Source organism: Hyperolius riggenbachi, chromosome 8 (assembly GCF_040937935.1).
Source record: "Hyperolius riggenbachi isolate aHypRig1 chromosome 8, aHypRig1.pri, whole genome shotgun sequence".
In the NCBI taxonomy this organism is placed as follows: domain Eukaryota; kingdom Metazoa; phylum Chordata; class Amphibia; order Anura; family Hyperoliidae; genus Hyperolius; species Hyperolius riggenbachi.
The window spans coordinates 212632595-213209310 of NC_090653.1; the positions used below are offsets into that span (position 1 = coordinate 212632595).

At 45.6% G+C, this 576716-nt stretch overlaps 1 long non-coding RNA gene across 2 annotated transcripts; it reads left to right on the plus strand.

The window, feature by feature from the left end:
• Nucleotides 1–80656: 80656 nt before the first annotated feature.
• LOC137528446 (uncharacterized) lies at nt 80657–485605 on the plus strand. 2 transcript variants are annotated; one of them, XR_011023397.1, is made up of 5 exons: nt 80657–80735; nt 80941–81022; nt 261185–261235; nt 433444–433545; nt 485542–485605. It is a non-coding gene; the product is annotated as an uncharacterized lncRNA (long non-coding RNA). The 2 variants fall into 2 exon arrangements; XR_011023398.1 differs by lacking the exons at nt 433444–433545; nt 485542–485605 and adding an exon at nt 424334–424395.
• Nucleotides 485606–576716: the final 91111 nt, after the last annotated feature.

Sequence of the window (576716 nt, forward strand, 5' to 3'; positions counted from 1 at the left end):
CCACTGTTCGGATTCTGCAGAACATCACCCTGTTCGGGTGATGTTCGAGTTCGGCCGAACACCATCAGGTGTTCGGCCAAACCGTTCGGCCACCTGGCTGTCAGAAACACTGTTGCTTCCTGCTTCACCTGCTGGTGCCATCACAAGTCACCAGCAGGAGGCTCTGTTTGCTTTTCATGGTTGCCTGCAGTTAACAGGCTCACCACTAGATGGAGTATCATGGATTACACATGTCTATTCCACAGGTGTCCGGGCAGGCTGCCAGCTCCTATTTAAGCTGGCCATTCCCTTCACACTTCGCAGATCCTCGTGTCAGTGTGACTACTGCTTGTTGGTCCACTTTCTTGCTCTGCATTTCCCCTTTGTCTGACTGCCTGTGTAAGCCTTTGGCTCACAACCTATCTTGCCTTGCTCTGTGATTCTGTCTGTCTGCCTGTGTGAGCCTTTCTGCTTGCAACCTGTTCTGCCCTGCTCTATTGCTCCTCTGTGTCCCAGATCAGCTAGGGTGTAGTAGGTATTCCTGTTTATACATACATAGGCTAGCTTAGTTGCAGCTCTGTGTATGTGTGTGTGTAAACCATTGGGGTTTCTGATTCTAGCATGTATTGACCCTGGACTGTGTTTGATGTCGATTCTGCTTGATGATTATGTACTGCGATTGTTATATTTGTATATATGTATATAGCACTGTTCATATTAAACACTAATTCATTGCATATCTGTGTCCTGACCTTTTGTATATGCTACTAAATGTGATCAGCAAATACCCTGCTAGCAGGAGTCGTGACAATGGCCAAACTAAGAGCGCATGGCCGAACGTTCCCCGAACGTTCGGCTAGCGCTGTGATTGGCCGAACGGGTCAAGTGGTTCGGACCCGAACGCGCTCTGATTGGCCGAACGGTCACGTGGTTCGGGTAAATAAATACCCGAACCACGTCATATCTCCACCATTTGTCTGTGGGTTTAGCTTTGGGTAGGCAGGCAGGGTAGTTCGCTCTCCAGCCACGCTAGCCAGGGTCCCCCCCAGTCATTGTGTGTCGCTGCTGGGAACAGTAGTACACTGCTCATTCAGCCACACTATATATAGCATTGTTTACTGCCACTGTGTACCTCGCTCAGCCACACTATATAGCATTGTGTTTACTGCCACTCTGTGTACACGGCTCAGCCAGACTATATAGCATTGTGTGTACTGCCACTCTGTGTACACCGCTCAGCCAGACTATATAGCATTGTGTGTACTGCCACTCTGTGTACACGGCTCAGCCAGACTATATAGCATTGTGTGTACTGCCACTCTGTGTACACCGCTCAGCCAGACTATATAGCATTGTTTACTGCCACTCTGTGTACACGGCTCAGCCAGACTATATAGCATTGTTTACTGCCACTCTGTGTACACCGCTCAGCCACACTATATAGCATTGTGTGTACTTCCACTCTGTGTACACCACTCAGCCAGACTATATAGCATTGCGTACTCTGCCAGTCAGTGTGTATATTGCTGGGATCAGTAATACTCCACTCACCGCCAACCACTATATGAGCTCACCATGAGTTCCTCAGAGACCTCCACTGTGAGCAGCACTCCCAACAACAGCAACAGCCAACGCCCCACGCAAGCTATAACATCCACCCCAGCAGCCAGTGGTCAGCAGCAGCCCTCCCCGGAGGAGAACGTTGTGTCCATCGGTCCGTCGCCAGAGTGATTGAGGGCTGCCATTGAGGAGATGATGGGGCCTGATGTGGAGGAGGAGGTCTGGCTCAGGCCAGCATCCCAAGTTAATGTTGAGAACGATGAGGGGTCTGTGTCTGGGGATGTTGGGGTGGCAGAGGTGGTGGGTGGGTCAGACTCAGGAGAAGAGTTGTATGATGAGGATGATGATCAGGACCATCTGTATGTGCCTCAGAGTCTGACCCCGGAAAACATGTTGTATCGTGTGTTTAGGTACTTAAATCTGCGTTCCCACTTCCCAGTACTGCCCGCAGTGCCCGGGTCCACGGATCCATATAATTTTTTGGGCAGCACTATCAAACTGTGGTACTATGAGTGAGTTGTCATGGTCCTTCTGTGCTGCCTGTCACACTCACCGTCTGTCTGCAGATGGATTGTTCAACACAGCTACGCCATCTGACATGTAGTCCTGGACCTTGACCATCTTCTCCAGGCGATTGGTGTTGGAGGACGTGGAACTGCCCGATTGCTGTTCTGTGGGCTGCTGCATGGGTGTCAGAAAATGTTCCCACTCCAAGGACACTGCCAATACCATTCCCTTTTGGGCACTAGCAGCAGCTTGTGTTCTTTGCTGCCCTCCTGGTCCTCCTGGGTTTGCTGAAGTCAGTCTGTCGGCGTACAACTGGCTAGAGAAGGAGGTGGATGCCAATCTCCTCTCCAAAGTCTCCATCCTCAAGGGCCTGCTGGAATTGTTCCATTTTTGACCTGTCTGACACTTTCTTCAATCAGTTTTTTAACATTGTGTTTGTATAAACTGGGTATAAACCCAGTAATTGGTGTTGTCCAGATTCCAGAATAATGAATAATAATGAATAGTGAATAATGCGCGGGCCGCGTTCAATGCAGTCTAGCATGAATTGAGCCATGTGTGCCAGAGAGTCCTGCCAGACTCCTCTGTCTTCATGTTCTTGTGAGCGTTGTGATTGTTGTGATGCACCATATTCGTCACCAGCATCACTTTCTTCCTCTTCTGCTGTCCATTCCCGCTAAATTGTGGAAGTTCAACGTGCACCGCTCTGTCCCTCGGCAGTGGGGGCATCCAATTCCTGCTCCAACTCCAGCTGTTCCTCGTCCTGTTCTTTGTCATAGCTGGGACCAGCGTTTCCTGAGGCAGGTTGCCTGATGTTGGTATCATCACGCTGATCGTTTTCATCTTCAGAATCCCCCACTTGCATCATGCCAGCGGTTTCCATCTTCAACATTGATTTCTTCAGTAAACACAGCAGTGGTATTGTAATGCTGACTGTAGAGTTGTCACTGCTCAGTCACGCAACGTGGATTGCTCAAAATTTTGGAGGACTTGGCAGAGATCCAACATGGTGGCCCAATCAGATCCACAGAAGCTTGGTAGCTAGCTGCTGGAATGCGCCTAGGCACTGCGCAAAAGCGTGCTAACATGTGCAGCGTAGAATTCCAGCGCGTAGGGAGGGACATCACCCAGCGAGCGATGGTGCGCCAGATTAAACCGCTCCTGCATCTCTTGGTGAGTCCTTCAGAAGCGGTACTGGACTTTTAACAATGTTTTTTTTTTTCCTTCAACAGAAGATCTGCCACGTTGGAGTGAGGAGGACGCCGCCGACCCCAACACCAAGCTGAACCCCGGCGAACTCCAAGCAGAGGATCTTCAGGAACCCTCAAGGCTTTGAGCAAGCTGAGGAGGATCAGCAGTCCCGACGAGACCTCTCCTCATATGCGACTGAGTGCAGTGGAGCTCCCCAGAACAACCTCTCAGTTGTCACTTTGTCACTGGTCACTTTGTCACTTTGTCACTTTGTCATTTTGTCACTTTGTCACTTTGTCACTTGTCACTTGTCACTTGTCACTTTGTCACTTGTCACTTGTCACTTGTCACTTGTCACTTGTCACTTTGTCATTTTGTCACTTTGTCATTTTGTCACTTTGTCACTTGTCACTTTGTCACTTTGTCACTTGGTCACTTGGTCACTTGGTCACTTGTCCAGATGATCTCGGTACACCTCCTGCGATTCAAATTCCTGCACACATTGCTCTGGGATTTGGGTGTGATGAATGATGCATCTAACTGGCCACCGGAGGCAATTAAGGCCTTCAAAACATTGAAAGCAGCTTTCTGTTCCGCCCCCATTTTGCGTCATGTTGAGTTGTTGACGTCATGTTCATCCTCGGCCTCGCCTTGCATTTCAGTGCGAGGTGCATTTTCCACAGAAAAAGGTTGTGAATCCGGGCACAACATTTGTGGCTGTTCCATTGACCTTTCACAGGTAGAAGATTGTGGGGGTGGGAATAGCTCCTCCGAATAGCCCATTGTGTCCTGAAAACTACTCATTGCATTGCTTTGCGCACACATTTTTTTGTCCTCATGCAAGGCCTGAGTTGCACCTGAAAGCGTGGCCTTCTCCTCCTGCGCCTCCTCCTGTTCCATCACGTCTGCTGCTGCTGGGTTAGCGTTGACGCCCGGTCCCTGTTTATTGAACCTCTTATCTTTATTACATTTATGACTGCATGGCGGTAAAAAGCATGCTATCCGCACGCTTCTTGTCCTCATGCAAGGCCTGGGTTGTTGTGTCTCAAAAAGCATGGCCTTCTCCTCCTGCGCCTGCTCCTGTTCCATCACGTGTGCTGCTGCTGCTGGGTTAGCGTTACCGGTCCCTTTTCCTGGAACCTCTTCTCTGTATTACATTTATGACTGCATGGCGACAAAAAGCATGTTACCTGTGCAAAGAAACATGACATTTTCCACATTTAAAAGACAGTTTTTCCTTTGAAACTTTACAATCTATTTTCTCAAAAACTATAAGCTTTTTTTCAAATATTTTTTTTCCTCTTGTACCCACTCCCAAGGTGCACATACCCTGCTAATTTGGGGTATGTAGCATGTAAGGAAGCTTTACAAAGCACGAAAGTTCGGGTCCCCATTGACTTCCATTATGTTCGGAGTTCGGCGCGAACACCCGAACATCGCGGCGATGTTCGGCGAACGTTCGCGAACCCGAACATCTAGGTGTTCGCCCAACACTATTATCCAGTGGGAGGGACGGCGGTGCAGCTGTTTGCGGCGTGGGCAACACCCGCGCCGTAGCAGGTGAGGAATCGCTGCCAGGCTCCACAAGGTTCACCCAGTGCGCGGTAAGGGAGATGTATCGACCCTGGCCGAACGCACTCGTCCAGGTGTCAGTGGTGAGGTGAACCTTGCAGGCAACGGCATTCTTCAAGCTTCGGGTTATTTTGCTGACCACGTGCTCATGCAACTCAGGCACTGCAGAGCGCGCAAAGTGGTAGCGGCTGGGAACCACGTAACGTGGGATGGCCACTGACATCATGCCCTTGAAGCTGTTTGTCTCCACCACTCGATATGGCAGCATTTCGCAGGCCAGAAGCTTGGCTATGCTGGCTGTTAGTGCCACGGCCCGGGGGTCATTTGCTGGCAATTTCCTCTTGCGCTCAAACATCTCCGAGACAGACAACTGAACCGTAGGGCTGCACACTGAAGGGCTGTTGGTTGTTGTGTTTGATGAAGACTGGAAGACCTCAAGAGCACTATTCCGGAAAGTGACAGTGTCAGCGTCGTCTGATGTTTGTGAATGTTGTTGTGAACCATGCAATGGCTGGGCTACTGCTGCTGCTGAGGAGGGTCTGGTGGTGAGTCTGGTGACCCCAAGGGAGGCAGTGTTGCTGGTACCCTGTCCTGGCGCCCACAGAGTGGGATGTTTGGATACCATGTGGCGGCTCATGCTGGTGGTGGAGAGGTTGTTAATATTTTTCCCCCTGCTCAGGCGGGTCTTGCACCCCTTGCAAATCACCATGGTACCATCCTCACTGCAGTCTTCAAAGAAAGGCCAGACTTTGGAGCACCTGCCTTGCTGGCGATTTCTGTTTGCGCCTCTTTTGCGTCTCACTTGAACTTCCACGCTTGTGGTGCCTGAAATTTAGCGCCGCCTACCTTGTGGCACAAGGCGAACTCGTGCAGCAGTGGGTTCTTCAACAGACTTATCTGTGCTGCTGCTACGACGGCGATGTTCTCCTTCACATACAAAATCTGGGTCTCTGTCAACATTGTCCATACCCTCCTCCTCTTCCATCTCCTCAAACTCGTCATATGTGATTGTGGGCCACCACCGTGGAGTAGAGCTCCCCAGAACAACCTCTGCGCAGCTCACTCCAACGTCGTCTTCCAGATCTTCTCGGCCGACCTCCTGCAATTGAAACCCCTCCTGCCCAACTTGCTCTGGGATTTGGGTTTCAAAGTCCTCGGACTCGCCTTGCATTTCAGTGCGCGGTGCATTTCCCACACTAAATGGTTGTGAATCCGGGCACAAAATTTCTGGCTGTTCCATTGACCTTTGAAAGGTGGAAGTTTGTTGGGCTGGGAATAGCTCCTGCGAATACCCCATTGTGTCCTGAGGAAATTCTTCGGACTGGTTATTTGGCAGTTGTGTGCATGGTGTCGCTGCCGGTTGTGTCAGCTTTGTGCCCACTGGCTCCTTGTAACTGGCTGAGGACTCGGACCTCGTGCGTGATGTGCTGGTGCTGCTTAACCCACTGCTGGACGCTTGAGAGGTCATCCAATTAATTATCTGGTCCTGTTCTTTTGGATTTGTGAGGGTTGATTTCCTGGACAACATGGGCGGTATTGAGTGGGTTTTCTTCGGTGCTCCACTGTGGCCTGTACGTGAACTGTCAGGGGAAACACCTCTTCCCTTGCCCCTCCCTCTTTCACAGGATTTCTTCTTCATTTCACTTATCCTTGAAGTACATGCTGACTGGCAGCAGTACAGTGGCAGTACAGAAATGCTATACAGTGGCGGGTGAGCGGTGTACTACTATTCCCAGCAGCGACACAGAGCACAATGCTATACAGTGGTGGGTGAGCGGTGTACTACTATTCCCAGCAGCGACACAGAGCACAATGGTATACAGTGGTGGGTGAGTGGTGTACTACTGTTCCCTGCAGCGATACAGAGCACAATGCTATACAGTGGTGGGTGAGCGGTGTACTACTGTTCCCAGCAGAGACACAGAGTGGCAGTAAACACAATGCTATACAGTGGTGGCTGAGTGGTGTACTACTGTTCCCAGCAGCAACACAGAGCACAATGCTATACAGTGGTGGGTGAGCGGTGTACTACTGTTCCCAGCAGAGACACAGAGTGGCAGTAAACACAATGCTATACAGTGGTGGCTGAGCGGTGTACTACTGTTCCCAGCAGCGACACAGAGCACAATGCTATACAGTGGTGTGTGAGCGGTGTACTACTGTTCCCAGCAGCGATACAGAGCACAATGCTGTACAGTGGTGGGTGAGCGGTGTACTACTGTTCCCAGCAGAGACACAGAGTGGCAGTAAACACAATGCTATATAGTGTGGCTGAGCGGTGTACTACTGTTCCCAGCAGCGACACAGAGCACAATGCTATACAGTGGTGGGTGGGTGAGCAGTGTACTACTGTTCCCAGCAGCGACACAGAGCACAATGCTATACAGTGGTGGGTAAGCGGTGTACTACTGTTCCCAGCAGAGACACAGAGTGGCAGTAAACACAATGCTATACAGTGGTGGCTGAGCGGTGTACTACTGTTCCCAGCAGCGACACAGAGCACAATGCTATACAGTGGTGGCTGAGCGGTGTACTACTGTTCCCAGCAGAGACACAGAGTGGCAGTAAACACAATGCTATACAGTGGTGGCTGAGCGGTGTACTACTGTTCCCAGCAACACAGAGCACAATGCTATACAGTGGTGGGTGAGCGGTGTACTACTGTTCCCAGCAGAGACACAGAGTGGCAGTAAACACAATGCTATACAGTGGTGGCTGAGCGGTGTACTACTGTTCCCAGCAGCGACACAGAGCACAATGCTATACAGTGGTGGGTGAGCGGTGTACTACTGTACCCAGCAGAGACACAGAGTGGCAGTAAATACAATGCTATACAGTGGTGGCTGAGAGGTGTACTACTGTTCCCAGCAGCGACACAGAGCACAATGCTATACAGTGGTGGGTGGGTGAGTGGTGTACTACTGTTCCCAGCAGCGACACAGAGCACAATGCTATACAGTGGTGGGTGAGCGGTGTACTACTGTTCCCAGCAGAGACACAGAGTGGCAGTAAACACAATGCTATACAGTGGAGGCCGAGCGGTGTACTACTGTTCCCAGCAGCGACACAGAGCACAATGCTATACAGTGGTGCGTGAGCGGTGTACTACTGTTCCCAGCAGTGACACAGAGCACAATGGTATACAGTGGTGGGTGAGTGGTGTACTACTGTTCCCAGCAGCGATACAGAGCACAATGCTTTACAGTGGTGGGTGAGCGGTGTACTACTGTTCCCAGCAGAGACACAGAGTGGCAGTAAACACAATGCTATACAGTGGAGGCTGAGCGGTGTGCTACTATTCCCAGCAGCGACACAGAGCACAATGCTATACAGTGGTGGGTGAGCGGTGTACTACTGTTCCCAGCAGAGACACAGAGTGGCAGTAAACACAATGCTATATAGTGTGGGTGAGCGGTGTACTACTGTTCCCAGCAGCGACACGACTGGGGGGACCCTGGCTAGCCTGGCTGGAGAGAGAACTACCCTGCCTGCCTACCCAAAGCTAAACCCACAGACAAATGGCGGAGAAATGACGTGGTTTGGGTATTTATTTACCCGAACCACGTGACCCGTTCGGCCAATCACAGCGCTAGCCGAATGTTCGGGGAACGTTCGGCCATGCGCTCTTAGTTCGGTCATATGGCCGAACAGTTTGGCCGAACACCATCAGGTGTTTGGCCGAACTCGAACATCACCCGAACAGGGTGATGTTCTGCAGAACCCGAACAGTGGCGAACACTGTTCGCCCAACACTAGCTGGGACACATATTCTGGGTCTTCTGTACTTGTGCCGTACTTCTGCGCTGTAACCCCAGTGGGGCACGTGCTAACTGTAGCACGTGCATACATTCAAAAAAGGATGCCATGGTAATTTGGGTACCGGAGAAAGCAGCTTATGGAATATCGATGAGCCACTACTTAATTCTGATAGTAAAATATTGGTAAAAAATTACGGATATTTTACAAACACCTAACCCTGTTTTCACATACCGATACCTAACTGACCCCCGCAATGCAAAATCTCTAACCCTAACCCTCCCACCCCCCCCCCCCCCCCCCCAACCAATGCCTAATTTTAACTGATCCCCAAGCATAAAATGTCTAACCCTATGTGACTCTCCAGCTGACGCCTGTCTCTCCAGCCACAGTCTACACCGATTCTGTTCCAATGTGCAGCTAAATATCTGCTGTTGTAGTTTGGGCACATCCATAGGTGCCTATGTTAATAGCCCTGATTAGTGGACACAGTTTATATAGCAGATAGCACCGCCACCCTCCATTTCTTTCCACTTATAGCCACTAACTTCAGCAATTAACATGGGTACCTATGGAGGCACCCAAAGTACAGCAGCACCTCTAGCGCCCATATTACCTGATTCTGCAAATATAGCCTGCTGCAGACAAAAGGAAATCTAAGTGTGGGGCAAAACTAAATTTTTTATTAGCTTCTTATTAGTCTGTATAGCACAGCAATGGTGCTTGGATACCCCCGATCACGGATTCGACTATTCGGCCGTGATTTAAAAAAAAAAAAAACGGCAATGGCGTGATTAATTTCCTGATTTGACACGGCCTCATGAATTTGACTTGAATGAGGCAATCACGGTTAAACACGGCCGTGGTCAGGGAATAGTGTTGAAGATATTATTAAAGCCCCCATACATGCTACAATCCCCCAAATTGCATGGATTATAAAGGTGATAAGGGGCTACAACTAAACAAAAAACATTGAAAAAGAACCTGTAGTTTTTGAGAAAATGGATTTTAAAGTTAAATCAACACTGCGGCTATTAATAATACTCTCGAGGCTCCCTATGCTACATGATTTCTCTCATTTGGCACTGTATTGGCCTGAGGAAGCGGGCTCAGACCCGCGAAACGCGTTGCCTGTGCTCAAATAAAAATCTTTTGTAAGTTTACAGAGATTTCGTCATTGAGGTAAGATACCTCATTTTTCTTTTTCGTTTTTAAACTGGTTTTAAAAGCTTTTATTCAAATCAGGGCGCCTCTTTCCCTTATTCTGGAAAGAAGAGCTTCTGTCAGTTTTGCAGCTTGTGCTTGCAGAGGAATTTGCATACGTTGTCATGCAAATTGCCTGGTCACATTCATTGGAGGCGTGTACTATAAGTACTATGTCTTTCCCACAATGCTTCGCTGGTCATAAGGATTACGTCCTATGTAACACTCCTGGTGGGGTGTCAGCCTTGCTCTCTGTTGAACATCAGCTTAGAGTAATTCCTGAATCTGCGCTAGGCAGATTTCCCCAGTGCAGTTAGGATTGTATTATCTGTATTGCCTGTTCTGTCTTGTCTTGCCTGTTGCCATTGTCCTGTCCCTACGGTGGTTGACAGGAAATGGTTCTGATCTCTGTTCTTGGAGTATAGCTGGTGCAGCGGTTGCTACCAGCTATCTCTTCTGTTCTGTACAATCTGTCTCTGAAGAAGCTGGTTTAAGCCAGCGAAACAGCTGTCAGGCATCTGATACCCCCACTGCTATGTACCTGCTATTTTCCCCACCGGAATAAAGGGATTTTAAGGAAGCGGTGCCTCCTCTTTTGTCCTCTACTACATTGAATTACGACTGCATTTGGGACGTGCACGCTCTGATTCCCATCTCTGGTGTGTCTGCCCTGCTGCATTTGGTGCCAGGTACTGTGTTCCTCCTTCCATTTTAAACAAGAAGAAGAGGTGTAAAACGAAAAATTTCGTACAGACATCCTGCGCCGTTATTTAATCATAAAAACTATAAATATCGTTTTATATTAAAGGTCTATGCGGCGCCGTTTTTATACCATTGGCGCTAGGTGCCGTTTTTCACTGATTCGCCATAATTAATTACTTATTACCTATTAGCCATAATTAATTACCTATGTGGAGACTGGAAAGTGTAATGGTTAAGGGCTCTGCCTCTGACACAGGAGACCAGGGTTCGAATCTCGGCTCTGCCTGTTCAGTAAGCCAGCACCTATTCAGTAGGAGACCTTGGGCAAGTCTCCCTAACACTGCTACTGCCTATAGAGCGCGTCCTAGTGGCTGCAGCTCTGGCGCTTTGAGTCCGTCAGGAGAAAAACGCAATATAAATGTTCTGTGTCTGTTTGTATTAGTCCCGGCGGGTGAGCGAACGGGCAGCGGCTGCACTCTGAGACACGCTGTCTCCCTCCCACTCTATGACCTGGCGCGTCATGTATAAACGTGCGCCGGGTCATAGAGTGGGAGGAAGACAGTGTGTCTCAAAGTGCAGCCCCTGCCCGACCGCTCACCCGCCGGGACTAATAGGTAATTAATTATGGCTATTATACTTGCAGGGCTCCGGGGGGGGGGGGGAGCAGAGGGGTAATGGCGGGGGGGGGGGGAGAGAAGCTTTGCGTTGGGGGGCCCCAACTCTAGTTTGCCACAGGGCCCCTTAAACCGGCCCTGTACATACTACAGTATAAAAGCAATGTTAGGAGTAAAACGCTATGTTTTTGGGGAAAAAAAGTGCTTGAAGCAACAAATGGCCTGAAGATAATCCTCTCAGTGCCACAGTCTAGCAAGGACGGAGCTTTTTAAGATGGCCGCCACTTTATATACAGGAGGGTAGGGCATAGCCTCCCTTCCTATGATTGGTTGCTAGGGCCTTGCTGGGGGGGCCTCTGATTGGCCCAGAGACGTCATTTCCACCCAATCACGACCTATCTAATCACGGCTTTCTACTGCGATCACGAGTGTGATCACGGCCTGAATATTTATAATCATGGCTGTCACAGACCACGAGCCGGTCTGCGGGTGGGGTAAATCGATCAGCGTCAGAAATCCTCTTACACGGTCATTTGTTCATCACGAAGGGTAACCCGCATTCGCAATTTGATGAACTGACTCGCGAAGGGAGCGTTCTGATACCAACCGAATCACTCCACACACATATACAATTCAAAGATCTGCCACCAAGCGAGTTACACAGCCCGCTACTGTAATTTTACTAGGACTTCGAGAACACTTTAGTAACCCCTAGCAGTATGCAAGAATCTGGGCCAGATCGTTATGTCTGGGCCGGGTTCTCGCATACGGGTTATAAATGTATTTCTATTAAACACAGGGTAGCGAGTTCAGGAGAATAGGTACGATTGTGTATGTTCAGCAACAGGTCATAACCGCTAAACGATTTTTAAACGTTTAATAACACAAATGCATTACATACAGTTATATACACCTATTAACATATAAAACACAGAGCTTAAAAATAAAAGGGATAAAAGCAGAAAGTTCTTACTTAGTTAGCTGAGCAGTTCATTTGAAGCATGAAGAAAATAGTCCAGTTTAAAGCAGGCATTCAGGTTAAAAGTCCTTTGTACACAACATGCGCCCGGTTCTTCCGTGAGCACATGTCTGGACTTCCCTAGTCGATGTAAATTGAAGAACTGGGTGGAGTTCCTTGCAAACGCTTTTTACTGACCAGAGTTTTGGGGCGGTCACTACCTGGAAAGTAGGTGTGTTGGAGGCAGGGTTACCTCCTGGCAAGTCAGGTTACCACCCACAGACTTGGAGCAAGGAATGTACCAATTATTAATAATTTGTGTAATTCCGCCCCAGATGGGTGCATCGCAGATCCGAGACCATATTCATAAGCAGCATGCGACTCTGTATTAAATGAGACTATACACGCCTAGTCTAACGAATTTGCTCTACGCATGCCGGATAAAGCGGTTTCTCAATTGATTCCTGATAGCTAGAGAATGATAATTCATGTGAATTATAGACCTGTTTCCTAGGTATCAGGAAATGTAATTTTGGTCTTGCTGTGACAAACCTATTTTGAATTATTAATAAGTTAACGTTCCCTTTGTGTGAAGCTATACGCTTGGAGGGAAATTTGAAGTTCAACCAGTTTGAGCTGGTTTGGTGGAACATGAGCTATGTGACCAAATGCTGCTCCCCAGGTGGTCTGGCTACTTGTGAAATTCTTTCCTGACACAGGATGTGGGGGGAAGGTTACTGTTCTCAGTAAGAGAGAGGGAAATTGACATCTATTGTGCATTTACCCGGGACTGACAGGGACTGCGCACGACTATGCGAAAATCGATGGCGACTACGCGCACGACTTCCGTAATGTTCGTCACATCTCCCTCCTACCAGCCGGACGCACAGAGTGGGTCTGCATGACCCGCTCTACGCGGCGCTTAGCTACTGACCGGGTTCTCGACTTCTTATCTGACTGCCCGTTAGACAACTCACCAGAAGCGTAAGGCCTCATGGTCCGGTGTGTCCCAGTGTCCGCTTTGCGGACGGTGCGATGCACACCAACAGGCTTACCTCTAAAGGCCTGGCTGGGTTTGCATAGCGCTTCCTGTAAGGGAGAGAGTCGTTGGCTGACATCCGGGTCACTTCCTGACTCTCGGGTGTCAGCCTGCGAATCTGGAAGCAGCGTAGCATACCCCTGCTCTAACTGACTACACCTTGGCACAACATTTTGGTCAGCACAACCTAGGTGAACATTAGAGCACAATTTTAAAAACGAATTTGCCTTCACCTGGGTGGCGAGGCTTGCCCCTTCTCCAGGAAGGATAGAGGGTGGACCTGTGGGCAGTTTTGCACTGGGTTGCTTCTGCAAGGGGAAGACATGCAAGGGTGAGACAGGGAAGGAACGGCCTGTCTCCACCAGCTGTTTGTTAACAGCAGACAATGGTGGAGCACTCTGGCTGTCATAGCAGGAGGGGAGGTCTAGGCCCCCAGCTGCCTGCTCTGACACCTGGCCTGCTTCCACTGCCCTGGACGGATATGACCCAGGCAAAACAAGACTGTTACCTCTTAGATTAGAGACTGTCACATTTAAACATACATCATTTTTAGCACTGTGAGATTCAGCATGAAAGCTATTAGCAACATCTGGTACAACATTAAAATCACAGTTACGTTCATTTTTCACATGTACACAGGTATCTGGAACAACAGTGACAGGTTTAGAGTCAGACAAACCGTGACTAGACAGCTGTCCATTAGAAACAGGTACCGCTTCCTTCCCTCCTTCCCTAGGAGGGCTAGGTACCATTACCCTGGCTGCCTCCCTCTGTCCCACCCCAAGCTTGTACAGTACCTGAGTGGGTCCAGACTGGCAATCCGGGGTGTTGATCACAGGTTCATAAAAGGATCGTAGGGTGCCAAGATCGGTGCCCAACAGCACAGGCACTGGGATGTCATCTGTCACCCCCACAACTTTTGACTGGCGGCCCCTTCCCCAATCGAGAACAACACGAGCTTTGGCGATGCGTGCGTGTGTGCCACCAACTCCCAAAAGTGTGACACGCTCATTAGGCAGGAAATTCTCCCTGGCTACAAGATGAGAGCGAACCAAGGTAAGCTCTGCGCCTGTGTCGCGGAAACCAACAGCGATCTGGTCGTTAACTTCCACGACTTGATGATTTCCGGAAAGTCGAGGATTTGCTGCTCCCATGACGAGGTAGGCGTGTGCAGTAGAGGATGCGCTAGCCACTTCTGCGCTAGGCTCTGGAGACGGCGTCCTCACCTCGGGGCAGGCAGACTTGAGGTGTCCTCGCTGTCCACAGTGGTAACACTTCGGAACATATGTGGCATCAGGCGGATGAGTAGCAGGTGCAGCATCCGGCCTCTGTGGCTGTGGGACCCGATTCCCACGGTTAGCAGGGGGAGGAGAGCTGGGTTGTATAGGTCTCCCCCCTCTCCAGCTCTGGGCTGGAGGTTTGCGGCTGTCCGGCACACGGGTGGCCACAAAAGTGTCTGCAAGTTCTGCGGCAGCTTTGGCGGATTCAGGCTTCCGCTCCAAGACAAACTGCCGGACATCTGGAGTGCAGCAGTTCAGCAACTGCTCCTGCACGATGAGGTCCTCCAGACCTTGGTGAGAGTCTTTTTTGAGGCCCCGTGACCACTGCCTGAACACAGTCAGCAGGCGACTCTCCAGGTCGGTGTAAGAGTCAGTGTGGCCTTTCTGCAGGGAGCGAAACTTTTTGCGATAGACCTCTGGGGTCAGCTGGTATTTGGCGATAATTGCAGCTTTTATCGCCTCATAGTCATTGTCCTTGTCAGCGGGTAAGTCCACAAACGCCTCAAGCGCTTTGTCCCGCAAGTTGGGTGTCAGATATCTCGCCCACTGCTCCTGGGGCAGATGATGCTGACGACAAGTCTTTTCAAATGAGTGTAAATAAGTGTCCGGGTCGGTTCCCTTCTCCATTTCTGGGAATTTAAACTTTGGAGTCCCAAACGGGCCTGCTGTGGGCCGGGGTTCCGGAGCACTTTGTGAGGGATTTTGGCCTTGCGTTCGCAGGTTGGCCATTTCAAGGTCATGTCTGCGTGCGGCTGCTCTCTCCTCTCTTTCCGCTTCTCTCTCAGCAAGCCACCGGCGCTCTGCACGGTCCGCTTCCCGTTCCGCCTGGCGTTCTGCGCGGTCAGCATTCTCTCTGACAATCTGCATGTACAGCTCAGGATTTGTCTCCAACAGCCTTTGTAATCCAGGTTGCATTCCAGCATCAGGAACACAGAAAGGGTTTGCATGGACGGGCTCCTGCCGGCCACCATGCTCCTCAGCAGTTACAGCGACCGGTTCAGACGCGGTACCATTTTCCTCTGGGTCTGGAAGTGGGTTGCTTTGCTCCAACCGCTCACTTTCCTCTGCCCCAGTTACAGCACCGTCTGAACCAGGAGTGTGCTCTCCCAGCATCTGCTCCGGCTGGGTATTCAGTCGCAACAAGTCCTCAATCAATTGCGCTTTCTTTTTTCTATAAGTCACAATGCCTTTTTCTTCACACAAGTTCACTAGGTCTGCCACTGCCATTTTCTTGTATCTTGCTGCAGCCATTTTTGCCAAATAAAAGATAGGATAGGAAAAGAGATTGGGGGGGAACTCTGTGCTACACGTTTAGTCTATATAAATGGTAATGCACCGGTTATCAACCACAGATTTTTGATCTGTTCTGGCAGGTTAATCAAATAACGTTGCCGTTGATGTTCTGAACATACACAAATCCCAAAAAGCTGCCAAACAAATGTCACAGACCACGAGCCGGTCTGCGGGTGGGGTAAATCGATCAGCGTCAGAAATCCTCTTACACGGTCATTTGTTCATCACGAAGGGTAACCCGCATTCGCAATTTGATGAACTGACTCGCGAAGGGAGCGTTCTGATACCAACCGAATCACTCCACACACATATACAATTCAAAGATCTGCCACCAAGCGAGTTACACAGCCCGCTACTGTAATTTTACTAGGACTTCGAGAACACTTTAGTAACCCCTAGCAGTATGCAAGAATCTGGGCCAGATCGTTATGTCTGGGCCGGGTTCTCGCATACGGGTTATAAATGTATTTCTATTAAACACAGGGTAGCGAGTTCAGGAGAATAGGTACGATTGTGTATGTTCAGCAACAGGTCATAACCGCTAAACGATTTTTAAACGTTTAATAACACAAATGCATTACATACAGTTATATACACCTATTAACATATAAAACACAGAGCTTAAAAATAAAAGGGATAAAAGCAGAAAGTTCTTACTTAGTTAGCTGAGCAGTTCATTTGAAGCATGAAGAAAATAGTCCAGTTTAAAGCAGGCATTCAGGTTAAAAGTCCTTTGTACACAACATGCGCCCGGTTCTTCCGTGAGCACATGTCTGGACTTCCCTAGTCGATGTAAATTGAAGAACTGGGTGGAGTTCCTTGCAAACGCTTTTTACTGACCAGAGTTTTGGGGCGGTCACTACCTGGAAAGTAGGTGTGTTGGAGGCAGGGTTACCTCCTGGCAAGTCAGGTTACCACCCACAGACTTGGAGCAAGGAATGTACCAATTATTAATAATTTGTGTAATTCCGCCCCAGATGGGTGCATCGCAGATCCGAGACCATATTCATAAGCAGCATGCGACTCTGTATTAAATGAGACTATACACGCCTAGTCTAACGAATTTGCTCTACGCATGCCGGATAAAGCGGTTTCTCAATTGATTCCTGATAGCTAGAGAATGATAATTCATGTGAATTATAGACCTGTTTCCTAGGTATCAGGAAATGTAATTTTGGTCTTGCTGTGACAAACCTATTTTGAATTATTAATAAGTTAACGTTCCCTTTGTGTGAAGCTATACGCTTGGAGGGAAATTTGAAGTTCAACCAGTTTGAGCTGGTTTGGTGGAACATGAGCTATGTGACCAAATGCTGCTCCCCAGGTGGTCTGGCTACTTGTGAAATTCTTTCCTGACACAGGATGTGGGGGGAAGGTTACTGTTCTCAGTAAGAGAGAGGGAAATTGACATCTATTGTGCATTTACCCGGGACTGACAGGGACTGCGCACGACTATGCGAAAATCGATGGCGACTACGCGCACGACTTCCGTAATGTTCGTCACAATGGCTGCCTAATGGTTGGATACCATGATTGAAAATCGATCACAGCTTCGGATTCGGCAGTCGAATAGTGAAAAAATGCTTGTGAATCACGGCTATTACGCGATCACGGAAAATGTCTGCCCATCACTGTAACACAGTAACCAAAACTTAACTATACATTTTGAAAGTTCACTAGAAACACGGTAATGTATTCTTATGAATCACAGAGCCCATGGATTGTGCTCACATTTGCCAATACATTTTGTATGTATTCAGTGGATGTCATTGAACAATGTAAAATGAAAATGGACTATACGTCATGATGATAATACCGTGCTTCTAAAACATAATCTACAGCATGGCCCCTCTTATCCTTTCAGATCCTCTCTAGGATGGCTACATAAGTACAGCCACTCACTATGTACCAGGGGCATTTACTGTTTGCCAGCTGTGTCTTTCCAGTCTATTTTTTATGGCTCTCAAATCTCACATATAAGGAGCTCTATCTATAAACAGCAAATTCTATTCTTGCAACTATTAGAACTGTATTACCCTCACTAAAAGCAGAGGATTATGTTAAACATGAAACTAATTCCTTGTGTTGATTAAATGAGACCATTTTACATTTTAGAAATCTGTCTCTGTTTTCCCTTGGCATCTGTCATTCTCTGCATAATACATATCTTTATTTACTGACGGTATTATTTTCCTCTGTGTGTTCCTAAGCTCTTTTCTGTAGTTTGTTACATTGATATAGTTACATTTGTACAGGCATCTGCACATTATAACTAATGGACATTTTTGTTTTACATAAACTTGCATTTAAATCTCTTATCGTGCCCATACGCGGTACAGTAAAAACATTCGACTCATTTGAATTTTTAAAAAGAATCAATCAAGTAGATTGGGTTATTTCAATCAATGGAACAAGAATCGAGAGCTTTTCATTATGTATTCCATCAACCTTTACTCGATCAGCTACCTACGTTCGCTCAGCATAGGCGTTCCACACAACAGGGATGCTGTTACAACCTCTGACCGCTTTCCGTAATTGACTGCATGAGAAACACTTATTGATTATTGTACGTACATGTGTGAATTGTTGTCCCTGGAATCGTTTTTGTTTAATCTTTGTTGTGCACTGTTTTCTGATACTGCATATAAATGCAATGTGTTGATACAATTTTTTATAAAATGTTTTTTTTTCAATGAAACTGTGTTGCTTCTTCTACTACAGATACTGTGAAAATACTGGTACTTGTGAAAATAGGTGCAGGACATCCATATTATCATTGACCATGTGCCTCCCTACACAACTTCCTCTTGCCTGAATTCTTTACACGCCAAAAGTACATCAAAGTGCAAGGTGGACTTGCAAGACACTAAGGGGCGGATTCCTGAAACATTGGTCGTAAGACTCTGCACGCACAGCACATGGCAATATTACCAAGAATCAGTGTCACGTGCCCCGGATCTATTCTGGGGTGCCCCAGATGTCCCCCAGGCAGAGTCGGACAGCAGTACTCACCTCTGGCCACTTGGTCTCTGGAGTCATCTTCTCTTCCGGGCTTCAACCACTAGTGTCTGAGAATGAATTAGACGCTAGAGCACCTTGTGTTTGATTCTCAGATGCTAGGGTGGAGAATCAGAAGCTACAGAGGATGTTTCCAGACTATGAAAGGGGATGGAGGAGACCAGGCACCACAGCCTATTTATTGTTATAATTTAGAAAATAGATTTTATTTCTGAAATCTTGTATTTTTAATTTGGGTCCACTTTAATGTATTTGATGACCTTACTGGGGATTCTGTTCTTCCTGTTATTGCAATGGCTGCACTCTCAACTCCATGTCACTGGAATCAAAATAATCAACCAATATGTAGGTTTCGCCATAACGTATGGCAGATAGCTTGCATTTGGCTGCTACTTTTTTTTTTTTTTTCTGTACCTACTTTTTGGGTTTGCGCTGTTAATACTGCTTTTGCAACCCTATTTATTTAGCACTAGCATTCTGTGTGGTGACATTTTTGTCCTTGTCTGGAGGTACACATTTATTAGGCTTTAGTTTGCTAGTCTGTTTACTTTTAGTTTAGAATCAACTGGCTTTTTGAATGTGTAGCCAGACCACATGAGTTTGCATCTTTCGTCTGTGGTATTTGAAGAACTTTTGTTTTTTTCCAATTTTTTTCACAATGTCACTTTAAGGTATTGTTGAAGGGCAAGTGGACTGTTTCTGTTCATGTTTGTGGTGCACATTCTGAGCCTGCTTCTTAGGGACATGATTTCTCCAATTTCAAGTGCTTGTTCAAAATTGAGGTCTACTGTCTTTTAGTGGCTTCCTTGCAAGTGACTGAGCTGGGCCTGTCTCATCATGACAGCTTCCTTGTTTTTGGGCCTGTCTGTTTCTTTCTTTCAGACAACTGTACCTTTTGTATTACTGCAACACACCTGTAGTGGAAGTTTACCTTCCTGACGGCAGGGTCTAATGTCTAGTACACACCATACAATTTTCTGTAAGATTTTCTGTAAGATTTACCTGCCAGATAGATAATTTATTAATGTTGGAAATTATCTATCTAACCATCTATCTGCCTAGCAATTAAGCATTGTTCTACTCAGCAGGAGATAACCAGTAGACAATACACCAGAGATAATGACCAGGCTCTACCAGTATTTTACAGAAAATCTTACAGAAAATTGTGTGGCGTGTACTAGGCATTAGTGAGCTAGTGCACCCTGTTTGATCACGTATGTGAAGGTTTCCTATATGGCTTTTTATAGGGCTTTCTATCTGGTCGGATGTGACTGAATCTGTCTGGGTATTGCTGTCCAACAACTTTTCTGGACTTGCCCCTTGCTGATCATTGCAGATGGTGATGGATTTGCTTCCAGCGTGTGTATCCATGCTTGCATGAGCAAACATGGTGTCCGTAACATGATTGGGTTTTGCCTCGTGTTGTCTGCATTGTTGATATATACCACACCCTTGTTTTCTCTAAAAATAAAAAAATAAAAAAATGGGGGAGCAGTGAAAAAATGGCACCAGGCGCGGGCGCTATAAAAACTGCACCTCATTGAAATCATTATTAAACAATATTTATCGTTTTATAAAGTTAAAAATTGGCTCCAACCGTCAAAAAGTTATTTATCATTTTAAAACCTGCTTTTTTTTTCGTCCTGACTGAACAATATTTATAGTTTTAAGCCCTGCTTTGCTGCAGTTTGGAAAATGTCTGGCTGCCAACTTTAACGTTTCATAGCACAGCCCCCTTAAAAGATAGAAACAGCAAATTTGCAGGTTATGTTAAGAAGAAAATTGGGAACAAGAGGAAATTTTAAAAAAACCAAAAACCTTATAGTTTTTGAGAAAATAGATTTTAGAATTCTCCTTCTGACTGTGGGAAAATTAAACGCCCGCCGAATTTAGCGGTTAACAGCAAAGCCCCCTTAAATGCCAGAAACACCAAATTTGCAGGGAATGTTAAGAACAGTAGGAACAAGAGGACATTTTTTTTTTCAAAAAGACCTTATACTTTTTGAGAAAATCGATTTTAAAAGTTCAAAGAAAAAAAAGATACATTTAAATGCCGCCGGTCAGAGTGTGGGAAATATTTCCCAGCCGTTAATAGCAAAGGCCCCTTACATCCTAGCAACACCAAATTTGCAGGATATGTTAAAAAGATAGTGGGAAACAATATTTTTCAAAAAAATTAAACCTTTTTCATTTTGGGGAATGTTCTGTCTGAGTGTGGGAAATCTGAAAAAAAATGACGTGGGGTCCCCCCTCCTGAGCCTCTGTAACCCCTTGTCCCCCATGCAGGCTGGGATAGCCAGAATGCGGAGCCCCGGCCAACTGGGGCTTCGCACTCTGAGCTATACCAGCCCGAATGGTCCATGGTATGGACGGGCTCCGGGGGAGAGGGGCAGTCAAGCCTTCCCCTCTCCCCCTGAGCCCTTGTCCAATCCATGGACAAGGGGCTTTTCCCCACCTCCGGTGCCCCCCCAAGAGGAGGTGGGGGGTGATGACTCCCTGGGGGGGTTCATGTTGGCATCTGGGAGTCCCCTTTAAGAAGGGGAACCCAGATGCCTGCCCCCCTCCCAGGAGAAATGAGTATAGGGGTACAAATTACCCCTTACCCATTTCCATAAAGGGTTAAATGAAATAAAAACGCAACCACGAGAAAAGTCCTTTAATGTTTTTAAATAACCAGAAATACTTACCTGTACCTTTAAGAAAACATTCTCACGCCAATATCCTCGGGTAAGGTCCCACGCTATAATCTGTTATGTCCCACGAAGACAATATCCTCTATTTTGCGATCTTCAGAAATACTTACCTGTACCTTTAAGAAAAAATTCCCACGACAATTTTTCCACGCCAATATCCTCTATCTTGCGATCTTCAGATACAGTTGATTGAAGATCTCCGCGCGCACCCAACGCCACACACTCCGCCCACGCCGAACTGCTCTCAGCTATACTGTATAGCTGATAACCAAAAGCTCTTTAAATGTTGGCTCCAATGGTCCCCATTGGTTTCTTAACAGACCAATGGGGATCAGGAGGATCCCCATTGGTCGATAAGGAACCAATGGGGAGCATTGGAGCCAAATTTTAAAGATGCTTTTTGTTCTCAGCTATACTAAGTATAGCTGAGAGTGCGTCTACACAGACGCATTACCGCTGGCTGCCGCTGCCCTCCCTGCCTCTCTTACACCTGTCACCCGCACCCATGCTGGCATGGCACCCATGGGTGCATTGGGTGCCAGCATGGGTGAGGGTGACAGGTGGGGGGAGGCAGGGAGGGCAGCGGGAGCCGGTGGTAATGCATATGTATAGACGCGCTCTCAGCTATACTGTATAGCTGAGAGGTGCGGCGTGTGTGTTGTTGCGGCGGCCGAGATCTTCAATCAACTGTAACAGAAGATCGCAAAATAGAGGATACTGTATTCGTTGGATCAATCACCGAGGATATGGGCGTGGGAACATAAGAATTTATGGTTAATTTAGATTAATAAAATACTTTTTTCGTGGTTGCGTTTTTATTTCATTTTTAACCCTTTGTGGAAATGGGTAAGGGGTACTTTGTACCCCTATACTCATTTCTCCTGGGAGGGGGGCAGGCATCTTGGTTCCCCTTCTTAAAGGGAACTCCCAGATGCCACCATGAACCCCCCCCAGGGAGTCGTCACCCCCACCTCCTCCTGGGGCACCGGAGGTGGGGAAGAGCCCCTTGTCCATGGATTGGACAAGGGCTCAGGGGGAGAGGGGAAGGCTTGACTGCCTCTTTCCACTGGAACCCCCCCATACCATGGACCATTCGGGCTGGTATAGCTCAGAGTGCAAAGCCTCATTTGGCCGGGGCTCCGCATCCTGGCTATCCCAGCCTGCATGGGGGACAAGGGGTTACGGAGGCTAGGGAGGGGGGACCAGACGTCACTTTTTTTCAGATTTCCCACACTCAGACAGAACATTACCCAAAATGAAAAAGGTTTAATTTTTTTTAAATATGGTTTCCCACTATCTTTTTAACATATCCTGCAAATTTGGTGTTGCTAGGATGTAAGGGGCCTTTACTATTAACGGCTGGGAAATTTTTCCCACACTCTGACTGGCGGCATTTAAATGTATCTTTTTTTCTTTGAACTTTTAAAATCGATTTTCTCAAAAAGTATAAGTTCTTTTTGAAAAAAAAAAATGTCCTCTTGTTCCTACTGTTCTTAACATTCCCTGCAAATTTGGTGTTTCTGGCATTTAAGGGGGCTTTGCTATTAACCCCTAAATTCGGCGGGCGTTCAATTTTCCCACGGTCAGAAAGAGAATTTTAAAATCGATTTTCTCAAAAACTATAAGGTCTTTTTGAAAAAAAATGTTTCCCTCTTGTTCCCAATTTTCTTCTTAACATAACCTGCTAATTTGGCGTTTCTATATTTTAAGGGGGCTGTGCTATTAAACGTTAAAGTCGGTGGCCAGACATTTTCCAAATGGCAGCAAAGCAGGGCTTAAAAAGATAAATATCGTTCAGGCAGGACAAAAAAAGCAGGTTTTAAAACGATAAATTACGTTCACAAGGTCTGCGCCGTTAAAACGATAAATATTGTTTAAACAAATATCGGACAGAAAAGGGGCGCCATTATTTAACCTGTGCTATTTTTCACTGGATGCAAAAATGGCACCAGCACACTGACTTAAAAAAAAATTGTATTGTGATGAATGAATTCACTGAATTGTTTTCCACTGCATTAAAAATGTTTATTACAAAATGAAAACAGATGTTTGTCAGGTGTGGTTGTATGCACATGTTTGCCACTGAAATTACTGATAATGACTCGTCGTACCACTATTGTAGTGAATCTATTCAATAGTGAATCCATTCCACATGTGGTATTGTAGTGAATCAATTCATTATTTTCTGAATCGATTCTACTAGTTTCGAGTCAATATAGAATCAGTTCTATTTGTTAAACTGTACTGAATCAATTCAGCACTTTGTAAAATTAATTCCAGTCATCATGAATCAGTTCACTAGCAATCATTTTTGAATCAATTCTCCTTGCGGGACTGTAGTAAGAGAGCCCTATAGAACTGTATCCATTCAGGCTAGGTTCAGTTGGACATTGCGGAGCTGCATTATAACATTTTATAATACAGCTTACAGTACTGAAATAAGAAGTCTATGTGACGTTTACAGTGCAACGTTAGCGTTGCATGGTAACGCATAGCGTTATGGTAACGCACTGCTGCAGTGCATTACCTCTAAGCGCACACGTTACTGGGTACAGGAAACATACTTTTCATTGACTGTATGCTTTACTGTACCTACTAATGTGATGGTAACGCAACATTAATATGCATTACCACCATTTTTGTTGCGTTGTAGTGTTGCGTTGCAACTTTACAATGCAATATCCTACTGAGAACCTAGCCTTAACCAACAATCAGAAGTTGCCTTCAAGGGAGTATGTTGTGTTTAGAAGGGTTTGTGCTGCCAACACAGAAATACAGCAGGTACATTTCTATTGTATTTATATGTTATGTTGGTTCCATGCTTTGTGACGGTTTGTTTGTGCATATATTGCCTACACATATTATATTTTTCCCACAACAGGATGCCTAGACAGTGTGGCACACCGCACATGTCACAAGAGAAACTTCGAAAGTTCATTGAAATGTACCGTGACAGGCCCTGTCTGTGGCAAATCAAATCCTACTTCAACCATTTGAAAAAGGAGGCAGAACTTGAGGAACTTGCTGCATTTTGTTGGATTTTGTTTACCACCTGCAAACATATAGTATGTGAAAAGAAAAAATGCCAATATCCGAGCAGTGTTCAAGAAAGAGGATGCTAAAACGGAGGTCTCCAAATGATCTTGGGCAGGTGCGAAAGAAGTCCATCAAAGGAGGCTGTGGTACTATTTCTTATTGGTGTTTGTGAAGGACGAGAATGACCAGGTTCAATACAACATAGTGATGAGATGAGCATGGCCAACCCTTGTGATGATGATCCATTATTGGACGAAGAAAACAAGTTCCTCAGCTCCACTGTAAGTAATGTTTTTTCCTACCTACAATTTCTACAAAAAAAGTGTCCTTTTATTTAAGCCATGAAATGCCACCGGATGTGTTTTGTGTGTGTGTGTGTGGTTTTTTTTATTATAAAAAACAGTACTTTGCTTAAAGGTGCATACGCACCTGGATGTTTCTGTCTGTGATCGGGACCTGATTCCTTTGGCTGACATTGCTGGTTTGGCCTGCAGAGTCCTAAGTCAGCTGTTTTAAGTGACAACTTGACCTTTTGCTATGCATAGGGGTGGAGGGACGACAGAGCGCTTCTGTGTGACTTTGCATGGCGTAGCACTGTGCTGACCCTCCCGACCAGGAAGTTGCTTAGACCATGACTGAGGGGGATGGAGGAGAACAGAGCGGGGGGGGGGGGGGTGCAGTGGGCATGAGGAGAGCCTCCTACACATGCCTGCTCCCCCCTCCAATTTTTTAATTTTGAAAAGTGCTAAGGTATCCTTTAATTCATGTAAGCACTTGTCATCTGAGGCACTCAATTTCAATAGTATTTCTGATTTCAATAGTGTTTGTGGTGAATGTTGATTGTTCATATTTTTGTTATTACAGTTTTTTTTATATTTGTTCTTTGCACTGTACTGTTTATTTGCTAACACTGTAAGCAGACTGAAGAGTGGTGCAGCAGGAGTGTGCTGGGCCCATAACCCAGAGGTTGATGGATCAAAACCATCCTCTGCTAGGTATGATTTTATTTTTGCACCTTGCTTTATCGCATGGGCAAAATGGTTTCCATAGCCCTGTAAGAGAAAGTGTTATAAGGGCCCTGCCTTAACATAGATATTACGGTAGCTAAGACTACTACTCTTGGGCCATTCTTGTGGTTGAAGAGATGAGTGAACTGTGACACCACACTTAAAAACAAAAAACGCAAACAGAGAAGCTTATTGGAGCATTGGATTTGGTAAAGTCTTAAGCCAATGTGTTGACTCACCACACAGCCCTGCACCCACCATGTCTCGTATGACTGTCTATATGATCACTCACCACACAGCCCTGCACCTGGCATGTCTCTCATATGACTGTCTATAAGTAAGCTTTAGGTTAGCAGGAATGGTTGCATGGCCACCTAGCTGTAATGATCTGCTCAGCTGCCTGTGCAGACAGGCAGCTTTTTGACCACTGTTCAGGTCTGCATTCTGCAGGTCTCTTTAAGAGAGACCTTTTGTCAGTTCTGCAGCTTGCTGCAGAAGAATTTGCATACGTTTATCATGCAAATTGCCTAGCCACATCCATTGTGTTCTTGCTCTATAAGTACTATCTGTTTCCCACAATGCTTGGCTGGTCATAAGGACTCCTTCCTGTGAAACACTCCTGGAGGAGTGTCAGCCATGCTCTTTGTTTGAAGATCAGCTTAGAGTTATTCCTGGAACTTGCACTAGGCAGGTTTCCCTAGTGCAGTTAGGATTGTTTATCTGTTTTGTTTGTCTGTTGCGATTGTCCTGTCCCAGCGACAGGAAATCGTTCTGTGTGTCTGGGTGCTAACCGCAACAGTGGTTGTTGCTGGTAGCCCCTTCTGATCTGTTTCCCTGGATCGTACTTGCCTCTTTTCGCTAGTGCTGTGGATCCTTCTGTTCTGCCTCCCTGGATCGCACTGGCATCCTGCGCTAGTGCTGTGGATCCTTCTGTTCTGTCTTCCTGGATCGCGCTAACCACTTTCGCTAGCGCTGTGGATCCTTCTGTTCTGTCTGTCTGAATCGCACTTGCCCTAGCGTTAGTGGCAGTGGATTCCTCTAGTCTGGATCTTGGAGCTAACCTCGGCTGCGGTCGCTGCTGGTTACTCCTTCTGTTTGTCGTGTGCTTGGATCACACTGCTCTGACAGCAAGAGCAGTGGATCTTTCTGATACTTGGTTCGCACTGGCTCTGACGGTAAGAGCAGTGGTTCCTGTTTGATCGATTCTCGTTGTCTGTCTGTTTGCGTGCGCTTGCTGGTGCCTGCGGTAAGGCAACTGTGTAGCAAGCGCGTTTGTGTGGTGTCTGTCTTGTGTTGGTTAGTTAGGCGTGCTTGTCTCTATTGTGCTTATCACGTGGAGACCGCGCACGAACGCGTGCACTGTTTCGAATGAGTGCGGTGTTCGCGTTCAGTTAGCGTTTGTTATTTTCCTTGTTATTCTCATTGTATTATTTGCTGTGCCTTTGCTATCCTCGTATTCTGTTCTGATCTGCCTTGTGTCACATCTGGCGATCGCACCTCTCGCGATCGCGTTCCTATTTCATATCTGCTGTTGTGTGTGCACTGTCGCGGGGTGGCGACTAGGTTGGCGCACACACATACAACCTGTCCCTTTGCTCGTTCTCATTCGCAATCGCTTCTCTTGCGATTGCGTTCTGCGCTTCGTACAATTCCTGTCTGGCATTTGTGGAGGTACAGAGGATAGGTTCCTCTGCACTCCCCAGCGCCATCTGCCGACAGGAATTTCCCTCTACGGGTGCGTAGCACCTTTTGCTGGGTTCCTGCAAATATACGCTTGTGGAGGATTTCCGCCATATCAGCGCACGCGTTGTGCGCTGATCACGGAGAAAGTTCCTCAATCGTTACACTAGCTTTTCATCCTTCCCACCCTTGCCCTGGAATCTTCCAGACTTCAAAGTGCTGTCCTTTGCTGTGTGTGTGGTTGTTGTTGGTGGTGAGCATAGCTGTCCTCCAAGCAGTGGATCTGGGTTCGATTCCCGACCAAGGTATGCGAGCTTGCTTTTGACATACTGCAAATCCCTGGAAGACCAGGGAGAGAGGGAGAGAGGAGGTGGTGGTGGTCTTTTTGCCACCGACTTGAAATCCGGATTCGGATATCTGGGAGAAATCCGCGGATATCAGGATCGGTGGTGAAACTATCCGCAGATAGCTATCCGGATTTCTGCCCAACTATCTGGAATCTGGCTCCGGCCGGATAGGGGAAAAATGGTCGGATATCCGGGTCAGCAGGGCCAGGCTGAGGCCGAGGCGAGAGGCTCCAGCCACCGGCGTACCTACCGGGGATGCGACCCCCTCAGCCGCAGGGGGGGCCCGGGGCTGCTCTGGGGCCCGCTCACTGTGCGTGGGGGGAGCGCTGCTCTGGACCCCCCAGCAAGGCGCTCAACTGGCCGCAGCGTCTACTAGACGCTGCGCCAGTTCATTCCCCCGCAGCCCCGCTCCAGCAGCCTGCATAGTCTCCGGCAGGCAGAGCAGGGCTATGGCAAGATGGCCGCCGAAGAAGCCCTACACTGGAGACTATTTGTGTCTCTAGTACAGGGCTTCGGCAGCCATCTTGCCATAGCCCTGCACTCTGCCTGTCAGCACGGGAGATGTGCTGCAGGAGGACTCGGGGAGCTGCGAGCCAGATGTCGGGAGAGGAGAAGACTTCTGTCAGGTAAGTGAATTGTTTTTTTTTCACAGGTGCATTTTTTTTTCTAGTGTCTGCTGCCTACATTGTTATTTTCAGGTGTCTGCTGCACACATTATGATTTTCTGGTGTCTGCTGGCTGCCCACATTACGATTTTCAGGTGTCTGCTGCCCACATTACGATTTTCTGGTCACTGCTGCCCACATTGCAATTTTCTGGTGTCTGCTGCCCACATTACGATTTTCTGGTCACTGCTGCCCACATTGCAATTTTCTGGTGTCTGCTGCCCACATTACGATTTTCAGGTGTCTGATGCCCACATTACGATTTTCTGGTCACTGCTGCCCTCATTGCGATTTTCTGGTCACTGCTGCCCACATTGCGATTTTCTGGTGTCTGCTGCCTACATTACGATTTTCAGGTGTCTGCTGCCCATATTATGATTTTCTGGTGTCTGCTGCCCACATTACGATTTTCAGGTGCCTGCTGCCCACATTACGATTTTCAGGTGTCTGCTGCCCACATTATGATTTTCTGGTGTCTGCTGCCCACATTGCGATTTTCTGGTGTCTGCTGCCCACATTACGATTTTCTGGTGTCTGCTGCCCACATTGCGATTTTCAGGTGTCTGCTGCCCACATTACGATTTTCTGGTCACTGCTGCCCACATTACGATTTTCTGGTGTATGCTGCACACATTAGGATTTTCTGGTGACTGCTGCCCACATTGCGATTTTCAGGTGTCTGCTGCCCATATTATGATTTTCTGGTGTCTGCTGCCCACATTACGATTTTCAGGTGTCTGCTGCCCACATTACGATTTTCAGGTGTCTGCTGCCCACATTGCGATTTTCAGGTGTCTGCTGCCCACATTGCGATTTTCTGGTGTCTGCTGCCCACATTATGATTTTCTGGTGTATGCTGCCCACATTAGGATTTTCTGGTGACTGCTGCCCACATTGCGATTTTCTGGTGACTGCTGCCTACATTGTGATTTTCTGGTGACTGCTGCCCACATTGCGATTTTCTGGTGACTGCTGCCCACATAAGGATTTTCTGGTGACTGCTGCCCACATTAGGATTTTCTGGTGTGTGCTGCCCACATTATGATAGTCTGGTGACTGACTGCTGCACACATTAGGATTTTCTGGTGACTGATGCCCACATTACGATTTTCTGGCCCACATTACGATTGTCTGGTAAAATGCTGCCCACTTTACAATTAATTTACAGTAAAACGCTGCCCCATTACGATTATTTGGCACCTATGGGGGGGGGCCCCATCCAAATATTCGCAGGGGGGCCCAGTGATTTCTAGTTACGCCCCTGGCTCCAGCCTCAGGGCACAGTGTAGGAGGGGGGCGCACAACTCACTCAGCTATAATTCCCTATTGTTTTAAAAGCAGAGAGAAATAAGAAAAAGGGATACATGGCAGTAACAGCAAGCCAGATAACTGGAGATTAAGGTGTTAGGGGAGCTGGGGCGCCTCTTAGTCTAATAGCAATCAGTGTGTGACGGCTGGGGTGGGAGGGATGGAGGGGCGCACTTTGGTGTGTCAGCCCTGGGTGCTTGAGTATCTTGTGCCGGCTCTGGGATTACGCCTACCCAAAGCAGGGTGTGTGACACAAAAGGGGATAAGAGGCACCTAGATTATGATAAAACAGTGTTAAAAACAGTTAAAATAGAAAGGGTGAGGTGGCTTACCTCAATGACGACAAGGTCAGATAAGGACAAAGAACTTCAGTATGCACTTGGCAACGCGTTTCGTGGGTTTCAGCCCAGTTCATCAGGCCAAATACAGTGCCAGAGTCTCTATAGCCAGAGCTGAAGGCGCTTCTTGAGGTAATAAAGTGGGCACAAAGTAAAAAGGAATGCAAAAATGCCGCTACCACCTCAATTATGTATGTATGCAAACTGACAAAACAGGTAGAGGCAGAGGTAAAGGCAGACCCAGACCACCCGGCAGGTCTGTGCGAGGTCGTGGTGATTTGATTTTGTGCGGCCCTGGCCCAAAGTACAGTGCTCAGAAGAAGGCAAGTACCATCAACTCCCAAGATTGTCAGGACATGGTTGACTATTTAACACAGAACACCTCATCTTCCGCAGCCACCAGCGCTACTCCATGTACCACATCCTCTACATTTGACAGTTCACAGGAGTTATTTGGTGGGGAAATCACTGATGCACAGCCATTATTGTTACAACCAGATGAAGGCGCTAAGCAAGTTCCACCACCTCATATGTCTTGAGTTAGGCGACACTATGGACGTAACGTGTGCGGAGGGGGATGATGAAGTACGTGCTGTTGGTGCAGTTTTGGAGGTGTCTTAGGCAAACGAAGCTGGGCAGGATGATTATGATGATGACGATGATACGGATCCCACGTATGTTCCCAATTGAGGAGATGAACAGGGGGACAGTTCAGAGGGGGAGTCAGAGAGGAATAGGAGGAGACGAGTTCATGAAAGAAGCAGGGGGAGCTCGTTGTCAAACAGCTGGTGGCAGTGTCCAGAGGCATGTATCGCCACCTATGGACAGCCAGACAACATGCCCTTCAACGTCAGCTGCTGATGCCACCATAGTGCCATCACCCCAGGGGGGCTCAGCGGCTACTGCCCGCCCGAAGACCAAGTCAGTCCCCACACACAGCATCTCTGCCTGCACGCTGTGTGACTGTCTGCCTGCCCCAAGACTAAGTCGCTCCCCACACAGCACCTCTGCCCGCAGGCCGCTTGACTGCCTTCTCCGCCACCACCAACAGGCTTCAGGACTCCAGGCGGATTTCTGAATTTTTAAAGCCGCTATAATAATTTTTCTGGTGCGTTTACATGCCTGCCTAATTTTTCTGCCTGCAGTGCAGCTGCAACAACAAAACAAAAAGCATGTACATGTGCTCATTCCCCTTCATGATCATTACCTTGCCGTGGTGAAGAGGCTTGCGTATCATAATGAAGCAATGACCGCCGGCTATATGAGTGTCTCGGGGGTGGCAAACCAAAGATATAATAAGGTCATTGCTTCATTGTGGATAGACCAAATTTAATCAGCTGGACAGTCACAGTTCTTTCGTTCAGCTACCTCAGCCCGGCGACCACATGGGCTGGAAAGCCACCATCACCTGCACTCTCGTCATGGTGCGCACCAGTCCAGCACGGCCGTCACTACACAAACAGCTGTTTGCAGTCACTGCATACCTTTCACTGCATCTTTGAATGCACATTGTATTATACTGAACCTGGCAGTCAGTGCATACCTTTCACCTGAATGGATGGCAGACTTGCCCTCCATAACAGATTCTCGTTAAAGGATTTAAAGTTGATTCATCTCATATACAGCAGGGCCTCAAAAGTCCTCCTGTATTGTTATTTTTGGTCACTACCTTGGGACGTGCATGCCATGCCTGCTGCCTTCCTTGGATGTGTGGTGGTAGCCGTTTCTCAGGCTCCAACTCCGGACCGGAATCGAACCCTGATTCCCCGGCCATTACCCGTGGTCACAATGGCAGACTTGCCCTCCATAACAGATTCTCGTTAAAGGATTTAAAGTTGATTCATCTCATATACAGCAGGGCCTCGAAAGTCCTCCTGTATTGTTATTTTTGGTCACTACCCCGGGACGTGCATGCCATGCCTGCTGCCTTCCTTGGATGTGTGGTAGCCGTTCCTGCTCCTTTGCCCACAGCGTGCCTGCTGCCTTTCTTGGATGTGTGGTGGTAGCCGTTCCTGCTCCTTTGCCCATAGCGTGCCTGCTGCCTTCCTTGGATGTGTGGTGGTGGTAGCCATTTCTTAGGCTCCCACTCCGGACCGGAATCGAACCAATTCCCCGGCCATTACCCGTGGTCACTCACAATGGCAGACTTGCCCTCCATAAAAGATTCTCGTTGCAGGTACTGAACAGCAAGCAGAACAAGTATTTAAAAAAAATAGATGTAAGCTTTAACAATGGTAGAGAAAGTTGATAAGGCAGTCAGACATTACCTGATATCACTGAGGAAGAGCAATCTCACCATGGTGCGCACCAGTCCAGCATGGCCGTCACTACGCAAACAGCTGTTTGCGGTGCGTTACACAGTGAGTTTGGTGTGTCAGTGTGAAGCAGTACTCTAATTACACTCCCTGATTGATGTATATGTTACGGCCAGAACCCGAAGTTTGGCCACTTCTACTTCTGGCCGGCCACTGCGCGAAGTGGCCGCTGCGCTGCGGCCAATGTTAGAAATGGATTGATTCCTCTGAGGTTAATGTATCTTCTGCGCCGCAGCGCAGCGGCCAAACGTATAACAATTTCGTTAATTTATTGCAATTCAGCCGGCGGCAATGTAACAATTCAAGCCGCCGGCTTTTTCGCTGCCTCGCTCTCCTTCTCCCCCCCCCCGCCTCTCTCTCCTTCTCCCCCCCGCCTCTCTCTCTCTCCTTCCCCCCGCCTCTCTATCCTCCTTCCCCCCGCCTCTCTCGCTCTTCTATGGGCAGCCGGCGGGGACACGCGTGTCCCCCCTCCGGAGTCGTTCGTCGCGGCAGGGTTATCCTGCCGTTCTTGCAGAGCGGGTGCTGGCAGAAGCGATGTCTGCAGCCTCCCCGCTCTGCTGCCCTGGCGCCACGAACGACTCTCGGGGACACGCAGGTCCCCGCCGGCTGCCCATAAGAGGAGAGAGAGAGGCAGAAAAAAAAAGCCGGCGGCTTGAATTGTTACATTGCCGCCGGCTGAATTGCAATAAATTAACGAAGTTGTTATACGTTTGGCCGCTGCGCTGCGACGCAGAAGATACATTAACCTCAGAGGAATCAATCCATTTCTAACATTGGCCGCAGCGCAGCGGCCACTTCGCGCATTGGCCGGCCAGAACCCGAAGTGGCCGGCCAGAACTAGAAGTGGCCAAACTTCGGGTTCTGGCCGTAACATATACACATGCAAGATGTTTTAAAAGCACTTTAGGGCCCATTCACACTTAGAACCGCAGAACGCCGGCGATTACCGTCGGCGTTTTGCGGGAGTGATTTTCCCGCGACTAGCGCGGAAAAATCACTGGACACTGCGGCGGTTTTGGAGCGATCGCGATTAGCGTGCTGTGCACGCTAATCACGATCACTAATCGCGGAACGCTCGTCGCCGGCAAACCGCTGCATGCAGCGCGGTTGCGGTTATCGCTAACCGCAACCGCGGCAGTGAGAACACTGCCACTCGCTACATTGTGTAGCAGTTCTTGCAGAACCGCTAGCGGTTTGCCGTGAGCGGGAATCGCTCGATTCCCGCATAAGTGTGAATGGGCCCTTAGGCCTGCAATTTAGTATTTAATGTGATTTCTGCCCTTAAAACGCTGCTTTGCGTCAAATCCAGATTTTACCCTGGGACTTTTGGCGTCTATCCCACTCCGCCATGCCCCCCTCCAGGTGTTAGACACCTTGAAACATCTTTTCCATCACTTTTGTGGCCAGCATAAATGTTTCTAGTTTTCAAAGTTCGCCTCCCCATTGAAGTCTATTGCGGCTCGCAAAAGTTTGCGCGAATCGAACGTTTGGCGAAGGTTTGCGAACTGAAAATCTCTATTCCCAAGTCTTGTCATTGGAGTACAGTTAAATCTCTATTATGTCTTCTATAGAATTCCAGTTTTCAAACGCCGATTTGCCTTGGTGGCTGTACAGACCACTTCACCATTGGAAATGAGTTCTGCCAAAATTGGAAGCACACCCTTATATGTGAGTGAGTGTCTCCTTTGTGAAAGGATGTACATTAATAGTCGCCCCGCACATGCCACAATACAACCGCCTACAGCTGCAGTGGTTGGTCCCTTCCTGTTTCCCCTGGCTGTGTAGAAGGGAGCATTGAAACTGTAATCAAGCCCTTCAGTAGAAGAAAAAAACTGAAAAATCCATTGCCAAATTATACTCTGAGCCACCCACACCAGGTAAGTTGGTGAACTATATGTGCCCCACCTGCACCATGGTACTTTTTTACTCAGACGACAGTGTTGAAACATAACATTTATAAACAAAATACAATAGGAACAGACTAGTCATAAGCTTAAAACTATAAAAAAAATTATCGGTCACTTTTCAGAATGACACAAGACACTGGCACTAAAGTCAACTGACAAGGATTGAGGTGCAAGAAGCAAGTACATCTACAGCCACTGACTTGGCCCCATCTCACCTTAAACAAAGACACACTGATGCTGCTATCGGGATGGGGGGGGGGGGGGGCAGGTGGGAGGGGGTGTTTGGACACTATGCAAAGTGAATTAGGGGTGCCTCATTTTGTGTTATTGCCCAGGGCCTCATTTTATCTAGAGCCAGTACTGCATGAAGATCTGCCTGGCACCTCCTTACACAATATGCAGTTAGGCCTGGTGCACACCAAAAACCGCTAGCAGATCCGCAAAATGCTAGCAGATTTTGAAACGCTTTTTCTTATTTTTCTGTAGCGTTTCAGCTAGCATTTTGCGGTTTTGTGAAGCGTTTTTGGTGTAGTAGATTTCATATATTGTTACAGTAAAGCTGTTACTGAACAGCTACTGTAACAAAAAAACGCCTGGCAAACCGCTCTGAAGTGCCGTTTTTCAGAGCGGTTTGCGTTTTTCCTATACTTAACATTGAGGCAGAAACGCATCCGCAATCCAAAATCTGCAGCAGCCCGGGAGGATGCGTTTCAGCAAAACGCCTCCCGCTCTGGTGTGCCCCAGCCCATTGAAATACATTACCCTAGCGGATCTGCACCCGCGAGCGGATCGCAAACCGCAGCAAAACCGCTCTGGTGTGCACTAGGCCTTAGTGTTTGACATTAAGCTCACCATCTTGTTGTCAAATCAGCAGTTGACTGACTGATTTCTGCTTGGTAATGACGTGGATTGACCTTCCCTGCATTTTGGAGCTCTTTGCTCATTGTACTGAGCTCAAAGGGTGGCTGTTTACAAATGCCAATTGAAAGAAAATTAAATGCTATTCAAAAGCATTTAAAACAAAACACTATGCTTTGGAAAACTGCATTTCTCTGGTTTCTGCTTCCGACACAGTATATTCTAGCTCATGTGGAAACTGGATAGTTACAATAAAACTGTTTTTTTTACAATCCCTTTACTTGCACACTCAGTATTTTCTTGTGTAATTAAACACATTCAATTGATTATAATAATCAATAAAGTGTATTAGTCATGTTTTCAAAGTAATTAGATCAAACATTAGCTTGTTTATACCTCCTTATAGCGAAATTAATATTGCATGCATATAAATCACAAATTGAACATTAATAAAGAACATATCTAGTTGAGCAGCACATTAACTAAGCAGCAAACTGCATATTAATATGCAACAATCATCCACACAGTGACGTTCCATTTGTTTTTATTTGTCACGCAAGTGGTGTAATTTAATTTGCATCTGTCAGGTTTCTCTCGCTGTGCCACTTGTCACATGACTGCAAAATGCCAGTAACTGTTCAGCAGCATTAACATGATCCTTCCAACTCATGGGTGAGGAGTGTGGTACTACCACAACAAAGAGACTGAACATCTTGGAAAAAGATATGATAAATGCTTAAAGTATGTGATTATGTATAAAAATATCATTGGAAGATATAGTGTGTCTAAAAAACAATAAAGTAAGTTTCCCTCAAGTTTCCTTAATTGAGTTTTCAGATGGCCCTCATATATTTGGGCTAATTGGCCCAAGCTTTTCACTTAGCTCTGGATCATTTGGGATGGGAATGGGTGCAGGACTGTTTTATTCCCAAACGTTTTTCCTGGTTGAACTTGGTGGACAGCTGTCTTCCTAGGACTAAGGCAGGAAACACACTTGTTTTTCAGTTTTCTGCGTGCGTTTTCTTGCATACTTTTTCTGCACACCAAGTGTGTCTCTATGCAGGATAATGCGCGCGTTTTTTCATAGCATCTAATACAATTGATACAAAAAACTGACAAAATGTGCAGAGTCATGATGCAGAATGTCAGTTTTTTTCCTGCGCGCGAACAAAATATTAAGTGTGTACTAGCCCATTGATTAACATTAGTTCTCAGTTTTTCTGTGCAGAAAACGCGTACGAAAACAGTCAAGTGTGTTCCCTGCATCAAAGAGACAACAAAAAAAACCCCCAAAATTCTCACATTTTCTATCCTACTTTTGATAATGTGAAAAAAGATTGACTGGACAATACTGACAAAACTAAGGATTTTTATTGTACCAGTAATTTTCAGGCAGAGGCAGTTTGGTGCCGGGGTCCTACTAATATTCTCACTGTTCCTTATCAGTCTCAAAGCTGATTATTGGGTTCATAGTATACAGCTAAAACTATTTTTGTGACCGATGCACAGCTAAATAAGCTTTGGGGAACATTGTATCCACTACCACTATGTCCACTGTATGATACCGGAAAATTGTATACTTACCTTCCGTAATTTTCCTTTCCTGGATCAAACGATGGCGGCATACCTATGGGTATAGGCTCCGCCCCCGAACCCTGATAGGACAGTTCACTAATAAATGTTTGGAACCCACCCCCTCCAGCCATTCTGGTGAAAATCAGTCCTCGAATGGACAAGAGGGAGGGATTCGTATGCCGCCATCGTTTGATCCAGGAAAGGAAAATTACAGAAGGTAAGTATACAATTTTCCGGTTTCCTGGACCAAACATGGCGGCATACCTATGGGATGTAACAAATCAGAGGGAGGGAATTATGCAAACAAACGAAATTTATTCATACAGCAAGAACTGCTCTCCCAAAATCGACTGAAGTCAGAGAGGCAGGATCAACATGGTAGTGGTTCATAAACGTATGTACAGATGACCAACTAGCTGCTTTACATATAGATTCGACAGACACTTTTGCAAAACACGCCCAGGAGGCAGACATGCCCCTGGTAGAATGTGCATGTATCTCACTTGGAACTGGCAAACCCTTTAAGGTATAACACTTTTTTATAAGCTTGACCAGCCAAGAGGAAATAGTTCTGGCAGAGACTTTTTGACCCTTTCTGGGACCCTGATAGTTCACAAACAGGTGGTCCGAGCTCCTAAAAGATGCTGAAGCACTTAGGTAGGCCCTGATGGACTGACCAACGTCCAGAGGGTGGCAGATACCTTCCGACAGGAAATTAGGTAAAACTAATTCTTGATTAACATGAAATGAGGAGGCCCCTTTTGGGATGAACTGCAGTACTGGTCTGATGACCACCCTATCCGGAAAAAAATTCCAACAAATTGCCTGAACAGCCTAGAGCTTGAAGGTCTGAGACCCTTTTCCCTGAAGCTATTGCTGTGAGAAAAACTGTCTTTAACGATAGATTCTCCAAAGAGGCATTCTCCAATGGATAGAAGAGAGGTGAAGACAGAACTTCCAGAACCAAAGGGAGATCCCACTTAGGAAAGAACGGTTTTCTCGGAGGCCTCATTTTGAACACTGCTTGCACAAACTGAACTACAAGAGGGTGCGTTGCCCATCGATCTCCCGTCAGGGCAGATAATGCTGACACCTGCACCTTTACTGCTGAAACACTCAGGCCCTTTTCCGCTCCTGACTGCAGGAAGTCCAATATATGCTGTATCGCTGGAGATAAAACACTAAAACCTTTCTCAGAGGCAAATGCTGCAAACTTCTCCCAGATTCTATAATAAGTAGAATTAGTTGAGACCTTCCTTGCCTTCAGGAGTGTCTCCACCACTCCGCTTGAGCATCCTAAGTCTAAATACCTTTTCCTTTCAGTCTCCATGCAGTTAAACTCAGCTTGTCTGCCCCCAGATGAAGTAGATTCCCTTGCAACAGGAGGTTGTGATCTGCTGGTAGCCTCATTGGTTCTTCCAGACTCATTAATATCGCTAGGGAAAACCACGGTCTCCTGGGCCAGTATGGTAGAATAGCGATGATCATGCATGATTCCTTGTAAAGTCTTTGGAGGAACCTGGAAATCAGGGGAAAGGGAGGGAACGCGTAACCCAGGGTGAAGTTCCACCTCTGTACCAGACAATCTACTCCCTCTGCCTCTGGATGATACTGGCGTGAGAAGAACCTCTCCACTTTCCTGTTCTGGTAGGAAGCCCACAGATCTATCTGGGGCTTTCCCCACCTCTTGGTAATCTGAAGAAATACTCTCTTGTTCAGTGCCCATTCGTGTGGGTCCGCAAAACGTCTGCTTAGGTGATCCGCCAGAGCATTCTTCTTCCCCGGAAGATAAGAGGCGGTCAAACTGGTTAAGTTCTTCTGTGCCCATAACATCAGATGCTCTGTTTCCTGCAGAAGGGAATAACTTCTTGTTCCCCCATGCCTTCTGATGTGTGCTACTGCCGTCACGTTGTCTATCTGCAACAACACCGATTTGCCGTAGATCAGGTACCGAAAGGCTTTTAATGCCAAGAAGGCTGCCCTGAGTTCTAGGAGATTTGAAGGCACCCCTGTCTGTCTTGAACTCCATCTGTTCTGACAACGGAACCTTCCACAATGAGCTCCCCAACCTGTCAAACTTGCATCGGTTGTGATCACTATCGGAATATCCGGCTGAATCTGCAGGCTGTTCCTCAAATTCTCCTCTTTGGTCCACCAATAGAGGGACTTTCTTACTTCCAATGGCAACCTCAGTAACTGGAGCAGGGACACCTTGTTCCAACAAGTTAGAAAGAAGTACTGAAACCCTCTCAGGTGCCAATGAGCCCATCTCACCATAGGAATCGTAGAGGATAGAGTTCCCAACAGACTCAGACATTCTTTGGCCGATAACTGAGCAGCTGCCAATACTCTGCAAACTTTTTGCTGGATCGACACCACCTTCTGGTCTGGCAGACAGACTTGTTTTTTTAGGGTTAGGAATCTTGCCCCCAAAAATACCATGTCCTGGGAGGGAAAAAGCTGACTTTTCTTGAAGTTGATTACCCATCCTAGACGCTGTAGACATTGTAGCAACAACTTCTGATGCTGGAGCAACGTTTCCCTGTTCTGGTGTAACAGCAGTATGTCATCCAGATAGTGGTAAACTTTTAGGCCTTGTACTCTCAGAAAGGCTATTGCCGGTAGGAGGATCTTTGTGAAGGTCCTTGGGGCTGTTGACAGCCCAAAGGGAAGATACCTGAACTGATAATGGTCCCCGTCTATGCCAAATCTGAGAAACCTTTGGTAATCTTCTCTTATTGGAACGTGCAGGTAGGCAGCCGCGAGGTCTATTGTGGACATCCAGTCGCCCACGGCCACCATAGGAATGATAGACTGGAGAGACTCCATTTTGAAGTGTTTTATTCCTATGAAGTTGTTCAAGAACTTCAAATCCAGAACAGGCCTCCAGCCTCATGATGCCTTTGGAACTAGGAAAAGAGGCGAGTAGATTCCTGTGAAGCGTTCCTTGCTTGGAACCGGGATGACTGCTTTCTCTCATCAGTGATTGAACATATTCCCTCAGAGAAGACGACTTGCTTCTGCCCAGAGGAATTTTGGTCGTGACAACCCTGTTTTGTGGAGGCTTTCTGCTGAATCTCCAGAAATGTCCTCTCCTTAGGGTCCTGATCACCCAGGGATCCTTGATTCTTCCCACCCAAGACCTCCAGAAGAGCTGAAGTCTGGCTCCCACTGGCTGATCCTGAGTGGACGTCCCATCAAAAACGCTTCTGGCCTTGTTGGGTATCAGAAGAGACCTTAGCCTTATTTCCCTTTAAAAAGGATGACTGGGTACCTCTCCAGTTTTTTCCGAACTGTCTTCCCGGCCTGTAAGACTTTGCCTGCTGATATCTGTTACTAAAGTTCCTCCTTGAAGATTGCTGTCTAGGAGGCCTTTGTCTTCTATCCTGCGGGATTAATCCCGATTTTCCTCCCGTGACTTTGGATATAGCGGTATCCATCTGTGGTCCAAAGAGATGAGTCCCATCAAAGGGAATCTTGCACCAGTTAGATTTTGAGGCTTGATCCGCTGACCATGGTCTTAACCATAAAGCCCTCTTTGTAGTGATGTTCCATAACATTGCTCTAGCCGATGATCTGATCACATCAATAGCAGCTTCTCCCATGAAATCCCCTGCCAATTTTAACTCATCTAGGGCCTTAATTATTTCCTGCTTGTCTGTACCGTCGTTTAACGCAGTCTCAATGTTTTCTACCCATACTCTAGTAGCTTTGGCTATAGAAGTCAGGGCTACCGCCGGCCTGCAGGCTGCTCCTGCTGCCAGGAAGGCTTTTTTAATATCTGCATCCATCTTCCTCTCCATTGGATCTATGAAAGCTATTGCGTTTTCCATTGGAAGAGTAACATGCTTAGCCAGGCGCATAACAGAAGCATCTACAACAACTGGGGCTGACAAGGTCAGGTCTTCCTGGCCCAATGGATACAATTTATTAAATCTGTTACTTAAGGATGGCTTCTGTTCCACCTTATTCCATTCATTTAGTACCACATCCTTTATGACTTTCATCAATGGAAAGACCTGAGGCCTTTGGTCCAAGTGCGGATAATATTTATCTGGCTCTTGAGACGTATCATCCTTATCTTGCCAATCTATTGCCGATTTTATGGCCGTTAGAAAAGCCGGAACCAAGGCGAAGTCAAAGCCAATAGGAGGTGCATCTGGCTGAGGAGCCGAATTGGCTGTCGGAACCTGAGGAGCTGCAGAGGTTCCCGGTAGCTGGGACGCCATACTCTGAAAGGTCTCCTGTACCGCTTGCTGAATGAATGCCAGCACCTGTTGGTTGTCAGATTCCTTCTCTCTGCCAAGCTCCAGAAAACAAGCCTCACAGACTTTCTTTTCTGGTAAAGCCGGTCTAGCGCAGGACCAACACTGGGCTTGAACAGGTCTTTGGAAAGGGGTAACCCCATTTGAGACAGGGGAAGCAGACCAGTCTCTGCGAGATCCCCTCGGGGCCCTATAACCGTAATAGTCCTTATCAGAATAATGTCTGTAAGAATAAGATGGGGAACGCCTTATTCTGTCCTGCCTATGAGCGGACCTGGATCTTCTATACTGGCGTCTGGGAGATCGCCTTCTTGAAGAGTCCCAATAATATCTCCTAGGGCTTCTACTGCGAGAACGACTTCTGTAGTAATAATCTCTTGGAGATCGTCTCTTAGATGCAGACTTGTCCCTTTTCTCTTTAGACTTTGTACGGGAATTCCTCTTGCTGGAAGAAGACAACCGCTCATCTTGCGCCTGCGCACTTCCTCCTTCCCCCGGACTGTGGAGACATAAAGTAAAGATATGCTCCACTAAGAAAAATTATCCACTTCCAATAGAAGGGAAAGACAGCACTCTTTTTAGAACCAGGGGAAAAAAAGGGGAACCTTGTGCAGGGGAGGTGTAAAATATAAAGTACTACACCCTAGGTGACCAGATCAGAAAAGGCTGCATTTAGCAACCTGTTACCTGTCTTCGATCACCTCCTCAATCTCCACCACTTGCCCAGAAGCTTCCATCTCTATTTAAGAGAACATAAAGCATTGGCTCCATTACTACACATACAACATGTCGTGGGTGCATGAATGCATTGCAAAAGCCCACTCATACCTGGTCCCGGCGATATTCAAGATTATAGCCTCCGGCCACCGCTCCAGACACCTGCTTCCTCAGCCTGTTGCACAGCCAGCCACACAGCAAAGCGGTCCCAGTGCTAAAGAACGCCACCCACCGCTGCACGAGCCGGCAAACAGCTTCCTTCTCTGCTCCTGGCCGCTCTTTTTACTTCCTGGTGACGTCACCCCGTTGTGCGACTCTCTCCCGGCCAATTGGCGCTGCCTGTGCGAAGTCTCGCGATATGCGAGACTTCACTCGATCTCCTCCTGCGCCCGGACAACTGTAGCGGCGGCAAGTCCTTTAGGGGAGAATCTCCCAGATCACTAGTGGGGAGAGAGGACGCTCGTATGTCCTGTTTAAGGACCTGAGTGGAGCGTAATGTGGGAAAGGCTGAACCCGCAACCACCTGCACAGGTATATATATAGGCAATATGCAAAAATAGAAAAGAAAAAAAGAAAAAACCTGAAAGAAAAAAATATCAGTGAACCTGTCCGTTCGAGGACAGAAAAAAAGAATGGCTGGAGTGGGTGGGTTCCAAAGATTTATTAGTGAACTGTCCTATCAGGGTTCGGGGGCGGAGCCTATACCCATAGGTATGCCGCCATGTTTGGTCCAGGAAAGGGAGGATAAGTGGCTTAGGATTTATTGTCAGGATTCATGGCGTCATTGAAAATGCCAGGTCAAATTATCCAAACTGTGCTCAGGTGATCCAAATGAATTAAAGGTCACTATTTTAATTTAAACAAAGTGGTGATTTAATGTTTATTGTAATCCCTTTTCATTATTTCCATATAAATATGACCTAAAATGAAATTTGTTTTTTCACACAAATCCTTAAGCATAATAAGAGCAAAATAAACGAATTAGACCCAACATTATGCTTGTTCGTTTATTTATTGTAGCCTAATCACAGAGTGGGAAATCAGAACTAATAGTAAAACAGTTACAACTACAAGGCTTTGCAGATTGCTGAGCATTATGTCGCTAAGAAGTGGATTTCCTCCAGGCACTCTGGTTTCCTCCCACATCCAAAACACACACAAATAAGTTAATTGGCGTCCCCCTAAAATTGGACCTAGACTATGATACATACACAACGTGATACATGTTTTGTATGAGCCCCTCTGAGGGACAGTTAGGTGACAGACAATACACTCTGTACAGCACTGCGGAAAATGTTGGCACTATATACAGTGGGTTGCAAAAGTATTCGGCCCCCTTAAAGTTTTCCACATTTTGTCATATTACTGCCACAAACATGAATCAATTTTATTGGAACTCCACGTGAAAGACCAATACAAAGTGGTGTACACATGAGAAGTGGAACGAAAATCATACATGATTCTAAACATTTTTTACAAATAAATAACTGCAAAGTGGTGTGTGCATAATTATTCGGCCCCCTTTGATCTGAGTGCAGTCAGCTACACATAGACATTGCCTGATGAGTGCTAATGATTAAATAGAGTGCACCTGTGTGTAATCTAAAGTCAGTACAAATACAGCTGCTCTGTGAGGGCCTCAGAGGTTGTCAGAGGCCTAGTGCACACCAAAAACCGCTAGCAGATCCGCAAAATGCTAGCAGATTTTGAAACGTTTTTTCTTATTTTTCTGCAGCGTTTCAGCTAGCGTTTTGCGGTTTTGTGTAGCGGTTTTGGTATAGTAGATTTCATGTATTGTTACAGTAAAGCTGTTACTGAACAGCTGTAACAAAAAAACGCCTGGCAAACCGCTCTGAAGTGCCGTTTTTCAGAGCGGTTTGCGTTTTTCCTATACTTAACATTGAGGCAGAAACGCATCCGCAATCCAAAATCTGCAGCAGCCCGGGAGTATGCGTTTCTGCAAAACGCCTCCCGCTCTGGTGTGCACCAGCCCATTGAAATACATTACCCTAGCAGATCCGCACCCGCATGCGGATCGCAAACTCCAGCCGAACCGCTCTGGTGTGCACTAGGCCTAAGAGAATATTGGTAGCAACAACACCGTGAAGTCCAAAGAACACACAAGACAGGTCCAAGACAGGTCAGGGATCAAGTTATTGAGAAATTTAAAGCAGGCTTAGGCTACAAAAATATTTCCAAAGCCTTGAACATCCCAAGGAGCACTGTTCAAGCGATTATTCAGAAATGGAAGGAGTATGGCACAACTGTAAACCTACCAAGACAAGGCCATCCACCTAAACTCACAGGCCGAACAAGGAGAGCGCTGATCAGAAATTCAGTCAAGAGGCCCATGGTGACTCTGGACGAGCTGCAGAGATCTACAGCTCAGGTGGTAGACTCTGTCCATAGGACAACTATTAGTCATGCACTGTACAAAGTTGACCTTTATGGAAAAGTGGCAAGAAGAAAGGCATTGTTAACAGAAAGCATAAGAAGCTCCGTTTGCAGTTTGCCAGAAGCCATGTGGGGGACACAGCAACCATGTGGAAAAAGGTGCTCTGGTCATATGAGACCAAAAATGGAACTTTTTGGCCAAAATGCAAAACGCTATGTGTGGCAAAAAACTAACACTGCACATCACTCTGAACACACCATCACCAAAACCTCTTGGAGACTGCAAAACACTTGAGACTGGGGCGGAGGTTCACCCTTTCAGCAGGACAATGACCCTAAACATAAAGCCAGGGCAACAAAGGAATGGTTTAAAACAAACCATATCTATGTGTTAGAATGGCCCAGTCAAAGTCCAGATCTAAATCCAATCGAGAATCTGTGGCAAGATCTGAAAACTGCTGTTCACAAACTCTGTCCATCTAATCTGACTGAGCTGGAGCTGTTTTGCAAAGAAGAATGGGCAAGGATTTCAGTCTCTAGATGTGCAAAGCTGGTAGAGACATACCCTAAAAGACTGGCAGCTGTGATTTCAGCAAAAGGTGGTTCTACAAAGTATTGACTCAGGGGGCCGAATAATTACGCACACCCCACTTTGCAGTTATTTATTTGTAAAAAATGTTTGGAATGATGTATATATTTTCGATCCACTTCTCACATGTACACCACTTTGTATTGGTCTTTCACGTGGAATTCCAATAACATTGATGCATGTTTGTGGCAGTAATGTGACAAAATGTGGAAAACTTCAAGGGGGCTGAATACTTTTGCAAGCCACTGTACATACTAAATCATAATAATGTTCAGAGTAGCTTAATTTTTCTGTATATCACTACTGCTCAACTGATGGACAGGATTCTGCGTGATAACACAGGGAATCTGAACTGAGGTGAAGGAATCCTTTTGTGTTTTATTGAATAATTTGCCCCATCCCTCCCAGAAGCAATAGAGGGAGAGTATGCAGCAGCTAGTGTTGGGCGAACATCTAGATGTTCGGGTTCGGGCCGAACAGGCCGAACATGGCCGCGATGTTCGGGTGTTCGACCCGAACTCCGAACATAATGGAAGTCAATGGGGACCCGAACTTTTGTGGTTTGTAAAGCCTCCTTACATGCTACATACCCCAAATTTACAGGGTATGTGCACCTTGGGAGTGGGTACAAGAGGAAAAAAATTTTTAGCAAAAAGAGCTTATAGTTTTTGAGAAAATCGATTTTAAAGTTTCAAAGGGAAAACTGTCTTTTAAATGCGGGAAATGTCTGTTTTCTTTGCACAGGTAACATGCTTTTTGTCGGCATGCAGTCATAAATGTAATACATATAAGAGGTTCCAGGAAAAGGGACCGGTAATGCTAACCCAGCAGCAGCACACGTGATGGAACAGGAGGAGGGTGGCGCAGGAGGAGAAGGCCACGCTTTGAGACACAACAACCCAGGCCTTGCATGAGGACAAGAAGCGTGCGGATAGCATGCTTTGTACCACCATGCAGTCATAAATGTAATAAAGATAAGTGGTTCAATAAACAGGGACCACGCGGCAACGCTAACCCAGCAGCAGCACACGTGATGGAACAGGAGGAGGCGCAGGAGGAGAAGGCCACGCTTTGTGAGACACAACAACCCAGGCCTTGCATGAGGACAAAAAGCGTGCGGATAGCATGCTTTGTACCGCCATGTAGTCATAAATGTAATAAAGATAAGAGGTTCCATAAACAGGGACCGGCAACGGTAACCCAGCAGCAGCAGCAGCAGCAGCAGCACACGTGATGGAACAGGAGGAGGCGCAGGAGGAGAAGGCCACGCTTTGTGAGACACAACAACCCAGGCCTTGCATGAGGACAAAAAGCGTGCGGATATAGCAGCAATGCTTTTTGCCGCCATGTAGTCATAAATGTAATAAAGATAAGAGGTTCCATAAACAGGGACCGGCAACGGTAACCCAGCAGCAGCAGCAGCAGCAGCACACGTGATGGAACAGGAGGAGGTGCAGGAGGAGAAGGCCACGCTTTGTGAGACACAACAACCCAGGCCTTGCATGAGGACAAAAAGCGTGCGGATAGCATGCTTTGTACCGCCATGTAGTCATAAATGTAATAAAGATAAGAGGTTCCATAAACAGGGACCGGCAACGGTAACCCAGCAGCAGCAGCAGCAGCAGCAGCACACGTGATGGAACAGGAGGAGGCGCAGGAGGAGAAGGCCACGCTTTGTGAGACACAACAACCCAGGCCTTGCATGAGGACAAAAAGCGTGCGGATATAGCAGCAATGCTTTTTGCCGCCATGCAGTCATAAATGTAATACAGATGAGAGGTTCAATAAACAGGGACCGGAAACGCTAAACCATCCCAGATGTTCATCGGTCATGTTACTTGGTTGGGGTCCAGGAGTGTTGCGTAGTCGTTTCCAATCCAGGATTGATTCATTTTAATTTGAGTCAGACGGTCTGCATTTTCTGTGGAGAGGCGGATACGCCGATCTGTGATGATGCCTCCGGCAGCACTGAAACAGCGTTCCGACATAACGCTGGCTGCCGGGCAAGCCAGCACCTCTATTGCGTACATTGCCAGTTCGTGCCAGGTGTCTAGCTTCATGCCCGGTTTCAGGTCCAGCGGTGCCAGCCACAAATCCGTCTGTTCCTTTATTCCCCTCCAAATTTCCTCCCCTGTGTGCTGCTTATCCCCAAGGCAGATCAGCTTCAGCAACGCTTGCTGACGCATGCCAACAGCTGTGCTGCACTGCTTCCACGATCCTACTGCTGCTGGTGCTGGGTTAGCGTTTCCGGATGAGGTACAGCTTTGAGATGCGTTGGAGGAGAAGGAGTCAGAGAGGTAGGTGCTGCTGTTGTTATCCAGTGGGAGGGACGGCGGTGCAGCTGTTTGCGGCGTGGGCAACACCCGCGCCGTAGCAGGTGAGGAATCGCTGCCAGGCTCCACAAGGTTCACCCAGTGCGCGGTAAGGGAGATGTATCGACCCTGGCCGAACGCACTCGTCCAGGTGTCAGTGGTGAGGTGAACCTTGCAGGCAACGGCATTCTTCAAGCTTCGGGTTATTTAGCTGACCACGTGCTCATGCAACTCAGGCACTGCAGAGCGCGCAAAGTGGTAGCGGCTGGGAACCACGTAACGTGGGATGGCCACTGACATCATGCCCTTGAAGCTGTTTGTCTCCACCACTCGATATGGCAGCATTTCGCAGGCCAGAAGCTTGGCTATGCTGGCTGGCTGTTACTGCCACGGCCCGGGGGTCATTTGCTGGCAATTTCCTCTTGTGCTCAAACATCTCAGAGACAGACAACTCAACCGTAGCGCTGCACACCGAAGGGCTGTTGGTTGTTGTGTTTGATGAACACTGGGAGACCTCAAGAGCACTAGTCCGGAAAGTGACAGTGTCAGCATCGTCTGATGTTTGTGAATGTTGTGAACCACGCAATGGCTGGGCTACTGCTGCTGCTGAGGCGGGTCTGGTGGTGAGTCTGGTGAACCCAAGGGAGGCAGTGTTGCTGGTGGTACCCTGTCCTGCCGCGTTTGCCCACAGAGTGGGATGTTTGGATAGAATGTGGCGGCTCATGCTGGTGGTGGAGAGGTTGTTAATACTTTTCCCCCTGCTCAGGCGGGTCTTGCACACCTTGCAAATCGCCATGGTAACATCCTCAGTGCAGTCTTCAAAGAAAGCCCAGACTTTAACTGGCTGAGGACTCGGACCTCGTGCGTGATGTGCTGGTGCTGCTTAACCCACTGCTGGACGCTTGAGAGGTCATCCAAGTAATTATCTGGTCCTGTTCTTTTGGATCTGTGAGGGTTGTTGTCCTGGACAACATGGGCAGTATTGAGTGGGTTTTCTTGGGTGCTCCCCTGTGGCCTGTACGTGAACCGTCAGGGGAAACACCTCTTCCCTTGCCCCTCCCTCTTTCACCGGATTTCTTCCTCATTTCACTTATCCTTAAAGTACACGCTGACTGGCAGCAGTACAGTGGCAGTACAGAAATGCTATACAGTGGTGGGTGAGCGGTGTACCACTATTGTCAGCAGTGACACAGAGCACAATGCTATACAGTGGCGGGTGAGCGGTGTACTACTGTTCCCAGCAGACACAGAGTGGAAGTAAACACAATGCTATATAGTGTGGCTGAGCCGTGTACACAGAGTGGCATTAAACACAATGCTATATAGTCTGCTATATAGTCACCCCGAACAGGGTGATGTTCTGCAGAACCCGAACAGTGGCAAACACTGTTCGCCCAACACTACTGGGAGGGAACGCAGATTTTAGTACCTAAACACACGATACAACATGTTTTCCGGGGTCGGACTCTGAGGCACATACAGATGGTCCCGATCATCATCCTCATCATACAACTCTTCTCCTGAGTCTGACCCACCCACCACCTCTGCCACCCCAACATCCCCAGACACAGACCCCTCATCGTCCTCAACATTAACTTGGGATGCTGGCCTGAGCCAGACCTCCTCCTCCACATCAGGCCCCATCATCTCCTCAATGGCAGCCCTCATTAATCGCTCTGGCGACGGACTGATGGACACAACGTTCTCCTCCGGGGAGGGCTGCTGCTGACCACTGGCTGCTGGGGTGGATGTTATAGCTTGCGTGGGGCGTTGGCTGTTGCTGTTGTTGGGAGTGCTGCTCACAGCGGAGGTCTCTGGGGAACTCATGTTGAGCTCATATAGTGGTTGACGGTGAGTGGAGTATTACTGATCCCAGCAATATACACACTGACTGGCAGAGTACGCAATGCTATATAGTGTGGCTGAGCGGTGTACACAGAGTGGCAGTAAACACAATGCTATATAGTCTGGCTGAGCGAGCGGTGTACTACTGTTCCCAGCAGAATCAGAGTGGCAGTAAACAATGGTATATAGTCTGGCTGAGCGGTGTACACAGAGTGTCAGTAAACAATGGTATATAGTCTGGCTGAGCGAGCGGTGTACTACTGTTCCCAGCAGAATCAGAGTGGCAGTAAACAATGGTATATAGTCTGGCTGAGCGGTGTACACAGAGTGTCAGTAAACAATGGTATATAGTCTGGCTGAGCGGTGTACACACAATGCTATATAGTCTGCTATATAGTGTCAGTAAACAATGGTATATAGTCTGGCTGAGCGAGCGGTGTACTACTGTTCCCAGCAGAATCAGAGTGGCAGTAAACAATGGTATATAGTCTGGCTGAGCGGTGTACACAGAGTGTCAGTAAACAATGGTATATAGTCTGGCTGAGCGGTGTACACACAATGCTATATAGTCTGCTATATAGTGTCAGTAAACAATGGTATATAGTCTGGCTGAGCGAGCGGTGTACTACTGTTCCCAGCAGAATCAGAGTGGCAGTAAACAATGGTATATAGTCTGGCTGAGCGGTGTACACAGAGTGTCAGTAAACAATGGTATATAGTCTGGCTGAGCGGTGTACACACAATGCTATATAGTCTGCTATATAGTGTCAGTAAACAATGGTATATAGTCTGGCTGAGCGAGCGGTGTACTACTGTTCCCAGCAGAATCAGAGTGGCAGTAAACAATGGTATATAGTCTGGCTGAGCGGTGTACACAGAGTGTCAGTAAACAATGGTATATAGTCTGGCTGAGCGGTGTACACACAATGCTATATAGTCTGCTATATAGTGTCAGTAAACAATGGTATATAGTGTGGCTGAACGAGCGGTGAACTACTGTTCCCAGCAGACACAGAACAGTACACAGAATGCTATATAGTGTGGCTGAACGAGCGGTGTACTACTGTTCCCAGCAGACACAGAACAGTACACAGAATGCTATATAGTGTGGCTGAACGAGCGGTGTACTACTGTTCCCAGCAGACACAGAACAGTACACAGAATGCTATATAGTGTGGCTGAACGAGCGGTGTACTACTGTTCCCAGCAGTGACACACAATGACTGGGGGGGACCCTGGCTAGCGTGGCTGGAGCGCGAACTACCCTGCCTGCCTACCCAAAGCTAAACCCACAGACAAATGGCGGAGATATGACGTGGTTCGGGTATTTATTTACCCGAACCACGTGACAGTTCGGCCAATCAGAGCGCGTTCGGGTCCGAACCACGTGACCCGTTCGGCCAATCACAGCGCTAGCCGAACGTTCGGGGAACGTTCGGCCATGCGCTCTTAGTTCGGCCATATGGCCGAACGGTTTGGCCGAGCACCGTCAGGTGTTCGGCCGAACTCGAACATCACCCGAACAGGGTGATGTTCTGCAGAACCCGAACAGTGGCGAACACTGTTCGCCCAACACTAGCAGCAGCCCTATTTGACTTAAAGGACAACTGAAGTGAAAGATATATGGAGGCTGCCATATTTATTTACTTTTAAGCAATACCAGTTGCTTGGATATCCTGCTGATCATCTGCCTCTAATACTTTAAGCCATTTCTGACATTGTCAAGATTAGCTGCATGCTTGTTTCTGGTGTGATTCAGACCCTACTGCATTCAAATGGACCAGCAGGGCTGACAGGTATTGCTTAAAAATAAATAAATAAGGCCATCATCCTAGACATCTCACTTTAGTTGTCTTTTAACTGGTATCCAACTATAAACTGTTCCAATGGGAAGTGTAGGATTGGTTCAAGGTTAGATTTGTACCTACCTAGGCTGACTGCCTTGTGCTGCCCTGCCAACTTCATTCCATAGCCACATAATCCAGTTTCCCAAATCTAGTAGACCCCTCTTCCAAGTGCAGCTCCCATATGTATCCACACTCCTGCTAGGTCTAGCCCTGTAGCATGAGCAACAACTTCCCTCTATACTTCAGCTCACTCAGCATCCCTCAATTTATATGTGACCCCATCCCTTACCATATGCATCTCCTAATGAGCTGCAGTTTCTAACTCTGTGTGTAGTTTCCCATGTGTAACAGCCCCTTTTTCCATAGGCAGCCAATACCCCAATGTGCAACATCCACCCTAGTTGCCTGTGTGGCTGTTGCAGTAATCTAAACCTGTGGTTAGCCATGTATTGTCTGTATTGCTTTTATGCGTCTGCCCAAGCAGTATGCTTTTTATTGTACAGCTTAAAGGATACCAGAGCAGAAAGGCTCATGTAAAAACTGAAGCTGTACTGGGTAGGGGGTGGTAATCAAAATCTCACCACACCTACTGTTCCCCTCCGTCCCCCGCCGCACTTCTCAGTTCAATCCCATTCTCCTTTGAGAACTCCAAACCTGGACATACTGCACCGCGCATGCGCAGTATGTCCGTTCTGTTCCCCTGTGGCCGCGTAGTGACGTTACAGGACGGGAGCGCACTCGCTGAGCGTGAGCGCTGATTGAAGACACGGGGGAGTGAGCACGCTCCTGTCCTGTGATGAGCAGAATGGACATATTGCGCCTGTGCGGTGCAGTATGTCCGGGTTTGGAGTCACCGAAGTAGCCCAGGAGAACAGGACTGACCAGAGATGAGCGGTGGGGAACGGGAGGCGCAGTGAGTATTTGATTATTGCTCCCTACCCAGTACAGCTTCAGTGTTTACCAGAGCCTTCGAACTCTGGTATCCTTTAAATTTATAGGGTCATGGAACAACACAAGCTACTGATAATAATAGTAAAAAACGAGTGGGAAAGTAAGCTACCAAATAATGAACTGTGATATCTGCAACAAATTCTGTTATACAGGACTTTGGATTGCATTCTTGTACAAGATACATAACTGTCCCAAAGTGTTTACAATTACATGAAATACATAGAGACCAGTCATCTCATTAGCTGTCAGAAACCAAGTGAATGTTTCTTTCCTTTCTGGCTGCTCATCAGCTCATCTAACAATGACAAACATCTGTTCTTGATGACTGATTGTACCCAATTAGTTTGGCTTCTTCCTGCAGGACACAGTTTCTATGGTATATTTTAATTGATTGCATCAATGCATTATGAAACACATTTAAATACTTTTTTTTTCATAGTTCATTGTTTAGTCGCCTACACGGAACTAGTGACAATAGATTTCCTCATTTACCCATTGTACTATTTTTTTTTTCTTGAGCTGTATTAATATAATCACCATCTAGGGCTTTTCAAGGACGCACACAAATGGAAGCAAAGTACATAAAGCTCAACTCTTACCACAGACGTCATGTGGTCTGATGGGGGAAAAAAGACACACATCAAAAGTGTGGTGATGTTGTGCACAGACAGTGCACGGAAAGAGTACCGTAACTACCTACAGCGTGTACCTTGGGTTATGCTAGTAGTGCAACCCACAGTAATCGAGTAGCACTAGCATTGCAACGGTAACGAGCATTACTAATAGTAACGCTTGGTAGTAATGCTTTTTACCATAGCAATGACTCGACTTTCGCTACTCAAGTACTGTGGGTCATGCTAATTAGGGATGTCGCAAACTTCCGATTTTCGGTTTGCGAACTTCTGCGGAAGGTTCGGTTCGCGTAAAAGTTTGCAAACCGCAATAGACTTCAATGGGGAGGCGAACTTTGAAAACTAGAAACACTTATGCTGGCCAGAAAAGTGATGGAAAACATGTTTCAAGGGGTCTAACACCTGGACCCCCAGGTGGCGGAGTGGGATAGACACCAAAAGTCCCGAGAAAAATATCTAGATTTGACGCAAAGCAGCGTTTTAAGGGCAGAAATCACATTGAATGCTAAATTGCAGGCCTAACATGCTTTCAACCATCTTGCATGTGTATACATCAATCAGGGAGTGTAATTAGAGTACTGCTTCACACTGACACACCAAACTCACTGTGTAACGCACCGCAAACAGCTGTTTGCGTAGTGACGGCCGCGCTGGACTGGTGCGCAACATGGCCAGAGTGCAGGCCGTGGCAGTTTTCCAGCCCATATGGTCGCCGGGCTGTGGTAACTCAATGATAGAACAGTGACTGTCCAGCTGATCAAATTTGGTCTGTCCACAATGAAGCAACAACCTTATTATCTTCTTGTATGTAGGTAGGCATAGGTAGGAGTCCCAGTATAGGTAGGTAGGCATAGGTAGGAGTCCCAGTATAGGTAGGTAGGCATAGGTAGGAGTCCCAGTATAGGTAGATAGGAATAGGTAGGTGCCCCAGTATAGGTAGGTAGGCATAGGTAGGTCCCCTAGTATAGGTAGGTAGGTAGGTGTCCCCGTATAGGTGAGTAGGTTCCCCAGTAGTTAGGTAGGCATAGGTAGGTGTCCCAGTATAGATAGTTAGGCAAGGCCTGGCTGGCACAGTAATAACAATTACCAAGGTCCAGCTGCAACAGATAGGGCTGTATAATGTCAGTGTCAGTGAGCAACACACACACACACACACACACACACACACACACACACACACACACACACACACACACACACACACCACATCAGGAAAACATTAGCTCTCAAAAGAGCATTTGAGGGGTGCTATTTTAGCAATAACAATCAGCCAGGAGCAAGCCAAGAGCCTAACTAATCTTTCCCTAAGAGAAAAAATCTGCAGCAGCTCTCCCTAGTCTGTCTATTTGCAGCAGGCACACGAGTGAGTGTCATGGCCAGCGAGCCTGCCTTATATAAGGGGGGGTGGGGCTCCAGGGCTGAGTTTAGTCTGATTGGCTACAATGTGCCTGCTGACTGTGATGCAGAAGGTCAAAGTTGACCCTCAAAGTGCATTATGGGGCGAATCAAAATTCCGCAAAAGTTCGTCTTGGCGAACGCGAACCACCGAAGTTCACCTGGAACCGTTCGCCGGCAAACCGTTCGCTACATCTCTAATGCTAATAGCGTAGCTCGCGGTACACATTGCCGGTAGTAATCATAATATTGCCGTGCTTTGTCTGTGCACAGCAATACCACTATTTAGTATATCAGGCCCATTGTGGATTAACCCCGCCCCAGTACTTCACGGCAATTGGCGTTGAGCGGTCCTGGGGCTGCTGCCGTGTTCGTGCCAATTGGTGTGGAGCGGTCGGCAAGTAGTTAAAATAATTTTTCAGCACTTTATAATTGAAAAAGTACCCAAAAGTTGTTTAAAAAAAAAAGTTGGCTAAAAAATAGTATCGAGATCATTTTGAGTATTTTCTTGCTTGTTGGTGGTTTAAAAGGCATTTTATATAAGGCATAATTTATAAAAGGCATTTTATTTAAGGTGTGAAAATATCCCTTAGGAAAAAGTGAATTGCATGTGGACCCATGTGTCTGTCTTTACAGAGACATGGCATGAAAAGGGACAGTTATACAGAACAACCTTTGTTGTACCCTTTTGCTCTATGCAAAAAACTAACTCTATGGTAACACCCAGAGGCGGGTTTCAATACTTTGAGTACTCAGGACAGGCTATAACCTCAAATGATTTTATATCATTTATTTAAGAAATTAAAAAGTGCAGTAAAACTTAAAATAACAATAACAAACAATATGGTCCACAGTAAATAAAAATGGATCAAATAAGAAAGTTACTTAACCACTTCAGCCGTCAGTCGTTTTCACTTTATGCATCCGAGCAATGTTCACCTCCCATTCATTAGCCTATAACTTTATCACTACTTATCACAATGAACTGATCTATATCTTGTTTTTTCCGCCACCAATTAGGCTTTCTTTGGGGGGTACATTTTGCTAAGAGCCACTTTACTGTAAATGCATTTTAACAGGAAGAATAAGAAAAAAACTGAAAAAATTCATTATTTCTCAGTTTTCAGCCATTATAGTTTTAAAATAATACATGCCTCCATAATTAAAACTCACGTATTGTATTTGCCCATATGTCCTGGTTATTACACCATTAAAATTATGTCCCTATAACAATGTATGGTGACAATATTTTATTTGGTAATAAAGGTGCATTTTTTCCGTTTTGCATCTATCACTATTTACAAGTTTAGAATAAAAAAAAATATAGAAATATTTCATCTTTACATTGATATTTAAAAAGTTTAGACCCTTAGGTAAATATTTACATGTTTTTTTTTATTATTGTAATGTTTTTTTTTTTTATATTAAACATTTTATTTGGGTATTTTTTTTAATGTAAATGTGTGTTAAGTTTTATTTTTTTTAATTTTAGTTGTAGTTTTACTTTTTGGCCACAAGATGGCGGCCATGAGTTTGTTTACATGACGTCACTCTAAGCGTAACATACGCTTAGAGGGACGCACGGGGGACGCAACAGCCAGAAAAAGCGGAGCTTCTGAGAGAAGCTGTCGCTTTTTCTGCGGGGGAGAGGAATCAGTGATCGGGCACCATAGCCTGATTCACTGATTCGTGGGCTAACGATCCGCGGCTAGGAGCACGCGTGCACGTGCGCGATCGGCCGCGGACGCGCACATGGCCTCCTGGGCGTAGCTAGTACGTCCAGGAGGCCAAAGTAGTTAGAGACTCTGAAGTCTCTTGAAAATCCTTTTTATTATAAAATCCTGTTTAACCACTTGAGGACCTAGGGCTTTCTACCCCTTAAGGACCGGCCACTTTTTTTCCATTCAGACCACTGCAGCTTTCACGGTTTATTGCTCGCTCATACCACCTACCACCTAAATGAATTTTGGCTCCTTTTCTTGTCACTAATAAAGCTTTCTTTTGGTGCTATTTGATTGCTCCTGCGATTTTTACTTTTTATTATATTCAGCAAAAAAGACATGAATTTTGGCAAAAAAATGATTTTTTTAACTTTCTGTGCTGACAGTTTTCAAATAAAGTAAAATTTCTGTATACATGCAGCGCGAAAAATGTGGACAAACATGTTTTTGATAAAAAAAACCCCATTCAGTGTATATTTATTGGTTTGGGTAAAAGTTATAGCGTTTACAAACTATGGTGCAAAAAGTGAATTTTCCCATTTTCAAGCATCTCTGACTTTTCTGACCCTCTGTCATGTTTCATGAGGGGCTAGAATTCCAGGATAGTATAAATACCCCCCAAATGACCCCATTTTGGAAAGAAGACATCCCAAAGTATTCACTGAGAGGCATAGTGAGTTCATAGAAGATATTATTTTTTGTCACAAGTAAGCGGAAAATGACACTTTCTGAAAAAAAAAAAAAAAAGTTTCCATTTCTTCTAACTTGCGACAAAAAAAATGAAATCTGCCACGGACTCACCATGCCCCTCTCTGAATACCTTGAAGGGTCTACTTTCCAAAATGGGGTCATTTGTGGGGTGTGTTTACTGTCCTGACATTTTGGGGGGTGCTAAATTGTAAGCACCCCTGTAAAGCCTAAAGGTGCTCATTGGACTTTGGACCCCTTAGCGCAGTTAGGCTGCAAAAAAGTGCCACACATGTGGTATTGCCGTACTCAGGAGAAGTAGTATAATGTGTTTTGGGGTGTATTTTTACACATACCCATGCTGGGTGGGAGAAATATCTCTGTAAATGACAATTTGTTAATTTTTTTTACACACAATTGTCCATTTACAGAGATCTTTCTCCCACTCAGCATGGGTATGTGTAAAAATACACCACAAAACACATTATACTACTTCTCCTGAGTACGGCGATACCACATGTGTGGCACTTTTTTGCACCCTAACTGCGCTAAAGGGCCCAAAGTCCAATGAGTACCTTTAGAATTTCACAGGTCATTTTGAGAAATTTCGTTTCAAGACTACTCCTCACGGTTTAGGGCCCCTAAAATGCCAGGGCAGTATAGGAACTCCAAAAATGACCCCATTTTAGAAAGAAGACAGCCCAAGGTATTCCGTTAGGAGTATGGTGAGTTCATAGAAGATTTTATTTTTTGTCAAAAGTTAGCGGAAAATGACACTTTGTGAAAAAACACAATTAAAATCAATTTCCGCTAACTTTTGACAAAAAATAAAATCTTCTATGAACTCACCATACTCCTAACGGAATACCTTGGGGTGTCTTCTTTCTAAAATGGGGTCATTTGTGGGGTTCCTATACTGCCCTGGCATTTTAGGGGCCCTAAACCGTGAGGAGTAGTCTTGAAACGAAATTTCTCAAAATGACCTGTGAAATTCTAAAGGTACTCATTGGACTTTGGGCCCTTTAGCGCAGTTAGGGTGCAAAAAAGTGCCACACATGTGGTATCGCCATACTCGGGAGAAGTAGTACAATGTGTTTTGGGGTGTATTTTTACACATACCCATGCTGGGTGGGAGAAATACCTCTGTAAATGGACAATTGTGTGTAAAAAAATCAAAAGATTGTCATTTACAGAGGTATTTCTCCCACCCAGCATGGGTATGTGTAAAAATACACCCCAAAACACATTATACTACTTCTCCCGAGTACGGCGATACCACGTGTGGCACTTTTTTGCACCCTAACTGCACTAAGGGGCCCAAAGTCCAATGAGTACCTTTAGGATTTCACAGGTCATTTTTGTTTCAAGACTACTCCTCACGGTTTAGGGCCCCTAAAATGCCAGGGCAGTATAGGAACCCCACTAATGACCCCATTTTAGAAAGAAGACACCCCAAGGTATTCCGTTAGGAGTATGGTGAGTTCATAGAAGTTTTTATTTTTTTGTCACAAGTTAGCGGAAATTGATTTTAATAGTTTTTTTTCACAAAGTGTCATTTTCCGCTAACTTGTGACAAAAAATAAAATCTTCTATGAACTCACCATACTCCGTACGGAATACCTTTGGGTGTCTTCTTTCTAGAATGGGGTCATTTGTGGGGTTCCTATACTGCCCTGGCATTTTAGGGGCCCTAAACCGTGAGGAGTAGTCTTGAAACCAAATGTCGCAAAATGACCTGTGAAATCCTAAAGGTACTCATTGGACTTTGGGCCCCTTAGCGTACTTAGGGTGTAAAAAAGTGCCACACATGTGGTACCGCCGTACTCAGGAGAAGTAGTATAATGCGTTTTGGGGTGTATTTTTACACATACCCATGCTAAGTGGGAGAAATATCTCTGTAAATGACAATTGTTTGATTTTTTTTACACACAATTGTCCATTTACATAGAAATTTCTCCCATCCAGCATGGGTATGTGTAAAAATACACCCCAAAACACATTATACTACTTTTCCTGAGTACGGCGGTACCACATGTGTGACAATTTTTTGCAGCCTAGGTGCGCTAAGGGGCCCAACGTCCTATTCACAGGTCATTTTGAAGCATTTGTTTTCTAGACTACTCCTCGCGGTTTAGGGCCCCTAAAATGCCAGGGCAGTATAGGAACCCCACAAGTGACCCCATTTTAGAAAGAAGACACCCCAAGGTATTCCGTTAGGTGTATGGCGAGTTCATAGAAGATTTTATTTTTTGTCACAAGTTAGTGAAAAATGACACTTTGTGAAAAAAAACCAATAAAAATTAATTTCCGCTAACTTTTGACAAAAAATAAAATCTTCTATGAACTCGTCATACACCTAACAGAATACCTTGGGGTGTCTTTTTTTCTAAAATGGGGTCACTTGTGGGGTTCCTATACCGCCCTGGCATTTTACAGGCCCAAAACCGTGAGTAGTCTGGAAACCAAATGTCTCAAAATGACTGTTCAGGGGTATAAGCATCTGCAAATTTTGATGACAGGTGGTCTATGAGGGGGCGAATTTTGTGGAACCGGTCATAAGCAGGGTGGCCTTTTAGATGACAGGTTGTATTGGGCCTGATCTGATGGATAGGAGTGCTAGGGGGGTGACAGGAGGTGATTGATGGGTGTCTCAGGGGGTGGTTAGAGGGGAAAATAGATGCAATCAATGCACTGGGGAGGTGATCGGAAGGGGGTCTGAGGGGGATCTGAGGGATTGGCCGAGTGATCAGGAGCCCACACGGGGCAAATTGGGGCCTGATCTGATGGGTAGGTGTGCTAGGGGGTGACAGGAGGTGATTGATGGGTGTCTCAAGGTGTGATTAGAGGGGGGAATAGATGCAAGCAATGCACTGGCGAGGTGATCAGGGCTGGGGTCTGAGGGCATTCTGAGGGTGTGGGCGGGTGATTGAGTGCCCTAGGGGCAGATAGGGGTCTAATCTGATAGGTAGCAGTGACAGGGGGTGATTGATGGGTAATTAGTGGGTGTTTAGGGTAGAGAATAGATGGAAACACTGCGCTTGGGTGGTGATCTGATGTCGGATGTGCGGGCGATCTATTGGTGTGGGTGGGTGATCAGTTTGCCCGCAAGGGGCAGGTTAGGGGCTGATTGATGGGTGGCAGTGACAGCGGGTGATTGATGGGTGGCAGTGACAGGGGGTGATTGATGGGTGGCAGTGACAGGGGGTGATTGATGGGTGATTGATAGGTGATTGACAGGTAATCAGTGGGTTATTACAGGGGAGAACAGATGTAAATATTGCACTGGCGAATTGATAAGGGGGGGTCTGAGGGCAATCTGAGCGTGTAGGCGGGCGATTGGGTGCCCGCAAGGGGCAGATTAGGGTCTGATCTGATGGGTAACAGTGTCAGGTGGTGATAGGTGGTGATAGGGGGTGATTGATGGGTAATTAGTGGGTGTTTAGAGGAGAGAATAGATGTAAACGCTGCGCTTGGGTGGTGATCTGATGTCGGATCTGCGGGCGATCTATTGGTGTGGGTGGGTGATCAGATTGCCCGCAAGGGGCAGGTTAGGGGCTGATTGTTGGGTGGCAGTGACAGGGGGTGATTGATGGGTGATAGGTGATTGGCAGGTGATTGACAGGTGATCAGTGGGTTATTACAGGGAAGGACAGATGTAATTAATGCACTGGCGAATTGATAAGGGGGGGGGGGGGGTCTGAGGGCAATCTGAGCGTGTGGGCGGGTGATTGGGTGCCCGCAAGGGGCAGATTAGGGTCTGATCTGATAGGTAACAGTGACAGGTGGTGATAGGGGGTGATTGATGGGTGATTGATTTGTAATTAGTGGGTGTTTAGAGAAGATAACAGATGTAAACAATACATTTGGGAGGTAATCTGACGGCGGGTTTGCGGGCGATCTAATGGTGTGGGTGGGTGATCAGATTGCCCGCAAGGGGCAGGTTAGGGGCTGATTGATGGGTGGCAGTGACAGGGGGTGACAGGGGGTGATTGATGGGTGATAGGTGATTGGCAGGTGATTGACAGGTGATCAGTGGGTTATTACAGGGAAGAACAGATGTAATTAATGCACTGGTGAATTGATAAGGGGGGGGTCAGAGGGCAATCTGAGCGTGTGGGCGGGTGATTGGGTGCCCGCAAGGGGCAGATTAGGGTCTGATCTGATAGGTAAAAGTGACAGGTGGTGATAGGGGGTGATTGATGGGTGATTGATGGGTAATTAGTGGGTGTTTAGAGGAGAGAATAGATGTAAACAATGGATTTGGGAGGTGATCTGATGTCGGATCTGCGGGCGATCTATTGGTGTGGGGGGGTGATCAGATTGCCCGCAAGGGGCAGGTTAGGGGCTGGCTGATGGGTGGCAGTGACAGGGGGTGATTGACGGGTGATTGATGGGTGATTGACAGGTGATTGACAGGTGATTGACAGGTGATCAGGGGGATAGATGCATACAGTAAACGGGGGGGGGGGGGTCTGGGGAGAATCTGAGGGGTGGGGGGTGATCAGGAGGGGGCAGGGAGCAGGGTGGGGGATAAAAAAAAAAATAGCGTTGACAGATAGTGACAGGGAGTGATTGATGGGTGATTAGGGGGGTGATTGGGTGCAAACAGGGGTCTGGGGGGTGGGCAGGGGGGGGTCTGATGGGTGCTGTGGGCGATCTGGGGCAGGGGGGGACGGGAAATCAGTGTGCTTGGTGCAGACTAGGGTGGCTGCAGCCTGCCCTGGTGGTCCCTCGGACACTGGGTCAACCAGGGTAGGAGGCAGCCTGTATAATACACTTTGTAAACATTACAAAGTGTATTATACACTTTGTATGCGGCGATCGCGGGGTTAACATCCCGCCGGCGCTTCCGTATGGCCGGCGGGATGTTGCGGCGGGTGAGCGGCGCCAGGCGGAGGCGGAGGATCGCGTCACTGATGACGCGATCGCTCCGCCCATGCCCCTACAAGGACCGCCGCCAATTGTCAATACGGCGGTCCTTGCGGGGTGCACTTCCCGGCCGCCAATTGTACATACGGCGGTCGGGAAGTGGTTAACATGTTAGCCCTACCTAACCCGCCGCATCCCTGCAACTGTAATCTATCTAAATCCCCCCCTAACTCCCCCCTCCCTCTCCCCTGCAAAATCCACGACTTTTTTGGTCTTGGATTTTGCTGCAGTTGGAGGCACAGCTATGAGCTGCAGCTCTGCCTCCATTCGCATCTATCAGCGGCGGATCTCCGCCTCTCCCCCACCCTTCTCCGTGAAGGAAGACTGAGAGGGGCGGGGGAGAGACGGTGATCCGGGCTGACAGACGCACTGAGAGGCAGAGCTGCGGCTCATCGCTCTGCCTCTCACGGAAGCGCTGCCCGCATTGCCTCACAGGGAGTTTGGGGGGATTTGGTTAGATTATAGCGGCGAGGATGCGGCGGTTTAGGTAGAGCTAATATGTTAAACAGGATTTTGTAATAAAAATAAGATTTTTAAGAGACTTCAGTCTCTTGAAAATGAACCAGAGACGAAGCACCCTCATGTATTTTACCATATACATCAGTGGGAACATTCGAGAAAACACCTACCTTGCTCTCTGTTTAATTCTCCACTGCTCAGCCTGCTTGTATCAGCCCTGATAAAATCCCTGACTGAGCATTCAGTTTGGCTTTGCTCAGGAATCCTTATAGCCGAGACATTATAGCAGAGCCAGAATGGGGGAGGCTTGGGCTTGAAAAGACATCAGAGAAGACAGACTCAGCTATATTGATTCCTTAGCAAAGCCAGACTTAATGCTAAGTCGGGTATTTTATCAGGGCTGATAACAAACAGGCTAAGCAGAGAAGAATGGAACAGAGAGCAGGGTAGGTGTTCCCACTGATATATATGGTAAAATACATGAGGGTGCTTTGTCTCTGGCTCACTTTAAGTTTCTGTCTGGGGTGCTGTACAATCCGTTGGAGTCCTGCTTTAACATTCCTGTTGCTCTCTGCCCCTGCCCATGACTTGTGATGCTAAGTTGGAAGGACAATTCTGGAAGAGGCACATGTGGTTTGATTCAATAAGCTGGGTTGCTATTAAAGCAGCACAGCTTAAATTGAGCAGCATGAGTTAAAATATTAGCGCGCACACTACAAGCGGTAGTGTGCACTGGTAACTTACACGCGCTTCTTTTAAATAACAGCCGCTCCCAGGGGCAAACCCAGAATTTTCATGGGGGGATTCCTGAAAGGTCTCCCTCAGCTACGCACAATACAGTATAATAAGATGGTAGGACAACATGCTTGGTACATATAATGCAATTTGCTGTCCGACTGACAGGTTCTGTCAATTATTTTGTAAATGTCCAATCTGCTCCCGATCGACAACGGGATTGACCAGGAGCAGTTGGGATACAGATAATAATGAGGACAGCCAACATTGGTAATGAAGAGGAAAGTGACGCATTCACACAGCAGGGCACAGGGCTGTGCTCATACCTGACTCTGCAGATATTCTGGTGTCTCAACGTGTGCCTGTCCCCAGACACTGCACTGGCCCTGGTCTGAGGGGGGATTCTGGGCAGCTGTAATCCCCCCTGCGTTTGCCTATGGCTCCTTTAATCCCATCCTGAGATCCACCGAGTCTAGTGGCTTTCTGAGGATTTAATCCCTGCACTTTTATTGGTGCAATAGGCTGTCTGTCACTGTTACTGCCTGTCACCTATTTACTTTATTATTATTTTAATTGTTTTATGACCCGATTTGCTGGTAATTCTCTCCTTTCTGTTGGGCTCTACTATTTTCATGTAAGTCTTTGTAAATACTAAAGGGGAACTCTGTGCTGAACAGGCATGACAGATGTGACGCATACCCTTCATGGCTTACATGCCATAATTGGCCGGGTTCACACTGCCAATGATGGCATCACACCGCATGCATGACAAGGTATTTGATAATAATTTGTCCCTCATTCACTAAATTTTGCATGCTGTGAATTAAAAATAGTGCATCACAGTTGCACACAATTTTTTTTTTAGTCAGCTTTTTATCCCTAGGTTTGTGCAAAGGACTAGGGGACATGATCTGCGCATGGAGGAAAAAGATTTTAATCATGTATTTAGGAAAAAGTTCTTTACAGGAACAGTGATTAAAATGTGGAATGGTTTACCACAGAAAGTAGTTATAGCAAATTCTATATTTGTGTTTAAGGGGGGCTTACCTACTTTCCTTACGTTGAAAGACATCCAAGGCTTTAATTACTAGGTAATTACCGTTGGTGTTGATCTGGGGAATGGATTTATCTGGTTGCCATCTGGATTCGGAAAGGATTTCTTTTCCCTTTTGGGGATAATTAAACCATGCCTTGTAAGGGTTTTTTTTTGTCTTCCTCTGGATGATCAACATGTGTTAATAGTGAGGGAGCAGGCTAGTGTTGTACCTTATTTATTGGTTGAACTTGGACATGGCAATCCAAATAACTGTGTAACTATCTGATAGAGTGCTAACAGTGCCTCTCTACAGTGGTTGTGTGACTACTAAGTGCACCTCAAGAGCTATGGAGCTGAGTTTTTTTAAGTTGTTTAAGCTTTACCGTATTTTTCGGACTATAAGACGCTCCGGACCATAAGATGCACCTAGGTTTAGAGGACAAAAACCGGGGGAAAAAAATATACTAACCTAGTGCATCCATGGTCCAGGGGTGTCTTGTGGAGCTTCTTACTAGTGTTGGGCGAACATCTAGATGTTCGGGTTCGGGCCGAACAGGCCGAACATGGCCGCGATGTTCGGGTGTTCGACCCGAACTCCGAACATAATGGAAGTCAATGGGGACCCGAACTTTTGTGCTTTGTAAAGCCTCCTTACATGCTACATACCCCAAATTTACAGGGTATGTGCACCTTGGGAGTGGGTACAAGAGGAAAAAAAATTTAGCAAAAAGAGCTTATAGTTTTTGAGAAAATCGATTTTAAAGTTTCAAAGGGAAAACTGTCTTTTAAATGCGGGAAATGTCTGTTTTCTTTGCACAGGTAACATGCTTTTTGTCGGCATGCAGTCATAAATGTAATACATATAAGAGGTTCCAGGAAAAGGGACCGGTAACGCTAACCCAGCAGCAGCACACGTGATGGAACAAGAGGAGGGTGGCGCAGGAGGAGAAGGCCACGCTTTGAGACACAACAACCCAGGCCTTGCATGAGGACAAGAAGCGTGCGGATAGCAATTTGCATTTTGTCGCCATGCAGTCATAAATGTAATACAGATGAGAGGTTCAATAAACAGGGACCGGAAACGCTAACCCATCACAGATGTTCATTGTTCATGTTACTTGGTTGGGGTCCGGGAGTGTTGCGTAGTCGTTTCCAATCCAGGATTGATTCATTTTAATTTGAGTCAGACGGTCTGCATTTTCTGTGGAGAGGCGGATACGCCGCCGATCTGTGACGATGCCTCCGGCAGCACTGAAACAGCGTTCCGACATAACGCTGGCTGCCGGGCAAGCCAGCACCTCTATTGCGTACATTGCCAGTTTGTGCCAGGTGTGTAGCTTCGATACCCAATAGTTGAAGGGTGCAGATGGATTGTTCAACACAGCTACGCCATCTGACATGTAGTCCTTGACCATCTTCTCCAGGCGATCGGTGTTGGAGGTGGATCTGCACGCTTGCTGTTCTGTGTGCTGCTGCATGGGTGTCAGAAAATTTTCCCACTCCAAGGACACTGCCGATACCATTCCCTTTTGGGCACTAGCTGCGGCTTGTGTTGTTTGCTGCCCTCCTGGTCGTCCTGGGTTTGCGGAAGTCAGTCTGTCGGCGTACAACTGGCTAGAGGAGGGGGAGGATGTCAATCTCCTCTCTAAAGTCTCCACAAGGGCCTGCTGGTATTCTTCCATTTTGACCTGTCTGGCTCTTTCTTCAAGCAGTTTTGGAACATTGTGTTTGTACCGTGGATCCAGAAGGGTATAAACCCAGTAATTGGTGTTGTCCAGAATGCGCACAATGCGTGGGTCGCGTTCAATGCAGTCCTAGGCCGAAGAGGTCATAGCCTAGGGTCACAAAACCTGTTTATTGGGCAATTTCAATGGTGGCGAGTCTGACGTACATAAATCGCAGCAATGGCCGTTAGCAACGTCTGAATCTCACGAAATGTCTCATGCAGGTAGAAGACATATTGTTAGACTTGGGCTCCAAAGATGGGTTCCCTACATCTCTGCAAACCAGAGTTACAGGGCTCCAAATTTGGTAAAATCCCCCATAGGCTTTCATTGGGCCTCCTATTTACAGTTCCAAAATCTCACATCTTTTCAAAGGGCAATTACTCAGCAGTGGCAAATTTTCTAGCATTGTAGGGACCCTTAGGGGGAACATGACTGGTGAGTTTCGGGCCCCTAGGCCGAAGAGGTCATAGCCTAGGGTCACAAAAACCTGTTTATTGGGGCTATTTCAATGGTAGTGATGGTGACGTACATAAATCGCAGCAATGGCCGTTAGCAAAGTCTGAATCTCACGAAATGTCTCATGCAGGTAGAAGACATATTGTTAGACTTGGATTCCAAAGATGGGGTCCCTACATCTCTGCAAACCAGAGTTACAGGCAGGGCCGGGCCGAGGCAGAGGCTGGAGAGGCTCCAGCCTCAGGGCGCAGTGTAGGAGGGGGCGCACAATTCATTCAGCTGTGATTCCCAATTGTGTTTGAAGCGGAAAGAAATAAAAAATGGGATACATGACAGTGACTGCAAGCCAGATAACTAGAGATTAAGGTGTTGGGGGCCCTGGGGCACCTATTAGTCTAATAGCAATCAGTGTGTGAAGGCTGAGGTGGGAGGGATGGAGGGGCGCACTTTGCTGTCTCAGCCTTGGGTGCTGAAGGACCTTGTCCCGCCTCTGGTTACAGGGGTCCAAAATTGGTAAAATCCCCCATAGGATTTCATTGGCTCCCTATTTCACTTTCCAAAATCTCACATCTTTTCAAAGGGCAATGGCTCAGCAGTTCCAAATTTTCTAGCATTGTAGGGACCCTTAGGGGGAACATGACTGGTGAGTTTCGGGCCCCTAGGCCGAAGAGGTCATAGCCTAGGGTCACAAAAACCTGTTTATTGGGGCTATTTCAATGGTAGTGATGGTGACGTACATAAATCGCAGCAATGGCCGTTAGCAAAGTCTGAATCTCACGAAATGTCTCATGCAGGTAGAAGACATATTGTTAGACTTGGATTCCAAAGATGGGGTCCCTACATCTCTGCAAACCCGAGTTACAGGGGTCCAAAATTGGTAAAATCCCCCATAGGATTTCATTGGCTCCCTATTTCACTTTCCAAAATCTCACATCTTTTCAAAGGGCAATGGCTCAGCAGTACCAAATTTTCTAGCATTGTAGGGACCCTTAGGGGGAACATGACTGGTGAGTTTCGGGCCCCTAGGCCGAAGAGGTCATAGCCTAGGGTCACAAAAACCTGTTTATTGGGGCTATTTCAATGGTAGTGATGGTGACGTACATAAATCGCAGCAATGGCCGTTAGTAAAGTCTGAATCTCACGAAATGTCTCATGCAGGTAGAAGACATATTGTTAGACTTGGATTCCAAAGATGGGGTCCCTACATCTCTGCAAACCAGAGTTACAGGGGTCCAAAATTGGTAAAATCCCCCATAGGATTTCATTGGCTCCCTATTTCACTTTCCAAAATCTCACATCTTTTCAAAGGGCAATGGCTCAGCAGTACCAAATTTTCTAGCATTGTAGGGACCCTTAGGGGGAACATGACTGGTGAGTTTCGGGCCCCTAGGCCGAAGAGGTCATAGCCTAGGGTCACAAAAACCTGTTTATTGGGGCTATTTCAATGGTAGTGATGGTGACGTACATAAATCGCAGCAATGGCCGTTAGCAAAGTCTGAATCTCACGAAATGTCTCATGCAGGTAGAAGACATATTGTTAGACTTGGATTCCAAAGATGGGGTCCCTACATCTCTGCAAACCAGAGTTACAGGGGTCCAAAATTGGTAAAATCCCCCATAGGATTTCATTGGCTCCCTATTTCACTTTCCAAAATCTCACATCTTTTCAAAGGGCAATGGCTCAGCAGTACCAAATTTTCTAGCATTGTAGGGACCCTTAGGGGGATCATGACTGGTGAGTTTTGCCACTGCTGAGCCATTGCCCTTTGAAATGGTGTGAGATTTTGGAACGGTAAATAGGAGGCCCAATGAAAGCCTATGGGGGATTTTACCAATTTTGGACCCCTGTAACTCTGGTTTGCAGAGATGTAGGGACCCCATCTTTGGAATCTAAGTCTAACAATATGTCTTCTACCTGCATGAGACATTGCTAACGGCCATGGCTGAGATTTATGTACGCCACCATCACTACCATTGAAATAGCCCCAATAAACAGGTTTTTGTGACCCTAGGCTATGACCTCTTCGGCCTAGGGGCCCGAAACTCACCAGTCATGTTCCCCCTAAGGGTCCCTACAATGCTAGAAAATTTGGTACTGCTGAGCCATTGCCCTTTGAAAAGATGTGAGATTTTGGAAAGTGAAATAGGGAGCCAATGAAATCCTATGGGGGATTTTACCAATTTTGGACCCCTGTAACTCTGGTTTGCAGAGATGTAGGGACCCCATCTTTGGAATCCAAGTCTAACAATATGTCTTCTACCTGCATGAGACATTTCGTGAGATTCAGACTTTGCTAACGGCCATTGCTGCGATTTATGTACGTCACCATCACTACCATTGAAATAGCCCCAATAAACAGGTTTTTGTGACCCTAGGCTATGACCTCTTCGGCCTAGGGGCCCGAAACTCACCAGTCATGTTCCCTCTAAGGGTCCCTACAATGCTAGAAAATTTGGTACTGCTGAGCCATTGCCCTTTGAAAAGATGTGAGATTTTGGAAAGTGAAATAGGGAGCCAATGAAATCCTATGGGGGATTTTACCAATTTTGGACCCCTGTAACTCTGGTTTGCAGAGATGTAGGGACCCCATCTTTGGAATCCAAGTCTAACAATATGTCTTCTACCTGCATGAGACATTTCGTGAGATTCAGACTTTGCTAACGGCCATTGCTGCGATTTATGTACGTCACCATCACTACCATTGAAATAGCCCCAATAAACAGGTTTTTGTGACCCTAGGCTATGACCTCTTCGGCCTAGGGGCCCGAAACTCACCAGTCATGTTCCCCTTAAGGGTCCCTACAATGCTAGAAAATTTGGTACTGCTGAGCCATTGCCCTTTGAAAAGATGTGAGATTTTGGAAAGTGAAATAGGGAGCCAATGAAATCCTATGGGGGATTTTACCAATTTTGGACCCCTGTAACTCGGGTTTGCAGAGATGTAGGGACCCCATCTTTGGAATCCAAGTCTAACAATATGTCTTCTACCTGCATGAGACATTTCGTGAGATTCAGACTTTGCTAACGGCCATTGCTGCGATTTATGTACGTCACCATCACTACCATTGAAATAGCCCCAATAAACAGGTTTTTGTGACCCTAGGCTATGACCTCTTTGGCCTAGGGGCCCGAAACTCACCAGTCATGTTCCCCCTAAGGGTCCCTACAATGCTAGAAAATTTGGTACTGCTGAGCCATTGCCCTTTGAAAAGATGTGAGATTTTGGAAAGTGAAATAGGGAGCCAATGAAATCCTATGGGGGATTTTACCAATTTTGGACCCCTGTAACTCTGGTTTGCAGAGATGTAGGGACCCCATCTTTGGAATCCAAGTCTAACAATATGTCTTCTACCTGCATGAGACATTTCGTGAGATTCAGACGTTGCTAACGGCCATTGCTGCGATTTATGTACGTCAGACTCGCCACCATTGAAATTGCCCAATAAACAGGTTTTGTGACCCTAGGCTATGACCTCTTCGGCCTAGGACTGCATTGAACGCGACCCACGCATTGTGCGCATTCTGGACAACACCAATTACTGGGTTTATACCCTTCTGGATCCACGGTACAAACACAATGTTCCAAAACTGCTTGAAGAAAGAGCCAGACAGGTCAAAATGGAAGAATACCAGCAGGCCCTTGTGGAGACTTTAGAGAGGAGATTGACATCCTCCCCCTCCTCTAGCCAGTTGTACGCCGACAGACAGACTTCCGCAAACCCAGGACGACCAGGAGGGCAGCAAACAACACAAGCCGCAGCTAGTGCCCAAAAGGGAATGGTATCGGCAGTGTCCTTGGAGTGGGAAAATTTTCTGACACCCATGCAGCAGCACACAGAACAGCAAGCGTGCAGATCCACCTCCAACACCGATCGCCTGGAGAAGATGGTCAAGGACTACATGTCAGATGGCGTAGCTGTGTTGAACAATCCATCTGCACCCTTCAACTATTGGGTATCGAAGCTAGACACCTGGCACAAACTGGCAATGTACGCAATAGAGGTGCTGGCTTGCCCGGCAGCCAGCGTTATGTCGGAACGCTGTTTCAGTGCTGCCGGAGGCATCGTCACAGATCGGCGGCGTATCCGCCTCTCCACAGAAAATGCAGACCGTCTGACTCAAATTAAAATGAATCAATCCTGGATTGGAAACGACTACGCAACACTCCCGGACCCCAACCAAGTAACATGAACAATGAACATCTGTGATGGGTTAGCGTTTCCGGTCCCTGTTTATTGAACCTCTCATCTGTATTACATTTATGACTGCATGGCGACAAAATGCAAATTGCTATCCGCACGCTTCTTGTCCTCATGCAAGGCCTGGGTTGTTGTGTCTCAAAGCGTGGCCTTCTCCTCCTGCGCCACCCTCCTCTTGTTCCATCACGTGTGCTGCTGCTGGGTTAGCGTTACCGGTCCCTTTTCCTGGAACCTCTTATATGTATTACATTTATGACTGCATGCCGACAAAAAGCATGTTACCTGTGCAAAGAAAACAGACATTTCCCGCATTTAAAAGACAGTTTTCCCTTTGAAATTTTAAAATCGATTTTCTCAAAAACTATAAGCTCTTTTTGCTAATTTTTTTTTCCTCTTGTACCCACTCCCAAGGTGCACATACCCTGTAAATTTGGGGTATGTAGCATGTAAGGAGGCTTTACAAAGCACGAAAGTTCGGGTCCCCATTGACTTCCATTATGTTCGGAGTTCGGCCATGTTCGGCCCGAACCCGAACATCTAGATGTTCGCCCAACACTACACGTGACCCGTTCGGCCAATCACAGCACTAGCCGAACGTTCGGGTAACGTTCGACCATGCGCTCTTAGTTCGGCCATATGGCCGAACAGTTTGGCCGAACACCATCAGGTGTTCGGCCGAACCCGAACATCACCCGAACAGGGTGATGTTCTGCAGAACCCGAACAGTGGCGAACACTGTTCGCCCAACACTACTTCTTACCCAAGCTGTCTATCAATTGTGGAGCAGCAGTGGGGCAGTGTAGTACTACACTAACCCCTGCTGCATCTGCCACACTTACTACTGGGCCTGATAGGTGTAGTTTCAAGGCAGCAGAAAGTCGCATGCAAAATCACTATTGTAACACTGCCCTGTAACATCCAAGCATACCACTTTCTATTCCATATTATCAAATAGGAGTACCACAAGAACAAGCATACCCCACATACAGCTGCCACTGATAATGAGCTCCTCCATGGTGATAGCAGGGACGGAGAATTCAACAAACTGCGCCTGGGGCAAGATACTCGCTCCCCCCTAGATCCGTCCCTGGGTGATAGATGTATAGGGTGACTGCATTCAGCATTCCCAGCTCTATCGGCCGCTGCTGTATGCTCTTAAGATTCCAGCGAGAGCTGTCTGTGATCTGGCCAACTGAGCTTTATAATCCATGGTTTTCACATGAAAAGAAACTAACGAGCCCGGTCCCCCCTGCACGTGGCGTCCGATCCGGCTTATCCTGAGAGAACTGCCTGCGATCGGGTCACCTTAGGATTAATGGTGTTGCGGTAAAAGACGTCACATCCATAAGTAGTAACGAGTGCAGTCTCCCTTGCACGTAGCATCTGCATCCTAGCCAGTTTGCAGCGCCCTGCGTCCCATCCTATTGGCCGTCAAGTGCGCATCTGCTGTAATTGGCTGCACTCATCTCCACAGTTCTCCGAGAATGTGCATCTGCGACCAACTGGAGCAACTGTAATGTGAAAGACGCAGCAGGAGAGGCAAATGACGCCCAAAGATGAGCACAGCCAATTACAGCAGATGTACACTTAGGATGGCCAATAGTATGGGACGCGAAGCGGTGCAAACCGGCTAGGATGCAGACAACATGTGCAGGGGAGACTGCACTCGTTACTACTTATGGATGAGAGGTATTTTACCGCAATACCATTAACCTCCCTGGCGTTCAGTTTCTGCTGGATTTCTGTGCAGAAAGTGATCCAATTAATTTTCATAACCATTTTTCCTGTAACTTACCAAAATGTCATGCAAGGGTCTAGTATACATTTTGAGTATAATAAAAGCTTGAAACACAAAATGTAAACTAAATTTCGAAATTACTCTGTAAAATCTCTGAACAATTACACTTCCAAGCTGCAGTTGCTCAACCTGCACTAATGCAAATGTAAAGGTGGCCTTACAGCTAGAGATGATGGGCAGGTTTGACCAAGTGACAAATCTCTCTCTGATGAAATCTCATTAGAGAGAGAACTGTCAGCTGCCCATACACCGCAGGCTGATTCCCAGTCGATTTCAGCATGAAATCTCTTGAGAATCATCTTCACACTTAAGGTGGCCATACACTGGCCCGATTTGCGCCCGTTTCGACAGCAGATTCGATCACTGGGATCGAATCTGCTGCCAATCGTTCACGCTACACGCCGAATTTCGATCCATTCCGTCCGATCCCGTCGATCGCGCCGTGCGGAAAATAACCGTCGATCGCCCGCGGGTAAAGAGTGCATCGCTAGCGGCGTTCGAGTGCCCGACGACCGACGCAATAGAGCCGCATACATTACCTGCTCCGCCGGCGCGACTCCCGGGTCTCCGCTCTTCTCCGTCTCCGCTCTGGTCTGGTCTCCGGCATGCTTCCCTTCTTCCTGTCCCGGCAGGAAGTTTAAACAGTAGAGGGCGCTCTACTGTTTAAACTTCCCCCAGACAGGAAAAAGGGACGCATGCCGGAGACCAGAGCAGACCAGAGCGGAGACGGAGAAGAAGAGCGGTGACCGGGGGCAGTCGCACCAGCGGAGCAGGTAATGTATGCGGGCGGGGGGAGCGGCGGCAGCACCACCACAACAGATTGGGATCGGTTTCAGGCTGAAATCGGTTCACAATCTGTTGGTAGTAAAGGTAGCCATACGATTCCTCTCTGATCAGATTCGATCAGATAGGGATCTGTCTGTTGGTCGAATCTGATGGCAAATCGACCAGTGTATGGCTACCTTTAGCCAGTTTACTGTGTATCATCTGTGTTATTCTTTAGACCAGTTCCAGGGTGTAGAGACCACGGACCTCACACCCCAGACTAGGAATACTGTGTATCATCTGTGTTATTCCTTAGACCAGTTCCAGGGAGTAGAGACCACGGACCTCACACGCAGACTAGGGAACCTGTGTTATCATTCTGTTATACATCAGACTAGTTCCAGGGTGTAGAGACCACGGACCTCACACCCAGACTAGCGAACTTGTGTTATCATTCTGTTATACATCAGACTAGTTCCAGGGTGTAGAGACCACGGACCTCACACCCAGACAAGGGAACTTGTGTTATCATTCTGTTATACATCAGACTAGTTCCAGGGTGTAGAGACCACGGACCTCACACCCAGACTAGGGAACTTGTGTTATCATTCTGTTATACATCAGACTAGTTCCAGGGCGTAGAGACCACGGACCGCACACCCAGACTAGGCATTGTTTGATATCTGCTTATTGCTTTCCTGACTTTCCCTCTGCTTTCCACAACTTTCCTCGCCTCCTGCTCTGTCAAAATTTGCCTGTGTCCTGCGAACAAAGGGAAGACGTCTCTGACCAGGGGGGAACGCTTCCTGCTGCCGCTGCCACTCTCAACGTACTTGACGTGATCCACCAACACCACCATTACGCCATTTCCTTTTAGAAGTGGCAGGAAATTGCTGCTGCTCTCGCTCCATTATTTTGGGGCCACAAACTTTATTGGGGAAGGGGTATGAGCGACAGAACAGATCAGAAAATAAAGGGGTAAAAATAAAGATAATAAATAAAAAAAACAAAATTAAGAAAACAAAAAAAAAATTAGAAAACAAAAAAAAAACTTGCACTACACTCACTCAACAAATCAATCACTAATCAATCGCCTAACTCATTCTCACTCTGTCAAACACTAAGCCTGCGGCCTGGCTGGCTCTGCAGCAACTACTAGCACACTACACTACAATCTATCACTCAAACTAACAATCTACTGTCACTCTCTTACAAATACACCTAGCTTACTACTACTAATATAGCTCACACTCTAACTCTCTCTCACAGAGTCCTTAAAAAGACTTTTGGTTTATATACAGTCTTTAACTACTTTAGGACCGCCTCACGCCAATGGGCGCATCTCCTGCTCAGGAGGCAGAGCTCCGCCCCGCCTTCAGTCTCCGAGCGGCAATCGCCACTCTGGAGACTGTTAGATGGCGTGATCGCCGTCTATTTACATGTACAGCGCTGCGATCAGCAGCAGCGCTGCACTGGGGACAGCCGTGTGACACTGCTGTCCCCTCCTGAGGCTGGGGAGCGATCGGCTGTCATAGGCTGAAGCCTATGACAGCTGATCAACCTGATTGGCTGGTGGGGGGAGGGAGGGAGCAGGGGAAAATAAATAAAAAAAAAGGCAAAATTTATGAAAAAAAAATATCTTTATAAAAAAAGAATAAACTGTGGAGTGATCAGACCCCACAACAGAAAGCTCTGTTGGTGGGGGGAAAACGGGGGGGGGGGGGGGTAAATCACTCGTGTGCTGTGTTGTGCGGCCCTGCAGCTTGGCCTTAAAGCTGCAGTGGCCAATTTAGCAATAATTAGCCTGGTCTTTACAGGGGGGGTTTAACACTGCAGTCCTCAAGTGGTTAAAAATACTTTTGTTTTATGTTAAAACAACTACTATGGGTCTGCCTCTCCTCTCTCTCCAACAGCAGACTGAAACCCACAAGCTTCGTGACTGCACACCTCTCTTATATACAAAATGGGTGGGATAGCTGCTGATAGGTAGCTAGGGAGCTGGTTGCTAACGTAGGATTGGTTGGTTATTCTTAAGGCTCTAATTGGTGCAGAAAGTCCGATTTTCATGCAGAAATCCTGTTGTTAGCACTTATAAACTTCAGTCACCGTGCCCAAAAAAGGCTGGGGGGGGGGGGAGGGGGGGGGGGCGTTTTGCATTGCACAAAGTACGCCGCTGCAAAAATTGAGGGCATATGCCCCGGGCCGAAAAATGGGCATGGCCATGACATTGTATGGGCGGATCTAACGTAATGATGTAACAGCGAGGCATAAGAAAGCAGTGTTTCTGCCATGATGTGGTAAAACGAGGATTCGCATCATGGGTGTGCAGAAACTGTGTGATGCTATTTATTAGTATACCATAACCCCAAAGCAGCAAATATAGCCAACTATGACAGTTAAATAATGCAGCAACAGTTTCCCCAGACATCAGAAGATAAACGCAATGTGGGCAACATTGAAGCAATAAATAAACGCAATGTGGGCAACATTTTAGCAGTAAATAAACGCAATGTGGGCAACATTTCACCAGAAAATAAACGCAATGTGGGCAACATTTTAGCAGTAAATAAACACAATGTGGGCAACATTTTAGCAGTAAATAAACGCAATGTGGGCAACATTTTAGCAGTAAATAAACGCAATGTGTGCAACATTTCAACAGAAAATAAACGCAAGGTGGGCAACATTTTAGCAGTAAATAAACGCAATGTGGGCCACATTTCACCAGAAAATAAACGCAATGTGGGCCACATTTCACCAGAAAATAAACGCAATGTGGGCAACATTTCACCAGAAAATAAACGCAGTGTGGGCAACATTTTAGCAGTAAATAAACGCAATGTGGGCAACATTTTAGCAGTAAATAAACGCAATGTGGGCAACATTTCACCAGAAAAATAAATGCAATGTGGGCAGCATTTCACCAGAAAATAAACGCAGTGGGCCACATTTCACCAGAAAATAAACGCAATGTGGGCAACATTTCACCAGAATATAATCACAATGTGGGCAACTTTTCACCAGAAAATAAACGCAATGTGGGCAACATTTTAGCAGTAAATAAACGCAATGTGGGCAGCATAACACCTGCAAAAAAAAAATTTACTCACCTGACAGAAGTCTCCTCTCCTCTGGCACGCAGCTCCTCCAAGATCTTCCTCCTGCAGTCTCCCGTGCTGATGGAATAGCCGGGCTACGGGAAGATGACACAAATACACAAATAGTCTCCAGTACAGGGCTTCAGACGCCATCTTCCCGTAGCCCTGCTCGCCTGCCGAACACTATGCAGGCTGGAGCGGGGCTGCGGGCTGCGAACTGGCGCGTTGTCTAATAGACGCCGCTGCCAGTTGCAATTACGAGGGCCAGAGTCTCAAAGCCGGGACGTCCCACTGCTTAAAGTGGGACGTTTCCCGGGACACAAGGCATCCTGGGACAGTGGACCCCGAAGGCGGGACGCGTTCAGGGAAAAGCGGGACGTCTGGTCACCGTAGTTTAGCTTCTAAGGGCAACAATGGTTAATTTGCATATATTCAGCAGTGATGCACTGGGAGACCTCTCGGAGCTCACTCCAACTTGAATTATTGCAAATTCTTTCTGTTTTAAAGGGGCACTATGGCGAAAAATTGTAAAATTTAAAATATGTGCAAACACATACAAATAAGAAGTACGTTTTTTTCCAGAGTAAAATGAGCCATAAATTACTTTTCTCCTATGTTGCTGTCACTTACAGTAGGTATTAGAAATCTGACAGAAGTGACAGGTTTTGGACTAGTCCATCTCTTCATAGGGCATTCTCATCAAGGCTTGTATTCTTTATAAAGATATTCCCTAAAAAGGATTTAAACAATAATGCTGGCCAGCTTCCCTGCTCGCTACAGTTTTTTTTGGCGGTTGGACAGAGCAACTGCCATTCACTAAGTGCTTTTGAAAATAAATAAATCCCTGAGAATCCCCTATGAAGAGATGGACTAGTCCAAAACCTGTCGCTTCTGTCAGATTTCTACTACCTATTGTAAGTGATGGCAACATAGGAGAAAAGTAAATTATGGCTCATTTTACTCTGGAAAAAACATACTTCTTATTTGTTCATGTTTTGCACATATTTCAAATTGTACAATTTTTCGCCATAATGCCCCTTTAAGAAAGCAAACTTTTGTTTTCCATAGCATTTTAGTAGGGGGGCTTTTAGGACCATTGTAGCCCTAACACACTCCAATGAGTTCTGGGTCACCATGAGCTTGCTGGTTAGTTTGTACCTCTGCTTTCAAACCACCATGTCAAAATATTTTGTTCATACTTTGTGATCCGCTAAGTACAAGATTGCGGCTGGAAATAAGGCCAATTAACATTATTAAAACATTCCAAGAGATATCAACTTCACTCCAAATATCCCCTAATAGTGGTAAGGTGAACACCAGATGATGCACGATAGATGGTTGATGGATGTAGGTGTGAAAAAATAGGGACTCTGGCCATGGAACAATAAAAGCCCAAAAATCTACTGTGACACACACTGACTTAAGCGCTTCAGAGAAGCTACCTTTCTTCACTTCGATTCTATTGAAGAAGCAGAGAACTCCTAGAGAGAGGGGTAATAAGCTATATTTTTCTAGAGACAATTATTCATTTTCAGCTTTTAAGTTTCCAAAAGAGATATTTAACATAAATGATTTAAGCTAAGATGTAATCATTAGATCCTTTCTATAATCATCTCTTTCTATAAGCTCAATTATTAAAGAGACTCTGTAACAACATTTTCAGCCTTTTTTCTTCTATCCTATAAGTTCTTATACCTGTTCTAATGTGGTCTGGATTACTGCAGCCTTTTCTAGTTGCACTGTCTCTGTAATATATCTAATCTTCTTTTTGTCCACAATCTCTCTCCCCCGTACATCTTCTCACTAGTTTCCAGATACCAACCCAACCGCAATCTCAGATCTGCACCCGAGCTTCTTTTATCCTCTTCTACAATTACCTCCTCACATTCACGTGTACAAGACTTGTCACTTGCCTCACCCCTCCTCTGGAATGCCCTTCCACAGCACATCCGCCACTCTCCCACCTTTGAAATCCTTAAATGCTCCCTCAAAACCCACTTTTTCCGACAAGCATATGCTCTATCTTAGGCCATACACCCTTCAACCCCGCGTCTAATTTTACTCTTTCCTAAATATCCTAATCACGCACTCCCTGTATATATACTGTGTACTTCCCATTTGTCTGCTTCCATGAAAGCAAAAAGTAGAAACACTGCATATTTTTTGTAGGATTTGTATTAGCTGTAACATAGAAATGTTTTTTTTTTAAAGATTATAATGCTGCTGCGTATATTTTAGAGCAGAGAGGTAGTTCTGTGTTCAGTTGCGCTTTCACGGAAGCTTAATGCTACTCAAGTAGGAAGTGGGGCAGCTGCAGCTGATAGATATTTTTGAAGTATTAAGGATCATTGCAGTGGTGTCATGAAGTATGTATAAGCACTGATCAGTGAACAAAGGTAAAAGCTGTCAGGAGGGATGCCTTTCCTACAACTAAGGCTCCGTTATAGAGCTGGAATAAGATGAACACCATCGATGCAAGCATCCATGAACACATAGGGCCTGATTCACAAAGCGGTGCTAACAGTTAGCACCCTGGTGAAAAGCCCTTTATCACGCCTAAACTCAGTTTAGGCATGATAAGGTTAGGTGTGATAAGTTTAGGCATGATAAGTTTGGGTGTGATAAGTTTAGGCATGATAAGTTTGGGTGTGATAAGTTTAGGCATGAAAAGTTTAAGCACCAACTGCATTAGCACCGCAGTGCACAGCTGCTCAAAAGTTTTGCGCTAGCAAAGTCTGGTGCACTTTGCATAGAGTTTAATGGCGTTGCTTTGCGTGCGGGACTTTGCACGCTATCTAAACTTGTCTAAACTTATCACGCCTAAACTTATCACACCTAAACTTATCACACCTAAACTTATCATGCCTAAACTTATCATGCCTAAACTGGCTTTTCACCAGCGTGGTGCAATGGTTATCATGCCTAAAGTCTTTTAGGCATGCTAACTGGGTTAGCACCGCTTTGTGAATCGAGCCCATAGTGTAAAAATAAGAAAACATTTTTTCCGTAAAGGAATTGTCAGGCAAAAAAACAAAAAAATTTGTTTCACTTACCTGGAGCTTTTATCAGCCCCATGCAGCCATCCTGTGCCCTCGTAGTCAGTCAATGCTGCTCCAGTCCCCCACTGCTAGCTAGTTTCATTTTTGCCGACCTCAGGGTCGGCAGGCCGCATTGCTTACATTTTTTAGCATTACCGCTGGTGCAGGAACATTAACGCATACATTTTTCCTCGTTAGTGGTGCAACGCTAACAAATTTTAGCGTTGCAATGTGAAAATTTGTTAGCGTTGCATCGTTAATGCAAAAAAATGTATGCGTTAATGTTCCTGCACCAGTGGGAATGCCAACAAATGTAAGCAATGTGGCCTGCCGACCCCGAGGTCGGCAAAAACAAAACTAGCTGGCAGCGGAGGAATGGAGCAGCAGTGAGTGACTAGGAGGGCACAGGATGGCTGCATGGGGCTGGACTGTTAGAAGCCCCAGGTAAGTGAAACTCATTTTTTTTTTGCCTGATAATTCCTTTAACCTCCTTGGCGGTTAATTTTTTCTGCAAAAATTGCAGAATTCCAATTTTTTTTTATTTTTTTTTTTAATGTTTCATGTAAAGCTACCAGAGTGGTAGCTACATGAAACACCACTAGAGGGCGCATGTGGCCCTCTAGTCCGATCGTCACCGGCATCTATAGCAAACAGGGGAACGCGTATATAACGCGTTCCCCTGTTTGGCTTCTCCTGTCGCCATGGCGACGATCGGGATGACGTCATGGACGTCAGCCGACGTCCTGACGTCAGGCACACCCGATCCAGCCCATAGCGCTGCCCGGAACTCATTGATCCGGGCAGCGCAGGGCTCTGGCGGGGGGGCCTCTTCAGCCGCTGCGTGCGGCCGATCGCCGCAGAGCGGCGGCGATCAAGCTGTGCGCGCGGCTAGCAAAGTGCTGGCTGCGCGCACAGCAATTTACGGAATGAAAATCGCCCCACCAGGGGCTGAGATCTCCCCCTGCGCGGCATAGCCCGAGCTCAGCTCGGGCTTACCGCCAGGGAGGTTAAGCTAACTTTCCACAAGATTGTTTTTTTTTGTTTTGTTTATTTTTCTAAATATCCCCCAGCAGGTTCCTCTTGTATGATTCAGACTACACTGGGCTCCTAAAATACCAAATTTGACATCTGCCATACTGATTCAGCTAAGTCAGAAAATAACTTTGTAAATGGTGTTTCAGGCAGGACTGTAGTGACAAGGTCATCTCCCTCAAATTGCTGAATTCCTGTGCTCATCATTTTCTTGACATAATATGTCAAATTAGATTGAGCGACCATATGAAAATGTAAAGTAAGCTTTTCTAAAGGAATCTTAATTTTAAGTATGTGTAATGATATGCTACTGAAGTTAGACGGTATTACTAAAAAAAAAAGTTTTATTTGATGAGCAAGTCTGAATTTTGGTCTTTACAGGTTCTAGGCACAACACTGCCTGGATGACACTTAATTTTTGGACATGTAGAAAAACTGGTATTGCTTTTATGTAGTTCAGTGCCAGTTTCTGGTCATCCTCCAAAACCTACTCTAGTTAGTAATAATGTATACAGCATACATCCCCAGCTATAGTATATAAAGCCAACACCACCCAGCCTCTTTTGTGGGCATTTTGTTGCCTTGCTATGAGGAGGATTTGTAGGATTCCTGTGGAAATAAATTGATTAAAATGGTGAAAGAGAGGACGCAGGTAGGAGTTACGAACCTTCTAAGAAGTACATTAGTGGTGTACAAAAGGTTTTTGCACTCTATAAAATAGCACATTTTGGTGGACTATGGGCTCCATCCAATTCACAATTTCTCCCAAATTTTCTCATATGAGACAATGTTTCATCTTCTGTTTAAAATAACTTTTGCACTCTGCAGTTGAAAACAAGTACAAAAAAGTAGGTGACAAAGTAATGTCAAAAATTATTCTGCATATTTTCTTGCTTGAGCACAGGGTTGGGAAACAGTTTGACTACCAATATTCTAAGCACATATAGGGTAATACATAACACTACAGAACCAATGAAGAACTAATGGAGCAGCTGAAAGAGAACCCTAAGTGGGCCCCTCTGGCCCAGGAGCTTTGCTGTAGTCACAACATCTGCATCCCCTTTTGCTACACTACTGTTCTCTAACTTCGGTTAAAAATTATTAATTTAACCATATGCCCATTGCCCAAACCATGATACAGGTGCTCAAGCCACACTAGCATTAGTGATCTATACTATTCAATACACAAGGAATATATCGTACATATATTCATTCTTGTGATGCATAGTTATTTAACACACTTCACCAAGAGCTTCTACTCATCTTGTGAAAGAATCAATGCATTGCAAAGTAAGAAGTTAAAAAATAGGAGAGGCCAAGAAACGATTATTCGCCATGTAATTTGTTCATATTGTTTGATCCACAATCATCCTGGACTTAAATCATCTTTACTACTGGCAGACATGAAAAAAAAGATGGCACCAACTGCAATTATCTATAACCACAACCCCTAACAATGCGATAGGCTAAAGGTGTGTGTGTGTGTGTGTGTGTGTGTGTGTATATGTATATGTATATGTATACAGCATATATTGCACAGAGGGTGATACTGGTTGCTTGGCAGTTGGGAACAGCTGTTATTTTATTTCCCACAATGCAACAAGGCTCACAGACAGCAAACTGTCAGGACCTAGCATCACACTGTAGGAGGGGCATTACCACAATATTAGCCATACAGACCTCCCTGATGATCTATTGGAGAAAAGGTGAAGATTTCGAATGGAAAAGGGGGTATCAGCTACTGATTGGGATGAAGTTCAATCCTTGGTTACAGTTCCTCTTTAATCCGATGTTCGTTATAATTGCTTTGAAGCTGGGAACATGTATTGCACACCGTATTTATTTAAATATCCTTCTTGCTATTTTTCCTTATTTTTTATACAGCTTTTTAAAGGTATTCTCTCTTTATAGGTGCAACACACTGGATTTAAAAATGCCTGAGACTCTTACTTTTGCTTTAGGACCTTCTTATGCATGATGGCCACAATCCAATGTAAGTACAAACTGAGTTTTTCTGTGATCATAGCTGTTAATAAAATGTCAGGGTTGGTGTTAAGTTTGAAAGCAGTTTAAAATGAAGTTAAGTAAAGCTATGTTTATCAGTTGGAGTTAGAAGACAGTATGGCTTAGATTATGGTTAATAAATCAGGACTAGAGGAAGTCCATATTTTAAGGGTTAATTTAGGGATACAATCAAGTGAAAGGTTAAATATAGGTTAGAAATCTGTGGGAAAGGGTTAAACTCACATTTTAGGTTAAGGTTAGAGATGTGGAAGATGGGGAGCAGAGATCAGAAAGGAATTAGTTTGCTTTAGACACTGGAGAAGGGGCAGGTTAGGTTTTTCGTAGATAGTGGAGTTGGGATCAGGAGAAGTGAATGGAGGACACAATAATTCAGGATATTGATGTTACCCCATGTTGGAATGTTTATTTAGCAACAACAGTCTATTATGTGTATGTCTATTAGTGAAGATTCATTACCAGCTATAACCACAGGGTGTGCAGTGTTTTAATAGCAATGTTTTTACTACATCCTGTGTCTGTAATGTGAATTGTAAATAAAGCTGTTGTGGTATTTTTGGTAAAGTTTTAGCCAAGAGAGCCATTAGCCTAGAGGCTGATTACTGTTGGTTTCTTATGCATTCTTCATTGCTGCGCACTAAGAAGATTGTTTATAATAGCCTCTCTAACACCCCAATATCCTGTGCTGAGTTAAAGCTTTGTTTCTCAAAAACCAGTAAACCCCAATTCTTCTCAAGTGTCCCCTCTCCCTACATCGCGCCTGCCGTGTACCCAAGACGCACATGAGCGCATACCTGCCACGTATTACCATAACCGCAGCGAGCCTGCGCACCCCTCTCCTTCACTTTGTGTGTGTGCTTTGTTTTCTTTAACTACGTCAAGACCAGCTCACGCCAAAGGGCGTGGCTGCGGCGGCAGCCCCAGGACCGCCTAACGCCAATTGGCGTTAAGTCTTGGAGCTACAGTTTCCCAGGGAACGGCCGCGCGCATGCGCGATCGTTCCCTGCCAGTTCGCGGAACTCCGTGATTATCCTGCTAGCCACCGATTGTGGCTAGCAGGCTGCTTGTAAACGAAATGGGAAAAAAAATCCCTTTTGTTTACATCCGTACAGCGATCCGGTCTCCAGCAGTGCTGTACGAGATCGGCAATCCCCAGCCCCTGATTGGCTGATGCCTACGAGTGGCGGAGAACAGGACGGATCGCCGTCCTGTTGATTTCTACAGGCGAGGGAAGAAGGAGAAGGAGGGGGACGGAGGGGGAGAGAGCCTCTATGAGGCTAAGAAAAAAAAAAGTGGCAGCAGCGATCGGACACCTCCGGCGGCATGTCCCCTTAGGGCCAAAAATAGGAGGTGAGTCCGATCGCTGGGCTCCTTAGCTGGGCTGTGCAGGAGGCTGAAAAGCCTGCACAGCCCAGTGCAGCCAAAAAGAGCCTGGTCTTTATGGGGATTTAACACTGCGGCTGTCAAGTGGGTAATGCTGTGCAATATGTGTACATATTTTACTCTATGTACAATCCATTTACTAACCTTTTCATTTTTTTCTGGTAGTTTGTGCATTACTTGTATCACATGATTCCCATCATTGGTTTTTAACTGTATGTACTCTGTCTCCTCTATTGTACAGTGCAAGAGAAGCTGCTGGTGTTATGTAGACCCAAAATCATAATATTAATAATTGTAATCGTATTGATTATCATCACAGATGAGTTTGCTGTTGTATGACATGGCACATTATGTATGGCCAAGATGTTTAACCTGCAGTATTTCTGAGGGACCTGTGTATGAACTTTCTAAAACTCAGTGTTGTCCAGTAGGTCCTACCTGTCCTACCTGTCTACAGAAAACTAGAGTTTACACATGAATAGGCTTATATTATTCAAATCTAGCTCTGTATTATCTTCAAGTTGAGCAGAATGCGCTGTTCAGTGCATATCTAGAATGTTCTGTGTCACTGCTATTAACAGATCTCATTTGGCATTTTAAGTTGCAATCAGTGTTCTCACAGGTTCTTAGCTCGTTTGGAGAGGACCTTGATAACTCCCTTTTACGCTAGCTACTGTAATCAGTATGTGCTTCCTGTTAAAGTTTGATTATTTAATTAAGAGGAGTGTTATCGTTGACTTGGGATCTTGGTATGCTTGGTATGCACCCAAATCTCTTATATAAATTCATAATCACCTCCTGTAATGTACCCTGTTCAGATACATTGATGTATTTCTTCACTGGAAAATAAATAGGCAATTACTGACTACGTACCTTTAATTTTCCCAGTATAGGAGTATAGTATGATATCACATATAAGTTATTTAAATTTGCCATGTTTCTATACTGTACTATTTTAGTCAAAAAAAGATGAGCAAAATCTGCAGATGTTGTCACCATAAATTTTGTGAAAGTCTGACAACTTTTTTTTTTTGTCACATTTCTAATGCATTAAAGGGAACCTGAAGCGAGAGAGATATGGAGCTGCCTTATGTATTTTCTTTTAAGCAATACCAGGTGCCTGGCTATCCTGCTGATCCCCTGCCTTTTAATACCTTTAGCTCTAGACCCTGAACAAGCATGCAGCAGATCAGATGTTTCTGACAATATTGACAGTTTGTGAGGGATAGCGGACCCGCTTCCAACAGGCAGGAGGCAGTGTGCTCCGCTTCCCAGACTCCTACCGCCGGCGTGCCGCCGAGCGGGGCTGTGCGGTCGGCGGAGTCCGTATGCTCGGCGGACTTCGCCGCGCAGTTGCTGCTCGTAGGGTCTCCTTCGCCGGCACTCACCCGGCGCTTGGCGCACGTGCGCGAGGAGACAGGAACTGTATCGTTCCCAAAGAGGAGTCAGCTGACCAGGCTGGTCAGCTGACTCCAGCAGGGCCAGCGATTGGTGGGGCGGATGGGGGGCGCTGCTGCGTTCCCCAGCATAAAAAGAGCTCCCTGTCAGTTGCTCTTTGTCTGCTGTCGTAAGTGCACACTCTGTTAGCGCTCAGACCTTAGTGCAGTTCCCTGGTGTTGATACTAAGGATTTCACACCTTAGCTTAGGAATATTGTGTATATTGATCTGTGTTTTGACTCTTGCTATCCCTGACTACTCTAACTCTTGCTGATATTGTACCTTTGCCTATCTGATCTTGTTGCCGACCTCTGCCTGATTACCGTTTATTCTTCTGCCTTACGTTCCTGTACTGCTACCGTCATCTCTGTTGCTGAACCCTGTTAGAACCTGCTTCTATATCACCTTGCTTCGACACCAGTAACTTCTTACAGTTACGTCTCACAGACTGTGAGATCACTTGACTCTCCACACAGCAAGTAGGAGATAGACTTCCTCAGGCTTCTTCAATGTTTACGTTATTTATTCAAGTAACATTAACAGAAATACAGATAGATACAGTTTATCATCTCCTGGCAAAGCAGACTTCCATGTTGCGTTACAGCTGCGTGAGTACCTTCCTGCTGAAGGTACCCAGGTTTTCTTGTATCTACTCTATGTTACATCTAGACTACCTATGTACAGCATACATTATATCAGATTACAGAAAGGAAGCACATACTTAGAGGTCCCAGTCAGCCTTGCGAGCTATTGCGAAAGTAAAGAGCAGAATGAGCTCCCATAGCTCCCTCAGCCTTTCATACTGACTAGGAAAGAGTTAAATATGACATCATCTTCGCCACCCCCTAGATCAGACTATTGGTGGACCCACTAGTGGTGTCATCATACACACCTACTTGATTAATAATCAATGAGGCTTCTGACCTATATGCAGGAATGTGGATATTTACATAACATGGCTGATGTTTATTGTTCTAGTGGCGGTACATGCGCAGGTCAGGGAGACCTGCGGCCTTGTACTAGAACAGCTTCTTGGTATGTTCTAGTTCTGCTGACAGAACTGCAGATTTTCTCTCTCAGAGAAAATCCCCTTAAAGGGCCGATCTGCACTCCAAGCCTTTTTGACTAACTCAGTCCAAATAACTGAGGCCTACTTAAATTATAACAAACCCTTGCCTGTCTGACCTTTCTCCCTTCAGTGGAAAGTCTCCCACTGGAGGGTTATCTCTGAGGCTTGCCTCTCCGAGACGCTTGCCCCAAGCAGACGATTACTGCTAGAGGTCGAGATTCCTTACATTGCCTGGATAGAGGATCTCACTCACGGGGTTCCCATTCAGAGGTAACCACACCTCTGAGGAATTGCCGTGTGGTGGACATTTCCACACTTTTTGATTTATTACTGTATTTATTGTGTTCTTTTGCTGGTGCCCAGAGGGTAGCTATATATCGGATTATCGGTGATACTGCAGATCATCAATAATCGGGTATACATCTGCATTCTTGGTGATACTGCAGATCGCCAATAATCAGATTCTCTCTGCGTGCTGACACTGACCATGACACAGTTCTGACAAGATTAGCTGCATGCTCGTTTCTGATGTGTTTTAGACACTACTGCAGATAAATAGATCAGAAGGACTGCCAGGTACCTGGTATTGTTCAAAAATGAAATAAATATGTCAGCCTCCATATACGGGGGGGGGGGGGGGGATGGTGGACTTACCTCCCTTGTAGAAACACTATTTAGGTAAAAGAGGCACCCTGGTATATAATAAAAGCATTTAAAAGCAGTTTAAAACTGAAAAGGTAATGAGGTAGCTTACCTCAATGATGACAAAAAGATTTTATTAGTAAGAGCACAGGCAACGCGTTTCACGGGTACAAGCCCGCTTCCTCAGGCCAATAGCAGTGCCAAACTAAATGATATATTCAGCTTAGGGAGGCTCCCTAAGCTGCACTGCTATTGGCCTGAGGAAGCGGGCTTGTACCCATGAAACGCGTTGCCTGTGCTCTCACTAATAAAATCTTTTGCTGTTACAAAGATTTTGTCATCATTGAGGTAAGCTACCTCCATTACCTTTTCGTTTTTTAAACAGTTTTTAAACCAGTGGCGTAGCAATAGGGGTTGCAGATGTAGCAACCGCATCGGGGCCCTTGGGCCAGAGGGGCCCCATGGGGCCCACCCTCAACCATAGAATTAGCTCTTTATTGGTCCTATGCTGGTAATTATCACGTCTATAGGTGCTTTTATTAGTAGCAATCTGTTCCACATCCCCTCCTTGAACCTTGGCAGGTTTTGGTGTGCCGTATCAATTGTCAGGTATATAGTGCTTGGGGGGGCCCAATGTAAACCTTGCACCGGGGCCCATAACTTCTTAGCTACGGCACTATTTTAAATGCTTTTATTATATACCAGGGCGCCTCTTTTACCTAAATAGTGCATCTAATACCCCCACATGCCACCCGTCTGAGGGGTGGAGACAGAGTATCCATGGTCCTACCCTGGCAGACTTTTCCAAAGGAGTGCGACCACATCCAGGTCCCCGGGGAGCCCCCCCCCCCTCCCCCACCGAGTGGAGTTGGGTTCATTGTCTCCACTTGCTTCCTGTGGTCGGTTGCCCCTCTGCAACCTACCTTTGTGAGTACGGTAATTTTTTACTTCTACATTTACCTACTTATGTTGACATACTACACCATTGGGCTCCATCCTTCTCGTCTCCTGTGTATTTTTCTAGAGGGTGTTTTAACACCCAAACCAAACCTCCCTTGTAGAAAAGCGGACTGAAAATGTTACTTAAATTCAGGGTAACCTTTATTGGGTGCTCCAAAATGCAAAGCGTTTCGCAGGTCACAATCCTGCTTCATCAGGCAAATAATTGGAGAAAACAAGTAGGGTCTGTGTAGCAGCCAAGCTCCTTCAAATTCCCTATAAAGTCAGCTGTTGTAAGGATTTTTTTTTTTGTGTGAAAGTCTGACAACTTTATCAACTTTCTAATGCATTTAAGTCAAATGAGACATTGTAATTCCTTCTAAAACAGTGCTTATTGTTGGTCTACAGAATACCCAGATAGCTCATGGTGACACAGAACCACTAAGTAAAGGGGTTTTTTGGTCTTGTTTAGCCCCTTATACTTTCCTAATGGTTCTGGATCAACATAAGCTATCTAGATATTCTGTAGTTTTGATCTAAGCCTTATCTCGTAGAGCCATATCAATCCATGCCTAGCACTGATGAGGACCAGAAAGCCCAAAACAAGCTATATGTATGTTTGGTTAATGTGGCTCTGTAAAATGTTTCAGCTCAATTTGTAGGCTCACTATACACCAGCGGCTCAGGATGTGTGCCTGGCTTTTAGGGGCATATTTGTGAGTGATGTATCATGGGAAACCACAGTTGTTCATTATAAGCTGCATTATTCACAAATACCTTCTGTTTTAAGACAAATTATAATCTATATTTTTTTTTCTATAATGTGCATATTAAAGTGCTATTCTGAGGAAATTTACAAGGACGGAAACTTGAACACGCGTATAACTGTTTGATCTGCACTTTAGAGTAAATTGTACTATTTCACTCAATAAAGCAGCTGTTAAATGTCAGAAGCCATGCTTTCCATCTCCTTGTAGTGCCACATAATGTCTCTGTAAGTGGTATTATAGATCAGCGTCTGACCAGCTGCTGATCTGTAGGTGACCTATTAAAATGCTTGAGTAGTGCAGCTATATTTCTGGTTTAAAATGGCAGGCATAACTTGTAGGGAATAGGAAATCTTTACATCATGATTTGAAATAATTTAGGAATTCTCACTTTGCAGGGAAATCAATCCAGCTTTTTATAACCAAACTCCTTGCTGGCATATGGATTGGTTTCTCTAGAGGCATAGGCATGTTCAATTAGGTAAGAATTAAATTCTTCATGTGAATGCTACGATGGCCGTTGCAACTGTACACATTACGAAACACGAAAATATGGCCATTGTTATGGCAAGGATCACATGCACAATATTCCTAATACAGCGTGTAGCATATATGGGACAGAGTCATCATCACTGAGACTTGCCCTTGGCTACTGCAACGATAAGCACTGTGATATTTTGGCATGGTAACTGTCTGACTTATACCTCTTGTGGCTGGATAGTGTACTGGCTAAAGCCTATGATACAGCAGACCAAGGTTTGAATCTCAGCTCTTCCTGCTTAGTAAGCCAGCACCTATTTAGTAGGAGACCTTGGGCAAGACTCCCTAACACTGCTACTGCCTATAGATTGTGTCCTAGTGGCTGCAGATGTGGCGCTTTGAGTCCTCCAGGAGAAAAGTGCAATATAAATGTTCTGTGTCTTGTGAACATGACTAATATACATGAGTAATTGTTTGCCAAGTGATCAGGGCCCGGCAGAGGCGAGAGAGGCTCCAGTCTCAGGGCGCACAACTCATTCAGCTATTGTGTTTGAAGCAGAGAGAAATAACAAAAGGGGATACATGGCAGTGACCGCAAGCCAGATAACTAGAGATTAATGTGTTGGGGGGGGGGGGGGCCCTGGGCTGCCTCTTATTCTAATACCAATCGGTGTGTGATGGCTGGTGTGGGGGGGGGATGGAGGGGCGCACTTTGGTGTGTCAGCCTTGGGTGCTGGAGGACCTTGTCCCAGCTCTGCAAGTGATAATACCAATTTCATAAGCCAAGATGCACTGACAATTTTACAGATCACATAGTTTTATTGTAGTCTAAGACTTTCATATACTCCGTCTTTTTTAACAGGCGGAGATAAAGTTTAAATCTGCTGAAAAGCATTCTTTCAGCCAATGACACTAAGCTTTCTCAAGGGTAGTGATGTATGGTGAGGGGGTGGAGTCAAGGGGTATATTGTCTTTGACCATGTGCTGGTGAGGCTGTTAGGTGGAAACCATGGGTAAGATATAATGGGACTGCGTATTATGTGCTGTATTTTAGGATATATTGGGAAGCTACATTAATGTTATGTATTACTGTATACATTGTGGGCATTGTTTACTAAGCATTATGTGTTTATATGGTTGGAGTGCACTGTACATGTTGCTTTCTGGAATTCATCAATATCTGTACCTGTATCACATATATCACATGCAATATAAACTTTATGAGATGCATTTCCACCAATTTGAGTGTTGTGTGGTTTCTGTGCCTCTTAGCTAGACAGAGATGCTGTTCCATAGACTTGAGTGTTGTGGCTCTGTGTCTCTTAGCTGGAGAGAAAGTATTCACTTGGAAGGGGGAGAAATTTAACCTGGGTTGCAGATCTGGGATCTGCTAAATCATCTTGTAGCTGCCTCCGATGAAATTGAGCGGAGCGGATTTACAAGCCCTACTCCATAGAGCCAAATTAATCCATGCCATGCACTGATGAGGATCAAACAATCTGAAACAGTCTGTATGCATGTTGGATTATTCTGGCTCTGTACAAATTAACAAGCTGACACATCATTGCATTCCAGCGGTTCTGGAGGTGTGTTTAGCTTCTTAGGGTACAATGGTTAATTTGCATATATTCAGCAGTGTTGCACTAGGAGACATGTCTAGCTCACTCCAACCCGAATTATCGCAAATTCTTTCTGTTTTAGGAAAGCAAACTTTTGTTTTTTTTAACAAAAAAAGATTTTTATTGAAGCACAACAAAAAATAGTACTAACTTTTCTGTACATATAGTAATTGTTGATACACTCTTGTCAATGGTTCTTTTTTACAAAGTGTTAAATACCTTAAGCACTTCAACAATGTCCTATTATGCGACCATGAAAATTTAAATCTTGTGGACATACAAAACAATAAAAACATCACAATTCATGACGGAACCAGAAGCTGTAATGCCACTAAGATCTAAGAGCTCCACCAACAAAAGATAAGGCAAGAGGTCAGATGTTGCATCGCCACTTAGACCCGGACCTGTCATGCATACCTCTATGGTACCCTGCCAATTTCATCAAGTTATTCAACCCAATGTCAAGGTACATTTTAGTCTAATCCCAAATTTACCATTCTCCCCACTTGTCCCATACTTTGTGAAACTTGGTAGGTTCATTCCTATGAGTATATACCATTTTTTATATGGTAGACCCCTATCCACTATCTTAATCCATTCCGCTTTGGTAGGTATATTAGGGCTAAGCCACTTCAATGCGATTTCCTGCCTTGCAGCAAAGAGAGTTTCAATGTAATGAAGGAAGGTTCACCGCCGCACTGTAAGCTGCCAGAGACAGTGCTGGACCCTTGGCTGCGTAATCCAGTCAATGTGCAAAGTAGTAAGGAAGGTCCGCAACGATGTCTTTTCTCAATGCTCACTCTTTATTCAGGACATGTCCTCATAACAGTAAAAAAGCACAGCTGACATGTTTCGGGCCAGACATGCCCTTAATAATACCATTTTTTATATGGTAGACCCCTATCCACTCTCTTAATCCATTCCGCTTTGGTAGGTATATTAGGGCTAAGCCACTTCAATGCGATTTCATGCCTTGCAGCAAAGAGAGTTTGTTAGGCCTTGTTTCCATTTGTGCACTTCTATCCTCTTCTGTCGGCTTTTTATCAGCACATCAATGTTAGAGATTGATACATATTACTGAAAAGTGGACATATGGAAACAAGGCCTTAGTATATTTTTGGTATCAGTCTGTGAGGAAACGCGGAAAAGCCGCCGCGTGTGCCAAGAGCTAGGCGGCTGACTCCGCGTCCTACGACGCGGTTTGCATGCGTCTGGCTGTGTGGTGGAATGCGGGAAAGCCGCCGCATGTCCTGACAGCAAAGCGGCTGTTTGCATGCAGCAGCATGTGCTTGGTGTGGCTGGGTCTGTTAGTGCACCTAGACAGATGGAGAGCTATGCACGCGCGGGCCTGAATGCTGGACCTTTATACCAGCAGGGGAAGTGTCAGCTGATCAGGAAGGTCAGCTGACTCCTGTAGGACTCATGATTGGCTGAATGGTTCGGGTGGGGCAGCAGAGTCCAGCAACTATATATTCTGCTGCTTAGTCAGTTGCTGGTTGCCTGTCGTTGCAATCACTTTGTGGTAGCACGCAGACCCTTAGTCAGATCCGAAAGTGTGCCGGGACCAGCTGGAGCTGTAATCCTACACTTAGCTAGATTCTGTTGATAGTCTAAAGTACTAGTTTGATTGTGATTATCTGTTATGACTTTCTGCCTGTCTGACTACACTGCCTCTGTCTTCTGATCCTGTACTTTGTTTTGTCTGTGAGTTGCCGACTTGGCCTTCCCGACCCTGAGAACTATCTCTATCACTAGGAGATAGTTCATGCCTGTATGTGCTGGGCACCTGCTTCACAGGGCCAGCTCTGTATTTGCTGGGCACCTGCTCCTCAGGGCCAGCGCTGTATTTGCTAGGCACCTGCTCCCCAGAGCCAGCACTGTATGTGCTGGGCACCTGCTCCCCAGAGCCAGCACTGTATGTGCTGGGCACCTGCTCCACAGGGCCAGCTCTGTATTTGCTGGGCACCTGCTCCTCAGGGCCAGCGCTGTATTTGCTGGGCACCTGCTCCTCAGGGCCAGCGCTGTATTTGCTGGACACCTGCTCCCCAGGGCCAGCACTGTATGTGCTGGGCACCTGCTCCACAGGGCCAGCTCTGTATTTACTGCCCCAGGGCCCATCCTGTATTCATTGGGAACCTGCTCCTCAGGTTCCTCAAGCTTGTTACTATTCTTCTGTATTCTGATCTTGTACCTTGTCATTCTGATACCCTGTTGCCGAACCTCGGCTCGTTCTTAGACTCTGCATGTGACTCCTGATTCTGTACCCCGATATTTCTGATACCCTGTTGCCGAACCCTGCTTGTTTATTAGACTCCGCCTCTGCGTTCTGAATCTGTACTGTATTTGTCCGTGAGTTACGACCTGGCTTGCCTGACTTCGAGAACTGACCTTACTGTTAGAGGCAGTTCCCAGATCTGTTAGTGACACTCTCCCTTAGGTGTCACTCATGTTCTGTCCTTCCTACGCTCCGCCTGACTCCTCCCCCGGGAGAGTCCAGGCCTTCGGAAGGAATCTGTATTGCTGCAGTACTTCATACTGTACGGCACTTGTTTCTGAGGCTTAGTCCTCGAGGTATTACTGTTGCACCAAGCACTTACACTACTCAGGTGTTCAGAGGTTAGCGTTATATCGGATTGTCGGTGATACTGCAGATCATCGATAATCGGGTATATTCTGCATTCTCGGTGATACTGCAGTTCACCGGTAATCAGACCCTCTCTCTGCTACACCGATCGTGACACAGTCTAAATGCTCTCATCAGTAAACACACCTAGGATACATTGTAGCATATCTACAGATACTGGGCAGCCCATCGTATCATGGAGAAACGTTACGTAACATTTCGATATACTCTGTCTTTAATAGAAGATCACTATAGTCAAACATTAAAACCAGTGACTGTCTGAATTGAATAGCCTTAATGAACTTGTTAGACTCACCTGTGAAGACGTAGGTTGTATAAGAGGGCAAGAGACCTGTCAGTTCATGAAAATAATATCTTGGAAGCAGGCTAAAGATCTAAGAGACTTTGAACAGAGACAAACTGGGTCAGGGAATGGACAGAAGTGTTGGTGCTCGAATTCGGGATCCTGCATTCGCAAACTCAAGCTATGACATTCACTGCACTTCAGCACCCCAAGCCAGAGGACATGTTGGTCATGGGGAGGTCACTCATGCAGCGCTTCATACGACTCTGAAGCTTCATCCTTCTGGCTTGGAAACAGGAAGCATTGGAGTCTCATGAAGCATGACTTGTACCGCAGACCTGTTACCCTGTCCACTGGCTTGGGAGACCACAAATTGTAAAACATACTATAGCAATTCGCTAAAATAAAAACCAATATGGACAGTTTCTGAAAAATGAGCTGAAGTGAATTGAGGCTTTCTATACAGACGTGATTTTGCCTAATGCCATGCCATGTCTGTACATAGGTTCAGTCTACCCATAGACATCCGATGACAATCTCCAGATCTGTCTATGATTGAATATTTATTCAATAGCCTGACTGCTGCAGACACACCAACGGTGTCCAGATTCAAGGACAGAATAAACTAGCTGAGATGGATTTTTCTGGGTAATTGCTGCTGTTTCCTTAGAAATGAAAATGCCAGCGTCACTGTGATTTTCAGTTGTCTGCCCACAACAGAGCTGGTTATTATGCTCAGTGCAATCAAACCTAATTAGACATCCGAGGGTCACCTGACAATCATGTGCGAGTTTGAAGATCTAATTGCTGTCTAATGTTTGAGGTCTCTAGCATCTGAGTTTTCTCATCTGGCAGAATCGCTGAGAAACTAAGATAAAAACAAGACAGATGGAATAATTAATTAGAACTCTGTCATTTCTCCTAGCAGCCTTGTATTTCATGAAACAATATGGTGCTGTATGAACTTGGTCAGGTTTGAAACAAGAAAGGTTACAATGGGAAATTGATCTTCTCTGAGTGCAAGTCCAGCATTACGTACTTATGATTAATAATGAGAAAATCACTGTAGATGGACTATCTTTGGAAGCCAGCAACCTGAATACTTGTAACTATACATTCCTAGTGGTTTGGGTCACCATGAGCTGCTTGGTTACTCAGGTGTATTTATGACATTTGTTCTTCTCCTTGATGAGAATGGACAGAGATCACTAAACAGACCATCATGATTTACAATTCCATTAATTGCTTGCCTCTAATTTTGATCACTTTGAGAGTTGCCAAGTCAACCCATTATTGCTGACACATATGCATAACAAAGCTTCCACTGATTAAATCCAGGTAAAGGAAAGGCTGTTCTCAGTTGTCTATGTCTATAGAACCTCATGAGGGGCTGAAATGGTCTATTTAACTTAATAATGCATTCATGTAGTCTGTGTCAGTGTTTAAAAGGATGAGTATCAGTCTTGAGTGCAAGTTCTCCTTTGCATGTCCGATGATAAAACAGGATGTGATCATGTGTGCTGAATAGAGACATGCTTTGTTCTTTATTCAAAATGTGATTGTATTTAGTTTTTCTCTTTATCTTCTGTCTGTTAATATGCCAGACAAACGGCACGAGAGCTCTAACAGGTTGTGCTGTAAGAAATCTTCTAGCTACAGTCTTTCCCCGAAAATAAGACAGGATCTTATATTAATTTTTGCTCTAAAAGATGTGCTAGGGCTTATTTTCAGGGCATGTCTTATATTTCTATTAGGAAGTGTCTCTCAGCAGAACATTTCCTGTTCCTTTGTACTGTGATGTTCATGGATTTGAAAGTATGCTACTGTACTGATCAGGCACCTGCCCTGTCTTCTCTGCACACGGCTGATAACCTTGCTGTGTGCTGGGATAACAGGATCAGTGTCCGATTGGCACTGCACCACTGTGTCCCCACTTACTGGCTGTCTCTTCCTCCTCTTTAACTTCCGCTAGGGCTTATTTTCAGGGTAGGGCTTATATTTCAAGCATACTCAAAATTCCAGCTAGGGCTTATTTTTAGGGTAGGTCTTATTTTCAGGGAAAGAGGGTAGCTTCTTTCTCACTGACAAGTTTGGAGGGAAAATATAAGGTTACAATGATTTTTATAAAACCAATTAATTCATTGTTTTTTTTTGTTTTTTGTTTTTTAGAAATTATGTTGGTGTTTTATCACCCCAAAAAACAAATAATATGGATATTTCATACTTGCCTAGTTCACTTTCAATACAGTCACAGCTTACAAGAACAGCATTGAATTACGTAAACTCATTTACATACATTCAGTGACTTCTCAGTTTTAACTAATCTGATCATGCACCATTTAACAAAATGGCAGCCTTTACCGCAGAGTATTATTGTGTATTTTGATAGCACTGGTATCTTCTTCAGTTATTCAGAGTCTATATACCTGACTATCTATCAGAGGTACACCTAATCTAATTCTTACCATGATTGTAGTACAGTGTTCCTAAAAGTCTTAAAGTGGGTACACACACTATAACTTATTGGTAATACTCCAATATGTACTGAACTCAGCTGCTCGTCTTCCATTTTTCTTCTCGCTCTTCCTCTGCTGCTCCTCTCTGTCAAATCCTTCATTGGCTACCGATTAACTAGAGGATCCAGTTCAAACTCATAACCCTAGCCCACAAAGCTCTCCACAATCTCTCCCCTGTACATCTCCTCACTAGTTTCCAGATACCAACCCAAACTCAATTTACGATCTGCACATTGATCTTCTTTTGTCCTGCTCTAGAATTACCTTCTTGCATTCAAGTTTACAAGATGTCGCACATGTTTCACCTTTCCTCTGGAATGCCCTTCCACAACACATCCATCACTATCCAACCTTTGGGATTTATAATTGCCCCCTCAAAACCAACCTTTTTTTTGACAAACATTAATATTGAATACTCCCCCACCTCCTGTCCCCCACCCCCTATTCCTTTAGATTGTAATTTTATTCATATGTTAGTTTTGTCACCGTAATGACCAATTCTGTATTTTGTATATATGGGTGAATACCATTGTCTGTATTATTATGTACCCCCGTGTTTGTTTCTTTCTTTGTACAGTGGCACGGAATATGTTGGTGCTTTATAAATAATAATTGTTGCCAGTAGGGACCAGGACTCGATCCCTAGTGCAACAGTTCAGGGCACAAGCTTATACATACACATCCCTGGCTTTAACAAAGCTGCATGTGATATTACTCTGAAAAGGCAAGGAGGGACAATGGCTCAAGTTGAAGCTGCTTTTGGCTGGTGGGGTAAGGAGGGTTGCAATGTACTTGGCCATTACCCTCTCCCAGATAAAGGGCAAGAGTTTTCTCCACCATACCATCCTGTTTTGAATTCTACCTGCTGGCGACACATTGTACAGATTAACTATTTATTTATAACTGAATTTTACTTTTCTCCTTAACTTGTTTTTTGTAATAGAATAAAATAAAGACAAAAAGAAAAAAAATCAAAATGCTATACATAACTGTTAATAATGGATTACCCTTATAACCTAATTGAAATAAGCCATCTCCTCCCTACTTCTCATATTACAATAAGGCAAATTAAACTGAAATTTCATCTTTTCTAAAACTAATAAATAAAAATAGTAAATAACTGCCATTAACATAAATAGGCACGGCACAACTTTTTATTCATGATTTACTATTAAAAATGGTCTTTACGTTGAATGTGCTGCCATGTAAGAATTTTCAAAACTAATAGAAAACAAACAGTACTATACAGGGGCGTTCCTAGGGTCCTTGGAGATCGGTGGCACCTGGGGGCACTAGGTGGGGGGGGGGTGGTATATGCGGTGCGCGTAGCAAAAAATGGGCGTGGTCATGCAGTGAGTGGGCGTGGCCAATTGTATATTGGATTAGGACAGCGGTGGCGAACTTTTTGGAGCCCCAAACTGCAACCCACAAGTCACTTATCTATCTAAGTGGCAACAGCAATTTAAACTAAATACTGTACAAACGTTTTAACACATACATGAACACATACATGAACATTATGGAAAATCCAAGTTGAAAAACTGTGAAGATAAATAATTTCATCCATCCTACTGCTGAAAAAATATATTTTGTTGTTTTAAAAAGCTAAAAAAAAAAAGTAGGTTTAATGCTATTGTTTCATATGATGACGATTCAGCTTTTCCCATAGTCTCGCAGTTAGCAATCATGTGACCCCCAACAAGACAAATTCAGCAATTATGAGGCCCCTATCAAGACAAATTCAGAAATCATGAGGCCCCCAACAAGACAAATTCAGCAATCTTGAGGCCCCCAACAAGACAAATTCAGCAGTCATGAGGCACAGAAATAGACAGCATTTCATATAAATAGGCAGAATGCCCCCTTAATATGGTAGACACTTCACCTGGCTTCTAAATTCTCCTCTACTGGCTGCTGTGCCTGGCAATACTGTTTTTGGCTGGATTGGGGATGATGTGTGAGCTATAAGGCCTGGCAGTGATGCTGTGGCCGATGTTGTGGCTGGGTTGGCTGGCAGTGATGCTGGGCTGTGCTTGGCTGGTTGAAGTAAATGCTGGCCTGACTGGTGATGATGCTGTGGCCTTTTTGACGACAGACAGTGATTCTGGGCTGGTTGGCTGGTGGTGATGGTGGGCTGGCTGGCCTGGATAGTTTAGGTAGCGACAGGTGCCCCCTAGTTTAGGTAGCGACAGGTACCCCAGTTTAGGTAGTGACAGGAGCCCCCCAGTGTATGTAGTAACAGGCACCCCCCAGTTAGATAGCGAGTGACAGCAGGGACCCCCGTTAGTTACTGAGTGACAGCAGGGACCCCCGTTAGTTACTGAGTGACAGCAGGGACCCCCGTTAGTTACTGAGTGACAGCAGGGACCCCCAGTTAGGTACTGAGTGACAGCAGGGACCCCCAGTTAGGTACTGAGTGACAGCAGGGACCCCCAGTTAGGTAGTGAGTGACAGCAGGGAACCCCAGTTAGGTAGTGAGTGACAGCAGGGTCCCCCAGTTAGGTAGTGAGTGACAGCAGGGACCCCCAGTTAGGTAGTGAGTGACAGCAGGGACCCCCAGTTAGGTAGTGAGTGACATCAGGGACCCCCAGTTAGGTAGTGAGTGACAGCAGGGACCCCCAGTTAGGTAGTGAGTGACAGCAGGGACCCCCAGTTAGGTAGTGAGTGACAGCAGGGACCCCCAGTTAGTGAGTGACAGCAGGGACCCCCAGTTAGTGAGTGACAGCAGGGACCCCCAGTTAGTGAGTGACAGCAGGGACCCCCAGTTAGTGAGTGACAGCAGGGACCCCCAGTTAGGTAGTGAGTGACAGCAGGGACCCCCAGTTAGGTAGTGAGTGACAGCAGGGACCCCCAGTTAGGTAGTGTTACAGCAGGGACCCCCAGTTAGTGAGTGACAGCAGGGACCCCCAGTTAGGTAGTGAGTGACAGCAGGGACCCCTAGTTAGGTAGTGAGTGACAGCAGGGACCCCCAGTTAGGTAGTGAGTGACAGCAGGGACCCCCAGTTAGGTAGTGAGTGACAGCAGGGACCCCCAGTTAGGTAGTGAGTGACAGCAGGGACCCCCAGTTAGGTAGTGAGTGACAGCAGGGACCCCCAGTTAGTGAGTGACAGCAGGGACCCCCAGTTAGGTAGTGAGTGACAGCAGGGACCCCCAGTTAGGTAGTGAGTGACAGCAGGGACCCCCAGTTAGGTAGTGAGTGACAGCAGGGACCCCCAGTTAGGTAGTGAGTGCCAGGCGCGCTGGTGGTCAGTCGCTCTGACAGGCAGTAGCACACCATCCAAAGTTGAGAGGCACTGTGGGGGGCACCAGCCGGGTGAGGCAGTGAAGTCCGAGGCGGCGGCCAGATGGTGGTGGTCGTGGTCTGCTACTCTGTGGTGGAGCCGAGACATGGAGCAGTCTGGCGGCGAGCGGATGCGTTTGGCGGGTGCGGAAACCGGCGCCGCCACTATGACGCCTCCATGTGCTGCCTTGCCTGGGTCAGAGTCCGTGCAGGGGGCGGAGCTAGTCACACTCCATGGCTCCAGCCCCCTGCCAGGTGCTCCTCCGCTTCTGATTAGAGCACGGGGGGGGCGGATCAAGGCAGGCAGCGTATGCTGCCTGTCACTTTGATGTCGGGCAGGAGCCGGAAATGTGAGCGGCCGCCGTATGGAGCGAACGGCGGCCGCGTTGACTCACTTGTGCGGCTGACAGCTGTGCGGTGCCCATACATTCGGGGCACCTGTGTTGGGCACCCCATAATGCAGATCAGGGGCACCCTACGCCAGATTCGTGGCACGTGCCACGATTGAACAGCGATAGGAACGCCCCTGGTACTATATGTACTGTGTTGGAAGTACAGTTGCTATGACGCTTTCCAGAATTGAATCCACAGTTTGTTGCAAAGTTGCACAAGGCAAGAGGTAAAGTAACAACATTTTTATCTCCTGAACTAATTCATTCACTGGCAATAAACCTTGACTAGCCTGCCAACTGCATTCTGTTAGAAGCACTGTTTGAATGTTTATGTATTCTAAGAAAATAAAGACAAAGTAATGCAGTTTGAAGGGCTTGAACAACAAAAAAGTTAAAACCGAGAGCCCAATCTAACGTAGTATTTTTGGTGTACAAGTGGCAAAAATGTATGGATGAAATATACTCACAAGTGTGGGTTACCTCGCAGGCAACCACTGGTTTGGCAGGTGGGGAGAATTAGATCCTGACCCCACTCAGGTATAAAAATGTCGCTCTCTGTAGACAGAAGATAGATGGGGAAAACACCCCTCCACCAAAGGGTGGACTACATATATAATAAACACGAAGATAACAGAGGCGCCAATCAAGGATAAAATAGATTAAAAGCTGTCTAAAAGAAAGAAAGGGGGTGGACTCACCTCCCTCAGGTAAACAATGATCAGGCAAAATGAGCCGTTATAAATATAACAATGATATTTATTAAAACAACTCTCCAAATGTGCAACGCGTTTCACGGGCCAACATCCCGCTTCATCAGGCAATTGTGTGTGGAGAACACTGGAGAAAAAACACATAAACAAAGAAAACAGTACTAATGGGTGCTTTGGACAAAGATAGGGTACAACTGAAAGTGGAGTACAACAAAAGTCATATGATCTATATCTGTACGTATACTGGAGTAATTAAAAGAGTAATTAGAGTAGTTAATTTCTACTATATCACTACTATATAATAATTTTTAATTACTCCAGTATACGTTCAGATATATCTCATAGGACTTTTGTTGTACTCCACTTTCAGTTGTACCCTATCTTTGTTTTACTACTGTTCATAGCCAGATAAAATAGTGTCTTAACCGTTTTATCCGTAGGTCTTAGAGTCAGTCAGAGGGGGCTTCTCTTTTCCATTTAAAAACAGAGATGATGGCAGCCTAGTATTTTGGTTTTATAGATTGCATGCCTTCTTCTAGTCTGCCTGCTGCCAAAATTCCAAAATCGTCTGTCTACTGCCAAAATTCCCGCAGTTTCAGCTCATCAATTGCGTCCACGAGATTGGATGGTCTGTGTGCTGAAGCAGATTGGAAGGCATTGTGCAGTCCGGCCACCAGGGAGAGTGTGACATGGGCCCCAGTGCAAGATTTACATTGGACCACCCCCCAAGCACTCAATACATAACAATTGGTACGGCGCACCAAAACATGCCAAGGACATCCACAGAGTCAGGTGCAAGAAGGGGATGGAGAGCAGTTTACTACTATGCAAAGCACCTATAGAAGTGATTTTTACCAGCACAGGACCAATATAGAGCTAATACTGAGGTTAAGGGGGGCCCTCTGACCCAAGGGCCCCAGTGCGGTCACAACTTCTGCAGCCCCCATTGCTACGCCACTGTTTTCGTGCTTTAAGTACATAAAGGCAAGTTAATAATGTTGAAAGCATGTTTGCCATTAATCCTTGCAACAAAGAGAGCAAAACAAAGATTTTTCTCAAAGTGGCGTTTCCTACTAATGAATTGGCAGTTTTGCTATTGTTGTCATAGCTACATACCCACAACAGGAGCATTTTACAATAAATCAAAGAAAGTATGGATACATTTTTTTTAAAGCGCTTGCTGTGGCGTGGGTACATGCACACATCACTTTCTGATAATCTCCAGCATGGACTTTTTTCTTTTATTTAAATAACCTTCCATAAAGCTGTTCTCATTTTAACACTTTTCCCTTTCATCCCCTTTACATTTCTACCATCCCTACTATATCCCACTGACACACAGGAATGCATGACCCACTTTAGCTGGTATATTAAATTATGAAAGCTATGAAGATCACAATTTAATCGTTAGAACCTCTTGACTTTCAACAGAACTACGGTCTGTATGTAGCTAACCATATATACGCACATTCATTATGGCCTACTGATCTTTTGTTTGCAGAAAATACTGAAATATGTCGGTTTTCAGAACTATTTGCTATAAAGATCAAAGCAATTTTGTTACTGAATTTTGACATGCCAGCTTGATTTTATGTAATGGTGAACACTAGGGCCAGCTGATTGCCTGGGCTGGGGTCATTCCAGGACCCCAGCCAACACCACCTGTCCTACTGGTTTAACCACTTCTCACAATCTCAGCAGCCATCACATTACTGTGCCTATCTTAAGAAAGGCTTTTCAGCATTTTTTTTTCTTCAAAATACAGGATACAAATTGTTCTTGGCATAGATTAGCTCTGCTTGAAGTGTAGAATGGATAAACTTGTGTCAAGATAACTTCCAACTAAAATTATATGGTCCTTTTAAAATAAGCACACCTCAAATATGGGTGCTGATGGTATAACACATGGAGTTTGGAATTGGATTTGACAAATTCCAGATATGGTAATTATGGAAGTAAATAAAATCATCTCCGTTCTTGGCTGTTCTGACACTAACGTTAGGCACAGAATTGCTTTAGTGAAGGGCCTCCAAAAGTCTTAAAGGACAACTAAAGTCAGAGGAACATGGAGGCTGCCATGTTTATTTCCTGTTAAACAATACCAGTTACTTGACAGCCCTGCTTGTCTATTTGGCCACGGTGTGCCTGAATCACACCAGAAACAAGCATGCAGCTAATCTTGTCAGATCTGACAAGAATGTCAAACACCTGATTTGCTGCATGCTTGTTCCAGGTCTATGGCTAAAAGTATTAGAGGCATACAATCAGCAGTACTGCCAGGCAATTGGTATTGCTTAAATGGAAATAAATATGGCACAGATGTATATTCATGTTGGATCCACACACCTTTGTGCATTGTCCATTTCTGTTTTGTTTCTGAAATCACTACTTGAAAATGTGGTCTTTCGGCTTAAGTGACATTTTCAGACAATAGGATTAACGCAGGTTCCTTCCCAACACCCTCTCATTTTCTCCTCCTCCCCACCCTACTTCATAAGGCACAAGACTCAGTAGATTTCAATGATGATGCAGGCTAGTTTCTAGGGGCGGGCGAAGTGGCTTGTCACCCAGGGCGCAGTGCTGGAGGGAGGAGCAGCGGGCGCAGTTGGAGAGAGTAAAGAGAATAGAGAGTGGAGCGAGTAACTCACCACTTAGGGCTGAGTAGGACACCACGTGATCTGGCTTCCACGTCGGGGTCCTGGTTTCCATAGCTACAGGACATCCATCATCACATGACTACTACCGGTAGTGATTTACATGATGACTGATGTCCTGCAGCTATTTGAGTCCAGGAGCCCAAAGAGGAAGACTAATCATGAGTGTTTCCCAGCTTATTTAATCTCTACAGTACTCTGCATGAGGGGAGGCTCTGGCTGCCTACACTGCAGGTACCTCTGGCTGCCTACACTGCAGGGTTCATCTTGCTACCTATACTCAAGGGGAACTGCATCTGGCTACATTTACTAAGGGGGCATCTGTTTACCTGTATTGGGGGAAGGGGTCTACATCTATCTCTAGATACATATCCTACAGGGGTCTCCTGGCTACCTATGCGGGGGCTGTCTACATTTAGCCACCTGCACTAAAAGGACATCTGACTACCCATACTGGGGGATAGAGGCTACATCTATCTACCTATCTATACTGTCGGGGTATTCTAGCCACCTATATGTGGGGGACATCTTGATACCTATGCTTGGGGGGAGGGGGGGTGCGGGTTGCATCTGGCCATACTGCAAGGGTTACCTGGCTACCTTTTCTGGTAAAGCATCTAGCTAGCTGGCTATGCGGGGGGAGGCGGGGGGGGGGGGGAATTTGTGTCTCTCAGCAATGTATTGTCATCTGGACTCTCAGAACCAAGGTTAAAAAATATAGATGAGGAAAGGGTTATTTCTGTACTAGCTGGTGGTGCACGCCACCTCTCTGGACGTCATCCAATTGTGGCCGCGGCAAATCACAGCGGGGGCAGGAAGGGGCATGTGCGGAGCGGACAAACACACATACATGCAGCGGAGGCCTTGTAAATTATTATCTATGCCATTTCTAACACTATCTGTTACTGTTTATTTCTTGTTTGGTTTCCTCGTGTAATATTCCTGATCTATTTATAAACCTTTTGCATGTTTTGAAAATACAAGAAAAAAGTAACTACGAGAGAAGCTACTAAATGATTTATACAAAGAAAATCGCTGTGTTTTTATCTCTTGCTGTTACACGATCTATCCTGCCGAGCTTTTATTTTTTTCAGGAATCAATGGTTATCGATTGCATTACAGTAAATAGGTATTCCCAAAACTCTACTGCACACAGTCTGTATTGTCCTTCAGCTCCCATGATTAATAGGTGGTACTGGAACATCTCTGCAGGGCGGCTTGTTATTTTTATATTGGACACAGCAGAACAGTACGTAAACAATGTCATTGTAATTAAGACGTCCTTAAAGCAAAACTCCACATTTGTAGGTTCAAAGTCTATCTTCTATTCTAAGGTAAAAAAAAAAACACATTTTTTTTCTTTTCTTTTCTTTTTTTGCCTATAAAGGGGTTTAAAACGTGCAAAAATAAAAAAAAGCCAAGAAATAGTGCCCTAAAAAATATATGTAAATCACTTTCTTCTAAAATAGGTCCCTATATTGCCGCCCCCACCCACATTTTTTTTATTTTTCTTACCTGGTCTAGTTGCCTTTGTCTAACTGCAGGAGCTGTGCAGAATTGGAGGACTTTTTTTTTTTTTCAGATGAATAATGCGTAAAAGGTATTTTAAAGCAAAAGTGAAAAAGTATCTCCTAGGAGAAAAAGTTAATTGCATATGGGTAGAGTTGGGCCGAACCTCCGATTTTAGGTTCGCGAACCGGGTTCGCGAACTTTCGCGGAACGTTCGGTTCGCGTTAAAGTTCGCGAACCGCAATAGACTTCAATGGGGATGCGAACTTTGAAAAAAAAAATAATTATGCTGGCCACAAAAGTGATGGAAAAGATGTTTCAAGGGGTCTAACACCTGGAGGGGGGCATGGCGGAGTGGGATACACGCCAAAAGTCCCCGGGAAAAATCTGGATTTGACGCAAAGCAGCGTTATAAGGGCAGAAATCACATTGAATGCTAAATGACAGGCCTAAAGTGCTTTAAAACATCTTGCATGTGTATACATCACTTAACTGCACAGGTATGCGCACTGATGCGGTGGGTTCACTGAACAGTACAGGTATACAGTGGCAGGTTCACTGAACACAACAGGTATGCAGTGGCGGGTTCACTGAACAGGTATACAGTGGCGGGTCCACTGAACAGAACAGGTATACAGTGGCGGGTTCACAGAACAGGTATGCAGTGGCAGGATCACTGAACACAATAGGTATGCAGTGGCGTGTTCACTAAACAGGTATACAGTGGCGGGTCCACTGAACAGAACAGGTATACAGTGGCGGGTCCACTGAACAGAACAGGTATACAGTGGCGGGTCCACTGAACAGAACAGGTATACAGTGGCGGGTCCACTGAACAGAACAGGTATACAGTGGCGGGTTCACAGAACAGGTATACAGTGGCGGGTCCACTGAACAGAACAGGTATACAGTGGCGGGTCCACTGAACAGAACAGGTATACAGTGGCGGGTCCACTGAACAGAACAGGTATACAGTGGCGGGTCCACTGAACAGAACAGGTATACAGTGGCGGGTCCACTGAACAGAACAGGTATACAGTGGCGGGTCCACTGAACAGAACAGGTATACAGTGGCGGGTTCACTGAACAGAACAGGTATGCAGTGGCAGGATCACTGAACACAATAGGTATGCAGTGGCGTGTTCACTAAACAGGTATACAGTGGCGGGTCCACTGAACAGAACAGGTATACAGTGGCGGGTCCACTGAACAGGTATACAGTGGCGGGTCCACTGAACAGAACAGGTATACAGTGGCGGGTCCACTGAACAGAACAGGTATACAGTGGCGGGTTCACAGAACAGGTATGCAGTGGCAGGATCACTAAACAGGTATGCAGTGGCAGGATCACTGAACAGGTATGGAGTGGCAGGATCACAGTACAGGTATGCAGTGGGCTGAGGGCTCACTGAACAGAACAGGTATGCAGTGGCAGGATCACTGAACAGGTATGGAGTGGCAGGATCACAGTACAGGTATGCAGTGGGCTGAGGGCTCACTGAACAGAACAGGTATGCAGTGGCAGGATCACTGAACAGGTATGCAGTGGCAGGATCACTGAACAGGTATGCAGTGGCAGGATCACTGAACAGGTATGCAGTGGCAGGATCACTGAACAGGTATGCAGTGGCAGGATCACAGTACAGGTATGCAGTGGGCTGAGGGCTCACTGAACAGAACAGGTATGCAGCCAGGAAGAAGTTAAGCCTAACTAATCTTTCCCTATATGAGAGACTGCAGCAGCTCGCCCTACTCTCACTAATGCAGGCACACGAGTGGCCGTAATGGCCGCCGCTGCCTGCCTTATATAAGGGGGGGGTGGGGCTCCAGGGGCTAGTGTAGCCTAATTGGCTACACTGGGCCTGCTGACTGTGATGTAGAGGGTCAAAGTTGACCCTCAGTGCATTATGGGGCGAACCGAACTTCTTCCGCAAAAGGTTCGCGTGCGGTACCACCTACGTTCGCGCGAACCACGTTCGCCGGCGAACCGTTCGGCCCAACTCTACATATGGGCACCTGTCTTACTTTGGGGGAAACAAAGGTGTTGAAATATTAGGTTTGAACTAGTATGAGGGACAGTAAGCGATGTAAATGGTATGATGATGATCTCTGTAGAATGCTGAGAATGTGTCAGTGCTACAGTGCTATTTAATTGTGTATTTAATTCTACTTGGACCCATGAATCCTTCACATTACACAAAGCCGCATACGTACAAAAAGGGCGTCGGGAAAAAAGGGCGCAGGGTGTAAATGATAATATTGTTTTGTATTTAGTGTACAAATAATGTTTTACAAAACTATAAATCATTAAATAATGTGTATGAAATCGGTAATAGTGAAAACGTTAATCTTCTCTGTTTCAAAAGTGAAACTTAAAATAACGTTTGTTAAAAAAATGATAATATATGTTTAATCGTTATAACTGTATATTATTGTGATTAACCTTCTTATAATAAAATCTAAAAATTTTGTTTATAACGATGATATAAATATAACTACGTTCATAAGTGCTGTAAAACATTCGTAAGTATTACTAAAATGTTACTAAAACGATACCTAACCCTACTCTCACACAGAACCCTCCCTGTACCTATCCCTAACCCCTAGACCCCCCTGGTGGTGCCTAAACCTAAGACCCCCCCCTGGTGGTGCCTAACCCTAACCACCCCCTTAGTGTTCGCTTTATTATGTGGATAATAATGTTTTACAAATAGTGACTGTAAACAATATATTGCAATTTACGTTACGTACTGATTGCTTTATTTTGTGAATAATAATATTTTACAAACAGTAAGGGATAACATTTTAAATAATGTTTTAGTTAAATAGGATAAATATGTTTAGTATTCTTATAAACATTATTTGTCACGGGTGCATTTTCTAAACGTAAATCATCACAAGCACAGTTATAAAACATTAAAAAGCTCCGGGCGCCGTTTGTAAAACGCTATTTATCTCCAGTGCCCTTTTTTCCTGCTCGGCGCCCATTAAACGTTATTTATTATGGGTGGGAATGGCTGCGCCCTTTTTGTCCACTAGCTGCCTGCGCCCTTTTTTCCCGTTCCCCACAAAGCCCCTAGAAAAGCCTAAAAGGAAGTCTGAACGAAATGAGAAGTCAGTTATTGCTGACAGGGATGCTCTCCGGATGAATTCCAAATGGGTTTCATCTAAATTCATCCAGATAATCAGTGCAGCTGAGCGGGTGTTTGAGGGAGGATTTAACTTACCCAGCAGCCGTCTTCTTTAATCCGCCCTAAGGATTCTGAGTTGAGGGAGAAAGTATGGTAGTCAAGTGCCGCGGCTTGGAACGCAGTGTGGGACGCGCCGTGGGATGGATTAAAGAAGACGGCTGCTGGGTAAGTTTAACCCTCCCTCATCCACCCGCTCAGGTTCTTTAATTATCTGGATGAATTCCGAATGAAACCCATTCGGAATTCATCTGGAGAGCATCCCTGATTGCTGATCACCTGAAAAACTTGGGTCCCTGGTTCGAATCCCAGCAAGGTCAACATCTGCAAGGAGTTGGTATGTTCTACCAGTGTCTGCGTGGGTTTCCTCCGGGCACTCCGGTTTCCTCCCACATCCCAAAAACATACAGTTAAGTTAATTGGCTTCCCACCTAAAAATTATCCCTAGACTACAATACATACACTACACAATATAGACATCTGTCTATGGTAGGGACTAGATTGTGACCTCCTTCGAGGGACAGTTAGTAACAAGACAATATACTCTGTACAGCGCTGCGGAAGATGTTGGCGCAATATAAATACTAAATAAAATAATACAGTATATATAATATCGGATTGGCATACTTGTTAGAGGTCACTAACGCAGAAATCATTGACTCCATTGGATCAACATGACTGCCAGGCAAGAAGCTTTCTCAGGAGAGGTTAATAATATGCTTATTAAGGCGCCAGGAAATTAGGGTGCAGGGTGAAGCCGAAAAATGTCTCACCCTGCTCCTACAAATGTCCTGGCACTGTTGATTATTATTCCCTCTCCAAGCCGAGAGGGGCAAGATGTAACGACTCTGCCAGCTATTGCTGGTGGCCGAATTACATGGTTTTGATAGCACTTTGGGCTCAGTCTCTTGACTGGATCCAAATTACTGTCGGAGTGCCACTATAGCTGTAATTCACATTACAGCCTATGGCAGCGCATGGTGTGTTCAAATTTTTTGTGCCTCTTTTTGCCTGTCTCGCAGTAGTACAGTTTCCTTTAACACCAATATCCCTATCGTACTCGCACACAGTGGGAAAGCAAAGCCACTTAGGAGCATGTTTTGGGAAATATGTGAGGGGACCACTTCAAACAAAGGCAGAATGTACAAACTATATCTAGACTTTTAACAAATGAAGCCAGGACGAAGCTAACATTTGAAAGTACATGCTTGGGGGAGGAATCGATCTGGGGTACGCTGTCTTTATTGTACACGTGTGAATGATCTAGACACTGGAGAAATTAAGGCTAAATGGGAAAGGGTTCTTGAGATGGAGATCAGCCCCCGACAATGGGATAAGATATTGTTTTTTGCCCATAAGTCCTCTATTTCTTCTAGGAGTTAGGCCCCGTTCACATTACAAACGCCGACGGCCGTGCATTCGGAACGCAACGCGTACGAACGCACGCCATCCGCGTTTGTATGCGTTGCATGGCTGATCCCATTCACTGAAAGTGAATGGGACAGCCGCGTGTTTTTGGAAAAAATGCGTGCAGTGTGAACATCAGACAGTGCATTCACATGCAGTGTGAACGAGGCCTTAAGAGGCAGGGTATAAAATACTCACTGTGGCACTACACACCTTCTAGAATACATGAGATGTTCCATAATGCATCAGACCTGTGTTGGTGGTGCTGTTTGAAGAAATGCACTATCCTCTACACATTCTGGGCTTGCAGCAAACTCTCCCAATATTGGTCCAAGGTAAGGACTCTTCCCCCTGACTCACCTGCATTTTTCTTATTTCGTTACAACTCCTGGTCCATGAAAAGTTTAAAAAAGACCTTGACCAGACACCTAGTGAATGCGGCCAGGGCCTTAATTACCCTGAAAAGGAAATCCCCAGCCCCCCCTATGTTGAGGGCATGGCTGAAAGAGAGAGACTGGATCCTGGAGATGGATGATCTGACCATGGCTATGCAGGGCAGAAAGGAACAATACTGGAAGACGTTGTTTGGATGGTTTGAGTTCAAAGAATTTGCACAGTATGAGAACGCCTTGGCGGCCTAGGTTAGGTTCTATGGTCACTAGAGGGAGAGGGTTCTCAAGTGGATCATACTTCTACTCTTTAACACCTATGGTGGTATCAGTTTGTCCCCCTTGATGTCTATTTGGGAATTGCTGGTGGTTCTTGGTGGTTGTGCGGGTGTCCTCCTCTTCCCATCCTCTTTGCTTTGTTTTCTTATTTTTTTCCTGGTTTTCTTAAGTACAACAAAATGTTTATTCCATCAAAGCAGTTACCTGGACAATGGGCAGTCAGTTAGTTTCGCATACCTCTGATAATAAGAAGTGAGGGTGGGACCCGGGGTGAGTGTTCCCTTTGGGCTCCGTGGCTCCCACTGAAATAGCTCATCCCACCCTTTGTGGTGGGCTATGGGACAAGATTGGTTTACACAAGGGGCAGCCATGTGTCATGAGCTCAGATAAGTTACATGTATGCTGGCACTGCTGTTTAGGGGTTACCGGTATACCTTATAATGATTTTTATCATATGATGTGAATAGTTCTACATGAGGTTAACTGTTCTTTACGCTGACGATGCTGGATTGTTGACACTTAATTGCTTTTTGGTCTGTGTTATGTTGACCTTGACATGATATTGCATTGTATTTCTCTGTACTTTTATATTTCTTATAAATAACACATTTAACAAAAAAAACAAAAACTGAAGCCAGTATTGTAAACTAAGAATTCTAAAGAAGGCATTGTGCTGAAAATTACTTTCTAAAACGTAAAATGAAAGCTGGGATTATTGGGGAATTAAGGAGTCTTCAGCAAAAGATAGCATTTCTGTCACAGACCTTGCGAGGCTTCCACCAAATGATTATCTACAAGAGGTCTGCTAGTACTTGTACATTACATCACGTGGACAGGCATCATACTGCTGTTCTGTACCTCGCTGTACACTATGTACTACTGTTATGTCCTAATTCCATCCCCTCTGTTATTCCTTGTCTCTAAATCCCTCAAATCCCTTTAAAAAGACAGCAAAGTATCTCTCTTCAATCTGCAGATGAAAAGTTATATGATGTGTTCTATATGATCTTTCTTGGAACCCTAAAACCATGCCATGGGCATAGAAAAGAATCCGTCCCTATAAAACACTTAGATTTTGTTGTTTTGCAGCCTGAAATGAATACACACACACAAAACTGATAATGTTTCTAGCTGAGTTTACTAAATGGAGATATCACAGCCAAGTAAAGGATATTATAACAGATATAATAAAAATTAAAAAAAATCAGTGATGCAGGAGTGTAGCTAGAAATGACTGGGCCCCATAGCAAAAAAAAAATTATCCCCCCCCCCCCCACACACACACACACTCACACACTCATGACCTTCCAACCCCACGGACCTCGAACCTCCCACCCAAACATTCCTCCAGGACCCTCCACCCCAACATTCCCACACCCCTCTAAGTACAGTATAAGTAGCCAGGTCTATAGGTGTCCCCAGTTTAGGTAGTAGTCAGGGGCATAACTAGAAATCACTGGGCCCCCTTGTGGCAACAGCAATTTAAACTAAATACTGTACAAACGTTTTAACTCATACATGAACATTATGGAAAATCCAAGTTGAGAATAAACTGTGAAGATAACCCATTTCATCCATCCTATTCCTGAAAAATGTATTCTTTTTTTTTTAGAACCCCCCAGTTTTATTTTCTGTTTTAAAAAGCTAAAAAAGTAGGTTTAATGCTATTGTCTCATATGATGATGATTCAGCTTTTCCCATAGTCTCGTAGTTAGCAATCATGTGACCCCCAACAAGACAAATTCAGCAATCATGAGGCCCCTATCAAGACAAATTCAGCAATCATGAGGCCCCCAACATGACAAATTCAGCAATCGTGAGGCCCCCAACAAGACAAATTCAGCAATCATGAGGCCCCCAACAAATCATGAGGCCCCCAACAAGACAAATTCAGCAGTCATGAGGCACATAAATAGACAGCATTTCACATAAATAGGCAGAATGCCCCCTTAATATGGTAGACACCTCTCACCTGGCTTCTGAATTCTCCTGTACTGGCTGCTGTGCCTGGCAATACTGTTTTTGGCTGGATTGGGGATGATGTGTGGGCTGAAAGGCCTGGCAGTGATGCTGTGGCCTGGCTGGCGGTGATGCTGTGACCTGGCTGGCGGTGATGCTGTGGCCAGGTTTGCTGGCGGTGATGCTGTGGCCGGGTTGGCGGTGATGCTGTGGTTGGGTTGGCTGGCGGTGATGCTGTGGACGGGCTGGCTGGTGGTGATGCTGGTCTGTACTTGGCTGGTTGAAGTAAATGCTGGCCTGACTGGTGGTGATGCGGTGGCCTTTTTGACAGTTATTCTGGGCTGGTTGGCTGGTGGTGATGCTGGGCTGGCTGGCCTGGATAGTTTAGGTAGTGACAGGTGCCCCCTAGTTAAGGTAGCACCAGGAGTCCCCCAGTTTAGGTAGTGACCGGAGCCCCCCAGTTAAGGTAGTGACAGGAGCCTCCCTGTTAAGGTAGTGACAGGTACCCCCAGTTCAGGCAGTGACAGGGACCCCCCAGTTCAGGTAGTGACAGGGACCCCCTAGTGTATGTAGTGACAGGGACCCCCAGTTAGGTAGTGACAGGGACCTCCAGGTTAGGTAGTGAGTGACAGGGACCCCCAGTTTAGGTAGTGAGTGACAGGGACCCCCAGTTAGGTAGTGACAGGGACCCCCAATTAGGTAGTGAGTGACAGGTACCCCCAGGTTAGGTAGTGAGTGACAGTCGCCCCCCAGGTTAGGTAGTGAGTGACAGGGACCCCCAGTTAGGTAGTGAGTGACAGGGACCCCCTGGTTAGGTAGCGAGTGACAGGGACCCCCAGGTTAGGTAGTGAGTGACATGTGCCCCCCAGGTTAGGTTGTGAGTGACAGGGACCCCCAGGTTAGGTAGTGAGTGACAGGCGCCCCCAGGTTAGGTAGTGAGTGACAGGGACCCCCTGGTTAGGTAGTGAGTGACAGGGACCCCCAGTTAGGTAGTGAGTGACAGGCGCCCCCCAGGTTAGGTAGTGAGTGACATGTGCCCCCCAGGTTAGGTTGTGAGTGACAGGGACCCCCAGGTTAGGTAGTGAGTGACAGGCACCCCCCAGGTTAGGTTGTGAGTGACAGGGGCCCCCCAGGTTAGGTAGTGAGTGACATGTACCCCCCAGGTTAGGTTGTGAGTGACAGGGACCCCAGGTTAGGTAGTGAGTGACAGGCACCCACAAGTTAAAATTGCTTGGGGGGGGGGTCATTAGGGGCACATTTGAATATTATAGGGGGGGTGAGTCAGGGAGGCCCCCGGGTTACTTTTGCCCTGGGGCCCCATTGTAGCTAGAACCGGTCCTGCCTCCAGCACCCCAAAAACGTCCCTGAGCGGGCCCGGGGGGAGGGGGCCTTACCTAATCTGGGGGGTGCCACCTGTCACTCACTGGGGGTCCCTGTGACTCACAACCTAACCTGGGGGGTCCCTGTCACTACCTAACCTGGGGGTCCCTGTCACTCGCTACCTAACTGGGGGGCGCCTGTTGCGCATGCTGCGACCCCTCCAGCACCTAGCGGGCATCCTGCTGCGGGCCCCCTGTGATGTAGGGCTCGGGCGGGCCCCATAGCAACCGCTATGGTTGCAATGGCGATTGCTACGCCCCTGCAGTGATGGATAAAGGATCACCTTCTGCAAAACAAAAATACTTGTAAATGTGATAATAGTGTTGATTATAATCTGCCAATTTATTATTTTTTGCATACATTTTTGCAATAACTGTCATACGTAATTACAATTTGGACATTTATATTAATTTTGTATATGGTAATCCTCTGGTAGACCAGAGCAATTTTCTCTGCCCATTCATTTCTCATTTACTTGCATAGACGAATATTTACGGCCCTGGAGCATCAAGTGGTCAAGTGGCTAATAGCAAAGCTCCCATACATGCTATTGTCACCAAAGTATGTTAAGGGGAATAGTGGGAATAAGTTTTAAAAAATTTAGTAGTTTTTGAGAAAATCTATTTTAAAAATGCAAAGGAAAAGGAGAAAAGTGATATACAAATATTAGAATTATTACAATGTAAATGGTAGTGTTAAACTCTTGTTTAGTTTACGTCTAGTGATTGACTGGGATTAAATTAGATTTATTCTTTAGAGTTAGGGGAAGTTATCTGGCTAAAATAATTTTCATGTAAACATGCGCCGACTGGCACCCAACTGACGCAATTTTTGGGGCCAGTACCGGGCATACGGACAGGAAGAAAACGCTGTGGGATCAGGCCGGAGGGGGATGGAGGAAGCCCCAGATATGTTTTTTTTTTATATGGAATCATTCATTTCTGGTACACTTTACCTCTCCCCCTAATATTAACCCCTTTCTGACACTTAAATCAAACCACCACTCGCTAACTCCTTCCAGGTTCCTTATCCTAACCCCCCCCTTAGATTACCCTGCTTTCAGACTAAACATAGTTTCCCCTCTTAATGTTTTCTTTAACTGACAAAACCTCTTTCTGGTGGCTGTCCTAATTGATAAAAGTAGACCCCCTCATCCTATCCCCTAACGTGAACACTTCAAAATAATTCCTAATCATAACAGAGAATTTCTTTCAGTCATCTTCACCCTCAGTGCACTGCATGCAGTGCATTATCGCAAAATGTGCTGGTTAACGGTTACATTGAAGCATACTTTTCATTGACTGAATGCTTCACTGTATGTGACGCAATGCGTAAGTAACCTGTGCGCCGCTTTCACAATCCATTGCCTTGAGTTCCTGCTGTCATAGGGAATGCAATGCAACAGCCGCTTTCAACGTGGCCCAAGAAATCTGCTTCTGTCCAGACCGTTCTTATACAGTAGGTACAATCTGTTTTGCAGTGTCTCACACCAGCCTCAGGTGTGCAGCTCCAAGCTCAGACTGCTGTCCTCAGAGCATTTCAGCCCAACACACAGTTCTGTCAGCAAAACGAGCTTTCCGTTATACAAATACCTTTCACTGAAGCAACAGCTGAACATAAATTACATTCTAACTTTCTTGAAAACCAGGAGCCCAGTATAGATTCTAGTGTTAAAGAATACATTTACACATGTAAGCAGAAGGAGGAAGCAGTGTTTGCTCTGTGACTAGTAAGTAACGTTTACTGTTAGTATGTCATTATGGTTAGTGCGCTGTTAGGTATCCATGTTGGCAAGGGACGGGAGCACACACAGCATCGTGCCACAGCTGTTTATAAACAACAGGGCGCTTCCTGTATCTTCTTGGCATAACGACATCAAAGATTTCTGTGGATCGGTAATGGAATGGACAGGTAAAGATGTGTGTGGAGTTTAAATTCTCGGGACGTGCAGAGAGCTTAACTTCAGTAGGCTGCCTTAAAAATATATTTCTGATCAGTACGCAGCATTATGCTGAATCTTGCAGGGGTCTTCATTTAGCGGAATAAAAAACAGCTGGAAATTATCTGGCTTTTTTTTTTTTTTTAATAATGCTCCCTTGCGGAACTGTATCTGTAGTTGACAAGTGTATGCCTTCTTCTAAACAATTCCATGTAATCATTTTGGCCCCGAGTTCAGAGTGAACAGAACAGAGCGGAGTGCTGCTGAAGGCAGAGAAACAATCAGCACTGATTTACCACTTAGGATGTCTGAGTCATCATGGGTAGTTTGCCATCATTTTAAAAGTAGGAAGGGTGAGCCTTCATCAGCCGAGATACACCACCAAACAACTGGAAGAACTGAAGCTCTTCTTAAAAGTCTGCTTTGAAAGCATCATTTAAGCCTATTTCAATGGCGCATTATGAAATAATCTGTGCTAAACTACCGTGTTTTGAGCTTATCAAGGTTCTTATTTGGAAACCCATTTGATCTAATTTGCAAGATATTTCCGTTTCTCTTAAAATGATGGCAAATGAGAAGCCTGACACTGTAGCTCTGCTCTATTTTCTGCCATTAAACACATTACGTTTTAAAATGATTGTACATAATTTTGTTGAAATACCTTACAAGGCAACACCATCTTTTCAGCTGAACAGTGGAACGTGCAAGCATTTTATATCGCTTTCATTTATCTATTTAAATATGCACTCTTTTATTCATAGAAAATACCATTCAAATTATTCACTGCCTCGGGGGATCATGTGAAAGTCCTCACACACCTAACGATACATATTGGATAAAATGTATTTTTAATTTGAAATTCCCATTTCTGCACAAGCTTAAGCTACGCCAGTTCTGCTCAAGCTTATTTTTTTTTTTAATTTAACCACTTGACCACTAAGGGGTTTTTACCCCTTTAGGACGAGAGCAATTTTCACCCGTCAGTGATCCTCCCATTTTTCGCCAATAACGTAATCACTACTAATCACAACAAAATAAATAGTTAATTTTAGATGTAAGTGTTGGTATTTTTATTAAATGAAATGTGTTTAGGTGTAGTTTTACTATTTGACCACAAGATATCCTCACGTACGTATGTGAAACGGAAGTAATGCGTGGCACTGTAACTTCAGAAAGATATGACGCAGGCATCTAATAGATGCCGGCGTTCATTGCAACGGGGACTTAGATTAATGAATGGGAACTGCATTCCCATTTATTTATCTCTCCGCTAACGGGCAGCAACGGGAGCGCTCGTTGTCGCCTGCCCGCCGCTGAAAATGTGTATTCATGGCCCTGGGATATAAAGTGAAGTTTTACCAGGCAGTGATTATACTGCACCAGGTGTAGTAAAGTAGTTAATTTTAGAATTCATTTTAGAATTTAGTTAGTTTTGGGTTTACTGTAATATCAAACTACCGTATTTGCCGCCTTATAAGACACTCTGGAATATAAGAAAAAAAATACACATATCCAGGCACATCACACCTCAAGTTAGGACATTTAAATTAAGTTATTAGAGAGGTGCTAAAGGGTGTGCAGCCAGAAAAATAGCAAAAAAAGTTAACCCTTTGCATGCTAACATGAAAATGTTCAAACAAATGCATTCACATGGATTAATCATTCAGGCACCACTGCTATCCCTACAGCTAAGTTAAAAGCCGGGGTCTTAGCTGCAAAAGAATGCATTCCCTTGCGTAGTCACTTACACAGTACAGAAGTACCCAGGTATTCGTAGGTGTCCTAACTCTGGCCCTGTAACATGCATAATGCAGACATGCAAACATTCATTGCATCAAACCTATCTAAAAGATTAGCAGCACATATTCTGACATCCTCTCCTGGGACAGATAATGCTTCTAATCTTTTACATAGGTTTGATGCAATGACTGCACTATGCATGTTACAGGACCAGAGTTATGACACATAGAAATACCTGGGTACTTCTGCACAGTGTAGGTGACTATGCAAGGGAATGTGTAGAGCCATGTGAATGCATTTGTTTAAACATTTGCATGTGAGTATGCAAAGGGTTAACTGTTTTTCTCTCCGGAATATAAGACGCACAATGGTGTCCTCCTGTTTCCCCATGTCTCCTACTGTGTTCTCCTGTGTCCCCATGTGTCCTCCTGTGTCCCCATGTGTCCTCCTGTGTCCTCCTGTGTCCTCCTGTGTCCTCCTGTGTCCTCCTGTGTCCCCATGTGTCCTCCTGTGTCCCCATGTGTCCTCCTGTGTCCCCATGTGTCCCCATGTTTCCTACTGTGTCCTCCTTGTCTCCCCATGTGTCCTCCTGTGTCCCCATGTGTCCTCCTGTGTCCCCATGTGTCCTCCTGTGTCCCCATGTGTCCTCCTGTGTCCCCATGTGTCCTCCTGTGTCCCCATGTGTCCTCCTGTGTCCCCATGTGTCCCCCATGTTTCCTTCTGTGTCCATCATGTCTCCTACTGTGTCCTCGTATCCCCATGTGTCCTCCTGTGTCCCCATGTGTCCTCCTGTGTCCCCCATGTGTCCTCCTGTGTCCCCATGTGTCCTCCATGTTTCCTTCTGTGTCCATCATGTCTTCTACTGTGTCCTCCTTGTATCCCCATGTGTCCTCCTGTGTCCCCATGTGTCCCCCTGTGTTCCCATGTTTCCTTCTGTGTCCATCATGTCTCCTACTGTGTCCTCCTGTGTCCCCCATGTCTCCCATGTTTCCTCCTGAATCCCCCATGTGTTCCCCATGTCTCCCCATGTATCGTCCTGTGTGCCCCACTGTCTCCCCCCCCCCCCCCCCCACACACACACACATTCCTCTGCTCCCTGCCTCTTGTGTCTCTCCCCCCCCCCTCCCGTGTCTGCATGAAGTTCATATAGTATGTTCTTCCTGTGCATGTTCAAGTTTCTTCCACTCTCTCTGGTTACCCCCCCCCCCCCCCCATACCAGAAAGATACCAGAGCATACAGATTAATTTATCCTCTTTGGAAATACTGGCCATAAACTTTGAAAGAGACATTAGACTATGACTGTGGCAGGGATTAGGTTGTGTAATCTGCTCTGAGGGACAAAAGTATATAGTGTGTATAGTGCCGTGGGAGATGCCAACTCTAAACACAGAACAATAATTCACCAAATCCTTTTGGTTATGACCATTATCCCTATTCATGGATAGTGGTGGTTTAGGTGTATCCCTGGTTTCTGGATGTAGGCCGTCACCTTTGATATTGATCTAAATTAGGGGTGTCTGAAATATTTTCTGTCCTTGTAGGTGTCTATAAACTGCTCAGTCTCAAGCAGTATATAACACAATGTTCTGTAGCCTATGCACATTTTGCCCTTTTTTCTAAAATGCTTGTGTCATTTGTGAACATCTGCCATCAGGTATTCACCAGGTCAGCTAAACAGTAGAGGCAGGTTCAACTTTCCCATTAGACAAAGTAAGTTGATGCTAACCGTTATCGCTACTAAATGGGCACCTGATCCAGGGGCTGCTGGAAATTCCAACATCATTACAAGAATTTCTTCATCCCTGTTAACCTCCCTAGCGGTATGAACAGATATATCCATCCATAAAAACATGCTGTGAACAGTATAAACGTGCATACACATCAATACTCTCCTGCACTGTACACTAGACCCTTGCTTGACCCATTTTGGCAATTTACAGGAAAAAAAAGTTTTAAAAATAAATTTTATCACTTTTTGCACAGAAATCCTGGGGAAATTGAACGCCTGGGAAGTTCTGTGACTCTCAAAGCGGTCTTTTACTTACGGTCTATGCCAAGCTTCACACTGTGCATCCCATTTTGCTCATTGTGCCAGCTCCCTAATTTATTCATTGCCATCTTTCCATGATTCAGTTTGCCAGCTAAATGGGAGGAGCGCTAGGTCTTTTTTGAATTTATAGAGCCTTGAAAAAGAAAGAATACTCAGACAAATTATTAGTACCCTTTTAGAAGCCTTCGCCAACAGCAGAAAACTGCCATGGCAGTTTTTTTAGGAGGGCGCGTGGCTAAACAACAAAACCAGTATTTTCTGGCACAAAATGTTAATTTTAAAAATGTATTCAATTCTACTCTATTACAACTTCTGTGAACTGTGCTGACAGTGTGGAATTTACTTTTACATTTTAGGTCCGCTATAAATAGTACAGTAGAACGGAAGATATCTGTGAAAAAAACTGGATAAACATTAAAAAGATTCTTGCTTTCTCCTAACTATTTTCCTGTAGATCTTGGTTAGGCAAATGTTTAAGCGGACCTGAACCCAGAACGTCCTCTCTGCTCTAAAAGATGCGCAACAGTATAATAACCTTTACACAAATAAAAGTTTCTTTGTTACAGCTGACACAAATCCTAAACTAAATCTGCACTGTTTCTACTTCCTGATTGATGGAAGCAGACATATTGCTAACCTCCTGTGCTTTCAAATGGCCTTACCTACCATCTCTGCCATAGGCAGTCATGTGACACAGGGATCAGATTACAACTCGTGATTAGACACAAATGAGGGGGAATTAAACAGGAGAAACTCTAATTACATTCAGGATGCATTCCTCTATATAGTTCTTCAGTCATGTGCAAGAGTTCAGGTCCACGTTAATGCTAGTGGAATTTCACTTTACATTTCATTGGACTGAGCACAGGGTTAGGGTTATTATCACTTTTAATATCCTTGCAATTATAACTTGTAAAATTTAGAAATGGTTAGTGTCTCTAGTTAGCTGGGCAACTATCTTGACAGGAAGAAATTTTTGCACCTTTCACACCCAGGGCAGGTAAAAATGGCGTACAGATCTGCCCGAGTATTATGGCGCAGCCATTCAAGTAAATGTAAAAGCATAAATTACCGTTTTCAACATAGAAATTATGGCGCACAGCCGCACACCCTTGCCTGGGGGCTGAAATGATGGCGCAGGGTGATCAATACGCTACGGATCAAGGCAGTTTCGCTCCCCGTCTCCATGCTCTGAATACCCTGCTCAGAGGCATTTCTTGACCAGGGTAGGGCCCTATTTGAGCCGACCTTATTAATTACCGTAACAGAAGCTATGACACCCAATTGGAGTTTTAAGGCCACAGCTTTATTACAGTATTGACATTAAACATTAAATGAGCTGTGACAAGAAACACTGAAATAAAAAAGGGGGGGGGGGGGGGGGAACAAAAACATATTACAATCACAAACATATTTCTATTAACAGATGCCGGCCACCAGCCTTCGGCTTACATTATCACATTATACATTATTGCATTATCCATTATTGCCATTATCCATTATCATTATCATATATATTCCATTATGGGATCCTCATTCGGCGCATTCATTGGTTATGCCAGCTCGGTGGGGAATAAGTTCTCGATGTCTAAAGATACGGCATTGTCAAGGACCCGCCACAGCATTCGTCCTTGCCCTCTCAAGGATGAATGCCCGCCCACACGCAGAGCTGTGCCTCGAGAGCCTCTCTCAGGCCATATAAAAGAGACAGCGAGATATCCTCCCGCTGTACCCCCCCCCCCCCCCCCTCTACTTCTATTGGGGCCTACCAGCTCCCCCAACCTTAGAGCTCCATGGAAGGCTAATGCAAAAGCCAGTTGAAACAGACGAACTTTCGTGTTCACTGCGGCAATATACCTCCAGTGCGCCCGGTAGTTCAATCCACCGCGCCAGCGTGATGGGCTGGCCCAGTTATTTTTTAATTTTTTTTTTCATTTTTTCCCTATTCAATTCGCCATGGCTGCGGCCCTGACGCAAGATGCATAGCGTACCGCCGCTAAGTCTGGGTCAATCCCGTCGTTTACCAACGTGCCCCATGGGTGCGATAGGTGATGGGTAAAGCGATATTTACTTGCCTCTTTTTTGAGGCCCCCCCCCCCCTAGGGGTGAGATGTGTAGATTGGGTATGGGTGGCCGTTTGAGTAGGCCGATTTGCATGGCATTATAAACCCTTCCCGAAAGCCATATGCTAGAAGGCCGGCCTGCTCCCTATTGGGGTACCTATCTAGCCATGGGGCCATCGCCCCGACGTTAACTGGCGTGACCCCCTTTCCCAGTTCATTGCTCTGTCTCGGTTCCCTGTGTGTTCTTGTTTCTTTTGAAACAACTAACCCCTGGATGCCCGCTGGCCCCGCAGGCCGCGCAATCGTGCTTATATCTGCATGTGGTTCCCCATTCGCAGGTATCATTGTTGTAGTTCCAGCATAAACCTTTTTTCTGCTGGGCCAGCGTCGCCAGCGAGGCATCTGCCCCACCGTCCGACTCTTGAAAGGGGGTGTTGTGGCCCCCCTTGTACTCGCTACCGTACTCCGGCTTGGCTGGGCTACTCAGCGACATCCATAGCATGATGTCCCTGTGTTCCCAAGTCAAGGATGGCCTGACTGCCATTTTTTGCCGGAACTGTTCATCATAGAGCAGCCAGGCCTTCCCTCCATACTTGTGATATGCCTCCCCGATGCCATCTAGGTAACAGAACATCGCTGCGCTGCTTTTCTCCCACTATGCTGGCAAAGATGTGAAAAGCTCTCGACCAATTGTGGAATGTCCTAGGTATCAATCTATACCTCCGCCTTTGGTCGTCCTCCTCCTTGCGGTGCTCCTTGCCCCTTTCCCATTTGTCTATGTTGTAACTATTCAGCGGGAGCACCGTGAATATGTCTATGTATTGACCTTTCCAATTTTTTTCCTTTGTTTCCTCTGATACATGGAACCCCAAAGGACCCGCGAAACAGACATAGGTGCTGCTCTTGGCTGAATCGGTCACTCGGGGTGGCCGTTCAGATTTCTCGGTCGCTCCCACCCCTGGTGTTGCTACGACCGGCGATTGACCATTCCCCAGCTCTGGGACCAAGCCGTTCCCTTCTGCCTGTTTCGCGGGCCCTGCTTCCTCTCCCCCGCCCCTGGCCCCCACCTGGTGCGTTGTCTTATTCGCCTTAATGGCATTTAAAATTTCCAGCAGCAAAGTCTGCTGGTCCACGTCCTGGGAAACAACATTAGCCACTCTAGGCACGGGCATTTTATTAGCAATTAATCCATTAATCTCACCTGTCCCGTTGTCCGATTCTGGAGGTGCTGCTGGTCCTTCCCTTCCATGTGGCCCCTGAGCTATCTGCTCCCCGAAGCCTTGGTGGGTGACTTGTGGGGGTAATAACAAAGAGGAGACCCCCTCCGCCCAGTTATACCGCTGCCGGGCGACCCGTTGCCGTCCATCGCCGCTGTTGTTGGCCCGACCCTGCGTCAGGTCTGCCATCGTGTCCCCCGCCGCCTCTTGGTATCCCCAGCCCTCCTCCTGCTGGTCCCAGTATTGGTCCTGCTCTTCCTCCTGCTCTCCCTCCCCCTCACTTTCCCCCCCTTCCTCAGCCAGACTCACCTCCGCGGCACACTCCGCCTGCTGTTGTCGTCCTCTGGCCCCCTCCGACCTGCCTGGTCTCCTAGCTGTCACGTGGCCCCACCCTGGCTTCTGGTGGCCCCCCTGCCCGTTGCTGCCTGTCCCTTCTGTCTCTCCCTGCCCACCTCCCTGCGCCTGTCTATCCCCCTGGGGCCCCCTGTCTGTGGTCCCCAGTGCAGGGCCCTGGCTCTGTGGTGAGCCCTTTTCCTGTCCGTATTTGTGTGGACCCAGCGCTGTTTTGGGTCCCCCTCGGCAGCCCTGTCTTTGTGGTCTGCGGGTGGCCCGCCGGCTGGCCGGGGGTGGGGCGTTCAGTTTGTGGGCTGAGGACAGGCCCTTAGTGGCCCCACCGCTGCCGGCGTAATCGCCGCTTGCCTCTCCTTTTTGGCCCCGCTGACTGGGGCTGCACAGTGCCCCGTCCGGGCGGCGGCCATTTTGCTGGAGCCCAGCAGTGCCCGTGCGGCGGCCATCTTGCCGTAGGCCTGTAGAGGCCAGGCGGCGGCCATTTTGCCGGAGCCTGCTGGAGGACTGGCGGCAGCCATTTTGGGAAGCTCCCAGGAGACGAAGGGGGCATGGAACTGCCGGCTGCTGCGGGCCGGATGGATCATTACTCCCGGCTGCGCTGCCTTGGACTGGGGGACCGACACCTGGAGCTTGTGCTGGGGACATACCCCCGCACCCTGCTACAGCATTTTCCCGACGGCTCCCAGGCTGGGACCCGTCGTCCGCCGCGCAGATTCCCGGCCTGGTGGGGGCAATGGTGGAACCCGGGTCCTGGCCCTCCTCACCCCTTCTCCTATTCCTGATTGGTGAGCCCGCAGGGCTGAAATGGGCTGGCGACCTCCTCAGGTTCGCCGGGCGCGGGGCGCCCGACAGGTTAGTGAGTTGTGCCTGGAGCCACTTTGTCCCCTCCTCGCCTGGCATGGCCCGCACCCGGTCCCACAGCTGTTGCAGGGAGGGGTCCATGGGCTGCAGAAGTTGTACTGGGCCTCCTGCCGGTTATGGATGGGATGGGATGGATGGGCCGGGATGGATGAGCTGGAATGGATAGGCTGGAATGGATGGGCCGGGATGGATGGGATGGCTGGGCCGGGATGGATGGGCTGCGATGAATGGGCTGGAAAGAATGGGGTGGGATGCAAGGGATGGGATGGTCGGACAGTGCACAGAGAGGGCTGAGCTTTGAACCCCAGGTCTCCTGTGTCAGGGGCAAACCTTTACCTGGTAACTATATCAGAGCAACCTGAAGCTGCACGGAATGGGTGGGAGGCCTGGAATGTCCAGAAGCAGCTCTGGATGGGATGGGATGGGAGGGTGGTTGAAATCTGCAGGACGGTCAGATTGTAGGTATCCCCAGGGAATGGAATGTTTGTACGCCTGATGCTGGGTCAAGGGTGGGGAGGGATTCTGGCTAAGGCCTAATAAAGCAACACTGCACTTACCCCAGCCTTTGCTCCAGCGAAGAGAAGTTTGCTGTATCCACACGATCCCAAAAGGAAGGCTGCCTGGCCAGCCCCCTGGTCTTATAGTGTCCTGGCCCTGGCCAGGACACTCCACCTTTCCTTCACACCTGGCGACCCTATTGTTCTTGGACAGTCCAGCTCAGAGCCCACCCGGTCACGCCCCTCCTCGCCCTAGCTTCGCCCAGCTCTCAGGTTACTTTCCCCTGCTGGCAGATCATACCTGCTTCCCGCAGACAGCTTTGCTAGCAGTGCCAGTGCACCTCAGCTATTTATCCTCACATGTCTCCGTTTAGACGTGTTAGGCTAATCTGTCTTGTTGTTGCTTAGCCCCCAATCAGCGCTGTACTCTGCCGGTTTGTTATTGAAGTGTTCCTATCACGGAACGGGGCTAAGCAACAACGAGGCTGATTAGCCTAACACATCTAAACGGAGACATGTGAGGATAAATAGCTGAGGTGCACTGGCACTGCTAGCAAAGCTGTCTACAGGAAGCAGGTATGATCTGCCAGCCAGGGAAAGAAATGCCTCTTAGCGGGGTATTAAGAGCATGGAGACGGGGAGCGAAACTGCCTTGATCGTGAGCAGTGGCAGCATCACCGACCCCCGCTGCCTAACTAGCCGCTCTGCATTTTTAATGGTGCGCCGTTCCGCCAAACAATGTATCTTAAAACGATATTTACCGTTTTAATGTATTTACATTAAAACGGTAAATAGCATTTTATGAAACATTTATCGGCGGAACGGTGCGTCAATTTTCCCCCTGCGCCATTTTTAACTGCACGCTTCACACCTAACAGAGTTCATGTGCGATTTCCGTTTTTGCCTGCACATTTAATGCAAGTCAATAGCATTGCATTTGACTTTGACGTCGTGTGATTTTGTTCTTCCAAAACCCAACTTTCCTGCAGAAAAAGAGGCCTACGTATATGCTATTTTTCAGAATAGACATGTGATTCTTGCATAATGTAAGTTAAAGGAAACACCGAAGAATCCCATTTGTTATGCAAAAATCGCATCCAATTTTTATGTTGTTTAAATACATTATCATGTAAATTAACTTCATTGATATGCACAAGAAAGATCATATTCTGAAAAAAAAAGCAGTAGAAGTTGAACAAACAAAAGAAGGATTACTGGAAAAATTGCAAAATCGAAATAAAAAATGCGGGGAAAATCGCATGGAAAAGTGTGAAGGCAGCATAAATCTCTTAAAACGCTTCTCTGACAACAACAACATGATAGATGGAGCAAAGTCAAGTTTTGTTAGAAAATGACAGCAAGGGTAGATTTCATCTGCTTACCTTTGTTGACGCTGGTGCATGCTAAGCAGCATTTCTATCATATCAGAGCTATTAGCTGTGCTGTCAGTTATATGTCAGCAGCTGTCCGTTACAACTGAATGTGCAAGGTAATGCCCATGTTTCCCTATGGCTCAAGTGGGTTATATTACATTTTAGCAGTGTGCTGACCAGGAAGCTTTTATGGGGTAATGGCCATTTATAAAATGGAGGACGTAGAATTTTATTGATCACAGTGGACAAATGGGATGCAGGAGAGGAGAAAGAGATAGAGGAGTAGACTACACAGGAGGTAAGTATGACCTGTGTATGGTTATTTTGACTTTTTATTTTCAGTTCAGGTTCTCTTTAAAGTAAACCTGAAATGAAAAAAAGTGTTTTTAATACATACCTGGAGCTTCTTCCAGCCCCTTTCAGGCTGATCGGTCCATCGCCTCTCTCCTCCGCTTTAGGGCCAGTCGGCCTAGGGCACCCACAGGCCACCCGCGTGCATGCAGTAGTACTTAAAGCGACACTGAGCTCAACTTAAAAATGAAAATAGTACTCACCCGGGGCTTTCTCCAGCCCAGTGCTGGTCGGGAGGTCCCACGACATCACGGCGTCATCACGGCGGCCGGCGTGAAAGTACGTGCATGCGCGATTAAAGCGCGCATGCGCCGTACTTTCACGCCGGCTGCCGTGATGACACGAGGCGGCCGGCGTGGTGACGTCAGCCGCGTCATACGCGGAAGAAGGAGCCTGACACTCGGCCGAGTGTCGGCGTGCTACCGCCTGGCAGCCATTCTGGAGCGGGGACTAGGAGAGGAGCCAGGACGCCATTGTGGGACCTCCCGACCAGCACTGGGCTGGAGAAAGCCCCGGGTGAGTACAATTTTTTATTTTTAATTTGAGCTCGGAGTCCCTTTAAAATCTAAGCATATATCTATATGTGTATATTTACTTAACTTGATAAAAAAAAAAACAAAAAAAAAACATTGCAGCATTGCTTATAAACTGCCTAATCTCCTTGTTGTTGTTTTTTTCTCTGTCCACCCCAGCCCCCATCAGAAAACTCCTCTACGTCACCAACAAACACCGCTGACACCGGAAGTCAGGGCTCACACTGGGACACAATGTACACAGAGAGCTGGGATTTTGGTGCTGATGTTGGGAGCAAGTCCAGATTTATCATTTTTGTGTGTCTAGGCCAAGTATTTTGTGACTCCCCTATCTTGTGTCACAACACCCCTCCCATTCCATGTGCAGCCCTCTCTTCCATGTGTATCCTTCATGCAGTCCCTTTCTTTCATGAACTGCTTGCTTTAGCATCAGTTTCCTTTTTCATGTGTTGCTTCCCATTTTCACCCTCCTCTTTCATATCTAGTAACTCCTCTTTCAGGACCAGGTGGCCCTTGGCTTACAGCCACCCAATGACCGGGCCGTTGTGGCCTTTCCAGAAATCCGGCCCTTGTTGGGAGCAAGTGAAGGGGCAGAAACTAGACCACAAAGGGGCATGAACTGGGTGAGAAAGGGGCATCCTTAGTGATGGACTGGGCATCTCAGTCAAAAAAATAAAACTGAATTGCAAGGACCTGTGGGGGTGCTATAAGGTAAGAATGGTTCTGTGCCATATGTCACAGCACCACTGACATACACACACTCACACACTCACACGCTCACACACACTCACACACCCACAGAATATACTGGAAAACCATGTGCTCAGTTCAGGGTACTTTAAAATGATAGGTTTGGTTTAATTTAAATAAAACTGTTAAATTTTGCAAGTTAACAGGTCTATTTAGAGTAAATGATGAGAGCAGTGTATTTTTCTGTAAGTGTTGTTTACTTTTATCAGATCATATATTGCAGGTTAAAGTGTCAATTTATTTTCCTTTCAGAAGATAAACAAAAGCAAATTCACTAACTAAAAGCAGTAAAGTAGCACATATTGAAAAACAGTGTATGAAGATGGAAACGTGTCAAAGTATGTGTCACCGTTTACATTGATTCACCAGATCTATAAATAACAGACAACAATCCAATTAAACTGTAACTGCTAATACTATTTTATTACAGAGTTTATGGATGGTCAATGGATCATATTCAAAAAGTGTGACTGTTACAAGTGGGCTCCCACAAGGGCCGGTACTGGGCCCGGCACTTTTTTAGTTTATCTATGAATGCCCAATGTGGCAAAATAATCAGTTTTTCTCAGATCAGAATCGACTCTGAGAGGAATCCATTTTGTCAATACACAACACACTGATCTTCAGTAGATTCCAGAAGGTGATTTATTGAAAATCAAACTGCAGTGAATGTTATGGGCCATTGATTGACTAACGCTGATGCCCCACCCTTGTGTGATGATCCGCTCAGCTGGCTGCACAGGCAGACAGCTGTTTGACCATTCCTCTAGTCTGAAGGTTACAGGTCTCTGGAAGAGAGACCTGTCTTTCCTTTGCAAGTTTCTGGTCTGTTCTGCTGTTGAGGAATTTGCATACATTCGTTATGCAAATCCCCTACCTGCCTCCTGTGATGACTGGCACTATAAAAGGCTTCTGCTCCCAGAATGCTTTGCTGGTCATTTCCCCTTCATGGTTTGTTTGAAACACTCCTGGAGTGTCAGCCATTGTTGATCTGTTAAAGTTACCTTAAACTAATTCTTGGAACTGTACTAGGCAGTTTCCTAGTGCAGTTAGATTGCATATCTGTTTTGTCTATCTGTTGCGATTGTCCTGTCCCAGCGGTGGTCGACAGGAAATCGTTCTGTTTGGGTGCTAACCGGAGCAGCGGTTCCTACTGGTAGCCCCTTCTGATCTGTCTTGCTTGGATCGCACTAGCCTCTAGCGGTAGTGGCAGTGGATCCTTCTGATCTGTCTTGTCTGGATCGCACTAGCCTCTTGCGCTAGCGCTGTGGATCCTTCTCATCTGTCTTGTCTGGATCGCACTAGCCTCTGGTGCTAGCGCTGTGGATCCTTCTGTTCTGTCCTGCCTGGATCGCACTAGCTTCTAGCGCTAGCGCTTTGGATCCTTCTGATCTGTCTTGCCGGGATCGCACTAGCCTCTAGCGGTAGTGGCTGTGGATCCCTCTACCTTACTCCTGTTTCTCCTTTGTCTGTCTTGTCTGTTACGAACGTTTGCTGTAGGCTCGGTGAGGTAACCGTTAAGCAAGCGTTCACGTTCTGTTTCGTTTTCATGTATCGTTGGTTAGTCAGGGTGGCGTGCTTGTCTCTGTTGCGCTTAACGTGCGGAGATCGCGCCGTAAACGTGTTCGCTGTTGCGATTGAGTGCGGTGTTCGCGTTTAGTTAGTGTTTGTTGTTTTCCGTATCTTCTTTGTTATTTTCTGTGCCTTTGCTATTCTCATGTCCTGTCTTGCTCTGTCTGGTGTCTCTTGGCAATCGCCATTCTCGACGATTGCGTTCTTGCTTTTTGTTCTGCTGATGTGTGTTCTCCGTTGCTGGGTGGCAACTAGATTGGAGAACACACATTCATCTCTGTCTCTGTGCTCTGCCTCTTAGAGGGCTGTTTAGCCCTGCCTTGTCTTGGGTCTGTGCGATTCCCATCTGGCATCTGTGGCTGTGCTCGCCTGCACTTCACAGCGCCACCTGCCGGTGGGAATTTCTCTCTGCTGGGGCTGTGCACCTAGCCTGGGTCTTCCCTAAATTATATGCTGGCGTAGGGTTTTCGTTGTGTCTGTGCGAGTTTTGTGCGCCGACCACGAAAACGACTCCGCCAACTTTACACCTTGATTGACCTAGATTTTCCGTCCTGTCCAATCAATATTTTCAGTGAATTTTTCTTCAAAATAAATCTAAATATGATAGGTCTGAACATTTTGGTGAATGGATTACCAGCAGTTTTGATTATCTAAACTCTGATCAGGTCTATACGAGGTGTATTAATATGTAAAGAGAAAAAATGTCCGAGTACACCTGTCCTAAATAGTCAAAACACATATAAACTTTATTGCACAGTACTCAAAACAATTGTGCTCCTCTCATGGAGCCACAGACACTTGTTTAAAAATCAAATCTGCGCAGACATTAAAATCAGGAGCTCACCTGCTTCCCATTAATGTAAGTCCCAGGCTTGTGTGTGGAGACTGGCCAAGTAAATTGGCTCATTCGCTCCACAACCGCAAGCCTGCTGCCCCTCACTAGCACTCCCACACTGCACATGCATACAGCAGCTGCCTCTCTCTAATGTGGATGAGTCCCAGTTGATAGACTTTGCTGCGGCTCACACTGTTGGCCGGCTACACTTATATGGATGGTTTCCACAATATTTATATCCACAGCTCATCTTGCAAGCATATGAAAACAAACTCAATTTCCGTTTAGCTATTCACAGAGTATTAGTGACAGCAGGATACTTGCATGTACGTCTGTTTGTAGACTTTGTCACTCTCTCAGCCATGGTGTAGTAGGTTCACTCTGTTATGCGCTGCGTACACCGCAATGACTCTACGAGATCGTCCCTCAGACCTGATTTAGCAGGGTGGCAATGCGCGGTCACCTTCAATAGTGGATATGGGGCTGTGCGCTGTATAGCACTATCATCTGCTGGCTTACTGGTCGGGCTCAGAGGGCGGGTGAGCAGGCTTGGATGGGCGAACGGCATGCATACATGCACTACTGCGGGTGGCTCCTCCCACCGACGCATTTCACGTCACACGACGCTTCTTCAAGGCGTGGCTAGCAGCCCTCAGTCATCTCTTTATGGAAGGTCCATTTTCTCCATGACCAATCAGCCTTTTTTTTTTAGGTGACATCACTGTTACTAGGTACATTTTGAATACACAAACACTGTCTGTGCTGGCTTCATTGTATCCTGCATAAAAATTGCCAAACTTAGTCCATTAGAATTTTCGTTTTAATTTTTCTTACATTTTTATCCAGCATATGTATTCCAGTATGCCAAGTAATGTCAACATAACGTTTATCATTGCCATAGACTGGACGGGCCATCAGCACATAGATATGTATCCACAATAACTTTTATCCACAGGATCTTATTGTGCATGGGCAGACAAAGACAGCTATACAGTCCATTCAATATATTTTATTTTTTATTTTGCTTTAGATCAATACTTCCCTAAATCATTCATATATACTGTACATTCATGCTAACTCTTCATTTTTATTTTGACCCTCTTCGGTCAAACAAGGTATTTTATACCCATATTTTATTTCATTAGGCTAATACTCTCTGGGAGGAGGAGAGAGGAGTATCCTTCCCAGCACCAGGTCATTTCTGTTCTGGCATTGCCCCATGCCTTTTTCACTGCAGACTTTAGAACTCGATGTGAGTATCCTCGCTCCATAAATCTGGAGTACATCTCCCTTGACTCAATTCTAAATTGTTCATCTGTCGAGCAGTTCCTGCATATTCGCAGGAACTGACTGTATGGAATAGAACGTAATAGGGCATGGGGATGATTGCTGGTGGCATGAAGTACACTGTTTTCCGCCGTCGGCTTTCGAAATGTAGACCTTACAATCCTATCTTCCCTTAATGTCAACTTCAAATACAACAATTACATTTCCACGTTACTTACAGTATACATAAGACGTATGTTGCGCTTGTTGTTCAATCTGTCAACAAAGGCAGACCATTCCGATTCAGTGCCTTTCCATACCACCAGCACATCATCTATAAAATGAATCCAGAGGGCGATATGTGCCCCGTAATCTCGACCTGGGTAGACATCTTATCTCTCCAAAAGGCCGAGATGCAAGCATGCATATGTCAGGGCACATGCCGCCCCCATCAATGTTCCCCTGACCTGCTTATAGAATCTTCCATTGAACTTAAAGCAGTTTAGTGTCAGTACCAGGGCCAATGCCCGCAGTACAATGTCATTATGATCTACTGGTTCAGGGCAGCCTTCCCCCAAAAAGAAGTAAACTGCCCTGAGCCCCTCCTCATGGGGAATCGACACATACGACTCCACGTCGATCCCCACAAGGAGGGACCTCAAAGTTCTCAAGTACCTTAAGGACATCTTGACTATCCTTTACATAGGATGGAAGTTGGGTCACCAGGGGTTTTAATTTTTCGTCTATAAGTTTCCCAAGTCTTTCACATGGTCCTCCACAACCCGATACTATCGGCCGGCCCGGGGGACTTAAGAGACTTTTGTGAATCTTTGGAATGAAATAGATGGTGGGGACATTATAGGTGGTTACTATCAAATATTCCCGCTCCTGAGGGGTTATTGTTGTTCCCGTGCCTCTTCAACCCAATGGTTGACTTTATCTTTAATCATGGGAAAGGTGGGCTCCGATAACTTTTCATATGTGCCTTTTATCAGAGAGTTGCCTCATGGCTTCTGCTATATAATCTTCCTCATTAAGCAGCACATTATTCCCCCCTTTGTCGCTCGATTTTATTACCAAGTTAGGGACCTGTTTTAAGTCTTAAATTGCCGTTAGCTGTGATCTAGTCAGGTTACCAGGGTTATTTTTCTTATTGTAGGTCGATTTTTTTTGTCTTTAAATCGTTAGTTTCAAGAAATACTGATAAATATCGGCTACTTGATATCGGGGGCATAGTAACTGCACGTTTTCGCAGAGAAGTGGCAAGTGAGGCGCAGGCACCCTGGCTGTCATCTTCGTCAAAAATCTAACCTCCTTCGTCAGTCTGCAAATTTACAATGGCTTCTCTGTCTTCTGCCATTAGTACTTCCTGATCTTGTTGCAGGTTTGCCATTTGACTCACCACCATCTCATCATCACACTTACTCTTATGGTGCAACTGTAGCATGATTTTTCTCAAAAATAGATTTACATCTTTGTAGATTTCAAACGTGTCGCCAGAGATGGTAGGAGAAAAAGACAATCCCTTTACTAGCACTTCAACATGATCTTTATTTAACAAAAACGTTGATAGATTTATGACAACACCTGAGGGGGTCTACTGTTTCTCGTTAGCCCTCCTGTACGATCTGTTGCTCCTGGTCACCCCATACCATTCCTCCTCGAGGTCTATATCTGGTATTTCTCCTCTCTCCTATTTTTAATGTTCTGTTTGCACTTGCTCTTTTAGACTGTGCTCCCCAGTTATGCACCTTATTCCCTTGTAATGTCCCCACTATCCTATGTGCCGCCTTTAGGTATGTACATAATTCTTGTGTTTGCAGCATTCCTTTCTGGCTTCCTGTTCACACATGTTTATTGGGTGTGACTCGCCACTGGGTTGTTTTGCCTTTAGCATTAAGGTTCTAGTAACTTGAGCTTCTGAGCGCGCTCTCTTTTGGGCATGTGTGGACGTTACTTGTGCATGTCCAGTGCAAATGCACTCATTTGAGATCGCACTTCCGGCCAGAGGAAGTCTGCTCAACCAGCTAAGTTGAACAGGTATACCAGCACTGATTTGGGGAACTGGAGATGGACCTAAAAAACCTCTGGACCATCCAGAGAGACTGCCCACTGATGAGGTCAGTATCTAACTTTATACTTTTCTCTAGTTTAGAACTGCTTTCAAGCTCACCTTGACGAAATAAAAAAATGACTAGGTATGCTAATGAAGAAAAGTTTGGCACATTGTGTAAGTAATAAGACTTACCGGAGCACCATTTGACCTCCGTTCTGACAAATAGCTCCAACCCCTTGCACAAAAAGGCCTCAGCCTTTTCTTTATCTTCAGCATTGGAGAAAGAGAAAAGGCTAAAGCCATTTTCTGCTAAAAGTGCACAGAAGTTCCCAGAAGAGATGAACTGCTTGTAATTTGAAATAAGTTTGGTGACAGCTATAGACTTGACTGAGCAACATGAAATCAGGATCTAATTCAACATCTTTTCTTTACTATGAGCCAGGAGTAGTGTTGGGCGAACAGTGTTCGCCACTGTTCGGGTTCTGCAGAACATCACCCTGTTCGGGTAATGTTCGAGTTCGGCCGAACACCTGATGGTGTTCGGCCTTTTAAGTTCGGGTTCGCCCCGAACATGCCGCAATACGGCCCCCCTATGGGGTCGCATGCCCCGATCGCGGGGGGGGGGTCGGAAATTCCCCCCACCCCCTCCGCTAGCGCTCCCCCCTCTGCCCGCTTCCCCATAAAAAAAGTTTAAGGCAAGTTAAATAGTACTTGGTGGCTGGCCTGGCACTGGCAGTGGAGTGAGGAGGAGGAGGAGTCCGAGTAGCAGAGTGACGCGTTGAGGCCGGGCAGCCGGCGGTTCAGCGGTAGTACCCTTGTGGTACTTCCGCCCTTTCTCTGACCTCACGTCCTCTACGTGATGACGCATACGAGGGTCCTCTACGTGACCTCACGTCCTCTACGTGATGACGCATACGAGGGTACGCGTGACGCGTACCCTCGTATGCAGAGGACGTGAGGTCAGAGAAAGGGCGGAAGTACCACAAGGGTACTACCGCTGAGCCGCCCGCTGCCCGGCCTCAACGCGTCACTCTGCTACTCGGACTCCTCCTCCTCCTCACTCCACTGCCAGTGCCAGGCCAGCCACCAAGTACTATTTAACTTGCCTTAAACTTTTTTTATGGGGAAGCGGGCAGAGGGGGGAGCGCTAGTGGAGGGGGTGGGGGGAATTTCCGACCCCCCCGCGATCGGGGGCATGCTCCCCGCTTATGCCTGCGACCCCATAGGGCCCCCAAAATGGGCATGTTCGGGGGTCCCATTGACTTCCATTGAGTTCGGCGTTCGGGCCGAACATGCCGAACATCTGGCCCATGTTCGGCCTGTTCGGCCCGAACCCGAACATCCAGGTGTTCGCCCAACACTAGCCAGGAGCCCCTTTTTTCCAGGTCAAATTCAGTTGTGATCACGTCAGTCATGATATTTGCTCTGCTTGCACTTCAGAAACTCATTTGAGTCCACATGTTTTGGATTAAGGTTGATGCTACATATTTGGATTGTATACTTGGTGAATGATACGCTTGATTAACAAGAGGAGCTATCTGAATGAAGGCGATCTTGGTATGTGTGTGGTGCAGCTTTGTATAAACCATGACTGGCAGCGACTGTGGAAACACAAGCAGGCAGAAGAGCGCACAATGAAAGCGGAGTAATTGTACCAGGGCTTTGAAAAGGTCTCACTTAGTTTGTTTTGTTGAAGAGCCCATACGGGCATTCTTGTCCCTCTTATGCTGTGGAGTCGGGACTGGGCATCTCAATGATTGCTGCTCTATCCCTTTCTCCATCCTCTGGTTTTGGCTTGCAAACTGACTCCGGTGTGAACCATTGTAGTGTGGAGCGACAAAATGCTGGAGCTGTGCTAATACAGTGTTCAGTCAAAGGACATTTCCACCATATTGCACCACCCCTGTTTATTCGGCCAAAAACTGCTTGTAAGTTTAAATAAGTATGGTAACAGCTACAGTCTTGACTGAGCAACGTGAATTAAGGGTCTAATACAATTTTTTTTCAGCCAGGAGACCCTTTTTTTCCCCAGATAAAATTCAGTTGTGATCACATCAGTCATATTTGCTCTGCTTGCATTTCAGGAACTTGATCACAAGATATCTACCATATTAGGTGAAATGGCAGATCCATTCCACATGTTTTGGTTTAAGGTTGATGCTAGATATTTGTATTGTGTGCTTGGGGAGTTTCTGTAATGGCAAAGAGAAAGCGAGGAAGAGCAAGTCAGCAAGACATACCTTTGCAGAGCCTTTTGTGTTTTCTCTTACTTCTGCAAGTAGCTTTTTAATGAGAAGATCTACCTTGATGACAATTGCCATAGAATAGGTCAGTGTATCATACGTTTTTTTGTAATTTAATGCTCATAATGTTGGTAGTTTGATAGTTTACATTTCCAGCCCAATTCGCTAGCTGATTTATAAAAAAAAGATTACAGTAAGTTCATATTGCACTTCTCTGTAACCATGGCAACTATACTAATTTGGTAGTACAGATTATCCAGAAATTCCCATTTTAATTCAAGAAGAGATATTAATTGCACAGAGCAGATGGCTTTGTAACTCATCAAGACCTGGACTAATGAACTGATGGCAAACTTAGACAATGCCATTTGCCAGTTTATTTTTAGAACAGCTGTGAGTTGGTGTGTTTTTATGCACTTAAAAATAAATAAGCTAGCTGAAATGGTGTTTGCCATTCATTTTAGCAATCTATACAGTTGATTTTCTTCTAGAGTACAATCCGGTCAAATCGTTTTTTTTCTTTTAAAGTGCAAGGCAGAGTTAGAACCTTTCGAGTTATTATGCTTCTCTTAGTTCTGGTTTTCCATCACTTCCATTCTCCACATCAAGTTTATGAAGATTTAGACTCTTAATACCAAGAGGGCAAGAGGATTTGGCACTGAATCGTGAGTTCACTGGCATGAGATTACAGTTGGATCAGGTATAGTTTGGGCACTGGCATTCTGAGCGCTGCTTTTTTCATTTTTGTGCTGGCATGGTAGTTTATACTGGTGCAGAAGTTTTTTCAGCTCTGGAAATTTGGTAGCAAGACAGCAAAAAATATCAGTTGGGGTAATTGATTGGGGATAGGTGTACGTCTACAAAAGTTAGTTGTAGGGGATAGGGTTGAAATGGCTCAGTTTTTAAAGGGAAGGGTTGAGGGGCCAGGCATTACCAATTGCTTTATATTGAGGGGAGGTTAAGGTTAGGCATTAGTAAGAAATTTAGATGAAATAAGGAGGAGTTTTATGAAGTCGTTTATTTTGGGGTAGGGGGTTAGGCTAGGACTCAAGAGTATTTTACATTAGGATTGTTGGTTAAAGAGAGGCTAATAATTCCAAATTAATCAGTTATATGCTAACATTTTGCACATGTATGCAGCTAGGGAATGGACCAAATTAAATGCAGCTCACAAACTTGAAAAGTAAATGTTTAAGCTTCATAAAATTAGTATGAATTTTGCAACAACTTCATATTGGCATCTAATTGAAAATGCCTGTCAGGGTCTTGTTGTTCTTGGCACCTGTGATTGGTGCTTGCTCTCCCAGGGCAAGGAGTCTAAGGGAGCATAGGTCTTCACCAGAGCACCCTGCAAGGGAGGATGCTCTGTCACCACTAATGGGTGGTGGACTACTTTGCTTCCAGGTGCCCACCAGGTCACGACACCTAGGACTGTCCCACAAGAGACAAGAACAGGAGGAGCTACCCTTGCTGTAAGGGAAGGAGAGGGCCGATGAGATAGGACTGACTAACGAGACTAACGTGACAGGGCTCTATGCAGAACTGAGGATGGGACTGTCATGGTGGGACAGGTGGCACTGACTGACATAACCGACTGACAACCTGAGCCCGGACCCCGTAAGGACCTCCGCTGGAGACCGGAAGTGGTGAGTGTGACGATGCCTGTTTCTGAGGCCATTAAAAAAAAATATTTGGAGGTCTACTAAGGCATCTACAACAAAATTGTTAGTGATCTGTTATGTTAACAGTGAATGATCAACTTCTGTTGTTCTTTTACCGTGGTATCTGTAGATGTGCTCATTCATGCTTCCTTCACATCTGCATAGAACACAACTGACTGCTAGGAACTGCATGGAACAGGGCATCAGTGCAATGATCATTCCAAGAATGTTCTCAAAGATCTTTTCATGTGATATTTATACAATGTGTGTACATACTTTTAGTAATGCTTTGGACACATGCTAGGTGCTTCCTGGACAAGATGACTGTTCAGGGCTGCGTCTCTCTGCCAAGAATCTAGCATGTGTATGGTGGTGGCCCCTGATCCCCTTGTGTGCATCGGGGAAAGATCCAGACAGCATTGTCATCCACTGTGCCAATCCTGGCTAACTCTATTGTTCCCCTTTCTTGCCCATCCTGCTCTGATGTGTGCCACACATTGCCCTTCAGCCCCTTTATATTAACAGAATGTGTTGTTAGTCTACAGGATAGCAATATATCTGTACAGATCTCAACCCTGGACTGTTGCCCAAGGGAACAAGTCAGATCCATACAAGCAACCTTGTTTGCTCATAGGAATCGTGCTTGATCTTTGGAGTGACATTGCAGGTAGTGAGTAGTGATATCGCGAACCTCCAATTTTCGGTTCGCGAACCAAGGTTCGGTTCGCGGAAAAGATTGTGAACCGCAATAGACTTCAATGGGGAGGCGAACTTCAAAATTTAGAAAAATGTCTACTGGCTGTAAAAATGATAAAAACATGTTTCAAGGGTTCTAATACCTGGAGGAACACATGATTGAGTGAAAGGCACATCAAAAGTCCCAGGCAAAAATCTAGATTTCACATAAACCCCTATTTTAAGATCACAAATCTCATGCAATGTTCAATTACAGGCCTACACTGATTTACAACATCAGGCAGTGTATTCCTCTCTCCTTCACCCCTCACTTCCTTTCTCCCTCCTCCCTCTCTCCCTCACTCCCTCCTCCCGGAGGGAAGAGGGTCTCATCTTCCAGGGAATTGTAGAATTTAAAAAGCCAACTTACGTACCTTGGCCGGGTATTGAACCCAGGACTTGGCCGGGAATTGAACCCAGGTCTGAGTGCTTGGTAGTCAGCTCTCTTAACCGCTATACCACCACCAAGACTACATGCTGAAGGCAGCATAGCATGTACCATTATGATATATCCTAGAGAAAAATGAGCTTGCTTAAAGATTTGTAGGCTTTTACAAGAGTAGCGGTAATTTCTTGTACAAAGTTTTTTGAAAGCTTTTCTGAGGTCTATTTGATAAGTCACCATACACCTGTACTCATATATACCAATAGCCATTTATTTACAGTAGACTCTGCCCTTCGGAAACATATTTCACATTCTAGAAGTAATTGTTTGAGAAATGCATGCAAACTATTCTGAAGTTTATCTAAAATCTGATTAGTTTTACCTTTTTAACAGTATATCTGTGCCTGTATCTTGAAAGTATTTAATTTCCCTGCTGTCCTATTTCACGCTCTAGAAGAAATTGCTATCACAGAAATTCATACAAGCTAACTGAACTTTGTCTAAATAAAATTGATTACTTTTATATCCAGCTCTACCTTACTGGTTACTAAGTTGTTATGCAGAGCTTGAGTCCTAGGTGCTAGGTTCAAATCCCACCTGTGACAATGTCTGCATGAAGATATGAAGTTTGTGTGTTCTCCCAATTACCCCCAATTTACATGTTCTCCAAATTAGATTTTTCTTTTCCTGACGAGGCTGTGACCACTGACAGAGACCTAGATTGAACTTTGACCACTGAGAGAGGCTGTAACCACATTCTGACAACTGGAGAATTTAACTTGCACATTTGACAGACACTTTGATTGCATTGCCACCAATGTCCACTGCACAGTGCCTTGCCACCAATGACCACGGAAAGAAAATCTTGACCATGTTGGTAGTTTGACCCTTCACAGTGATTCTTATTGCAGTTGGACCACTGACAGATATTCTGACTGTCATTGTGACCCCATGTGGACCAAGATCATGGATTCACTGTGACCACTGGTAAAGATTCTGAATTTTGTGTCTGACAGACACTATAAGGAGTTTACTGCAATCAATGACCATTGACAAACTTTGGCTGTGCTGGTGTGTGCCTGATTCTTGCTACTTCATGTTGACTTTAACATTATGAATACACAGAACACCTGCTACTAACAATGAACAATTCACAATATGAATTATTGTGTATTGAACCACAATATAAAGAGTATATTGCATAGACTGCCCTAATGACCTATAAATAGAATTTCCTTTAGTAGATTTCCTAAGTCCTGGTGGACTCAAAGTGCTTCAGCCACTTAGGGTGCTCTCCACAGGCGACCAGGATTATAAAAGCTATTTGCCTAAAGACTCCTTACTGTTTTATGTACTGGCTTGAGCCAAGAGTCAAACCCTTGTCAAAGGCTCAAATCCTACACCAAAGGCAATGGCCTTACCAGTATGCTATCCATCTGAAATTGCCTGCTACTTTTCTGACAGTGTCTTCTATACGGTCTCTTCTTCAGTCTACAGCATATAAGACTTATTCAACACCTGTTAACAGCTTTAAGAACAACTTAACAACTTTGGTTAATTTTAAAGGCATTAGTAAAGAAGAGATCTCTGACATCCTCTTTCACCTCCGACAGACAACCTGCGACCTGGACCAACTAAGCACATGCTGAAATGCCCTGACCTGTTTGGTCCAGCATTTCATAAAATAGTCAATTGCTCTCTGCGAGCAGGGAGGTTTCCTACCTCTCTAAAAGAAGGAATAATCAAGCCCCTTCTCAAAAAGTTATTGAAAAGGCTATCTGCAGCTTGAAGCCAGGCTACAGAGGGTGATGCTCTATTCTAATCTTATTGGATCTCTCAGAAGTTTTTGATACAATTGACCATGAAATCTTGCTCAACAGATTGCAGGAATAATGTGGCATCAGTGGCTCAGTCCTCTGGTGGTTCAGATCTTTCTTAAATGACACAGAGAATATCCCTAGGACCTGCCATGTCAAAACCTCCACCTCTAAAATTTGGAGTGCCACAAGGCTCAATCCTATCCCCTTTGCTGTTTACAATCTACATGCTACCACTTGGCGCAAATATCCAATAACATGGCCTGACAGAGGTTATTGTGGTCAGGATACAAGCAATAGTCGGCAACAGGAATTAATCAGGAAGAGAGTGCATACCCAGCAACAAGCCACAGCTAATGCTATCACAGGCGATGACTGGGGGCGCTCTAAGTTTAAATACACGGACTAACCAATCAACATAAAGCAGAATTGAAAGTAACCCAATAACCATTCAGCGTGTCAGCAAATCAGCTTACACGCAGGCACACGTGCACTACTGTTTACATCTGCGGAGCGCATACTGGGAACATGTCCTCTGCCTAATCAATAGCGTCTTGAGCCACCTTGCACCTCCGTGACGTCAGCAGCCCGCTGAGACTCAGAAGTCTGAGCTGCAGCCCGGGTCTCGGTGCTCCGCCGTTGCACACTTGCTGTGGCTGTTACAAGGACATTCTGATCTTTCTTAGGGTAAAATTCTCTTAAATATTTACATTCACAGGCATTTTATCGAGGAAAATTAGGAGCAAACGCAAAAATTAAATGTTTTTTTCATGTTTCCCACTTCCTAATATTTACATGACAAGTGACACAATTTTAAAACACCTCAAAATACATTATTTGGCTCATCCTGGTTAAAACAATACCTTACATGCCACATTTCATAACTAGTCGAGCATGTAGCATACTATTATCACCAGCCTGTGCGTCTGTAGCGATCGCATGCGATCGCTAGGGTGCACAGTTTAGGGACCCCAGTGGTGTATGGATGCATCTATACAGCGTTGGATCCCCGAGCTGTCACCACAGTGATCGCATCCGATCACTATGGGCGACAGCCATTACAGGTATCTCTGAATTGCAAGGTCAAATATAGGTTACACAAGGGGTTAATTAGTTTGGGGGGGGCAGTTAAAAGGTTCCCCCCACAAAAAAATAAAGCACTTATGTTTTTCAATTTTACACTGTCACTTTAAGTACAAAAAAAAAATGTTCATTGTAATTCACAATGGGATTAGTGACAGGGGTGAGCACGTGCATGAGCACGACGGCAGTTTTTAGTGCTGGACCTAAGTCTTGAGTCCAGGAACCTACGATGTAACTAATTTGGACGTAAAACTTACGTCTAGGAACCTGAAAGTGTACCAGAGCTGAACAAAAACAGGTTTTATACATACCTGGGGCTTCGTCCAGCTCCATCCACTCGGATCGCTCCCACTCTGCCGTCCTCCACTGTCTGCAGCTTGGGTGCAGGGTCCATCACTTCTGTCAGTCAGGGCCAGTCTGATGTAAGAGAAGTGCGCTCTTTGCGTATCTTGCCTAGACAGGCTGCGACTGACAGAAGTGAAGGGACTGGGTACTGGAGCTGCAGACAGCAGAGGACGGCGGAGTGGGAGCAATGCGAGTGGATGGGGCTGAAGGAAGCCCCAGGTATGTATAACACTTTTTTTCTTTTGTTCAGCTTTGGGTTCCTTTAAGGGGTTAACCATTATATGCGAAAATGTTGTATATGACTTTCAAACAAATATGCGATCGATAATCATTTTGTAATGGACGCCTAAATGGAGGGGATCCAGTAGGCAGAGAGAGAGATCAAAAGCAGAGGGTAGATAGATTTATAATTTGAAGTCATTGTTTCCCACAGGTCTCAATATTGAATTTTGATTTAAATTGTTTTAGAGCCAATGACTGAGGGGTACATTGGCATCTTTGTATATATAGATCCAGAATAGAATTGATATACACTGGGAATTTTGTATGGTTAGAATGGGTGAGGTATTGGTAGAGAAGGTACGTTTAGATTATGGTATATGGGTTATTCATAGTGGGTACAGTAATAAAGGGATGAACATATGGGTTCTGATCACGTATAATGAACAATTCATTGTGGATACATGTAATGATAGTGGTAGGATAGGGTGGGAGGATTGTTTAATCTGTGGATGTGTATGTTGCATTTACAGTGCATATGAGCAATGCAGAATGGGTAGGTGCTAAATTGGTTAGTGTACACAAGGGGGAAGTAGAGCATAATGCAGCATTGTATGTAAATATATGAATTGTATTTAAGTCAAAATAAGGTATAGAGTTGGGACCACACTGTGATTGGATACTGGCAGGATTTTATATTATATATGTATTACCGGTATGTTAATTGTATTAAATGTCATTGTAATGGCGCATGACAACGGTGAGTCTCTGGGCAGCACCGGGGGTCACGTGGAGTATGACGTTGAGAGGGAGGGTGTATAATGCGGCGGGCGTAGCCCCTGATGAGTCTGGTTGATGATGAAACGCCTGACGCACGTCTCGTGAGCGGTGAACAGTGGAACACAGAAGGACCTAGGGAGCATAGAGGGCCGGGTTAAGTGGGACGCCGCGGATGGTAACTGCAGTACTAGCACCAGGCGGAGGAGACGCACCACTGTGATATGCCAAATTACTATCTGGATCTTGTAAGTTGCTGGAGTGCGCGAGGAGCGCGGTTGTGATTTTTAATGAGTTGATATACTGCGCAATAAGCTTTTATGTGTTTTATTGAGGAATTAAAGGCCGATTTTAAAGTCTTTGATGATTGGGTATGAATCACTGATGACCAAATGAAACAATACAGCTTATGCGAGACCCCTACCTAGTTTGCATCCGGTGAGCCTTTCCGTTTTCGAGGTGGTGGGAACACACTATAGCACCGTTTGAGCGCCCACACGGTTTTGGTGAAGCATGAGTGAAGCATAAATGAAACAGCATTACACTATTTTAAGCTGTTTTTTACAGGTGTGATTCTGGAAGGGCACAGTGGACTTTTTTTTACTATGTTATTGATTTGGATGATACACAGCGCACTAATAGGACCTTTCTTAGCTTGAATGTGATTGTTGAGGGACATTTTGTGCAATCTGAGAGCCCTTATTGGGGGTAAATATATACAAGTGGTGGCGCAGCATAAGTTTACTACATCCGTATTTGATTGACTGCTATCTGTGTGCCACATGAACACAGAGCCGGATTAAGGCTAAATGGGGCCCTAAGCAGAGTAACTGATTTGGGCCCCCCATATTAGAATGGGAAGATGCAGCTTCTGTGTGCACAGTAACATGCCGGACACACCGGGGCAGCCGCTCTACTGGTTGCTATGCAGAGGGAGAGATGAATGGCCGGGACGTTGTCACTCGGGGCACCCCTGTAAAGAGGGTGCCAGATATCACAGCAGCAGCTTTCCCCCTGCATCTCCAGCCTGGCAATAATAGAAAGCTCTGGACACCGCCAACCCGGAAGCCGCCCCCCCCCCCCAGACAGGATTACATACCCCCCCCCCCCCCACCACCGAACAACCAATTTCCTCCCAAACTAGACAGCCACATCCACCATGCAGCCTTCCCCCCCCCCTGTGAATACGGTAGTCCTGCAGAGAAAGGCAGCCGCAGTGGGGAAAAATGACAGCACCAGATGACTCGCATTCACCTATTACGCTCCAAGCAATAGAGGTCAGGTCATCCGGAGCTCATCTGTCTCCACTAGAGTGCCGCTGCTCTGTTACTACTACTATTACTACTTCCTACTTCCTGTCTGATCTGAGAATCAGGGAGTTCAGAGCAAGCGGCGTCACCGTAGAGGAGACAGATGTGTTTCGGATGATGGGACCTCTATCACTTGTATCACGGATAGGTGAGTGGGCGTTTGTCATCTGCTGCTATCATTCCTGCCCGCAGCAGCTGTGGTTCTTTGTGGGAAGGGAGGGAGGAGCGGAAAGCGGCAGAGCGCACAGTAGCCGGAGAGGGACCCAGGAGGAGAGCCTGGCTCTGAAGACAGTCAGCAGTGGGCGGCGTCCTTTGACAGGATGGCGAGGGCTGGATTATGTGCTGATGGGGCCCCTTTGACTCTGAATGGGGCCCCAAGCGACTGCTTCTGTAGCCTGGTCAGTAATCCGGCCCTGCATGGACACATAACCGATCTGTGTGTGGCCAGAATTTTGATTGGGTTGTTGGGGATGAAATACTAAATTCAGTTACATGCAAACCAACTTTTATGTAATGCTTTTTTCTCTGGATTTCTCATTGATATTGTTCATATTCATTCTCTAGCCATGAAAATGATCCTGTCATTTCTTTGTAAGCGGGCAAACGTCCAACTTTTCCAGAGCATCAAATCATTACCCACCACCACCACTGTATTTAAAAGAAAACAGGTGAAATACTACCAAGATGTCACATTTTGTATTTTACTCTGAGAGCTGTAAATCTTTTTAGATGTTTTACTACTTTATCATTTTGATATACATTTATTTTACATCTCATACAGATCATTGTAGACGTTATTTTGCAATTTTATTGTACCATCCAATAACCATTCGGAGCCCAGACATTAAATTATGCTTGAAGACACAGAAATGGTTGTAATGTGTAATAGTTTACAAAAGAACAGGAGCTGCTTAGTACATTTAGCAGCACTAAAGCAACTTTGCAGTCTTGTAACTCAGTACTTGGCTGAATCTCTTATTTTTATTCCTAATAACGGAGGTTTTGTCCCTTTACATCTCTAGACAAGAATCCTTTTATTACATTTGCTGAAGTGACTTCTATTACAGAAGAGGCTTTTCTTTAAAAGTGGTATTACAAAGTCTGCAATTTTTGTAGTTGCCAGAATTGTGGACGGCAATACAGGAAGACATAAGCTGCCCAAGTATTTCAGATATTTGACTGTGGACAGGCTGTGATTTTGAGGTTTCAAGGTAAAATGAATAAAGGCTTAATTTTAGAACGTGTGCCATACTGCAGAACAACATAGAGGCCTATTCCCCCACCTTTTTTAAATACAAATGGATGTGACTCATATCATCTGAAATTTCAAGAGTGCATCCTCTATTATTAAATATCTTAAAAGGAATATATTTTGAAGTATACTTTACATTTTTCAAACATTTATCAAGGATCACTAATTCATTTTCTATGCAGGATTCTGGACTTTGGAATTCTTGTTATGTATTTTGCTCAGAGTGTTTATCTTCGAAGTGCCAGAAGCTCAGATTCTATCCTTTTGCTAAGCCAAGGCATGTTACTTCTTGGCTTATAGTAAGTATTGAGCAAATCTGTTCACCCAAGTTGGGATTGGTAACTAGAGTTGATCATTGTCTCTTCCTTAATTTTCTCTATGGGAGAAATGAGGTAGAAACAGATGTCATGTGACCAGATCCTACATAATTTATGAGACTGAATGTGTTCACATAATAATAATAATCCTAACATTTGTATAGTGCTTTTCTCCTGTTGGACTCAAAGTGCTCAAGAGCTGCAGCCACTAAAGTTCAAGCGGACAACCTGCAGTGTTCAGAAGTCTTGCCCAAGACTTCTTACTGAATAGGTACTTACCCTAGTCTAGATTTGAATCCCGGTCTCCCGTGTCAAAGGCAGAGCCAGGCCCAGATTTACTTTACAGGACAGGAGCCTATAGTCACAAGACAGAATAACATTAGCTCTCAAAAGAGCTGTTAAGGGGTGCTATTTTAGCAATAACAATCAGCCAGGAGCAAGCTAACAAGCCTACAAGAGCCTAACTAATCTTTCCCTATGAGAGTCTGCCAGCAGCTGTCCCTTCACTAATTAATGCAGGCACACGAGTGAGTGTAATGGCCAGCGCTGCCTGCCTTTTATAAGGGGGGGAGTGGCTCCAGGAGAGAGTGTAGCCTAATTGGCTACAATGTGCCTGCTGACTGTGATGTAGAGGGTCAAAGTTGACCCTAATGGCGCACTATGTCGGCGAACCGAACTTCCGGAAAAGTTTGAGTTACATGGCGAACGCGAACCACTGAAAGTTCGCCTGGAACTGTTCGCCGGCTAACTGTTCGGGCCATCTCTAATCTCAATGAGAGCCACCTTGCAATTGAAAATGGCTGATGACGATATTCACAAGTTTGGTGATACAGAGCTGATTAACAAAAAAAAAAAAGAAACTAATGAGCTAGAGTACATTATAGAAGAAACAGCAGGAGGCGAATGTGCTTTTGCAAGAACATAAAAGCCTGAAAGAGAATAGTTTCTTCAATTGCAAAAGGACAAATAAGATAACCTTCAATTAACTTGAAGAGAAAAGAAATAAGGAGAGAGAGAGAGAAAGAGGGGGAAAAAAGAAAGTATTTTCAGAGTAAACTTCTCTAATAATCAGTGGCGTAGCTAAGGAGCTGTGGGCCCCGATGCAAGTTTTACAATGGGCCCCCCAAGCACTCTATACATAACAATTGATACGGCGCACCAAAACCTGCCAATGGCAAGTACAGTGTCAGAGGTGCGAGAAAGGGGATGGGGAACAGTTTGTTAATAATTACCACTATTCAAAGTATCTATAGAAGTGATTATTATGAGCACAGGCCCAATAGAGAGCTAATACTGTAGTTGAGAGAGGGCCTTGCGGGGCCCCTCTGGCCCAAGGGCCCCGATGCGGTGGCTACCTCTGCAACCCCTATTGCTACGACCCTGCTAATAATGGAGCAAAATCAACAACTTTGTGGAGAACCATGAGATCCATGCAGGGGCGTAACTAGAAATCGCTGGGCCCTCCTGCGGCTGCATCCCTTGCAGGGTCTATTGTTACGCCCCTGGATCAATGCTTAAATCGGATATCAGTCTATCATGGTAGAGTAAACAGAATGGTGTTCGGGGGGAGGGCTTCTTGGAAACTTTGGTGGAAAAGACATCGCAGGAAATAACTTTCCATTACAGGTGGACCTCTGCAATTTAAATTTTAGGCTGGATATCTGCTTTAGGATGGAGCAAGCAGAGATGTGGGCATTTTTTTTTACATTATGAGATGTGACAATTCAAGGTTAAAAGGACTGAGAAAGAAAGCACCCATCAGCAAACACAACCAATCCAAACAGCCAGCCAGAAATGTATACAACACTCAAGTCACTACTGATTCCAACAGATGAACTACAAATCCCAGCAACACACAAAATAAACTACAAGTCTTAAACGTTAAGTAGGGTTACTGTTCTCTGCAACACAGAAACAGGATACTGTGTGAACAATTCCCAGCAGTCCCATTAGCAAGCCTACAAGCCTCCATAGCCCATGTTCTGTTGAGCACCGCAGAATGAACTTCAAGTCCCAAAGGAATTACAGTCCTCAGTAGGATACTAGATGTACTAGCCTCAGCAGTCTCAGTAGCAAGCTTTCAGATCTTCACAAACCGCTAGAGGAAGAGCAGAGTGATCAGCAGTTACATTCAGAATCTAGAAATATTTTAGCCTTCAGTAGGTTAGATCTTCACTCTTCAAGACTGGGTTCTTGGCCTGAACACTGGTCCACCCAGCCGTTTCTAGCTCTACGAACAAAACACAAATGGACTTCTTTTCACTCTCCACTGCTCTTGGTGGACGTGCACGTCCTAGTGGCTCCACATTGGGCATGATTCACAAAGCTTTTTCACCTGTTTTCCTCTGTTTTCACCTTCTCTATGTATTATCTTTTATTTTTTAAATTCCCAAGGAGGAAAAAATATAATGAAGGAAAGAAAAGTAATATTGAAATTAAAAGATAATCAGGAGCAACTCACTTTGAGTGATTATTTTGCTTGTTAATGTGCTAAAAGGTTATTTTTATCAATTAGGTGATAAGTCATTTATGAGAAGTGTTGTGAATGGAGGGGTTTTTTTTTGTTTTTTGCTGCTGAGAACAACCTATTTTTCTTATACCTGCAGGGAGAAATAGACACTGAGATGAGCAGGGGATGGTATGCCATTGCTAGGACAAGACACATGGTTTAATTGGCAAGGCAACTACTGTCAGACTTCACTGGAGAAGTCAACAGAAATTAAACTGATGTTAAACGTTTTAATTTTAGACAGACATTAGTTTCTCTTAAAAACACCCAGGCATTGGTGTCTGGATCTATGTTTCCACTTTCCTAATGCTGGGTACACACGGTGCGTTCCTGCACTCGATGCCCCGCTCGATTCCCGGCTGCTCGATTATTTCTGAGCATTTACGATCGTGTTTCGATGATTGTTAGTTCGATTCTCATGTAAAGTATGCCAAATTGACCTAACGATCCATCGAAACGCGAATCTGACATGTCAGAAATGATCGAGCTGCCGGGAATCAACGGGAATGGAACGGGGCATCGAGTGCGGGAACGCACCGTGTGTACCCAGCATTATAGCTGTTGTTTGCACTTCTGTGGTCATTTATTAGGACTCTGACCTGTTTGCCATGTTTTACCCACATAAGCAGATAGAGAAGCTGCATCTCTGGTCAGAGAACCTTTAGCTCAGCAACTTTTCAAGCAACACCAGACAAGATCTCCAGGCTAGAGGGATGCCGAGGTGCCCTGTGCAAGGTCTGTATTGTGTTTTCCCACAATCAATGCACAATTTCTTCCATAATACTATATCGTTTGATTAGTTATTTAAAACAGAACTGAGTGTATTTTTCATTTTGCAATGCTGCATATAGGAGCAGTATTCCATTTTGTTGCCCAAATATAGAGTCCCATGGTGCACTCCCAGTATGATGAATTTCTGTTGTAGAGAAAGCTCCTTGATAAGAGAGGCCTTGTTATGGAGTACTCCATTTTATGTGTTCCAATAAGGACTGTACTTGTAGGTTGTTTTTTTTTTCTTTTCTTGTTAAGGGCTTTTAGTCGAAATTACATGGATGGTTTAAGATTATAATTTAGAATCAGATGTTATACTGCTGCCATGTTACTGCCAGGGCCGGTTCTAGATTTTTTTGCTGCCTGAGGCAAACTTGTGACAAGCAAAAAATGAGCACGATTAATATTGTGCATATATCTGCACTCGGGTGACAACCCGTGGCTAATTTAACCACAACAACTAATTACAAAAGAAAGAAAAGCCACCAAGTCTCAAGTGAAACATTTAATAATTTTACTTGCAAACTTAGATGACATAAAAACATTTAAAATCTCCCAGATTTAACCAATTGTGATTGGTTCTCACCGCTCAAAATACAAGTCACTGGTTATAATATCCAAAATATACAGCCCCTCAGATGGCAAACCGGTAAAGACAATGTGAAACAGGAAAGCGTATGTATCACACTATTGCAACAAGTGAGTCCATTTGAGTCATGCTGTTGTCAAAAACACATCTTATACAAAATACATAAAGTGCTGTGTGTTGTAAACAAAAAAGGAGCTGTGTGCATGCCCCCCTCAAGAAACAGTGTGCGTGCGCACGCATACACATATGCAATAAACATCAATCCTAAAAGCATGTCAATAAAACGTTAGATAGAAAAATAAATGCCATACACGTAAGGGATGCGTGCATGCCCACCCCCACTGGGAAATCCATGGGCGCACGCATACACACATTCAGAGAGTATACACAAAAATCAGCAACCAACAGCTACATAAACATTTAGTGATGCACAACCTTTATTGGCAAAAGATGAAGGCGATAAGGATGTCACACCATGTGATATGTCTCAGTCAGGCGTCAGTACACACATGGACGTAAGGTGTGGCGATAGGGAGACAGAGAGGAGGAGGAGACGAGTTCTTGAAACTGGCAGGGGGAGCTCGTCGCAAGGAGCTAGTGGCACTGTCAGACAGCATGTATCGGCACCTGGGGTCAGCCAGCCAAAACACCCTTCAACACCTGCTGTTGCCAGTGCCACTACCAAAATGCCGACATAACAAAGCTCACCAGTGTGGCATTTTTGTTTTGTTTTTGTGCTGCTGATATCAGCAATGCCATCTGCAACCTTTGCCAAAAGAAACTAGGTCGTGGGAAGCCCAACACCCGCCTAGGGTCAACTGTTTTGCGAAGGCCCCTGATCGCAAAACACAAACACCAATGGGATGCACACATTAATAAAAGCAGCACACAAACGCAAAGCCACCCTCCTCCTCCTGCATCTTCAGCAATGTCAACCTCTGCTGTCCTTGCACCCTCTCAACCACCGCTCAGCTACGTAGCATCAGATAAACTGTCAATCTGCACAAAAGCAAGGAACAATTAGCAATACCTAGCTATTGTTCCCAAAACATCCTGCCCTTTTTTGTGGGGTTAAATTATGAGCAATTTCAGACTTATTTTTGGGAACCTACCAAAATCAGCACATATTAAAGGAACAATATTAAATCAAAGATAACTCAGCCACCCACCCTCCTCTTGAAGATCAGAATTTAGCTGGATATTTGGATAATGAAAATATATAATTGTTTTTTAATGTGTACTGAATGGGTTCAAACCAGCGATTTGTGGTCAAGTTACCTTTCTGAAGTCAAACCAGGACTTTCACAAAACAAGAAAGCGGGGTTTTTAAAACCCCTGGCTGCTGTATCATTATGTACACCAGCTGATCAGCATACAATGATCAAAAATAGCTGAAATGTGTGCTTAATGTCAGAATGGTAGCAGGGAAAGTGAAGCTTTAACTACTACGTGGCATAACTGAGATTAGCAATAACTTTAATTCAACATCAGAACATGGTTAGTGAATACATTTAAATAAGCTCTTATCACTCACCAGCTAAATAATGGGTACAAGACACTAATTTATAAAAAAAACAAAAACAAACCTAAAAACATACGTGGTGTACTTTGTAATTAAAGAGACTAAATCAATAAGGCAATTAATGGTGGATCATTCAGGGGATGTTCATGTGTGATTAAAATTAGTTTTCATTGTGTAATGCAGTAAAAGAGAAACACAAATTTATTAAGTTGTAACGGTTTACAATTTAAAGAAAAAATAAAATCTCAAGTTGATATCTCTGGCGGGAAGTGGTTGTTGGGTTTCCTGCTGTGAAATATCACTACAGTTTCCCCCATAACTTGTTTTGCCCTTCATCAGCCTGCATAACTGTACATGAAGATGGGCAAGTTTGGAGGCCACTGTGGAGGAACACTACTCCATAGAGCCAAATTAATCCATGCCATGCACTGATGAGGATCAAACAATCTGAAACAGTCTGTATGCATGTTGGATTATTATGGCTCTGTACAAATTAACAAGCTTGACACATCATTGCGTTCCAGCGGTTCTGGAGGTGTGTTTAGCTTCTAAGGGTACAATGGTTAATTTGCATATATTCAGCAGTGGTGCTCTGGGAGACATCTCAAGCTCACTCCAACCTGAATTATCGCAAATTCTTTCTGTTTTAGGAAAGCAAACTTTTGTTTTTCTTAACATCTTAGTAAGGGGGCTTTTAGGACCATTGTAGTCCCTTGCACACTCCAATGAGTTCTGAGTCACCATGAGCTTGCTGGTTAGTCTGTACTGTGGAGGAAAAAAAAGGAAATTGCCCAAGTAGAACTCAAGTCTGTCAGGTGGCCATTGTAAGCAGAGGGCAATTTTTTGTCACAATTCCTGGGTTTCGCATTCCCAGGATGCTAGCCTACGGATAATAACAATGCCTAAAAGAGTTCTAAGTAGCAGTGCTTCAAATGTCAACATCAGAAGAGAAGAGCTTGTCGTAGTGGACATGCACAGTTTTTTTTAGTCCAATGCATCACCACAGCTGTTCGGGATCTAAAACCTTTAAGAACGTCTCGACCACCAGGTCTACCTGGCCTTAACTGCTTAGCTAATTGTTAATTAAAAATAAATAGTTTTTTTAAATTTAACATTGAAATCTGTTGTTTTATGAAAAAAAATTTGGTATCTGTGTTGTTTTTATGAATATTTTTTTTCAAAAATAACTTTGAGTAGCAGTTTGAACACATGCACGTGATCTAAGGTCCATGGTGGTGTGTCAGGTAGCCTGCATTTTATTCCCTCTGTGCTCTTATTTTTTATTGGAATTTTTTTTAATTTAAATTACATGTAATTTGTTGTTTAAAAAAATTATTTCGCATTTGCTTTGTTTTTATAAATATAATAACTTTAGAAATATTTTTTTTTATAAATTTGACAAATATGCTTTAAAGGGAAGGTTCAGGGAGGGTGGGCAAAAAATAAAAATCAAATTCCACTTACCTGGGGCTTCCTCCAGCCCGTGGCAGGCAGGAGGTGCCCTCGCCGCCGCTCCGCAGGCTCCCGGTGGTCTCCGGTGGCGCGCCCGACCTGGCCAGGCCGGCTGCCAGGTCGGGCTCTTCTGCGCTCCAAGGCCCGGAACTTCTGCGTCCCACGCCGGCGCTCTGACATCATCGGACGTCCTCCGTGCTCTACTGCGCATGCGCAGTAGTTCTGCGCATGCGCAGTAGAGCCCGGAGGACGTCCGATGACGTCAGAGCGCCGGCGTGGGACGCAGAAGTTCCGGGCCTTGGAGCGCAGAAGAGCCCGACCTGGCAGCCAGCCTGGCCAGGTCGGGCGCGCCACCGGAGACCACCGGGAGCCTGCGGAGCGGCGGCGAGGGCACCTCCTGCCTGCCACGGGCTGCAGGAAGCCCCAGGTAAGTGGAATTTGATTTTTATTTTTTACCCACCCTCCCTGAACCTTCCCTTTAACCACTTGAAGACTACAGTGCTAAATCCCCCTAAAGACCAGGCCATTTTTTACAATTCAGACCACTGCAGTTATAACTGTTTATTGCTATACAACTTACCACCCAAACAAATTTTACGTCCTTTTCTTCTCACTAACACAGCTTTCTTTTGGTGCTATTTGATTGCTGCTGCAATTTTCAGTTTTTATTATATTCATCAAAAAATACAGGAATTTTGTCAAAAAAATGATTTTTTTTTTACTTTCAGTGCTGACATTTTTCAAATAAAGTAAAATTTCTGTATCCATTTTTGTCCAAATTTATTGTGCTACATGTCTTTGATTAAAAAAAAATCCAATAAGTGTATATTTATTAGTTTGGGTAAAAGTTATAGCGTTTACAAACTATGGTGCAAAAAGTGAATTTTCCCATTTTGAAGCATCTCTGACTTTTCTGAGCACCTGTCAGGTTTCATAAGGTGCTAAAATTCCAGGATAGTATAAATACCCCCCAAATGACCCCATTTTGGAAAGAAGACATCCCAAAGTATTCACTAAGAGGCATGGTGAGTTCATAGAAGATTTTATTTTTTGTCACAAGTTAGCGGAAAATGACACTTTGTGACAAAAAAATAAATAAATAATAAAAAGTTTCCATTTCTGCTAACTTGTGACAAAAAAAATATCTGTCACAGACTCACCATGCCCCTCTCTGAATACTTTGGGATGTCTATTTTCCAAAATGGGGTCATTTGTGGGGTGTGTTTACTGTCCTGGCATTTTGGGGGGTGCTAAATTGTAAGCACCCCTGTAAAGCCTAAAGGTGCTCATAGGACTTTGGGCCCCTTAGCACACCTAGGCTGCAAAAAAGTGTCACACGTGGTATCGCCGTACTCAGGAGAAATAGTTTAATGTGTTTTGGGGTATATTTTTACACATACCCATGCTGGGTGGGAGAAATATCTCTGTAAATAATATTTTTTTGATTTTTTTTTTTACACACAATTGTCCATTTACAAAGATATTTCTCCCACCCAGCATAGGTATGTGTAAAAATACACCCTAAAACACATTATACTACTTCTCCCGAGTACAGCAATACCACATGTGTGGCACTTTTTTGCACCCTAACTGCACTAAGGGGCCCAAAGTCCAATTAGTACCTTTAGGATTTCACAGGTCATTTTGAGACATTTGGTTTCAAGACTACTCCTCACGGTTTAGGGCCCCTAAAATGCCAGGGCAGTATAGGAACACCACAAATGACCCCATTATAGAAAGAAGACACCCCAAGGTATTCCATTAGGAGTATGGTGAGTTCATACAAGATTTTATTTTTTGTCACAAGTTAGCGGAAAATGACACTTTGTGAAAAAAAACAATAAAAGTCAAATTCTGCTAACTTGTGACAAAAAATAAAAGCTTCTATGAACTCACCTTACTTCTAACGGAATACCTTGGGGTGTCTTCTTTCTATAATAGGGTCATTTGTGGTGTTCCTATACTGCCCTGGCATTTTAGGGGCCCTAAACCGTGAGGAGTAGTCTTGAAACCAAATGTCTCAAAATGGCCTGTGAAATCCTAAAGGTACTAATTGGACTTTGGGCCCCTTAGCGCAGTTAGGGTGCAAAAAAGTGCCACACATGGTATTGCTGTACTCGGGAGAAGTAGTATAATGTGTTTTGGGGTGTATTTTTACATATACCCATGCTGGGTGGGAGAAATATCTCTGTAAATGACAATTGTTTGATTTTTTTTCACACAATTCTCCATTTACAGAGATATTTCTCCCACCCAGCATGGGTATGTGTAAAAATACACCGCAAAACACATTATACTACTTCTCCTGAGTATGGCGATACCACGTGTGGCACTTTTTTGCACCATAACTGCGCTAAGGGGCCCAAAGTCCAATGAGTACCTTTAGGATTTCACAGGTCATTTTGAGACATTTGGTTTCAAGACTACTCCTCACGGTTTAGGGCCCCTAAAATGCCAGGGCAGTATAGGAACACCACAAATGACCCCATTATAGAAAGAAGACACCCCAAGGTATTCCGTTAGGAGTATGGCGAGTTCATAGAAGATTTTATTTTTTGTCACTAGTTAGAGGAAAATGACACTTTGTGAAAAAAAAAATCAATTTCCGCTAACTTGTGACAAAAAAATAAAATCTTCTATGAACTCACCATACTCCTAACGGAATACCTTGGGTTGTCTTCTTTCTAAAATGGGGTAATTTGTGGGGTTCCTATACTGTCCTGGCATTTTAGGGGCCCTAAGCCATGAGGAGTAGTCTGGAAACCAAATAATTAAAATTGACCTGTGAAATTCTAAAGGTACTCATTGGACTTTGGGCCCCTTTGCACAGCTAGGCTGCAAAAAAGTGTCACACGTGTGGTATCACTGTACTCAGGAATAGTAGTATAATGTGTTTTGGGGTGTATTTTCACACATAACCAATCCTGTGTGTGAGAAATATCTCTGTAAATGACAATTTTTTCCATTTTTTACACTAAATTGTCATTTACAGAACTATGATCTTGAAACCAAATTTCGCAAAATGAAATCATAAAGGTACTCATTGGACTTTGGGCCCCTTAGCGCAGTTAGGGTGCAAAAAAGTGCCACACATGTGGTATCCCCATACTCAGGAGAAGTAGTATAATGTGTTTTGCGGTGCATTTTTACACATACCCATGCTGGGTGGGAGAAATATCTCTGTAAATGGACAATTGTGTGTAAAAATGAAAAAAGTTGTCATTTACAGAGAAATTTCTCCCACCCAGCATAGGTATGTGTGAAAAGACACCCCAAAACACATTATACTACTTCTCCTGAGTACGGGGATACCACATGTGTGACACCTTTTTGCAGCCTAGCTGTGCAAAGGGGCCCACAGTCTGAGTACCTTTAGGATTTCACAGGTCAATTTTACTCATTTGTTTTCCAGACTACACCTTTGGTTTCAAGACTACTCCTCACAGTTTAGGGCCCCTAAAATGCCAGGGAAGTATAGGAACCCAACAAGTGACCCCATTTTAGAAAGAGGAGACCCCAAGGTATTCCATGAGGGGTATGATGAGTTTATAGAATATTTTATTTTTTGACACAAGTTAGTGGAAATTGATTTTTTAGGTTTTTTTCTCACAAAGTGTCATTTTCCACTAACTTTTGACAAAAAATAAAATCTTCTATGAACTCACCATACCCCTCACGGAATACCTTGGGGTGTCTTCTTTCCAAAATGGGGTCACTTGTGGGGTTCCTATACTGCCTTGGCATTTTAGGGGCCCTAAACTGTGAGGAGTAGTCTGGAAACCAAATAATTAAAATTGACCTGTGAAATTCTAAAGGTACTCATTGGACTTTGGGCCCCTTTGCACAGCTAGGCTGCAAAAAAAGTGTCACACGTGTGGTATCACTGTACTCAGGAAAAGTAGTATAATGTGTTTTGGGGTGTATTTTCACACATAACCAATCCTGTGTGTGAGAAATATTTCTGTAAATGACATTTTTTTCCATTGTTTTACACTAAATTGTCATTTACAGAGCTATTTCTCCCACCCAGCATGGGTATATGTGGAAAGATACCCCAAAACACATTATACTGCTACTCCTGAGAATGGCAATACCACATATGTGACACTTTTTTGCAGGCTAGCTGCGCAAACTTGCCCAAAGTCCAATGAGCACCTTTAGGCTTTACAGGGGTGCTTAGAATTTAGCCCCCACCAAACAATTCTAGGACAGTAAAAACACCCCAGGAATGACCCCATTTTGGAAAGAAGAGACCCCAAGGTATTCCACGAGGGGCATAGTGAGTTCATATAAAATTTTATTTTTTGTCACAAGTTAGCGGAAAATGACACTTTGTGGGAAAAAAATCAATTTCTGCTAACTTATGACAAAAAATAAAATCTTCTATGAACTCACTATGCCCCTCAGCGAATACCTTGGGGTGTCTTATTTCCAAAATGGGGTCACTTGTGGGGGTCTGTCCTGGCATTTTAGCGTCTCCACAATCATTACATGTATGGCCAGTATTAGGAGTTTCTGCTATACTCCTTATATTGGGCATACGGGTGATGCATTTTTTTCTCCATAAAAGGAAAAATGAACGGCAAAGATTCTCACATTCGCATTGATCAATGTGGATGAAAAAATATCTGCTGAAATATGTGAAAAAAGAGGGGGGCATGGCGTTTGCCAGGACATAGGAGCACCGCCCACAAAATTTTCCAAACCCACTTTGCTCCTATGCCCTGGCAAACCAGAATAATCCATTCACATAGATCGATGTGGATGAAAAAAACTTTTCCAGTTTTGATACAAAGTGCTTGCCAAAGCATAGGAGCTCAAACACCGCCCCTCAGCTCATATGCCTTGGCAAACGTATCTTACTGCGGAGGAGAAATCTCGTCCTGCATGCACCGACTTGTGTGTAATCTGACAGACGCGCAATGCTTCTGTCAGGATGCACCATCAGTGCTGCAGCTGGTTGGTCGATCAGTCGTTCGCTCGGTCCACCTTGAAGGGTAAAGGATGGAAAAAGAGAGAAAGAAAAAAAACATAGAAAAAAAAGCAAGCAAGCAGCAATGCAAGAAATTCATTAACCTTAACTTTCGTAAACTTTATTACACCTTTTTAACCAAACAATAACATTTGGAACTTTTGCTTACCTGTTTTTTTTTGTTTGTTTCTTTGTAACTTACCTTCCGAGGCCAAACTTCTCCTTCCCCATGGGACAGTGTGCAAAGCGCAAATCGCACAGAGATGTAGCAAAGTATACTATGCACTTTGTCCCAAGTGAAAGGAGAGGTTTCTGGCAGCCCTGTGTATTTGGGTCTCTCAAAAGCAGATATCTGGTTTCACACACAGGAGCCGCGCAGTAGCGTAGGTATGCACTAGCTTTAAGTCGAAACACTTCCGGCGTAAGGGGGGACGGCAAAGTGGCACTTTTGCTAGGCAATATGCTGCAACACATCGCTCCAGTGTGAAAGAGCCTTGAGAGACTACTACCGTGTCTCATGTTCCCTACTCCAATAGCGAATGTGTCCGTGGAACTTTTCAAAACACTCCCCTATGCATAGGGCAGGCTGGTCAAGACAGTAGGGACAAAAAAAAGTGGTGTCATACCTCATTTTATCCCTCTTACAGACATGTCAATGTTTTCTTGGGGTGCGTTGACCTGGGGTACTCGGAAAGACATAAGCATAGTGTCTTTCATGTAGCCGGCTAACTACATTAGGGGGATTGGCCATGGCCCCTCCTGGATACAGGAGTTCCGAAATGACCTCTTCCTGAAATTTAAAGAAGGATCCTGTTCTCCCAGCCTTACTGTAGAGAACAAAGCTGTTGTACATTGCCAATTTAATCAAGTAAATAGCCACTTTCTTATACCAGCGGCTGGTCCTTCGGGAAACTAAATAGGAAGCCAACATCTGGTCATTGAAGTCCACCCCTCCCATGTTTAAATTAAAGTCGTGGACGGCGAGGCGTTTCTCAACAACTTCAGTTGCTCGCTGAATTTGGACTGTCGTGTCTCCGTGAATGGTCGACAGAAGGTAAACGTCCCTCTTGTCCTTCCATTTAACTGCAAGAAGGTCGTCATTACACAAGGCAGCCCTCTCCCCCCCGTGCAAGTCGGGTAGCAGTGAGCCATTGGGGGAAGCCCCGAGGACTAGGCTGCACGGTGCCACAGCAGGGAATTCCGAGTATCTTCAAATGCTGATAGAGGGCCACACTTGTGTAGTAGTTGTCCACATAGAGATGGTACCCCTTGTGGAATGAGGGTGACACCAAGTCCCACACAATCTTGCCACTGCAGGTAGTCAGGGAATCCGACCGGCTCCAATTTTGTTTCTTTTCCCTCATAGACCCTAAAGCGATATGTATAGCCTGTGACCCTTTCACAGAGCTTATGCAGCTTGACCCCATACCGGGCGCGCTTGGTTGGGATGTACTGCTTAATGCCAAGGTGCCCGGTAAAATGTACGAGGGACTCGTCTATACAGATGTTCTGTTCAGGGGTGTAAGCATCTGCAAATTTGGATGACAGGTGGTCTATGAGGGGCCGAAATTTATGGAGCCAGTCATAGTCAGTGTGGCCTCTTTCATGACAGGTTGTATCATGATTGAAGTGCAGAAACCGCAGGATGTCCTCAAAACGTGACCTGGACATGGCAGCAGAGTACATGGGCATGTGATGTATTGGGTGCGTAGACCAATAGGACCGCAATACTTTTTTTTAGTTAGACCCATGTTAAGGAGAAGGCCCAAAAAGATTTTAAATTCAGAAACTGTGACCTGTTTCCACCTAAAAGGCTGGGCATGGGAGCTGTTCGGATTGGCGGTGATAAATTGTGTCTGCCACAACTAAGTCGTAGAGATCCTCGGTGAAGATCAGATGAAAAGCGTCTAGGGCCGATCCTAGATGATCTGTCTCCACCTGGACTCCAGACTGGGTGGTGAAAGGGGGCACTACAGGTGCGGCGGAATTAGGGAACTTCCAATGAGGGATTGCCAGCACCTCTGGGAGCCTAGGGGTACTACGGGCCCGTGTTTCTGGTGGCTGCGACTGGGGTCTTACTGCACGTACCACCGAACCAGTTTCAACTGCCATGCTGGTGCTCGCCACTTCACCAGGGTCTACGGCAGTACTGGTTTCAAGTCCAGGATGTGCGGCGCTGTTGGTGCATGCCTCACCATCAAAATCTGGATCAGCGCTAGCACCACTCTGCTGCCCTTGAGGTTGATCCTGCGCAACTTGTGGTCCACTGACATGGGGTCGGGTACGCCTGGCGCTAGCAGGGACCACAACCTCGTCATCAGAACTATCGGTCAGAGAGTCACTGTCCTCTACAGGTTCAAATTCTGAGCCGGATGAATCGTCGGATGAGAAGTCCCAATCACTCTCACCCGACTCGGCCATAATACTGTAGGCTTCTTGCAGGGGATACATCTTTTTTGCCTTTTTGGGCTGCTAAATTTAGAGGGTATTCCTCTGAGACTACCCAGGAAAAAAATGCACCTGTCTAGCAAATGGGAGTATTTGTTAAGTACAGCTGCGATCGCTCAGTTTTGATTAAAAAAAAAAAAAAAAAAAATCAAAACTGATCTTTACAGCGTCGCAGCTATTGTGTTTTTTTTTTTTTTTTTTGCAGTGAAAAGAAAAAACATAAATTTTTCACTTCGTGGGGTGGCCTGATCGGGCAAACACTGCGTTTTTAGTGGAGCCTACTCTAAAGTGACCCTAACGTACTTATATAGATCTGACTGCGATCAGTACTGATCACTTACAGATACTATATAGTACCAATGCTGATTAGCGACAGTGATGACGCTAATCAGCGACTTATTAGTGATTGCGGTGTAGTGGGCTGGGCGCTAAATACCTAACAAAGGGGCCTAGCTAAGTCACTGGCCAAAAAACAGTGCACAGGCAATAGATATCACTCAAATCTCACTCAGACCTCGATCAGAGCTGTGACAGGCGACGAGATATCAATCACAGTGCCGCTGTCAGAGCGTACGTTAAAAAGGGGCGCTGGGAAAAAAGGGCGCAGGGTTTTAAACGATAAGCATGGATAACGTTTAAAAATGAATTGTACTGTATTTCGTTTAAAATTAATGTTTTATAAAGTTATAAATCATTAAATAATGTGCATGAAATCGGCAATTGTAAAAACGTTAATCTTCCGTTTAAATAGTGAAACGTATAATAACGTTTAAAAAAAAATTATTAAGTAACCCTACCTGTACCTACCCCTAACCCCTAGACCCCCCTGTTGGTGCCTAAACCTAAGACCCCCCTGTTGGTGCCTAAACCTAAGACCCCCCTGTTGGTGCCTAAACCTAAGACCCCCCTGTTGGTGCCTAAACCTAAGACCCCCCTAATGGTGCCTAAACCTAAGACCCTCCTTAGAGATCACTGTATGGTGTGTAGAATAATGTTTTAAAAACAGTAAGGGTTAAAATATAGTACAATTTACGTTACGTACTGATCGCTTTGTTTCGTGAATAATAATGTTTTTCAAACACTAAGGGATAACTTTTAAAATGTTTTATTGAAATAGGAAACGTAAATCATCACAAGCAGTTATAAAACATGAAAAATCTTCGGGCGCCGTTGGTAAACGTTATTATTCTCGGTCGCCCTTTTTTCCTGTTCGGCGCCCAGTAAACGATAATTATTATGGGAGTGAATGGCGGCGCCCGATTTGTCCACTAGCCACCTGCGCCCTTTTTTACTGTTTCCGCTGTCAGATGCCAACCAATGTAAACAGCAATTGAAATCACAGGGCAATCACAGATGATGAAAAACCAATCACTAATCAATCAGATGTCAATAATCAGTGCACAGACAATAGATGTCACTCAGATGTCACTCAGACCTCAATCAGAGCTGTGACAGGCGACCAGATATCAATCACAGTGCAGCTGTCAGATGCCAACCAATGTAAACAGCAATTGAAATCACAGGGCAATCACAGATGATCAAAAACCAATTACAATGCAATCAATCAGTCAGATGTAAAAAAAAAAAAAAGGGCACAGGCAATGGATGTCACTCAGATCTCATTCACATGTCACTCAGACCTCGATCAGAGCTGTGACAGGCGACCAGATGACACTCAGACCTCAGTCAGACGCCTTGGCAGTGCAGTGAGGGGGGCTGTGGGGGGTGATCAGCGGCGATCGTGGGTGAGCAGGACCAGGATCAGTGTGCTGGCGTGTAGTGCAGGGCTGCCATCCTTTCTCCTGGTGGTCCCGGAGCGCTGTGACCAGGAGAGGAGGAGGCAGCCAGTATAATACACGTTGTTTACATAACGTGTATTATACTCTTAGGATAGGGCTATTTGAAAGATCGCAGCCCGCCGGCGCTGCTAATTGGCCGGCTGGCTGATGACACAGGGGGGCCGCAAGGGATGCTGGGTGATGTGCGCGCGCATCCTCGTGCGATCGCCCGCACTTCTGGCAGAAAGGACCTTGGCGTTAGGCGGTCCTGGGGCTGCCGCTGCAGCGACGCCCGTTGGCGTCACGCGGGCGGCAGCTGGTTGAGGGAAAAAAAAATAGGTTGTAGTCTGAGCCTGATCACACATGCAGCACTTGCACATCTAAGGGCCTTACAGACCTGGCTCTGTCCGCTCAATCTTGCGTGGCTGAGGGGTCGCGTAACTAGTTAGCATGGAGGAGTTCACCAATAAGCTTAAGGGCCCGTTTCCACTAGGGCGGTTTCGCCGCGATTCTGCAGAGTTTCCCCGCACATCATTCGCTTGCGGGAGCGATTCGCCCGGAACCCCCCGCAGATTTCGCCACGGAGGCTCATGGGATTCGCCTGCGATCCCGCCCACCGGCTCAGTGCGGTGTGCGTCTGCGAGACGCACGCCGCACTAGTGGAGACGAGCCCTTAAAAAAAAAATAGGTTGTACACTGAGCCAGTCTGCTTGCTACCATTATAAGGTTCTATAATTAACTTCCCATCCAGGCCTCTGCTACACGTGCATGTTGGAGTTCACAAATAGGCCAAAAAAAAATTAGGCTGTACACTGAACCTGTCTGTCTGGTGAAACTTGTAGCAACACTGGTCTATTCAGTTGAGCGCACATGCAGCACCACACACTCACACACCAAAGGGCCTTACAGACCTGTTAGCACTCAATCTCTGTAAACGCGGTGTTTGGTCTGTCAGTGTGAAGCGGGCTTAACCCTTACATTACCATTCTGGACGTTTAAAAGCAGCCCTTTATTCCTCCAATGTTGGAATGTACTGTGATTTCTTACCTTTAGGGATTAAAAACTGACTCTGCATCAACTCTGTAATTTTTGGTGCGAATTTTGGCATGGATCCCACTCCGGCATACCCCTATCCAGGTGTTAGACCCTTTGAAACAAGTTTCCCATCACTTTTGTGGCCAGAAACTGTCTTTGTAGGTTTCTAAATTTGCCTTCCCATTGAAGTCTATGAAGGTTCACCCGGTTTGCACGAACTCAAACTCTCAAGGAATTTCGAGTTTGACGTTCGTGAACGGGAAATTTGATGTTCACGACATCTCTAATAACCATCAATATAAAACCAATATACTGTATGGAAAATGCTGTCATATTTTCTGAGTATTTTAACAAGCTGTAAAGCATCTAGATTTGCAGCATTTCAGATGGATTGTTTTGTACTTCACTGCAAGCAGCGGAGGACAGTCACATTTACATTTATCCACAGTTTACAGTGGTGATGGCACTTCCTGGAGCAGGAAAAAAAAGGCTTTAGGAATTAGGCAGGTAGTTTGAGCGGGGGGGGGGGGGGGGGGGGGGGTAGTTTTAAGCATTAGGTAGTGTGTGTGTGTGTGTGTGTGTGTGTGGAGGGGGGGGGGGGGGGGGTTGGTTTTAGGCATTAGGCCGGAAGTGGGTAGGGGGTAATTTTAGGCATATGGGGGGGGGGGGGGCGGTTAGGCATCATCAGGGTTGAGTGTTCTGTGTGAGAATAGGGTTAGGTTCGGTCCTAGTACAATATTTGTATTTAATATTGATATTTTGCACTTTTATTGTAAAATTTCAGGCTTTAATACTGATATTTTACTGTCGGCATTATTGGGTGGGTGCACTTTTTTCCAGACACCCTTTTTTCATGTATGCGGAACTTCCCCCCACCCCCTATTGCTTTGATGTATACCCAGTGTAGTCATACAGGTTGTACATATAAAAGGGGTGGCCCTGTGCACAGTTAAGAGATTTGATCCATGAGACAGGACCTTTCCACCATGCATTGACCTATTCTTAGATTTTACGGCTGTAGACATTGAGCTTAGACAACACTTTCCCAGAATGTGGTGGATGATAATCTAACGCAGCAGCAGGAAGTCGCATAGCTCTTTCAGGAAGTCTACAGCTAAGCAAAGATAGAATGGCGAATTCAGAATAGCAAAAAAACAAACAAAAAAAAACAAACTGTGAACTACTGTGGAAAGCAGTTTTTTTTTGTAGGTGTTTTTTTTTCAGTCATTGTTTTGATATTAGGTAACAGAGTAAAGAAATGCCTATTAGATATTCCAGCTGTGGCTGCACATTATGAGAATGTACTTCTGCAAATGAAGGCAATTACCACCTTCTCCTCATTTTTGATTTTGTAATATGTGACTTTATCACTGTTCCCAGGCTTGTTATTTGTCACTCCAGGACTTCTTACAAACTTCTCCTGATAAACTGATTGACCTGATCCCTTTCTTCTTGGGAGCAGGCTGAGCTGGTAATGGAGGAGGACAGGCATAGACAACTATATTATATTTGATTTATACAGTGACAACATTTTCTGCATTGTATATTGTAAGAATAAAATGTAAACGTTCACAAACATATTGAAGAAAAGGATAAGAAATCTTTCCAGAGGAACGCTGGCAGTATAATAATAGAGGACATGCATAGATAAATGGCTTTAGAAGCAATAGTTATGCAGTGGGAAAAGAATGTATAAGAAATCTGGGGAAACTGGAGATGGATTAGAGATCTTATAGACTTTCAGTAATGGCTTTCAGCAATAGGCTTTCAGTAATGGCAGAATGGCTGTATTACAATTCAGTGCAGGTAGTTCCTGGTTAACAAACAAGATTGTAAGTTCATTTTTCTACTGCATTTTTTTGTAAGTTGGAACACTGTACTCCCCTGCGCCATCAATGCCCCCCTCTGTGCCTCTTGTGTTCCCTTCTGGTCCCCTGTCTGTGCCCACTCATGTCCACCTGTGTCTTTGTTCCTCCTCCTGCCAAGCCCCTCTGTGCCTGCTTTTGACCTCATGTGCCCCCTCTGTGCCTCCTTCTATCCCCCTGTTCCCATCCTGTGCTTCCTAGGGTCTCCTACTGTCATAATCATGTTCCCACTCTGTGCCTCCTGTCCTTTTGTGCCCCCTCTGTGCCTCCGCTTGTCAGAGCTGGAACAAGGTCCTCCAGCACCCAGGGGTGAGACACCAAAGTGTGCCCCTTCATCCTTCCCACCCCAGTTGTCACACACTGATTTCTATTAGACTAAGAGGTGCCCCAGGGCCCTCAACCCCCCTCCCAACACCTTAATCTCCAGTTATCTGGCTTGCAGTCACTGCCATGTATCCCCTTTTCTTATTTGTATATGTTTCAAGCACAATAGGGGAATGATAGCTGAGTGAGTTGTATGCCCCCTCCTACACTGCGCCCTGAGGCTGGAGCCTCTCTCGCCTCTGCCTCGGCCCGGCCCTGCAGCTTGACATCCTTTCCCCACACCCCCTGCCTCTACTTGTCAACCTGTACCCTCTCTGTGCCCTCTCCTTTCACCCTCTGTGCCCCCTCTGTCTCCTCTGACCTTCTTTGACCCCATGCAGCCGCCACTGACCTTCCTGGAACCCCCACATCTCTGACCATGTCCTACACCGCTCTGGTAAACACTTAGCAGCCTCAGTCTTTGTCAGGGAAATTATGTTGTCATGTCAGGTGATCTGTCCACAGAGTTGGGTTGTTTGTATGTCAGACAAATGCAGCCCAGTGAGGTCCTATATACAGATGCCAAGTAACTGGACTAGTTGGATTGATGTTTGAAGGACTAGAGATTGCCCAGCTAGCTCATGGTGAACCAGAACTCCTCGGATCATGTAAAACGACCAAAAATGCCCTCTTACTAACAGGGCCGTATTTGCCCTCTTTACCGCCCAAGGCCACTGTCACCAGCCGCCCCCCTTCAGTATAGGTAATGAGATGACCCCTCCCCCCTTTCCCTCCAGTATAGGTAGCCAGATGGCTCCCTTAATCCTTCCCCCCCCCCCCCCCCCCCTTCAGTATAGGCAGCCAGCTCGCCTTCACACTGCAGCAGTCATCAGTGTCACTCATTTCCCCAATCATCTCCAGTGCAGAAGCTTCCTCTTCCTTTCCGTCTCCAATGCTGCACATGTCCATAGCCACCAGCCACAATGCAAACGTGCACAGAGAGCAAGGTGGCTGCTGCACAGGCAACTAGCTGCAGAGTACCGCAGTCAGGCGCTCGCCTGATCTCCCTGCATTGCAGCATTTGCATGCTTGCAAATGCTGCATCGGTTTAGCCTGCTGCTTTGGTGCCCTTGCTCCTGTGGTGCCCTAGGCCATGGCCTAAATCCAGCCCTGCTTACTAAAATGTTATGTAAAACTGAATTGTGCCTTCTTAATACAGGAGGTATTTGTGGTTATTCAGGTTGCATCAGAGTAACCAAGCAGCTCGGGGTGACCCAAACCACTAGGAATGTATAGGGGGATAAAAGAGACCGAAAAGACCTCCTACTAATAAGCAATGCTTGGTGAAATTAGCCTTAAAGAGACTCTGAAGCGAGTCTCAATTCTCTTTTTTTTAACCTATATTCATATTAAGCCCCATAAGCACAGCTAAACCGCCGCTATCCCGTGGCAAAACGAGGGGTTAATACCCCCTAAATCCCCCTGCAAAATCCACAACTTTCTTGGTCGTGAGTTTTGCACTTCCTGGAGGCAGAGCTATGAGCTGTAGCTCTGCCTTCATGCGCGTCAATCGCCGCGCGGATCTCCGCCTCTCCCCCGCTCCTCTCTGTGAAGGCAGATGAGAGGGGCAGGAGAGAGGCGGCGATCAGCGGGGATTGATGTGCTTGAGGCAGAGCTTATGGCTGTAGCTCTGCCTCAAGCAGTAAGCGCTCGCCAGAGGTAGAAGAGGGGATTTGGGGGTTTTAAACCCCTCGTTTTGCCGCGGGATAGCGGCGGTTTAGCTGTGCTTATGGAGCTTAATATGAATACAGGTTAAAAAAGAGAATTGAGACTTGCTTCAGATTCTCTTTAAAACAAAGGAATTTGCAATAATTAAGCTATAAGTGAACATTTGTGGTTACCCACAATGCACCACTACTGAATATGCAAATTAACTCTTTTCGCCCCTTGGAGTGAGCATATGAGGTGTCCCACAGTGCATTATATGTTCACCATGAGCTTGCTGGGTAATCACTTACTAACATGTATGCATCCTGGAGTTATAAAAAAAATGAGACATGAAAAATGTAAAAAAGAAGAGAAAAATGAAAATAAAAAAGTGTATGAGGTAAACAAAGATATAAGTATTCAAATGTATACACCAGTACTTAGCAGCACTTTCCAAACATTTCCTATTTCAATTTTTTAAAAAAAGTTAATCGGTTGTGTTCCTTTAAAGAGGAACTCCAGTGAAAATAATGTAGTAAAAAAAGTGCTTCATTTTTTACCATAATTATGTATAAATGATTTAGTCAGTGTTTGCCCATTGTAAAATCTTTCCTCTCCCAGATTAACATTCTGACATTTATTACATGGTGACATTGTTACTGTGGGCAGGTTATTTAGCTGTTTCTAGCTGCTCTGTCTGTTACAGACAGCTAATAACAGCTATTTCCTGTCTCTGAACATTGTTACATTGTGGCAGTTTGCCAGCAGTACCGCGGTATTCAGAGCCTCTTGTGGGAGGGGTTTCAGCACAAAATCAGTCACACAGCGCCCCCTGATGGTCTGTTTGTGAAAATCATTGTCTTTCTCATGTAAAATGGGGTATCAGCTACTGATTGGGAAAAAGTTCAATTCTTGGTTGGAGTTTCTCTTTAAGGGGTGTGGTTAGAGATAATGGCAGTTGATGTCTGTTTTTTTTTCATGTCTGCCAGTAGTAAAGATTATTACATGCAGGCTGATTATGGATCAAATAATATGAACAAATTACATAGCGAACCATTTCTTAATCTCTCTTCTACTGTATTTTTCAACTTCTCACGTTGCAGTGTATTGATTTTTTTTTTTACCCATTTTTGCTAAAGTTCTCTCCTTTTGCTAAACGGCTTCTATGCTCAATTGGGGTCTGTAATGTGCAATATATCACTTCAAGCACAATGACATGTTGTCTTTTTTTAAACATTTGGTTACATTGACATATCATCATATTGCATTAGGTACTGAGCTGTCCGAACACCAAACCACAGGCGTGCAGTCGGGCAATTTTGTGGTCTGGGGATCCTTCTGTATTTTGAATTAGTTATCCCAATTATGCATTGTTAGAATAAAAATCATCAGTTTTGAGAAATATAAGTCTCAGGAGCAAATTTTCATGCAGAAGATGTATTCTCCAGATGTACGCTCCAAGAGTTGTTGTAAAACATACAGGCCAGAAAATAAACTGTATTTATGGCAAATCAGGTACGAGGTATTAATTGGGTTATATCATTACCAATACTAGCCCCCTGAAATGACCCTTTTGGCAACTTATTAAGAAATATGTTGCAATGCACTGCAGCACTAACAGCAGCTTCAGGGGTGTAGTAATAGGGGTTGCAGAGGTTGCGACCGCATCAGTGCCCTTGGGCCAGAGGGGCTCCTAAGGGCCCTCTCTCAACTGCAGTATTAGCTCTCTATTGGTCCTGTGCTCATAATAATCACTTCTATAGATACTTTGAATAGTGGTAATCATTAACAAACTGTTCCCCATACCCTTCTTGCACCTCTGACTCTGTAGTTGCCATTGGCAGGTTTTGGTGCGCCGTCTCAATTTTTTATAGAATGCTTGGGGGGCCCCATTTTAAAACTTGCATCGGGGCCCACAGCTCCTTAGCTATGCCACTGAGCAGCTTATACATGGCTTCATCAGCGTCTGACTTCCATGAAGATGTTTTAGGATGTAAGTGCAATGGTAAAATATGTGAATGGAGCTGAACCATTACACAGCGAGGTAGAGGTCACTTTTAGTGCAGCATATTGCTAAAGCCGCGCAGCTTAATGTAAGTGAACACTTTTTAAAAATGAGCGGCCGCTATGCACGCCTTATATAGCAGCGCACTTTGCTATGTAAGGAGCATGCCTCCCTTAGTTACGTGTGTTGCTTACATACTGTAGCAACGCGTGTAACTTTAAATGCGGGTGATCCTAGGAAGTTTTGCAACCGCAATACTTCACTAGAGGCCGCCACTATGTTAATTAACATAGTAACGGCCACTAGTGAAGTATCACAGCCGCGATACTTCGCAGGACCACCCGCGATCTTCCCTAGTGCTTTACAAAGTCTGTAGTCATGTCTCAAAAACCTCCTATTAGTGGCGTAACAGTAGCCCCCGCAACCCCCCACCATTGCAGCGGGGATAGGCTTTCCTGGGGGCTGGCGGGCCCTGCTCCTGTACGTAAGTAAGAGCAGCAGAGCATTACCTTCTTTCGGTGGCAGGACGGCCATCTTCATGCCAGGCAGAAACTGGAGCTGGGGGATTATTGGCTGCACAACACAGAGGTGCACTGAAGACGAGTGACGAGGACCTCTCCCACTGCTGGAAAGAGGTAATGTATAATCACAAGGTAATTATGCCCTTGCCTCCTATACACACTAGCATGTGGTGGCTCTATCTTGACTGAGAATCTAGCATGTGTACAAGTGTCACCAATGTCTTCCAAGGACGCTAATTGATCCAGCACTTCAGATCTTTAAGCAACCACTGGAGGTTGAGTTCATTGTTTTCTTCTTTATCCCATGTGTGGAATCCACTCCATCATTTCCAGCACCATTATGCTTTCATCCAAAGAAATAGAATACATTGCCGCGCACGTGCGACCAAAGATTTGCACCAAAACAATCAAACACACTGTTTAAGATGGTTCTGGTCAGTGCACAAGTGCTGACCATTCTGACAGCTTAGTGAAGTTTCCTGATCACCTATTATATCTGATCCCTGTTACCGATGCCAGTTTGCCTCTTGTTTATGATCCTAGTCTGCCTGCCTTGACCCTTGGGTTGTTCATCGATTTTGCTGGTACTCTGCCTGGACCGACCTCTTGCTTGATCAAAGTTATTGAACCTGTGCAATCTGTCCTGGCCTTAGGTTGTCTCTGGATTACACTTATCTCATGGTTTGCTATTGCTACTTCAAGTTCTCCACACTGTGGTGTAGCTTATTCTTTGACCTACTGTTCGGGTATACCTGGAGCACAACCTTGTGGGCACTAAGCAGCAAAGAAGTCCATTGCCCTCTAGGGGTAGCTTTGCAGAGTGCTTTGGTGAAGACCTGTGGTCACTTACTCTGTGCTCTGGGAAGCCATCGCCTCAGTAGGAAGGTCAACGTCTCGATCACTACCATAACAATTGCTCAGCTGTGGCCTAGTGACTCATCTTTACAGTATTGGGGCTGCCCAGCATCAGCTGCAGGATCGAGTTTGATCCTGGCAGATGACACAAATCGAGGATGAGGAGAAATTATGTATACACCTTTTTCGTCAGAGGAACTCACAATCTAATCCTTTCCATAGGTGTATTTTAATGTGCCTATCATTGTCTAAGACAATTTTCTTGTTGGAGGCACTAAATCTACTGCTGTGTTTTTTGGTGTGGTAGGAAACTGGAAAGACCAGAGGAAACCCATGCCAACACATGGTAAACATAAATAATCTATGCAGATAGTGCTCTGGCCCAGATTTGAGTACTACAAACAGAGAATGCTATGCAGTGAGGGCCCATTCACACTTAGAAGCGCAAAATGCCAGCGATTTTTGACGGCGTTTTGCGGGAGTGATTTTTCTTCAATTTGACGTGGAAAAATCACTGGACAGTGCAGTAATTTCTCCGCGATCGCGTTTAGCGCTTCCATAGCACTGAAACGCGATCACCGGGAAATCGCCTGAAAATGGTGCAGGCTATGCGTTCGCGTTTTGTGATTTTGGGCGATTTGCTGCGATTAGCGCAAATCGCCCAAGTAAGAACGGCCCCATAGGGTTTTATTACACTAGCGCTTTCAAAAGCGCTAGTGTTTGAGCCTTTTGCCGAAATCGCCAGCAAAACGCTCAAGTGTGAATGGGCCCTCAGACCTGCTTTATTAAACATACTTTTAAACTGGTGGAGCAGGAGAGGGTATTGGCAGTTATCTTGCTGCTAGAGTTAGTATTTGTATTGATTCACAAAATGCCAACATATGGTGTGGTGCTGTACAGAGTAGGAAACAAACATTGGGTACATAATAATACAAACAATGGTGTACACAAAATATAGATGTTGATACATTATACAGTATATATATATTTTTACATAATACAGTTTGGTTGAGCAGCTTTAAAGATGAAGGGTTTGGAAAATTAGACAAGGGTGCCCACCAGCACTGAGCACCAACAGGAGGTCTAGGGAGAGGCGGAGGAGGATATCGACTACAATATGAAGGATGTTGGGATGCTGGGGACAGAGGCATATCTAGAGGGGTGCAGGCATGGCTTGTGCCATGGGTGCCATACCTGCCCCATTCCTTCCCATCATTCAGATCTCTGATCAGATTAAATCTGGGGAACATGGCTACTTAATTTATGTATGACAGGTGCACTTGGACTAGTGTTAGAAGAGGATAGAGAGGAAATTATTATTATTATTATTATTTATATAGCGCCGACATATTACGCAGCGCTGTACAGTATATATATAGATATATATCTTGTCACTCAAAGGAGCTCACAATCTAATGTTTTTTGGAGTGTGGGAGGAAACCGGAGTACCCGGAGGAAACCCACGCAGACACGGAGAGAACATACAAACTCTTTGCAGATAGTGCCCTGGCTGGGATTCGAACCAGGGACCCAGCGCTGCAAGGCAAGAGCACTAACCACTACGCCACCGTGCTGCCCCGGAAAATGAGAAGATACGTTTCCAAAAGAGTAACTTTAGCAGTATTCCTAGGCAAAAAAACAAAGGCATCCATAACACATGTACACAAGAAAGCAGGCAATTTTTACAGGGGAAGGGGTCTCTGACCGGGGAAATTTTGTGTGGCGGTGGGGGGGGGGGGGGGGGGGGAGGTGGCACAATTACAGTGTTTGCCACAGGCTCTATATTACCAAGATACACCCCTAGCTGGGAGCAACAGTGAGATAGGGTGTCCCTGAAAGCAAATACTTACTGTATATGTAAAGGTAAAGGGGGGGGGCACTCAATAGACAATTTAGGAAAATGGTTAGCCAACTGTGGTATAATATAACCCACATGTGTCAAACTCTGGCCCGCGGGCCAAATTTTGCCCACAGAGCCATAAAACTTGGCCAGCAGCGCCATAAAACTTGGCCCGCCAGTGCTTTTCTAATTAACATTGAATTTGGCTGCCGGACATGCTACTGGCTCTGCCCCCTCCCGACCGTCATCTTTTCTTGCCGCCCCTTGATGAGGCTTGCGCTGCCCTCCCTCCTGTACTAGTGATAGAATGTGGCTACTTCTGGATGCCTCTGGAGTAGGGTTCTCTTCCTCCTTGGCCGCCGCTCCTTTACCTCCTGGTGTCGGCGTCCAGTCCCGAATTGAAGTCCGCTCCCCTGATCCACTTTGCCACCGGGCATGCAGCACAGGAATCAGCTGTGATGGGAAGACAGAAGAGCTCTTCTATCTTCGCGTCACTGCTGATGCCTGTGCTTCATGCCCGTTGGCAAAGAGGATCAGGGGAGCGGACGTCAATGTGGGACGGGCCGCCGACTCCAGGATGGATCATGGAAACCGGCCACAAAAATTCTGTGATTTCAAGTATTTGGAATTCGGTTACGGACGTAAACGTGGTGGAAATCTGAAATTAGGTTGTGATTGGCGGAAATGGGCAGAATTGACATCCCTGGGCCAATCAGAGGCCCCCAGCCAGGCCCTAGCAACCAATCATAGGAGGAGAGGCTCTGCCCTCCTCTCCTGTATATAAAATGGGGGCCATTTCCAGAGCTCCCTCCTTGCTAGACTCTGTGGCACTGAGAGGATCATCTCCAGGCCATATTCTACATCAGCAAGAGCGTTTTCAGTCCTTACATTGCCCTTATGCTGTATCTGATACTTGTATTCAGCTAACTAGCCAGTGAGTGATTAATTAAAGAGACTCCGTAGCCTCCAAAAATGCCCCTTTTTATTAGCCAGCCGTGTTAAGCATTAATGTATTACCTGAACCGCCGCTATCCTGTGGCAAAACGAGGCTTTAATCACCTCGAAATGCCCAAGGCAGATTGCGGGGCTGCTTCCTGTTGGAAGCAGAGCTTTTAGCTGCAGCTCTGCCTCCATTCACGTCTATCTCCTGCGGATCTCTGCCTCCTCCCGCCCCTCTTAGTCTTCCTTCACTGAGGGGGCGGGGAGGAGGCGGAGATCCGTAGGAGATAGACGTGAAAGGAGGCAGAGGTACAGCTGAAAGCTCTGCCTCCCCGGGCAACAAAATCCACAACCAAGAAAGTTGTGGATTTTTGCCCCGGTGTTTGGGGTTGATTAGGGCTTGTTTTGCCGCCGGATAGCAGCGGTTCAGCAAATGCATTAGCGCTTAACACGGCTGGCTAATAACAAGGGGCATTTTTAGAGGCTGTCTCTTTAAGTCAGCCCCACGCTTGCTGTGACATCCACCCACGGACATCCACCCGCCAGGTGCCACTGGGACTTCGCATCTGTGATTGCTTAAAGTGTATTTCTCTGTTCAAAACCACTTATTACCAATTAATAGCCGCATTTAAAGTATTGATTTAACTTTAAAATTCATTTTCTTAAAAACTAAAAGTTCTTTTTGGAATTTTGTTTAAGTTTTAGCCCCTTATCGCCTTTATAATCCATGCAATTTAGGGGATTGTAGCATGTATGGGGGCTTTAATAATAGCTTAAACGCTTTTCTGTGATCACCGCCCTGAAATTCCGTGATTGCCTCATTCACGGAAAAAATCGGAGTCGAATTCATAAGTCCGTTTCAAATCTGTAAATTATTTACGGAATTTCCGGATTTTTTTTTTCAATCATGGGCGAATAGTCGAATCAGTGATTGGGGGGTATCCGAGCAGCACTGGGTGACCATCCAGAAAGTCCTCAGTCTCGTCTGTTGGTAAGCTGGGGAACTGCACAGTTCCCAGCAAGATGAGACATCTGCTGGTGGACGGTGAAAGTCCGCACCAAAGTTCATTAGTGCTGCCACCAGCATGAAAGCAAAGGCACAGATCCTAACACCAGGGCTGCCAGGTTTTATTGAAGTGGTGGGTTCTATCTTCTAGATTTTCTTCCATTTTTTTTCCATGAATCGTAGTGGTATGTATTTGGTTAAGTATACACCAATAAAACAGAGTCCTATAAAGCCAAGTCAAAACCATGTCTTCCGATGTATTCCCCTTTTAACAGTAAATATATTGCAGTTTTAGAGCAGGTGCAGAGACGAGCAACAAAATTGATACGAGGGATGGAAGGTCTCACTTACCAAGAAAGATTCGATAAACTGGGTTTATTTAGTCTGGAGAAAACACGCCTTAGATGGGATTTAATTAACATGTATAAATACATCAGAGGGCAATATAAAAGCTTGGCAGATGAGTTTTTTGTCCCTAGGCTTTCACAAAGGACTAAAGCAAGGCTTTTCAACCTGTGGTACGCGTACCACCGGTGGTACTTTGCTGTTAGCCAGGTGGTACACACCAGGTTTGCCTGCCACTTTATTACTCCCATGCCTCTTGTCCTGGTCCTGTCCTGCCTCCACAAAGTTTGGCTCACCCTCCCTCGCTCCTTGCTGTGCTGCTCTGTAACATACTTCAGACCTCAGATCAGTGGGGAAGAGACAGCCAGGCAAACAGAGCACAGTGATGGTGCAGATAGAGAAAGTGACATCATTGCTCGCTTCCTGTATTTAAAGTATACACGCCATCACCGTACACTCAGTGGCACAACAATAGGGGCTGCAGCCCCTGCACCCGTAGGGCGGCTTGGGGCCCCTTTGGGGCCTGATCAGGGCCGTTTTGGGGGGCAGGAGGGGTTGGAGCATGAAGAGAGAGCATGGCCACACATCGGCGGGGAGGGGGGACAGTCCCCCCCCCCTCCCTCACCTCAGGCTCTCCCCTCAGCGATCCCCTCCAGCATCAATCAGTGGCAGCAGGCGGTGGACAGGAACACATACCTTCATGCGTTCCATGCGCCAGAGGTTCCACTCTCTGTGTCTTCTTTAAACAGGAAGTAGTGTGAGGCACTTAGAGATCGGACCCCTCCACAGTGGAACACGGAGGCATGTGTTCCTGCTCGCTACCTGCTGCCAGTGATTGATGCTGGAGGGGAGCGCTGAGCCCGAAGTGAGGGGGGGGGGGGGCTGTCCCCCCTCCCCGATGATGTGGGGGCTACGGTCTCCCCTCTTGCTGCGACCCCTCCTGCCCCCCAAAATGATTCGGGGGGGGGCATCCAAATTTTTGAAGGGGAGCCCGGTGATTTCTAGTTTCTCCCCTGCGTGCACCGTTTGCCTGGCTGTCTCTTCACTGCAACTGGCTTACCGATGATGAGGTGTGAACTATATCGCAGGGCAGCACGGCAAGGAGTGAGCAAGGGTGAGCCGAACTTTGTGGTGAGTCACTGCCTAGCTCACAGCTCTCTGGTGGTGGGGCAGGCTACCTATAATTAACCCTCCTGGCGGTATGAAAAATTCCGCCAGAAGGCAGCGCGGCAGTTTGTTTTTTTTAAATCATGTAGCGAGCCCAGGGCGAAGGGGCGGGATGACGTCACCGACATCAGGGACGGACGTCATTGGGAGTCCCGATCCACCCCTCGGCGAGGCTTGGCACTGATTGGCCAGGCAGCGCACGGGGTCTGGCGGGGGGGCGCGCGCCGCAACGGATAGCGGCGATCGGGCGCGGGGCGGCGGCGATCAGTGTGCTGCAAAGTGCTAGCTGCGTCCAGCAAAAAAAAAATTAAGAAAATCGGCCGAGCAGGGCCGGAGAAAACCTCCTGCGCGGCTTACCGCCAAGGGGGTTAAGCGGGGGGGGGGGGGGGGGGGAGAGGGACTTGCAAGGCTACCTATATTGGCAGTCTACTTCCAGATTGCCAATACTGACAATCTGTAGGCTGGCAATCTAGTTGTAGTCTTTTTCCCCATCAATGCCTCCTACTTTTCCCCTCCCATATGCCCTTTTTTGTGTCTACCTGTAAGAAAAAAGTGGCCCTGGAGGGTACTTACCTCAGGGAAGCGGAGGCCTTTGTATCCTAAACAGATTTCCCCCCTCCTCCTCAGTAGATGGGATCCAGCGCTGGGAGCCCCAAAGTTCTCCTTGGCAGTGTGTGTGCATGCGCAGTAGCTGCTCTCCGTTCAGGCTCCAGCAGAAACAGCCAAGCCCAATCACGTCCAATCTACTGCGCAGGCACACTGGTGGTACTTTTTAGGTGATAAAAGTGGTAAAATTACTGAAGAGGTTGAAAAGTCCTGCTCTAGACACACACAAACAAACACCACACACACCATAAACACACACACACACATTCTCAGCAACTATATTTGTTTTCCTTGACTGCAGTGCTTGAGCTTAGGTCTTCTTTAAAGGGGAAATGAAGAATATGGTGACTGCCATATTTATCTCCTTTTAACCTCCTTAGCGGTATGCCAGACACTGTGTCGGGCATACCGTCGGCTGTCCCCAGGAGTCCCCCAGTATAATTTTTTTGAGATCGCATAGTTGTAATAGCTTCAGCTAGCACTAGGCTAGCTAGCAGTGGTGGCCGGCATCCCCTGATTACTTTTGATCCCTCCCCCCGATCGCCGCTAAATACATTACCCCCCCTGGATCCAGCGATCGCGCAGCCTCCCTGTACATCTCCGGTCCTCTCTATGGGGAGGATCGGGTCTGTGCATGACGTCATGCGGAGCTGTCCGGGGAGGCTGCACCGATCGCTGGATCCAGGCTGGGTAATGTATTTAGCGGCGATCGGGGGAATCAAAGGTAATCGGGGAATGCCGGCCACCACTGCTCGCTAGCCTAGTGCTAGCTGAAGCTATTACAACGATGCGATCTCAAAAAATTATACTGGGGGACTCTTGGCTGCAAACCCTCCTGAGCGGCGTAATGCTCAGGGGGTTAAACTATACGAGTCAGACCTGCTGATTTCTGCAGAAGTGTCTGAACCACACCAGAAGCAAGCATGCAGCTAATCTTGTCAGATCTGACAATAATGTCAGAAACACATGATCTACTTGTGCTTGTTCAGGAGCTATGGCTAAAAGTATTAGAGACAGAGGCTCAGCATAATAGCCAGGTAACTGACATTGCTTAAAAGGAAATAAATATGGCAGCCTCAATATCCCTCTCACTTCAATTCTCCTTTAACTGCTCACTTTTTTCACTGTAGTGGTCCTTAAACAGTTTAAATTTGACAGTTGGAAAATTACAGTTTAAAAAAGACAGTTAGAAAATGACAGCTGAAAAACTGTTTACATTTGGCAGCTGAAAAATGACAGTTGAAATTCGGCAGTTGAAAAATTACAGTTGAAAAACAGCAGCTTAAACTTGGCAGTTAAAAAAACAACAGTTGAACTGTCGTTTTTTAACTGTCATTTTCCATCTGCCATTCTCCAACTGTTGTTTTCCAACTGCCATTTTCCAACTGCCATTTTCCAACTGCCATTTTCCAACTGCCATTTTCCAACTGTCATTTTCCAACTGTCATTTTTCAACTGTCATTTTTCAACTGTCATTTTCTAACCGTCATTTTTCAACTGCCATTTTTCAACTGCCATTTTCCAACTGTCATTTTTCAACTGCCAATTTCCAACTGTCATTTTTCAACTGCCATTTTCCAACTGTCATTTTTCAACTGCCAATTTCCAACTGTCATTTTTCAACTGCCATTTTCCAACTGTCATTTTTCAACTGCCAATTTCCAACTGTCATTTTTCAACTGCCATTTTCCAACTGTCATTTTTCAACTGCCATTTTCCAACTGTCATTTTTCAACTGTCATTTTCCAACCGTCATTTTTCAACTGCCATTTTCCAACTGTCATCTGCTATTTACTTGCTGATAAGGCCTAATTAGACAGGCTAATCTCTCTAGACCAGGGCTTTGCACCTTTGGTACACATACCACCGGTGATACTTTGCTGTTGGCCAGGTGGTACACACCAGGTTTGGCAGCCATTCTGTTGTCCACCTGCCACTTGTCCTGATCCTGTCCTGCCTCCACAAAGTTTGGCTCCCCCTCCCTAGCTTCTTGCTGTGCTGCTCTGCAGTATACTTCAAACCTCAGATCAGTGGGGAAGAGACAACTAGGTGACCGGGGCACAGTGATGGTGCAGATAAAGAAAGTGACATCACTGCTCACTTCCTGTATTTGAAGTATACGCGCCATCACTGTGCACCGTTTCACCGTTTCCCTGTCTGTCTCTTCACTGCTGCTGGCTTTTCCCCTCCCATATGCCCTTTTTTCTTAAAGTGTACCTGTAAGAAAAAAGTGCCCCCGGTGGGACAGGATCTGCACATGGAGGAAAAATATTTTAGGGCCTGTACATACTGCTGCGCTTGCGCTGCGCTTTTCAAAACGCATGCGCTTTTTAATCGCAAGGTCTTTTGAAAAATAATGAAAATCGTGAACACCTGTACACACTGGCGCGATGCGCTTTTTCTATTCTCATGAAGGCTTGCGATTTAAAAATTGCATGTGATTTTAAAAGCGCAGCAGTGTGTACAGGCCCTTAGACGTTTATTTAGGAAAGGGTTCTTTACAGTAAGAGTGATTAAGATGTGGAATGCATTGCCACAGGAAGTAGTTATGGCAAATTCTATATCTGCATTTAAAGGGGGCTTAGGTGCTTTATTTGCGGTGAAAGACATCCATGGCTATAATTACTAGGTAATGCCCAGTGTTGTTGATCCAGGTATTTTATCTGATTGCCATCTGGAGTCAGGAAGGAATTTTTTCCCTTTTGGGGCTAATTGGACAATGGCCTCAATTCACTAAGCTTATCTCCTGTCTTTAATAACTCTTCTAGAGTTATCACCATGGTGATAAGGCATGTAGTATTCTGGAAACATTTTACCTCAGGCAAACCTAAAGTTAACTCTTCTGTCTTTAAGTTAACTCTGCAATCCTTAAAATAACTCCAGAGTTAAAGACAGGCTGTTTATTAACTGCGTGTGCAAATAACTACAGAGGAGGTAAATTAACTACAGAAGAGGTAACTTATGCAATGAAGAGATAAAATAACTCTCTCACTGTGTGGAGGTAAGTTATCTCTTGCCTTATTATCTCCAGCATGATCTTAGTGAATTGAGGCCAATGCCTTGTAAGGGTTTTTCGCCTTCCTCTGGATCAACAGGGATATGTGAGGGAGCAGGCTGGTGCTGTACTTTGTTTCCTGGTTGAACTCGATGGACGTATGTCTTTTTTTCAACCCAAATAACTACATAGAACACAATCCAGATCTTCATATTTGGGCCTAGGCATATGTTTCTTAAGGCCTCTTTCACAGTGGGACGTTGCGTTTGATGCAACGTAAAGTCACACAATGTGCCCCTAACGTAGCGCATGTAGGTTATGACATTGGACGTTTTCATCGTGTCAGAATTCTAGCTTTTTTTTTATGCAGGAAAAACTGTCATATGTGTATGTATATATAAATATTAATAATCAATACAGTCCTTCCAAAGAAAGAAATGGTTATTGTTAAACCCTATATAATATACTTTAATACTGTGAAATATATTTAAAAGCTAGTGATTATGAGACAGTAAAACATTCTCGTAGGATTGTTTTGGTTCTGGAAGAATTATTGACGTGTTCTGGGTACAAGGCTGTCTCAGTTAGCTGAACACTAAAAGCTGATAACACATGATGTTTTGGGAACAAATTTTATAAATATTAAACAAAGAAGGTGTTTTCCCAATTAGTTAACGATGATTCAATGATGCCACCTGGCGGTTTCATAGTCTTATAAAATCAACATTATTAATACTGTTTGTTATTTGTTATGAAAGGCTGACCTCTGCCAGTTAAAGTTATTATATTTATATAGACAATGATTTTATATTATTAAGATTTAATATGCAATTATTTCTTATATGATTGTTTTAAGAAGAATTATATAATAAGCTTTAAATTTAAATAAGTATATTAGAAGCCCTGTATGTTTTAATAAGCCTTAAATTGTTGAAGGCTCTTACAGATCTGTGTACAGTGTTATAGGGTCAATCTGACCTGGGGAAGTGCAGAGACATTCCAAAAACTAATTAGCAGAGAACACTTTATCAGTAATGCGTCATGATGACATTGTTTAATGTTTTTGGAAGTCCATGTCTGGGTCAAATAAGTCATATCAGCAGATAAGATGGCTGGTGACGTCCATTTTTAATTAACTGTGTCAGAAATGACCTGATTAGAATGTGTAAACATTGCAAACCTACGTAAATTCCCACAAGATAAGGTAATTAAAAATTTATAAACATTAATATTGTGATTTAGGTATTCAAAAGATAGATAGCGTTTGACGCACGGAAGCTTTAGCCAATCAGAACTTGGGATTCAGGGACATTCCAGATTAGGCAGCCATATTGCTTCCTACCCCTATAAAGGTAGGGGCTGAGAGCTCATAGTTTACAGAAGCCCAACAATCTCCAGAGAAGACACATGAGGCAGAAGCTACCTTCCCACAAGTGGTTTTAGATGCTGAAGAGATTACAGAGAAGGGGTAATATGCTTAATATTCTGGTGATTTACTTTATTCATTTTTCAGCATTAAGTTTTGTTAAGATATTAGCAAGAAGTTTTTTTAGAAGCTATTTTTTATGCTATTTCTTTAAGAAGATTACTACAAGTTTTACATAGCTACTAGATACACATCTATTGATACAGATGAGACTACCTTTGATCTTATTCTACATAACACAACTGTTATATTGTTTTTTGAACGTACTTAGAAGATTGATGATCGCTTGGCTATAAATCCTTGATGAGATGGAATACTGTTAGAAGGAAACACTACTTGGAACTGTTCATATTTTTGTATATATGCTGTATGCTAAGCAAATACAATTTTTTATATAAAATCACATACTGAGTGCTCTGATTCATTTCAAGGTATACCGTCAATCTATAATTACTGTTATAGAGGGTTCAGACCCCACTATGCCGGATTTATATGATAGCAACGCTTTAAGGGCTGGTCCTTTACTGAGTTAGCAATCATGAAAAAGGCAAGAACCGCTCAGGTTTTTGACAGTCGCATACTGATGAAACAAAAATGGCGCATGCGTTACATTTAAAAAAAAAAAAAAAATACTGAGCATGTGCAACACACATAACGCAGCAAATGTATTGCTAAACGCACAGCATGCAGCACTTTCTAAATATTGCTACACGTTACACACAACGCAACGTGTGCACTGTGAATGTCGCACAGACTTTGTATTGCTGTGCGTTAGTCTGCGTTATAATTTTTTATAACGTGCGACTTTAACGTCCCACTGTGAAAGAGACCTAAAGGGAATCTGAATATGAAAATAAATGTATGGTGATTTGTATGTGTAGTACAAATAAGAAATAAACATAAGTAGCACAGATATGAGTCTCATATTGTTTCCAGTACAGGAAGAGTTAAAAAAAAAAATCAGTTATTATCTATGCAATATGGCTTATTTGAGCGCTCCAACTAATTTAGTCAGTTAGTGCAATGCTCTTTTCTGATGCACTTACTGTATCTCAACCTGTTTCTCGCTGTTTGTTTCAGGTTTTACTGCAGAGCTAATGAACCGTTGAACTTCCCTGCTCTGTTTCATTGTTTAAAATACAGAGTATAGTTTCTAAACTGCAAATATTAGAGAATTATGCAAAGTTATAAAAATAAGCTATCTGTATAACTGAGAATATAAACATGAGACACTTTTCTTTGCTACTAATGTTCTGTGAATTACCCGTACTACACATACATAGTTTTGTTTTTCACTTCAGTGTCACTTTAACCCCCTTGGCGGTGCGCAGTTTCTCAGGCTGCGTCCGCCGGGAGGTTTTTTTTGTCAAAAATTTTTTTCAAACGCTTTAGCTAGCATTTTGCTAGCTAAGCATATGTACAAAGTTGCTCCGGTACCCCCCATGCCCACCGATCGCCGCCAGCTATACGTACCTCGCCACGATCCCACGAAAAGCGCAGTTTCCCAATCGGCTTATGGCGTTGCTATGGCAACGATCGGAGATGACGTTATGACATCATCCGCAATCCTGATCGCCGTCATTGCGAAGCCTGGAGCCGATTGGGCAGCTGCACCAGCGTGGGAATGCTGGGGGGTACGTAAAAAGGGAACTATTACGGGCGATCACGGGGGACCGGAGCAACTTTGTGCATACGCTTAGCTAGCGAAACGCTAGCTAAAGCGTATTGCACCATTAAAAAAAAAAAAAAAAGTCCTGGGGCCATGTGATCCTCCGCGGCGGCTACCCCGTGTGTAGTACGGGGTTACTGCCAAGGAGGTTAAAGTGGACCTGAACTCTTGCACAGGACAGAAGGAAAACAGTGAAATGTACCCTCTATGTATTTAGGCTCCCTGCACACTGCAAATCCGTTTTCCGATTCCGATTCCGATTCCGTTTCCGATTCCGTTTCCGATTTTCCTTGAATACATTCAACAGAAAAACGGATCAAAAAACGCAGCATGCAGTTAAGATTAAAAATCTGAATCGGAATCGGATGTAAAAACAGATTAAAAAGCGAAATCGGAATCTGAAATGCATGCAGTGTGCAAGAGGCCGTAGAGAGTTTAGCCCAGGCATGGGCAAACTTGGCCCTCCAGCTGTTAAGGAACTACAAGTCCCACAATGCATTGCAGGAGTCTTACAGCCACAGTCATGACTCAAAAAGGCAAATGCATTGTAGGACGTGTAGTTCCTTAACAGCTAAGGGCCAAGTTTGCCCATGCCTGGTTTAGCCTGTCTAATCCCCCCTTATCTGTAACTAATCACAGGTTACAATTTGATCCATTTGCTGTGTCAGCTGAATGCCATGGCAGAGATCTCATTTGTAAACACAGGATGTTATCAATATGTCTGCCTCTTTGAAAGCAGGAAGTAGACAAACTGCTGATTTATTGCAGGATTTGTATCAGCTGTAACAATTAACCACTTCACCACTGAGGGGGTTTACCCCCTGACCACCAGAGCAATTTTCACTTTTCAGCGCTCCTTCCATTCATTCGTCTATAACTTTTTCATTACTTATCACAATTAAACGATCTATATCTTGTTTTTTCCACCACTAATTAGGCTTTCTTTAGGTGGGACATTATGCCAAGAATTATTTTAATTTAAATGTGTTTTAATGGGAAAATAGGAAAAATCTGGGAAAAAATTAATTATTTTTCAGTTTTCTGCCATTATACTTTTTAATGAATGCATGCTACTGTAATTAAAACCCATGAAATGTATTTGCCCTTATGTCCCGGTTATAAAACTGTTATAAAATTGTCCCTACCACAATGTTTGGTGCCAATATTTTATTTGGAAATAAAGGTGCATTTTTTTCAGTTTTGCGTCCATCCCTAATTACAAGCCCATAGTTTATAAAGTAACAGTGTTGTACCCTCCTGACATAAATATTTAAAAAGTTCAGTCCCTAAGGTAACTAATTATGTATTTTTTATATTGTACATTTTTTTATTTTTTTAATTACAAAAAAAAAAATGGTAGTGTGGGAGGTAATGACTTAATTCTTTGTGTAAAAGTAATTTATTTGTATGTGAAAAATGTGTAGGGTGTAGTTTTACTATTTGGCCACAAGATGGCCACAGTAACTTTTTGTTTTAATGCGACCTCCAAGCGTCCTTCCGGAAGCTTGGAGGAAGTACTTGGAGGCTGGATAAGATCACAATGATCACGCTGCCCATCGGAGAGCAGTGGATCATTGCGGGGCTTAGATCAACGAACGGGAATGGATTTTCCCGTTCACTGATCTCCGGGCGAGCGGGCGGCGGTGTGTTTACTAGCGGCGGGCGGCGTGTTTACGAGCGGGAGCGCGGACAGCGGCGGGAGTGCGCAAAGTATGGATTTCTCCATCCCTGGGGGTTAAAGGATGGAAAAAGGGACGGAGAAATTCGTACGGGCGGGGGGAAAGTGGTTAAATGCTTTTCTTTAAAGGTTTTTATGCTGTTGCTCATCTTTTAGAGCAAAGATGAAGTCTTGAGTTCAGGCCTGCTTTAACCACTTGAGGACCTAGGGCTTTCTACCCCTTAAGGACCGGCCACTTTTTTTCCATTCAGACCACTGCAGCTTTCACGGTTTATTGCTCGCTCATACAACCTACCACCTAAATGAATTTTGGCTCCTTTTCTTGTCACTAATAAAGCTTTCTTTTGGTGCTATTTGATTGCTCCTGCGATTTTTACTTTTTATTATATTCATCAAAAAAGACATGAATTTTGGCAAAAAAATTATTTTTTTAACTTTCTGTGCTGACATTTTTCAAATAAAGTAAAATTTCTGTATACATGCAGCGCGAAAAATGTGGACAAACATGTTTTTGATAAAAAAAAAACCCATTCAGTGTATATTCATTGGTTTGGGTAAAAGTTATAGCGTTTACAAACTATGGTGCAAAAAGTGAATTTTCCCATTTTCAAGCATCTCTGACTTTTCTGACCCCCTGTCATGTTTCATGAGGGGCTAGAATTCCAGGATAGTATAAATACCCCCCAAATGACCCCATTTTGGAAAGAAGACATCCCAAAGTATTCACTAAGAGGCATAGTGAGTTCATAGAAGATATTATTTTTTGTCACAAGTAAGCGGAAAATGACACTTTGTGAGAAAAAAAAAAAAAAAAAAGTTTCCATTTCTTCTAACTTGCGACAAAAAAAAATGAAATCTGCCACGGACTCACCATGCCCCTCTCTGAATACCTTGAAGGGTCTACTTTCCAAAATGGGGTCATTTGTGGGGTGTGTTTACTGTCCTGACATTTTGGGGGGTGCTAAATTGTAAGCACCCCTGTAAAGCCTAAAGGTGCTCATTGGACTTTGGACCCCTTAGCGCAGTTAGGCTGCAAAAAAGTGCCACACATGTGGTATTGCCGTACTCAGGAGAAGTAGTATAATGTGTTTTGGGGTGTATTTTTACACATACCCATGCTGGGTGGGAGAAATATCTCTGTAAATGACAATTTGATTTTTTTTACACACAATTGTCCATTTACAGAGATCTTTCTCCCACTCAGCATGGGTATGTGTAAAAATACACCACAAAACACATTATACTACTTCTCCTGAGTACGACGATACCATATGTGTGGCACTTTTTTGCACCCTAACTGCGCTAAAGGGCCCAAAGTCCAATGAGTACCTGTAGGATTTCACAGGTCATTTTGAGAAATTTCGTTTCAAGACTACTCCTCACGGTTTAGGGCCCCTAAAATGCCAGGGCAGTATAGGAACCCCACAAATGACCCCATTATAGAAAGAAGACACCCCAAGGTATTCCGTTAGGAGTATGGTGAGTTCATAGAAGATTTTATTTTTTGTCAAAAGTTAGCGGAAAATGACACTTTGTGAAAAAACACAATTAAAATCAATTTCCGCTAACTTGTGACAAAAAATAAAATCTTCTATGAACTCGCCATACTACTAACGGAATACCTTGGGGTGTCTTCTTTCTAAAATGGGGTCATTTGTGGGGTTCCTATACTGCCCTGGCATTTAAGGGGCACTAAACCGTGAGGAGTAGTCTTGAAACGAAATTTCTCAAAATGACCTGTGAAATCCTAAAGGTACTCATTGGACTTTGGGCCCTTTAGCGCAGTTAGGGTGCAAAAAAGTGCCACACATGTGGTATCGCCGTACTCGGGAGAAGTAGTACAATATGTTTTGGGGTGTATTTTTACACATACCCATGCTGGGTGGGAGAAATAACTCTGTAAATGGACAATTGTGTGTAAAAAAATCAAAAGATTGTCATTTACAGAGGTATTTCTCCCACCCAGCATGGGTATGTGTAAAAATACACCCCAAAACACATTATACTACTTCTCCCGAGTACGGCAATACCACATGTGTGGCACTTTTTTGCACCCTAACTGCGCTAAAGGGCCCAAAGTCCAATGAGTACCTTTAGGATTTCACAGGTCATTTTTGTTTCAAGACTACTCCTCACGGTTTAGGGCCCCTAAAATGCCAGGGCAGTATAGGAACCCCACTAATGACCCCATTTTACAAAGAAGACACCCCAAGGTATTCCGTTAGGAGTATGGTGAGTTCATAGAAGATTTTATTTTTTGCCACAAGTTAGCGGAAATTGATTTGAATTGTTTTTCTTCACAAAGTGTCATATTCCGCTAACTTGTGACAAAAAATAAAATCTTCTATGAACTCACCATACTCCTAACGGAATACCTTTGGGTGTCTCCTTTCTAGAATGGGGTCATTTGTGGGGTTCCTATACTGCCCTGGCATTTTAGGGGCCCTAAACCGCGAGGAGTAGTCTTGAAACTAAATGTCGCAAAATGACCTGTGAAATCCTAAAGGTACTCATTGGACTTTGGGCCCCTTAGCGCACTTAGGGTGTAAAAAAGTGCCACACATGTGGTACCGCCGTACTCAGGAGAAGTAGTATAATGTGTTTTGTGGTGTATTTTTACACATACCCATGCTGGGTGGTAGAAATATCTCTGTACATGACAATTGTTTGATTTTTTTTACACACAATTGTCCATTTACAGAGAGATTTCTCCCACCCAGCATGGGTATGTGTAAAAATACACCCCAAAACACATTATACTACTTCTCCTAAGTACGGCGATACCACATGTGTGACACTTTTTTTGCAGCCTAGGTGCGCTAAGGGGCCCAACGTCCTATTCACAGGTCATTTTGAGGCATTTGTTTTCTAGACTACTCCTCACGGTTTAGGGCCCCTGAAATGCCAGGGCAGTATAGGAACCCCACAAGTGACCCCATTTTAGAAAGAAGACACCCCAAGGTATTCCATTAGGTGTATGGCGAGGTCATCGAAGATTTTATTTTTAGTCACAAGTTAGTGAAAAATGACACTTTGTGAAAAAAACCCAATAAAAATCAATTTCCGCTAACTTTTGACAAAAAATAAAATCTTCTATGAACTCGTCATACACCTAACAGAATACCTTGGGGTGTCTTTTTTCTAAAATGGGGTCACTTGTGGGGTTCCTATACCGCCCTGGCATTTTACGGGCCCAAAACCGTGAGTAGTCTGGAAACCAAATGTCTCAAAATGACTGTTCTGGGGTATAAGCATCTGCAAATTTTGATGACAGGTGGTCTATGAGGGGCCGAATTTTGTGGAACCGGTCATAAGCAGGGTGGCCTTTTAGATGACAGGTTGTATTGGGCCTGATCTGATGGATAGGAGTGCTAGGGGGGTGACAGGAGGTGATTGATGGGTGTCTCAGGGGGTGATTAGAGGGGAAAATAGATGCACTCAATGCACTGGGGAGGTGATCAGAAGGGGGTCTGAGGGGGATCTGAGGGTTTGGCCGAGTGATCAGGAGCCCACACGGGGCAAATTAGGGCCTGATCTGATGGGTAGGTGTGCTAGGGGGTGACAGGTAGTGATAGGAGGTGATTGATGGGTGTCTCAAGGTGTGATTAGTGGGGGGAATAGATGCAAGTAATGCAATGGCGAGGTGATCAGGGCTGGGGTCTGAGGGTGTGGGCGGGTGATTGGGTGCCCTAGGGGCAGATGGGGGTCTAATCTGATGGGTAGCAGTGACAGGGGGTGATTGATGGGTAATTAGTGGGTGTTTAGAGGAGAGAACAGATGCAATGCACTTGGGAGGTGATCTGACTGCGGGTCTGCAGGCGATCGGATGGTGTGGGTGGGTGATCAGATTGCCCGCAAGGGGCAGGTTAGGGGCTGATTGATGGGTGGCAGTGACAGGGGGTGACAGGGGGTGATTGATGGGTGATAGGTGATTGGCAGGTGATTGACAGGTGATCAGTGGGTTATTACAGGGAAGAACAGATGTAATTAATGCACTGGCGAATTGATAAGGGGGGGGTCAGAGGGCAATCTGAGCGTGTGGGCGGGTGATTGGGTGCCCGCAAGGGGCAGATTAGGGTCTGATCTGATAGGTAAAAGTGACAGGTGGTGATAGGGGGTGATTGATGGGTGATTGATGGGTAATTAGTGGGTGTTTAGAGGAGAGAATAGATGTAAACAATGGATTTGGGAGGTGATCTGATGTTGGATCTGCGGGCGATCTAGTGGTGTGGGTGGGTGATCAGATTGCCCGCAAGGGGCAGGTTAGGGGCTGATTGTTGGGTGGCAGTGACAGGGGGTGATTGATGGGTGATTGATGGGTGATTGATGGGTGATTGACAGGTGATTGACAGGTTATCAGGGGGGATAGATGCATACAGTACACAGGGGGGGGGGGGTCTGGGGGGGTCCTGGGGAGAATCTGAGGGGTGGGGGGGTGATCAGGAGGGGGCAGGGGGCAGGGGGGGAGATAAAAAAAAATAGCGTTGATAGTGACAGGGAGTGATTGATGGGTTATTAGGGGGGTGATTGGGTGCAAACAGGGGTCTGGGGGGTGGGCAGGGGGGGGTCTGAGGGGTGCTGTGGGCGGGGGGGGGGGCAGATCAGTGTGTTTGGGTGCAGACTAGGGTGGCTGCAGCCTGCCCTGGTGGTCCCTCCGACACTGGGACCACCAGGGCAGGAGGCAGCCTGTATAATACACTTTGTATACATTACAAAGTGTATTATACACTTTGTAGCGGCGATCGCGGGGTTAACATCCCGCCGGCGCTTCCGTATGGCCGGCGGGATGTTACGGCGGGTGGGCGGAGCCAGTTGCCGGGGGAAGCGCGCGTCATCAATGACGCGATCGCTCCCCCGGCATAGGAAAAGGACGCAACGCCCTAAGGCGTATTGCGGTCCTTAAGGCATCCACTTTGCCGCTGCCCATGCGCTGTGGGCGGTCGGCAAGTGGTTAATGCATAATGTACAAATAGTTAGGGCTTATTTCCACTAGGAGTAATTTGCATAATTTCCCTGAATTGGAACGGGGAATCACAGCCTATCAAAATCAATAGGCTGCTTTGGAATTCTTGTGAAGGGGAAAAAATGTAATGCCTGCGGCATTTCAACACACACCGCATGGCACAGCTAGAAGGATTCAGCTGTGTAATCGCATCAGCACAAGTGTCAGCATCCATCGCGGAGTCGTATGCCGGCACAAGTGGAAACAGGCTGTTAGCAAATGCTATCAAATGCCTTTTCTGCAGCATTTAAAAAGATTGATTTAAATTTGATCTTTTTTTTTTTTTTTATTCCATCGAGTCTATTACTCTGGTAATTGTATTTCTGGCCTGACAAATCATGTCTGTTCATGGTGACTTTAGAATGGTTAAATAAGATTTCATCTATTTGCCAGTACTTTGTCACTAACGTTATATCAAGTAAATGAACAGATAATATAATCTTTAGTGCAGATTTCAGAGGATATGGTACCACAAGCATGGCCACAGCTATCTTCATATACAAATACTGTGCTGTGTTGCCTTACACCAGGTAAAGATAGAAGGTTTAGGACTAAAGACCCAGATTATAAATTCTATAGCATGTGATGCGTTTCTGTTCAGTCTATGTGGCAGTTTTATCCCTTTCCAGTTCAGTATCTCCTTTAATTTTAAAGCTGACCTAAACCAAACATTTTTTTAATTCAAAATATTTAGTTGCACCACTCTGACACATACAAAGATAAATAAACACTCCTTCAGGCCTATGAGCATTTCAGTGCATGCTGTTTACCCTTCTCTTTCCATAACTAGGGTTATACAGGTGGCAGCCATTAGCAATGCCTCCTTTGCCGGACACCACCTACTCCACCAGTTTGCCGGATTCTGTCCCGGCAATATGAAAGGAAGGGAGGAGTTCCACCAACAAATGTCAAATATTTTATATTTGTAATCATGCAGCTAAAAAAAAGGCTGCTATTTATTATTATCATTTAGAAAATAGATTTTATTTCTGAAATCTTGTATTTTTAATTTGGGTCCACTTTAACCAAGATTTCACATAATCCAAACATATGCCTTTAAAGTGAACCCGAGGTGAAATGTGAACCCGAGGTGAAAATAAATTGATGAGATTGTATTTCTCCTGCTCCTAAAAATAACTTTTTAGATATCCCATGGTTCTATTTTATATTTAAACATTTACAAAGATTGAATGTTTTGTTGTCTCTGCTCAGTGCCAGCCTAATAAGTGTCCCAGAGTTGAAATACATGAACTATTGACCTTTTCTTAACGCCCTCTGTTCTCAGAAGTTGGATTCTGCCAGGAAAACTTGTATGGCTGCTTATCAGCGATCTTTACTATAGTCCTGACAAAGTATGGACAAGACAGAAGCTCTCACATCCAAGCCTAAAAATTACCTTTTGGGCAGCAATATAAAGCAATTAAAACTGCCTGGTTATTAATATATTTTGCACTGTACATACACGTTTATCTTACGCCACATGTCACCTCAGGTCCACTTTAAGTACAGGCTGATAGAGGCACCTGTCCTGCTAGTGGCATGAAATCAGTTGAGCCAAGAACAGGCAGCATATGTGTAGTGGACGGTGGAATTGCCATCTATTGATAGATTTTCTATGAAGAAAGAATCTATTAGCCTACACTGTGTATGTTTGTATTTTCTTGTGGAGTGAATGACAAGTGAACATGATGGCTTTTAATACAGTTCTAGGGAGGGATGTAGCAAAATGTCCCACATGCTACACACCAAAAAGCAGCCTTATCCCAATGCAAAGGATTGATTGAGGGTCTCTTTCTCATCTCCAAGTACATGGAGGTTATGGTAAATGGGTGGGCTTATGGATAGAATAGGGATGGTTGGAATGGCTGAATTTCAAATGTAACAGAAATCCAAACTCCTGAATTCCATTATTTACATTGAAGTCAATACAGGTGAGTTACTAATAATAGTAAAGCCCTCATACATGCTATCATGTAGGTTCCTAGGTGTTTTAGGGGAAATCGTGGGGGGAAAGTAAAAAAAAAAAACTTGGTCAAGTAAAAAATATTTTTTCAGAGCTCTGTATACACATTTTATAAGAATTTTTAAGAAAACAGTGGGGGGCTCCCCCCTCCCAAGAATTTTTAACCCCTATCATTCTTACAGGCTGCTATAGCCTAACTTCAGACCCCAGACTGCATGTGGCTAAGCATTCTGAGTTATACCGGTTATGATGGGGAGGTGCAAAGTCTCCCCCTTTCCTTCAAAGCCCGTGTACATTTCATAGATAAGGGGCTCTTCCCCACCTCTGGTGGCCATGAGGAGGTGGGATTCTTGGGGGGGGGGGGGGGGGGGTTGGAGTTCATGGTGGAATCTGGGGTTCTCCTTTAAAGTGAACTCGAGGTGAGAGGTATATGGAGGCAGCCATATTTATTTCCTTTTAAGCAATACCAGTTGCATGGCTAACCTGCTAATCCTCTACCTCTAATACTTTCAGCCATAGACCCTGAACAAGCATGCAGCAGATCAGGAGTTTATGAAATTGGCAGAACTGACAAGATTAGCTGCACACTTGTTTCTGGTGTAATTCGGCCACTATTGCAGCCACATAGATGAGCAGGGATGCCAGGCAACTGGTATTTTTTAACTGAAATAAATATAGCAACCTCCTCATCACTCTCACCTCGTGTTCACTTTAACAGGAGCAATGAAGGCTCCAGCATCACATTGTTTGGGGGGCACAAAGGAGGCATGATGGCTGGCTGCTGGGGCCCATTTGGGTTATCAAAATGGGTGTTTGTATAGTGAGTTTTAGATATTTTTTGCCTAAATCAGGTGATAAAATTGGATACTTTGCTAGTTTGCCAGCATGCTTAAATGTTACTTGCTAGCAGGCTGCTCCTGTGTGGACAGATTCCCAGACAAATCATTCCAGCCCCCAGCCTGTGTCTGACGACTCTACAAGCAAGAGGAGGGGGAAAAGGCATGAGAGAGAGAAACCCTGTGTGTATAATTCCTTACGTTAGTAGCTAAATATTGCTGTAGACTAAGCTCTAGTTTATTGGCTAATTCTGAAGTAAAACAGTAAGCTTTCAGCTTGTAAACCTTCTTCAGACTCTATTTCTGTTGACTGACAATGTTAGGATGTGCAATCCAAAGGAGGTAGAGAGATTTATTTTGCAAATATACAGTAAGTATGATCCAAATAAATTAATTACAAGGGATCTTGCAAGGATTGTGAGGTATTTATGGCAAATAGATAAGACCCCTGGTTTACTTAGTTCCTACATAGACTCAGGCTGACATGGATAGTTCATAACACAACCTATTCTCTTCACTGTACGCTGCTGGAGCATGGAAACCGTTAAACCTGTAACGAAGAAAACCTCCCCTGGGGGGTACTCGCCTCGGGTAGGGGAAGCCTCCGGATCCTATTTAGGCTTCCCCAGTCCTCCTCGGTCCCACGATGGCAGAGGTCAAGCGCCCCGAACAGGGGGGATGTAAATATTTACCTTCCCAGCTCCAACGCAGGCGCAGTATCGGCTCTCCGCCTTGGAGATAGCCGGAAATAGCTGATCCCTGTCGGGCCACTCTACTGCGCAGGCGCAAGTCGCCTGCGCAGAAGAGCGGACCCGACGGAGATCGGCTATTTTTACCTATCTCTGTGCACAGAGCCGCAACAATGCCCCCGCTGGAGCCAGGTAAGGTAGGTAAATCAGCGCTTGTCAGCCTTGTCGAGGTAGGATTCCGGGACACTTAGTGGGAGCCAGCGCTGGACTTCCTGCAGCTACAGGGGTGGGAAATCCTCATTGGGACCCTGAGGCTTCCCCCTCCCGAGGTGAGTACCCCCCGGGGGAACTTTTTTTTTGTTACAGGGTCTCTTTAACTGTATGTTACTGAGCGAGAGGGGGGCACTCGGGTGGGGGCACAGTGATTCCCAGGGGGGGGGGGGGCAGTGCCTTAGTGTAGCACTGCCCCAGTGTAGCACTGCCTATGTACAGGAGGGTCAACAATGCTTGGGAGGAGGGACCCCCTGCTGTTCTGTTTTGAGTGTCAGGTTCTGTGTGTGTTTTTCTGCATACCATGTGTGTCTGCATGTGGGAAACAGTGCATTTTTCACATCAGCTGATGTAACTGATAGAGAAAACACACACACTGTGCTTCACTGCTGTTAGTTTGGACCAGGCATGGGCAAACCTGGCCCTCCAGCTGTTAACGAACTACAAGTCCCACAATGCATTGCAGGAATCTGACAGCCACAGTCATGACTCATAAAGGCAAATGCATTGTGGGACTTGTAGTTCCGTAACAGCTGGAGGGCCGAGTTTGCCCATGCCTGGTTTAGACAGACAAATGTGCTCCCTGACTCAGGAAAAATATTTTAGAGTTTGATGCTTGAGGAAACTTAGTTGAAAACCACTGCTCTGGTTCAAAAAGCATGTCTTCCCACAAAACATTAAAATTAATTTTCTTGAAAACTACTATATGTCTTTTTGAAAATGTTTTTCACATGTTCTCACTAGTGACCCTGGTCCCTGACATACGTAGTAGAGTAGTAGATTTGGTGATGATGGCAGCAAGGTTGGTGCTTAGCTAGGAACTTGGAAAGTTGATGCCATAGACTTGAATGCAAAAAAACAAAACAACAAAAAACTAGAAAGCCAAACCCAAAAACAGAAATTTGCCGAAAAACCCTGAACAGAATCAAAACTGGATTTAATTGAAGCCGCCCATATTTATCAAACCGTCCACCCAACCCTTGTAAACGATAATTTTTTTTTTTTTTTTTTTTTTTTTTACATCTTACCTATTTAGAAAGAGCAAACAAGTAAAGAAAACAACACTGTGGTAAAAACAATTTTATCCCTTTCCAGAATGACGTAGTAGAAATGTACCTCATGCTTGTGGCTGTAAGCCTCAGATACGACATAAATTTCACAATACGTGGTCTGCGCGTTCTCGCCGCGATCGCGCACACAGGAGACAGGTGATTAACTTGTCAATTGACAACTAAATCTCCTGGCATTAATCAGGAGCCGCGCCAATTGGCTCATGATCATGTGATCACTATGATCGCTGGTGATCATAGTGATCACAGTGTAAACAAACTTCACTCACCTTCCACGTGCCACCGAGTCCCCGACGATTGCAGCTTCTAACTGTTAGAGATGGCCTGAATGGTTCGCCGGCGAACGGTTCCAGGCAAACTTTGGGTGGGAACTTTTCCGGAAGTTCGATTCGCCCCCATAGTGCACCATTAGGGTCAACTTTGGCCCTCTACATCACAGTCAGCAGGCCCGTTGTAGCCAATCAGGCTACACTATCTCCCGGACCCCCCCCGCCTATATAAGGCAGGCAGCGCCGGCCATTATAGTCGTTCGTGTCCCTGTAGTAATTAGTAAAGGGTAAGCTGCTGGTAGACTCTCATAGGAAAAGATTAGTTAGGCTCTTGTAAGCTTGTTAGCTGAGTGTTATTCCTAAAATAGCACCCCACAACAGCTCTTTTGAGAGCTAATCTTGTGCTTTTTTCCCCCTCCTACTCCCTCCTCTCTCTGCCTTTTGTGTTCAACAGTTGTCCGAAGAGAACCCCAGATAACCATTTAGCAGCAACTACATACACAGTCTCTGTGGCACAATTGGATAGCGCATTTGGCTCTTAACTGAAAGGTGGGCGGTTCAAGCCCACCCAGGGATGGCCTTGCCTTTTGTGTTTTGTGAAGGGAACTAATGTACCCTTCTTAAACTTGAAGATTGTATACAAATGTAAGCAGACTGCAGAGTGGCACAGCGGAAGTGTGCTGGGCCCATAACCCAGAGGTTGATAGATTGAAACCATCCTCTGCTAGGCATGATTTCATTTTTGCACCTCGCTTTATCGCATGGGCAAAACGGTTTCCATAGCCCTGTAAGAGAAAGTGTAATAAGGGCCCTGCGGTAACATAGATATTACGGTAGCTAAGACTACTCCTGGACCTTTCTTGTAGTTGAAGAGATGAGTGAAATGGCTGACTTCAGCCTGTGATGTTAGTTGACCTGGGTGCGATTCCCGGCCAATGGTGGTATACTGGTGAGCATAGCTGCCTTCCAAGCAGTTGACCTGGGTTCGATTCCTGGCCAATGTATGTGAGCTTGCTTTTGACAGCCTACAAATCCCTGGAAGAGAAAATCAGAGAGAGAGAGAAAGCGAGAGAGAGAGAGAGAGAGGGAGGATTACACTCCCTGACTGATGTATACACATGCAGTAATGTAGGCCTGCAATTTAGCATTGAATGCGATTTCTGCCCTGCTTTGCGTGAAAACTAAAAAAATTTCCTGGGACTTTTGATGTCTATCCCAGTCAACCATGTCTCCCTCCAGGTGTTAGATGCTTTGAAACATCTGTTCCATCACTTTTCTGGCCAGCATAATTTTTTCTAATTTTTCAAGTTCGCCTCCCTATTGAAGTCTATGGCGGTTCGCGAACGTTTGCGGAGGTTCGCGAACCGGGTTGGCGAACCTAAAATTGGAGGTTCGGGCCATCTCTACTAACTGTCCCCTTAGGCATTCAGCCACGTAGTAACTGAACTCCATACTTGTGTTAGTACGGGGCTGGCTGTTGTGATGCCGGTCACAGCTGCTTGGCGCTGGAGAGAGGATGAAGGGAAGTTATACTTACCCAGCCTCACTTCCTGCTGCCAGTCTCTGCAGGGGGAGAAGAAGGTGGGGCCACTAGACCACCAGGGGAATGTTTAGGGAATGGGAGGCCACTACATCACCAGGGATTATATAGTAAAAGGGGGGGGGGGTGTACTAGAGACTGCTTTGGTTTTTAAGGGGGCTAGAGTGGTGAGTCCTGAAAGGGTTAAAGAAGTAAAACAAACCTAGCTTTGAGGTGGTTTTGTTTTGTTTTTTTTAGTTAGTTAAAATCCAGCATTATCTTCCACATCTGTGTCCAAAATACTGCTTTCTTTAGATTTTTGTCTGTTCTCCTTCTTCTTTTTTTTTTTTATTTTATTTTAATGCAGAATGCTGCTTTGTAATTTTCTTGCCCCAGCTGACTGGGAAGCCCTGGTTGATATTTCTGAATTTCTTGCCAGGGCTTCCTAATGGCCAATTTTCTAGACCAGGACTTCCCAACCCTGTCCTCAAGTACCACCAACAGTGCATGTTTTGCAGAAAATCACACACATTCATGGGTGAGGTTACAATTGCTGTGCTCACACTAACCCGCTGCTACCGCCGATCGTGCTGCTCTACCGCCGCCATGATGGCAGAGCTTTTTTATTGGCTCCTGACCCCGTGATCACTGTGAAACAATTTCATTGGCTATTTGGCTGGCATTGATCACAGGGTCAGGAGCCAATAAAATTGGCTCCTGATGGGCTCACAGAGGGGCCTGTGGCAACGGGTGAATTTAAAGAGAGGCAGACCCACGTGGCAATATGTTGGTAGGGGCCGGTTTTTGGTACCAGCAGTCTCTAGTCCTTAAGGGGCCAGAGACTGCTGGTACGCAAGTGGTTAACCTCAGTTACAAAAAAATATGGACTCGAAAGGAGAGATGATTTATGCCAGTAAGCCAAGTCAGATAATTTCTTCTGACTTCCAATTATTCTGCTCTGGTGGATTTTTTTTTTTTTTTTTTACATTGCAGGTAGAGCAAGGCTTTTGATTTTTGAAGTCTGTGAGGCCATAATTAGATGGTCTATACTCTTTAGTCGTTAAGGAATCGCATAAACTGCTATGCAACTCGCATCAATAATTATGTGGACTGCACTCCTTATTCGCTAAGGAATGGCAACATCTGCTATAGACCTCACATCAAAGCCAAGCATGCTTAATGTTCTGCAGGTTCAGACTATTATTTTTCCGAAACTTCTGCTATAGATAAATTAATTTGATCATACAGTAAATCATACATATGGTTAACTCTGAAGGAAGTAAATTTACTGTATGATTTTAAAAAAAGCACATCTAAAATGGAGGTTTAATTGGGGGTGTCTCAATAAAAAAAAATCTCGAATATACCCGATTTCTGACCATTTCTGATTCATATTTTATATGTATGCATATTGTACTGTACATTTACAGGTGAAACTCAAAAATTAGAATATTGTGCAAAAGTCAATTTATTTCTGTAATTCAACTTCAAAGGGTAATCAAATACATTCAATAGACTCTTTACATGCAAAGTGAGATATTTCAAGCCTTCATTTGTCATAATTTTGATGATTATGACTTACAGTTTAGGAAAAACCCCAAATCATAATCTCACACCATTAGAATATTGTGAAAATGGCCAATGCTAGGCTCAAAGCATAAGACTCTAATAAGCTAATTAATCTAAAACACCTGCAAAGGGTTCCAATTTCATATATTAGTTTCACCTTTTGAGTTGAATTGCTGAAATAAATGGACTTTTGCACAATATTCAAATTTTTCGAATTACACCTGTATGTAGAGCAAGTTTTATTAGTTAATCAATTTTACTAGTGTTAAGTCTTTTTCTGTACATTCACAAAATGATAGATTCAGCAGCCATCTAATAAAAAATCCATTCCGTGTTATTTATCTTTACATTAAGGACATTTATGGGATTTACTAATGATGCTGAAGAATGTGTCCCTTTCTTATCTTTGGATCTTCTTTTAACTTAAAAATAACCAGGCATTACTTCAAGGCAACTTGTCTAACATGTCACAAATAATGTGTGATCCCAGCTTGTCTTTTACACTCCGGAGAGTGGTTAAAAGATTTTTGTGTTTTTATGTTTTTTTCGTTGTTACGTCAATAGAACGATTTCTTCACTCTCACAGCTTAAAGAGACTCTAAAGTCTCTTAAAAATCCTTTTTTCCCCTAAAAATATTGTTTAACATATTAGCCCAAACTAAACTGCCACATCCCCGCCGCTGTACACTATCTAAATCCCCTCAAACTCCCTGGGGTGCAATCCGGGCAGCGCTTCAGTGAGAGGCAGAGCTATGAGCCACAGCTCTGCCTCTCAGCGCGTCTGACAGCCCGGATCGCCGCCTCTACCCCCGCCCCTCTCAGTGTTCCTTCACAGAGAGGGGCGGGGGAGAGGCGGAGATCCGCCGCTGACAGACGCGTGTGAGGCAGGGCTGCAGCTCATAGCTCTGCCTCACATGGAAGAATAGAGGGTAGCAAAATCCATGACCAAGAAAGTCATGGATTTTGCAGGGGAGAGGGAGGGCGAGTTTGGAGGGATTTACTTAGTGTACAGTGGCGGGGATGCAGTGGTTTAGTTAGGGCTAATATGTTAAACAATATTTTTGGGAAAAAAAGGATTTTTAAGAGACTTCAGTGTCTCTTTAACCTCCTGAGCGATAATCCCGAGCTGAGCTCGGGGTATATCGCGCAGGAGGATTTCTCAGGCCCTGGTGGGCCGATTTGCATAATTTTTTTTTTGTTACACGCAGCTAGCACTTTGCTAGCTGCGTGTAACTTCCGATCGCCGCCGATCCGCCGCCGCTCGCCGTGCCGCGCAGCCCCCCCCTACCCGACCCCTTGCGCAGCCTGGCCAATCAGTGCCAGGCAGCGCTGAGGGGTGGATCGGGACTCCCTCTGACGTCACGACGTCCATGACGTCGGTGACGTCATCCCGCCCCGTTGCCATGGCGACCGGGGAAGCCCAGCAGGAAATCCCGTTCTGAACGGGATTTCCTGCTTACTCTGATCGCCGAAGGCGATCGGAGTGGGTGGGGGGATGCCGCTGCGCTGCGGCTATCATGTAGCGAGCCCTGGGCTCGCTGCATGATTTAAAAAATAAACACTAAAGTTTTCCTTTTAAATGGTCCATCTGTTTTCTTGCCCACATATGCAAGTCTGCACCACCATTTAAGAAGGCAAACACGGTAATCTATGTTGCAGGAGAAGTACTTTGGAGATGTTAATACCACCATTAAAGGGACACTGTAGGGGGTCAGTGGAAAATGAATTGAAGTTACCCGGGGCTTCTAATTGTCCCCCACAGACATCCTGTGCCTGCGCAGCCACTCCCCAATGCTCCGGCCCCGCCTCTGGTTCACTTCTGGAATTTCAGACTTTAAAGAGAAACTCCAACCTTGAATTGAACTTTATCTCAATCAGTAGCTGATACCCCCTTTTACATGAGAAATATAATGCTTTTCACAAACAGACCATCAGGGGGCGCTGTATGACTTATTTTGTGCTGAAACCCCTCCCACAAGAAGCTCTAAGTACCTCGGTACTCTGGGCAAACTGCCGCAATGTAACAATGTTCACAGACAGGAAATGGCTGTTTACAGCTGTCTACATAACCTGCCCACAGTAAAAATGTCACCATTTAATAAATGTCAGAATGTAAATCGGGGAGAGGAAAGTTTTTACAATGAGCAAACACTGACTAAATCATTTATACATAATTCTGGTAAAAAATGAAGCACTTTTTTTACTACATTATTTTCACTGGAGTTCCTCTTTAAAGTCTGAAAACCACTGCGCCTGCATTGCCGTGTCCTCACTCCCGCTGATGGCACCAGGAGCGTACTGCGCAGGCCTAGTATGGTCTGTGCCTGCGCCGTGCGCTCCTGGTGGCATCAGGGGAAGCAAGGACACGGCAATGCAGGCGCATTGGTTTTCAGACTTTAAAGTCTGAAATTCCAGAAGTGAACCGGAGGCGGGGCCGGAGCATCGGTGAGTGGCACAGGATGCCTGCGGGGGACCATTAGAAGCCCCGGGTAACTTCAACTCATTTTCCCCGACCCCCCTACAGTATCCCTTTAAGTGATTGGTAGAATTTGAACCCCGTAATGAGCAAATTACACATACTGCATGCATGACTGATCAGCCTTTTCTGTCTGATATGAGGACTTTTTTTTTCTTTTTTGTATATTTCTGATATGGGTCAGACTCAGCCTGGATCAGTGTCCGTTTCAAGACTCTTTTCCACTATGAAATGCGTTTCAGTTTCCACCGCGCGATTGCGATTGAGCTGCTATACTCAGTATAGTAGAGCTCAGTTGCATCCAAAACGCGGTAGGACGATGTGTGCACTTGGAACAAAATCTCATTGCAATCGGATCGCACTAATGGAAATTGTTGCTGCCATTTCCATTCGTTTAATGTACCTTGCGTTCTGTGATCGTAATCAAATCGCAAATCGGTAGTGGAAAAAGGCCCTTAGTCGGTATGGTGTGTGTGTGTGTGAAAGATGGGGTCACACTGTAAGATATTCATGTTGTTACAGTATGTGAGGCGATACTGAACGTACTGTATGTGCTAGTGAGGTATTATCAGAGGATGAACTGAAAATGTACGTTTGTATTGAATCAACTGATAATTTACTCTTTGCAAATCTAAGTTGCTTACCAAATATGTCTAGGGAGTGAGCCTTGTTGGGTTGGGTCTTGTTGGGTCTGTAGAACAGAAAATGATTTAAGAATTTTGGTAGGGGTTAGCTGCTTTGGAGAAGACATGAGTGACCCAATTTCAGCTTTCCACCTTCCAAGCTGTATTCTGCAATCCTGGTCGGAAATCCAGAAAGCTGGAATTTGCTGTAAAAGTAGGAATTTCTTTATTTTTTTATGCATTAAACTCTATGGAGAAGACTTCCAGAGTTATTACAATAGCTCCAACAAGCTACTGTCACAAACTTTACTATAAAAAAAAACAGAAGTTTGAAGATGATATCATTTTTTTTTATGCAGATAGAGGTGCACCATCTCTTATCTACACACAGCTCAATGTCCTGACCACCAAGAATAGTAAAGGTTGGCCATACATTAGGTGACTTCTCGAGCCGTTCAACTATCCAATTTATTGTAATTGAATCAGATGAAAATCTGTGCCGCCAAGTGCATGCCTGTTTAATGATGCAACCAATTTCTAGCTGAAATTGGTTGCATAAATCAGTCAGACATGTTTCAAAATGTTGGGTCATTATGGTCGATTGAGTGTGTGGCAGTAGCAGCGAGCAATACTGGGATGAGCGATGAATTGGACAAAACCCCCAACGCTGTCCCTCCTAATGGTCAATGTGCCCCCCTGGTGCCCAGTGCACTATACATGACCTATTTGCGTCCGCCAACTGCTCCAGGATCCGTCCTTCGTCCACACATGGAGGCAGCAGTGCACTGGGCACCAGAGGGCACATTGACCCAGGGGCGTAGCAATAGGGGGTGCAGAGGTAGCGACTGCATCTGGGCCCTTGGGCCAAAGGGGCCCCGAAGGGCCCTCCCTCAATTACAGTATTAGCTCTCTTTTGGTCCTGTGATCATAATAATTACTTCTATAGATACTTTGAATAATGGTAATCATAAACCACCTTCTCCCCATCCCCTTCTTGCACCTCTGCCACTGTAGTTGCCATTGGCAGGTTTTGGTGCGCCGTATCAATTGTTATGTATAGAGTGCTTAGGGGGCCCCAATGTAAAACTTGCATCGGGGCCCACGGCTCCTTAGCTACGCCACTGCATTGACCATTGGGGGAACCGTCGGTGTGGCGAGGCAGCGGATGTGGCGTTGCATGGCCGATTCTGGATCAATTTCAGCTTGAAATTGATCAGGAATTGGCCTGTGGCATATGGGCATAGAATAGATCTCTCTCTCATCAAGGAGAGATCTGTCTCTTGGTTGATGATCTGCTGCCCATACATCGTCTGATGTATGGGCACCTTTACTTTCAGACTTATGGTTCATCTCTAGTAAGACCTAAAATATATTTTCTCTGATCTTTGAGCATGAGAAATGGCTTCTAATCTTATTGTCTCTGACATCCTAACTTGTAGCGAGCAACTCTGGGGATTATTGTTAGAGACTCATTAAGAGTGATGTGGTAATTGAGACAGTGGCAGCTATAAGGGATGTCCATGCAAGTTGCTTCTCAGTTCTTTTTGTTTGAAAATTTATCAAAACGTGTTCGTGGCCACTTTAATGCTGGGAATACACGGCTCAATTCTGAGCCATTTAGATGGCTCGATAGATAATTTCTGACATGTCCGATCTCCTGTTTTGCCGCTCAATTTCTCATTGAACACAATGGAAAAATGTAAGAAAAACGAGCAGAAGATAAGAGAATCGCCTGCGGAATCGAGCGGGGAATCGATTAAGCGGGAGAATCGAGCTGCAAAATTGAGCCGTGTATGCCCAGCATAACTTTGACTATACATTTGATTCATTTGTATCTATTTGATTATTTTAAACGCATAACGGCACTTCTGTGATGAATCTTAATGCAGAACAATCTTATGGTTTTACCCTAAAAGAAATGATATAATGAAGCAAGGACAAATGCTCATCCCAGCATAGGCATATACTTCCGTGCAGGGGCATAACTACAAATCACGGGGGCCCCCAGCAAAACTTTGATGGTCCCCCCCCCCCCCAACAATCACACCCAATCCTTTTACCCTAGTGACCCTCACAGCCTGGGAGGTCATCTTGCAAGGGTACAAGTGTGGAAATCATAATCTTCACCTATAACAAGTGTAGCCACAAAAATGCCTGATCTGATGGATGGATCCTTTTATCAGAGGGAGTGGAGTAGTAGTTGGGGCCCCCTTACAGCTCTGGGCCCACCTGTTTTTACGCCCAAGCTTCCACGTACATGGAATAGATGTATTTGAGTACATGGGCACTGGGTAATAACAATAATAAAATATCTGTAATGTTATTAATAATCTGCTATCACCTAAACTAACCTAACTCTAACACTGACCCCCCCCCCCCCCCCCACCTACCTAATGAAGTGGATGTCGACTACATAGTAGTTCCACCCCAGGTGCCTGGTTACTTATCCTCATTTAAGAAGACCTGCATTTCTGAGCTTGTCTATTGTATAGCTTAGTGTTCATCTCCATAATGATGCTCGTCCGAACCGGCGGAGCTAAAGGCTGCTCCACTATACTATAGCCAAACGCCCGTTATCTGTAGTCAGAGTTCGGCTATAAAATTCAGTCGCCACCTCTTTACCCACTTCTTGCCATAAGTTGGCTATATAAATGCAGAACTCTGGTGCCTTGTGACCAAATTATCTTATTGGCCCCGCCACAGCCGCTAATTACATTGTGAGCTATGGGGGCGCGCCTTGCGCCCACCTTTCCTGTTTCAAATGCTCCAATTAAACATCATGTGTTCACACAAAAATTCAGCTGCAGTAAAACAATTGGTGTCAAAGTACACAAACACATCTTGCATTAAAATATAAACTTATTGAAATACTTACCAGAAAGTGAAAAGGACCATTTTAGCTGCGCATAGTGTAGCAAAGGTTACTGTTCTGCAGCTCACTTAGCTAAAACTGAGCAACATCAGCGTTGCCGGTCACCCATTTTAGATGCATAATCACATAGAATGACAGAGTCGAGCCTCGGCAAGAATTACCAACTATTGCTGTGTAAATCTCTTATGGATCCGCAAAATGGTTATTTGGGAGAAAAATGTCAGCCATTGTCCTTAATGGTCTTTAGGTTCAAGAATTCCTGTGGAGAATGAGAGGTAAACCATTCCAATAAAACACATAGCGAGTTAATGGCACAGTCATTTTCAACTCTGCTGGAGACCTGGAGCATCTGAAAAATATGCCTGCGGGTAATGAAGTTAGTTTTAAGTATATTAGACATAAAAAAAATACAAATAGATTGAACTGTTGCCATTTGGCATAGTTTAACCACTTTACCCCCGCCCGTACGAATTTCTCCGTCCCTTTTTCCATCCTTTAACCCCCAGGGACGGAGAAATCCGTACTTTCCGCGTTCCCGACGCTGTCCGCGCTCCCGCTCGTAAACACGCCGCCCGCCGCTAGTAAACACGCCGCCGCCCGCTCGCCCGGAGATCAATGAACGGGAAAATCCATTCCCGTTCGTTGATCTAAGCCCCACAATGATCCGCTGCTCTCCTATGGGCAGCGCGATCATTGTGAGAGAAAACTCACGTGTCCAGCCTCCTTATACTTCCGGAAGGAAGCTTGGAGGTCGCATTAAAACAAAAAGTTACTGTGGCCATCTTGTTGCCAAATAGTAAACTACACCCTACACATTTTTCACATACAAATAAATGATTTTTACACAAAAAATTAACTCATTACCTCCCACACTCCCCATTTTTTTTTTTTTGTAATAAAAAAAAATTCAAAAATTTACAATTAAAAAAAATACATAAATAGTTACCTTAGGGACTGAACTTTTTAAATATTTATGTCAAGCGGGTATAACACTGTTACTTTATAAACTATGGGCTTGTAATTAGGGATGGACGCAAAACTGAAAAAAATGCACCTTTATTTCCAAATAAAATATTGGCGCCAAACATTGTGATAGGGACATAATTTAAATGGTTTTATAACCGGGACAAAAGGGCAAATACATTTAATGGGTTTTATTTACAGTAGCATGCATTATTTAAAAACTATAATGGCCGAAAACTGAAAAATAATTATTTTTTTCCCCACATTTTTCCTATTTTCCCATTAAAACACATTTAGAAAAAAATAATTCTTGACATAATGTCCCACCTAAAGAAAGCCTAATTGGTGGCGGAAAAAACAAGATATAGTTCATTTCATTGCGATAAGTAATGATAAAGTTATAGACGAATGAATGGAAGGAGCGCTGAAAGGTGAAAATTGCTCTGGTGCTCAGGGGGTAAAACCCCTCAGTGGTGAAGTGGTTAAATTAATTATGCATATTAACTAAACACTGCCTTGAAACAGTTATATTAGCTTTGTTGGAATAGGCTAGGTTATTATTTGAATATAAGAACACCTTAAATCCAAGGTCTGGCCTTCATTGTGAAGAGAGAAAAATATAAGTCAGTAGTTGATTTTTTAACTCTATAAACAACATGTTAACTGGTACAGGGGAAGCAGGAAAAAAGGGTGAAAAGGGCGCCGCCCTAGACGCTAATGCATTTATCGTTAATACAGTGCACAAAGCAGAAAAAAAGGCGCCCAATAAATTTAGTTAAAAACATTAGCATATTAAAGTTTTTGAAATATGTTATAGTTTTAGAAGCTTGCAACATTATAGTTTGTGTCATATTATTTAGTTTGTATGTACAGATTTTACGTTCTCAAATATATTGTCGTTTTTATGTGTCTTTGGGCCGTTTTCCACTAGACCGCTGAATTGCAAAATTGAAAATCGATAGGGTTGATACTTTATCATAGAAATCATGAGAAGTATTTTCCACTATAGTGATTCGATTTGCAAATCTCAAATCACAATCACTTTCTGGAGCGATTTTAGTAGGGATAATGCAATGCAAATGAAAAATAGCAATCACTGCCTTTTGGTATTTGTGATTGCGATTGCTAGTGGATGAGGGCCCTAAGGGTGTTAGTGCAGGGGGATTAGTTAGGGTTAGGCATCACCAGGGTAGGGTTCTGTGTGAGAGTAGGGTTAGGCTGTATTGTTGAATTACGTAACAATTTTTAACGTTAATATCTTTTCGTTTTCATCCGCTTTCTGTTTTAAAATGGTATTTATCGTTAACCAATTTCGAAAACGATGTTTATCGTTATAGAGATTTTGTTATCCAGCCATGCCCTTTTTTCCTGGAGCCCTTTTTCATGCACCCGGTACAGGGCATTATATTACAATTACAAGCTAAAGCAGGCTTCAGACCCCTTTCACACTATGGCTTTTTTATTGGAGTGTGCTGCCCTTTTTTACCGCAGGGTGATGCTAAGGCAATGAAAGCCTGTTCGACCTTTCATACCAAATTCGATGTGATGCCCTGTAACTGACACATCTGACGCTAGAGCATCAGTGCGTTGTTGGGCAACATGCGCAGCCATGGCCGGGACTGGAAGTCATGTAAGTTTATGGCGATGCAGCTTTTTTCAAATGTTTTTTGTGTTACCTTTCTGATGCGCATGCAATACACTTCCATGCAATTCTTATTTCCGCCACTGGAAGTGAGCACTAGTTAACCTTGAGAGTCATACGCTAGAGTTCTACTTTGCCGATTCCCTGTGTTCAGCAAGCTCAGTAAAAATGCTCCTAGTGGGCCCCAGGGCTTTCAGACAATAGCCCATATTGGGTTTTTTTCTCTCTTTGTTTTTCTTTATTTCCTTTTGCTCATTTTGGTTTTGAAATTCTTCCTATTAGGAACACAATGACTTTTGTTATCAATTCCAATCAAGTCAGATGTAATGTCGTTAGGACATGCAGGCAATATACCAAGTCCCCTTCATTATGATGGTATATTTATAACTAACTTGGGTTAAAATACCATGGACTGTGGCCCTGGGCCCCTGATCAGTAAAGCGGATTTTTTATTTCTGCCCCATTTTAAGATATGAGCAGAAATGTACCACAGTGCAAATATAGCAAAGCACTGTATTTGCACTCTGCACTATGTATGTAGCCTATAGCTAGCTACTTGTAAGTAATCCAAGTTAGATCTCCTGGTTTATAAGCTGAAGAAACCAAGATCCTTTTTATGGTGCAGTAAGATAAGAGAATCGCCTGCGGAATGGTGCAGTAAATCAAAACGAAGGTAAAGAACAATGAACAATATGTCAAGATATATATATATAGATAGATACATATATATATATATATATATATATATATATATATATATATATATATATATATACATACATACATATATATATATATATATATATATATATATATATATATATATATATATATATATACATACATACATACATACATACATACATACATACATACATACATACATACATACATACATACATACATACATGTATATATATATCCCACTGTATATGTTATATATATATATATTGGGCTTCCTCTAGCCCCCTACAGGCCGATCGCTCCCTTGCTGTCCTTCTGCACTGTCTGGATAGTCTGCAATTTGCCCCTAAAATCCACCAGTAGGGGCCATTCGATGCTGGTGCAGTCTGGCCATATGCGCTCCCCTGTTGCTCTCACATGGCTAGTTACGGGAGTGCCTGTGCAACCAGGCCACACATGCGCAGTATGCCCTAGAGTGACTATCCAGCCAGCGCAGGACGACAGCAAGGGAGTGATCGGCTTGGAGGGGGCTGGAAGAAGCCCCAGTTATGTATATCCCCCCCTCCCCCCATCTCAGGTTTACTTAAAATACAAGTGTCTGTAGAACAGGCAGTCCACTTAACCAGTATGTAATAATAATATCTAAACATAATTATAATACATGTATACATATACCATGTTCAAAATTATTATGCAAATTATATTTTTCTCTGATTTCCTTAAATAGTTGATGCAAGTAGCAGTCAGCAACATTTTTGAGTAATCAAGCATTAGAGTATAATTTGAATATTATTTACTAAATCTCCTAACGGTATTAAAAATAATAATAAACATTCAAAAAAGGAATGTTCGAAATTATTACGCACCATAGAGTTTCAAATCATTGTATGGTTTGTAAAGAACTAAAAATGGTCATTTTATGAACTTGCAGCATTAGGAGGTCATATTTACTGAAAACCTTTTTCAAGCAAAAACATCTTAGCAGATCAAGTTACATTTGATAGCAGCTTCTCAATTCATGCATCCATTTAACTTGCGAGTTTTTGGAGAGTTTCTGCTTAAAGAACAAGCAACACCCATGCTAACCTAGAAATAAAAAACACATATATAGGTAGATAAATACTACTTCTACTTACTTAACAGATGTATTGTGCTATCCACATAATGATTCCTGTGAATTTTATAAAGGAAAAGCAGAAAATCCTATTCTAGGCAGTGGCCATTTTGCCAAGCTAATGCTGACATTATATCCTCCCTGACTCTTGTTTTCCCCCTCCCTTCTCTTGCTCAATGGCCTCAATTCACTAAGCTTTATCAAACACTTTATCAAACGTTTGATAATTTACCTCATGGGTAAAATCTAATTTTGAATTTACTAAGGTGTTATAAATTTATTGAACATTTTAGCAATAAAACAGTCGATAAATATATAACACCTTAGTGAATTCAAAATTATATTGTACCCATGAGGTAAATAATTAAACGTTTGATAAAGCTTAGTGAATTGAGGCCATTGTGTATTCATTAGCTGCCCTCCTCCCAGAGTCTTCAGAGGTGTATACTAACAGCTGCACTGTCTATTTTTTTTATTTACACATCCAATCACTGAGTCACCTCAGCCTTGCTTGTAAACACAAGAAATCAGAGGGTGTTACTGATAAGCAGCTAGATGGGGAAATAAATGGAAGAGGAGGAATATATTATAGATAAAAAGAACTCCCAGCTGTAACGATCGGTGTAACACAGAGAGAGGATCTGATTACCGATGATCTGCAGTATCACAGGGAATACAGATATATACCAGATTATAGATGATCTGCAGTATCACCGATAATCAGATATATAAGCTAACCTCTGGTCACCTGGGAAGTAAGAGTGTTTGGTGCAAACAGTAAATACAGAGGGCTAGGCCTCAGAGCAGTAAGGAGTCCTGCACAATTCCTTCTAGACTCTCCCGGAAGGAGGAGTCAGGCAGAGAGAAGGAACGAGAGTGACACTCAAAGGGGAGTGTCACTACCAGGGCTGGAAACCGCCTCAAACAGTAAGGTCGGTTCTCGAGATCGGACAGGCCAGGTCATAAACACACGGACAGATAAAGTACAGATACAGAAGGCAGAGGCGGAGTCTAAAGTATAGGCAGGGTTCGGCAACAGGGTATCAGAAATATCAAGGTACAAAATCAGAAGGCAGATGCAGAGTCTAAGGACGAGCCGGGGTTCGGCAACAGAGTATCAGAATGACAAGGTACAGGATCAGAGTTCAGGAGAGTAGTCAGGCAGGCAGAAAGTCATAACAGATAATCACAATCAAACTAGTACTTTACACTATCAACAGAATCTAACTAAGTGTAGGATTACAGCTCCAGCTGGTCCCGGCACACTTTAGGATCTGACTCAGGTCTGAGTGCTACCACCATGTGATCGCAACGCCAGACAACCAGCAGAATGACCAGCCTCCAGTATATATACACACAACCTCTCCAGCACCTTCCTAAGTGCTGGACCAATGAGAGAGGGCTGGTCAGCTGACCCTCTTCTGGCTGCCATATAGGTCCTGCCTCTCCGCGCGCATGCGCGTCATTCTGAATCTGGACGGACTATGCATCCCAGCCACCCCAGCACCGCTCTGCGGTGTTTCTGTAACGGGGCCATGTGCTCTAACCGCCGCGTCAGACGCGGCGGTTTCTCCGTGCTCCACCATGCCCTTCACAGCCGCCTCACGCTGAGTAGAGGCGGCTGTTTTTCCGCGCTCCGCCAAGCCCCTCACGGAGACAGCCGCCTCGCGCTGAGTAGAGGCGGCTGTCCTTCCGCGATTTCTCACACCAGCATTCAACTCTTTGGCACTGTTTGGCACTAGGGCCAGTGCTCTTAAAGTATGTGATAACTCCAAACCATAACAGCAGAAAAAGTTTTGCAAGTTTTGAATGCAGGATTAGCATCTTTATCACTTAATACACTCAGACCAGTTGCTGTTTAAATTTTATTTTTATGGTGACAATACCGCTTTAAATTACTTTTCAGGATATCAGAATAGCCTCCCAGAGTGTGAATGTAAACTGACTCTCACTCTCTTCAATCCTATTCAGAACCTTTGCAGAAACCTCAAGCAAAAGATTTAAGTCGGGGAGGATGGGGGCCACACAATAAGTTTCTCTCCTTTTATGCCAATAGCAGCCAATGAAGCAAAGGTAATCTTTGCAGCATGAGATGGTAAATTGTCATGCATGAAGATGATTTTATCAAGGAAAATATGGTTCTGCTTTTTGTACTATGGAAAAAAGTGGTCAGTCAAACTCCATATACTTTTCAGAGGTAATTTTCATACCTTTAAGTCACTCCCCATGATTCCAGCCCAAAACTTTACTCCGCCACCTCCATGCTGACATTGCAGCCTTGTTGGGATATGTTGGCTGTTAACCAACCATCCACCACTCCATCCATCTGGACCATGAAGAGTTGCACAGTACTTATCAGTAAACAAGACTGTTTGAAAATTAGTCTTTTTGTAGTTCTGGGCCCACTGCAGCTGTTAATGCTTGTGAGCTTAAGTTAGGGGTGGTTGAAAAGAAGGTTTATGCACTGAAATTATCTGACACATCCTGCATTTGGATGTTTGCAGGACTCTGGAGGCACCAGCAGCTTCGAATATGTGCTTTCTGCTTTGTAATGGCATTTTAGCAGCTGTTCTCTTAATCTGATGTATTTGCTTGGCAGAACTCTTCCCCATTTTGCATTTATCTGCACAAACCCATGTGAGTTGGCCACAAATCTTTTAACCTTACTGTGATCATGCTTAAGTTTTTGTGAAATATAATGGTTTTCATACCCTGTCTAAGGCATTCAACTATTACACATTTTTCGGCAGCAGACAGATAATTTTTTTACTCATATTGCTTAAGTGTGTTCAGACCATCACATAATACAGTTTGCTATTGAACATCACCCTATCAAGCAGCACCCTAAAGAAACAATCAAAATCTGTCCCCTGAATAAATTAACACCGGAGAGGATAACTGCCAACCTGGATTTTACAAATCTGCTCCACAGTCAAATGGACCCAAACACTCTAGTAACCCAGTACAACAACACGATATATGAAACACTTGACAGAATTGACCCATGGTGCACCAAATCAGCAACCAAATGGCAGAAAGCTAATTGGTTTGACAAAACCATCATAGATCTAAAAAAGAAAGGGGGCAGACTAGAAAGACAATGGCGTAAATCAGGGTCTGAGGAGCACAAATCTAGCCTAGTTCAACACCTCAGACAATACCAACAAGCAATAACCAAGAAAAAATCAGACTTTATCTCACACAAAATATCTACAGCCAGCAACAGAGCTGCTCAACTCTTCCACACAGTGGAATCACTCTGCAATCCTCCCTGCCTAAAAGCCCCAACCACATTCTCCAGAGAAAGGTGTGAAGAATTCTCTGCCTTCTTCAAAAACAAGGTGTCTGCCATCCATGCCAGCACTACACCTACATCAATTGACCACTGGACTTTGCATCTGCCTACTACCGTACCACTATGGCAAGTCTTTGACACTCTGAGTGAAGAAGATTTTGGAATTCTCATTCAAAGTCTCCGCCCCACTACCTGCAACCTGGATCCTGGCCCAACTGGATCCTTAATGCAGTGCCCAGAGATGATCAGGCCAGCACTTCACAAAATCACTCAGACCATCACTAGATCCTAATTCTGTGACCAACTACAGACCTGTGGCGAACTTACCATTCCTATCAAAAGTTATCGAGAAAGCAGTCGCCAACCAGCTAGAAGCCAGGCTTACAGATGACATCTTTGATACTTTTCAGTCAGGATTCAGGAAAAGACACAGCACTAAAATGGCATTAGTCCGAGTAATGAATGATCTACTTACTGCAAGGGACAAGGGTGATTGCTCAATTCTGATTCTTCTTGACTTGTCTGCAACATTTGATACTGTGGATCATGAAATACTAATCCGGCGACTGAAGAATTACTGTGGCCTAAGGGGTACTGTTCTTAGCTGGTTTCAGACCTTCCTATCTGGCAGAACACAGCAAGTATGTCTGGGCACACACTATTCTAATCCAGTGCAACTTGCCTATGGAGTTCCACAGAGTTCTGTACTATCACCATTACTCTTTGCAGTCTACATGCTCCCACTGGGCAAAATAATCCAGAACTATGGCCTAGGATGCCATTGTTATGCAGATGACACACAACTGTATCTGTCCTTCAAGCCTGGCACCCAAGACCCATCAGCATCCATAAATGCTTGTCTAGTGGATTTACAAAATTGGATGAACACCATTTGGCTGAGGCTAAACTCTGACAAAACAGAGGTGTTGGTGGTAGGTGGTCCACACATGATGGATAAAGTTCAAAACGCTCATCACCTCAAACTAGCAATTTGGGGAGATACTGTACAGTGTAAAGACTCTGTGCAAAACCTTGGGGTGATCCTGGATGGAAATCTAAAACTCAGACTGCAGGTATCAGCTGTCTTCAAGTCTTCCTTCTTCCATCTAAGAAATATAGCGAAAATCAAACACCTTATCCCAGCTGAAGACCTACCTGCCCTGGTTCATGCATTTGTATCCTCCCGCCTAGACTACTGCAACGCCCTGTTCATCGGATCTACCGATCAGGTTCTGCGCCCGTTACAGCTAGTACAGAATGCTGCAGCCAGACTCCTAGCCAATGCCCCCAGCAGCTCACACATCACCCCAGTACTGCAAACTCTTCACTGGTTGCCAGTAAAATGGAGAATAAATTTTAAGATCTGCCTGCTGACATTCAAGGCTCTAAACCACATGGGTCCCAAATACATAGTGGATCTATTGGAACTTTATTCCCCTCCACGCACCCTCTGCTCTGCCAACAAGATGAAGCTGGTTATTCCTAGGATACACTTAACATTTGGTGCTCAGGCCTTTTCATATACAGCCCCTACTCTATGGAACTCACTTCCACAATCAGTACGAGAGGCTCCTTCTCTGGACAGCTTTAAAAAAAAGGCTAAAAACTCACCTCTTTTCCCTAGCCTTTGAGCCTGCATAATGCAGGGTCACAGCGCTTTGAGTCCCCAGGGAGAAAAGCGCTATAAATATATTATTGTTATCTTTATTGTTGTTGAACATATTGCATATTGCTTGGTGGTCTGCTTAATAAAGTGGTATACCTTTATAGTAGTTTTTCCTTCAATTGGTCTCACCTGGCAAACTAGTTGTCAGTGGTGTCCAAGATTAAAGTGACTCCGAGCTCAGAGTAAAAATAAAATTTGAACTTACCCGGGGCTTTCTCCATCCCAGCCCTGGTCGGGACGTCTCACGCCGGCCTCCTGGCTCTTCTCCCGGCGGCTGTCCGCATATGGCGGACAGGCCAGTGTCGGGCCTTCTCCTTCCGTATACGTCACGAATGACATCACGCCGGCCGCCGCGCGTCATGACAGCACGGCGCATGCGCGGTTTAATCGCACATGCGCCGTGCTGTCACGCCGGCGGCCGGCGTGTGACGTCATTCGTGACGTATACGGAAGGAGAAGGCCCGACACTCGCCAGTGTGGCCCGGGGGACCGGCCTGTCCGCGCTATGCGGACAGCCGCCGGGAGAAGAGCCAGGAGGTCGGTGTGGGACGTCCAGACCAGGGCTGGGATGGAGAAAGCCCCGGGTAAGTTCAAATTTTATTTTTACTCTGAGCTCGGAGTCCCTTTAATTTCAGTGATCAAAAGAAACCTGAGACACAATACCATCCATGAGTTTAATTGAGAAATAAATTATTTAATCTTTATGACACTTAAATACATTTTGCATTAATTTGGAACACGTTGTGGAGATCAATTCACATAGACTGTATGAGTAAAAAAAACACATTATTATGAGTTGTAAAGCATCAACATATTCTGGCATATAAGACACACACAACACACAACACACACACATATACTGTATGGGTTAACCGGTTCAGCACCGCAGTGCCGAAAACCTCATGCATCCGAGCAACGTTCACCTCCCATTCATTCGCCAATAACTTTATTGCTACTTATCCCAATGAATTGATCTATATCTTGTTTTTTCCGCCACTAATTAGGCTTTATTTGGGTAGTACATTTTGCAAAGAATTATTTTTTTCTAAATCCATTTTAACAGGAAGATTAATAAAGAAATGAAAAAAATTCATTATTTCTCAGTTTTTGGCCATTATAGTTTGAAATTAATATACGCTACCGTAATTAAAACTCATGTATTTTATTTGCCCATCTGTCCCGGTTATTACACCGTTTAAATAATGTCCCTATCACAATTTATGGCACCGATATTTTATTTAGAAATAAAGGTGCATTTTTTCAATTTGCGTCCATCACTACTTATAAGCTTATAATTTAAAATAATATAATAACATACTCTCTTAACATGCATATTTAAAAAGTTCACACCCTTGGGTAACTATTGATGTTGTTTTTGTTTGTTTTTTTTATTGTATTTTTTTTTTTCTTAATAAAAAATGTATGTGGGTAATTTTTGGTGTGGGAGGGAAACAGCCAATTTTAAATGTAAAATAAGATAATTGTTTATTGAAAAGTGTATGTGGGTGCAGTTTACTATTTGGCCACAAGATGGCCACAGTCAAAAAAAAGTCCTGGATGTGAACGATCTCGCATCCAGGAACTAAAAGAACACAGAGAAGATTCCTGGGGGCAGAAATTCCGCGCTCTCTCAATAGAAAGCGTCGGTTTTTCTGCGTGGAAGTTAGATCGGTGAATGGGAATTATATTCCCATTCACTGATCGGGGGGCTAGCGGCGGGCGGTGGGAGCGCGCGCAGGTGTGCGCCCAATCGCGCGCACCACGCGGCAGCGGCAGCAGAGCCTATCTGGACGAACGTACTCGTCCAGATAGGCCGAACTGGTTAAAAGGGTCAAATACAGCATAAGTAATATTCATTAAAAAAAACAAAAAAACTAACGTAATGACAATGTAAATACAACAAAAACCAGCAGAAAAGGAACAGACATTCAGCATCCAGACAGACCATGAATCAAACATGAACCACAAGAAGTGGTTTACATTTCATATTTCATATCATAAATTATGCGCTAGTGTGTGTTTAGTCATATGCATATATCCCCTGGTGCAGTGATTCCCAACCATGTGTCGTGACACATTTGTGTCACAGCAGCTCTAGGTATGTGTTGCGGAGTTCCTGCACTATTTACGAGCAACAGTATTTCTGCGCCTGCACAGAACGCTCCTGAGTACGGAAGTGCGAGTAGTGTGGCTGCGCACTCGTGCTTGAGCAGAGATTGCCAACCTGGTCGGGGGCTGCTTTTGAGGGGACCCCTGGAGACCAGCTTAGAGCTGTAGTGAGGGACACATAGGATTTCAGGGGCTGGAGCCTGGAGTAAGCCCCAGGTAAGTAGATCTGTTTTTTTTTCCAACTTTTTCTGATGTTTCCTTTAAGCTTGCCTGCATAAGCTTCTGCCATATAAATCCACTATTGCTTGACTTGATGTGTTAGTGGCAGTTAATACTGTGGAATTCTTTGAAAAAAAACTTTGTCAACAAATGGCTTGATTTGAAGGCGATTTGACAGTTATTGGCAAACAGTGACAAGTTTATCAATTTTCAGTTGATGCAATTAAAGAGAAACCGTGACCAAGGATTGAACTTCATCCCAATCAGTAGCTGATACCCCATTTCCCATGAGAAATCTTTTCCTTTTCTCTAAAGGATGGTCAGGGGGCTTTGTATGGCTGATATTGTGTTGAGACCCCTCCCACAGTGTGATGTCAGGACCATGGTGCTGACATCACACTGTGGGGCCCCTTGTTGCATTGAGGGAAATAACAGCGGTTTCCAACTGCCAAAAAAGCAAGCAGCAGCTACTTCCACTGACATCACCAGCCAGCAGTAAAAATGTCACCATATGATAGATGTCAGAATGTAAATCAGGGAGAGGTAAGATTTTACAATGGGCAAACACTGACTAAATTATTTATACATACAGTGGGATGCGAAAGTTTGGGCAGCCTTGTTAATCGTCATGATTTCCCTGTATAAATAGTTGGTTATTACGATAAAAAATGTCAGTTAAATATATGATATAGGAGAGACACACACAGTGATGTTTGAGAAGTGAAATTAAGTTTATTGGATTACAGACAGTGAGCAACTAGTGCCGGTTCGACCTTATCTCTCATTTTTTGACGATAGTGTGCAATAATTGTTTAAACAAAATTTGGCAGGTGCATACTGTGGAGATATATTGAGGTGCTGATGATATTAAGGATAACAGGAACATATTCTTTCATTTTTTTCTGCCAGAAGGGAGCAGGTTACCTTGAGTTGCTTGGGGCAAGGAAATGGGTGATTGTCTTGACCATATCAGGTGCTTTGAGTCTGCATGCAGTTCCTCTGAGAGTGCTAATGGGATTATCTGCCTGACTGTTTGAACTCAGGAGACGGCCCATTGTCTCAATACACAAAGCCAGAGGACCAGAGTCTGGAGACTAACACAGGAACGTTTGAAATGTACATGACAGGCTATTAGAAATGGGTGAAGTCCTGTTGATACCATTTTTTACCTGTGGAAATTAAATCATTAGTGGAGGTGCTATAGTACCCTTTTCATGTATGTGGATCTCTGGAAATCCCATTTATGTCTGAGAACTGAGACAGGAAAAAGCCGTAATCAAGTTTTCACCTGGAGTTGAAGGGCTCACTTCACAATCTTTGATGTATGGACTTTTACCTGGAAATGGAATATGTCTGAGATTTAATTAAAACCTAGTTCCTCCCCTCCCCAAGGAAGTTGCAGCCTACAGGCGTAGCTCAGAGTATAAAAAGCAGAGGCGGATGCCTAGTGACTGTCTTCTCTCGGAGGTAGCGAATAGCTAGGGAGGATCGCGACTCCTGGTCGAAACGGCGTCCTCCCGTCAAACAACGTTCTAACCTAAGCTGGTAACGTTCTTTTTTCCCCCGTTTATTTTTACGCAAATATCCGTGTGTGTTATCTTTGTAACTCTTAATTGTGTAACTTTTTTACTTTGTCTTTTTGTAATCTTTTTGTATATATTAAGTTCTGCATTGTTCTATGTTTTTCTAGAATATTAAATTATTATTTAATAAGTTTGACTTCTGCCGTACTAAACTAACACTCATAGCCTAGAAGAGACTGAAGTGTAACCGTGTATAAGTTCATGCCTAATTGTACGCTTGAGCAACACTACCGTATGAAATTGTAATTGCATTGTGTGTGGGGGCGTTTGTCATACGTTGGCCTAAGCGCGCAGCTGACCCAACGTACGAACAACGCCAGTGCGAGTAGCGACAGCAGAGTGGCTAACAGTATCGTTCGGAACGACTGTTAGTGGGTCTTTGCTTCACGACAGTGTAAGATTGCAACTGTGTGTGTGTGTGGGTGCGTGGCGTTCCCGTATTTGGCCTAAGCGCAAAGCTGACCCAAATACGAAAACGCGGAGTGCGCGCTGAGGACTCGACAGCAGAGTAAAAGTGTCTAGCGAACCGCTAGTGGTGGCAGTGAGAGGTGTTCTGAGGGGTCCCAGCCTTGTTTTAGCTTGACTAAGGCTGCTTCCCCTCTCAATCTGGTCAAACCCGCAGTCGGGAACCGTATACGCAGGCGTGCCGCGGGCCGGTTCCTGACACATACATTTGGGCACTGTTGTCATTTTATTGATTCCAAAACCGTTAGAATTAATTATTGAAACTAAAATTGGCTTGGTAAGCTCAGTGACCCCTGATCTACATACACAAGTGACTGCAATTATGAGAAAGAGTATTTAAGGGTGTCAATTGTAAGTTTCCCTCCTTTTAATTTTCTCTGAAGAGTAGCAACATGGGGGTCTCAAAATAACTGTCAAATGACCTGAAGACAAAGATTGTTCACCATTATGGTTTAGGGGAAGGATTCAGAAAGCTGTCTCAGAGATTTCAGCTGTCTGTTTCCACAGTTAGGAACATATTGAGGAAATGGAAGACCACAGGCTCAGTTCAAGTTGAGGCTCTAAGTGGCAGACCAAGAAAAATCTCGGATAGACAGAAGCGACGAATGGTGAGAACAGTCAGTCAACCAACAGAGCAGCACCAAAGACCTACAACATCATCTTGCTGCAGATGGAGTCACTGTGCATCGTTCAACCAATCGGTGCACTTTACACAAGTAGATCCTGTATGCGAGAATGATGCAGAGGAAGCCTTTTCTCCAAACAGAGCCGCTAGAGGTATGCTAAAGCACATTTGGACAAGCCAGCTTCATTTTGGAATAAGGTGCGGAGGACTGATGAAACTAAACTTGAGGAAAAACAACACTGCATTCCAAGAAAAACACCTGCTACCTACAGTAAACTATGGTGGTGGTTCCATCATGCTGTGGGGCTGTGTGGCCAGTGCAGGGACTGGGAATGTTGTCAAAGTTGAGGGACGCATGGATTCCACTCAGTATTAGTAGATTCTGGAGACCAATGTCCAGGAATTGGTGACAAAATTGAAGCTGCGCCCTAAACACTGCTCAAAATTCACTAAGGCATTTATGCAGGGGAACAAGTAAAAAGTTCTGGAATGACCATCTCAGTCCCCAGACCTGAATATAATTGAAAATCTGTTGTGTGAGAGAGCTGTCCATGCTCAGAAGCCATTAAACCTGAATGAACTAGAGATGTTTTGTAAAGAGGGTGGTCCAAAATACCTTCAACCAGAATCCAGACTCGCATTGGAACCTACAGGATGCGTTAAGAGGTTGTAATTTCTGCAAAAGGAGGATCTACTAAATATTGATTTAATTTCTTTTTTTGCGGTGCTCAAATTTATGCACCTGCCTAATTTTGTTTAAACCATTATTGCACACTTTATGTAAATCCAAGAAACTTAATTTCACTTCTCAAATATCACAGTGTGTGTCGCCTATATCCTAGGTTCTCAACATGTGGTACCCCAGGGGGTACTTCTGATGGTTCCTGGGGGGACTCGGGCTCGATATACTTAACCAAGAAAAACTAATTTAGAGATTTAGAAAATGTTAAATCTTATTTAAACACCTAATTAGTATTTTAGCCAATTAAAAGCAATAGTAAATGCTTGGAAACTGTTTAGAACAAATTATCATGTATTACAATTAAATATATATTTGTCAAGGGGTACTTGTGATAATGTTTACTATGCTAGGGGGTACTTGGTGAGTACAGGGTTGTGAAAGGGGTACATACCAATAAAATGTTGAGAAACACTGTCCTATACGATATATTTTACTGACATTTTTTATCTTAACAACCTACAATTTGTACAGATCATGACGATTAACAAGGTTGCCCAAACGTTCGCATCCCACTGTAATTATTGTAAAAATTAAGCACTTTTGTTTGTTACGTTATTTTCACTGGAGTTCCTCTTTAACTTGGATCCCAGATTTTTGTTTGTTGTTGAGTGGGCTTTGCAAAATTTCGTCATATAGCATGCTTTCGCTATGTTTTTATGGGAGTATTATCCACTGTTTTTCATTGATAATAAATAAATGAATATGGGTAAGGTGTATTTAGCAAGGAGTAGCTTTGTATGTAATTGTATTGAGGTATTGGCTAAACAATGCTCCCCCAAATATGGCAGAAAGTCATGCAGGCAAGCGGGCTGCAATGGTGAGCAAAGGGAGACGTTGCCATAGCTACTCTCATGCCACTCACAATGGTCTTGCCAAAAGAACATTGTGTGCTGGAGAATCCTCATCTCCGCCCTGCTCCCTAAAGTGCCATCCTCTTCATTATGTTTTACTGCGCCCTCCCGCCATACCGCAGAACTATAAAAGTCTCCATAGACTTTCATTGCCCAGCAGTGGGCTGCGGTAAAAATACCGCACCACCCCGGTGGGAAAGGGCCCTAAGGGCTCATTCACACTAGACAACACATGGACAAACGTGATTTCATGCACACGTTACCGATGCATGGCACGGGTTCAGTTTTTTAGTGCAAACATTGGCGGCTCTAACTTAATCCAACCTGATGGAAAATTTTGTGTGAAGGAAGAGGGCTGGTTCTCCAAATATGTATCAAAATTAATTTATTGCTGCATGTTCAATAATCCAGTACTGCTGCTGATGTCCAAGTGTGCACATCATGGAATATCACCCCAGCGTGCACATGTTTTGGCATTATTTACCTTCACAATGAGGCACTATTTGCCTTGAAATGTTGGATTAATGAACATGCAGCAATAAATGCATTTTGATTACATATCTGAAGTGCCAACCCTCTTCCTGCTCATTCTTCGGGTTCATCCAGTTACTTTCAGTTTAAAGTAAACCTGAGATGGTGGAAAAGAAAGAAATTCATACCTGGGGCTTCCTCTAGAACCCCTCCAGGCTGAACGCTACCTTGCTGTCCTTCAGCACTAGAGTTGGGCCGAACGGTTCGCCTGCGAACGGTTCCATGCGAACTTCCGTGGTTCGCGTTCGCGTCCCGCAGGCGAACGTTTGCGGAAGTTCGGTTCGCCCCATAATGCACCATGGAGGGTCAACTTTGACCCTCTACATCACAGTCAGCAGGCCCAGTGTAGCCAATTAGGCTACACTAGCCCCTGGAGCCCCACCCCCCTTATATAAGGCAGGCAGCGGCGGCCATTATGGTCACTCGTGTGCCTGCATTAGTGAGAGTAGGGCGAGCTGCTGCAGACTGTCTCTCATAGGGAAAGATTAGTTAGGCTTAGCTTGTTCCTGGCTGCATACCTGTTCTGTGAACCCACCACTGCATAGCTGTTCATTGAACCCACCACTGCATACCTGTTCATTGAACCCACCACTGCATACCTGTTCATTGAACCCGCCACTGCATACCTGTTCTGTGAACCCACCACTGCATACCTGTTCAGTGAACCTGCCAGGCTGCCACTGCATACCTGTTCTGTGAACCCACCACTGCATACCTGTTCTGTGAACCTGCCAGGCTGCCACTGCATACCTGTTCTGTGAACCCACCACTGCATACCTGTTGTGTTCAGTGAACCCGCCACTGCATACCTGTTCTGTTCAGTGGACGTGCCACTGTATACCTGTTCAGTGAACCCGCCACTGCATACCTGTTGTGTTCAGTGAACCTGCCACTGCATACCTGTTCTGTGAACCCGCCACTGCATACCTGTTCTGTGAACCCACCACTGCATACCTGTTCAGTGAACCCACCACTGCATACCTGTTGTGTTCAGTGAACCCGCCACTGCATACCTGTTCTGTTCAGTGGACCCGCCACTGTATACCTGTTCAGTGAACCCGCCACTGCATACCTGTTGTGTTCAGTGAACCTGCCACTGCATACCTGTTATGTGAACCCGCCACTGCATACCTGTTCTGTGAACCCACCACTGCATACCTGTACTGTGAACCCACCACTGCATACCTGTTCAGTGAACCCACCACTGCATACCTGTACTGTGAACCCACCACTGCATACCTGTTCAGTGAACCCACCACTGCATACCTGTTCAGTGAACCCACCACTGCATACCTGTTCAGTGAACCTGCCACTGCATACCTGTTCTGTGAACCCACCACTGCATACCTGTTCAGTGAACCCACCACTGCATACCTGTTGTGTTCAGTGAACCCGCCACTGCATACCTGTTCTGTTCAGTGGACCCGCCACTGTATACCTGTTCAGTGAACCCGCCACTGCATACCTGTTGTGTTCAGTGAACCTGCCACTGCATACCTGTTCTGTGAACCCGCCACTGCATACCTGTTCTGTGAACCCGCCACTGCATACCTGTTGTGTTCAGTGAACCCGCCACTGTATACCTGTTCTGTTCAGTGAACCCGCCACTGTATACCTGTTCAGTGAACCCGCCACTGCATACCTGTTGTGTTCAGTGAACCCGCCACTGTATACCTGTTCTGTTCAGTGAACCAGCCACTGCATACGTGTTGTGTTCAGTGAACCCGCCACTGTATACCTGTACTGTTCAGTGAACCCGCCACTGTATACCTGTTCTGTTCAGTGAACCCGCCACTGCATACCTGTTGTGTTCAGTGAACCTGCCACTGCATACCTGTTCTGTGAACCGGCCACTGCATACCTGTTCTGTGAACCCACCACTGCATACCTGTACTGTGAACCCACCACTGCATACCTGTTCAGTGAACCCACCACTGCATACCTGTTCAGTGAACCCACCACTGCATACCTGTTCAGTGAACCTGCCACTGCATACCTGTTCTGTGAACCCACCACTGCATACCTGTTCTGTGAACCCACCACTGCATACCTGTTCAGTGAACCCACCACTGCATACCTGTTGTGTTCAGTGAACCCGCCACTGCATACCTGTTCTGTTCAGTGGACGTGCCACTGTATACTTGTTCAGTGAACCCGCCACTGCATACCTGTTGTGTTCAGTGAACCTGCCACTGCATACCTGTTCTGTTCAGTGGACCCGCCACTGTATACCTGTTCAGTGAACCCGCCACTGCATACCTGTTGTGTTCAGTGAACCTGCCACTGCATACCTGTTCTGTGAACCCGCCACTGCATACCTGTTGTGTTCAGTGAACCTGCCACTGTATACCTGTTCTGTTCAGTGAACCCGCCACTGTATACCTGTTGTGTTCAGTGAACCCGCCACTGCATACCTGTTGTGTTCAGTGAACCCGCCACTGCATACCTGTTGTGTTCAGTGAACCCGCCACTGTATACCTGTTCTGTTCAGTGAACCTGCCACTGCATACCTGTTGTGTTCAGTGAACCCGCCACTGTATACCTGAACTGTTCAGTGAACCCGCCACTGTATACCTGTTCTGTTCAGTGAACCTGCCACTGCATACCTGTTGTGTTCAGTGAACCTGCCACTGCATACCTGTTCTGTGAACCCGCCACTGCATACCTGTTCTGTTCAGTGAACCCGCCACTGTATACCTGTTCTGTTCAGTGAACCCGCCACTGCATACCTGTTGTGTTCAGTGAACCCGCCACTGTATACCTGCACTGTTCAGTGAACCCACCACTGTATACCTGTTCTGTTCAGTGAACCCACCGCATCAGTGCGCATACCTGTGCAGTTAAGTGAACCCACCTACCTACGTGAGTGCACGCAGTGTGATATACCACTCCGTGCATACCCGATATGGACAAAACAGGTAGAGGAAGAGGTAGTGCCAGAGCCAGAGGAAGGCCACCCGGCAGGTCTGCGCGAGGTCGTGTAAATGTAATTTCGTGTGGACCTGGCCCACAGTACAGTGCTCGGAAGAAGGCACGTCCCATCACCTCCCAAGATTGTCAGGACGTGGTTGAGTATTTAGCGACACAGAACACCTCATCTTGCTCAGCCACCAGCGCTACTACTAGCACCACTTCCGCTGCATTTGACACTTCGCAAGAATTATTTAGTGTTGAAATCACTGATGCACAGCCATTGTTACAGCCAGATGAATTTTCACCAGCTCATATGTCTGAGTTACGCGGCAACACTATGGATGTAACGTGTAAGGAGGATGAAGGACCTACTGATGGTGCATGTTTGGATTTTTCTGAAGCAAGCGAAGCTGGGCAGGATGATTACGATGATGACGATGATAGGCATCCTCAGGCATCCTCTGTATGTTTCCAATAGAGGAGATGAAGAGGGGGACAGTTCAGAGGGGGAGTCAGAGAGTAGTAGGAGGAGAGAAGTTGCTGAAAGAAGCTGGGACAGCTCTTCGTCAGAAACAGCTGGTGGCAGTGTCCGGCACCATGTATCGCCACCTATGTTCAGCCAGCCAACTTGCCCTTCAGCATCAGCTGCTGAGGTCCCCATAGTGCCCACATCCCAGGGTGGCTCAGCGGTGTGGAAATTTTTTAATGTGTGTGCCTCAGATCGGACCAAAGCCATCTGTTCGCTCTGCCAACAAAAATTGAGCCATGGAAAGGCCAACACTCACGTAGGGACAAGTGCCTTACGAAGGCACCTGGAGAAAAGGCACAAACAGCAATGGGATGGCCACCTGAGCAAAAGCAGCAGCAGCACACAAAAGAAAAGTCACCCTCCTTCTCCTCTTCCTCCTTCAGGTGCATCATCTGCTTCTGCCGCTTTATCCCTTCCACCTTCACAGGCACCCTCCTCCACTCCGCCTCTGCCCTTGAGCGCTTCCTGCTCCTCTGCCCACAGCAGCAGTCAGGTGTCCGTGAAGGAAATGTTTGAGCGGAAGAAGCCAATTTCGGCCAGTCACCCCCTTGCCCGGCGTCTGACAGCTGGCGTGGCGGAACTGTTAGCTCGCCAGCTGTTACCATACCGGCTGGTGGACTCTGAGGCCTTCCGTAAATTTGTGGCCATCGGAACACCGAAGTGGAAGATGCCAGGCCGCACTTATTTTTCGAGAAAGGCCATACCCCAACTGCACCGTGAAGTTGAGAGGCAAGTGGTGTCATCTCTTGAGAAGAGCGTTGGGTCAAGGGTCCACCTGACCACGGATGCCTGGTCTGCCAAGCACGGGCAGGGCCGCTACATGACGTACACAGCCCATTGGGTCAACCTGATGGTGAACGATGGCAAGCAGGGCGCAGTGGACCAAATTGTGACACCTCCACGGCTTGCAGGCAGGCCTCCTGCCACCTCCTCTCCTCCTGCTACATGCTCTTTGCTGTCCTCCTCCTCCTTGGCTGAGTGGCAGTTCTCCTCTCCAGCTACACAGCCCCAGCTCCGCAGGGCCTATGCTACATGCCAGGTACGACGGTGTCACGCCATCTTAGACATGTCTTGTCTCAAAGCGGAGAGTCACACTGGAGCAGCTCTCCTGGCTGCTCTTAAGAAACCGGTGGATGAGTGGCTGACCCCGCACCACCTGGAGATGGGCAACGTGGTGTGCGACATCGGCAGCAATCTGCTTGCCGCTTTGCATATGGGGAAGCTGACACACATACCCTGCATGGCACATGTCATGAATCTAGTTGTTCAAAGATTTGTGGCAATGTACCCTGGCTTAGCGGATGTCCTGAAGCAGGCCAGGAAGTTCTGTGGGCATTTGAGGCGGTCTTACACAGCCATGGCACGCTTTGCGGAAATTCAGCGGAAAAACAACATGCCGGTGAGACGCCTGATTTGCCATAGCCCGACTCGCTGGAATTCGACCCTGCTCATGTTCTCCCGCCTGCTAGAACAGAAGAAAGCCGTCACCCAGTACCTCTTCAACTACAGTAGAATGAAACAGTCTGGGAAGATGGGGATGTTCTGGCCCGACAACTGGACACTGATGAAAAATGCATGCAGGCTCATGCGGCCGTTTGAGGAGGTGACCAACCTGGTGAGCCGCAGTGAGGGCACCATCAGCGACTTAATTCCCTACGCTTACTTCTTGGAGCGTGCTGTGCGTAGAGTGGCGGATGAAGCTGCGAATGAGCATGACCAGGAACCGTTACGGCAGGAACAGGCATGGGACCAATTTTCATCAGACCCAGCTGTTTCCTCAACACCTGCGGCAGCACAAAGGGGGGAGGAGGAGGAAGAAGAGAAGTCGTGTGCAGAAGACGAGTCAGACTCAGAGGATGATGAGCAAGGTGTTTCTTTGGGGGAGGAGGAGGAGGAGGGGACGGCGGCAGGAGAACAACCGCAGCAGGCGTCGCAGGGGGCTTGTGCTGCTCAACCTTCCCGTGGTATTGTTCGCGGCTGGGGGGAGGAGGTTGACTTACGTGACGTCACTGAGGAAGAGCAAGAGGAGATGGAGGGTACTGGATCCGACTTTGTGCAGATGTCGTCTTTTATGCTGTCCTGCCTGTTGAGGGACCCCCGTATAAAAAACCTCAAGGGGAATGACCTGTACTGGGTGGCCACACTACTAGACCCTCGGTACAGGCACAAAGTGGCGGACCTGTTACCAACTCACCTGAAGGTGGAAAGGATGCAGCACATGCAGAACAAGCTGTCAACTATGCTTTACAATGCCTTTAAGGGTGATGTGACAGCACAACGCCAGCAAGGTACCACTGCCACTAATCCTCCTCCCGTGTCCACGCAGTCAAAGACAGGACGCTCCAGCGATCTCATGGTGATGTCGGACATGCGGACGTTCTTTAGTCCAACGCATCGCCGTAGCCCTTCCGGATCCACCCTCCACCAACGCCTGGAACGGCAGGTAGCCGACTACATGGCCTTAAGTGTGGATGTAGACACTGCTGTGAACAGCGATGAGGAACCCTTGAACTACTGGGTGCGCAGGCTTGACCTGTGGCCAGAGCTGTCCCAATTTGCCATCCAACTTCTCTCCTGCCCTGCCGCAAGCGTCCTGTCAGAAAGGACCTTCAGCGCAGCTGGAGGCATTGTCACTGAGAAGAGAAGTCGCCTAAGTCACAAAAGTGTTAAGTACCTCACCTTTATCAAAATGAATGAGGCATGGATCCCGGAGGGCTGCTGCCCGCCCCAAGACTAAGTCAGTCCCCGCACACACAGCATCTCTGCCTGCACGCCGTGTGACTGGCTACCTGGCCTGCCCCAAGAAGACTAAGTCGCTCCCAGTCCCTCCACACAGCATGTCTGCCTGCAGGCCGCTTGACTACCTTCTCCGCCACCACCAACAGGGTCCGGGACTCCAGGCGGATTGCTGAATTTTTTAGGCCGCTGCTAACAGCGGCCGCTGTAATAATTTTTCTGGCGCGTGTACATGACTGCCTAATTTTTCTGGCTGCACTGCGGGCAGCTGCAACAACAAAAGAAAAGGCATGTACATGCGCCCATTCCCCTTCGTGATCATTACCTTGCCGTGGTGAAGGGGCTTGCGTATCACAATGAAGCAATGACCGGCGCCTAGATGAGTGTCTCGGGGGGGCACACAAAAGATAATAAGGTCGTTGCTTCATTGTGGTCAGACCAAATTTGATCAGCTGGACAGTCACTGTTCTGTCATTCAGCTACATCAGCCAGGCGACCATATGGGCTGTAAAGCCACCAAAACCTGCACTCTCGCCATGGTGCGCACCAGTCCAGCACGGCCGTCACTACACAAACAGCTGTTTGCGGTGCGTTGCACGGTGAGTTTGGTGTGTCAGTGTGAAGCAGTACCTTAATTACACTACCTGATTGATGTATACACATGCAAGATGTTTTAAAGCACTTTAGGCCTGTCATTTAGCATCCAATGTGATTTCTGCCCTTAAAACGCTGCTTTGCGTCAAATCCAGATTTTTCCCGGGGACTTTTGGCGTGTATCCCACTCCGCCATGCCCCCCTCCAGGTGTTCGACCCCTTGAAACATCTTTTCCATCACTTTTGTGGCCAGCATAATTTTTTTTTTTTTTCAAAGTTCGCATCCCCATAGAAGTCTTTTGCGGTTCGCGAACTTTAACGCGAACCGAACTCGCGAACCTAAAATCGGAGGTTCGGCCCAACTCTATTCAGCACCACCTCCGCAGACCATAGTGGAGCTCTGTCACTGAAGCGGAGATGCGTGCGCGATCCCCATCAAAACACGTCCCCAGGACTATATGCCAATTGGTGTTAGGCGGACCTGGGGGAGCCACCGCGTTCACGCTAATTGGCGTGAGCTGGTCGGCAAGAAGCTAAAGGGTGACTTTGAACCTGTCTTACTCCAGTTCTGGAAGTCCAATTGGTCTGCAAACCTCTCAGAACCAGCGCCAGGCTGAGTCCCACAACTTATGCAATTTTCAGTGGCATAGGAACTTCCTATCCCATGAATTATGAAGAACGTGAAGAAAATCTGAATATTGGGCATTCCTGGGTCACAGTAGGTCAGCTGCTTCAAGGACGATTTTGATAAGATCTGTCCCTTTTGCAGCTCTAGACGAAGGTGTGAAAAATGTAGACCCCATTATCCCAGAGAGCTTAGTTAATGAGATTCTGTCAGAGCAGAAACTAGATTGATGGCATCGTCACACAGCAGGGGGCTTCCAGGAAGCCTGATAAAGGAATTAGCTCTTTCTGGCCCCTTAGATGTAACTTCTGAAAGCTTCAAGTGGTAATTGACTGGCCATGACTTCGACTGGCCATGATTCAAAATTTCATTTTGGTATTTGCAATGACATGTGCGTTTGTGACTCAAATGATGCATTCGATATGACATATCAAAGGCGTCACAGTCATTTTGTCAGGAGCATGGCAGTAACTTTCACAGGTTTTGCTTAGCAAAAGGGTAGCTGAACTGGAGCTTAGATTATAGATTACATTCCCATTGACACCCCTCTGTTTGCTGGTACTTATTCTGTTGTCTTGAGGTCTGGAAAATCTGTGTACAGGTTGATGTTGAGAGGGTCATGAAGTAGCAGGAGATATTACAGCTGCTTCTGACCTTTCCCCCCTGCAACTTCCACAGGGAGAACAAACCATAGATTCACTTTATATATCCCCTGGTGCAGTTTAGATGACATGACAGATCTGACCTTTATAACATAAAATACCAGTAAGCAATACACTGAAGTCTGTATAGAATATGGCTAGACTTGGAATGAATTTGCCTGCTGCAGTGTTGAATCTTTGCTCATGTCCTGAAAATGAGCAAAAATCAATTATGTGATTATGCAACTTTGATTCAGTCCCTATTTTAACTACTTTGCATTCAGGGTTTTTTTACCCCGTAAGGTCCCTGACAATTTTGGTATATCGGCTGTGTCACTATTGATCAAGCAATAGCTTATTACCTAAGCCATCAAACTGACATACATTGGTTTTTTTTCATGACATTCTAGGCTTTCTTTAGATCTTATTTTCCAAGTATTTTTTAATTTACTAGGCACTTAAAGAGAACCTGTACTTAGTAAAAATATTTAAAATAAACACATGAGGTAACTTCAAATGAACATTACAGAGTTACCTCGCCATCAGTTCCTCTCAGAAGGTCACCATTTTCTTCTGACAATGATCCCTTCCAGTTCTGACAATATTTTGTCAGATCTGAAATATATCAGTTGCTGTCAGTAAAATATCAGTTGCTGTCGGTTATAGCTGAGAGGAAAACTGATGTACCAGGTAATGTCCATGTTTCCCTATGGCTCAAGTGGGCGATGTTACAGTTTAACTGTGTGCTGACCAGAAAGCTGTTATGGGTAATGGCTATTTTCAAAATGGAGGACGGAAAATTCCCTTGATCACAGTGAACAAACAGGACGCGGTACAGGAGAAAGACACTGAGGAGTAGACTACATGGAAGGTAAGTATGACTTGTGTATGCTTATTTTGACTTTTATTTTCAGTACAGGTTTTCTTTAAAGAAATATGGGCGTAAACACAAAATTACACATTTTTTCATAGTTCCCACTTCTTATTTTTTACATGACAAGTGACACAATTGTTAAACGCCTCAAAATATATTTGTCTCATCCCGGTTAAAACAATACCGTACACACCATATTTCATCACTAGTTGGGCGTGTAGCATACCATTATCGGTAGCCTGTGTCTGTAGTGACTGCATGCGATCTCTAGGGCGCACTGTTTGGGGACCCCAGTACTGTATAGATGCATTGCTAGGCAACAACATTTCAATGCATTGAGTCACCGAGTTGTCGCCCTTGTGATTGCATCCGATCAATATGGGCGGGAGCCATTACATGTGTTCATGAATCTTAGCGCTAAGTATATATGACACAAGGGGTAGATTAGCCTGGTAGGGGTTAAAACTTAAAAAAAGGATTTTTTTTGATGGCCTCACTGTCCCCGACGGGGGTGCGAACGGTGGCACTCTGCACTGGACGTACCTCATAAGTCCAGGAACACAGAGAGGCACAGATCTGGATGTACAAGGTACGTCCAGGAATGGGAAGAGGTTAAGCTTTTTACCCCAGTAAAGCCTCATACATATGTAGGAATACTGTCTCTGATCCGCAGAGATCAGGATTTGATCCTTCAGGAGACTGTTTGGGACTGAGTGCTATGCAAACGCATCAGAGGTGGTGAGGAGCAAAACACTCTCAGGGGTTGGCCATCTCTTTAGATGACTTAAAGAGGAACTATAGTGGAAATAATGTAATAAAATAAAATTGTTTTTTTTTTTACAATATTAATTTATAGATTTACTCAGTTTGCTCATTGTAAAATCTTTCCTCTCCCTGATTTACATTCTGACATTTATTACAGGTGGCAACATCTGAGATACTGAGATACTGTTTGCTTGGCAGTTGTAAAGGGGGTATCCGCTATTGATTTTGCTCCTGCTGGACTTCCAGACCTTTTCCTAGAAGACGCCTTCTTGGCCAACCTTGCCCAGTTTCGATGGAGGGAATTGGACAGTGTGTACCTGAGGTCCCCTGCTTAGGCCTTGGCATCCAGCTCATACCCCTCCTGATCAATCATACCCATCTAGGGGAAAGGGGACTTACCCCCATGGACAAGATTGCTAGAAGGCACACAACTGGCTGCAAAACTGTTGCTGTGTATTATGGAGCAGAGCACTGCATTACATGTTACAGACTTCCGTCCTTCATCAGCTGCATCTTTAGTTATGCAGCGAAGGGTATCATGTTAGGGTGCAGCGAGGGGGAGCAGGTACCCCCTCAAAGCAGGCTGGGCCTAGGGACCTTGAGGCGAGGAGAACTCTTGGAGGTGGTCCTCCTTCTCTAGGCCTACAACGATGTCTTGGACCTCTTCCTCCAAAGTTCAACCTCTTTTGGGGGTATAGGGCCTCAGGCCCCTTTTTCCCCAAAACCCAGAATGTCCTCAGTAGCTTCTTCCTCTTCCTCACTCCCTATCCCTTACCCTACCCCATCCCACCCTGTTACTCAAAACACAATTGATCATCCCCCTACCACCCTTCCCCCTTTCTTCTTGGTTTCAGGGAGGTATTTGGGAAAGAATGACCTCCCCACTTAAAGGGACTCCGAGCAGTGCAGAAACTATGGAAAGATGCACATCATTTTAAAGCTCTCTTTCTCCTCTTTCCAATGATATATAAACCACCACCCTACGTCTTTTAGTTTTCGCTATTTTCACGATTGAAATTGCCGCGGCCGCGATTTCGATCGCGAAAATAGAGAAAACTAAAAGGCGTAGGGCAACGATTTAGGTGTCTTCAGAAAGAGGAGAAAGAGAGCTTTAAAATGATATCCATCAAGCCATAGTTATATTGTATTACACAGGCCGACACTTTCCCTAGTGTCAGCAGCTCCATTCTGCTGAATGCAGCTGCTGACTTTGACAAAAAGTCGCCCTGTGTAATACAATATAACTATGGCTTGATGGATATCATTTTAAAGCTCTCTTTCTCCTCTTTCTGACGACACCTAAATCGTTGCCCTCCGCCTTTTAGTTTTCTCTATTTTCGCGATCGAAATCGCGGCCGCGGCAATTTCAATCGCGAAAATAGCGAAAACTAAAAGGCGTAGGGTGGCGGTTTATATATCATTGGAAAGAGGAGAAAGAGAGCTTTAAAATGATGTGCATCTTTCCATAGTTTCTGCACTGCTCGGAGTCCCTTTAAGAAAAAACTTACATGGAGTTTGGTTATGAAATGTTAAAGAACAGTGAAAAATGGTAACGACGGGAAAAAACAGTAGGCTGATGATGCCAGGAGGCAAGGTCTACACATGTCTAACCGGTTTAGCGACATAGACAAAAAAGTGGAGGAAGATCTCTCCTCTGAAGGCGGGATGGAGGTAGCAGGTCCTGAGCAGGAGGTTGCTACCTTAATGTTTGTCTTGTCCTTGATGTTTTGGATTTTAATCCATTGTGATGAGCAAAGTTGAAGGGAGCCTCAACCACCCAGCCTTATTTTTTCTTAGCAATGTTGATGCTGTCATTTTGTTTTTGCTGGACTCCAGCTCCGAGCTATTGGCCTCTTGCAGCTGAGCCTGGCAGTGAGTGGCTCTGCTTTTTCAAACTGGCATGGTAACGTGCCAGCGAGTGGTTGAAGTCAAGTTGAAACCGGGTCTTAAGGTGCCCATACACTCGTCAGATTGGCAGCAGATAGATAAGAAATGCATCTGATGATCTATCTGATGCGTTTTTAGTACATTTTTTACCAGGATAGAATTCCAGTAGATTTCAGTTTGAAATCTATTGAAATTCGATCTGATGGCATTTTTTTGCCATCAGATTTCCATTAAGGCCAATGCAAAATGATAAGCAATCTCATCAGATCGACCTAAATTTTCCATCATGCCAGTTCGACAGAAATCCATCGAAATCGATCGAAATCGGCCATCAATCGGTCGATTGGCCAACCGATTTTCAATCGATCGATCGATCGATCGATCTGGATCGATCGGTCTGCCAGAAAATCGGCTCAGTGTATGGGCCCCTTTAGACGCTTCATCGTGAAGGGGTAGAAGCTCAAGCTGATCAACAGTCTACCAGGGAGAGGAAGTGCCTTTTTATAATTATAAGGTCTATCCTTTTTACAGTCCAGTCGGTAGTCTTTGTCGGTGGCTTTTAAGGAAACCCGAAGTGACATGTGACATGATGAGATAGACATGTGTGTGTACGGTGCCTACCACACAAATAGCTCTGCTGTGTTTGTGTTTTTGTGTATTGTGTTAAAGGATACCCAAAGTGACATGTGACATGATGAGATAGAAATTAGTATGTACAGTGCCTAGCACACAAATAGCTATGCTGTGTTCCTTTTTTTTTTCTTTCTCTGCCTAAAAGAGTTAAATATCAGGTATGTCAGTGGCTGACTCAGTCCTGACTCAGACAGGAAATGACTACAGTGTGACCCTCACTGATAAGAAATTCCAACTATAAAACACTTCTCTAGCAGAAAATGGCTTCTGAGAGCAAGAAAGAGGTAAAAAGGGGAATTTCTTATCAGTGAGGGTCACACTGTAGTCACTTCCTGTCCGAGTCAGGACTGAGTCAGCCACTGACATACCTGATATTTAACTCTTTTAGGCAGAGAAAGAAAAAAAAACAGGAACACAGCATAGCGATTTGTGTGCTAGTCACTGTACATACACATGTCTATCTCATCATGTCACATGTCACTTTGGGTATCCTTTAACACAATAGTCAGGACTATGGACAGGACAGGTTCTGGAACTCGGCTGGGCTATGGTAGTCTTTTCTTGAATAGAGTAGTTAGGCTGGTTTGGTGGGTGTACATATTTGACATTCACCAAACCTCACTGAGTTCTTTCAGAGTTACAGATTGCCCAGCAAGTTTATGGTAAACCAGAACTCCTAGGAGTGTGTAACAGTGTAAGGGGCTATAAAGGACCAAAAAGCCTTCTTACTAAAATGCTATGCAACACAGAAGTTTGCCTTCTTAAAACAGAAGATATTTGCAATAATAGAGAAGGAGGAGCGCTCCATAGTGTAATACCGCTTTATTAAAACAAATTGCGCAAAATAAAAATTCACTTACTAGATGCAAGTAGATACAAGCATGTAAACAGGCTTAGCAGCCTTACAATCCTTCCTTGGTGGGTGCACTTCAAACTGCCGTGGCCATCGGAGTTGGATGGGTCGGATGGAAAGTGACCCTAGATGCTCCCCCAAGGGATAAACGTGTGCTGGTGGCGTTATTACGCATTTTGGCGTTCCACGCCTTCGTCAGATAACGCCGCCAGCTTGCACACAAAAAGTTTATATACCTTCCATTTGGAGGGAGAAGTGAAATGAGGGGGGTAGGGGCCGAAATAGGCTTGCCCTTCCCCTTTGGGTGTGTTATTGGAAAGGGCATGGGGATAGGTGAGGATGCCTGTCAATCACCTGTTGGTGGAGCCCTGGGGTGGGCGTTTCTAAGTGTGACAGTCAGGATTGGTTGAATCTTTGTCTGTCAAGAATGTGTAGAATGTAAACACTCTGCTCAATTGGAGCAATCTGGTCTAAAATAGAACAATCCTTTGACCCCTCACCTCTCATATGGGATAGAAGGGGGGGGGGAGTTTGGAACCCCGCTTTAGGCTGTACACTATGCGTGTATGCGGATGCGGACTGATCATCCCATCGCCGCTCGGACCTAAACATCGGGCAGGGAATGAGCGGGGGCGGGGTTATGGTGTAATAGTGTTTCCTCCAATCATCTGCCGCTTTGAAGGGGAAAGGGATGCGGCCTTCGGGTCGCATGCGGTGGACAATAGCGGCCGCGGAGTTGTCGAAGGGACCACTTCATTGGCTGCCAAGACAGCACGTCTTAGCCGATGGGCGTGATCTCCATGCCGGGCGTGGGCCTAATTATCGGCTGCAGCTCGGCGATAACTAAAGGGTAGCCATAGCAACCCGACTCACGCCGCTCCGAAGAGCGACGTGACCGGGCGGGCTGACGTCACCTCTTACTGGGCATGTCAGCCCAGACGCTCCCATGGCAACCCAGCTTTGTTAGGTTTTTGTCAGGAGCCTGAATGGAGAAACAGGGTTTGACCACAGTTTGCAGTACACAGACGCTGGAACCAGGAATTAAGGTGCAAAAAATAATGATTTATTGCAAATGCAATGGAGCACGCATACATGCAAGCGTAATGCAGTATCACACAAACATATGTACAGCACACAATATATACAAATAACCCGGGAAGCAGTGACAAATATGTGTAACACCTAACTATCTATCTATCTAAAGTGCACAATAATATATACAGGAAATATATTCACATCAATCGCAGTACAGACAGGGATCAGGCAGAATATCAGAGTCAAACAGGAGAGCAAAGTCAGCAACAGGTTATCAGAAAGCACAGTACCAGGGATTAGACAAAAGCAAGGTCTCAGACAGCATAAACAGGTTTGGCAACAGGAAGGCATACATAGGAATCAGGGCAAGGAACAGGAACCAGGGTGTCCAGAACTCAGACCTGGGAACATAAAGTTCTGGCAATTAGCAAGGGGAAAAGGCAGTCCTTAAATAGTCCAAGTGATCAGCAACCACAGGATGCAGCTGGTGGTGAACAGTTTTAATGAGAGCTCCCATGAAGCCAACCAGAGGCCAAACAGGGAACTGCAAGTCTTTGTGAAGGCAGTAACAGGCCACCTGCTGGTGGATGGTGGAGGTTCAGGATAAGGCAAAGTCCTCAGAGCCCTCTGCTGGTGGAATAAAAGAAGTCCAGGACAGTCCTGTTCCATGTTGCCACCAGCAGGCAGAAAGTGACAATACAAGGTTCCTGACATATCCCCCCCCTTAAGGAGCGGCCTCAGGACGCTCCACCATGATCTATTAACCCTACCACCAGGGTCCCAAGAGGTGGCAGGCAGCAAACACCTTGGCAGAATGGATAACAGGTGCCAATGCTGGGTGGGCAGGGAGGGAAACAACAAATAAAACTTTGCAACTTGGTCTGCAAGAAACTGGAACAGAAACTGGAAAACGAAAATATCAAACATAACAGCAGGCTGGTAGGTATCAGGCAGGATCCAAAAAAAAGCAAACAGAACACTGGATAGTGGATACCAAAACTGGGCGGGCAGGGAGGGAAACAATCTGAAAAAATAAAACATGAACTGGACCAGCTGTGCAATGAAAAGTTTCAAAACTTGGACCTCAGGAAGCTGGAACATGGATTGGAAATCATCAGACAAGGAAGCAGATAAAACAGGAGACTGGAGGACTTTAGGCAAGGTATCAGGTTGGCAGGTCTCAGGCAACATAGCGGACTGGCAGGCATCAGGCTTGAAAACGGGTTGGCAGGGTTCAGGCAGAGCAGGAAACTGGCATGCATCAGGCTTGGCAGGAGACTGGAGAGGATCATCAGACTGAGCAGGAGATTGGAGAGGATCAACAGGCTGAGCAGGAGACTGGAGAGGATCAACAGGCTGAGCAGGAGACTGGAGAGGATCCTCAGGCTGAGCAGGAGACTGGAGAGGATCCTCAGGCTGAGCAGGAGACTGGAGAGGATCATCAGGCTGAGCAGGAGACTGGAGAGGATCATCAGACTGAGCAGGAGACTGGAGAGGATCATCAGACTGAGCAGGAGACTGGAGAGGATCATCAGACTGAGCAGGAGACTGGAGAGGATCATCAGGTTGAGCAGGAGGCTGGACAGGATCACCAGACTGAGCAGAAAACTGGACAGGCTCAGGCTGAACGGAAAACTGGCAGGCACCAACATGCTTGGCAGGAAACTGGCATGCATCATCAGGCTGAGCAGGCGACTGAAGAGGATCATCAGGCTGAGCAGGAGACTGGCAGGCACCAACAGGCTTGGCACCAACAGGGCAGACAGCGGTTTTGGCACCATCAGGAGCGTTGGTAACAAGAGTCTGTGAAGGCTGGACAGGAGCAGAAGTCTGTGGAGGCTGGGCAGGAGCAGAAGTCTGTGGAGGCTGGGCAGGAGCAGAAGTCTGTGGAGGCTGGGCAGGAGCAGAAGTCTGTGGAGGCTGGGCAGCAGCAGAAGTCTGTGGAGGCTGGGCAGCAGCAGAAGTCTGTGGAGGCTGGGCAGCAGCAGAAGTCTGTGGAGGCTGGGCAGCAGCAGAAGTCTGTGGAGGCTGGGCAGCAGCAGAAATCTGTGGAGGCTGGGCAGCAGCAGAAGTCTGTGGAGGCTGGGCAGCAGCAGAAGTCTGTGGAGGCTGGGCAGCAGCAGAAGTCTGTGGAGGCTGGGCAGCAGCAGAAGTCTGTGGAGGCTGGGCAGCAGCAGAAGTCTGTGGAGGCTGGGCAGCAGCAGAAGTCTGTGGAGGCTGGGCAGCAGCAGAAGTCTGTGGAGGCTGGGCAGCAGCAGAAGTCTGTGGAGGCTGGGCAGCAGCAGAAGTCTGTGGAGGCTGGGCAGCAGCAGAAGTCTGTGGAGGCTGGGCAGCAGCAGAAGTCTGTGGAGGCTGGGCAGCAGCAGAAGTCTGTGGAGGCTGGGCAGCAGCAGAAGTCTGTGGAGGCTGGGCAGCAGCAGAAGTCTGTGGAGGCTGGGCAGCAGCAGAAGTCTGTGGAGGCTGGGCAGCAGCAGAAGTCTGTGGAGGCTGGGCAGCAGCAGAAGTCTGTGGAGGCTGGGCAGCAGCAGAAGTCTGTGGAGGCTGGGCAGCAGCAGAAGTCTGTGGAGGCTGGGCAGCAGCAGAAGTCTGTGGAGGCTGGGCAGCAGCAGAAGTCTGTGACGGCTGGGCAGCAGCAGAAGTCTGTGGAGGCTGGGCAGCAGCAGAAGTCTGTGACGGCTGGGTAGCAGGCCGTGTAGCAACAGGCTGGGTAACTTCAGACAGGGTGGCAACAGGCTGGAGAGCTTCAGACAGGGTGGCAACAGGCTGGAAAACCTCCGGGGTCTGGGCCGTTGGCTGAGCACCTGGCTGGGCCGTTGGCTGAGCACCTGGCTGGGCCGTTGGCTGAGCACCTGGCTGGGCCGTTGGCTGAGCACCTGGCTGGGCCGTTGGCTGAGACCCCGATACAGTCTGTGCGGGCTGGAGCGGAGCCTGTGCGGGCTGGAGCAAAAATTCTGTAGACTGGATGCAAGATTCTGCAGAACAAACGGTTGGATTGGTTTCTGATGTATATAAAATCTGCAAGAGTTGTGAGATAAAGGCTAGAGTCTGTATAACTTGTGTCACAGGAACATTGGCTGGAGGCTGCACCAGACAGGAGTCGGCTGGAGGCTGCACCAGACAGGAGTCGGCTGGAGGCTGCACCAGACAGGAGTCGGCTGGAGGCTGCACCAGACAGGAGTCGGCTGGAGGCTGCACCAGACAGGAGTCGGCTGGAGGCTGCACCGGACAGGAACTGACTGGAGTAATGGATGCTGTTGGAAAGTATTTGCGTTTTGTTTTATGAACCAATCTGGAAACAGGAACAGGTTCTTGTAAAGTAACCGGAAATTGCCATGACCAAGGTGTGGATTTGATGGCAGTTTGTAATTTTACAGGCTTTTTACTTTTTACAGGTTCTGAGCTCTGTACATGGTTGGAGATATATGGAGGGTGAGCAGAAGGAGGAGAGTGGAAACAGGAAGAAAGGATCTCACGCCAGACAGTAACCAACATAGAAGCAAATTCACGCTTACAGAGCTTATGCAGCATCAATGACTCAGTTGCATGTATACAGGCAGACACAAAACCTTCACTTTTCTCACAGTAATAATTAATAAATCCTTCTCTATCTTTTCTCAGAAAATCAAACAAATCATCAATCAGTTCAGAGTCAAAAATAAAATTAAATTCTTCCTTGCTGGAAGACTGACTTTGCAGCTGTTTAACTGCAGTGGACTGGGAGTGAGTGGTATTCAGAGGATTAACAGAAGGAATATCTAAGGGCAGGATCTCTGAATAGGCAGCAATTAAGGCAGCAGCTGGTTCATGCTTACAACCTTTCTTATGCATTAACTTTTCCACGCTATTCTTACAACCTGAGACAAAATCAGTAGATTGTCTGGAATAGAATTCAAAGAAAGCACTTCTATCCCTCTTCAGATATCTATAGTACATATCTACCTGTTCAGATGTGAAATCAACATTAACTGGGTTTTGAGCAGGTAAAGCAGACGCTACAGAACATGATGCAGAGACAATTCTCTGCCATGCAGTCAGCAAGAAGGAGGCTTTCCCATACTTGCATATTCCCTGATTGATCAGAGTCTGGAGGGAATCTATGCAAGCTTGAACAGTCTGCTTGTTTTTGTTTGAATAATAATCAAGAAATCCTGCTCGGTCACTCTCAAACAAATTAATCAGAACTGTTATCTTTTTATTGGTAAATGGAGGCAGGTAGTGGTCTCCTGGAGTGGGAAATGCAAGATCATACCACAGTTTGATTATGCATTCAAAAATCAGGTGCATAAAAAGCTCCATCTTTAATATAACCATACACTTGGCTAATAAACTTTAGCAACTCTTCTCTGGGGTAGTTTGCAAAGAAATCACGACATTCATCCTCTGCATCCTCAGCCAATAATGCATAATAATCCAGATCTTGCGGACTCATTCTGACAGACAACAGATTCTCAGTATCCTGTATAACTGCAGTGGTCAGTAAATGTATGGCCAGAACTTTCTGTCAGGAGCCTGAATGGAGAAACAGGGTTTGACCACAGTTTGCAGTACACAGACACTGGAACCAGGAATTAAGGTGCAAAAAAATAATGATTTATTGCAAATGCAATGGAGCACGCATACATGCAAGCGTAATGCAGTATCACACAAACATATGTACAGCACACAATATATACAAATAACCCGGGAAGCAGTGACAAATATGTGTAACACCTAACTATCTATCTATCTAAAGTGCACAATAATATATACAGGAAATATATTCACATCAATCGCAGTACAAACAGGGATCAGGCAGAATATCAGAGTCAAACAGGAGAGCAAAGTCAGCAACAGGTTATCAGAAAGCACAGTACCAGGGATTAGACAAAAGCAAGGTCTCAGACAGCATAAACAGGTTTGGCAACAGGAAGGCATACATAGGAATCAGGGCAAGGAACAGGAACCAGGGTGTCCAGAACTCAGACCTGGGAACATAAAGTTCTGGCAATTAGCAAGGGGAAAAGGCAGTCCTTAAATAGTCCAAGTGATCAGCAACCACAGGATGCAGCTGGTGGTGAACAGTTTTAATGAGAGCTCCCATGAAGCCAACCAGAGGCCAAACAGGGAACTGCAAGTCTTTGTGAAGGCAGTAACAGGCCACCTGCTGGTGGATGGTGGAGGTTCAGGATAAGGCAAAGTCCTCAGAGCCCTCTGCTGGTGGAATAAAAGAAGTCCAGGACAGTCCTGTTCCATGTTGCCACCAGCAGGCAGAAAGTGACAATACAAGGTTCCTGACAGTTTTGATGCAGTGGGTTGCCATGACAAGTAACATATAAACGTCTATGGCAGCGATGAGAGGGACTTAGAAGGGGACCTCACAATATTCAAAAGAAATGGGATCATCATGTGCTGAAACTTAATAGGCACAACGGCAGCTTGTGGCACTGATATCAAAAACTGCATTTGGGATAATCCATAAAAAAGAAAATATAAATAAGTATAAAAAATAAATAAATTATAAATATGAATATAACTTAAAATATGAAAAATATGAAAAATAAAAAAGGGTAAAAAAGAATATTAATGAAAATTAATGGTAATAGACCGAAAAAAATATAAATGTAAGTATGATAATATGGGGAAAGGGGAAGGTAAAAAAGGGAAGGAAAGGATGGGGGGGGGGAATGGGGAGGGGGGGGGCATAGGGGGGAGTCGGGTCGGGGGGGAAAAGGGAAAACAGAACAGAAAATTTCAAACAAAATTTGCTGTTTCTACTTCTTCATTCAGGCCGCAGGGGGCCAAAGTGTTCAACTTGAAAATCCAGTGAGCTTCTTGTTCACACAATTTCCTAAACCTCAGGCCGCCTGGTATACTTGGTACAATAGTTTCCAGCCCGAGAACTTCTAGAGTGTCCGTGCTTTGGCCATGGTTTTCTAAGAAGTGTCTTGGGACACTATGGCCTTGATTGCCATCCTCTATCCCTCTTCGGTGCTCGCCAAACTGTTCTCTCAGTGGTCTTGTGGTACGACCTACGTAATACTTGGGGCACCTACAGATCAATAGATATATTACATATGTGGTGGCACAACTGATAAATTGCTTGACTTGAATTTTTACATTATTTGCTTGTATTGAGCTAGAGCGATGTTTTATATACTTGCAACATTTGCATCTCGGTTTCCCACACTTAAAATTACCTTGGATACTATGATCTTTCTTTGGCATAATGTCTTTATTAGCTCCAATATTGCTCTTTGCCACTTTATTTTTCAAAGATTTTGCTCTTCTATAAATCGTCTGTGGGCGTTCTGGGAGACATCAGTTCAGGATGGGATCTCGTAACAGGAGCGGCCAATTAGATTGGATGATTTGGTTGATTTTAGAGGCATTGGTGTTGTAAGGGGTAACAAACTGTGGACCTTTATATTTTTCAGATATTATCTTTGTGTTGCTTCTTCTATGTCCAGCTGCTTCTTTCTTTCGATATTCAATCTTTGCTTTTTCAATTACCATTTTGTCATGCCCCTTGTCCAAGAATTTGTTGGTGAGATAATCTCCTTGGATTTCGTAATCATTATCCAATGTGCAATTACGTCGGAGACGGCAGAATTGGCTACGAGGTATGTTGTTGATCCACCTCGGATGGTGACAGCTTTCTTTATGCAGGAAGGAGTTGCCAGCTGTAGGCTTAAAATGGGTCCTGGATGTTATTACTCCCTCCTCATTGTGTCCCAGCTCCAAATCCAAGAAGACAATAGTCTCGCTGTTGTTTATTGATGTGAATTCTAACCCAAAATTGTTGTCGTTGCAGAAACTTGTGAACTGTTCAAACTCCTCACTGGTCCCATCCCATATGATTAGGATGTCATCAATGTACCTCAAATATAGGGCGAGGTTTGCTCCAAAGGGGTTCTTATTCCAAATCTGATGTTCCTCCCAATATGCCATGTATAGATTGGCGAAGCTTGGAGCAAACCCCGCCCCCATACCAGTGCCACAGGTCTGTAAATAATACTCCCCGGCAAATGAAAAATAATTGTGTGAGAGTGAAAAATCAAGGAGGTTAAGGATAAACTGTGCCTGCTCTGGATGGAAAGTACCCTCCGTAATCAAAAAATGTTGTACTGCCTCCAAGCCCCTAGAGTGGGGAATGCATGTATATGTTACGGCCAGAACCCGAAGTTTGGCCACTTCTAGTTCTGGCCGGCCACTTCGGGTTCTGGCCGGCCAATGCGCGAAGTGGCCGCTGCGCTGCGGCCAATGTTAGAAATGGAATGATTCCTCTGACATTAATGTATCTTCTGGCCGCAGCGCAGCGGCCAAACGTAGAACAACTTTGTTAATTTAATGCAATTCAGCCGGCGGCAATGTAACAATTCAAGCCGCCGGCTTTTTCTCTGCCTCTCTCTCGCTCCTTCCCCCCCCTCCCCCGCCTCTCTCGCTCTTTCCTATGGGCAGCCGGGCGGGGACACGAGTGTCCCCCCCGGAGTCGTTCGTCGCGGCAGGGGAATCCTGCCGATCTTGCAGGGTGGGTGCTGGCAGAAGTGATGTCTGCAGCCTCCCCGCTCTGCTTTCCTGGTGCGACGAACGACTCGGGGACACGCGTGTCCCCCGCCCGCTGCCCATAAGAGGAGGAGAGAGAGGCAGAGAAAAAGCCGGCGGCTTGAATTGTTACATTGCCGCCGGCTGAATTGCATTAAATGAACTAAGTTGTTCTACGTTTGGCCGCTGCGCTGCGGCCAGAAGATATATTAATGTCAGAGGAATCATTCCATTTCTAACATTGGCCCCAGCGCAGCGGCCACTTCGCGCATTGGCCGGCCAGAACCCGAAGTGGCCGGCCAGAACTAGAAGTGGCCAAACTTCGGGTTCTGGCCGTAACATATATAAAGAACGCACATCCAAGGATGCCCATGTATAATCCCCTTTCCACTTAAAGTTCTTTAGAATGTCAAGCACGTAACTGGAATCTCTGGTGTATGATTTGGTGTTTAGTACAATTGGCTGTAAAAATTCATCTATGTATTTTGACAGAGGGGCTAGGATACTGTCCATACCCGCCACTATGGGTCTCCCTGGGGGGTTTTGTGAATTCTTGTGAATCTTTGGAATATGGTAAAAATAGGGGATTAGTGGATGTTCATTGTGAAGAAAGCCGAATTCTTCTTTAGTTATGATTCCTGCAGTAGGTGTTTAAGTCCGAGCGGCGATGGGATGATCAGTCCGCATCCGCATACACGCATAGTGTACAGCCTAAAGTGGGGTTCCAAACCCCCCCCCCTCCTATCCCATATGAGAGGTGAGGGGTCAAAGGATTGTTCTATTTTAGACCAGATTGCTCCAATTGAGCAGAGTGTTTACATTCTACACATTCTTGACAGACAAAGATTCAACCAATCCTGGCTGTCACACTTAGAAACGCCCACCCCAGGGCTCCACCAACAGGTGATTGACAGGCATCCTCACCTATCCACATGCCCTTTCTAATAACACACCCAAAGGGGAAGGGCAAGCCTATTTCGGCCCCTACCCCCCTCATTTCACTTTTTCCTCCAAATGGAAGGTATTTAAACTTTTTGTGTGCAAGCTGGCGGCGTTATCTGATGAAGGCGTGGAACGCCGAAACGCGTAATAACGCCACCAGCACACGTTTATCCCTTGGGGGAGCATCTAGGGTCACTTTCCATCCGACCCATCCAACTCCGATGGCCACGGCAGTTTGAAGTGCACCCACCAAGGAAGGATTGTAAGGCTGCTAAGCCTGTTTACATGCTTGTATCCACTTGCATCTAGTAAGTGAATTTTTATTTTGCACAATTTGTTTTAATAAAGCGGTATTACACTATGGAGCGCTCCTCCTTCTCTATTTTTGTCTTTCTGATCAAGCCTTTCTGACAGCCAGGCTTTAAAGGAGCAGCTAAAGTGTGATCCTACTCAGCAACCCCTAGTCACCACCCTAGCAGCGCAAGATTTCACATCCTTTTAGATATTTGCAATAATTCAGGTTAGAGTGAGCAAATGAGATTTCCCACAATGCATCTCTGCTGAACATGCAAATCATCTTTTTGTTCATGTAAGCTAAACACACCTCCAGAATCGCTGGAATGCAATAATGTTTCAGCTTGTTAATTGTACAGAGCCACAATAATCCAACATACTAACAGACTGTTTCAGACTGGTTGGTCCTCATCAGTGCATGGCATGGATTAATGTGGCTCTATGTGGTAGAATCTTTGAAGGCATAAAGAGCCTTCAAAGATCGTCAGGGTTATGATTTGGGCACATTATACACTTAGTAAGTTTAGTGGATTCTGGTGTGGGACAGAATATCAAGCTGCATTAGCCTAGTGGTCCTTTTTGGGTGACCTTTCTATAGCTTGCTTGCACTTTGTTGATTTTGAGTTTCTATTTTTTTTTTTTTTTTTTTTTGAAAGATCACACAAAGATCACTGAGGTCAATGATTGGCTGCAGGCATAAGATGAAGGGTTGTTTCCCTTCAATTCGGGTTAGCTGTGCCACTAGGTTTTTTTTTTTTTTGTCCTGTCTTAATTCTCGTGTACATTTTGTCTTACGCTGAGTTTTTATTTGCATTGGGTGTAAAGTCCCAATTTTGCTTCTTCTTTATGGGTAGTATGAGTGTTAATGTTGTGTTGCTCCCCCCCCCCCCCCTTGAGTTTTGTATGACTCATTGTCTAGTGTAGGTGTAGTCTAGTATTGTCAGGTGGTGGTTTATGTTACTCGTTAGTTTTAGGCTAATTTCACACCAGGACGTTGCGTTAGAGGGGGCGTTAAGGTCGCATAACGTCCCCCTAACTCAACGCCTGGTGGTGCTGGATCTGGACGTCAGAGTGAGCCGCGTTGTGCAGCTCACTCTGGCGTCAGTGATGCCGTGATGCGCACTCTTGTGCGCATGCGGCATCACGTGGTCCCGCCGGCCAATCGCCGCACAGAGCGGCTGCCCCAGGAAGTAAACACTGCACGTCATAACGTGCAGTGCATATTAATTAGCCCTGTGCCTGGCCGCTCTCCGCTCCTCCCCAACATTACTGAGCATGTGCAAGCAGTCTAACGCGGCTCAGCCGCGTCCAAAGTACTGCATGCAGTACGTTGCCTTGTGACGCAGCGTTACAATGTAACGCAACGTCCGCACTGTGAACAGCCCCATTGATTTTTCATTACTGTGCGGTGGGCTGCGTTACAGGCTGCTCTAACGTGCGCCTGTAACGTCCCACTGTGAAACCAGCCTTAATGTCTTGTCTAGATGCTTGGTTGTGTGAATGCGCATTCCTCCTGCCGAGCCTGTGTGATCGGATATGAATAAGATGGAAACTTTTCTGGAATATTGTGTTGGGCATAAAAGTCGCTTGATTGTGTTTTTTTTATGTATTATATATATGAAGTTTATTATGCAATTTAGTTCTAGAAACTTATTTATGCAGATTGAACTGTTATTTAAGTATATCATTATGTAATTATCGTGTAAAGAGAAAATGTATTTGACTTTTTTTGTATGTAATCTTCATTGTACGATTGATCAAGGTTTGATCATAAACTACTTATTTTGCTTTTTTACTGTAAATATTTTTTTCCAATAAAAATCTCAGCTACTGATTGGCATGACGTTCAATCCAAGGTTAAAAGTTCCTCTTTAAGTAGTGTTGGGCGAACACCTAGATGTTCGGGTTCGCGAACATTCGCCGAACATCGCCGCGATGTTCGGGTGTTCGCGCCGAACTCCGAACATAATGGAAGTCAATGGGGACCCGAACTTTCATGCTTTGTAAAGCTTCCTTATATGCTACATACCCCAAATTTGCAGGGTATGTGCACCTTGGGAGTGGGTACAAGAGGAAAAAAATATTTGAAAAAGAGCTTATAGTTTTTGAGAAAATTGATTGTAAAGTTTCAAAGGAAAAACTGTCTTTTAAATGTGGAAAATGTCATGTTTCTTTGCACAGGTAACATGCTTTTTGTCGCCATGCAGTCATAAATGTAATACAGAGAAGAGGTTCCAGGAAAAGGGACAGGTAACGCTAACCCAGCACAAGCAGCAGCACACGTGATGGAACAGGAGGAGGCGCAGGAGAAGAAGGCCACGCTTTTTGAGACACAACATCCCAGGCCTTGCATGAGGACAAATAGCGTGCGGATATAGCAATGCTTTTTGCCGCCATGCAGTCATAAATGTAATAAAGATGAGAGGTTCAATAAACAGGGACCGGCAACGCTAACCCAGCAGCAGCAGCAGCACACGTGATGGAACAGGAGGAGGCGCAGGAGGAGAAGGCCACACTTTTTGAGACACAACATCCCAGGCCTTGCATGAGGACAAATAGCGTGCGGATATAGCAATGCTTTTTGCCGCCATGCAGTCATAAATGTAATAAAGATGAGAGGTTCAATAAACAGGGACCGGCAACGCTAACCCAGCAGCAGCAGCAGCAGCACACGTGATGGAACAGGAGGAGGCGCAGGAGGAGAAGGCCACGCTTTTTGAGACACAACATCCCAGGCCTTGCATGAGGACAAATAGCGTGCGGATATAGCAATGCTTTTTGCCGCCATGCAGTCATAAATGTAATAAAGATGAGAGGTTCAATAAACAGGGACCGGCAACGCTAACCCAGCAGCAGCAGCAGCACACGTGATGGAACAGGAGGAGGCGCAGGAGGAGAAGGCCACGCTTTTTGAGATGCAACCCAGGCCTTGCATGAGGACAAAAAGCGTGCGGATATAGCAATGCTTTTTGCCGCCATGCAGTCATAAATGTAATAAAGATGAGAGGTTCAATAAACAGGGACTGGAAACGCTAACCCAGCAGCAGCACACGTGATGGAACAGGAGGAGGCGCAGGAGGAGAAGGCCACGCTTTTTGAGACACAACATCCCAGGCCTTGCATGAGGACAAATAGCGTGTGGATATAGCAATGCTTTTTGCCGCCATGCAGTCATAAATGTAATACAGATGAGAGGTTTAATAAACAGGGACCGGCAACGCTAACCCATCACAGATGGTCATTGTTCATGTTACTTGGTTGGGGTCCAGGAGTGTTGCATAGTCGTTTCCAATCCAGGATTGATTCATTTTAATTTGAGTCCGACGGTCTGCATTTTCTGTGGAGAGGCGGATACGCCGATCTGTGACGATGCCTCCGGCAGCACTGAAACAGCGTTCCGACATAACGCTGGCTGCCGGGCAAGCCAGCACCTCTATTGCGTACATTGCCAGTTCGTGCCAGGTGTCTAGCTTCGATACCCAATAGTTGAAGGCTGCAGATGGATTGTTCAACACATCTACGCCATCTGACATGTAGTCCTTGACCATCTTCTCCAGGCGATCGGTGTTGGAGGTGGATCTGCACGCTTGCTGTTCTGTGGGCTGCTGCATGGGTGTCAGAAAATTTTCCCACTCCAAGGACACTGCCGATACCATTCCCTTTTGGGCACTAGCTGCAGCTTGTGTTGTTTGCTGCCCTCCTGGTCGTCCTGGGTTTGCGGAAGTCAGTCTGTCGGCGTACAACTGGCTAGAGGAGGGGGAGGATGTCAATCTCCTCTCTAAAGTCTCCACAAGGGCCTGCTGGTATTCTTCCATTTTGACCTGCCTGACTCTTTCTTCAAGCAGTTTTGGAACATTGTGTTTGTACCGTGGATCCAGAAGGGTATAAACCCAGTAATTGGTGTTGTCCAGAATGCGCACAATGCGTGGGTCGCGTTCAATGCAGTCTAGCATGAATTGAGCCATGTGTGCCAGAGTCCTGCCAGAATCCTCATCATCCTCTTGTGAGCATTGTGATAGTTGTTGTGATGCATCATAGTCGTCACCTTCTTCCTGGTCTGCTTCTGCTGACCATTCGCGCTAAATTGTGGAAGTCCAACGGGCACCGCTCTGGCCCTCGTCAGTGGTGACAGGAAATTCCTGCTCCAACTCCAGCTGTTCCTCCTTCTCTTCTTCGTCATAGCTGCTGGGGCCAGCATTTCCTGAGGCGGATGGCCTGATGTTGGTACCATCACGCTGATCGTTTTCTCCTTCAGATTCCCCCAGTTGCATCATGACAGCTGTTTCCTTGATTTTCAACATTGACCTCTTCAGTAAACACAGCAGTGGTATGGTAATGCTGACTGAGGAGTTGTCACTGCTCACAAGCAACGTGGATTGCTCAAAATTTTGGAGGACTTGGCAGAGGTCCAACATGTTGGCCCAATCGGATCCACAGAAGCTTGGCAGCTGTCCGGATGTGCCTCGGTACTGCGCCGTCATGTACTGGACCACTGCACTCTTCTGCTCGCAAAAGCGGGCTAGCATGTGCAGCCAGTGGCGTAGCTACAAACCTCTGGGCCCCGATGCGGAATCTGGATGTGGGCCCCCCACGGCAACAACAGCCCCCCTCCCCCGGCAACACCCGACGCACACACATATCCAAATCCCAATAGCCAGCTATAGGTCCCCCCAGTATAGGTAGCCAGGCATAGGTAAGCCAGTATAGTTGCCCCCGGTATAGGTTAGCCAGGTAGGTGCCTCCAGCATAAGTAGCCAGTATAGTTGCCCCCAGTATAGGTTAGATAGGCAGGCGCCGCCGGTATAGGTTAGATAGATAGGTGCCCCCAGTACAGGTTAGCTAGGTGGGTGCCTCTAATATAGGTAGCCAGAATAGTTGTCCCCAGCATAGGTTAGATAGGTAGGTGCCCCCAGTATAGGTTAGTTAGGTAGGTGCCTCCAATATAGGTAGCCAGTATAATTGCCACCTGTATAGGCTAGCTAGGTGCCCCGAATACAGGTTAGACAAGTAAGTGCCCCCAGGTTAGATAGGTAGGTACCCCCTAGTATAGGTTAGATGAGGTAGCTGCCCCCCAGTATAGGTTAGATGAGGTAGGTGCCCCCCAGTATAGGTTAGGTAGCTGCCCCCCAGGATAGATTAGGTAGCTTTCCCCCGGGATAGGTTAGATTAGGTAGCTGCCCCCAGGATAGGTTAGATTAGGTAGCTGCCCCCAGGATAGGTTAGAGTAGGTAGCTGCCCCCCAGGATAGGTTAGAGTAGGTAGCTGCCCCCCATTATAGATTAGGTAGCTGCCCCCCAGGATAGGTTAGATTAGGTAGCTGCCCCCCAGGATAGGTTAGATTAGGTAGCTGCCCCCCCCAGATAGGTTAGGTGGGTAGCTGCCCCCCAGGATAGGTTAGGTGGGTAGCTGCCCCCCCAGGATAGGTTAGGTAGGTAGCTGCCCCCCCCAGGATAGATTAAGTAGGTAGCTGCCCCCCCAGGACAGGTTAGGTAGGTAGCTGCCCCCCCAGGATAGGTTAGGTAGGTAGCTGCCCCCCAGGATAGATTAGGTAGCTGCCCCCCAGGATAGGTTAGATTAGGTAGCTGCCCCCCCAGGATAGGTAGGTAGCTGCCCCCCAGGATTAGGTAGGTAGGTAGGTAGGTAGGTCCCCCCCCCCCCATAATGAAGGGGGGAGCCGCAGCTGCGGGGAGAGCAGCCCGACCTCTCCCTCCCTTCCTCTCCCCGGGCCCCCCCCCCTTCAAATGCAGAGTGCGCGGCGCACGGAAGCGCTGTAGTAGGCAGAACTCACCTCCGTCCCTGCGCCGCTGGTCTCCTCCCGCTCTGTATAGATGTTGTTACACACTGCTTCCTGTTTAGCCGGAAGCAGTGTGTAACAACATCTATACAGCGAGAGGAGATCAGCGGCGCTTGGAACGCAGGGACGGAGGTGAGTTTCAGCCTTCAGCCTACCTGTCCGTACCTGTGTTCGCCACTGTTCGGGTTCTGCAGAACATCACCCTGTTCGGGTGATGTTCGAGTTCGGCCGAACACCTGATGGTGCTCGGCCAAACCGTTCGGCCACATGGCCGAACTAAGAGCGCATGGCCGAACGTTCCCCGAACGTTTGGCTAGCGCTGTGATTGGCCGAACGGGTCACGTGGTTCGGCCCGAACGCGCTCTGATTGGCCGAACGGTCACGTGGTTCGGGTAAATAAATACCCGATCCAAGTCATATCTCCGCCATTTGTCTGTGGGTTTAGCTTTGGGTAGGCAGGCAGGGTAGTTCGCGCTCCAGCCACGCTAGCCAGGGTCCCCCGGTCATTGTGTGTCGCTGCTTGGAACAGTAGTACACCGCTCGCTCAGCCACACTATATAGCATTGTGTGTACTGCCACTGTGTACCTCGCTCAGCCACGCTATATATAGCATTGTTTACTGCCACTGTGTGTACACGGCTCAGCCAGACTATATAACATTGTGTGTACTGCCACTCTGTGTACACGGCTCAGCCAGACTATATAGCATTGTTTACTGCCACTCTGTGTACACCGCTCAGCCAGACTATATAGCATTGTTTACTGCCACTCTGTGTACACCGCTCAGCGAGACTATATAGCATTGTGTGTACTGCCACTGTGTGTACACCGCTCAGCCAGACTATATAGCATTGTTTACTGCCACTCTGTGTACACCGCTCAGCCAGACTATATAGCATTGTTTACTGCCACTCTGTGTACACCGCTCAGCCAGACTATATAGCATTGTGTGTACTGCCACTCTTTGAACACCGCTCAGCCAGACTATATAGCATTGTTTACTGCCACTCTGTGTACACCGCTCAGCCAGACTATATAGAATTGTTTACTGCCACTCTGTGTACACCGCTCAGCCAGACTATATAGCATTGTGTGTACTGCCACTCTGTGTACACCGCTCAGCCAGACTATATAGCATTGTGTGTACTGCCACTGTGTGTACACCGCTCAGCCAGACTATATAGCATTGTTTACTGCCACTCTGTGTACACCGCTCAGCCAGACTATATAGCATTGTGTGTACTGCCACTCTGTGTACACCGCTCAGCCAGACTATATAGCATTGTTTACTGCCACTCTGTGTACACCGCTCAGCAAGACTATATAGCATTGTTTACTGCCACTGTGTGTACACGGCTCAGCCAGACTATATAGCATTGTGTGTACTGCCACTCTGTGTATACCGCTCAGCCAGACTATATAGCATTGTTTATTGCCACTCTGTGTACACCGCTCAGCCAGACTATATAGCATTGTGTGTACTGCCACTCTGTGTACACCGCTGAGCCAGACTATATAGCATTGTTTACTGCCACTGTGTGTACACGGCTCAGCCAGACTATATAGCATTGTTTACTGCCACTGTGTGTACACGGCTCAGCCAGACTATATAGCATTGTGTGTACTGCCACTCTGTGTACACCGCTCAGCCAGACTATATAGCATTGTTTACTGCCACTCTGTGTACACCGCTCAGCCAGACTATATAGCATTGTGTGTACTGCCACTCTGTGTACACCGCTGAGCCAGACTATATAGCATTGTTTACTGCCACTGTGTGTACACGGCTCAGCCAGACTATATAGCATTGTTTACTGCCACTGTGTGTACACGGCTCAGCCAGACTATATAGCATTGTGTGTACTGCCACTCTGTGTACACCGCTCAGCCAGACTATATAGCATTGTTTACTGCCACTCTGTGTACACCGCTCAGCCAGACTATATAGCATTGTGTGTACTGCCACTCTGTGTACACCGCTGAGCCAGACTATATAGCATTGTTTACTGCCACTGTGTGTACACGGCTCAGCCAGACTATATAGCATTGTTTACTGCCACTGTGTGTACACGGCTCAGCCAGACTATATAGCATTGTGTGTACTGCCACTCTGTGTACACCGCTCAGCCAGACTATATAGCATTGTTTACTGCCACTCTGTGTACACCGCTCAGCCAGACTATATAGCATTGTGTGTACTGCCACTCTGTGTACACCGCTGAGCCAGACTATATAGCATTGTTTACTGCCACTGTGTGTACACGGCTCAGCCAGACTATATAGCATTGTGTGTACTGCCACTCTGTGTACACCGCTCAGCCAGACTATATAGCATTGTTTACTGCCACTCTGTGTACACCGCTCAGCCAGACTATATAGCATTGTGTGTACTGCCACTCTGTGGAAACTGGATAGACCAGCACCCGAATGGGGACAGACGTGTGCTAGAGTGGAAAGACCCAATAGCCCTCAGAGGGTCAGCAAAGTCCAACACGAGAAGTCCACAGCACCACGTCAGTAATGTATAGCTCTTTTATTAAAAGAAATACAAAGAGATAGCCATAACAGCGACAGACGCTGTTTCGGGCAAGGTCCTTCCTCAAGCTGTATCAGGCTCTCTCTGAAATACAATCCAGTTGCTACTCCTATATATACTAGCTGTCAAAACGACATAACCAATCAGGATGCAGGATATATGGAGGACCTGATGGGGAACTGCAAGAAAGCCAAGTAAGCTACACCCACTAAGATGAAGAGCCAATCGCTGTCAGACCCAATAATTCAAATATTCCCTTACCTCCTCCTTCCAACTGACAAAAATGTAGAGGACCTGATGGGGAACTGCAGCTCACTCCCCGTGTGCCATGCCAAAACACTTCCTGGAACGTCATGGTGACATCACGACGTACGCATTGACGCATGCGTAAACGTAAATGTACGCGTCAAAAAATCCGCATGATTACATGCGTACAAGTGTCTGCGCATGCGTAAAAATGTCCGCATGAATCCCAAAAGTGGGAAATAGAAAAAATGCAAAAAAGGCACAATCAACATGTACACAAGTATAGAGCGTACAATATGCAAAGTGATGATGGCATGACAATAGGGGATATCAAAGACCATGCTAACCTACATTAGCCAAAATATGTTCACCCATAAAAAATTAATGGTTGAAAAATGGGCCTATCTGTGACTATCAGAAATCAAAACACAGGTTCCCCCATATCATATCTGCATCCCGACCACATAAAAGAGACACACATTACAAATATTAAAGCCATAGATATAAACCAACAACCACTTACACTAAAAAAGAAAGAGATTGTGGATCACAATATATCACAAGCATGCCACCCCCCAACCTCCACCCATAACCAAGCTCGACCAAGTATCGAAGACAACGGAGTTAGATACAAAAAGAGAGATCATAGTCCCTGTTAAGTCCACTATTACCCAATGCTCCCAGGCGTTTAATCCAGAAAGCTTCCCTCCTGAGAAGATCCTTCACTCTATCCCCCCTAAAGTCGCTGGGAACCCCATCTATGACTTGAACTCTCAGTTGCGAGACCGTGTGGCGGCACACAGTAAAATGCTGAGAAACAGCTTGTTCCATATTAAGTGTTCTAATAGCAGATTTGTGAGAGGAGATACGTTCGCGCAGCCGTTGTGTGGTTTCACCCACATATACCAACCCACAAGGGCATCTAAGCAAATATACAACATATGAAGAATCACAGGTGTAGAGGCCCCGTATAGAGAACCTCTCACACCTGGATGGATGCGCGAACGTATCTCCCCTCACAATGTGGCTGCATAAATGGCAGCCTAAACACGGGAAAGTGCCCCTTCTAGAGGTCACCGCAGGGATAACAGGCCTAGATTTAATTTTATCTCTCACTGTAGGGGCCCGCTTAAATGAAAAAAGGGGCGGATAGCGGAACTCCTCAATATGAGGAAAGGATTCTTTCAAGAGGCCCCAATGTTTCCTCACAATAGACCCCAGCTGATTGCTGCAGGTATTGTAACGGGAAACAAAGGGGAGTCTTGGCCCAGAAGAACGTTTCCTACGTGAAGGCAATTCATCTAAGGTATATTATATTCAGGATAACCTCTACGCCTAAAGTTGTCCCTCATTTCCACAATACGGGTCTCCCTGACGGCAGGATTCGAGACAATCCTCCTGACTCTACCCAACTGGCCACCCGGAATATGTTCACGGGTAGACTTAGGATGAAAGCTGGTAAATTCCAGCAAAGAATTTCGGTCAGTTGGTTTGACAAATAGATCAGTTTGGAATGTCATTCCAGAACGGATTACCATAGTGTCCAAGAAGGCAACACGATCGGGGTGCACATGCGCCGTCAACCGGATACTCGGACAGCTCTCATGAAGATCATTAAGGAAGACCGCCAGGGCCTCCTGGGGCCCCCTCCATACGCAAAGTATATCATCGATATATCGTAACCAGCACACAACATGCCTACGATAATATTCATGAGTGTAAACAAATGCCTCCTCGTAGAGGCCCATATAAAGGTTCGCGTAGGAGGGGGCCACATTTGATCCCATGGCGGTCCCCCTGCACTGTTGATAGTATACGCCCTCATAGACAAAATAGTTCTCCTCTAATATAATCTTAAGTAGAGAAATAGCAAATTTTCTCTGCCCCTCAAAGAGATCCTATTGGGTAAGTAAGAACCAATCCACAGCCTCTACACCCCCATCGTGTGGGATGGAGGTGTAGAGGCTTTCTACATCAAGAGTTACCAAATAAAAATCAGAAGATCCGACATTCAACAACTTCAACTTATCAAGGAACATGGTTGTATCCTTTAGATATGAATCTAATAATACAACAAACGGTTGCAATAACTTATCCAAAAATGTGGCCAAAGGGACAAAAATTGAACCTACCCCAGCCACAATGGGTCTCCCCGGTGGCTGGAGTAGGTTCTTATGGATCTTCGGTAGCGTATAGAATTGGGGGGTTGCAGGGTGGTCACATAGTAGAAACCTACGCATATCCTCATCTATGATATTTCTAGAATAGGCCTGATCTAAGGCAGTCTGTATTCTTCTGCGTATATGGTGAATAGGATCACCAGTTAGTCTCTTATAGACATCAGATTGACTCAATTGAGAGGAAATTTCATCCTTATAGTAGCTCGTATCTAGGACCACCACTGCTCCCCCCTTATCAGCCGCCCTAATAGTGATGTGAGAATTCGCCTGCAGTCTCTGAAGAGCAATCTTGTCAGATTGATTCATGTTGGACCTATATTGTAAATGTCCACTACGAAAATTGCGCTCCAGAGATTGTATATCTTCCAGAATTCTTGAAGCGAACATGTCAATTGCAGGGTTGCTTGGCGGAGAAAAAGAACTTTTATTTCTCAGGCCAAATTCTCTAGCTGAAAAAGTTCCCTCCTCAGAGGATCGAGGTCTAGACAAAAAGGAATTATTGTTATCAGAATACAACGTGAGTTGTCCACCTTGGATGATAAGATCGCCAAAATGTGTACTGATCTCAAAACATTGCTGTCTGTGGAGGAATTTACCGGTTTCCAGGAGCAATTGAAATCGAAATTAGAGATCTACCAATCGATGGCAGAGGTGGAGAAAAGAGAGAAGTTCCAGAGAGATAGTAACGACTACACGTCTGGCTTTGTGTATGCGTGGCAAAAAGTCTCATTTGGTAGAGGCAGAAGGCCTCCTGTATCAAAACCAAAGAAACCTCGACATACATCTAAACGGGCACCTAGATCTGGTGGAGGTGATAATTCTACTGATGCCCCGATGTCGTCTGATGATAGCGCTGCTAGTGGCTCCCAACGAAAAAACGACGTGGTGGTAAGCGATTCAAGCGGAAACAACAACGACGGAGTACGCATGCCATCATCCAACAGGATGAACTTGAGAGAACGAAAGAATCAGACCCTCCGTTAGTTGTAAATATATCCAGTTATCAACTGAATGACACGGAGTTACGAGTATTGAACCATGGCCTTGGATTTTGTCCAACCAATCCGCCTGACTTTTTCCTCATTGAACAAGAGTGTTTCCGTTTTTTACGCAACGTCAAACTTAAAGTTTTTTTCGCTAATAATTCCTTTTTGTCTAGACCTCGATCCTCTGAGGAGGGAACTTTTTCAGCTAGAGAATTTGGCCTGAGAAATAAAAGTTCTTTTTCTCCGCCAAGCAACCCTGCAATTGACATGTTCGCTTCAAGAATTCTGGAAGATATACAATCTCTGGAGCGCAATTTTCGTAGTGGACATTTACAATATAGGTCCAACATGAATCAATCTGACAAGATTGCTCTTCAGAGACTGCAGGCGAATTCTCACATCACTATTAGGGCGGCTGATAAGGGGGGAGCAGTGGTGGTCCTAGATACGAGCTACTATAAGGATGAAATTTCCTCTCAATTGAGTCAATCTGATGTCTATAAGAGACTAACTGGTGATCCTATTCACCATATACGCAGAAGAATACAGACTGCCTTAGATCAGGCCTATTCTAGAAATATCATAGATGAGGATATGCGTAGGTTTCTACTATGTGACCACCCTGCAACCCCCCAATTCTATACGCTACCGAAGATCCATAAGAACCTACTCCAGCCACCGGGGAGACCCATTGTGGCTGGGGTAGGTTCAATTTTTGTCCCTTTGGCCAAATTTTTGGATAAGTTATTGCAACCGTTTGTTGTATTATTAGATTCATATCTAAAGGATACAACCATGTTCCTTGATAAGTTGAAGTTGTTGAATGTCGGATCTTCTGATTTTTATTTGGTAACTCTTGATGTAGAAAGCCTCTACACCTCCATCCCACACGATGGGGGTGTAGAGGCTGTGGATTGGTTCTTACTTACCCAATCGGATCTCTCTGAGGGGCAGAGAAAATTTGCTATTTCTCTACTTAAGATTATATTAGAGGAGAACTATTTTGTCTATGAGGGCGTATACTATCAACAGTGCAGGGGGACCGCCATGGGATCAAATGTGGCCCCCTCCTACGCGAACCTTTATATGGGCCTCTACGAGGAGGCATTTGTTTACACTCATGAATATTATCGTAGGCATGTTGTGTGCTGGTTACGATATATCGATGATATACTTTGCGTATGGAGGGGGCCCCAGGAGGCCCTGGCGGTCTTCCTTAATGATCTTCATGAGAGCTGTCCGAGTATCCGGTTGACGGCGCATGTGCACCCCGATCGTGTTGCCTTCTTGGACACTATGGTAATCCGTTCTGGAATGACATTCCAAACTGATCTATTTGTCAAACCAACTGACCGAAATTCTTTGCTGGAATTTACCAGCTTTCATCCTAAGTCTACCCGTGAACATATTCCGGGTGGCCAGTTGGGTAGAGTCAGGAGGATTGTCTCGAATCCTGCCGTCAGGGAGACCCGTATTGTGGAAATGAGGGACAAGTTTAGGCGTAGAGGTTATCCTGAATATACCTTAGATGAATTGCCTTCACGTAGGAAACGTTCTTCTGGGCCAAGACTCCCCTTTGTTTCCCGTTACAATACCTGCAGCAATCAGCTGGGGTCTATTGTGAGGAAACATTGGGGCCTCTTGAAAGAATCCTTTCCTCATATTGAGGAGTTCCGCTATCCGCCCCTTTTTATTTATTTAAGCGGGCCCCTACAGTGAGAGATAAAATTAAATCTAGGCCTGTTATCCCTGCGGTGACCTCTAGAAGGGGCACTTTCCCGTGTTTAGGCTGCCATTTATGCAGCCACATTGTGAGGGGAGATACGTTCGCGCATCCATCCAGGTGTGAGAGGTTCTCTATACGGGGCCTCTACACCTGTGATTCTTCATATGTTGTATATTTGCTTAGATGCCCTTGTGGGTTGGTATATGTGGGTGAAACCACACAACGGCTGCGCGAACGTATCTCCTCTCACAAATCTGCAATTAGAACACTTAATATGGAACAAGCTGTTTCTCAGCATTTTACTGTGTGCCGCCACACGGTCTCGCAACTGAGAGTTCAAGTCATAGATGGGGTTCCCAGCGACTTTAGGGGGGATAGAGTGAAGGATCTTCTCAGGAGGAAAGCTTTCTGGATTAAACGCCTGGGAGCATTGGGTAATAGTGGACTGAACAGGGACTATGATCTCTCTTTTTGTATCTAACTCCGTTGTCTTCGATACTTGGTCTAGCTTGGTTATGGGTGGAGGTTGGGGGGTGGCATGCTTGTGATATATTGTGATCCACAATCTCTTTCTTTTTTGTGTAAGTGGTTGTTGGTTTATATCTATGGCTTTAATATTTGTAATGTGTGTCTCTTTTATGTGGTCGGGATGCAGATATGATATGGGGGAACCTGTGTTTTGATTTCTGATAGTCACAGATAGGCCCATTTTTCAACCATTAATTTTTTATGGGTGAACATATTTTGGCTAATGTAGGTTAGCATGGTCTTTGATATCCCCTATTGTCATGCCATCATCACTTTGCATATTGTACGCTCTATACTTGTGTACATGTTGATTGTGCCTTTTTTGCATTTTTTCTATTTCCCACTTTTGGGATTCATGCGGACATTTTTACGCATGCGCAGACACTTGTACGCATGTAATCATGCGGATTTTTTGACGCGTACATTTACGTTTACGCATGCGTCAATGCGTACGTCGTGATGTCACCATGACGTTCCAGGAAGTGTTTTGGCATGGCACACGGGGAGTGAGCTGCAGTTCCCCATCAGGTCCTCTACATTTTTGTCAGTTGGAAGGAGGAGGTAAGGGAATATTTGAAATATTGGGTCTGACAGCGATTGGCTCTTCATCTTAGTGGGTGTAGCTTACTTGGCTTTCTTGCAGTTCCCCATCAGGTCCTCCATATATCCTGCATCCTGATTGGTTATGTCGTTTTGACAGCTAGTATATATAGGAGTAGCAACTGGATTGTATTTCAGAGAGAGCCTGATACAGCTTGAGGAAGGACCTTGTCCGAAACAGCGTCTGTCGCTGTTATGGCTATCTCTTTGTATTTCTTTTAATAAAAGAGCTATACATTACTGACGTGGTGCTGTGGACTTCTCGTGTTGTACTGCCACTCTGTGTACACCGCTCAGCCAGACTATATAGCATTGTTTACTGCCACTCTGTGTACACCGCTCAGCCAGACTATATAGCATTGTGTGTACTGCCACTCTGTGTACACCGCTCAGCCAGACTATATAGCATTGTTTACTGCCACTGTGTGTACACGGCTCAGCCACACTATATAGCATTGTGTTTACTGCCACTCTGTGTCTGCTGGGAACAGTAGTACACCGCTCACCCGCCACTGTATAGCATTGTGCTCTGTGTCGCTGCTGGCAATAGTGGTACACCGCTCACCCACCACTGTATAGCATTTCTGTACTGCCACTGTACTGCTGCCAGTCAGCGTGTACTTTAAGGATAAGTGAAATGAGGAAGAAATCCGGTGAAAGAGGGAGGGGCAAGGGAAGAGGTGTTTCCCCTGACGGTTCACGTACAGGCCACAGGGAAGCACCCAAGAAAACCCACTCAATACCGCCCATGTTGTCCAGGACAACAACCCTCACAGATCCAAAAGAACAGGACCAGATAATTACTTGGATGACCTCTCAAGCGTCCAGCAGTGGGTTAAGCAGCACCAGCACATCACGAACGAGGTCCGAGTCCTCAGCCAGTTACAAGGAGCCAGTGGGCACAAAGCTGACACAACCGGCAGCGACACCACGCACACAACTGCCAGATAACCAGTCCGATGAATTACCTCAGGACACAATGGGGTATTCGCAGGAGCTATTCCCAGGCCAACAAACTTCCACCTTTGAAAGGTCAATGGAGGAACAGCCAGAAATGTTGTGCCCGGATTCACAACCATTAACTGTGGGAAATGCACCGGGCACTGAAATACAACAAGGCGAGTCCGAGGACTTTGAAACCCAAATCCCAGAGCAAGTTGGGCAGGAGGGGTTGCAATTGCAGGAGGTCGGCCGAGAAGCTCTGGAAGACGACGTTGGAGTGAGCTGCGCAGAGGTTGTTCTGGGGAGCTCTACTCCACGGCGGCGGCCCCCCACAATGACATATGACGAGTTTGAGGAGATGGAAGAGGAGGGTATGGACAATGTGGACATAGACCCAGATTTTGTTTGTGAACGAGAACATCGCCGTCGTAGCAGCAGCACAGATGAGTCTGTTGAAGAACCCACTGCTACACGAGTTCGCCTTGTGCCACAAGGTAGACGGCGTGAAATTTCAGGCACCACAAGCGTGGAAGTTCAAGTGAGAGGCAAAAGAGGCGCAAACAGAAATCGCCAGCAAGGCAGGTGCTCCAAAGTCTGGGCTTTCTTTGAAGACTGCACTGAGGATGTTACCATGGCGATTTGCAAGGTGTGCAAGACCCGCCTGAGCAGGGGGAAAAGTATTAACAACCTCTCCACCACCAGCATGAGCCGCCACATGCTATCCAAACATCCCACTCTGTGGGCAAACTCGACAGGACAGGGTACCAGCAACACTGCCTCCCTTGGGTTCACCAGACTCACCACCAGACCCGCCTCAGCAGCAGCAGTAGCCCAGCCATTGCGTGGCTCACAACATTCACAAACATCAGACGACGCTGACACTGTCACTTTCCGGAGTAGTGCTCCTGAGGTCTCCCAGTCTTCATCAAACACAACAACCAACAGCCCTTCAGTGTGCAGCCCTACGGTTCAGTTGTCTGTCTCGGAGATGTTTGAGCGCAAGAGGAAATTGCCAGCAAATGACCCCTGGGCCGTGGCAGTGACAGCCAGCATAGCCAAGCTTCTGGCCTGCGAAATGCTGCCATATCGAGTGGTGGAGACAAACCGCTTCAAGGGCATGATGTCAGTGGCCATCCCACGTTACGTGGTTCCCAGCCGCTACCACTTTGCGCGCTCTGCAGTGCCTGAGTTGCATGAGCACGTGGTCAGCAAAATAACCCGAAGCTTGAAGAATGCCGTTGCCTGCAAGGTTCACCTCACCACTGACACCTGGACGAGTGCGTTCGGCCAGGGTCGATACATCTCCCTTACCGCGCACTGGGTGAACCTTGTGGAGCCTGGCAGCGATTCCTCACCTGCTACGGCGCGGGTGTTGCCCACGCCGCAAACAGCTGCACCGCCGTCCCTCCCACTGGATAACAGCAGCAGCAGCTACCTCTCTGACTCCTTCTCCTCCAACGCATCTCAAAGCTGTACCTCATCCGGAAACGCGAACCCAGCACCAGCAGCAGTAGGATCGTGGAAGCAGTGCAGCACGGCTGTTGGCATGCGTCAGCAAGCGTTGCTGAAGCTGATCTGCCTTGGGGATAAGCAGCACACAGGGGAGGAAATTTGGAGGGGAATAAAGGAACAGACGGATTTGCGGCTAGCACCGCTGGACCTGAAACCGGGCATGGTTGTGTGTTATAATGGGAGTAATCTCATTCGCGCTTTAAGGATGGCTAAGCTGACACACATCCCTTGCCTGGCGCACGTGATGAACCTAGTAGTTCAGCGGTTCCTGAAGACATACCCAGGCGTGGCCGATCTTCTGTTGAAGGTGCGACGAGTGGCCAAATTCAAGTACTGCTTCGGGGGCACTCTCCAAGATGCAGGAGCGCTTCAATCTCCCCCACCATCGCTTGCTGTGTGATGTCCCTACGCGCTGAAATTCTACGCTGCACATGCTAGCTTGCTTTTGCTAGCAGAAGAGTGCAGTGGTCCAGTACATGACGGCGCAGTACCGAGGCGCATCCGGACAGCTGCCAAGCTTCTGTGGATCCGATTGGGCCAACATGTTGGACCTCTGCCAAGTCCTCCAAAATTTTGAGCAATCCACGTTGCTTGTGAGCAGTGACAACTCTTCAGTCAGCATTACCATACCACTGCTGTGTTTACTGAAGAGGTCAATGTTGAAAATCAAGGAAACAGCTGTCATGATGCAACTGGGGGAATCTGAAGGAGAAAACGATCAGCGTGATGGTACCAACATCAGGCCATCCGCCTCAGGAAACGCTGGCCCCAGCAGCTATGACGAAGAAGAGGAGGAGGAACAGCTGGAGTTGGAGCAGGAATTTCCTGCCACCACTGACGAGGGCCAGAGCGGTGCACGTTGGACTTCCACAATTCAGCGCGAATGGTCAGCAGAAGCAGACCAGGAAGAAGGTGACGACTATGATGCATCACAACAACTATCACAACGCTCACAAGAGGATGATGAGGATTCTGGTAGGACTCTGGCACACATGGCTCAATTCATGCTAGACTGCATTGAACACGACCCACGCATTGTGCGCATTCTGGACAACACCAATTACTGGGTTTATACCCTTCTGGATCCACGGTACAAACACAATGTTCCAAAACTGCTTGAAGAAAGAGTCAGACAGGTCAAAATGGAAGAATACCAGCAGGCCCTTGTGGAGACTTTAGAGAGGAGATTGACATCCTCCCCCTCCTCTAGCCAGTTGTACGCCGACAGACTGACTTCCGCAAACCCAGGACGACCAGGAGGGCAGCAAACAACACAAGCCGCAGCTAGTGCCCAAAAGGGAATGGTATCGGCAGTGTCCTTGGAGTGGGAAAATTTTCTGACACCCATGCAGCAGCAGCCCACTGAACAGCAAGCGTGCAGATCCACCTCCAACACCGATCGCCTGGAGAAGATGGTCAAGGACTACATGTCAGATGGCGTAGCTGTGTCTAACAATCCATCTGCACCCTTCAACTATTGGGTATCGAAGCTAGACACCTGGCACGAACTGGCAATGTACGCAATAGAGGTGCTGGCTTGCCCGGCAGCCAGCGTTATGTCGGAACGCTGTTTCAGTGCTGCCGGAGGCATCGTCACAGATCGGCGTATCCGCCTCTCCACAGAAAATGCAGACCGTCTGACTCAAATTAAAATGAATCAATCCTGGATTGGAAACGACTACGCAACACTCCAGGACCCCAACCAAGTAACATGACCAATGAACATCTGGGATGGTTTAGCGTTTCCGGTCCCTGTTTATTGAACCTCTCATCTGTATTACATTTATGACTGCATGGCGGCAAAAAGCATTGCTGCTATATCCGCACGCTTTTTGTCCTCATGCAAGGCCTGGGTTGTTGTGTCTCAAAAAGCATGGCCTTCTCCTCCTGCGCCTGCTCCTGTTCCATCACGTGTGCTGCTGCTGCTGGGTTAGCGTTGCCAGTCCCTGTTTATGGAACCTCTTCTCTTTATTTCATTTATGACTGCATGGCGGTAAAAAGCATGCTATCCACACGCTTCTTGTCCTCATGCAAGGCCTGGGTTGTTGTGTCTCAAAGCGTGGCCTTCTCCTCCTGCGCCTCCTCCTGTTCCATCACGTGTGCTGCTGCTGCTGCTGGGTTAGCGTTACCGGTCCCTGTTTATGGAACCTCTTCTCTTTATTACATTTATGACTGCATGGCGGTAAAAAGCATGTTACCTGTGCAAAGAAACATGACATTTTCCGCATTTAAAAGACAGTTTTTCCTTTGAAACTTTACAATCAATTTTCTCAAAAACTATAAGCTCTTTTTCAAATATTTTTTTTCCTCTTGTACCCACTCCCAAGGTGCACATACCCTGCTAATTTGGGGTATGTAGCATGTAAGGAAGCTTTACAAAGCACAAAAGTTCGGGTCCCCATTGACTTCCATTATGTTCGGAGTTCGGCGCGAACACCCGAACATCGCGGCGATGTTCGGCGAACGTTCTCGAACCCGAACATCTAGGTGTTCGTCCAACACTAGTGACAAGTTAAAAACAGCGAGATAATCGCACATTTTGCCAATACAGGTTGCATAATATGTACACGTGTATAAAATATATGGCAGGGCTATCCATTGTGTAGCACGTGATCCACTATTTGATCACAAAGGACTTCTGGGTAGATCTTACAGTGCCCATCTGAGTGACACATACTTTGCACGCTGTCTCTCCTGACTCTGACAAGCTAAGTGCAATATGTCATCCTGAAGTTTTACACAGCTGAGTAGAGAATTTTGATGTTGCAATGTGGGGAGCCACACATTTACAAGAATTAAGTACTGATTACTATTTTGCTGAAAACTGAGCATGATTTTTGGTCAAGCACCATTCTATTTAGCTCCCTCCCCCCCCCAGCCACAGACATGTTGCTGTGCTATAGTGGAGAGAGGAAATCTGTACAGTGCTCGGCTCCTTAACTGTCGCCAGACGAATCAAGTCTAGGTCTTTTCGGGTACAACCAAAGTGCATGTGTACACACATTATAGATAGAGCCTTTAGGAAGACAACGTCGGCCAACTCTATGTTACAGGCCACGAGCTATCACCCCCCGACGACAACCAGAAGTCTGCCATATAGCCAGTTTCTTCGATTGCGAAGAAATGCAAGTACCTGGGAGGATTTCCTGCTACAAGCAGATGAGCTCAAACAGAGGTTAAGCTCTAGAGGCTATGGGGATCACCTAATTAATATGGCGTTCAGTAAGGCAGCAGGGAAAGATAGAACATCACTATTGATCCCCAAGGCTAGACATAGAGAACAGAATCGTTTTTTCATGCATTTCTCCTATTCACCAATGTATAACACCATTAAAAAAGCAATTGAGGACAACTGGTGGATTATACAGCAAGATAGGCTCTTTGGTGGTAAGAGTTCTATGCCCCCCTGTGTATCCTACAGAAGAGTTCCTAATTTAAAGGATAGATTAACGCATAGTGAATTTACAAGTCCCCAAACCAGATCTTGGCTTGGTGCCTCTCGCCCATTGGGAAATTTTAAATGCCAGCGGTGTTCGTGCTGTAATTTCATTGTTGGGGGTGGTAGTTTTGTCCACTGTGGTCGGGCCTGCAAAATTAAGCAATTCATCAATTGTAGAACCAGGGGATTAGTGTATGCCCTGGTGTGTTCTTGTCAGCGTATTTACGTTGGCGAGACCACAAATATGCTGAAGGACCGGTATCAGGCCCACTGCAGGTCCGTTCATAGTGGAGAGGGCTGCCCTCGAGTAATCGAACATATGCGGTGTGCCCATGGGGGAGATGTCACTGATCTCAGGTTTCTTGGATTGGAAGTGGTTAAAAAAGACACTAGAGGGGGAGATTGGCATAGAAAACTATTGCAACGGGAGAGTTACTGGATTTCCTTTTTTGAGGCTACTGGCCCACTGGGTCTAAATGAAAGAAACAACCTTTCAGTGTTCCTGTAATTGATTGTTGCCTGGTACAGAGTTAAAAGAATCCCTACAGTATTAATTGATTTTAATGATTTTCTTTATATGTGCCCTTAATGCAGAATTTTATATTATGTACTTTTTGTATTCTTTTTAGAATTGGACTGTATCCCGGGATGTACTGGGTCCTGTTCTTTGTTGTGGGGTGGTGAGTAATGTACCATCTATGATTGAATAATTATTGTGTCCACCCATTAAGACCCATTACACCTGCGGGATATTATTATTTCTTCTATTCTACCTAGAGTGGGCGGTGGTGTTAATTCTTTTCAATTCCCCTTAGTTGTGCCTAAGATGTGCAGTTAGATCCATGGCCACAAGATGGCATGGGCTCCCATAGTAAGAATTGGACACGTATTTTGTGTCGCATTTATTACGTTATACATGCGACGTCTGCGTTTCACGACGCGACGTCAGCTCTCATGGACTTTGGCCTTTACCCGGAAATGACGTCTGGTCGTAATCCGGAAGTAGCTCATGGGGAATCTGGCTGTCATTTTCAATGCGTCGTGCGTTACAAACAGCGGAAGCTGGTTAACCGCAATCGCCATCCGCCCACCTCAATAGGTAAGATAGAGGATACATAAAGGGGTATGTTATATGGGGCAAATTGTCCTGACGATGCGCCACGCTACATAGGCATGAAACGGCTGTTGATCTTCTCTCTGCCTGTACCTCTCTCCATTTTGTTGTTATGCCTGGAAAAAGTTTTTAACAAGTCTGGAATAAATGCTAATTTTAGCCGGATGTGCACTACCGCTGTTTTTTTCTCTTCAAGCAATGCACAGTGAGTTTACCTGGGAAGTTGCACTTCGGCTGTAATAGCTGCAGTCCTGTGCACTAGTTTCCTTGCTATAGATTGACATTATAGATAGAATGTTTAAAGGACAACTGAAAAGAGAGGTATATGGAGGATGCCATGCTTATTTCCTTTTAAGTAATACAAGTTGCCTGGCAGCCCTGCTTACCCTATGCCTCTATTACTTTCAGCCATTGACCCTGAACAAGCATGCAGCAGATCAGGTGTTTCTGACATTATTGTCAGATCTGGCAGATTAGCTGCATGCTTGTTTCTGGTGTTATTCAGACACTTCTGAAGCCAAACAGACCAGCAGGGCTGCCAGGCAACTGGTATTGTTTAAAAGGAAAGAAACATGGCAGCCTCCGTAGTCTTCTCACTTCAGTCGCCCTTTAATGGTCCTCGTTGTTAGTCAGCCGCCTAAAGTACAGATATAGAGATAAGATATTCATTCCCTGGTCAGAAAAGCTCAGCTGAGAGTTAATGTTCTGTGAAGGATATTATGCCCATAATCCTGACATACATTGTGACTAATTTTTTCAGAGGTTTAGAGTTCCATGAGAAACAGAAGTAGTTTGGGTTTCTTGAAGCTCATGAACTACTAATAGCAGAGATATATGAACTGACTAGAAACACATTTGCAGATTGTTTGCTGCCTGCATAGCAGATACATGCAGATACTATAATCACCCCCCTAAAAGGCTGACATTACAAGATGACTTAAAGAGGAAATGTACTGAAAATTATGTAATGAACAAAATAGCTTATTTTTACAGTATTTCCTCACCCTGAATTTACCATATTTTTCTCACCTTAAGATGCACCTGACCATAGGGGAACACCTGACCATAAGACACATCAGGGGCGTAGGGGCCAAGGTCACAGCAGTCACCTTTGCGACCAGGCTCGGGACCCCTGAGGGTCCTGCTCATCCTCCCCATGTACTGCATGAAGGGGATGCAGCAGCACGCAGCGGCAGAGAGAACATCAAATACTCACTTTGCTGTGATCCACACGCTACATCTAGAAACTTCTTCCTGCCTAGGGTTCCAGCTCACAGTGCATGGTGCTGCATACCCCTCCGCCTGACTACCTATACTGAGACACCGTTTCCTGACTATCTATACTAAGGCACCTATTCCTGACTATACTGAGGCACCTATTCCTGGCTATCTATACCAAGGCACCTATCCCTGGCTATCTATATAGAGGCACCTATTCCTGACTATCTATACTGAGGCACTTACTCCTAGCTGCCTATACTGAGGCACCTACTCCTGGCTACCTATACGGGGGCACCTATTCCTGGCTACCTATAGGGGGGCATCTATTCCTGACTACCTATACTGGGGTACCTATTCCTTGCTATCTGTACTGAGAGCACCTATTCCTCAGTTACCTATACTGGGGCGCCTATTCCTGGCTATCTGTACTGAGAGCACCTATTTCTTGCTATGTATATTGTGAGCATCTATTCCTTGATACCTATACTGAGAGCACCTATTCCTGAGTTACCTATTTTGGAGCACCTATACCTGGCTACCAAAACTGGGGACCCCTATTCCTGGCTACCTATACTGGGGGCATCTATTCCTGGCTACCTACACTGAAGCACCTATTTCTGGCTACCTATACTGGAGGCACCTATATGTGGCTATTTAAGGTAGGGTGGGGGCCAGGGTCCTAATTCCACTTTGGAGCCCCCAATAGAGAACAAAAACTAGGGGGAAAAAATTCTAAACCTGGTGTGTCCATGGTGCAGGGGCATTCTGTGGAGCTTCTACCACAAAGTGGTCTCCTAAGCTATACTGCCCAGCTGTTCTACAGTTACAATAACCCCAGCTGCCTTAACACCTACATCCCCCATCAGCAACAGTAACTCCTGCTGCTGCCCCTACCAGCTCCACTAACCTCTGCTGCCCCTACCAGCTCCACTAACCCCTGTTGCCCCCACCAGCTCCACTTACAAGTGCAGACCCACAACTACAAGTGCAGAGCACAATGGAAGCCCTCACCTATCCAGCCAGCATGCACTGAGTCCCCATCTCCTCCTCTGTCTCCAGCTGGTGTGATGAGTTTGCAGAGAGTGTCATTACAGCACCATGGTCTGTGTCCTCCATCTCGTGTTCCTTATTGTTTTACTGGCACCCTCTCACTGTGTGTCCTTGTGGCAATGTAAATGTGCCAGGGTCATGCAGTGAGAGGGCACCAGTAAACCAGAAAGGGACACAAGTTAGAGGACTCAGAGCGCTCCTGCTGGAAACAAAGACTTAGAGTGTGCCCTAAAGTGCATCTTTGGTCTGAAAAATATGGTACGTTCAGAAAATGGCAACATTTTTAGTACTGGCAGGTGCATCTCTGTGAAAAGTTAGTTTCCTCTGTGTTCCAAATTCAGTAGAAGTAATACCTGATTTCCCAACATGCTCTGGGAGGAGAATTCCAGATAACTAAACAGCCTAGGCTGTGACAGCACTGGGAGGGCAAGGCTACATACCAAAATGTGATGCTGCAACCAGGACAAGTAACATAAAAGTGTATATCCTAAATAATGTAGTTACATTCTACTATATGTCGTTATGGGAACAAAGGGAGAAGCAGGTGACTGGCACTCGATATGTCCTGGAAAGGCAATTGGAATGAGGTTACCGAGCCGACTGTGCTCTCTACCTGATGAGAGTATCACAAATTATAGCTTGAGAAGAAAAGCAGGTCCGGCACCAGTCGTCAATGCTTCAGTGAAAATTTTATTCCAATGGGTACAGTAAGGTTACATGGAGGTACAAAAAGACGGTCTGACAGCCGTTTCGCAGGTCCCCCCTGACGAAGCAGGGGGACCTGCGAAACGGCTGTCAGGCCGTCTTTTTGTACCTCCATGTAACCTTACTGTACGCATTGGAATAAAATTTTCACTGAAGCATTGACGACTGGTGCCGGACCTGCTTTTCTTCTCAAGCTATAATGTCGTTATGGTGGGTCTGTAAAAGAAGAGTCTGAAGTTTCAATCTGAGTATTACAATATCATTCCACTAACAGCACTGACAGAAAGAAACGGACAAAAAATGTGCTGTTAGACTAAAAAAGAAAGCAGAGCTTACATAGGTGGTAAAAAAAAATTACATGTAAATGTAATTAAAAAAGACTTCAGATTTTCTTAAAACAAAACAACAACAAAACAAAACAAAACTGCAGTACAGGGCTGCTCCAGAGAATTCTTCATTTTCTCCTAGATACCTGTGCTGCCAGTCCGATCTCGCTCCCCTCCATCTAGAAGCGCGCCCGCATTGTGCCAACACGAGTCCAGGCCGCAACTATGCAGTAGCACGAAGCTAGAGATGAAAGCCTTGCACAAGCGTCTTTGTGCTACTGCATAGCAGGCATACTGCATACTGCATAGCCAGGACTTGCACAGGCGCAGTAAGAACGTGTAGTACATGGAGTGGAGTATAGCCACAAGCAACATATTTGACATTATTGTTTATATAAAGTAAAAAGTGCATCTTATATTTTTTAAAACAAAAACAAACTTTATAGCAGCACAAAGAATAGTAAATTACCAATATACTGCAAAACTTCAATACAGATTTTCACTAAATAGAAACAGCATACAATCAATGGAATCAATGTACTATACACAATGTGCTCCATAATACTCGCCCCCACTTAGGGCTTTCTCGAGACCGAACACGTGTTCGGTCTCGAGAAAGCCCTAAGTGGGGGCGAAACGGCCGTCGACTCATCCTCTGCACCTCTTCCTTAACTCTTGTGCCTGATAAGTATGTTTATACAGACTGTACTGCTGTTGGTCTTGTTTTTTTTTTAAATGTTGGATTAAACAGTGTGTTTTAAAGTGATGGTGAGCTGCTCCTGGAATCTCTATCCCTCTTGAAAGTGATATACATATACTGTATAATTGGGTCTAAGGGCTTGTTCACACTATGGGCTTGATTCACAAAAGAGTGCTAACTGTTAGCACGGCCGTTTGCGATTAAACGTTTTCACGCAAAATCGTTATCGTTTTTGCACACAAATGCGAATTTGCGCATGAAAATGATAACGATTTTGCACGAAAATTCGCATTTGCGAGCGAAAAAGTTTAATTGCGCACGAAAATTCACGAACGCGCGCAAATGCCAAAATTCGCGCAAAAATGGTCGTGCTAACAGTTAGCACTCTTTTGTGAATCAAGCCCTTTCAGCGTTTCCGTTTTTTTTAAGCGCTGGCAATTTTCGAAATTGCCCTAAAATCGCTTGTGCAATGATTTCCTATGTGTGTGTTCACATGTGTGCATTTCGGTTTTATTAAAATCACAAACGCGCTACATGTACCATTTTCTGAGCGTTTTTGCTCAATGGAAGCTATAAGGAAATCGCAAAGCGCTTGAATAAGTGCTTTGAATTGTGATTTCACAAGCGCTTTTAAGAATAAATACATTGTATTTATTATTTTCCGGGTCAAAGAGTTCACTTCCTGACTAACGTCAGGAAGTGTATAAACTAATCGCTTAGCAAAAATGCTTATAAAAGCTCTTACAAAAGTGCTTTTATAAGCACAAAACGCATAGCGCCGGCAATTTATAATGTGAACAAAGCCTAACAGTTTAAGGACCCTCCTTAAGGACCAGCGGACCCTCCTGGGTCAAAGGTAATTCTACAATGATAGAGTTAAATCTACGATGAAAGGGTCCAGGCTTTTGAACAAGAATACAATTGATAGACGCTAAAGCTCCTGCCACTTATCACATATGGCATGGAACTTATGGGTAATATTTCTATGCGGATATATGGATTTTTCAAGCACATCATATCTTTGATAAAACAGAATGAAAAACATTTCTTGTGGCCCAGTAGTGCTGTTATCTCATCAGAGGTAACAACAATTCTGTTTAGAAGCAGCTTTGAGGTCCGTACCCACAATGTAGTTTTTCGTGCAAACTTTTTTTTTCCGCAAAGGGCAACTTTAACGATCAATGATTGTTTCACAATTTTGGGAGTCTGGGTAGATTTTTGCAATTAATTATGTTTAGCGACATGACCATCATTTTTAAGATCACTGAACAAGCCATCATTCAGATTTCCTGTAGACACCTGAAAAGAATGTTAAACTACTGTTCGCACCCGTTGTGTGCTCCTGCAGTGGGAGATAGATCGGGAATGATCATTTTGTTGCATTGTAGGTTTCCTGATTCATCTTCTGATGGGTCTTCTGGTTGGTCCTAGCTGTCCTCTTCAGTGCTTTGGAATTCCCTCTCCCTTCCGTATACCTTATATACTTGCGTATAAGCCTAATTTTTCAGCACAAAAAATGTGCAGATAGGTTACCCCCTCGGCTTATATACGAGTCAGTGGAGCAGAATAGATGGTGGAGCAGGTTTTGTTACTGGCAGAGGAGCATAAGAATAGTGCACTAGTTATCCTGCTCTTCCCACCTGGCTCCCTGCTGTGTCCGTGCCCCCCATCCCCTGCAACATGGTGTGCAGAATGCGCTGCTCAAGACTTCCTGTGTCCCCTGGCTTGTGGAGTGGAGAGTGCAAGCCACCTGTCAGCAGATCAATGATCTGTGTGGCAATCACTGTCTCATATCTATGGTGTCATCTAGTGGCGTCTTGAGACACAGCTGTGTCATTCTCAGGGTACATCTGGCTATGGGGAGGAAGGGTGACTTGGGCTGGAGGCACATCTGGTACTGTGGAGGGGACTTATATGTGAGACAATCACTCTTTACTGGTTTCTGAGGGAAAAGTGGGTACCTCAGCTTATACACTGGTCGTCTTATATGCGAGTATATACAGCAGGTTGCTTCCTGTTTTATTTTATTCACCATATTCACAACATAATCATGTAAACAGACAACCTTATTATAGGCACAGGAAGAGACATTGCAAAGGAATGTTTTGATGAAAGATAACACAGAGATGACATTCTGGTGACATTGACCTGATGAGGGAAGCTTTGTAAGCTGAAATGAGGGTCAGGCAGATGAATCGGGGGAAACTGGGCAGGCATTTATCAATTGAAAATTCATTATGTATTATTACAGTTTCTAATTACATTGGATATTTGAATTTTGAGGGGCAGCATTGAAAGCTCACAATTTATATAGTGCCAATATCTTCAGTAGTGCAGTATATAGTACAAAACAATTTGTGAGGTGCATAAATACATAATAAGTTAAAAACTCTGTACAATCAGGACACTCAGCAATAAAAGTACAAGCACATAACCAATACTGGTATGTATTCATATGATAAATTACATCAGAATAAGGAACAATCATAGGAGGGGCCACCTTGCCTCATGAGAGAACAGGCTCTGAAGGGCGCCTAAATAGACTTCAATGTTGTTCCTGCAAGTCTTGACTACAAGTTGGTGAAAAGGGTGCCCGAGTTTTCGTTTTGGCTACAAGGTTTTTAATTCGGCTACAAAACGGCCGAGGTTTTTTTTTTATTTGGCTGCAAGGTTTGGCTACAAGGTTTTTGGTTGTGCTACAAAGGGCACCCTTTTATAGCCAAGATTTTTGATTCGGCTACAAGGTTTTTGATTTCTCTACAAAAGGGCACCCTTTAAGATTTTTGATTCGGGTTTAGGCATCACTGGGGGGGGGGGGGGGGGGTTACGATTAGGCATCACAAGTGGGGGTCTTAGGTTTAGGCACCAACAGGAGAGGGTTTTATGTGAGAATAGGGAGAAGTTAGGTCATAGTAATCACTTATCTTGGCTATATCCCTTTTCTAGGCTATATCCAGCGCCCTTTTATTACCCAACAAATTTTGCCTATCCTTTTTATAAACTAGCTTTTTGGCTACACCAGGCACCTTTTGTAGCAGATGTTGCTATTTCGGCTACACCAGGCGCCCTTTGTAGTTGAATTTGGCAACTCTGCTACACCAGGCGCACTTTGTTGCCGAATTTGGCATCTTAGCTACACCAGGCACCCTTTGTACATAAATTTGACATATCGGCTACACTAGGCAGAGTTTGTAGACAAATTTGGCATTCAGGCTACACCAGGTGCCTTTTGTAGTGAAATTTGGCATTTCGGCTACACGAGGCGACCTTTGAAGCCGAATTTGGCTTTTTTCATTTACAGTGGCTTGCAAAAGTATTCGGCCCCCTTGAAGTTTTCTACATTTTGTCATATTACTGCCACAAACATGAATCAATTTTATTGGAATTCCATGTGAAAGACCAATACAAAGTGGTGTACACGTGAGAAGTGGAATGAAAAATAATCATACGTGGTTCCAAACATTTTTTACAAATAAATAACTGCACAGTGGGGTGTGCGTAATTATTCAGCCCGCTGAGTCAATACTTTGTAGAACCACCTTTTGCTGCAACTACAGCTGCCAGTCTTTTAGGGTATGTCTTTACCAGCTTTGCACATCTAGAGACTGAAATCCTTGCCCATTCTTCTTTGCAAAACAGCTCCAGCTCAGTCAGATTAGATGGACAGCGTTTGTGAACAGCAGTTTTCAGATATTGCCACAGATTCTCGATTGAATTTAGATCTGGATTTTGACTGGGCCATTCTAACACATGGATATGTTTTGTTTTAAACCATTCCATTGTTGCTCTGGCTTTATGTTTAGGGTCATTGTCCTGCTGGAAGGTAAACCTCTGCCCCAGTCTCAAGTCTTTTGCAGACTCCAAGAGTTTTTCTTCCAAGATTGCCCTGTATTTGGCTCCATCCATCTTCCCATCAATTCTGACCAGCTTCCCTGTCCCTGCTGAAGAGAAGCACCCCAGAGCACGATGCTGCCACCACCATATTTGACAGTGGGGATGTTGTGTTCAGAGTGATGTGCAGTGTTAGTTTTCCGCCACACACAGCGTTTTGCATTTTGGCCAAAAAGTTCTATTTTGGTCTCATCTGACCAGAGCATCTTCTTCCACATGTTTGCTGTGTCCCCCACATGGCTTGTGGCAAACTGCAAACGGAACTTCTTATGCTTTTCTGTTAATAATGGCTTTCTTCTTGCCACTCTTCCATAAAGGTCAACTTTGTGCAGTGCACAACTAATAGTTGTCCTGTGGACAGATTCCCCCACCTGAGCTGTAGATCTCTGCAGCTCGTCCAGAGTCACCATGGGCCTCTTGACTGCATTTCTGATCAGCGCTTTCCTTGTTCGGCCTGTGAGTTTAGGTGGATGGCCTTGTCTTGGTAGGTTTACAGTTGTGCCATAATCCTTCCATTTCTGAATGATCGTTTGCACAGTGCTCCGTGGGATGTTCAAGGCTTTTCTTTTTGTAGCCTAAGCCAAGGCCATCCACCTAAACTCACAGGCCGAACAAGGAGAACGCTGATCAGAAATGTAGTCAAGAGGCCCATGGTGACTCTGGACAAACTGCAGAGATCTACAGCTCAGGTGGGGGAATCTGTCCATAGGACAACTATTAGTTGTGCACTGCACAAAGTTGGCCTTTATGGAAGAGTGGCAAGAAGAAAGCCATTGTTAACAGAAAAGCATAAGAAGTCCTGTTTGCAGTTTGCCACAAGCCATGTGGGAGACACAGCAAACATGTGGAAGAAGGTGCTTTGGTCAGATGAGACTAAAACTGAACTTTTTGGCCAAAATGCAAAACGCTATGTATGGCGGAAAACTAACACTGCACATCACTCTGAACACACCATCCCCACTGTCAAATATAGTGGTGGCAGTATCCTGCTCTGGGGGTGCTTCTCTTCAGCAGGGACAGTGAAGCTGGTCAGAGTTGATGGGAAGATGTATGGAGCCAAATACAGGGCAATCGTGGAAGAAAACCTCTTGGAGTCTGCAAAAAACTTGAGATTGGGGCGGAGATTAACCTTACAGCAGGACAACAACACTAAACATAAAGCCAGGGAAACAATGGCATGGTTTAAAACAAAACATATCCATGTGTTAGAATGGCCCAGTCCAAGTCCAGATCTAAATCCTATCGAGAATCTGTGGCAAGATCTGAAAACTGCTGTTCACAAACGCTGTCCATCTTATCTGACTGAGCTGGAGCTGTTTTGCAAAGAAGAATGGGCAAGGATTTTAGTCTCTAGATGTGCAAAGCTGGTAGAGACATACCCTAAACGACTGGCAGCTGTAATTGCAGCAAAAGGTGGTTCTACAAAGTATTGACTCAGGGGGGCTGAATAATTACGCACACCCCACTTTGCAGTTATTTATTTGTAAAAAATATTTGGAATCATGTATGATTTTCGTTCCACTTGTACACATGTACACCACTTTGTATTGGTCTTTCACATGGAATTACAATAAAATTGATTCATGTTTGTGGCAGCAATGTGACAAAATGTGGACAACTTCAAGGAGGCCGATTACTTTTGCAAGCCACTGGAGCATTAAACCTACTTTTATAGCTTTTTAAAACAGAAAATAAAACTGGGAGGTTCTAAGAAAAAAATCAATACATTTTTCAGGATTAGGATGGATGAAATTGCTTATCTTCACAGTTTATTTTCAACTTGGATTTTCCATAATGTTCATGTATGAGTTAAAATGTTTGTACAGTATTTAGTTTAAATTGCTGTTGCCACTTTGCCATAGATAAGTGACTTTTGGGTTGCAGTTTGGGCACTTGGCCTCCAAAAGGTTCGCCACCACTGTCCTAATCTAATGTCCCACCATTGCTAAGTTAATGTAAATTTGTCTTCACCCATGACCACACCCACATTCTGGTCCATGGCAACACCCATTTTTCGGCTACATGCGCCGCACAACGTAACCCTCATATATTTTGGCGCGCTAGCTGCAGTGTGCTGATCTCTGCTGCGTACAGTATGTACAGTAAACTGTTCTCTAGTGCCTGCACTGTGTGCTGTTCTACCTCCAGTGTGTACTGTGCCTTTTATGATTGTAAACCAGCTGTATTGTATGCTGATCCCTGCTACTTTCAGTATGTACAGTATTAGAATCAGAATCAGATTTATTTATTTCGCCAAGTGCAGCAGTTGCCACACTCGGAATTGTTTGTGGTACACATCGGCATAAGACATAGTAGTGCAAAGCATGCAATGACAGACATAGAACAATAAAACAACATAGTGCAAGCAAAACATGTGCAGACAAGAGACTTTAGGGTATTGTAGTGCAAAAACTGCGTGCGGAACCACGGAAAAGTACATATTTAATTAGGCCTGGGTCGCAGGTGTTCTATTTAGTTTTTCTGTGTGTGTGACTTGAGTTCAGAAGGCACACTGCTTGGGGGAAAAAGGAGTTCCTGTGCCTGGAGGTTTTGGTGGAAATAGCTCTGAAACGATGGTCCGAGCGCATGCGGTTGAAAAAGCGGCCACCGGGATGGTGCGGGTCATTCGTGATCCTGTATGCCCTTGTTTTCAATCTGGATGCGTGGAGGAGGTCCAGAGGTGGCAGGGGTGACCCAATGATTCTTTCCGCTGCCTTGATTACTCTTTGAAGTCTGTTACTGTCGCTCGTGGTGGCACCCCCATACCACACGATGATAGATGAGCACAGGATTGACTCGATGGTGGCAGTGTAGAAGCTTGATAACAGTTCCTGCGGCATGCCAAACTTCCTGAGTTGTCTTAGGAAGAACAGCCGTTGCTGCGCCTTCTTTTGGCATTTGGTGGTGTTTTCACTCCATCTCAAGTCGTTGGTGATGGTAGTGCCCAGAAACCGAACACTTGATACTCTGGTGACTTCAGTGCCTTCGATGAGTACCGGGCTGAGTGGGGGGGGGGCGTTTCCTGAAATCGATAACCAGCTCGACTGTCTTTGCAGCGTTTAGGACAAGCATGTTGTCCTTGCACCAGCTGCAGATTCGCTCAATCTCACTGCGGTAGGTGCGTTCGTCCCCCTCACTGATGAGACCAAGGATGGTGGTGTCGTCCGCAAATTTAATTACCTTAACGCAGTCCGCGGTTGAGGTGCATCTGTTCGTGTACAGGGAAAACAGTATCGGAGACAGTACACAGCCTTGGGGGGCGCCAGTATTTGTGGTCCTCGTTCGGGAGAGGCAGCTACCAAGTCTGACCTGTTGCGTCCTGTTTGTGAGGAAGTCCTTGATCCATGTGCAGAGATTACCCTCAAGCCCAAGTTGCGCTAAGTTGTTATACAGGATGTTCGGGCAGATCGTATTGAAAGCAGAGCTAAAGTCCAGGAAGAGGATCCTGGCGTAGGTGTTGGGTCTGTCCAGATGTTCCATAGTGTATGCCAGACTGATGTTGATGGCATCCTCTACGGACCTGTTTGCCCTGTATGCAAATTGAAGTGGGTCTAGGAGGGCGTTGGTGGAGTTTTTCAGATGGGTGAGGACTATTTTTTCAAGGATCTTCATGACTGTTGAGGTAAGGGCCACGGGTCTGTAGTTGTTGAGATCCGTGACCCCTGGTTTTTTGGGGAGTGGGATGATGGTGGACCTTTTAAGGCAGGAGGGTACTTTGCCAGCCGACAGGGAATTCTGAAAAATGGAGGTCAGCACCGGGGCTAGCTGGCTAGCGCAGGATCTTAGGCACATGGATGACACGCCGTCTGGGCCAGAGGCTTTCCTAGGATTAGCTGTAAAGCCTGGTACACACATACAATTTTGATTAGCCAATGTTAGCTCTGTTCATCAAATTCATTGGCTGTTGGACCACTTACTGCACGGGGGTGCTAAAATTGGTCAGTGATCGACCAATTAAAATTGTATGTGCGTATACATCTGTGATCTATGCCTATACTGATTGTAAATTATCTAAATAAAGGACAGGGGGCTCTATCCAATATTTCGATGGGCAGGCCCGTTATCTGTAGCTTACACTGCTGCTAAGTTTATGTACATTTGGCCCCACCAATGGCCACGCCCACTCACTGCATGGCCACGCCCATTTTCTGCCCCTGTGTGCGACGCATATAGCCCCCACTTAGTGCCCACAGGTGACCCGATCTCCAAGGACCCTAGGAACGCCCCTGCATTACATTGTTGCGGCCTGTAGCTGGAAGTGTAGCGGGCACGGGGGACGCCCGCTGACCACTGCCACCCCCGTCCTGGATGCTATACCCCTCCAGCATGGCGACCCCCTCTCTCTCCACAGGCTATGACACAGAAACTGATGCGTCTCGGTGTCCAAATCAGCCAGTGTAGAGGGGGATCCTTTTTTCCATTGCCTGCCACTACCTCTGCGTGTATAAGGTTCCAGAGCCTCAAAATGCAGCAGATCCGGACTTTCCGGGACAGTTTTAAAAACAGTTCCCCCGTAAACGCAGATGGATCAATTTTTTGTTTGCGTAAAAGCAGCTGCTATTTTTAACATGGCTATCTGTGGCTCCGGTTTTGATCACGGATAGGTTTCCGGACCTAGTGTGAACTAGCTCTAAGTGGCTGCAGCTCTGGCACTTTGAGGTGAAGATCACCATATAAATGTTATTTGTCTTGATGTGGCCCACAAAGGAAATTAGCGTTTTGAAGCTTTATGTACGCCAAATAGTGTTCTGTCAAAATGATTGCAAGGGAGCCCAGTTTAAATAAATTAATAGGTCTAGAAAATGTGATTTGTTTGCAAACTGAAATAGAATGGCAATAACTAATGCCTTTCAATTACAAAACAGCTTCTGTACCAATTATAAATGTGATGTAAAATTAAAGTTTATCTCCGCTTTAAACAATAATATATCATAATAATATATCAACAATTGAGGAATATTTCACAACTATTACTGCAGCACTATAGATATATGAAACTCTGTTTAAATGAGACGATAATTTGGTATATCTTCAGCTGGCAAAATGTCTGCATATCTGCCTGTTGTCCGCATGTAATAGGCACTATATTAGCTTCCTTCCTAGGGCAGCCAAAAGCGAGCCAGATTTTTGTCACTCGTTAAATCGGTGGCTGACAACATGCCATTATGAAGATAATTTTATGGACAGCTGACATACTGAGGAGGTGGAGGAGGCATAAATTGATTTCATGACTTGGCTTGACTGAAACTGTAACTTCCTATCGCCTGTAAAACTGACCATTAAACGTGTAAAACAAGTTATCTGCCTTCTGAACAGCAAATTAGGGCCTTCTAAACAGCATATTAGGTTTTGTTTTTAGAATTAAGTGCCCGTTTCTCAAGTGTAATTAAATAATAGATGTGTATCAGGATTCCTATTGTTATTGTTATTTTGTAATGCTGTTTTAATATGCAGGATTGAAATCTATTGCATCCGATTGCCTTTTGTGCTGCCTATTGCCTTCCCTGCTTCCTTAGAATGGTTAATAAATATTCAATGACTCTGCCTGTTTATTAATTCTTAATATATTTGGGTCTTGTGTTCCATAGCGTAATCCCATGGCAATTGAATATTCTATTATTCAGAGAATTCTTTTTAAAGGTAAAGTCTACATATGTACCCAGTCCTCCTCCTTTTTTTTATTTTTTTTTTATTTTGTACATGTTATTTTTTTTAAACCATATACAGTATGTCTGCTGCTGGCTTTTTATTTTTTCTTGTATCACTGTCACTTCAGAAAGTAACGACATTCCAATAACAAAAATAAAGATGGCAAAAAAGTTGTATTTTTATTTTACTTTCCCATTTGGCGCCACCCTTGGATAGCTTTCATGGACAAGTAGGGCCAGATTTGTACTTTTAGGCGAATTTCACACCAGGACGTTGCGTTAGAGGGGGCGTTAAGGTCGCATAACGTCCCCCTAACGGATACGCCTGGTGGTGCTGGATCTGGACGTCAGAGTGAGCCGCGTTGTGCAGCTCACTCTGGCGTCAGTGATGCCGTGATGCGCACTTTTGTGCGCATGTGGCATCACGTGGTCCTGTCGGCCAATCGCCGCACAGAGCGGCCGCTCCAGGAAGTAAACACTGCACGTCACAACGTGCAGTGGATATTAATTAGCCATGTGCCTGGCCGCTCTCCGCTCCTCCACAAGATTACTGAGCATGTGCAAGCAGTCTAACGCGGCTCAGCCGCGTCTAAAGTACTGCATGCAGTACGTTGTCTTGTGACGCAGCGTTACAATGTAACGCAACGTGGGCACTGTGAACAGCCCCATTGATTTTTCATTACTGTGTGGTGGGCTGCGTTACAGGCTGCTCTAACGTGCGCCTGTAACGTCCCACTGTGAAACCAGCCTTACTGCCCAAGGCCCACCATCACCAGCTGACCCCTGACCAACAGCATCCCACACACACATTTTGTAATAATTATTAATAAGACACTTGCAATGCAGCACTGCCCCAGCCTTCACCACCCCCAAGGAACCTTTGTGGCCTTCCCTGAAATCCCAGAAAACTGGCCCTAAGGACAAGAGACTAGTATCTACCATCAGGGCCGGCCCTAGACTTTTTGCCGCCTGAGGCAAATTTTTTAAAAATTGACGTCGCCCCCCCCCCCCCCCCGAGCTGGAGGGGTAGCTGGCAGGACGGGGGTATTGGGCCAGCGGCGGGGAGGGGGGTCGGACCCCCCCCTCCCTCGCCTGGGTCCCCCGTCCTCCGCTCCCCTCCAGCCTTAAATAGAAGCAGCCGCTGTGTTAGAGGAACGGGCGATGAGGACACTCACCTCTTCCCAGCGTGCGCTCCACTGACGTCACTTCCTGCAGCGTTGCAGGAAGTGACGTCAGTGGAGCGCACGCTGGAACGAGGAAGAGGTGAGTCCTCCCCGCCCGTTCCTCTAACACATAGCGGCTGCTTCTATTTAAGGCTGGAGGGGAGCGGAGGACGGGGGACCCAGGCGAGGGAGGGGGGGGGTCCGACCCCCCTCCTAGCCGCTGGCCCAATACCCCCGTCCTGCCAGCTACCCCTCCAGCTCGGCGGCCGGCTCCCCGCACCCACGGACGGGCGAGTGCCGCCCCTGGAAATTTGCCACCTGAGGCAAAAGTTTCACCCCGCCTCATGAGCGGGCCGGCCCTGTCTACCATCAGTGTCCAGGAGGAGGTGGGGTTTACTGCTCCACATGTGTAGATCCCAGGCATTGGGTTCCCTTCTTTACTACTGTTAGGAATTGGAATTTATCCGGCCTTCAGACTCGCTTGAGTCCTGTATGTTCTTGCTATGCTCTTTGTCAATCTGTTACACAGGGGAGTAACTAGTTTCTAGTTACTCCCCTGTGTAACAGATTGACTAACTAGAAATCGGCATCATAAAATTCCTTTTATACCACCAGCAAGCAAGAAAATACTCAATTATTTTGATAGAACGTTTTCACCAACTTTTAGGTACTTTTTCAATTGTAAAATGCTTTAACCACTTGCCGACCGCGCACTCATAACGCGCGTCGGCAAAGTGGCTCCTGGAGGACCAGCCACGCACATGTGCGTCGCCAGGTTCTCGGTGATTAATCAGCGATCGCGCGGCGGGAGCCGCGCGATCGCTGTGTCACGTGGTGCCGCCCCCTTGTGACTACAACCCGCCGGCCAATCCGCAGCGCCGGCGGGTTGTAACTTTTCAAATTAGCCACTTGAAATCGTATAATACAGTTTGTTTACCTAACAAACTGTATTATACTGCCTGCCTCCCCGCTGGTGGTCACACTTAGCGATTGACCACCGGCGAGGAGAGCAGGCACAGTGAGTGAATGCACCACACTCTTTAGGAGCCCCACAGACCCCCCGATCACCCGCAGCACCCATCAGACCCCCCCCTGTACACCCCTGCAGCACGCAGCTTAGACCCAACCACCCTCCATATCACCCATCAATCAATCCCTGACACCACCTGTCACTCTAATCAATCAGATCAGACCCCCAACTACCCCTTAGGGTTATCTGATCACCCCCCACCCCTTCAGATCTCCCCCCCCCCTCCCTCCCCCCCTGTATACTGCATATCTATATCTCCCTCTAATAGCCCACTGATCAACTGTCAATCACCTATCAGTCACCTGTCAATCATCCCTTGTCACCACCTGCCACTGCCCCACATCAGATCAGACCCCCCACTGCCCCTTAGGGACTTCTGATCACCCACCCACCCTTTCAGATCCCCCCGAGACCCCCCCCCCCCTGATCACATCAGCAGTCCATTGTTTACATCTTTTTTTCCCTGTAAAAACCCACTTATCACCCATCAATAACCCATCTATCACCCCCTGTCAACACCTGTCACTCCCATCCATCAGATTAGACCCCCAACTACCCCTTAGGGGTATCTGATCACCCACCCACCCCTTCAGATCTCCCCCACCCCTGACCCCCCCTCCCCCTGTATACTATCTATCTCCCTGTAATCGCCCACTGATCAGCTGTCAATCACCTATCAGTCACCTGTCAATCATCCCTTGTCACCACCTGTCACTGCCCCACATCAGATCAGACCTCCAACTGCCCCGGGGCTTCTGATCACCCACCCACCCTTTCAGATCCCCCCGAGACACCCCCCCCCCCCCTGATCACATCAGCAGTCCATTGTTTGCATCTGTTTTTCCCTGCTGTAAACACCCACTTATCACCCGTCAATAACCCATCTATCACCCCTTGTCACCACCTGTCACTCCTATCCATCAGATCAGACCCCCAACTACCCCTTAGGGGCTTCTGATCACCCACCCCGTCAGATCCTCCCCACACCTTACTAGTGCATTGCTTGCGTATATTCTCCCCCCTGCCATTGTGTATCTTATCTCCTGTCTGTAAGGCTTGATTGTGCTTTGTTTGGCTACAATTGTCTCAATTGTACTGTGATTGGCATCGATTGTCGTGTGATTGGCTTCGATTGTCACGTAATTGGTTTTCAATTGTCGTGTGATTGGCTTCAATTGCCCTGATTGGTTTTGATTGTGCCAATTGCCCTCTGATTGGCTGTTTTGCCCTGTGTCTCGATTGTCTCAATTGCCCTGTGATTAGCATCGATTGTCGTGTGATTGGCTTCGATTGTCACGTAATTGGCTTTTGATTGTCGTGTTATTGGATTCAATTGCTCCTTGATTGGCTTTGATTGCGCAGATTGCTGTAATTGTGTTGTAATTGCCTCGTGATTGTTTTTGATTATTTGTGATTGCTCTCTGATCCCCCAACCCCAACCCCCCCCCTCACCGTCACTATCCTAGTGATCTAAAAACAGTGATCAGTGAAAACTGTCACTTTTTTAGTATCACTAGTGGTAACAGTTAGGCCAGTTAGCTAGGCAAAAGGGTTGTTAGTGTCAGTTAGTGCTCAGCCCACTGCACCACAGTCACTAATTAGCGTCATCACTGTCGCTAATCAGCATTGGTACTATATAGTATCTGTAAGTGATCATTAGTGATCACAGTCAGATCTATATTAGGGTCACTAGGATCCACAAAAAAACGCAGTGTTTGCCCGATCAGACCTGATCGTTCGCCTGCACTGCGTTCAGCCCGCCCCACCGCAGTGACAGAAATTTATTTTTTCTGATCACTGCAAAAAACACTGTACACTAGCTGTGGCACTGTAAACAGCAGTTTTGATTTTTTTTTTAATCAAAACTCAGTGACCACAGCTTTCTACCTCTCAAGTACTCCATTTCGCTAGGTAGGTGCTCTTTTTCCTGGGTAGTCTCAGAGGAATACCTCCTAAATTTAGCAGGCCACCATGGCAAAAAAGAGGTTTTCCAATGAAGACATCTACAGGTACATGGACCAGTCGGATGAGGATGATTGGGTCGACTTATTCGACGAATCTTCTGGTTCAGAGTACGATCCTGTAGACAGCAGTGGCTCTCTGACCGATAGTTCCGATGACGAGGTTGAGGTCCCGGCTAGAGCCAGGCGTACCACACCCCATGTCACTGGACTGCAGGTGGCGGAAGATCAGTTTCAAGGGCAGCAGAGTGATACTGGCGTTGATCTGATTTTTCTTGGTGAGGCATGCACCAGCAGCGCAGCTTCTCCTGGACCTCTCAACACCAGTACTTCCGTAGAAGACCCTGGTGAAGTGGCGAACACCAGCCCGGAAGTAGAAACTGGTTCGGTGGTACGTGAATTAAGACCCGATTCGCAGCCACCAAGTAGACGGGCCCGTACTCCCATTGGTTTTCCAGAGGTGCTGGCAAACCCTGATTGGCATTCCCCTGATCCCGCCGCACCCGTACTGCCCCCTTTCACCGCCCAGTCTGGAGTCCAGGTGGAGACAGTTGAACTAGGATCGGCCCTAGACTTTTTTGAACTGTTCCTCACCCAGGATCTCCTTGACTTAATTGTGGCTGAGACCAACCGTTATGCCACACAATTTATAACTGCCAATCCGACAAGCTGCCACGCCCAGCCTTTTCAGTGAAAACCACTCCAAGTTTCCGAACTGAAAATTTTTTTGGGCCTTCTCCTCAACATGGGTATTACCAAAAAAAAAATGTATTGCGCTCTTATTGGTCTACACGCCAAATACATAACATGCCCGTGTTCTCTGCTGCCATGTCCAGGACGCGATTTGAGATCATCCTGCGCTTTCTGCATTTCAATGACAACGACACCTGTCATGAAAGAGACCACCCAGCTTATGACCGGCTCCACAAAATTCGGCCCCTCATAGACCACCTGTCATCCACATTTGCAGATGCTTATACCCCTGAACAGAACATCTGTGTAGATGAGTCCCTCGTACATTTTACCGGGCGCCTTGGCATCAAACAGTACATCCCAAGCAAGCGCGCCCGGTATGGGGTGAAACTGTATAAGCTCTGTGATAGGGCCACAGGCTATACATCTCGTTTTAGGGTCTATGAGGGAAAAGACTCAAAATTGGAGCCGGTCGGATGTCCTGACTACCTGGGGAGCAGTGGAAAGATTGTGTGGGACTTGGTGTCACCCTTGTTCCAGAAGGGGTACCATCTTTATGTGGACAACTTTTACACAAGTGTGGCCCTCTTTCAGCACTTAAAGTTAGAAGGAATCCGATGCTGTGGCACCGTGCGGCCTAGTCGCTGGGGCTTCCCCCAACGGCTCGTTAACACCAGACTTCAACGGGGGAAGAGGGCCGCCTTGTGTACCGATGACTTGCTCTCGGTGAAATGGAAGGACAAGAGGGACGTTTACCTTCTGTCTACCATTCACACAGACACGACAGTACAAATTACACGGGCAACAGAGGTCATTGAAAAGCCCCTCGCCGTCCACAGCTATAATGCCAACATGGGAGGGGTGGACTTCAATGACCAGATGTTAGGGCCCTATTTAATTTCCCGGAAAACCAGACGCTGGTATAAGAAAGTGTCTGTGTATTTAATTCAATTGGCGATGTACAACAGCTTTGTTCTCTACAGTAAGGCTGGGAGAACTGGATCTTTCCTTCAATTCCAGGAAGACATTGTTTCGGCACTCCTCTATCCAGAAGGTGCCAGAGCCCAACCCCCAAATGCAACTAGCCGGCTGCATGGAAGGCATTACGCCTACCCGATTCCCAGTACCCCAACTCAACGCAACCCCAGAAAAAGATGTCGTGTCTGCAGCAAGGCTGGAATAAGGCGTGACTCCCCCGTTTACTGTCCCCGCTGTCCTGACCAGCCTGGCCTATGCCTAGGGGAGTGTTATGAGAGGTACCACGAGAAGGCACACTTTTAGAACCTAGGGAACTACAGACACAGCAGTAGGCACACAAGGGTCTCTCAGTGCTATTTCACACTGGCGCGATGCGTTAGGGCAAATTGCCTAGCAAAAGTCACACTTTGCGGTCCCCCCTACGCCGGAAGTGCTTGACTTAACGCTAGTGCATGCCTACGTTACTGCGTGGCTTCTGCGGCAATTTGGGTCGGCCCGGAAGTCATGTTAGTCTACGGCGACGCAGTTAATTACTAGGCCGAATGCTACTCTTGTGGTATTCCCTGAAGATCTATTTTGGGCGAGACGGTGCGGCGGGCTCGACCGACCGGATATGCCAGTATGCAGTGTGAACCCAAACATCAGGTTTTGAGAGATCCAAATACACTGGCCTGCCAGAAACCTCTCCTTTCACTTGGGACAGAATGCATAATGTACTTCGCCACATATCTGTGCGATTTGCACTTTGCACATTGACCCATGGGGGAGGAGAAGTTTATCCTCAGCTCGCAGGTAAAAAAAACAAAAAACAAACAAACAGGTAAGCAAAAAAGTTCATATTTGGTTACCAATGTTATTGTTTGGTTTGAACATATTTAATAAAGTTTAAAAAGTTAATGTTATTGAAGTGCTGTGCTGCTTGCTTGCTTTTTTTTTTTTTTTTTTTTTCTTCTTCTCTCTTTTTTTCCAACCGACCAATCAGCTGCAGCACTGATGATGCATCCTGACAGAAGCATTGCGCTTCTGTCAGGTTACACAAAATCGGTGCATGCAGCGCTGTAGGACGAGATTTCTCCTCCACAGTAAAAAAGATAAGTTTGCCGAGGCATATGGGCCAAGGTGTGGTGTTGGGGATTCATATGCTTTGGCAAGCACTTTGTATCAAAAAAGAACTCAAGCAATGATTTCTCCATTCACATCGATCAATGTGGATGAATAAATCAGGATTGCCTGGGCATACGAGCTGGTGGGTTTGGATTTTTGGGGTGGCAGCTCCTATGTCCAGGCGGACGCCTTCCCCTCCTTTTTGTTTTGTTTTTTTCGTTTTTCTTCTCTCTTTTTTCTATCCAGACCGACCGACCGACCAATCAGCTGCAGCACTGATGGTGCATCCTGACAGAAGCATTGCGCTTCTGTCAGGTTACACAAAATCAGTGCATGCAGCGCTGTAGGACGAGATTTCTCCTCCACAGTAAAAAAGATACGTTTGCCGAGGCATATGGGCCAAGGTGTGGTGTTGGGGATTCATATGCTTTGGCAAGCACTTTGTATCAAAAAAGAACTCAAGCAATGATTTCTCCATTCACATCGATCAATGTGGATGAATAAATTAGGATTGCCTGGGCATACGAGCTGGTGGGTTTGGATTTTTGGGGTGGCAGCTCCTATGTCCAGGCGGACACCTTCCCCTCCTTTTTGTTTTGTTTTTTCGTTTTTCTTCTCTCTTTTTTCTATCCAGACCGACCGACCAATCAATCAATCAGCTGCAGCACTGATGGTGCATCCTGACAGAACATTGCGCGTCTGTCAGGTTACACAAAATCGGTGCATGCAGCGCTGTAGGACGAGATTTCTCCTCCACAGTAAAAAAGATACGTTTGCCGAGGCATATGGGCCGAGGAGCGGTGTTGGGGTTCATATGCTTTGGCAAGCACTTTGTATCAAAAAAGAACTCAAGCAATGATTTCTCCATTCACATCGATCGATGTGGATGAATAAATCAGGTTTGCCTGGGCATACGAGCTGGTGGGTTTGGATTTTTGGGGTGGCAGCTCCTATGTCCCTCTTTCTTTTCTTTTTGTTTCACATTTTTTGGCAGATATTTGTTCATCCACATTGATCGATGTGAATGAAGGGATGTTTGCCGTTCATTTTTCCTTTCAGCCCAGAATGCACTACCTGTATGCCCAATATAAGGAGTATAGCAGAAATACTGGCCATACATGTAATGATTGCAGAGGCCCTAAAATGCCAGGACAGACCCCACAAATGACCCCATTTTGGAAAGAGGACACCCCAAAGTATTCCGTGAGGTGCATGGTGAGTTCATAGAAGATTTTGTTTTTTGTCACAAGTTAGCATAAATTGTTTTTTGTTTTTTTTTACAAAGTATCCTTTTCTGCTAACTTGTGACAAAAAAATATTTTTTTTTATAAACTCACCATGCCCCTCATGTAATAATTTGTGGTGTCTTATTTTTAAAATGGGGTCATTTGTGGGGTTTGTTAACTGTCCTGTCATGTGGGGGGGGGGGGGGGGGGCTAAATTGTGAGCACCCCTGTAAAGCCCAAAGGTAGTCTTTGCACGTTGGGGCCCCTTAGCGCAGTTAGGCTGCAAAAAAAGTGCCACACGTGCTATCGCCGTACCCGGGAGAAGTAGACCAATGTGTTTTAGGGTGTATTTTTACACATACCCATGATGGGTAGAAGAAATCACTCTGTAAATGGCAATTTTTTGATTTTTTTTACACACAATTGTCCATTTACAGAGATATTTCTCCCACCCAATATGGGTATGTGTAAAAATACACCCCAAAACACATTGTACTACTTCTCCCGAGTACGACAATACCACATGTGTGGCACTTTTTTGCACCCTAACTGCGCTAAGGGGCCCAGAGTCCACTGAGTACCTTTATGATTTCACAGGTCATTTTGAGAAATTTGGTTTCAAGACTACTCCTCACGGTTTAGGGCCCCTAAAATGCCAGAGCAGTATAGGAACCCCACAAATGACCCCATTTTACAAAGAGGACACCCCAAGGTACTCAATTAGGAGTATGGTGAGTTCATAGAAGATTTTATTTTTTGTCACAAGTTAGCGGAAAATGACACTTGGTAAAAAAACCCAATAAAAATCATTTTCCGCTAACTTGTGACAAAAAGTAAAATCTTCTATGAACTCACCATACTCCTAATTGAGTACCTTGGGGTGTCTTCTTTCTAAAATGGGGTCATTTGTGGGGTTCCTATACTGCTCTGGCATTTTAGGGGCCCTAAACCGTGAGGAGTAGTCTTGAAACCAAATGTTTCAAAATGACCTGTGAAATGCTAAAAGGTACTCAGTGGACTCTGGGCCCCTTAGCGCAGTTAGGGTGCAAAAAAGTGCCACACATGTGGTATCGCCGTACTCAGGAGAAGTAGTATAATGTGTTTTGGGGTGTATTTTTACACATACCCATATTGGGTGGGAGAAATATCTCTGTAAATTGACAATTGTGTGTAAAGAAATCAAAAAATTGTCATTTACAGAGATATTTCTCCCACCCAATATGGGTATGTGTAAAAATACACCCCAAAACACATTGTACTACTTCTCCCGAGTACGGCAATACCACATGTGTGGCCCTTTTTTGCAGTCTAACTGCGCTAAGGGGCCCAGAGTCCAATGAGTACCTTTAGCATTTCACAGGTCATTTTGAAACATTTGGTTTCAAGACTACTCCTCACGGTTTAGGGCCCCTAAAATGCCAGACCAGTATAGGAACCCCACAAATGACCCCATTTTAGAAAGAAGACACCCCAAGGTACTCAATTAGGAGTATGGTGAGTTCATAGAAGATTTTACTTTTTGTCACAAGTTAGCGGAAAATGATTTTTATTGGGTTTTTTTACCAAGTGTCATTTTCCGCTAACTTGTGACAAAAAATAAAATCTTCTATGAACTCACCATACTCCTAACGGAATACCTTGGGGTGTCTTCTTTCTAAAATGGGGTCATTTGTCGGGTTCCTATACTGCTCTGGCATTTTAGGGGCCCTAAACCGTGAGCAGTAGTCTTGAAACCAAATTTCTCAAAATGACCTGTGAAATCATAAAGGTACTCAGTGGACTCTGGGCCCCTTAGAGCAGTTAGGGTGCAAAAAAGTGCCACACATGTGGTATTGCCGTACTTGGGAGAAGTAGTATAATGTGTTTTGGGGTGTATTTTTACACATACCCATGCTGGGTGGGAGAAATACCTCTGTTAATGACAATCTTTTGATTTTTTTACACACAATTGTCCATTTACAGAGTTATTTCTCCCACCCAGCATGGGTATGTGTAAAAATACACCCCAAAACACATTGTACTACTTCTCCCGAGTACGACGATACCACATGTGTGGCACTTTTTTGCACCCTAACTGTGCTAAAGGGCTCAAAGTCCAATGAGTACCTTTAGGATTTCACAGGTCATTTTGCGAAATTTCGTTTCCAGACTACTCCTCACGGTTTAGGGCCCCTAAAATGCCAGGACAGTATAGGAACCCCACAAATGACCCCATTCTAGAAAGAAGACACCCCAAGGTATTCTGTTAGGAGTATGGTGAGTTCATAGAAGATTTTATTTTTTGTCACAAGTTAGTGGAAAATGACACTTGGTAAAAAAAACCCAATAAAAATCATTTTCCGCTAACTTGTGACAAAAAGTAAAATCTTCTATGAACTCACCATACTCCTAATTGAGTACCTTGGGGTGTCCTCTTTGTAAAATGGGGTCATTTGTGGGGTTCCTATACTGCCCTGGCATTTTAGGGGCCCTAAACCGTGAGGAGTAGTCTTGAAACCAAATTTCTCAAAATGACCTGTGAAATCCTAAAGGTACTCATTGGACTTTGGGCCCCTTAGCACAGTTAGGGTGCAAAAAAGTGCCACACATGTGGTATCGCCGTACTCAGGAGAAGTAGTACAATGTGTTTTGGGGTTTATTTTTATACATACCCATGCTGAGTGGGAGATATAACTCTGTAAATGTACAATTGTGTGTAAAAAAAATCAAAAAATTGTCATTTACAGAGATATTTCTCCCACCCAGCATGGGTATGTGTAAAAATACACCCCAAAACACATTGTACTACTTCTCCCGAGTATGGCGATACCATATGGGTGACACTTTTTTGCAGCCAAACTGCGCTAAGGGGCCCACAGTGCAATGACTACCTTTAGGCTTTACAGGGGTGCTTACAATTCCGCACCCCCCAAAATGCCAGGACAGTAAACACACCCCATAAATGACCCCATTTTGAAAAATAGACACTTCAAGGTATTCATTGAGGGGCATGTTGAGTCCATGGCAGATTTCATTTTTTTTTGTTACAAGTTAGCAGAAATGGAAAACTTTTTTTTTTTGTGACAAACTGTCATTTTCCACTAACTTGTGACAAAAAATAAAATCTTCTATGAACTCACCATGCCTCTTAGTGAGTACTTTGGGATGTCTTCTTTCCAAAATGGGGTTATTTGTGGGGTATTTATACTATCCTGGAATTTTAGCACCTCATGAAACATGACAGGTAGTCAGGAAAGTCAGTGATGCTTAAAAATGGGAAAATTCACTTTTGGCACCATAGTTTGTAAACGCTATAACTTTTACCCAAACCAATCAATATACACTGAATGTTTTTTTTTTTTAATCAAAAACATGTTTGTCCACATTTTTCGCGCTGCATGTATACAGAAATGTTACTTTATTTGAAAAATGTCAGCACAGAAAGTTAAAAAAATCATTTTTTTGCCAAAATTCATGTCTTTTTTGATGAATATAATAAAAACTAAAACTCGCAGCAGCAATCAAATAGCATCAAAAGAAAGCTGTATTAGTGAGAAGAAAAGGAGCCAAAATTCATTTAGGTGGTAGGTTGTATGAGCGAGCAATAAACCGTTAAAGCTGCAGTGGTCTGAATGAAAAAAACAGCGCTGGTCCTTAAGGGGGGGTAAAGGCTGAGTCCTCAAGTGGTTAAAGTTGTTTAATAGAGAATATAAAGATTATCTTCTAGGAGTTAACTGAGGAGAAAAAGTTAATTGCAAATGAGCCTATATGTAAACATTGCACTAATAAAAGTTTTGTCAGACCCATTGTATAATTATTTGTGCACAATGTTCCGATAATGGGTCAGCTGATAGTTTGAAGCAGCAGCACACACAGTAAGGCTGGTGCATTTTTTTGGAAACTGTTAGCTGATTCCTTTTTCTCTGTTGTGTGTGAATGTTACCAGTAGAGATGGCCCGAACCTCCGATTTTAGGTTCGCGAACTTCCGCAAAAGGTTCGGTTTGCGCGAACTTTCGCGATCCGCAATAGACTTCGGTGGGGATGCGAACTTTTAAAACTAGAAACATTTATGCTGCCCACAAAAGTGATGGAAAAGATGTTTCAAGGGGTCTAACACCTGGAGGGGGGCATGGATGAGTGGGATAGATGCCAAATGTCCCGGAAAAAAATCTGGATTTTGACGCAAAGCAGCGTTTTAAGGGCAGAAATCACATTGAATGCTAAATTGCAGGACTAAAGTGCTTTCAAACATCTTGCATGTGTATACATCAATCAGGGAGTGTAATTAGAGTACTGCTTCACACTGACACTCCAAACTCACTGTGTAACGCACCGCAAACAGCTGTTTGCGTAGTGACGGCCGTGCTGGACTGGTGCGCACCATGGCAATAGCAGTTTTCAAGCCCATATGGTTGCCGGGCTGTGGTAGCTCAATGATAGAACAACAGTGACTGTCCAGCTGATCAAAATTGGTCTGTCCACAATGAAGCAACAACCTTATTATCTTCTTGTATGTGGGTAGGCATAGGTAGGTGCCCCAGCAATTAGCTAGGCATAGGTAGGAGTCCCAGTCAGGGCCGGCCTTAGGTTTCACTGCACCCTGAGAAACCGGATTTTGGGACCCCCCTCCCCATCCTCTTTGCGCACGATCACACATACGCACGCACACACACAGGCCCATATATAGCACCAACAATTTGCAACGCTCGTTATAGCTGTGGTGCGTTCCTCCCCAAAAAATGCCCTCAGACTCAGTATAGGTAGGTAGCCAGGTATAGGTGCCCTCAGCATAGGATGTCATGTGTAGGTGCCCTCAGTGTAGGTAGCTAAGCATAGGTAGTATAGTTGCCGCAGTAAAGGTAGCTAGTATAGTAGCCCTCAGTATAGGTAGTATAGTTGCCCCAGTATAGGTAGCTAGCATAGTTGCCTCCAGTGTAGGTAGTATAGTCAGAGGCGTATCTAGAGGGGTGCAGGCATGGCTTTTACAATGGGCGCCACAGCCCCATGGGCGCGATGGCTGCCTTCTCCTCCCTCATGCTTCAGCACCATACTGAAGGATGCCTCTCAGGCATTTGTGCCTGCTCTTATACTGGAGGACATCCCTCACTCCCTATACTGGGAGGGTCTACTTATACTTGGGGGCACCTGCCAAATCTATACTGAGGGGGGTTACTTATACTGAGGGGAACCTCTCATTACCTATACTGAGGGACTACTTATACTGAGGGGAACCTCTTACCACTTTTGCTAAAGAAGGCTACTTATACTGGGGAGACATCTCTAACTACATATACTGGGAGGGCAATGTAAACATGGGTCTACTTATACTGGGTAAACTACCTCTGGCTACCTATACTAGGGTGCTACCTCTGGTTACTTTTACTTGGGGGTTAACTCTAGCAACCTATACTGGGGAGACTTGTATCATTGCAAGAAAAGGAGCTGTTATTATGGGACAAGGTGGTCTGATGGGGTAAGGGGGGGGGGGGGCGCAATTTCAGTGTTTGCCATAGGCGCCATGTCACCCAGATACACCCCTGAGTATAGTTGCCCCATATAGGTAGCATAGCTGCCCCCAGTGTAGGTAGTATAGTTGCCCCCAGTGTAGTTGCATAGTTGCCCCCAGTGTAGTAGCATAGCTGCCCCCAGTGTAGGTAGTATAGTTGCCCCCAGTGTAGGTAGTATAGTTGCCCCCAGTGTAGTAGCATAGTTGCCCCCAGTGTAGTAGCATAGCTGCCCCCAGTGTAGGTAGCATAGTTGCCCCCAGTGTAGTAGCATAGCTGCCCCCAGTGTAGGTAGTATGCCCCCAGTGTAGTAACATAGCTTCCCCCAGCGTAAGTAGTGTACCCCCAATGTGGGTGGTGTGCCCCCAGTGTAGGTGGTATGCCCCCAGTGTAGGTGGTATGCCCCCAACGTAAGTAGTGTGCCCCTAATGTAGGTAATGTGCCCCCAGCATAGGTAGTGTGCCCCCAGCGTAGGTAGTGTGCCCCCAGTCAATCCCTCCCTTCTGCGGCAGCGGGCCGGGCAGAGACTGACTCACCTGACATCCAGCTCCAGCGGCAACGTCACTCTTCTCTCCCCGCCTCCGCTCCATCTGTAGTTAGAGCAAGGCTACAAGAAAATGGCCACCGATTGTCCGCATTTGTGGACATCGGCGACCATGTTCTTGTAGTCCTGCTCTAATTACACACGGAGAGGACGCAGGGAGAGACAGCGGGGCGGCAAGGGGCGACAAGGAGCATGCGCCCTTCAGAGCATGGCGCCCTGAGCGACCGCTCCGGTCGCTCATAGCAAAGGCCGGCCCTGGTCCCAGTATAGGTAGGTAGGCATAGGAAGGTGACCCAGTAGTTAGCTAGGCATAGGTAGGAGTCCCAGTAAAGGGAGGTAGGCATAGGTAGGTGCCCCAGTATAGGTAGGTAGGCATAGGTAGGTGCCCTAGTATAGGTAGGTAGGCATAGGTAGGTGCCCCAGTAGTTAGCTAGGCATAGGTAGGAGTCCCAGTATAGGTAGGTAAGCATAGGTAGGTGCCCTAGTATAGGTAGGTGCCCCAGTAGTTAGCTAGGCATAGGTAGAAGCCCCAGTATAGGTAGGTAGGCATAGGTAGGTGCCCTAGTATAGGTAGGTAGCTAGGCATAGGTAGGTGTCCCCGTATAGGTAAGTAGGTGCCCCAGTAGTTAGGTAGGCATAGGTAGGTGTCCCAGTATAGATAGTTAGACAGGGCCTGGCTGGCACAGTAATAGCAATTACCAAGGTCCAGCTGCAACAGATAGGGCTGTATAATGTCAGTGTCAGTGGGCAACACAAAAAAAAAAAAAACATCAGGAGAACATAACATTAGCTCTCAAAAGAGCTGTTGAGGGGTGCTATTTTATCAATAACAATCAGCCAGGAGCAAGCTAACAAGCCTACAAGAGCCTAACTAATCTTTCCCTATGAGAGTCTGCCAGCAGCTGTCCCTTCACTAAGTAATGCAGGCACACAAGTGAGTGTAAAGCCCGGGGCTGCCTGCCTTATATAAGGGGAGGGAGGGGAGTGGCTGCAGTAGAGAGTGTAGCCTAATTTGCTACAATGTGCCTGCGGACTGTGATGTAGAGGGTCAAAGTTCACCCTAATGGCGCACTATGGGGGCAAATCAAACTTCCACAAAAGTTTGCGTTCGCTGGCGAACGTGGTGAACCACTGAAAGTTTGCCTGGAACCGTTCGTATGCGAACCGTTCAGGCCATCTCTTGTTACCAGTGAGCCACAGTGAACGGGAGACTTGTGATTATCAAGAAAAGAAAACGGATGAGAGTTCTTTCCACACTTCTGCAATTGGAACTCAATATAATTTCTGTTCCGAATGGAGAGGAATAAGTCTGTCATGTCGTGTGAAGGGAGGCAATTGCAGTTTTGTGCACAGTAAGAAAGAAATGTCAGCTCATCAGCGGACAGAGTCCACAACATGCCGCACACTGAGTGTCAATCTCCTGGGCATCTCCAGAAGCACGTAAGTTCTAAAGTAAATCTCAGCACATTGGTCCGATCATAACAGTATGATAAAGGGCACCACTGCTTGAAACATGTCATAAGTGTATTATATGGCCTTGTCTTGCATCTCTTATTTCCAAGCAGAAGGCAATTTCACACAGAGATAGAAGCAATGTGCCCATATTTATTGTACTATTGCAGCTTTGTGGTCATTACTGTTTGTTCTGGGAATTCTAGCAATGCTTTCATGAAATAGGCATTCATTATACTAAGCATGAAATGACCTAAGACCAAATGTGAAGATAAAGGTGCTTCTTTGGGCAACTGGGATGCGGTAAGATATGACTGAAGCAGAGTTTATCAGCAGTGTACAGTCTGATGAAATGTAGTGGTTTGCTGCAGTATATTCTGTCCTCATAAAACACAGATGTTGGAACAAAGGGTTTCGGTAATGGCATCCAATCAGCTACAAGTACAGAACATTTTAAAAGAGAAATTATAAGGGTAAATGCACTTTGTGATAGTAATAGTGATATGTAATGGGACAGCAGTTCTTATTCACTTACCATTTTCTTAAACTTCTTGAGGACCGCAGTGTTAAACCCCCCAAAGACCAGGTCTTTTTCACTTAATAGGCCACTGCAGCTTTAAGGACTCGCTGCAGGGCCTTCCAACTCGGCACACAAATGATTACCCCCCTTTTTCTTTCCACCAACAGAAAGCTGATCTCTCCCCAGATGTATATTTTTTTAAATAAATATTTGTTATATTATTTTTTAAATAAATATACCTATTTTTTATTTTTTTTGTAGTGCCCCCTCACTCCCCCCATCAGCCAATCAGCGTGATCAGCTGTCATAGGCTTCAGCCTATGACAGCCATTCACTTCCCTGCTTCTGGAGGGGAGACAGACGTGTCCGGGCTGCTGCCGCGGCCATGTTCATCGGCAAGACATGGTCAGGATTTGATTAATTACACATTTTAAAGCAGACCTAAAGCAAAAATAAACTTATGAGATAATGATTTGTATGTGTAGTACAGCTAAGAAATAGCACATTAGTAGCAAAGTAAGAGTCTCATTTTGTTTTCAAGTACAGGAAGAGTTAAGAAACTTCAGTTGTTATCTATGCAAAAGAGCTTCTCTGAGTTCTGTTACCCAACTTGGCTCAAAGACAGTCCTGCTTTCTGAAGCACTTCAACAACAAACAGTGAGAGACAGGTTGAGATAAGCTTTTATTGCAGGAAAGTTAAAACGGACATTAGCTCTGCTCTGTTTTATAGTTAAAATGCAGAGTGTGGTTTGTAAACTGCAAATATGACAAAATGAGGCAATGTTATACAAAAAAAGGCTATAGAAATAAAAACAAGAAGCTCTTTACTTTGCTACTAATGTTCTATTCATTATCCATACTACACCTACAATTCATTATATCATATGTTTTTTTCCATTTCTGGCTTGCTTTACAGAGAATCTGAAGTAAAAATAAAAACAGATACTCACCTAAGGAGAGGGAAGGCTCTGGGTCCTATGAGGCCTTACTGTTATCCTTACGGTCCCTGCATTTCAGTGCTGGATCCCCAGTTCAAAACTCCCGCCCTGGGAGGCTTCAGAAGTCTTAAGGAGCACTCAGGCTCTGTACTTCTCACACGTGAGTGCAGGAAAGATGGCGCTCTTGCAAGTGCAGTATGGAGCAGCCCGCCTTCAGAAATCCGAGTGCTTCCAAAGACTCCCGAAGCAAACCAGAAGCAGAAGAGAGCAGCCTCTGACCGATCGGTTAGAGACTGCTAATGGGGGAGACTGTGGGTGAACGCGAGGACTGTAAGGAGACCGGGAAGACTCTATAGGACCAAGAGCCTTCCCTCTCCTTAGCCGAGTATCTGTTTTTTGTTTTTTTCACTTCAGATTCTTTTTAAAGCAACTGTTTACAAATACGTTATGCATAGCGTCATGTTTATCATTAGGTTATAAAGGATGTGTACAAGACAATGATCCAGTCTAAAATCTAGACGCCTCCTCTCCTTATTAATCTAACCAATGCCATGTCTACAAATCAGGAAGTTTAAATTGCATAAAACTGGCTAACCTTCCTATATTTATGCTAAAAATTATTTATCAAACTACGCTGTATTTCCTGAAGTTTATAAAAAAAACTTTTTCATGAATCAAATTTTCTTGAAATGTTCACATACCGTTTAATTGTAGAGAAACATCAATCTTCAAATAGTTATAGGAACAATTAAGATTTGCCACACAGATGTCCAATGACTATTCATAAGTCCTGAATTGCATACATTTAAGTTATGCACACATTATATATTATTTATACTAGTTTTGACTGGAAATATAAAGTGTGTATAGGTGTCTCCTCTTCGTAGATCCACCGGGACAAATCTCCCGCACCCAGTTCTAAGGATGCTCATTCGGATTCCACCAAATTAAAATTTCCAATCTGAAAATGAAACTCGGAAATCGGGTTACTGCAGTAATTTTAGACCATCACAAGACTCTGATACTACCAAGAATTCCTGAGAGTCTTGTGATTGACCTAAAATGTTTGTGGTATTCCGATTACTGTGGTAAAATTCTGCATTTTCTGATTGGTCCAATACGACTGAGTCAACTTGGAGTGTATTTAGCCAATCAGAGATTGCAAAAAATTACACACACAAAAAAAGACTCAGAAATCGGCATTGGCAGAAATCTGAAATTCTGTGGAATCAGAAATTGACATTTCCAACCATTCCTACCTAACTGCTGTTTAGTAAGATGGACTCCAGGTTCAGTGTAGGATGGACAGAGTGCTCGCATGTTGGCGCTATATCAATACTAAATAATAACTTTTATGCAACATTTTGTGTATGCAGCCCCAATGGTTCACAATTACAATACATAGATATAGAACATGTTCCTTACTGAAGTGAGGGGGATTGCATCCTTCTGCTCAGCCATATTATGATAGGTATTTATTTGTGCAAGTCTAGTGTTTATGGTAAGTTTTCATCTTTTCCTTTTTTTTTTTTTCTTTTTGTGATGAATGGATTTTTTATTAGTGTCATTGAGTGATTTATGATATCGCTGCTTATTTTGTGTTTGAGGAAGATGCTACCGTTACAACAGCACCCTCAGACTCTGAGCTCTATTAATGAAACATGACTTTACTGCACCACTTAAATAACACATACAATTAAGATAAAACCCTTAACTGAAAGCTATGCTCTGGGGCACTCCAAACATAAACTGGATGCCACATCATTCCGCACACACTCAATCATACTGCTGGACGTGGCTTGAGGTAATGTGGATATGCACAAATGCAACACAAGTGCTTGTACAGCGGTAAATGGACTGGTATCCCTGCACTTTCTCCAAGGCAAGTAAAAAAAAGGCCTCAATTCACTAAGCTTTATCAAACACCTTATCAAACATTTGATAATTTACCTCATGAATAAAATCAAATTTTGAATTCACTCAAGTGTTATAGATTTCTTGAATGTTTTATCGATAAAATGTTCAATAAATCTATAACACCTTAGTGAATTTAAAATTAGATTTTACTCATGAAGTAAATTATTAAATGTTTGATAAAGCTTAGTGAATTGAGGCCTTTGTATACTTAACAAACTTTTGCATTTACTTTGCAGTGATGGTTCATGGCAGGAACACCGATTTTACTGTGAAAGTTCTCACCTTCTTTTTAGGATATAGGGTTTTGAGATGATTCCTCATATCAACTCTACCGCAATGACTGTTGCCTCATAAACTGTCCCCGTAATGCGGAGCTATACACGTGTGCATGGATTTGACATGAGTGCCAAGCCAATCCAAAGAAGGGCCCCTATAACGATCGGGGGGAAGCAGCGATCACGGGAAGCATCAATCACGGAAAGCAGCGTGACCGCCGCGGCCATCCCTGCCGCTCAGCTGGGTCGCACGCCGCGCACGGGGCTCTCGTCAGCACACAGACTCAGAGCTACACGTGCGCGCGCCCAGCGGCTGGACCTTTACGCTTCCCGAAGGCGTGTCAGCTGACCTGCGGGTCGACTGACGTCACAGGGAGCGCTTCTCGCCGCTGATTGGTCTGGCTTGTTGGGCAGGGCTCGGGGAGTCCCTGTCAGCATAAAAGCAGAGAGCTGTCAGTTGCTCTTTGTCTGCTGTTGCGAATACTTCGTGTTAACGCTCAGACCTTAGATAGATCCGGTGTGCTTTGATCCAGGAGGAAACTGGGGATTTCACACAGTGATAGGATTGTTTGATAGCTATAATTATAATTGAATATTGTATTATCTGTGTATGACTCTTGCTCGTTCTGACTATTCTTACTCTCAGTGATTCTGTACTTCTGCCCATCTGATCTGGTTGCCGACTCAGCCTGTTATAACCTTCTTGCCTTTGCCTTCTGAGTTTGTACCGTATCTGCCAGCCTGTTGCCAACTCTGTTAGTCTGACTTCTCTACTCTCACCAGAGGGCCCTAGTCTCTGGTGAGGGGTCTGGCACTGTTAGTGCCCACCAGCTCCTCTGGTGTGGCATAGCTAAACCTATCAGTACTACTGTTGCACCAAGCACTATACCTTACCTATCACTCATTGCTATTGGTAGTCACATCAGCCCTTATATACCAGTATTTTAGGTGATTCTGCAGATCACTATATAATCAGGTATATATCTGCATTATAGGTGATACTGCAGATCACCTAATAATCAGAATTCTGTTACTTGCTGACACCAATCGTTACAACCCCCAAGCAACAAGGAATTATGTGTTGGCAGTATCAACAGAATTACCTAAACTACAGTATAATAAAGCAACCACAGCTCCTCTCTGTTCGTAATAAGCTGCATTTCCTGATGATGGTGTATAATATATCTCTGCATGTTTTTCTTCAGTAAAAGGGTTCTAACTTGTTATACTGGGAGCCTAGCTGTGTGTATAGTCAACCAATCATTATCTCCCCCCCCCCCCCCTTCCTTACCACCACACACAAAATGTTTCACCTATCCACAGCACATGCTTCCCCGGGTTGTATTTGTGGGTCAATAGGATGCCGCTTCCTTTCATACAATGGTATGTGACCATTCATCACTATTCAACCATTTCACTGCCACCAATACCCAAACACACGACCTAATTTTGTACCGTTCTGCAGTTCCTATAATTGCTTTAGCGCTTTCAACTAATTTAGATTAGTTGTTTCAGAGGTCCAGTTAAGCTCACCACATCGGTTTACATTTATTAACCATATAACATTGCCATGCTATGGTTAGTCATTCTGTATTATACATTCTCATAATGTATGCACAATTTTTTTGCTGCAAAACTTTAACCCAATGGGATACCGCAGTGTTTGATTGCTGACATACTTCCCAGTTTACTGTCAGGAAACTGCATATAGTTAGAGAAAGGACTTGGATTGCCTGAGACAATGTTTCAAAGTTCGCATATATCTGGATCAAATCACTGTTGATGCTGCAACTTGTGAATTGTCAATAATACGAAAAGTGAATGCTGAATAGCCTCAAGGCTGAAGCAAGTCTCTATCAGCTCCTAGATCACATATTCTGTCTCCAGTACCAGCAGGCACCAATAAATGACAAAAGTCTAAAAATGGGTGAATCCTGACACTCTGCAAAAGCTTCAGAGCACCAGGATTCACTACTAAGAATGTGTATATTATGTTTGCCTCCTTACAATGATGTGGTAAAGTAGTCATGTAGAGGTAAAATCTACCTCTATGTTGATGATGTTAATGATTATGAATTTGTATGCGCTAAAATCTTCTGAGGCACTTAGTGTTTTTAGTCATCACTAATTTACCCTTGGAAGAGGGACCTTTAAAACCCAACCCCAAAACCATATCCAGTCTTATGTTCCTATTGCAATCGTTTTTTTTTGTTTTTTTTTGGGGGGGGGGGGGGGGGGGGGCTATTAACCCACCTATATGTTTTTGGCATGTGGGAGGAAACAGGAATACCCAAAGAAAACACACAAAACACCAGGAGGTCATACAATCTCCTTACAGAGAGCATCTTGGCCCAGATTTGAACCCAGGTCTGCAAAATTATATCCCCATCCATGTCTCATGAATAATAAATATCTATGTGTAAAGGATAGCGGAGATACCGCCGCATGGCCAAGCGGCATGGCGGCTATCTCCGTGTATCAGCCGGCGGCCTCTGCTGCGCAGTTACATGCTGCTGTTTTGCCTGGTCCTTCTAGTGCAGGCATGGTCGGAAAAGCCCATCTCCGTTTCCGGGACAATTTCGCATACCGTCATACCAAAATCCCGCTACCGTTTCATTCCGACGGTATTCCGGAGCTGTTCCGTGGAATTCCGACGTATACGGAATTCCATCGGAAACATTTTAAACTCTCTCTCTCTCTCTCCTCCATCCATCCATCCATCCATCCATCCATCCATCCATCCTCTTATATCATCAAGTAGGGAATTGCAGATTTTCAAAACAGCTTATATACCTTAGCTGGGATTTGAACCCAGGACACAGTGTGTAGTAGGTATCTGTCTTACCCTCTAGACCATGAACCACACTACATGCTAAAGCTGGCCTAGCATAAACCATACTACCATTATGATCAATTCAATAGAAAAAGTAGCATGAATAAGGATTTGTACTTTTTGAAACGCATGCTTATATACCATAGCTGGGATTTGAACCCAGGATGCAGTGTGTAGTAGGTATCTGTCTTACCCTCTAGACCATGAACCACTACTTTTTCTATTGAATTGATCATAATGGTAGTATGGTTTTTGGGTGTCATTCCGGAAAATTCCTTAGGAATTATAAAATTTCCGCCGAATTCCGTTTAAGAGGTATAGGAATTCCGTTCCGACCACCGGAATCGGAATTAGCTAATTCCGGCCGGAATCACGGAATTAATAATTCCGCGGAATTTTCCGACCATCCCTATTCTAGTGCACATAGATTGAGAGCTACGCGTGCACGTGCCAGGCGACAGGACCTTTATGCAAGCAAAAGAGGAGTCAGCTGATCAGCCCGTCAGCTGACTCCAGTAGTGCTCCGGATTGGGAGTGACTGGGGCGGCGCTGTGGAGCGCTCTGAGTATATATAGGACCTGCCTGTCAGTTGCTGGTTGTCTGCTGTTGCAAATGCCAACGTGTTAGCGCTCAGACCCTAGTAAAATCCTACAGCGTGCTAGAACCAGCTGGAACTGGGGATCCACACTTAGCCAGTTTCAGTTGATAGCTTAAAGTACTAATTGCATTGTGTATCTGTGTACTTAGTCTAGATCCCAGGTGTTGAAACCAAGGACTTCACACCTAGACTAGGATATTGCTACATTGCTATTGTTTCTGCTTCCATGACTACTCTCCTGTTTGCTGATTCGGTACCTCTGCCCAGCTGATTATTGTTGCCGACTCTGCCTGAACCTAAACATCGAATCAGCCTTCCGTCTTTGTACTTTATCTGCCCGTACGTTGCCTACCCTGCTTGTCTGACCTTTCGGTCCTCACTAGTGGGCCTAGCCATTAGTGAGGAATCTCTAAGAGCTGTTACCTACTCCTTAGGTGATCAGTCCTTGCAGTACAGTCAGTGGTCCCTGCTCCTCAGGTGTCCACTGGCTGCAGTACAGTCTGAATCTCCTACTCCTCAGTAGATTCTTGGCTGCAGTGTAGTCTTAATCACCTGCTCCTCAGGTGGTCATCCTAGCAGCACAGTCAGTGGTCCCTGCTCCTCAGGTGTCCACTGGCTGCAGTACAGTCTGAATCCCCTGCTCCTCGGGAGATCTCCTCTTCTCATTACTGTTGCACCAAAACACAATCCCACATTGGTTGTCCCGTGTCTGGCTATACTAGTATTATTGGTGGTTCTGCAGATCACCACATAATCAGGTACAGTATCTGTATTATTGGTGATACTGCAGATCACCAATAATCAGAAAAATCTGTGTTGCTGACACTAATCGTTACACTATGTATATGTTTCATTTCTTATATTGCCTCATTTCCAGGGGTGTAATTTCAGGGGAGCAGCCTTTGCGATTGTGGTGTGTATGTGTGCGTGTGTGTGTGGGGGGGGGAGGGGGCGTTCAGAGCTTTTCTGGGGCCCCAAATACTAACCTTCCCCTCCTCCTATACGGAGGACTATATTTCAGATCAGTTATTTCTGCAGCTACACTTGTTATGGGTGTGAAGATCATGACGTCCACACTAGTTTTCTGACCCTTGTGAGATGGACCCCAAGGCCATGATGGACACCGAGGGAAGGCAAGGGTAGGGTGTGACCATCGGAGGCCCCATCAAAGTTTCGTTGGGGGGCCCCATGAATTGTCACTTATCATGTTGTTTAGAAATAATAGTGAATACCCCACAAAAACAGGTTTCATGGAGATTAGGAATGAATCCTATGGAGCGGTGTCAGTATAAGTTCCTAGACTCTGTACAATATCAAAAGATGATTTTTCCTATATCTAGGATTCAGTAAGATTGGAGTTAAGCATGTTTATCAGTAATGCACAGTCTGATGTAATGGTTTGCCGTCATGTTCACTGCTCTCATTAGGCACAGATGGTGGAACAATGGTTTGGTTAATGCCATCTAATCAAGTTCTGGTACAGAAGATTTTAAAAGGAATTTAATGGGAGATTATACAGGTAGTACACTTTGCAATAGTGCTTCATAATGGACATTATATTCTTATTCACCCACCCCTAAAAATAACAAATGTAAGTGCCTTTCCATGAACCTCTTGTGCCCAAGTCTCATTATTAGTACATATTAGCATTCGGCAAATCTCTAAATTGAGGATCACGCTCAGTGGACATTGCACTTTTAGATTCGGCTAATTTGCTGTCCATCTCCTTCCAGCTGCCCTGCTTACCAGTACTAATTGCAGTTTAGCACCTGACAACTTCATAACTCATTGTAAACATTTAATCCATAAGACGTCACGCCGATGCTATTGCCAGTGTCCCTGCCAAGTACTTTCTGCCTGTTGCGCTAGATCTTATAAACGCAGCAATAATTGTTCAATATCAGTCTCACCCTAGACTCTGACCAACGTCAGACAGGTAATTTAACGCTTTGTGAAGCATGTGCAGATCTGGGAGACAGCTGTATCATTTCATGTCACTCTTCTGCACTCCTTGAGTTTGGTTTAGAACACTGAAAAATGAAATGAGGCACTATCATATCACTGATATGCTATAATAGATTCATTGCTTCAAAACAAATTCTGGAATGTGATGTGTGACGTTCGGTTACAATCATTTTTTAACTCTCTTACTGAATTCTGGCATCTGTTGCCTCAATGTTCCCATTAGTTTGTAAAAAGCATATGTGCTCATGAAACATAAATGAGACCATTTCTATGCTTGTATTTTGCACTACACAGACTGCATTATTCCTGTTATCTACTATCTGCCTCGCAGCTTAAAGAGGAACTGTAACCATGGATTTAACTTCATCCAAATCAGTAGCAGATACCACTTTTCCCACAAGAAATCTTTACCTTTTCTTGACTAGGGACATCTGTATGGCTGATATTGTGATGAAACCCCTCCCAGTGTGATGTCAGGACCTAGGTACATTTCCCCGAAAATAAGACAGTGTCGTATATTAATTTTTGCTCCAAATGATGGGCTAGGGCTTATTTTCAGGTGATGTCTTATATTTCTATCAGGAAATGTCTCTCAGCCAAACCTTTCCTGTTCCTTTGTACTTTGCTGTTCCTGGATCAGAAGGTATGCTACTGTACTGATCAGGCATCTGCCCTGTCATCCCTGCACACAGCTGATATCCTGGCTGTGTGCTGGAATGATAGGACTGGTCCCCAATCGGCACTGCACCAATGTGTCCCCACTTGCTGGCTGCCTCCTCCTCCTCTTTAACTACTGCTAGGGCTTATTTTCGGGGCAGGGCTTATATTTCAAGCATACTCCAAGGGCTAACTACCAGCTAGGGCTTATTTTTAAGGTCTTATTTTCAGGGAAACAAAACCTTTTAGTCTATCGCATTGTTCGTGGGTGTGGTTATGGATGACAGCAGTTGCTGCTGTCTTTTTTCATGTCTGCCAGTAGTAAGGATGATTACGTGCAGGCTGATTGTGGATCAAACAACATGAGCAAGTTACATGGTGAATATCAATCATTTCTTGATCTCTTTTCTATTGTTTAACTTCTCACTATATATTGATTTAAGAAATGTGTGCAAGTTCAGCTTGACATAGTAGCCTATTCTGCATTGTGGTGTGGAAAGGAGGAGGAGAGGTAGAAGTATTCCAGGGATGAGGTGACCAGATCTAGCTCTAGCATATCTGACAGCATTCAGCCAATAAGATCACACATTATTTCAGCTGCCAGTTGTTTAGGACCTGAGCCCACTAACGCAGTTGTACGCAGTTGTAACCACTTGTGTACCAGAAGTCTCTGTCCCCTTAAAGTGAACCTTAAGTCAGAAAAAAAAAATAGTTTTACTCACCTGGGGCTTCTACCAGCCCCCTGCAGCAGTCCTGTGCCCTCGCAGCCACTCACTAATCCTCTGGTCCCCCGCTGCCAGCTAGTTTCATTTTTGCAGAGATGCCCGTCAGGACTGGCCACGCATAGCTTTTTCCGCATTCTCGACTGCAATTAGCGCTATTGCGGGCCGCAACTCGTACAAAAATACGCGTTGCCACATATCTATGTGATATGCAATGCGTATTTCTGTACGCGTTGCGGCCCGCAATAGCGCTAATTGCAGTCGGGAATGCGGAAAAAGCTACGCGTGTCCAGTCCTGACGGGCCTGTCGGCAAAAACGAAACTAGCTGGCAGCGGGGGACCAGAGTAGCAGTGAGTGGCTGTGAGGGCACAGGACTGCTGCAGGGGGCTGGTAGAAGCCCCAGGTGAGTAAAACTCTTTTTTTTTCTGGCTTAAGTGTCCCTTTAAGGACCAGAGACTGCTGGTACCAAAAACAGGGCTTACCAGGGTCTCGCTGTATGGAATGGCCAATGTCTTCGGTCACAATGCTCACCTGTTGTTAATGCCCACTTGCTCTGCCATTGCTATGAAAGCACAGCTCTGTGAGCTGGTCAGGAGCTGATTTCATCGGCTTCTGACCTTGTGATCAATGTGAGCCAATGAGATATCCAGAGCTCAACTAAGAATAGAAGAACTACAGAAGTGGTATCCAGAGCTCAGCTTATCATAGTGGAACTCTGGAGCCATTACGCTATAGCTGGCACCCTAGAGCACCTCAACTGCAAACTTACACTGCCGTCTATGGCAGCTCAGGCATAGTCAACACCCAAATCTCCCAATTTGAATCTCAGAATACTGAACCAACATACAGTATTCTTGTTTAACATAGAGATACATTTCTTGCCAAAACATTTAGCGCACACACACACACCACACACACCACACACACCACATACACCACACACACACACCACACACACCCACACACCACACACCCACACACCACACACCCACACACCACACACACCACACACACACACCACACACACCACACACACACACACACACACCACACACACCACACACACACACCACACACACCACACACACACACCACACACACCACACACATACACCACACACACACCACACACACACACACACACACCACACACACACCACACACACACACCACACACACACACACACACACACACACACACACACACACACACACACCACACCTACACACCACACACCTACACACCACACACACCACACACACCACACACCACACACCACACACCACACACACACACACACACACACACACACACACACACACACCACACCTACACACCACACACCTACACACCACACACACCACACACACCACACACAACACACCACACCACACACACACACACTTTTTCCAACTGCCAAGCAAGCAACATCTCCCTGTGTGCATTTACTGCAGACAGCGGTGGAGGACGGGCAAGCGGGACGCATCTGTGCTCACATTGCTGGGGAGGGGGGATGCCCGTAGCCTAGTGCCCATAGCTTAGCGCTGATTTTTTTTAATGCGTGGGCTTTTTTACTAATATAAATGGGAAGGCCCGCCCTTCCTTCCCTCCCAGTCCGGGAGACCAGCCCTGAAAAAATAATAAAGGCCAGACTCCCCTTCCAGGTACACATCTAATTTTAAAGGGACCACAGTCCAAATAACGGGGAAATGTACCTCCCGTCCAGAACCTAGCCCCAATGACCCCTACAACGCACGCACGCACGCACGCACGCACACACACACACACACACACACACACACACACACTATTTTTTAAATGATGAGTAAAAGCACCATCTTATCAAAACTATGAGAGTTGGACTGTTAGCACAGGAGGTTTCTTGGACAGTAATTGCTCATCAGAATTTTCTGTAACTAGGCAATGGCTTTTTGACATGGAAATGACAGCTGTGCTATGCAAGAATATGTTATGTCATTAATCTAGACTTTATTATGTGAGAGGAAGTGATAAGTGTCCTTGAATTTTTCAGTAAAATAGAAAAAAGGTCTGCGCTGGAAATAAATGAGTAACTACATCATCCACGCTTTGCAGCGTAAATCCCACAAACAGAAGCCTTGATGTTGTTTTGCGCACAGGATAAGATGGGCCTCATCAGCCAAATGATTAGCTCCATCTCTGAGGGTGACACATATGTGACTGGATAATGCTGAATTTCCCATTCATAAAGAAAGCAGAATTACTGCCGGTTTCAGCTCTGAAATCTCATCTTCTCTCTTGTGTCCCCGACTGCATGTTCAGCACTTCATTACCTTAATATTTCCGCAACATTAACAATGCTTTGCAGACTTAATTGTTTTATATTGATTCAGGTTTGAATTCTATTTTTCTTAAGCTGGTGTGAAGGCTTATCAATTAATCCTGGGACAGTTAAAGATGGTAATTAATGAGGGCTAAAATGATAATGAAATGCATTGGACATGCTGTGCTATATATACGGGGAAGTTGTTTATTTGCTCCCTGTAAAATCTCCCTGGCAGAAGGCTTACAGCAGACGTTGGTGCGAGGTCTGCCTTTGTACGACCTTCACATTGTCCTTGTTCCATACTAAATACCCTCTCACTGCTTTATTGCAGGTTCGTTTACTATATATTTCCAGTAGACCATTTAGAATGGAAATTACACTCAGGGCTATAGGAAATATAATTAAAACCTGAGAAAGACAACCACACACATCAATAGTGTTCACTTGCTTTGAGTGGTCTTGCTCAGCATGCAACTTCCACTTGTTTTTTTTCTAAAACTCCTTAACTATTTCTGTGCCAACACTGAACGGACTTCACTGTATCAAATTAACATACATTAAAGCCAAAAATGAACATTCCAAGCAAGATCACAGTGTTGCAGACTCAGTCAACAAAATTGTAACTGCAGTTTCTGAATAAACAGCAAATGAGTTTTACAAATGAGTATTACATCTACAGGTATTTAGACTGGTTGTAGCGTTACAGGGGAAAATCGCAATGCTGAAAGGAGGTTGGGGCTACATGGCTATTCTGAGGGGGAGAGGGCTATTGAGCGATAGAGAGGCAAAGTTTTGCTGCAATAGAGTTTCAGCCTGAGGACAGGTTAATCTTCCTGGAGATGGAGACTGGTTGATGCATGTGTGTATTCCCTTTATTTAGAAGGAAAGGACCCAGCAGTGTGCTCACATTAGAGTTCAGGTTAGATGTATAAAGTATTTGCTTGCGTGCTGACTGCTGTGAGTTAGAGACCTGTCATGACAACTGTGTTATAACTCAGCATGGGCTCTCCCAGAGCGTGGAGCCTAAATGGCCATGGGTCTTCACCAGAGGGCTGCAAACCCTAGCAGGCAATGGAATTTTTTGCTGTCTTTTGGCCTCCAGATCACAACCCCTGGGATTGCCCCACTGGCGACCATAGAGAACAGGTGACAGTTTTCCAAGCTGGAGAGGTTGGAGGTGGAAGGATTAGCATAGTCAAGGACATAGAGCCAGAGGTCGGGGCAGGCAGAGATCAGCGTAGTCGAGGTCTCTGAGCCAAGGATCGGAGCAGGCAGCATAGTCAAAGTCACGTGAGCCAAAAGTCAGGGCAGGCAACAATCCACATAGTGTGGGTCATGGAGCCAAGAATCAAAACCGGCTAACTCTTGGATAGGTTCAGGAGCAACAGGCACAGGTGACACCTCACTGACTTAACCCAAGCTGTCAGAACGAAAAGCATTGCTAGTGGGGAGAGGTGCCCTTTAATAGCAATTGTGCTTAAATTTGGCGTAAGCGCGGCACATACACGGTCATGTGTGCTGCAATATGCGCGTGTGCAGGAACATTGTGTAACACTGAAAGGAGCTACACTCCCAGCCAGAGAGAGAGAGTCTTGGGACATCGCACACGAGGACGCCACCGGGAACCCAGAAGGTAAGTGTGATAGAAGATAGTAGAAGCTCATGATAAGGGGGAAGGCTACACTGCCATTTCCAATCAATTTGCCGTGTCTAGAACTGCTGTACGTTTCCTCATTGCCAAGTACAAGTAGACAAATTCTGTATGAAACAAACCTGGCTGTAAGTGCAAGATTTCTGGAACTCTGGAGAGGGAAATAGTACGAGATGTCAGCAAGGACATCTGCCAAGATTTTTTATTAGCATAAACCAAGCCACTAGACTCTTTCCAGGCCCTAGGTACCTGACTAAGTTGACTTGTGGTTAACCACCTAACAACCGCACCGCGTAAATGGATGCCCCAGGACTGCCTACCGCAATAATTCGTCCTGGAGCTGCAGTTTCCCAGGGAACGGCCACGCGCAGGCGCGGTTGTTCCCTGCCAGTTCACAGTGTGCGGAGCTCTGTGATTAGCCTGTTAGCTGCCGATCGCAGCAAACAAGCTGTTTGTAAACAAAAGGGGAAAGAAGTCCCCTTTGTTTACATTCGTACAGCGCTGCGGTCTCCAGCAGCGCTGTACGAAATTGTCGATCCCCAGCCTCTGATTGGCCGGGGATCGCCGTCCTCTCATAGGCTGATGCCTATGAGTGGCGGAACAGGACGGATCGCTGTGCTGTTCAATACAGGATCTCGGAGTGGAGGAGGGAAGGCGAGGGAGAAGGGGGGAGGGGGGGGGGGGAAACCGCCTTATACAGGCTGAAGTAAAAAAAAAAAAAAACTGCCACAGCGATCGGACACCTCCGGCGGCATGTCCCCTGAGGAACAATAATAGAAGGTGAGTCCGATCGCTGGGCTCCTTAGCTGGGCTGTGCAGGAGGCTGAAAAGCCTGCACAGCCCAATGCAGCAAATAAGGGCTGATCATTAGGGGGGTTTAGCACTGTAGTCCACAAGTGGTTAATCCGGGACTTCACCATGGCTGTGTGGAAAATAAACCAATGGAAAAGGGGAGAGAAGATTCCCGGATGAATGAACCAGGGACTCTCCCAGACAGCTGGGAGTAAAATAGCTGATGTAAAATAGCAGGGAATTGGTGTGTGTGTGTGTGTGTGTGTGTGTGTGTGTGTGTGTGTGTGTGTGTGTGTGTGTGTGTGTGTGTGTGTGTGTGTGTGTGTGTGTGTGTGTGTGTGTGTGTGTGTGGATGGGGGTGTATGTGGGCACTAATCAGAAGGAATAATTGTGCCCTGCATGGAAACTTCCATTGGTTGTGAAATGAAAACTTGCAAGGGCCTGTCAGATCCCCAAGATGTTGATCAGTTAATTGGCAAGAGACAGTTTGCAATTCGTCAGTTTGAGTCTGATTAGCCTCTGTTAATTTACAGTGGCTTGCAAAAGTATTCGGCCCCCTTGAAGTTTTCCACATTTTGTCATATTACTGCCACAAACATGAATCAATTTTATTGGCATTACACATGAAAGATCAATACAAAGTGGTGTACACGTGAGAAGTGGAACGAAAATCATACATGATTCCAAACATTTTTTACAAATCAATAACTGCAAAGTGGGGTGTGCATAATTATTCAGCCCCCTTTGGTCTGAGTGAAGTCAGCTGCCCATAGACATTGCCTGATGAGTGCTAATGACAAAATAGAGTGCGCCTGTGTGTAATCTAATGTCAGTACAAATGCAGCTGCTCTGTGACGGCCTGCAAAGGTTGTCCAAGAGAATATTGGGAGCAACAACACCATGAAGTCCAAAGAAGACACCAGACAGCTCATGGATAAAGTTATTGAGAAATTTAAAGCAGGTTTAGGCTACAAAAAGATTGCCAAAGCCTTGAACATCCCACAGAGCACTGTTCAAGCGATCATTCAGAAATGGAAGGAGTATGGCACAACTGTACACCTACCAAGACAAGGCCAGTCCACCTAAACTTACAGGCCAAACAAGGAGAGCGCTGATCAGGAATGCAGCCAAGAGGCCCATGGTGACTCTGGACAAGCTGCAGAGATCTACAGCTCAGGCGGTGGAATCTGTCAATAGGACAGCTATTAGTTGTGCACTGCACAACGTTGGCCTTTATGGAAGAGTGGCAAGAAGAAAGCCATTATTAACAGAAAGCATAAGAAGTCCTGTTTGCAGTTTGCCACAAGCAATGTGGACACAGTAAACATGTGAAAGGAGGTGCTCTGGTCAGATGAGACCAAAATGGAACTTTTTGGCCAAAATGCAAAACGCTATGTGTGGCGGAAAACTAACACTGCACATCACTCTGAACACACCTTCCCCACTGTCAAATATGGTGGTGGCAGCATCATGCTCTGTGGGTGCTTCTCTTCAGCAGGGACAGGGAAGCTGGTCAGAGTTGATGGGAAGATGGATGGAGTCAAATACAGGGCAATCTTGGAAGAAAACCTCTTGGAGTCTGCAAAAGACTTGAGACTGGGGCGGAGGTTCACCTTCCAGCAGGACAACAACCCTAAACATAAAGCCAGGGCAACAATGGAATGGTTTACAACAAAACATATCCATGTGTTAGAATGGCCTAGTCAAAGTCCAGATCTAAATCTAATCGAGAATCTGTGACAAGATCTGAAAACTGCTGTTCACAAACGCTGTCCATCTAATCTGACTGAGCTGGAGCTGTTTTGCAAAGAAGAATGGGCAAGGATTTCAGTCTCTAGATGTGCAAAGCTAGTAGAGACATACCCTAAAAGACTGGCAGCTGTAATTGCAGCAAAAGGTGGTTCTACAAAGTATTGACTCAGGGGGCTGAATAATTACACACGCCCCACTTTGCAGTTATTTGTAAAAAATGTTTGGAATCATGTATGTTTTTCATTTCACTTCTCACGTGTACACCACTTTGTATTGGTCTTTCATGTGGAATGTCAATAAAATTGATTCATGTTTGTGGCAGTAATATGACAATGTGGAAAACTTCAATGGGGCCGAATACTTTTGCAAGCCACTGTATTTTTCCTAAATGAAAATTCACATATACAGTGGGATGCGAAAGTTTGGGCAACATTGTTTATTTTTTTGTACATAGAAAGGACCATAAAAAGTTCATGCAAAGTCTTTATAGGACAAAAATTATCAAAAATACTTTATTGACACAAATTCATAAAATCCAGAAATACTCTCAATAAAAGGGGCTCCTTATGAATATACAAAAATCTTCCAAAACAGGGATATAGCAATTTAGTGCAATACAGAACAGGCAACGACACGCTCGTTTTGGGCACGAAGCCCTTCGTCAGGCTCAAATGCACAAAGCACTCCTGACTTAGCAGCTGGATTGTTTATCAGCCCTCAGGACTGGCGTTATATACATCTGGAGCCCCTTTTATTGAGAGTATTCCTGGATTTTATGAATTTGTGTCAATAAAGTATTTTTGATAATTTTTGTCATATAAAGACTTTGCATGAACTTTTTATAGTCCTTTCTATGTACAAAAAGTGTTCTGGTGGGTCAAGTGGATGACTCCAGAAAAGGATTAAAGAGGTTTTTTTTCCTTCCCTATTTAAAAGGAACAAAATCCCAATTATATCATACTCAACATTGTTTATTGTCACGATTTTCCTGTATAACTCGTTGGTTGTTACGATAAAAAATGTCAGTCAAATATATCATATAGGAGACACACACAGTGATATTTGAGAAGTGAAATTAAGTTTATTGAATTTACAGAAAGTGCGCAATCATTATTTAAACAAAATTAGGCAGGTGCATAAAAAAGAAATGTAATTAATATTTAGTAGATCCTCCTTTTGCAGAAATTACAGCCTCTAAATGCTTCCTGTAGGTTCCAATGAGAGTCTGGATTCTGGTTGAAGGCATTTTGGACCATTCCTCTTTACAAAACATCTCTAGTTCATTCAGGTTTGATGGCTTCCGAGCATGGACAGCTCTCTTTAACTCACACCATAGATTTTCAATTATATTCAGATCTGGGGACTGAGATGGCCATTCCAGAACATTGTACTTGTTTCTCTGCCTGAATGCCTTAGTGGATTTTGAGCAGTGTTTAGGGTTGTTGTTTGTTGAAAGATCCAGCCCCGGCGCACTTCAGCTTTGTCACTGATTCCCGGACATTGGTCTCCAGAATATCTGCTGATACTGAGTGGAATCCATGCGTCCCTCAACTTTGACAAGATTCCCAGTCCCTGCACTGGCCACACAGCCCCACAGCATGATGGAACCAACACCATATTTTACTGTAGGTAGCAGGTGTTTTTCTTGAAATGCTGTGTTGTTTTTCCTCCATGCATAATGCCCCTTTTTATGCCCAAATAACTCAATTTTAGTTTCATCAGTCCACAGCACCTTATTCCAAAATGAAGCTGTCTTGTCCAAATGTGCTTTAGCGTACCCCAAGCGGCTCTGTTTGTGCTGTGGGCGGAGAAAAGGTTTCCTCTGCATACAGCATCTCCTTGTGTAAAGTGTGCCGAATGGTTGAACGATGCACAGTGACTCCATCTGCAGCAAGATGATGTTGTAGGTCTTTGGTGCTGGTCTATGGGTTAACTCTGACTGTTCGCACCATTCATCGCTTCTGTCTATCCGAGATTTTTCTTGGTCTGCCACTTCGAGCCTTAACTTGAACTGAGCCTGTGGTCTTCCATTTCCTCAATATGTTCCTAACTGTGGAAACAGACAGCTGAAATCTGAGACAGCATCCCTAAACCATGATGGTGAACAATCTTTGTCTTAAGGTCATGTGAGAGTTGTTTTGAGACCCCCTATGTTGCTACTCATCAGAGAAAAAGAGGAGGGAAACTTACAAGTGACCCCCTTAAAGGAGTTGTAAGGCAAATTTAAATAAAATGAACGCTACTTACCGGGGGCTTCCTCCAGCCCCAAGCTCCCTGGACCTCCCTCGCCGCATCTCTGCGCGCAGCCGTTTTCCGGAGCTCCGACCCGGTCCCCAGCGATGACGTCAGAGCGACCTGGAGGTCGCACTGTACTGCGCCTGCATGATCGACGCTGTCAATCACCGCCACGTGGGCCGGAGCGGACCGCGCAGGCCGCTCCGGCCCACGTGGCGGTGATTGACAGCGCCGATCACGCAGGCCCAGTACAGAGCGACCTCCAGGTCGCTTTGACGTCATCGCCGGGGACCGGGTCGGAGCTCCGGCAAACGGCTACGCAGCCATTTTGGGAGAGGCAGGGGAACCTGACCCAGGCCGTGGGGTCGGGAGTCGGCCCGGGGGGCTAATGAGCGGGGGGACCCGGCGGATCGGCACGGAGGGCGCGGACGGCGTCCTCCGTGCCGTAAAAGATCATGCAGGTAATTAACTTTTTCATTAATTTGGCCTCGTAAGTCATTTAAAGAGAACCAGAGCTCTGGATGAAAAAAGGTTATACATACCTGGGGCTTCCTCCAGCCCCATAAGCCTGGATCGCTCCCACGCCGCCGTCCTTCACTTCCTCTATCCGCCGGTACCGGGTCCCGTAGTTTCGGCCAGTCGACGTAAGCATACTGCTTCACTGCCGGAGGACGCGGCCAATTTTCCGCATCACAGGGGCTCCCTCCATATACTTACGCATGCGCCTCCATACTATGCAGGTGCATGCGTAAGGATATGGAGGAAGCCCCTGTTCATGCGGAAAATTGCCCGCGTCCGCCGGAAGTGACAGGACCCGGTACCGGTGATAGAGGCAGCAGAGGACTGCGGCGTGGGATCGATCCAGGCTTATGGGGCTGGAGGAAGCCCCAGGTATGTATAAAAGCTTATCTTTTTTTTACATATAGGTCGTCTCTGGTTCCCTTTAAAGAGTAACTGTTAGCCCAAAAAAAATCAAATTTAAATCTCTAGTGCAATGTGTTAAATAGTTTGTAAGGGAGCCAAAAAGGCAATGCTGAAGTTAAAAAGCAATCTAATTTTTTTACTGTGTGACTATCATTCAGCCTTTTCTCCAAGCTCCTAAGGAGGACGCAAAGCCGCATAACAGATACTGCAGAGCATGCAGAGCATGCCCATGTCTGCCCGACCCCCCTCTCCCCCCAGGACCAGGTGCCGATGTCTGCCCGACCCCCTCTCCCCCCCCCCAGGACCAGGTGCCGATGTCTGATAGCCACACAGTAAAAAAATTAGATTGCTTTTTAACTTCAGCATTGCCTTTTTGGCTCCCTTACAAACTATTTAACACATTGCAATAGAGATTTCAATTTGATTTTTTGGGCTAACAGTTACTCTTTAAATCTAGCTACCACTTACATAAGACAGAAGCAGAAATGGAAATACAATAGGAAGCTGCATATACAATTTAAAAGCAACTTTACTGAATGTAACTTAACAATTAAAATAGCTTATATTTTACACTTTTTTTTTTTTAGAAATGATGTTGTCATTGTTTGCCTACTGTAAATCTTTCCCTGATTTACATTTTCAGATTTATCCCAGATGGCAACATCTTTAGATGCATAACTACGAAATGTTTGTTTTTTGTGTGGTCCAAAATAAACATAAACAAAACCTTGTTTCCTAGACTGCTCTGGGGCAGAAAACTACATAACTAAATAGCCTAGGCGGTCACGGTGGTGATATCTTAAAGGGGCCCATACACCTAATGATTTTCCCGCCAATATACAGCAGATTCGATCACTGTGATCGAATCTGCTGTGAAATCGTTGTACAAATGCTGACAGAACGATCGATTTCCATCCGAAATCAAACTTTCCCGTTGATACGTCCGTGCGGAAGATTTTTCTCAATCACTGGTGGGTCGGGAGTGCTTCGATAGCGGCGTTCGAATTCCCGACGACTGACGCTAGCGGCAATACATTACCTGCTCCGGCCGGCGCATATCCCCACTGTCACCGATGTCTTCTTCTCCGTTGGGTTCTGTGTTCCGGTCCGGCTGCCTTTACTTCCTGTCCCGGCAGGAAGTTTAAACAGTAGAGCGCCCTCTACTGTTTAAACTTCCCAGAACAGAAAGAAGTGAAGGCAGCCGGACCGGAACATGGAACCCAGCGGAGAAGAAGGCAGCGGGGACTCGCGCCGGCTGGAGCAGGTATTGTATAACTGGAGGGGGGGAAGGCAGCGGCAGCTCCACCACAGATTGTGATCGGTTTCAGGCTGAAATTGATTCACAATCTGTTTGCAGTAAAGGAGCCATACAATCCCTCTCTGAGTGAGCAGATTCGATCAGAGAGGGATCTATCTGTTGGTCGAATCTGATGGCAAATCGACCAGTGTTTCCAGGTCTAGCTCTGCAGAATGTTTGTATACACAATGTTCAAAAGCTAGTAGAAAAAAATACCTGGTTTCCCAGAAGGCTCTAGCAGGAGAATTCTGCATAGCTAAACCGCCTAGGCGGCGGCATCAGGGAGGGCGTGGCTACATAGCCTATGCAGCAATATATAGATATAGGAAGTGTCTGATGCTAAACCATGTGTAATGATTGGTGTCAGCACACAGAGAGAATCTGATTATTGGTGATCTGCAGTATCACCAGGAATACAGATATATACCTGATTATTGATGATCTGCAGAATCACCAATAATACAGATATAGTACTAACCTCTGGACACCTGTATATAACGTGAGTGTTTGGTGCAACTGTATTTACTTTGAGTAATCCACCTGATGAGCAGGTGGTCCTTGACAGTATGGACAATACTGCTCTTAGAGAAGCACGAGAACCCTCCAGCAGCCTGAGATCTCCCAAGGGGTGGAGTCTCCGGCTGAAGTAGGAAGGGCCAAAGAGTGAGTGACACCTGAAGGTGGATGTCACTAACTGATCTGGAAACTATCTCCTAAAGAGGAGAGATAGCTCTCGAGGTTGGGCAAGCCGGGTCGGCAACACACGGACAAATAAAGTACAAAGACAGAAGGCTGGTTCGGGATCCAAGACAGGCAGGGTTGGCAACAGATAATCAGATATGCGTGGTACCGAATCAGCGAGCGTAGGGATAGTCAGGAAAGCAATAGGTCATAACAGATATCACACAATGCCTAGTCTTAGGTGTGAGGTCCCTGGTCTCTACACCCTGGAACTAGTCTGATGAATAACAGAATAACACAAGTTCCCTAGTCTTGGGTGTGAGGTCCGTGGTCTCTACACCCTGGAACTAGTCTGAAGTATAACAGAATGATAACACAAGTTCCCTAGTCTTGGGTGTGAGGTCCGTGGTCTCTACACCTTGGAACTAGTCTGAAGTATAACACAATAATAATAATACGGCTCAGTGTGAATTCCCAGGTCCTCCTGGTTCAAACACACTGTTGGATCTGACTAAGGTCTGAGTGCTTCCACGTAGTGTTCGCAACGGCAGACAACCTGTGAGTGTCCAGCCGTAACTATATATAGAGTAGCGCTCTCTGGCGCCACCCCTAAGCGATAGACCAATAGCCACTAGCTCTGAGGTCAGCTGACCAGCCTGGTCATCTGATCCCCCCTTGGCCATCATAAAAGTTCTGCCTTGCTATCAGCACACGTGGCGGCTTTTCCGCGTTTTCTCACACCATGATAATTGTAAAACTGTGTATAGTCAATAATGTATTTCATTCTACTATGTTTTATTGTGGTGCCTCTGTAAGGCCTCTTGCACACTGCACGCGATTCCGATTCAGATTCCGCTTTTTAATCAGTTTTTACATCAGATTCAGATTCTGATTTGCAGTTTGCTCCCTGCACACTGCAAATCTGAATCGGATGTAAAAACTGATTAAAAAGCGGAATCGGAATCGGAATCGCGTGCAGTGTGCAAGAGGCCTAAAGTGACACTGAAGCTGGAAAAAAAAAACTCATGATATAATTAATTGTATGTGTAGTAAGGATAATTAATAGTACATTAGTAGCACAGAAAATACTCATATTTTTATTTTCAGTTACATAGCTTTTTTTTTTTTTTTTTTTTTTTTTTACAACATTGCATCATTCTCTAATATTGCAGTTTACAAACACACACTGCATTTTAAACTATGAAACAGAGCAGAGCTAATGACCCTTTGAACTTCTCTGCAGTGAAATCTTATCTGAAGTTGTCTTTCATGGTTTCTTTGATGTGTAAGTGCTTCAGATAATAGCATTGCTCTCTGACTAAATTAGCCTGAGAACTTAGATCAGCTCTTTTACATAGATAAGTAAAGATTCTTAACTTTTCCTGCTAACTCTACTCTAAATCTTCCTCTTCGGGCAGGGAAGCTGTGCACAGATGTTATACATGAAAGAGGAGGTTGCACACGTACACCTCCCAACTTTTTCAGATAAGAAAGAGGGTCACCTTTAAGACATGCCTCTGCCACTCCTAGTCGTGCTCCCACTACATGCCTAGTCATGCATACCACAGAGCATTCAAAAGGGAACAATGTAATTTTGTTTTATCAAACCAGAGTGATGCTTCTCTGGTGTCTTTACTCTTCCTTTACATTAACACTGGAAATAAAAAAATTGTCAAGTTGGAGGATGTGAATAAGGCTTAGAGTCAATAAAACACATTTTCTGTGGGAAAAAAAAATTTTATGCAAAGAATGCACGCAGCACTGGAGAACCCCAATCTCCATTAGAGATGTAGCGAACGGTTCCAGGCGAACTTTGGGGGTTTGCGTTCGCCTGCAGCAGGCGAACTTTTGCGGAAGTTGACCCTCTGCATCACAGTCAGCAGGCACATTGTAGCCATTCAGGCTACACTAAGCCCTGGAGTCCCCCCCCCCCCCCCCCCTTATATAAGGCAGGCTGCTGCGGCCATTAGCCTCACTCGTGTGCCTGCTAGAGACAGACTAGGGACAGCTGCTGCAGACTTGTTCTTCTATGGACAGATTAGTTAGGTTCTTGGCTGCTTAGCTTGCTTCTGGCTGATTGTTATTGCTTTTATAGCACCCCTCAATAGCTCTTTTCAGAGCTCATCCTGTACTTTTTTTTTTTCTGTGTGTCAAACTGACACTTTTGTTGCATGCACAGCCTTGCTAATTGATAGTGTGTGTGCCACTGCCAGCAGCCCAGCACATTCAGTGACTACCTGTGTGTGTGACAGGGAACTGCACATTGTACTGCCCAGTACTGCATATACCCAGTACCTGTTGTGTTTACTTAACCCACCTCATCACTGCATATACCTAGCTTTGTGTTGAGTGAACCCAGCTCACTGCATCTAACTACCTGTTGTGTTCAGTGAACCCAGCTCACTGCTTCTAAGTACCTTTACTGTTCAGTGAACCCAGCTCACTGCATCTAAGTACCTTTACTGTTCAGTGAACCCAACTCACTGCATCTTACTACCTGTTGTATTCAGTGAACCCAGCTCACTGCATCTAAGTACCTTTACTGTTCAGTGAACCCAGCTCACTGCATCTAACTACCTGTTGTGTTGAGTGAACCCAGCTCACTGCATATACCTAGCATCCCCCCGAGATGGACAAAATGGACAAACCAGGTAGAGGAAGAGGTAGAGGCAGATACAGAGGAAGGCCACCAGGCACCGGCAGGTCTGTGCGAGGTGGTGTTGCTGTGATTTCGTGCGGGCCTGGCCCAAAATACAGTGCTCAGAAGAAGGCACGTGCCATCACTTCCCAAGATCAGGACGTGCTTGACTATTTAACACAGAACACCCCATCTCCCGCAGCGACCAGCGCTACAACAAGCACCACATCTGCTGCATTTGACATTTCGCAGGAGTTATTTGGTGGTGGTGGTGAAATCACTGATTCACACCCACTACTGCAACAACAACAAGAAGGCGCAGGTACACCACCTCATACGTCTGAGTTAGGTGGCGATAGTATGGAAGTAATGTGTGAGGAGGGGGATGATGAACCACCTGAAGTTGGTGCAGTTGAGGAGGTGTCTGAGGAAAGCAAAGCTGGCCAGGAGGATTATGATGATGATTATACGGATACCACATATGTTCCCGGTAGAGGAGATGACCATGGGGACAGTTCAGAGGAGGAGTCAGAGAGGAGTAGGAGGAGACGACTCTATGACAGAAGCAGAGGGAGCTCGTCCTCAGAAACAGCTGGGGGCAATGTCCGGCACCATGTATCGCCAGCTATGGCCAGCCAGCCAACATGCCCTTCAACGTCAGCTGCTGATGCCACCGTAGCGCCATCACCCCAGGGGGGCTCAACGGTTTGTAAATTTTTTCACGTGTGTGTCTCAGATCAGAGCAAAGCCATCTGTTGTCTCTGCCAGCAAAAATTGAGCCGTGGAAAGGCCAACTCTCACGTAGGGACAAGTGCCTTACGAAGGCACCTGGAGAGAAGGCACAAACAGCTATGGCAAGAACACCTGAGGAAAAGCAGCACCCCTCAAAAGACAAGCCACCCTCCTTCTCCTCTTCCTCCTTCAGGTGCATCGTCTTCATCCACTTTCTCCCTTGCACCTTCACAGCCACCCTCCTCCACAGCGCCTCTTCCCTTCAGCGGTTCCTTCTCCTCTGCCCACAGCAGTACCCAGCTGTCCGTGAAGGAAGTATTTGAGCGTAAGAAGCAAATGTCTGCCAGTCACCCTCTTGCCCGGCGTCTGACAGCTGGCGTGGCGGAACTATTAGCTCGCCAGCTATTACCATACAAGCTGGTGGAGTCGGAGGCTTTCCGTAAGTTTGTGGCCATTGGTACACCACAGTGGAAGATACTAGGCCACAATTATTTTTCACAAAAGGCCATACCCAAACTGTACCGTACAGTTGAGAGGCAAGTGGTGTCATCTCTGGCACACAGCGTTGGGTCAAGGGTCCACCTGACCACGGATACCTGATCTGCCAAGCAAGGGCAGGGCCACTACATTACATACACAGCCCATTGGGTCAACCTGGTGACCGATGGCAGCAAGCAGGGAGTACGTGGCTGCGCAGTGGACCGACTTGTCACACTTCCATGGCTTGCAGGCAGGCCTCCAGCCACCTCCTCTTCACCTGCTACCAACGCTTCGCTGTCGTCATCCACCTCCTCCTCCTTGGCTGGTGCCGCGATCTCCTCTCCAGCTACACAGCCCCAGCACCCCAGGGCATATGCTGCATGCCAGGTATGACGGTGTCACGCAGTGTTAGACATGTCTTGCCTGAAAGCGGAGAGTCACACTAGAGCAGCTCTCCTGGCTGCTCTTAACAAACAGGTGGAGCAATGGCTGACCCCGCACAAGCTTGAGATCGGCAAAGTGGTGTGTGACAACGGCAGCAATCTCATTGCTGCGTTGAATTTGGGAAAGCTGACACACATACCCTGCATGGCACATGTGCTGAATCTGGTCGTGCAAAGATTTGTGTCCCAGTACCCAGGCTTAGAGGACGTCCTGAAGCAGGCCAGGAAGTTGTGTGGGCATTTCAGGCGCTCTTACAAGGCCATGGCACGCTTTGCGGACATTCAGCATAGAAACAACTTGCCTGATTTGCGATAGCCCGACTCGCTGGAATTCCACCCTGCTGATGTTCTCTCGCCTGCTAGACCAGGAGAAAGCCGTCACCCAGTACCTGTATCATTACAGTACAAGGACACAATCTGGGAAGATGGGGATGTTGTGGCCCAACAACTGGACACTGATGCGAAATGCATGCAGGGTCATGGAGCCCTTTGAGGAGGTGACCAAACTGGTGAGTCACGATGAGGGCATCATCAGCGACTTGATCCCCTACGCCTACTTCCTGGAGCGTGCCGTGCGTAGAGTGGTGGATACAGCAGTGGAGGAGCGTGAACGATAAGAGTTACGGCAGCAGGAGTCGTGGGAGCCATTTACACCCGAACCCGATGTTCCCACAACACCTGCGGCAGCACAGAGGGGGGAGGAGGAGGAAGAAGAGGAGTCGTGTGGGGAAAGAGAGGAGTCAGACTCTGATGATGGTGATGATGAGGAAGGTGTTCCTGTGGAGCAGGAAGAGGTGGCGGAAGAAGAACCACCGCGGCAGCCGTCACAGGGGGCTTCTGTTGCTCCACGTTCCTGTGGTATTGTTCGTGGCTGGGGGGAGGAAGAGGAGTTGCATCCCGTCACTGAGGAAGAGCAAGAGGGGATGGATAGTACGTCTGCATCCAGCTTTGTGCAGATGTCCTCTTTCATGTTGTCCAGCCTTTTGAGGGACCCCCGTATCAAAAAACTCAAGGCGAATGACCTGTACTGGGTGGCCATGCTACTAGACCCTTGTTACAGGCACAAAGTGGCGGACCTGTTACCAACTCAACAGAAGACGGAAAGGATGCAGCATTTACAGAACAAGCTGTTGATGATGCTTTACAATGCATTTAAGGTTGATGTGGCTGTACAACGCAATCAAGGTACCACTGGCAGTAACCCTCCTCCTCCCAAGTCCACGCAGGCAAGGACAGGACACGAACCGAACCTTCCGCGAAAATCGGAGGTTCGCGACATCTCTAATCTCCATAAGAAATATATAAATACAGAGGGGCTGCAGCACACAACAGGAATGCAGTGACAGGGGCTCTTGGTTACGCTTTAACGCATTTAAATTCACCAACTGCGCCAAAGTGTCCCCAATCTGGTGAGTCCTACTCTGACCAGGCAAAAATGCTAGTTTTTATCAGCGGTCTAGTGGGAACCATGCCAAAAGCCCAAGGGTCTACTAAATGGGAGAAATTAAATTAAAAACTCCTCACGTTCTGCTAGCTACTAACTGAACTATGAGCTCCGCTCATTTATATGCTTAACTGTGCTAGAGGTGGGCGTGGTTATGCATTATGTTCTCCGGTGAGCGTGCATAACCACGCCCACCTCTAGCACAGTTAAGCATATAAATGAGCGGAGCCTATAGTTCAGTTAGTAGCTAGTAGAAGGTGAGGTATTTTTAATTTCATTTCTCCCATTTAGTAGACCCTTGGGCTTTTGGCATGGTTCCCACTAGGACGCTGATAAAAACTAGCATTTTTGCCTGGTTAGAGTAGGACTCACCAGATTGGGGACACTTTGGTGCAGTTGGTGAGCTTAAATGCGTTAAAGCGTAACCAAGAGCCCCTGTCACTGTTTACCTGTTGTGTGCTGCAGCCCCTCTGTGTGTGTATGTATGTATCCCTCTGTGTGTGTGTATGTATGTATGTATGTATGTATGTATGTATGTATGTATATATATATATATATATATATATATATATATATATATATATATATATATATATATATATATATATATATACCTAAGCCCGTTAATATTATGCATACCTCCTAACATTTTTAAATTAGAAATCGGGACACTTAGGCCACACCCCTGACCACACCCCCAACACATCCCTTAGTCACGCCTACCATGACAATTTTTGAAGATTTTTTTTTTAATTAATATTGTATCCCCTCATGTTTGTTCATAAATATTTCCCTCCTATACCCTACCCGTGGGTGGGAAAGAAGGTGAGGATGGCCGTGAGTGGGGAGAAGGGTGCCACTGTAGAAGGCAAAAAAAAATGATCGAGGCGCCAGGAAGCTGAGTGAAGCCAGATGCTGGTACGCATGGATGGACGCCGGTAAGATGACAGCCCGCTCTGCTGCACACTTTACTCTACTAGCAGGGGACACACAGGGGGGCAGATTCCGAGGGAGGTAGAAATGTGATGCCGGCATCCTGCATCCCACATCGGCACAGCTGGCGCCTCAATCATTTTTTTCACCCTCTCTGCCCACTGCCGGACGGAACATTGGGGGGGGGTCATACCGGGATAGCCCCCCCCCCCAAATCGGTACAGTCCCGCAGGATTTGGGACAGTTGGGGAGCATGATATTACAGGCTCTAGGTCTGTCTTACCACTGCCGCATGTTAATGCTCGCCCGCCCACGCACACGCCCGCCTCCTCTACTTCTCCTGTCCCAATGGCTGTCCGTGCTGCACATGCGCAGTAGCACAAACGCACGGACACAGGAGTACATATGTACAGGAGTTTGTGTGTGTGTGCGTGTATATATATATATATATATATATATATATATATATTTCCCGAAACAAGGACAAATAAGGAAAAAATGGACAGGAAGATTTGGTTCCTAAAAAGGGGATTGTTCCTCCCAAAGAGGGACAATTGTGAGCTATGCACATGGAATGAAAGGGGGTTGCTGCAAATGGAAGGAGAGTCAGAGAAAGTTGGCCAAGGGGTGGAAAAGTATAAATCTAGCCTTGCTCTTGCTTTGGCCTCTTCTGCAAGTACAGTACATCCACAGTACACTACTACCACTGCTGCCTCCGTGCACCCTCCTTTAAATATACTGTACTTTATTTTAATCATTCTCACTATGGCATAGTGCCTTTGCCTTTGTATCAACCACCAGGTCCTAATCATTGACACAGCCAGCACTTGTACTTGTGCTGATGATTTGTAATCAGAAAAACTTGCTGGAACTCAGACCATTTCTGATTAGGTGTTGATGGTTTAACTCCTCCATTACTCCTATTGTGATATATCCCAAAATGCTGCTTGCGGTAGAAGCTTGTGTATCATTTTTCCTTGTGTATGGGTTTTCCTGCGGACACATTATTACACAGTCTAGTTTCTAAACTCATCCATAGCACCAGCATGAATTATTTGAAATAAATAGCACTTCACACGGTCTGCATATTCTCCAGCAATGGCACGTGGTGCAGCATCTGATCTTCCTGGAAAGGGCAACATTCAAACATTCTTCTCTGGCTGTAAAGCAAAACAGACAATCACCACTGTCTCTGTTTAGGTTCACGTCGAGACTATGCTGGATCCTGGCGCAAGCAGACACAATGTACAGCTTAACGTTTTAAGGGCTTGCCATATATTTTCCACAGCTGAGAAATGGTGTAAATATTTGTATGATAAATCCAGTGCAAAATAAAAAAGACTGGGAGATTATTGGCCTCGTGCTTTACAAGTGAATTCAATTAAGTCCCAGAATGTTTCTCATACTGCCGTACGCCAAATTTGTGTCCAATTTCCGTAAAAGTAAATCCCATGTTGATGTTAACAGATTAGCATTGGACATAAATGGTGAGAAACTGTCTCTTTATGCATAACAGTCAGTCCCTACAGAGAGAAATAGGAGTTTATCTAAAATTACCTCAGCTTATCTGCAGTCCTAGGCTACAAGTGGCCCAATGAAAGGTGCAGTTCATTTTAAATGTAATTATTATTGTGAGATTACATCTTTCCCTGCACTTGTGCTCTTCCACTGTGCAGTTGTTGCAATTACTTTCTGAATGATTTAGAGATTTTGCAGTGTTTGCTGTATGCCACATTTTGCGGGCACAGAAACAGATTTAATGACTGCAGATGTAACTTTTCATTCCCAGTAAGTTGGTGCTTCTATACATTTTAGTTCTGGAAATGCCGATAAACAGAAGACAGACTTCTTAAGATCTGGAGCAGCAAGAGATCACAGTACCAGAGTAAGGGTAAGCAAAGAATGCATAGCTCTAAATCCCCTGAAAAGTACCCCATACAGGCAGAGCTGGGACAAGGTCCTCCAGCACCCAAGGCTGAGACACCAAAGAGCGCCCCTCCATCCCTGCCACCCCAGCCATCACACACTGATTGCTATTAGACTAAGAGGTGCTACAGGGCCCACAACCTCCCCAACACCTTAATATCTAGTTATCTGGCTTGCAGTCACTGCCATGTATCCCCTTTTCTTATTTCTTTCTGCTTCAAACACAATTAGGAATGACAGCTGAATGAATTCGGCGCCCCCTCCTACACTGCGCCCTGAGGCTGGAGCCTCTCCAGCCTATGCCTCGGCCCGGCCCTGCATACAGGGTACCTCACCCTCCTGCCACTCAAATCCCCAGCGGCGTAAAATACTACCCCCCCCCCCTCCCCCCAAAGCTGTCGCAACTTGGAGGGAGATATAATTTGGGGTCCGGTGATCACCAGAACATCGCTGGGGCTAGATCTTTCAACAAGACAATGACCCTAAACACTGCTCAAAATACACTAAGGCATTCATGCAGAGGAACAAGTACAATGTTCTGGAATGGCCATCTCAGTCACCAGACCTGAATATAATTGAAAATCTGTGATGTGAGTTAAAGTGAGCTGTCCATGCTCGGAAGCCATCAAACCTGAATGACCTAGAGATGTTTTGTAAAGAGGAATGGTCCAAAATACCTTCAACCACAATCCAGACTCTCATTGGAACCTTCAGGAAGCGTTTAGAGGTTGTAATTTCTGAAAAAGGAGGATCTTCTAAATATTAATTTAATTTCTTTTTAAAATGACAACAGTGCCCAAATTTATGCACCTGCCTAATTTTCTTTAAACAATTATTGCACACTTTCTGTAAATCCAATAAACCATTTCACTTCTCAAATATCACCGTGTGTCTCCTATATGATATATTTAACTGACATTTTTTATCGTAACAACCAACTATTTATACAGGAAAATCATGACGATTAACAAAGTTGCCCAAACTTTCGCATCCCACTGTAGCTCTGGGTGCGGAGCCCCACATGCTCTGAATGCCAAATTATGCCCATACCAGCCTGACAAGGAGCTAAAGAGGCTTGAGAGGTGGAACCCAACACCCCAAACCTACAAGGTCTTTTTGAAATATTTTTGACTTGTTCCCACTATTCCCCCTAACATCTCTAGCAAATTTGATGATGATTACATGTATGGGGATTTGCTATTAACAGCTAAAGTCATCAGTATTGACATAAATGTTAAGTTAGCATTTTCACATCATTACGAATAATTGCAAAATTATGGATCATCATTTCAGTTACAAGTGAAAATTGTTACAAATGTGCATGACATTTTGCATTACAACTTTGCAAGTTAAGATTATGCGAAATTTGATCTCAACCCTAGTACACACAAGCACTCAAGTGTGATGACATGTCAGAGATAGTTGGGCCGAACGGTTCGCCTGCGAACGGTTCCATGCGAACTTCAGTGGTTCGCGTTCGCGTCCCGCAGGCGAACCTTTGCGGAAGTTCGGTTCGCCCCATAATGCACATGGAGGGTCAACTTTGACCCTCTACATCACAGTCAGCAGGCCCAGTGTAGCCAGTTAGGCTACACTAGCCCCTGGAGCCCCACCCCCCCTTATATAAGGCAGGCAGCGGCGGCCATTACGGCCACTCGTGTGCCTGCATTAGTCAGAGTAGGGCGAGCTGCTGCAGACTGTCTCTCAGGGAATGATTAGTTAGGCTTAGCTTGTTCCTGTCTGGCTGCATACCTGTTCTGTGAACCCACCACTGCATACCTGTGCTGTGAACCCACCACTGCATACCTGTTCTGTTCAGTGGACCCGCCACTGTATACCTGTTCATTGAACCCACCACTGCATACCTGTGCTGTGAACCCACCACTGCATACCTGTGCTGTGAACCCACCACTGCATACCTGTGCTGTGAACCCACCACTGCATACCTGTTCTGTTCAGTGGACCCGCCACTGCATACCTGTTCTGTTCAGTGGACCCGCCACTGCATACCTGTTCTGTTTAGTGAACCTCCACTGTATACCTGTTCTGTTTAGTGAACCCGCCACTGCATACCTGTTCTGTTCAGTGGACCCACCGCATCAGTGCGCATACCTGTTCTGTTTAGTGAACCCGCCACTGCATACCTGTTCTGTTAAGTGAACCCACCGCATCAGTGCGCATACCTGTGCAGTTAAGTGAACCCGCCACTGCATACCTGTTCTGTTCAGTGGCGGGTTCAGTGGGTGATGTGACGGCACAACGCCAGCAAGGTACCACTGCCACTAATCCTCCTCCCGTGTCCACGCAGTCAAAGACAGGACGCTCCAGCGATCTCATGGTGATTTCGGACATGCGGACGTTCTTTAGTCCAACGCCTCGCCGTAGCCCTTCCGGATCCACCCTCCACCAACGCCTGGAACGGCAGGTAGCCGACTACCTGGCCTTAAGTGTGGATGTAGACACTGCTGTGAACAGCGATGAGGAACCCTTGAACTACTGGGTGCGCAGGCTTGACCTGTGGCCAGAGCTGTCCCAATTTGCCATCCAACTTCTCTCCTGCCCTGCCGCAAGCGTCCTCTCAGAAAGGACCTTCAGCGCAGCTGGAGGCATTGTCACAGAGAAGAGAAGTCGCCTAAGTCACAAAAGTGTTAAGTACCTCACCTTTATCAAAATGAATGAGGCATGGATCCCGGAGGGCTGCTGCCCGCCCCAAGACTAAGTCAGTCCCCGCACATACAGCATCTCTGCCTGCACGCCGTGTGACTGGCTGCCTGGCCTGCCCCAAGAAGACTAAGTCGCTCCCAGTCCCTCCACACAGCATGTCTGCCTGCAGGCCGCTTGACTACCTTCTCCGCCACCACCAACAGGGTCCGGGACTCCAGGCGGATTGCTGAATTTTTTAGGCCGCTGCTAGCAGCGGCCGCTGTAATAATTTTTCGGGTGCGTGTACATGACTGCCTAATTTTTCTGGCTGCACTGCGGGCAGCTGCAACAACAAAAGAAAAGGCATGTACATGCGCCCATTCCCCTTCGTGATCATTACCTTGCCGTGGTGAAGGGGCTTGCGTATCACAATGGAGCAATGACCGGCGCCTAGATGAGTGTCTCGGGGGGCACACCCACGATAATAAGGTCGTTGCCTCATTGTGGTCAGACCAAATTTGATCAGCTGGACAGTCACTGTTCTGTCATTCAGCTACATCAGCCAGGTGACCATATGGGCTGTAAAGCCACCAAAACCTGCACTCTCGCCATGGTGCGCACCAGTAAAGCACGGCCGTCACTACACAAACAGCTGTTTGCGGTGCGTTACACGATGAGTTTGGTGTGTCAGTGTGAAGCAGTACCTTAATTACACTACCTGATTGATGTATACACATGCAAGATGTTTGAAAGCACTTTAGGCCTGTCATTTAGCATTCAATGTGATTTCTGCCCTTAAAACGCTGCTTTGCGTCAAATCCAGATTTTTCCCGGGGACTTTTGGCATGTATCCCACTCCGCCATCCTCCCCTCCAGGTGTTAGACCCCTTGAAACATCTTTTCCATCACTTTTGTGGCCAGCATAATTATTTTTTTTTTTCAAAGTTCGCATCCCCATTGAAGTCTACTGCGGTTCGCGAACTTTAACGCGAACCGAACCTTTCGCGAACCGAAAATCGGAGGTTCGGCCCAACTCTAGTCAGAGACTCAGGGGCAAATTCAGGATTTTCAAGAGGGGGATTCCTGAAAGGTCTCCCTCAGCCACGCATAATACAGTATAATAATATGGTAGGACATCATGATGGGTACACATAATGCAATTTCCCATCCGACTGACAGGATCTGACGAGTATTTCCTAAATGTCCAATCTGCTCCTGATCGACAACAGGATTGATCAGGAACAGTTTTGATACAGTCGATACAGTCGAGTCAAGCCAACATTGCTAATAGAGATGTCGCGAACCTCCGATTTTCGGTTCGCGAACCGGGTTTGCGAACTTCCGTGGAAGGTTCGGTTCGCGGAGAAGTTCGCGAACCGCAATAGACTTCAATGGGGAGGCGGACTTTGAAAAATAGAAAAAATTATGTTGGCCACAAAAGTGATGGAAAGGATGTTTCAAGGGGTCTAACACCTGGACGGGGGCATGGCGGAGTGGGATACATGCCAAAAGTCCCGGGGAAAAATCTGGATGTGACGCAAAGCAGCGTTTTAAGGGCAGAAATCACATTGAATGCTAAATTGCAGGCCTAACGTGCTTTAAAACATCTTGCATGTGTATGCATCAATCAGGGAGTGTAATTAGAGTACTGCTTCACAATGACACACCTGTAACGCACCGCAAACAGCTGTTTGTGTAGTGACGGCCATGCTGGACTACTGCGCAACATGGCGAGATTGCTCTTCCTCACTCAGTGATGTCAGGTAATGTGTAACTTCCTTCTCAACTTTCCATGGCATTGTTAAAAAGCTTACGTTTTGTTTTTAAATTACATTTTCTACTTGCTGTGTACTTGTTCAGTACCGCTACAATGAGAATCCTGTGGAGGCGGGCAAGTCTGCCATTGTGACCCCGGGTAATGGCCGGGGAATGAGGGGTTTGAATCCGGTGTGGAGCCTGAGCAACGGCTACCACTACACATCCAAGGAGGGCAGCGGGCAGGCATGCACGCCCGCCCGCCCCGAGGTAGTGACCAAAAATAACAATACAGGAGGCGGACTTTCGAGGCCCTGCTGTGTATTTGAAATGAATGTACTTTAAATCCTTGAACGAGAACCAGTTATGGCGGGCAAAGATGACACCACATTCCTTTCACGAGAATCATATGGAGGCGGGCAAGTCTGTCATTTGTGACCCCGGGTAATGGCCGGGGATTGAGGGATGGAATCCGGTGTGGAGCCTGAGAAACGGCTACCACTACACATCCAAGGAGGGCATGCACGCTCGCCCCAAGGTAGTGGCCAAAAATAACAATACAGGAGGCGGACTTTCGAGGCCCTGCTGTGTATTTGAAATGAATTAACTTTAAATCCTTTAACGGGAATCCGTTATGGAGGGCAAGTCTGCCATTGTCACCGCGGGGAATGAAGGTTGGATTCCGGCCCGAAGTGGGAGCCTGCTGAGACCCATGCTGTAGCTGCCCTGACCGTGCTTTGCAGACCAGGCATCTGTGGTTAGATGGACCCTTGAGCCAGCGGAAGACAAACCAAGTCGAAAGCATTTGCCAAGAATGTTTTACGGAGGGCAAGTTTTTTTGCCCTTTTTTTACATTGTTTGAAAATGATAGATGGTTGTATTTTTAAATAGTTTGAAAGTTTAGATGGTTGTATTTTTAAATTGTTTAAAAGTTTAGATGGTTGTATTTTTAAATTGTTTAAGTGTTGCCATTCTTCCTCCCCCCAGCCACGAACAATACCATGGGAAAGTGGAGCAGCAGAAGCCCCCTGTGACGGCTGCCGCGGTTGTTCTCCGCGGCTTGTCTTTTGAGGGGTGCTGCTTTTCCTCAGGTGTTCTTGCCATAGCTGTTTGTGCCTTCTCTCCAGGTGCCTTCGTAAAGCACTTGTCCCTACGTGACAGTTGGCCTTTGCATGGCTCAATTTTTGCTGACAGAGACACTAGATGGCTTTGCTCCGATCTGAGACACACATGTTAAAAAATTTCCAAACCGCTGAGCCCCCCTGGGGTGATGGCGCTACGGTGGCATCAGCAGCTGACGTTGAAGGGCATGTTGGCTGTCTGGCCATAGCTGGCGATACATGGCGCCGGACACTGCCCCCAGCTGTTTCTGAGGATGAGCTCCATCTGCTTCTATCATGGAGTCGTCTCCTCCTAGTCCTCTCTGACTCCTCCTCTGAACTGTCCCCCTGGTCATCTCCTCTACCGGGAACATATGTGGTATCCGTATAATCGTCATCATAATCCTCCTGGCCAGCTGCACTTTCCTCAGACACCTCCTCAACTGCACCAACTTCAGGTGTTTCATCAGCCCCCTCCACACACATTACGTCCATACTATCGCCACCTAACTCAGACGTAGGAGGTGGTGTACCTGCGCCTTCTTCTTGTTGTTGCAGTAGTGGCTGTGAATCGGTGATTTCACCACCACCACCACCACCAAATAACTCCTGCGAAGTGTCAAATGCAGCGGATGTGGTGCTTGTTGTAGCGCTGGTGGCTGCGGGAGATGAGGTGTTCTGTGTTAAATATTCAATCACCCCCTCACGATTTTGGGAAGTGATGGCACGTGCCTTCTTCTGAGCACTGTATTTTGGGGCCGGTCCGCACAAAATCACAGCAACACCACCTCGCACAGACCTGCCGGTGCCTGGTGGCCTTCCTCTGGGTCTGCCTCTACCTCTTCCTCTACCTGGTTTGTCCATTTTGTCCATCTCGGGGGGATGCTAGGTATATGCAGTGAGCTGGGTTCACTGAACAGTAAAGGTACTAGGATGCAGTGAGGTGGGTTCACTCAACACAACAGGTAGTAGGATGCAGTGAGTGAGCTGGGTTCACTGAACAGTAAAGGTACTAGGATGCGGTGAGGTGGGTTCACTCAACACAACAGGTAGTAGGTATATGCAGTGAGCTGGGTTCACTCAACACTACAGGTAGTTATGTGCAGTGATGAGGTGGGTTAAGTAAACACAACAGGTAGTAGTAGGATGCAGTGAGCTGGGTTCACTCAACACAACAGGTAGTAGGTATATGCAGTGAGCTGGGTTCACTCAACACTACAGGTAGTTATGTGCAGTGATGAGGTGGGTTAAGTAAACACAACAGGTAGTAGTAGGATGCAGTGAGCTGGGTTCACTCAACACAACAGGTAGTAGGTATATGCAGTGAGCTGGGTTCACTCAACACAACAGGTAGTAGGTATATGCAGTGAGCTGGGTTCACTCAACACTACAGGTAGTTATGTGCAGTGATGAGGTGGGTTAAGTAAACACAACAGGTAGTAGGTATATGCAGTGAGCTGGGTTCACTTAACACTACAGGTAGTTATGTGCAGTGATGAGGTGGGTTAAGTAAACACAACAGGTAGTAGTAGGATGCAGCGAGCTGGGTTCACTCAGCACTACAGGTAGTTATGTGCAGTGATGAGGTGGGTTAAGTAAACACAACAGGTAGTAGGTATATGCAGTGAGCTGGGTTCACTTAACACTACAGGTAGTTATGTGCAGTGATGAGGTGGGTTAAGTAAACACAACAGGTAGTAGTAGGATGCAGCGAGCTGGGTTCACTCAGCACTACAGGTAGTTATGTGCAGTGATGAGGTGGGTTAAGTAAACACAACAGGTACTGGGGGTATATGCAGTACTGGGTAGTACAATGTGCAGCTCCCTGTCACACACACAGGCAGTCAGTCACTGAATGTGCTGGGCTGCTGGCAGTGGCACACACACACTATCAATTAGCAAGGCTGTGCATGCAACAAAAGTGTCAGTTTGACACACAGTAAAAAAAAAAAAAGTACAGGATGAGCTCTGACAAAAGCTAGGGTGCTATAAAGCAAAAACAATCAGCCAAGGAGCAAACTATGCAGCCAAGAACCTAACTAATCTGTCCCTAGAAGAACAAGTCTGCAGCAGCTGTCCCTTTCCTCTCACTAGCAGGCACACGAGTGAGTGTAATGGCCCGCCGGAGCCTGCCTTATATAAGGGGGGGTGGGGCTCCAGGGCTTACTGTAGCCTGAATGGCTACAATGTGCCTGCTGACTGTGATGCAGAGGGTCAAAGTTGACCCTCATAGTGCATTATGGGGCGAATCAAACTTCTGTAGAAGTTCGCCTGGCGCAGGCGAACGCGAACCACCAATGTTCGCCTGGAACCGTTCGCCGGCGAACCGTTCGCTACACCTCTAATTGCTAATGAAGGAGAAAGTGCATGATTCACACAGCAGGGCAAAGAGCTGTGCTCATACCTGACTCTGTTAAGTTCCCCAGAGCTGCTCCATGCTCTAAACACACACTGCTGCTCCATGATTTGTACACACGCTGATTCTCCATGCTCTGTACACACGCTGCTGCTTCATGTTTTGTTCACACGCTACTACTCCATGCTCTGTACACACTCTGCTGCTCCATGCTCTATACACACACTGCGACTCCATGCTCTGTACACACACTGCTGCTCCATGCTCTGTATACACGCTGCTGCACCATGCTCTGTACATACACTGCTGCTTCGTCCAAAATCAACTTTAGCAGGGAAAGAAATGGGTAGTGCTGTGAGCTGCAGGATACCTGCACATGTTCTGGTGTCTCAACTTCTGCCTGTCCCCAGACACTGCACCGGCCCTGGTCTGAGGGGGGATTCTGAGCAGCTGTAATCCCCCCTGCATTTACCTATGATACTCACTAGCACATGGCAACAATGGTATAGCCTATGGCATCCTTGCAAAGTAGCAAAGGCTGTTTTAAAAACGTGCATTCTATATAAAAGTTATTTTATTGCACATAGATGTACCGTGTGATAATTACAGTGATGTTTGAATATTTGAAAGGCATAATTATGCTGTTATAGAGTGATTAAAGGGTAATCCGGCACTTTCTGCAATTGTTTTCTTTAATTGAACACCTCTCATTGACTAAGGTTAGTTAGCTAAAGTTCCAGACAGAGATGGCTTCACTTATATAAATACAAGGGCATTTTTTTTTTACTAATTTATATGGTTTCTTGAATATGGGTAGCACCTTTCTCTTTGCAGCTGTTGATTCCAAAAACAGAGGTAGATATACACAAGATGAAGGATTTTCACTCTAGATCACTTTTTAATTATTATAAGGTTATTAAGTGGGCATTGTGACTGAAATAGTAATCCTATAATCCTAACATTTGTATATTGCTTTTCTCATCCTGGACTCAAAGTGCTCAAGAGCTGCAGCCACTAAGGGTGCGATCAAAGTTTTTCTGAAGGACTCTTTACTAAATAGGTACTTACCAGCCAGGATTCGAACCCTGGTCTCCCATGTCAAAGGCAGAGCCCTTAACCAGTACACTGTCCAGCCACTTAAAATTGTTAGGATTCTGTAATTTCTAGATATTTATAAAGTGAAGCAAAAACAACTTACAATATAATGAATTGTATGTGTAGTACGAATAATTAACAGAACATTAGTAGCAAAGAAAAGGGTCTTTTTTCAGTTATATAGACTTTTTTTTTATAGCATTGCATCTTTCTCTAATAATTTGCAGTTTACACTCTGCATTTTAACCACTTAAGTCTATCTGGACGGATATATCCGTCCAGATAGACTGTGCTGCTGCTGCCTGAGGTGTGCGATCGCGCATGCTCCCGCCGCCTGCTGTTAGCCCCCAGATCAATGAATGGGAATATAGTTTCTATTCATCGATCTAAGTCCCCCACAGAAAAACCGACGGCCTCTTACCAGAGGCTGCAGTCTTTCTGCAGAAAAAAAAGTTTCCCATCCTCCTAGTGCTTCCTGGAGGCGAGATCATTCGCTTCCAGGGCTTTTTGACTGTGGCCAAATAGTAAAACTACACCCACATACATTTTAATTAAATAATTACATTCTATTACATTTAAAATTAGCTGTTTACCTCCCACACCGAAAATTACCCAAATAAAGTTTTGAAAAAAAAAAATTACAATAAAAAAAACAACATAAATAGTTACCTAAGGGTCTGAACTTTTTAAATATGCATGTCAAGAGAGTAAATTAATATATATTTTTTAAACTATAAGCTTGTAAATACTGATGGACGCAAATTGAAAAAAAGGAACCTTTATTTCCAAATAAAATATTGGCGCCATAAATTGTGATAGGGGCATAATTTAAATGGTGTAATAACCGGGACAAATGGGCAAATAAAATACATGGGTTTTAATTACGGTAGCATGTATTAATTTCCCACTATGATGGCCAAAAACTGAAAAATAATGAATTTTTTCAATTTCTTTCTTAATCTTCCAGTTACAATTGATTTAGGATAAAATAATTCTTAGCAAAATGTACCACCCAAAGAAAGCCTAAATGGTGGTGGAAAAAAACAAGATATAGATCATTTCATTGTGATAAGTAGTGATAAAGTTATTGGCGAATAATTGAGAGGTGAAAGTTGCTCGGATGCATAAGGTGAACAACACTCAAGGCTGCAGTGGTTAAATTATGAAGCAGAGAAGAACTAATGACCCTTTGAGCTTCTCTGCAGTAAAATCTTATCTAAAATTTGTCTTTCATTGTTTTTTGATGTACCGTATATGTGCTTCAGAAAATAGCATTGCTCTCTGACTAAATTAGTTGGAGAGCTCAGAGAAGCTCTTTCGCATAGATAACAAGTTAAGTTTAACACCTTTGTACAATGCCACGGAATATGTTTGGGCTTTATAAATAAATAACTCTTACTGGAAACAATATGAGACTCATATCTGTGCTACTAATGTTGTATTTCTTAGCTGTACTACACATACAATTCATTATATCATAAGTTTATTTCACTTCAGATTCCATTTAAAGCCATTTCCTAGGACTCTATAGTCTACATTTTTAGGAAGATGTACTATTTAGCAGAACCTTTTATAAACTGTGTCTGGACTCTTATCAGAGCCCCTTTGTTAAGTCAAATCATGTGTAATGCCGGGCATACATAGCACATTTTTTTATTATCAATCGAGCCGCTGATGGCTCGATTGATAATATCCGACAGGTCTGATTGCCCGCCGGATCGATTCCTCGCTCGATACCCGTGGGCGGACAATAGCGGGGAATCGAGCAGAAGATAAGGAAGTGCCCGCAGGAATGAGCGGGAATCGATCTGGGCGGCCACGGGGACGAGCGGGAACGCGCCAGGAGTCGATATAGTGACTAATCGAGCTGCCGGATCGCTCCTTGTATGCCCAGCATTAGTCATTGCTCTGACCAGTTTTCTAGATAATAGAGGTGCAAGGCAAGGTTGCCTTTTCTCGCTAGTCTTATTTATCTTTCCTATTGGACTCCTTTCATCATTAGTCATCCAAATTAACCTCAAATTAAAGGTGTGGACTCAGCAGCAATACATCCAAAATCTTTTTGGCGATTAAATGCCTAAGTTCCAGTTCCAATCCTTCACCTCTCTACCAAACATGTTAGGAACTTTAGAAGCCTTCTCAATAGTAACCCTGATATGTCACTTTAAACACTCAGTAGACTAAATAAAAGTGAGTTTTTACCCTTTAAACAGGCCATAACATCAATGGTGTACTTAGAGGTAAAGCTTCATTCTTATATTCCCTTTTTGTTGAAGTATGCTCCCCTCCAAATGTTAGCTTTCAGTACGTGTGTGACAAATGTGTGCAGTTTTCTTGCTGGATAAAACATAAATCAATGTATATAAATAATTTATTGAGCCAGACTGACTTAGTTTCTTAGGTCATTTTAAGAGAGAGCTGTCAGAATCCTGATTATTAAAACAATCTTCTCTGGCTATTGGAATTTTTCCCCTTATGCTTTACTTTTCTTTCTTCTGCTTGTAAGTGAGCATGGATGTAAGATCTTCAGCAATAGAAATTAATGTCCCTGGTATACTCCTTTTATAGTTTCTGGTCTTTTATGTAGTGAGGCATGGCTATTCTGCATCTGTATTCAGTAAAAACTATTCATACCCATCACAAACTGTCACAGTCTGTGGAAAAATCCAAAGTACAATACCATTCCAAATAGTCCAAGCTTTTCTAAAACAGCGGAATCCAACTGGTGGCCTGCGGGCCGCATCCGGCCCGCCAGGCCTCTTGCTGCGGCCCACTAGCCCGCTGGCTCTCTCTGGGGTCCCAGAAGGCAGAGCAGCGGAGCGATCTTAGTCCATGCTGGGCTGGCCGTAGTGCTTAGATGATGCTGAGTGATACGCACTCCAACCGCATCACCCGGAACTCATTCCTGGCCGGCTCAGCGTGAGGCGGGAGATTTAGCTGCCGGAGGTGCTGCGAATGTGACAAAATCAGCGCTGGAGGAGTAATCTGCAAGGTGAATTGGTTATATTTATATTTAGGTTCCTGGCCACATAAATGTATATTGGAGAGTGGGGGGAGCCCAGAGGGAGGGGGAACGCTGCCAAATGTTGTTTTTTGAGGGGAAACGCTGTCAATCTAAATGCAATTTGTGTGAATATGCTGCCAATCTGATTGAATTATGTGGGAATCTGCTGCCAATCTGATTGGATTCTGTGGGAATCTGCTGCCAATTAGAGATGGCCTGAACAGTTCGCCGGCGAACGGGAACCGGCGAACTTACGCAGAGAACCGCAAACTTTTCCGAAAGTTCGATTCGCCCCATAGTGCATCATTAGGGTCAACTTTGACCCTCTACATCACAGTCAGCAGGCACATTGTAGCCAATCAGGCTACACTCCCTCCTGGAGCCCCACCCCCCCTTATAAAAGGCAGGCAGCGTCAGGCATTGGACTCACTCGTGTGCCTGCAGTAATTAGAGAAGGGAGAGCTGCTGCTGCAGAGAGAGCTATAGGGAAGGCTTAGTTAGGCTCTTGTAGGCTTGTTAGCTTGCTCCTTGCTGATTTTTATTGCTAAAAAAGCACCCCTCAACAGCTCTTTTGAGAGCTAATCTTATTCTTGTGATCTATTTTTTTTGTGTGTGTGTGTGTTCCACAGACACTTGTGTTGCATAGACAGCCTTGGTAATTCCTATTGTGCCACTGCCAGGCCCAGCACATTAAGTGACTACCTGTGTGTGTGACAGGCAGCTGCACATTTGTAATCCCAATCACTGCACCTGTTCACTGTTCAGTGCACCTACCTACCTACCTACCTACCTACCTACGTGAGCACACGCATTGTTAATACCATCAGTCATTGCACCTGTTTACGGTACCTGTGTGTGTGTGAGTGACAGGTGCACATTTGCAATTCCAATCACTGCAGTGCATACCTGTAACCTGTTCAGTGCACCTACGTGAGCGCAAGCAGTGTAATATACCACCACACCAAACACTGTGAGATATATATGGGTGGGTATGGTCCAAATCAAACAAAAACTGCTCAGACTGTTTTTAAGAAAATATCTACAAAAACTTTTATTAATCACTGTATCAAAAACAATTTAAAAATGTGAGCCTCCCGAGCCTCCCCAAAGAAGCACCCACCCCACCTGACAAGCCCCTCCCCTACAGCCTTCAATTACCCTCATCCAATAACTAGCCCCTACTTGACCTGTAATCAAAAAAGATGAAGTGAAGCATGTGCACCTGCCCCACTGCAAAAATTCAAACACCAGTGTACCCGTCTGGGCTCAGACTCCTAATGTCCGGTCATTGGATAATCTCATCTGGTCCTCACATTAATAATATCAAATCGTGATACCAAAAAAAAAAAGGGGGACCAAATCCTCTCGGAAAATATATGAAAGTTCCAATTCTGGGACAAGCGGACAATTCAATAATGATGCAATATCTTCAAATGATGGTAGGTTGATTCATATATTCCTAGTGTATAAGCCACAGATAGGGACATTAAGTCAGCAGATGTATAGGCCAGGGTCATCTTATCCAATAGAGAAAGGTAAGGCAAGGAAATCCAACAAAAGTAGTAAGCCACAATAGCATAAGCCTCTGGTTCAAGCAGCAGAGATAGACATCCATGCGTACAGATTCTCCCTCATAGGGTAATGCATGTAATTCTCATTGCCTCAGCACAGTTCAATCAAGTTAATGCAGCACAAGCAATACAGCAAGCAGGCCACCAGCACAGTAAACTCCGTTTGGCAGCAGCAGCAGCACAAAAAGAAGAGAGCAAGCAAGCCTTAAGCAACATGGATTGTTCTTACATATACTGGGATCAACCAGAAGTTGCCCGCCGGATGGCCTCAATACTCTGTGGCTGGATAATCATTGCAGGCTGGTCTTCGGCTGGGGCTGGTGGATGCTGGATGAGGCTGCCGGGTGAACTAGATGCCCAGGTGTACGGCCATTGGCCAGGCAAATCACAGGTGCGTGGTGCGGGGAGGCCGGGACGCAGCACATGCGTCCTCGACCGGTTTCGCCGGACTTCCGGCTTCCTCTGGAGGTATGACACTTCCTGTGTCGCCTCCTATTTATTCCCCCCGAGGTCCTGGCAAGGGCAGAGAGGCCAAGCCACGCCCGCCCCCACCGGCGGCCAATGCCGGGCGGGAGGGCGGAGCCGGCCGACACCACGGGCAGGCACCAATCATCCACCCGAAGCGTCAGCACGGCACCGCCCACCCGCCCGAACACCCGCCGGGCGACGGGGCGGGGCAGGCAGACACCACGCGAAAGTCGCTAAGCAACCAACACGGCGCGTCCGCCAAGCCCCGCCCCCACGCCCAGACATGCCGCCGGAGGGGGCGGGCGAGGACAAGCGCAACACCAGCCCACGCCAGACCAGGAAGGGAAACAGCACAGGGGCGGCATCAGGTAAACACATCTCAGATCCTCCCAAATGCAGCATATAGAACATTGAATCTCAGGTCTTACAATACCATAGTAACCAAACCCATTACATAGTGACAATGGAAAGGGTCCTGTCTATATTGATTCAAATACCCAGGAGCTCAACATAAATCGCGGCTCATATTAACATAAGTCGCGTATTTAAACATTCCTGGCATGAGGGCAAACATCAGCCCATAATATGGCAAATACCTATATAGCGATCATACATCTAGATGTCTGGCGATGTGCGGCAGGAAAACCCCCCATCCACGGGGTCGGCTATATATACCACCAGTCATTGCACCTGTTCATGGTACCTGTATGTGACAGCTGCACATTTGTAATACCAATCCCTGCATACCTGTTCACTGAACCTGTGTGACCGCACGCTGTTCAGTATACCAGTCCATGCATACCTGTTATCTGCACCTATGTGACAGCTGCACATTGTATTGTAATACCAGTCACTGCTACCTGTTCACTGCACCTGTGTGACTGCACGCTGTTTAGTATACCAGTCTGTGCATACCTGTTCACTGCACCTGTGTGACAGCTGCACATTGTAATGTAATTTCACTGCACCTGTGTGACTGCAGATTGTATTAGTCAAGTCAGTGCATACCTTTCACTTCCACTCCCCCCCCCCCCCCCCCCCCGATATGGACAAAACAACAGGCAGAGGCAGGCCACCCAGCAGGTCTGTTCGAGGTCGTGCTGACATGATTTCGTGCTGCCCTGGCCCAAAGTACAGTGCTCAGAAGAAGGCACGTCCTCTCAGCTCCAAAGATTGTCAGGACGTGGTTGACTATTTACTACTGAACACCATATCTTCCGCATCCACCAGCGCTACTCCAAGTACCACATCTGCTACATTTGGCACTTCGCAGGAGTTATTTAGTGAGGAAATCACTGATTCTCAGCCATTATTGTTACAACAAGATGAAGGCGCTAAGCAAGTTACACCACCTCATATGGCGACACTATGGACGTAAGGTGTGAGGAGGAGGATGATGAAGTACCTGCTGTTGGTGCAGTTTTGGAGTTGTCTGATACAAGCGAAGCTTTGGAGGATGATTATGATGATGATACTGCCATGGATGCCACGTGGGATCCTAAGAGACACGATGACTAAGGGGACAGTTCAGATTGGGAGTCAGAGAGGAGTAGGAGGAGACGAGTTGCTGAAAGAAGCAGGGGGAGTTCGTCGTCAGAAACAGCTGGTGGCAGTGTCCAGGGCCATGTATCACCACCTATGGACAGCCAGCCAACATGCCCTTCAACGTCAGCTGCTGACGCCACCATAGTGCCCACACCCCAGGGTGGCTCAGCGCTGGGGACATTTTTTAGTGTGTATGCCAAAGATTAGAAAAATGCCCATATACTGGGATATATACCCCTGCCTACATATACTGGGCACATATACCCTTGACTACATATACTGGGCACATATACCCCTGGCTATATATACTGGGACATATACACCTGCCTACATATACTGGGCACATATACCCCTGCCTACATATACTGGGTACATATACCCCTGGCTACATATACTGGGCACATATACAGCTGGCTACATATACTGGGCACATATACCGCTGGCTACATATACTGGGCACATATACCGCTGGCTATATATACTGGGCACATATACCCCTGGCTATATATACTGGGCACATATACCCCTGACTACATATACTGGGCACATATACCCCCGGCTATATATACTGGGACATATACACCTGCCTACATATACTGGGACATATACACCTGCCTACATATACTGGGACATATACACCTGCATACTGGGACATATACACCTGCCTACATATACTGGGGACATATACACCTGCCTACATATACTGGGGACATATACACCTGCCTACATATACTGGGACATATACACCTGCCTACATATACTGGGACGTATACACCTGCCTACATATACTGGGACGTATACACCTGCCTACATATACTGGGACATATACCACTGGCTATATATACTGGGGGCATATACCCCCTGCCTACATATACTGGGACATATACCACTGGCTATATATACTGGGGGCATATACCCCCTGCCTACATATACTGGGGACATATACCCCCTGGCTACATATACTGGGGACATATACCCCTGGCTATACATACTGGGACATATACACCTGCCTACATATACTGTGACAGATACACCTGCCTACATATACTGGGACATATACACCTGCCTAAATATACTGGGCACATATCCCCCTGACTACATATACTGGGCACATATACCCCTGACTATACATACTGGACACATATACCCCTGCCTACATATACTGGACACATATACCTCTGGCTACATATACTGGGCACATATACCCTTGACTACATATACTGGTCACATATACCCCTGGCTACATATACTGGGGACATATACCCCTGGCTACATATACTGGGGACATATACCCCGGGCCACATATACTGGGGACATATACCCCTGGCTACATATACTGGGGACATATACCCCTGACTACATATACCCCTGACTACATATACTGGGCACATATACCCCTGACTACATATACTGGGCACATATACCCCTGCCTACATATACTGGGCATATATACCTCTGGCTACATATACTGGGCACATATACCCCTGCCTACATATACTGGGGACATATACCCCTGGCTACATATACTGGGGACATATACCCCTGGCCACATATACTGGGGACCTATACCCCTGGTTACATATACTGGGGACATATACCCCTGACTACATATACTGGGGACATATACCCCTGACTACATATACTGGGCACATATACCCCTGACTACATATGCTGGGCACACATACCCCTGCCTACATATACTGGGCACATATACCTCTGGCTACATATACTGGGCACATATACCCCTGCCTACATATACTGGGCACATACACCCCTGGCTACCAGTTCTGGGGACATCTATACTGCTGGCCACCTATTCTGGGGACACCTATAGACCTGGGGCTACCTATTTTTGGGGAACCACTGCTGTCAGACTGAGTGTATTTTGGGGAACTGCTGCCAGGTGAGAGGTGTCTACCATATTAAGGGGGCATTCTGCCTATTTATGTGAAATGCTGTCTATTTATGTGCCTCATGACTGCTGAATTTGTCTTGTTCGGGGCCTCATGGTTACTGACTTTGTCTTGTTGGGGGCCTCAAGATTGCTGAATTTGGCTTGTTGGGGACCTCATGATTGCTGAATTTGTCTTGTTGGGGGCCTCATGATTGCTGAATTTGTCTTGTTGGGGGCCTCAGGATTGCTGAGTTGGTCATGTTGGGGGCCTCATGATTGCTGAATTTGTCTTGATGGGGGGGGGGGGGGGGGGGGCTCATGATTGCTGAATTTGTCTTGTTGGGGGTCACATGATTGATAACTGCGAGACTATGGAAAAAGCTGAATCATCATCATATGAGATAATAGCATTAAACCTACTTTTTCCACTTTTTTAAAATAGAAAATGAAACTGGGAGGTTCTAAAAAAATGAATACATTTTTCAGGAGTAGGATGGATGAAATTGTTTATCTTCACAGTTTATTTTCAACTTGGATTTTCCATAATGTTCATGTATGAGTTAAAACGTTTGTATTTAGTTTAAATTGCTGTTAGCACTTTGTGATAGTAAAGTGACTTTGCAGTTTGGACACTCAACCTCCAAAAGGGAGCGCCACCACTGTCCTAATCTAATGTCCCACCATTGCTTAGTTCATGTAAACTTGTCTCCACCCATGACCACACCCACATTCTGGTTCACGACCACACCCATTCGTAGCCCCATTTAAACGTCGCCCCAAATTTTCGGCGCGGCGCTATGCGCGCGCCGTCCCGTCTATTCCTCCCCCTTTTTTGCCCCCCCCCCGGAAAATTTTCTGCGGACGCCCATGAAAATGCCATCTGTGTTCTCTGCCACCAAAAATTTAGCCATGGAAAGGCCAACACCCACGTAGGGACAACTGCCTTACAAAGGCACATGCAGAAAAGGCACAAACTGCAATGGGAAGACCACCTGAGCAAAAGCAGCACACAAAAGCAAAGCCACCCTCTTTCTCCTCTTCCTCCTTCAGGTGCATCATCTTCAGCCGCTTTCTCCCTTGCACCTTCACAATCACAGCCTCCCTCCTCCACTCCGCCTCCCACTTTCAGCGGTTCCTGCTCCTCTGCCCACATCAGCAGCCAGGTGTCCGTGAGGGAAATCTTTGAGAGGAAGAAGCCAATGTCTGCCAGTCACCCCCTTGCCCTGCGTCTCACAGCTGGCTTGGCGGAACTGTTATCCTACCAGCTGTTACCATACCAGCTGGTGGACTCTGAGGCCTTCCGAAAATTTGTGGCCATTGGGACACCGCAGTTGAAGATACCAGGCCACAATTATGTCTACAAAAAGACGATACCCAAACTGTACCACGAAGTTGAGAGGCAAGTGGTGTCATATCTGGCACACAGCGTTGGGTCAAGGGTCCATCTGACCACGGATGCCTGGTCTGCCAAGCATAGTAAGGGCAGGTACATTACTTACACAGCCCATTGGGTCAACCTGGTGACCGCTGGCAAGCAGGGAGTACGTGGCTGTTCAGTAGACCTGGTGACACCTCCATGGCTTGCAGGCAGGCCTGCTGCCACCTCCTCTCCTCCTGCTACATCCTTCGCTGTCATCGTCCTCCTCTTCCTTGGCTGAGTGGCAGTTCAACTCTACTGGTGCTGCAATCTCCTCCCCAGCTCCCCAGGGCCTATGCTGCATGCCAGGTATGACGGTGTCATGCCATCTTAGACATGTCTTGCCTCAAAGCGGAGAATCACACTGGAGCAGCTCTCCTAGCTGCTCTGAACAAACAGGTGGATCAGTGGCTGACCCCGCACCAACTGGAGATCGGCAACGTGGTGTGTGACAACGGCAGCAATCTCATTTCGGCTTTGAATTTGGGAAAGTTGACACATGTACCCTGCATGGCACATGTGCTCAATCTCATAATTCAGAGATTTGTGTCTAAGTACCCAGGCTTACAGGACGTTCTAAAGCGGTCCAGGAAGGTGTGTGTGCATATCAGGCGGTCTTACACGGCCAAGGAACACTTTGCCGATATTATGCGGAGAAACAACTTGCGGGTGAGACGCTTGATTTGCGATGGCCCGACTGGCTGGAATTTGACCCTTCTGATGTTTGACTGCCTGCAGCCGTCAAACAGTATCTCTACAACTACAGTCAAAGGACACAGTCTGGGGAGATGGGGATGATCTGGCTGAAGTACTAGACACTGATGCAAAGTGCCTGCAGGTTCATGCGGCCGTTTGAGGAGGTGACAAAACTGGTGAGTCTCAGTGAAGGTGTCATCAGCGACTTGATCCTATATGCCTTCTTCCTGGAGCGTGCCGTGCGTAGAGTGGTGGATCAAGCTGTGGAGAAGCATGAACAGGAACAGGAGCAAGAGTTGTGGGATCAATTCTCAGCAGAAACCGATGATTCCTCAACACCTGCAGCAGCACAGAGGGGGATGGAGGAGGAGGAGGAAGAGTCGTGTGGGGAAAAGGAGTCAGATGATAAGGAAGGTGTTGTTTTGGAGGAAGAGGATGAGGCGGAAGAACAACTGCAGCAGTTGTCGCAGGGGGCTTGTGCTGCTCAACTTTCCCGTGGTATTGTTCGTGGCTGGGGGGAGGAGGAGAACTTAGCTGACATCACTGAGGAAGAGCAAGAGGAGATGGATAGTACATCTGCATCCAACTTTGTGCAGATGGCGTCTTTCATGATGTCCAGCCTGTTGAGGGACCCCCGTATAAAAAAACTCAAGGGGAATGAGCTGTACTGGGTGGCCACGCTACTAGACCCTCGGAATAGGCACAAAGTGGCGGAGATGTTTCAAAATCACATGAAGGCAGAAAGGATGCAGCACTTGCAGTACAAGCTGGCAACTATGCTTTACAATGCGTTTAAGGGTTATGTCACAGCAGAATGCAATAAAGGTACCACTGCCAGTAATCCTTCTCCCATGTCCACGCAGGCAAGGACAGGATGCCCCAGCGATCTCATGGTGATGTCGGACATGCAAACATTCTTTAGTCCAACGCCTCACCTTAGCGCTTCCGGACCCACCCTCCACCAACGCCTCGACCGGCAGGTAGCCACCTAGCTACCTGGCCTTAAGTGTGGATGTAGACACTGAGCAGCGGTGAACCTTTGGACTACTGGGTGTGCAGGCTTGACCTGTGGCCAGAGCTGTCACAATTTGCCATCCAACTTCTGTCTTGTCCTGCCTCAAGCGTCCTGTCAGAAAGGACCTTCAGCGCAGCTGGAGGCATTGTCACTGAGAAGGGAAGTCGCCTAAGTCAAAAAAAGTCAAAAAAAGTGTTCAGTACCTCACCTTTATCCAAATGAATGAGGCTTGGATCCCGGAGGGCTACTGCCCGCCCGAAGACTAAGTCAGTCCCCGCACACAGCATCTCTGCCTGCACGCCGTGTGACTGCCTGCCCCATGACTAAGTCGGTCCCCACACAACATCTCTGCCTGCAGGCCGCTTGACTGCCTTCTCCGCCACCACCAACAGGGTCCAGGACTCCAGGCGGATTCCTGAATTTTTAAGGCCGGTGCTAGCAGTGGCCGCTATAAAAAATGTTCTGGTGCGTGCACATGCCTGCCTAATTTTTCTGGCTGCACTGCAGCTGCAACAACAAAACAAAAAGGCATGTACATGTGTCAATTCCCCTTCGTGATCGTTACCTTGCCACGGTGAAGGGGCTTGCGTATCACAATGAAGCAATGACCACTGGCTATATGAGTGTGTTGGGGGGCACACCTTACCCAAGAGGATGGATAATAAGGTTGTTGCTTCATTGTGGACAGACCAAATTCGATCAGCTGGACAATCAGTGTTGTTCTGTCATTGAGCTATTTCAGCCCGGTGACCATATGGGCTTAAAAACCACCATGGCCTGCACTCTCACAGTGCACACACAGTGAGTTTGGGCTGTCAGTGTGAAGCAGTACTTTAATTACACTCCCTGATTGATGTATATACATGCAAGATGTTTTAAAGCACTTTAGGCCTCAATTTTAGCATGCAATGTGATTTCTGCCCTTAAAACGCTGCTTCGCGTCAAATCCAGATTTTTCCGCATGACTTTTGGCATTTATCCCACTCCCCCATGCAAAAACTCAGATGTTAGACCACTTGAAACACCTTTTCCATCACTTTTGTGGCCAGCATAAATGTTTTTAGTTTTCAAAGTTCGCGAACGTTTGCGGAGGTTCGGGCCATCTCTACTGCCAATCTGATTGGATTTTGTGGGGAAATCTGTTGCCAATCTGATTGCATTTTGTGGGGAAATCTGCTGCCAATCTGTTTGCATTTTGTGGGGAAATCTGCTGCCAATCTGATTGCATTTTGTGGGGAAATCTGCTGCCAATCTGATTGCATTTTGTGGGGAAAATGCTGCTAGATTTTTTTTCTTTGGGGTGGAGGGAAGAGGGGGTTGGCCATCCACCATTTGGTCTGGAAAAAAAATGGCCCTCCATGCCCGCAAAGTTGGACAGCACTGTTCTAAAGCATCCTAATTACCCTGATTAATTGGGAACAGCTGTTTTAATCAACTCAACAGGTGAAAAACAGCAGCTCTCTGCAGTTGGTGTGTGGAAAGTCATGGGCCTGGCTAAGACAAAGGAGCTGGTTGAGGACTTGTAGCTGCGCATTGTAGCTGCTCACAAATCTGGAAAGGGTTACAAAGCCATTTCTAAAGGTTTTCAAATTGCAATAGTTACAATGCAAAGTATTATTTAAAAAATACAAGATGTTCTGTACTGTGAAAAATCTCAGAGGACGTGGTCGGAAGCCAAAAGTGACACCTTTGCTGGCAGAGCACATATCCACCAAGGCCATCCTGGTGAATCTGGGCTCTGCTGGTGGCAATGTCTCAAGGCGGACAATCCAATGGACACTGCACACTGCTGGGTTTCACGAATGCAGACCAAGGAGGATGCCACTTCTCCAGATAAGGCACACAAAAGCTTGCTTGGCTTTTGCAAATGTTCATCTGGACAAAGAAGAAGAATTCTGGTCTTCTGTGTTATGGACAGATGAAAACAGATAAAACAAAAATTTTATTGTTTGGTCACAATGATGTTTCCTTCATTTGGCGTATAAAAGGAGAAGCCTTCAACCCAAAGAACACCATCCCCACTGTCAAACATGGTGGAGTGGAACCTATTGCTTTTGGAGTGTTTTACAGCCAGTGGACCAGGGAACCTAATCACCATGAACGGCACCATGAAAAAAGAACAATACACAAGATTTCTCAACGAAAGCATCTGGCAGTCTGCAGAGAAACTTGCCCTTCAGCACTAGTGGTCATAACAGCATGACAATGACCCAAACCACACAGCAAAAGTGGTGAAGAAATGATTAGCAGACTATAACATTAACGTTTGGAGTGGCCCAGAGAGAGAGTCCTGACTTGATTCCAATTGAGAATCTGTGGAGGGAGCTAAAGATCAGGGTGAAAGCAAGAAGACCCTCCAACCTGAAAGATTTGGAGCTAATTGCTGAAGATGAATGGGCAAAAATACCTGTGGAGACATGCAAAAAACTGGTCTGCAATTACAGAAAGCGTTTGATTGCTGTGATAAGCCAATAAAGGCTTTTTTATTGATTATTGAGAAGGGTATACATAATTTTGGACTGGACACTTGTTGCTCAAATGTAAATAAAAGCTGAGAATTTTTTTTTTCACAATTATGTCTCTTGTACATCATCTTATTATCTTTTGAGAGACACCCATGTCACTTCTCATCAAAAAAATTACTTGCTGGTTGAATAAAAGTAACTTTAAATCGAAATTTGTCAGGATTATGAATAATTATGAGCAGCACTGTATATAGGTGTATGTATGTATGTACTGTATGTATGTATGTGTGTTCATAGAAATACATTTCTCAAAAAACTAAAATAAACACAAAAATAAGATCCTAGATTTAAATGACTGAAATATTCTTATTAAATATTTAATTGTTTACATAGTTGAATGTGCTGACAACAAATTGACACAAAAATTGCCATTATAAATGGAAATCAATTTTATCAACCCATGGAGGTCTGGATTTGGAGTCATACTCAAAAGTAAAGTGGAAAAAAACACTGCAGGCTGATCCAACTTTGATGTAATGTCCCCAAACCAAGACAAAATGAGGCTTAGCAGTGTGTACCCTCTACGTGCCTGTATGACCTCCCTACAACGATTGGGCATACTCCTAATGAGGTTGCTGATGGTCTCCTGAGGGATCTCCTCCCAGACCTGGGCTAAAGCATCCACCAACTCCTGGAAAGTCTGTGGTGCAATGTGGCGATGGTGGAAAAAGAGGGAGGCATGATGTCCCAGATGTGCTCAATTGGATTCAGGTCTGGGGAGTGGGCGTAGAATAAATCCATAGAATAGCTGTGTGGCCCCCACGGAAATGTCACCCCACACCATTACTGGCCCACTGTCAAACTGGTCATGCTGGAGGATGTTGCAGGAAGCAGAACGTTCCCTGCTGTGTTTCCAGACTCTGTCACATTTGTCACGTGCTCACTGCTCAGTGTTAACCTGCTTTCATCTGTGAAGAGCAGAGGGCGCCAGCGGCAAATTTGCCAATCTTGGTGTTGCATCGGCGGCGGCGGCACCTGGGGGACTAATTAGCCGGGGATTGCGTGCAGGGATCATTTGCTGGCATTAGGCTCCGCCCAACCGCGACATCAACCCGCTGGCTGCTTAGAAGCGCCGGCAGGTTGTTAACCCCTGATCTGCAGCAAACAAAGTGTATAATACACTTTGTAATGTATACAAAGTGCATTATACAGGCTGCCTCCTGCCCTGGTGGTCCCAGTGATTGAGAGACCACCAGGGCAGGAGGCAGCCCCTCTAGTAAACACATACACACACTGATTCTGCCCCCCGATCACCCCCTCAGACCACTGTTTGCACCCAATCACCCCCCTAATCACCCATCAATCACCCCCGTCACTATCTGTCAACGCTATGTTTTATATTAGGTCCTAAACTGTCCCCTGGGGGCTCCTGATCACACCCCCACACCATCAGATGCTCCCCAGACCTCCCCTGTGTACTGTATACATCTATTCTCCCCTGTAATCACCCACTGATCACCTGTCAATCACCTGTCAATCACCTGTCAATCACCCATCAATCACCCCCTGTCAATCACCCATCAATCACCCCCTGTCACCACCTGTCACTGCCACCCATCAGATAAGACCCTAACCTGCCCCTTGCGGGCACCTGATCACCCGCCCACACCCTCAGATTGCCCGCAGACCCACCCTCAGATCACCTCCCAAGTGCATTGTTTACATCGCCCACTGATCACCCATCAATTACCCCCTGTCACTACCTGTCACTGCTACCCATCAGATCAGACCCTCATCTGCCCCTTGCGGGCACCCAATTACCCGCCCACACCCTCAGATCGCCCTCAGACCCCCCCTGATTACCTTGCCAGTGCACTGCTTGCATCTATTCTCCCCTCTAATCACACCCTGATCACCTATCAATCACCCCGTCACCCCCTGTCAACACCTGTCACTGCTACCCATCAGATCAGACCCTAAACTGCCCCTTGCGGGCCACAAACACCCACTCAAACCCTCAGATGGCCCTCAGACCCCCCCCCTGATCACCTCCCCAGTGCATTATTTACATCTGTTCCCCCCCTCTAATTACCCACTGACCCCCCATCAATCACCCCATGTCACTGCTACCCATCAGATCAGACCCTAATCTGCCCCTTGCGGGTACCCAATTACCCGCCCACACCCTCAGATCGCCATGTGACAAAAAATAAAATCTTCTATGAACTCACCATACTCCTAACGGAATACCTTGGGGAGTCTTCTTTCTAAAATGGGGTCACTGGTGGGGTTCCTATACTGCCCTGGCATTTTAGGGGCCCTAAACCTTGAGGAGTAGTCTAGAAACCAAATGCCTCAAAATGACCTGTAAAAACCTAAAGGTACTCATAGGACTTTGGGCCCCTTAGCGCACCTAGGCTGCAAAAAAGTGTCACACATGTGGTATCGCCATACTAAGGAGAAGTAGTATAATGTGTTTTGGGGTGTGCTTTTACACATTGCCATGCTGGGTGGGCGAAATATCTCTGTAAACGGACAATTGTGTGTAAAAAAAATCAAAAAAATCTCATTTGCAGAGATATTTCTCCCACCCAGCATGGGTATGTGTAAAAATACACCCCAAAACACATTATACTATTTCTCTTGAGTACGGCGATACCAAATGTGTGACACTTTTTTGCAGCCTAGATGCGCTAAGGGGCCCAAAGTCCTATGAGCACCTCTAGGCTTTACAGAGGTGCTTACAATTTAGTACCCCCCAAAAATGCCAGTAAACACATCCCACAAATGACCCCATTTTGGAAAGTAGACACCCCAAAGTATTCAGAGAGGGGCATGGTGAGTCCATGGCAGATTTCATTTTTTTTGGGGGGGTCACAAGTTAGCAGAAATTGAAACTTTTTTTTAGTTTTTTTTTTTGGTCACAAAGTGTCGTTTTCCGCTAACTTCTGACAAAAAATAAAATCTTCTATGAACTCACCATGCCTTTTAGTGAATGCTTTGGGATTTCTTCTTTCCAAAATGGGGTCATTTGGGGGGTATTTATACTATCCTGGAATTTTAGCACCTCATGAAACATGACAGGTGCTCAGAAAAGTCTGAGATGCTTCAAAATAGGAAAATTCACTTTTTGCACCATAGTTTGTAAACGCTATAACTTTTACCCAAACCAATAAATATACACTGAATGTTTTTTTTTTTTATCAAAGACATGTAGCACAATAAATGTGGACAAAAATGTATACAGAAATTTTACTTTATTTGAAAAATGTCAGCACAGAAAGTTAAAAAAAAAATCTTTTTTTTTACAAAATGCATGTATTTTTTGATGAATATAATAAAAACTAAAAACCACAGCAGCAATCAAATAGCACCAAAAGAAAGCTGTATTAGTGACAAGAAAAGGAGGTAAAATTCATTTAGGTGGTAGGTTGTATGACCGAGCAATAAACCGTTAAAGCTGCAGTAGTCTGAATGGAAAAAAAGTGTCTGGTGGATCGGCAGGGTTGGCCCTAGAGCTACGCAGCCGCACTCGCGGCCAGGCGGACTGCGCAGCCACGGACAGAGGAGGCGGCCATTTTATGAGAGGCAGGAGAGCCCGACCCGAGCCGTGGGGTCGGCAGCCGGCCCGGGGGGCTAATGAGGGGGGGGGGGGCGGCGGATCGGCACCGACGGTGTCCTCCGTGCCTTAAAAGATGAGGCAGGTGATTAACTTTTTTTTAGTAATTTTGCCTTGTAAGTCCTTTAAAGGAAAGGTTCACGCTGCTAAAAAAAAAAAACTGCACTCACCTGGGGCTTCTTCCAGCTCCTGGCAGTCGATCGGTTCCCTCGGCGCAGCTCCTCTCCCTCCGGGCGTCCAGCGGTCAAGAAGCCGACCTCGCCAGGTCGGCTTCCAGGTCAGCTTCCGTGCGCTCCACGGTGGGGGGTCACGTGCTGTAGAGACATCATTGGTTCTCTACTGCGCAGGCGCAGAACTACAGTAGAGACCCGATGACGTCACGTACACCACGAGACCCCGACACATGACGCCGACCCGGAAACCGAACTGGCGAGGTCGGCTTCTTCACTGCTGGACGCCCGGAGGGAGAGGAGCTGCGCCGAGGGCACCGTTCGACTGCCAGGAGCTGGAAGAAGCCCCAGGTAAGTGCAGTGTTTTGTTTTTTTTAGCAGCGCGGGTCTTCCCTTTCTATATGCGCCCTCGAACTGCACGGCTGGCAATTACGGTTTCTGTTTATTGACCTGATGAAGCGGGCTGTGTCCCGTGAAACGCGTAGTCTACAGCTTAACCCTTTAATTTTAATAAAGACTTCCTTTTCCACCTATGTGAGTCATCTGATAAGGTAAGATACCTCTTTTATTTTTTATGTTTTTATTTTTATTAGAATACCCTAAATTGGCTTTAATAAGTTTTAAGGGCGCCTACAGCGATTTGCCTCCACTTCCTTTTAAGGGGTTTTAAGACTGCAGTCCTTAAGTGGTTAAAGAGAAACTCCGACCAAGAATTGAACTTTATCCCAATCAGTAGCTGATACCCCCTTTTAAATGAGAAATCTATTCCTTTTCACAAACAGACTAACAGGGGGCGCTGTATGACTGATATTGTGGTGAAACCCCTCCCACAAGAAACTCTGAGTACGTACTCCTGGCAGTGTCCTATCTGTGAACCTTGCTGCATTGTGGGAAATAGCTGTTTACAGCTGTTTACAACTGCCAAAAAAGCATGCAGCAGCTACATCACCTGCCAACAGTAAAAATGGCACTATGTAATGTCAGAATGTAAATCAGGGATTTAAAAGATTTTACAATGGGCAAATACTGACTAAATCATGTATACATAATTATTGTAAAAATTAAGCACATTGTTATTACATTTTTTCACTGGAGTTCCTCTTTAAGCACAACCCCCACCTGTGCACAACACCGGCATGATCGTGATGCAGGTATGGAGGAGGAGCTTCCTCCACAGTCAAGCCAGCATCATCCGTAGTATTTAAAGCTCTTTATTTCTCTTTAAAAAGCATGGCAAGCTTATCACAGCGACAGCAGCGCTGTTTCGATCACCAGATCTTTCTCAAGCTGTACAAAGTTATGTGACATAACTTTGTACAGCTTGAGAAAGATCTGGTGATCGAAACAGCGCTGCTGTCGCTGTGATAAGCTTGTCATGCTTTTTAAAGAGAAATAAAGAGCTTTAAATACTACAGATGGTGCTGGCTTGACTGTGGAGGAAGCATTGGAACGTCTGGAGTGCAGAGACGCTACAAGCCATAGCACATCTATCCTTTTTTCCCCTCCTTGGGTGCTTGCTTTACACTGATTGGTATGGAGGAGGAGGACCGAGTGCACCCACAATGTGACCTCCAATGCAGGGAGGAGGATAGAATGCGCCACCAGTGTGACCCCTGATGCAGGGAGGAGGAACAAGTGCGAACCCAGCGTGACCACCGATGCGGGGAGAAGACGGACCATGTGCACCCCCAGCGAGACCCCCAAAGCATGACCCCTGATTCATTGCACCCAAGCATGACTCCCGATGCAGGGTAACATGGACCGCGAGCACCCCCAGCGCTACCCCCAATGCTAGAAGGACCGCGTGTGCACCCAGCGCGGCCCCCTGATGCAGGGAGAAGATATACAGTGTGCACCCCCAGCATGACAGGGCTGACAGAGGACCAAATGTGTCACTGGTGTGACCCTGATGTAGGTTGTAGCCAATCGTGCTGCAGCTGCTGGAATACAGACTACAGTGGATGATTTCTGGGATACAGCTTTGTAGCAGAGCTCCGCTCAAACAGCCAATGCATCCTGAACACTGCCAGGTGCTTGCACATGCTCTGGGCTGCCCCAAGTGTCACATGAACGTATGTGCCTGAATGGGGAAGGCTTCCCACAGAGGTGCACAGGCCTCCAAGATGGTGCTGGAACACTCACAGTGCAGCCAGAGCATGGAGGCTCTCTGTTTGGTGAGTGGGACACAGCATGGAAGAGGAGACTGCCCTGCTTGCTAATCCACATCTGTTAGAAGGTGGAGGTGGATGCCAAGATGGAGCTACCAATCCAGAGACTGCATAGGGCCCCCACAATGGAGACTCCGAAGCAGATAGTGGAGGTAGCTGTGAAAAAGATGACATCTGCTGGAGGTGTAGGAGGAGCAGATGGGAGGACTCAAAGTGCGACTGCTGGATAGGTAAGGGCTTCCACACTTGAAGTTTAGGGTAGTTAATTTAGCTGGTGGGGTAGCAGGGGTTAGTTTTGGGTAGTTAGAGTAGCTAGTGGGGCAGCAGGGGTTAGTGTAGCTTAGATAGAGACAGAAGGGAGTGAAGTTCCACAAGATGCCCCTGGATGCACCAGGTTTAGAATATTGTATTTTTCCATGATTTTTTTTTTTTGTCCTCCCAACCTAGGTGCGTCTTATGGTCCGGAGCATCTTATGGTCTGAAAAATAGGTACATCGTGTTGTTTAAAGAGAATCTCTACTCTAAAATTCTTACAATAAAAAGCATACCATTCTATTCCTTATGTTCTCCTGGGCCCCTCTGAGCTGTATCTGCCACTCCCTGCTGCAATCCTGGCTTGTAATTGCCATTTGTATGCAGTGTTTACAAAAAAAAATATGGCTTCTAACCAGAGTTTGATACGCTGAGAATAGCTTACTGCGTGACTCATGCAGAGCTTGGAGAGGGTGCTTCTGCCAATGACAAGCAGTGCTGCACATTCCACACATTCAAGCCTTAGCCCGACAGACACGACAGAGGAAAGGAGATAAGATGTATTACAGAGACAGTGCAATTAGGAAAGGCTGCAGTAAGACAGACCACATTAGAACAGGCATAGGAACTTATAGGATAGAAGAAATAAGGCTCAAAATTTTGTTACAGAGTCTCTTTAAGTGTCCCCTTTATTTTTTTGTAGTATGAAAATATAAGGATTTAAAAGCAAAAATTGTCAAATTTAAAATGCATGTAAACACATACTGTACATATAAATAGTGAACATTTCTCCCAGAGTAAGATGAACTATAAATTACTTTTTTCCTATGTCGCTGTCACTTACAGTAAGCAGTAAAAATCTCACAGGTCTGATGGGTTATGGACTAGTCCATCTCCTCACGGAGGATTCTTAGTATGCCTGAATTCTTTTAAATAAGCACTCCCTAGAGAGGATACATATAACTTGCACACTATTTTTGCAGCTTGACCAAGCAGCTACCATTCAGTAAGTAAATTTGAAAGTAAAGAAATCCCTGAGAATCCCCCATGAAGAAATGGAATAGGCCATAACCTGTCGGATTCTTACTGCCCACTGAAAGTGATAACAAAATAAATGTATTATAGTTCAAATGTAGATTTTACATGAATATACTGTATGCGTTTTAACTTGTACAGTTTTTCATGATAGTGGTCCTTTAAAAAGAACACAAATACAAACCACTAAAACCACAATACCATCCTGTTAAAATTATAAGAAAATCAGGTGATGTTCAGCCAATGGCCAGGGCACCCAGTAATAGCTATTGGGCCGCTAACAGGGGCGCTGCTTGGATCCTAAGACAGTGGCGTAGCTAAGAAGTCGTGGGCCCCAGTACAAGTTTACAATTGGGCCCCCCTCAAGTATGCTATAGATAGCAATTGATACTACACACCAAAACCAATCAAGGACAACCACAGTGTCAGAGGTGCAAGAAGGGGATGGTAAACTGTGTTAATGTTCACTACTATTCAAATCAACTATAGAAGTAAATATTATCAGCACAGGACAAATAAAGAGCTAATACTGTGTTCAAGGGGTGGGGCCCCTCTACCCGAAAGGCCCAGATGCGGTGGCTACCTCTGCACCCCGTATTGCTACACCACTGCTAAGAGATCTGGGGCTATTTTGGGCACTCCAGCCAGAAAATGGGTGTGGCCATGCACCAAAAATGTGGATGTGGTCATGGGTGGAGCCACATTTACCTGACATAATAGCGGTGTAAGTAGGCCTGCCCAGCAAAATGTTGGATGAAGCCGCCTCTCCATTAATACAAAAAACAGAAATGCAGCATACCACATAAATAAGCAGTGTCACTTAAACATAACTAACTAAGCAGAGTTACCTGGCTTCTGTGCTGGCTGGTTTGGCTTTCTTTTGGGCTTGCTGGCTTGCCGCCAGGATCTGGCAGTTCCCCCATAGCAATCCCTGACCTTCTAGTTGACCCACTCCTATGAGCCTCCCATTGAGGCACCACAACTCCTAGCATGCCCCCATAGATGAACCATAGCTCCCTGCATGCCCCCATAAAGACATCATAGTGCCCAGCATGGCACCACTGCACCCAATATGCCCACATAGAGGCACCACAGCACCCAACATACCTCCCATTGATGCACCACAACTCCCAGCAGGACATTGAGGCACCACAGCTGACTCTACCTCGGTGACATCCGGGCAATCCAGAATAGATCAGGGGCACGTGCCACTGATCTTTGGGGCTAACGATGCCCCTGGCCGCTAATATAAATATGTGCCTTTTAGCTTCTCAATATGAGAGACTTGAAGGTACTTTATAATCCATAAACCTCAATGACATTTAATTTCTATGGAACTGGACACTCTGCTTGCATATTTTTAGCAGTTTTAAAAAAATACTGTTCAACAAAACTGAACAGAACATGAGAAATTTAACTAAACATGAAACAATGCAAGTAATCAGCAGTCAGTTTGTACAATGAACAGAAGATTTTAATTAGATTTTCTTTTGAGAACTGTCAGCATTTACAATCTCTATTTCTTTTAAAAGCTGGTAATCATTTGTAATTTGTCACAAAAAAAGGATTTCTGTCCTTATTTGAAAAATGGCCAAATGAAAGGCAAAAGAAACAAAAAAATCTCCTAAAAATGGAAAATTAATGACATTTCCGCAGTTAATTCATTAAAAGACAGTCCCATCATTGTTCAAAATCTTTCTTTCAAGCTTTAGTTAATTAAAATATGTAAAGCAGCTCTTTACAATACTTGTTGTGGAATGCTCCATTACAGGAGAAAGGGGAATCAAAAGGCTTTTAATGTAGGAGAGAAAAATTACTTTTATTTTTTCAAATTGATAGACAGTCCAAGTACATATCATGAAAAGCTAATTAAAATATTAAATGCTTTGGTACCTCAATAGCTGTCTTTATAATTAAATTCAAATTCTCAGTTTGAGATGTTTAATTGTAGCCAGCTTGAGTCTTACTAAACTCATCAAAGCAGAAAGTGGTGAACACTGAACAGAGCATGCTGCTGTGGATAAAATAACTCGTACTCTGATGTTTCACTGCAAGAAATTCTAGGAATTCCTAATTATATTGTCATGTCTGGGGTTAGGACCTGCAGGATAGTTTGGCATATTCTTTTGCCATGACACATTTGATAGTGCCAGATAAGACACCACAAACAAAACCCAACATTTCCTTCTCTAAAGCAAATAAAATCCTGCCTACAGGTTTAAAAATTAGAGCTCTTCCCTGCACTCCCCCAACTAATTGAAAGCTGGTTCCCCCTTTCCCTACCCCCAAACCCCCTTACACTCAACCCCCCCCCCCCCCCTTCCTTTTCACCTTCCCCGGTTCACTACAATATAATACCAACACTCTACCTTCAGAAGGCAAACCCTCTACATAAAGTCATTGATATCTGGAAGATCACAATAGGGGAAAGAGGCAACCAGGGAGGGACATGTAAAACTAGGTTCAAAACACTTAAAATAAAAAAAGGGGAGGTGGTTTACCTCAATACCGACAGTCACATATGACAATAAAATGTATTAGCATGATCCTGTGCTAATAAATAGGGAGAGCCTCTTTTCCCTATTCTAGCTTGGATGGGTACTTCCAAGCCCCACATGGTGTTTACCAGTGTGGAGACGAGCAAGTGTCTTTTCTTCAAGAGAGCGACCACATCCAGTCCTGTCGGACACCCCTAGTGGAGTAGGGTCTAAAATCTCCACCTGCTATATGTGGATGTTTGCCCCTCATGCAAGTAGTGAGTAGTTTATCACTATTTCATATTGTGCTATTCGAGCTCCCATTGTCTCTATTCTTTTTCAAGGTGCCAGGACACATCATACTTTTACATATCTGGGAGACTAAGTGCTGCTGATGTCACTCTCTTTGTCAGGGATAGGAAGGTAGGCCTAACTGTTACATCCTCATTCTACTACATGAGGATTATGTAAATACATTCAGATGGGATCTCCGGGAAAGCAAAAGGTGTTCTTTTTTAGATTAAATACATTTTTATTAAACACAGTAAATGCAGATAAAATTACCATAATAAACATATCTTCGTACATATTGTGGCAAAACTACACATGGCACACGACTGCAGTTGACAAAGAAGATAACCAGCATCATGAATATAGGTCTTAAAACAGGAGGGGACCGAGGCTGCACTAAGCAATTATAAGGAGTGCAATAAAAATTGTAAAAAGAAATTAGGCAGGCAAAGATTGAAGCTGAAAAACAAATCGCTAAGGATATCAAATCTGACCCAAAAAAGTTTTACAAGTACATTAACTCTAAAAAAAGAAAGGTTGACTGTATAGGCCTCCTAAAGGATGAGGGTGGGAACTCAATAGTGGATGACCAAGGTAAGGCAGAGTTATTAAATGCTTTCTTTGTTTCTGTCTTCACAAAAGAAACAGCACTGTTGCAAACTACAGAGGCGGAAGAGTCTCAATCTTCTAACTGTAATATTAAATACTTAACGCAGGAAGAAGTGAAGGCAAGACTAAATAAATTAAAAATAGACAAGGCACCTGGCCCGGATGGCATGCATCCTCAGGTCCTAAGGGAATTAAGTTCAGTTATAGATAAACCCCTTTATCTTATCTTTTGTGACTCTCTTGCAACTGGCAGAGTCCCAGTGGATTGGCGTACAGCCCACGTTTTCCCATTATTTAAGAAGGGCAAAAAATCAGATCCAGGAAATTATAGACCTGTAAGCTTAACATCAGTTGTATGCAAACTATTTGAGGGGTTACTAAGAGATACTATACATGACTTCATAGTAGAAAATAATCTTATTTCTCAGCATCAACATGGGTTTACTAAAGACAGGTCCTGTTTGACTAACATGCTCAGCTTTTATGAGGTAGTGAATGCTAATATGGATATTGGGAATGCTGTAAATGTGATATACTTGGACTTTGCAAAGGCCTTCGACACTGTTCCCCACAAAAGTCTGGTGCAAAAGTTGAGGATGCAAGGACTGGGGAAGAGTCTGTATTCATGGATAGGGAACTGGCTAATGGACAGAAAACAAAGAGTTGTGGTCAATGGATCGTACTCAAAATGGGAGACTGTTAGCAGTGGGGTCCCACAGGGTCTGTTCTGGGTCCAGTGCTCTTCAATTTATTTATTAATGACCTAGTAGATGCAGTAGTGAGCAATGTTGCTATTTTTGCAGATGATACAAAATTGTGCAGAATCATCAACTCTCAGGAAGATAGTGTCATATTGCAACAGGATCTGGTTAGGATGGCTATATGGGCACATACATGGCAGATGAAATTCAATGTTGACAAATGTAAAATCATGCATTTTGGACGTACTAATGGTCTAGCACCATACAAAATAAATGGGATACAGTTGGGGACATCAAACTTGGAGAAGGACTTAGGAGTACTCATTGACAACAAGTTAAATAATCGTACTCAATGCCAAGCCGCTGTAGCTAAAGCTAACAAAATTTTGGGATGCATTAAAAGGGAAATAAAAACTCGAGATGCTAGCATAATATTGCCCCTGTTTAACTCTCTAGTAAGGCCACATCTGGAATATGGAATTCAGTTCTGGGCACCACAGTACAAAAAAGATATTGCAGTTTTAGAGCAGGTGCAGAGACGAGCAACAAAATTGATACGTGGGATGGAAGGTCTCACTTATCAAGAAAGGTTAGATAAACTAGGTTTATTTAGTCTAGAGAAAAGACGCCTTAGAGGGGATCTAATTAACATGTATAAATACATCAGAGGGCAATATAATAGCTTGGCGGATGAGCTTTTTGTCCCTAGGCCTTCTCTAAGGACTAGAGGACATGATCTGCGCATGGAGGAAAAACGTTTTAGCCATTTATTTAGGAAAGGGTTCTTTACAGTAAGAGTGATTAAGATGTGGAATGCATTGCCACAGGAAGTCGTTATGGCAAACTCTATACCTGCATTTAAAGGGGGCTTAGATGCTTTCCTTGCGTTGAAAGACATCCATGGCTACAATTACTAGGTAATGCCTAATGATGTTGATCCAGGGATTTTATCTGATTGCCATCTGGAGTCGGGAAGGCATTTTTCCCTTTAGGGGCTAATTGGACCATGCCTTGTAAGGGTTTTTTCGCCTTCCTCTGGATCAACAGGGATATGTGAGGGAGCAGGCTGGAGTTGTACTTTATACTGGTTGAACTCGATGGACGTATGTCTTTTTTCAACCAAAATAACTATGTAACTATGTAATACTTCAAAATCTAGGAAAGAAATCATGAACTGACTAGACCTTTGAAACATTAATAACCAGCAAATACAAAAGCAAAAAGGCGATTATGTGCTCTCAAATAATGAGACGTTAGCTTGTGGCCCTTCAGGAGGTTAACTGAAAACCAAAAGTATGTTAAAGGAAACAAAACCATAAGCTAGTAGGAAAGAAAGAAAATAAGATATTGAAGAAAATAAGAAATTGGGAAGAAGCTGAAAAACTGGTGCATACACATCCCAGTACAATGATTATGAATATATGGGGTCACTAATCTTCGTCTCATGTTGTCCCCAAATTAGTTGTCTATTAAATGGACATTGAAGCGGAAAAAAATAAAAAAAAAGATATGAATTGTATGTATAGTACGGATAATTACTAGAACATTAGTAGCAAAGAAAATGGTCTAAAATTTTTATTTTCAGTTATATAGTTTTTCAATATAATTGCAATAATTGAAACATTTTCTAATATTTGCAATATACACACTACACAAAGCATTTTAAATGATGAAACAGAGCAGCCTAAGGACCTTTTGAACTTTCCTCTGCAGAAAAACCTTAAGATACAGTGAGATAGGAAAGGGTAGGAGGCACTCAAGGTATAATGATCTAGTAGATAGGTAAGAAGATTTTACCTTAATGCTGTCATATTCAAGAATGCAAGATTTTTGTTAAAAGTATCACATTTTATTATGCAAATCAGACAACGTGTTTTGCGGCTACAAAATGCTTCATCAGGTCAAGTTCAAGTGCCTTAGAGCTACATCAAACGTAGTCAGCACTGAGCGTTCAGGTTTGTAGCCGCGAAACGCGTTGTCTGATGTGCATAATAAAACGTGATACTTTTAACAAAAATCTTGCATTCTTGAATAGATCACTTATACCTTGGGCGCCTCCTACCCTTTCCTAGCTTATATAGTAACCTCCTTAAGAGGAATGTACTCAGTCTTAGACCTGATTTGGAGGACAAAAGACCCCTTTTTTGTTTTGGAGCAGCGAACGCGACATCATCTCCTCACAAAGGCCGAGTGGGGACGGTACTTCCTCACATGCCCTTAACAGTGGTTGCCTAGCTTGCAATCTACCTTAGTGAATATATTCATATTTCGTTATCTATACCACCTCCTCTGACCTCTGATGATATTACACAAGATTGGGCTCCCGGTGTCTGTGTCTTTTTCTCACCTCTACAAGATTTAAGATACAGTGAGAGACAGTTGAGATAAATGCATCAAAAGACAGTGCCAGTGGCGTAGCTAAGGAGCTGTGGGCCCCGGTGCAAGTTTTACATGGGGCCCCCCAAGCACTCTATACATAACAATTGATACGGCGCACCAAAACCTGCCAAGGACAACCCCAGTGTCAGAGGTACAAGAAGGGGATGGGGAAGAGTTTAATGATTACCACTGTTCAAAGCATCTATAGAAGTGATTATTACCAGCACAGGACCAATAGAGAGCTAATACTGTGATAGAGGGTGGACCCTGCGGGGCCCTTCTGGCCCAAGGGCCCCGATGCGGTCGCTACCTCTGCACCCCCTATTGCTACGCCCCTGGACAGTGCTCTCTGTGACCAAAGTTTGGTCGCATTGTTCAGAGAAGCTCTTTTGCATAGATAACTTAAGTTTCCTAAATCTTCCTGTACTGAAAACAGTATTAGACTCATATCTCTGCTAATAATGTTTTATTTCTTAGCATTACTACACATACAAATTATAATACAGTATCATAAGTTTATTTTTACTTCAGATTCCCTTTTAGGGGTTCCAAATAGCCTTATACAGAGACTGTGTTGGTCATAATTGCAATTTTATTTCTATAAAACATATGATGTCCAAGTCTGGTAGTCACCAGCTGTAGAGCATTATATATAATCTGAATACGACTTTATAGTTGATTTAGCAAAAGGCTAGCAAAAGCATTTTTGCAAATTAGCCCAAATTTCCCCATATCTTCATGATCTACTGTATATCAATGCCCAGATTCCTTTCCCATTTTATGTAAGACTAGTGACTTAGCCCGTTTAAAATTGGACTAGGTCCGTCACCACCGCTAGAGATGGCCCGAACAGTTCGCACGCAAACTTATTCGCGCAAACTTCGGCCCGCCCCCCCATACTACATCATTGGGGTCAACTTTGACCCTCTACATCACAGTCAGCAGGCACAGGGTAGCCAATCAGGCTACACTCCCATCTGGACCCCCCCCCCCCCCCCCCCTTTAAAAGGCAGGCAGTGTCAGCCTTTTCACTCACTCGTGTGGCTGCAGTAATTAGAGAAGGGAGAGAACCAGCTGTATAGATACAGGGAAAGCTTAGTTAGGCTCTTGTGTTAGGCTTGTTAGCTTGCTCCTTGCTGATACTCACTGCTAAAAAGCACTCCTCATCCTCAACAGCTCTTTTGAGAGCTAATGTTGTTCTTGTGAACATGAAACTCACTTAGGCACAGGATTACCACCCTGTTCTGTGGCTTTCCATCCCGAGCCTGACACGGGATTACTGCTAAGGAGGTTAAGGAGCAAGACATTTTAGCTAACTTCTTATGGGTCAAAAAGTGTCAGGGTCACATTATCTGAAGATCAACTAGTTCACCACTAAGGGTTTTTTCCCCTTCTGGACCAGAGCAATTCTGACATTTCAGCATTCCACCCTCAGATTTTGGCCATTAAATTCTAAAATAAAATGTGCTATTGTGGGTAACATCCACACATTTTGTTTGCCCATCTGTCCCATTTATTACAACGTTTGAAATATGTCCCTAGTACAATGTATGGTGACAATATTTTATTTAGAAATAAAGGTGTATTTTTTCTGTTTTGCGTTGTCACTAATTATAAGCTCTTATTTGCAAAAATAACAATAATATACCCTCATGATGGTCCCTAAGGACATTTTTAGCTGTATACCAAAAAGCGTATGAGAATTCGCAAATAATGCTATTCAACAGGCATCCCAAAAAAATCACATTGGCTTCAATTCATCAAGCATTACCGCATTCGGTAATGCTGAAAACAGCTGACTTAACGAAGCACTTTAGAAAATGTTAATTCATCAAAGCTGTTACCAAATGAGAAGCTGAAATGACACAGCAATGAGATAAATTACCGACATGTGCTCAACAAATGTTAATTCATCAAGGTTCCCACATTCGCTAACACATTCGGTGTTTATCTCAAGCTCTCCCCTGTCGTTACAGGCTTCGAAAGCCTTCTGTGTGAATGTTTTCATGATTAGCAGGAGCAGGCAGCCAATAGAAACAGCCCCTGTTCTCCTGCAAGTGCCGCTGATAGGTCACACAGGCTTCTCCACACAAGCTTTCAGACCCCCCAAGCAGAGAGAACGGGTCAAAATATATCCCCAGATTCCCTTCGGTGGTGTAACCCTTTCAGGCCCTGTTTGATAATGCAAAGATGCTGGTGGTGAAATCACCAAGCATGGCATTTGTAATGTCTCCAGGAAGTTCATCTACGTTGTGGCAAATAAATAAAATGTTAAGAAACACTGATCGACAGATTCAGAGCAGCAGAGGCAGTATAAATAACAGTAACTATAACACCTTTACATCTAAAGGGATGTCTGGATGCCTTCTATTGTTATCAGCTTGTAACAACACACGGACATTCCAAGCTGCTCTGCACCACTCTGCCGTTATCTAACAGCCTTTGATGAATTGAAGCCTAGTAGTTCGGTAACTTAACGAACCTCTACCACACATGGGAAAATATTGATGAATTAGCACAGTGAAGTGTAAAATACCGAATGCGGTATTTTAAGGACTGGGGTTTTGTTATCGAACACCCTTTGATGAATTGAAGCCATTGTGTTTTAATATTGCACAGCAAGTTCTTTCTTCCCACATACTGTATTTTTTTTTAAAATGTCACTTTAAAAAACAAAACAAAACATGTTTTAGTTTAATTGTTGCTGCTTTTAATCCTCAATAAAACATAACTTTATAAAACATCAATATTGTAGTATGTATATCCCATATGGAAACAAAATGTCTAGGAATTTAAAAAAAGGCCTCTATGGATGAATAGAAAGGTTAGAGATAAAATGAATGGGAAATAGAATGCCTATAAGGTATTAAAACGGGGGGGGGGGGGGGGGGGGGTCGGTCAAGGCTGCATTAAGCAATTATAAGGAGTGCAATAAAAGTTGTAAAAAAAGAAATTAGGCTGGCAAAGATTTGAGCTGAAAATCAAATCGCTAGGGATATCAAATCTAACCCAAATTAGTTTTACAAGTACATCAACTCTAAAAAAAGAAAGGTTGACTGTATTGGACTCCTAGAGGATGAGGGTGGGAACTCACTGGTGGATGACCAAGGTAAGGCAGAGTTATTAAATGCTTTCTTTGCTTCTTTCTTTACAAGGGAAACATCACTGTTGCAAATTACAGATGCAGAAGAGTCTCAATCTTCCAACTGTAATATTAAATACTTAACGCAGGAAGAAGTGAAGGCAAGACTTAATATATTAACCACTTGATGACCCAGCCTCCCCCCCCCCCCCCTAAGGACCAGCGCTATTTTCGCTGATCTGTGCTGGGTGGGCTCTACAGCCCCCAGCACAGATCAAACACCAGGCAGAGCGACCAGATCGCCCCCCTTTTTCCCCACTAGGGGGATGATGTGCTGGGGGGGTCTGATCGCTCCTACCTGCGTGTGGCTGGCAGGGGGGGGCACCTCAAAGCCCCCTCCACCGCAAGATTCCCCCTCTCCCTCCCTGCCCAAGAGATCGGAGGCTGCACAGGAACGGATCTGTCCTGTGCAGCCTCTAACAGGTCCCCCGCTGTCATGTGACAGCGATCCCCGGCCGCTGATTGGCCGCGGATCGCTGATCTAGTACAACGCTGCTACTGTTAGCAGCATTGTACAAATGTAAACAAAGCGGATTATTTCCGCTTGTGTTTACATTTAGCCTGCGAGCCGCGATCGGTGGCCCGCAGGCTATTCACGGAGCCCCCCCGCCGTGAATTGACAGGAAACAGCCGCTCGCGCGAGCGGCTGTTTCCTGATTAATTAGCCTGCAGCCGGTGGTCCTGCAGCTGCCACTTTGCCGACGCGCGTTATGAGTGCGCGGTCGGCAAGTGGTTAAAAATAGACAAGGCACCAGGGCGGGATGGCATGCACCCTTGGGTCCTAAGGGAATAAGTTCAGTTATAGATAAACCCCTTTATCTTATCTTTTTGTGATTCTCTTTCAACTGGCAGAGTCCCAGTGGATTGGCGTACAGCCCACATTTTCCCATTATTTAAGAAGGGCAAAAAATCAGATCCAGGAAATTATAGACCTGTAAACTTAACATCAGTTGTATGCAAACTATTTGAGGGGTTATTAAGAGATACTATACATGACTTCATAGTAGAAAATAATCTTATTTCTCAGCATCAACATGGGTTTACTAAACACAGGTCCTGTTTGACTAACGCTAATGTGTATATTGGGAATGCTGTAGATGTGATATACTTGGACTTTGCAAAGGCCTTCGACACTGTTCCACACAAAAGTCTGGTGCAAAAGTTGAGGATGCAAGGACTGGGGAAGAGTCTGTGTGCATGGATAGGGAACTGGCTAATGGACAGAAAACAGAGTTGTGGTTAATGGATCATACTCAAAATGGGAGACTGTTAGCAGTGGGGTCCCACAGGGCTCTGTACTGGGTCCAGTGCTCTTTAACTTATTTATTAATGACCTAGTTGATGCAGTAGTAAGCAATGTTGCTATTTTTGCAGATGATACAAAATTGTCCAGAATCATCAACTCTCAAGAAGATAGGGACATATTGCGACAGGATCTGGATAGGATGGCTATATGGGCACATAAATGGCAGATGAAATTCAATGTTGAAAAATGTAAAGTCATGCATTTTGGTCGTACCAACGGTCTAGCACCATACAAAATAAATGGGATACAGTTGGGGACATCAAACTTGGAAAAGGACTTAGGAGTACTCATCGACAACAAGTTAAATAATCGTACTTGTTATAAATCACCTATTTGCTTCGACACCAGCAACTTCTTAGAGTTGCACCTCACAGACTGTGAGATAACTTGACTCTCACACAGCAAGCATTATTGGAGATAGACCGTTCTCAGTCGTCTTCAAAGTACAAGTTGTTTATTCAGGAAACAGATATACAGATACAGTTCGTCACATCTTAGCAAAGCAGATTCTCATGTTTAAGTCCGTTGCGTTACAGCTCTTGACTAACCTTCCTCCTGAATGTTAGGTTATCTTCTTTCTATACTATGTTATATCATCTAGACCAGTGTTCCTCAACATTTTATTGGTATGTACCCCTATTAAAACCCTGTACTCACCAAGTGCCCCCTAGCATAGTAAACATTATCACAGGTACCCCTTGAAAAATATATATTTAATCCTAGTACATGATACTTGGTTCCTAAACCATTTCCAAGCATTTACTATTGCTTTTAATTAGCTAAAATACAAATCTGGTGTTTAAATAAGATTTATAATTTTCTTAAACTCTAAATTTGTTGTTCTTGGTTAAGTATATCACGTCTGAGTACCCCCTGGAACCATCACAAGTACCCCCTGGGGTACGCGTACCACACATTGAGAACCTAGGATCTAGACTACCTATGTACAGCATACATCATATCAGAACAGAAATGGATTATATAAAGGTTTAAGCCAGCAGGGACAGGTAGCTAGACAGAAAAGTGCTACTCCATACTCCGGCTGTGGGTTTTATATGAACCAGAAAGAGTTAAATGTGACCTCATCTGAGCCATCTATGATTGGTTCAGATCCCTTGTGATGTCAGGTCAGGACACACACCTACTCGATTAATATTCCATGACCACTTTCACTTACATACAGGAATGTTCTGTTTTATAAATATGGCTTATGTTGATTGTTCCCGTAGTCCATTTGTCTGGGGCAGCGTAGGCCTAAGACCTTGGATTAGGAACATCTTCTCAGTATCTGCTTGTATCATCTGCTTCAAGCAGACACTGAGATGCTTCTGCCTTCATCTTTGAAACCTCTATTTAAAGGTATACTCTGCGAACAAGCCTTTTACTTAAACCTCAGTCCATATAACTGAGGTCAATTTAAATTATAACAATCCCCCCTAAAATGGCTTGCTCCGCAGATCCCAGCTTCTGAACATGGTTTCTTTTCTTTATGTTTCACTTTTCGATGCTCGTGCTCACACAACTTCTCTGCTCTAGGAGGTTATCCCTGGGAGAGAGGGCAAGACCTCTTGGTCTTCCTGTAACCAGGCTATCTGGGGATGCCCTACTTCTAAGTCCCTCTATACCATATTCTCAGCATTTGCGTCACTTGCGTATCACTCACAAACTTGCATGATCACAGAAAAGTGAAACTCGTTTGTCTGTTAGGCGACGGAGCAGTGCCAGGTGCCTTCTAAAAGAGTGCCTTTATACAATCAGCTCCATCACAGGTACTACTAAACCTATACTTGTAACCCCTTATATCACTTTAATTTGAAATATTGGTTCATGAGATTGTTTATGAGGCACCAATCTCTTGACCAGGTTAATTTGTTTTGCGTAATTTAACACACAACCTCACCTGGATAATGATGCCCAAAGTTGTCATCCCCATCCAGACGACCAGTGGGTGTAGGAAGAAATTTTAACCACTTGAGGACCACAGTCTTTTCGCCCCTTAAGGACCAGAGCCTTTTTTCCATTCAGACCACTGCAGATTTCACGGTTTATTGCTCGGTCATGCAACCTACCACCTAAATGAATTTTGCCTCCTTTTCTTGTCACTAATACAGCTTTCTTTTGGTGCTATTTGATTGCTGCTGCGAGTTTTACTTTTTATTATATTCATCAAAAAAGACATGAATTTTGTCAAAAAAATGACTTTTTTAACTTTCTGTGCTGACATTTTTCAAATAAAGTAAAATTTCCTATACATTTGAGCACAAAAGTTATTCTGCTACATGTCTTTGATAAAAAAAAAAAACATTCAGTGTATATTTATTGGATTGGGTAAAAGTTATAGCGTTTACAAACTATGGTGCCAAAAGTGAATTTTCCCATTTTATAGCATCTCTGACTTTTCTGACCATCTGTCATATTTCATGAGGTGCTAAAATTCCAGGATAGTATGACCCCATTTTGGAAAGAAGACAAAGTATTCAGTGAGAGGCATGGTGAGTTCATAGAAGATATTATTTTTTGTCACAAGTTAGCGGAAAATGACACTTTGTGACAAAAAAAAAAAGTTTCCATTTCTTCTAACTTGTGACATAAAAAAATGAAATCTGCCACGGACTTACTATGCTCCTCTCTGAATACCTTGAAGTGTCTACTTTCCAAAATGGGGTCATTTGTGGGCTGTTTTCACTGTCCTGGCATTTTGGGGGGTTTCTAATTGTAAGCACCCCTGTAAAGCCTAAAGATGCTCATTGGACTTTGGGCCCCTTAGCGCAGTTAGGCTGCAAAAAAGTGCCACACATGTGGTATTGCCGTACTCAGGAGACGTAGTATAATGTGTTTTGGGGTGTATTTTTACACATACCCATGCTGGGTGGGAGCAATATCTCCGTAAATGACAATTTTTTGATTTTTTTTTTACACACAATTGTCTATTTACAGAGATATTTCTCCCACTCAGCATGGGTATGTGTAAAAATACACCCCAAAACACATTATACTACTTCTTCTGAGTACGGCGATACCACGTGTGGCACTTTTTTGCACCCTAACTGCTCTAAGGGGCCCAAAGTCCAATGAGTACCTTTAGGATTTCACAGGTCATTTTGCAACATTTGGTTTCAAGACTACTCCTCACGGTTTAGGGCCCCTAAAATGCCAGGGCAGTATAGGAACCCCACAAATGACCCCATTTTAGAAAGAAGACACCCCAAGGTATTCTGTTAGGCATATGACGAGTTCATAGAAGATTTTATTTTTTGTCACAAGTTAGCGGAAATTGATTTTAATTGTTTTTTTTCACAAAGTGTCATTTTCCGCTAACTTGTGACAACAAATAAAATCTTCTATGAACTCACCATACTCCTAACGGAATACCTTTGGGTGTCTTCTTTCTAAAATGGGGTCATTTGTGGGGTTCCTATACTGCCCTGGCATTTTAGGGGCCATAAACTGTGAGGAGTAGTCTTGAAACCAAATGTCGCAAAATGACCTGTGAAATCCTAAAGGTACTCATTGGACTTTGGGCCCCTTAGCGCACTTAGGGTGCAAAAAAGTGCCACACATGTGGTACCGCCGTACTCAGGAGAAGTAGTATAATGTATTTTTACACATACAGATACTGGGTGGGAGAAATATCTCTGTAAATGACAATTTTTTTTATTTTTTTTACACACAATTGTCCATTTACAGAGAGATTTCTCCCACCCAGCATGGGTATGTATAAAAGTACACCCCAAAACACATTATACTACTTCTTCTGAGTACGGCGATACCACATGTGTGATACTTTTTTGCAGCCTAGGTGCGCTAAGGGGCCTAACGTCCTATTCACAGGTCATTTTGAGGCATTTGGATTCTAGACTACTCCTCACGGTTTAGGGCCCTTAAAATGCCAGGGCAGTATAGGAACCCTACAAGTGACCCCATTTTAGAAAGAAGACACCCCAAGGTATTCTGTTAGGAGTATGGTGAGTTCATAGAAGATTTTTTTTTTGTCACAAGTTAGCGGAAAATGACACTTTGTGAAAAAAAAAAACAATACAAATCAATTTCTGCTAACTTGTGACAAAAAATAGTCTTCTATGAACTCATCATACACCTAACATAATACCTTGGGGTGTTTTCTTTCTAAAATGGGGTCACTTGTGGGGTTCCTATACTGCCCTGGCATTTTAGGGGCCCTAAACCGTGAGGAGTAGTCTTGAACCCGAATGTCTCAAAATGACCTGTGAAATCCTAAAGGTACTCATTGGACTTTGGGCCCCTTAGCACAGTTGGAGTGCAAAAAGGTGTCACACATGTGGTATCACCATACTCAGGAGAAGTAGTATAATGTGTTTTGTGGTGTAATTTTACATATAACCATGCTGGGTGGGAGAAATATCTCTGTAAATGACACATTTTTGATTTTTTTTTACACACAATTGTCCATTTACAGAGAGATTTATCCCACCCAGCATGGGTATGTGTAAAAATACACCACAAAACACATTATACTACTTCTCCTGAGTACGGCGATACCTCATGTGTAATACTTTTTTGCAGCCTAGGTGCGCTAAGGGGCCCAACGTCATATTCACAGGTCATTTTGAGGCATTTGTTTTTTAGACTACTCCTCACGGTCTAGGGCCCCTAAAATGCCAGGGCAGTATAGGAACCCCACAAGTGACCTCATTTTAGAAAGAAGACACCCCAAGGTATTCCATTAGGTGTATGGTGAGTTCATAGAAGATTTTATTTTTGTCACAAGTTAGTGAAAAAATGACACTTTGTGAAAAAAAAACAATAAAAATCAATTTCCGCTAACTTTTGACAAGAAATAAAATCTTTTATGAACTCGTCATACGCCTAACAGAATACCTTGGGGTGTCTTTTTTCTAAAATGGGGTCACTTGTGGGGTTCCTACACTGCCCTGGCATTTTACGGGCCCAAAACCGTGAGTAGTCTGGAAACCAAATTTCTCAAAATGACTGTTCAGGGGTATAAGCATCTGCAAATTTTGATGACAGGTGGTCTATGAGGGGGCAAATTTTGTGGAACCGGTCATAAGCAGGGTGACCTCTTAGATGACAGGTTATATTGGGCCTGATCTGATGGATAGGAGTGCTAGGGCGGTGACAGGAGGTGATTGATGGGTGTCTCAGGAGGTGGTTAGAGTTGAAAATAGATGCAATCAATGCACTGGGGAGGTGATCGGAAGGGGGTCTGAGGGTTTGGCCGAGTGATCAAGAGCCCACACGGGGCAAATTAGGGCCTGATCTGATGGGTAGGTGTGCTAGGGGGTGACAGGAGGTGATTGATGGGTGTCTCAAGGTGTGATTAGAGGGGGGAAATAGATGCAAGCAATGCACTGGCGAGGTGATCAGGGCTGGGGTCTGAGGGCGTTCTGAGGGTGTGGGCGGGTGATTGGGTGCCCTAGTGGCAGATAGGGGTCTAATCTGATGGGTATCAGTGACAGGGGCTGATTGATGGGTGATCAGTGGGTGATTAGATGGCAGAACAGATGTAAACAATGTACTTTGGAGGTGATCTGAGGGTAGGTCTGGGGCAATCTGATGGTGTGGGTGGGTGATCAGATTGCCCGCAAGGGGCAGGTTAGGGGCTGATTGATGGGTGGCAGTGACAGGGGGTGATTGATGGGTGGCAGTGACAGGGGGTGATTGACAGGTGATTGACAGGTGGTCAGTGGGTTATTACAGGGAAGAACAGATGTAAATAATGCACTGGCGAATTGATAAGGGGGGTCTGAGGGCAATCTGAGCGTGTGGGCGGGTGATTGGGTGCCCGCAAGGGGCAGATTAGGGTCTAATCTGATGGGTAACAGTAACAGGTGGTGATAGGGGGTGATTGATGGGTAATTAGTGGGTGTTTAGAGGAGAGAACAGATGTAAACACTGCACTTGGGAGGTGATCTGATGTCGGATCTGCGGGCAATCTATTGGTGTGGGTGGGTGATCAGATTGCCAGCAAGGGGCAGATTAGGGGCTGATTGATGGGTGGCAGTGCCAGGGGGTGATTGATGGGTGGCAGTGCCAGGGGGTGATTGATGGGTGATCAGTGGGTTATTACAGGGGGGATAGAGGCATACAGTACACAGGGAGGGGGAGAATCTGAGGGGTGGGAGGGTGATCAGGAGGGAGCAGGGGGCAGTTTAGGGTTAAAAAAAATAGCATTGACAGAAAGTGACAGAGAGTGATTGATGGGTGATTAGGGGGGTAATTGGGTGCTAACAGTGGTCTGGGGGGTGGGGGGTGGGCAGGGGGGGGGGGGGGGTCTGAGGGGTTCTGTGGGCGATCAGGGAGCAGGGGGAGAAATCAGTGTGCTTGGGTGCAGACTACGGTAGCTGCAGCCTGCCCTGGTGGTCCCTCGGACACTTGGACCACCAGGGCAGGAGGCAGCCTGTATAATAGGCTTTGTATACATTACAAAGCCTATCATACATACGGGCAGCGGCGATCCGGGTGCTAGTAACCCGCCGGCGCTCCCGAACGGCCGGTGGGTTACAGCGCAAGGAGGGGGGAGCCAGTCGCCGGCGGCTGATCGCGTCACGAATGACGCGATCGCCGCCTAACCACGCTGGGCGTATTGCGGTCGTTTAGGCCCGGACTTTGCCGCTGCCCATCGGCTGGGGGCGGTCCTGAAGTGGTTAAACTGCAGAGGACCAGTCCGAGTGTCCCTGGAACATTGCCGGAAACCTTTTCCACCAGGTCACACTGGAACTCACCTGCTTATATTTGTGTTCTACCTCGTTAAGATCACCTGGATCATGGTGAAATCTTACCTCTAACTTAGTGTTCTGTTTGTTTAACCGTTGTAACAAAGTGTGGTCGTCTTGGGTCAAAACCTGTTCCCATTTGTCCCATGTCGTGTTATCTTTCAGAAGGGGAACTACCCGTGAAACTTTGGGCATCATTATCCAGGTGAGGCCTACTTAAATTATAACAGTACTCAATGCCAAGTTGCTGCAGCTAAAGCTAATAAAATTTTGGGATGCATTAAAAGGGAAATAAAAACTCGAGATGCTAGCTTAATATTGCCCCTGTTTAACTCTCTAGTAAGGCCACATCTGGAATATGGAATTCAGTTCTGGGCATCACATTACAGGAAAGATATTGCAGTTTTAGAGCAGGTGCAGAGGCGAGCAACACAACTGATATGTGGGATGGAAGGTCTCCCTTACCAAGAAAGGTTAGATACACTGGGTTTATTTAGTCTACAGAAAAGACGTCTTAGAAGGGATTTAATTAGCATGTATAAATACATCAGAGGGCAATATAAAAGCTTGGCAGATGAGCTTTTTGTCCCTGGGCCTTCTCAAAGGACTAGAGGACATGATCTGCGCATGGAGGAAAAACATTTTGGCCATTTATTTAGGAAGGGGTTCTTTACAGTAAGGGCCCTTTTCCACTAGCAATCGCAATCACAAATCACAAATGCCAGCGATTGCGATGTTTCATTAATTTTGTTATGCGATTGCGATTTGTGATTTTCATTTGCATTGCATTATCATTGTAAAAATCGCTCCAGCAAGCGATCGCGATTTGCGATTAGCGATTTCCAAATCGAATCACTGTAGTGGAAAATACTTCTCGTGATTTCTATGATAGAGTAACAACTCTAGCGATTTAAAAATCACTAGCGATTTGCGATTTTGCGATTCAGCAATCACAATCGCTCTAGTGGAAAAGGGCCCTAAGAGTGATTAAGATGTGGAATGCATTGCCACAGGAAGTAGTTATGGCAAATTCTATACCTGCAAACCACTTAACGACTAGCTAACACCGATAGGCGGCGCCTGGTCGTTAGTGGTATAGCATGGAAACGGCCGCTCGTACGAGCGGCCTTTCCATGCCAGTTCACGAAGGGTGCCTCCGTGAACAGTGTGCGAGCCGCCGATCGTGGCTCGCTCACGTAATGTAAACACGCGGGGAAGAAATCTCCGCTGTTTACATCATACGGCGCTGCTGCGCAGCAGCGCCATAAGGCAGATCGGCGATCCCCGGCCTCTGATTGGCCGGAGATCGCCGGCATATGATAGGCTGAAGCCTATCCTACAATTCGCAGGACGGTTATCCGTCCTGAGCAATACATGGAAGCAGAGGTAGGGAGGGAGAGGGAGGGGGGCTTTGAAGACCCCCCCCCCCCACAAAGCGCAGCAAGCTGCAATTTCCCTTTGCAATTTCCCTTTGAAAAAACGGTTTACTTGCGACTCCAAATATGTCATCTATCTCATCTCCTGTCCGTGCCGGCTCCAGTATGTGGGGAGAACCACCCAATTAGTACGCAGCAGAATCGGACAACATAAAAGAAATATCATTAAACAATTTCCCCTTCACAGTGTGTCACGTCACTTCAGCACCCATCACAACAGCAATCCACTGCTATTCAATATTACACTGATTGACTCAGTGGATACAAGAAAACCAAATGCATTTGATCTCCTCAAAAAACACGAAATGTTCTGGATACAGACATTAAGAACCCTATCCCCGGAGGGCCTTAACGAAGTTATAGAAAAAAATCCACTAACCACCCCTGTCAAAAGTTTTGCTTTTATCTTGGTCGCTCTCTTTTATCCCCCCCCCCCCCAAGGAAAAAAAAAATAAATTCTTTTTTATGTATATATGTGTGTATATATATATATATATATATGTATGTGTATATATATATATATATATATATATATATATATATATATATATATCTTCTATTACTGATGTTTATTATTATCTTCATTATGACTATTATTATCATCCTTCTAATACAATGATAATTATTACAGCTGCAAACATTCGTCTACGATATCAAAACCGTAGACGGGATTATACACTATATATTACCAGGCCTGGACAATTTTTGCCAATGGCCTCCTCATATTTTGGGTATATTACAATTGTTTTTATGTTTTTTATGTGTTCTTCGATTTAATGCTTATATCTTCATGTCATATTCACATTATTTTTTATTATACATTTTTTTTTTTTTTTTTTTATAATCTTTATTATATTTTTTATATATATTTTATTATTATTATTATTTCAGAAGTATACACTATTTTATTTACCAATTGTAAAAAGTCGGACATTGTTCATGCTTTTATCTTCCTTATCTTTCAGCATGTATAATGACATTTGAAGTCTCTTCACTGTACTTGTTCTTTTGAACCACTAGATGGCAGCAAACACATCACTGTGCTCCATGTTCCCTTTCTAAACACTGCCCTGTGCATGCAGAGAAAGCATGCATGTTATGTACAGCTGGCAGCAGCTGATTGGAGGACTCTCTGTCCCCATGGCCACTGACTCCACCCACTGACAACACCGCCATGTGCATGCAGAGAAAGCATGCATGTTATGTAAGCCCACATGCACACCAATCTACTCCTTAAAGCTGGCAGCAGCTGATTGGAGGATTCTCTGTCACCATGGCCACTGACTCCACCCACTTACAACACCGCCCTGTGCATGCAGAGAAAGCATGCATATTATGTAAGACCACATGCACACCAATCTACTCCTTACAGCTGGCAGCAGCTGATTGGAGGACTCTCTGTCACCATGGCCACTGACTCCACCCACCCACACTGGAGCAGCTTCTGGATAGGCCAGAGCTGCCAGCATTAACACATTTAAAGCAGCAAGCGACCTCACAACAGTACAGAGGTGCTCTGCTTGCTATAACTGAATTGCTGGTAAGTCTTTATCTTTATTTTTAACCACTACACATGCTTTTTTTTCCTCTCTTGCCAGCTACAACTTATTCCATTCCCTACCTTCTACTGAAATATACCTAAAGCGGTCAATTTGATACCAACTTAATCTGATTTACTAACTACCTTTTACCACTGCTATCTAGTCCATTCCCCTTTTCACATTATGTAGTTTACACTGACCCATTCCTTGCAATCACCCCCCTACTATAACATATCACTAAACACTATGTGTGAAATACTATTCTTATTACACTAAATAATAATCCATTTGTATCTTTTTATGGCAACATTTATAGCTATGCCTCTGTCTTTTGTTTACAGTTGTTTATCCGCTGCTTATTGCCTGAAGAAGTGGGCTGTGCCCGCGAAACACGTTGCATCTTTGGGGTATTTTCAATAAATGTGTATATCTATACATTTACAGTCCTTGGTGTCTGCTTTAATGGAGGCGAGTCCACCACTTCCTCCCAGCAATTTTTTAAAAATTGTATGTACTTTTATCCTTCTGGCGCCTCTGTTCACCTACCAACATGCCTTGTAAGGGTTTTTCACCTTCCTCTGGATCAACAGGGAAATGTGAGAGAGCAGGCTGGTGTTGTACTTTCGTTCTCTGCTTGAACTCAATGGACGTATGTCTTTATTCAACCCAAATAACTATGTAACTATAGAATGTATAAACAAATAAAATAGCATAGCCTGCTTTAAAATAAATTTGCATCCCCACACTCACCGCTGTGTTCTTCTTAGTTGGTGACACAATGATGTCATCCGTACAGACTCCAGTCCCTACGCACGTTTGTCATCAGCCTAACTTTTATTGAGGATTAAAAGTACGTTTTTTTTTACTGGATTTGTGGAGTTGCTGTGGATTACTGAGGCACCACGGTGATACACAATATTGAGTGTGAGACCCATCTGAACAGTGAGGTGGCATCTATCTGGTGAACCTCTGTGAGTGTGGAGGGAGGGGGACATCACGTCTGCAAGCACTGAGCGACACATTCACTTGGAGATTCCATTTCTTTGTAGAGTAAAACAGTATTATGGTATATCGGACACTGTTTACCAGGTGCAGCTGGAGGACAAGCAGGAGCGCGTAGTGGACATATATACAAAGTGTTTTGTTTTGGTAACTATGGGAGGGGAGGTAAGGGGTTAATTAATGGAGCAGTTAATGTATTTTAATTCAACGTAATGTATGTAGGTGTAATTTTACTATTTGGCCACTAGATGTCCCCAACCCAATATTCCTCCTATGTACTGAACAGTACACATAGGAAGTAATGTGTGTATGTGTTACTTTCACTTTTGTAAATGCTGCTGATTATTGATCACAGGCACTTAGATTGGTGAAAGGGAACTGTGTTCCTGTTCACTGATCTGTGTACTAACGGGCGGCGACGAGAATGCGGGAGCGTGCACAAATGGCGATCACGGCGAGGTACATATATCTACGCCCCTGGAGTTAAGATGAGCTCTCCGGGGGCGTAGATATACTGTCTCCAATTCATTAACTGGTTATTATTAAAGTCCTTGCTCGGCTTCCCAATTTCTAATGAATACCATTACATTAATTAGCAGTGCATAAGGTTTTGTGCCTAGTACATTTGTATGTATTGAATGACAGTGAAAGTTTTAATAGACAATTTTCCAAACTCTCCCTCCATCTCATCACCATCCACATAATTTGGCCAGGGAGTAGCTGGATTGGGACACCAGCTAATCCATCCCTATGAGCACAGAGCACTCAATCACTCCCTATACTGCTGATGGATTGTCTCTGTATAAATAAACGTATGATACAATCATTTGTATGTGTAGTACTGCTAAGAAATAAAACAATATTAGCGCAGATAAGAGTCTCATATTGTTTCCAGTACAGGAAGAGTTAAGAAACTTCAGTTGTTGTTTATGCAAAAGAGCTTCTGTGAGTTCTGCCACTTTAAAAAGTTGTGGACAGCACTGTCTTTTGAAGCACTTATCTCAGCTGTCTCTCATTGTTTCTTCTTTGTTTATGATTTTACTGCAGAGAAAAGTTCAAAGGGCCAGTAGCCTGCTCTGTGAAATCATTTAAAATGCTGAGTGTATTGTGGAAATTGCAATTATTTGAGAATGATGCTTAATGTGGTGTGATGTATCATGAGGTGGGTTTTTTTCCGCTTCAGTGTCACTTTAAGGTAGCCATACATCTAGCAATGTATGGGCAGATTTGACCAAGAGACAAATCTCTCTTATCAAATCAATTTCAGCATGAAATCTCTCGGGAATTGTGTGCTGCATACGTCTGCCTCGCTGCCCCGACGCTGTCCTCTGTCAATGCCCACCCCCCCCCTCCCCCTGGTGCCCCGTGTTAAGTATATACATTACCTGTCCGCGGCCTCCGCTTGTCCCTCCGCTGCTACGTGCACATACTCCTCTCCATACACGCGCTCCCCCACGTGGTTTCCTAGTAAGTGCGCGCATGTGTGACGCCACACACGCTCTTACTAGGAAACCACGTGGGGTGCATGTATGGAGAGGAGAAGGCACCCGGAGTAGCGGAGGGACAAGGTTAGGTTATATACTTTATACAGGGCATGGGGGAGCACTGACATTAGGGGGGACAGCGTAGGGGGTTTTGTCGCATTCCTCGATCGTTGGAAGTTCATAGTGAAGGAAGCCCCGGGTAAGAAGATCTTTTCATTTTTTATTTTTTTAATGTCGGGTCTGTCCTTTAAAGTGGACCTGAACTCTTACATAGGACAGAAGGAAAACATAGATAAATTAACTCTGTATGTATTTAGAGTTTAGCCTATCTAAGGGCTAGTTTACACTTGCGCTTGCCCGCAATCGTGTCCAGGTCCGCGATCGCTATACGGCGGGCATAATTTCATGATACAGAGGGATTTTCACTTGTGATCCCCATTCAGTAGAACGAGAATCACAGCGCAATTGCCTCCAAAACGCTGCACGCATTTGCGACTGATCGCAATCACTGCAGTGTGAATGTATCCATAGGGATACATTGGCAGCAGCGCTTTGATGATCGCGGTTGATCAGCAAGTGTGAACCAGTCCTAATTCCCCCTCATCTGTGACTAATCACAAGTTGTAATGTGATCTCTTCAGCTGTGTCAGCTCCTGCCATGGCAGAGAGTTAATTGGTAAACCCAGGATGTTAAAAATACAGGGTCTTCTCAAAAAATTAGCATATTGTGATAAAGTTCATTATTTTCTGTAATGTACTGATAAACATTAGACTTTCATATATTTTAGATTCAAATACACACAACTGAAGTAGTTCAAGCCTTTTATTGTTTTAATATTGATGATTTTGGCATACAGCTCATGAAAACCCAAATTTCCTATCTCAAAAAATTAGCAACCAATAAAAGAAAAGTGTTTTAAAAACAAAAAAAAGTCAACCTTCAAATAATTATGATCAGTTATGCACTCAATACTTGGTCGGGAATCCTTTTGCAGAAATGACTGCTTCAATGCGGCGTGGCATGGAGGCAATCAGCCTGTGGCACTGCTCAGGTGTTATGGAAGCCCAGGATGCTTTGATAGCAGCCTTAAGCTCATCCAGAGTGTTGGGTCTTGCGTCTCTCAACTTTCTCTTCACAATATCCCACAGATTCTCTATGGGGTTCAGGTCAGGAGAGTTGGCAGGCCAATTGAGCACAGTAATACCATGGTCAGTAAACCATTTACCAGTGGTTTTGGCACTGTGAGCAGGTGCCCGGTCGTGCTGAAAAATGAAATCTTCATCTCCATAAAGCTTTTCAGCAGATGGAAGCATGAACCCACTTTTGAACCAGAAACAGCGGCAGAAGCGAGTGACCTGGGCTACAGAGAAGCAGCACTGGACTGTTGCTCAGTGGTCCAAAGTACTTTTTTCAGATGAAAGCAACTTTTACATGTAATTCAGAAATCAAGGTGCCAGTGTCTGGAGGAAGACTGGGGAGAGGGAAATGCCAAAATGCCTGAAGACCAGTGTCAAGTACCCACAGTCAGTGATGGTCTGGGGTGCCATGTCAGGTGCTGGTGTTGATCCACTGTGTTTTATCAAGGGCAGGGTCAATGCAGCTAGCTATCAGGAGATTTTGGAGCACTTCATGCTTCCATCTGCTGAAAAGCTTTATGGAGATGAAGATTTCATTTTTCAGCACGACCTGGCACCTGCTCACAGTGCCAAAACCACTGGTAAATGGTTTACTGACCATGGTATTACTGTACTCAATTGACCTGCCAACTCTCCTGACCTGAACCCCATAGAGAATCTGTGGGATATTGTGAAGAGAAAGTTGAGAGACGCAAGACCCAACACTCTGGATGACCTTAAGGCCGCTATCGAAGCATCCTGGGCCTCCATAACACCTGAGCAGTGCCACAGGCTGATTGCCTCCATGCCACGCCGCATTGAAGCAGTCATTTCTGCAAAAGGATTCCCGACCAAGTATTGAGTGCATAACTGAACATAATTATTTGAAGGTTGACTTTTTTTGTTTTAAAAACACTTTTCTTTTATTGGTTGGATCAAATATGCTAATTTTTTGAGATAGGAAATTTGGGTTTTCATGAGCTGTATGCCAAAATCATCAATATTAAAACAATAAAAGACTTGAACTACTTCAGTTGTGTGTATTTGAATCTAAAATATATGAAAGTCTAATGTTTATCAATACATTACAGAAAATAATGAACTTTATCACAATATGCTAATTTTTTGAGAAGACCCTGTATGTCTGCTTCCATGAAAGCAGAAAGTAGATACACTGCAGATTTATTGCAGGAGTTCTGTGTGCTGCATCAAATGTTTTTCTGTAAAGGTTATTATGTTGTTGCTTATATTTTAGAGCAGAGTGGAAGTTCTGAGTTCAGGTCTGCTTTAAAGAGGAACTCCAGTGAAAATAATGTAATAAAGTGCTTCATTTTTTACCATAATTATGTATAAATGATTTAGTCAGTGTTTGCTCATTGTAAAAGCTTTCCTCTCCCCGATTTACATTCTGACATTTATTACATGGTGACATTTTTACTGTGGGCAGGTTATGTAGCTGCTGCTAGCTGTTTTGGCTGTTAGAGGCAGCTGTAAACAGCTAATTCCTGTCTGTGAGCCTTGTTACATTGTAACAAACTGCCAAAAGTACAGCGGTACTCAGAGCTTCTTGTGGGAGGGGTTTCAGCACAAAACCAGTCATACAGCGCCCCCTGATGGTCTGTTTGTGAAAAGCATTATATTTCTCATGTAAAAGGGGGTATCAGCTACTGATTGGGATAAAGTTCAATTCTAGGTTGGAGTTTCTCTTTAAACCTTTATAAAGAATTTATATAGTGCTGACATCTTATATAGTCCTGTTATTAACTGTCCCTCAGATGGTCTCACAATCCTATCCCTATCATAGTTATATGTCCATTGTAGTCTAGGGCCAATTTTATTTTAGGGAGAACCAATTAACCTAGCTGCATGTTTTCTGGGTTGTCCAGGATTTTCAGTAGGCCACATTCACAGTGAGAAGTTGTGTTGTGTTCCGCGGGATAATGTACTACAAGGGGAGGACACTGAAGGGAAATGGCAAGCTTTTAAACGTATTCTCAATCAATATTGTAGTATGTATATCCCATATGGAAACAAAATGTCTAGGAATAAAAAAAGGCCTCTATGGATAAATAGAAAGGTTAGAGATAAAATGAAGAGGAAAAAGAATGCCTATAAGGTTCTAAAACAGGAGGGGACTGAGGCTGCACTAAGCAATTATAAGGAGTGCAATAAAAATTGTAAAAAAGAAATTAGGCTGGCTAAGATCGAAGCTGAAAATCGAATCGCTAGGGATATCAAATCTAACCCAAAAAAGTTTTACAAGTACATCAACTCTAAAAAAAGAAAGGTTGACTGTATAGGACTCCTAAAGGATGAGGGTGGGAACTCAACGGTGGATGACCAAGGAAAGGTAGAGTTATTAAATGCTTTCTTTGCTTCTGTCTTCACAAGGGAAACATCACTGTTGCAAATTACAGAGGAAGAAGAGTCTCAATCAGGGGCGTAACAATAGCCCTTGCAGGCCCCTCAACTGCAGGTGGGCCCTGAGACTTACAGGGGCCCGCACACGCTGGCTGCCTGCACAAGACGATCCTTTGCAGTGGAGAGCAGGCAGTGCGGAGAGTGCAGGTGGCATGCAGGGGCAGTAAAGAAGAAACCTCCTGCTGTTGCAACTTAGATGGAACACTAACGGTCAGTGTCCCTGGCAGAGAGTGCCAGAGACACATATTGCAGCAGTTCCAGGTCAGCATCACAGAGCCACTCGCTACTTCCCTTCCCTCACAGGAAGTTACATCCTGCCAGTAGCTTGCAGTGGAGCTGGTCGCTTCTTCTGTTCCTCTGCCCTCTGATGCTGGCTGTGTGCTTGCTGGGCCCGTCAGAGCAGCGTTCCGTTCAGTGACAGAGTGGACTTCTGCTGGGAGGATGCCTATCTCTCCTGCACTGTGGTGTCGGGTGACACAGGGAAGGAGAACACAGTCCGTGCAGGCTCAGCAGAGGGATGAGATCATGTGCAAGGGTATGCTTCATCCCTGCTGTGCCCTGAATTTCACTGTCATTGTAATGTAGTAGCAGTGAAAAACACACTCACTAACACTCTCCTACTTACACTCTCACTCACTCACACTCTCTTCCACTTACACATTCGCTCACTCACACTCTCACTCACTCACTAACACTCTCCCACTTACACTCTCACTCACTCACACTCTCTTCCACTTACACATTTGCTCACTCACACTCTCACTCACTAACACACTCACTCACACCCTCACTCACTCACTCACTCACACTCTCCCACGTACACTCTCACTCACCCACTAACACTCTCTCCCACTTACATTCTCACTCACACACTCACCCACTAACACTCTGTCCCACTTACACTTTCACTCTCTCACTTACACTCTCACTCACACTCTCTCACTCACGCACACACACACACACTTACTCTCACTCACTCACACTCTCACTCATACACACACTCTCTCACTTACACTCACACTCACACTCTCCCACTTACACTCTCACTCACACTCTCTCTCACGCACACACTCACTAACACTTTCTCCCACTTACACTCTCTCACTAATACTTTCTCCCACTTACACTCTCTCACTGACTCGCACTCTCTCTCTCTTACTCATACTCACTCACTCTCACTTACTTACTCACTCACTTTCACTTACTCACTCTCACTCACTCTCTCTCACTCACTCTCACTCACTCACTCACTCACTCACTCGCTCTCACTTACTCACTCACTCTCACTTATTCACACTCACTCACTCCGACTTACTCACTCTCTCTCAGTCACTCACTCACTCACTCTCACTCACTTTCACTTACTCACTCTCTCTCACTTACTCACTCTTACACTCACTCTCTCTTTCACGTATTCACTCTCTCACTCTCACTTGCTCTTTCACTCTCACTCACACTCTCTCTCTTACTCATTCTCACTCACTCACTCTCACTTACTCTCACTCACTCCGACTTACTCACTCTCTCTCACTTACTCTCACTCACTCTCAGTCACTCACTCTCAGTCACTCACTCTCACTTACTCTCTCTCTCTCACTCTCTCTCACTTACTCACTCTCACTTACTCACTCTCACTTACTCTCACTCACTCCGACTTACTCACTCACTCTCACTTACTCTCTCTCACTCACTCTCAGTCACTCACTCTCTCACTCACTCTCACGCTCACTTACTCTCTCTCACTTACTCACTCACTCTCACTTATTCACACTCACTCACTCACTCACTCACTCCGACTTACTCTCTCTCAGTTAATCACTCACTCACTTATTCACTCTCGCTCACTCACTCACTTTCACTTACTCTCTCTCACTTACTCACTCTCTCACATATTCACTCTCTCATACTCACTCACTCTTTCACTCTCACTCACACTCTCTCTCTTACTCATTCTCACTCACTCTCACTGAGTCACTCTCTCACTCATTCACTCACTCTCTCTCACACACTCTGTCTCCCCTTACACTTAACCCTGACCTCTATGACCTCATGTTAATCACTTCCCGATATACTAATACGGGGGTCCATATTGAATATATAATGCGGGTGGTGGGGGGCCCCATCCAAAAATATCGCAGGGGGGCCCAATGATTGCTAGTTACGCCCCTGGTCTCAATCTTCCAACTGTAATATTAAAGGGACTCCGAGCAGTTCAGAAACTATGGAAAGATGCATATCATTTTAAAGCTCTTTCTCCTCTTTCCAATGATATATAAACCGCCGCCCTACGCCTTTTAGTTTTCGCTATTTTCGCGATTGAAATTGCCGCGGCCGCGATTTCAATTCCGAATATAGAGAAAACTAAAAGGCGTAGGGTGACGATTTAGGTGTCGCCAGAAAGAGGAGAAAGAGAGCTTTAAAATGATATCCATCTGTCCATAGTTACTTGTATTACACAGGGCGACACTTTCCCCAGTGTCAGCAGCTCCATTCTGCAGAATGAAGCTGCTGACTTTAGGAAAAAGTCGCCCTGTGTAATACAATGTAACTATGGAAATATGGATATAATTTTAAAGCTCTCTTTCTCCTCTTTCTGGCGACACCTAAATCGTCACCCTATGCCTTTTAGTTTTCTCTATATTCACGATTGAAATCGCGGCCGCGGCAATTTCAATCGCGAAAATAGCGAAAACTAAAAGGCACAGGGCGGCGGTTTATATATCATTGGAAAGAGGAGAAAGAGAGCTTTAAAATGATATGCATCTTTCCATAGTTTCTGAACTGCTCGGAGTCCCTTTAAATACTTAACGCAGGAAGAAGTGAAGGCAAGATTAAATAAATTAAAAATAGACAAGGCACCTGGCCCGGATGGCATGCATCCTCGGGTCCTAAGGGAATTAAGTTCAGTAATAGATAAACCCCTTTATCTTATCTTTTGTGACTCTCTTTCAACTGGCAGAGTCCCAGTGGATTGGCGTACACCCCAGGTTTTCCCATTATTTAAGAAGGGCAAAAAATCAGATCCAGGAAATTATAGACCTGTATGCTTAACATCAGTTGTATGCAAACTATTTGAGGGGTTATTAAGAGATACTATACATGACTTCATAGTAGAAAACAATCTTATTTCTCAGCATCAACATGGGTTTACTAAAGACAGGTCCTGTTTAACTAACATGCTCAGCTTTTATGAGGTAGTGAACGCTAATGTGTATATTGGGAATGCTGTAGATGTGATATACTTGGACTTTGCAAAGGCCTTCGACACTGTTCCACACAAAAGTCTGGTGCAAAAGTTGAGGATGCAAGGACTGGGGAAGAGTCTGTGTGCATGGATAGGGAACTGGCTAATGGACAGAAAACAGAGTTGTGGTCAATGGATCATACTCAAAATGGGAGACTGATAGCAGTGGGGTCCCACAGGGGTCTGTACTGGGTCCAGTGCTCTTCAATTTATTTATTAATGGCCTAGTAGATGCAGTAGTGAGCAATGTTGCTTTTGCAGATGATACAAAATTGGGCAGAATCATCAACTCTCAGGAAGATAGTGTCATATTGCAACAGGATCTGGATAGGATGGCTATATAGGCACATACATGGCAGATGAAATTCAATGTTGAAAAATGTAAAGTCATGCATTTTGGTCGTACCAATGGTCTAGCACCATGCAAAATAAATGGGATACAGTTGGGGACATCGAACTTGGAGAAGGACTTAGGAGTACTCATCGACAACAAATTAAATAACCGTACTCAATGCCAAGCCGCTGCAGCTAAAGCTAACAACATTTTGGGATGCATTAAAAGAGAAATAAAAACTTGAGATGCTAGCATAATATTGCCCCTGTTTAACTCTCTAGTAAGGCCACATCTGGAATATGGAATTCAGTTCTGGGCACCGCATTACAAAAAAGATATTGCAGTTTTAGAGCAGGTGCAGAGACGAGCAACAAAATTGATACATGGGATGGAAGGTCTCACTTACCAAGAAAGGTTAGATAAACTGGGTTTATTTAGTCTAGAGAAAAGACGCCTTAGAGGGGATCTAATTAACATGTATAAATACATCAGAGGGCAAGATAATAGCTTGGCGGATGAGCTTTTTGTCCCTAGGCCTTCTCAGAGGACATGATCTGCGCATGGAGGAAAAATGTTTTAGCCATTTATTTAGGAAAGGGTTCTTTACAGTAAGAGTGATTAAGATGTGGAATGCATTGCCACAGGAAGTCGTTATGGCAAACTCTATACCTGCATTTAAAGGGGGCTTAGATGCTTTCCTTGCGTTGAAAGACATCCATGGCTACAATTACTAGGTAATGCCCAATGATGTTGATCCAGGGATGTTATCTGATTGCCATCTGGAGTCGGGAAGGAATTTTTTTCCCTTTTGGGGCTAATTGGACCAGGCCTTGTAAGGGTTTTTTCGCTTCCTCTGGATCAACAGGGATATGTGAGGGAGTAGGCTGGTGTTGTACTTTGTTCTCTGGTTGAACTCGATGGACGTATGTCTTTTTTCAACCAAAATAACTATGTAACTATGTATAAAATGGAACTGAGGGGAAAAGTCTCACTGCAGGTTATGCACGAGATAGGACACTTACAGTTCATAGAAAGAATGCTTCATTGTTACTATTAACGCTAAAATGGTTGGTTCTGGGCTGCACAGGAAACCGTAAACTCTAACACAATAATACCAATATACAGAAAGAACGTTAAGCCTCTGTTTGTAAATCTGAAGAATTGCATTCAATTTTGTTTAGGGGTGTGGGGGTGCAGCCTTTGCTCCCCTCTGGCTGCACTCCCTACACCCTGTACTGTGTCAAAGCTGCAGTCACACTCACTGGTAATAGGGTGCAGCGTAGGTCTCCCCAAATGCCTTCCTGGCAAACTTCCGGGAGCAGCGTGGATGCCGTCCCCCACTTGCCGCAGTGGGTGTGTGTTCTATGGAGTGCGCATGCTTCTGAGACATTAAAGTCCTAGCAGGAGTCGGGGCTGCAGCATTGGCACGAAGGCCAGGCTACGTAAACCGTGACCAAATAGCGCTCAGTGTTGTTCTGTCTTTTGCTCACGTTGTCCGTGACTCTGCTCACCCCCTGCTTCAGTCAGTCCCGTCTTCAGTTAGTCTTGTCATCAGCCTATCCTGTCATATTAATCCAGTTGGTCTTCGTTCAGTCCCGTCATGCCAGTCATAATCCTGTCCTTTCGGTCTGCTCTTCTGCTCTTACTGCAGGGTTCACCTCTCCTGTTCCTCTCATCACTAGTGGGGCAGCCCTGGGGGTCTTGACCTGGTGGGCACCAGGCAGAAAAGTAGTCTATCTGCCCATCATGCCTTGCGGGGTGTGCTGGTGAAGACCCATGTTCACTTAGATTCCATGCCCTAGGGCTGCCCACACCAATCACTGGTGCTGAGATCAACAGGACCCAGACAGCTGCTCTGCAGCTCTACTTGCTCATTGTTTGACTAGGAACACTATGGCTATTAGGAAAAATGAGGTAATTAGTGCCAGAGACCTTGCAAAGGAAGAAAACTTTTATCACTGTATCAGGGAAAGGGTGCTCAAACGTTTTATTTCACCTGTGTTTGTGAAATGAAAAGCAATAAGTAACCATGCATTAAGATTTTAACATTAATTAACCATGCCAAACGTGTGAGTTTGTTTGTATGTATGTATATATATATATATATATATATATATATATATATATATATTCACTATACTTTATGGTCATGTGATTAATAGAGTAGGTAAAACAACACCAATAGCTGGCACAAAGTCTCAGTAGTCATGCATCTGAGCCTGAACTACTGCTATCCAAAATAAAGGCCAAGGCACTAGTAGCCTGAGAGTAATAAAATATGAATACCGTGCTCATAGGTCTTTAATAATAAATAGACAGTCACTTACCAATGTCTTTTGAAATGCAGGGAAGCAGATAGTGTAAAAGCATTGTACAACTTATTTCTCTTGTACCAACTTAACACACAGAAAGCCTTTCAGTACTCTGTCCCTCCAGAGAGCATTTGCAAATCATCCAACTATATTAAGCATCTCTGCCCTGCAGATGGAAACCTCTACTAATCCTAGGATAGTTCCAACAAGTATCTCCAGGCTCTGTTTTATATGTGGACTTGTAATGACCAAAAAACCCACCTCTGACGTCAACTTTTTATATGTTCTCCCTGTGGGTCCGGTTCTAGACTTTTTCCTGCCTGAGGCAAACTTGTGATGATGCAACCTCTAAATTGGAATGATCGCACAGTACCCGACAATTTGCACCGCACCTTATAGCTGCAGTGAGCTCCCTAAAAAAACTCCCTCAGTATAGGTAGGTAGCCAGGTATAGGTGCCCCCAGTATTGGTAGCTAGGTACAGTTGCCCATAGTATAGGTTAGCCAGGTAGGAATGCCCCCAGTATAAGCCAGGCACTCTCTTCATCTCCTGTTTCTGCCTGGTGCTGCCCCCAGACTTCTGCCACCTGAAGAAGTCACCTCACTTGGCATCATGGGTAGACCGGGCCTGTCTCCCTGTGTTTATATTGGTTTATATTGGTACTTCCAAAAATGGCTCCAAGTTGTTCATTAGATTGGGAACTCTGATGATAGACTGTCAGAGCAGGATCATTATAATTTGATTATAAAGATTTGCACTCCTGAATTGTGTGTGTGGCGTTCATAACTAGGCTATTTTACTTGTTCTATTTTGCTGCCTGAAAGAGTTAATATTTAAACGTGGAAGTGACAGCTTCTGTTTTGTTGATACCTTATCTGGAATATAGTAAACTTTACTGATAAGCTAATTGCAACCATAAAAGTTTTCCTTGCAAAATACAACTTCTGAGTGCAGAGGGAAATAGGAAAATGACGACGAGCGCGAAGATCAAGGAAGAGTCGCCGGTAACGGGAGCCGCCGGAGGGACACGGACAGGAGCCAGGATGCCGCCGGGGGATCTCGCAGCCTACGGTGGGTTGGAGGAGGCCCAAGGTAAGTGAAACTTTTTATTCTAGCTACTGTTCAGGGTCACTTTAAATTTAAATTGCAGTGAATGCGATTGTTTTAAAAATCGAGATCATGGCAATTTTGCTGAGATTTTAATGTCGATGGAGGCGTTTTAAAAAAATGACCCTTAAACGCTATTTGGTGTGTCAGGGCCTTTAAACATTTTTTGGAGACGGTTACTAATGATATCTGTCAATCACTTAATAAAACATAAAGATGCCACAACTATATTACTGTACAATAAAATAACAACATAATCTAAACAAAATTAATAATAGTTTGGCAGGAGATATATTTTACAGACGCTGTATTGGACATGCGATTCCGATTTTCGATTCCAATTTAAAAAAAAAGTACTGCACGCTGCTACGTTTTTTTAATCGGAATAAAAAATCGGATCATATAAAAAACCGGAATCGCATGTAGTTTGCAAGAGAGCTCATTTAGTTGTTTGCTCAGAGTTCAGCTATAAAAAACCACAGTATTTCTTTAAAAATCTCCCTGACAGTTTTCATGAGGCTACATGCATTTTAATCACTGCTTTACAAGGCAGATAGAATTTTATAAATAAATGATAATGACAATTTATATGCAGCCCCAGTGCATTAAAATTTCATAGGGATTTTATTTAAAATGAGGTCTGGTGGTCACCTTCTGTAAGAACTCTGTTGTTTAATGTGATGTGCAGTGACCTTGATACTGTACCATACTTCTTTTGTCCTCTATGTCCTGGAAGAAACGGTAAATAGATCAAGCTGCTAAAAATACATCAACTGATCCAGGTTCTCCGAAGACTAGTTTAGCAATTTAGCACCTACAGACCTTGCATGCTACCTGAAACTCGCTGAATTACCGGTATTTCAATTTTGAGTCTTCTGAATCCATCAAGAATTCATGACTCTGCAGTCCTGTAAACTGACATCACTTAGAGCCGTTTGTCAATGTATTATTCGTCCAACCACAAATTCCGCAATGTGATTTATGCATCTTTAAAAAACAGCAGGACTCGCAGAGAATTGGCAGTGGGAATGTTTGACCCTTTAACAAAGGAACTGCATGAAATCAATTTGAGCATAGCTGAATTCCCATATAAATAGATTTTTACTTGTTCAAAAGATTTCCTTGACACCGGCAGCGTTTGGATGCATCCACAGCTTGCCTCGTTCTCGTGAACATTAATAAATAATTACAGTGCAGTGATTAAGAAATAATTGTCAATATATAAAAACAAATAAGTAGGAGGCAAAGGATATTGATCTGTTAGAAAATAATAGTTTGGGCTGTTTGAAGGCAGGCTCCTTCATCTTGTGTCAACTCAATTTGAAATATACTGATTGACCCTGGAGAAATCTGTTAATTATAAATGTGTGGGCCAAACCAGACACATCTAGGATAAAATTGTTTCTTCTTGTTAGTCAAGTCGAGGAAGAATCATATAGTTATCTGAATTTGTTATGTTAAACAACATCTATAACAAAACTGTTAAAAAGCAAACCTATAACTTTAAAGTGGACCTCTTGAACAGGGATGCTCTCACGAGTAATAACGAGTGTGTAAACACTAAAATTCGTAAATGATTTAAATGAGCATTACCTAGCTCAGGTGTGCGGCAGGGACATAAGGGTTAGTTACCCATAATTCTGCGTCCTCCATCTTTATTCCCTTTGGCCAGCAGCGGTAACTATAGATAGCCCGAACGGTTCGCACGCGAACTTATTAGCACAAACTTCGGTGGTTTGCACTCGCGGTGAACTGCGAACTATTAGTGTTGGGCGAACACCTAGATGTTCGGGTTCGCGAACGTTCGCCGAACATCGCCGCGATGTTCGGGTGTTCGCGCCGAACTCCGAACATAATGGAAGTCAATGGGGACCCGAACTTTCGTGCTTTGTAAAGCTTCCTTACATGCTACATACCCCAAATTTGCAGGGTATGTGCACCTTGGGAGTGGGTACAAGAGGAAAAAAAATATTTGAAAAAGAGCTTATAGTTTTTGAGAAAATTGATTGTAAACACAATGCTATATAGTGTGGCTGAGCGAGGTACACAGAGTGGCAGTAAACAGAATGCTATATAGTGTGGCTGAGCGAGCGGTGTACTACTATTCCCAGCAGACACAGAGTGGCAGTAAACAGAATGCTATATAGTGTGGCTGAGCGAGCGGTGTACTACCATTCCCAGCAGCGACACAATGACTGGGGGGACCCTGGCTAGCGTGGCTGGAGCGCGAACTACCCTGCCTGCCTACCCAAAGCTAAACCCACAGACAAATGGCGGAGATAAGACGTGGTTCGGGTATTTATTTACCCGAACCACGTGACAGTTCGGCCAATCAGAACGCGTTCGGGTCCGAACCACGTGACCCGTTCGGCCAATCACAGCGCTAGCCGAACGTTCGGGGAACGTTCGGCCATGCGCTCTTAGTTCGGCCATGTGGCCGAACGGTTTGGCCGAACACCATCAGGTGTTTGGCCGAACTCGAACATCACCCGAACAGGGTGATGTTCTGCAGAACCAGAACAGTGGCGAACACTATTCGCCCAACACTACGAACTATATGCGAGCCCCCTGTACTACATCATTAGGATCAACTTTGACGCTTTACATCACAGTCAGCAGACACAGGGTAGCCAATCAGGCTACACTCCCTCCTGGAGACCCCTCTCCCCTTATAAAATGCAGGCAGCATCAGACATTTCACTCACTCAAGTGGCTTCAGTAATTAGAGAAGGGAGAGAACCTGGCTGCTGACCTTGGGAATAGGCTTGTTAGGTTGCTCCTTCTTGCTAAAACTTATTGCTAAAAAGCATTTCTCATCCTCAACAGCTCTTTTAAGAGCTAATGTTGTTCTTGTGATCTATTTTTTTTTTTTTGTGTGTGTGTCCCACAGGAACTTGTGTTGCATATACAGCCCTGTCAGTCAGTCGCAGCTGCTGGTGGGACCTTGGCCCCTTGGTAATTCCTACTGAGCCACTGCCAGGCCCAGGGGGGGGGGGGCACACCCAAGATAATAGGGCCGTTGCTTCATTGGGGACAGACCAAATTCGATCAGCTGGATAGTCACTGTTCTGTCATTGAGTTACCTCAGCCCGGCGACCATATGGGCTGGAAAGCCACCATCACCTGCACTCTCGTCATGGTGCGCACCAGTCCAGCCCGGCCGTCACTACACAAACTGCTGTGTGCGGTGCGTTGCACAGTGAGTTTGGTCTGTCAGTGTGAAGCAGTACACTAATTACACTACCTGATTAATGTATACACATGCAAGATGTTTAAAAGCACTTTAGGACTCCAATTTAGCATGCAATGTAATTTCTGCCCTTAAAATGATGCTTTGCGTCAAATCCAGATTTTTCCGTGGACTTTTGGCGTGTATCCCACTCCGCCATGCAAAAACTCAGATGTTAGACCCCTTGAAACATCTTTTCCATCACTTTGGTGGCCAGCATCAATGTTTCTAGTTTTCGAAGTTCCCTTCCCCATTGAAGTCTATTGTGGTTCGCAAAACTTTGCGCGAACCGAACTTTTTGCGGAGGTTCGCGGTCAAGATTTGCAAACCGAAAAAAGGTAATTCGAACCATCTCTAGCAGTAACTCCCATAAAGCTGCCCATTTCTGGCTACTGCGCATGCGCTGCACTGATTTGTGTGCACCCTGATCGTGCTCTTACAGCCAGGAGCATTCTGCGCATCCACAGTATGTAAAAATCACTATTCTACATGCGCTGCGCAGCGCAGAGGTGCTATCAGGGGGTGAGTGGCTCGGTACCAGTCACCGGATGACTTCAGGGGGCTGCAAGAAGCCCCAGGTAAGTTAAAATCTTTTTTTTTTTACTTAGAAGAAGAGTTCTTTTAACTGAAAGCTTGTACCACATAAGGATGAGCAAAATTGCCTGTCAGTATTGTAAAAGTTTTTTTGAACTTTTGATCATTACCTGAGATTTTGTCTAACCAGTTTTACTAATTCCATTAAAGTTAATGGTGCCGACTTTAGCAGTTAATAGCAAAGCCCCCATATGTGGTATAATAATAAGCTATTAACCGATAATAGCGATAACCGATAAACTCAATTTCATGAAAAAGTTTAGTTGGTGAAATCGGCCCAATTCCCCATGAGATGATGATTGAACTTTTAAATCTTGCTCACTCATCCCTAATCCTGAACTCAACAGGAATAAGTTTTCTGGTGCTAATAACAACCATTAGTGATAATTTGCAGTGAGCTGCCTGATACCAATGAGGACTGTGAAACTGATGGTGGGGGGAAGTGGCTCCCAATACACTCTGGGACTGATTTACAAACACAAAAGCACAGACAACAGGAGCCAAATTACAGTAGATGGTCAAAGCCACAAATCAGGCTTCAGCTGTTAAATGAAAAAAACGGGATTCTGGGTGGTTACTCTAGACAGCTGTTTCACTTTGCTTGAGTTTTCACCACTGTTTGTAAATCTGATTAATACTAATCATACTACACTGTGCTTGTACAGTACGTTAAAGCCTCACATATGTCCCTATCCTCCAAGGAGCCCAGAATCAAATTTTCCCACATTCATGAACATTTTATCCAGTGTCATCTGACACCAGAACTTGGCATGCATGTTCATATGACCATCCATTATGATAGTTCCATGTTAAGTGTGCTTATATATCCTAAGTGTGCTTATAACCTTTAAGTGTGCTTATATGCTTTACTCTGGACACGTCCCATTTTTGGGATCACTTAGGCTTTGTTTGTCCCAGGAAAGGTTTGCCAGATACCGCGGGACTACTTGTGGTCGCAGGTTCCATCTCTGATCCACTTCCTCAGCCAATCAGTATTGCTCTGCCGCATGCACAGCTTGCAGCGCTTCTCCCAGCAGCTCCACCCCCACATGCTGCCTGCCTATGAGGGACAGCATGCAAGGTACCATCCAGTACCACCCTGAGTCTCCCTCCCATCCAGCATTACCCTGATTCACCCACCTATCAGCTGCACCCTGATTCTCCCTCTAACCTAGCAGCACCCAGTGTCACCCTCACACCTATCAGCACCCAAAGTCACCCACCCAGCAGCACCGAGTCACCTCCCACCCAGCAGCACCCAGTGTCACCCTCACACATAGTGGGGGGAACGTTTAATGCATTTATTTTTGATGTAACATTTGCTGCATATTTTGCTGGCCATTTTTTAGGTATGCCCTGATAGTACTGAGTTTGACCCCTTTTTTCCTCCAGAACTGTCTTATTCTTCGTGGCATTCATACAGATTTTGGTCCACATTGACATGATAACATCACACAGTTTCTGTAACTTTATTGTCTGCACATCCATGATGGGAATCGCCTGTTCCACCACATCATGGGGGGGGGGGGCGCTCTCTTATGTGTTTGGCAAACTTTGTCTAATTACTATTAAGGTGGCCACTAACTAGCGAAAAACCGTTCGAGCGATCAGAAATTCTGATCGGATTGGTTGTAAATAACCTCAGTTGATGGACACAATCGATTATGAGTGAGTGAAAAAAATGTCGTCCGAATGAATTTTCATCGAACCAAAATTTGGATTTTCTTGTTGGTTGTGATAGACAGGAAGCAAAGATTGGTTCCTTGATGGTGTAGTGAACGAAGTATTACAATATTTCACTTCCGATCAGAATTTCTGATTGCTCGAACGATTTTTTGCTATAAATTGGATCATTAGTGGCCACCTTTAGGGTCACTTTGCCTAATTGTTTTGGCATAGCTCCCAACTATCCCTCTTTTGGAGGGACAGTCTCTCTTTGGAAACTTAATCCCCCTGCCCCCTGTCCCTCTTTCTTCCTCATGTTTTCCACTTTTAGGACTCATGTACAGATCTTGTAAATATGTATTTTTCTACTAAACTCCAATCCCCATACTTTAAATTGATATATTTCTTATTTTCAAATGTTAATATGAAGGAAAATGAAACAGGATAGAAAGGACCATTGTGGTTTGGATTATAAAATAACAAATTTTTCTTATGCTATCTTTATGGTATGTGGGACTAGCGGTGTGCCGGGGGCGTGATCAGGGGTGTGCTGGGGGCATGGCTATAGTGTCCCTCTATCTTATCTTAAAAAGTTGTGAGGTATGGTTTTAGGAGGCAACCTCAACGCGGCCTTTGAGTTGCTGTTACATTAATTAGCTCTGTCTGTGTCATGTCATGGCCACACCCATTTTTCACTTCATGCAATGCACTGACCTAGCATTGTACCTAATGTAGCTTATAGCTGTAGTGTTATCAGATCAGTCCATAGACTTGTAACTGCCCGTAACCGCGTAGGTAGTGGATAATGCATTTAGGTTATGCAATCTCACTGTAGGAGTAAAATGTATAATGCAGTCCATTGGATTTAGTGCTCAGGGGCTACTTTTAAAGATTACTGCGAAGAAAATCTCCAAAGTATAGTAACCGTATAAAGGAAAAGTGACATTAATTCAGCCACTTACAGTTACCTGAAACATGTAATACCCGTGGGAAAATTCTACACACGAATATCACCTTAAGCCTGTGCTGTTAGAAGAGGCTATCGAAAGCAAACGAAAAGGCAAAGCAACCCTTCCATTTTTAGAAAGCGTTAGAATATGAAAATGAATTCAGCTTTTTGACAAAATCCCTCCTTTCTGCCACATACGAGCCAATTACTTTTCCTCCACATCTGCTGCTGCTAGGTTAACAGGTCTGAATAGGCGCATTTCACACAGAGCTTGTTATGCGGCCTCTGGAGGGCTAGCTTGTGAATTCTTTATATTTTCATTTCCCAGCAACAGTAATCTATCCTGGGACTGGAAATTGAAGCAGCACTTAAAGTCCACTGATTCATTCGCAGGTTACCCGAATCTCCCACATAATGCATCCTGATAGGTAGTAATAGCAAACTGCCACTGGGAGGCAGAGGTTAGAAAGTGTAATTGCATTCCTGATTAGTATGCCTTGTGCATGATGGTGGCATAACAAGGTGACTCCAGTGTGAGGATCCTCTTAAATTTGCCATCCTAGCCAATCATTGCAACTTGACCTGGAAAAATAAAATATCAAAGTTATTCAGAGATAGTGCCACACATGCTTCACTTTTTCTTAGGCTAAAATAGAAATGTCCATCCTGAAATATATATGCATACATAATAAAAGGGTGCCTAGGAAAGCTGATAGCAGAATATCGGTAAATTTACAGATATCCTACTATTAAAGTGTAAAGAAGGATTGTTAAATACTATAATTAAACATAAACCTACTCTCACACAGAACCCTCCCCTACTGGTGCCTAACCCTAACCACCCCCCCCCCACACACACACAGACACACACACTCACGCCGGACCATAACCACCCGCCCCGCACAAACACCCTATCTGACGCCTAACCCTTATCAACCCCCAAAACACCCTACCTGATGCCTGACCCTAACCACTCCCCCCCCCAGTGCACAAACACCCTACCTGATGCTTAACCCTGATCCCCCCCCCCACAAACACCCTAACTGATGTACCTAACCCTAATTCAACCCCCCCACAAAAACCCTACTTAATGTGCCTAACAGCCCCCCCCCCCCCGCAGACACCCTACCTTTTGCTTAACCTTCCACGCACCTAACCTTAACCCCTCACTTCTCTTCCCCCCCCCCCCCCCACCACCACCACTACTCACCACCCACAACTGCAAAAATAAAACAAAAACCATGATTTTTCGAGTACCGCCATAGGTGTCCATTGAAATCACATTGAGCGGTAATTTGGATGCCCGATAAACATTTATCCAAATTTCACCTCAATGGTGCTATTTTAAACTTCCACCGATAGCGGGCGTTCAAATTTCCTGCTTTCAATATATACCGTGACTCAAAATGAACTGCAGTGCACAACTTAGATTGTTAAACAGAGTTCTGGGCACAACAGTGACAATAGCTTAAAGAGATACTGTAGGGGGGCAGTGGAAAATGAGTTGAACTTACCCGGGGCTTCTAACGGTCCCCCGCAGACATCCTGTGTTGGCGCAGCCACTCACCGATGCTCCGGCCCCGCCTCTTGTTCACTTCTGTAATTTCTGACTTTAAAGTCTGAAAACCACTGCGCCTGCGTTGCCGTGTCCTCGATCCCGCTGATGTCATCAAGAGCGCACAGCGCAGGCCCAGTATGGTCTGGGTCTGCGCAGTACACTCCTGATGACATCAGCGGGAGTGAGGACATGGCAACGCAGGCGCAGTGGTTTTCTGACTTTAAAGTCAGAAATTCCAGAAGTGAACCGGAGGCGGGGCGGAGCATCGGTGAGTGGCTGCGCGGGCACAGGAGGTCTGCGGGGGGCCATTAGAAGCCCCGGGTGAGTTCAGCTCATTTTCCCCCGACCCCCCTACAGTATCCCTTTAAGTAGAGCTGTGTGATGGGGAAACAATTCTTTAGGTCTGGCCTTTTCCTATAGGTGGGGATATTTCATTTATAGAATGACTTTGGAGGGGACAGGCCTGTGCTGTTCCTGTTTTTGCAAGGATATTTGGCATTGAGCTATTGGGACTTAACCTGCCTGGCGTTCTATTAAGATCGCCAGGCAGGCTGCGGGAGGGTTTTTTTTTAATAAAAAAAAAAATATTTCATGCAGCCAACTGAAAGTTGGCTGCATGAAAGCCCACTAGAGGGCGCTCCGGAGGCGTTCTTCCGATCGCCTCCGGCGCCCAGAATAAACAAGGAAGGCCGCAATGAGCGGCCTTCCTTGTTTTGCTTACATCGTCGCCATAGCGACGAGCGGAGTGACGTCATCGATGTCAGCCGACGTCCTGACGTCTGCCGCATCCGATCCAGCCCTTAGCGCTGGCCGGAACTTTTTGTTCCGGCTACGCTGGGCTCAGGCGGCTGGGGGGACCCTCTTTCGCCGCTGCTCGCGGCGGATCGCCGCAGAGCGGCGGCGATCAGGCAGCACACGCGGCTGGCAAAGTGCCGGCTGCGTGTGCTGCTTTTTATTTGAGCCAAATCGGCCCAGCAGGGCCTGAGCGGCAGGCTCCGGCGGTACTGGACGAGCTGAGCTCGTCCAGACCGCCCAGCAGGTTAACGGACCTGTCAGAGTTTATATGGGAATTCAATATCTGCTCAGGTTGGTTGGAACCAACCAAGTTGTTTCATGGCTTAGCACTGTTTATAGTACTCACTGTGTTATCAGTGGCTCACTGGCATAGCTAAGGGTTTTAGGCCCTAGTAGGTGTTTTACATTGGACTGCGGTTGAGAGAGAGAGACCCTGGTGGGCTCCTCTGCCCATCCCTTTTGCAACCTCTGCATCGCTACTCCACTGCAATGACAGGTAGGTTTGTGGAGGAAAATGAATAGAGGTGATGACAGTGGGGGGTTATATGTATGAAAGTGGGCTTGTCTCCCTCCTTTTATAAGGTCATTATCACTTGTTGTTGATAAACCACAACTTGATTTTTTTGCTTAGGAGAGGTCATGTGACCTCTACAACCTATTTGTCGGTTCTGTATTACACCAACTACAGTCAGTGCCGGATTTCTGCAAAGGCCACCAAGGCCCGGGTCTTTGGCAACTGATGCCTAATGAGGTGGCTGGGTGTGGAATGGGGTGGCAGTACATGGAAGAGAAGGCTGAAGGTAGAAAACAGAGGCTTCAAATGGAAGATGGGAGATGCTGCTGAAGGGAGCGGTATGTGAAAGAGAGGACCTTTTGTACATGCATGTTAGTCATATAAGAGGATCCCGCACACAAAATGAGAGGGGGGCTGCTGCACATGGAAGAGAAGCAACAAGGAAAGTTGCCCTAGGGATGTGTAAAATAATAAATCTGGCTTTGACTACAGGGGGCACGTAGCCAGTAGTTGCACCAAAAATGTTTTAATCCTCAACCTTTTGCGTTGAAATGATTTTCCTTCTTTGTTTACTTTTCACAACATAAAGTACAGGCTGGCTGCCGTAAAAAATAAATACATGGAGAACTATGGCTATGGTTTCATTTTCTCTGGGTGTGAAAAACAGCTTTAAAGTGAATGTTTACCAGTTTAAAAATCAAAAAGTCAGATACTCACCTAAGGAGAGGGAAGGCTCAGGGTCCTAATGAGCCTTCCCTCTTCTCTCTCGGTGCCCGGTCCCGCGCAGGATCCCCCGTATTCGGTCAAATACTGCCACTTCCGCAGCCGAAGGGAGCTTTCGGAAGCCTTCGGGAGCACTCGGGCTCCCGAAGACGGGCCGCTCCATACTACGCATGCGCGAGCGCCCTCTATGATGCACTCGCACGTACGTAGTATGGAGCGGCCCGTCTTCGGAAGCTCGAGTGCTCCCAAACACCTCCGAAGTCCCTGCGGCGGCGGACGCGAACGGGGGAGCCAGCGCAGCACCGAGGGCACCGGGAGAGGAGAGGGAAGGCTCATTAGGACCGAGCCTTCCCTCTCCTTAGGTGAGTATCTGACTTTTTTTATTTTTAAACTTGTAACCATTGGCTTTAAAGGACCTCTGTCGTGAAAAATCTTAAAATTTAAAATACATGTAAACACATACAAATAAGAAGCACATTTTTTTTCAGAGTAAAATGAGCCATAAATTACTTTTCTCCTATATTGCTGTCCCTTCCGGTGAGTAGTAGAAATCTGACATTACCGACAGATTTCGGACTAGCCCATCTTCTCATGGGGGGTTCTCAGGGTTTTCTTTATTTTTAAAAGCATTTAGTGAATGGAAATTTTAAAGATTTTTGCAACAGTACCTCTTTAAGTGCTAAACATCAAACTTCATCAACTGTAACTTTGCAATATAAATGCCACATTATTAAACCTGGCTTGAACTGTAGCACGAAATGTTTGCAGCAGGACTGATAAAAGCAGCTTTACAGTAAAAAAAAATGATGTGACCAAGGGGAAATTCGGCCATCTTACAACACATAAAATCACAGGTATTAAGTTGTGAGGACCAGATCCATTTACATATAGATTCGTCATTGCTATAAAATGTGATGCCACGTACAATACATGCGTTTTATAGATCTCATTCTCTTTTAAAGCTATGCTGAGGTGAGGATGCCCATAGAGAGATGACTGATAAGAGAGACAGTTCTCCAACAGATTGCAGCCAATAAGTGTGCAGTGACCCAGAAGTATGGGAAGCAGCACAACCTTCACAAGATCATTCACATAGAATTGATACAATTCACAATAATGGCAAGAAAATTGCATTGGCAAGCGGCAAACTTCTGCAGCACCTGCCACAAGCCTGGAGAGAAATAAGCTGCTGAGCATTTAATCAGGGGAGAGAATCTTGCGGCTGGCAATCTGTCAGATAATAAAGAAAACACAGAATCATTCCTTAGCAGAATAAGGCAGCGTTTCACGTGAAAAGACGTCTGCACTCACTACATGAATGCAGCAAATCCTTCAAACGCAGCTGTTATAAACCAATACAGGCTAAAGCTATCTATAGATATAAGATAATCGTTGTACGTGAGGGATCAGTCCAGTGTATCTCAGGGCAGTCTCTCAACCAATTGATTCCTGAACATGAATGCTTGGCTTAACTAAGTGTTGTGTTTGTAACAGACTTCACAATAGAAAATTTCACTTATTACACTTTATTTACCATGACCTCTCCCAGTGGTCTTTTCACTTCGGTGGCATAGAGGCACTGCATATATGGTGTGAGGTGCTTTTTGGATGCATGGTTAACACTTAGAAACTGTGGTTCAAGGGCATAACTACACCGGGCCACCCCTCTTCCCACAAAGGTCTGTTGGCCAGGCCCTTCCAATCTCCATTATGGGGGGTAGGCAAGGAACTAGGGGGACTTGGTCCTGTAGATAATTAATGCAGAGCAGGCAGCGATTAAGGCCTCTTTTCCATGGACAGTTGAACTGTGTGCTCAGCAAGCAGTTACCAGGCAGCAGCAAGCAGTTGTGAGAGTTTGAGAGGCATTTCACTGCCTATAAACTGTCCGTGGAAAAGAGGCCTTATGCAGCGCAGGCAACACCGTGGAGCATTATACATACCTGCTCCCAGCATGATACAGGTCTCCTCTCTTCCTGTTTAGTTTGCAAGGGCCCTGCAGCATGCGGGGACTGAAGCCGCATGGTGATTGGCTGGCTGCACGGCGCTTGCAAGTATGTACAACAGTCCACTGAACTGCCTGCTTTGAATTAATTATTTATAGGACCTCCCCTCCAGCTCCCGAACCCGTCCTGGGCCCTCCTGCGTCTTTAGGGGTTGTGGGGGATATAGTTACTGTGATGCTGTGACTCTTTTCTATGTGTGATCCCATTTATTTACAGAGGTACTACAATGGTTGGATAAATCATTACTGGTAATTAGGATTAAAAATTAGGAATTTTCATAATTTGAGATGACTGATCATTAATGTTTTCATGGTCAGATTTATACTTTTTGTGCCCCTAGGCTAAGTATGTTGTGACTCCCTTTTTATGTGCAGCAGTGCTCCTCCCATTCCATGTGCGGCCCCCTCTTCCATGTGTATCATCCATGTACTGCATCCCCTCTCTTTCATGAACAGCTCCTTTTTTCCATGTGTTGCTCCCCACTTTAAGCCTCCTCTGTAATATGTTACAACCTCACTTTCATGTTCAGGTACCTCCTTGGGCTGCAGCAGCCCAAGGCCTGAGCCTTTATGGCCTTTCCAGAAATCTGGCCCTGAATGTTTTACAGTGAAAATCTTGCAGCAGCAGAACATTGGTCCCATGGCATCATTGATGGTGGCATAATGTTCCACCAAGATGGATCACTATGACCAACCGCTATTGTTATACTATTGTTGTCTCCACAGCAGGGGGGGGTGTTTTGACCATGCTCCATAGAAGAGAACTGACTGCTTGTATGTGCAGTGATTGTTTATAAATTGCTATCCAAAATAATTAGTGACTATTTCTGGCAACATTTATTGAGCACCCGCCTTCAAAGACAAAATCGGCACTCCCCAGACCTATTTGCACTTTTATGAATAATAGACTTCTAATCCAAGGAAGAATATCTCAATGGTATGAATTTATTACCAGTAATTACATTAAGAGATTGACCAAATTTTGTAACCAATGTTCTCCGCCTCCAGATCTTCACTCCGATGTTGATCTCTTAGCCATTAAAAAGCTACCAAATTAGTATTAAAATACTTTTCATGCAATTTCCATTCAGAATCCCTCCAAAAATTAATTATACATTGGTATTTATTCCCATACAAACTGGCAAGATTCCAAAGCAATGTCAGCCTGCTATGTTGGAGATGTTACCAATACACAGGCACTCTCAAACATCTCATATGGGATTGTCCATTAATCACTCCAATATGGGTGAATATCAACCACTATACAGTATATCTAGTTTAATACAAACCACCTTCTTCCACCCCCCCTCCCCCCCTTTCTTGCCTGCTATCCTACATATAGGCCTAGAAGAAATCCTTCTATGCCACTGCAAAAGAGTAACTCATTTGTTATGTGCCCCTAGACAATTCATCCTACAAAATTGGGGATCAACCTCGGTCCCTACTCTTCCTCTTATTAAAGCCATAGTTGACAGTAATCTCAAGATGGAACGCATCTACCGAAATAAATTTCAATAACGCATAAGTAGTTTTAAGAGTTGCCCTTGTGATACCCACCCTTTGGCATGGCAGTGACATAACAATAGGCGCTGCAGCCCCTGCATCCGCGGGTGGAGGGGTTTGCCACTCAGGGCCGTTTTGGGGAGCAGGAGGGTTTGCAGCACGAGGGAAGAGTGTGGTCACACTTCGGCGGGGAGGGGGAACAGCCCCCCCTCACCTGGGGCTCTCCTCTCAGCGCTCCCCTCCAGCATCAATCAGTGGCAGCAGGCGGCGGGTATTTTTTCAGGGGGGGCCAAGTGATTTCTACTTACGCCCCTGCCGTTTGGTCCTTACTCCTTGTTCTAAACTACCTAAGCAAGCTTTAATCTTTTATCAAATCCAGCGCACTAAAAGGAGGGAAATCCAGTCTCTCTCCCACTGTACAGTGGCGTAGCAATAGGGGTTGCAGAGGTTGCGATTGCATCAGGGCCCTTGGGCCAGAGGGGCCCCATGGGGCCCTACCTCAAACACAGTATTAGCTCTCTATTAGTCCTGTGCTGGTAATAATCACTTCTATAGATGCTATATAGTTGTAATCATTAACAAACTGTTCCCCATCCCCTTCTTGCACCTTTGACAATGTGGTTGTCCTTGGCAGGTTTTGGTGTGCCATATCAATTGTTATGTAAAGAATGCTTGGGGGGGCTCCATGTAAAACTTGCACCGGGGCCCATAGCTCCTTAGCTATTCCACTGCTCCCACAGTTATCTTTCTGTATCTATTGCTTATTACCTTGATCATTTGGTACATTTATGGTTCCATGTTCTCCATTGTTGTTTTTTACTGTTAGAGTCTCACTCTCCGTTATATTTTTGACTGTTCGGTTAGGGCTGCTTCATAAGGTAACTTTAAGCACTCCTGTATTACTTTAGTTTTTCTGTGAATTTATTCAAATTGATCATTCTAAAACCATTTTTTTTAAAACCTTACCATATGTAAGCAGTACAAAAGTGTAAACCTATTTAGAGAACGGGAGATGGAGAGTCACACCTCATCAGTCAGCGACTTATTTGCACTGTTAAGCCTCGTACACACGGAGGCACTTCTGTGACTCAGCAGGGATCAATGCTTGATCCCTTGAGTGAAACTGCAGTGCCCACGCTGTACAAATGGGTCACTAGACTAGCGGCTCATCTGCTGCTATGCGTCATGGCATATGGAGGACTAGTGTCAAGCATCGGAGTGGCTTTCCGCAAGTGATGGATTGAGGAAAACAATGTGATTGGGCATCAGGGATGACTGAAGATCTGACGCAGGGCTGGATTACTGGAAAGACCACAAAGGCCATGTCCTTGAGCATTGAAAAGGCAGAAGTGCGGCAGGATTTGAGGAGAGATAAGAGGCTACATGTCAAAATAAATCAACTCCCTCCAAAGCCGCCCTGCTTTGCTGCACACTCAGCCTGAATTCCAGAGTTTCGTACATCTTCCTTACTTCCTGGTGTGCGATAAGACTGTGCTGTCTCCTGATGACCCAGGAACATATAAGCTTTACATTAAATTATTGCATTTAAGGTTTACATTCACGGGAATATTGGCTCCACTTTACAACTGGAGCTGAGCTGAACAGTATAGCTGGTCAGACCTAGCTAATGACTTGAGCCATTTCTTCCTCTCTCCCCCCTGGACTCGTAAATCTTAAAGAGGAAGAAATAAGATTTTTCTCCGCTAGAGAAATTTATGGCAACCCCTTCTAAGCTAAATCTTAACCCCTTGCTTGCAACAGGCCTTTGGCGCTAGAAAGTATAAATCCAGCCCTGAGCAGATGTTGTGCGGCCACTATACGCATGCTGGAGTCGCTTACGATACTTGCCCGAGGCAGTCTTTATTGGCTGCCAGGGCAGAGTGCAATTCACCATGTGTACATAGCTTCAAATCAACAGGTTGTGAGAGAGATTTTGCCTATATATAGGTGCCTGAACAAGCGTGCAGGTCATCTAGGCGCCAGGCAGTTGGGCGCAGGGCGAGCCCAATGACGGCTCTCCCTGCTGCTACTAAACTTTGAGGCAGCGCTAAATACCATTCCCCCTCTGAGTTGTTGCAACTCAGAGGGAGATGTGATTCAGGGTCTGGCAAACGCCAGGGCCCCAAATTACCATTATGCTGGGCGCGCAGCATAGCATTGCTGCTATGACAGTGCTGCGCACCGAAATAACCTGCTTCGTCTCAGCAAAATGAGGAAGTCAAAAGCTTTATAGAACTTTTGGTATTTCTAGCAAGATCAGCAATGAAAAGTCCTTCTCCATGATCCATTATTTTTCGAGTGTGATTAGTAAATTGGAGCATGTACAGATCATGAGCTGCTTACAGACATGTCATCGTCACCTAGTCCCATTGTGCCTGGCTGAATCGGCTGTCTCACGTCACCCATGATCACCTTTGTACACTGTTTAACAAATAAATATTTAAACCAATGGCACAATAGTCCTTTTATCAGAATCTGTTTCTGTTTTCTAGGTTTTTGTAGAGTGGCTATTTGTGAAAGGTCACTAAATACCAGAGCACTGCTGGTGCATCTCTTATATTCAGCCATACAATGACAGTTAACTGCTCCATTTTCTGTGCTGCCTTTGTGCTGAGAATTAGGAAAAGTCAAATTAGTTCTGGGTCAGCATGTAAGGTAATGAAAGTTTTGTAAACTGGAGATGAAAGAAATGAGGGTTGAAGGTTAAAATCTGTTTTTTTAAAAATCTCTATTGTGTAGGATAACCTTTAAGTGAGGGGCTTCCTTTAAAGAAACGCAAGTAGCTTGAGTTAGAACTAAAATGACAACTTAAAGTCAAAAGGTTCTTTGACAGTTGTCCAAAACGCTTTGTGTTTTATTAGTACCAAGATTAGTAGTAGTAGGATTAGGATGCACAGTAGAACTGATACTGTGCCTAGCGCAGAGGAGGACGGGGGAGCTTCATTAGGATCCAGAAGCTTCCCCCTCCCAATGTAAGTACCCCCAGGGACCATTTTTTCCCCTACAGGTTTCCTTTAATATACCTTCTAAATATTTTAAAGAAACCTGAGGTGAAAATAAACCGATGAGATAAACAATTGTAGAATCCCTGGTTTTATTTTATGTTTAACCCTCCTGGCTGTCTATTAAAAACCGCCAGGGGGCAGCAGAGCATTTTTTTTTTTATTTTTATTTTTTTAAATGATAGCTACATGATAGCCACTGTGCAGCGGCATCCCCCCACCCTCTTCGAACGCTTTCGGCGATCTCCGATCAGGAAATCCCGTTCAAGGAACGGGATTTCCTGGAGGGCTTCCCCTGTCGCCATGGCGTCATCGACGTCATTGGGAGTCCCGAGCTACCCCTCAGCGCTGCCTGGCACTGATTGGCCAGGCAGCGCACGGGGTCTGGGGGGGCGGCGCGGCGAGTGGCGGACAATCGGCAGGTAGCGGCGGCGATCGGAGTGCACACGCAGCTAGCAAAGTGCTAGCTGCGTGTTGCAAAAAGAGAAATCCTCCTCAGCTCAGCTCGGGCTTACCGCCAGGGAGGTTAAAACCTGTAAAAGTAGGTTAAATGTTTTAATGTCTCAGTTATAAGGCACTGTCTTTCACATAGGCTTTCATTGTCCCAGAGCTAAAATGTATGAACTATTGACCTTTTCTCAGGGCTGGTTCTAGTAACAATGGGGCCCCTGGGCAAAATTAACCTGGGGCCCCCAAATAGATACCCCCCAACCAAAAAGCGGCAGTAGAGACCTTTTGTTGCAGCCATATTTCCCCATAGGGCCTCTGAGTCAGGGGCTGACACCCCCTGGCTCTGCCACAGACTGTGTAGGGGCCCTGGGAAGCAACAGTTAAGTTGGAGAGAGAGAACTTTGGGGCCCATACAGGCTATGGAGCGCTGGGGCAATTGCCCCCTTTGCCTCTATGGTAGCCCCGGCCCTGGCTTTTCTTTTAACCCATTCCCTGCACCTAACTTTTTTCTGCCAAACTTATAGTATTTGTCAAAAGGCTAGGTCAGGGATGTTCAACTCCAGTCCTCAAGGGCCAAGGCCCTAACATATTTTTGGCACAGCTCAAATTAATTGGTGGGGCTGAATAAGGAAAGGGGTGGTTCATCAACCAGAAAACCTTTCTCTAGTTCTCTGTGCATCCTAAACACTGGTACGGATATGGCCCCTGAGGACTGGAGTAGGACACCCCTGGACTAGGTGGTAACATGGCTCCTTTATCTGTAAGGCTTGGTACACACTCAAATGTACAACAGGTCTATCGCATATCTTTCACAGACAGTTGCACTGGCACTATTATGCATTTGCTGCCGCACGCTGCTTGCGTTTCTCCACCGCCGCTTGGTTTGTCAATTTTGCTGCTGCTGGGGACACGCACCATAATACCGATGGGAGCCCCAGCAGAAGCATACTACTGGAGCTCCCCACTGAATTGAAACAAACCAATGAGAATCTACCCTTCGCAGAGAGCATTGTGATTGGTCCACTGAAGTTTTTCAGCGGCAGCTAAAGCGGGGATCCGAGTGGTAGCGGTGAGAAGGTGAAAGATGAAGGCAGAAGGTGATAGAATAGTGCTAAGGATGCAGTTGATCGATGACAGTAGAAGTCAACAGAGGTATAGGAACATGTACAGCAAATAGTCTAGTGAGAATGGACACTAACCATTCTCATAGGCTTTTACTGCTTGCATTGACAGCCATAGCATCTGCGATATCTAGAACTATTGTGTACCGCACAAGCATGTGTTCTGCTCATCAGAACTAAAGGGATGGATCTGTTTGCAACTGAACAGTCTGAACAGATGTTATGCTTAGCATAGGATCCATTAACATGTCCCGTTAATGGCTTTCTGATCTGATAAACACTTATATCTGATCTGATAAGTTTGTATTGACAATATGATCCCACCCTTAGCTATCTGAGGTCTTTTGAGCAGGACCGGTGTTCTCTTTCTGAAGACATATTGCTAATGGCAGCATAGAAGTGGGGGGGGCAGCACCTGTGACCAGGGCTGGATTTAGGCCATGGCCTAGGGCTCCACAGTAGCAGGGCACCAAAGCAGCAGGCTGAACTGGTGCAGTATTTGCAGATTTGCAAATGCTGCAATGCAGGGGGATCAGGCGAGCGCCTGAACGTAGTACTTTGCTGCTAGTCGCCACCTTGCTCTCTGTGCATGTTTGCAATGTGACCGGCGGCTATGGACTTGAGCAGCATTGGAGACAGAGAGGAAAAGGAATCTTCAGCACTGAAGACAAACAGAGAAATGAGTGACATTGATGGCTGCTGTAGAGTGAAGGTGAACTGGCTACCTATACTGAAGGGGGGGGGGGGGAGGGATTAAGAGATTAATCTGGCTACCTGTACTGGAGGGAAATGGGGTAGGGGTTATCTGGCTACCTATACTGGAGAGTCATCAGGCTACTTATACTAGAGGGAGGGGGGAGGGGTCATATGGCTACCTATTCTCACATCTTTTAGGTGTATATGAGGGCTTTAGGTGTTGAAAACGTTTTTTATCTGCCAGAGATCACTCATGATATTGTAGAGTGTGTGGGCGGGTAAGGACAGGATTGGGGTGGTATTAGTAAATAGGAGTGAATATGTATAGAGGAGGAGGTTTATGTGAGGGTACCGCTCCACGGAGAGTTTGCGAAGGATTTTGCATACAATTCAATTAAAACCTTTGTTTTTAATGGGGTTGGAGGTGGGAGGGTCTTGCGCTTTCTATAATAGGAGCCGGCTCACGTAGTACTACCAGCCCCTGATGAGTCACTGTGTGACGAAATGCATAGGGCGGAGCAGACCGGAAGTGGACCCTGGAGACGCGAGGAGTGCAGCTCTGATCGGGCAAATAGGAATCTGATGCGGCATCCGCAGAGTGGTTACCCGGGGACCAGCGCTGTTTTCATTATAAGCTTGATTGTCCTTTTGCTTGTGAGTGCACAATCTTTTATTGATTATAATAAATTTACAGTTGTACACTATATTAGTGTGTTTCAAGTTGCAGTACCATCTGAAACTGGGCCAGTGATTGAATTAGAGAGATTATTGATTGCGTACCCCCTTGCCTCCGGAGATCTTGGAGGATACTAGGGGTGAGTGCGGGCACATTGCAGGGTGTCCCGGCACAGGTGGTTGGAAGGTGACCCTTAAAGGTGCACGGTGGAGAATCTCTCGCATAGCTCCTGTCACTCTGTCCCTCTTTCCTCCTCATTGGTCCCTCCTTCAGGACTTTGTCGCTCTATGTATATATATATATATATATATATATATATATATATATATATATATATATATATATATCTTTTCTAAAAAGTGTATTTGACTCTAAACTTTATCCCCATCCTTTAAATTGATAAATTACTAATTTTAAAATGTTTAAATGAAGGAAAATTAACCAGGATAGAAAGGACCAGTGTGGTTTGAATTTTAAAACAACATTTTTCTCATGAAATCTTTATCGTATGCGTGACTAGGGGTGTGACGGGGGTGTGATCAGGGGTGTGACTTAAGTGTCCCTCTTTTTCATCTCAAAAAGTTGGGAGGTATGCTCTCGGTGAAGGATTGATTATACAAAAGCAGTATTATGCTATGTGTTTTTAATTTATTTTTTACATGCTAAGGTGATTGTCCTGGACTAAGGAGCCCGATATTCTGGATTACGGTGGACTCTGAGGAACCAGTCTGAGGACTCTATTGGCAACTTAGTGTGAGACTGTATACTTCTATGAATGTGAGACAGAGAGCACGTTTATAATTTTGATTAAGCCTACAGTATTGTAATCACACTACTTTTTATAACGCGAACCACCGAGTGTAATTATTTATCCTGAGCGCATACTTGGTTTAATTTTAATATGGCTACCTATATTGGAGGGAAGGGGAAGGGGTCATCTTGCTACCTATAATGAAGGAGGGTGGCTGGTGACAGTGGCCTTGGGCGGTAAAGAGTACAAATCCGGCCCTGCCTGTGACTGCAAGGAGGCCCAGAACAGTAAGGGAGCCCCAACTGCTACTTTACTCCCTCGAATAAAGGTGTCCATCTTTCTTTGGCTACACTTGCTATGGGTCTGAAGATTATGATGGTCACACTTGTTTTATGACTCTTGCAAGATGTGCTCCCAGGCTGTGTGGGTAACCAATAGAAAGCAAGGGAAGGGGTGTGAACAGGTTCGGATGGTTCGCCGGGATCCCAATGTCTCCACTCTGATTCTGGGGACCCGCCAGCCATTAGTTGCTACCATTGCCATGGTGATTATTGGTTGCCATGGCGGCCATTGTGCTATAGCGACGGTTGCCATGACAATTATTGGTTGCTATGGCACTCATTGCCATGGCGATTATTGGTTGCCATGGCGATTATTGGTTGCTATGGTGACCGTTGCCACGGCGATTATTGGTTGCTATGGCGACCGTTGGCACGGTGATTATTGGTTGCCATGGCGACCATTGCCACGGTGATTATTGGTTGCTATGGCAACCATTGCCATGGCAATTATTGGTTGCTATGGCGACCATTGCCATGGCGATTATTGGTTGCTACGGCGACCATTACCATGGCGATTATTGGTTGCTATGGCGGCCGTTGCCATGGTGATTATTGGTAAAAACAATAATGGTGCACAAGCCACACAAGGACCACCCCTTGTTCATAAGATTGAATGCACTCCTTAAGGGGGGAGTGGAAAGAACGCAAAGAAGCATTAAGAAAGATAAACAGGAAAAATACAGGAAAGATATAGAGGAGTGGAACGAAGGGGAATATTACAGTTACCTCCCAGGCAGACAACGCTCCCGATCACGGGGTCGGGGTGGCAGGCCTAGTGAGGGGGAAGGAGAGAGTGGGGGATCCCCAGCATCATCAATTTCGGGTAAATCGGTGTTTTTTTTAGACGGAAGCGACGCAGACAGGGACGGAGAAAAAGAAAAGAAACAAGGAAAAGGAAAAAGGAAAGGGAGAAGGAGAAAGAAAGAAAAGAATTTGAAGCCTATATTGAGGGTTCAGCCCCCCAGGAAAGGCAAGAATCCGACATAGCAACCATGTGTCGCTCGAGAGAGGTGCCTCAGGGCACTTGGGAAGTGACACAGGAGGTGCAATCGGAAAAAATGAATGTGATAAATCTATCTGATTTTCCTTTGGGCCCGGACCATGTTTCCCTCCTTGGCAAGGGTTTGTCGTTTTCCCCAGTTAGTAGTGGGGATGAGTTTAACATACAGAAGGATTTTCAGATGTATGTGAGACGGGTCAACCTCTGTGCGATGTATGAAAAACCGGACCTGAGGGGTGAGCATGGAGATCAGGACCCTGAATTAGTTGAAGCGAAACGGGGTAACTTTTTGAGTGTGAGTGACCGGAACACGCTCCGTATACTGGAGGAGCTTGGGGATCTGGGTAAGGGGAATCCCGCAGAGGAGAGTTCCCCAGTGGGCAGGGAAAAAATCCAACATGTGAGGGTCCATGCGGGCTCCACCTATATGCCCTCACCATATCACAACCAAACACTGGGTATTTTTTCTGACCTGGTAACACAGGACATCAAAAAACTACAATGGTCTTTCCCAAAGGTCAGAGATAACCTGACAAAAGGTGAACGGCGTGCTTTGGAAGAACTAAAAGCAGCTGATGACATATGTATCAGGCCAAGTGACAAGGGGGGAAACGTGGTCCTGTGGTCCAAGGAGGAATATATGCTTGAAGCTAATCGACAACTATCTGATGAAAACACCTATCAGAAGTTGAATTATGCTCCATATGAACGCATTATGGAAGATTTACGCATTCTGGTTGATGATGCTGGGGAAATGGGGGTTTTGGATAAAGGGGAAACCCAATATCTGAAGGTACAAAGTTGTAGGATCCCTGTCCTCTATCTAATCCCCAAGATCCATAAAAATGAGAATAAGCCTCCAGGACGCCCCATTGTGAGTGCTATTGGGGGACCTACGGAAAGGATTGGGAAATGGCTTGACGAAAAATTAAAGGGTATAATGATGTCACTCCCCTCCTTTGTTCAAGATTCCACTGATGTCTTGCGGCTCCTGGGGGAACTGGAATTGGGCCCCGGTGACATCCTTGTGGGGATCGACGTGGAGAGTTTATACACGTCGATCCCCTACGAGGTTGGCATCGGGGCCACCCGGTTCTTCCTGGATGATGTAAACCCTGAGGCCCATTCTCACAACTCCTTCGTAGTGGACGCGCTTCGCTTTGTCCTTGAACACAACTGTTTTGCTTTTGGTGGCTCCCACTATAGGCAGGTGCGGGGTACGTCCATGGGCGCGGCCTGTGCACCTGCCTATGCCTGTCTTCATCTTGGCCAGTGGGAGCGTCAGGATGTGTACCCCCTCCTGGAATTTGAGAAACATGTCCGACTATGGATCCGTTTTATTGATGATGTGCTGGTTGTGTGGAGGGGCACTGAGAAGGAACTTGACTCTTTCATGAGCCAGTTGAATAGAAATGACCGGAATATCTTGCTCACTTATGTGACAAGTAGGTCCGACATCATGTTCCTGGACCTGCATATTTAGAGGGAGGATGTTGGTGTGAGAACCACGACCTTCCGTAAGCCAACGGCGGGCAATACAGTCCTCCACGCAGCCAGCCATCATCCTCGCCATCTTAAAAGCGGTATACCATACAGCCAGTTTCTGCGACTACGCAGAAACTGCTCTAATGAGCAGGATTTTGAAACTGAATCTCTGGCCATGTATGACCGGTTCCGGGAGAGGGGTTACCAACATGAAGTATTGTGCTCGGGATTTAAGCGAGCTAGAGAGCGCCCGAGGGAGGAGTTGTTGCTGGGAGGCGGGGGGAAAAGGAGAACACAAAAACAAATGAGAGAGAGTAAGCTCCCCCAATTTATAACCTCATACAATTCCAATTGGGAAAAGATTCGTGAAATATTGTCCAAACACTGGCCGGCGTTACAGACTGACCCAAGATTAGGACAGATAGTGGGGGACAGACCTATGTTGGTAGCTAAAAGGGCACCCAGCCTGAGGGACGCGTTGGTCCATTCTGATGTTACCCTAAAAGGGAAAACAACCTGGCTGAATAAGAGTAGGGTGGTTGGAATGTACCGGTGTGGTAACTGTGTGGCGTGTGAAAGAATGACATCCACAAAAGTTTTCCATGACTCCCAGAGGAGGAGGGAATGGAGGATAAAAAGTTTTATAAATTGTAATACCGAATGGGTCATCTACAGATTGGAGTGCCCCTGCCATAAAGTTTACGTAGGACTAACCACTAGGAAACTAAAAACCCGTGTGATGGAACATGTTTCTAACCTATGCAGTGGACTACAGAAAAATGGTGAATATAAGAGTGCAGTAGCTGAACACTTTTGTCTTGAACATGGGGGGGACCCAAGTGGTCTCACTGCAATGGGAATTGTCCAAGTACCAGTGGATAAGAGAGATGGAGATCGTTTGAGGAGACTGAAACAACTGGAGAGCAGGTGGATCTACCTATTAGGAGCCCTGAACCCAGATGGAATGAATAGTGAATTGGACTTTGCCCCGTTTTTACCTCAATGAATAATGAGAGGTAACTCACTTATCCTGAGGGAGTGCAGCTAAATGATCTATTAGACAAGTTGGATATGAAGAATGCACCCTTGGTGCTTGTGGCTTGACTATGGGGAAGCGTGTCGAGAGAGGCCTCCGTGACAACCTATGCAATAATGCTTTTGCTGTGGGTGCCCCAGAAATATGTCAGATGTGCCTAACACGTATGCAGTGTTTATGCCAGTTACCATGGGAATGGCCCGAGCAGGAAGGAAGGAGATGGGAAGGAACTCCACGCCCTGCATGGCCAATAGGAATAAAGCTGGCAGCTCAGCCAATCACCAGCCACGCACATCCTGACGAAGCTCGCAAAGGGGCGGGCGCAACGCGTCGATGGGTGGGTGCAATTTCCGTAGCCTGTGAACGCTTACACGCAGCTGCAACACTGACTTTGTGAATGGAGGCTGGCGTCCGCTCCCTGCCATAGCGTTTGCGGGACAGGTTGAGCTGACTTGCCGACCACCAAGTGCGGAGGCCTCATACTGCTTGGCTGCTGCTGACCCTGACCCTATGTGGGGGACCTGTTCGGAATAGCCCAGATCTTTGGACGACTGGACGGAAGCATGCTGATGCGGTGAGACATTCCAAACATCCGCTGTTGTATACTGTCATGTGCTTGCAAGCTGAAGAGTAACCACTCACGCTTACTGCTGCTGCAATCCTCTCCCCCTCTCTGAAGAAAGGGACTTTGGTACCAGTACCAGAAGGGGTGTATGAGTGGCTATGCATGCATGGTGAGTGGGTGTTGTGGAGCGCTCTGTATGGCTACTTTTAATTGTTTTTAAAGTTGATCTGCCACACATTTGCCAAACTATAATAAAGTCTTTTTCTACATTTGATACCCAAGAGGGACCCAGTTATTATTATTTTTCAATAATGGTGCACAAGCCAGCCTGGGGCCCCAGGAACTCTCACTGCCCGGGGCCCCAGAACCAGCATGCAACACCATATGTGAGCGCAGCCAAGCCCTGGATCTGCCACACCCAGGAGCCTGTCCCCAACTGCTCTGAGACTTACCAAACACACAGGAGATACTCACTTCCCAAACAGTTATCTGCTGCTTATATAAAGCCTGCAGGCTGCTTATAAGCCAATCAAGAAGTGCACATACACATTACACCTAGTCTGCAGTGATTAATTCAAACAGAAGCTGAGCTACTCAGCTAGTCATTGGAGAGGGTTTCAGTTGCATATAGACAATGGCTATATGGCCAGCAGGGGGCACCAGCGTGCAGGATATACCCTCTCATCTGCCCCCCTCCTAACTAAACTGCAAGGGAATCAGGAGGGGGGCAGATGAGAGGGTGTATCCTGCCATATAGCCATTGTCTATATGCAACTGAAACCCTCTCCAATGACTAGCTGAGTAGCTCAGCTTCTGTTTGAATTAATCACTGCAGACTAGGTGTAATGTGTATGTGCACTTCTTGATTGGCTTATAAGCAGCCTGCAGGCTTTATATAAGCAGCAGAGAACTGTTTGGGAAGTGAGTATCTCCCGTATGTTTGGTAAGTCTCAGAGCAGTTGGGGACAGGCTCCTGGGTGTGGCAGATCCAGGGCTTGGCTGCGCTCACATATGGTGTTGTATGCTGGTTCTGGGGCCCCGGGCAGTGAGAGTTCCTGGGGCCCCATGCTGGCTTGTGCACCATTATTGTTTTTAATTTTATTGTAGATTCCCATGAAGTTTAGTTAGGAGGGGAGCAGATGAGAGGGTATATCCTGCACGCTGGTGCCCCCTGCTGGCCATATAGCCATTGTCTATATGCAACTGAAACCCTCTCCAATGACTAGCTGAGTAGCTCAGCTTCTGTTTGAATTAATCACTGCAGACTAGGTGTAATGTGTATGTGCACTTCTTGATTGGCTTATAAGCAGCCTGCAGGCTTTATATAAGCAGCAGAGAACTGTTTGGGAAGTGAGTATCTCCTGTGTGTTTGATGGTGATTATTGGTTGCTATGGCGACCATTGCCATGGCGATTGGTTGCTATGGCGATTGGTTGCTATGGTGACAGTTGCCATGGTGATTATTGGTTGATATGGCGACCGTTGCCACCTCGAGCAATTTTCACCTGTCAGCGTTTCTTCCATTAATTTGCCTATAACTTTATTGCTACTTATCACAACAAAACAATCTATACCTATTTTTTTTCACCACTATTTAGGCTTTCTTTGGGGAGTACTTTTTGCTAAGAATTATTTTATTCTACAAGTGGTTCATCAGGAAAAAGAAGAAAAAATGCATTATTTCTCAGTTTTCAGCCATTATAGTTTTAAAATAATACATGCTACCATAATTAAAACCCACACATTGTATTTTCCTATTTGTCTAGGTTATTGCAACATTTAAAATGTTTCCTTAGTACAATGTATGGCGCCAATATTTCATTTGGAAATAACAAAAGTTTGCTTTCCTAAAACAGAAAGAATTTGCGATAATTCAGGTTGGAGTGAGCTTGAGGTGTCTCCCAGAGCAACACTGCTGAATATATGCAAATTAACCATTGTACCCTTAGAAGCTAAACACACCTCCAGAACCGCTGGAATCCAATGCTGTGTCAGATTGTTAATTTGTACAGAGCCATAATAATCCAACATGCATACAGACTGTTTCGGATTGTTTGATCCTCATCAGTGCATGGCATGGATTAATTTGGCTCTATGGAGTAGGGCTTGTGAATCCGAGAGGCACAGACAAACCAGCAAGCTCATGGTGACCCAGAACTCATTGGAGTGTGTAAGAGACTACAATGGTCCTAAAAGCTCCCTTACTAAGATGTTAGGGAAAAAAAGTTTGCTTTCCTAAAACAGAAAGAATTTGCGATAATTCAGGTTGGAGTGAGCGTGAAATGTCACCCAGAGCAACACTGCTGAATATATGCAAATTAACCATTGTACCCTTATGTAACGATCGGTGTAACACAGAGAGGGTCTGATTACCGGTGATCTGCAGTATCACCGAGAATGCAGAATATACCCGATTATTGATGATCTGCAGTATCACCGATAATCAGATATATGTTCTAACCTCTGGACACCTGAGGAATAAGAGTGTTTTGGTGTAACAGTAATACTTTGAGTATTGCACCTTAGGAGAAGGTACAGAAGCAGTAAGGAGTACTGTACAGATGTACGTTCCTTCCGTATGCCTAGACTCTCCCGGAGGAGGAGCTAGGCTGAGGATAGGAAGGACAGATCGTGAGTGACACCAGAGAGAGGGTGTCACTAACAGGTCTGGGAACTGCCTCTAACAGTAAGGCCAGTTCTCGGGGTCGGGCAATCCAGGTTGTTAACACACAGACAGATACGGTACAGATTCAGGAGACAGATACGGATTCCAATAAACAGGCAGGGTTTGGCAACGGAGTATCAGAATAGCGGGGTACAGAATCAAGAGGCAAATACAGAGTCCAGGAACGAGCAGAGTTTGGCAACAGGATATCAGAGATAGCAAGGTACAGAATCAGAGTTCAGCAGGATAGTCAGGCAGGCAGAAGGTCATAACAAATAATACAGTTCAATATTCCTAACGCTAAGGTGTGAGGTCCGTGATCGTCAACACCATTGGAAACTATGCTAGAACACAGATACAGACAAGGCCTGAGTGCTACCACGTAGTGATCGCAACGCCAGACACCAGAGGAATGACCAGCACCCAGTATATATACACCAGTACTCTCCAGCACCTCCCTTAAGTGCTGGACCAATGAAAGTTGCTGCAATTGTCAGCTGACCGGCCTGGTCGGCTGACCCTCCTCTGACTGCATAAAGGCCCTGCCTCTCCGCGCGCGCACGCGTCCTCCTAAACCAGTGTTGGCTATCAGTCCGAGCCACACCAGTCATGTGTTGTAATGTTGTTGCTGTATGGGATGCGGAATCCGCCACCACGCTGTCTGAGCGTGCAGCGTTTCCTCCGCATCCCGCCCCACTGAGAGAAGCAGTCCTACGCGTACAAACCGATCCTGCGTCCATGCGGCGGCTTTTCCGCGTTTCTTCACACCTTAGAAGCTAAACACACCTCCAAAACCGCTGGAATGCAATGATGTGTCAGCTTGTTAATAATGGTTAATTTGCATATATTCAGCAGTGTTGCTCTGGGAGACATCTCAAGCTCACTCCAACCTGAATTATCGCAAATTCTTTCTCTTTTAGGAAAGCAAACTTCTGTTTTTCTTAACATCTTAGTAAGGGGGCTTTTAGGACCATTGTAGTCCCTTACACACTCCAATGAGTTCTGGGTCACCATGAGCTTGCTGGTTAGTCTGTGCTATTTGGAAATAAAGGTGCATCTTTTCAGTTTTGCATCCACCCCTAATTACAAGCTCATAATTAATAAAGTCATAGTAATATACCGTCTTGATATATATATTAAAAATAAGTTCAGTCCCTAAGGTAACTATTTATTTTGATTTATTTTTTTGTCTTTTTTTTTCAACTGTTGGGGAGTGTGGGAAGTCAGGGGTTATTTCCCCCTCTCCTAGGTACCTGTACCGAATCAATCACTGATACTCTCAATTGACTGACAGAATGGTTCATCTCGGAAAAGTAAGCAGCAACTGCTTGCTCCCTTGACCGACCTCTAATGGCAGATTTATGAGACGATATACAAGCTTTAAGCGGTTGGGTAGTCATGTTCATTGCCCACATAACTGAGACCACATGGACAATGTAACAAATAAATGACATAGCTCGAATTGCAGGTAAAGAAGCCATTAATTTGATATTTTCTGCCAGTCAAAGGATTTTAGAAAACATTCCCCTTATTTGTATTGTTACACATATGACATGAGAGACAAGGGAAAACCCCTTTTCTAATAGCAGTTGGAAATTTCTTACGTGTAAAAATATCTGCTCGAACAAGCTTCTGACCAATTGTGGGTGCTCATTTGTATGCCATCAAAGGAGGATTAACAAATTCCTCGACAGTTGGAAACCCTTGGCGTAACAATGGCCAATTCCTAAGACCGTGTCTAATACGGGGTCTACCTCTTCCAAACGCAAAAAGGGTTGCGTTTTGAAGAATTGGGACATTAGATTTGGACAGTGGTTTCGAACTTTTTGGAGGCCGAGTGCCCAAACTGCAACCCAAAAGTCAGTTATCTATCGCAAAGTGGCAACAGCAATTTAAACTAAATACTGTACAAACGTTTTGACACATACATGAATATTATGGAAAATCCAAGTTAAAAATAAACTGTGAAGATAAACAATTTCATCCATCCTACTCCTGAAAAAAATGTGTTAATTTGTTTTAGAACCTCCCAGTTTTAACCACTTGACGACCGCAGTGGTAACCCCCCTAAAGACCAGGCTCATTTTTGCATTGCTGGGCTGTGCAGGCTTTTCAGACTTCTGCACAGCCCAGCTTAGGTGCCCAGTGATCAGACTCACCTTCTTTTTTTTGTCCCTAAGGGGACATGCCGCCGGAGGGGTCCGATCGCTGCAGGCTTTGTTTATTTTTTTTTTTCACATGCCTCAGCGAGGCTCTCGCTCTCCCCGTCCCCCTCCCTCCCCTTCTCTCCTCCCCCTCCGTGAACTAGGATTGGAACAGGATGGCGATCCGTCCTGTTCCGCCTCTCATAGGCATAAGCCTATGAGAGGAGGGCGCTCCCCGGCCAATCAGAGGCCGGGGATCGCCGATCTGTACAGCGCTGCGGCCCCCGGCAGCGCTGTACGCGTGTAAACAAAGGGGATTTCTTTCCCCTTACGTTTACAAGCAGCCTGCTAGCCACGATCGGTGGCTGGCAGGCTATTCACGGATGCGCGTGTCCGTTCCCTGGGAAACTGCAGCCCCAGGACCTGATGCCAATTGGCGTTAAGCGGTCCTGGGGCTGCCGCCGCGGTCATGCCCATTGGCGTGAGGCGGTCGTAAAGTAGTTAGAAAGCTAAAAAAAAGTAGGTTTAATGCTATTGTCTCATATGATGATAATGATTCAGTTTTTGCCCATAGTCTCGCAGTTAGCAATCATGAGGCCCCCAACAAGACAAATTCAGCAATCATGAGGCCCCCAAAATGACAAATTCAGCAATCATGAGGCCCCCAGCAAGACAAATTCAGCAATCTTGAGGCCCCCAGCAAGACAAATTCAGCAATCTTAAGGCCCCAAACAAGACAAATTCAGCAATCATGATGCCCCCAACAAGACAAATTCAGCAGTCATGAGGCACATAAATAGACAGCATTTCACATAAATAGACAGAATGCCCCCTTAATATGGTTAGGTAGTGAGTGACAGGGACCCCCCAGTTAGGTAGTGAGTGACAGGCGACCCCCAGTGTTAGGTAGTGAGTAACAGGGACCCCCAGTTAGGTAGTGAGTGACAGGCGACCCCCAGTGTTAGGTAGTGAGTGACAGGGACCCCCAAGTTAGGTAATGAGTGACAGGGACCCCCAGGTTAGGTAGAGAGTGACTGGCGCCCCCCCAGGTTAGGTAGTGAGTGACAGGGGCCCCCAGGTTAGGTAGTGAGTGACAGGGACCCCCAGGTTAGGTAGTGAGTGACAGGGACCCCCAGGTTAGGTAATAAGTGACAGGAACCTCCAGGTTAGGTAGAGAGTGACTGGCTCCCCCCAGGTTAGGTAGTGAGTGACAGGGGCCCCCAGGTTAAGTAATGAGTGACAGGGACCCCCCAGTTTTAGGTAGTGACAGGCGCCCCCCTCACCTCCCAGCAGCAGCATGTCAGACCTCGATCAGCGGGCGACCCGACCAGTTACAGCAGGCACCGCTCTAACTGGTCGCCCGCTGATCGAGGTCTGACGCTGCTGACTGGCAGCGAGGACAGCTGCGGCGGGCGGGGGGGGGGGGACAGCGGGACTGGGGCACCCCTGGAAATAGATTGGGGGCACCCCAGGACATGTTGGGGCACGGGCCCCCCAAAATAGGGCTAGCAACGCCCATGTTAGACTTCATTGGCCATTGTTACGCCAAGGGTTTCCAACTGTCGAGGAGTTTGTTAATCCTCCTTTGATGGCATACAAACAAATGCCCATGATTGGTCAGAAGCTTGTTCGAGCAGATATTTTTGAACAAAAGAAATCTCCAACTGCTATGAGAAAAGGGTTTTGCCCTTGTCTCTCATGTCATATGTGTAACAATACAAATAAGAGGAATGTTTTCTATAATCCTTTGACTGGCAGAAAATCTCAAATTAATGGCTTCTTTATATGCAATATCGAGCTATGTCATTTATTTGTTACATTGTCCATGCGGTCTCAGTTATGTGGGCAATGAGCATGACTACCTAACCGCTTAAAGCTTGTATATCGTCTCATAAATCTGCCATTAGAGGTCGGTCAAGGTAGCAAGCAGCTCCTGCTCACTTTTCCGAGATAAACCATTCTGTCAGTCAATTGAGAGTATCAGTGATGACGGTTTATGCGTACGTTTTTACGCGTTGGAGGTTTTATGTGTATTTTTGGCTGACGCAACCTGATTGGTTATTGTGGTGTGCTGACCAAGTTTACATCACTTCCTGTTTACAGCAGGTCCGTTTTTTGGCTGTTTTCTTTTTCAGGATGTTCCTGATTGGAGGTAACTGGTAGCTATCAGTTCCCCATCAGGTCCTCTTGACTGGTGTACCCGCCTCTTTGCCGTTCGTGCTTCTGATTGGCCGACCCAGCATCACTGCCCTTATTTTGATTGGCTCAGTATTTTTGAGCCTATTATATAAAGGTGGATGTTTCATTACTGTGTCAGAGGCATTGCAGGCTTGAGAAAGGGAGGACGTCCTCCCGAAACGTTGCTGTTTAATGCATTAGCCTCCTGTTATGCTGTATCCTGCCTTTGCTTGATGATGCCTTAATAAAGCGTTTATAAATACATTACGAAGACGGTGCTGGGTCATCTTCTGGTTTCCAGTCTGCTTCAATCCCCAAGGTCTGAGGGATTTGGACCTACAAACACGTCGACCTGTTTGGTGGGTGCAACCTGCATCTTGGCTGTTTAGTATTAGTACACTTACAGTAAGCACTGTGTGGACGGGTTTTATGAATGATGGCGCCGTCTAATAGATGGCTGCAGTCATTCACATGGGGACTTAGATCTATGAATGGGAACTGTCTTCCCATACATTGATCTAGCGGCTAACGAACAGCAGTGGGTTGCAAAAGTATTTGGCCCCCTTGAAGTTTTCCAGATTTTGTCACATTACTGCCACAAACATTAATACATTTTATTGGAATTTCACATGAAAGACCAACACAAAGTGGTGTACACATGAGAAGTGGAACGAAAATCATACATGATTCCAAACATTTTAAAAAAAAAAATGCAAAGTAGGGTGTGCATATTTATTCAGCCCCCTGAGTCAATACTTTGTAGAATCACCTTTTGCTGCAATTACAGCTGCCAGTCTTTTAGGGTATGTCTCTACCAGCTTTGCACATCTAGAGACTGAAATCCTTGCCCATTCTTCTTTGCAAAACAGCTCCAGCTTAGTCAAATTAGATGGACAGTGTTTGTGAACAGCAGTTTTAAGATCTTGCCACAGATTCTTGATTGGATTTAGATCTGGACTTTGACTGGGCCATTCTAACACATGATATGTTTTGTTTTAAACCATTCCATTGTTGCCCTGGCTTTATGTTTAAGGTCGTAGTCCTGCTTGGAAGATGAACCTCCGCCCCAGTCTCAAGTCTTTTGCAGACTCCAAGAGGTTTTCTTCCAAGATTGCCATGTATTTGGCTCCATCCATCCTCCTATCAACTCTGACCAGCTTCGCTGTCCCTGCTGAAGAGAAACACCCCAGAGCATGATGCTGCCACCCCCATATTTGACAGTGGGGATGGTGTGTTCAGAGTGATGTGCAGTGTTAGTTTTCCGCCACACATAGCGTTTTGCATTTTGGCCAAAAAGTTCCATTTTGGTCTCTTCTGACCAGAGCACCTTCTTCCACATGTTTGCTGTATCCCCCACATGGCTTGTGGCAAACTGCAAACGGGACTTCTTATGCTTTTCTGTTAACAATGGCTGGCTGCCACCTGCACCAGTAGCCTCAATTCACTAAGATCATGCTGGAGATAATAAGGCAAGAGAAAACTTACCTCCACACAGTGAGAGAGTTATCTTATCTCTTCATTCCTTAAGTTACCTCCTCTGTAGTTATTTTACCTCCTCTGTAGTTAATTTACCTCCTCTGTAGTTAATTTACCTCCTCTGTAGTTAATTTACCTCCTCTGTAGTTAATTTACCTCCTCTGTAGTTAATTTACCTCCTCTGTAGTTATTTTCACACGCAGTTAATAAACAGCCTGTCTTTAACTCTGGAGTTATTTTAAGGATTGAAGAGTTAACTTAAAGACAGAAGAGTTAACTTTAGGTTTGCCTGAGGTAAAATGTTTCCTGAATACGACATGCCTCATCACCATGGTGATAACTATAGAAACGTTACTAAAGACAGGAGATAAGCTTAGTGAATTGAGGCCAATATTACCGTACTTCTGCACAAAAGCAAATATGGTAACTGTATGAGTAATAAAAATTAGAAAACACTTTTTTATTGAATGTTATGTCGGAGTTTCAGACCACTTTAAAGGGAACAAAACACCCTTTCTTTCCCTTGAATTTCTCCTGGCTTGTAATATTTTTATTTTTTTTTATTATTATTTAGTATTTATATAGCGCCGACATATTACGCAGCGCTGTACAGTGTGTATATATATATATCTTGTCACTAACTGTCCCTCAAAGGAGCTCACAATCTAATCCCTACCATTGCCATATGTCTATATTATGTAGTGTAAGTACTGTAGTCTAGGGCCAATTTTTTTTTTTTAGGGGGAGACAATTAACTTATCCGTATGTTTTTGGAATGTGGGAGGAAACCGGAGTGCCCGGAGGAAACCCACGCAGACATGGAGAGAACATACAAACTCTTTGCAGATAGTGCCCTGACTGGGATTCGAACCAGGGACCCAGCGCTGCAAGGCGAGAGAGCTAACCACTACGCCACCGTGCTGCCCACAGCTGCCATGTTCCCCTCTCCCCTTCTTACCTTCCTTATTTACAGAAGTCACAGATGCTATCTTCACACATTCCCTCTAGATAAGCTCTTTGAAGAAGTTGTCATAATTACCCGCCCCCTCTGTTGATAAAACGGTATTATTTCTTGCTAATGAGTGAAATAAAACAATTACTTAAGTCCTTAGCTGACTGAAATCTCTGTGGAACGGGATGGATGGGCAGACCTGATAAAGTAGGCTAATAAAACCAGTGCTCAACTTTAAATGTAAAAATAAAGGGTTAAAATGTTTTTTTTTTAATAAGACATATAGGCCTCGATTCATCATTCTCTTTGAGATAACTTTTTCCAGTTTGTTAAATTACCGAATTCGAAGTTTAGCGATTTCTAGTTGTATTCATCAAGGTTTTTCCTCATTCGGTGTGAATTCGATAACAATTCGGTAACCATTCGGTAACGTGTCGATATTTCCATTTTACAGCGGTAATTTAACACAAGGCCATAAGATTCCCATGGAATTGTGGGTAAAAGGCAGTCCTTTGAGCACTACGTAGCAACATTCTGAATAGGGCTTTACACCTGGACCAGGATTCTGAAAGTGGTTGGGACAATCCCACAATTTGATAGGAGCCTTTTCTAAAAAATTATAGTGCAGCTAGCAAATTAGTTAAACCTGACACTGCCTGTGTTCTCTTACAAGATGATTCAAGAGAAATGCAGATGTCGTGTTATAGCAAATAAATCTATTCTCTTACAAATTTATATGGTTGCAGACCTTATTCTTGCCCTTCTGCGCCTTTGAATCACTCTCAGCTGATACATAACCACTTCAAATGGCTCCATCTTCTCTGTCAGCAATGATCTGACAGGAATAACTACAGAGCAGTGAAGGAGATAACTAATCCTAAATGTAACGCTAAACCACGCCCACTTTCTTTTTCATGAATTGCACTTTATTCCGTTTTAGCGAATCGTTACCGAATCGTTACCGAATGTTCGCTAACAGCTGTAGATAACTTTGATGAATCCTGAAATGAAGTTAACAAATTCGGTATTTTACCAAACTGTTGTTAACAAATTTGTTAAGTGTTGATGAATCGAGGCCATAGTTGGCATGCATTTTTAAGGTCAGGCTGCCCTCTCCACGGCTGTGGCTCCCCCTTCATTACAGCGTCCCCTCTCCCAATAGCGCTCAGGGAGGCCGCACAGGCCGCACGGCCCTAGAAATGGGCCTGCGCGCAGTATGGCTACAATCATGCATGTAGAGTTGTGCATCTGCAATCTGATAAGCTCTTGTCGGAATTATTTGGGAGGTCCATGAGCGGCAATGGCAATCGGGGGATGGTGTGAGAAGACTCTACACTACAGAATCCTGAGGCTTCCTTTGTCTTAGGTAAGTATCTGGTTTTTGACCAGAGGTTCCTCTGGGGTACACTTTAAAAGCTATTTGCAGTTATGTACTTGCGCAAATGCAAGATCCATGATGCCTTGCTCTAGAGCAGTGTTCTGAGGCATGCAAATCATTCCTTTCTGCCCTTGTAAGTCAAGTATACAATCACACTAAATCCAGTAGCGAAACTATAGCCTTCAGTTATTTTCTCCAATTTACAGACAGCTGTTTTGGCCCTTTGTAGAATACGTGGTTTTAACTGTGTGTGTAATGTAACAGTGTGAAGATAGTCTTTAAACCGTGATACATCAATTTAGAAGATTATTCCTGTGAGCCAGGGCCGGTTTAAGCAACAATGGGGCCCCAGGGCAAAATAAACCTAGGGGGCCCCCCCAACATATACCCTGGAACAAAAATCGGCATTAGGGGAGCTTTTTTGCAGCTGGTATAGTCAGGGTGTGAAGTCCCAATCGGTCGGAGCTCCACATTCTGGCTATCCCAGCCTGCATGGGGGACAAGGGGTTAAAAAGTTTCAGGAGGGGGACCCCACATATTTTTTTTTTTAAATTCCCACACTCTAAACATAAAAAAAAATGGGAAAATAGAAAAAAATTCCAGGGATCTTCATACAGCCATATTGCGGCTGTATAGCGATCCCTGGCCAAAGCGCTGCGGCTGCGTATAGACCCCCTGGAAACCCCGTCAGGAAATGTATTGCACTTTCGTTTGATGCATGTAAAATTACACTACCGTTAGGTTTGCTACTAAAAAGTGACATTTACCGCATTTAAAAGTATACTTTTTTCCTTCGAAATTTTAAAATCGATTTTCTCAAAAACTATAAGGTCTTTTTGAAAAATTGTTTTTTTCTCTTATTCCTAATGATCTCCTTAACATAGCCTGCAAATTTAGGGTTTCTAGCATTTAAGGTGGATTTGCTATCAACCATTAAAGTTGGCAGGTTTTTAAATGTGTATTTTTTTTCCTTTGAAACTTTAAAATCGATTTTCTCAAAAACTATAAGGCCGATTTGAAATTTTTTTTCCTCTTGTAGCCACTGAGGGCCCCTACAAGCTCTGGGGCCCTGGGGCAGCTGCCTCCTCTGCCTCTATGGTAGCGCCGGCCCTGCTGTGAGCAACAAGTGAGCTTCTACAACTTGTTCTAATAGCAAGACCAGAAGCCATGTATCTACACTAAATGTCCCTCAGCAGGGCTTACAATCGAATGTCCTTAGAATACTCTGGGGACAATTTTTATGAGAAATCCAGCTGTACATTTTAATTTCTGGGACAGCAGAGGCGTAGCTAGGGTTTTCAGCGCCCGGGGACAAAGACTATTAATGCGCCCCCCCAAGGTGAAGGTTGCGGTTATGGGTGGAGCCAAATGTACATGGAGGTTAGCAGGCTCACGCTCACCCACCCTCCCTCAGTATGTACATTCCAGCATGTTCCAAGACAAATTCAGCAATCATGAGCCCCCCCCCCCCCCCCATCAAGACAAATTCAGCAATCACGAGCAAACATGAGGCCCCCAACATGACCAACTCAGCAATCATGAGGCCCCCAACAAGACAAATTTAGCAATCATGAGGCCCCCAACAAGACAAATTCAGCAATCATGAGGCCCCCAACGAGACAAATTCAGTGATCTTGAGGCCCCCAACAAATCATGAGGCCCCCAACAAGACAAATTCAGTAACCATGAGGCCCCAAACAAAACAAATTCAGCAGTCATGAGGCACATAAATAGACAGCATTTGACATAAATAGGCAGAATGCCCCCTTAATATGGTAGACACATCTCACCTGGCAGCAGTTCCCCAAAATACACTCAATTGACAGCAGTGGTTGCCCAAAAATAGGTATCCCCAGTTCTATAGGTGTCCCCAGAATAGGTGGCCAGCAGTATAGATGTCCCCAGAATAAGTGGCCAGCGGTATAGATGTCCCCAGAACAGGTAGTCAGGGGTAGAGATGTCCAAAGAACAGGTAGCCAGGGGTATATGTGCCCCGTATATGTAGGCAGGGGTATATGTCCCCAGTATATGTAGCCAGAGGTATATGTGCCCAGTATATGTAGCCAGGGATATATATGCCCAGTATATGTAGGCAGTTGTATATGTTCTCAGTATATATAGCCATGGGTATATGTCCCCAGTATATGTAGTCAGGGGTATATGTCCCCAGTATATATAGTCAGGGGTATATGTCCCCAGTATATGTAGCCAGGTGTATATGTGCCCAGTATATGTAGTGGGGGGTATATGTCCCCAGTATATATAGTCAGGGGTATATGTGCTCAGTATATGTAGCCAGGGGTATATATGCCCAGTATATGTAGCCAGTGGTATATATGCCCAGTATATGTAGCCAGTGGTATATATGCCCAGTATATGTAGCCAGGGGTATATATGCCCAGTATATGTAGCCAGGGGTATATATGCCCAGTATATGTAGGCAGGGGTATATGTGCCCAGAGTAGGTAGCCAGATGTCCCCCTCCCCAGCAGGAGGGGAGCAGCTCAGAGAAGAGGGAAAGCTGCTCTCCCTCCCTCACTGTCCCCTCCAGCAGACTTAGGTGCCCTGGGGTGAATTGGGCAGCCACAAATGGCCCCTACCTGACCTTGGGCTCCAGCTCCACGCACGCACGGAACATCCTCCACGCTGTCTGCCTGACTGTTTAGCCTCTAGAGAGGGATGGGGCTGGCTGGGCTGGTCTGGGGCTCAGGGGCCGGTGGGCTGGGCTGGCTGGCTGGCGGCGCCTCTTCTGCCGCTCTGCGCAGCGTTCCACTTCTGTATGGACGCTGCGCGGCGGTGCGCCGATCATGACGTGTGACGTCAGTGACGTCACTCGCTGAGTGGGGATGAGGAGATCCGGCCCGGCGGTGAGCGCTGCGTAGCAGCGTATCAATACAATAAATGAATTAAAAAAAAAAAAAACACTGCAGCTGAGCTGGGGGCGCCCTAGGTGACCTAGCGCCCGGGGGCACTTGTCCTACCCCGACCCCCCCTAGCTCCGCGTCTGTGGGACAGTGGCATATGCAGAAATGATGGGACCATGCAGTAACATTCTTAAATATTGATAATGCATGCACACATCTCACCTCTCATGGCTGTGAGTGAACATAGCAGTACATACCAAACGTGGCCACAAATGGGAAGCCACAGATTGGGGGAATACAGAGAGACAGAAAATGTAGTGAGCATACTACTTGCCCCCTACCCCAACACTGCACACTTCAGGGTCCCATAGCAGTTACAATGGTTATTGCTATTTCTGTTTGTGGAGGAAACCAGAGTACTTGGAGTAAACCCACAACAAATGGGGAAAACATATACATTTACAAACTTTATTCAGATAATGACCAGGCTTCAAACCTGTGATCTTAGACCAGTGTGATTTTAATGATGAACCTACATTTTTCTCATGGATTCTTTGTGGTATGCATGACAAGGGGTGTGTCAGGGGTAGAGATATGGCAGAAGTGTGTCCTAAAGGTATCCTTCTTTTGCAGGAAGTTGGGAGGTATGGTTCAGTAATCAAGTGAAGAGGTGTCACTGCTGCTTTAAATGACAGTGTAAACCAGTTGGCTGCGCACAAATGTTCACTGCTACCAAGTCTCTATTATCTGTATCAGGCACACCCCTCCAGGCCCATAGGCAAACGCAGGGGGGGATTACAGCTGCTTAGAATCCCCCCTCAGAGCGAGGCCAGTGCAGTGTCTGGGCACAGGCACAAGTTGAGACACCAGAATATCTGCAGGCATCCTGCAGCTCACAGCACTGCCCCATTTCCCTGCTACAGTTGACTTTGGATGAAGCAGCAGTGTGTGTACAGAGCATGGAGCAGCTCTGGGGAACATAGAGTCCGGTATGACCACAGCCCTGTGCCCTGCTATGTGAATGCTTCACCTTCCCCTTCATTACTAATGTCGGCTGTCCTCATTATTATCTGTATCCAAATTGCATTATGTGTACCCAGCATGATGTCTTACCATATTATTATACTGTGTTGTGCGTGGCTGAGGGAGACCCTTCAGGAATCCCCCCCTTGAAAATCCTGGGTTTGCCCCTGAGGCCAACAGTCCAAACTGTCAAACCCATACACAGATAGTCCAAAGTTTCTTCCTAAATTCTGGTTGCTTTGCCTCCGATCACCTTCGGTGAGAAATCACCACCACCACACCCATCACAGTGGGCACTCACCGCTATTTTTTGACCCTCTGCTAGATGAGTCCTCAGCGCTTATGGGGTCATCTGGCCGCCCCCTGCCACTCAGGAATCTTGTCCACTTAATAAACTCGTGCTGGATCATAAACACCTCTAAAACATGAACAGAGCTCTCATAGCGTAACACTGTAAAATCACATTTATTTTAAAAAGATTGCACACTTACAAACAAAGGCTTGGTCTTGAGCATAGAGTTTTAATGGGCTCTACCCCAATCGTAGGCCGCCGGGTCGGCTTGCTGCGCTGACTCAGTCTCCTCTCCGTGGCCCCTCCACCTCGCCTTTCTGGTCTCTGCAAGTGGCTAAAAATGGTCACATAAGCTTGACCGGTTTTGTCGCTTAAGCGACTCCTCAGAAGCATGAGGAGTCAGAGTACCTGATCTGCTGCATGATTTTTCGAGGTCTAGTATTAGAGAGACACAATCAGGAAAACTGCCAAGCAACTGGTATTGTTAAAAGGAAATAAATATGGCAGCTTTCATATCCCACTCACCTCGAGTTCCCTTTAAGGAATATGAATGTGGGATTCAGGCCATAGCAACATCAGCATCCACCCCTCAGTTGCATGCAAGCATTAAGTTCATACATATGGTACCATGGGTCATGTGCCAATGATAATAGGATGGTTGTGCATCACTTATGTAGAAGAAGTTTAGCAGAACCAAAGATGGAGCTAATACTTTTTTACTTCATTATTTGTTAATTTTTCAGTGAATTTATTTTTAAGTGCAGGTATACCAATTCTAGGGGCAGAGGGTTATGTGCAGTCATACTGACAAGATTATCTGCATGCTTGTTTGTGGTGTGATTCGTGCACTACTGCAGCCAAATAGATCAGCAGTACTGCCAGGCAACTGGTATTGTTTAAAAGGAAATAAATATGGCAGCCTCCATATTCTTCTCATTACAGTTATCCTTTGAGGACCTCATATGTAGAGTGACCTGAGGGACTGAGTGTGGGAAGTCCATTCTCCTTACAGACACCAGCTCCTCTCCAGAGGGGAACATTAACCACTCTGCGACTGCCTAATTCCACTCGGCGGCCACAGAGTGGCTCCCCCAGAACCGTGTGAAGCCGATCGGCGTCAAGTCCTGGGGCGAATATTAGTGGTCTCTGCTCCATAAACAGCCTACCAGCCGCAATCCGAGCTGGCAGGCTGTAAATTAAGAAAAAAAACGGCCCGCAAATACTTGTACAGAGCTGTATGTGTGACAGCTCTGTCACTGAGCTGTCCCCATGAGAAAGCAAGAAGTTTTAAATCAGGATGATACCATTTATTGGATAACTAAAAATGAATAAAAATAAGAAAGCTTTCGGCCTTGCAGCCTTCGTCGGGCTTATATCCTGTTAGTTTGCAGGCTGGTGGTAAAGACAGCTTTATACATGTAACATCAAAAGGGAAAACAGATATTTTTTTCAAGCATAAATACATGTCATTAAGATGCCTTCATTCAAACAGACCATTTAAATGTGGTTAGAGCAGGGGCCTCAAACTCGCGGCCCGCGGGCCATTTGCAGCCCTCGATACAATATTTTGTGGCCCTCACTGGCAAAAGCTTCCTTATAGTTCGCTTCAGTGCTCCCAAGTAATCCGCCGCATCCCCGCCGCTAAACGAGGGCTGCAGAGCCCCCAAATCGCCCGGGGGGCAATGCGCCGGCATTTCCTGGAAGGGGCAGAGCTTTCAGCTTCAGCTCTGCCCCTCCTGACGTCAATCGCCACACAGATCGCTGCCTCTCCCCGCCCCTCTCTGTGAAGGAAGAGTGAGAGGGGCGGGCAGAGGACGGCGATGCGCCGCGATTGTGAAATTCCTTATGCGGCCCAGCCTCATCCTGACTTCGCTTCCTGCAGCCCCCCAGGTAAATTGAGTTTGAGACCCCTGGGTTAGAGGTTGTTAGCTAAGATAAGGATCCTTGTTTACTCCATGCTCACAGACCTGGGATTAGGATTGACCCACGGTATCGTAAATTCTTAGTTCACAAGTTCAGCTAGAATGGCTGAGAAAGTTCAAATATCATCAGCCTCATACCAATAAAAAAAGTTGTTGTCCTTATTCAAACCGTTCTGCACAGCTTTGAACCAATTTATAAATTTTGTTTCTGCTATTAATCGATCATTTGACGTTTTGAAGCCACCCTTCAGGGCAGTGACACGAAGATCATCCATGCTGTGTCCGTTGGACCAAAAGTGTGTAGCAACTGGGAGTCCAGATTTGGTACCATTAATAGTGTGCCTGTGTCCATTCATACGTTTGCGCAGAGTTTGTCCAGTTTCTCCCACGTACATAACATTGGGCATTTAGCACACATGATCAGATATACCAGATTGGTGGAACCACAGGAAAATGTACCTTGTACTCTGTACTCCTGTTGTGAACCTGGTATCGTTACCCTGTCAGTGGAGTAAATGTGTCTGCAGATATTTTTTGTCAGCGGGGTGATGTTCTGTTTTGTTGAGGCCTATTCAAAGAACTCCTGACAATCATCTGTTTTAGATTGTGTGGTTGCCGATATAACAAGAGTGGAGGTTTAGGGAATATCGTTCTCAGTCTGTGATCCTTGTGTAAAATGGGATGAAGTTCCTTAGCAATCCTCCTTAAGATTTCCAGGTGTGGGTTGTAGGTGACAACCAAAGGGACACGTTCCTCTTTCTGGTTTTGCTTATATTTCAGGAGTTCAGTCCTGGGGGTGTTGCTGGCTTTCCTCATTTGGGCCTCAGCCATAGGAGGACTGTAACCTTGTTTAATGAAAGTGTTCTTAAGGCGATCCAGGTGCTTGTCTCTGTCCATCCTGTCAGTACAAATCCGGTTGTACCTTATAGCTTGGCTGTAAATTATAGAGTTCTTAATGTGCTTGGGATGAAAACTGTCATATCTTAGGTATGTGGGACGGTCTGTAGGTTTGCGATACACAGAGGTTTGTATGTTGTTTCCCCTGATGTATTTTCTTTATTTTTGGAAAAGTTTTTTTTTTTTTTTTTCAAATAGAGCTGGTGGCTACAGAAATTTTTTTGGGAGATAGGCATGGTTCTAATAATTGGTGACCGTATGGTATATTTTATAACACGGAGTAAAGCAGAGGCCTGGGTTGGAGGGACAATCTGGACAGTAATATCTTGTGTCCTTTCTTATTTGATGTTTGGCACACACTTTGCACCTCTTCTCAGGATATTTTTTCAGGGGATTAGGAGGGAGTGATTCCATAAAGTGCCTGTCGCAGAGTCTGATTATGTCTTCGCACTGGGATTGGTCACTGCGTACTGGTGTTGTGCCAGATCCAAAAAGGAAAGATGCAATGATCTGTTCCTGGAACTGCAGGTATGACCCGGTATTGCCTGCTTTTCTGTATGCCACATGGGCGTTGAACATTGCCATTTGTAGCAAATAAATCCCTACCTTCTTGTACCAGGATTTAGTTTTTCTAGCTACCAAATATGGGGCTAACATCTGGTCGGACAGATCCACTGCTCCCATTGCTTGTTGTAGTCATCAATCGCAATAGGCTTGACAGTCTCTGATCGGGGAGACGTCACTAACACTGTGCCCTCTGTGTGCATGGTGGACAGCATAAGCACATCTTTTTTTGTCCTTGTATTTTAGTGCCAGGACTTCATTGCTGCGCAGACTACAAGTCTCCCCCTTTTTCAATTTTTTTTTCAGGACTTCTTGCGGAAAGCCTTTTCGGTTTGCCCTGATGGTACCACAGGCAACGGTGTCAGCCGAAAAAAGAAATTTAAAAAGTGGCAAGCTGGTGTAGAAATTTTCTACAAATAGATGATACCCCTTATTTAGTAAGGGGGTCATGAGGTCCACCACAATTTTTCCATTGGCTCCCATATCTGCTGGGCACCCCTCTGGCTGTAGCATGCTATCTCGCCCCTCATAGATGCGAAATGCAAAGGTGTACCCTGATCCGCTTTCGCAAAGCTTATAGAGCAGGGCTGCCCAATAGGTCGATCGCGATCTACCGGTAGATCGCGACCGCCTCCTTGGTAGATCGCGGCCTCTTGGCCGCGTCTCGTTAATGTTTGTTGCGGCCAGCAGCTCGTGTTTAGCTGCTGGCCGCTGGCCAATAGAATGCATGCAGGCGAGGAGAGAGGGAGGAGAGAGGCGGCGCGTCCGCTGCGTCATGGCTGGGGGCGGCGGCGGGCAGCCTGTGTAATGTGCGTGTGTAACGTGCCCGGCGCCGCCCCCAGCCATGACGTAGCGGCCGCGCCGCCTCTCTCTTCGCCGCCGCTTCTCTCCTACATCCCATTGGCCTGCCCGAGTCTCTCCTCGCCGCCTCTTCTCCTCCGCCTGCAGGTACATATACCTGGCTAACCTACACTGGGGGCCCCTATACCTGGCTAACCTACACTGGGGGCCCCTATACCTGGCTAACCTACACTGGGGGCCCCTATACCTGGCTAACCTACACTGGGGGCCCCTATACCTGGCAAACCTACACTGAGGGCCCCTATACCTGGCAAACCTACACTGAGGGCCCATATACCTGGCAAACCTACACTGAGGGCCCATATACCTGGCAAACCTACACTGAGGGCCCATATACCTGGCTAACCTACACTGAGGGCACGCAACCTATGCTGCAGGCACATATACCTGGCTAACCTACGCGGGGGGGGGGGGGCGTGCTTAGCATTTGAGACGTTGGTAGATCTCCTGGCCTCGGCAAATTTAAAAGTAGCTCGCGAGCCGAAAAAGTGTGGGCACCCCTGTTATAGAGCTTTACCCCATACCTGGCTCGTTTACTGGGGATGAATTGTTTGAATCCAAGCCGGCCATGAAAAGGCATTAGAGATTCGTCTATTGCGGTTTCTCTTCCTGGCACACAAATTTCACAGAATTTTAAATTTAGGTGATTTATAAGCGGCCTTAATTTAAAAAGCCGGTCTCTGCCTGCATTGTCTGGACACTTGTTTTGACTATTGTCATTGAAATGTAGAAATCTCATGATCATCTGATAACGCAGCTTTGGCATAGTTGATGAGTACAGAGGGGTGTGGTGTATAGGATTTGTACTCCAGTACATTGCGAGCTGCGATTTTTTTGTTAGCCCCATGTTGAAAGTTAGGCCTAGAAACACTTTCAACTCAGACAAGTTTGCTGGTGTCCATTTCCGGGTATAAGTGGACCTGGGGTGGGACTCAATGAATTGAGAAGCATACAAATTTGTCTGCTCGACAATAAATTGCAAAAAATCGTCATTGACGAATTGCTGGAAAAATTTGATTGGTGACATATTCCCTGTCATGTCAACCATTAAGCCACTGTTTGCAATGAAAGGAGGGATTTGGGGTGCTTGCATGTTTGGCAGTACCCACAGTAGGTGTGAAATGTCCAGTGGTACCTGCTGACTTTGCTGCTGGCTGCTAGCCCCTGGAGCACTAGTGCCATCTAAAATGTCCATGGGTTCCTGAGGACTTTGCTGCTTGCTGCCTGTCCCTGGAGCGCTAGTGCCTGCTGTGCTCCGTCCTCTGCGATCTGATGACACCTGTGTCTCAGAGTCGCTGCCACTGGGAACTGATGCAGTGACAACAGGATGCACAGTAGCAACTCTTGCCTGCTCTGATGGCCCTTCACCTTCATCAGAGCTGGAATCGCCGTCTGACAGCGGGTCGGAATGTTCAACCAGCAGCCATTCTTCGCCGTCAGATTCGCAGTCCGATTCTTCGTCGCTGCCGCTGATTTCCATCAAGGCAACGATCTCCTGTTCTGTGTATCGCCTCTTTGCCATTTTTTATAAATAGGGTACAGAACAAGATAAAGAGATAATAGATAGAAAGATTTTTTTTTTTTTTTTTTATATGAATGAAGATGAGGAAAGTGCTGGGAATGGAAGTAGAAGAGAGTATGGTGATGTGAGGGGGAGAGAGATGAGATCAGAAGATCAGATGATCAGATGACAATCAACTGATCCATAAGGGGTCAGCAAACTAAAACACTAATAGGGGGGGGGGAGGGGGGCAGTATAAAAAGGGCCTAGGACAGCTAGATCAGCTAGATTAGTACAGTGTGATCAGTACAGTGTACTGAACACACAAGGGATAGTTAGGCTGGAAAGGGGTTAAAAACAGCAATCAAACATAATTTATTTTCACAGTGGATCACACAGCTCACACAGCTCTGCACACAAGCTGCTCCACCTCAGATCTCCCACTGACGAGAGATCTGAGGCTTCAGCAGCTTTAAGTGGCAACAATGTAATGTTTACATTGTCACAGTGTGAATGAGAGCTGCCATTGGCTATGGCAGCTGTCATTCACAGTAAAAACGATCTCATTGGTTCTGTGAACTTCTGTTCACATGCACCAATGAGAGGATCGCGCGAACTCACGGGCGCACACATGCGCGCGCGCAGCGCTGCTTAGACTGCAGGACGTGAGTTTCACGTCTGGGAATGCTAATTGGTTAATGATACCAAATCTGGACTCCCAGTTGCTACACACTTTCGGTCCAACGGACACAGCATGGATGATCTTCGTGTCACTGCCCTGAAGGGTGGCTTCAAAACGTCAAATGATCGATTAATAGCAGAATGAAAATTTATAAATTGGTTCAAAGCTGTGCAGAACGGTTTGAATAAGGACAACAACTTTTTATATTGGTATGAGGCTGATGATATTTGAACTTTCTCAGCCATTCTAGCTGAACTTGTGAACTAAGAATTTACGATACCTCTGGGTTAATCCTAATCCCAGGTCTGTGAGCATGGAGTAAACAAGAATCATTATTTTAGCTAACAACCTCTAACCTCATTTAAATGGTCTGTTTGAATGAAGGCATCTTAATGACATGTATTTATGCTTGAAAAAAATATCTGTTTTCCCTTTTGATGTTGCATGTATAAAGCTGTCTTTACCACCAACCTGCAAACTAACAGGATATAAGCCCGACAAAGGCTGCAAGGTCGAAAGCTTGCTTATTTTTATTCATTTTTAGTTAGCCAATAAATGGTATGATCCTGATTTAAAACTTCTTGCTTTTTACTGATGGCTAACACGGTACTATACCCTACTGTCCCCATGAGAGGCTCACAATCTAATCCATGGGTCCCCAACCTGGGGGCCGCGGCCCCCTGGGGGTCCTTGGGCAGATTTCTGGGGGGCCGCGGCTTCTCCCTCTCCCCCTGCGGCTGCCGCTCCTGTTACCTTATGAGCGGGCGGCCGCTTCCTTCCTTATATTCCTCCAGCCGCGGCTCTCCTCTTCGCAGCATGTCGTATTACAGCAGCGCTTCCTGCGCGGCTGCTGTAAGGAGCCAAGGGAGCCGGGACAGCGGTTCCCATAGTAACAGTGATGCGTATCGCCTCTACAGAAAGCCGCTACCCCACCTCCTTCCCTCCTTACAGCAGCCGCGCAGGAAGCACTGCTGTAATACGACATGCTGCAAAGAGGAGAGCCGCGGCTGGAGGAATATAAGGAAGGAAGCGGACGCCCGCTCATAAGGTAACAGAAGTGGCGGCCGCGGAGGGGAGAGGGCATCTCTGCTAGCTACACTGGGGCAGCTATACTGGGGTAACTACTGGCTTCACTGGGCTAACTGTACTGGGCTAACTGTACTGGGCTAACTGTACTAGGTATACTAGGCTAACTGTACTTGCTATACTGGGCTAACTATACTTGCTATACTGGGCTAACTGTACTTGCTATACTGTGGTGACTGTACTTGCTATACTGGGGTAACTGTACTAACTATACTGGGGTAACTATACTAACTATATTGGGGTAACTATACTACCTAACTAACTATACTGAGGAAACTATAGTCCTTATACAGGAACAACTGTGTTAGCTACCTATACTGGGGGCAACTATACCTAGATACCTACTTACCTATATACTACACTCAAAATCAGGGAAAAGAGGGGGGAGGCTGCCGCCGCCACTAACCACGCCCCCCTCCCCCCGGGGGGCCCCAGAGAAAAGTTTGGTCGGGATAGTGGGCCCTGGGCTTAAAAAGGTTGGGGACCCCTGTGATCATCTCATAGGCTGATGCCTATGAGAGGTGATCACAGGGATTGGTTCTCAGAGGGAGGGGTGGAGGGATAAATGAAAAGGAAAATATACATTTTTTTATAAAAAAAAAAAAATTACAATAGAATTAATACAAAAATAAAAAATATTGCAGCAACAATCAGATTCCACCAACAGAAAGTTGGGTGCAAGAAAAGCAGGCACGATTCATTTGTGTGATACGTTGTATGGCCATGCAGCAAACTTTTAAAACTGCAGTGTGTTGACCTGGTCACTAGGTGGGTGTAACCCTGTGGTCCTCAAGCAGTTATAAAGGAAAATGATCAAAGTTAACAAAAATTCTAAATGCAACGTATATTAACAGTAATTACTAATGAATAGCAATACAAAGGTTTTTTTTTCTTCTTTTCATGTTTTATGTGAAGAAATGACATTTACAGAGAACAGTTTTCACTGTGGGCATTACTATGGAGGACTGAGTCCAGCACATCCAGCATACAGAAACAATCTTCACTGGATCTAATACTGTGAGTAAAATATGTTCAGAATGATAGAAATCAGAAATATAGCTTCAAATGTATGTAAAGAATCTTCAGCTGCAGCTCTGTCTGTGTGCTCCTGTCTCTCTCTCTCTCTCTCTGCCACACAGTCTTAAGTAAACAGTTTACAGCCAGGTTACAGTTCAGCTCTGCCTCCCTCTCCCCGTCCCCGATGTCAACTTTAAAATTTTTACAAACAGCTGGTAAACAAGGCACTTTTTCCCACAGGCAATGATGAGAGACCTCTGAAAAGATTTCTAGTGTTGCTGGCTAAAAGCTCTATAGGTATATGTGGTTTACAGAAAACCAGTTTCTTTGATAGTTGTTCTTTAAGAATGGTACAGAAGTCCTCTGAGCTCTGACTACAGCCAAACACTCCTGATTCTGCTCAAAGAGCAGTATCAGTATTGCTATGCTTTGACGAGAGTGCTGGATACCACATCAGAAGTAAGAGAAAGGGGCACTCTGAGATTCCTGTACCAATGACTACAAAACCCTGCCAGGGCATTAGAATGACATTAAATTACCAATAATTTTAAACTGCTCAGGCCAGGCAACTGAATGTAGGGCGATTTTTGGTAAGTATTGGCCCATATTTATGAGTGATCTGATCCTCAAACAGACCTTGCCCATTAGACCTAATTATATTTTTAGACGGGGAAAAACTATTAGTGGCCATACAGCACCGAGGAAACTCAGGTTGAAACAACCCTTTTCTACTGATGTGGTACAGAGTAGAACCAAGAACAAACGGGGTTGTTTTTCATGTAAATCGAAACAGTGTATTTACTGTAAGACCATAATTAATGGCGCACTTAAGTTCAGAACTAATCTTTCAGTGCAATACCCAATCAAGAGCAATGTACCATGCTGTTTATCTGTTGAGTTGTCCCTGCAACCTTGCATATGTTTGTCGTACCACCCATCCCTTTTTTTCCCTTGCTTCCTCCACCCCGTTCTCCTCCTCCTCCCCTCCTTTTCCCCACCCCCTTCCCTCTTCTCTTCCTAATCCATTCCTGCCCTCGTCCTCCTTCCCCCCACCTTTCCTCGACAAGACATACCAAATTTATGAAGTGCACAATTAATTTGGTGTATACTTCTTTGGTCGTGTAAATGCAATGAATTGCAATGTATCCCACTTCCCTTCTTATGAGGGAACTCTGATGCCCAGGGTATCCCCGGTATTGATACTAATATTTGGGGCCTCTTCTTATATTGGATTTTTTATTATTTTTCAAATATCTTTTAGTTTCTATCTATTCCTTATTTTTTCTAATTATCTGGTGGGTTTCCTTGATGATTCTTTGTAAATCTGTCCTTATTCTATACTATCTTGAACACTCTGTGGTTTTTAACTTCCTTTTTTTTCACTTATTAATATTGGTCTTTGACTATTGTGGATCATCTATCTATGCTATTCTGCACAGGATTGGTTTCTCTTTCCCTTACATGTGTAGCCTTAAGGCCTTCTCCCCCTCTATACCAGTATATATGATACCTTACGTCCACCCATGCAATGCCTATTGACCATCGGCCAATTTTAAATGATGTATAACTGTTTAGATCCTATAAAAGCAATGTGACTAGGGTGCATTTTTTGTAATTGACTTGATAAAAGGGAGGGCAGACCTCCCTCTGTGAAACGCATTGTCTACCTTTTAAAATAAATTTCTATCTTCCCATATACCCTCCCGTGTATAAGTCTGACAATTAAACTGACTTTGATCCTTATCTCTGCCTCTGCCGTGTCCCCCTGACCCCCTCCCCCTCTCTCACTTCTCACCCACAGTAAAATAGCTTATTTAACTCTGCCTGTCCCAGCCAAACAGGAGAGTTAAAGTCTGGAGCACTAGTGACCAATTATTAATCTCCTGCCCCCCAAGCTCTCATCTGCCTCTACCACTTTATCTTCCCTGCTTTCTAATGTCCCCCTTCTCTCCTTCCCACATTGATCTCCCTCCCCATTCACATGCCCCTATTATTATTGTTATTATTAAGGTGCTCATACATCTACCAAGGGACAGATCTCTCTCTGATCAGAGAGAGATTTGCCAGCTGCTCACACACAGCAGGTGGTTCTTGATCGATTTCAGCATGAATTCTCTCAGGAATCAGCTTTGTGACTCCGCCTCTCCGATGCACCCCTACCCCCATGTGAATAATGCGTCCGTCCTCCCCCCCCCCCCCCCTTTCAGTGGCCTGTGCAGTATAATATACCTGTTGGTGTCTGTTGCTGGCTCTGGCTCCGCACTGCCTTCGAAACACATGCCCCATGTGGTTGCCGGGCGGCATATACGTGGGCACGTGTAAAGTCACGCATGCACCCACTTATATGCCAGCAACCACGTGGGGCGCGTGTATGAGGATGGAGCCCGGAGCCAGCGCCAGATACAGACAGGCAAAGTATACTACACAGGGCCGTGGAGGAGGGAGGGCACATTTTACATTGGGGTACAGCTCGGGGGGTTTCTTTCCTCATCCTGATATTGCATGCCGTTACTACCATGCACCTGATCGAGCATGCCAGCCCTACATCTTGCAGCATGTCCAATCAATACATGCGACCAATTTCAACCCAAAATTGATCACATGATATCATCGATCGGGCGTGCTCTTGACAGCACCAACTGTCATCCAATCAGCCTTATGTATGGCCACCTCAATGTCTTTCAGCCCACCCTCTACTCTGTCCACTCTCCAATGTTTCTTTATCTTTCTCCCATTCTCCTTAATCCTCCTTATCCTCAATCTCCCTCTTCCCCTTCCCCCTTTTGAAAAAAAAGAAATCAGCAACAGCTCAGTCTAAATGTCTGAATGTTATCTTTAAATTATCATTTAATTATTATCATGTATTTAAATTTTATAGCACTGACATCTTCTGCAGCACTTTACAGAGTGCATATTCCAGTAACTGACTGTCCTCAAAGGAGCTCACAATCTAGTCCTACCATAGTCATAGTCTATTATCCTACCATATTATTATTATTTATTTATATAGCACTGACATCTTCTGCAGCACAATACAGAGCACAGTCATGCCAATGACTGTCCTCAGAGGAGCTCACAATCTAATCCTACCATAGTCATAGTGTCCTACCATATTATTATTATTATGTATTTATAGAGCACTGGCATCTTCTGCAGCACTTTACAGAATACATAGTCATGTCACTGACTGTCCTCAGAGGAGCGCACAATCTAATCCCTTCAATAGGAGCAGCCTAATGTCCCACCATTTTATGTATTTCTATAGCACTGGCAGCTTATGCAGCATGTTAGTGTTCTGATGCTTAAGGTTGGGTATGTGTGCTCCGTCTCTGAGTCATGGGCTGGGTGGGCCCTAGATTGAAATTTCTCTGGTGGGCCCAAGGGTCCCAGTCCGACCCTGGGTGTGAACATTGTTGGGCACTATTAAAGTTTTGCTGAACACAATCAAAGGAAAAAGGGATACATCTGGGCACCAATTGCTGAAAAGGTCACCTATTTATTTTTCTTCCAACACCTTCAGTGATACATGCAAAAATCTAGCCTTACAGCTGTTTCACGGGAAGACCCGCTTCTTCAGAGGCAGCAGATAATGCACCTGCATTTTCCAACCTGCCAGTCACACATCTTGTGCCGATTTTCTTCTTTCTGTTCTTTCTGCAAGTATTAAAGTTTTGCGCGGGGTTGGGAGGGGGGGGGGATTTGTAGTTATGCCCCTGAATGAGAGGTAGTAGCAGTAAGTGAGCAGTAAGTGAGCATCAAAAATGTAAAAGAGATGTAAACCTATAAAGGGACCTCAGAAACAATTATAGGATTGATGTGGTCAAATAGAAGCAAAGGCAGCGAAGGCATCTAGAGGACAGCTTGTATGGTGGCACAGGGAAATTATGCCATTGATGCAATGATGTTCTTGATACTTCCTTTCCAGAAATAGCACACGGCTGCATGGGATGTGGAATTATGGCTCACCTGCTCCTTATTCAAATATAGCCTTAGGCAGTGTTCCCAAAACGCTTCTGGACCCAAAGGAGACTTGGTGAGATAAAAACTATGGCTGCATAAAAAGCAGATGCTCTGACCAAGAATCAAGTATATTTCATAATTTTAGTTTCTATTTTAAAAGGGTTCCTTAAATGTAGTGAAAGTATAATGTATACCACCTACCCTTATCTGAAAAAAGCAATTCATTATAGCATTCTTTGTCCTAGTTATGTCTCTTTACCTACACATGATTGCTCGTTCTGTAAGTCTTACGCCATATAGGAAGCAGCCAGGTGCAGGGACATTGCAGCGTAAGGAAAATAATTCAAGCCACGTCCGGCATAAATGTGTCAGTGCTAAACCCGCAGTTATGTCCTCCCAACCACCAACCTAGATTCATCTAACCTGCCTAAAAAATAGAAGAGGCCTCAGTACAAATATGTGAATTATGAATATGTCACCATTGTAAGCTAATTGCACACCTTGGCCCTTATAACTTGGCTGGATAGTGTAATGGTTAAGGGCTCTGCCTTTGATACAGGACCTGGGTTTGAATCTTGGCTCTGCCTGTTCAGTAAGCCAGCAGCTATTTAGTAGGAGACCTTGGGTAAGTCTCCCTAACACTGCTACTGCCTATAGAGCGCGTCCTAGTGGCTGCAGCTCTGGCGCTTTGAGTCCGCCAGGAGAAAAGCGCTATATAATTGTTCTGTGTTTGTTTCTCGAGTTTTCTCCTAGTTTTTTTCTCACTTGCTGGTGTTTTAAAAAGCATTTATTTAGGTGTGTTTATTTTATTTAGGTGTGAAAATATCACAGAGGAGAAAACTTAGAAGGAAAAGTGAATTGCATATGGGTCCATGGCCCATATGCAATTAATGTTTTCTCCTGCGTTTTCTCCTAGGTGATATTTTTAAACTTGTCAATAAAATGCCTTTTAATCCACCAGAAAGCAAGAAAATACTCAGAATTATGTTGATAGTACCTTTTCACAAACTGTTTGGTACTTTTTTTAATTGAAAAAAGCTGGAAAGTTATTTTAAATTGAAGATGAAAAATTATCTCCTAGGAGAAAACTCAGGTGAAAAAGTGAATTGCATATGGCCCCTTGGCTTTTAGGCTATTCACTTTTTCTCCTAGGAGATATTTCAAATTATCTCCTGGGAGAAAAAATGAATTGCATATGGGCCCATATGTTTGTAAGTTTTCATAGGCATGTAAAGCGTCAGTGTTAATGGTGGCTGCACATTCTACAATTCGAAGCCTTTTTACATAGTTACATAGTTATTTGGGTTGAAAAAACACATCCGTCGAGTTCAACCAGAGAACAGAGTACACCAGCCTGCTCCCTCACATATCCCTGTTGACCCAGAGGAAGGCGAAAAACCCTTACAAGGCATGGTCCAATTAGCCCCATAAGGGCTATGATCTCTGCTGTAACGAACAACAGAGAATATTCGTTGAAAAAATTTGTGTAAAATCACACTACTTTCACTGAGAGTATGGAAATCTGTAGAGTTTAGTATAGAAGAGAAATCTGATATAGCACACTACCCTTATAGAGATGGCCCGAACGGTTCCAGGCGAACTTTAGGTGGTTCGCGTTCGCCGGCGAAGGCGAACTTTTGCGAAAGTTCAATTTGCCCCCATAATGCTCCATTGAGCAGAACTTTGACCCTCTGCATCACAGTCAGCAGGCACATTGTCGCCAATCAGACTGCGCTCACTCCTGGAGCCCCACCCCCCCTTATAAAAGGCAAGGTTCTCCTGTCGTTTTACTCACTCATATGCCTACAGTAATTAGTTAAGGGACAGCTGCTGCCAGACTCTGCTAGGGAGAGTTTAGTTAGGCTCTTGTAGGCTTGTTTCTAGCTGATTGTTATTCTTTATATTACTCCCCTCTCTCCCTCACTCCCCTCTCTTTCTCTCTCCTCCCGGAGGGAGGAGGGTCTTGTCTTCCAGGGAATTGTAGTGTTTCAAAAGCCAGCTTACATACCTTGGCTGGGAATTGAACCCAGGTCTGAGTGCGTGGTAGGTAGCTCAGTTCACCACTATACCACCACCAACACTACATGCTGAAGCCAGCCTAGCATGTACCATTATGATATATCCAAGAGAAAATTGCTTAAGGATTTGTAGTATGTCAAAAGCTAACTCACATTGGCCAAGAAAAGAACCCAGGCCTACTGCTCTGTAGGCTGCTATCCTAACCATTATACCACCAACACAACACACTACAATGCTACATGCTGAAGCCAGCCTAGCATGTACCATTATGATATATCCAAGAGAAAAATGAGCTTGCTTAAGGCTTTGTAGTATGTCAAAAGCTAACTCACATTGGCCAGGAATAGAACCCAGGCCTACCGCTCTGTAGGCTGCTATCCTAACCATTATACCTCCAACACAACACACTACAATGCTACATGCTGAAGCCAGCCTAGCATGTACCATATCCAAGAGAAAAATAAGCTTGCTTAAGGATTTGTAGTATGTCAAAAGCCAACTCACATTGGCCAGGAATAGGACTCAGGCCTACCGCTCTGTAGGCGGCTATCCTAACCATTATACCACCAACACTACATGCTGAAACTTCTTGGAGCAGACTTACTTCCTCCCTCCAAAAGACACACATACATAAAATCATTCAACAGCAACTGTGTGCACAGTCTTTGTGGTACCCAGTCTCTGTGGCACAATTGGTTAGCGTGTTTGGCTGTTAACTGAAAGGTTGGTGGTTAAAGCCCACCCAGGCATGGCCTTGCCTTTTGTGTTCAACAGTTGTCTAAAGAGAACCCCAGATAGCCATGTAGATTCATCTCTCTCTCTCTCTCTCTCTAGTAGGGATGGTCACCGCTTTCCGCGGAATTGTATCTTCTGCAATTTTGGGCGGAAATTGGTCATTCCATTCTGTTTGGTCGGAACGGAATTGCTTTTTCAATCCGGCGGAATTCCGAAATTGCCTGTGAAATTCTGCTGGTATCCGTTGATGGTTTTAAGCTGAAATTTCACTTCAATGGCATCAAGTCCTAGAGAGAGAGAGAGAGAGAGCTCATTTTTCTCTTGGGTATATCACAATGGTACATGCTAGGCTGGCTTCAGCATGTAGCATTGTAGTGTTGGTGGTATAATGGTTAGGATAGCAGCCTACAGAGCGGTAGGTCTGGGTTCTATTCCTGGCCAATGTGAGTTGGCGTTTGACATACTACAAATCCTTAAAGAGGATCTGTAACCTCAAAAAATCCCCTGGGGGGTACTCACCTCGGGTGGGGGAAGCCTCCGGATCCTAATGAGGCTTCCCACGCCGTCCTCTGTCCCACGGGGGTCTCGCTGCAGCCCTGCGTGCAGCCGTGATGTAATATTTACCTTCCTGGCTCCTGCACAGGCGCTCTGACGGCTGTCGGCTCCGAACTACACGGAAATACCCGATCGCCGTCGGGTCTGCTCTACTGCGCAGGCGCAAGTTTTCGGCGCCTGCACAGTAGAGCGGACCCGACTGAGATCGGGTATTTCCGTGTAGTTCGGAGAGGAAAGCAGCCACAGCGCCCCCCCCCCCGCTGGAGCCAGCAAAGGTAAATATTGAAATTACAGTCGGGCCTGTCGCCGGCTGTTCAGAGGGCTGCAGCGAGACCCCCGTGGGACAGAGGACGGCGTGGGAAGCCTCATTAGGATCCGGAGGCTTCCCCCACCCGAGGTGAGTACCCCCCAGGGGATCTTTTTCATGTTACAGAGTCTCTTTAAGCAAGCTAATTTTTCTCTTGGATATATCATAATGGTACATGCTAGGCTGGCTTCAGCATGTAGCATTGTAGTGTGTTGTGTTGGTGGTGTAATGGTTAGGATAGCAGCCTACAGAGTGGTAGGCCTGGGTTCTATTCCTGGCCAATGTGAGTTGGCTTTTGACATACTACAAATCCTTAAAGAAAACCTGAACTGAAAATTAAAAGTCAAAATAAGCATACACAAGTCATACTTACCTTCCATGTAGTCTACTCCTCAGTGTCTTTCTCCTGTCCCACGTCCTATTTGTTCACTGTGATCAAGGGAATTTTCCGTCCTCCATTTTGAAAATGGCCATTACCGAATAACAGCTTTCTGGTCAGCACACAGTTAAACTGTAACATCGCCCACTTGAGCCATAGGGAAACATGGAAATTACCTGGTACATCAGTTTTCCTCTCAGCTATAACCGACAGCAACTGATATTTTACTGACAGCAACTGATATATTTCAGATCTGACAAAATATTGTCAGAACTGGAAGGGATTATTGTCAGAAGAAAATAGTGAGCTTCTGAGAGGAACTGATGGCAAGGTAACTATGCAATGTTCATTTGAAGTTACCTCATGTGTTTATTTTAAATATTTTTACTCAGTACAGGTTCTCTTTAAGCAAGCTCATTTTTCTCTTGGATATATCATAATGGTACATGCTAGGCTGGCTTCAGCATGTAGTTTTGGTGGTGGTATAGTGGTGAAGAGAGCTACCTACCATGCACCCACACCTGGGTTCAATTCCTGGCCAAGGTATGCAAGCTGGCTTTTGAAATACTACAATTCCCTGGAAAACAAGACCCTCCTCCCTCCAGGAGGAGGGAGAGAGGGAACACACATACTGATGTTGTAAAGCAGTGTGGGCCTGCAATTGAACATTCAATGAGATTTCTGACCTTAAAACACTGCTTTGTATTCAATCCAGATTTTTTTCTGGGACTTTTGATGTGTATTTCACTCAGCCATGTCTTCCTCCAGGTATTAGACCCCTTGAAACATCTTTTCTATCATTTTTCCAGTCAGCAGAAATTTTTCAAAATTTTTAAGTTCGCCTCCCCATTGAAGTCTATTGCGGTTCGCGAAAGTTCGCGCAAACAGAATCTTCTACAAAAGTTTGCAAACTGGGTTCGGGAACCGAAAATCGGAGGTTCGCAACATCTCTATACACTTATTTCTGTCCACACAAAACAAAACAAAAAAGACACACACACACAAATGAACCCCTTTCTGTCCCCACAGTTACTATAATAAAAAGATTGTTTAATTTAAAAAAAAAGGAAAAAATACACCTTTATTTTCATATAAAATATTGTCGCCATACATTTTACTAGGGACATCATTTTTTGTAATAACCGGGACAAATGAAAAAATAAAATGTGTGGGTTTTAATTACTGCAGCACTTATTTTGAAACTATAACAGCTGAAAATTGAGCAATACTGTTTTGTTTTTTTTCACTTGTTTTCTTCTTATTCCCTTTAAAATCCATATAACATAAAATAATTCTTAGCAAAAAGTACAACCCAAAGAAAGCCTAGTTGGTGGTGAAAAAACAACATATAGATAATTTCGGTATGATAATTGACAGCCAGTGTGTAATACGCTGGCACGTCCCGAAATTCCGTCACGTGAGGCCCTGTTGCCATGGAGATGCGACATGGGTATCGGCGATCAAGGTGAGTTTCAAACCCCCCGCCGCCGCTCGCAACTCGGGAGGGAGGGAGGGGGGAGAAAGATCCAGTGCACGAAGGCTGCATACGGCCCGTGGGCTATAGTTTGCCCAACACTGCCCTAGAACCAGGCCTGCATTTTCTTAATGCATATTACATTGACAATGTCATTATTTGCAAACCACAAATCTTTGTGCATTAATCACTTTTATATTATTATTTATTTCATTCAGCCCGGTTTCAAGGGTCGTGCGACCTCCCTGAGCGATGTGAGGGGGGGGGGCTTGATGGAGGAGGAGTGGCGGCGGCCTCATTGGGACTCAGCCATGGGGAGGGCGCCCAACTTCTTCCTCCCTTCCTCTCCCCGGGCCGCCCTCCGTGCTCCCCCTCCACTGCAGAATTAGTGCAGGGAAGCCTCTCGTATTGAGCAACTCTCCTTCCTTGTGTTCCAATCGCCGCTCACTTGCCGCAGGTCTCCTCTGCATAGCCGCTGATACAAGCTCTACTTCCTGTTAATCTGGAACATTCCTGTTAATCAGGAACAATTTTATAGTAACATATAAGTATTTTATTACAACATTTTACTATCGCCCCTTACTACGCACCCACATTTTCACACGCCTTTAATTGTCATACACCTTATTTAAAGGGGTACATCTATAAGAAGTGATTCAGGTCATGTTTTATTTTGAAGCAGTGCTTTTTCTGAGCTGCATAGGAACACATTGATGCATCAAGCTGCAGCATTATAATATATCTGTTTCATGATATGAATCAGTGCTCCTCTCCTGAACTCCCTTGCTGTGAAGCAGAATTGATTGACCTCCATTGCAATGCTCAGCTGGCGAGCAGGTGAAGCTGGAATCCTGCTACGATTATACATTATAGAGTGAATACATTAGTCTCTGAGAAAGTTGTCTAACGGCACACTTTTATTATAATGAATACACAGATTTAATGTTCGACATCCAGCACCCTACCATTTAATACAGCTAACCTAAGCACCTGTCATTTGTGATGGAAGGCTCTCTGTATGACACGCAACATCCTGCAGTGTCTTATAACCTGTCTGAGCATTGAGCCCATCACATATCCAATATTCCTGAGCGCTGCAGCTGTAACAATTATTGTAATAGTAAGATTTAAACAGAGACCAAACAGTCTGAGCAGTGGCCCACTGTAATATAGGTGAATAGAGATGGCCCGAACCTCCGATTTTTGGTGCGCGAACTTTCGCGAACTGCAATAGACTTCAATAAGGAGGCGAACTTTGAAAACTAGAAAAAATTATGCTGGCCACAAAAGTGATGGAAAAGATGTTTCAAGGGTTCTAACACCTGGAGGCGGGCATGGCGGAGTTGGATACATGGCAAAAGTCCTGGGGAAAAATCTGGATTTGACGCACAGCAGCGTTTTAAGGGCAGAAATCACATTGAATGCTAAATTGCAGGCCTAAAGTGCTTTAAAACATCTTGCATGTGTATACATCAATCAGGGAGTGTAATTAGAGTACTGCTTCACACTGACACACCAAACTCACTGTGTAATACACCGCAAACAGCTGTTTGCTTAGTGACGGCCGTGCTGGACTGGTGCGCACCATGGCGAGAGTGCAGGCCGTGGCGGTTTTCAAGCCCATATGATCGCCGGGCTGTGGTAGCTCAATGATAGAATAACAGTGACTGTCCAGCTGATCAAATTTGGTCTGTCCACAATGAAGCAACAACCTTATTATCTTTGGTGTGCCACCAGGGGCGTAACAATAGACCCTGCAAGGGATGCCTCCGCAGGGGGGCCCAGAAGCCACGCGGGGCCCGTGGGGGGAAAAGTTTGAGAGACTGACAGCTAAGGGCTTGAAGTGGAAAAACATATTCTGCTCTCCCACCATTGTTATATTGACTTGATGTGTCCACCACACAGATAAGGACTCATACACACTTTGGAATTTGTACACTGTCCCTGCTCCCTAGGGTTCTTAAAAAACATCTGTCTCACACTGCAGTTAAGTTCTGATGACTCCATACAACCTAACAAGCAAAGGAGTCACATTTTGAAAAAAAGTTGTAGACTTTCCCTTTTCAGCAATCACTTTGAAAGGATTCCTAGATTCTTATCTCGCACGGGCTAATGACCTTATGGACTCTAATTACTTTTACAACACAATGGAATGGAGATTGATGTCTTACTGTTGCTGCTTCATTGAGAGCTTGTTGTCTCAATGAAGTCCAAGATCCCGTAATAACAGTATCAATCAGTGACATTCTGAATGTTTTGCCAAAGTTACAGTGAATGAATACTTTATCATATGTTCAGCATGTCATTGTTGTTCCTCCATATAGCATGAACTCTCATGTAGTAAAATAATACAGCTGTGTGTGTATGTACTGGGAGCAGAGCAGAGCTGCAACGAGGGACTTGTCAGCTGCAAGGGGCTGGAGTAAGCCCCCGTGTAAGTAGATCTGGGGGTAGCATAGATTGTCTGATGTTTCCTTTAAGTTTAGGTGTTTTTATCTGCATGGGTAAAACACATTAGTCCTCAGTTATCCTGTGAAGAAAGCGATGGGGGTGGGGGGCCCCATCCAAAGTTTCGCGGGGTGCCCCATCCAAAGTTTCACAGGGGAACCCAGTGATGTCTAGTAACGCCCCTGTGAGCCACCCCCCAAGACACTCATATAGCCGGCGGTCATTCCTTCATTGTGATACGCAAGCCCCTTCACTGCGGCAAGGTAATGATCACGAAGGGGAATGGGCACACGTACATGCCTTTTTGTTTTGTTGTTGTAGCTGCAGTGCAGCCAGAAAAATTAGGCAGGCATGTACACGCACCAGAAAAATTAGTATTGCAGCCGCTGCTAGCAGCGGCCTTAAAAATTCAGGAATCCGCCTGGAGTCCTGGACCCTGTTGGTGGTGGCGGAGAAGGCAAGTGGCCCGCGGGCAGATATGCTGTGTGGGGAGCGACTTAGTCTTGGGGCAGGCAGTCACACGGTGTGCAGGCAGAGATGCAGTGTGTGGGGACTGACTTAGTCTTCGGGCAGGCTTGAGCGTGCTTTGCAGACCAGGCATCCATGGTCAGATGGACCCTTGACCCAACACTGTGTGCTAGAGATGTCACCACTTGCCTTTCAACATCACGGTACAGTTTAGGTATCGCCTTTTTTGAGAAAAATGTGCGTCCTGGTATCTTCCACTGCGGTGTGTGGCATTGCTTTTGTGTGCTGCTTTTCCTCAGGTGGTCATCCCATTGCAGTTTGTGCTTTATAATCATGTGCCTTCGTAAGGTAGTTGTCCCTACGCGGGTCTTGGTCTTTCCACGGCTCAATTTTCGGTGGCAGAGAGTACAGATGGCATTGCCCTCATCTGAGGCAGACACACACAAAAATGTCCACACCGCTGAGCCGTGGGGTGATGGCACTTTGGTGGTGGCGGCCGACTCAGTGTTAAGTGGGGTGCCAGAATCAGAGCAGGAGGAGGAAGATATGTCACGCTTCCGTGCGGAAGCTGAGAAAGATGAGGTGTTCTGTGTTAAATAATCAACTACGTCCAGACAATATTGGGGGTTGATGGAACGTGCCTTCTTCTGAACACTGTACTTTGGTCGAGGGCCGCACCAAATCACGACAGCGCGACCTCGAACAGACCTGCCAGGTGGCCTGCCTCTGCCTTTTGTTTTGTCCATATTGGGGGGGGGGGGGATAAAGTGAAAGGTATGCACTGACTTGACTAATACTATGTGCAGTTAACCGGTATGCACGGATTGATATATCACACTGTGTGCACTCACATAGGTAGGTGGGTGCACTGAACACAACAGGTAGGTATATGCAGTGATGAGGTGGGTTCACTGAACACAACAGGAAGGTATATGCAGTGATGAGGTGGGTTCACTGAACACAACAGGTAGGTATATGCAGTGATGAGGTGAGTGCACTCAACACAAAAGGTAGGTATATGCAGTGATGAGGTGGGTGCACTCCACATAAAAGGTAGGTATATGCAGTGTTGAGGTGGGTTTACTGAACACAACAGGTAGGTATATGCAGTACTGGGTATTACAATGTGCACCTGTCACACACACAGGTAGTCACTGAATGTGCTGGGCCTGGCTGGCAGTGGCACACACAGTATGAAGTAGCAAGGCTGTCTATGCAACAGCAACACAAGTGTCAGTGGGACACACATAAAAAAAATAGATCACAAGAATAAGATTAGCTCTCAAAAGAGCTGTTGTGGGCTGCTATTTTAGCAATAAGAATCAGCAAGGAGCAAGCTAACAAGCCTACAAGAACCTAACTAATCTTTCCCTATGATAGAGTCTGATGCAGCTGTCCCTTCTCTAATTAATGCAGGCACACGAGTGAGTGTAATGGCCGGCGGGGCCTGCCTTTTATAAGGGGGGGAGTGGCTCCAGCCGAGAGAGTAGCCTGATTGGCTACAATGTGCCTGCTGACTGTGATGTAGAGGGTCAAAGTTGACCCTAATGGTGTACTATGGGGCGAACCGAACTTCCGGAAAAGTTCGCCTTAGATGGCGAACGCGAACCACCAGAAGTTCGCCGGGAACCGTTCGCTGGCGAAACGTTTTGGGCCATCTCTATAGGTGAACACTGCTTTACTTAGGATAGTCGGGTAATACCGACAGAAGAATGTAATGTTACTGATATTCTGCTATCGCCTTCCCTTACCTAACTCTCACATTAACCCATCCGATATCCTCGCCTAACACTAACCCCCCACCTACTCCTAACAGTAGCCTTACTTACCTACGCCTCACACTGAGTAACTCTCCCACCTAATCTTTACGATAAGGTAGAGCTGATGTGGGTGTTTGACTACATAATAGCCAAACCCCGGGCACCCAGTTACTTACCCCCATGCTACCTCTACCAGACCTGTGACGGTAACTGACACGTTCTGCCAGTATTCCACCACTATTTAGAGTTTGGCTAAATACCATTAATTGTCAAACTCTGTGCTCCACCCCAAGCTTCTATGTTGTCTGGAGTTTGCCTCCATAGTAGCAACTCTGTGAACAACCGCCGATATCTTCACTGTTATCTGGAGTTTGGCTACAACCAAATTGGTCAAATACTGCTTTCCACCACTGAATGGAAGTTTCAGAAGTCTTTGATGAATAGACGCATGGCTCCATACTACGGGGGAGCTGCTGCTGCAACGAGGGGACCGGGAGATGAGCAGGAAGGCTCTATAGGACCCAGAGTCTTTCCTCACCTTAGATAAGTATCTGGCTGATTTTTTTTTTCAAAGTTTCCATTGACTTTAACACTGTGCCCCTCTGAGTATAACTGAAGTATAGTATAAGTATAAAATAGCCAAACTCCAGTGCCTCTGCCCAGTGATATCACCAACATTGCCACAATTCTCATTGCAGTGTCCAACTTTGCAGGCGGGCTATGCGACCAAACTGCCTGCTTCAGTTGGCAGTTATGTGGACTGTTGGCGCAAACTTTCAACCTCTCTCCTTCCTTCTCTTCCCAACCCCAAGGGAAAACCTGTTCCCTTGGCATGAAGTGTGACATAATGGTGGGATAGACAACTGAAATCCCTGCCAAACCCACTCGGCCGTTGTAACTGACAGCCAATGGACAGTCAATCAGTAAATAGAGTAGGGATAAGCTCAAAGTTTCTGCACAGCAATTTTGCATATATAATAATGTGTATAAAAACATAATGGATTTTTACAAGATACACATTTTAAAGAAAATGTGTTGTAGGCACATGCTTGCTCATATATTTTTATGCATGTCTGCCTCATCTGTGCAAAAATGTGTTTTCTCAAGCCTATAGGCTTCAATGCATTTAGCAAAACAGGAGTTTTCTCATGCCCACATATGTTCCTGAATAGTCTTACCTATGCAAAAACAAAAGATGAGTTAACTAACACTATTGTTTGGAATATAATTACTGAGTGTCTTTTTTTGTATAGTTGTATAAAATGGCAATTAAACAAAAAACTGCCTGAACTAAGGCTTTAACTCGTTATCATGTCTTATTTGTATAGGTCAGTGGTTCTCAAACTTTTTTTGGGTGAGGTTGCCCTTTATGGCTCTGAAATTTTTTTCAAGGCACCCCTCTGCAAAAATAACTACTGAAATGCTGTTATGACCTTTATTCAGCAGCACCCGCCAAAGGATGGGGATGTACGCCGAGGCACCCCTGGCATAGGTAGGTTTGAGAACCCCTGGTGCAGGTAGTTTGTATCAGGATCCTAGCGATAGCACCAGTAGCCCTTGTACCGGGTAGCTCAAAGATCCTAAATGTGTTGGTTTTTTTTTTATGTTCCCCCACTCTGTGACTTTACAGCTTGTACATTATCCAACCCACTGATATTAAACCTTTAGGGTGGCGGAAGAGGGTGATGGAAGAGATTCTTCCATCACCCCTCTTCCACCACTGGGTGGCCCTGTAACACTGTATCCTGGATCCAATCTCATGTCATATTGTGATCGCAGGAAACCTGCTGGGAGTACGTCACCGCCGCAGTGGAGGAAGAAGAAGCCGATCGGATAAGTATGTATCCGCTCTCCCTCATACCCCGCTGAGCCTGCCAGGCTGGGGAAGACACACTTTCCCAGCAGCAGAAAAAATGTGTCCCTTCAGCCAAATAGTTTTACTTTATTTGGCTGCTAATGAGTTAGAGTTATCGTATAGCAGATATCCTGCAATGTGCATAGCTTTACGGGAAGGGGTAGGAGAGGTAAGAGTTAATAGGATGAAGAAGTTAGAAGGGGACTTGTATTGTGAAGGAAAAGTTAGGGTTAGGCCTAAAGGAATTAACATCAGCATATGGCATTGGGTGGAGGGAGGTTATGGCTAGGGGTTGGGAATTAAAAGGGATTTGTTGAGGGATAGCAGATCAATGGAACACCGCAACAGGAAACCCCAACAAGACTACATCATGAATCTGCTAATAGAATGTCAGTAAAGTAACATTAATGATAGTCTAACTACTTGGCATCACCCGGTGCCCAAATGAATGGACCACTATTGAAAATTTGAAAAATTAAAAAACATCTGTACACATATTTACAAAAAGTACATTCACCCAGAGTATAGTGCACTATGAATTAATGTTTTCCTTTGTAACCTTCACTTACAATAGGCAGAAAAAATCTAACAGGCTTTGGACTAGTCCATTTCCCTATGAGGAATTCTCAGTATTTCCTTTATTATTTATAAAAGCACTCCTGGAAAAGATCTATACAAAGATGCTGACTATCATCCCTACTCGCTTGCACACCATTTTGGACGTTGGACTGATCACAAACAATCTACCTCCCTACAGCCTTTTTCCAATCATGTGCATGAGAAATTACTTCCACTCTCCCTGAAATTTTTGACATGAAAATTGATGGAAAATTACCAACCGATTTTAGGACACAGGATATCTCAGGTATATTTCATAAAAATCATTGGCTCTTCTTAATGGTGACTATCCTGTAAGCAGAGTTCCCCAACCCTGTCCTCAAGGCCCACCAACAGTACATGTTTTGCAGGAAACCACAAACATTCACAGGTGGGGTAATTAGTGTTGCAGCAGCGCTGATTAACTACCTCTGTGGTTTCCTGCAAAATATGCACTGTTGTTGGGACTTGAGTACAGGGTTGGGGAACACTGCTATAAGGCAAACCTATTCTGATTAATTTCCAGCTGGTACATGCATTTATGCAGCCATGACTGGAATTGGAGAAAGCAAACCTTTTACTACCTTGCACCACTCAGTTTTGATCGGAGTACAGCAGAGTGCAGAAATCTGACCAAGAATGAGTCGGGGCTGTTTGCGATTCTCGTTCAGGGAATGAGACTTGCTCCTGAAATGCTGTCTGCAGCGCTTTTGGAGTCGCAAGTACAGTGCAACCATGGTAGAATCGTCACTGCTGTGAAACAGCCCCAAAACTGCAGCTCTCACCTGTTTTGTACATTTTGATGTAATAGAAAGTAATATTGCTATATATATATATATATATATATATATATATATATATATATATATATATATATATATATATATACATACATACATACTGTATATATGATGATCAGTGTCTGCCCTTAGGAACTGCAGCATGATGTCATTATGCCATGCCCCTAGATGACAGATCTGTGCTCAAGCAGCAATGAACATAGATCCATCCCTTGGGGAGAGCAAACTGACTATACTCCTCCCAAGCAGCACCCAGAAGAGACCCATATGTATAGTTGTTCCTGGCTCTAAGGTAGGAACTGCACATTGCTGGTGTGCAAAAGAAAGGCCCTCAATACCTAGTGATGTTTCCAATAAACAGAGGCAAAGCTATAAGGGAAAGCTTTTAAAAAGTGCCGTAAAAAATGTTGCAGGGTGATGCCGGTAATGACATATTGTTACTAACGTTATTTAAAATTTTAGGACATTTGTAAAATATTAAATGACGTTAGTAACAAGATGTCATTACCAACATTCAGGCATGGTCGGAATAGCCAATTTCCGATTCCGCGGTAATTCCGCATACCGCCACTACCGAAATTCCGCTACCGTTTCATTCCGACGGTATTCCTGAGCCGTTCGGGAAAATTTTTAAAATCTCTCTCTCTCTCTCTCTCTCTCTCTTTCTCTCTCTCTCTCTCTCTCTCTCTTTCTCTCAGGGCCAGGCCGAGGCAGAGGCTGGAGAGGCTCCAGCCTCAGGGCGCAGTGTAGGAGGGGGTGCCCAGTTCATTCAGCTGTCATTCCCAATTGTGTTTTGAAAAGCAGGAGGAGGAGGAGGAGGAGGAGGAGGAAGAAAAAGAAGGAGATTTTTGGGTGTTATTCTGGAAAATTCCGTCGGAATTATAAAATTTCCGCGGAATTCCGTTTAAGAGGTATAGGAATTCCGTTCCGACCATCGGAATTAGCTAATTCCGGCCGGAATCACGGAATTAATTATTCCGCAGAATTTTCCGACCATGCCTACCAACATTATTGTACATTACCTGGTACCAGCAAACGCATCTCCTCCACTTTTTGGTTAGTTTCCAGGAGTCTGCAGCCAGCCAATCACCACGCGAAAACTGAAGTCGCATGGTGATTGGCTGGCTGCAGGACAGCTTCAAACTAACTAGGAAGTGGAGGAGGCACGATCGCCAAAACTAGGTAATGTATAACTACACCCCTGCCTTCTCTCACAATGATCCCTCCCTCTGACTAACCTTAAAGTGGACCTGAACTCTTGCACAGGACAAAAGGAAAACAGAGAAATGTACCCTGAATGTATTTAGAGAGTTTAGCCGGTGTAATTCCCCCTCATTTGTGTCTAATCACAAGTTGTAATTTGATCTCCCCCATGTCACATGACTGCCTATGACAAATAAGCAGCTAAGCCCATTTGAAAGCACAGGCTGCAAACAATATGTTTAACTCAATCACCTTCTTTCATATACTATGGCTGCTGTCCAGAACAGGTGTTGTTGTGGCATATTGTTGTATCATTCCTGGCACATGGTCTCCTGGCCGAATATCACGTTTAAAGATAATATAGTTTATGGGGGCCTTTAAATTGCCATTCCAATACGTACTGGGGTAGTGGAAATACCCCTAGGTGCGATCTGGCCACCTTTGTTATAGCTGTACCAATCTGCCCCAGACTGGCGATTGGTATTGCATGTTTATTTGTACCTATGCTCGTCCCTCTCGTTATATCCTGGGCATATGTGAGATAAAATACTAATTTATTAATGTATTAATGAACTATAGAGGTACTCTATATAATCGTTCCTCTATATGCTATTTGCTAAATATTATTTTTATTGCTGCTATATTAGCAGCGAATGCACATATATGTATTCCGCCTTAGATATTAGAAGAAATACGTCTCTCCTCCCCCTCCTATGCAATACTGATTGGCCAGGTCTATATTGTGCAATGTGCACGCAAGCAGAGTGTATATAATGATCTGCACAATATGAAATGTGTATAATTGATTTGAGAAAGCGGAGGTAGTTCATCTGTGAAACGCGTTGTCATCTTTTTAATAAATTATAGTTTTATATTGCAACTTTGCCTGTCACTTCTGTGAGCGGCAACTCCTACCATCTATATAAAATATTGTATGCTCTACCAGGCGCCGCCCGCTATGCTCTATTGGCTCTAGCCAATCGTGCGTTCTGGTTGCCTTGACTGCCAATGCGAGGAGGATCCTGGGTGTGCTGATGACACCTCCGCCGAGCGGTCGTAGAGGGCCTGGTCCCCGGCTGTAAGTGGGACAACAGCGTGCCGTGGCTTAGTATGTTGTGCTAAGCTTTTCAAACAGGTGGGACTTGTCCTTTGGGAGGGTTGTCCATTTTAAACAGAGATTCAGAGCGCCCCTCCATCTTCTTATATTTAAATTGCCATTGGCTCTGGTTTTGCAGACTTTATTTGCCTTCAAAATAAAAGACAAAATGTCATAGACCGCACGGGCCGGTCCTTGATCAGGTCAATCACTCAGAGTCAGAAACTCGGTCTCGCTGTAGCTTTGCGCATAGATGCCTATATGTGGATGCGCAGTCTATGAAACAACTAGCCAAGAGAAGCATCCTGACTCCAAAGGATTCACCACACTCGTACAATTCAAAAGTTTGCCACCACCTGTGAGTCAGCACAGGATTGTAAATATTTTAGCACACTGCGAACACTGTAAGTTAACCCTTAGCTGTATGCCGGGATCGGCTCCAGATCTGTCTATCTGTGCCCGATTCAAGCGTACGGCTTATAAATACAAGATACTTTAGAACACAAGGTAACGTTTTCGGAGGAGAAAGTACGATTGTGTATGTTCAGCAACAAGTCATAACCGCTAAATGATTTTTAAACGTTTAATAGCAAAAATGCATTACACACATTTACATACACTAATTAACATATACACACAAAACTTAAAATAAAAGGGAATAATTGTGAAAAGGTTTACTTAGCCGAAATGCAGTCTGTGTGGGGATATTTCCTTCTGGGACAAGAAATGCAAAGTCCGTGGTTTCAGAATCATATGCCTTTAGGTATATTTTGTAATCCAATCAGATGTTACAGTTCCAAGATGGCTGCTGGGGGTCCTCTGCCCAGCAGCAGGTCGAGCTGTAATCCAGATGATGTTAAAATGGAGGACTGAAGTCTGCTTGCTGGCAATGTGCTTATGATGAAGCTGGTTTGGGGGTGTGACAACGCCTGCCCCCTATGAATTACCCACCAATGACAGTCCACCTCCTCCTAGTAGGCTTTTGAGCTTAAGTTGTAAAATACTGTAACACATAAACTATACATGTCATATTTGGGTGGATAGCAGATTCATAATTGTCAGAAAATACTGATTAATATGACATCTTGCATGAGTACGTTAGGCTGACTGGTCCCCAAGGAGGGTCGTACACCAATAACCGGACAAGTTATTGTTATGAATTTTATATCAGCACAGATTTTAACGAATAAGACTATATTAATTTCATAGCTGTGCTTTACTCGGTTTTCATTTCACAGACCGAAATCAAAAACTACATGCATTTCAATCTGCTCCTAATCGGAGCCACTGTGTCTGAGCCCTTCTGTGGAGCTAGCTTCCCCTGGATGAAAGGACCTGTTGGTGCTCAGTTAGCAGCTGAGTGTGACCAGCTACAACACCCAGATTCTGGCTAGGTTTCACACCTCTGTGTCCCTGGCCAGCAAGGAATTCTTTTGAACAAGTTAATTAAATGTGGGTGATGGGCTTACTTTCACTCAGCAGAGAGGGAAAGACATCTGTTGTACGTTAAAATGAAAAAAAAAATGTCATTCTGCTCTGCTGTGCGGAACGATACAGAATCGCTAATCGTCTCGATTTCGGTATCATTCATCACACAAAATACTGCAAACGTACATGTAGTGTACTAGTAAAAGTGCACACAAACGAGCTTTTGTGTTGTGTTGGGCAATAGTTCCTCCTGATCTAGTTTGGAAGAATGCTGATTACAGCAGCTTCTCAATCACATCTTTCTGCACAGTGCCGGTATTTTGCATGGCAAACTAGCGCACAGACGGCTGGCAGGCACCCAACACAAGTTCTTCGGCTGCACACTAGGCATCTCCAGCCTAATAGACTTTCCTAGGAAAATAATATTGTTAAGCTATAGCTCAGAATATGGATAAATAAGACAGAAAAGTTTAGTGATGCCTCTTGATAAATACAGTGCTTCCCTTTCCGTGTGTGTGTGTCTGTAGTACTAACAGTTACCTGCTTTAACGTGTGTCTTCATATAACAGGTATATTCTGTCCTGCTGCTTTCTCGATAAGAGTTAGTCATCCTATAATGGATTTGCAGCCAGCGAAGACTCACAAAGCATCCATGCTAGGTTCTGTGTAATCATTGTGCTCAGCAGATGCTTGTTGCCTGAGAGTTTTTGTATAACCAATTCAATGGGTATTGAGGGTTTCATGGCTACTCTTTTATCACTGCCTTATATTGCAGCCTTCTTTTCACAGTCATCTTTCTCCGCAGGATCCGCATTGTGTGCCTACAGATTGCAAGATTAACAATAGCATATTGTAAACTGCCAATGATTCTAAACATCCTACATGATCATTAAAACGTGTTCATAAGACAAAACAAAACAAATGTCAACACTTGGTGTTTAATAGTTAAAAACAGGGTCATTTATTCCTATTGTACTGGGATACATTTGCAATGAAGCATGGCAGCCAAGGAGCAATCTCTCTTTTATCATCTTTGTGTACAGTGCATAATGATCGCAAATGTCTGTTCCACTGCTATAGTTAAAGCATAAAGGGGATATTAAGATGCAGTATTAATCTACTCTTAATAATACATCTGAGTGTGCACAGAAGTGTAATGCATAGTTACTCTCACATGGCCTTCATGAGAAATGAGCTGGAAATGTCTCCTTCAATTTCTGTGCCTAAAATGCCATGGCAAGAATTCTGCGCTTCATTTCATGGAACTATTATGATTCGTTTTTATTCCGTATTCTGCGGTTGGGAGGGAAGGAATAGCAGGGATGGGACAGTTTGTCACCATTGTATTTACAGATAAGGATCCAAATCCAGATTTGTTTAGATTAACTTAGACTGTTTTCACTCGTACAGAGTCACATAGCAATGCGGTATGCTCCCCCAGCGCTCCTCCGTCGCAGTGGCCATTCGTTTTAATAAGGCGGGCCACACTACTAGCAATGAGATGTGACAGACAGTGGCGTAGCAATAGGGGGTGCAGAGGTAGCGACCGCATCGGGGCCCTTGGGCTATTGAGGCCCCGAGGGGCCCACCCCACAAACACAGTATAAGCTCTCTATTGGTCCTGTGCTGATGATAATCACTTCTATAGTTGATTTGAATAGTAGTGATCATTAACACACAGTTTCCCATCCCTTTCTTGCACCTCTGACACTGTGGTTGTCCTTGATAGAGATGGCCTGAACGGTTCGTATGCAAACTTATTCGCGCGAACATGGGCGGTTCGCGATCGAACGCGAACTTTATGCGAGTTCGACCCGCCCCCTATACTACATCATTAGGGTCAACTTTGACCCTCTACATCACAGTCAGCGGGCACAGGGTAGTCAATCATTCTACACTCCCTCCTGGAGCCCCCCCCCCCCCCTTATAAAACGCAGGCAGCGTCAGCCATTTCACTCACTCATGTGGCTGCAGTAATAAGAGAAGGGAGAGAACCTGCTGACATAGGGAAAGCTTAGTTAGGCTCTTGTGTTAGACTTGTTAGGTTGCTCCTTATTGCTAAAAAGCTCTCCTCATCCTCAACAGCTCTTTTGAGAGCTAATGTTGTTCTTGTGATCTTTTTTTTTGTGTGTGTCCCACAGACACTTGTGTTGAATATACAGCCTTGGTAAAGCAGAAAACCGAGAGCCCAATATAGTGTAGTATGTATTGAATCAGGGAGGGTAAATGAGATGCAAGTAATATACTTACAAACAAGGGTTACCGCTTAGGCAACCACTGTATAGGCAGGTAGGGAGATAAGGCCTGTCCCTACTCAGGACTAAGATGTCGCTCTCTGTAGAAAGGAAAAAAGAGGGTGAACCATCCTTCCACCAGGGTTGGATAGACTTGACGTACAGGTGTACAGAGGCGCCAAAAGAGTAAAATATGCTAAAACATTTAAAATGTTCGGGTGGCGGCGGTGGACCTGCCACTCACAAACAGACACGATGCTGTTGCTTGAGATTCAAACAATTTATTCACATACTCCTAAAAAATACTGCTACGCGTTTCACGGGCACAATCCCGCTTCATCAGACAATCACAGCTTTTGGTCCAATACAGCTTGGCACCTCTGTACAGCCTTGGTAATTGCTACTGTGCCACTGCCAGGCCCAGCACATTCAGTGACTACCTGTGTGTGTGACCGCTGCACATTTGTCATACCAATTACTGCATACCCACCTGTTCAGTGCACCTACCTAGTACCTACCTACCTACGTGATAGGCAGATAAAATTTGTGGGTTTTATGTACAGTAGCAGTGTTTATATTAAAAAATATAGGGGACAAAATTGGAGAAATTGTGTATTCATTTTTTCCTTGTTTTCCTCCTTTAAAATGCATAGAAAATAAAGTAATTACTGAAAACAAATATCAACTTCAAAAAGCCCAATTGGTGGTGAAAAAAACAAGATATAGATCATTTCATTGTGATTAGTAGTTATTAAGCTATTGGCAAATAAAAGGGATTAGCCCTGAAGTTGAAAATCGCTCTTGTTCGTTAGGGTAAAAACCTCCTTGGGGTGAAGTGGTTAAAGAGGAAATTACATAATGAATAAAATTGCTTATTATTTATAATATTAATTTATAGATTTAGTCAGTGTTTGTCCATGTAAAATGTTTCCTCTCCCTGATTTACATTCTGAAATATATCACTGGTGGTGACATATTTAGATCTGCCAGGTAATCTGCGTGGAATGTTCATGTCTGAGTGTTCTATGCACAGGGAAATTTTGCTTGCTTGGCGTAATAGATAGCGGAGATGCCGCCGCAGCAGTGAGCGACATGGCGGCTGTCTCCGCGTCTCAGCCGGCGGCCTTCGCCGCGCAGTTACATGGTGGAGTTTTGCCTGGTCCGTCAGTTGCACATAGACTGAGGGCTACGCGGGCGCGCCAGGACCTTTATGCGAATAGAAGGGGAGTCAGCTGATCGGCCGGTCAGCTGACTCCAGCAGTGCTCCTGATTGGTTGAGTGACTGGGGCGGCGCTGTGGGGCGCTCTCAGTATATATAGGACCCGTCTGTCAGTAGCTCCTAGTCTGCTGTTGCAAATGCTACGTGTTAGCACTCAGACCTTAGTCAGATCCCAAAGTGTGCTAGAACCAGCAGGAGCTGGGGATCCACACTTAGGGCTGGAACCTACAGGAGCGCTTTTGGCAGCGTTTTGGCAGCGCTGCGATACGCTAGCACTTTGCCAAAACGCTGGGCTAATGTTAATGGATGGGGCAACTTCCACAGGAGCGAAACGCAGGACCTGCAGCATTTTGGGAGCGTTAGCGCTTCAATGTAAAGTATTGAAACGCTCAGCAAAACCTAAACTGAACGGTTTTGCTAGCGTTTTGCGGTTCAGCACACTGTAACAAAATGAAAAATAATTCACAGGACCAATCAGGATAAAAACGCGAAACGCAAAACGCTATGCAACCGCTGAGCAAAAAAATACAATGTTGCAAAACGCGACCGAAAACGCGCATTAATCCGCTTGCAAACCGCTCAGAAAAAACGCTAGCGGTAGCGTTTCGCGTTTGCTGATTTCAGTGGGTTCCAGGCCTTTGTCAGATTCTGTTGATAGCTAAAGTACTAGTTAAATTGTAATATTTGTTATGACCTTCTGCTAGCCTTGACTACTCTTCTGCTTACTGATTCTGTGCTTCTGCCTATCTGATCCTGTTGCCGACTCAGCCTGAACACTACTCTGATTTAGGCCTTCTGTCTTTGTACCGTATCTGTCCGTTGTTGCCGAATCTGCTTGTCTGACTCTCCTGCCCTCACCAGTGAGCCTAGTCCCTGGTGAGGGATTCTCTGTATAGCTTAATCGCCTGCTCCTCAGGTGACCAGTAGCTGCAGTACAGTCTTAATCACCTGCTCCTCAGGTGACCAGTAGCTGCAGTACAGTCTTAATCACCTGCTCCTCAGGTGACTAGTAACTACGGTACTGTCCTCATCACCTGCTCCTCAGGTGATTAGGAGTTGCAGTACAGTCTGGATCTCCTGCCCTTCAGGTGATCACCGGCTGCAGTACAGTCTGAATCACCAGCTCCACGGGTGATCAGTATACGTTGTCTTACTGTGCACCACCCGCTCCTCGGGTGAACTGATTACTAGTTCATCTGCATCTCCAGCTTGCTGGAGTGCTGATCCCTGTGTTCTATAGAGATATCTCCCTCTACCAGCTTCTCTGGGGGAGTTGGTATCTCTATCTGTATTACTGTTGCACCAAACACCTATCTTTACATCTGGTTGTCCTGTCTCTCGCTATACTCGCATTATTGGTGATTCTGCAGATCACCACATAATCAGGTATAGTATCTGTATTATTGGTGATACTGCAGATCACCAATAATCAGAAAATCTGTTCTTGCTGACACCAATCGTTACACTTGGCAGTTGAAAAAATACATTACTTCCCACAGTGCAACAACAAGGTTCACAGACAGCAAACTGTCTGGACTTTGATCATGACATCACACTGTGGGTGGGGTTTCACCACAATATCAGCCACACAGACCCCCCTGATGAAATGTTTGAGGATTGAGGAAAGGTAAACATTTCTCATAGGAAAGGGGGTATCGGCTACTGATTGGAATGAAGTTCAATCCTGGGTTAAAGTTCATTTTCAAGTTAGGAAAGAGTTAATGCAGGAAGTGTTTTAGTTCGGAGCAGTCCTTTTCAGCGCAGCCAGATCTCTCATGTCTGACAAACCAATCAATGTCAGTGACATACCAGTGACCCCTGGCCGGTAGGCTCATTCCCATGTGCAATAGCTGACTTGGCACTCTTGATTAAAGTGTAACTGTTGGGCATAAAATCAAAAATCAATTCTTTATTTGTATCTGGTAAACAAGTAATAAGGATGCTAACCAGGCAATCTAAAAGTTAAAATCACTATTACTTTTCTTGCTGATAAATGATCATTCCCCAGTTCACCTGACTCTTATTTGGTACGTTGCCACACAAAGGAAGTTGCAGTGCATGCTGGGTTGTCCTTTTTTGCTTCTGTACATTAGTTTAGTCTGAGAGGAAATAAAGAAAATAAAGAAGCAAATAAAGACAACCCAGCATGCCCTGCAACTTCCTTTTTTCGGCAACGTACCAAATAAGAGTCAGGTGAACTGGGGAACGATCATTTATAAATAAGAAAAGTAATAGAGATTTTACCTTTTGGATTGCCTGGTTAGCATGCATATTACTTGTTTACCAGATAAAAATAAAGAATTGATTTTTTATTTTATGCCCGACAGTTACACTTTAATCAAGAGTGCCAAGTCAGCTATTGCACATGGGAATCAGCCTACCGGCCAGGGGTCACTGGTATGTCACTGACATTGATTGGTTTGTGTCATGATCGCTGCTGCAGCAGGTATTGCTGGAAGTAGTAGTGCTGCAGCTCAGGCAGTTCTGATCTCTTTCCATGCAAGCTGCATAGCTTTGTCTGCCTTTCCCTGCTGTCAGCTTGTGACTGATTATCATTCACCTGTGTAGGAATCTGCATGTCTGCTCCCATTGGATGACCTCAGTATAAAGATCTGCTTCCTGCAGGACTCCTCGGGTTTTCATAGCTTCAGTTTAAGCCTGTCTTGCTGTTGCTTCAGCCCCCGATCGTGTTTCTTGTTCTAAAGATACTTTGCTGGTCTTTGCATCATATATTGGTTCATTGCCAATATATATGCATACCAGCACGTTTATTATTTTCCTTGTATTCGTGTTACGTTGATACATCAGTGTCGCTGATGTATACGTACACGAACTGTTTATATCCTGTGTGCAGTTAGTCAGCTTTCCAGCACGTTTTGGTAGGTTGCGCGTATCGTGATCACCCGTGCTGAGTTAGTTACCCTGCTCCTGGTTCTGTTTGTGGATTGCGTTCATCTCTGCGAAGAGATAACGAATCCTTCTGAATCCTGTTCTGTTACCGTTTGTGGATTGCGTTAATCTCTGCAAAGAGATAACGAAACCTTCTGAATCCTGTTCTGTTACCGTTTGTGGATTGCGTTCATCTCTGCGAAGAGATAGCGAATCCTCCTGAGTCCTGTTCCCTGTATTACTCCTGTCCTAGTCAGAGTTCCTGCTTATGTCATATATCGGTTCATTGCCGATATATACATATGTTAGTCAGACGTTACAAATAGTTTCATTGATAGCTGTAATTGTAATACGCTAGGAAAACATACTTATTGTATTTTTGTCTGTGTTACGTTCATCTATCTCGATCCTGCTATTTCCTGACTATCCTGTCCTGTCTTTGTGAGGCACGCCATCGCTGCAACGCATTGGCTGCCTCATTCCAGTCTGTCTTGTTGTGGACGCTTGCTGTCACTAAGTAGCGGCTAGCTAGCAAGCGTTCATTTTGTCTACCTGTCCTGATCTCCTCAGTTCTGGTTTATGCGCTCAGCGCTACCTTGCGCTGAGACGTTATCGCAAAAGTATTGTTTGTGGCTGTCGGATCTGCACCGGCTCTGTGTGGCACAATCTCCTTTTGGAGTCAGTCCTCCCCTCCACTATACTAGGGATAGCCTGTTTCCTTGTGCTAGTGTGTGTACCTCCTCCACGTCAGCTCATGCGTTGCATGCTGACTGTGGAGAATACACCACCAAGCCTCACATTATGAAAACCCCATTACCAATCCCCATTGTGGGGGGGATTCCCAGAAAGTATGACACTGTTAATTATGGTTCCTGTTCCTTTAAGAAATTTGAAGAACTTAGCTCTGAAACAGAAAATGAGTTTTTCTCTGAATGTGCCAGGTTCCTGGCCAATCCCGATCTCCAAGCGACTCCTGTTTCAACCTGGGCACTCCAGCTAGTTTATATTTTGTTTAAAGGGCAATTGTTTCAGTGGGCATTTGATGTTCTCAATCATTCCGATTTGAAAGAGAGACCGCTGGAATTTCTAGCGTTTGTGATCCATAACTGGTTGTGCATAGATCCATTGCCTTTTCCTCTAAATGAACTCCTGGCAGCAGGCCAATCAGCTTCCCCTTCAATTGTTTGCAAAGATGATCAGCAAGCAGAGAGTGTTCCTGATAATTTTCCTGCAGCTTTGAATAAATCACCAAAGGCAGCAGGGTCTAAGGCAAAACGCAAACGTTCTAAGAAACGTGTCCGATCTGCAGAGTCGTTATCCTTAGCGACTGAGACCTATAATGAGATTCTGCCATTAACAGATAATGAAATGCAATTGTCTTTCAGGGGAGTTAAATGGACTTATGAAACTACTAATGAACTTTCCTCCCTGGCTAGGGAAAATAAAGATTTTTGTTTAAAAGAATTATCTGAGTATGATTATGAGGAGATATTACAGAGTATTGAACAAATCAACTTATTTGTGAACCAAGGGAAGTTTGCATACACTACAGTTCAACACTTGCTACAGGTATTGGAGATTCTTAAGAATAAGGAATCTGCCAATCACCTGCTAATTAACCCTATACATGTGCCTGCCACAATCATATCTGCAAACTGTGATCAGCCTAAATGTTTCGCTGTTAAGTATGCATGGGATCCTCCATTTGAGAGGGGAGAGATGGAAGCCCTGGTCTGTGAATGGAAGAATGATTCAAGTTCATTTTGTCAATTTTACAGTGCAAAAAGTGAAATGGTATTGAATGCATGCATTAAGTCAGCCTATAACCTAATAGAGACTGGTGTGTGTAGGTATGACTGTGTGGCTCCTATGATTGATGTGTGGGAACTGATTTTGGATGATTTTTATGTGACTCCGAATTCGCAAATTTGGCGTTCTGATCCGCCTGCTTCAGCACCTTTCGCTGGTTCAGCAGGTGATTCGGAGCTCTTTTTGTGTGAAATTGAAGTTCCTGCAATTCCACCCTGTACCATGGATAACTCAGTGTTACTTCCCAGTAAAACAGAAGCCACTGATACTTTCTTAACCTTGCCCTGCACAAATTTCTCAGCAGAGGACCCAGAGGTCCTGCTGACTTCCGAGTCCAGTCTAGCCAGTACTCATGAGTCTTTGTTCAGTGAAACAGACACCAGAAAAATCTTGCCTGCCTCTGCAAACACTTCTGCAGAAATTACCTGTGTTAATAAAGTTCAACTCCTGTCTGATCCAGCAGATGCCAATAGATGCACTACTAGGGTTGCCAGGTCGGCTGATGGAGAAAACCGGACAGGGGGTGGAGTTAGGGGCGGAGTCAGAAGCGCACTTTTATGTAGAGTGGGGCTAAGCAATGGGCTTTTTAAAAAATGTTTTTTACAGTATTTATATCGCACTGACATCTTCTGCAGCACATTACAGAGTACATAGCCATGTCACTAACTGTCCTCACCAGTACATGCACATAAGAGACCACTTTTCACCAGTAAATGCACATAATAAGAGACCGCTTTTCACCAGTAAATGCACATAATAAGAGACAGAGCAGAAAACTATTACAAAACTGGAAAACTATGCAAATAATGCAATGCATTTATGGCGTTTTTGCACAGTGAAGTGGTCGATTTCTTGCGGGAAGTTTTAAAATTTATTTTTTTTTTCCCACCAAAATTTTTTATTGAGAACAATAAAGTGGACATACATAGGCATAAAGTTAAAATATAAATCTGCGCATACATGTATGTACACATTTTGAGCAAATATAACAAATATAACAGTATAACAGTATAAATTGCGTTGTACAATAGTATGAATTCAAGTGTAAAGTATAGTAAGCAGCGGGCTCCCAGCGCCCCATATCACCTCTTGAACCCCCTACCTCATCACATTATCCTCCCAGCTCCCCCCTCTTGTCATCTCATGTTCCCCCAGCTTCCCCGTGTCATCAATGCACCCCCCACACACACTCCTCATGTCCCCTGGGCCCCAGCCATGTCACCTTTAACGTGCCAGCTTCCCCCACCCTTGTGCGCCTTTTCCCCGTCTCTCCCCTCCCTCCCTGTGCTCCGTGCCCACTTCTCCATTAACTCACATACATGGCCCCGGGTGCACGTGACGAACCTCGCCGCTCTCCCGCTCACTGCATGGCGTCCCGACACCGTCACTATGTTTACTTCCGGCATGCGCATCTCATGATGTCAAATGCGCATACCGGAAGTAACCATGGTGACGGCCAGGACGCTATGCAGGAGAGTGGCGGGTTCCGGCGCGTGGATCGTCTCCCCCCTGATGGCGGCCCTGGCGGCAAGTGGCAAAAGGCATAAAACCGGACATCTTAATTGTCCGGTTTAACATGCCTTTTTGGACAGGACACAGCGGCCAAAAACCGGACTGTCCGGTCTAAAACCGGACACCTGGCAACCCTATGCACTACATCAGTTTCCGAGTCCCAGCAATCCTGTCTAGAAACCTCAGAACCCCAGCATCTGAATTTTCCAATTTTACAAATGAATGGTGATTCAGATGCGCAAACATTGTCTTGATCTTCCTGTTTCTACACCTCGCTCTAGTCTCGTGAATAGCTCAGAGCATCTGCTATGTGAACCTGAAATCGCAGAATTATTACCTTGTTCAGAAAATGTTCCAGTAAATTTGCCCTGTATCGTGAATAGCTCAGAGCATCTGCTATGTGAACCTGAAATCGCAGAATTATTACCTTGTTCAGAAAATGTTCCAGTAAATTTGCCCTGTACCATGAATTGTGCAGTAGATCTCTCCTATGAAGCTCAGGTCACAGAATCCTTATGCTGTCCAGCAGGTGCTTCCATGGTTTTGCCCTGCAATATGGACTGTTCAGTGATCCTGTCCAGTGAAGCTGGAGTCGCAGAGTCCTATGCTTCACCCAGTACTTTGGGTACTTCAAACCCTCTAACAGAAGACTCTGAGGCACTGCTTACCTCAGTGGGTGTTGCAGCAATATTCACTTGTTTAGCAGCTGTCTTAGAATTAAAGTCCACTCTAAATAAACTTGATGAATCTTTGTCTGATGAAGCAGAAGTCATTGAAATATTGTCCTCGTCAGCAAGTGTCTTAGATACCTTGCCCTGTACACAGTCTGATTTAACCAATGTTGTTGAGTCCCTCTCCAGTGTTGTAACAGCCGAGGAACTCCAGCCCTGTCCTCTGAATGTTTCAGAAGTCTTGCCCTGTAACATGGATAATTCTGATTCTCTGGTCAAAATAACAGAAGTCTCAGAATTTCAGTCTGATTTAGTAAGTGTTCCTGAAAACCTGCCTGGTATCTTGGAAAATTCTGATTCTCTGGCCGGTGTGGCAGAGATTCCGGAGTTCCCTTCCTGTCTAGGGAATTCCTCAGATTTGCCCAGTTCAGTGGGGGATGCTGTAATATTGACTTGTTTTGCAGCTACTTTGGAGCCCCAATCCCAGGTACTAGATGAGTCTCTGTCCAGTCCAGAGGAAGTTGTGGAATCCCTATCTAGCTCAGTTCATACATCAGAAGACTTGTCCTGTCTTGTTTATGCCCCTGAACCTGATTTGTTAATAACCTTGCTAGAATCAGCGACATCCAAGTCTGTTCCTGCATTCTTTAGTGAGAGTCCAGTGCTTGTGAAGTCTAGTCATGATGAATTTTTGTCCAGTCCTGGTTTCGGTCCTATCTTGGCTGGCCCTGAGGTTCACAGTTCCTTGACATGCCCAGAGGTTTCTCTTGTGCCAGTGTGCCCAGATGTGCTTTGTGTGCCAGAATGCCCAGGTGTGTCTAAGGTGTTAGCGTACTCGGATGCTTCCTTAGGGGAGACATGTTCTGATGTTGCCGGTCTGCCTGCATGCCCAGAGATGGTTCTGGTCCCTGAAAGCCCTGATCTTGATGTTGGTCCTTGTAACCCTGACTCGGGAATTGCCATAGGTGCCATGGGGGTTCTTGATAGTTCTCCATGTGAGCCTAAAGGGCGTTCTGACCTTTTGGGATCTCTTTGGAGCTTTAAAGTGTTCTGGGAGATCTCTGAGGAAGCTTGTCCTGGTACCTTGGACTGGTTCAACAGTGGGTTTTGTGTTGGTAAAGACAGTTCCGGTGGGCATTGCAAAGGCTTTGGCATTTTTGGACGGTCCCTGGAAGGCAGTGGGTATCGCTCAGAGAGCTTCGTTGGGCTTTCTTCTGGAAATCATAGTTCTGATGGGTGTCACACTGAGTCTTGTAGTACTGATGGGCATGGTTCTGTAGGTTCTGGTTCTGATGGGTCCAGTCTTGTGATGACTGATTCTGGAATTTGGTCTTGCCGGGCTGTCCCGGTCATCATGTATTATCAGTTAGGTTCTCCTTGGGAATGTCAGTTTTGAGAGGCGTCTGGTATCCGCCTTTAAGGGCGGGGGTACTGTCATGATCGCTGCTGCAGCAGGTATTGCTGGAAGTAGTAGTGCTGCAGCTCAGGCAGTTCTGATCTCTTTCCATGCAAGCTGCATAGCTTTGTCTGCCTTTCCCTGCTGTCAGCTTGTGACTGATTATCATTCACCTGTGTGGGAATCTGCATGTCTGCTCCCATTGGATGACCTCAGTATAAAGATCTGCTTCCTGCAGGACTCCTCGGGTTTTCATAGCTTCAGTTTAAGCCTGTCTTGCTGTTGCTTCAGCCCCCGATCGTGTTTCTTGTTCTAAAGATACTTTGCTGGTCTTTGCATCATATATTGGTTCATTGCCAATATATATGCATACCAGCACGTTTATTATTTTCCTTGTATTCATGTTATGTTGATACATCAGTGTCGCTGATGTATACGTACACTAACTGTTTATATCCTGTGTGCAGTTAGTCAGCTTTCCAGCACGTTTTGGTAGGTTGCGCGTATCGTGATCACCCATGCTAAGTTAGTTACCCTGCTCCTGGTTCTGTTTGTGGATTGCGTTCATCTCTGCGAAGAGATAACGAATCCTTCTGAATCCTGTTCTGTTACCGTTTGTGGATTGCGTTCATCTCTGCAAAGAGATAACGAATCCTTCTGAATCCTGTTCTGTTACCGTTTGTGGATTGCGTTCATCTCTGCGAAGAGATAGCGAATCCTTCTGAGTCCTGTTCCCTGTATTACTCCTGTCCTAGTCAGGGTTCCTGCTTATGTCATATATCGGTTCATTGCCGATATATACATATGTTAGTCAGACGTTACAAATAGTTTCATTGATAGCTGTAATTGTAATACGCTAGGAAAACATACTTATTGTATTTTTGTCTGTGTTACGTTCATCTATCTCGATCCTGCTATTTCCTGACTATCCTGTCCTGTCTTTGTGAGGCACGCCATCGCTGCAACGCATTGGCTGCCTCATTCCAGTCTGTCTTGTTGTGGACGCTTGCTGTCACTAAGTAGCGGCTAGCTAGCAAGCGTTCATTTTGTCTACCTGTCCTGATCTCCTCAGTTCTGGTTTATGCGCTCAGCGCTACCTTGCGCTGAGACGTTATCGCAAAAGTATTGTTTGTGGCTGTCGGATCTGCACCGGCTCTGTGCGGCACAATCTCCTTTTGGAGTCAGTCCTCCCCTCCACTATACTAGGGATAGCCTGTTTTCTTGTGCTAGTGTGTGTACCTCCTCCACGTCAGCTCATGCGTTGCATGCTGACTGTGGAGAATACACCACCAAGCCTCACATTATGAAAACCCCATTACCAATCCCCATTGTGGGGGGGATTCCCAGAAAGTATGACACTGTTAATTATGGTTGCTGTTCCTTTAAGAAATTTGAAGAACTTAGCTCTGAAACAGAAAATGAGTTTTTCTCTGAATGTGCCAGGTTCCTGGCCAATCCCGATCTCCAAGCGACTCCTGTTTCAACCTGGGCACTCCAGCTAGTTTATATTTTGTTTAAAGGGCAATTGTTTCAGTGGGCATTTGATGTTCTCAATCATTCCGATTTGAAAGAGAGACCGCTGGAATTTCTAGCGTTTGTGATCCATAACTGGTTGTGCATAGATCCATTGCCTTTTCCTCTAAATGAACTCCTGGCAGCAGGCCAATCAGCTTCCCCTTCAATTGTTTGCAAAGATGATCAGCAAGCAGAGAGTGTTCCTGATAATTTTCCTGCAGCTTTGAATAAATCACCAAAGGCAGCAGGGTCTAAGGCAAAACGCAAACGTTCTAAGAAACGTGTCCGATCTGCAGAGTCGTTATCCTTAGCGACTGAGACCTATAATGAGATTCTGCCATTAACAGATAATGAAATGCAATTGTCTTTCAGGGGAGTTAAATGGACTTATGAAACTACTAATGAACTTTCCTCCCTGGCTAGGGAAAATAAAGATTTTTGTTTAAAAGAATTATCTGAGTATGATTATGAGGAGATATTACAGAGTATTGAACAAATCAACTTATTTGTGAACCAAGGGAAGTTTGCATACACTACAGTTCAACACTTGCTACAGGTATTGGAGATTCTTAAGAATAAGGAATCTGCCAATCACCTGCTAATTAACCCTATACATGTGCCTGCCACAATCATATCTGCAAACTGTGATCAGCCTAAATGTTTCGCTGTTAAGTATGCATGGGATCCTCCATTTGAGAGGGGAGAGATGGAAGCCCTGGTCTGTGAATGGAAGAATGATTCAAGTTCATTTTGTCAATTTTACAGTGCAAAAAGTGAAATGGTATTGAATGCATGCATTAAGTAAGCCTATAACCTAACAGAGACTGGTGTGTGTAGGTATGACTGTGTGGCTCCTTTGATTGATGTGTGGGAACTGATTTTGGATGATTTTTATGTGACTCCGAATTCGCAAATTTGGCGTTCTGATCCGCCTGCTTCAGCACCTTTCGCTGGTTCAGCAGGTGATTCGGAGCTCTTTTTGTGTGTGTATTTTTGTCTGTGTTACGTTCATCTATCTCGATCCTGCTATTTCCTGACTATCCTGTCCTGTCTTTGTGAGGCACGCCATCGCTGCAACGCATTGGCTGCCTCATTCCAGTCTGTCTTGTTGTGGACGCTTGCTGTCACTAAGTAGCGGCTAGCTAGCAAGCGTTCATTTTGTCTACCTGTCCTGATCTCCTCAGTTCTGGTTTATGCGCTCAGTGCTACCTTGCGCTGAGACGTTATCGCAAAAGTATTGTTTGTGGCTGTCGGATCTGCACCGGCTCTGTGCGGCACAATCTCCTTTTGGAGTCAGTCCTCCCCTCCACTATACTAGGGATAGCCTGTTTCCTTGTGCTAGTGTGTGTACCTCCTCCACGTCAGCTCATGCGTTGCATGCTGACTGTGGAGAATACACCACCAAGCCTCACAGTTTGTCAGACACGAGAGATCTGGCATACTGGATCTTAACCACTTCACCCCAAAGGGTTTTTTACCCTAACGAACAAGAGCGATTTTCACCTTTTAGTGCTAATCCCTTTCATTTGCCAATAGCTTAATAACTACTAATCACAATGAAATGATCTATATCTTGTTTTTTCACTACCAATTAGGCTATTTGGGGTTGATATTTGTTTTCAGTAATTACTTTATTTTCTATGCATTTTAAAGGGAAAAACAAGGAAAAAATGAAAAAATACAATATTTCTCCAATTTCAACCCCTATAGTTGTAATATAAACACTGCTACTGTACATAAAACCCACACATTTTATCTACCTATTTGTCCTGGTTATCACAACATTTTAATTATGACCCTAGTACAAAGTATGGTGACAATATATAATTTGGAAATAAAGGTGTATTTTTTCTATGGAGTTTTTTTTCACTAATCTCACGTGCGTATCTCTGAGTAAGATCAGAAATGTAGGTTGGACAGGTTTTGTGGACGGATTTGTAGGTCAGACGCAATAGCTTGAATCTGATTCTGGACTGGATAGGAAGCCAGTGGAGGGTTTCACAGAGGGGAGCCGCCCTGGTGGAGCGATGGGAGCAGTGGATAATTCTGGCTGCCGCATTCATGATGGACTGCAGTGGGGCTTTTCGGGTCATAGGGAGACCAGACAGAAGGGCATTGCAGCTCAGGCGGGAAATTATGAGGGCATGGATGAGGAGTTTGGAGGTGGCAGAGGTCAGGAAAGGATGTAGGAAATGCTCTGTCGTCCAGCAGTGATCAGCGGATCCTTTGGTCAAGAGAGATCCCCCAAAGATCCCCCCTTGCCATGTGTACGAAGCTTAATAGAGCAACACGTTTGGATGTTGCAAATAAGCAGCTAGCTAATAACAATGCTTGTGTAACGATCGGTGTCAGCACACAGAGAGAATCTGATTATTGGTGATCTGCAGTATCACCAAGAATACAGATATATACCTGGTTATTGATGATCTGCAGAATCACCAATAATACAGATATAGTACTAACCTCGGGACACCTATATATATGTTGTGAGTGTTTGGTGTAACAGTATGACTTTGAGTGAACCACCTGATGAGCAGGTGATCCTAGGCAGTATGGGCAATACTGCTCTTAGAGAGTACAGAAACCTTCCAGCAGCCTGAGACTCTCCAGGGGAGGAGTCAGGCTGAAAGTAGGAAGGACCAGTAAGTGAGTGACACCTGAAGGTGGATGTCACTGACTGGTCTGGAGACTATCTCTTAAAGGCGAGAGATAGCTCTCGAGGTCGAGCAAGCCAGGTCGACAACACACTAACAAAGTACAAAGACAGAGAGCTGACTCGGTATCCAAGGCAGGCAGGGTTTGGCAACGGAATATCAGATATGCGTGGTACCGAATCAGAAAGCAGAGGGATAGTCAGGAAAGCAATAGGTCATAACAGATATCAAACAATGCCTAGTCTTGGGCGTGAGGTCCGTGGTCTCTACACCCTGGAACTAGTCTGATGTATAACAGAATGATAACACAAGTTCCCTAGTGTTGGGTGTGAGGTCCGTGGTCTCTACACCCTGGAACTAGTCTGATGTATAACAGAATGATAACACAAGTTCCCTAGTCTTGGGTGTGAGGTCCGTGGTCTCTACACCCTGGAACTAGTGTGAAGTATAACAGAATGATAACACAAGTAATCTGGCTCAGTGTGAATTCCCAGGTCCTCCTGGTTCAAACACACTGTTGGATCTGACTATGGTCTGAGTGCTTCCACGTAGTGTTCGCAACGGCAGACAACTTGTGAATGGCCAGCAGTAACTATATATAGAGCAGCGCTCTCTGGCGCCACCCCTAAGTGATAAACCAATGATTACCTGCTCTGTGGTCAGCTGACCACCCTGGTCAGCTGATCCCCCCTTGGCCAGCTGATCCCCCCTTGGCCAGCTGATCCCCCCTTGGCCACCATAAAGGTTCTGCCTCTCAGCGCGCGCACGCGTATTCCTGAACCTGTGTGAACTAACAGACTCAGCCACACCAGATGCACGCTGCTGCGTGCAAACCGCCGCGCTGGACGCGGAACCAGCCGCCTTGCTGTCAGTACATGCGGCGGCTTTTCCGCGTTCCTTCAGATTACCAGACGCACGCTTCCGCGTGCAAAACGCCGCGCTGGACGCGGAATCAGCCGCCTTGCCGTCAGCACACGCGGCGGCTTTTCCGCGTTCTCTTACAGCTTGAGATTTATTCCATAGTTAGACTGCAGTGTGTAATGGCAGGCACCATATGTAATCCGGAAATGAGTAAACAGCATAACAGACAGAGGGAATAGGATTTGGATCTGATCAGTGCAGTTTTCACGCCAGACGATAAGAGCAGGTCATAGTGGGATTACCTTGCATTTGGAAGTTGAAGAGCCAGGGTGTCTATAACCGTTACACTGTGGCTCTCGTCAGTAGTAATTATCTGTTTCCATCTGCCAAATACTTAAATCATTAGTTTGGGAAGACTGGCTCATTAATGTAATGCTCGTGTAGGTATAATAAATGGGTATCATACAGAACACATAATAGCATCAGCAAGGTGAAGCGAGCACTGCAAGAAAATAGATGATCCATGTGAAGGAAACTTGGATTCACCCTCTAAGAAGCACCGTTATAAATCATGAATGTCTAAATCAAAGTCTCTAGATGATGCTCCACACATAATAAGTGCAATATCAAAAGCCATCGACAGTCCTTCAGAATGCGGAAATCAATCATGCTACTGCACAGAGAATACACAATAAAGTTAATGAATAGGCTAAAGCTGCCTAAGTAGAATAAATGCACAACAGACATCTTACGGCCTGATGTTTATTTATGTGAACATATGGGAACTGGGTATACGTTTCCATTGTTTTGCTGGTGCGGTATATTGTATTGATGTTGTCAGCCACATTTGAATTTTATAGATTTGTGAGGTTATTGCGCATGGTGTGCCGCATTGATTTATACATTTTTATTGATGATGAATGATTCCATCTTCGTTAGGTGAGCACGTGATTTTTATAGCTTGCTATAATTGCGCTGCAGAAATTTGCAGACTGAACATTTCCCGGTGAATTATAGCCGATGCTTGTGTTTGTTTATACAATCATAAAAAAGGTATAATTTGAAAATTCCAAGCACAGTAGAACTCTGGCCAAATAATGTTATTTTACCTTTGGAAGCATGGGCAGGTTTTTATCTCTGCCTAAGTCCTTGTTGAGGAGAGTCCTCCTGACCTGGTGTCAAATGGGCTATTGTCACCAAAAACGGGAAGCCGGAGTGGTTTAGTTAGGTAAGGTTATATTGCTATTGTAGTTCAAAACCACGTTTGGGACATTCCCTCTCTTCGTGTGGCTTTGACAATTATCAAGATGGGCAATGGGCCCGATCGAATTTTCACCTAAGTTTTAGGTGCGATTTTCACACCACTTTCTCACCAAGAAAATGCACAGCAGTGATCTAAAATGGCCAAATGAACTTACCTGGGGCTTCCTCCAGCCCCTCGTAGTCCGTGAGGTCCCTCAGCATCCTCCAGGCTCCCTCCGTTCTTCTCCATTAGAGAGGCAACTTCACCCGAAGTTGTGCGCTACTGCACATGTGTGGCCCCTCCGCACGGCCATCTTGCTTGCGCACTTGTTGGCATGAGCGTTCTGTGTGTATGCGGTTCTTGAAAGAATGAACAGTGCTTGCACAGAATGCTCATGCCAATGGGGGTGCGAGCAAGACGGACACGCCGGTAGTAGTTGCACACGACTTTGGCTGAAATCGTTGCTCTAGCGGAGCCGCCGTGGGAAGAACTTAGGGAGCCCGGAGGATGCTGAGGGACCTCAAGGACTACAAGGGGTTGGATAAGTTCATTTGGCCATTTTAGATTACTGCTCAGGGTCAGTTTAACTTTGACAGTACTTTTCCCCTACCTTTTGGTACGTTTTCAGTTGTAGAGTGCTGGAAAGTTATTTTAAACTAAAGATAAAAATAATCTCCTAAGAGGATAAAGGGAATTGGATCAGGCCCAATAATGCAAACCTAGACAACAGCTAACACCTGTCAGTAATACCAACTTATTCCTTCTCTATCAAAATGCAATTTCACATGAACAAAACTTTTCAAATAAGACAGGAGATTGAATGCAGCATAATAATTCTCACTGCCACAAAATTCTGTTCAATTATGTATCCCGACAGCAGGATGTTCCTAAAGGGAGCTTGTAGTAAAAAGACGAATAAGGCAAGCACCGCCCCCTTTCACTGCTGATGCTGTCTTTCTGCTCTCTTACCTATCATTTCATTTTTTCCCCCCAAGAAACACACTGTAATGTGCACAATTACATTCTCCTGTGGTTGCACATGCACTAGATTTTGTATGGTCAGCCCTGTTGTTAGAGGCAGATGTGGCGGGTGATCGTGGGCACAGTATAGGAGGGGGCCAAGGGTGGGAGCAGCGGGCACAGTGTGATACAGTCGTGGGGAGGGGGGCTGAATCCTCCCTTCCTTATCTTGCCCCCCCTCCTCTATGCCCCCTCCTCTAGCACAGCTTCGGCAGTATTGGGCGTTCTGATAACTCACCTCTTCCAGGCTCAGATCTTCATGCCTGTCTACTGTGAACAGTACACAGGTAATAGTGTGTGTTTGCTTTCACTTTAGTTTTATCAATGACCACTGCAGGTTATTGATGTCGGTGGTCATTGATCACAGGCACTTAGATCAGTGAATGGGGGTAGCAGGAAAAAAGGGCGCCGGCTGAGGGTGAATGAAAAGGGCGCCGCCATAGACTTTAATTCAATTATTGTTAATATGGCATAAAAATCAGAAAAAAGGGTGCCGCGGAAAATTTTGTTAATAATATTACAACATTATAGTTTTTGAGGTGGTTAGCGTTTTAGAAGTTTACAACGGTGTAGTTTTTGTCATATTATTTAGTTAATAAGTACAGATTTTACATTTTCAGAGGCATTATCATTAATATATGCAAAAGAGTGTTTCTGCAGAGGGAGTGGTTAGGGTTAGGCACCACCAAAGGGAGTGGTTAGGGTTAGGCACCACCTAGGCGGCAGTTAGTTTTAGGCAACACCAAGGGGGGAGGTTAGGGTTAGGCACCACCAGGGTGGTGGTTAGGGTTGGGCACCACCGGGGGGTGGTTAGGGTTAGGCACCACTGGGGGGGGGTTAGGCACCACTGGGGGGGGGTTAGGCAACCTCGGGGGGGGTTAAGGTTAGGTGCCACTAGAGGAGTGGTTAGTTTTAGGCACCACCAGGGAAGGGTTCTGTGTGAGGGTAGGGTTGGGGTAAACAGTATTGACGAAAAACATAACGACATTTAGCGTTAATATTTATTCGTTATTATTTCTCGTTTGTTTTTGCAACAGTAATTATCGTTAACAAAGCTTGACCACGATGGTTCCCATTAGCAAATTTCGTTAGTACCTGGCGCCAAATTTGTTAATAAGTCGGGCCCTTTTTTCACGGCCCCCTTTTTTCATGCACGCGTGAATGGGAACTGTGTTCCCATTCTTAGATTTGTGCACTACCAGGTGGCTACGAGAATGCACATGGGAGAGCGCAGTAGGCAGGGATATACTGCCGTAGGCAGCATAAGTGGTTAAAGTCCATCATATTTTTTTCTGTCTTTATCAGCATTAAGGTATTCCTAAGGTGTAGCGGGAGTAGCATATGCTAAGGAGCAGAATTTAGGGCACCAAGTCTTCTGTAGTCATAGACTTGTGGGATGTGATCTGCTGTGATCTGTCATTATTATAATATTACCCATCTCTGCCCCCTCTAAGCTGATGTGTCTAAAGGTGGTCACACACCATACATTTTTTTTAAATATCGGTTCAATTCAAAAATTGCAATCAATTTTTCTGACTGTAACATTTCAAAAATAAGACCAATGTACCACACACATAACCACAATTATGATGAAAATGATTGGAAACTCTGAGAAAATTGCTAGGGTGTGTATATTCAACGGACTCCGAGCAGTAAATAAAATCAAAATCTGAACTTACCTGGGGCTTTCTCCAGCCCACCATAGGTCGGGAGGTCCCTCGGCATCCATCTGGCTCTTCTCCCAGGTCCTGCTCAGAAATGGCTCCCGGCGACACTGGGCCCGAGTGTCGGGCTCCTTCTTCCTCAAAGATGTCAGTCGTCATCACGGCGGCCGGCGTGGTGACGACTGACGTCATCTTTCAGGAAGAAGGAGCCCAACACTCAGGCCCAGTGTCGCCGGGAGCCATTTGTGACCAGGCCCTGGGAGAAGAGCCAGATGGATGCCGAAGGACCTCCCGACCTATGGTGGGCTGGAGAAAGCCCCTGGTAAGTTCAGATTTTGATTTTATTTACTGCTCGGAGTCCCTTTAATAAATTGACAATCTAACGCACACCATGCAATCTTTAGAAAAATTTCCAGCATTCCGGATTGATAAAAATTGAAAAAAAAACAAAACGGGAAATCCATTCGGATTTTTCATTCGAATGAAAAAAAAAAAAAAGCTTTCAAATTTTTGGGGAGGTTCGATCATATTTATTGAATTGCCATAAATTCGGATAATTTTATTGTATCGTGTGTGGCCACCTTTACAGTGAAGGCTGAACTATACAACCTACCTATTGCTGCACAGCAACACCTAGTGACTGGAGGCAGAAATGGCTGAAATGTAAACAGACTGTGCTCTAACCTTCTGCAAGAGAAGGTGCTTGAAAGTGCCATCTTATGGGTCTAACTACCAGAGTTACAGGGCCCCAACCGTCCCGTTTTCGTCGGGGTGGTCACGGGTTGGGGGAGGGGTCCCGCTGTCCCGGGATACCCCCCCCCCCTTGTGTCCCAGCAGGCAGCGGAGGAAAAGAAAAAGGATCGAGGCCCCAGCCAGCGGCTGTGTGTGGGATGGGGGTCGGGTCTGGGATAAGATTGTCCCTCCCTCCCTCCGGATGTGCCCCCCAGTGTCCCCCTGTATGGAGAGATCAGAGCGGGCAGTATTACCATTCCTACTCGCGTACCGGGCATCTGGTCTTCTCCGCTTCCTGTGACATCACAGGAAGTAGATTGAAGCAAGATAGATGCCCGGTACGCGAGAAGGAATGGTAAGACTGCCCGCTCTGCTGCACTCTTATCTCTCCATACAGGGGGACACTGGGGGGCACATCCAGAGGGAGGGAGGGACAATCTTATCCCAGACCCGACTCGACCCGCATCCCACACACAGCCGCCGGCTGGGGCCTCTATCCTTTTATCACCTCCACACCCATGGGCACCCTCACCCTTCACCCCACCATATTGCAGATTTTCATATATTCGGCACCCTCACCCTGGCCTTCACCCCACCATATTGCAGATTTATATATATATATATATATATATATATATATATATATATATATATATATATATATATATATATAATGATTGACTAGGGGTGTGGCTTAAATGTCCCGATTTCACATCTCAAAAAGTTGGGAGGTATGGAGTTATACAAACAGCATTTAGCATAAATTTACTTTATATGTACATTTCTGATGTTATTCAAAAACATTTGCAGCATGTACTGCAGGATAGGCCCGTAACCTAAGATTGACCCCGACTGCAACATCAGACAATAATACAAGTCTACAAAGAAAGGCCATGACCCGATGACTCATTTGTGGTGAGTTCTAAGGATTCCAAGAGCCTGTATCCTCCAGCACCTACTCAAGCCTCAAGCTGTAACATTTAAGCACAGAAAGAACTCCAAGTACAAATTTTCTCTGCTTCAGTTGAAATTGGAGAATAGACAGATGTACCGCTCCTCCCTTCCTTGTGTTTACTTTTTATTCTTCTCTGCTAGAGGAACATCCAAAATTTAGAAATAACATCTTCCATTTCAACAAACACCAAGCAGAGGAAATAAACGCAGAATGACAAAAATGTAACTGTCTACTACAATGTAAAATGCTGTACAATACATGATGCTTTGATCCTTTGTAGATTTTTATGTTGCTTACCCTAGGTGCTAAGGATTTGTCTCTCTCACTCACACACACACACTCACACTCACACTCACACTCACACTCACACTCACACTCACACTCACACACTCACACATACACGCATAAAAACACACACAAACGCATGACTGACGGACACTCCTGCATTAACTCATATGTACATACTGTATGTACACACACATAAGTCAACACACACAGACACAAGTACACAATCTCTGGGCATACACTCATGCATGAACTCATATGTGCACACACACAGAGAAACACAACCACATTCTAGTGTACATGCATGAACATATACATACACATACATGCACCAGTACACAAATATATGCACATACAAGTGCAGGTGCTCAAACATGTACACAGATTTGCTATAAACATGACATTTTTGGTAATCCCGGTTCAAGCCAGTTCAAATCCCAGCTCAAGCCAGTACATAAACCAGTAAGGAATCCTTGGGCAAGGCTCCCTAATAATCCTGGTTGCCTGTGGAAGCACTTTGAGTCCATCAGGAGAAAAGTATGATATAAATGTTCTGTTTCTGTATTGCATCATCACGCTGTTTAGACTAAAATCCTGGGTCAGTCTGAAAAAAATTGAAGCCTACATACAGGAAGTCAGTCACATAGGCAGGGAAGGATTTATGGGAAGACCCCCAAGGCACGTGCCTAGGGCAGCAAAGTACAAGGGTGAATGGTGAACAGCCAGTGCATATGCTAAAAATAAGTCTCTAACCTTTTGCCTATAGCCATGGCCCCTGTTCCGCGCACGCCACCATAATTACTGTAAATTGGCCCTGATCCTACTGACTGATGGGGTCAATGGTGTGGCTCAGGTACAGTGGGCATTGGCTGTGGCACAGCAGCATACCCACTTTTACATACAGAGACAATCTCTGCTCTCCTTCACCCCAGATCCTGCCTATCAGTTGTGGCGCAGATTCTAGCAAAGACATGTCAGTGCTGAGAGATCTCACCACACTGCCAGGGCTGATTGATGTAAAGTTAGAAACGAAACCCCATAGCACACGCGCAGAGTGAGATCTCGCCCACAGCTGATGTGCAGCGGATCGTAGGATACGAGAAGGAGGCTGGGCCATGCAAGAAGATACATAACAGCCAGGACTCTGAGAGGCCTGGTAAGCAGCAGCACCCACCGTACTGCCAACTACTACCCCACCCAGCATCTCCGTCCTTCCAGCCAACAACACCTAGTGTGTCCTGCCTTACCCACTTGGCAGCACCCAGCATCAACATAACAATTCTTCCCACCCAGCAGCACACACTGCCTCCCCCCTTCCCACCTTGCGTGTCCCTTCCTAACCACACAGCAGCATCCAGTGTAATGCCAACTACCACCCCACCCAGAAGCACCCAGCTCTTCCCTCCCCACCCAACAAGAAGCACCCAGTGCGTCCCTCCCCGCAGTGCCCAATGTGTCCCATCTTACCTACCCAGCAGCACACAGCATGTCCCTCACCCCCAGGGCCGGGCCGAGGCATAGGCTGGAGAGGCTCCAGCCTCAGGGCGCAGTGTAGGAGGGGGCGCACAATTCATTTAGCTGTCATTCCTAATTGTGTTTGAAGCAGAAAGAAATAAGAAAAGGGGATACATGGCAGTGACTCCAAGCCAGATAACTAGATATTAAGGTGTTGGTGAGGTTGTGGGCCCTGTGGCGCTTCTTAGTCTAATAGCAATCAATGTGTGATGGCTGGGGTGGCAGGGATGGAGGGGCGCACTTTGGTGTCTCAGCCTTTGGTGCCGGAGGACCTTGTCCCAGCAGTACCCCGTGTGCAACCTATCATATAATTATTCAGGAGTCTTATTCTCCCTGCCATTTGCACACCTTAAAGACCCAGCTACTTACAGGATACCCCCCACCTCCTGAACAAACTGACAGCCATCGGCCCAGTACCTGAGGGAACCATACTGGCCACGATGGACGTGGAGTCCCTGTACACGAACATTCCCCATGATGATGGTATTGCGGCCTGCCGTAAATATCTTCAGGGTCAGGGCATACCTGTAGAGCCTATTACTGGACTGATCAAATTCATTCTCACTCATAATTATTTCACTTTTGGACAGGACCTCTATTTACAGCAGATGGGCGTGGCAATGGGTTCGTGATTCGCTCCACAGTATGCAAATCTATTCATGGCCAAAATCGAAGAGGAATTCCTCAATGCATGTGGCATAAAACCCTTGGCCTACTTCCGCTTCATTGATGATATTTTAATCATCTGGTCCGCAAGTGAGGATGATCTTCTCCAGTTCCACAGGAACTTCAATGCCTTCCATCCTACAATCAAATTGAAACTTACCTACTCTCACACAGAGATTAACTTTCTGGACACCACCATATACATCAGGGGTAACAACATACAAACCTCTGTGTATCGCAAACCTACAGACCGTCCCACATACCTAAGATATGACAGTTTTCATCCCAAGCACATTAAGAACTCTATAATTTACAGCCAAGCTATAAGGTACAACCGAATTTGTTCTGACAGGATGGACAGAGACAAGCACCTGGATCACCTTAAGAACACTTTCATTAAACAAGGTTACAGTCCTCCCATGGCTGAGGCCCAAATCAGGAAAGCCAGCAACATCCCCAGGACTGAACTCCTGAAATATAAGCAAAACCAGAAAGAGGAACGTGTCCCTTTGGTTGTCACCTACAACCCACACCTGGAAATCTTGAGGATTGCTAAGTAACTTCATCCCATTTTACACAAGGATCACAGACTGAGAACGATATTCCCTAAACCTCCACTCTTGTCATATCGGCAACCACACAATCTAAAACAGATGATTGTCAGGAGCTCTTTGAATAGGCCTCAACAAAACGGAACATCACCCTGCCGACAAAAAATATGTGGGACCTGCAGACACATTTACTCCACTGACAGGGTAACGATACCAGGTTCACAACAGGAGTACAGAGTACAAGGTACATTTTCTTGTGGGTCCACCAATCTGGTATATCTGATCATGTGTGCTAAATGCCCCAATATTATGTACGTGGGAGAAACTAGACAAACACTGCGCAAATGTATGAATGGACACAGGCACACTATTAATGATACCAAATCTGGACTCCCAGTTGCTACACACTTTCGGTCTAACGGACACAGCATGGATGATCTTCGTGTCACTGCCCTGAAGGGCGGCTTCAAAACGTCAAATGACCGATTAATAGCAGAAACAAAATTTATAAATCGGTTCAAAGCTGTGCAGAAGGGTTTGAATAAGGACAACAACTTTCTATACTGGTATGAGATTGATGATATATGAACTGTCTCAGCCACTCTAGAGAACTTGTGAACTAAGAATTTACGATACCTCTGGGTCAATACTAATACCAGGTCTGTGAGCAATGGAGTAAACAAGGATCCTTATCTTACCCCATTTAGATGGTCTGTTTGTATTAAGGCATTTTAATGACGTATTTATGCTTGAAAAAAATATCTGTTTTCCCTTTTGATGTTGCATGTATATAAGCTGTCTTTACCACCAGCTTGCAAACTAACAGGATGTAAACCTGACGAAGGCTGCAAAGCCGAAAGCTTGTTTGTTCATATTCATTTGTAGTTAGCCAATGAATGGTATCATCCTGATTTAAAACTTCTTGCTTTTTCTGTATGGATATACACTTTTAAAGCAAGCACTTAAAATTGTACAGTTTCTTTACAACAGCCCCCATATTGTTGTTTTACTGTCAGATTTTTGTAATTTACAGTATACTGCAGTTATAAATGATTATTTTTTGGGCTTTTTTGTAGTGCCAAATGGTGTATTGTACAGTTATTCACAGGCTGACTTCATAGGGGAGATGGTTAGGATGCTGTTGGTAGAGATGAGCCGAAATTTTCGAAATTTCGAACTGCTTTTATTACGAATGCGAAATTTAACATTACGACCCAAATTCGTAATTTCGTAAATAATTTTCAAATCGTAATTTACAATTTCGTAATCGAAATTTCACTCCCGTAATGACGAATTTCGTGTCTCCAACCGAAATTTTACTTTTTCAGGTTTGTAAGGGTTTCTATCCCTCTAGATGCCTAAAATGAATAGCACAGCCAGCCAGCCTCCTCCTCCTCTCTCTCTCTCTCTCTCTCTCTCTCTCTCTCTCTCTCTCTCTCTCTCTCTCTCTCTCTCTCTCTCTCTCTCTCTCTCTCTCTCTCTCTCTCTCTCTCTCTCTCTCTCTCTCTCTCTCTCTCTCTCTCTCTCTCTCTCTCTCTCTCTCTCTCTCCAAACACACACTAAATAGACTGCTAACCTAAATCTTACTTGTAGACAGTCATATGAGACACATGCTGGGTGCAGGGCTTTGTGATTGGACCATGCGATAGAGTGAGGTGCAAAAATGAAATCATGCCTAGCAGAGGATGGTTTCACAGTGCTAAATGCTAGGCTGGCTGTGGTGCAATTGGTTAGTGTGTCTGGCTGGTAACAGCAAGGTTACAGGTTCGATTCCATCCAGGCATGTCTTTTCCTTTTGCGTTCAACAGTTGTCCAAACAGAGCCAACAGAGCCCCAGATAGCCATGTAGAGTTAGGTCACAGCTAGCCTGGCTGTGGTGCAATTGGTTAGTGTGTCTGGCTGGTAACAGCAAGGTTACAGGTTCGATTCCATCCAGGCATGTCTTTTCCTTTTGCGTTCAACAGTTGTCCAAACAGAGCCAACAGAGCCCCAGATAGCCATGTAGAGTTAGGTCACAGCTAGCCTGGCTGTGGTGCAATAGGTTAGTGTGTCTGGCTGGTAACAGCAAGGTTACAGGTTCGATTCCATCCAGGCATGTCTTTTCCTTTTGAGTTCAACAGTTGTCCAAACACCGAGCACAAAGTTTTGCATGCGTAAAGTTTTACGCACGCAAAATACCCCATGGGGTTCAATGGCGCAGCGCGCGCACGCAAAAGGAAAAGAGAGAGAGAGAGAGAGAGAGAGAGAGAGAGAGAGAGAGAGAGGTGTTGGTTATTCATTTTAGGCATCTAGAGGGATAGAAACCTTTGCAAACTTTAAAATACTAAATTTCGTAATCGTAATTACGAAAATTTGCGTAATTTGCGAAAATTACGAAATTTCGATTACTGCTAAAATCGTAATTGTAGTAATTTCGCGAAATTTCGGAAATTCGTAATTAGGTCATTACGCTCATCCCTAGCTGTTGGTGGGGGGCGGCTGGTCATAGTGGGCCTTGGGCAGTAAAAAGTACAAATACGGCCTGCATGTAGGAAATGTGCTGTACAACCATGTGCTTACAGAGATCCAGGACAACATTTGTGCCTGATGTGATGTAGTAAAGTATACCTGAACTGATACAGTATATGGAATAAGATAAATACTGGCTGTGATGAAAAAACAAGCTCTACAAACAAGCAAAATACCCTGAATCATTCCTGCTAGATTTGCGGCAAAATTGGGCACTGACAAGTGTATAGTAGGTCTCATGAACGGTGTAAGGCAAAGTAGGCACTGCCATAGACTTTAAGCAAGCTGGCACCAAAAGGGAAATTCGGGCGCCAGACGACACCCAATAATTACTGGTTTTTGTTGGTTTACTTATTGGTTTTTAATTCAGGTGCCAGGAGGTGCCCAGTAATTGCTGCTTTTTGCTGTTTTGGGGCAGGGGAGATGGCTAGGTTAGGTGTCAGGCAGGGTGTTCGTGGTGGTGGTGAGGGAGGCGCATTAGGTGACAGGAAGGGGAGCTTGTGGGGGGTGACTATGGTTAGGCGTTAGGAAGGGATTTTGTGTGGACGGGGGGAGGGTTAGAGTTAGGCATCAGGAAGGGGGTTTGAGCAGTGGGTCGGTTTGGGTTAGGCACCACCAGAGGGTTTTTAGGGTTAGGCACTACCAGGGGGGTCTTAGGGTTAAGCACCACCCGAGTGGGGTCTTAGGGTTAGGCACCATTAGAGGAAGATCTTAGGGTCAGGCACCACCTGGGAGTTCTTAGGGTTTGTCATCGGTAGTGGAGAGTCATGTATAAGGGTAGGGTTAGGTTTAGCTATAGTAAAATATCTGTAAGAATTACCGATATTTTACTAATAAAAATTAAAAGACTTTAACTAGTCATCTGTAAATTTACCGATTATTATACTATCGTCACTGTTCCTGCGCCCGATTCTTCATGGCGCACAAAATTGACCTACTCCTCATGAACAAGTACGGTAACCTTAGCTTGGTCTTATGACACAAGCATGAACATATGTGTATTATAACTGTGGTTTTATTGATTCTCAAACACTGTATAAGTTCTCATTTACGTGTATAAGTTCTCATTTACGTGTTAGTTTTTAAGCAGTTCTTACACTTTTGGATCATCAGCCACCTTTTTCTGGGAATAAATTCCCGTAATTACACCAGATTTTTACATTTTAGAGGACATGTGTTTTAGATCTTTTCTATTCCTGACCTAAGATTAACATCTGTTGTTAGACGGGTAGACTGTTCAAGTCACACACTGCCCTCCCATGTAATCTCTTTGTTTATTGTTGATATCATTCCATTTTCCTCTGCTTTCCAGTATGTAAACAAGAGAGAAATATTGAAAGTAGCTTGCATCTATGCTTAGTAATCAGCGTGTCTGTTTCTGCTTTTTCTTCCCAAATAAACGTTGCTTGTTTAACACCCTGTGTGCTTTTGATATAATCTTTAATACAAAGTTAGAATATTCAAAACACAGAGAGGCAAGGTGTGATTATAGTGGGCGTAGACCCTGCAACTGCAGGGGGCTCAGGTCTGTGTGGGTCAGGGGCAAAACTACTTACCATTTCTTCCTCTGATACAGAGTTTTAACCAGCAGATGAGGTGCTGTTGTGGCCACACTTGCTTTATGGCCCAAGGCAGATAGTCCCACAGGCTGCTGGGTTCACCAACCAGTAAAGAAGGAAAGGCAGGAACATTGGGGGACCTCATCCAAGTTTTGCTGTGGGGCACATGATTTCTAGTTATGCCCCTGCAGAGAGACTATAATTGCAGATCTAGTAAGCAAGTCCATTAACCACCTTAGCGGTATGGACGAGCTCAGCTCGTCCATCACCGCCGGTGGCTGCCGCTCAGGCCCTGCTGGGCCGATTTGCTCGCTGTAAAAAGCAGCACACGCAGCCGGCACTTTGCCAGCCACGTGTGCTGCCTGATCGCCGCCGCAGTGCGGCGATCCGCCGCGTGCAGCGGCGAAAGAGGGTCCCCCCAGCCGCCCGAGCCCTGCGCAGCCGGAACAAACAGTTCCGGCCAGCGCTGAGGGCTGGATCGGAGGCGGCTGACGTCAGGACGTCAGCTGACGTCCATGACGTCACTCCGCTCGTCGCCATGGCGACGAGCAAAACGAAACAAGGAAGGCCGCTCATTGTGGCCTTCCTTGTTACTGCGGATCGCCGGAGGCGATCAGAAATATGGGTTAGGAGCGCCCTCTAGTGGGCTTTCATGCAGCCAACTTTCAGTTGGCTGCATGAAATCGTTTTTTTTTTATTAAAAAAAAACCCTCCCGCAGCTGCCCTGGCGATCTTAATAGAACGCCAGGGTGGTTAAGGTAGGCATACATCTAGCGACAATGGGCAGATTCAACCAAGAGACAAATCTCTCTCTAATCAAATCTGATTAGAGAGACATCTGTCGGCTGGCCATACATTGCAGGCCGTTCATGCTGAAATTGATCCAGAATCGGCTTTGTGACGCTAATGTGTCTTGAGTCCTATGGGAGAAAAGCGCTTTACAAATGTTATTGTATTGTATTATTGTAATGTGCAATGTACCCTCGTTGCCTGCTGTCCTCTGCTGGCTCCAAGTGCTGTCCTTTGTCCATACACGCGCCTCATATGGTTGCTGGAGTAATGTGGGCACGTATGTGATGTCACACACGTGCTTGCATTACTCCAGCAACCACGTCGGGTGTGTGTATGGATGAAGGACCCCCCTGGAGCCAGCAGAAGACATATATATGCTGTCTGGGAATAGACCGTGGCCTATACCTGGCTCTACCATTGTTACTGTTTCACTTTGAGACATACAATATGAACCTTCTAATCTGTGAGCATTAAGCCTTAGCTATTTGATTTCTGACATCTAAGCTTGTTTGCATGGCCCTGTGTTTATTTGGGTCGAAAATGTTTTTTGTAGCAATGTTGTATGTAGTAACTATTTTATGTGCTCTCCACCAATTATCTGCTACGCCGATTGTTGCAATTCTGTGGGTAGTTATTCTGTGTATATTTTGTTTTTATTCCAGTTGTGCTCCCATTTTTGCCTGAGGAATCGGGGTCACGCCCGCAAAACACATTGGATTTGTGGAGTTGAATAAATGATTTGTCAATTCTGTTTTATCGAGACTCGAGTTATATTTTTTTGTAAGAGGGAAGTAAGTCCACCATAACATCCTAATCTGCTTTTAAGCGGTTTTTAAAACGTTTTACTCTACTCTGTCTGGTGCCTCAGTATACCGAGTTTTTGCTGATCTGCTATTCCACCCTGGGTGGAGGGGTGCATCCCCATCTACTATCTACAGAGAGCGACTTCTTAACCTGAGTGGGGTCAGGTCCTAATGCTCCCCACCTGCATTTAAAGTGGTTGCCTATGGGTAACCCGTGTTTGTGAGTATATACACATAAAATTGCATTGAACTCTTCATTTTACTTGACAATACTGCACCAAATTGGGCCTCGATTCTGTTCTTGTTTTTTAAGCATTGTACTCTCTCACAGCCACAGTTGTATGTTTGAAGTTATGAAAAACCTGAAAGGTCCGCTTTGAACAGATGCTTTTCAAAATTATGATCTCATTTAAATACAATGCATATTCATATTACAAAAACACAGTGTCAGTAAAATCTATTGACTGTCAGTTAGTCTCCAAAAAGTGTCAGCTAATTATTCTTCCAGTTTTACTCTTTAATAAGTGCCAAATCTGACATACGTCATCTTTCCCAATGAACAATTTTCACAGACGTTTCCAGCTGTGCTCTCCAACAAAAATTAACTCATCTTTTGAAACTGCTTATATATTTGAAGGGGGTTGTAACATTCAGAAAAAAATAGAGCCCCAAATATGTTTTTTTTTCCTAAAATAGGTCCCTATATGTACCCAGTTTTTTTTAACCTATCCTAATTTTTTTAACCTATCCTAGTTTTTTTTAACCTATGTGCCTTTGCCTGGCTTCCAGGAGCTGTGCAGTGCCAGCAGGATTTTGGGAAGTTTTTTTTTAGCTACAGTATCAACCTTATCTAAGTATACAAATAAGTAAGGGCCTATTTCCACTACACACAGATTGGATGCAGAATTGATGCAGAATGGATGCAGGAAAACTGACTCCAATGAATGCCTATGGGAAAATCTGCATCACAAAAATCGTGTTTAGTGGAAACAGGCACATAGGCTTTCATTGGAGTCAGTTTTTCTGCATCCATTCTGCATCCATCTTTGTGTAGTGGAAACAGGCCCTAACAGAAAGCTTCCAACAGATAAGATAAGGGCACTATGACCAGAAGAAAGTAACCCTTTGAAGAGTTATTTAGGACTCTAAAGGTGGCCATACACTGGTCGATGTGCCATTAGATCGACCAGCTGACAGATCCCTATCTGATCGAATCTGATCAGATAGGGATCGTATGGCTGCCTTTACTGCAAACAGATTGTGAATCGATTTCAGCCTGAAACCGATCACAATCTGTTCAGCTGCTCCTGCCGCCTGTCCCCCCCCCCCGTATACATTACCTGAGGCTGGCTCCCGGGCGTCTTCTCTGCACTGCACCGCACTGCTGTTCTTGCTCCATCCCGGCGCTTCCTGTGTTACTCCGTGACCAGGAAGTTCAAATAGAGCGCCCTCTATTTCAACTTCCTGGTCACCGGAGTGACACAGGAAGTATAAGCGTACACTGGGAGATGCGGAAATGCGGTGCAGCGAGGAGAAGAGGACCCCGGAGCCAGCTTCAGGTAATGTATACATGCTCGGATCGGGCCCGAATCGTACGCCGCAAGCGACGCGCTCCTACCGCCGGGCGATCGAGGGTAATTTCCCGCACGGCGCGATCGACGGTCCGATCCGATTTCGGGAGGGAATCGGATCGGCGGGTGCGTTTAGCGCAAGCGATTGGCAGCAGATCCGATCCCAGGATCGGATCTGCTGTCGAAACGGCCGTGAATCGAGCCAGTGTATGGCCTGCTTAAGTGATGTTTGTTGTGGGGGGGACAGTAAGCTGTGCCAGTAGGAAGGGAAAAATAAACACTAAACTGAGTTAAAAAAAGCAGAAGTGATGTCACTTTTGGCATCACAGAGAAACAGTAAAGATGGAAAAAAGCAGAAATATTGTTTTCATTTCTTTATATCATATTTCTCCTAAATCTGACAGTGAGCACTAACAACAAAGTTGATTCCAGTTCACACTCATAATGCAATTCGCAACCGCGATTTTGCTTAAATTGGCATTGTGATTCCCGTTATTTGCATTGTGATTCCCGTTTAACGAAACAAGAAGCACAACGCAATTGCCCCCAAAGAGCTGCATGCAGCGTGTTTGCTATTTATGCAAATCGCAAACACTGCAGTGAGAATGATCCAATAGGGATACATTAGCAGCAGCCCTTTGCTGATCGCCAGCAATTAGCAACGCGCTGAAAAGTGCTCAAGTGTGAACCAGCCCTAAGCTAATTAAGTAATTTCTCATTGGCTGATTTTTATTTTTATTTTTGCTGTTAATATGGAGTTTCATCCCACTTTAAAGAGAGCCTGTTTGGGTTCACTTTAAGAGGGCGATTGAATAGACATTTTAACCATCAGAATAGCTGGTTGTTGTGAGCAATTATGAGGAATAAGAAGAAGACTAAGCCATTCTTGAGTGATGAGCATGGGTGGATTTCAGGCAAGGCCAAAAAGGCCATAGCCTAGGGCACCAGGAAAGCAAGGAGAGGGCTGTGGGCAGTAGTTGTTAGCCTGCCGAACATTCGTCCTGCATAGTTTGGCCGGCTAGCAACAGCCAAAACTGGCAGGAAGGGCAGTGAAAGGGTACTTACAGTGATATCTGAGCTGCCTGTCACTCAGCGGATGTGCCGCTCACCAAGGAGCTTACAATCTAACCCCTTCCATCATGTCACTAACTATCTTCAGAGGAGCCTCCAATCTAAAGCCTGCCATGTTGGGGGTAAAGTTCCGAATGTTGTCGGTCCGGGGGCAGCTGGTGATAATGGGCCCTGGGCGGTAAAAAGTAAAAATCCAGCCCAGGTGATGAGTCGAGGACTTGGGGGACGTGGATCGCTTGGGTGCTGGTGCAGGACAGCTAATGCAAAAGTGTTTGTAAGCTAGTTTAAAATTTGAGTTGGGTTCAGGTTTTCCCACAGAGGGCAAATCTAAATTTGCTCTGTCTCTTCCTTTTCTTTCTCTTTTTTTTCTTTCTTCGTTTTCCGTCTTAAAGGGAACCCGAGCTGAGAGGGATTTGGAGGCTGCCATATTTATCTCCTTTTAAACAATGCAAGTTGTCTGGATGTTCCCCTGATCCTGTGTCTCTAATACTTTTTGCCATAGACCCTGAACAAGAATGCGACAGATCAGGTGCTCTGACTTGTCTGACTAGAATTCGCTGCATACTTGTTTCAGGGTTGAGAATCAGACACTACTGGAGCCAAAAGATCAACAGAACTGCTGGGCAACTGCTATAATCTAAAGCAGAGAAAAGGAAATCCCAACGTTCTAAACCAATTTTTCTAAAAGGAAATAAATATGGCAGCCTCCATATCACTCTCACCTCAGGTTCCCTTTAATGGGCAGTTCTTATAGTGCCTATCCTCTGGTTTACGGTATGGTAGGTCTAACTTTGATTCTTCCATTCGTACTATGGTTTAGTTAAGTCGTGTGTGCCAAGTATTTCCCAAAGCTCTGGACTTGACAATGTGTGAGATGGATCCGGTTCATGTAGCAGAGAAGGCACTGGTTCCGTATGTTCATCTATTATGAATGTAGATACATAAGCAAATACATATTTCTGCGCAATTAATTAGCCATTAATATTTTATTGCCAACAATAAAATTAAGCGGAAATAAACATTGTATTTTCTTTACTATTCCACCCAAATACATCTTGTGGATACGTAAGGCCGTTCTTCACGATGCAGGAGATGATGGCTGTCAGGCCTTAAACTCAGCGCGAGCGCTAAAAAGGTTTTGATGATTAAATAGATTTACAGTCTTAAAATAGCAACTTTTCATTCTCCTGAGGAAGCAAGGCACAATGTTTCCTGCCAGATGGTGGGAAGCTGAGTGCGCAGGTGGAACAAGTAGTCCCCCATATTCTGATTTTTTTCAGAGAAACTTTCTTTTGTTTAAGTATGGTCTGAATGAAAAGCTGTTTAAGCCCTTTTCACCGCAGGCTAGTTATAAACATATGTTCAGTCATTGCACTGGAAGTCTTTCCATCCCTTGAAAGCCTGGTCTTTCTATTCAGGAACACCCAGTATGCATTATATTCCTCACAAATTGTAAGAATATAATAAATCTTAAGAGACTCTGGTTTAGCAAAGATCTGTATGGTGTTGTAAGCTGAATGTTTTTTAAATTAGGAAAATGCAACCAATCTTTGTTGCAATGTAAAGAGAACCTGTATCTAATACAGGTAAAAAATGTATCTGTGACAAACCCATTAGTATTTTTGTCACTGACAATACAGCTTACCCACGGAAAAAAATGAAAGCATGCATCTATGAGTGAAAATGGGAGGGTCAGGGAGATGGATAGAAGTAGAATCAGGTCAATGTCCCCCAATGCCCAAGGGATGGATGCAGCTCCCCCCACTCCACCCATCAGACCCTGATTTGATTCCTGCCCCCCCTCCTTTAAGTCAGACCCTAACACTTACTCACCACTCAGACTAACAAAGAGAAGTGCTCCTTATTCAACTGCAACTTGTTTCACAGAGAGCAGATCAACTGCCCAGCACAGAGACCGTTGCCATGGGGACCATTGGTTGCTATGGTGACCGTTGCCATGGCGACCATTGGTTGCTATGGCGACCATTGGTTGCTATGGTGCCTGTTGCCATGGGGACCATTGGTTGATATGGCGACCGTTGCCATGGCGACCATTTGTTGCTATGGCGACGGTTTGCCATGACGATTATTGGTTGCTATGGTGACCATTGCCATGGCGACCATTGGTTGATATGGCGACCGTTGCCATGGCAACCATTGGTTGCTATGATGACCGTTGCAATGGTGACCATCGGTTGCTATAACGACCGTTGCCATGGCGACCATTTGTTGCTATGGTGACCGTTTGCCATGGCGATTATTGGTTGCTATGGTGACCATTGCCATGGCGACCATTGCCATGGCGACCATTGGTTGCTGTGGTGACCGTTGCCATGTCAATTATTGGTTGCTATGGTGACCGTTGCCATGGTGATTATTGGTTGTTATGGCGACCTTTGCCATGGCGATTAGTGGTTGCTATGTCGACTGTTGCCATGGTGATTATTGGTTGCTATGGCAACCGTTGCCATGGTAATTATTTGTTGTTATGGCGCCCATTGCCATGGCGATCATTGGTTCCTATGGTGACCGTTGTCATGGCGATTATTGGTTGCTATGGCTACTGTTGCCATGGTGACCACTGGTTGCTATGTCGACCGTTGCAATGGTAATTTTTTTTCCCCCTTTTAGCTAAAGTTTCTCTCTAACCGCTTCACCTCAAGCAATTTTAACCTGTCAGCGCTCCTTCCATTCATTTGCCTATATCTTTATTACTACTTATCACAACAAAACCATCTATATCTAGTTTTTTCCGCCACCAATTAGACTTTCTTTGGGGGGAACTTTTTGCTAAGAATTATTTTATTCCAAAAGTGTTTTATCCGGAAAAAAAAAATCATTATTTCCCAGTTTTCGGCCATTATTGTTTTAAAATAATACATGCTACCATAATTAAAACCCACACATTTTATTTGCCCATTTGGTTTAGTAAGCTCAGTGACTTCTGACCTACATCCACAAGTGAATCCAATTATGAGAAAGTGTATTTAAGGGGGGGTCAATTGTAAGTTTCCCTCCTCCTTTTAATTTTCTCTGAAGAGTAGCAACATGGGGGTCTTAAAAATCTCTCAAATGACCGGAAAACAAAGATTGTTCACCATCATGGTTTAGGGGAAGGATACAGAAAGCTGTCTCAGAGATTTCAGCTGTCTGTTTCCACAGTTATAAACATATTGAGTAAATGGAAGACCAAAGGCTCAGTTCAAGTTAAGGCTCGAAGTGGCAGACCAAGAAAAATCTCGGATAGACAGAAGTGCCGAATGGTGAGAACAGTCAGAGTCAACCCACAGACCAGCACCAAAGACCTACAACATAATTTTGCTGCAGATGGAGTCACTGTGCAGCGTTCAACCATTCGGCACACTTTACACAAGGAGATGCTGTATGTGAGAATGATGCAGAGGAACCCTTTTCTCTGCCCACAGCACAAACAGAGCCGCTTGTGGAATGCTAAAGCACGTTTGGGCAAACCAGCTTCATTTTGGAATAAGGTGCTGTGGACTGATGAGCCTAAAATTAAGTTATTTGGGCCATACAAGGGGCGTTATGCATGGAGGAAAAACAACACAGCATTCCAAGAAAAACACCTGCTTTCTGTATCCTTCCCCTAAACCATGATGGTGAACAATCTTTGGTTTCAGGACATTTGAGAGTTGTTTTGAGACCCCCATGTTGCTACTCTTCAGAGAAAATTAAAAGAGGAGGGAAATGTACAATTGACCCCCTTAAAGGAGTCATCAGGGCAAAGATCGTAAAATGAGTGGTACTTACCGGGGGCTTCCTCCAGCCCCAAGCTCCCAGGACCTCCCTTGCCGCAGCTCTGCCTGCAGCCGTTCACCGGAGCTCCGACCCGGTCCCCGGCGATGACGTCAGAGTGACCTGGAGGTCGCTCTGTACTGCGCCTGCACGATCGGCGCTGCCAATCACAGCCACGTGGGCCGGAGCGGACTGCGCAGGCACAGAACTACTGCACATGCGCAGTGCGCATCGGCCCACGTGGCGGTGATTGGCAGCGCCGATCGTGCAGGCACAGTACAGAGCGACCTCCAGGTCGCTCTGACATCATCGCCGGGGACCAGGTCGGAGCTCCAGCAAACGGCTGTGGGCAGAGCTGCGGCGAGGGAGGTCCTGGGAGCTTGGGGCTGGAGGAAGCCCCTGGTAAGTACCACTCATTTTTCGATCTTTGCCCTGATGACTCCTTTAAATACTCTTTCTCATAATTGGATTCACCTGTGTATGTAGGTCAGGGGTCACTGAGCTTACCAAGCCAATTTGAAGTCCAATAACTAGTTCTAAAGGTTTTGGAATCAATAAAATGACAACCGTGCCCAAATGTATGCACCTGCCTGCCTAATTACTGCACACTTTCTGTAAATCCAATAAACTTAATTTCACTTCTCAAATATCACTGTGTGTGTCTCCTATACGATATATTTAACTGACATTTTTTATCGTAACAACCAATGATGTATACAGGAAAATCATGACAATTAACAAGGTTGCCCAAACTTTCGCATCCCACTGTGTATGTGTATATATATATATATATATATGCGTGCATTTACAGGGGTTGGACAAAATAATGGAAACACCTAACATTTTGGCATCATAATCTTTGAACATGTTTTAAGCAATCAAAACTTGACATATGTTAATTTTTGTTTTGCTTATTATTTTTCTTATTTGATATCTTTCATTAAAATAATTGTTTTTTTACAGATATTTAAACCAAATTTGGTTATAATTTATTAAAATGGCAGATCTCTCAGACTTTCAAAGAGGCCAAATTGTTGGTGCTCGTATAGCAGGCGCTACTGTAACAGAAACTGCCGAATGCTTGGCATTTCAAGAGGTACTGTCTCAAAAGTAATGACTGCCTTTGAAAGAGAAGGGAAAACATCCTCTGCAAAGCACAGTTGTGGCCAAAAGTCGAAGTTGTCTGAGAGAGACCATCGGACTCTAAATCGAATTGTTAGAAAAACTTGCAAGACCATGGCTCCTAAAATCACTGCAGAGCTGAAAGAACACCTACAGAACCCAGTTTCCACAAAAACTGTTCGTCGGGAACTGCACAAATCTGGATTCCAAGGAAGAACTGCAATTAGAAAACCTCTGCTCTCAAAGACAAATGTTTCAAAGCGTTTAGCGCGGTGTAGAAACCACCAGAATTGGTCTCTCAGGGAGTGGAAAAATTAGATTTTCTGACGAATCCTCGTTTACCTTATTTCCGACCTCCGTCCGAGTGTAAGTTTGGAGACAGCCGAAAGAAGCATTTCATCCAGACTGCCTTCTCCCAACAGTAAAACATGGCGGGGGTTCTGTGATGATCGGGGGTGCTGTTTCATGGAAATCTGCCAGGCCAATGATTTCCCTTCATGGAAGCCGATACTATTTAGGAATTTTGGGCTACCAAGTTCATCCTATGGTTCAAGAACTGTTTCCAGAGGGGAATGCCATCTTTCAAGATAATGCCCCAATCCATACAGCTAGAATTGTTAAAGAATGGCACGAGGAACGTTCTAATGAAGTTGAGCATCTCATCTGGCCACCACAATCCCCAGACCTCAACATTATTGAGCATTTATGGTCATTATTAGAGATTCAAGCAAGAAGTCGATTTCCGCCGCCATGGTCTCTAAAAAAACTGGAAGGTGTTTTAACTAAAGAATGGGCTAAAACTCCTTTGGAAACAATTCACAATTTGTATGAATCAATACCTTGGAGAATTGAGGCTGTAATTGCTGCAAAAAGGTGGACCTACACCATATTAAAATATATTTTGTTGATTTTCAAGGTGTTTCCATTATTTTGTCCAACCCCTGTATATGTGTATATATACAGTGGGTTGCAAAAGTATTCGGCCCCCTTGACGTTTTCCACATTTTGTCACATTACTGCCACAAACATGAATCAATATTATTGGAATTCCACGTGAAAGACCAATACAAAGTGGTGTACATGTGAGAAGTGGATCGAAAATCATACCTCATTCCAAACATTTTTTACAAATGAATAACTGCAAAGTGATGTGTGCGTAATTATTTGGCCCCCTGAGTCAATACTTTGTAGAACCACCTTTTGCTGCAATTACAGCTGCCAGTCTGTTAGGGTATGTCTCTACCAGCTTTGCACATCTAGAGACTGAAATCCTTGCCCATTCTTCTTTGCAATAGTAATTCACTGCTAAGCGAGCACCCACAGAGTGGAAATCTGATGTGCTTTGACCTGCAGTGCCTCTGCACAAGTAGACACTTCAACCGACTTATTCTCCAATCAAGTCAGCACCATCGATAGTAAAAATAGCTCTTTATTGTTTAAAATAGCAAGATCATCATCCCCTCAGCGACAGCTCCACTGTTTCGGTCCTTAGACCTTCTTCAAGCTGGATAGGATCATATCACACTAACAAAACACACAATTCCTCCTTAAATAGGTATCTATGAGCCCCAGTCACCAATCAGGTGCAGGCATCTTGGACCAATCAGACAGCAGCTATGGAAGGGCGGACCACATAGAAGACTGCAGTCTTAATATGTAAATGGGAAAATCCCATAATATCCCAAAACCTGCCCACATCATCTTACCCCTCTCCTACATATTCCCAGGCGGACGACAGTGAAAACCGCCCATTAACAATGCAAATGTATGCGCATATGCACTCCTTACCAACTGATGCTGCGCCGGTCACCGCTGTTGCCTCCCCGACTCCAGCCGCTTCCTGAAAGTCACAATGACGTCTTAGCGTCATGTGACTACATCACCTGATATGGATGTCACCAGGGGGTGTGAATCACACGCTCCTCATCTCCATGGTGACATAAACGATGCGTATAGTTGGCTATTAAGCCGGCTCAACGCAGATCAAATAAAGTACACTGTAGCTTACAATCAAGGACTCACCACCGGCTCCCACGCAGCAGCATCAGTACTTTTAATCATGGAGGGAGAAAAGAAACCACTTCTGCTGAAGACTGGTTACCAAGATGCCCTATTAATACAAAAATAAGTGCAACATTAAACATTAGCCTACCTAATTTGCATTTAAAAACACAGCACAGAATATCATTATTAAATACATGGCAATAACTCGTACTCCCTATTAAGGCCTCCCCTTCCCATCGTTCCAAGTTTGCGGATCCAACTAGCTTCTTTCAATAGCAACATCTTATGTCTGTTACCCCTTCTCAATTGTTGGGGCGCATGGTCTATTACCTGCACCCTCAATTGTGACACTGAGTGTCCATTTTGAAGTTTGTTATCCCCGGCAACTGCACAGGATTACAGTGATACTCTTAAAGAAAAAATGGAGACATATCGGAAAAATGTGGAGGAAACTAAAAGGTCTAAATACCACCGCGATCTGTCTGATTACACAGGAGGATATATCTATTTATGGCAGAAGGAAGGCTTAAGCCTAAAAAAAGAGGACGTAATCCGTTTCCTAAATGGGGTGGTAAAGGGCCACGTCAACCGAATGGGGGTAATACCTCCTCCACTGATTTTTTAACATCGTCGAGGGATTCGTCTCCGGCTCAGACAGGAGACCGAGAAGGAGAGGAGGAAAGAAGTTCCAACAAAAAAAGCAAAAACAGATCTGACAATGCCAATGCGAACAAGATGAACCTACGACAGAGAGCCCAGCGGGCCAACATTTAGTTGGTAATATATCGCAATATGTTCTCACGGAGGATGAGACCCATGTATTGAATCATGGACTTGGATATTGTCCCACTGCGGGACCAGGTTTTTTCAAAGTGAACTTAGATCTGTGCCGTTTCTTCAGGAATATAAAATTAAAGCAATATTTTGCATCAATGCCTCCATGGCCGGTTACCAGGGAAGTGAGAGAGGAACGAGAACTTGCCTTGAAACCTTTGGGATTGAGGGACAAAAGTACTTTTAATCCACCGAGTCATCCCATAATAGATATATTCAGTGAATGCGGAATTACAACAAGGTAACAGCGGTGACTGGCGCAGCATCAGTTGGTAAGGAGTGCACATATGCGCATACATTTGCATTGTTAATGGGCGGTTTTCACTGTCGTCCACCTGGGAATATGTAGGAGAGGGGTAAGATGATGTGGGCAGGTTTGGGGATATTATGGGATTTTCCCATTTACATATTAAGACTGCAGTCTTCTATGTGGTCCGCCCTTCCATAGCTGCTGTCTGATTGATCCAAGATGCCTGCACCTGATTGGTGACTGGGGCTCATAGATACCTATTTAAGGAGAAATTGTGTGTTTTGTTAGTGTGATATGATCCTATCCAGCTTGAGGAAGGTCTAAGGACCGAAACGGCGGAACTGTCGCTGAGGGGATGATGATTTTGCTATTTTAAACAATAAAGAGCTGTTTTTACATTCTTCTTTGCAAAACAGCTCCAGCTCAGTCAGATTAGATGGACAGCGTTTATGGACAGCAGTTTTCAGATCTTGCCACAGATTCTCGATTGAATTTAGATCTGGACTTTGACTGGGCCATTCTAATACATATATATGTTTTATTTTAAACCATTCCATTGTTGCCCTGGCTTTATGTTTAGTGTCATTGTCCTGCTGGAAGGTGAACCTCCGCCCCAGTCTCAAGTCTTTTGCAGTCTCCAAGAGGTTTTCTTCCAAGTTTGCCCTGTGTTTGGCTGCATCCATCTTCCCATCAACTCTGACCAGTTTCCCTGTCCCTGCTGAAGAGATACACCCCCCGAGCATGATGCTGCCACCACCATATTTGACAGTGGGGATGGTGTGTTCAGAGTGATGTGCAGTGTTAGTTTTCTGCCACACATAGCGTTTTGCATTTTGGCCAAAAAGTTCCATTTTGGTCTCACCTGACCAGAGCACCTTCTTCCACATGGTTGCTGTGTCCCCCACATGGCTTGTGGCAAACTGCAAACGGGACTTCTTATGCTTTCTGTTAACAATGCCTTTCTTCTTGCCAGTCTTCCATAAAGGCCAACTTTGTACAGTGCATGACTAATAGTTGTCCTATGGACAGAGTCTCCCACCTGAGCTGTAGATCTCTGCAGCTCGTCCAGAGTCACCATGGGCCTCTTGACTGTATTTCTGATCAGCGCTCTCATTGTTCGGCCTGTAAGTTTAGGTGGATGGCCTTGTCTTGGTGGGTTTACAGTGCTCCGTGGGATGTTTAAGGCTTTGGAAATCTTTTTGTAGCCTAAGCCTGCTTTAAATTTCTATAACTTGATCCCTGACCTGTCTTGTGTGTTCTTTGGACTTCACGGTGTTGTTGCTCCCAATATTCTCTTAGACAACTTCTGAGGCCATCACAGAGCAGCTGTATTTGTACTGACATTAGATTACACACAGGTGCACTCTATTTAGTCATTAGCACTCATCAGGCAATGTCTATAGGCAACTGAATGCACTCAGATCAAAGGGGGCCGAATAATTATGCACACACCACTTTGCAGTTATTTATTTGTAAAAAAAAAATGTTTGGAATCATGTATGATTTTCGTTCCACTTCTCATGTGTACACCACTTTGTGTTGGTCATTCACGTGGAATTCCAATAAAATTGATTCATGTTTGTGGCAGTAATGTGACAAAATGTGGAAAACTTCAAGGGGGCCGAATACTTTTGCAACCCACTGCAACACACGTGTGTGTGTGTACTTCTGCCTGGATTTTGACTACTCTCTGCCTGCCGATTGCACCGATTTCTGCCTGGATTTTGACTACTCTCTGCCTGCCTTATTTGTACAGTTTCACAATTTTTTTAGTTTATTCATAAATGTTATTATTTCGTCAATTTTGTGTGCTAGTCTTTTATACCGCTCTTGACTCATAATTCCAGACAGAAATGCACTGTCAGGGAGGTTAATTTATCATTGTTTTGTTCCAATTTCTAAGACTATTTACAATATTTACACAGGAGCAAGAAGTAAAATAAAATTCTAGCGGTCCGGCTGCAAAACTAACTTGTACAAAATAAAATATTGCTATTCAGCACTCTATTAAAAAATTGACAGAAAGTACCTTTTTTTACTCTGACTCACAGCAGAACACAGCAGACTTGTACTCTTAGCTCAAACGGCCCCGGAGTTAGCAGCTGCCCACCCAACACTTCCTTCCTTTAAAGTGGTCTGAAAGCCAGCATTTCTACTTTGCTCTAAAAGATTCCTCACAGCTTGAAAGCTACTATCCCAGAATTTTTTTTAGCAGAACATCACTGAAATGATTAAACAAAAGCACTTTGTCCTGCTATTCAGCTTTAATCCGCATCCAAACTGTAGATAACATTATCTTTGTTTACATTACAATGTTGTTACAATGTGTGTAAACACAGTGTAACAAGTGGAAAGGAGCTTTCTGTGCTTCAGACACACACACAGTTCAGAAAAGCTCATTAGAAGATGTTAATATATAATAAAAAGCAGTTTGAATAAAATGCAATGCCAGCTTTCAGGGTACGATACACATAACTACACTTTGGAAACTTGTAATTTGTAAACAGACAATATTACTTATGCACAAAAGCAAATATGATAACCGTATGAGTAATAAAAAATAGGAAAACACATTTTTATTGAATATTTTTTTGGTGTTTCAGAGCACTTTAAAGGGAACAAAACACCCTGGAATTTCTCCTGGCTTGTATTAGCTATAGGAGCTGCCTTGTTCCCCTCTCCCCTTCTTGCCTTCCTTATTTACAGAAGTCACAGATGCTATATTCACACATTCCCTCTAGATAAGCTCTTTGAAGAAGTTTCCATAAATACCCACCCCCTCTGTTGATAAAAAGGTATTATTTCTTGCTAATCCGTGAAATAAAACAATTACCTAAGTCCTTAGCTGACTGAAATCTCCGTGGAACGGGATGGATGGGCATACCTGATGAAGTAGGCTAATGAAACCTGTGCTCAATATTAAATGTAAAAATAAAGGGTTAAAATGTTTTTTGTTTTTTTTTAAATAATAAGACCTATTGTTGGCATGAACTGTGGTAGGGGTGTCTCAGCACCCTGTAGAAAAAAGCACAGGAGACAAAAGATCGGGAGCCCAATGGTGCATTACATCACTGATCACAGAAAGGTAAAGAAATAAAGGATTTCTACTCGCAAAGTAGGGTTGCGGGGGGCAACCAACCACAGGAAACAGGTAGAGATAACAAACCACTCGGGGTGGTCCTAGCCAGAACCAGGAGAAGGTCATCTTCTAAGAAGAAAACGGGACAGAAATCCACTGTGGAAGAACCACCAGTGCTATGTCACCACCCCTCGGAATGTCGGGAATGTCCGGGGGTATACTTAGCACAACAGACCGTTGTGCTAAGTATATTGTTGGCATGCATTTTTAATGTGCTGTTGAGATGCCCTGAGTGCTAAAAATGGTGCTCGATTCACTTTACCTTTTCTCCCAGGTGAGGCCCAGCAGGGTTAATTTAAGGAACAGCTTGCATAATACAAGGGCCTGGGAGAAAAGTACCTCCCCTCCAGCACAATTCCCTTTAACCCTCTTCCCACACTGCCACTTTAAACATACAAAATAGCTGTGCTCATCCTACACAGACCGTAAACAGGTGAAAGGGGCGGTACAAAGGGATGTGGCCAAATCAAATGCAAATCAATATTAACCTTTGAGCTCAAAGCAACTCATACCACCCAGCCAAAAACTGCCAGTTAAAATGAAGGATCTCAATGCTCCCAAAATGCTGCAGCATTTTCAAAATAATGCCAAGGCAAATCTCTCGTAAAAAAAGCTGTTCCTTGCCTAAGAAGAGGAAGCCTCTGGCTCTTATAGAGGCCTTCCTGTGTCGTCCTCACCCCTGCAGCTGCTCACCAGGACCATGTGGAAGACCAAAGCTGAAATTCTCTTCTCCGTGATCGTGGTCATGCTGCACCTGTGCGTGTAGCATAGAGTTGCTTGTGCACTGGCGGCTCTGGCTCCTTGCACAAGGAGTCTTCGGGGTCTAGTATTAGAGACTCACAATCAGGAAAACTGCCAAGCAACTGGTATTGTTAAGAGGAAATAAATATGGCAGCCTTCATATCCCACTCACCTCAAGTTCCCTTTAAGGAATATGAATGTGGGATTCAGGCCATAGCAACATCAGCATCCTCCCCTCAGTTGCATGCAAGCATTAAGTTCATACATATGGTACCATGGGTCATATGCCAATGATAATAGGATGGTTGTGCATCACTTATGTAGAAGAAGTTTAGCAGAACCAAAGATGGAGCTAATACTGTTTACTTCATTATTTGTTAATTTTTCAGTGAATTTATTATGAATTTATAAGTGCAGCTATACCAATTCTAGAGGCAGAGGGGTATGTGCAGTCATACTGACACTAATTGTATCCTTGTGTTTTCTGGTATTTTCCAGTCTGCCAAAGATCTCAAGAACGGTGAACCGATCCCATGTTTAAAGGACAACTGTAATGAGAGGGATATAGAGGCTGTCATATTTGTTTCCTTTTAAACAAGATTATCTGCATGCTTGTTTGTGGTGTGATTCATACACTACTGCAGTCAAATAGATCAGCAGTGCTGCCAGGTAACTGGTATTGTTTAAAAGGAAATAAATATGGCAGCCTCCATATCCCTCTCGTTACAGTTGTCCTTTGAGGACCTCATGTAGAGTGACCTGAGGGAAGGCCATTCTCCTTGCAGAACTCAGCTCCTCTCCACAGTGGAACATTAACCACTCTGCTACTGCCTAATGGCGAACAGAGGCTGCAAAGTGGCTCCCCCCGGACCGCCTAACGACAACCGGTGTCAAGTCCTGGGGCGAATAATAATAGTCTCTACTCCGTAAACAGCCTACCAGCCGCAATCGGAGCTGGCAGGCTGTAAATTGAAAAAAACGGCCCGCAAATTCTTGTACAGCGCTGCAATCTAGTGCAGCGCTGTACGTGGGACAGCTTTGTCACTGAGCTGTCCCCATGAGAGGCTCACAATCTGATCCATCTCATAGGCTGATACCTATGAGAGGTGATCACAGGGATTGGTTATCAGGAGGGAGGGGGGGGGGGGGTAAACGGAAATGAAAATAGCCATTTTTAGAAAAAAAATACAATAGAATTAATTAAAAAATTAAAAAAAATTCCAGCAACAATCAGATGCCACCAACAGAAATCTCTGTTGGTGGCAAGAAAAGCAGGCACGATTCATTTGTGTGCCAAGTTGTATGGCCGTGCAGCACACTGTTAGAACTGCAGTGTGCTGGCCTGGTCACTAGGTGGGTATAACCCTGTGGTCCTCAAGCATCTATAAAAGAAAATGATCAAAGGTAACTAAAATTCTAAATGCCACATTTATTTCCAGTAATTACTAGCGAATAGCAATACAAAGGTTTTTTTTCATCTTTTCATGCTTTATGTGAAGAAATGACATTTACAGAGAACAGTTTTCACTGTAGGCATTACTATGGAGGACTGCGTCCAGCACATCCAGCATACAGAAACAATCTTCACTGGATCTAATACTGTGCGTAAAATATGCTCAGAATGATAGAAATTAGAAATATAGCTTCAAATGTATGTAAATAATCATCAGCTGCAGCTCTGTCTGTGTGCTCTGTCTGTGTGCTCCTGTGTCTCTCTCTCTCTCTCTCTGCCACACAGTCTTATGTAAACAGCTTACAGCCAGGTTACAGTTCAGCTCTGCCTCCCTATCCCCCTGATGCCAACTCAAAATTGTTACAAACAGCTGGTAAACAAGGCATTTCTTTCACACAGGCTGTGATGAGAGACCTCTGAAAAGATTCCTAGTGTTGCTGACTAAAAGCTCTGTAGGTATGTATAGTTTACAGAAAACCGGTTTCTTTGATAGTTGTTCTTTAAGAACGGTACAGGGTTCCTCTGAGCTCTGACAGCCAAACACTCCTGATTCTGCTCAAAGATCAGTATCCATATTGCTATGCTTTGCAAGAGTGCTGAATACCACATCACACATTTATAAATAGGAATTCATGAGACCTTGCAGTGTTAATGTATAAATAAATAGTGTCAGTGAAAATGACACTGAAATGACTGCATTATAAGTGCCTCAGTACAGCATTAAAGAGGTGTTAAAGCCATGCACCTTTACAGCTATGAATATGCACAGGAAAACGGTCTGTTTGACAAATGCTAGAGAAACTGATCTTAAATGAAAAAATAAACCTATAGGTAATGCTTCCTTATACAAAGCCAAATTAAACATCAGACCTAAAACCTAATTGGCTCTTTGCATGTTGCATTGTGCAATAAAGGCAACACATCACTGCACTTGAATGCACTGCCTATGTTCTTCAATGGGCAGGTTCACGCATCACATTTGCATTGTTTTCTAATGCAGTGACTGCTGCATGTTTCTGGAGAGCTCATGCAAAAATGCATGCAGACCATATAGAGGTAGAGGACTATACAATAGCATATGCATGCGCATTATGCAGTATGAGCACATACAACATGTGCACAATGAGCATACAATTTTCAAGTTCCAACTCTCCCCAAAGTCCAGCAGGTACCTTGAGCTGCCTCCAAAGGTGGAAATGGAGGCATGTTCTCTGCTAATGTCATACTCTAGTCTCTGCATCAGTGCTGAGGAATGACCTTTGCCAAGTGCCATAGTCAATGTAAGGCCTGTCATGGGTTCCCCCATCACATAGACCCACCATCTCCTCCTCCCCATTTTAAGATTTCCCTTTTGTTGTGGTCTCTATAGCATTCTGGTCTCCATTAGATCGCTCATCCATTTTGATGTTTTCCCCATACCTTGTGTTCCTCAACATTATGTACCCCCATCTTGAGATATCCACTTATATCCACTTATATCCACCCCATTACATTGTGCCCTCCCAACTTCATGTGCCTAGTTTATTATGTGCCCAACCTACAATGTACCTTTCTCACTTCAGACTCCATAACAGCCCTCCTCCCCATATCATCATGTGCAAATTCACAATATTCATCCCCTCACGTCCTAATATTTGTACCCCTTCTCCCCATCCCCTTTCTTCCCCATGATATCCTCCCTCCACCTCATAATTTCTTCTCAGCTTATTACGCATCTCATTTTCCATAACATAGTGGCCACATACCATTTAACCCCCTGGTAGTATTATTTATGCAACCACTATCCTTCCCAGGCTTCCACTGAAACTGGAAAGGCTTGTTCCTGGTACTGCAGATTTCCATAGCCAAATTGCTGGAGTATTAAAGGGCCTCCTCCTCTAATCCCTGGGGCTGGTTGTTATTAGAGATGGTTTGAACCTCAGATTTTCGGTTCACAAACCGCGAACATGAACTTCCCGTCACGAACCAGCGAACTCGGCGAACCGCATTAGACTTCAATGGGCAGGCGAACTTGAAAAACTATAAACACTGTTTCTGGCCACAAAAGTGATGGAAAAGATGTTTCAAAGGGTCTAACACCTGGATGAGGGCATTGCGGAGTGGGATACATGCCAAAAGTCCCGGGGAAAATTACGGATTTGACGCAGAGCAGGGTTTTTCAGGGCAGAAATCATATTGCATTCCTAAATTGGAGGCATAAAGTGCTTGAAAACATCTTGCGTGTGTAGACATGGATCAGCAGGTAGTGTAAGTAGTGTACTGCTTCACACTGACAGACCAAACTCACTGTGTGACGCACCACAAACAGCTGTTTGTGTAGTGATAGGTGTGCTGGACTAGTGCGCACGATGGCGAGAGTGCAGGCGATAGTGGTTTTCAAGCCCATATGGTCGGGCTGAGGTAGCTCAATGACTCAATGACAGAACAACTGTGACTGTCCAGCTGATCGAATTTGGTCTGTCCACAATGAAGCACCGGCCTTATTATCTTGGGTGTGCCCCCCAATACACTCATATAGGTCATTGCGTCATAGGTGATATGCAAGCCCCTTTACCATGGCAAGGTAACGATCATGAAGTGCAATTGACACATTTACATGCCTTTTGTTTTGTTGTTGCAGCCACAGTGCAGCCAGAAAAATTAGGCATGTACAAGCACCAGAAAAATTATTCTTTTTGTTCTGGACCCTGTAGGTGGTGGCGGAGAAGGCAGTCAAGCGGCCTGCAGGCAGAGATGAAGAGAGCTCCAAAGCTGGGCAGGGTTAAGCGACAGGAGCACATGACCTGGACGGGCGAAAGGTGACCCCAGGCATTTTGATAGGTTAACTGGGGTCAAGGTGACAAACAAAGGCGGGCAGAAATCTGCTAGCCTTTGTTAATTACAATTGGGAGGACAAAGGGACTTCCTTTCACCTCGGGAGAACAACAGAGCAGCATCATCAGCAGCAGCAGCAGCAGAAAAAGGCCCAAGGGCAGGCAGACACACACGCATTCCGCACAGATACAGTAAGGCTCTATCTTATCTGGGGTGTTATTAGCTGGGCCCAGAGGGGGACATTGCAGCCTCGGAGTCATAATTATGGAGGCTGCGGCACTGGCCGAGTTGCTGGAGAGGGTCAAGAGGCAGGCCGAGTCCGGGGGTATGGGGTGGATAGTGGGCCAGATGGGGTACCTTGATTCCCAGGAACTGCAGGCCCCACACTTACCTCCAGTTAGAAGTCGCAGGGCTCCCTCCCGATTCAGCCCATCGGGCTCCCCGGACGGCAGAAGAACCAGTAATACGCATGGCAGCCAGGCCCAGAGTCCTCTGTCCCAGCAACCCATCCCCGCAGCTTCTTCCATCCCCTCCAGCCCGCCTTTGTCCGGACCAGTGACCAGAAAGGGAGGCAATAGGGCAAATAAAAGTGCAGCGCCGGGCAGGAAGCATGTGAAGGCCACTTCATTGGCCTGCAACCACCCGCCCGATCAGCAGAGGGCGGCGGACCCGGCGCTGGCCGTTGGCTGCAACCGCAATCCTCATGCGGACGAGGCCTTCCCCCGGGATTCGTCCCCTCCGGCCCCTGTTGTTCCGGCACCGCTGGCCCCGTTGGATCCGCCTCCTAGCGGACCATCTGTGCGCCGCGGCAGGCCCCAAAAAAATGGCGCATCGCGGGCCACGCCTCCCGTAGCCCGCTCACCATCTCCGCCTCCCCTGGCCAGCGCAGCATCGCCCAAAGCCCCGCCCACCGGATCCCCCGCATCATCGCCGCGTCACAGCAGGCGCCGCCAAAATGGCGCACGTCACGTTGCCGCACAGCCCAGCAACGGCGCAGGGTCTTCCCTGCGCGCGCAGAATTTAAAAAACACACTGGCCACCAATGCAAATGTGCCCACCACCGACCAGCCTCCCCTTCCCGGTGCCCCCCGGTCATGTTCGGTCTCCAGCAGGCCTCATAATAATAAAGGCCCTTATGCTGAGAGACTCATCCACCCCCCACCTCCCCCCTGTGGCGTTCCCGCACTGCCCACCACGCACTCCAGGCCCCATGCTAAGAAGGGAAAGGGGGCTACTCGCAGCAGGGCCATAACTGGGGAGAGAGCCAGGCACGAAACGGGGGGGGGGGAGGGGCAGAGCGGAGAACATCAATCATGAAGGAGAGAGAGAAGGGAGGAGAAGGGACACAGTGGGGGGGCCAGAACAATCTCCGGTTATGGCGGGCTCCGGACGGAGCCGTGCTTACAGGGACACTCGGTCCAGAAAAAGAAATCGGAGCCCTTCACGGGACGGCAAGGCAGGCTCCCCTAGGGGCAGTGCCAGGAGACTGCGGAGATCGGTGACAGCAGAGCCGCAGGGGTGCCGTTCTTCCAGGAGCCACAATACACAGGGGAGCCCGCAGGCTCTCGGATGTGTCGAGGGGGTGGCCGCGCTGCTACTACCGCAGCTGCAGCAGATGATACGTCATGGCTCCGGACAGCCCCCGGAGCAGGATGCTCGGGGTAGATGCTCACCAGGACCCGGAACGGAGGCGCCTTTGGCGGCAGATGCAGGTGAGGCGAATGCTTCAGAAGAGGATACAGACGGGGATTACATTGCAAATGACTATTGTTGTGGGGGAGAGGGTAGGGAGCAGGGCTTCTTTCCCAGCGAGACTCAACATAATAGTCAGGCGGATGGTCCACCATCTGACCCCGCCTTAGGGGAGCAATTGCTTTTGTTGCAGAATATGAGGGAGATGCTGGCGGGAATGCAGAGCAGGGTCCAAGAGGAAGGGACTAGCGGGGATTCGCGCAGTAGTATGAGGAGTCGTAGCGACTCAAGTTCAAGCAGCGCCAGCGCAGATAGATCATCTCGCGCAAGCAAAAAGAGACGGTCGCGGAAGCGTAGTGTTTCAGATGCGGCAAAAAGAAATACCTACGTGGTCTATGAAGGCCCCCTAGGTACACATTTAAAAAAGAAAATGAGGAAAAAGGTGTGGAAGCGGGAATACTTTGATATTTTCTCACTCCTCCCCCTGGACCGCTTCTCTATGGAGAAATGGGAAAGAGGGAAGGAACATCGTAGAGACAAGGATGAGTTTAGGAGGAGGGTTCGATTGATCCCTCGAACATTTATCAACTGGTTGCAGGCTTTTGTCACCATGGGGAGCATAATTGGGGAGAAGACACCAGAGCTTTGCTCCTCCCTATTTTGCTACCTAGACAGTATAATAGACGCGTATCGAGCCTATGGGAGGACGGCATGGTTAAAATATGACGAACAGTATCGCCAGCGTATGGCGTTATGGCCCTCATTAGGCTGGGACCAAAAGGACCTTCCCCTGTGGACACGCCTTTTCACCGACCCCAAAACAACCTCGGCAGGATCGCCAGGGACGCAGGGGGGGTCTGGGTACGGGTTACTGAGAGGGAGCCAAAACTCCTTTCTCGGGGGCGCCGGCGGTCTTCAGTCAGGTTCGTCGGCACCAAAGAAAAGCGGAGCATGCTGGCTTTACAATAATGGCGCATGCAAATGGGGCACCAGCTGCCGCTATAAGCACGAGTGTTCGGCCTGTGGCGAACAAAACCATACATGGGAAAAGTGCTTCAAACGACTTAAAACAGCGCAGCGAACGCACGGACAGGATGGAAAAGGGGAGGTCTCCGGTGAACATCGTAGAGATGCAACCGTGGCTAGGTAAATACCCAAATAGGGAACAGGCAGATCTCTTGATACATGGCTTCACTAATGGCTTTCGTATACCCTCTCAAACCGCTTCTCCAACGACACATTGTAAAAATTTAAAATCAGCCCTGGAATTCCCGCACATTGTACAGCAAAAATTAGCCAAGGAGGTCGAGTTGGGGCGCATGATTGGCCCTTTCCGGACCCCTCCTATCCCCAACCTACACATTTCCCCACTGGGGGTGGTACCAAAAAAGGAACCCGGTAAATTTCGCATGATTCACCACCTCTCCCACCCAAAGGGGGAGTCCGTGAATGATGGAATAAGCGCCGACCTGGCATCAGTAACTTACACCACTTTTGACCACGCGGCGGCCCTGGTCAGGGACATGGGAAAAGGGGCTCTTATGGCAAAGGTTGACATCGAATCAGCTTTCCGGCTGCTGCCTGTACACCAAGATAGCCTGCACCTCTTGGGCTGCAAATGGGATGGCTCATACTACATAGACTGCTGCCTCCCAATGGGATGTGCCATATCCTGCGCTTATTTTGAGGCCTTTAGCACATTTCTAGAATGGGTGGTACGAAAAAGGTCCGGCCTAAAAGGTCTGGTACACTATCTAGACGATTTCTTGTGCGTTGGCCCCGCAGGTTCAGATGACTGTAGAACAGTGCTGGAAAACTTGGTCACTTCCTTTCAAAGTTTCGGGGTACCATTGGCGCCGGAAAAGACAGAAGGCCCATCTGAAATAATAAAGTTCCTGGGCATCGAAATTGATTCATTGGCCATGGAGTACAGGCTCCCGCGGGACAAGCTGACCGATTTAAGGGGGGAGATCGATAGGGCAATATCTGCAAAGAAAATAATTCTGAGGGCCCTACAATCTTTGTTAGGGAAATTAAATTTTGCGTGTAATGTCATGCCAATGGGCAGGATTTTCTGTAGAAGACTAGCCTTCCTAACGGCCGGGATAACAAACCCGCAGCACCATATTAGGATAAAGGCGGAGGGAAAGGAGGACCTAAGGGTGTGGCAAAATTTTCTAGACAATTACAACGGCAGAACGCTGTGGATGCAGAAGCCATTACCCAGCGATCAAATGGAGCTTTTCACAGACGCATCAGGCAGTGTGGGGTTTGGAGCATACTTCCAGGGACAATGGAGCCAGGGCAGGTGGCCGCCCGCCTGGCAAAGATCTCCTTTCATACGTAACCTAGCCTTGTTAGAATTTTTCCCACTAGTGGTCGCAACAGAGATTTGGGGCCCAGCCCTAGCAAACAAATCGGTTATATTCAACACCGACAATATGGCAGTGATGGCCATAGTGAACAAGTTGACGTCCAGCTCAGAGCCAGTGGTCAACCTGGTCAGACACTTTGTACTGCAATGCTTAAGACACAATATCAAATTCAGGGCTGTGCACCTACCGGGAATATCTAACGGTATAGCAGATGCTTTATCTCGTTTTCAGCAGGAACGCTTCCGAGAGCTGGCCCCACGCGCAAGTGCCTTACCAGTACAGGTACCACATCATCTTTGGGACATCATATCACCGTAATGGCAAACTGGGTGAAACATTCATTAGCGGTAACCACGTGGGAGGCCTATTCCCGGGTATGGAGACAATGGGGGGGGTTACAAAATAGATTAGGACCCGGGCAAGCGGGTTGGAACACGGACAGGGATCGCCTACTAACATTTTTAGGGGAAATGTTTCAAAAGGGCTGTTCGCCAGCAGTAATAGATAGGAGCATGGCGGCCTTAGCCTTCATGTTTAAGCTATACGGAGGGAGGGATGTGACAAAGGACTTCCTTATACGTCAGGCAATAAAGGGTTATCGCAGGCGCCCAAAAACAGCAGATAAAAGACGTCCCATCACCCTCCCGTTACTAAGGGGGATTTTGGTCAGCATTGACAAAGTATGCCTAACCGACTATGAAAGACATTTATTCAAATTGGCTTTTTCATTAGCGTTCCACGGGGCGCTACGCCTGGGTGAATTGGTTAGTAAGCGTAAAGACGGCCAGGGGGGATTGCAGCTCACAGATGTTTCACTACAAAAGGGTACCCTATTCATCCGGATACCAAAGTCAAAGACAGACCAGGGAGGGAGAGGGATTGATCTAGCGCTGAACGCAGTTCCAAATTCCCCCGCATGCCCTATCATCCTATTTAAACAGTTCATACACAGACGGCCTGCAAGAGGCGGCCCATTGCTACAGCACGAGGACGGGTCGTCCTTGTCTCGCTACCAATTCATTGCAGTTCTAAAACGATGTCTAACTGAGGTGGGTTGCAAGGCGCGTGACTATGGGTCCCATTCATTTAGGATCGGAGCAGCCACAGAGGGGGCAGCTAGGGGTATGAGCGAACAGACCCTTTGCAAATTGGGTAGATGGAAGTCGAGCAGGTTCAGGCTGTACATACGCCCTCACCTCGTGGAGCACTATTAAAAACCTGCGTGGGGGGGGGGGACGTTTGGGGGGCTTACAAACGAGGCATTACCATTTTTTCTGTTATGTTATTCAATTATTGCCGTTGCAGGTACAACCAAACCCAGATGCAGAGTATGGATATTGGGACACTCCTACGTGGTGTGGGCGGAGCGAAGGGCAGCACAACGCAACGGGGGGAGGAACTTAAGTTTGGGGACCGAGGACGTGGAGGTGCACTGGTTTGGGTATCCTGGCCTCACCATAGAACGTTTAAAACTAAAATTCTTCAGGTTGACGCGGATATGGGGCCCCCCAGACGTCGTGATACTGCATATAGGGGGGAATGATTTAGGCTGGCTCTCCACGTACCGGTTGATGACAGATATAAAATACTTTATGGTGCGGGTGCGGGAGCTCTTCCCCAGGGTGCTAGTGGTATGGTCTGAAATGATCCCTAGAATGCGGTGGCGCCCCCCAGTCCCTTACACAAAAATTAACAGAGCCCGTTGGAAGGTGAATAAAGCCATTGCTAAGTTCGTATGCAAGAGAGGTGGGGTGTCCGTCCGACACAAATTACTGGAAAAGGACTCTTCTTTCTTCAGGCACGATGGTGTCCATCTGAATGACATTGGTAATGACGTGTTCCTTTTCGGGCTGAGGGAGGCTATGGAAGCTGCCCTCAGCGTATGGCGGGGCATTCGGGGTTGAGGCTTCAACTCCCAGAATGCTGTGGCGGGTCCTTTGCAAGGCCTACTTGGAGCCATAAGTACAACAAGGACTGAATGAAGTTACCCGCAGAGCTGAGATGTACCATGGCTTGCGGCTACTTGGTGATGCCGGCCTTGTCAGGGGACTCTTCAACGATATGAGTAATGTTGCCGAGATAAGAAGAAAAGGAAGCTGGTTATGCAAAAGAATTGGTGTGTTTTTAGGAAAATAGTTATTGTGTACTAACACTTTTCTAGTATGGAATGTAATCAGAGTATAATGTTAATAAAAGCTGTGGCCTTGGTATTCCAGACAATTGTCGCAGCTTCATGTTTCAGGGGAAAGGGGTTACCTATGGGACCTATCCGGGTCAAGAGAGCTCCAAAGCTGGGCAGGGTTAAGCGACAGGAGCACATGACCTGGACGGGCGAAAGGTGACCCCAGGCATTTTGATAGGTTAACTGGGGTCAAGGTGACAAACAAAGGCGGGCAGAAATCTGCTAGCCTTTGTTAATTACAATTGGGAGGACAAAGGGACTTCCTTTCACCTCGGGAGAACAACACCCACCCACCCTCCCCTTTGGAGTGAGCTGGGATCCTGGGAAAAGATCAGCAGAGAGGTTCATTTAGTCACAGCAACAGGCGGGTCCTTTGCAAGGCCTACTTGGAGCCATAAGTACAACAAGGACTGAATGAAGTTACCCGCAGAGCTGAGATGTACCATGGCTTGCGGCTACTTGGTGATGCCGGCCTTGTCAGGGGACTCTTCAACGATATGAGTAATGTTGCCGAGATAAGAAGAAAAGGAAGCTGGTTATGCAAAAGAATTGGTGTGTTTTTAGGAAAATAGTTATTGTGTACTAACACTTTTCTAGTATGGAATGTAATCAGAGTATAATGTTAATAAAAGCTGTGGCCTTGGTATTCCAGACAATTGTCGCAGCTTCATGTTTCAGGGGAAAGGGGTTACCTATGGGACCTATCCGGGTCATGTGTGGGGACCAACTTAGTTGTGGGGCAGGCAGGAGCGGCCCGACAGGCAGGCAGAGATGCTGTGTGGGGACTGACTTAGTCTTCAGGCAGGCATTCACACGGCGTGCAGGCAGAGATGCTGTGTGTGAGGACTGACTTAGTCTTCGGGCAGGCAGTAGCCCTCCGGGATCCATGCCTCATTCATTTTGATAAAGGTGAGATACTGAACACTTTTTTGACCTAGGCTTCTTCTCTTCTCACTGACAATGCCTCCAGCTGCGCTGAAGGTCCTTTCTGACAGGACGCTTGAGGAAGGGAAAGCCAGAACTTGGATGGCAAATTGTGACAGCTATGGCCACAGGTCAAGCCTGCGCACCCAGTAGTCCAGGGGTTCATCGCTGCTCAGAGTGTCTATATCCGCAGTTAAGGCCAGGCAGTTGGCTACCTGCCAGTCGAGGCATTGGTGGAGAGTGAATCCAGAAGGGCTAAGGCGAGGCATTGGACTAAAGAATGTCCGCATGTCTAACATCACCATGGGATCGCTAGAGCGTCTTGTCCTTGCCTGCGTGTACATGGGAGGAGGAGGAAGATTACTGGCAGTGGCACCTTTATTCTGTTGTGCTGTGACATCACCCTTAAATGCACTGTAAAGCATAGTTGCCAGCTTGTTGTGCAATTGCTGCATCCTTTCTGCCTTCTGGTAATTTGGTAACATCTCCGCCACTTTGTGCTTATACCGAGGGTCTAGTAGCGTTGCCACCCAGTACAGGTCATTCCCCTTGTTTTTTTTATATGGGGGTTCTTCAACAGGCTGGACAGCATGAAAGACCCATCTGCACAAAGTCTAATGCCGACCTTCTAGCCATCTCCTTTTGCTCTTCCTCAGTGATGTCAGGTAAGTTCTCCATCTCCCCCCAGCAACAAACAATACCATGGGAAAAGTGAGCAGCACAAGCCCCCTGCAACGCCTGCTGCGGTTGTTCTTCCGCCTCCTGCTAAAAAAAAACACCTTCCTCCTCTGACTCCTCTTCCCCAGACGACTCCTCCTCCTCCCCCCTCCTCTGTGCTGCCACAGGTGTTGATAACAAAACTGGTTCTGGTCGTGATGTTTCCAACAACTCTTCCTCCTCTTCCTGTTCACACTCCTCTACAGCTTGATCCACCACTTTACGCACGGCACGCTCCATGAAGAAAGCATATGGGATCAAGTCGCTGATAGTGGCTTCACTGCAACTCACCAGGTTTGTTACCTCCTCAAATGGACGCATGAGCCTGCAGGCATTACGCATGAGTGTCCAGTACTTCGGCCAGAAAATGACCTTTGAGCGTAGCTGTACAGTTAGTTGTTGACAGCTTTCTCCTGTTGTAGCAGGCGGTCAAACATGAGGAGCGTTGAATCCCAGCGAGTCGGGCTATCGCAAATCAAGTGCCTCACGGCAAGTTGTTTCTATGCTGAATATCGGTCAAGCGCGCCATGGCCGTGTAGTAATGCCTGAAATGCCCACACACCTTCCTGGACTGCTTCAGGGCCTTCTGTAAGCCTGGGTACTTACACACAAATCTTTGGATTATTAGATTCAGCACATGTGCCATGCAGGGTACATGTGTCAACTTTCCCAAACTCAAAGCCGACGAGATTGCTGCCGTTGTCACACACCACGTTGCCGCAGGGTCAGCCATTGCCAGGAGAGCTGCTCCAGTGTGACTCTCCGCTTTGAGGCAAGACATGTCCAAGATGGCGTGACACAGTCGTACCTGGGATGCAGCATAGGCCCTGGGAAGCTGGGGATGTGTAGCTGGTAAGGAGATCGCACTGCACTGCCACTCAGCCAAGGAGGAGGAGGACAGCGAAGAGGATGCAGCAGGAGGAGCAGGAGAAGGAGAGGAGGTGGCAGCAGGCCTGCCTGCAAGCCGTGGAGGTGTCACCACTAGGTCCGCTGCACAGCCACGTACTCCCTGCTTCCCAGCGGTCACCAGGTTGACCCAATGTGCTGTATAAGTAATGTACCTGCCCTGACCGCGCTTTGCAGACCAGGCATCTGTGGTCAGATGGACCCTTGCCAGAGATGACACCACCACCTTTCAACATCACGGTATAGTTTGGGTATCACCTTTTTAGAAAAATAATTGCGGCCTGGTATCTTCCACTGCTGTGTCCCAATCGCCACAAATTTTCAGAAGGCCTCAAAGTCAACCAGCTGGTATGGTAGACGCTGAGCAAGGAGGTGACTGGTAGAGATGGCCCGAACCTCCGATTTTCGGTTTGCGAACCGCCACAAAAGTTCGGTTCGCGCAAACTTTCGCGAACTGCAATAGACTTCTACGGGGAGGCGAACTTTGAAAACTAGAAACACTTATGCTGGCCAGAGAAATGATGGAAAAGATGTTTCAAGGGGTCTAACATAACATCTGAGTTTTTGCATGGGCGAGTAGGATAGACGCCAAAAGTCCCGGGGCAAAATCTGGATTTGACGCAAAGCAGTGTTTTATGGGCAGAAATCACATTGAATGCTAAATTGCAGGCCTAAAGTGCTTTAAAACATCTTGCATGTGTATACATTAAAAGAAAAATCCCTGCGCTGAATTTGATGGATGGAGGAGAAGTGTAGATGGGTGCTGCTCCGGAAGCTGGGTGGTGCCAGCAATTCTAACAGAAAACCAAAAGAGAACAGGAGCACACCACTGGTGCAATAACTTTTTTTACGACGATTAGACACGCTGATAAAAGTTACACTTACAGTGTATGGATAGTGTATGCGCCTGTCAGGCCTGCCGTCTATCCTCTCCTATGTCCCGCGCTTGGCCAGAGTGGCGGGATGCGATGGAACTGGCGTGGGAGGCGGTAGGCGGAGCCGGGATACGGGGATGCTGTCTGACGTCACAACGTTTCGGCATAGACCACGCCTTCCTCAGGTGACGTCACGGCGGGGACTGCAATGCTTTATACCCACGTGTGTGGGTGTGGTGGTGACTAGACAGTCTCCTATTGGCTGTCACAATATAAATACTAGAAACTTTATTTAAAACAATTAAAAAGATAAAAATATAAATGTATAAATGTAAATTATGAATAAAACAATCGCGCTGACACAAGACAAGTGTCTACAGCTGCCCTAGATAAAACAAAATGCGCAATTAGGACTGGACTTTCTCCCGTCTTTACAAGCTGCACTGCTGGAATAGCCTAAGCCATTCAACCCGTGCAGAGGGATGCCAATACAGTAATGCAACAAAGTGTTCTAAAACTGGTGCTGCTCTAATGGGAAGCACTATAATTTACAGAAAAGTAAATAAAAGAAGTGTGACAGTGCAAGCCTTGGCAGACATTAGCTTCTTCCACTCAAAATATTTCCTTAACTGACACCTGGCTGCTGTGGGCAGAGGAGCAGGAACCGCTCAAGATGAGAGGCGGAGTGGAGGAGGGTGGCTGTGAAGGTGCAAGGGATAAAGCGGCTGAAGATGCTGCACCTGAAGGAGGAAGAGGAGGCGGAGGGTGGCTTTGCATTTGTGTGCTGCTTTTCCTCAGGTGGTCATCCCATTGCTGTTTGTGCTTTTTCATCATGTGCCTTCGTAAGGCAGTTGTCCCTAATTTTTGGTGGCAGAGAGTACAGATGGCATCGCTGTCATCTGAGGCAAAGACACAAAAAAATGTCCACACCGCTGAGCCCTGGGATGATGGCACTTTGGTGGTGGCGGCAGCAGCTGACCTTGAAGGGCATGTTGGCTGGCTGTCCATAGGTGGCGATACATGCCGCTAGACACTGCCACAAGCTGTTTCTGAGGACGAGCTCCCCCTGCTTCTTTCAGCAACTCATCTCCTCCTCCTCCTCTCTGACTCCCCCTCTGAACTGTCCCCCTTTTCATCTTGTCTATTGGGAACGCACGTGACATCCATGGCAGCGGCATCATCATAATCATCCTCCACAGCTTTGCTTGTATTAGACACCTCCAAAACTGCACCAACAACAGGTACTTCATCATCCTCACACCTTAAGTCCATACTGACGCCTAACTCAGACATATGAGGTGGTGTAACATGCTTAGCGTCTTCATCTTGTAACAATAATGGTTGTGAATCAGTTAATTCCTCACCAAATAAATCCTGCGAACTGTGAAATGGAGCGGATGTAGTGCTAGAAGTAGCAGAGGTGGCTGCCCGCTGAGTGTTAAGTGGGGTGCCAGAATTAGAGCAAGGAGAGGAAGATAAGTCACGGTTCCATGCAGAAGCTGAGGAAGATGTGGTGTTCTGTGTTAAATAGTCAACTACGTCCTGACAATCTTGGGAGTTGATGGCACGTGCCTTCTGAACACTGTCATTTGGTCGAGGGCCGCATGAAATCATGTCAGCACGACCTCGAACAGACCTGCCGGGTGGCCTGCCTCTGAATGTTGTTTTGTCCATATTGGGGGGGATGAAGTGAAAGGTATGCACTGACTTGACTAATACAATGTGCAGTCACAGATGCAGTGAAAGGTAAGCACTGACTGCTGGTATAATACAATGTGCAGTCACACAGATGCAGTGAAAGGTACTGACTGCTGGTATAATACAATGTGCAGTCACACAGATGCAGTGAAAGGTATACACTGACTGCTGGTATAATACAATGTGCAGTCACACAGATGCAGTGAAAGGTACTGACTGCTGAAGCCTATGACAGCTGATCACGCTGATTGGCTGGCGGAGGGAGGGAGGAGGAATTTAAAAATAACAAAAATAGGCATATTTATATAAAAAATAATAAGAAAAATATTGACAAAAAATAAACAAACATCTGTGGGGGCGATCAGACCCCACCAACAGAAAACTCTGTTGGTGGAGAGAAAAGGGGGGGGGGGGGAGAATCACTTGTGTACTGAGTTGGATGGCCCTGCAGCGAGGCCTTAAAGCTGCAGTGGCCAATTAAGTGAGAGATGGCCCGGTCTTTAGGGGGGTTTAACACTGTGGTCCTCAAGTGGTTAAAAAAATGTATGTAGATGTAGTTTTACTATTTGGCCACAAGATGGCCTCGGTCTTTTTTGTATACGTCCTGTAAGTGTAACATATACACTTACAGGAAACGAAGAGATGCTGTAGAACTCAGAACGATCACGGCTTCTCATAGAAGCAGTCGGTCTTTCTAACGGGGACTTAGATCAATGAATGGGAACTGCATTCCCATTCATTGATCTCCGGGCGGTAGCACGGCAGCGCGTGATCGGCAACGGGAGCGTGTAGCAGCATGGCAGCAGCCTTTTGGACTTAGCAGCTACGTCCAAAAAGCTTAAATAATTAAAAAGGTTAAAGATAAATCAACTATCAACTATATAATACAGTGCGAAAGACTGAATGCACAAGTTATGGACACCTCCGATCACTTCTGTAGGTTTTGGCAAATGCAGATGAATAAAACCTCCTCCAGGAGTGTAACAGGCCTCACTATTGGCTGATTTGGACCTTGACCTGATGTTTTAGCCATGAAAAACATTGATTGTATCTTAGAAATATTCTTAAGTTCTCTATTTTTGCACAAGGACACCTATGTTTGACACTCTTTATACTTAGTAGAGGGGATTTATTTGATCCTCTCTAATACATTGGATGATCTGGGGGTGTAGGGTAAAACTAGGCCTATATTGGCAGGGTTGCAGTACTCCCAGGTCTGCATTTAAAGTTTGTTTTAGATGCATAGTTTCTTGAATGCTATGTTTTCAATGTTATTGCATTTTTATTACATCTTACTACCTTTGTAATTTCTGTATTATAATGCCTTATTTGAGCAATTGTTTAAATCAATTATTCAAGCTATTTTCAATAAAAGCCTTTGAAATTAAATGTTAATATGAAGGAAAATGAACCAGAATCATAAGGACTAGCTTGGTTTGAATTAATAAACAACATACAGTGGGTTGCAAAAGTATTCGGCCCCCTTGACGGTTTCCACATTTTGTCATGTTACTGCCACAAACATGCATCAATTTTATTGGAATTCCACATGAAAGACCAGTACAAAGTGGTGTACATGTGAGAAGTGGATCGAAAATCATACATCATTCCAAACATTTTTTACAAATAAATAACTGCAAAGTGGGGTGTGCGTAATTATTTGGCCCCCTGAGTCAATACTTTGTAGAACCACCTTTTGCTGCAATTACAGCTGCCAGTCTTTTAGGGTATGTCTCTACCAGCTTTGCACATCTAGAGACTGAAATCCTTGCCCATTCTTCTTTGCAAAACAGCTCAAGCTCAGTCAGATTAGATGGATAGCATTTGTGAACAGCAGTTTTCAGGTCTTGCCACAGATTCTCGATTGGATTTAGATCTGGACTTTGGCTGGGCAATTCTAACACATAGATATGTTTTGTTTTAAACCATTCCATTGTTGCCCTGGCTTTATGTTTAGGATCATTGTCCTGCTGAAAGGTGAACCTCCGCCCCAGTCTCAAGTCTTTTGCAGTCTCCAAGAGGAGACTGTATTTGGCTCCATCCATCTTCCCATCAACTCTGACCAGCTTCCCTGTACCTGAAGAGATGCACCCCCCGAGCATGATGCTGCCACCACCATATTTGACAGTGGGGATGGTGTGTTCAGAGTGATGTGCAGTGTTAGTTTTCTGCCACACTGCATTTTGGCCAAAAAGTTCCATTTTGGTCTCATCTGGCAGAGCACCTTCTTCCACATGGTTGCTGTGTCCCCCACATGGCTTGTGGCAAACTGCAAATGGGACTTCTTATGCTTTCTGTTAACAATGCCTTTCTTCTTGCCACTCTTCCATAAAGGCCAACTTTGTACAGTGTACAACTAATAGTTGTCCCATGGACAGAGTCTCCCACCTGAGCTGTAGATCTCTGCAGCTCGTCCAGAGTCACCATGGGCCTCTTGATTGCATTTCTGATCAGTGCTCTCCTTGTTAGGCAGGGGAGGACTGGCCAGGGGGGAAAGGGGGAGATTTCCCCCCAGGCTGCCTCTCATTTAATGATTTAGGGCTGGTACAGTGCCTGTTGCATTCAGGTTTCTGTATAAGGCAATGTGAAACATTAGGCTGGCTGAGAGAAATAAAGGTGCAATTACGGAGCAATTAGAGGACGGGTAAGCTGGTAAATGTTCACAGCAAGATGCAGAGCAGAGGCTTGCCTACAGGGTCCATAGAAAAAAACCTCTGTCTCTGTGTGTGTGTGTGGGGGGGATCTTGGGGAATTAATATGGCCATACATCTGTTGTCTCAGCGATCAACCAACTGTTTTGATAATTACTATCGGATTGGGTGAAAATCGGTGCAGCAACAAGCATGCCCAATTGACCATTTTTACTGATTTTGGTCAGAAATTGGTTGAGTCTGAGATGCTGGGAAATCTCAGGCCGATGTGGTTGATTTGGTGCGCAGCGGTAACGACGTGCGATAATCACGAACGCCGGACACAATGGAAACCCTTTGCTGTCATCCCTCCAAATGTATTATGTGACCCCCGGTTCCTGTGCAGTTATACTTTACCTGTCACACTGCCCTGAAAGTGTCCTTGCTGTATTTCCACATGGGCGCCCCACATGACTACCAGCATGTAGCACGTGGTGTGCGTGTATGATGTCATTTGGGCTTGGGCTGCCATGGAAACGGGCCTCTAGTTGGTGTTTTCCCCCCAGGCTGAAAGGTCCCAGTCCTCCCCTGTTGTTAGGCCTGTAAGTTTAGGTGGATGGCCTTGTCTTGGTAGGTGTACAGTTGTGCCATACTCCTTCCATTTCTGAATGATCGCTTGAACAGTGCTCCGTGGGATGTTCAAGGCTTTGGAAATCTTTTTGTAGCCTAAGCTGTCAGGAATATAGCAGCTAGTTATGAGGCTGATGATGTAAGGATAACAGGAACATATTTCTTTCATTTTTCTATCTGCTGTGTATTATGTCAGCCAGTCTGGTTTTGAAAGTAGTGGCCCTAGCTTCATGGACTGTTAATGTGATTGTGTGTGTGTGTGTGTCAATAGACCGACATTAGCATACAGTTCCTCTGGACAGCCAGAAACAGGTAATTAGGTTCCCTGTTGTCTGCCTCCCTGCAAATGTGGGGTATTGCTTTGATCTTTTGTATTAATGTAGACGGCTGCCTGTTGGTCAAAACAATATCCGACTAAGTGAGTCCGCCAAGTTCAAAGTGGACAGGAATGTTTGACATTTACATATGACAGGCCTGCTGGAAGGTTGAGGAAGCCTTAATCAATGGTCACCTGGCGTGGGGGAAGTCCTTTTTGATGACCTTAAAACTGAGACATGAAAAACCTTGAAATTCACATGTCACACCTAGCCCAGATGTGACAAGTGGCTCGGCAGACTGTGATGTCACAAACGGGGAAATTGCGTTAGTCTTGGGGCAAGAAACTGCCTCTGGCCAGGAAATGGCTTATTATGCCAAGAGCAGTCAAGTCCCCACCTTTGATCTGCTGCGAAATACACTTTTAAAACTAGTTCCTCCCCTCCCCAAGGAAGTTGCAGCCTCCGGGCATATCTCACAGTATAAAAAGCAGAGCCAGATGCCTAGAAAGAATCGTCTCTTGGAGGTAACGCATAGCTAGAGTGATCCCGAGCGAATCGGAACGGCGTTCTCCCGCCAAACCACGTTCTAACCTACGTGGTAACGTTATATCCCATTTTTATTTTATGCAAATATCCTTATGTGTATTTTTGTAACTTTTATCTTTGTAACTTTTTTACTTTGTTTTTTTGTACATCTTTTGTATATATTAAGTTCTGCATTGTTCCACGTGTTCCTGGAATATTAAATCGTTATTTAAATAAGTTTGACTTCTGCTGTACTAAACCAACACTCATAGCCTAGAAGAGACTGAAGTGCAACTGTGTATAAATCCATGCCTAATTGTACGTTTGAGTAACCCTACCGTATGAGATTGTAATTGCATTGTCTGTGGGGGCGTTTGTCATACGTTGGCCTAAAGCGCGCAGCTGACCCAATGTACAAAAACGCCAATGCGAGTAGCTCGACAGCAGACAGAGTAGCTAACAGTATCGTTTGGAACGACTGTTAGTGGTTTTGCTTCACTACAGTGTAAGATTGCAACTGTGCGTGTGTGTGCGTGGCATTCCCGTATTCGGCCTAAAGCGCAAAGCTGACCCAAATACGAAAATGCGGATTGCGTTCTGAGCACCCGAAAGCCGAGTGGACGTGTCTAGCAAACCGCTAGTGGTGGCAGTAAGGAGCTTTTGAGGGGTCACAGCCTTGTTTGTAGCTCGAATAAGGCTGCTCCCTGCTTGATCTGGTCAAACACGCAGTCGGGAACCGTATACGCAGGCGTGCCGCGGGCCGGTTCCTGACATAAGCCTACTTTAAATTTCTCAATAACTTGGTCCCTGACCTGTCTTGTGTGTTCTTTGGACTTCACGGTGTTGTTGCTACCAATATTCTCTTAGACAACCTCTGAGGCCCTCACAGAGCAGCTGTATTTGTACTGACATTAGATTACACACAGGTGCACTCTATTTAGTCATTAGCACTCATCAGGCAACTGACTGCACTCAGATCAAAGGGGGCCGAATAATTATGCACACACCACTTTACAGTTATTTATTTGTAAAAAATGTTTGGAATCATGTATGATTTTCATTCCACTTCTCATGTGTACACCACTTTGTGTTGGTCTTTCATGTGGAATTCCAATAAAATTGATTCATATTTGTGGCAATAATATGACAAAATGTGGAAAACTTCAAGGGGGTGAATACTTTTGCAACCTACTGTATTTTTTTATGAAATCTTTATAGTATGTATGATAAGGGGTGTGCCTGGGGCATGATTAAGGATGTGGCTTAAGTGTCCCTCTTTCTTATCTCAAAAGTGAGGTATGCAGGAGGCCTAAGGGAACCCACCTCTTTCCCCGTGGGGAATCCACCTCTTTCCCCATGAATAGCAGAACACACAGCAGAGCACACAAACCTTTTCCAGTGGGACCACTTCTCTTCTTCACTGCAGCTGGTCAGCAGGTAGAAGTGTCCCTTCATAGGTTACCGATGCATGTCACATGACAATGGAAGCTTATGGAGAGACGCTGCTGCACGCTGAAAGACTGCACTGAAGAAAAGGAGAGAACCTGGTGCTGGAGTAGATATTGGTGCTCTGCTGCATGCTCTGCTATTCCGATGGCTATTCAGATTCAGTGTCGACCCCTACATTTTGCTATCTGAATCGTATGATTCAGGTAGCTTTATGGTAGGGTCGATACTGCATCGATTGCCTGTTGGGAGAGGGGGCATTGCTGGTTTTTAGAACCAGGAACTGTAGCTGAATTTGAGGCGTACATTAAAAAAGGGCGCCGGGAAAAAAGGGCGCAGGGTTTTAAACGATAAGCATGAATAACGTTTTAAAAAAATTGTGCTATATTTCGTTTAAAAATAATGTTTTATAAAGTTATAAATCATTAAATAATGTGTATGAAATCGGCAATTGTAAAAACTTTAATCTTCCCTGTTTAAAAAGTGAAATTTATAATAACGTTTTATAAAACATTAATAAGAATGTTACTAAAGCTATACCTAAACCTACTCTCACACAGAACCCTCCCTGTACCTACCCCTAACCCCTAGACCCCCCTGGTGGTGCCTAAACCTAACCATCCCCCTGGAGGTGCCTAACCCTAAAACCCCCCTGGTGGTGCCTAACCCTAAGACCCCCCTGGTGGTGCCTAAACCTAAGACCCCCCTGGTGGTGCCTAAACCTAAGACCCCCGTGTTTTAAAAAAATATTGTGCTGTTTTCCGTTTTAAAATAATGTTTAAAAAAAATATTGTACTGTTTTTCGTTTAAAAATAATGTTTAAAAATTATAAATCATTAAATAATGTGTAATCATGAGAAGCAGTTATAAAACATTAAAAGTCTCCGGGCACCGCTTTTAAAACGTTATTTTTCTCCGGCGCCCTTTTTTCCTGTTGGGCGCCCATTAAACGATATTTATTATGGGAGTGAATGGCGGCGCCCTTTTTGTCCACCTGCCTCATGCGCCCAAATTTCCTGCTTCCGAATTTGAGGACTTGTCGGAGTTGCAGTAATCCCCATCAACGAGTGCAGCCAGTGCTGCGGGGATGGCAAGGCTACTTATTGCATAGATGAGTGTGTAGAGTATGTTTACTGACTCACTACACAATAGCTTTGTGAGAGTCAATGCAATCTGAATAAAGATGAAATGTTTTATCTAGAATAATCTATGCTCAGCAGCATTCATTCCTTTTCTCTGCACACAGAAGTTCAGCTGGAAGGTAATTTAAGATGAACACTCTTTCCCAGAAGAGACTATGTTGTTGTACCTGGTTTGTGTTTTGTAAAACGTGACATTTGCTGTTATGAGTAAATTTCAAGCTTATGTTTCTGTGTGAAGTGGCTGCTGTTAATGCTTATACCATAAGGGGTACACATTACAGAAGAGCGTGAGATGAGAGCTGCACATTATAGAGCAGAGGACCATAAGAGCTCCACATGACATCACAGAGTGTCATGAGACCTTCACATTACAATACAGAATGTGTTCAGACTTGTAAACATGTGGGAAAAAATAGATGTATGACAGTTGCACATAATAAACATGGAATTGTGAGACTTGTACATTAATCAAGCTAATACAATGAGAAGTGCAAATTGCTAAACAGAGTGCCATCAGAGCGGCATATTTCCAAAAAGAGTGCAATGAAAGGTGTGAAGGTTCAGAGAGTACCCTAAAGAGGAAGCTGCATGCTAGGAAACAGAGCGATATGAGAATGGTGGTAATATACAGAACATAGAATGAGAAAACGAGAGGGTCTCTACTTTGCTGAAAATTTGGAATGCAAAAAAAACATTTCCCCAACTGGATTCAATTCTTATGAATTGCTTTGAAGTCAATGGAGAAGACAAATTAGGGTGATTCTGAGTGGTTTGTAGAACTGCAATTGACTAATTTGGGAATATGACTGTGAAATCCTATGCTGCACCTGATGATGGGCCCAAAAAAAGGCATGTCAGGCTTGTCTGGTCAATAACTATAGGTCAGGCTGTATGCCCATATGACTGATCTATAACCCAGCCCTAACACCTGCGACAGAATTCCTACCTAGCATAAAACTACAATACACCCTGCCGGTAGATGTGGCATACACACTAACATACAGTAACTTAAACTCACCAATAGAACCTGAAACAGAGAATGCAATGAGCACAGTATAATATAATCTGAGGTATAGTCACCTAAGCAGCAGGCGAACAGAGTTGTTAATTATTTCGATCAGGAACCCTCTACCCAGTGTGAGGAACTTGAAGCTAGTGGCAGCAGCACCAGTAGTGGCCAGGTTCCTCATGACCAGAACCCTACCACAGCTGCTTCTCTTGACGAGGTTGCTTCCTCCCAGTACTCTGCCCTAGAACTAAAGCACACCTATGTTGATGAGAGAGATATGCAGAAGGATTGGGATGAGGCAGTGGAGGAGACCATGGGACCAATGTCCCAAGAAGTGGTGGGTTCTGTGGGGACAAAAATGGCACTTGTGTTTTCTTCATCCAGTAATCCATCACAACTGGGAGCTTGTGTCACTGCCAATCTACATCACCACCAGTCAACTACAGAGGTGTTTCGTGGCCAGGTGGAGGGTGCTGAAGAGTCACTTATGGGTTCCAGTGCTTTGGCTGAACTGGATAATGTTTTGGATGATGAAGCGGCTGATCCAACGTGGTCGCCATCTGGTGGGTTAGGCACTAGCAGGTGTGAGCAGCATGGAGAAACAGAGCAGACGGTTGGCCAGCAGCCTGCAAGTGCTTTCCCGTCTGTCAGTACCCACCAGTCCAATGCTGAGCATCGAGGTGCTAGAACAGGTTGCACCACTGCTCCACGTGCACGCACGTCCCCTGCATGGAATTATTTTACTGTTCTGGAAGAGGATGAATCCAGGGCAGTCTGTTCTATGTGCCGTAAATCAGTGAGCAGAGGCAAATCGGGCAGCGGGTTCGGCACTTCAGGGCTGATGAGCCATCTGCGCAACCACCACAGATGGGAGTTTGAATATGTAAAGAATTACAATAAGATGGGTGGAGGAAAAGCAGCAGCAACAGGCCCCTCCTCTTCTTTTTCTAGTCTTCCTGTTCCTATCCAACCTGCTGAGTCCCATTCTAGTTCAAATCCCTCTGCATGCCAGGCTGGAAGAGGGCTCCAGACCTCGGCAAGCACCTCATCATCACCCTTGTTGGTTTCCTCGGAATCACCAGTGTTCCAGCATCAGGCCTCTGTGCCAGAAATGTTGCAGAGGAAGCGGATGCTCCCTGCATTTGATCCGTTTGTTGTCAAAAATAATGCTCTCCTGGCAAGGCTGTTGGGCCAACAGCTGCTGCCTTACCAGTTTGTGGACTGTGCCCCCTTCCGCAGACTGATGAACAGTGTTGCTCCACAATGGCAGATTCCCAGCTGCCATTATTTTGACAGGAATGCTATCCCTGCCCTTCACCAGCACATTGTGGAGTGTGTCGGCCGGTCTATGGATCACGCTGTCAGTGGCAAGGTGCACTTCACTATGGTTGGCTGGAGCAGCAGACATGGGCAGGGAAAGTATCTAACTTTTTCAGCCCATTGGGTCACCCTCCATGGTGCTGCTGAGGAGGGTGCAAGACCTGGGGCATCTCAGCTGGTGGTGCCGCCACGTGGGTTGAAGGGGAGGCCTGTTCTACTTCCCTCTGCTACCTGTTCTGTCCAAGGCCAGTCCGCCGTTGCTGAGCCTCCCAGCAAGTGGTCCTGCTCCTACACTGGTCTGCAGCACCATCGATGCCAAGCAGTGCTGAAATTTGAATCCATGGACGAGAACAGGCAAACCGGATCTGTAATCCTTGCAGCTTAACAGGATCAGATTTGGCAGTGGCTTTTCCCCCGAAAACTGGAGACAGGTGTAGTGGTGTCTGATAATGGTGCCAACATGCTGCCCACCATTTCTGAAGGTGGCTACACTCACTTACCTTGCTTGGCCCACGTCTTCAACCTTTTAGTCCAGAAATGTTTATGAACTTTTGATGGGTTGAAGGACGCTGTTGCCTCAACACGAAAAAATTGTCAGCCCACATCTGTCGCTCCGCAACCGCCACCGCGGCCTTGAAACTGCTGCAGCGCCGCCATAGCCTGCCACAGCACAGGCTTATTTCTGATTGTCTGACGCAGTGGAACTCCACCCTTCACATGCTGGAGAGGTTGTGGGAGCAGTGAATGGCGGTCAGGCTATACCTGTCTCAGACATCTTCCTCCAGAACAGGGCCACTGGACTACATTACTGGGAACCAGTGGCAGTTGATTGGACAGGTGTGCAAAGTCTTGGAGCCGTTGGAGCAGGCAACATAATTGGTCAGTGAGGAGCACTGCAGCATATCAGAAGTGCTCCCTATTGTCTTCATGCTGGAGAAGGCTCTTGACAAAGTGCTCGGACAGAGGGAGGAAGCCAGCCCCGTTTCTTGCCCCGTGCGGAGCGTGCCGCCGCCCGGGGCGCTGTTGGGAGGGGGGCGCTATAATGGAGGGGGGAGCCGGAGCCGCGGGGAGGGCAGCCCGACCTCTCCCTCCCTCTCCTCTCCCGGGCGCCCTCCGTGCTCCCCCCTCAGATGCAGAGTCCGTGAGCAGCAGGGAAGCGCTGTTTACAACTCACCGGCTGCCTGGCTCCAAGCGCTGCTCTCTCGCCGCTGGTCTCCTCTCTCTCTCTGTATACATACTGATACACGCTGCTTCCTGTAGCCGGAAGCAGCGTGTATCAGTATGTATACAGAGAGAGGAGACCAGCGGCGAGAGAGCAGCGCTTGGAGCCAGGCAGCCGGTGAGTTGTAAACAGCGCTTCCCTGCTGCTCACGGACTCTGCATCTGAGGGGGGAGCACGGAGGGCGCCCGGGAGAGGAGAGGGAGGGAGAGGTCGGGCTGCCCTCCCTGCGGCTCCCCCCTCCATTATTGGGGGCATCTACCTATCTAACCTATTCTGGGGGCACCTACCTAATCTAACCTACGCTGGGGGGCAGCTGCTAATCTAACCTACGCTGGGGGGCACCTACCTATCTAACCTACACTGGGGGGCACCTACCTAATCTAACCTACACTGGGGGGCAGCTACCTATCTAACCTATACTGGGGGCAGCTACCTAATCTAACCTACGCTGGGGGGCAGCTACCTATCTAACCTATACTGGGGGCAGCTACCTAATCTAACCTATACTGGGGGCAGCTACCTAATCTAACCTACGCTGGGGGGCAGCTACCTATCTAACCTACACTGGGGGGCACCTACCTAATCTAACCTACGCTGGGGGGCAGCTACCTATCTAACCTACACTGGGGGGCAGCTACCTATCTAACCTACACTGGGGGGCACCTACCTAATATAACCAACACTGGGGGGGCAGCTACCTATCTAACCTACACTGGGGGGCACCTACCTAACCTATACTGGGGGGCACCTACCTAACCTATACTGGGGGGGCAGCTACCTTATCTAACCTATACTGGGGGGCAGCTACCTAATCTAACCTATTCTGGGGGGCACCTGTCTAATCTAGCCTATACTAGGGGGCACCTACCTAATCTAACCTATACTGAGAGGCACCTACCTATCTAACCTAGGGGGGGGGCGCAATTTTTACACCCTCGCCCTGGGTGCATTTTAGCCTACAAACTGCACTGGAGGAAGCCCTAATGAACAGTGCTCAGTCAAGTGGGGGAATGAGTGAGCATGCTCAAGTCCTGGATGAGGAGGCAGAGCTTGTGGAAGCGGAAAAGCCCATTGTCCGGGGGTGGGAAGAAGATTCTGATGTGGAGCTGGAGCATGTACCTGCCCCTCCCTCCCCTCTCCAGCCAACGACAGTGATCGGCTGTCATAGGCATTAGCCTATGACAGCCGATCACAGGGGGACAGCCATGTCACACGGCTGTCCCCAGTACAGCACTGCCTTATATCGCAGCACTGTACATTGTAAATAGATGGCGGTTTCGCCGTCTAACAGTCTCCTAGCAGCGATCGCGGCTGAGAGACTGATGGCGGAGTGGAGCTCCGTCATTCAAGCAGGGATGCTCGCGCATCGCTGCATGACCCCCCTGCAATCTGTGCCCCCGGGACTTTATGCCAATTGGCGTGGAGTGGTTGGCAAGAAGTTAATAATCATTCACCCCATAGAACTAAACTACAACTCCATGTTCCAAAAAAAACCTGTGACTGTAAAATGTAAATAAATCTGAATATGCTGATGTGCATATCAAGCAAACTCTAGTTAACTGATAATAGTACAAAGACAATGGCCCATATTTAATGCACTTTCTCTCCCAAGTTTTCTCCTGGGTGATATTTGTACACCTTCTCAATAAAATGCCTTTTACGCCAAAAGCAAGGAAGAAAATATAAAAAATAATTTTGACAGTACTTTTTCACCTACTTTTTATTATTTAAAGTATACAAAGAAAAGATAAGCTTCTATTTTGTGTGTCATTTGCAAAAAGGGCTTGGCTGCACATGGCTGTTAAGATCTACCTAATCCCTTAAAGCCTAGGGAACCCTAACTGAGAGGGATATGGATGTTTCCTTTTAAACAATACCAGTTGCTTGGCAGTTCTGCTAAACTCTTTGGCTGCAGTAGTAGCGACCGAGTCGCATTGCTCAGCGGATGGCCTGTGTCGCATTGCTCACTTGATGGACCGTGTCGCATTGCTCACTTGATGGACCATGTCGCTTTGCTCACTTGATGGACCGTGTCGCTTTGCTCACTTGATGGACTGTGTCGCTGTGCTCACCTGATGGACTGTGTCGCTGTGCTCACTTGATGGACTGTGTCGCTGTGCTCACTTGACGGACTGGGTCGCTGTGCTCACTTGATGGACTGTGTCGCTGTGCTCACTTGATGGACTGTGTCGCTTTGCTCACTTGATGGACTGTGTCGCTTTGCTCACTTGATGGACTGTGTCGCTTTGCTTACTTGAATGGACTGTGTCGCTTGCTCACTTGATGGACTCTACTCATGGGATGGACTGCTTTACACTGCTCATGTGACGGTCTATGCCGCATTGCTCATGGGTTGGGTTTGTGTTGCATTGCTCATGTGATGGTCTGTGACGCACTGCTCATGTGCTGAACTAAACAGCGCTGCCCATGTGACGGTCTGTGCATATGATGGACTGTGAGGCATTGCTCATGGGATGAACTGTGGTGTATTGCCCATATGATGGTCTGTGCTGCATTGCAGAGCCTGTGGACTGTGTTGTTTGGACTGTGTTGCATTGCAGAGCCACCACCCCTGCAGATGAAATGGGTACCCCTATACAACTATCCCCAGTCCCCGCATGCCCCACACTACCTAACACCCCTGTCACCACACTCAGCAAGTCTCAGCTTATCGCCTGGGAAGCACATTCTACCTCACACCCCAAAGACTGGCACCTGTACAACTCTGTGTGGAGCCATGCTATAATGATCGCAGGCTCTACCCACAGCCCTGGGGTAAGACAGCGCAGGAGAGGTTGTCGGGCAGGGGCTCGAGTCAGACTTCAAAGGAAAGGTCTGAGGTCATCCATCCCCTCTGTCCTCCTTGCGAATGTCCGCTCCCTCCCAAACAAACTAGATGAACTCAGCCTTCTCAGCGACAAGAGAGAGCTAAGCAGTCACACACCAATCCTCTGCTTCACGGAAACGTGGTTGCACGACTGCATCCCGGACAATGCCCTCCAACTTCCGGGCTTTAATCTTATCCGGGCTGACCGCGACACCGCTCTCTCTGGAAAAAAGAAGGGAGGCGGCATCTGCTTTTACATAAGCTCACTATGGTGCCCCTCCAGCTCTGTGCTCGCCAGGAAATGCTCGCCAGATCTCGAACTACTGTTGGTCAACTGTAGACCCTCATACTCACCTAGGGAGTTCTCCTCCCTCGTCCTCGCAGGGGCATATATTCCACCCGACGCCGACATCAAACAAGCCCTGAGCGACCTCAGCGATACCATCATGCAGTGGGAGGCATCCCTCCCAGACGCGCTGTTCATTGTCATGGGGGATTTCAACAAGGCCAACCTCCGCCAAGAGCTACCGCGCTATCAGCAGCATGTTGACTGTCCTACTAGGAATATGAACACCCTGGACCACTGCTACACAGTCCTGAAAAATGCATACAGGGCTCTTCGGACCACAGCCTCATCCACCTGATCCCAACCTACAAACGAAAACTGGAGACAGCGAAACCAGCTCTGAGGTCAACTAAAGTGTGGTCATGCGAGGCAAAGCTCCAACTTCAGGCCTGCTTCGACAGCACCGACTGGAGAGCCCTGGAAGCACCAGACCTAGATGAGTGGGCCGACAACGTCGCCTCATATATCGCATTCTGTGAGGACTCCTGCATTCCAACCAAGACTTTCAAGGTCTACCCGAACAATAAACCATGGTTCTCAAACAAACTACGGCAACTGCGGAGACGAAAAGAAACAGCGCACAAGTCGGGCAACCTGGACGAGTATAGAGCAGCGAGGAACAACCTTAACAGGGAACTCAAGGCAGCGAAGAAGGAATACTCTGAGAAGCTTAGACACAATCTTAGCTCAAATGACCCACGAGCCGTTTGGAAGGGACTCAAGTTAGCCACCAATTATAAGCCCCCCCCCCAGCATGCCACACCCAGCATCAAGCTAGCCGAGGAGCTCAGTGACTTCTACTGCAGGTTTGAAAACCAGCCAGGAACAGCAGTGCCCCCAAAACCTCGCGCCCAGCCCTCCCCCGCAGATGCTGAGTCAGGATCGAGCCCACCTCCACCGAGAGCAAGCGAGGCCGAGGTCAGGCGTCTTCTGGCTAGACTCAACCCTAGGAAAGCCCCGGGCCCGGATGGTGTGACACCAGCATGCCTTAAATCTTGCTCACAGCAGTTGGCTCCTGTCCTCTCCTCCATCTATGCCAAGTCCCTACCGGAGGGCAGAGTCCCCAAATGCTTCAAGAGGTCCACAATCATCCCTGTCCCCAAAAAGCAAGGCATATCTGACCTAAATAACTACAGGCCTGTGGCCCTCACCTCGGTCATCATGAAGACCTTAGAAAAGGCAGTCCTATCCGAACTCAAGACCTCCACGCTACCCCGACTAGACCTGTTCCAGTTCGCGTACAGAGCAAACAGGTCCACTGACGATGCCATCAACATCTGCCTAGAGCTCATCAGTGATCACCTGGACAAACCTGACTCATACGCCAGAATCCTCCTTCTCGACTTCAGCTCGGCATTTAATACAATCTGCCCCCGCATCCTCCAGAACAACCTGGAGGCACTTGACGTCCACACGACCCTACGCCACTGGATCACAGACTTCCTGACCAACAGATCACAAGTCGTCAAGCTGGGCAAGATCTCCTCCCAAGCAAAGTCTACCAACACAGGTGCCCCTCAGGGCTGCGTCCTGTCCCCAATTCTGTTTTCCCTCTACACCAACAACTGCAGATCCACAGCAGACTCAGTCAAGGTCGTCAAATTCGCTGACGACACCACCATCATTGGTCTCGTGTCTAAAAATGATGAGCATGACTATCGTCAACAAGTCGATAGCATTTGCCAATGGTGCAAGGAAAACAAGCTAGTCCTCAACAAAACCAAAACCGTTGAGATGGTTATTGACTTCAGGAAGCAGGCCCCCACCCCACCCCCAATCTTCATTGACGGCACGGAGGTTGAAAAGGTATCTAGTGTCCGCCTCCTGGGAACTCAGATCTCCAGTGACCTGGGCTGGAAGACTCACACGAGCACCACACAGAGGAAGGCACAACAAAGACTCTTCTTCCTTCGTCAACTGAGGAAATTCGGAATGGAACAGGACCTTATGTCAAACTTCTACTCTGCCACTATAGAATCCGTCATCTGCACCTCTATTCTGGTGTGGTATGCTGGTTTCTCAAACAGAGACAAATACAAGCTTCAGAGGGTCATCAGGTCGGCGGAGAGAATCATCGGGAAACCACTCCCCTCGCTTGACCTCCTCTACAACTCCAGACTGCGCTCCAGAGCACAAAGGATAGCAAATGACCGCTCACACCCAGGCCAACGATACTTTAACGTGCTCCCATCCGGCAGAAGGCTACGGTCCATTTCCACCAAGACAGCTAGGCACATGAACTCCTTCTTCCCTGCTGCCGTTAAACTCTTGAATTCCATTCACTGGCTCCCCCCCCCTCAGGCCGGTAATCAGACCATAGGGGTTCGCTGTGTCCTGCCCCATTGCCCCAAATTAGTGCCTCCCTTGTTCAAGCTGCACCTACCACTGCACTATTGCTTCTTCACTGCAATACGTCATCCATTGGTTGCTGCCGCTGTCATTGCTGTTGGATGTCGTGGTTAGATGTTGATGTCATGGTTGCTATTAGATGTGTACTGTTGTTGCCTTCTCATTGTCTCTTTGTGTTTGTTTTTGCTGCTGAGTTCTCTGTCCGTGCCAAACCCAATTCCGGGCATGACCCAGTCATGCTTGGCGAAATAAACTTGATTCTGATTCTGATTCTGAAGCCATGATGCAGCAAATCCAGTCTGACTTCAGTCAGAGTACCTGATCTGCATGCTTGTTGAGGGGCTGTGGCTTAAAGTATTAGTGACACAGGATCAGCAGCAACTGGTATTATTTTAAAAGGAAAAATCCATATTTTCAGTTTAGGTTCCCTTTAAAGAGGGTGGTGGAAGACATGCATGTACCGTACTAGAGACTTTGATAATGATGCTGTACGAATGAACAGAAGAGGGCCGGAAAAGTTATTTCCTTCCTACAAAATAATATATTTGGGGGTTACATGTACTGTGTAAAGAGTCCAAAAATTTGGGTGCCATAGGCGCCTGGGTGAAATAGGTGCTGCCATAGGCGCCTATGTTAATAACCGCAATTAGCAGCTATTAGTGACAAGATATATATATATATATATATATATATATATATATATATATATATATATATATATATATATATATACATTGTACAGCGCTGCGTAATATGTCGGCGCTATATAAATACTAAATAATAATAATAATTATAATTACGGATGCACCCGATAAAATGGCTGGTGCCGGGGCCACTCGTTATTCAAACTGCAGCTACAATAGTGGATTTGAAAGCTAATTGGGGCTTAGGGTTAGGCGATGGGGGGTGGTATTGGGCTTGGGCACTGATGTGGAGGGGGGTCTTAGGTTTAGTCAGTGCCGGGGGGGGGGTGATTGTGAGGCATCAGTGGAAAGGAGGAGGTCCTTAGGGTTAGGCATCAGTGAGGGGTTTGGTTAGGGTGAGGTATCAAGAGGGAGGGTAAGGATAGGTTAGGGCATAGTAAAATATTGGTAAAGATTTCAGTTATTTTTCTATCAGAATTACTGTAAAATTGGCAGTACCATTGCAGCATTCGGAAGTTGAATTTACAGGATTTTTTTTTCTTCATACCATATGTAGTTTTTTTTTCTATATTATGTATTCCTCTAATAGGGTCATGAACCCATAACTGTTATAATTTTTTTTCAAAAGCAGAAGTACTACTCTCTAATATTACTACCATTGCTATGCTCGCTCTTCCCTGGACCTGGACAGTGCTCGACCCACGACAGCCAGTCTGGTAACTACTGGAGGAGAGACAGGTCCACACTATGTACAAAAATATCAAAACTTTATTTTGGACATATCCAGATTGCTGGTCAATTTATTGGATGCAATAAAAATTTGTTTTTGGAAATAGTGCAGACCTTTCTCTCTTCCATTTCCGCAGTACGCTTTGACACAAAATTGGCAATTTGTAAAGAACATTAATAGATTGAGGCCGGTTTCACACTGCATATTGGCGGTAGCGGTGTGGTGAGGTCCAGGGACCGCACCGACAAAAACAGGCCTTCGGGGAATGCTGCGTAGATACATGGTAATCCCTGTATAACAGCAGGCTTTCTAGCGCTCACTTCCTGTGGCCGTATCGATGATGTGCGTAGAAGTTTATTAACAAAATAGGCTTTCACGCATGTAAAACGCGTGCAACTTGCATCTGTCTTTAAAAACACGCGTCGCCATAGACTTACATATCTTCCGTCCCGCCACACGTCGCCCCAGGAGTCACGCGGTAATGTAGGTATGCGCGCGCGTTAGTTAGGGTCCTTCCAGCATACCGCACAGCATGCAGTGTGAACAACCCCATAGACTTTCATTGCCCTAGCATTAGGCTGTGGAAAAATAACACACAGTGTAAAAGGCCCCTAAGGGCCCTTTTCCACTAACAATCGCTAGCGTTCACGCTGAACGCTAGCGATTGCTGAATCGCAATTACCGCCGATTCCCCGACGTTCGCGGCCGCGATTTTGCTATGCTATGCACTGCATAGCAAAATCGCGGCAAAAGTCGCTCCGCGGTGCGATCGCGATCAAGTAAAAAACGAATCGTGGTAGTGGAAATTACCTACCGCGATTCCTATGTTAAAAAGCAAACCGTAGCGATTGTAAAATCGCTAGCGGTTTGCGTTTTTGCGATTCAGCCAGCGCAAACGCGCTGGTGGAAAAGGGCCCTTAATCTTATCCAATAAATCATCCAATAACAATATATATTTCATTGAATATGTGTATTCAGCAGTATGAGAGACTTTCAAATTATTAGCCAAATAAATCCATGACTACCAAGTACGTCAATAAGCATGAATCAGTAGCGCTCTAGTAGTCATTAGAGTTGGGCCGAACGGTTCGCCTGCAGGCGAACCTTTGCGGAAGTTCGGTTCGCCCCATAATGCACATGGAGGGTCAACTTTGACCCTCTACATCACAGTCAGCAGGCCCAGTGTAGCCAATTAGGCTACACTAGCCCCTGGAGCCCCACCCCCCCTTATATAAGGCAGGCAGCGGCGGCCATTACGGTCACTCGTGTGCTGCCTGCGTTAGTGAGAGTAGGGCGAGCTGCTGCAGACTGTCTCTCAGGGAAAGATTAGTTAGGCTTAACTTGTTCCTGTCTGGCTGCATACCTGTGCTGTGAACCCACCACTGCATACCTGTGCTGTGAACCCACCACTGCATACCTGTGCTGTGAACCCACCACTGCATACCTGTGCTGTGAACCCACCACTGCATACCTGTGCTGTGAACCCACCACTGCATACCTGTTCAGTGAACCCACCACTGCATACCTGTGCTGTGAACCCACCACTGCATACCTGTTCAGTGAACCTGCCACTGCATACCTGTTCTGTTCAGTGGACCCGCCACTGTATACCTGTTCATTGAACCCACCACTGCATACCTGTGCTGTGAACCCACCACTGCATACCTGTTCTGTGAACCCACCACTGCATACCTGTGCTGTGAACCCACCACTGCATACCTGTTCTGTTCAGTGGACCCGCCACTGTATACCTGTTCATTGAACCCACCACTGCATACCTGTGCTGTGAACCCACCACTGCATACCTGTTCTGTGAACCCACCACTGCATACCTGTTCAGTGAACCCGCCACTGCATACCTGTTCTGTTCAGTGAACCCGCCACTGTATACCTGTTCAGTGAACCCACCACTGCATACCTGTGCTGTGAACCCACCACTGCATACCTGTTCTGTGAACCCACCACTGCATACCTGTTCAGTGAACCCGCCACTGCATACCTGTTCTGTTCAGTGCACCCGCCACTGTATACCTGTTCAGTGAACCCGCCACTGCATACCTGTTGTGTTCAGTGAACCTGCCACTGCATACCTGTTCTGTGAACCCGCCACTGTATACCTGTTCTGTTTAGTGAACCCGCCACTGTATACCTGTTCAGTGAACCCGCCACTGCATACCTGTTGTGTTCAGTGAACCTGCCACTGCATACCTGTTCTGTGAACCCGCCACTGTATACCTGTTCTGTTTAGTGAACCCGCTACTGCATAACTGTTCTGTTCAGTGGACCCGCCACTGCATACCTGTTCTGTTCAGTGGACCCGCCACTGTATACCTGTTCAGTGAACCCGCCACTGCATACCTGTTCTGTTCAGTGGACCCGCCACTGTATACCTGTTCAGTGAACCCGCCACTGCATACCTGTTGTGTTCAGTGAACCTGCCACTGCATACCTGTTCTGTGAACCCGCCACTGTATACCTGTTCTGTTTAGTGAACCCGCCACTGCATACCTGTTCAGTGAACCCGCCACTGCATACCTGTTGTGTTCAGTGAACCTGCCACTGCATACCTGTTCTGTGAACCCGCCACTGTATACCTGTTCTGTTTAGTGAACCCGCCACTGCATACCTGTTATGTTCAGTGGACCCGCCACTGCATACCTGTTCTGTTCAGTGGACCCGCCACTGTATACCTGTTCATTGAACCCGCCACTGCATACCTGTTCTGTTCAGTGGACCCGCCACTGTATACCTGTTCAGTGAACCCGCCACTGCATACCTGTTGTGTTCAGTGAACCTGCCACTGCATACCTGTTCTGTGAACCCGCCACTGTATACCTGTTCTGTTTAGTGAACCCGCCACTATATACCTGTTCTGTTTAGTGAACCCGCCACTGCATACCTGTTCTGTTCAGTGGACCCGCCACTGTATACCTGTTCAGTGAACCCGCCACTGCATACCTGTTCTGTTCAGTGGACCCGCCACTGCATACCTGTTGTGTTCAGTGAACCTGCCACTGCATACCTGTTCTGTGAACCCGCCACTGTATACCTGTTCTGTTCAGTGAACCCACCGCATCAGTGCGCATACCTGTGCAGTTAAGTGAACCCACCTACCTACGTGAGTGCACGCAGTGTGATATACCACTCCGTGCATACCCGATATGGACAAAACAGGTAGAGGAAGAGGTAGTGCCAGAGCCAGAGGAAGGCCACCCGGCAGGTCTGCGCGAGGTTGTGTAAATGTAATTTCGTGTGGACCTGGCCCACAGTACAGTGCTCGGAAGAAGGCACGTCCCATCACCTCCCAAGATTGTCAGGACGTGGTTGAGTATTTAGCGACACAGAACACCTCATCTTGCTCAGCCACCAGCGCTACTACTAGCACCACTTCCGCTGCATTTGACACTTCGCAAGAATTATTTAGTGGTGAAATCACTGATGCACAGCCATTGTTGTTACAGCCAGATGAATTTTCACCAGCTCATATGTCTGAGTTACGCGGCAACACTATGGATGTAACGTGTCAGGAGGATGAAGGACCTACTGATGGTGTAAGTTTGGATTTGTCTGAGGCAAGCGAAGCTGGGCAGGATGACTACGATGATGACGGTAATAGGGATCCTCTGTATGTTCCCAATAGAGGAGATGAAGAGGGGGACAGTTCAGAGGGGGAGTCAGAGAGTAGTAGGAGGAGAGAAGTTGCTGAAAGAAGCTGGGGCAGCTCTTCGTCAGAAACAGCTGGTGGCAGAGTCCGGCACCATGTATCGCCACCTATGTACAGCCAGCCAACTTGCCCTTCAGCATCAGCTGCTGAGGTCCCCATAGTGCCCACATCCCAGGGTGGCTCAGCGGTGTGGAAATTTTTTAATGTGTGTGCCTCAGATCGGACCAAAGCCATCTGTTCGCTCTGCCAACAAAAATTGAGCCGTGGAAAGGCCAACACTCACGTAGGGACAAGTGCCTTACGAAGGCACCTGGAGAAAAGGCACAAACAGCAATGGGATGGCCACCTGAGCAAAAGCAGCAGCAGCACACAAAAGCAAAGCCACCCTCCTTCTCCTCTTCCTCCTCCATCAGGTGCATTATCTGCTTCTGCCGCTTTCTCCCTTCCACCTTCACAGGCACCCTCCTCCACTCCGCCTCTGCCCTTGAGCGGTTCCTGCTCCTCTGCCCACAGCAGCAGTCAGGTGTCCGTGAAGGAAATGTTTGAGCGGAAGAAGCCATTTTCGGCCAGTCACCCCCTTGCCCGGCGTCTGACAGCTGCCGTGGCGGAACTGTTAGCTCGGCAGCTGTTACCATACCGGCTGGTGGACTCTGAGGCCTTCCGTAAATTTGTGGCCATCGGAACACCGCAGTGGAAGATGCCAGGCCGCACTTATTTTTCGAGAAAGGCCATACCCCAACTGCACCGTGAAGTTGAGAGGCAAGTGGTGTCATCTCTTGCGAAGAGCGTTGGGTCAAGGGTACACCTGACCACGGATGCCTGGTCTGCCAAGCACGGGCAGGGCCGCTACATTACCTACACAGCCCATTGGGTGAACCTGGTGGTGAACGATGGCAAGCAGGGCGCAGCGGACCAAATTGTGACACCTCCACGGCTTGCAGGCAGGCCTCCTGCCACCTCCTCTCCTCCTGCTACATGCTCTTCGCTGTCCTCCTCCTCTTTGGCTGAGTGGCAGTTCTCCTCTCCAGCTACACAGCCCCAGCTCCGCAGGGCCTATGCTGCATGCCAGGTAAGACTGTGTCACGCCATCTTAGACATGTCTTGTCTCAAAGCGTAGAGTCACACTGGAGCAGCTCTCCTGGCTGCTCTTAAGAAACAGGTGGATGAGTGGCTGACCCCGCACCACCTGGAGAAAGGCAACGTGGTGTGCAACAACGGCAGCAATCTGCTTGCCGCTTTGCATATGGGGAAGCTGACACACATACCCTGCATGGCACATGTCATGAATCTAGTGGTTCAAAGATTTGTGGCAAAGTACCCTGGCTTAGCGAATGTCCTGAAGCAGGCCAGGAAGTTCTGTGGGCATTTGAGGCGGTCTTACACAGCCATGGCACGCTTTGCGGACATTCAGCGCAAAAACAACATGCCGGTGAGACGCCTCATTTGCGATAGCCCGACTCGCTGGAACTCGACCCTGCTCATGTTCTCCCGCCTGCTAGAACAGAAGAAAGCCGTGACCCACTACCTCTACAACTACAGTAGAATGAAACAGTCTGGGAAGATGGGGATGTTCTGGCCCGACAACTGGACACTGATGAAAAATGCATGCAGGCTCATGCGGCCGTTTGAGGAGGTGACCAACCTGGTGAGCCGCAGTGAGGGCACCATCAGCGACTTAAAGAGAATCTGTATTATTAAAATCGCACAAAAGTAAACATATAAGTGCGTTAGGGGACATCTCCTATTACCCTCAGTCACAATTTCGCCGCTCCCCGCCGCATTAAAAGTGGTTAAAAACAGTTTTAAAAAGTTTGTTTATAAACAAACAAAATGGCCACCAAAACAGGAAGTAGGTTGATGTACAGTATGTCCACACATACAAAATACATCCATACACAAGCAGGCTGTATACACCCTTCCTTTTGAATCTCAAGAGATCATTTGTGTGTTTCTTTCCCCCTTCTGCTCTCATGCACTGAAGTTTCAGGCTGCTCTTTTCTTCCTGCAAACAGCTTTGCCCTTGTCTGAATTTCCTCAGTATGTGAAAGCCCAGCCAGCTCAGAGGACACTTTATCCAGCTTGTAAAAGATACGAGAGCAGAGAGAAGCTGCATTAATCTAAATATCACACAGGCAGTGTGCAGAGAGGGGCCTAAAAGGGGAGTTCATAGCAGAACCACAACACTGAAGAACTTGGCAGCCTTCCAGACACTGGCCGACAAGTCTGACAGGGGAAAGATACATTGATTTATTACAGAGACTGTGCTAGCAGAAAGTGTTGCAGTAAGCCAGAACACATTAGAATAGCTTTTGGAACTTGTAGGATGATAAAAAACAGGATGCAATTTTTGTTACGGAGTCTCTTTAATTCCCTACGCTTACTTCTTGGAGTGTGCTGTGCGTAGAGTGGCGGATGAAGCTGTGAATGAGCGTGACCAGGAACCGTTACGGCAGGAACAGGCATGGGACCAATTTTCATCAGACCCAGCTGTTTCCTCAACACCTGCGGCAGCACAGAGGGGGGAGGAGGAGGAAGAAGAGAAGTCGTGTGCAGAAGACGAGTCAGACTCAGAGGATGATGAGCAAGGTGTTTCTTTGGGGGAGGAGGAGGAGGAGGAGGGGACAGCGGCAGGAGAACAACCTCAGCAGGCATCGCAAGGGGCTTGTGCTGCTCAACCTTCCCGTGGTATTGTTCGCGGCTGGGGGGAGGAGGTTGACTTACCTGACGTCACTGAGGAAGAGCAAGAGGAGATGGAGGGTACTGGATCCGACTTTGTGCAGATGTCGTCTTTTATGCTGTCCTGCCTGTTGAGGGACCCCCGTATAAAAAACCTCAAGGGGAATGACCTGTACTGGGTGGCCACACTACTAGACCCTCGGTACAGGCACAAAGTGGCGGACCTGTTACCAACTCACCGGAAGGTGGAAAGGATGCAGCACATGCAGAACCAGCTGTCAACTATGCTTTACAATGCCTTTAAGGGTGATGTGACGGCACAACGCCAGCAAGGTACCACTGCCACTAATCCTCCTCCCGTGTCCACGCAGTCAAAGACAGGACGCTCCAGCGATCTCATGGTGATGTCGGACATGCGGACGTTCTTTAGTCCAACGCCTCGCCGTAGCCCTTCCGGATCCACCCTCCACCAACGCCTGGAACGGCAGGTAGCCGACTACCTGGCCTTAAGTGTGGATGTAGACACTGCTGTGAACAGCGATGAGGAACCCTTGAACTACTGGGTGCGCAGGCTTGACCTGTGGCCAGAGCTGTCCCAATTTGCCATCCAACTTCTCTCCTGCCCTGCCGCAAGCGTCCTGTCAGAAAGGACCTTCAGCGCAGCTGGAGGCATTGTCACAGAGAAGAGAAGTCGCCTAAGTCACAAAAGTGTTAAGTACCTCACCTTTATCAAAATGAATGAGGCATGGATCCCGGAGGGCTGCTGCCCGCCCCAAGACTAAGTCAGTCCCCGCACACACAGCATCTCTGCCTGCACGCCGTGTGACTGGCTGCCTGGCCTGCCCCAAGAAGACTAAGTCGCTCCCAGTCCCTCCACACAGCATGTCTGCCTGCAGGCCGCTTGACTACCTTCTCCGCCACCACCAACAGGGTCCGGGACTCCAGGCGGATTGCTGAATTTTTTAGGCCGCTGCTAGCAGCGGCCGCTGTAATAATTTTTCTGGTGCGTGTACATGACTGCCTAATTTTTCTTGCTGCACTGCGGGCAGCTGCAACAACAAAAGAAAAGGCATGTACATGCGCCCATTCCCCTTCGTGATCATTACCTTGCCGTGGTGAAGGGGCTTGCGTATCACAATGAAGCAATGACCGGCGCCTAGATGAGTGTCTCGGGGGGCACACCCACGATAATAAGGTCGTTGCCTCATTGTGGTCAGACCAAATTTGATCAGCTGGACAGTCACTGTTCTGTCATTCAGCTACATCAGCCAGGCGACCATATGGGCTGTAAAGCCACCAAAACCTGCACTCTCGCCATGGTGCGCACCAGTCCAGCACGGCCGTCACTACACAAACAGCTGTTTGCGGTGCGTTACACGGTGAGTTTGGTGTGTCAGTGTGAAGCAGTACCTTAATTACACTACCTGATTGATGTATACACATGCAAGATGTTTGAAAGCACTTTAGGCCTGTCATTTAGCATTCAATGTGATTTCTGCCCTTAAAACGCTGCTTTGCGTCAAATCCAGATTTTTCCCTGGGACTCTTGGCATGTATCCCACTCCGCCATGCCCCCCTCCAGGTGTTAGACCCCTTGAAACATCTTTTCCATCACTTTTGTGGCCAGCATAATTATTTTTTTTTTTCAAAGTTCGCATCCCCATTGAAGTCTATTGCGGTTCGCGAACTTTAACGCGAACCGAACCTTCCGCGAAAGTTCGCGAACCAGGTTCGCGAACCTAAAATCGGAGGTTCGGCCCAACTCTAGTAGTCATGTATCATTGTCTATGTAAAGCAAAACTTTACAAAGAATGTGTACTGTAAGCCTTATCACTCTTATAGTACAGAGTACTGGGCACAGGTCCTTTTTAGAAAGAATCTTTTATTTTTGTATTTTTTTTTCTAAGAATACAAAGAGAACTGAATTTGCACTTTCCAGCCTCAGCAATTTTTATTGCTGGAGAGAAAGGTTCTTGTACACCTTTACAACAGAGGTTTATGGAGCATAAAAGGCACCTGAAGCGAGTCTAAATTAATAAAGCAAAGGCAACCCCATATATAAGGTACTTACAGCCAGAGTTATCCATTTGTCAATCCAAGTGGAATAATCCTTCTTGCAAGCTCTGGGCAAATCTGACGGTCAGAGCAGTCACCCAGAGCTTGATACAGATGCCGTCCTTTTCCTCCACCCATCTCGCCCCATACAGTGATGCAGAGATTTATATCATCATGTCAGTGGAGATGGGTGGTTGAAGGGAATGCATCAAACTCTGATACTTGAACTTGCGCAGCGCTTGCCAGATGAGATTACTCCATTATACTAACAAACATCGATAAGAGGATTATACTGACTAAGTGCAGTCACCATACTACAGGAGGCTATCCGGGCTTTATTATTGTGTACCAACTTTATGTACACTTAGGCTTTGTTCACATCTAAAATGATGCCAGCGATTTGCGATTTTGTTGGCGATTTTCTTTTATTTGCGCCTGCCGGCGCTGGGGTGGGCGCTGCATTTTTTTAAAGCGCTTTTCTAAAGCACTTTTGCAGAGTGATTCTGCTTTTTCACTTCATGACGCAAGTCAAGTAGTGAACTCTTTGACCCGGAAAAGAATAGATACAATGTATTTATACTTAAAAGTGCGAACGCAATCACCGGATAAAGCGATTTGTAAACGCTTTGCATTTTTCCTATACCTTCTATTGTAGCAAAATCGCTCAAAAAATGGTACATGCAGCGCTTTGGTGAGCGGAAAGCAAACGAAACGCACTGATATATGAACTATCCCATAAGGATTCATTGCACAAGCGATTTTAGGGCGATTTGGAAAATCACCAGCGCTTGAAAATAGGGCGAAAAAGCCCTAGGTGTGAATGAGCCCTTACACTTTACATTTAAAGGATACATCAGACTGCGAGGGCACAGGACGGCTGCGAAACGCGTTGTCACTAAAGAGTACAATAAAAAGTATTTTTCTTCTTTAACACATCTTTGTCCGAAGTCTACGTCTGGAAGGTAGATCCTTCTTGTTCCTATTTAGAGAGATGAGGACAGGTTACTCTTTGTCCTATCTATCCTGTCCGCGACGTGTGTAAAGAAAAAACCTCCATTATTTTTCATATTTTGGGAGCTTTCTATCCAGTATAAGGTCATAATATTTAATATAGCTTTCCAGAGGAATTCCTCTAGAAAGCAAAGATTTTGTAGCAGAGGGGTGTTCCCTAGCTGTCGTAGTAAACCGATCTCAATCTCCAGTTCAGTAGTTTCCCCAAGCTTCAATCTGCATTCATTTTTTTGGCATTTCTTAAATTTAAAGTGGAGGTACATAATTAAAAACACATTAAAAGCCTGCACTTCACTGGATTTGAAAATGCATTTTTCTATTTAAGATTTTACATCGGATGTGGGAAGAAACCCATTCCAATATAGAGAGAACATACAAACATACTGGCCAATAGCAGGAAGAGCTATCCACTATGTTGTTGTGCAGCCTTATTAGGCAGATGTGGAAGAAGGAAGACATGAGGAGGCCCATGTACTAGCACTGGACAGGAGCAAGACATCATTACTACTGGACATATATCATCTTTACTCTTTATTACTGTAATGTGATAGTGAGTCTCTGTGTACACATGCATGGGAGGGAGTAGTGCTGATCTGAGACTTTTTCTTGGTTAGGAGTTAGCCCAGTGGTGTTGTTAAGCAAAAAGGTTTAGTGCCTGTGGCCAGAACCTCTGCCATGAGGCCCCTATTGTCCTCCTCTTCCTCCATACCGTAGTGACGGACCACGAGCGACAGTCCAGCTGGTTGGGAGGTGGTGGACATATATGTTTTATATTCCCATGCCACTCAGCTGCACTGGTGCAGAGCTTCTGTCCTCCTTGCATGGTGCACACTGCCCGTGTTAGAGGTTAGGCTGAACCTAGAGATGTAACTGCATATGGATGTTTTGGACAGCCTAATCACCAAATTAAGTCAAACCAATATGGGCCAGCATGCACCAAGCAGGGAAGAAAAAAGATAGATGCTCTACCCTCATGTAACCAAGCAACACGGGTCCATGGATCAAGTATTGGAGGAAAAAACACACAGGGACACGAGAGCCCCACTATAGTGTAGTATGTATTGGATTAGGGGAAAGAAGGATAAAAGGTAAGTATAGAATACACACAAACCAGGGTTACCTCATAGGCAACCGCTGTAACAGCAGGTGGGGAGAACAAGCCTGTCCCCACTCAGGAGTAAGAAGTCACTCTGTGTAAATAGGAAGAAACATAAAGATGTCCACCCTTCCACCAAGGGTGGACTGGTAATTGATGCAGGTGAACAGAGGCACCAACAGGATAAAATAATATAAAAAGTTTAAAACATGGACGTGGTAGAGGTGGACCCCTAGCCACTCCAAAGGACATGACAACAGGCATGTCTTATGTATAACACAAAAATGTATTCATACACTCCACAATATTGCAACGCGTTTCATGGGCGTGACCCCGCTTCCTCAGCAATTGGTAAGTCTAATTTCAATTACCTATTTACTTATTGAGCCATTGTACCCTGACCTTTTTTCTTGCTCCAGTCTAATGCCTATACTCTCCAACTATCCTCCTCCCTTGGTCCTTATTATACTCCTATCCATACTCTCCAACTATTCATCTCCCATGGTCCTTATGATACACCTATCCATTCATGATGAATCCCTTCCCTCCCCCCCGCGCTCCGCCTTCTCTGTTTCACCACCATTACCCCTATTAATACAATACCAGTTCCAAGGGTTCTGCCTCATATTATTTACATAATATAACCCTATTCTTTTACTATCTTTTACCAATGTTTTATTATCTTTTACTACTTTTACCATCTATCACCTCCTCTGATTTTATGTATGTTCATTTACTTAATTTGTATGAGCAAGCTATAGTTACCTTTGTGCAACATTGTATATTTGTTATTATGGCTCTTAATTGTTATGGATATATACTATACTGATGATTAAAGAGACACTGAAGCGAAAAAAAAATATGATATAATGAATTGGTTGTGTACTATGAATAATTACTAGATTAGCAGCAAAGAAAATATTCTCATACTTTTATTTTCAGGTATATACTGTTTTTTCTAACATTGCATCATTCTATAATATGTGCAGATTACACAACACTCAGCATTCAAAATGAGTCTTTCAGAGCAGTCTGTGAAGTAATGACCTCTCCTCTAGCAGAGAAAAAGTAAATAGTCCAAAAACACTTGAGATAATAAAAGTCAGATAACAGCCCTCTCCACGACTAACTTAGTCGGAGAGCTTAATGGCTTGTTTGCATAGAGATAACTACTGGAGTTTCTCAACTCTTCCTGTACTGGAAACAATTAGACTGATGTATCTGATCTTAATGTTTTATTTCTTAGCTGTGCTACACATACAAATCATAATATCATAATTTTTTTTTCGCTTCAGTGTCTCTTTAACTACAATTGATTATTAATATACGTATATACGATACATGCTGTGTCTAAAACTAAGCTATCTCTGACCCACAGCTATATACTCCTGTCTGAACTGCCTAAGGAAGCGGGGTCACACCCGTGAAACGCGTTGCAATATTGTGGAGTGTACTAATACACTTTTTGTTATACGTGAAGATGTGCCTGTTGTCGTGTCCTGTGGAGTAGCTACGAGTCCACCTCTACCATGTCCATGTTTTTATATTATTTTATCCTGTTGGCGTCTCTGTTCACCTGTATGGATTAAGTTTGTCCACCCCTTGCCAGCTGCACAGTTGCTCACTGTCTGTCCTTGGGGTCTTCTTTTCTTCATAAGAAGGGGTGCTTAATATGGAAGGGGTTTGTGCATGCCTGAAGTAGGGGCTGCCTGATGCTAAATGGGGCTCTAGGCTATTTATGTCTCTCTCTCTAAGGCAGTCTTTCTCACTCTTTTGACCCTGGAGGAGTGCTTCACACAATTTTTGGATCTCAAGGAACCCCAGCATTAGCAGAGAGAGTGGGAATTTATGTTGTAGGTTACACAAAGGAAGGGGGAAACCGAGAGCCTACTATAGTGTAGTAAGTACTGATAAATCGATGGGTAATGTACGGTAAAGTAAATTATACTCACAAACCAGGGCAGGGTTACTCATAGGCAACCACTGTAGATGCAGGTGGGGAGATTAGACCTGTCCCCACTCAGCATTAAGTAGTATCTCTCCATAGATCAGAAGAAAAAGGGTAAATCCCCTCCACAAAGGATGGACTCTGGTAATGTATGAAGAAAACAGAGGCGCCAAAAGAGTAGAAAGTAGCCAAAATGGTTAAAAATTGCTGAGGAGGCAGTGGTGGACTTACCTCCTTCGAGAAGACACAACAACATCACAGAAATGTATTGATCTACTCCAATGGTCTTTAACCCTCCTGGCGGTTTGCAAAAAAATCGCCAGGGGGCAGCAAATCTTTTTTTTTAAATTTTTTTTTTTTTTCATGTAGCGAGACAAAGTCTCGCTACATGATAGCCGCTGCTCAGCGGCATCCCCCCAGCCCCTCCGATCGCCGCCGGCGATCAGAGATCCGGAGATCCCGTTCAAAGAACGGGATCTCCCGGAGGGCTTCCCCCGTCGCCATGGCGACGGGGCGGGATGACGTCACCGACGTCATCGACGTCGTGACGTCAAAGGGGATTCCGATCCACCCCATAGAGCTGCCTGGCACTGATTGGCCAGGCAGCGCACGGGGTCTGGGGGGGGGGGCGGCTGCGGCGCGACGGATAGCGGCGGATCGGTGGGTAGCGGCGGCGATCGGGCACTGCACGCAGCTAGCAAAGTGCTAGCTGCGTGCAGCAAAAAAAAAATTATGCAAATCGGCCCAGCGGGGCCTGAGCGGTGCCTTCCGGCGGCATAGCCCGAACTCAGTTCGGGCTTACCGCCAGGAAGGTTAATAGGGATGATCAATGAAGTGCAAATATTTCCGAGTTCATACAAGATTATGTACATTTTTAATGAAAATGTATGCAGCTTGAAAATGGACCAATCAATTTACACCTTGGTTGGGCTTGATTAGTACATTTTCAAGCTGGATACAGTTGCATACAAAATTTACATAATCATGCATGAACTCAAAAATATTTGCATCTCATTGATCATGCCTAGTTTTTAAAAGTGGTTGTTCATTGTAATAGCCTTGTTGTATAGCCACCATTCTATGTTTCATCCTTACAGTGCTTCCTGTCATAGAAGTGCAAGATAGTGTTTTTTAATATAACACAATTATAATGGTCCCATTTGACAATACTCTTTATTATACGACCCCCTATTATAATGAACATTATTCTACTGCCTCCCTAATCTAGTGTTTTTATAAGCATGATCCTTATTATTTAGGCCCAATTTAGTGCCTCTTTTTACAGTACCCCCTATAGTATGCTCTATTATACTCGCACCCCTCCCCATCACCATTCAGGGCAAGCATACAATATCTGAGGAAAATGGAGAGGAGCCAAAGAGGTTCAGTAAATTTGAAACTTACTTAGCCCACCACTGTCATGGAAGGGGGAAATGCCAGGGAACCCCTGAGAAGTCCTCAAGAAACTTTTGGCTTCCAGGGAACCCTGGTTGAGAAAGCCTGCTCTACGGGGAAACCCATTTGGCCATGCCCACTTTTTACAGCAACACCTCCCCTGGTACCCACCTTTCCAAGCAACACCCCTGAGCAAGACAAGCTTTGCCCTAGGGTTATTTTCTGTGGAAACTGTCTAGGCACTAGTAGGGCCCATATGCAATTCTCCTTTCCTCCCGAGTTTTCTCCTAGATGAAATGTTAACAACTTGTTATAAAATGCCCTTTAAGCCACCAGCAAGCTAAAAATAAAATCTGGAAATAATCATACCGCCAGGGAGGTTAAAAAAGTACCCAAATGTTGGTGAAAAAGTACTATCAAAGATAAGTTATGAAAGCGGTGCAATTGTTTCACACACTTTTAGGCCCTAAAAATCATGCCGCTAGATACATCTGCGGCAGCCCTGCACATTACACACCTCTCGTGGATTTTTTTTTGTTTGGTAAAAGTTATAGCGTTTACAAACTATAGTGCAAAAAGTGAATTTCCCCAGTTTGAAGCATCTCTGACTTTTATGAGCACCTGTCATGTTTCATGAGGTGCTAGAATTCCAGGATAGTATAAATACCCCCCAAATGACCTTATTTTGGAAAGAAGACATCCCAAAGTATTCACTAAGAGGCATGGTGAGTTCATAGAAGATTTTATTTTTTGTCACAAGTTAGCGGAAACTTAACGGAAAAAAAAGTTTCCATTTCTGCTAACTTGTGACAAAAAAAATGAAATCTGCCACGGACTCACCATGCCCCTCTCTGAATACTTTGGGGTGTCTACTTTCCAAAATGGGGTCATTTGTGGGGTGTGTTTACTGTCCTGGCATTTTGGGTGGTGCTAAATTGTAAGCACCCCTGTAAAGCCTAGAGGTGCTCATACTGCCCTGGCATTTTAGGGGCCCTAAACCATGAGGAGTAGTCTAGAAAGCAAATGCCTCAAAATGACCTGTAAAATCCTAAAAGTACTCATAGGAAGCTGGGCCCCTTAGCACACCTAGGCTGCAAAAAAGTGTCACACGTGGTATTGCCGTACTTAGGAGAAGTAGTATAATGTGTTTTGGGGTGTATTTTAACACATACCCATGCTGGGAGCAGAAATATCTCTGTAAATGACAATTTTTTGATTTTTTTTACACACAATTGTCAATTTACAGAGATATTTCGCCCACCCAGCATTGGTATGTGTAAAAATACACCCCAAAACACATTATACTACTTCTCCTGAGTACAGCGATACCACGTGTGACAATTTTTTGCAACCTAGGGCCCATAAGCAATTCACTTTTTCACTTGAGTTTTCTCTTGGGTGATATTTTTAAACTTGTCAATAAATTGCCTTTTAAGCCACCAAAAAGCAAGAAAATACTCAAAATAATTTTGATAGTACTATTTTACCATCTTTTTGGTACTTTTTTAGTTGAAAAGTGCTGAAAAGTTATTTTAAAATCAGAGATGAAAAATTATCTCCTGGTAGAAAAACCGGGTGAAAAAGTGAATTGCATATGGCCCTAGGTGCGCTAAGGGGCCCAAAGTCTATGAGTACCTTTAGGATTTCCCAGGTCATTTTGAGGCATTTGATTTCCAGACTACACCTCACGGTTTAAGGCCCCTAAAATGCCAGGGCAGTATAGGAACCCCACAAGTGACCCCATTTTAGAAAGACGACACCCCAAGGTATTCTGTTAGGTGTATGGTGAGTTCATAGAAGATTTTATTTTTTGTTACAAGTTGAAATCAAAATTGATTTTTATTGTTTTTTTTTCACAAAGTGTCATTTTCCATTAACTTGTGACAACAAATAAAATCTTCTATGAACTCATCATACACCTAATAGAATACCTTGGGGTGTCTTCTTTCTAAAATGGGGTCACTTGTGGGGTTCCTATACTGCCCTGGCATTTTAGGGGCCCAAAACCGTGAGGAGTAGTCTGGAAACCAAATGCCTCAAAATGACTGTTCAGGGGTATAAGCATCTGCAAATTTTGATGACAGGTGGTCTATGAGGGGCCGAATTTTGTGGAACCGGTCGTAGGCAGGGTGGCCTCTTAGATGACAGGTTGTATTGGCACTGAAGTGCAGAAAGCGCAGGATGTTCTCAAATCGTGACCTGGACATGGCAGCAGAGAACATGGGCATGTGATGTATTGGGTGCGTAGACCAATAAGACCGCAATACATTCTTTTTTACTAGACCCATGTTAAGGAGAAGGCCCAAAAAAAGTTAAGTTTGGAAACTTGGAGTGATGTCCACCGAAAAGGCTGGGCATGGTAGCTTCTCGGATTGGCGGTTGCGTATTGTGTGGCATAACGATTGGCCTCAGCCACAATTAAGTCGTGTAGATCCACGGTGCAGAACAGATGAAAAAAGTCTAGGGCCAGTCCTAGATTATCTGTCTCCACCTGGACTCCAGACTGGGCGGTGAAAGGGGGCAGTACGGGTGTGGCTAAACCAGGGGATTGCCAATTGGGATTTCCCAGCACCTCTGGGAGACCATGGGTAGTACGGGCCCGTTTTGCTGGTGGCTGCAACTCGGGTCTTAATGCACGTGCCACCGAACCAGTTTCTACTACCATGCTGGTGCTCGCCACTTCACCAGGGTCTACGGTAGTACTGGTGCTAGGTCCAGGAGATGCTACGCTGCTGGTGCATGCCTCACCAAGAAAACTCGGATCAGCACTAGCACCACTCTGCTGCCATTAAATCTGATCGTGTGGTCCAGTGACATGGGGTGTGGTACGCCTGACTCTAGCCGGGACCTCAACCTCATCATTGCTATCGGTCAGAGAGCCAATGCTTTTCACCGGTTCGTATTCTGACCCAGATGATTCATCGGATGAGGCTTCCCAATCGCACTCACCCCACTGGGCCAGAATCTCGGCGGCCTCTTCAGCGGAATACCCCTTTTTTGCCATGGTGGACTGCTAAATTTAGGGGGTATTCCTCTGAGACTACTCAGGAAAAAGAGCACCTACCTAGCAAAAGGGAGTACTTGTGAAGTAGAAAGCTGTGGTCACTGAGTTTTGATTAAAAAAAAAATCAAAACTGATCTTTACAACGCCACAGTTATTGTACAGTGTTTTTTGCAGTGAGCAGGAAAAAAAAATTCTGTCGCTGCAGTGGGATGGGTGAGGGTTTGGCCGGGTGATCAGAAGCCCGCAGGGGGCAGATTAGGGCCTGATCTGATGGGTAGGAGTGCTAGGGGGTGACAGGTGGTAACAGGAGGTGATTGATGGGTGATTAGAGGGGAAAATAGATGCAATCAATGCACTGGGGAGGTGATCGGAAGGGGGTCTGAGGGGGATCTGACGGTTTGGCCGAGTGATCAGGAGCCCACACGGGGCAAAGTAGGGCCTGATCTGATGGGTAGGTGTGCTAGGGGGTGACAAGTGGTGACAGAAGGTGATTGATGGGTGTCTCAGGGTGTGATTAGAAGGGGGAATAGATGCAATCAATGCACAGGGGAGGTGGTTAGGGTGGGTCTGAGGGCAATCTGAGGGTGTCGGTGGGTGATTGGGTGCCCGCAAGGGGCAGATGAGGGTCTGATCTGATGGGTATGATGGGTAGCAGTGACAGGGGGTGATTGATGGGTGATCAGTGGGTGATTAGAGGGGAGAACAGATGTAAATAATGCACTGGGGAGGTGATCAGGGGGGGTCTGAGGGAGATCTGAGAGTGTGGGCGGGTGTTTGGGTGCCCGCAAGAGGCAGATTAGGGTCTGATCTGATGAGTAGCAGTGACAGGTGGTGACAGGGATGATCAGGGTGTGATTAGAGGGGATAATAGATGCAAGCAATGCACTGGCGAGGTGATCAGGGGGTGTCTGAGGGCAATCTGAGGGTGTGGGTGGGTAATTGGGTGCCCGCAATGGGCAGATTATGGTCTGATCTGATGGGTAGCAGTGACAGGGGGTGATTGATGGGTGATCAGTGGGTGATTAGAGGGGAGAACAGATGTAAACAATGCACTTGGGAGGTGATCTGAGAGCGGGTCTGCGGGCGATCTGAGGGTGTGGGCGGGTGATCAGGTGCCCGCAAGGGGCAGGTTAGGGTCTGATCTGATGGGTGGCAGTGACAGGGGCTGATTGATGGGTGATTGACAGGTGATCAGGGGTGATTACAGGGGAGAATAGATGTATAAAGTACACGGGGGGGAGGTCTGGGGAGGATCTGAGGGTGTGGGGAGGGGGTGATCAGGAGCCCCCAGGGGGCAGTTTAGGACTTAATCTAAAATATAGCGTTGACAGATAGTAACAGGGGGTGATTGATGGGTGATTAGGTGGGTGATTGGGTGCAAACAGTGGTCTGAAGGGGTGATCAGGGGGGGGGGTCTGAGAGGTGCCGTGGGCGATCAGGGGGGCAGGGGGACAGGATCAGTGTGTGTGTTCGATTACATACACAGCTGCCTCCTCCCCTGGTGGTTGCTCGATCTCTGGGACCACCAGGGGAGGAGGCAGCCTGTGTAATACACTTTGTATACATTACAAAGTGTATTATACACTTTGTATGCGGCAGATTGGGGGTTAACAACCCCGCCGGCGCTGCTAATTGGCAGGCAGGTTGCCGTCGTGGGTGGGCGGAGTCTAATGCCGGCAGATGCGCACGATCCCCAGCTAATTAGTCCCCCAGGTGCTGCCGCCGATCGGCGTTACGCGGTCCTAGGGGTGCCACTTTGCCGCCGCCAATTGGTAGTGGGCGGTCGGCAAGTGGTTAAACAACCAGCAAGCCAGAAAATACTCAAAATTTTTTCACTAACTTTTGGGTACATTTTTAATTGTAAAATGCTGAAAAGTTATTTTAAAGGGAAAATGAAAATTATCTCCTAGGCGATACCTCAGGAGAAAAAGTAAATTGTATATGGACCTATGTAGTGTAAGATAGTAAGGATGCGAAAATCTGGTGAAAATAGATGTGAAAATAAAGTGAGCTAACCCTAGAGCTTAATCATTGAAGCCACCCATCCCATCAATGGAGAGCCAAGGTCAGGTTTTACTAGAAATGTCAACATTTGCATATGCAGCCAATACCTCAGAAACAACTGTTAATGTGCACATGTGGATTACCTCTGATAATGTGTTTTTTTTCATTATACAAACAGTTTGGAATGCCCAAATTTGTGACAAGCGTGTTTAAGAAGGTATTTTAGCTGCAACTGCCAGATAAAACAATATTTGTAGCAAAACTTAAAAACACCTTAATCTTAAAAGCCTTCTTTGTAATAAACCCCTGACTCCTTTTACCTATATGGATTTTTATTAAAAAAAATATATATGTATCTAATATAAACTATAAGTTATATTTCCTGGTCTTCCACATTTTGTCTAATTCCCCACACAGCTTTCTATTTTAATGAGGACCAGTTCATCCAACACTAATGATAGCGTACCCTCAGGCATTGCCTACATTCACAGCTCTGGACACCTCCCTCAGAATAACCTCACTCATTCCTAGAAGCACTGTAGATGAATACACCACCTGTCAGTCATATGACTAAAACCTGTCCAATCACCAGAATGACAGATGACCATTCTCTAGCTGACTGGGCATTTATCAACAGTGACAGATGGCAAAGCCATTATAGTGTTTGTGCGTCTGAATATGCTCTAAGCACCTTTGATTGAGAAAACAGATGACATGTACACCAGCCAATTGCATCCTGAAAACAGACACTTAATTACAACACACTTGGAAAATAATGTAGAGCAGAAATTAAAATCTGACTCTATTTCAGTTTGAAACTTGCTGCAAACTCAATGCTGCATAGATCAATGCCACAAAGGCAACTTTGTAATTATTAATAAAAATTACCTTTCACTTTCAATTTGGAGCTGTAACAATTGGTGTCAGCACGCAGAGAGAATCTGATTATTGGTGATCTGCGGTATCACCATGAATGCAGATATATACCTGATTATTGATGATCTGCAGAATCACCGATAATACAGATATAGTGCTACCCTCTGGACCCCTATAGGTATGTGAGTGTTTGGTGTAACAGTAGTACTTTGAGTAATGCACCTGCTGAGCAGATGATCATAGGCAGTAAAGGAATACTGCTCTTGATGGCACAGGAACCTTCCAGCAGCCTGAGACTCTCCGAGGGGTGGAGTCAGGCTGGAGATAGGAAGGACCAGAGAGTGAGTGACACCTGAAGGTGGATGTCACTATCTGATCTGGAGACTATCTCTTAAGAGGAGAGATAGCTCTCGAGGTCGGGCACGCCTGGTCGGAAACACACGGACAGATTAAGTACAAAGACAGAAGGCTGATTCGGTATCCAAGGCAAGCAGGGTCTGGCAACGGAATATCAGATATGCGAGGTACCGAATCAGAGATCAAAGGGATAGTCAGGAAAGCAGTAAGTCATAACAGATATCAACAATGCCTAGTCTGGGTGTGAGGTCCTTGGTCTCTACACCCTGGAACTAGTCTGATGAATAACAGATAGATAACACAAGTTCCCTAGTCTGGTGTGAGGTCCGTGGTCTCTACACCCTGGAACTAGTCTGAAGTATAACAGATGGATAACACAAGTTCCCTAGTCTGGGTGTGAGGTCCGTGGTCTCTACACCCTGGAACTAGTCTGAAGTAAAGCAGATAGATAACACAAGTTCCCTAGTCTGGGTGTGAGGTCCGTAGTCTCTACACCCTAGAACTAGTCTAAGCATAAACAGAATAACAGTACAAGTAATCTGGCTCAGTGTGAATTCCCAGGTCCACCTGGTGCAAACACACTGTTGGATCTGACTAAGGTCTGAGTGCTTTCACGTAGTGTTCGCAACGGCAGACAACTTGAGACTGGCCAGCAGTAACTATATATGGAGTAGTGCTCTCCGGCACCACCCCTAATTGATCAACCAATAGTAACCTGCTCTGGAGTCAGCTGATCGGAGTGATCAGCTGATCTCTCCTTGCCCAGTATAAGAGTTATGCCTCTCAGCGCGTGCGCTGTCCTAAGCCTGTGTGCACTAACAGACTCAGCCACACCAGACACATGCTGCCGCGTGCAAACCGCCGTGCTGGATGCGGAACCAGCCACCTTACTGTTGTTACATGCGGCGGCTTTTTTGCGTTCCGCCCTGTTACCAGACGCACGCTTCCGCGTGCAAACCGCCGCATTGGACGCGGAATCCGCCGCCTCCTCAGCAGCACACACGGCGGCTTTTCCGCGTTCTCTCACAGTACCCCCCCTCCCCGAGGAGTGGACTCCAGACATCTCCTGCCCGGCTTTTCAGGATGCAAGTTATGGAACTCCCTTTTCAACTCCTCTGCGTGCATGCGACATTCTGGCACCCAAGTTCTCTCCTCAATGCCATACCCTTCCAGTGCACCAAATACTGCACGGAGTTCTGCACAAGCCGGGAGTCTAGAATCTTCTCAATTTCATACTCAGGTTGGTCATCAATCAACACGGGGGGGGGGGGGGGGAGTGGAATCCACGTGCACTGCCGGCTTGAGCAAGGACACATGGAACGATCTCACACCTCGCATGCTGGTAGGGAGATCAATGGCATAAGTGACATCATTGATTTTCCTGGTCACTGGAAACGGACCCACAAATCTGGGACCTAACTTGGGAGACAGTTGCTTCAGAGCCAAATGTCGTGTGGACACCCAAACCAAGTCTCCTGGAAGGAATTCCCACTCTATGGAATGTCTCTTATCAGCCTGTTTCTTCTGACTCTGAAAAACCCTCCTCAAATTTCTTCCTACCATTCCCCAAATCTGCTTTAAGGACTTCTGCCAATCCTCCAGGGCTGGAAACGGAGTGGAAGCCACTGGTAATGGGGTGAACTTAGGTGACCTTCCTCTCACCACCTGGAATGGGGAAAATCTGAGGAGGAGCTTTTCAAATTGTTGTGTGCAAATTCTGCAAATGGCAGGAATTTGACCCAGTCGGTTTGAACATCTGCCACATAACACCTCAGAAACTGTTCCAGAGACTGATTGGTTCTCTCGGTCTGGCCATTGGTCTGTGGGTGGTAGCCTGATGAAAAAGATAGCTCCATGTCTAACTGATGGCAGAATGCCCTCCAAAACTTAGAAACAAATTGGACTCCCCGATCTGACACTATATTTTCCGGAATACCATGCAGCCGAAAAATATGTTGGATGAAGAGATCGGCCAACTCCTAGGCTGAGGGGAGTCCTTTCAGGGGGACAAAATGGGCCATCTTGCTGAATCGATCGTCATGCCCTCAGACCTGGGGAGTTCGCCCACAAAATCTATGGACAGATGGGTCCATGGCTCACTCGGGACTGGCAATGGTTGCAATGTCCCAACAGGTGCCTGACGGGAGGGTTTGCTCCTAGCACACACTGCACATTCTCTTACATACTCTTTGCAGTCAGTTGCCAATGACGGCCACCAGGCACATCTCGCAACGAGGTCCTGAGTTCTGGTGGCCCCGGGATGCCCAGCATTCTTGTGGGAATGGAACAACTGCAGTATTTGTAGACGAAAAGGCAATGGTACAAACATGACCCCCTCAGGCTTCCCCTCTGGTACATCCTCTTGGAACGGACCCAATGTTTCCGTCCAGTCCCTCCAGGTCTCAGTGGCGGCCAGAACCACTTTCTGAGGAAGAATGGTTTCCGGGTCTGAGGGCTGTGCTGTCTCGGGCTCAAAACATCTGGACAAGGCATCAGCTTTGATGTTCTTACTACCAGGGGTATACGTGACTACAAATCTGAATCTCGAGAAAAATAATGACCACCGGGCCTGTCGGGGGCTAAGTCTCTTAGCGCCCTCAATGTACTCCAAATTCTTGTTGTCAGTATAGACAGTAATGGTATGTTCTGCACCCTCTAGCCAATGTCACCATTCCTCGAAGGCCAACTTAATGGCTAGAAGTTCCCTATTGCCTATATCGTAGTTCTTCTCTGCGGGTGAAAACCTAGGTGAAAAATAGGCACAGGGGTGTAATTTTCCCTGCAACCCAGAATGCTGAGACAGCACAGCCCCTACCCCTACCTCCGAGGCATCCACCTCCACAATAAAGGGGAAGGTGGTGTCGACATGTCTTAAAATGGGTGCAGTACAGAACAATTTCTTCAGAGTGGAGAAAGCAGCATGGGCCTCAGGGGACCAGTGATGAGTATCTGCCCCTTTCTTTGTGAGACTGGTGAGAGGTGAGATCACCGTAGAGTACCCCTTTATGAACCTCCTATAGTAGTTGGCGAACCCCAGGAACCTCTGAAGAGCCTTCAGTCCCACAGGTTGGGGCCACTCCAAAACAGCTGAAACTTTTCCAGGGTCCATAGAGAGGCCAGAGGTTGAAATTATGTACCCCAGAAAGGCAACAGAGGTCACTTCGAAAATGCATTTCTCCAGTTTAGCGTACAGCATATTTTGTCTCAACTTCTGTAACACAAACTTAACATGCTTTCTGTGCTCAGAGAGGTTGGACGAGAAGATTAGTATGTCGTCTAAATATACTAAGACGAATCTGCCCAATACTTCTCTAAAGGCTTCATTAATCAGCTCTTGAAAGACGGCCGGGGCATTACACAACCCGAAGGGCATCACCAGGTACTTGTAGTGCCCGTCGGGCGTGTTAAAGGCCGTCTTCCATTCATCACCGTCCCTGATCCGCACAAGGTTGTAAGCACCCCTTAAATCCAGTTTCGAGAAAATCTTAGCATTGGTGACTTGAGTAAATAAATCGTCTATTAAAGGCAAAGGATAGCGATTATTTACTGTAATTTTATTTAAGCCCCGATAATGCATGGACGGAGGCCTCCATCCTTCTTTTTCACAAAAAAGAACCCTGCCCCTGCTGGGGACCGAGAAGGGCGGATAGAACCTTTAGCTAAGTACTCTTGGATGTATTCCTGCATGGCCAATTTCTCTGGTCCAGATAAATTATAGAGATGACCTCTAGGGGGCATACAACCAGACCTGAGATCAATGGGGCAATCAAAAGGACGGTGTGGAGGAAGTTTATCTGCTGACTTGGGACAAAACACGTCCGCAAATTCTGAATACTGATCTGGCAATCCCTCCATGTGAATCTTGGTTTTACCAAAGGTTACTTTCGCTAGACGATGATAGCAATGGGCAGACCAGCTTGTTAACTGACCCGTAGCCCAATTGATCTGAGGCGAGTGAATTTGTAACCATGGCATCGTGGAGGTTGCCATTCGTAACACAAAAAATGGTAAACTTTCTTTATGCAACACCCCTATTGTGACCCCAAAGTCCGGGGTCTGGGAGAGAGGGTGGTTACTCTGCAGGGGAGAATCATCCACTGCAGTGACTCAAATCTGTTGTTTTAGTGGGGAGATCGGAATCCCCAATTTCTTAGCAAATTCATAATCCATAAAATTAGCTGCTAAGCCAGAATCTATGAAGGCCTCAGTAGTCTCTGTCTTATCCTGCCAGGATATAGTACAAGGGAGAAGAAAATGTTTATCATCTAGAGGTAATGACTGCGCGCCTAGGGTATTACCTCCGACTACACCTAGGCGGCAGCGTTTCCCGACTTCTTGGGACAATTCTGCACTTTATGACCCCCCCCTCTGCACAGTATAGACAGAGCTGCTCTGTTTCTCTGCGTCTCCATTCCACCTGAGACAATCTCGACTGACCAATCTGCATTGGTTCCGGCGGAGGTGAAGCAGGAGGAGATGGAACAGAAGGAGATGCTGCGTATGACAAGTATCTCACATTGTTCCTACCCCGGGTCTGTCTTTGGTATCGTAGACGACGATCAATTCTGATGGCCGATGAAATGGCCTCATCGATGGATTTGGGCTCAGGATGACCCAACATTAGATCAGAAACTGCGTCTGACAATCCTGATAAGAAACAGTCTAAAAGGGCGAATGAGTCCCATCTAGCTGACACTGCCCACTTTCTAAACTCCGCAGCATAGTTTTCTACCAGTCCTTTGCCCTGCCGTAACAACTTGAGCTTCCGCTCAGCGGTAGAGGCAATGTCCGGGTCATCGTAAATTATAGCCATTGCTTTAAAAAATTCCTCCACCAAGGTCCTGACCTTGGTGGAGGAATTTTTTAAAGCAATGGCTATAATTGCCTTATCCCCCGTGGGAAGACTATATGCCCAAGTTTGGGAATCCCCTGAAAATAGAGTCTTAATAAAGGTTACTCTCTGTGCTACGGTTCCTGATGAATTAGGCCTTAACTCAAGGTATGATAACACTCTGTTTCTAAAATTCCGGAAGTCAGATCTGTGACCAGAAAACTTTTCAGATACAGACATGCGTATGTCTGTGCTAGGAGGAGATCTCACGGTATCCACAGCCGTCTGATAAACTTGTACAGTCCCAGACAAAGCGTTGATTTGAGTCTGGTGACTGTCCAGCACTCGGGTGTAATTTTCCACCATAGTGGTGAGTGCATCGAGACGGCTGCGGAGTGCTTCCATTTGGGTTTGGTCTGCCGTTCTGTAACGATTGGTGTCAGCACGCAGAGAGAATCAAATTATTGTTGATCTGCAGTATCACCAAGAATGCAGATATATACCTGATTATTGATGATCTGCAGAATCACCGATAATACAGATATATTGCTAACCTCTGGACACCTATAGGTATGTGAGTGTTTGGTGTAACAGTAGTACTTTGAGTAATGCACTTGCTGAGCAGATGATCATAGGCAATAAAGGAATACTGCTCTTGAGGGCACAGGAACCTTCCAGCAGCCTGAGACTCTCCAAGGGGTGGAGTCAGGCTGGAGATAGGAAGGACCAGAGAGTGAGTGACACCTGAAGGTGGATGTCACTATCTGATCTGGAGACTATCTCTTAAGAGGAGAGATAGCTCTCGAGGTCGGGCACGCCTGGTCGGCAACACATGGACAGATTAAGTACAAAGACAGAAGGCTGATTCGGTATCCAAGGCAAGCAGGGTCTGGAATATCAGATATGCGAGGTACCGAATCAGAGATCAAAGGGATAGTCAGGAAAGCAGTAAGTCATAACAGATATCAACAATGCCTAGTCTGGGTGTGAGGTCCTTGGTCTCTACACCCTGGAACTAGTCTGAAGTATAACAGATTGATAACGCAAGTTCCCTAGTCTGGGTGTGAGGTCCGTGGTCTCCACACCCTGGAACTAGTCTGAAGTATAACAGATGGATAACACAAGTTCCCTAGTCTGGCAGGGGCAAACCCAGGATTTTGAAGGGGGGGATTCCACGAAAGGTCTCTTTCAGAAAGCCGCTCACTACTGCGCATGTGTGCAATCTAGACCACCTGGCTGGAACCTAGCACAGAGGGTGAGTGAGCTAGCAGGCGCAGTGAGAAGACAGGACAGTGGATTGTAAACAGGGGTGGCTTCCAAGATGTTCTTTTTGAGGGTGCTATGCAAGTGCTAGATCCACTGCAGGGGTAGCTGACCTGCGGCACGCACAGCGTGCCGCGGCAAAAAATTGGCTTGTCCGTGGACTGGAAAGTGGGCGCGGTAATGACTGGTTAAGAGCAGGACCCAATGCTCATGAACTTAGCAGCAGTTAGAAATTCACTGACAGTGGACATCAACAGGAAACTTTATATGAAGCCCCCTCTCCTAATAAAAAAGGATATCCTACATACTATACATGTAGCAGAGATCAGGGCCGATTTCTACTTTTTAACACCCAAGGCCAGCTATCACTAGCCGCCGCCCCCCCCCCCCCAACTTACACATCTAAATGAGGCCTGTACATGTGTTTGATTATAGCGCATGGTATGCTGTGTCAATTGTATTTTCCTCCTACAGCCCCCACAATATTAATTTAATTGGCCCGCCACAAAACTGGCCTAACTATGACAGGATAAGATTTTGAGCACCTCTGAGGACAGTCAGTGACATGACTATGTACTCTGTAATGTGCTGCAGAGGATGTCAGTGCTATGGAAATATACAATAACAATATGGTAGGACATTAGACTATGACTATGGTAGGATTAGACTGAGCTCCTCTGAGGACAGTCAGTGACATGACTATGTATTCTGTAAAGTGCTGCAGAAGATGTCAGTGCTACTCAAATACATATTAATAATAAGGTAGGACATTAGACTATGACTATGGTAGGATTAGATTGTGAGCTCCTCTGACGACAGTCAGCAACGTGACTATGTACTCTGTAATGTGCTGCAGCAGATGCCAGTACTATATAAATATACATAATAATAATATAGTAGGACATTAGACTATGACTATGGTAGGGTTAGATTGTGAGCTCCTCTGAGGACAGTCAGTGACATGACTATGTACTCTGTACAGTGCTGCAGAAGATGTCAGTGCTATATAAATACATAATAATAATATGGTTGGACATTAGACTATGACTATGGTAGGATTAGATTGTGAGCTCCTCTGAAGACAGTGACATGACTATGTACTCTGTAATGTGCTGCAGGAGATGTCAGTGCTATATAAATACATAATAATATGGTAGGACATTAGACTATGACTATGGTAGGGTTAGATTGTGAGCTCCTCTGAGGACAGTCAGTGACATGACTATGTACTCTGTAATGTGCTTCAGAAGATGTCAGTGCTATATAAATACATAATAATATGGTAGGACATTACACTATGACTATGGTAGGATTAGATTGTGAGCTCCTCTGAGGACAGTCAGTGTCATGACTATGTACTCTGTAATGTGCTGCAGGAGATGTCAGTGCTATATAAATACATAATAATAATAATATGGTAGGACATTACACTATGACTATTGTAGGATTAGATTGTAAGATGAGGATAGTGAGTGAAAGGACTATGTACCCTTTAAAGTGCTTCAGAAGATGTCGGTGCTATTAAAAGGGAACACAAGCTGAAGCTTGGGTTTAAACAGAGATATCTATTTAAAGAGAGGGAAGCCTCAGGATTGTATTGAGGTTTCCCTCCATGCACCGATGTCCCCTCCCTTAATCAAAGTGACCCCCTTCCACATTGTGGCTGCGCTCCTCTTGCTATGAGTGCGGACGCACATGCGCAGTAGCACAGAGTCGCTCCTAGCAAAGCAGCTCCAGCTTACTGTGCTGATGAAAGAGGAGGCAAGCAGCCCTAACATGATTGGTGGCAATCCATTGTAGCCAATCTTCTGGAGGGTTGCGGTCATCGACGATGGACATCAGAGCACTGAAGGAAGCCTCAATAGGATCCTGAGGCTTCCCTCTCTTTAGATAAAGATAATTTTATACCTGGCTTGGGTACACTTTAAATACATCAGCATAAGTTTACACACAGGTAGGAAGGATAAAGCATGAAAGAGAGAGTGGATAGAGAAAGCAATAGAGGGGTTGGCAGGGAAAGTGAGACAGAACAGCAGGCACAGAGAAGTTGAAAGGAATGGTGGGAGAGCTAGCCTAGAGGGAGAAAAGAGAGTGCAATAGTACAACTATTAGATTACAAGTACAGTATATGCCATATGTACAATTCTATTTGCAGAGTCAGACCATAATCATTCAGCTTTTACAGCCCCCCATCCAACATAAAACACACACATACACACAAATCCCCCCCCCCCCCCAGTGGACACACACACACCCCTCTCCCCTCCCCAGTGGTCTCACTCCAAACATATTGCCTTGCCTCCTGTAAAGCAAACATTCTGTGAGCTCCGTACTGCAGATCAGCCTGTCAGTGCACTCAGCCCCACACATGCCTGGCATTCCTGACGCTGCCTGCAGAGTCCAGGCTGCACTGAGAGGGAAAGGCTGCAACATGATTGAATACACAAGAATCACAGAGGGTGATAACAATTGCAGAGTTGCAGGCACAAATGATGATACACGATCTCAATTACCACCCCAGCCCGTTCTTCCTCCCCCTGGGCAGAGCTGGCAGCGGCTCTTTCACATTACCTCTCTGTGCAGGCACTATTCCCTTCCTCCTTCAGCAGGTCTGGCTCTATGCAGCTCCATTTTACCATGATGCCAAGGGGAGGGACGGAGAGCCAATCAGACCTGCTGGAGGAGGAAGGAAGTAGAGCGTGCACGGAGAGGGAAATGTGATAGAGCTACTGCACACAGAATCGGAAGAGACTCCCCAGCCTCTGCGGATATATCTACTCTATATCTACCTGACGGCAGCCGCAGGGGGGGTGGTTCCAGACACCCGGAACAGCCCCCTCGGTGCGCCAGTGTCTGGGTGTGAGGTCCGTGGTCTCTACACCCTGGAACTAGTCTGAAGTATACCAGATAGATAACACAAGTTCCCTAGACTGGGTGTGAGGTCCGTGGTCTCTACACCCTGAAACTAGTCTAAGCATAAACAGAATAACAGTACAAGTAATCTGGCTCAGTGTGAATTCCCAGGTCCACCTGGTTCAAACACACTGTTGGATCTGACTAAGGTCTGAGTGCTTCCACGTAGTGTTTGCAACGGCAGACAACTTGAGACTGGCCAGCAGTAACTATATATGGAGTAGTGCTCTCCGGCACCACCCCTAATTGATCAACCAATAGTAACCTGCTCTGGAGTCAGCTGATCGGCGTGATCAGCTGATCTCTCCTTGCCCAGTATAAGAGTTCTGCCTCTCAGCGCGTGCGCGCGCGCGTATTCCTAAGCCTGTGTGCACTAACAGACTCTGCCACACCAGACACATGCTGCCGCGTGCAAACCGCCGTGCTGGACACGGAACCAGCCACCTTACTGTTGTTACATGCGGCGGCTTTTCTGCGTTCTGCCCTGTTACCAGACACACGCTTCCGCGTGCAAACCGCCGCATTGGACGCAGAATCCGCCTCCTCCTCAGCAGCACACGCGGCGGCTTTTCCACGTTCTCTCACAGGAGCTTGCTGTGAGTCTCTAAATTTAAGCAAAGGAATAGATGTAACTCAAATGTCACTTGTAAGTGATATTTGTGAGAACTAATGCAGCCAGTAATATTAATCCTCTATAATAAAAACCTACGGTCTCTGTGTCCCATGTCCCTGTGTGTGTCCCACATGTGCTCTGCGCATGTGCAGGGAAGCAGAGACATTGAGGGAGAGTGGCGAGTGATGACGGGGTATAAAAGTTCAAGTAACAATGGGGCCCCTCAACAGACATCCACCCCAACCAAAAAGTAGTATTAGGGGCCCTTTGTTGCAGCCAAATTCCCTCCTGAGCCCCTGAGCTGCCTGCTGACCCTCCCCCCAAAACAGCTCCCAGTTTAATCGCATACTATGGGGCCCCTGAAGAGTCTTAGGCAGTGTAGCATCTCTTCTGCCTGCCGGCGCAAGTGACACGCTACTCTGCCAAAGACTGCAGAGGCCCTGGGGAGCAACAGTTAAGATGGGGGAGACACCTTAGGGGCCCCTACAGGTTTCTGGGGCCCTGAAACAATTTCCCCATTTCCCTCTAAGGTAGCATCGGCCCTGCCACTCCCTTCTCTTCATAGCACCACCAGGCTTGCAGCTCAGAATTCTGGCTATACCTACCTGCGTGGATGACAAACTGTTGAAAAGGTTGGGGAGGGGACGACACCATCCTGTCTATTTTGTTAAAACGTTATAAAATATGTAAAACACATTATTATCGAGGAGTAACTACTGAAACTCCATGTTTGCCCATTGTAAAATCTTTCCTCATTCTTTCCTCACCCTGATATCCATTCTGAAATGTATCACAGGTGACAACATCTTTACTGCTGGCAGGCGCATCTCTAGCGTCATATATCCGTGACACATGCAACATATATGCCTCTGGGGTCTGGGGCGCCCCTAATACCGAGTCTGGGGTGCCCAGCGGGAGTGCGGCAAATATATTGGCCAGCCCACTATATATTGGCCAGCGCCAGCCATGTTGTGGGCAGCGATGGCCGCTCGTAATCATCAGCCGCCAGCACTGTAAACATGGTCCGTGCGTCCATCCGCCCCCTGCCCAATCAAGAGCACCTGGCAAGAGGCGTGAGATTACATTGAAAAGGCAGGGAGCTGGGGAGAGTGCCCCCTGCACATGTAAGAAATATGCTGGGACTCCATTTGCCTGCCCAGCACCCACTGACTCCTGCTGACTCCCGCCAACCTCCACATAGCACCAGCCATGACTCAGCCTGCAGCGCTTCACTCCCCACACAGCCACATTTGGATCGCATCATACCTCAGGTGCCACTCAGCTCTGTTCATAATATTCAAAGTCTGTTTGCCCTCATACTACATGGGGGTGTTAAAATTGGTCAGTGATTGAATCAAAATGTGTGTATACTGTACATCTTTATTCTATGCCTACACTGATAGTAAACTAATCTAATCAAAGGATAGGGGGCTCCATCCAACATTTTGCTGGGCAGGTCCATTATCTTTCTCCTACACTACAGCTTAGTTCATGTACATTTGGCCCCACCCACGGCCATACCCACTTCCTGTATGACCACAACCATTTTTACATGCACTGCAGGTTCTTCCCGGTTGGTGCCCTGCATCTCCTAGGATCCTAGCAATGCCCCTGACTGCTGGCAGGTGCATCGCTGCGAAATGTTTGTTTACTCTGTGTTCCCAAGCCAGTAGAGATACCACCTGGTCTCCCAGAATTCTCTGGGAGAAACATTCTGCATAGCTAAACAGCCTAGGCTAAGCATTACTGGGAGGGCAGGGTTATATACCAATATACAGTAACATATAGCTATAGGAAGTGTTTCTGATGCTGAAACCAGGACAATTAATGTAAAAAGGATATCCTAAATATTTTACTACATTTTACTGTGTGTCACTCTAATGCCTTTTTAAGTATACCACATCAATCAATCAATCAATCAATCAATCATTAAATCACATTTAAAAACAATTTTTCCTATTGTAACTTTAAAACCAATTTTATCAAAATCTACATCGCTTCGATTTTTTTTAAATTGTTCCCAATATTTTCCATGGTATATTTAGAGATATCATGTATGAGGGCTTTGCAATTACTACAGAATTCAAAGGAAAAAGCAAAACCTGGTACTAAATCTCCCTGTAGTTTTGTTTAACTTTTACTTAGAGATTGGGGACAATGGCCTCGATTAATCATTGTCTTTGAGATAACTTTTTCCAGTTTGTTAGATTACCGAATTCAAAGTTTATTGATTTCTAGTTGTATTCATGTAACGATTGTGGAATTCTCTCCGTGATCAGCGCACAAGACGTGTGCGCTGACACTGCGGAAATCCTCCACAAACGTATAATTTGCGGAAACCCAGCAGAAGGTGCAATGCACCTGTAGAGGGAAAATTCCTGTCGACAGGGGGAGCTGTGGAGTGCAGAGGAACAGCTCCTCTGCCCTACCACACACGCCAGACAGGAATTGCATGAAGGGACGGAACGCAATCGCAAGAGAGGCGATTGAGAATGAGCACAGAGACAGATTGTATGTGTGTGCACCAAACTAGTCGCCAACCCGCGACGGTGCACACACCACAGCAGATATGAAGTAGGAACGCGATCGCGAGAGGTGCGATCGCCAGACGTGACACAAGTTTACAGCAAGGCAGAGCACGAGAGTAGCAAAGGCACAGCAAATCATACAATGAGGAGATACGGAAAATAACAAACGCTAGCTAAACGCGAACACCGCACTCATTCGCAACAGTGCACGCGTTTATGCGCGGTCTCCACGTGATAAGCACAATAGAGACAAACACGCCTAACTAACCACTGACAGACATACACGAAACAGAGGACGCGAGCGCTTGCTTAACGGTTACCTCACCGAGCCTCCAGCAAGCGTTCGTAGCAGACAAGACAGACACACGAAAACATGAATAAGCGAATGATAGGATCCACAGCACTAGCGAAAGTGGCTAGCGTGATCCAGGAAGACAGAACAGAAGGATCCACAGCACTAGCGCAGGATGCTAGTGCGATCCAGGTACAGAGTAGCAGAACAGAAGGATCCACAGCACTAGCGCAGGATGCTAGTGCGATCCAGGTACAGAGTAGCAGAACAGAAGGATCCACAGCACTAGCGCAGGATGCCAGTGCGATCCAGGGAAACAGATCAGAAGGGGCTACCAGTAACAACCGCTGTTCCGGTTAGCACTCAGACACACAGAACGATTTCCTGTCGACCACCGCTGGGACAGGACAATCGCAACAGATAAGCAATCCTAACTGCACTAAGGAAACCTGCCCAGTGCAGTTTCCAGGGATTACTCTAAGCTGATATTCAAACAATGAGCAAGGCTGACACTCTCCAGAGTGTTTCACAGCAAGAATCCTTATGACCAGCCAAGTTCTGTGATATCACATGGTATATATAGAGCAGGCCTACAAGGTATGTGGCTAGGCAATTTGCATGACAAACGCATGCAAATTCCTCAGCAACAGCAAGCTGAAAAACTGACAAAAGGTCTCTCTTCCAGAGACCTGCAGAATGCAGACCTGAACAATGGTCAAAAAGCTGCCTGCCTGCACAGGCAGCCGAGCAGATCATTACAGTACCCCCCCTCCAGGGTCGAATTCCGGATGACCCTCAAAACTGCTATTAGCAAAAGACTCCAACCGAAGACTCATGAAGGTCGGGACAGCCCGACAAGGTCCAATTCCAGAGTCAGTCCACCCGAAACCGACCTCATCGGAAGCAAACGCCACCGAAACATGTCCATCAGTACTACTAGTCTCAGTATAACACCCATCAGGACTGTGAACGCCAGAGAAGAAGCCATCGACACCCTCCAGACAATACCCACCACCTTCCAAGGAGCGTCCGAAAATACCAAACCTGCCACAATACCTGTTCGAAGTGTCCCTTACAACACAAAAGCCACCATTGATCTTATCCAGGGCACCAAGCAAAATCTCTCCCGGAATCTCCCAGAACCCTCCAAAGCTCCACAGAGATCCCAAGAGGGCAGAACAACCACCAGGCTCACACGGAGAACCACCAAGCCCTCCCATGGAACCAATGACTATTCTGGGCTCAGAATTACGAGGCAGGGATGGTCGTAGTCAGCCAACTTCGCTACGCTGGAAATACGCGTAGTTTTACGCAATTACGCTTCGCCAAACTACGGCTTCGAAAACAAATATTCGCTTCGTATGCATTTCGTAGAACACGCATTAAAATACGCAATTACGCGTAGTGGGAGGCATAGTGTATGCGGATACTTATGCCCATATGCAGAAAATTGTACGCATTAATTTCTTTATAAATGCATATACTGGAAACCCTTCTATGCGTACATTCCCCTTTCCAATGCGTAAATTTGTATGCATACAATCACATGCGGAAAAATAGACGCGAGTAACGCATTCGTAGTTCACTACGCAATACACATGTTAACTACGCATAGTGGGCATAAGGTACGCGTAGCGGTACTTCGCTACGCGTAAATTCGTAAGCGTAGTTTTGAAACTTCGCCTATGAACTACGATGCGTAGATGCGAACTACGATGCGTAGATTCGCACTGGCGTAGTTTCTGCTTATCCCTGTTACGAGGACACCCATCAAGATCAAGACTTTCAGGGACCACTTCTGGGCATACAAGCAGGCAGGCCATATCAGAGTTTGTCTCCACCGAGGAAGCATCTGAGCATGCTGGTAACCGAGGCACACTTGGGCTTTCTGGGTCACAGAGCACACTGGGGTACACCAGCACAGGAGAAACCTCAGAACATGTCGGGGAACTGCCAACCTCAGAGTCCGGCACGACAGGACCAAAACCAGTACCGGGCAGAGAATCATCATGAGCAGGGGTCACAGGCACTGGTCTTTCAAAAGAAGACTCGGACTCAAATTCAGAAATTTCTGTGACTGCAAAATCATCATTGACTACACAGGCGTGAAGCTCCATCAGAGCTGCAAAGGTAGTCAGCACAACAGCAATGCCTACTGAAGTGGGCAACACCTCAGAAGGACTTGGGGGGCAGGAGCAGGGCCGGATTTGTGGGAAGGCCGGGAAAGCCCGTGCCTAGGGCGGAGCCAAGGAAGGGGCGGGTTGACGAGCAGTCCAACCAATGTCCAAACAGCTGCTGATACCATTTCTCACAAAAATGTAGCCTGTGCTTTGCTCTGCACACAGAAGATAGTGTGTGCAGCAGCAGCAGCTATAGAGAGGAACAGAGGGGCCGGGCAGCTTTGCTAATTGGAGTGTGACAGGAGCAGCGGCAGTATCGCTGCAGCCCTGCTCGCTGTCATTGTGTATAAGTCACATGTAAAGTCTGCCCCGCCCCCACTTCCTCCCCTCTGCTTGTGCCCAGGCCATGTGAAGCTCTCAACAGGAGTTCTGTGTTAAAGTGAACCGAGCATCATTTTTAACACCCAGGGCAGCTCTATACCAAATAAAAAATGCATTCTAAAAACGTGGTTTATTATTAAAAAAAACTTTAATTTTACCTCATTTTTTTACATCTAAGAGTTAAATTAGCCACTTTGTCCAACCGCAAAGGACCTGCGGTCCCTGAGCAGGAGATGGTGAAAACAGATAAGAAATTGCCTCTTTAGACTTAATTGACCACAAACAAACCCCCATTGTACTTCAAACAGAAAACATCAGTTACAGTTGAAGAATGTCACACCTAGCCTGGATAACAGCATTTGTAAAACAGCAGGGGTTGAGCTTCTGAACAATGTCAGCCCTTGCAGCTATTTGAAGCCAAGACCTGCTTGGATCCCTTTAAGACAGGAATGTGTCAGGAGTCTCAACTCCTCCCCCTCTTTTCCACATGGCTGTCTAAACCTGCAGGGATTGTACAGTTGCGGTGCATCAGTCCTGGTCTCACATAAGGGGAGCACGAGTGATTCAGTGGAGGAGGCACCCAGGATAGTGTAAGTTGAAGATGCACTGTGTTTTAAACAAGACCTTAAGCTAAAATAAAAAAACAACACAAACAGGATTTACACATTCCTGGGGTTTCTTCTAGCCCCCACCCCCATAGAGTTCTTGCCTCTCAGTTCCTTAGGACTCCTGCTATATTGTTGTCACCCTTCTTACTTGCTACTGGGCACAATCACAGCTATGGCGCATGCAATATTTTGTGTGCACAGCACCTCCTCAATCATGCTCTCAGCACAGCAGCCACAGCAAGTAATTAATGTGTTGTGCGTGTACGAATTGGAACAAGTAATGTGTTGTGCGTGTACGATTTGGAATATTTATAAAGTATGCTTGTGCATATGCTCTGGACCACGGTTGCCTTGCCGCTTGCAAGCATAATGGAGGAGATTGCATGCACCATAGCTGCAACTGAGATCAGTCACAGCTTTTTAAGTATAGCTACAGCAGATGGAGAGGAATGTAAAAGAACTGAGGGGCCAGAAGCAGTATTCCTCCCCCTGCAGCTGGAAGAAGCCCCAAGTATGTGTAAATCCTGTTTTTTATGCTTAGATCACATTTTTTTGAATTGTGCAGTGGTGTTTTTTTATTCTTTAAATCAGACTTGAGCTGTGCTTAAAATTACCCTGAGACGAATAATAATAAAAGATTTACACATACCCGGGGCTTCCTTCAACCCCCTCTGCACCGATTGCTTCCACGCCATCATCCTCCGCCTTCTTCTCCCGTTAGCAGCCCCATAACTTTGGACAGTCAGCTGGGAGCGTTCTGTGCCTGCGCAGTAGTACTGCTCAGACGCAGAGTACTTTCAGCGATGGGGTGCGCGCAGTGCGTCCCCACTCGCCAAGCTATCAGGTCTGCTAACGGGAGAATTAGAAGGAAGATGGCAGCGATTGGTGCGGAGGGGGCTGAAGGAAGCCCCAGGTAAGTATAAAACGTATTATTATTCATCTCAGGATCACTTTAAAACTCTGCACTTTTACTCACCTGGGGCTTCTTTCAGCTCCCCGTAGTCTGTGAGGTCCCACAGCATTCTCTGGTCCCCCTCCATTCTCCCACTGGCAGCTCTGTAAGTTTAGCACTCCAACTGCACAGGCACGGTCTCATTCATGCAGCCTTCTCAAGTATGCCCCCATCCCATCCTGGTCCTTTCACCCACACTGTGGCCCCCAGTTCTGGTCCTCCCGTCCCCCTAAAGTAGGGGTGGGAGGGGGTCATTTGGTTACCTGTAATGAGGCTACTGGGCATGTACAGACCATACTCAAAGATGACCAGTACAATTGGGCTTGTACACAGAGGGAAGTGCAGCCTCGAGGAAGAAGAAGGTCCCGAGCAGTAGTGGTGGGGCCTGAATATACTCAGAGGGTCCTAGCACTAGAACAGCGCGCCCCAGGAGGATCTACTATGGTAAGTATCTAGTTTTTATTTTGCTTCAGGTTCACTTTTAAGAGAACCCTTGGTGGATTTCAAGAATCCTATTAGCACACAGAGTCTGGTTCTGCATATAATCATCAGCTTCTGTTACTATACCGTCCCCCCCCCCCCCCCAAAGAATCTGCCGTGCTAGCGACACGCAGCTTTTCGATAGCAGGCTGTTTACATGCAGACTGTCACTCTCCGCCTCTTCCCGCCTCCTCTATAGCGCCGCTCCCCACCTGCGTCCCTTACCTGCAATCAGCTTACAGAGGCGGGGAGGGAAGGGATGCAGGCGGGAAGCGGCGCTATAGAGGAGGCGGGGGAGCGGCGAGGATTGACAGTCTGCATGTAATCAGCGTGCTAGCGACACGCTGCATGTCGTAAACATGGCGGTTTCTTTTCGGGGGGACAGCAGAGCGCAGGGGGGGCCCAGTATAGTAACAGAGGCTGGGCATTATATGCAGACCCAGCCTCTGTGTGCTAAAAGGATTCTTAAAACCCACCTTGGGTTCTCTTTAAGGCTATATGTTTGGGGGAAAAGTGTGTGTAAGTTAAAGGATGGGGTTGGTTGAGATTGGTCAGGGGGCGGCTGGTGACAGTGGGCCTTGGGCGGTAAAAAGTAGAAATCCGGTCCTGGGCAGGAGACATCTCCTACAAGTTCTGCACCCTTTGGGAGGAACTCGGAGGTCTCATCAGACAAGACCTCAGGAACATCATTTTTCAAGTTTTCTGAGAAGGATTCTGAACTATCCATGTTACAGGGCAAAACTGGAACTTTATTTTGTGAACAGGGCAGATGTCCCAGGGCAGGTTCCACCATAAATTGAGACTGAATTTCATCATCATGAGGGGAACGTACAGGAATATTTACTGGAACACACACTGACTCCCTAACTTTAATCTCGCTGCACCCAGAATTCTGCGTAGCAGTCAAACTAGCTTGCAACTCCAAAACTGCAGAAAAACAGGTGAGTATGGTGGCAATACCTAGACAAGCCTCTAGGGACACTGCAGGAGACTCTAAACAAGGCCATCTTAACTTATCCAGAGTACAGGGTGCAGAATCAGCATTTTCCTCAGAACAAGAAAGGGACTCACAAATGTCAGTGTGACTGGACATCATATTGTCATTCATGGTACAGGGCAGGCTCAGAGAAACTTTCTCTGGACCCAGCAAAAATGTTTCATAGTCAGATTCGCAAAACCGAAGCGCTGTCTCACTCTTAGATTGGGCTAACAATGTCAAATCCGAGGAGCCAGAACGCAAAACCTGCGAATCAAAAATCGCTTTAGGTTGTGAAACTGACGCTTCCATAGCGCAAACCTCCGCGATCTGCAGGGCAGACTGTAAGGTGTTCAGGACAGAAACACTGGAGCAACTGTCACCAGGCAACGGGCCCTTACAGGTGTGAACAGGGTGAGACAAAGACGCATCTGCAGTAGAAATAGCGACAACATCAGGAAAAACTTTATTAGACGTATCAATTTTACTTTTGATGCTGCAAAATTTAGGAATTTTCTCCATGGCAGGATCACAGATGGAAGATCTTAAAGATCTATCTCTAAATGACAAGGGGTCCCACACATCCTTGAGAAAACTGGCACATCCAGCCGATCACAATCTGCAGGAACATCCGAGAAACAGGCATCAGATCGCACAAATTCAAACTGCACGCAGTCAGGAGAGAATGCTCCAGGATTCGCACAGGAATCAACCACAGTGGCACATCCACTCAATTCCGATCGCACAATGTCACGACTCACATCCTTTACCCCAGAAAGGCAGGAACAATCATCCGACAACAATGTCTCTTTATTGGAATCAATTGATTGATGTTTGTGCAACTCATCCAAAATTGTCTGCCACACACACATCACTTCCACAAAACACCTGTCACACTCATCGGAATCAATCAAAAGGTACACAGTATCGAGACATTCATTCAAGACATCTTCGCTTTTTGCGATGTAAAAATCGCAAAAGGCTTTCCAATCAAAATCAAATTCCTCCATCAAGGCCCCGATTTCCCATGAGGCAAATGGAGGTTCAAACAAACCAGTATCTAAGTTGCTTTCATATGGGTTGGGGTCAGGTACATGCATAGACTTTCTTACTCCTTTAATATAAAAAATGATTCTGCCTATTAAAGGATCCACAAAAGCTTTGGATTGGGGCAAAAAAGCCGGAGACGGGGCAACATCATTGCACATATCTTTAGGGAGTGTTTTAGTCAGATGCTTGCGCTTTTTAGTTTTTCTCTTTTTAGCAACTTTGCATGTCTGTTTAAATGCAAGAAACGTTTCCAGGCAGTTCTCTTGCATCTGCTTAGAGGCTGAAGTGGCATGAGAAACATTAAACTGATTATCATACTGAATGGTTTTGCACATTTCAGACTTGACAGAAGTAACCTCCCTATTTGTGGTTGCTATGGGCAACAAATCTTTTGGCTGACAAGCCGAATCAGCAGATTGGCCTGCAAGCACCAATTCATTAACATATGGTAATGACACAGAAATGTTGCATGAGCTGATCTGATCAGCATCATGCTTTGCAGGAAAAAACTCATAGAAATTACCTGGCAGGGGAATTCTAAGCTTACGAGAAAATACATGACTCAGAAATCTGCGAGGGTTATGTCTCAGATTCACGTGTTTGGCACACTCATCCGCCCATACAAACAGATCCTCTTGGAAAAAATTGTAAGCAATCTGAGCACTCCAAGTGGAAATGCTGGTGGCCTGAAATTCAGGATTTGCCAAAAATCTGAAACATTCTGATATAAACTCATCTCTGGTTCCAGAGTCCAGTATCTTAAACCTCTTAAAGATACATATTCAACAAAATCGTACAAATCAGAAATTCCCTCTACACTGGGAATTTTGGTTGGGCTGGTCATACTGTAACGATTGTGAAATTCTCTCCGTGATCAGCGCACAAGACGTGTGCGCTGACACTGCGGAAATCCTCCACAAACTTATAATTTGCGGAAACCCAGCAGAAGGTGCAATGCACCTGTAGAGGGAAAATTCCTGTCAACAGGGGGAGCTGTGGAGTGCAGAGGAACAGCTCCTCTGCCCTACCACACACGCCAGACAGGAATTGCACGAAGGGACGGAACGCAATCGCAAGAGAGGCGATTGAGAATGAGCACAGAGACAGATTGTATGTGTGTGCACCAAACTAGTCGCCAACCCGCGACGGTGCACACACCACAGCAGATATGAAGTAGGAACGCGATCGCGAGAGGTGCGATCGCCAGACGTGACACAAGTTTACAGCAAGGCAGAGCACGAGAGTAGCAAAGGCACAGCAAATCATACAATGAGGAGATACGGAAAATAACAAACGCTAGATAAACGCGAACACCGCACTCATTCGCAACAGTGCACGCGTTTATGCGCGGTCTCCACGTGATAAGCACAATAGAGACAAACACGCCTAACTAACCACTGACAGACAAACACGAAACAGAGGACGCGAGCGCTTGCTTAACGGTTACCTCACCGAGCCTCCAGCAAGCGTTCGTAGCAGACAAGACAGACACACGAAAACATGAATAAGCGAACGATAGGATCCACAGCACTAGCGAAAGTGGCTAGCGCGATCCAGGAAGACAGAACAGAAGGATCCACAGCACTAGCGCAGGATGCTAGTGCGATCCAGGTACAGAGTAGCAGAACAGAAGGATCCACAGCACTAGCGCAGGATGCTAGTGCGATCCAGGTACAGAGTAGCAGAACAGAAGGATCCACAGCACTAGCGCAGGATGCCAGTGCGATCCAGGGAAACAGATCAGAAGGGGCTACCAGTAACAACCGCTGTTCCGGTTAGCACCCAGACACACAGAACGATTTCCTGTCGACCACCGCTGGGACAGGACAATCGCAACAGACAAAACCGATAAGCAATCCTAACTGCACTAAGGAAACCTGCCCAGTGCAGTTTCCAGGGATTACTCTAAGCTGATATTCAAACAATGAGCAAGGCTGACACTCTCCAGAGTGTTTCACAGCAAGAATCCTTGTGACCAGCCAAGTTCTGTGATATCACATGGTATATATAGAGCAGGCATACAATGGATGTGGCTAGGCAATTTGCATGACAAACGCATGCAAATTCCTCAGCAACAGCAAGCTGAAAAACTGACAAAAGGTCTCTCTTCCAGAGACCTGCAGAATGCAGACCTGAACAATGGTCAAAAAGCTGCCTGCCTGCACAGGCAGCCGAGCAGATCATTACAATTCATCAAGGTTTTTCCGCATTCGGTGTGAATTCGATAAAATATCAATAACAATTCGGTAACCATTCGGTAACGTGTCGATATTTCCATTTTACAGTGGTAATTTAACACAAGGCCATAAGATTCCCATGGAATTGTGGGTAAAAGGCAGTCCTTTGAACACTACGTAGCAACATTCGGAATAGGGCTTAACACCTGGACCAGGATTCTGGAAGTAGCTTGGGACAATCCCACAATTTTGCCAGCTGTGGCTTGATAGGAGCCTTTTCTAAAAAAAAAATATATAGTCCAGCTAACAAATTAGTTTACCCTGGCACTGCCTGTGTTCTCATACAAGATGATTCAAGAGAAATGCAGATGTCCTGGTATAGCAAATAAATCTATTCTCTTGCAAATTGATATGGTTCTAGAACTTATTCTTGCCCTTCTGTGTCTTTAAATCACTCTCAGCTGATACATAACCACTTTAAATGGCTCCATCTTCTCTGTCAGCAATGATCTGACAGGAATAACTACAGAGCAGTGAAGGAGATAACTAATCCTAAATGTAACGCTAAACCACGCTCACCTTCATTTTCATGAATTGCTCTTTCGTCCGTTTTATCGCATCATTACCGAATGATTACCAAATGCTCGCTAACAGCTGTAGATAAATTTGATGAACCCTGAAATCAACTTAACGAATTTGGTATTTTATCGAACTGTCGTTAACCAATTCGATAAGTCTTGATGAATCGAGGCCAATATGTTGCTATATCCCTCTGTGCATGCGTTTATCTATAAAAAAAATCAACCTTTTAGCCTGTCGCATTGTTTGGGGGTGTGGTTATATATAATGGCAGTTGGTGCTATCTGGTTTTTTTTTTCATGTCTGCCATTAGTAAAGATGATTATGTGCAGGCTGATTGTGGTTTAAACAATATGAACATATTACATGGTGAATAGCAATCATTTCTTGAACTCTCTTGTATTTTTTAACTTCTCACTTGGCAATGTATTGATTTTTTTCCACTTTTCGCTTCCTCTTTAAGTAGATAAGTGTGCTTTGGGCTGATTGAGGTTATATCATGATTTTTTTGTTTGGTAAAATAGGCATTGATGCAAAAAGTGTCTTGAGTGAACCAATTCCAAGGAGAGATATCTCGCTACACCAGATGGCAGTTAAAACGTCCAAATCTTTATTCAATGCATCACAGAACAAACAGGTAAAAGCTCACGCGTATCAGAGCTCTAAATGGCTCCTTAATCATAGGTTCGCACAAGACACTTATGGATCCCTGGCTTCCACCTGGCAGAGCTTGGGTGGTTGCAGCGGCCCCAACTCTCACTACTGATGCAAAAAGTGACAGATAATTTGCACACCTAAAACTAACATTTCTGTGGTACATTGAAGTCTAAAATGTATGCAAAATGTCAGCGAATGGTGAGGTTAGGGGGCTACAATGCCAAATATTTGAGTACTAATGAGACATAATGCTAGCCTAGGTTTTTAGGGTAGGGCTAAGGTTAGGCACAAGTAATAGTGAAAAACATTGGCTGTATAAATTAAATAGTCACTGCTACTATGCCATTCAAGCCCCATTTATACAGACGCTTATGAATGGATGGGTCCGATCACATGATTGCTGCACCACTAAAGCTTCTTATCCTGTGATAGATGGGAACGTCCTAGCTGTACCAAGATGTCCTTCACTTACCTACACTTAAAGAGAATCTGTAAGAAAAAAAAACAGCCCCTGGGGTTTACTTAACTCGGGAGGGGAAAAGCCTCTGGATCCTAATGAGTCTTCCCCCATCCTCTTTACCCTCCAGGATCCAGCGCTGGCAGCCCCAGAAAAATCAGCCGAAAAACATGGCAGGCGCTCTAGTGGCTGATATATTTACCGACTGAGCTCTTTCTCAGGTCCAGTAGTGGCTTTCCAATGGGCTCCGGCAGAAATAGCCGAGCCTGATCGGGTCTGCTCTACAGGTGCTGCCAGCGCTGGATCCCAGAGGGTGAAGAGAATGGGGCAGCCTCATTAGAATACAGAGGCTTTCCCTTCCCGAGGTAAGTACCCCTCGGGGCTGTTTTTTTTTTTTTTTTTTTACAGATTCTCTTTAACTTATAAGCAATGGCAGAAGTGTTAATATGCACAGTACTCTAACAACAAATTTACCATTATTTCTTATACCCACTAGGGGGAAATTCTACATTATAATGAAATTGTGACTAAGTAAGCAATTTAAAATCTATAAACCAGAAATAAAAAAAAAAATATTTAGAAGAAAATTTTAAAAATATTCAAATGTATATTTGCTGAGAATATACGTAGGTTTCCGTTTAAAGATAAGTTGGTAATAAATAACGATTTGGAGATGTGCTACACAGCTTACTCGTTACAGTTCAGAACAAAGACAGGAGGCAACGAAGATCAATGCGCTAATTCTGGCCGGCGTGCAATAATCACGTCAGTGGAGAAGGATTTTACTTGCATTTTGTAAAGAGGTGTTGT